This window comes from Dermochelys coriacea, chromosome 1, assembly GCF_009764565.3.
Source record: "Dermochelys coriacea isolate rDerCor1 chromosome 1, rDerCor1.pri.v4, whole genome shotgun sequence".
NCBI lineage: Eukaryota > Metazoa > Chordata > Testudines > Dermochelyidae > Dermochelys > Dermochelys coriacea.
This window is the reverse complement of record NC_050068.2, coordinates 165,912,217-166,378,417: the sequence shown is the minus strand read 5'-3', so window position 1 is coordinate 166,378,417 and position 466,201 is coordinate 165,912,217. Positions and strand designations below refer to the sequence as shown.

The following is a 466,201-nucleotide window of genomic DNA, read 5'->3' as shown; positions in this document are numbered from 1 at the left end:
TTCTTGTATCAGCTTTTGCTAAGTATAGTGTACTGGTAACCAGCTTTTGGGGCGGGGAGAGGAAGAGGGGGCAAATGCTGGCTGGGACACAAGACAGTTGATGTTTCTGGGGAACAATTTGTTGTTTCAAAATATAGTCACAGCTGATCTTATAAAATATAGTCCTAAAGCTATTTATAAAATGCCAGGTTTCAAAGTGTCCACTAATGTGTCAAACATCAATAGATGCAAAGAAAATTTCGTTATCTTTTGTATGTGGAAAGTGAAAATGGGAAAGCTATATAAATCTAAAAAAATTCAAAGTGCTATATTTTCTCTTTTTTATATTTGGAAGTCTACTTTAAAAAAAAACCAAACTAGATTTTTTTACCCTGTTTTAGATACTTAAATAAAAAGGTTTGAGAGGTTTGCTTATTTAGAACTTTGCTCATAGTGTATTGCAGTGGAAAAAGCCTTTACAAAGGAATTTATATACACACACACACACACACACACACACTAGTTTCAGCCACACTAAGAGTTGGATGAGGTCAGTTTTTTGGCCATAAATTTCCCTCCCACCCAAACGTTGTCAGTCATAATGGACCAAATTCATCCCCGATAGGACTCCACTGAAGTCATGGATTAATTTAGCCCTCTTTGTAGTTCAGTCACATTATTTGTAACATAACTGAATTCCAGTTATCCCTAAGCTGGCCTTTCCAGTTGATATTTTAATACAATATAAAAACTAACCTACTGAACCCTCTGCAAAAAGGCTAGCCTCATATCCTAAGTAACACTAACATTCTTATCCATTTGTGCCTCTGCATCTCAGATAAAAAAAGTACAAAAAAAAATGTCAAGTGTTACATTTGGATCTCTTTCAAGAATTTGGCAACTTTATAAAGTTTTATGTAAAGCTAGAGCTTCCAGCACTGAAAATAAGTTAGACCAGACACACCAAGAGAACGCAGCACAACATAAATCCCAAACCTTTCCTCACACACTCCTAAAATACATGTATAGTCTTAAGAGGGAGAAGATTAAGAACACTGCAGCTGTACAGATTAGAAAGGCAGTTTCCTCATTAAGGAGTTGAGCCTCTGATTGACATTTCACAGATACAAAAGCCTCTTTGTTCGTTGTGCTATCACTTAAGTTGCACATATGCAAGATGCCAACAGTAACTTGTTCTCCAGTGATATTATGTATCACATTTTAGAATAAATAAAAGTTTAAAAGCCCTTAGTAATATACAGATAGGACTCCAGCTTATTTCAAACTTTATACTCCCCACCCCCCTTTTAAAGTTCCTAAAATGTGGCTGCACAGCTTCAGAGCAATTCAGCTGCCAAAACTGTGTGTGCAAGCTAAGGGATCATGCTCCACAGCATTTATTGGGGGGGAAGGAGGAGGGTAGATCTACACATACCAGCTAATGAGAAAGTGACAGGTTTAGAGCTCAGTGTTCAGTTTTCTGCTAGGTACAAAGTCTTCACGCCTAACCCAGATGACTTCTTCACTATGACTTTCCACCCTGCCATTGATCCCAGACAGTGCAGCTTGCTTCTTCAACTGAGTCATTCTGGCAGCATGCGTGCCCATTGCATGCCGTGCTCTCTCTGCCAGATGTGACTGGCTGCTTGTAATGGAAGCAGCCTGCAACTGCTCCTGAAGTTCTCGGTCAACCGCGATACCTTTCGTAGGCTCACAGTACTCATCGTCATCACTGAGGATGTCAGTTTCTTTGATGTCCTCCTGCTCCTCGTACTGAGCAAGGTCAAACTGTTCCTCTACCCAGCGGTCAGTGTCCCCACTGGCTGTGGACTGCTGGGACTCTCTTTCAGGGCTGCTTTCGAAGACAGCATCCGAGTCAATGGTAAACCTGTTTCGGGCCAGCCGCCGCCTCCTCCTCCCAAGAGACTTGCTTGGGGCGGACACTGCACACACACACACAAAAGATAAAAATCCCACATGCTTTACACAAGTTGAAAATGTCTCTCTAAAAACTAGTCTTTCAACTGTCCTTTCCTAACATTCCTTGGCACCAGCTATCAGAATTTCCCAGCACAATCTACTCCTCCCTATCAATATGCATGCATAAGTTATGCTTTACTTAGGTGCTCATGGAAAGAGGTGGTTTTTTGTTGTTTTTTTTTTTCTTTTTTTGGCCAGCTGTAAAAAGTTTCTGCTTCTTAGATCCACAAATTGAGATAATGGGCCACAATTACTGTTCCTCCTCAATGGGTGGCAGGCAGCTAGCATGAAAAAGCACGAGTAGAGCTAACCTTCTCACCAGCTGTGCCCTGCTGCTAACAGACTGCAATAACGCAGCTTGTCCCAAAACCGACCAGGAAATAGTGTGGTGCCTCCACAGGAATGATGCAGAATCATTCCAAGCAGTTGGATGGAGCTAGGAGACACTGGAGTTGCTGCCTACTTGTTATGTAGGTGCAAGTGCTCCATCGTTGCTGGGCTATTTTCTAGGATAACACTCTTGCTTTCAGAAGTTCCATCTTCAGCATCAGACCTGTCTGCTAGTTTTGTGACTGGTTCAGATAGCATTCTGGCATCTTCCATGTTGAAATATCTTTATATATGAGGCTTGTCAGACAAAGCAAAGGATGAATTCTCCTGATTAAGGATCTGCAGAAACTTCAGTGTTATGTGCACACAATAGCTCCACTGTAGGCTGTTGAGATTCAGAGATTGCCGTTTGTCCCCTCACTGACAGCACCTTCAGTACACATCTAATAAATGCATTCATCTTTGGAAAAAGAATCATTATCCTGAGTCCGAAAACACAAGTAAATCAGCTGAGCATTTAGGATTTAAAAAAAAAAAAAAGTGAGTTTCAAGTAAGGGCCCAGCTAGGCCTGGGAGAAGGGGCAGTGGGGGTTACCCCCACACATCCACCATGTGAATGACTAGAAATATCCACCTAAAAGAAGGTTGACATTTCAAGCATATGGAGCCTCATGGGAGGATTGAAGCACTGTGGTACAAATTAGATACCTTTTGGGCTACCTTTGAATCTTAAAATGTGTGAAATCCTTCCCTAGCCTCTGTGAGAAGCCACACTGTGAATGTTATTGGTGTGGCTTGCTTGTTACAGAGGAGGAACAGAAAGCCTGGTTATCTGGATTACTGGATCTAATGAGCAGAAAAAGTATGTTTAGAAGCAAGTTTCTTCCCTCCTTTGATTAGTGTTTGCCAAAAACTCTTAAAAAAAAATCACAGGGAAAAGCAGTTTGTGTTTTGCCTGAAGTCAACTGAAAATGAAGTCCACATTTTAAGACAGACTAATCAAGTGCACCTCTGAGATCTGATTAGGACAAACAAATGCCCACTGCCAATAGAGGTGAAAAAGGAGAAATGGAGAACACATGAAGCAGAAGTCATTTCAAACCCTGCTGAAGACACTTTGGGAGCTGGTTTTGTTTTAAACCACTACTGGTCATCTGTAGAAATTCTGTACATATTTTTGCTACAAAGCTTTATTCAGCTGCAACCCATTTGGCAGATTAAAAACATACAGTTGATTGAAACTGAAAGGAGTCCTATTTGGGTCTCCTATACCAGAAGGATCATTGCTCAGATGTTAAACCTTGAGTGAAGGGTGGTACTTGTTAAGGCTCTTATAGGGATGTGAAGGCAGGTCAGATGCAACACTAACCCTCATCTATGGGTAATAAATATTACAACTCCAATGCAACCTACAGTAGTGCTGGGGTCAGTGGGGTCTTGAAAGTCTGCATCCCTACAGTACCTGCCCTGTTCATTGTTGGCCTTGCACCTTTTAGAGCACACAGTCTTTTCCCTCCAAAAGGAACGTATTGTTGGGTTGAGGGCAGACTTTCAGTTTTAAGAAGCTGCCTTCTGTGCTTATCGCGTAGAATGGAGTGCACAGCCTTCAGAAAATCCTTTCTGTGGTCCGGGGAACTGAAAACAGGAACAAACAAACAAACAAAAAAAAAGTTAGGGCACAAGCTCACAAGAGATCCATAATTCCTGCAAGTATGTGACAGAGCAAGATAAATCAACACCAGTACTGAAAGAAAATGTGAATTGCTCTGCCTGTCTTTCCCTGTCATTCTAGTATAAAGTTTTCAAATCAAAGTTTATAATGTACATCTTGCATTGTTAAATCTGTGCAAGTTTAAACCCATGTCCAAGGAAACAAGCATTCTGCATTATGGAAGTACTGTCTACCTCTCTCTTCTTCCTTTTCCTCCGATGCCAGTACTCACTTATTTGGCAAACCTATGGTAGCTAATATAATCTCACATTGTGTGCTGGTATTGGACAGACTGAGCAGAAATCATGCATATCTCATCTAGACAGCAGGTTGAACTATTTTTAATATCAGCTCAGCAGGGACTTCTACCAGTTTAAAAAAACAAACAAACAAAAAAAACAACAACCTAGAAATGGTAAACTAAATTCTGAAGTGAGGGTTAGCCCTTATTATAGATAATATTTTAACATGGCATTGTAATTTGTACTAAGACCCTTAAAGGTGGGAGTCAGGCCTTGCCAGCATGGAAAGCATTGACCAAACTGGACACTTCAGCAGCTGCCTGGCATTCTGACAAACGCTCAATTACAGTGCATGCAGCATTAAAAACAAAGTTTCCTTACAGAATTCAATCGTTGGGAGCAAATTTGCAAGGGAAAAAAATTAATATTCCTGTAAAGCTTCAGTATTGGTTAAATATGGCTTTATTCTGTTTAATGAGACTCTTTCACTGGTAGAGCTAGAAAAGTTGTTAGCCTCTTGTGCTATCATCATGTGACCTGTCTTTCTTTTAAGAAAGACTAGCATCTAGAAATCCAGCAACAACAGAACACATGGAAGCACGCTCACCTACAGCAGAGGTGGAACGTTCTCTCTGGTCTGCCTTCGGACTCAGATTTAACATGAACAATCTCGCACACAGAATTGGTCTCTGCATCTAGAGAGATATGGAGAACGTTTTGCACCATGTTATACTACTTAATTATATATGGGGTCACATCGTGTTGTAATTTCAACTAGAATTGAGAAGTACTCTCTAACCATGAGAAACAGTTTTATTAAATTTAAAAGGTATCCCAGAACACAGGTTGATCACAAATCCTTGCAGAAGGGCACTTGGTTATGACTCCTACACTTGGTCACACAGAGTTACATACCTGACAATAAAAATTAAACCATTAAAGGTCTAAGACTTTTCATAACCCTCCACAATTTAAAGTTTTAAAATTCCCGAAACAACTATTATACACCTAGTTTTGTTAAGTCTGAACTTATCATCTTCACAGTGTACATAGTTCTGCAGCTGCATTGTCTTCCACACAGGCTTTATTGAGCTAAACAGACCCTCCTGCCCCCCCCCCGAAGCATATACACCTAGTCCTAAAGATTTTCTCTGGTAGCAACAGCAAAGTGGACTTGGACTTTGGCCAGAGTGAGTGTGTGTGTTATTTGAAACAAAAAGTATTTTCCACAAAAAAAATTCTAATTTCGAAAACCAACTCTCTTTTCTTGGAGAGTTTTCCCACAATTTTCAAGTACAGCTTTTGCTTTCTCTCTTCTTACAACCCCTAGAAGGCAGAAGAGGAGAGAAACACAAGGTCAGTGTTTTTTGTTTTTATTTATTGGTTATATAAAAACACCACACACCCCAACTCCCATAAAGAGCATTTGTTGGATAGTAAGAAATGAGATGGGCACTTTAACAGAGTTCTGAATACATTTCAACATTACCTGCACTTGCCAGTGCACGAACCTGCAGAGCTTCTAAGGGAATCATGTGACGAAAACGAAATGGGTCCCAGTCTTCGTAAATTGAAGCCCTATGTGAGCCTCCCTGGACCAAAAAATAATCAGGAAAGTTTACACTTGGAATTCAGAGGCCTGGTATTTTTTGGTGATAGGAACCACAGAAATGCCTATGAAGAAGTTTAATGAATATTAGGTCACAGGAAGGAAGTATAGACAAAATGTACTCATGCCACAATGATCAGTTCTCAACACCTAAAAAAAGCACTTAGCACTAATGTTACAAGAGAGCTGGACTAAACATAACCACAGCCATTTTGTGTTCTCAGCCCACCATTACCTGAAAGCAAGACCAACATGTAGTCAGGAATTATTTGACGTTTGCCTAAGCAAACAAAACTGCAATGTTAATAAAAAATAAATTCATAAAAAAATATAAATAGCTAACCTTGGATCTGGATGTCTATGACCATAAGTTTCTTGCTAGAAGTTGCTTTGCAAATAAGTAAAGTTATACGTTTTTTGTTAAGGCTAAAAAATTGGTTAGCCCATCGGGAGTTACTATAAATTGTGGGCTTTGTTTTAAGCAACCTCTACAAAAATTAGTCAAAATGTGCAATGAAATTTTTTTTGCTGAGCTAACCAACTTACATCCAATTCCCCAGTGGCTAAAAGGAAGGCTAGCCACTTAACACCATCTCAAACTTTAGAGTACCCCAGATATAGCTAGTTACCCAGGCTATTGCTCTTTTAAATGTGCGCTTTAGACTCGAACAAAACATTTTAAATAAAAGCACTCTCATGTACTTATGTATCAGAGGTGTTGTGTCACCCATTAATTTATTTCCTAAAACCATCTAAAAAAAGTTGAGGATATTTGAACCCAAAACTATGGGTTCAAATATCCTCAGGTAACGCTACCTGGAGGTAGTTTGCTTAATTGCTATCCAGGAGTCAAGAAATAGCACATTGTACAAGTCAAAGATGATCATTCTGCACAAAATAGACCTGCCCACTCTATCCTCCTTCCAAAAATTCTTGTACACTCAAAAAGCCTCACACCAACATTGTGTCTACCCTATGCCAGTTGGGAATCAGCATTAGTAACCAGTGCTACTGGACCAAACACACTGCACTATGGCCTTAGTGCAGCAATGTGCTTAAAGTTATGCATATGCAATCCCACTGATTCCAAATAAGACACATTTCAACGTTTAGCTAGACTGAGGCCTCTGTACCTACAAGCAACCAACATTTACGCAGTGGTGGTGATGTGTGCACAATCCAAAGTCCAGAATTGAAGACCATGTTTTACATTCACTAGCCATTACAGGGACTGATGAAGGCCATACAGAAGAAAGACATTGTATTAAATATGGTGCATGATTTCAGAAGGGTTAAAGTTTAAGAGATGTCAAATATGCCTTGACTACATTAGTCACAAAGCTCCCTTTGCCCTTTAATCAAGGAAAGGCTCTATCCTAGCAAGGTTGCAGAACTGGGTTACAAGATGTACACTGGTCAGCCTGCCTCTTTGCGCAGAGTAGGCAGCTAACAATCCATATTTTAGAGATGTTGGCTAAAGAATCTCTTCACTCCAAGAATAAGAAATGCGATGTTTAAATGAGAACTATTGTCAGCCCTTACTACACAAGAGAGAGTCTCAATGACAGAGGGATGGAATTTCCCTCTCCACCTTTAGCTATGCACACTGAGACTAGTATACAGTACCATGTTTATGCACTTATAGTTTTTAGTGAGTATCATGCCATAGAGAAGTTACTCATGAATGAACAGATATCCAACTAGAATCATACCCCATAAGCATCTTTTATTTAAACCACCCTCTTTCACATTACCAGAGCCATTGCTATTTTAGAGCTGTATGATGCCCACCTCCCCCCACATTTAATCAAAAAGGATCACACTGCATATTTATAAGATTTCACAGCACTAGTGTCATAGGCATGTCTGGCCTTGTCACTATTATGGACACTTTAATAAGGCAATAATGGCATTTTGTTGTTGTTACTTTTATTAAGCTTTAACGTGCAGCACAAACATTAAAAAAAAACAGTAAGGAGGCAGAACCAAATACACCTATGGCACTATGTAAGTTATACACGTACACTGTACTTGCAAAGTATTTTAGACATATGAGATAGCTGCATGGTGCAGCAGGTTATTAGCCTATCTAGATTAGTTATAGAATTGATGATTTTTACTGCTCCCATCCCAAAAAGACCATTTACGTTTCTACAATAGCCATTCTTGGATTATGCTGCACAGCAAGTATTCCCTTCATAAGGATAATGGTTTCCAGAAGTTTTGTTCATTTTGAAAATAAAATTGTTCTAATGTAACTATTGGGGAAAGGGTTGGAATGGGGGCAAGAAAGGGGCCTCATGGAAGTAGGGTAGGTGTCAGTGATACAGCCCTCCAGCCAATGGACTAGTTCTCATGTGGCCCTCATGGTCATCTGAGTTGGAGACCCCTGGTTTAAGGCAAGTACATTGGCCTAGAGAGAGTTTTAAACTATACTTTTAAGCAATTATTTCTAGTATTTTAAACTAGTCCATTTCATATCAAACATTAAAAACAGCAGGGACCACATTTCTAAGATTGTCTTAAGGCAAAGTGCAACTCTGTTCCTTGGGGAACTACTTCAAGTGTATTAGAGATAAAGAACTGATAATGGAAGATTATAAGTGAATGCATTAAAACACAAAAAACCCACTTTGGATATTTGTACTGCTTATTTTCTGATATAACTCCTTGATGTCAATACTGTTCTATGACAATTGCCTGCATGTATATTTTGTGTTCAGTACATGCCCTTGAGTATTAGTTGAATCTACTCTGGATTGATGAACTGCTGGTACGTACTTCTGTGGTTCTTGGTAATCAGTCAACAAGTTTATAAAGGCAAGAACATCAACTGTCCTGATTTGAGAAATTCTGTCCAAGGTCAGTGCTGTTCTGAAGAGAACCTACTGTTAAAAAAAAAAGGTAGTAAACTAGTGCTCCCTCCCTGGACTCAATAAGAAGGGGTTATCCTAGTTAAATTCTATCCCAATATTGGCTTATCAAATTGGCAAAGCTAGTTGTTTGATTGCAGTTTTAAAATCTAACTGGCACCTCAACAAATTCATAAAATTGACCCCATTTCACACTGACACGGGTGAAATCCCTATTTGCAAAGGGAGAAAGGTTAAACATGTAACTTCCTGACTGGTGTCTACCTGCTTGTAAAAATCTTTACAACCTACTTGCACAACCACATAAAGAGATTAGCTAATCAATATTTATACATGTAAACCATTAAACAGTGGCTAAATACAATTCGAAAAATCTTGGCCTTGCTCATTTTGGATCCCCAAATATGTAGTCAAAGTAGCAACAAAACTTACAAGTTTTTTCTTCTGTTTAGAACCATCTTTATATACAAGGACAACAGCAGTTTTGAACACTAGAGAAAGATTAAAAACAAAAACCACACAGTCAGTAATGGTCCCTGTACCCTTGCCTCCTGCAAAGCTCAAGCACACATGGAAGTCAAACACACACCATTGATCATGACAAGATCACACACATTCCTGGTAAGTCTTTGTTTCAGTCAGGGGCCAGGAGGGGAAAGAAGAGGATAATTATAAAGACTCAATCTTCCTGTATTATTCCCCCCCTCTCGCCCCAGCACCACCAGAAGAATTTACACAACAGTTAATTTCCCAGGTGGCTTTGATGTTACAGAATTCATAAGTTAACTGTTCTTTAAATTATTATTCATACACAAATGATATGTTTGCAAATTACAGGATTCCATCTAAAATAAGTTATTTTGTTGTGTGTTGTAAACCCATCTGGCTAAGCCCACCGAGTGGTTTGTGTATTATTAGTACTGCAGTAGCATCTAGGAGCCCCCAATCATGGATCAGGACCTCATTGAGCTAGGCGCTGTTCAAAAAACAGAACCAAAAAAACACCCACCAACAAAAAAAAGAGATAGTCCCTGCCTAGTTGCATGCAGGAGTCAGAGGGCTGACACTACATTTACCAGACTAGTGGCCTATTTGGACTACTGAGGTCTGTGACAGTGGCCTATAAATAGGAGTCAATACACACACAGTTATAGTTGGAATGTTACATGCACATGTTATGGGAAAGTATGTTGGAATTTGGGTTTAAAGAATCAGGTGAAGGAATGAAATTGTAATTTCCACAGTGAACCAGAGAGACACCCTTCATTTTAGAATTAAAATATTTGGATCTTGAGGTTTTATAAAGATGATTTAAACTCTGCACAATAACTGAAAATGAATACACATCCCCCAAAGCATTGAGCTGACATCAATCATCTCTTTCATCTTGGAGGCATGTTCTGTCATTTCCCTGACCACAGGACCAGTCTATACACAATAGAAAGACAAAGGGCTTGAGCAGCTCCTCACCAGCGACAACAGCAGGAATGAAAGTGGTACCTTTGTCATGCTGGTGTTGGGACATCCTCAGCAGGTAGCTGAAGGGTTTTTATTTACAATGGCAATATTGAATAATTAGTAGCCACTGGCTTTCCAAGTGCTATCAGCAAATTACTAGATCCAGACAGCCGCTTGGCTACATGGGGGAGTTAAAACAAAAACCACGCAAAAAAGCCAACAGCCAAACAACCCTAGATCACTGATACTGAGACCTCAGTAAAAAGAAAAGGAGTACTTGTGGCACCTTAGAGACTAACAAATTTATTAGAGCATTAAGTACTCCTTTTCTTCTTGCAAATACAGACTAACACGGCTGCTACTCTGAAACCTGAGAGACCTCAGTGGTTCAGGAGCCAAATTAGCAATCAGCATCACCCAAAAGAGCCATAGTAGTGTGAATTCATTGTTTATTATTCTCACAGCAACATGACTGACCAAGTAGTCTACAATTGATTAACAACATAGTAAAAGCATACTGATTAATAATTAAATCAGAGTTTTAATATGTGCTGCAAAGAGCCACAGGAAACATATTATAGAGCCACTTAATGCTCCCAGAGCCTCAGTCTGAGAATCACTATCCTAGGTGTAACTCTAAAAGCAAGGAAGCAAAGTGTCATGAATTAGGCTATTGAAATACAAATACTAATAAATCAAGGGGAGGAGGGTTGCTAACGCGTAGAGTGAGGTTTTAGCTACTCACTTCTTATGGACTTTGGGCCACATTCTACTCAGTTATAGTAGTTGCTTGAATTGAATTTCTCCAGTTTTGCATCACTAACAGAGCAGAATTTGACCCTTTAAATTCAGGGGCAAATGATTGTGCATTTAATTTTCAAGTTTAGATGATGTAGCAGGAACACTGTTAGGCAACGGTCATTCTCTATGTACATTTGTCAAAGGTCTTAGTGTCTCTGCTCAAGTAAAAATCTGCAATCCTATTTGTGTTTGAAATAATCACCAGAGTACATACCAAATGCTGCTAACTCAGGTTCCTTCTTCCATTTCCCCAGTGATGCAGGAGGGTTAAGCCAGATCACTGTATTATGCAAAAGTAAGTCTCCCATGGAAAGGTCTGCAACCTGCCAACCATAAACACATGAAAATACAAAAAGCACCAGTGTAAAGGATTTCAACTGCCTTAGTAGATTTAGATGAATTTTACTCTAAAAAGCAGAAAATGTTTGGAGGAAGATTTTCCATCAGGACTAAGCAGTTGCAATTATGTGCAAACAGATTGTGCCAAATGCTAACTGTGTTCAATGCTAACTGATCAGACATGCAATCAAATCCCTAATTTTTGTGCATAAGTTAGGTACAGCCTAGTGTTTAAAGTATGGCCATTCAAAATCTGTAGGAAGATTTAATTTCACAAGGAAGAAGCCAAAAATCTCTCTGAACTCTTACAGCGTTTGTTTCTCTCTCCCTGTTTCAGTTCCTCTTTATATTGTTTGAGCACATTAAATGTAAAAGAATTGAACATTTCTACTAGCTGAAGCCAGCCACAGTGCTTCTCGTACACAACTTAGCCTCTTGTACACAGCTCTGCCAAGGAACATGACTAGAATCTGTAAGTCCTATGTATTTCCTGAGTAAAAGCTAATAACTGTGCTAATCTTCGTGGGCAGATATACAATAAAGTAGTCAAGACAACTAGATTTTTCACTTTGATCTCCAGAGGCAACAAGTCAGTTTCATTAACACTCACCCTTTCCCACATCTAGAATCTGTATTCCACCTTTTCCCCGTAAACACACAAATTGAGAATTCAGCACTTGTTGACATCTCTGGAAATTTAAGTCCTCCATTTAGTCACAGAACAGGGTATAACATGGGTAACAGCAGTCCCTGCTTCTCCACACAGTCCCCCTGCCCTGAACTGGTGGGACCTCTAGGTCCAAGGGTAACCCAGTCTCACTTGCGCTTAAATGTCAGTAAGTTAATAGCACACAAGTCTGCTCCTCAATCCAGGTTTATAGCATTTCCACTCACTCCTGCCTACGAGACCCAACTCTGGTCTCCACATACCTCTTGCTATTCTCAACACCAATTGTCCTACCCTGCTTGCACCTGCAGCCTTCACAGTGCTGCTACCTCCAGGACTACCCCCCTCCATGAGCACAACTGCCTCTCCTGCTTGACCTCCAAGTTGCTGCTGAAGCTCACCCCTCCCATCCTAGCCCCACTTTCTCCTCATCTCAAGACTCTCCTCACCATTCCCCCAGGCTGCTGCTCTAGTCCCCCTTCTCCTCTGCTTTGTTGAATCCCCATCTCATATCTTAGTCCTACCAATCTTCCATGGTGAGGTTCCACCTTGAAAGAGTTCAAAAGAAGTGGTCTACATTTTCAATAGTAACTAGTGATTTTGGGACACCCAATTTGAAATGGGCCTTATTTTCACAGGGTAAGCATTCAGCACTTTCTGGAAATCATGCCTCTTTAAAGGAGTCTTGAGATAGGCATCCAAAAATCACCAGTCACTGCTGAAGCATTGTTTCTATATATTGGTCTCCAAGACTATACCATACCTTTAAGAAGAAGAAATTTTAGCGTGTTCTGCTAGACACAATGTAGAAAAAGGAATTTGTAATGGCTGTTGTAACAATATGCAGTAATTCATACCAGAAGAAAGACTCCTGAATAGCAGACTTGTAATAAAGAAAGCAAAGAATAAATTCCTTACCTCTTTTTTTTCCACCGTCTGTTCTGCTATGAGCTGATCAAACACTGCACCATACTCTTCATGTATTTTCTGCATTTCATTAATATGGCTGGCAACTTTGTTCATTGTTTTTATGGCCACTAGAGGAAAAAGCAAGTGGAAAATAACTAGTTACGTAGTTGCTTCATGGAAGGAGTGAGGGGAAAGAAACTTGCCCTGCCCCCCAAGTTTAGCAGGTAAACACTGTTCCATAGTTCAGCACCTTACCATCAAGGTGATAGTGTTCTTCACTGTCTGCATCAGTCAGAGCAAAGAGTTCCCTCAGCAGAAGAGGATACTTTAGTATCCGCTGGATAGGTTTGATAAGGTAAGACTCCAGTGTTGAGGAGTGTTGCCGTCTAGGATTCTGAGCATCCAAAAATGCCTTAAAAGCAGTGTCTGTCTTAGCTAGAAGTTTAAAATTAAAAATTGTTTTTAATTAGCCCAAACATCTGCCATTATGAAGTAACTTTTTAGAGGGTGAAATTCATTTGCCTAGAATAAGTGTGGTTTGTGGAGAAACACACATTTTGATCAACTATACAATACCATGTTTTATACACTTCAGGTTTTTAGTTAGTATCACATGCATCTGATGAAGTGAGCTGTAGCTCACAAAAGCTTATGCTCAAATAAATTTGTTAGTCTCTAAGGTGCCACAAGTATTCTTTTTCTCTTTATGCCATAGAGAAGTTACTCATGATTGAACACAATACCAAGATAAACATCTTTTATTTAACCATCCTCCGTCACATTATTTCTAGTACCATAGAGTGGTATGAAGTCTACCAAACCTCCTCCCTCCCACTAGTTTAATCAAAAAGGGTCACTGCTATTTATAAGAATTCACAGCAGTAGTGGCAGAGGTATGTCAGGCCTTGTTAATATTACGTGCATCTTCAATGGCATTTTTTGTTACTTTTTAGACTTAAAGTGCAGCACAAAAATCAAAAATATTTGTAAGGCGGGAGAACAAAATACACTTGTGGAACTAATGTACTATATACCTGCAATACACTTTAGACATACTAGATAACTTACTGCACCATGCCTCTGTTAGCCTGCCTATAATAGAGAATGGATTATTTTTCTACTATTCCCAACCCGAGAGATTGTCCAAGAGTCGATACTATAAAAATGTGAGTATGCTGTACAGCAGGTATTCCCTTCATAAGGATAACTGTTTCCACGAGAAATGGGGCATTTAGAAGACCGTTATAGCAATACAATAAAGTTATTACAATTTAAGATAAAAAAATGACATTGCCACTGCAATCAGAAGGTCATAAGACCACCCAAAACTTCATATGAAAATGAAAATGCCATACACATACATTCTACCAGAGACTTTTAAAGATTTATCTTTGGAGCAAATAGGGCTCCAAATCCAAGTCTACAATTCAAAAGATACAAGGATTTTAAAAGGCCACCAGCCAAAGATACTCAGCCTATGTCCTTAATAAGGTCAAACTAGATGCTGTCAGGAGAGAGCATAAAAGTGGCTGGCAGCAAATAATTTATTCTTGTATTCAGGGGGATTGCCAGCATCTGTCTGAATGGTAAATAGAGTTTACAACACCAAAAAAAACAACCCAGAAGTCTTCTGTCGTATTTATCTGCCATCAAGTAAAATAAGAGCATATTTTTTCTAATTATGCTGCTCCTGCAACTGGAACTACTAGTCTACCTACCATCCAAGATAAAAAAATTATATGAAGCTTTACTGAATCCACTAATAGATTAACACTTTCAAGGTGAAAGTCACTTCCGCTGGGTAGCCACATTGAATCCCAGCTCCACAGGCATTTTGGGCCCAGCAGCTCTTCAGCATGGTATGGAGATGAAGATCTTCTGCAGCACCTCATGGAAAGGGACGAAAAAGGGCCACACAGGCTGACCCAGATTAGAATAGTGACAGCAGAAGAAGCAACAGGAAGATTTTCCTTGTCCTCCACTTCCTTCCTGGAGGCTCCCAGCCAAGTTTCTTTGGGTTTTAACATAGGGCATTAGCTGGACTTCTGTGGTACATGACCCACAGGAACTAAAGGCATCACAAGCGTCACTCCAAGTGCAAAAGTACACTTATTCAACCTGCCTTCTCCAACACACACACAACCCAAACACTTGCTCCATCCTGCATGCACAATTCTTCCCAGGGGAGAGGTCGAACACATAAACTGTGCATGACAGATGTTAGTCACATTGCTTAAATGTGCTACTGGAAGGGGCTGAGATGCTATGGTGGTAAGAGTGTTACAAAAAACATTTTAGTATTAGTATAGATAAAGTTTTGTGTGAGCCCTCTGCACTAGAATCGCCTTTACTGTCACAATGTTAACAGGATTCTCAGTTGGCATTTTGGCACACGAATTGGTGCTCAATTTTTCTGCTTTGTCAGACTGACAACACCTGGCCATTCTGCAGCCTTTGCTTGGTCAGCCACATCCTACTTTGTGCAAGGGCAGTTTTCCACATCAAAAGAGTGTTCGGAAAAAATACATATAAAGCATGCAGATCTTACCTTTTACTAATACTTTTGGAACTTTAGTGTGGCTGGCACAGAAGGCACTGTACAGCTTGAAACGGTCAGCATAGTAAAGAAAGGATCCACCCAAGGAAAACAACACTTTCTAGGATTTAAAAAAAAAAAAGTGCATAATAAACAAAACACATTAGTTTTCCTTTTTACAAAGCTATTGAAATCAGACCACTTAGAAAGAATAAGATCTTCTGTGCCTTGTTTTATGGCTATTACACTTGATTACAATGTTTCTGACCATCTACACTAGGTTCTCATCCTGCCTGGGAACAGTCAGTTATAGAAACTGATCAGAAGATTAGGTGAGGTAGCCAGGGAAGAATAGAAGGTCAGAGATTCTTGAGTAAGAGAGACTTTTCTACCTGCTCTATATAATCTACTGTAAAATGGATGGTTTCCTGTTTAAATTGGTGATGATCTAGAATGTGTCGTATTGTATATATAATTTTATGTGAAGTTTTTTTTCATGGGCTTATTTGGAACATAAATACTTCAATATGTTTAATGAGCAAAAACTAACTTCTGTAATCTGTTTAGTTACTATACACCAACTATTAAATATGTATCTTTGAAAGTGATCAAATATTATGTATATTGCAGTCTGTTCCCTCCACCCCCATCCTCAGACAGCTTTATTTTCAGAGCAGGGACTTGTCTTCTCCTCCCCGAATATTATTTGTATTACAGAAATGCTCAGAAGCCCAACCAAGATCAGGGCCAGATTGTGCCTTACTACAAACACGTAGTAAGGAAGTCCTGCCCCAATCTAAATAGACAAGTATTAGGTCCATTATACAACTAGGGAACCAGTGCAGAGACACTCTATGTACCTTGCTTAAGGTCACACAGGAAATATGTAGCAGAACTCAACTCTGATCTCCCAAGTCCCATTTATTTCATTATTCTCCCCCCCCCCCCCCAAAATCGTTCTTCTTGGGCCATATTTAGGCTTGGAAGGATTAGATTTTTAAACCGTAAATGATAAACGTTGCCTTTCATTGTATATACAAATCAATGAAAAACACATTTCCATCTATGATAAGTGAAATTTACAGATAGGCAAAGTCAGAAAAATGCTGCTTGAGAACTTGAGTGATGTAAAGCTAAAATTTTGAACATATAATATTGACAGTTTTTTTGAATATCAAGATCTGTCATTAAATAATTATCTGACCCTCCATAATTTCCCCACAAATTGTGGATGTTGAAATAAATTCAGTCTTTGGAAAAAACTAAAAGCTTAAAACCCATAATTCTGCACAACTGAATTAGAAATAAAAGAAAAATTGAAAAAAATACTTAAAAATAGATATTATCCATCAAGTTATAAAAAGTCAAATTCTGCCAACCCTAGCTATATTAGGTGTTTATAGAGTATGCGGGATTAGTTATTTCCCCCCTTCGTCTGCAGTGTCAAGTGGGTGGAGGGGTTATTCATCACTGCAAGATATGTTAATATTTTTTAATCATCTTCTACTAAACTCTATGCCTATAATCTTGATTTCATATGTACCATTAAATTCTTATGCAGCAACATTTACGGGATTCATAAAGCGTTTACTTCCATGGAGAAAGCAATGGTTACTTACTCCTGAAGTCTCATTTTATTATTAGGGAACCTGATCTGTTCAGCTATTTGAGTTACTCTTTTATAAAGGTAGATCATATAATATTGACAATTTATTCCCATCTCTGTCCAATGTAAAGAGAACAAATAAAAGTCTCATGTGGTGGGGGGAAAAAACAAAACCAAAAATATATAGGACAGTCCTCTCCAAGATGTTACACTTCTTTGGTCACTTCACTTCCCCCATCAGTTCAACGCAGAAACCGATTACTGTGAGAATGTAGTCGTAGATGCTTCAGTAACAACATGCAGAGTCTACTAAAGACCATTGCACCAATCAGGGAAACCATGGTTGATGGCATCACACCAGGCTTTGTGTAGAGCAGCTCAGATATGGCTCAATCCTGCAAATACACAAGTCTCTGGGGCAGGTCCGCAGATGGTACCAGATACGATCGGGACGTGCAACCCTTCAAGTGTCAATGGAGGGTTTGATAGTACAGAGTGCTGGGATGTTTTTGTTCATCTTGGAAACCTGGCCAAAAAAGCATGCAATGCTGCTTTTGAATATAATGATGGATGGAAGGCAGGCCAGATCTTTGGGTAAAATGTCACTATGTTTTATGCTCAAGATGTAACGCATATGGAATGACTAGTTGCTCCAAGTCTGCCTCGAAGAGGGTTCAGGTCTCTGAGCTGTGGCAATACACAGAGTACACATTTGATAAATCCTGTAAATTTATTTCAGCACAAAGACATTTTTGAGTCCATAAGCAAGACCTGGACTGCAGGAGCCAAGACCTATTCATCAATGAAAGTCCAGTTTGCCCAGCACTATATTTCAGTATAGAACAAAAGCATTTTCTAATGATTAACCATAGAAGTAGGTTGTGTGACTAATGCCAGTTTAAAATGAGCAATCAAGAACAAAACCAAAAAAGAGAGACTTCTTCCACAAGCTCTTCAATTAATCGATGTTCCTGGAGGAGCAAACCCAGTGGGATTATTATTCACCAAGACATCTTGTCCTTTTATCAAGGTCAGTGCTGAAATGAGCAAAAGGACCAGGAGGAGATGCATTGGGTTGTGTTAATTTCAACACTACATGAGTTACTTGCCATAAATTGGTCCAATTACAGTGGTGGTGGTATTCATTCATTTAGTAACCAACCCTTCCCCACAATGTCTTTTCCTATTTTTAATTCAGTTTGGGTTTCTTCCCTTTAATATTTCTACCTTCCCCTCAAAGATTCAAAAACAGCATTATATTCAATAGTTTGCCATTCCTGCCTACATGTGCATTAAGAGCCTGCCGAGTACAGAATACAATTTACAGTTCAAAACCGTTTCCCCAGTGGCTTCCCTGAACTGGCAATTTAGACTTGTGAGTACTAAGGTTTTATGCAATTATACTTCTGTCACTAGCTTTTCCTCAGAGTTTGAAACATGAAATCTAACAAAAAGAGGTAAAATCACATCTAACTCTGCATGCTTTTGCCGAGTGGCATTGATCTATGCAACATGAACTACAGCTACAGTATGATATTCTGATTTCAAGGAATCATGGTGTTAGGCAACACGAGTTCATGTAAAAAAATCTTAAAACGTATTCTTACAAAATAAGAGTCATGGTAGTCAAACTGGTTTGATACAAGGTTAAGAGGACCACTTCTGCAGTATGTTTTGCTAGTGTAAAAATATTTTACTACAAGGGCTTTGCTACACTTGTGAGTTAGAGCACATTAAAGCAGCCCTGGGCACCCTAGCTCACGACCCGTCCACACTGGCAAGGCACGTAGAGCGCCCAGACTCTGCAGCTGGAGCGCCCCTGATAATCGATCTCCACCAGAAGCATAATGCTTGGTGTGTCTCGGTTGAAACGCCCCAGCGTCAGTGTGAATGAGGTGTTGAATTATGGCACTCTGATCGGCCTTCAGAAATGTCCCATAATCCCATTAAGTCAAGTGGCCACTCTTGTCATTGTTTGGAATCACTGCAGGAATGCGGAAACACCCTTTCAAAGCTCCGTTTCTGACAGCCGGCTGCTTATCTGCTCTGGGACAAAGCAACCATTAGTGTGGAATGTTGCTTGAGAGGCTGGGGATCTGCTGCTGTCTGAACTTACAAGACAGCATGCCGACATGCTCTCAGCCCCCAAAAACCCACTCTCCCCCCCACATACACACTCCCTGTCACACTCCAACCCCCTCCCCCCCATTTGAAGAGCACATTGCAGCCACTTGCACGCTGGGATAGCTACCACAATGCACTGCTCTCTGTGGCCGTTGCAAGAGCTGCTAATGTGGCCATGCCAGTGCGCTTGAATCTGACAGTGTGAACACACTACAGCGCTTTTCCTACTGCACTCTCCGAGGGCTGGTTTAACTCACAGCGCTCTACATCTAAAAGTGTAGCCATGCCCCAAATGTGCCATAAACCTTATTTAAGTTTGATTTAGACACGCAGCCAGAGTTTAAATAAAATGTTTACCTTAAATTGGTCAACTTTTTCAAGCTTTTCCAGGTCTGGCACCAGCCTCACTCCATCTTCAAGAGTTTTCAGGAACTCCACCTGGAATGCTACCATTTCAGTCAAATTCCCAAAGAGAACATCGAGCTAATAAAAGAGAAAAAGGTTTAATATGCTTAAAATCTCAGTTTAGTCAACTTTCAGCCAGTCACAATTTACAGAACATTAGCACTTAGCTTTTCTTCAGCCTGGTCTACGCTAGAGGGTTAGGACAACGTAAGCTGCCTTGCCTCAACCTCCCGATGCCAATTTAGTAACACCACCTCCCCGAGCAGCGCAGAGTCATGGTTGAGTAATTAGGCTGACACAGAGTCAGTGTAGACACTGCATTGCTTTCGTCCACTGTTACTGGCTTTCAGGAACTATACTACAGTGCCCTATGCTGACAATACCAGTGTTCCTGGTGAGGACATGCACCGATGACATATGGAGCCAAGCATGTGCGCACACAAGTGATTTAATAACTGCGGTGGCTGTATGCTGACAAGTTAGGTTGACATAGCCTTAAACTCTGAGAGCCTAGTGTGGCGGTTATCAGAAGATCAGACAACACTGATCAGTATTTTTATAATTAGTGTCAGTCCATTTAAAAAAATGTTCCTAAGCAAGTTTAATTCTCACAGCTCCTTCCATTCCGTCCTACATCAGACAATAAAAGTCAAACAAAAACAATCTGGCAGCCTCTGGCAACAGTTCCCGTACCTCATCTTGAGTGAGGAAAGTTTCTTTTTGTAGAGGTTTCAGATATCTTTCCATTAGACAGTTTAAGTCCTTAAAACAAAAACAGAAAAAATAAATAAAATATTTCCTCCAAGTATCTCTCTCACACTGTTACAGTGACAAAGATCCTCTCCTTAACACCATTGATGTAGTCTCGAGGTCTTTCATACGTCTTGTATAAGACAGGAGTATATTCTATTTTAGTGAAATTTAAGACATTAAAAACAAGTTGTGCAATTTTAGTTTTAAGTAATCTAATCTAGATAGATGATTTCATCTGAAAATATTTCTCTGTATCCCAACCAAATAAAATTCATGCCACTGTTCAAAAAACTTTATTCAGTTCAGTTTTAAAATATCTAGTGTATTTTGGATGTTCCTATTAAAATTGATGAGAAGTCCTACAGTAAGAGGTAACTTGCCACTAGTCTAGTCAATTAGTTTTTCTTTTTTTTATTTGTGATACAAAAAAATATTGCAGAGCTTTAACTTTTCAGAAGTTCAACTCTGGAAGGAAAAGGAAAAACAGACAAAACATAACTTACTTTGACATAGGTGTGTTCTGTTTCAAGCAGTTCACAAATAACCTTGCGCAGTTTATCAGCATCTGTAAGTTGTCTCATGGTGGACAGCTGAGGCCCTGTAAATTCTTGAGGATGCAAACTCAAATCAGAAGGATTCATCTCATGTAGACTGCGACAAAATGCAGCAACTTGTTCTGTACTCTTTAAAAAGAGAAAACATTATGCCTAGCTGTTTTCACGCAAGAGCTATTTGAACTCTAATTACGCTACTGTATACCCCACGTCCATATTGCTTGTTCTAATGTAACTTTCAGAAGTGTGCTGTGCTTCTGTATCGGAGATTTTATCATCATCATCCTGGGCTGGATGTTTCAGTCTGCCAGGTTCACTGTCCACAGCATACACAGTGCAAAGTTACCTTAAAAGAGCCAGAGATTTAAACTGGAAATTTCTCCTTTTGTAGAGGAATAGTTACCTCCTACGCCACCTGTGTCCCTTATCATTGGGAAAAGGGAAAAGAAGGGCCAGCATGGTGAAGCCAAACTCTACAGTGCCCGATCCTCTGCTCATATAAGCTCAGTTATGGAGTTTATGCCAGTGGTGGAAATTAGAAAGGCGGGGAATCTACACTAAATCCTCTGGGGCCTGGAGAACCAAGGATGAGGAACCACACCTGGCTCTGGGCAGCTGCCCTTCTCTACCAGTTGAGAATCAGGACCCCCCGCCCCCCCGTTATGAAGAGCCCCAGATGCATTGTTCTTAGAAATTCAGAGTGACATATCACATGACCACAGCCTGTAAAATAAGTATATTTAGAAAGTGCCACAACTGTACAGCAAAGGAATTGTGTCAGACCACTAACAAGTCCCTGGCCCAAAAAATATGAGCACAAAACAGTACAAAACAGAAGTCTCAGATCACAGAACAGAGTGGCTAAAAATGATTTAAAATGCATTTTTGTAATTTGTTTTTGGTAGCACTCAGAACACGCTAAGCACTGTGCAAACACTAACGGAGGGACAGTCCTTGCTCTAAAGAAGTTAAACTCTAAAAGAAAAAGGGAAGAACAGGGGACGAGGGGGAGGAATAACATAATCCAAGTAGAACACAGATGTGGTGTTTGGTCATGTCCTGAGACTCTCTCCGACTTTGTTTTTAATTGAACCTTTAAGAATGTCTAATATTTAGATTTGAAAATACAGCCATGTCATGATGCTTAAGCGGACTTATATTGCAAGCTTTTTGGGGCAGAGACCATCTTTACACTGAGTGTGTGAAGCATCTAATACAATGGGGTATTGCTCCATGACTGGGAGTGTTAAATGCTTCCGCAATACCGAACAAACAATAATGAAACCTTCAAGTCATGCAATTAGCTGCTTAACCCTGTGATTTACTGATGTTACTTGTGTCCTTTTTCCTTCCCGTCCTTTTGTTTGTCATACGGATTGTATCTTAACTAGACAAAAGTTCTTTGGGCGTTCACATCTTTACTATTTGTAGTTACTGCATACAGCATGGGGGGTGGGCGGGGAGGCTGAGCCTCTAAGCACTACCACAAGACGAATAAATAATATAATAGTAATTTAGTTCTTCAAATATTCAAGTTAACAAGGGATCAGTTTAATATGTTGGAATAGACTGGGACAATATGATCCTCTGAGGCACTTGAAGAAACAGTCCTAGATTTAAATGCAAGAGGGCTACAAGCAGGGCATTCTCAGTGTGGCTGCCCCTCAACTCGTAACTTGCAATTCAGATGCCAGGTTTATTGGCCTTTTTATTGAATGCCAGGTCTGATGCTGGAGGGTCTTGGAGTGTACCCTGGGGAAACGGTGATTTGGAAGGGTCACTCCTGTTCTTCCCTCTCTATTCCATCTCCCTTCGGCTCTACAAAAGATGGAGTGATAGATAATTGTCTTTATAAGATTATGTACGTAAGCCCTAAGCATTGTGCAAGGGGTATTTATTTTTTTAACTAAACCTCAAAAATTAAGCATTGCATAACTGTACCATTTTCATCACTGTTGGATTCACCCTCTCTCCTGTACAGTTCACAACTTTCCCTTCCCCTCCACCTTCAGGAAAGTGCAGTTTTATTCAAAAAATAAAAAAAAGCACCCAAGTCATATCTACTCATAGTAAATTTTTATGCTTTTTACCTCCTGTAATCACTGCAGAGCCAACATAGCTACAGGAGAGCGGGTCAGTCTATTATTCTTGAGCCTCAGACTTGTTTACAAAGTTCCATTCAGTTACACCTGTGCAGAGTGATGCCCAGGAGTTGCACAAATATCTTTATTGATATCTTTATTAGGCTCTCTTTACTCAAATATCCCCACCATCACTACTACTAGTGTAGAGTCACTGGCAGTTGTGCTGATTTAAGTGGCCCACCATTGTTTTAAACTGCTTTTGTCCAATTCTGTACCTGCTGACAGTGTTAAAGGAGAACACAAACCAAATGCAGGAGTGTAATCAGTGTGGTCCGTGGGAGAAAGAATGGTACAATGTCTTGTAAAGTGTGGTGATCATGGCAAGGATAATATGGATGTTGTTGCAGTCATCTAGCCTGACTATTCTACATCTATTGTTTTTTCATTTCACCTGGTATAAAACAGCAGGTGGGTCCTAGTCAGATTATTTTCATGGGAAAGAGGTACTGGCACTGCCTTATATTTATTTATAGTCTGCTGAATATTTTGTTGTTGCCTATAAAAATTCCAGTAAAAGGGGGGGAAAAAGTGTTTCTAAAACATTTGACTTGTTCTAAATTATTCAGTTTAATTCTAAGAATGCAGCTTATATTTCCAGTTGATACATTAAGATTTACTGACATAAAACAAAAAGGAAAGGTTTTTTTAAAATTTATTTTGGTTAATTTCCAGTCACTGCATATAGAGGGTGAAATTTAGACTAAAAATCTCTGCCGTTATCAAATTGCAGTATTAGTAAGTAGTCTATGGTGTGTTGCTGCAACACGTTTTTGCTCCATTACCAACCAATAAACATGCTTCCTAAAGAAAAGCTCATTTATATTGCTAAAGACATCATTTAAGGAAAAAAAAAAAAAAAAAGAAGAGGGTCAATCCACACTGCATACAGTGGGCAAATCTAGAATGCTCCCCGGGTTGTAGGAATTTTTAGAAGTCTGAGGTAAGAAATCTGGGAAGAAGTTGATGTACATTGATTCTGAGGTTGTTCCAATCACATGGGACAGAATGAGGAAACAGGAGCAAGCCTGGGTGGAACATAACAAGGAAAAGGTTTAAGAGGAGATAACAGAGAAGGAGACAGGGTGGAATCAGGAATGCGTAGCGAATGAGATGGTCTGGTATATTAGGCAGTGGCTGCTCAAGTTTCCCCTCTTCACTGTTCCTTAATCCAGAGTTGGAGGAAACGCGGGGGTCAGAGTAATTCAGTTTCTGTGCCCCTTCAATCTGCATTAAGGGTTCACTGAAAATGCATTCACAGCTTCTGTAGAGAACAACCAGAGAAGCCATTTAGGAGCAGGAGCCCTGCCCACCAGGAGGTGAAGGGATACCATCAACTCATTTAACACAGGCCAAACAACTGGAAGGTGGGAATGATTTTCAGCTACTACTGACTTAGGCCATATATAGACTGGTGACCTAATGGTGAAAGGGTCCCTGTCCCATAGCCATTCTACTGACGTACAGCCATTACTTCCCTCTAATTCACCTCTATAAGCGTAGTGCCACAAAATCCAAAGGAGCATTATCTCCACTTGGTAAGGACTTTTCTAGAACAATATAGTTGCTTCATCCACAGCTACTTTATGGCTGCCAGCACCCATCTAAGCATAAAACTGCAATGTATTAGATCAGTAATTACTTATTCAGTAATTATACAAAGGTGACATTTTCTTTAATACACACATTTAAGTGATCAACAGTTTACAGCTGACTTACAGGAAATACAAATGGCTGAAGAAACTCTTTTGGTTGAACTTTGATTATTACATCAACAACATTCATCTTGAGTAGTTGAGACGTAAACTTAGAGCAAGTACATATGGAACAGAGTAGCAATTTATCTGTTCTACCAGAATTATGAGAGTAGGACTAGTTTACCTCTAATTCAGCTCCTTTTGGGTAGTCTAATCTCTCTTTCTGACCCTGCAGTATTTTACTGCTGATTAAATATAATTGTATAAATAACTCCATTATCTTGCACCAACATCATACTATCGATTGTGGGCTCTCTTGTTCCTCACACCATCTATGCTCATTAAGGATTTGATCCTGCACCATTTGGGTCAGGATCAAGCCTGACAGCCCCTATTCAGCAAACCACTTGGGGTGAAATCCTGGCCCCAGTGAAGTCACTGGAAGTTTTACCACAGACTTCACTGGGGCCAGGATTTCATTCTAGGACTTTATCGGAACTTAAGCTTATGCTGAAGTGCCTTGTTGAATCAGGGCTGTCGGGAACTGGCAGGTTGAGAAGTGGTAAAGCAGGCCTAAGTTTAGACCATTCTGGGTCACTGTATTTAATAAGGTAAGTTTCTCAGAGAGGAAGGCTGGTCCAGTGATTAGGGCACTATCCTAGGACCTGGGTGGCTGCTTTGCCATATGCTTCTTGTGTGACTTTGGGAAAGTCACATTGGGCTGGTCTTCACTTCAGGATTAGTTTGAGGTATTTCTTGAAGGTCACACAACCTGATTTATGGGCATGCATAAAAATCTCTACCTTGAATTAAGTGCTGCTTTAAACTTAAGGTAGCTGGCCCCTGAGGGGGTGTGGATTGAAGCTACAGTGCTGCTGAAGCTCAAGCAAATAATGCAGTGAGGGCTCTGCTACTGTTTCTAATCCAAACACACTATTACTCAAGTAGAAAAGGAGTACTTGTGGCACCTTAGAGACTAACAAATTTATTACTCAAGTGTTATTTTGCAGTGTGACCATTCTCACTCTAGAGGAGTTAACTCTCAGTAGATAGCTCAAGCTAACAGTGCAGTGAAGACAAGCCCTTAGTCTCTTTGTCTCTCACATCTCCATCTGTAAGATGGAGACAAACCCACTCCTGTGGTGTAGGGAAGTGCTATGAGAATAAATACATTAAAGAGTCTATCGTGATTGGGGCCATATACATACCTAAATGTACGTTTCTACCTATCTTAAGAAAACTGAAAAGCCACATCTACAAATTTGATTTTTCCCCCACTTCCATTTCAGCATCTCATTTGGAAATAAGTTATTTCTATCAAGGCAATAACATACGTAAGTCTGTAGAAGCTATTTATACTGTATTATATGAGCTGTGACTTTTGCAATGCAGAGTATAGGAAATTTACAGCTACAAAAAGACAATTACATTTGTAACTGTTATTACAGTTCTAGAACTTGAGGTCTCGGTGGTTTTGAAGCTTTTATAAAGTAGAGTAATTTTGTTTTTTTAAAACCTCACACATTCTGCAACATTTTAACTATGGGTTATCATGCCTTTCATAGAAGTTGTTCACATTAAGTATTAGAAAAGATGGACTACGTAAAGAATAGGGAAAGCCTTTAATATCATGAACTACTACATAGCAATTTTAAATGCTCATTTAAGTGAAATGCTCATAGATTAAATGCCTGACACTATTCTAGTGAGGGTGGTGTAAGAATTCCTATGTTCCAAAAGATGGCCCACAATAAGGCATGGATTTTTTCTTGTTTCCACCATTCGCATATAGAAGCGTTATGAGATGACCAGTCATAAGCTTCAGTCATGTCAGGTATCAGCTAGCAGCACTTCTACTTTGCGATTTGGATTCCTCACATCAAGTTATATTTTAAATCTGGTAAAGATACAAGTTATTTAAAATTGCAAGAGACACATTACAAATCTCAAGGCCATTGACATTCATGAACTTGTTCACGTTTGCTCAAGGCACAAGCATCAAATCATCTTTTTGCATGCACCTTTAGAAAGGAGTTCTCTGCCCATGTCTTTTATTTAGGGAAAGTAAATAGTGACAGGCTGAAAGAAACATACTTTATAGCCAGCTAAAGCAGTATTAGTTATGATACAGTGCAGATTTTACTTAAACTTCTTAAACACTTTATTAAAATGTTGCCATTATCCATTTGCCTAGAGATTTAGAGGGAAGAGAACAAAGTAATTTGCCAGATAAACTAACACACCCTGAACTGGTCTCTCACTACTCCTGTGATGGGTAGGGAAACAGATATGGAATTGGAAGGTAAAGGGAGCTAGCTGTTTGTTTAAGTCAAGAAAACTACTGCATCATATTTAGGGCTCAATCCTGAAAACCTGCACTCATAAAAGTGATCTCAAGTAGTGACTGATGGAATTACTGGTACAAACAAGGGTTTGTAGGATTGGGTGCTAGGTCTGTGCAGACCAATTAAACAAAAACCAGCCCCAGCCTGCAAAGAGCTCAGCAGGTGAGCTAATCTCACATCCTTCCTGGGCAGGAACATTTCCTCAGAAGCTGAGCATGTTGAGATCATTGAAACAGTTGGTGTTTTGCCCGATTACTCCTCTCTCAATTAGAGGACACAGTTTCCCCTGCCAGTCCCCATTTTAAAAACATAGGTATGAGAGTGTGTAGTCTCAAGTGCGGTCTTTCAGGGCACTCAACACCTCTACCCAATAATGGACAAATTCAGTTTAAAAAAACAAAAACAAAAAAAACCCTCTCCAAAATCCAAACAAAATTTCAGGCAAATTCCAGTGAGGCTTGGCATCGATTGTTACGGAGACTGCATATTCTAAAAAAACTCCTCTGCAGGCATAAGCATTACTGTTTACTTAGTATCACATTTCTAACCTTCTTAAAATTACTACAGCATGAGGTTAAGCAATTAGCCTAATGTAATCTAGATATACTGCACAACAGTAGATCTGCTCATCAAATGCAGCATGTGATAAAGAGAATTGCAGGATCTCTCCATGCCTTTGTTCCTGGGTTTACATTTAACTCTCCAAAAAGCTGACATCATTGGAAAGATATTGTTGTGAAAATTCTGTTACTCAGCACTTTCAGTAACCAATACACTAAAAAAAGGGAATCTAAGTTTCTTTCCATATTTAGCTGATATAAAATTCTTTCCTCATATTACATGCTGCTTACTTGACACACAAGCACAGAAGACATCCTCTCCTGTATTTTAATGAGAGGGCAGCTACTGCATTTCTGTAAGACTCTGCTCCTGTGTCATTTGCTGTAGGTCTCGTTCTTTCAACAGATCAATGAGAATTTAATTCTCAGCTCTAACTAGTGAGGTCACTTCTGAAGACTCCCTTTCATGAAACGATCATATGAGAACTCCTGCAAGAAACAGCTGAAACAAGCAGAGGGGAAGCTGACACTGGAATATAAATGTCTATTGCCTGTGGATTAGTATCAGCTGATTGCTCTGATGTTTAATAATCTTATGAAGTACAGGTTGTAGCCAGACAGCACATACCAATTATTATTGGTAAACCTTAAGTTGCTTTTTAAAAAGTCCCCATTTTAATCCTTTTACATCAACTTCTACATGTGTTGCGGGATTTGTATCAATAGATAATTTTGGTTTTCATTAACATTGCAAAAGATTCATCTTCATAGAACACTTTTGGTAAATGAAATGCATAGAGTCATTAGTGCATGGTACCTTAAGCACAACGCAAGATAATTAGTTTTAATTTCAAGAGACATCTTAAATTAGAAAAAAGGAAATGAACATCCAGTAGCATTTCAACTCATTAGATTTTTAAACATATCCACAAGTGGGGAATGTGGCAGATCACTAAACGAAGTGCTACTGACCTGATCACCACTGTAAATGACATCAAGTCCTGTATCATGATGGCTACAATGTGCAAAATACTTGAGCTTTTGTTGCTGCGATATTGAGAACCTGCCTCTCACAGTTTTAACCTCCAGACCAAGTGTGTTAAATTTATGTAAATTAGCACACTAAGCAAATAAGCAGATAATTACGAAGGCTAGTTTTTGTTAAATAAAACTTACTCTAGTAAGTCATCTATATGGTATCCTGTTAAACTACAGATGGATGACTGACAAAGATGTTGCTTGGAACTGGTTTAAAGTTTTATACAGATCTTGGATTAGAAACTGAGGCTAAGTCTACATTATGGACCTCACATCGGCAGCCGTGCCGCTGTAAGGTTGCCTATGTAGCTGATCTACGCCAACAGGAGAGAGCTCTCCCTCTGGCATAACGAAACCATCCCCAACAAGTGGTGGTAGCTATGTCAGCAGGAGAGCGGCCACTGACGTAGCGCTGTCCACACCAACACTTTTGTCAGTGAAACTTATGTCACTCAGCGGAGTTTTTTCCACATCCCTGACTGGGGGAAAAAAAAAAAAAAGTTTGCTGACAAAAGTGCTCGTGTAGACAGTCTATAAATGTGCACAACCCATTGAAATTCAAAGGATTTTGGCTTAGAAGGGCTTTGGCCTTTCACTAGTGCAAGTTTTATTTTGTTTGTTTGTGTTTGTTTTGTTTTTGTAAATAAAAAATGATAAGCATAGGAGTTTACATCTTTACAATTGGGGGATACTGCGTTGACTAAAAGTCAGCTGTACATTGGCTACCTTAACTTTTAAAAGAAAGAAGAAACATTAGAATCTCAAAAAAACCCTAGAAATTAAAAACTCCCTCTTCCTGTGCAGGATTGTTTCTAAAATGTATTTTCTAATGCTCTATCTAGCACAATTATAAAGACATCCCATCACTTGCTGTTTACAGCAGGATAATTCCATTGAAAGAATGAGGTTTTATTTTAATACATCCCAATTTAATGGAGAGCTGCTTAGGAAAAGGCAAATAAAACAAAAAAACCCAACCCACAACATCAGTCTTGTGTCCTTTCTCCTTCTTTGTGATATATGAAGGGAGCCTAGAAGTTTCTCCTTCTTGTTTTTTCCATTAGAAATTCACATCTGGTGTACTCTGGAACTATTTTAATATCACCAGGAAAAAACATACTGTCTAGAATTTGGAAAACAAGGGGTAAGGGGTTGCTGGAGAAGAGGGGAAGAACTGGCAACAGCAGGAGAGACTGGCCTACTTTATCAAGTCAGATATGTAAAAAGGGCACAAGCCCAAGTTTTGCTGAATTCTTTGCAAGTTACGGCCATGCCTCTCATAGTAGCCATGCTCATATAACATCTCCACTGACCACTGCCTTCAAACTCTTTCTTTTCCCCCACTTCCTCCAGGTGCATTTCATTGTGTACAGAGACAGCCTGTGCAAGTTAAGGCCGATGACACGAGCATGATTCATAATCTCAGTAGGGTTGGAAGGAGGTGGCAATACCATGGAGAAGGCACCTTTCTTGCCTTATCATGCAAATGACTTCCAGGGGATTTTAGGAGGACAACGTGTGCTGAGGATACCTTCAGAGGAGATTAACAGACACTACTGTCTGATAATTAAATGCTCAGTGATACAGAAGATATTTTAAAGTGAAGCACAACTATAAAAGGAATTAGGAACAAAAGTCAGAGCCCCCCTTTCCAGTTCAGCTTCTTCAGAAGCTGCACATTTACTAGCATTCTCTCTGGCTTTAACAGAACTATTTTTAAGTTTTGTTGAAATTCAAGAGCACAGGAGAATTAAAGAATACAAAGTTCTATGTATAAACAGAGAACGTGCTAACTCTGCTTTAAAAGCTATATTTGGTTGTCACTAGAAGGATATTCTGTATTGAAACACACACCCACACACACACACCCACCCCTTCCCGCCTTTTTTTTTTTTTTTTTTTTTTTTTAAGTCTTGAATCAAAAGTTTAAAGAGGAACAAAAACACTGAACTCAAAATTTCTCCCCCATGCATCACATAAGTTATGTATAATAAGAGGCTCCTTCAAAGATACACATTTCCAAATATTAGAAAATGCAAACTAGGCAATAATGTTTTATTTACACAAAATGAAATTTCCATTGCATTAAAAGTGTGGATTCATTAAGTTTACAGGTTAGTTACAGTTCTTACTCTCTTATCATAAGTGTAAGAACTACTAAAACACAGTTCCTTAGCACAGCCAAAGCACAGGGCTGATCATAGAATTCATATACCTTGCTTTAGACAGCTGATGGTTCATGCAAGCAAAGTGTGAAATGGGACATCGCAGCTTCTTACATAGCTCATACATAAAATATTTAAAAGCTACAGAAAATCCAACCACAGCAAGAGTATCCATAGCCAAGTTAGCAATAGATACCGTTAATACTTGGACTGTTTTTCTGCAAAGAAACATTCATTTCAGACCTCATTACAAATCATGCAGGTATCCACACTTGATTTTTTTTTTTTAAATTTAATACAGACTAGTACTTCCCCCACTTTTAAAAAAATATAATTTTATACTTACTATAAAATGATTCCCTAGGAAAATCTAGAGACGCAGTTTAAAGATAATCTTCTGCTTTACATACAAGTTCTCTGTATGTTTCATGCATGGGAACGCTTTCTCCTGTCTATCAACGGAAAGGCTACAAGCTAGTATGACATAAGGGATCAGGAAACAAGAGGCCAGGGACTTTTTCCGTCCTTTCAGCTGTGATAATCTAATAGTGGTATTTGAGGATTGGTTTATGACTCACCAAGACACATTTTCAGCTAAAACAAAATGATGGGAAACCACACACGGGGGGGGGGAGGAGGAGGCACAGAGAATCAATGAGATCAGTCCTACATAGGCTATATTCACTGCTCAGTGAATTCCGTAGAGCTTGGGTTACTAACACAGCATCAATTATTCAGCAAGTGCTTAAAATATAACAAACAAACAAACAGCCAGCCCTTTTAAAGTAAAGTAATCTTACCATATGTACTTGATTCAGCTTCAGAGAACACTAATCTCCACAGATCATTTTGTGCAGTATTCACTATTACCACAGCTAGAACAAACTACCAAACTATGCCAAAACTCATCCCTTAATAGACAGCAATTAGCAATCTATTTGTGCAGCCTGTTAACTATAATTGGAGAGTTCTGCTTTAATCAAAGGTAGATTGGCTCTAATTAGTTTTGCATTTAAGATGCTAACGTAAACTATACTATTGATTTAAAGCAATAATATAATTTTGGTGCTTCACACCTTGGAAATTACTAAAGAGGACAGGAGAGGAAAATGTGATAAATCAATCTGGAAATGCATTCAGCTCACCTGCCCAAGGGGAGGAAGTAACAGAGTAGCTATATTTTAATATGTGAAAGCATTATCACACACCACAGAAGATTAGAACTAGGTCTACTCTTTACCCCCATGGATCCAGAACACAGCTCTTACTCAACAAGTGTTAATGTGCTGTAATTTGTTACACTCTCTATCACTTGTAAACACCTTAAAAATTTTCCTAAGGAAGATGCTCTAATCATGCACAGCTGTGAAGTCAGCATGTCAGCTGTGACTCTACTGCACTTTAGGTCTTTGTAATGTGAAAGTGAAAATCTCTCACCTTGCTCATCCTATCGGTCTCATCAGAGGATTCCAAATCAGGCACTTCTGCTTCTTCTGGAGCTGCCTCAGCACAGCTGTCTTGTTCACTGCAAAGCGTGTGCCCTGTCAAAATTGACATGTATGTGGAAACAAAATAGTAGGTTACACAAAATTTGAAAAGTTTAGAGCAGTGAATAATGAGCTTTCATGAACAATCAGGTTCTCATCCTGCAGTGAGCTTGGCAGGCATCTGTACCAGTGGTTTCTTGGATGCACAGGGGCCTACCAGCATTCAGCTCACTGCAAGAGCAGGGCCTAAACAGGGATTTGAGCACAAAGGTTTCATGGCCACATATGAAATTTGATTAAATGATAAACACTAATCACATAATGTTATGGGCCTGATTGAAGTTAGAGGCCACAAAAATTGATGCAGAGTTAAAGCCAAGCTCCATGTTGAGATTAGGTTTTATAAAGCTCCAACCCTACAAAGGCCTGTGCTTAACTTTATACTTGAGCAATTCCACTGAGCTCATTGTAACTACTTGTGTGTAAAGTTGAGTAAGTCTTTGCAGGATCAAGGCCTTAATTAATATTTCCTCCACACAGCCTTATGCTGGAAGATTTTAATAAATTACAATTTATAGTTTTACATTAAGTTTCTCTTTTAATGTTAGGTTTCAGAGTAGCAGCCGTGTTAGTCTGTATTCGCAAAAAGAAAAGGAGTACTTGTGGCACTTTTAATGTTAGAATCAAAAATACTTTTATAGGGATTTTTTTAAGTTTTGCTATTAATTGACAATTGCAACTTTCTGTATGCAATATATAGTAAAGTAACTGCATTAATCTATATCTTGGCAGTCTTAGAACTACATTTTTGATACAACAGCCCATAAAGATTCCTTTACAGGTACTGCCCAAGACCCTGAACACTTAAGCACATGCATAGTCCCACTGAAGTCAACAGGACTACTCATGTACTTAAAGCATGTGTGCAGGAGCAGGGCCTTTGACTCATGCAGCTGTGAGTAGAACTTTAAGTAAACTTGTCTTATGCCTCTTGGAAAGCCAAATTTTAAGTAAGTTAGCTTTCTAGCTATCTGTCTAACAGGGGAATGAACAGTTATGGTGTTCTAACTGGAGGGGAGAATGGAGGTATATCAGAAGTTTCCTTCTTAAGAAAATTATTCATATATGGCATTCATGGATCTCACATAAATCTAAAGGTAACTCATTTGCTTTTCAGAAGCACCATTATGAGCCTGGGATAAAAACTATCCTCAACAGGAATAATTTAACAGTATTCAGCGAGGGAATGAACAGCACCAGAGACAGGAAAATCTTCCCAAATCCCAAATTAATTTGAGTGCTACTGCACTGGAATTTTGTGCCAGACTAAACAGGCAGTCCAGAGAAGTTGAATATTTGTGTCTAGATTTTAACTTTTTTTCCCATTAACTCATAACTACAAGTTCATTCAAGGTTGTCACAATCCTGCAAATCAGATGAACATGGATAGATCTCTGTTGTCTGCACAGAGCCCCGTTTAACATCAGCAGTGCGCCACATAGGTGCAAGAATCCACCTGCATGAATTGGGGCTACTATTTATATATAATCTGGATTGTTCTTTATAACATATGGGTTTTTACATTATATAAGTTACCTAAAGAATAATCTATCAATAAGCAATGAAACAACAACAAAGAATATCAACCGGAAAAAAATATTGTGAATATCCCATGTTAGCTTTTTTGTGTGTGTGACATTAGTAATACAGTTTTTAACTTTTCAGCAGTCCAACAAAAAATTATGCTCTAGTTATATGCAACATGCTAGAAAAATCTATTATCTATTTCTTTGATCCCAAAGGAGATATGAGCAGCTCTCTTAAATTAGTAGGTATTTTCTGTAAGACGTTTCGATTTATGTAGGTCACAGTTTTCTTCTATATAAGTTAGTATTTTGATAATGTTTTCAGCCTAGACCAATATTGGCACTACTGTAGCTGTGATGTTGTAAATAAGAAAACAGAAAGCACACACTGATTACAAAACAGATTTATGCCGTTGATATTTCACAGCTGTATTCAGTGGGGGTTTGAGTGATAAGATTATGGGTGACTGTTCCGACAGCCCTGATTTAGAGTGAATGGCAAGCCATTGTAGTGATTAGTGTGCTCAAAATCTCCCCTATCAAGTCTATTTCTTTATTCTGTAGGTGTACTGAAGTGGAATTCATTATGCTATCTGGAAATAGAGATGTATTTTAAGAAATTTACTAGACATATCAGAAAATTCAATTCTGAAGTTCACAGAAAGTTAAAGTTAGTGCAGTTGCTCTTATGAGTGTTTTGCTAAAAATTAAAGTTTGGCTAAGAAGGCATGTTAGGGCAGGCTTTCTAGTTCTCATCTGAAGACAATTCGTACTTGACTTTGGACCTGGGCTCAAGAGAGCCAAAATCTCATCAACGCTTCTGTCAAGCTTTTAGTCACAATCGGCAAAAACTCTGCAAGATGTTGCAAGATTTTCACCATCCTGAATTATACCTGAACCAAATTCAGAAAATATGACCCTGCTGGTTTGGCTCCAACTTGCACCAACCTGTAGAAACCAGTACAGAACTTAGTGACCTTTGAATTAAAATGTTCAAAAATAGCAGAGAGGAGGTCCATATGGGAGGTTCCCATGGAGGCCTATCTCCACTGTGCTGAAAAATCTAAGATCTAGATCTTGACAAGGTCTGGCTTTAATGGGTTAAGATAGATGATAATGAAATGCATTTGTGGAAGTGTTTGGTTTCTAAGAAATTAAATCTGCGCTGAGCCTCTCATTTCTACAGCTTAGTCCATCAACTTTTATTACATCCCGACTCCTTTACTCCTTTTACTAGCAAAAACTTTTAAATCCCCTAAAATATCCATATAAAAAAGGGAAATGTGTAGAATATAATGAGTTTGGCTTGAGCAGCCTGTGTTTGTCCACTATGATTACTTATCCATTAGAAGCAATGCAAAATGCAGCCCACAGTTATTTCTCACCCTAAGCCAACGAACAGCATGCCTTTTATAGATATCAGTGCTTCTTTTCCTGTTACTAGTAAGACACCTCTTTAATCTACTTCCTGCAGTATAAGCACTCCTACCCAATACAGACAGCAATCTTTTACTTACGTCTTAATGAACAGTCACACAATGCACGTGCATACAGTTTTTCAAAAGTCTTAGGCTGTCAAACTCAATATCTGCTGTCATAGGGTTATCTACTGGTAGTTATACATTGCCACTGAACTCAGTAATTTTGAATGTTCTTATAATAGTTATTTAAATACATTGCAGTTACTGTCCCCCTACTGTTGGTTCATTACATTGTTTTATTCATATCCTGTAAATCTTTATTTAGCTATTCATGGAGCTCTATAAGGACAATGTACTAAGTTCTCTTTGGTATAACTGGAGACAGTCTAGGCATATACAACTTGTTAATGAAGACAGCACAGTGGCTTCACTTTTTAATGAAGGAATTAATAAGAGAAATCCAGAAAGCAGCAAAGAGGCAGCAAGGTACCTAAGCACATGCCTCATTTTAAGCATGAGTAATCCCACTGAGATTAACAGGACTGCTCTGATGCTTAAAAGTTGGGCTTAAGTACCTTGCCAAAGCAGGGTAACAATGACCACAAAAATAGCTGTCCTTTTTTAGGACTGTTTGTAAGAGATTTCGCTCTGTTGTTTGTTTTACCCAATGCAAAATAAGAGTTTGGTTTTAAAAAAATTAAATTAAAGGGAAACTGTCGAGGTCCAGATCCAGCACAGAATTCTCATACCTACAGTAGAACCTCAAAGATATGAACACCAGAGTTACAGACTGACTGGTCAACTGGACATCCTCTGGAACCGGAAGCTATCAGGCAGCAGCAGAGACCAAAAAAAAAAAAGGGGGGGGGGGAGCAAATATTTTACTGCCTCAGGGCTTTAGCCAGGTTGGGGGTTAGGGCTGAAGTCACAGGGTGGGGGGGCAGGGGGTGGAAGTCAGGGCTTCTTACTCTTGGGAGCACTGGGGGTCAAGGCTTTGGCCCTGTGGTGGGTGCCGGAGGCTCAGGGCTTTAACTATGAGGGGAGTGCTGGTTTCAGCCCCAGCAATCCCACCATACATAAAGCCCCGAGTCCTGGTGTACTCCCCACCCTGGCTGAAACCAGGGTTGAAGCCATGGGCAGCCCTGAGCCCCAATGCCCCCACAGGGCAGAAGCCAGGAATGGAGCTGCGGGGCTGAAGGTCTAAAGCCCCGATGCTCACAAGGGTCAGAAGCCCTGACCCTGCCCAGAGCCCCAATCCTCCCCTCTCCTCCCCCCACCCCCGTGGCAGAAGTCCGTAATGTTCAGAGTTATGGACAACCTCCATTCCTGAGGTGTTGGTAACTCTGAGGTTCTACTGTAATGCTAGCTAATAAGCATGGAGCCAGAAGGGGGAATGATAACACACTCAGATTATATGTATATCCATAATAAAGCTGTTGAGATTTTACAGAAAAAATTGGTAATTTTTAAGTGGGTTAAGTGGGCTTTACAATCTAAAAACTGAAGTGTTAACAATGCTGCTTTCTAACTGGTTAAAAAGCAGTACAATTGGATACAAGAACGGTTTCGGAAGACTGAGGAACAAAAATTCTAAACACAGCTGGCAGAAACAGACCAAATCACCAGAAACTTCCTCTGACATTTTATGTTCACAATGTTTAACATAATAAGGATTGTAACAGCAATAGTGTTCTCTTCCTCTGGCTCTTCATTTCTTTACCTCGTCACTGCCTAATGGGCAAAATCTTCAGATCATCATCCAGTAAGTCCTACTGAAACTTTAAGACCATGTAAAGAACCAGTAAGGATATGTTAAACATGCAACATGACACCTCAAATTAGAAGTCTGCCTCACAAAAAGAACCCAGACAAAACTAAGGTCACTGTTACTCTTAACTTGCTCTGAAATCCAAATTTACTTGGACAGGGGGAATCCACAATGGAGGAAGACAGAAAAAAAATGGAGATTCTTATAATGCAGTGAACAGTTTGTTTGTTTTTACAACATATGAATCTTTCAGATCCTAGGGTAACTGTGGCTCTGGTTTCCCTGCTTGCAGAGTGGCAAATCAGACTGCTCAGGAACACTTAACTGTTTCATAATTGGAAAATCAATGTATTCATTCAGAATAGTGGTATACCTGTTTTACCCTCTACACCACATTAAGTGATCTGTAAGGCTCTTGGTTGTCCCTGTATTTTGCATAGTATGTCCTATGTCTTCCGATGCTGCAATCTCATTCAAAACAAGAATATTTAGAGCCTCTCCCCCAAAAACTAGTACATGAAAAAAGAGGTAGCTCACATATCTCCACATGGAGGCCATATGGTTTCACTATGCGGAAGAGAAGTAGGGAATGCCTCAAGAAATTATGGATAAAAAATAACCTTTAGGGCATCTTACTAACCTAGTGGCAATGCTCAATGCTGAGCTTTAGGACACCTACCTTTGGATTTCTAGTCCCATTCTCTCACTCCCTGGACTGGATGAGGTTGGGTGTTGTAGAGGCAAGGCACTATTCTTGGGGAAGGGAGAGGGCCTTGAGTGGTCATTTTAGCTAATTACAGGGAAATGTTGAGAGTCTCCAGAGGGAGTCCTAGCATGCAAGTGCTTCTCAAACAAATTTATAATGGATGTGCTGGGCGAATAGAAGATTAAAACCTGGGAGAAAATTAAAAGGTGAGAGGAGGAAATCTTTGTGGTTCTGTAACAGGCTCAGTGAACCCTCCAGGGGAAAACATGTACCTCTTCTTCACCTTGCTATACATCAAAATCTTAGTAGTTATCCTAATTAATCACAAAAGAAACAAGAGTAGCTAAGAGCCAGTGGGTCCAATGGGGTTTAAATTGCTGGAATGTTGGTTTGGTTTTCTATTAACCCCCCACTCCCAAACCACCAGTGATTTTTTACACCAGTAAAAAAATATCCAATATCAACATTTTTAAAGGCTTCCTAAAGGGATCAGAATCTAAAATATGGACCAAATAAACAGAATTATCTAACAAAGCACCTTTGGTAAAAGTTCCATCCCACACTCTCTGCATGACATGCAGAAAATTGCTCCAATGAAGTATAGCATCTAAAGCCACATAAATATAATGGTCCAGCCAGATCCTGAGCCCAATTAAACTCCAATGTTAGGTGGATTTTCTTTTAGCTCAATACAGAAATATAAGTGTACATGCTATAAATAAAGCATGTGATAGAAACCACTGAGCTGATTTATCCAGCCAGCCAAGCCGGCAATAATCAGCTAGGATACAAATAAATAGGTCAATGGGTATTTCACACTTGATTGCTTTGGACAAGTCACAGAGCTGAAACCAAAAATCTGAGACACAGCTACAATTCCAGATATAATAATAAAATGTACCTCTATTTAACTTACATTTCAATCCAATTTCAGATAGTAAAAACCAAATAATGCACAGGGGCTAGAAGAGCTTTGGAAAAACATTTTATACTTTCTTCCACTGATGTCTAAGAGATGGAAAGTGTTGAAGGAGATCTAAATGCTTGCCTCCAAACCTCAACCTTTGAAGCAGGTCCCAAACCCTATTCCCACTTTAATCTAAAATCCTCCTAATTAGAATGTGTGTGTTGTTCAGGTTTAAACATTTTTAATACCATGCTTTAAATGCATATGGCATTTGCAAGCACTTTAACAAGGTAAAATAGTGTTACTAAAACTTCTGTAAGCACCTCTGAACCATCTGCTGAAATGCTATTTTGTTGCTTCCAACAATTTAAATTGAGATACTCCTACTCTTCCTTCAACAACTGTGAAATAAAGGGAAAACCATACCCACCTCCCCAATTTTCCTACTATGGGAAAAAAATTCTGACAACAGGATTCTAGCCTTTCCTTTGACCTATATGCCCTGCACTGGAAGGGTAGTAACTTACTGAAACTGGTATCAAGATGCTCTTGACCTCAAGAAAGAAAATTAAGCGATTTTATATGTGTAAGAGTGACATCTTGTGGCCAAATTTAAAAATCCCAGGTATGGAGCTTATGAATATCCCCACCTCATCTTCACAACTGCTTTTTAAAAGCAATCATTCAGCTACTGTTGCTGCCTGTTCGTGTTCTATCTGCTATCTAACAATTTGGAACATGGTCAATTTTTAGGAGCCTTCTTTCATGTTTGCCTTCTTCAGAGCAAGAAAAGGAGAAAGAAAATAGAAAAACCACTCCATTTTACATTTTTACATGAACTTCTGAAAAAACCACATTTTTACATGAACTTCTGAAAAAATAGATCAAACAAATAAATACACTTAAGAGTGTCTTTTGTTTTGGGGTATTCACATATTTAAAAAGCCAAACAAAAACTCACACATTTCTCTGACCAAATATCTACCAAATCACTACCTAGCTCGGGAATTTGTGGTTGCAATTTAGTGTAACCACAGGTCATGTCATAAATTCCCAAGTGAAGTTCCTGTTGATAATCTAACCACAATGTTTAGGGCCTGAGTCTCATCTCAGACAGATGTAAATCAGGAGTAACTCCACTGTGGTCAATGGAGTTACACTGATATATGTTGGATCCAAAGTGGACCCATCTCATGTTAATTTCTGCAATGGACCTTGTTACCTTGGTTACTGCCACTATACATCAGTGCACTGTCACTCCAGTCAGACAGGTTTTCCATACGGCGTGGGGGTGGTTGCATTAACTTCTGCCCTCCCTCGATCTCAGGATAAGTGCGCACTGTAAGGCACAGTGAAGGCTGAACAAGGGCATCTTTCAGCATGGTTGAGTCCAGGTCTTCAACTCCTCTTTTGTTAATCTCAACAATTTCATCACCAGCTTTAAGGCCTGCAGAACAGAAAGTAACAGGTAAGTATCACATAGTGATAACTGTGAGGTCTAGACATGACAAACATTTATGATTCCAAAGATGCAAAAACTTGATGGATGTTAAGGGATCACTGATGGGTGCTGAATTTTGTGAAGAGATCTATGTTAGGGTTTTCTACGGCCTCCCATCACCATAGTATCATTGTGCTTGCTGTCACCATGTGGTACATTTACAGTGTATTCACTGAATTCTACTGTACGCCCTTTGTGAGTGAAGAAATCAACTTTTCTTTACATCATTTTCTAGGACAAAAGCGATGCACAGCATTTACAGAACACACTGCTTATAAACAGACTCAGACTTCTAAAGCTTTCCAGATTATTGGTGAAGAAAGTAGTAGTGGTGAGATGAATTCAAACAGGAATCTACTTTCCTGCTTCACATTGACCTGGGGGTTAGAATGAGAGAAAATTGATCATAGAAATAAGACACCAATTAATTCCTCAAGACCAGCTTGTCCAATGTTCTGCCATCAACACTAAAAACATTTTTAACTTTAAAGTAAATTGTGCCAATAAAGTCAGACTTCCAAGCTTCAAGACATCACAATTCTCATCACTAACTGGAGTCATTTAGCAGAGAGTGTTTGTTAGAAAATGTTTAGGGCAAGACTGTGGCTTTACATTAGTGGCTGCATTGCAGAGGTGGGTAGGAGGAGATGTCATGTAATGGTGGCCCATCTCTGCTTGTCAGTGCACAGGAAGGGATGGGAGAGAGGCAAAAATCACACCATCATTCATCTTAGATCAGGGGATCTCATCTTTTTCAGTGCCAGGACTCCCCTCCCCCAAACACATTCCCTCCATTTAGCTGAGATGACACCCCCTTTTAGCAATACGGAAAGAGCAAGGTGACCATGACCCCTTGCATTGAGAACTCCTCTTCTAGATTTCTAGCACTCTGGTATTGTGTAGGAAGACTCCACCTGGACTCTGCAGAAGCCTTCTTGTCCGCCTGCCCTTCCTTGCCCATCAAAGGTAAGCCACCATCTAGCCCTCAGTATTTACAAACTAGTGAGTGTAATACAGAAAAGGGAGTGGAGGAGGATTACTAGCCAAAAACCTTAGGGTGAGAACTAGGGAAGTACTAGGCAGGTATGATAAGGCTCATAGCCAAATAGAAAAAAAGAGGGACAATCACCTCTTGCTCCACGCCCCAGTGTGTCAGCTGCACTTGAAAGGGGTGCTCAGGCTGATAGACAGCGGAAATTGCAGGGTCAGAGGACAAGCTGTTCTTCGGGGAGGCTATTTAAGCACAGAGTTCTCTCTATAGGAGACCATGCAGACCCTGAATCTTGCCATCATGAGGGCAGGATGCAAGACTCAGCTCTTTCAGCAAGACTTCCCCTAAGAATTGCATTGTGAATCCAGCTGCATCCTCCAGGAAATAAGATGCCCAGATTTGAATCTGCTTAAGTAAGTGGCTTTACATTTGGTGCAAGGGGGAGAGATGTCAGAGGAGGCTGTGGGAGTTTTGTTCTTCTTTAGAGGAGGGGGAAAAAAAGATACCTCTAAGAGTATGTCTACATTGCAGCTGCGAGTTTGCTTCCCAACTCAGGTATGCAGTGCACTAAAAATAGCAGAGTAGCCAGGGGTAGCACAGGCAGTGGTTTGGGCTGGCTGCCCACATATGTACCCAGAGCACCCAGGAGGTTTTGGACTCGAGTGGCTAGCCCAAGCTGCTGCCCGTGCTGTTTTGAGCATGCTAGCTCAAGCCAAGCTAGAGTGTGTTTGTCTACCAGAGCTGGGAAGCACGCCCCAGCTGCAATGTAGATATGCCCTACACATATATAATTGTGCCCAGATACTGTAGTGTTGGGCACCATATAGCTATAAAAACAACAACAATAATAAGCTGGCCCAAAAGTTGCAAAATTCATTGATTAAAAAGGGGAAAAAATTGTCAAAAAATTCCCATCGTTTGACCAGCCCTAATAATAATATTCATCACTTCCCCACCCTTTGCCATTATTTTTTGCATGATAAAACTTATACTTGCACTGACTCATTTGAAAAACTAACAGCAGAATAAAATGAAACAAATGAGAATAGCTTCAAAATAAATGGACCACAAAATCATAGTCTAAACAAGAACAAAACAGGTCAAGTATTTAGCATTGGTCCGTTTTTTTTTCTGCTAACTAATGTCCTGTCACAGTATTAACAAGTTAATATGCATGTGACCATAAATGCTGCAATTGAGGCTTTATAGTCTCTTTCTAACCTTGGTTCTTGTCAGATGAGATGAAATATCATTATTTTATAAATATAATCAAGTATCTTAGAATTTGTATTTTAGGGACATCATCAGTTTAAAATATTAAACATACTTCTCTCTGAATTTCTTTACCTATTATTACTTTGAGTAACACCTAAGATTACTGTAAATTGAAAGAGAGTAGAGAGAAAATGTTTTTTTCAATTTGTCAGCTCACTATACAAAGTCCTATCAACTGTACAAACTGAGCAATATAGTCACTATTTCTCTCTCAGTTATAGGTATCTTACTTTTTACTTACTATAATAATAGGTACAAAAATGTTCACGCAGAAGTGTGATTTTTTTTTAAGTTGACCCTGTTCTTTTGAAAAGACCAATTTTCCATTGACAACTTAGTTTAGCATTCCAAATCCAGAGTAGGCACACACCCAGTTTTCTTTGTTTGCTTGGTTTTTGTCTAGAATCTTGCTCAAATATCTTGTAAAATTCAGGAAACTGCACTTGATATTTCCAAAATTGCTGAAGGAAGACTGCCCAGACCGCCCCTCCCTACCCCTTTATATTTGCCTTGATTCATCACAGAACTCCAGAGCCTTTCGTTTGCCTACCTATGTGCCTGCATTGAGTAAGGAGAAATGTTAAAGGATTTTGCAGGAAACTTCATACACCCTGGCCAGAAAGATGATGGCCATTCATATGGGAAGAGAGTGGGGAGTGGAAAGTGACAGGAAAAATGAGTGAAGGATCTTCATGGTTCTGAAACAGATGTAGAGTCCTCCAAAAACACTACTGAAATCCTCTTAGCTGATTACACCCTTTGGGGCGGTTCACTGGCCTAGTCAGCTCTGTTACATCTCCGGTTCAGAGCAGCCATGCTTCTCGAAATGGCTGAAAGCATAACTAGGGACAGTGATTTCAGCCACTGGAGCAAAGATGTGCCATTTATTTTATTTCTTCATCTCTTAGTATCAGTTCTAGAGTGGCTTTATGGACTACTTGTCTTTCTCGCTGCAGGACATGGTGATCCTGCTATGTAAGAGAAGGGATTGGCAGAAAAGCAGTTCAGAATGAAGGGTGACTGTACATATACTGTAGTCAATCCCAAATCATTCCGTAGGTTGGATGGGGAGGTAGACGTGCTAAGGCAGCAGTTCTCAACCCACAGGCCACATGTGGCCCAATTAGCACACAGCTGTGGCCCAGCTCAGCTGCATGCTAAAGGCCACAGGCTCTGGGCTCCCGGCTGCCCTGCTGCGCAGCGGGCTGTGGGTAGTTGGCTGCAGCCCGGCCACGCACAATGGGGTTGGGGTCCTGGCTACCCCCCAGCCCCACATGGTCGGGGTCCCCACACAGCAGGGTCTGGAGGCAGGGTCCCTGCCCTCCACCCAGCTCTCCGCTTCTGGCCCCACTCTGTGGAGGGGTCTCTGGGCAGAAGGCACTGAGCACAGAGATATGGGGGGGGCTTTGTGAAGGGCACTGCGGTTCTCAACCTGTGGACCAGGTAACACCATGATAAATAGGTTGAGAACCACTGTGCTAAGGTATCTGGGGCCCTTCCAAACACCTCTTTGGGACAGGCACAGGTTTTTCGTTCTGTGTTTGTACAGCTCCTAGCACAACAGAGTCCTTCTATGACTGGCACTCCTAACTGCTACTGCAATACCAATAAGAAAAAAATAATAATAATGAGACTATTTTAACTTGGGTAGAAGTCTTCCAGTAGCTTTTACCTTTCTTGAAAGCCAGACCCGTCTCTTTTATACGGTTCACACAGAGCCGACGAAACCCTTCTTCTTCCACAGAAGAGAGAGAAAAGCCTATAAAAATACCAAGCGACACAATTAAAACATCTTCAGAATTAGTTATATAAAAACCACAAGAGACATCTCATGCACAATATCTGAGGGCACTCTTTTCCACAATAAGCAAAATCTTTGCTAAAGCAGTACCTGATCCTATTGTGAGCATCCTTTACTCATGCCAAGTAGTTCCATAGCAGTATTCAAGAACTCTACTCATGTGAGTAAGGATTATCCATGTGAGTAATGGGCTTTTCAGAATTGGGGCCCAATTTTTCAGGGGGTTGGGGTAGTATTAAAGCTTAAAAAAACTGAAAAGGAAAATTACTAAATAAAAAAAAATTACTTAAAAAGATAAACTGAATTTTTGCATTTACATAAATCATTTAAGTTTTATTTGGGGAGACTACAGCTGTAAATTGTTGGAATGCACTTAAAACTGTCTTGCCACAAAAGGTCACTTCAAGAAGTTGGATATTTGCAGACAAAATTTATACAATGTTATGGTTTGTGTCCCAAATCAACAAAGGCCAGGAAATTCAGAGTTATGGCTGACACTCACACAAGGCATAATAGTGCCTGTTCAAGCAGAATGTCAGCTTTTACTTTTTGAATTTCCTGGGCTGGGCTGGGCTGGGCTGGTTTGTAAAATGCTGCCTTTTTTTCTTTTCTCAGCTGCTGCTGCCATGACTTGTTATTCACCAAGTCCCGGTGCACATTTTTATGGCTAAGTTATAAACCTGCAAACCAGAGATTTATAATGGAAACACTGACACAGACTTAATTTTAAGAGTGCAAATGGCACAACTATATTTGATATTGGTGATTTTCTTTATCCATTACTTGGATTTAATGTAATGTCAGCTCTAATGTATGTATAAAATAAAATGTATTTTATTACATTTGTTTTATTGATTTACTATTGAGACTTACCTAAAAAAGGACATTTGCTTTTCTGAAACTTCCTGGCACCATAGATGTGTATAGACTGCAGGGGGTTTTTTCCCCCCAAATAAAACTTTTATGAATCTCTAAGGAGAGATGCTTGTTTGACATGCAGTCAGCCACCAGTCAAGAGGAAGCAGATGTACTGGGAGCCTATTCAGACCCTACGACTCCTTTCAAGTTGATGTTTATGGATGGCAAGTTATTCTTTCATTAAAAAAAATAGGGACCAGCCCACAGGCCTGTGGCATATGGCCATTTATCACTTAACAGCCAATTTGGAGACTTGAAGCTGGGCTCCTCAACTTGGAATATAAATGGAATCTGTCAAGCTCACTTCATGCACCAAGGTTAATGGGGAGAGAAATTCTGAATGAACTGAAGAACGGCCAGGCAAAAAGAAATGGTAACTATGGGCCTGTCCTCACTGCAGAGTTAATTCAAGTCCCGCCCATTCACAAAACCCCTTAACTCAAGTGTAGCAGTGCATTTAACTTGACTGAACTGACCCATCGAGGCTACACACGAGCTAGCAGAACACACCAGCTGCTAGTCCCCCCCCCATGTGCAGCTCAGGTGTTATTTTGCAATGTGTGCTCAAGCTAGACCAACTCCAGAGGCATTAACTCAAATGTAGATCAGCTAACACTGCAGTGAAAACATAGCCTATAACATGGCTCTGGAAAGATATAATGGGACCAAGAGATTGATGAGATACTTGTGAGCTGTTTATAAGCAATGTTTGTCCCCTTCCACAGAGAACCTGGTGAAAGTGGACAAGTTCAGCCGGCAACTCTGCAGAGTTTACTGTAGGCCATGTCTACACTACAAAATTATGTTGACCTAACTTGCGTCGCATACAGCCACCGCAGTTATTAAATCGCTTGTATGTGCGCGTGCTTGGCTCCTTGTGTCAGTGGTGCACATCCTTACCAGGAGCACTTGTATCGACTGTATTGGCAGTGTGGGGAAGCGTGGGATGGCTTCTGAAAGCCAGTAATAATCAAAGTAAGCAATGCAGTGTCTACACTGACACTTTTCAGAGTAGCAGCTGTGTTAGTCTGTATCCGCAAAAAGAAAAGGAGTACTTGTGGCACGTTAGAGACTAACAAATTTATTTGAGCATAAGCTCAAATAATGCATCCGATGAAGTGAGCTGTAGCTCACAAAAGCTTATGCTCAAATAAATTTGTTAGTCTCTAAGGTGCCACAAGTACTCCTTTTCTTTTTACACTGACACAGTGTCAACTTAATTACATTGACCGTGACTCTACGCTGCTCAGGGAGGTGGGGTTACTATATAGACGTAGAGAGGCGCTTATGTTTGCGGGAGCCAAATTTAAGTGAAGACACTTCCACAGCTAGGTCGATGCAAGGCAGCTTACATTGGCCTAACTGTGTAGTGTAGATTAGGCCTTAGTAGAGATTCTCTCAACCATTCTGCTTGGGGAGCTGGGTTTGTCTGCCTTGAGTCGCTTTACCTTAGCCAAGTAATTTAACCTCTCTGCCTTTGATTCTCTGGCTGTTCTGTGAAGATAACAACACTTCCCTATCTTACAAAGGCACTGTCAGGATTAATTAACAGTTTGTAAGAATATTAAAAGTGTACAGGCATTATTATTATGATTATAGCTGGAATGCTAGCAATAGCAACAGTTAATGTTGCTTACAATTTCAGTAATGATAACACTTCTTTAAATAACACTTTCTCAGCAGGCTGCACAAGGCACATGGAATTTTGGTACATAACATTAAAATCTTTAAAATGTGCAGTAAATTCGCTTTGGATTGAATGAAGCACAGTAGTGAAAGCACGTGATAATTAGGAAGCAGCATTTTATAGAGCACACTGAAGATGGTAAGAGCACTGCCTCATTCAATACACTAGTTTAAGATCCTGCATAGGTGCATTCTGTTGCTATCTAACTAACATAGGCTCCAATTCAGCACAGCATCCCTATTCATGGAAGCACTTATACAGATGCTTATATGCTTTCCTGATTTGGGGCTACAGTGTTGCCACACTATAGATTTTTTTTTTATATTATTATGGGTTTTAAAAAACTAGGAAATTAAAAAGATCTCTCTGTTAAGACAGCAAAGTTTAGGGTCCGAATGCTATAAAGGCTTACACACATGCTTAGGTTTTTTTTTTCATATTGCAAGAGGTCATGAGGACTACTCACTGCATGTAAAGTTAAGCACATGATCTTGGTAGGACTGTAAAAGTAAGCACGGTGTTAAAATTGCAAAGGTTATGTTAATCTACATAAAGGCAATGTCAAGCATTAAAAATGCAAATGCACTTGCAACCTTAACTCTTGTCTCTTGTATGCATGCATTTCAATATAGGCTTAATATTACAAGATCACGTAGTATTATTTCCACAGGACCCATGCCTTATTCAGAGCTTGATCCTGCTCCCATTAAAGTCAAAAGGAGTTTTGCTATCTCTTTCAATGAGTGCAGTAAGCATTATGAGGGGTATTAATTGTCTGCAGGATCAGGCCCACCCATAAGACACATTTCCTGCCTCAAACAGCTCAGCTGATCATTTTATTTTACAATAGTTTGTTTTCATTGTTTCCCCCTTTTTTACGTTCCTGCTGCTAAATAACCCCAAAAGGGAATAAAGACAAGCCCTTTTGAAGTCTTCCCAGGCACAACATAATTATTGAACCTGGGGTCATAATTGTGCTAGTTAATATGTATGTCTTAAATCTTTAGTTTTCAAATAGCAGCCAGTATCACTGCTTTGCACCAGAGCTCAACATTCAAATGACCTACAGCTATATAATAATCAGTTTTGGGATTCAAAATTATTCTATTCATTAAAACAGAATCTTTGGATAAACATTAAAAGATGCAGATCGGCTGCCCAGGGGGTAGGCTGCAAAAGAAATGTAAAAATACTGTAATTGCCTGACCAAAGGGCAATCTTGCCAATCTAAAGGCTTGTAATTTTGAATACTAAAGAGTTGATAGAACAGATAAGACAGAGATTTTTGCTAAAATGGTATACAGAGTATTTCCCCCCTTTATAAATGTGTTAATATTAAGGGGCATATTCCGGCTTTTGACATGCATTGGGCTTCTATAGACTTCACTGGGTGCCAAACTCGTGTATCCGAAGCCCGTCTATGCTGGAAAAGATTGTTACCTGTCTCGGGGGCTTGGGCAGGGAAGTAAAGGGGCACAAGACGCTTCCTTACTTCCCTGAGATGACTACCCATGTTGTGGGTAGCAGCAGAAAAGAGAGAGCATCCTCTGAAGGGCCACTATACAACCCACACACACAGGAAAGGAAGAGACTGGAGGAGGCCAGAAATGGGCGAGGACAGGGGTCCATTCCCCTTGGTCCCAATGCACTGGGGGACATGTGATACATCATGCATAGAGATGGTGCTGGATACTTTCCACTTGGAGCAGCAGGTTAACCAGGTAGTAGGCTGTGACTCTGGGCTTTACATTTACGTTAATGCGCACTAGGGAACTTTTAGTGCACACCAGTAAGGTTTACATGGGCCAGTTAGTTTGCAACACCCTCTGTAGGCAAGCCCAGAGTCACAATCTGCTTCCCCATCTGTTCCTGCAGCAGTGCAACAACACACTGTCACTTGAGACTTACTGCAAAGCCACACTTTATCTTATGACACAAACATTAACATAACACATGGCTATTGGGAGAGGGGAGTTCTGCTCTACAAGGTTCTGTTTTTCACCATTCCAGGTGACAAAGGCACTCCGTGGCTGCATATCTCTGTGCCACATTCTTAATGACAAGGATTTTGCACACTATGTTCTGAGAAGCTACACAAACAAGAAAACATTTCCCTTTTCTCAAATTATAACTTTCATTAACGATCTGCACATGCTACAGTTCATGCGCCAGAGTGGGCTTTGCATTCAGTTTGTTAACAAAAAAACAAAAAAAATCCATCCAGCTTCAATGTGAGCAAGATGGCTTCTCTTACTCTGGATGACACAGGAGTCAGATCTGCTTTTTTTTATTTTGCTCAACAGTCCCTTAAGGTTAATTAATTGTAAATAAGAGCATGTTTACACCAGGGTTTGATAGGAAAAACAAAAACAAATCAGGAAGATAACTTACCATAAAAATCAGAGGCTGTGTCGGACTTCTCAATTTGAATGTGCTGTGTAATTTTTTGACAGATTTCAATTTCTTTGTATAACTGAACAGACAAAATATTTAAAAAAATCCATTATCACAAAAGGTTATACTGTTTGTCACCATTCTGAGCAAATCTTTCTTTTTAATTAAAGGGGCAGAAGAGGAACTATGGTCATTTATTTACTGCAGCCTTCCCCACACCTGTAAAATGTATTCCTGGAGCCACTGCTTTATTTTTAGAAACACTGGATTGTGATTAAAAGAGAATGTGTTATTTCTAGCACTACCTGCATGCAAGTGGTTATATAACAATGTCCATCCACCAATAAAGTTCTGAGTGCACAAGGAATGCAGGGCTTGGCTCCCAGGTATTTCTATTTAATAGTCTGGAAAAATTCAGGGTGTGTAAGAATTCTGATTTAAAAATAGATTTAAATAATTATTTGTATTGAAACTATTTTTTAAATTTTAAATCCGATTTTTTGTTTACATGTTGCCTGTTCTTTACTTCTTCCTCATTTTATATCCTGAAATTGCTGAAGTGGATTTTTTCAGCTCATTTCTTTAATTTATTTTCTAATTGTTAGCAGAATATCACATCTGACAGAGATATTTCTCTACTACAAAGTTTCACACTTGAAATGCTCATCTAGGTCAGCGAATCCAGTCTCCTGCTAGTTAGGTATTAATTATTATTATTATTATTACTATTATTATTAACATCCTTACTCTGGGAACACCATAAACTCAAAACACAAAAATGATTATATGTGCAAGGAACACCACCTTCTGATATATCAAACTTCCACAAGTAAACAAAACTGAAATGGCTTCAACCAGGCTATATTCTACCTACTAGGGGTTGCAACTTGAACTTAGTGGGACTTGTGCTTTTAAATCAGCCAGATGCTTTTCTTTCTTTCTGTCCGTTTGTCTATGTCACTTATATCCCCCACATCCCATTACCATAGGCACCTCATGGTCTTTAATGTATTTATCTACACAACACTCCTATGAGGCAGGGTAGTGCTATTATTCCCATTTTACAGATGGGGAACTGAGGCACAGAGAGGCTAAGGGCCAGATTTACAAAGGAATTTGGATATCTCAAAATGCATCTTGGTGCCTAATGGGATTTTCAAAAGCAAGTAGGCAGCTCACTGCCATTGAAATCAGCTTTTGACACTCCCACTAGGTCTCTAAAAACCTTTGTAAATCTGGCCCTATAAGTGATTTAGTCAAGGTAACTCAGGCTATGTGTGGCAGAGTAGGGAATTGCACTGCCTAGGCCTAATCACTGGAACATCCTTTCTCTCTTTCAAGACATGCCACCCTGAGATGCCTAAATGCAGGATTAGCAGCCTAACTGTAAGCTCCTGTTTTTGTAAATGTTGGCCTGTGTGTAGAAAAACATTCACAATAACTTTGTGAACATTATCAACTGTCTAAATAACTACATTGTTAACGCTGATGCAAATCTGTATGGGAATGACTAAGGTTTTATGCACTAAGTATTTTTAATAAAAATAAAATTTTAGCCCCCTGGTGCTATAAATGTTTAAGCACATAGACCAGGAGTTCTCAACCCTTTTCTTACTGAGGCCCCCCTCAACATGCTATAAAAATGCCAAGGGGGGACGACGACTTAGGGCTCTGTGCTGGGGGGGCAGGGAAGGGAGGCCTTGGGGCATAGTTTTACTTCTATTTGGGGGAGGGAGGGCAACAGCTGGCGAGGCTTGAGCCAGCTCTGCACACCGGGGTCCAGGGAGGGAGCGCCACCTCCACCCCCTGACTCACTCAGGAGGCCACCCCGCCTGTCTGGGCTATGGGTGGATGCAACCAAAAATTACAACTCCCAAGAGAGGATTCAGTTCAAAAAGTTTTAAAATTGCTCAGGGTGCAGGGAGGGGGGTAACTAGGGCCTGTGTGTAGCTCAGGGTGCTGGGAGTGGGGTAGGTGGGGCTGGGAGTGGGGCTGTGTGAAGTGAGGGGAGTAGCTCAGGGTGCAGGCAGGGGGTAGCTAGGGACTGTCTACAGGTGGGAAGCGGGGCTCCCAGTGCGGCTCCCAGCTTTAGGGTGGAGGAGTGCTGGGCTCCAGGCTTCAGCCCCCCCAGCTAGTCCTAGCTGGGGGAGAGGTTTGCTGGCTTCAGCCCCACAGCTCCTGGCTTCGGGGGCTTGACGGGGTGCTGGCATCAGTCCCAAGCTGCTCCCAGCTTGGGGAAGAGGGCTGCTGACTTTAGCCCCGCACTGCTCCCAGCTTGGGGATAGGAGCTGCCAGCTTTAGTCCCGTGCTGCTCCCGGCTTGGGATGGGGGCTTCCGGCTTTAGCCCCGTGCTGATCCTGGCTTCGGGGCGTGGGGGGTGGCACCAGCTTCAGCCCCACGCTGCTCCCAGCTTCAGTGCTGGGGCTTGGGGCACTGGGTTTTGGCTGCGGAGCTTCACGGCCCCCCTGAAAGGGCTCTCGGACCCCTAAGGGGCTGCAGACCCCTGGAGGAGAACTGCTGACATAGAATCATATGATAGAATCACATGCTGAACTTTAAGTATAGTTATGTATCTGCTTAAATACTTGCAGGATCTGAGACTTAATTTTCAATATTTTGATTTTTGCCTGTGGCAGTTTTTTAAAAATTCAAATAAGAGACCCTACTAGACCCTTTAAAAAAAAAAAGAAGAAGCAGCAACATTTACAAATTTGTTCATTATCATCTAAAGCTGCAATAGTAGAAAAATTCAAATCAGTTTTACAAAGCCTCAACCTGATTTAAATCAAAGGTTTTAAAAAAAGTTATTTAAATCATTACGTAAATAACCTTCATTGAAATGATGCCACCCTACAAACAAGTTTACTACAGATTCCTTAACTGGGATATTTTCACAGCATAAAGTGTTTCTAGTTCCTTTCCTCAATATGAACTGTGCCATCTAAACCAAGGAGGAAGTCCTGAGCAGCATAAAAGGCCAGAAACAAAGGGTGACTCGCATGGTTGAATGTGGGATTAGGGAAGGCTGCACAGAAAATACTCATGTGAACGCTACATTGTGCAGACTACAGAGTATTGCTCCATAGCAACTTTCTCAGCAAGGGGTTTCTAAAGACATGGAACCAGGCCCCTCAGCTGATGTAAAATGTCATAGCTCCATTAACTTCAACTCTGCTCCAGTGATTTACACAAACTGAGGATCTGGCCCATGGAGAGGAGGTGGGACTTGGCTAGCATGTCCAAGATGCATAGATTCACTACCCAAATAGCCAGCATAGGTGGGACCAATTGGGCCACGCTGCTTCTACAACCAAGGGTTGATGTAGCTAGTGGCTGTGTGGGTACTCCACAGATTATAGGGGAAGACTTCACCTCCTTATTCCTCCTTCATAGGTCTCCCGCACAAAGCTTGTATGCTTGGGCTTGGTCTGGATGACAAGGGTTGCACTCTAGCGGTATGTCTACGTAGAGATTAAAAAACCCACGGTTGGCCCAGGTCAGCTGACTCAGGCTCATGAGACTCGGGCTCCAGGGCTGAAAAATTGCTGTGTAGACATTCAGGCTTGGGCTGGAGCCCAAGCTCTGGAACCCCTCACAAGGTCCCACAACTCAGGCTCCAGCCCAAACCCAAACACCTACACGGCAGTTTTTAGCCTTGCAGTCTGAGCCCAGTGAGCCTGAGTCAGCTGATCTGGGCTGGCCGTGGCCAAGCCGTAGGTCTTTTACCCCGGTGTAGTGTCCTCTCATGGACTAAATAGGAGCCCAGAGTTGTCGTTCTTCAATGGATGAGCATAAGCAGAGGGGCATCTTAAAGAAGAGATTTAATAATCTACACTTTTATACTGCAGACAGTTCAAGAGCCTCTTATAAGATTTGTTATACTCTCTTATAATACCATGAACAACAGCATGGCACCATTTCATTATCTGGCAAGACCAATCTCCAACTCAAGGTGGCAGTGTTTCCTCTTTGTTCCGGTCAGATTCCCTCTCAGCTCCCAGTGTTTCCAAAAGACCAAGGCATTGCTATCTCCAGTAGCTTTTTTAACTCTTCTCAAGCCTTTCATGTCCTTGCACAGATGCCATTTTCCTCTAAAGCTCTGATTCTCTCCCCCCACCCTCTGCTTTCCTGTAACTCCTGATGCCTCCTCCCTAGCTCCTACCCAACACTCAGGCCTTTTCTATGCAATCCCTTGTTTCCCAATTAAAGCCATGCATTACTTTACAGAATAGTAGCGCCTAAATCAGATGGAAAGGAAAGCAGTTCACATTCCAGCCAAAAGATTCCAGGGTTTATTTACTCTAAAAAGCAATAAAAACAAGTAAAAAATTAAAAACAACTACCCTGTAGCACACCTAACACTAAAAAAAAAAAAAAAAAATCCTCAGCGTTACAAGTTTTAGCACATAACAAATGAAGCCTCCATGGGCTTTTTAAAAAAAATGTTTGAATATAGTTACTTCATTTACATTATCAAATAATGTTTTTGAAAATATAGATTTCTAATCTCTAATTTTAATTGAAAAATCGCCTGGTTTATGATGAAAGAAAAGAAAACATCTTAGCTGCCTCAGAAATTCTATTAAACTTTTTCTAAAGGAATACATTTTAAAAGCTGTTGATCAGACGGAAAGTAGAAAGTGAGGCAACATTAATATTAAATAACCCTGTAAATAGCTATTTGAGAAACTACTAAACTGAAGGCATTAGTCAATTTTACTATGTTAATTGCAAGAGGATCTCTTCAAGAAACACCTAAACAAAAATAATCAGAAAGATTTTCTAGTAAGCATACACATGTACAATACGACACATGTACTGCTGTCCTTCTGCTAATAGGTTAGCTCCTGGTCCTTCAAACACTTACGTGCATTGTGAACTTTAAGCATGTGAATCGTCCCACTGATTACAAATTAAGATTTTTAAAGTTAAGCACTGTGCGTAAGTATTGCAGGATCAAGGCTTTATTTTTCATTGAATGTTGGATGGCTACATCAGACCTATGCTACCCTGGCACTGGGGGGGATTTCCCAGAAGGCTGTTCTGATCCCTCTAAGCAGTGAAGGCCAGGATCTGGCTCCGAAACATTTGAGTTTCCTGACTTTTGAGTGTTTCATTTCTCAGTCCTAACATGCCATTAATGCTATTTCCCCTCATTTAATTTCTCTATTTTGTTTTAAGGGTGATAATGGTGGTGGAGGTTGGAGGTGTTGTTCCATTCCAACACATCCTTAAGTAAGGCACCATTAACAGAGGCATCCTGAACTGACAGGGGTATGGGGTTTTTTTAACCGATGTTTTTTAGTTCAGCAGTTTGTGAGATATGCAAATTCAAATATTCCAATTGAAACATAGGAGGAAAGAAATTGTATACCGTTTGATTTACTCCAGAGCCTTTTTACCTCAAATTCCACCACTGGCCCAACAGGGGAGAAAAAATCATCTTTGATCAGTGTCTAAGTATGGAATGTTTTGACACAAAAGAGATTACTTTGAGCAAACTGAAAATTAGGAACATTAGAAAAAAGGGGGATTAGAGTGGAAGTTCAAATTCAACATTAAATATAGTGATTGCCATCAGTAACTGTGATTTTATTACACACACAGTGAGTACAAATCCACTCCATCTACAATAAGAAATACTTTTTGAGATTATTTTATAGGATACAAATAAGGTTGTTTATATGGCATGGCTGTTTGCTATGGACTGCAAGGCACTGTAACTACAAGCTGACTTTTGGTCTACAAAATCAAAAAGCCTAACTCCATGTACTACAAATATTAGATAATTGCATCTGGATTTAAAATTGCCTTGATTAATGCAAGTGAATAGCTAATAGTGCCCTGTAAACAAAAGTGTCATTTAACACTGTTCAGCAATTAGCATTACCAATTCATAGATGTCCTCTTCTAGCTTTGGTACATAAAATTGCATCTGGTTTTCTATCAGGAACTTAAGACGCAGAAAATGAGCTGAATGATCCAGCTGATACGTCTGCAACAAACAGAGGAGACACTTTAAGAGAAAAAAGACAATGACTAATAAAACAAAACCACACATGTTTAAGGAGAAATAGATGATGACACCATGGAAAAAAAATTTCTCTATCTTTCGTAAGAGGTGTGAACATTTTGTAACCTAAATAGAATCTGAAAGTTTCTTTCTCTTTCCCCTCCCCTTTCCTCTCCAAATAAGAAATTTTCACCTAACTGCTTATTGGTATTTCATAGGTAATGCTATTACTCTAAGTACCACCTTCCGTTTTGCTTATTTGGCAATTCTATCCTCACCTACTCCATATTATTATAGAAATGTTGAGCACAGTATTATTAAAGCAAAGGAATTAGAGCATATTTCCTGTATGCAAGTACATTTAAAAAAAGACAAAGAAGAAAATATATTCTGGCTAACAAAGAGAAAGATACAATATGAAAGTAGTTTCTTTCTGAATCTTTTCATAGCTTAACATTCAGGCATTCTGTGATAAGTCTGCAAGAAAGATTATGCATAAAATATCCACCTCAGTAGTTTAGACTGTAAACAGCACATAGTATGCTAACTTAAAAAAGCATGAGGATGACTATAGAGATGCACATTGGATTACTTCCCAATGGAAATACCCCATCACTTTAAAGACGTTATGGTTAGCTGCGGGTATGGCATTTGACCTGGGAGATGGTAATGACCTTTCCTCTGCACAATAAATAAGCTTAAATTAAACTGAGGTTAACTCCATGTGTAATCAAAATGCATTAGGTCAATGACAAACACAAAGGATGCATTCAAAAGTTACTTTGCAAAGTTAATAAGCTGTTGACTAGCACCAGATGTGATTCACAAATACAAGAGGCAAGTACATCCCTCACTGTTATTTGTGGAGTCCTATTATTCACTGTTTGTATTTAGAAAATAGTCACAAATCCCAAAAGTTTCCCAGGTTTTAGTACAATGATTGATCTGAAAATTTGTACAGGAATTGCATAATTTGCTATTTGTTATTCTAGTGTTGTAAAAATTTCAGCTATCCAATCACCAAGCAGAAGCAACACCCTAGGATTTAGGTGAAGAACCACACATCATACATAATGAATAACGCACAGCAAATAGCTAGTGTGAACAATTTAAATATCAGTCTATGGGTTTTTTCATTTATGAACTCTGCAGTGAATATCTAGAAAGATTCACACACTGAAAAAGGACCACATTTGAAACAGCTATTATTCACAACTAATTAAATCAGATCTATTGTTGACTTTACATCTAAATCTGTCTAATTTAAACAGATGAAATTATCACTACATAAAACTGAGTATCAAATCGAACCACCATTGTAATTTAGACAATATATCAGTTAATTAAAAACAATTTGAAGTTTACCACAAAATAAAAATAGCTAAATAAGACATCCTCATTATACCAAAACTTTTGTTAGATCAGCAATTTATCAGATTGCCATTTTTATTTACAGCCTATTTAAACTATCTCTCACACACAAACAAAAAGCATGGCTGTTTTAATTGTGCAGAATAATAAATCAGCCAGACATTAGTTTCTGGTCAGATTAATCTACTATCACCAGTTATCAGAGAAGTCAATGATATGAAACCTGCCACATTAAACAGTGTCTGGACCTCAAATCCAATAAAAATACATTTTTGCACCTGCCTTGCATTCTGAGAGTGATCTGAAAATTTAGATTGACAATTAGGGGGCTCTCTGATAAATCTCAATATGAAACAGATAGATGCCCCATTGTGTAAGACATTTAAAACAAAACTGGATAAAGCAGCACAAAAGTATACTATCGGTAAAAAATCATGTACTGATAGAGAAATGGAATAGATGACCCAGTAGCCATCTCTGTCATTCTGCAATCTCTTGTGCCTTGTGTACATTATGCAGCTCACTCAACATGAGAGATGTCTGCATGACAGTTATTGACAGAATGACATGCCAACAAGATTTAGCCTGACATGTTAAATGGAATCTAACAGAGTCTAGGATCCAAAGAGAGTATATTGCCCACACTTGTGTGTGTTTGTAGCTTCCAAACAGCAATACTAGATTTCTTCCTATTCCAAGAAATATCCTTATAATGATGTTTCAATTTGCCTGAACACTATTCAGAAATCCTATAGAAATCACCGAGTGTATACATTAATCCTTGGGGCTGCTCTCATCTTACCACAGCAACTTTCCCCATGGATAGCCTGATCCATAGCTCACTGAAGTCAATGAAAGCCTTTCTGCTTATTTCAGTGGGTTCCTAATCAGGCTCAAAGAAAATTGTAGTGTATCTATCTTCATGCAGGTCATTTTGGAGATGTTTGATTAGAAGCATAACCTTTTTGCCCACCATTTCAAAGATTAGGACTGAGGCAAATGCAGAGATTTTGAATGTAGTATTGCAACCATGAAAAAAATCCACTAGCAGAATATTGTCTTGGAGCAGTGTCAATTTAGATTTCTCCTCCTAATTGATTTTGAGGACAGAAAACAGGACAAAATTGTTGGTCAACTTCAGTAGATGGCCTTTCAAATCCAGAAATTTTTACACCATTTTTGTATTCCATTCCTTAGTGGTGCTTATTTGTTCCCATGAATCTCTGAGAGATCCCTGATTTTGATAATTTGGAAAAAAAAAAAAGGGTCAATGAATAATCTTGATCATATATTTTGATCCAGATGGCATTTCTTAGAAAATGTATTAGCCTTGGCAGATACATTGGGCTTACAGAATGGCACTTCATTCAATTCAGGAGATAAAAGTCCCCACCTTTTGGGAAACACACAGTCAGTATACCAATATCTATCTATACTTGTATATAAATGTACATAGATACGTGTTAGTATGAAATACATAAATACACACACAAACTGATGTTTTTTTTCTTGGCTTCCAAATGACATTACTTGTTAAATCTTAGAGAAAATCAAACTATCTTAAAAAATAAACCCAAATACTAAAAATATTTTTAAAAACCCTAAAACACGACGATTACACACAAACAGCAGCGTTAGCAAGAAGAATGCATTATTCTGCAAATATTCTACTGCATTTTGAATTATTGGATAGAATAGTGAAGATCAATTTAATGACATGGGTAGTCTTAACTACATCTACAATATGAAGAGGTTTATATGAAATGTAGATCTTGAAATGTTTACTATACCAGAACTTGACTGTTTCTCAGATGGCAGATGGCAAACTGATGTAAAATGATGTGGATCAGATAGTAAAAGGAAAAAGAAAGAGCTGAATGCAAGAGACAGAAGAAAGAGATTGATTATTAAATGTTATAGAAAAGAATGCATCCATCAGTATTTTCCAGACTGACAACTATTATGGAAAGGAAGGAAACAGATATTAGCTCTAAATAAACCCCAAACCACAAAAATGTAACATGGACCAGATCCTTAGTTGGTGTAAACTGAAGTCAGTGGAGCTCCACCAATTTATACCAGCTGAGGATCTGACCCACTGACTTAATCACTCTTATCCAGAAGGAAAATATCAGCCCTAAAAATAAATCATTACTAATAGTGTATCACCCAACTTCTCTATTATGTATCTCCCTTAAAAATGTCATCTCTCCCTGACTACAATGAGGAGCTTTCAGAAGCTGCAGCAGTCTTTAGAAGTGCACCTGGCAGTGAGCTGAGTACAGTATGTAATTACCCAAAACAAATGCCTTTCTTTGCACCTTCTAGCTCTTTAGAAGCATACGCAACATATCTTTAAAACTCCCCAAAGTTAAGTTGTTAATAGATCTTGATATTTTAAGTAAAAAGAAGCCCCAGAACAGCATTTAAGTTTCTGCAAGTTAGTTTTAGTTTGCAAGTTAGCTAGTTAGTGGAATACATTATTTGGGCACTACTCACTGAGAGTATGGGTTAGATTCACCGAAAATATAAACTTCATTTCCTGAGATTTGGAAGTTTAAAGCTTTGGAAGCTTTTAATAGCCAAGCTTACCCAATTTTTTATCTAAATTATTTCTTTTGAAAAGTAAATGCGTGTTTCCAGTATATGGACGTAGTTCCCTTCTCTCCTCCCCTTCCCCACACTGAATGAAACTGACTCTGCAACATGGGTGTAAACAGATAATTTTTTTTTAATTTCAGTGACTTCATATTCTTTTTGAAGTTCTTCCTTTAGCTCTCAGAACACACCTTATTTGGCAGGTGGATGACCCCTGAAAACTCAGAGCAACTTAGCAATTTGGGAAATGGGTAATGTCATCACACTTGGGGAGGGGGCAGGTAACTTGAGAGTTTGGCAGGAGCTAACTCTGTCTTGGGGAAGCAGGCAGGGTTGGTAATGGGAAGGAAGAAGGCAGCAGCACTGATCATGCAGGTTTTCAGCAGCAGGAAGTTCTTTTGGGTGGCATGTCAGGGGAAGGGAATAGAGATATTGTTGGGGGAGGAGATGAATTGCATGCAGTTGTGTCATCTTGGAAAGGATTGTAGAGGGCTTGGTGGGGATGCCACATGTCATGTGAAGGCAGTTTACAGATTCACTGCAGTATTTTAAGAGAAAATACTGACAAAAACACACTTTTATTTAAAAAAGCTAAACACTAAATTTAAGGATTTTGTTTCCTATTCAATGTGGTGTAATTTTACTAAACAACTCACTGTGATTGTGATTTTACACCTAAAGTCCAACTGGTCTGTTAAACACAGTATAGCAGATTTGTTCATGAAAAGCCTAAAAATTGGAAATGAAAAACTGTCACTGAAATGTTCATTTCAAAGTGCACCTTTACCTTACAAATCATTTCCAAAACATCTCTTGTGGTGTCACCTGGATGGATTACCGTCAAAGCAGGCTGGTTATTTGGCAGGCAGAACCAAGATGGTGTAAAATACTCATGAACCCAAATGTCACAATCAGGATTCTGCTGATGGGTGCTGGTCAGTGCCACTTCTTTTTCCCTCTGAATAGAAAAATCCATTAATGGTAAAATATCATCCATCTCTTCTTCAATACCAAGTGTAAGGAAGTCAGTATGCTGTACTATACATTCACCCGGGAACCCAGTTAGAGGGAAGACATTTTGTTCACAAACCTAGATTAAGAGCTTATTTATATTAGAAAGTTTTGCTGCTTTAACTATCCTGGTATAGATTAAAATGGCAATTCCACGCCCCTACCTCCTCACTCCCCCCCACTGTGGACACAATTTTACTGGTATAAATGTGTTTATACCAGTGTAGCTTACTCTAGTTTGGGAAGAAGAAGAAGCTATTGTGGTATAAAGCACCTTTATACAGGTATAACTGTGTCTGTGCTAGGGCTAATATTAGTATAACTATATCTGTTAGAAAAAACAAACACCCATAATCAACATAATTACACCAGTATAACTTTTCTAGTGTAGTCCAGCCCAATTGCAGTTTATATATTGCAATTTGGACCGGAAACATTTGCGGCTTTTATTGTACATCACAATAACAATATAAATGGAGTTTCACTATAGCAAAGTTCAATATGTAGGTGGTAGGAACACAGGAATTCCCATACAGAATTATACCAGTGGTCATCTAGTCCAGTATCCTGTCTCCAACACTTCAATCTCTCTGGTCACTCGATTACAGACCTGAGGGTGGCTATCCTTCAACAAAAAAACTTCAAAAACAGACTCCAACAAGAGACTGCTGAATTGGAATTAATTTGCAAACTGGATACAATTAACTTAGGCTTGAATAGAGACTGGGAATGGATGAGTCATTACACAAAGTAAAACTATTTCTCCATGTTATTTCTCCCCCCCACCCCACCCACCACTGTTCCTCAGATGTTCTTGTTAACTGCTGGAAATAGCCTACCTTGCTTGTCACCATGAAAGGTTTTCCTCCCCCTCCCCCCCCCCCCCCTGCTGGTGATCACTCTCCTTACCTTGTGTATGATAAAACCCATTGTTTCATGTTCTCTCTGTGTGTATATAAATCTCCCCTCTGTATTTTCCACCAAATGCATCCGATGAAGTGAGCTGTAGCTCACGAAAGCTTATGCTCAAATAAATTTGTTAGTCTCTAAGGTGCCACAAGTAGTCCTTTTCTTTTTGTCTCCAAGAGTGGTCAGCACTAGCTGCTTCAGAGGAAGAAACTGAAGTAGGCAGTTCTGAGATAACTTGCCTCCAGGGAAAGTTTCTTCCTAACCCCCAGGAGTTACAGGATGGCTTCCGCCCTGATGCATGAGGGCTTCATATCCCTTCCAAAACTTTATTTTTAAATTGTATCTGTGATCACTCAGCACTAATTAAAATACCCACGTAGTTTCCATTTTTTGGGACAGACAGATACAATTAGACCGGGAGATATGGAATATAACAAACAGGAAAGGCTGATCTATGGTTAATACACTGGATAGAGAATCAGAAAATGTGGGCGCTGTTCCTGCCTCCACCACAGACTTTCTGCAGGACACTGCTCAACTCATTTAACTCTTCTGTAGCCTCAGTTTCGCCATATGTAAAATATGGATAACATATCCACTCTATAGGGGAATTGTGAGTTAAATTCAGCAGTGAGTGTAAAGTGCTTTGAAGTCCCCAAATGAAAGGTTCTATACAAGTACAAGTGTAAAATAATAAGGTTAAACCATAAACACTATGGGTAAAATCCTGACCCCACTGAAGTCAATGCAAAATTCCTATGGAGTTAAATGGAGCTATACCTATGGGTATTAGCAATGTGGGGGGCATAATAAAAAAAAAGTACTGATGTTAAAAATTAAGGCTCCAATGCATCATATCTCCCAGTTATCTAATCAAGCACAAAGAAAACAGCTGATAGTGCTAAGGTTTCTAGGTATTACAGGATAGTATATCCCAGCATTAATTTTGAATTGTCTGTCTTTTGTAGGTTGAAGTTGGACCCTAGGGGTATATTTTTGAGCAAGTGATAGAGCTGCACAATTCCTTTTAGCTGCAAATGGAGTCACACACCTAAATCCCTACTCACTACATTAAAAATGTGCTCCTTAGCACTGGTTTAACAGTGTTTTATAGCTGACTTTCCTCTGGGTGCTTGGGAAGGGGATTGTGGTTGTTTTGGAAAAGCTAAAAGCCTTATGGAGGTGCATATAGTATTAAAGCTAAATGTGGAGAATACCTTACTTTCCAATTGCAATAATCCTAAATTAGCAGTAGGTTCATATAAATCCTTTGCCAATTACAATTAACATTATCAAGGCCCGTTTATTGTATATTAACATACACTGTTGCATCATCACCTCCATCTCCTGAAGTAAAAACTTAGCACATGGCAAATGATGACATTATTATAAACAATATTAATGCCTACTATAATTAGTTATATGCTAAAACTGGTAGGTTAGGAATCCTCCTAGGGTTCATAGTCCTTATGGATTCTGCAACTCTAGCCACAGAATGGATTGTCCAACGGATCCTTGTAGCTATGACTGCAATGACTCCATCCCATTCATGGCAAGATGTTAGTGTACAGAGGGTGCAGGCCCAGCATCTTGTCCCCCATGCCTGGTAGAACCTATGACAGGCAGAGTTTGCTGTCATAGGATCTGCCACCCTATCAATATTCTACCTCATCTTACTAGCACTGCAAGAATGTGCTTTATTTTCAAGCAGGCAAATAAGTTAATGGAACCCTTTGTAATGTCCAGGTTTTTCTTACCTTGCCATCTGGTACTGTATCGTCAAAGATTCCTTCTAAAGACTTCTTCACGGAATCAACTCCTTCACCAAAGACCTGCAGAGCAAAAAGTGCTATTTTATAACATAATGCAATAACACACTCAAATCTAGAAACAGACTCTAAGTAGGACATGTTACAGGGTCTTAAGAAAAAAATCTCTGACATCAAGCATGTAAATTAAACTGACAAAATCTATTTCAATGATAACCGCAAAAAATATAAAAGAAAAAGATCAGATTCCTAAAAAGACAGAAGGAGGCAGAATATCCTAGTGGATGGGGTGCCAGGCTGGGAGACAGGAGGTCTGAACTCTATTTCCAGTCCTGTCAGTGACTTGCTGTGTGAACCTGGACAATTTTTATCCTCTCTGTGCTTCAGTTTCCTCATCTGTAAAATGAGGATAATAACACTTACCCACTTTGATTAAGTGCTTTGAGATCTCCAGATGAAGAGTGCTGTGTAGTTATTCTTATAAGCAAGCTTATTTGTTTATTTTGTAAACACTCATCCAACCACAACAGTCTGGGCACAACATGACTTCTTGCTCGTGAAGTAACAGTCAATGATCTAGCACGAGGTAAGGACACTAAGACAATGGGACTGTGCAGGAGCAAGAACACAAGTAGAGAAGAAGTATTTGCAGGATCAGGTAGTAACTGACTTGGAATGGATCCAGACTGGCACACCTGCAAAAACTAACAATCCACTATAGATGGGCATAGGGCTTAAGCATTTATCATCTTGGTGAAGGGAAGACAAACAGCTTTGATTTCATTACATCAAGCACTACAAGGAGTCTCCTAGAGTTAAGATTGGAAAACAGTTTCTATAACTCCATATATTCACTTGTTTATAATTGTGTTATTATTATTTATGTAGTGTCTAAGATGGACCAGGAACTATGCAGGATGTGAAAGAGATATGGTCACTGCTCAATACTGAGCTCACAATCTAAAGCCCCCATTTTGCAAATCCTTAACTTAACAGTCAATAGGACTACTAGCATGCTTAAAATTAAGCATATGAGTAAATATCAGCAGGAATGGGACCTAAATTTACAGAGAACATATAGGCCCAGATCCTGAAAGATATTTAGGTGCCTAACCCCCTCAGAGTTAGACATACTGGTAACCTTCCAAAACATTCACTTTCTGAATTTTCTTTAAAGCTTGGTCTCTGTCCAGATCTAATGTTTTTAACTGGAGCAAAATTCCTTCAGCCAATTCACGGTTGTGGAAGAGCGGGGGGGAAATACACCTCCCTCTGTTGGGGGGATGGGGGGGAGATGGGAGTGGGATTTGGCAATCTATGGCACAAATACCTGACATCTGAAACTTGGCATGGACAAAATCCTAGCTGAGCACTAGGGACGTTGCTTGGTTTGGGGACATTTGTTTAAAAGCAAGCATGTTACACACAATGGAAATGTAACTTCTGAAAATGCTCATCAGGCACCAGCTAGTTGTCTAGTGAAACTCTGCCCCCTTTGTAATCACTGGGCTGAACTGACTAGAGAGAAAGACAAAGGTAAGAGTTGATGAGAATGTGCATGACGTGGATTTTAATGTCTCATTACCACCACATTATATGGCATATTCCTCAGCAATAAATACTCCCCCACCCACACCACTGTCTTAACAACAGGGACAGGAGGAAATCACAGGCCTAAAACCCAAAACAAATCCTGCCCCGCCCACTTCCCAAAAAAAGAGAACAGAAGAAAAAGAAAACCCTGTGATTCCTGCAATTAGTTGAGACATAACTACCAATATCTGAAAGCTATAATTAGGGATGTTGGGAGAGTAAGGCAGGGAAACACCTTCTTAATCCGCTGAAATACATATGTCTGTGGAAAATTTTGGGAGGGACAGCCAGGAGTGGTTCTACCAATTTTGCTGCCCCAAGCAGCCGCCGCTGAATTGCCGCTGCTGCAATAGCGGCAGAGCTACTGCCGAACTGCTGCCGCGCCTGGAAGAGCAGCGGGGCTGCTACCCAAAAGCCGCCGTGGTGGGAAGAGCGGCGGAGCTGCCGCCGAATTGCCGCTGCGGGACACAGACTGCCGCCCCGTTCTGAATGCCGCCCCACGCACCTGCTTGCAAAGCTGGTGCCTGGAGCCAGGCCTGGGGACAGCATGAAAACTTGAAAGATTTTGTTCAAAAGAAGCATGGATTGTCCCTCCTAAATACAGAGAGTTGTCCATTACAGGGCTCTCTCCAAACTCAGCTGCAACATTCTACAAATTCTAAGCTTTCATTTCAAGAAAAATTCATTTCCTATTTTTTTCCTATTACAAAAATGCAGTTGTAAACAGATGTGCTGCTGCTGTCTGGCTAATCTAAATTCGCAGAAAACAGTCTCCAGACAAAGGACAGCATCAATATGAACATAACCCATTCATCTCAAAAAAGGTATGAGCCTCAAACCTCACTCAGGACCATTTAAACATGAGCTGTTATATGCTTATCTGCAATTACAATGACTCATTTTGAAGAGAATATTAAGTGTGATGACTACACATGAAGGATTAAACAGGAGAGATTTAGGTTGGGTATGCAATGCACATTAAAAGTGCTCTGCATAAGCAACACTTTTTTGCCTGAGCTGGGGTTATTTTTCCAAGTGTCTTCTGCATGGTAATAAAATAAGCCTTGGAAATAACAATGAAGCTTAGTGTTCTATCTACCTACCTGGTTAATGCTTGGCCTCCCTTGTTTTTTCTTTGAGGTAGTATCCAGTCCCCAAAGAGAAGAAAACCTGCTTCTCCGTTTGCTGGCGGATCTGGACATGGCCTGTGTTCTTCTTCTTACTCCAGCCTCCCCAGTGCGAGCTGCCACCTGCCAGTGCCATAAGGTTTTAAAATGAAAGGCTGCAGAATCCCAATATACCATTGCTTACAGGCTTTGACAGTGAAGTCTAGTGGGCAAATGGTAAATACTCTTTAGCAACCAATGTGTATTCGCAACAGGAATGCCAATGACTACAGATCAGCTATTCGCCTCCCACTATAACATAACTCATTCCTGCCAACATTACATATCCAAAAACGCGGTATCTAATGGTTTGGGGTGCCCAGTTTGAGTTATTTTAAAGAGTCCTGATTTGCAAAGAGCAAGTGCTCAGCACTTTCTGAAAATCAGGCCCCATTATAATGTTTCAGATTAGGCACCCAAAAAGGGAGGTACCCAAAATCACTAGTCACTTTTGAAGAGCTTCGTCTGTGTCTTTATTCCTGCCCGTAAAGTGGACTGTGCTTATCTAAACAGATTCATGATTTCTAGCAGGCCAAATGTCAGGTATTTAAATACAAGTATTTCCTTAAAGGTGAACAATGTGTTTAAAAACAAGAAAAGGGAAGATGAAGAACTAAGTATATTTTTCTATCCTGAATTCCTCTAACAGCCAGAGTAAAAGAGGCCTTCAGGGCACAATTCTTTCCCTGCCATGAATTCATTTCTACCTCCCTATCAGGCAGGGTGACCAGATAGCAATTGTGAAAAAAAATGGGACGGGGGGGAGCGTAATAGGCACCTATATAAGAAAAAGTCCCAAAAAGTGGGACTGTCCCTTTAAAAAAGGGACATCTGGTCACCCTACTCTCAGGAAGCTTTTGATCTGCTCTAATGCCCCAGAATGCATCACTCAGTGACATCACAGTTCCCCATGGAATCCAGCTCTAGAGGCTCAGGAAGTGACAGTTTATTATTCTATAGCACAGTTTTGCAGATTTTATAGAGGGAGAGAATACAGATTGTTACAGTAGCTACAGTAGCATTTCCTCATGAAATCTGTGCTATATAACAAAATAACCCACCCTACCTAATCCCCTAAAATCCAGCCCCATACTCCAGTGGGGCTCCAGTGATACCTGTGATTATACATAATGATGTCATCTGGGGCATTGCAGTTGTGCAAGAGCCACTCAGCACAATTCTGTGGGAGATGAAATGAAGTTTCAAGCTAGATAAGTGTTGATTGCCTGGATATTTGAAAACATTGACCCATAACAATCTATTTAGCTAAAACATATTTGCTTTTACATGACATGGTAATTGGGAAGGTTTCCCAACCAGGGAATCCCTCATGGGAAAAAATGGATCATCAGTCTGAAGCAAAGCTTCTTTGCAAGCTTCTTGGGTGTTCCTTCCAATATGCAGGATACTCAAACACTTCTTTTGTGAAAGGAGTGGTAAGAGGTATGGCAAGTATGACTTGGGGAAAAAAGTAAAAAGGACACACCCGCCTTTCAACCCTGGAGGTGAATTTCCTGAAACCTACTTTTAAGAGAGTCCCATACACAAAATTAACAATATCTGACTGTCATTTGGCACGCAGTCATGGGTAGAACAAAGAAATCTAGGCAGATCTGTGAGAGACTGGTTGTTTTGGTACTGTAAGCATGAATACTGTATGAGAACTGGCATAACAGAATATTGGGTTGGGCATCCAGAGAACAGATATACCGAGAGTAATCACATTTGTCATTTGGAAAGTGGACAAGGAAGGGAAAAATAGAAGTTGAACTGTCATTGCAGGTTTCTAGCTTCATAAAGGCAAACCTTGTGAACATTTACTTAGTTTGCCTATAGTATCTGTCTTGTATCTGAAAGTCCTAACAAGCCCTCTGTCTAACACAGTGCAGAACAACCCACCTAACAATGACTTCTGAACTCGTCTGCTTAGACCATTTCTATCAATGAAATCTTTGGGCTTTTTCATCTGAAATTGTTTTAATTTAAAAAAAAACAATTTAATTAACAAAATTGGGCCTAATCCTCAGCTGACGTAAAACAATGTAATACTATTGAAGTTAATAGCCCTATGCTAATTTACACAACCTCTCCTAAGAGAGTGTGCTCTCAATGTAGTTTTCTATATTATGCTCATCACCATAATAACTCAGTACACTCAATGTGAGTTCAGGGTGCCTCATATCTTGTACAATTCAATTCTATATTTGAATTACAGCAATATAACTGTACCATTGATGCATTATTAAGGGGAGAACTTTTCTTTTCCAAAAGAACATATTCAAAAATTGGGGCTCTAGCGAAAGCAACATGAGAAGGCAGATTTAGCTAAAATCCATGCAATGCAATAAAATCCATCACTGAAAAGCTAGAGGCAAAAGAAAATGAGCACAAATGTAAATGAGACTCGCTTCTTTAAAAATATAAATTCACCAGCAATTATCAGAATGATGATGATGCTAATCTTTTTATATAAAAGAATAAAACCGCCTCTGACTGAACTACAGCTCTGTATTCACAATTGAAGGGTACAGCTGACATCTACAAGACAACAGCAGAGCTCAGCTATTTCTGTAAAGCTCCAGGAACCCAAGCCTAAACTACAGGCATGCCATTTAAATTCTTAACAAAAAGCAACAGTGTGCAGTACATTTTTATGTGTTTTAAAAGAGCTGTTTTGTTATGGTATTTAAATTTAAATCATTTTAACACAGCTGAAGGCTTGTTTACCAAATGGGAAAGAGTATAGGAGAGGTTTTACACTTTCTGCTGGAGCATCAGGTGCTGATCACTGCTGGAGACAGGATACTGGACTAGATGGACCAATAATCTTATTCAACTCTGTGGGAAAGTTGGTCTTGCCAAACTGGGTATGATACAACACATACTGAAGTCAATGTAAAGACTCCTGTTGACTTCACTGGGGTTTAGATCAGGCCCTATGAGTTCACAGGCATTGGAGATGGGCCCAAGCTGCAAAGTTCACAGCCAGAGCTAAATCTTCTCAAATTTCAGAATTGGTCACACCCAGGCTTTTGGTTCAGCCCACTGGAGAAATGGGGACCAGCTGCAAAGTTTAGATCCAGACTGTCTCAAAGTTTGGAACAGGGATTTTTGGATCTGGGTCATTTTTAACACGCACAGTACCACCATGTCTGTAAGGAAGATCTTGGGCCCTGTTATGGTTTTGGTAACAACAGTGAGCAGTGTGTTTATAATGACAATATGTATAACGTATATCTGGCATCAATATTATACATGTATAAAAGGTGTAGTTCTCCTACTGTTAAAAAGAACAGACTTGACACCAAATTTCCTTCAAGACAATCACTTCCGAGTATCCATTTTTAAATTAGATCACAGACATGTACCCATCCCAAGATGCAGAAATCCCTGCATGTTGAAGTAAGAATTTACCCCACAGACATCAATACCAGCTTTTGTTGATTTAATCTCTCTGTGAAACCACCAAGCCATTTATAGTTTAGCAGTGCTGACCTCTGGCCTCAGCTGAAACTCACCAGTGCATGAAAAGAAGATACTGAAAAGATTCCAAGACGGCCCATTGCAACTTTAGTTGGACGACTTGCAAAAGCAAGTAGCCTTTTTGGGTTTGGCAGCTCCCCTCCTTGGAGGCTAGATAAATAACAACGATATCGAAATAGGTCCATTTGGAACTGTTCAAGGTTCTGTTCCCAGACAAAGATCTGTAAAAAGTGTGGATTAGGGAGTGGTAGGGAAGAGAAAAAGAGCACAGTAGTAAATATTATTTTAAAAAAATAATACTAGAAAATCACATTAAATTAAATTTTCTATCAACATTGATTGCATTTCAAAGGAGAGAAAAGAAACAAAAATGATTCAAAGTTTTTAAATTAATTTAATTAATTTTTTAATTTAACAAATATTTTTATATTCATGGTAGAAATCTTCTCCCAAGGCAACTGCTACTTTGATTCAGTGCTAATTAAAAGTATTAAAATTCCATTTTTCATTTCCTTTTTTTCCCAGGATTCTCTTCTGAATAGCTCCTAAGAGGCGGTTTTTATACATCAAGGACAATAGATAGGAGAAGACCAAAAAACCCAATAAGATTCCACAAATAGAGTCCTGGTTCTTCATCATCATCAATAGTAGTTTAAAAATCAATGAAGCTTGGTGTTATATTTGAAAAAAAAGTGAGGTACACTGGAGATAATTAATCTTATCAGTGGAAGAGCCCTATAATCAGCCTATGTGAGGACTCATTTAAGTAATTCAAATTGCTGGTACAAAATATTTTCAGAGTGCTAAAAAGCCAGGAAGATAAAGGGACAGAAAAACTGATCTGTCCTCTGGTTGTGGATTTAAAGCCTTTGAAAAGAACCATTTGAACAGCAAGATAAGCGTCCCCTCCCGCCCTCACCTCTTCTCAAAGGTTTTTGCACGGTGGGAAATGTCCTTAACTCAAAAAAGAAAAGGAGTACTTGTGGCACCTTAGAGTCTAACAAATTTATTTGAGTATAAGCTTTCGTGAGCTACAGCTCACTTCACGAAAGCTTATGCTCAAATAAATTTGTTAGTCTCTAAGGTGCCACAAGTACTCCTTTTCTTTTTGCGAATACAGATTAACATGGCAGCTACTCTGAAACCTGTCCTTAACTCAGCACATTAAAGACCCAAAAGCCCCCTCCTTCTATGGGTAGAATTCCAAACACATTTGGCAGCCTGGGTTAAGAGTGCTGCTGTCTAATGAAGCAGGGTCCATATGTTAGTTTCCTAAAATAAGGTGCCATTGTGACAGCAGGAGAGACATCTGCTCTAGGATTTCTGTTTCTCAAATGCAGCTAAATTGTCCACTTTAAGTTGGAAGTACAAGCAACAGAGGAGTCATGATGGCAATGCTAGCTATAAAGCTGATAAGAAAAAACAGAGAATTGAGGCAGTTTCTGAGTTACATACTTAGATAGGCTAAGTACAGAAAAATCAATTTGTTCAATATTGAAGACTAACAGTAGCAGCATTTACAAGCCTCTAAGATATTTTATATTAATCTGTTTCAGATATACAAGCAAGATTACCTGATCGAGTATGGTCTTCTTTTTCTTGGAGTCCGTTACCGAGGACAGCTGCATTTCACCCATTTTCTTCATTTTCTCATCCATATCGATCTTCTGTTCCAGCTTTTTTATTTCAGTTTTCAACAGTTTGACCGTGTCCTCTTTGTGATGTTGTCTTGCTACTGCTGTTGCACAAGCAGAATGGATTGCAGTGATCCAATTCTCTAGTTCTGTCTGGCTAGAGGTCTGAAGAGACAGAAAGGAAAAAAAGTCAGGATTCTCTTAAAATTGATTTGAGATTAACAAATGCAATTCTCAGAAGATTCCTCTTCCCTTGATCTCAGGAACCAAAGCCTTAAATCCACTTATAACAGAAGAAATAAAAAACTGTCATTCTATACTGCATGTGAAACAGGCCATTTTTAGCTCAGTACCCTGCATTCGGTATTCAGAATTACACATCTATCTATGCCTAGCAGCTGTAGCGTATTTGCTAGCAAGTGCTTAAAAATTACCTTCCTTAGCTTTTGTAATGCTACAATAATTTTTAGCATTAAATGAAATTTTTTAGACTGCAAATTCCTTGAGGCAGACAACATGTCTGTCCTAACAGCATGGAGCACATGGTTGGCATGCAACAATTAATAATAAATCAATGAAATAATACGTGGCCATAGTATCAGATTATAGCGTAATACAAGAGCAAAGTATAACTGCTTCGAAGTGATCAGGAACAGTCAGCATGGATTCACCAAGGGCAAGTCCTGTCTGACTAATCTAATTGCCTTCTATGACGAGATAACTGGCTCTGTGGATGAGGGGAAAGCAATGGACGTGTTGTTCCTTGACTTTAGCAAAGCTTTTGACACGGTGTCCCACAGTATTCTTGCCAGCAAGTTAAAGAAGTATGGGCTGGATGAATGGACTATAAGGTGGATAGAAAGTTGGCTAGATTGTCGGGCTCAACGGGTAGTGATCAACGGCTACATGTCTATTTGGCAGCCGGTATCAAATGGAGTGCCCCAAGGGTTGGTCCTCGGGCCGGTTTTGTTCAATATCTTCATAAATGATCTGGAGGATGGTGTGGATTGCACCCTCAGCAAGTTTGCAGATGACACTAAACTGGGAGGAGAGGTAGATACGCTGGAGGGTAGGGATAGGATACAGAGGGCCCTAGACAAATTAGAGGATTGGGCCAAAAGAAATCTGATGAGGTTCAACAAGGACAAGTGCAGAGTCCTGCACTTAGGATGGAAGAATCCCATGCATCGCTACAGACTAGGGACCGAATGGCTCGGCAGCAGTTCTGCAGAAAAGGACCTAGGGGTTACAGTGGACGAGAAGCTGGATATGAGTCAACAGTGTGCCCTTGTTGTCAAGAAGGCCAATGGCATTTTGGGAAGTATAAGTAGGGGCATTGCCAGCAGATCAAGGGACATGATTGTTCCCCTCTATTCGACATTGGTGAGGCCTCATCTGGAGTACTGTGTCCAGTTTTGGGCCCCACACTACAAGAAGGATGTGGAAAAATTGGAAAGAGTCCAGCGGAGGGCAACAAAAATGATTAGGGGACTGGAACACATGACTTATGAAGAGAGGCTGAGGGAACTGGGATTGCTTCGTCTGTGGAAGAGAAGAATGAGGGGGGATTTGATAGCTGCTTTCAGCTACCTGAAAGGGGGTTCCAAAGAGGATGGATCTTGACTGTTCTCAGTGGTAGCAGATGACAGAACAAGGAGAAATGGTCTCAAGTTGCAGTGGGGGAGGTTTAGTTTGGATATTAGGAAAAACTTTTTCACTAGGAGGGTGGTGAAACACTGGAATGGGTTACCTAGGGAGGTGGTGGAATCTCCTTCCTTCGAAGTTTTTAATGTCAGTCTTGACAAAGCCCTGGCTGGGATGATTTAGTTGGGGATTGGTCCTGCTTTGAGCAGGGGGTTGGACTAGATGACCTCCTGAGGTCCCTTCCAACCCTGATATTCTATGATTCTATGAAATGAAGATCTCAAAGCATTTTATAGTCATTAATAGAGTCAATCCTCACAAACACCCCAGGAAGTAGATAAGTAATATTATCAGTATATTACAGAGAGGAATGAAGACATATAGTAGTTATCATACTATATCAAAGAGTGAGTAATGAAAGAGCTGGAAATATTAAAAAGATCTCCATAACACCAATCCTGTATCTTAACCACTGAACAATTCACCCTTCTTATAATAATACTAACAGGTGTCTGGGAAACTGTCACTCAAGGTACTGCAGTGATGGGCAGCAGTATAAAACCCTAAGATAGGCAGACAGGAGCTATGTCATCACTAAAAATTCCTTCAACTGTAAAAATGAAAGTAAATAAACCTTTCAAAAATAAAAGGCTTGTGAGCTTGATTCTCAGTTATGCTAACAGCCCCGTTAGCATAAATAAACCTTTCAAAAACAAAAGGCTTGTGAGCTTGATTCTCAGTTATGCTAACAGCCCCGTTGCACCATGATGGCAGTGTACAGGAGACTTAAAATGGATGTAAAGGGGCCTTAGCATGAATGAGAATCAGACTCTTCCATATTTACTGCTGATAATAGCATCCCCTGATCTTTCACCAGAATATTTAATAGAGATGCCAGCAACCTGGAAATAAAAGGATACATGGTACTAGTGTTCTTTTGTTAATAGATGAGCAAATTTCCTCTCACTATTCTCTCTTTTCAGTTTTCTGTTGATTTTATTACAAAGTATTATGATAGGTTTCAGAGTAGCAGCCGTGTTAGTCTGTATTCGCAAAAAGAAAAGGAGTACTTGTGGCACCTTAGAGACTAACAAATTTATTAGAGCATAAGCTTTCGTGAGCTACAGCTCACTTCATCGGATGCATTTGGTGGAAAAAACCTATGTTAAATCATTAGAAATGTAAGTTTCTCACACAAACAATAAAAGCTAGAGAGGTCCAGTTTACGTGCACATACTTCCCCTCTTGCTTATTTTTTTCTGGTCCATTTTCTTTCTATTGATCAGATGCATGTTTCATTGGACTTGCTACTATTCTAATCTGGAAAATATGTCACCATATATCTTCCCCTACTTGGAGGGATGAGAGAGACAAGGTAGGTGAGGTAATATCTTTTTATTGAACTAGCATCTCTTAGTGGAAGGGACAAGCTTTTGAGCTTCAGGTCTGGAGAACGTAACCAGAGTGTCTGAGCTAAATATGAGGTTGGACAGGTCATTAAGCACAAGGGGTTCACACATGCTGTAGGAGACCACTTAAAATGAAGTGGACAATTAAGGGTTAGTAGGGAGTTGGGTGTGTTACAAATTGTTGTAGTGAGTCATGAAACCAGGGTCTCTGTTAAGTCCACAGTTTTTAGTGTCCAGCAGAGTTAAGAATTTAAGTTCCCAGGCTTGTCTTTTGAAGGTGTTGCACACGTTTCCTTTGAGGATAATAATTGAGAGGTCAGACATGGAATGATTGCTTTGTGAAAAGTGTTTTTTTGTCTTCTGTCATTTTTCTGTCATTTGAGAGCATAGTGATTGTCTGATCTCACCCACGTAGTAGTTGTTGGAGCATTTGATGCACTGCATGAGGTACACCACATGTTGTGATAGGCATGTGTAGCCAAGGATCTTGAAAGGTGTGTTGGGGCTACTGTTCACCACAACAGTGGAGAGATGTCTGCAGGTTTTGCATCTGATGTTCTGGCAGGTCTGGTGCCACTTTGAATTGTTGTGTCCTGTTCTGTGGGGAGTTTGCTTCTGATAATGAGCTTAGTGAAGGTAAGGTTTCTTTGAAGGCCAGAAGAGGGGGTTCAGGAAATATTTCTTTCAGAGTCTGGTCCCCATCAAGTATGGGTTGTAATTGTTTGATGATACCCTGTATAGGTTCCAATGTGGGGTGGTAGGGGAAAACTAGGGATGTGGAGTTAGTTGGGAGGAGGGGTTTCTCTCCTGTATTCTTCCAGGGCATTTGGGTGGCCCATTCCATGATAAAATCTATTTTTCCAGCATGGTGAAGGCTCTGTCTCTTCCACCAACAGAAGTTGGTCCAATAAAAAAATATTACCTCATCCACTTTGTCTCTCTCATATCCTTGGATCAACATGGTTATAACAACACTGCAAACATACCTGGAGGAATGTCAACCTAAAGAGGTCATGAAAAAGAATGATCTTGACTTAAGGCACTGGACTGGTACTCAGGGGAGTTGGGTTCAGTTCCCAGTTCTGCCACGGACTTTCTGCATGACCGTGGGCAAGTCACTTAAGGCCTAACCAAAGGCTCCCACTGATTTCCTTGGGCTCTGAATCAGGCCCTTAGTCACTCTTTGCCTCAATTCTTCATGTGAATATTGGAGATAATATTTCCCCACCTCACAAGGTGTTGCAGGGATAAATTTATTACTGTATGTGAAACACTCACATATTATGGTGATGAGAGCTATTTAAAATCCTTGTTTTCCCCTCTCGTGTCGACAACTAAAATTGCAGCATTTCCCAGACTTTGGAAAGCTAAACTCACCTTCAGGAACATGAAACTAACTATACCCACCTTTGAATCCAATCTGTATTGTTAAACTCTTCTTAATTCACATAATTTTTATACACATCCTGCTGATCCCTTGCACTTGCTTCTCTCAAAGTGTACATGTCTGGGAGTAGTTGGAGGTGTGGGAGGAATGCTGGACTAGTGTATGTGACAGGGGTGCTGTTTCATGGAAGTCCAGCATTCTGATTTGAGATTTTTTTTTATAGCTAAAGAAGATATTTCAAGATATCATGTCAACCTTTAACAGTAATCAAATGAGTATTTGTCTTGTGGCTAAAGGACCTGCAAATAGCCTACCACCTTGTTCTAATTAAGCCTACTTATCCATAAATATCATCACCACCATCTGTTTTCTTCTGTCACTAGCAATGAGGAAGAGGAAGACTTCCTCTTCCTACTCCACCAGAGATTATCATTATTTGCCAAGGACCTGATCCAATTTTCATCAATGTCAATGAAAAGATTCCCAAGGAGGCCCAGTTCAGGAAAGCAATTAAGTATTAAGTATATTCTGAATCCCCCTTTACTTCTTTGGGACTCAAAGGTGTGTTTAAGATAAAGCATATGCTTATATACTTTCCGGAACAGGGTTGCTTTCCTGAGTTCCCAGAAGCTGGATCAGGCCCATTTTGAGAGAATTAACGTTATACCTCTTTCTTTGTCCTCTATTGATACCATAGAAATTGTATTGCATTTCCATGTTAAATTTAAACAAGCTCACAGCAGTCTACTCAGTTCTTATTCTCTTAGGAATTTGCCACCAATCCTAGTGATGAGTAGAGCCTAACTTGGCGAACGATACTACTGAAATAATCAAACTGTTTGTGGAGTAAAGACTGCTAATTGAGAGTCAGAATGGCAACAGCTAGCCCTTATTGTATAAAGCCCTTCTTTGTAAAGACGATGGAGGAAAATCATTAAAATAAGAAAGTATGTTTTATTGTGTGATCAAATATATGGTAATCTACAATGCAATAATAATTGTAAAATGTCCTTTCTCTTTTAAAATAGTATTTTAATGTCAGATTTACTTCTTGTTTGGGGTTTTTTTGTGGGGAGGGGCTGTTTTTTGTTAAGCACTTTAACTCTTTTTTTGGACCCGGAACAGGCTATTAAGCACACAGGCCAAGAGGATTGCTCTGCCTCCAGTGGAAAGGAAAAACCTTGTAAATAAGCTGCATGTATCTCAAATGTATGTGGTGTTGCAAGATGCACTGAACTTCTGGTAAATGCATGTGACATCCACATGTAATGGATTTGTGTAGGCATGATAGGAACTGAGTGAACAGGGAATTATAATGTAGGAGATGTCTGATGTCTCTGGACACAATGTAGTGAGAAAGGTTGTTAAAAAAGGTATAATATTAAACAGTGGCTTTATGTTTCCTCTAAGCCTACAGTTTCCATTGGATTGAAATAATCTACTACAGTTCCCTGGTATTTTTTTAAACTAACTAATATAACATTTTGTGTTGTATGAATCTATGTGTGCATGTTATTAGTAACTAAGAAACACTGTTGAACAGCAGTGTACATGCTCCAGCAATTCTGTGTCCATCAGATTAAGCCCTAGGGCTACAATAACTTACAAATTATTTCCACAATTATGGCTGATTCCCCTTCCCTTTCCCCACATCCACCACTGCATTTTCTTCTAATTCTGCTCCTTTAGAGTTACATGAATTCCATTATGTAGGAAACAAAAAAAAAGGGGGGGGGTCATAAGTCACAAGAAAACAATAATTTACTTTGAAAAGATTCACTTTTGCTCTTTCCCACAAAGTTACATGAAAATCTAGTCATGACATTATGACACAGCTTTTAACGAATAAGGCCTTGAGTTGCCACAAAAGACATGTATTGAATGTGACCTGTTCTGTATTTAGCCTCTACTTGTATTAATTTTACAAGAAGGGAGGTTTTCCAAAAGAAATGCAAATGAAAGATTTTATACTCATGTAAATAGATCTGATGGTGGTGGTGCTTCACAGCTTATTTAATTCAAGCTGAGGCTACATACTACTGAATTTTCCCCCTGGATGGAAGCACGCCAAGATGACAAAAAACACCTCCTAAGAGAAAGGCATTGGGAAGGGGGAGAGGAAGCAGTGAAGAAAATCAAATATTAAAGATTTACATTCCCAAATTGTCACTAGACAAAAAAAAAAAAATTCACTGAATGAGAAAATCTGCAACAAAAAGCTGGACTTATAAAGTGACAAGAGTGTAGCTGGAAAATGACTGCTGAATGCAGGCTGGTCATTCCGTTTGGTAAAAAAAGAATGTCAGATCGTAGCTAACAGGAGTTTTTGGTGTGAAACAAATGCTGGATTGGACCCCTAAAAACCAATCAGAGTAACAAAGTCAGTTGAAAGGTAGAGCTATTTTTTAAATTAGATCAGCACCTGACCTTCGTATAGTTTTAGGTTTTCTTTAAACAGCTCAAACTATAAACTGTAAATCAAGTAGAAAAGTATCTGATTTTAACATCCAAAATCTGCAAGACATTTAGAACCACAGTATGCATGGAGCTAAACAACAAAGTGAAATGTTCAGCGGAGTCTGTTGTGAGTGGTGTGGGATTCCACACTGTGAACTGTAATGAAAAGAACCTGTGGACCTCCAAATATTTCCTGCTAATTCACACAACTCATGCTCATGTAAATTTCTCCCAAATATGGAAGTCAAACTACCCCTATGGTTTTAGCCTTCTAGGGCACTATATACTGTAACTTGATCTTGCATGTGGAGATGGAAGCAAACCGTGTTATAACCACAGCACTAAGTTGTATTAAAGTTCTGGTGTTCATAGGGTTGCAAAACCATTTGCTAACATGTTACCAGTTGACTTTAAACTTATCTACACAAACAGACAGCACAGCATGTTATAAAATAATAGACTTGGGAGTGTACAAGGGACCTGAATTTGATGTCATGCCCCCTCAGGGTTGTTTTCTCTACATAATGAATGAATGCTACTGAGCAGGAACTCCAGCCTTTCTACTCGCCTAGTCCTGACCCTACTGGATTTCAATGGGGTCAGAATTTCACCTTTCTTGGTCTGCAAGATGAACAAAAAAGTTAAAAAGAGAACAATTCTGTGTAACCCAAGAACAGAACGAACCTGAAAGAGAAATGCATCCCCAAGGGAATTACTGAGGCAGAAAACAAAGTCTTTCTTTGGGTGCTCTGGCACTGCTTGCACGATACTGTTTTCCACCCAGACAGCGTGCTTTGGGATGCTGTTGTGGTCTATTCCAGATCTGCCATCACTCTCATAGAAAAATAATGTACATCCTAGGAAAAACACGAGAAAGGCATTAGCAAGCAGCACATTTAAATACCGTAAAACCACATCTATTCAACACTTTGTTGCAGAAGAATGTAACGCTAATACTCTGAGTCCTCCAAAAATGAAAATTAAATCAATATATACTTGGGCAGCTATAGCAATGCCTTTTTATGGATCTTCCATACAGACTACTTAAAATCTATTGGTCTGGTAGGAGACATCAGAAGGAAGTTTTTCAGTATGTACCACCCAGTTCCCAGTAACACTGATGTTAGTCTTAAAGGTAAATCTCTTTCCCACCAATTGACAATGTACTGCTCTGCATTTGGAAACATGGGTGAAATGCTTACAAGTGCCTTTCTACCTATATTTGCTTCCAACCATACTTTATTGCAATAGCGTTAGCACCTTTGGTACAACTCTCACATGCCTTTTTTTGTTTCTTTAAAAATACTGTATTCACCATTTAATTTTATGTCCTATTTCTCTTTCCAGAACCTGCCCTCATTTCTGCCTTCATTCAGGACAATGAAGAGCTTCTGTCAGGCACAGCAGTGGTCTGTGAACTGACAAGCATTGTCCCAGGAAAGCTAAGCTGGGACATGCTCCTCTCTCCGCCCACCAAGCAACCAGCTTGAGAAAAAAGAATGGCAGGATTTAGAAGAGCCAATGCAAACCTGCTCATGAGCAAGGTTGGTGTGTATGAGCCTTTCTGGAGGAAAGAGATGGTGGAAACAGGAATTTGCATCTGGATAGGCCTTGTGCTACATTGGTCGGACCTGACTCCTCGCATCATCAAAAGCCAGCAATACCGATAGAATGAATTTAGTGAATATAGCTACCCATAAACTACAGTGACACTAAGGGATACGCTTAGACCACTGCTATGAGAGATCATTCCATCAACATACTCTTTCTTCTTCCACCCTCAAATATGAAGGTGCTGGATAACAGCCTTGGAGATGCGGATTGTTAGCAATAGAAGCAATACGTCACAAGCCAAAGGGTGTGAGAGGATACTTCATTCACCATAGCCCATTCAACTCTTGGCCTCACTGCTGAGATTGCCAGTGAGGGTGCCTCTCTACCCTGCCTGCTCAGCCCCGATAGTGCACTGCCCCAATCGTGTACCCAGGGCATGCTGTGGGATGTCCATTTTCTAACATCGTTTGGGTTTTTATTGTTGTTGTTGGGGTTTTTTTGTCTGTACCATGGATGGAAAAATACAGGTAGAGATGGAAGCTGTGAACACAATTCTCTAAGGTGGCTCTGTAACCATGTTGCCCTATCAGTGTGACAAAAATTAAAAACCCCAATATGTCAGAAGTTGGACTCCCCTCAGACTGCCAGACTACTGTGAGCTGGCACAGTTAGCCTTATAGAGTAGACAGACCATCAGGGAAACCATTGCCCTGCTTAAACTGTCTTGCAATACTACTAGTTACTATGTTTCCTTGAAGGCAGGGATCAAGGTTTTTTTAATGACTGAATCCCCATGAATAAGTGAAAAAATAGATTGGACTGAGTTATCCCTGCTGAAAAAAAATTAATGAACAAAACCAAACACACCTTGTTCCCCTGCAATGTTTTACCTATTGATCAATGTGTTATCAACATGGGGGGAAAAAACCCTAAGCATTTTAGGTGAAAACAGACTATAACTTACAGGCTTCATGCAAAAAATCTTTATAATTTTCAGGCAAAATATAGTTCGTCTGTAACTCCAGGATTTCTGCAATTTCTGCTACTATTCAATATTATGTAAACATTTTAATTTAATAATGAAATCTCTAATCTTTTCTGTTGAAAATAGTGGTCAGAATGAAAACTGATGTATGGTTACCCCCTTAACCCAACACTGCAGAAAACTATTTGCAGTCAAACACTAGCAGCTGTTAACTACAAAGCTTAGTTTAAATGCTACATTATTAAGCCACACCAATCTAAGACACAAACATTTGACTTGAGTGAAAGCACTTTAAAGTAACATTGCCTTTATGCTCATCCTTCCCCTTTTTCCCCCTCCCAGATGGCTCTTTGTTTAACAATTCTTCACAGCCAGCCTTTCCTGTCACACTGCCTCAGCTAGAAAGAGATTAGGGGTTCTCTCCGCTCCCTCAGCTGTGGAATTTCTCCTCTTTTATTTCCTTAACCTATGTAACAATTGCAATGAAGGGCTGGCACTCACGATTTGTTTTTAAATTGCTGCTACAAACACTGGTACATGCCACCTGGCAAGAGTTGTGGAGTCAGAACCTATTCTTCATCTCTGGAGCTCAGCAGGTACCTTTCCAATGGCTAGTCTCTAAGGGCCAGTCAACATAAAAAAAGCAAAACTATGTCAGGGAACCTAGTTACAACATGGTTTTCCCCTTGACCTAGTTAAAACATGATTCCATTTTATACAAAGACTTGACCATGCAAAAACCTTTGGTAGTCCTATCTACATTATGAAATAGAGCTGTATTGTTACCAGTCCCCTGACAATTCTACTCGTAGTGTACACAGGTTCTTACAGAGCTGGAAAATTGATGACTGAGTCCAAATATGAGCTTGGTTTCTCCACTTGGCTGTTTAAGATGATTGCACGGAGATTCCCAGAAGGCTACTTTACAGATCCAATTTTAACCTAGTATGCCTATTACTTTATTATTGTTATTATTTATTTGTATTATAGTAGTACCTAGAGGCCCCACCTGAGATCACCACCCCATAGTACTAGGTGCTGTACAAACACACAGTGAGACAGAGCCCCTGCCACGAAGAGCTTACAGTCTGGTCAGGAGAAATGGTAGCAGGAGAAAAAGACTCACAGAGATCTTTCCAAAGGTCACAAAGCAGGTGTGTGAACCACAAATAGAACCAAGGTCTTCTGAGTCCCAGTGCAGTGCCCCATCCACTAGGCCACACTGCTGTTCCTGTTCATACTATTCAAGGCCTTGTCCATACTATGAGCTAAAATTGTACTACAATTATTTATATACTCACAGCATGCAGAACCCTCAATCAGGATCGGCACCCCATTGTGCTAGGCACTATACAAACATACATGAAGACACAGTCCTTGCCCCAAAGAGCTTACCACTGACTGACAGCTGTCACATGGTGGGTACTAGCACTGTTCTAGCACCAACTCAATGATCACAGCAGACAGGGATTTAGTTTATAACACTTTTATAAATATGCTTTTCAGAGAAATGTGCACGCTGGTCAGGGAAACCAGGCTAGATCCAAGGGTTGCTAGCATGATTTTAAGCATAGTATAGACTCTGCCTTAGAAGCAGCACAGCAACTTAATTTTGACAAAAGCACATACCGTAATTGTGAGTGTGGAAGTGACCATTAAAAAAATCCCCAAAGAAAATCAGAAACATTGTCTGATATTTCCCTACTAATTTTACAATTTTTTCCAGCGGCTTTTGGTAAGAGTGCTACTGGCAAAGATTTTTATTTCATAATTTCTTGTTTAAACAAGCATAAAAGAAGCATTCATATTACCATTTGGTAGACACGCCTTGTCTATTAAATATGTAATCAGAGATTTCACTCAACTTAATAAAGACATTAAGACAATAAAGACATTTAAAGAAAGACATTTCTTACATGTTGTAATGATGCTCACTTTGTAATATGGGAGCACCTCGTTAAATAGAGATCTGATGTTTATATTCCTGTATAATGTCTCTTTAAACAAAAGCTCACTGTTGTAATGATTATTGTTTTGATTCCGATAGTTACATGGCAAGGATTTGTAAACCTGTTAATTCCACATAAATAAATAAATAAATAAATAGATAGATAGATAGTTTAAAAAAAAAGTCAGCATTCAGGTTCTTGTTTTGGATAGAAAACACAAAGAATTACACCTTAAGGCCCCAATTTTGCAGTTAGTTCTATCTGGGCACAGAGGCGTGCCCAAGTGGTGCTCACTGAGGGATCAGAGCTGAACTTTGCACGTTGATAAAAACATTTAAAAATTAAATCAGATCAAGTCCTCTAGGTTTTGATGCTATAGGCCAAATTCTGTGCTAATTTACATCCTCTACGACCCTTTGATGCCTATTTAAATGAATAATGAAAATCTGATATACCTTTTAAGGAAACCCAATAGTGTTTCCATTTCCTGCGTGTAGCTGACTCCACTTTCTTATTCTTTTTGTGCACCAGAAAATTTTTCACTGCAAGAGCCCCAGCTTTCCGTACAGTTCCCTGGCCAGCTGTAAGGAGGATGTCAGACTGTCCTGGAGAACTCAAGGTACCACTGCTTTGCTCATCACTCAGGGTTGAACCAGCCTCTTCCAAGTTCTCATTGTTGGTGGTGCTCATTTCCAGCTCCCTTCGGAAGTTCTCATACACTCCCTGACGGAGCCCATCTCCCGTGGAGCTGCTGCCGCTGTCGCTGCCAACGAAAGCTCGACTAGTCGCTGGAGAATAGCTAGAGTTAGTAGCATTTGAACGTCTGGAGAGGAGGTCTGTATCAGTGGTTGTGCCCTCGATCCCACTGTCAGCAAATTCACTCCCTTCACCTGCATTCACATCCTGATTAAAAGAAAGGAAACAACATCGTATGAAGGTAGCTGATATACCATCCTACCTTGGCACTCTGAATAGGCTAATAGAGCCTGAAGTTTCCCTGATTGTATCAAATTTCTTTACATTCCTACTTTGCTTGATATTGGAGCTTCCTTAAATTTGCCTTATGAAGACAAGTGGCTGGAAGAATAGGTATTTTAGCAGGGCTTCCGGCAACAATTTAGGAAAGACCAAACAGTTTTAGAATGTGCCCCACCACTATAGTAAGTTGCGGGGGAGAGGGGAAACGACTTAAATTGTTTACCCTAGACTAAGTTAATGGTGGTAAGAGGTTTTCAGGAAGGAAAGCATGTGACAGCAAAAACAATGACAATGTCTGGGGAAGTAGTCATCACCCATAAGGTTCAGAGAGGAAAACACTGATATTGTATATTCACACCTATAACTGAGACTATGTCTTAGGCATCCTATGATTGCCACTTGACATTTATATAACTGAAGATGTACTTTTCCCGTAGGTGGATATGTATTAAAAATTGTGGCATTCCCACTCTTACTACTCCCAGAAAGTATGTTGGGCAGCTTGATATCTCATTCCTTAAAAGATGAGAAGACCTTAGGAGGAACATTTCACCGGAAAGAAAACTAACTTTTCCATCTAATGAGCCAATAAGGATTTCCTACTGATCTGAGAGCTACCCAAGAAGATGGTCTTAGCAACCTAAGGGCCCAGAGCAGCAACTGCTCCCTGCATACTCCTGGCATAGCGTGAGAGTAGTATGAGGGTGTCAGAATGTTGAGGAATTCTGAATGCTGATTGGCTGATGAGAAGTTAACTCATAATGGAAGGACTCATTCTTTATAACTGCTACACATCAGCAGAGACTTGTGAGTCTGTCTACATGCACTGTTTAGAAGAATAACTACTTCCTCGCCCATTCAGTAAATCCAGTTCTTCCAGTCAGTTTTGATTTCAATACATTCATTAATAAAGTAACTTCTTAGACCCCAATCCTGCAAGCTGCTCTAGACTGTTGTACCCCTTCATCCACACAGCACTCCACTGACTTAAATGGGACTCCATATAGGTGCAGAGATCCTCCTGCACAGAGCAGCTTTCAGGGTCAGGATCTTATTTAATGCTGTTCCGTACACCTGTTTTGGAAACCATCAATCTCCCCAGTTCTTTGCAACACAGAGAATAACGGGATGCTTAGAGAAACATCAGAGTTAGTGCTGCCGAGAAACCACCCATTTACTGTCACAGACTGATTTCCTCATCTCATCTCAAAATGCAGAAAGGTGCAGGGAAAATACTAATTATTAATCTAAGTTCTAAAATTCTCTATGTGTCAGACACCACACGTGTGGGAGATAGTCACAGCATTTCCACCAGTTTCATATCCATGCAATTCCAACTCTCTCAGTGGACTTTAAACTAGTATAAAACTGGAACACCTTTGTGCTGAATCAGGCTGAAGATATCTTAATAAATACGAATCAGGAGATTTATAAAAGGAACAATGAATACCTTTTGCGCGTGGTTGGATTTTTTTTTTTTTAGAGAAGTATGTGACTCCTATAAGTAACTAAATTTTTCCACCAAATGCATCCGATGAAGTGAGCTGTAGCTCACGAAAGCTTATACTCTAATAAATTTGTTAGTCTCTAAGGTGCCACAAGTACTCCTTTTCTAATTTCTATCTTGACATTGACTGTTGTGTAGCACAAGTTAAAAAAAATCACTTGAGTTTTTAAGCTTTAAGTTTCTAATATTAGGAAAATGTAGTTAATTGTTTCATTCAAGTACTGATTTAATAGACATTTAGATTTCTAGTAATATTTTTATTCATGCTATGTAGTATGTATAAAGTTAATTCTAAATGTATTGCTTCTCTAATTTTTATTTAAAACATACAAAATAGTATGTGTTTGTTTTTAAATGAAGTGTCACTAAAACAGACCCATCAAAGCAGGGGAGTCTAAAACACACCCATCAAAGCAGGGGAGTAATGGAAATATGATTTGCCCTCTTGGCAACTTTTATAAAAATTGTGCTTGATATGCTGTTTACCAGACCATGAGAGTTCTCTCAAAAAGAGGCATAATCATAGTGGTCTAAGCACAGAACTGAAACCCAGGAATTCTAGAGTTCTAATCCTAGCTCTGACACAGATTCATTGTGTGTCATTGAGCAAGTCACATCAAGCTCAGCCTTGGTTCCCACATCTGTAAATGGGGATAATACCACATGTCTCTCAGGAATGTTGTACCAGTTATCTGATGTTTGTAAAACACTGACAAGATGAGAAGCTCATCATAAATGTATTATCTACACTCAAGAGTACTGTACAACAATTATTATAACCTTGTGGTAATCCATGGAATAGACTAGATGGTTCAAAAAGCTTCCTTTCAACTCAGTGATTTTAGGATTCTAGCTTGTCCTCAATATCTCCTCACCAACACCCCAAGATCCTCTAAAAAAACTGAGGTCTACACTACCACTTACTTTGATGTAACATATATTGCTCAGGGGTATAAATAAACCACCCCCATGAGCGACGTAATTTACATCGACCTAAGCGCCGATGTGGACAGCGCTATGTTGGTACGAGTGCTTCTCCCACCAACATAGCTACCACCTCTCCCGGAGGTGGATTTATAATGTCGATAGGAGAGCTCTCTCCCTCCGGCACACAGCGTCATGTTTTTAGTGTCGCGTATTTAGTGTAGACTAGCCTTGAGATTCTGGCCCTGCAGGGGGATTAGAATCTGAATACCTAAAAGGGAGAATAGATCAAAATTTGTTGCCAGTTGATATTCATCCAGTACTGTTCGCCTTTAGGAATTACAATGTCACATTTAGCGAGACGAATATCTTAAACGGTCTGCAGTATAAGACAATTGGTCTATAGATCTATAGGTTAGTAAGGTTAAGAGCATTCATCAGACAGGTTTTTTGCCTTCAGGCCTTATACTGTACTGTCTGCTGGTTCCCATCAGAGGGTTATAACCAGTTTGAGTGTGTCACATGAAATTTTCTAATGACACCTTGAAATGTTATAATCTCCACACTAATAGAGTCTCAATTAAAGAGTTCAGCAGAAAGTCAGAAAGTCGCGAAGGGTTATTATGCATTTTCGGAGGGGGGAAAGGGGGAAAGTCAGAGATTGAATGTGTTGTTCGCTGAATCAAGTGGACGACAGATGGGTTTTGATTAATAATAGAACAACAGAAAAATTGTCAAACTTGGGTGATTAAAGTTAGGCACCAAACTAACTAACTGTTTTAGTGACACTTCATTTAAAAACAAACACACACTATTTTGTATGTTTTTAATAAAAATTAGAAAAGCAATACATTTAGAATTAACTTTATACATAGCTACATATACATACATATACTACATAGCATGAATAAAAATATTACTAGAAATCTAAACGTTTATTAAATCAGTACTTGAATGAAACAATTAACTACATTTTCCTAATATTAGAATATGCTTAAAAACTCAAGTGATTTTTTAAGTTAGGCTTGATTATCAAAGGTGGTTAGCACCCATGGCTCCAACTGATCAGATCATCTAATAGAGCTAATATAATTTTAGGCACCCATTTTTCAAATTTTGGCCAAGAACGCGGTGACTGCTGTGCATGACACAGATATAAGGACAGTACTGTATGCTTCTATTAAAGAATACTCACATTTATTTCACAATTGCTCAAACACCACCCTAACACCCAGGATTATGGTGACACTAATGTCCTCTTAAAGGGAGACTATCAGAGTTCGGGATCTGTTACAGGAAGGGCCAGGAAGGCATTCTAATATCACAGGTTAGCACTTAAGGCAAAGAAGCACATTTCATTCCTTGGTAAAAGGAATTAGTAGTGAACTGATTTGGAATTGACAGGTTACTCCATACACTGTATAGGGATTTTATGTTCTCTCTGGAATTCATGTCTCTAGCTCATCACTAGATTCTTTGTAATTGAAAAAACAAACAAACAACAAAAACAACAAACCACCACTACACTTAGGACCTGATCCAGCAAAGTGTTGACCACACTACCAAAAGGTAGGAGGTGCCTGATGACAACCATGCATGTGCTTTTGGAGCTACAGTTTTTGCTGTTTTAACAGAGTATAATTTGCCACTGGCAATTTTATTCTAGAGCTCCACACAAATACCATTATAGGGCTTCTTTTTGTTTCTCTTGGAGTTTGTTTAGGTTCTGACTAAAATCCTTGTCTAAAATCTTCTAAAATGGAATGGCACCTGATAGTTTACTCTTTGCCAGGGAAATCCCCAATTTAAGCTCCCAGTCCTGCAACTAGTTCTCTTTAAGCAGATGCAGACCTGCACCCAGGCAGAGTCCCAGGGGAACCACATGCAGGAAGTTAATTGGAAGACTCGGGCCAAAATCTGTATTGCCATCCCACCGCCTCTCCACTTTTATTTGCCTACAAGAGGCCCAGGGAAGAGCATCTGCTTTGTCTCAGAGAAAGAGAGCAAGCTATCTCCTTGAAGGCAGAGAAATCAAGGAGCTCAGCGGAACGAATGTTCATGTCTTAAATCTCAGAACCAGAATAGAATATGAACCAACCAAATACAGACATAGATGGGTTTGCCCTTTTGACTAAATTTTTGCTATTTGGAATGTGAGGAGAAGGCAGGAGAGTTATTAGCCTATAAACTGCAATCAACAGAGTCCAGCAGGAGCAGTGCAACTATCTAGGATAAAAACAGTACTCTTCTTAGCAAGTCAATAGCTATTAACCTGACATTCCAAGGTTTTTACCAGTACTTCTATGCATCTGCAGATGCAGAGGATGATGGAAGTACTTGCTTACATTCGCATCTGAGGAAGCATTGGTTTTAAACACCAGACTTAATTAGAAGCGGCTAAGCAGACTATAGAGTTGTCTATTAAGGGGCAGGGAGAAAATGTGCATGGCCAGATAGATTCACTACAAATTTTTAAAATCTACAGTTAGATCAGATACCTTTATTTGTTGTTACCAATGCTGATTGAAGACCAGCAAGAAGACTCCCTACTAGAGACAAGAAGAATAACCTTCATAAGAGCTCTGCATAATGAAGTGAGAGCATCACTGCTTTGTTAAAGACACAGACCAATATCACTGATAAACCAAGACTTAGTGAAAACATTAGCAATCTAGTTATGTAATACAGTGCTATATAGTATTTGATACATACAAATCAGGTTTCACATGAAGTAAGCTAGGAGCAGGGAGTATGATAGGGCTATTATACAATGTCAAGCAAGCAAGTAAACTAGATATTGTAGTGTCTGCAAACTCATTAGATGCCAAAGATACATTTGATCATACAGCATGGCCACATTTCTTGAAAATCCTTGATTTGTTCAGAAGATAAATAAACCCTCATGTTTCAGAGAATAAATCAACTTCAGACTATTTGGGATTAGGAAAAATCTTTCGTTGTGGAGAGATTATTCCGTAACTGCCTACTGCAAGATTGCTTGCACATTCTTCTGAAGCAGCTGATAGTGGCCCCGTCAGAGACAGGATAGAAGAACCGCTGGTCTGATCTAACATGGAGACTGTTACATCCCTAAACAATTCCTTCTTCACTTGGATGTGAATCACCCTTTACAAGTGAACCAAATTCAATGACACAAGCCAATCATTGGTGCTTGGAGGGTTTCATTCTTTGAAGAGGCTTCCACTAGAAGTGTCCACAGTCTCTACTCCTCTGTGTGTTTAGCAATACAACCATTAGCAATTAAAATTCCACAGTACCCTAAAATTGTACATAACTTGTTAGAGGCATTAATTTGGCAAGCACCAGAGAAAGATATTAAAATGGAATGTGTGCACAATGAAACTGAGATGATGCCCTTATGACCTAATGATAGTCTTCCGTCCAGCGTTAAGGTGTATCATCATATGGCATCCATGTTGCTTTGCTTAAGCCCCATTGTAGCATAATCCTGCCCTCCACATTAATAAAAAATCCATTGTCCAGGAACTTGAGGCAGGTGATCAAGCAACATTTTAGAAGATGTGTTTGCCAGGAAATGACTCAAAACCTTTCAGAAACTGCAGGTAAATTATGGATTTCATCACTTTCTGACTTGAAGAAAATGTTTTAAAGCAGCAATAGAGAAACTTGAAGGTATCCCTGTGAGTCACCTTCACTGGGAGGAATATAATCTTGAAAGCTAATGGAAACCAAGCTGCATCAAGCTTATGTCATATAAATTGCTTAAGAATGAGAGGAACACTGATATTAGTGCAATATGGGATCACAATACCAGATAGACCATCTCAACCAAAAATTGGGAGTTGATACTGAAGAATGTGCAGAAGACAAATGTAGATATGTGACATCTACTAGGCCTAAAAGAATTAAATTGGCATCCACAGATCAAACTTGGCAGTGCAAGGCAAAATAAAGGTTTATTTGTATATGTTCTGTGGAAGTGCCCTATAAAGTACTATGGAATGAGGTATAATGACAAGCTAAGTTTGCTTTACACACTGATACAAAATGAGTCTGTTGCCTTTGGAGATTCCAGTAGTCTACATATGCTGACATCTAAGAGAAGCTCTGGTTCTTCATTCTTGTGCATCAAATGCCATGTGCTTGTGCAGTAGTGCTTCAGAAATTACAAAATTAGAAATTGCAAAATTTGAAAGATGGCATTACGAATCTGATTCTATTGATGCTGTCTGAAATGGTTCAGTAGGATAGCACTTTCTTTCTTTCCTTGAAAGAATCTTTAGATAACTAGATATTAGCCTACTCCTCTAGATTCTTTCCATACCAACAAACACCACTTGTATCTTGACAAGGTTGAGTCACAGTCAGGTGGTTTCTGTCCAGTCTCAGGTCATAACCTGGCAGAGCGGAAAGACGGTAGGATACGGATTCAGTGTAAAGGAGTGGTAGAGCTCAGCATCATTAGATTATGGCCTGACGTTACAGTTATACGTGTTCCCCTCTCTTCCAATTGCCTTGTATCATGTTGAATAGAAGGGGTGACAAGATATAATCAAGGCCAAGCCCAAGGACTCAGCTTGACCTAAATTCTGCAGCAAGCCACCCTGGTTTCTGTTATAGGCAGGTGAGGTAAATGAAAATTCTGAGGCCAGTTCTGGTGAATTAAAAAATGGAGATTTTTACTGAACTAAATGTGGAAAGTGTAACAGTCAGTACAATATTCCTTGGGATGTTTATTTTTTCAGTCAATTCAATTTCTGTTTCACTGCCCCCCACCCCCATTCTCCACTTTCAACTTGCTGCCGAATTTTGTACTGACAATGCTTAACAGCAGGGAAAGGCTGTCAGTGGGGAAGCTGGGTGTTTGGACAGCTGGGTAAGAGACAGTGGAGATTTCTTCCCCAGGAAAGCGTAGGAAGTGGTTTGCTGTTTTGTGCACCCACAAAGCAGTTGAGAATGGCAAGCGGACGCATATCCTCTTTCCTGGCTCCCCCTGTGGGATGGATTGGCCTACTCTATAAATTGTGGGCAGGGGGACTTGAATTCCTTTTCCTTCCTCAGCAAAAATCATCAGCAACCAGGTGCCTATTGCAGCCACTCATGTTAAATAAGCACATTGGTTGAATATCTCTGGTAAGATGATCAGCAATGAAGTAGTTAATAATGCTGACATTCAAATTGCTTCCACTCCACTTCAGCATTCAAGTACCAGTGAGATAGTTGGAGCAGCTCACATTTGCTACACACTATTGTTTGAGGCTGTTTGCAGACTTGGGGAGGACACTGCTCCATCAGGTTAGACTCCGTTCATATGCTGAAGTTTTCCTTTGCAGCTATATGACCTACAATTTTTGTTGTTTAAAAATGAGAACATAGATTCTGGAACACACAATAACAGGACAATAGACCCTTCAATTGCAAACAGTGTGGAGCATTATCATGCGATCTTATGTACAAGTGGCTTTTTCATGGCTTCAGCACTGATTTCAGGAGGACATGAGTAAGGGTGGCAGAATAAGGCTGTAACCCAGCAAAGTCTGATTCTTCCAATGCTCTGTACATAGGACTAAATTACAATGTCTTTCTATACCCTCAAAGACTCATACAGACAGTCCCCTTTTTGCTGTCAATAGCAGCACAGAAAGTTTCCACACCCAGATCTTAGAGTTCTTGAGGGCTGTGGCTCTTAACCGTTTTGCTTGTGGATGACATACTGAACTAGCCCCTCAAAACTCACCTTTTTTACAACACAATGGTCTACCCAGATGAAGAAAATTCTGACTGGGAAATAATGCTAAGCATAAAGCACCAGGGTATTCTGACCACACTGGAGTTAAATAAACAGTAACAAGCTTCATCGAACACCATGAAGTAAAAAAGCAGGGTTAGTTTTATTTACTCTAATTAAAAGTCAATTCCTTGAAAATGTCACTGAGGGGGTGGAGGAGAGAAAAAAGAAAAGTAAACTAGAAAAACAAATCAGAATCAAAGCAAGTCATTTGGGAGTTCACATGAACAATTACATAACTGAACAAGGCAGGAAAATGTCTGCAAAGCTGGATGAAAACTAGGTCATAGGATAATATGCTGAAGCATTCTGAAAAGAAAAGTTTCAATGAAGAAACACTGAAGTGGAGAGTGTCACTATGGTAAATTACATCCAGCTAAGTAAGCACAGTCCCTCAGATGGTCAGCTGTGGCAACTGTGTGTGGTTTTTACATGGGAAGTCCTAGAAACTAGAAGCATACAATATAGCCTATAAAGATTACAATTACTGGGATGGCAAAAGTACTTCAAATGTATAAATATTCGCAGTCCTAGTGTTAAAAAAGATGACAATGGAACTAGATCAGATCGTACGGCTGCTAATTTTCTTTCTACTAACTTTGAACAAAGGGAGAAAAAGAATCCACTAGAATTTTCAAAAGAATATTACAAGGTTTGCCCAAGGATCCAAAAACTTTCCCCTTCCCCTAGCACCAGGCATATGAGAGTGTGCTGGGAAAGGCCTCTGGCTGTTGTTTGCTTTAAAACATCTAAAATGGTTGTACCCAACATATTACATAGTCCCATCCATTTTGAGAATGGTTAGAGATACATTTGAGACCTTTGTGCAATAGCATTAGGATGAACGAAGAAGCAACTCAGTGCACAATGATAATTAACCACAGAACTTTGCTTAGCCAGCATTTAAAATTGCAAGGTGCATATTAGGCCAGAGAGATGGGAGAAGGCCACTAACTTATACTTCTCACATACTTCTCCCTTACTGTGTGTCATTAAATTGTAACTGTTTTCTGTTCTCTCATTTGACTCCAGCTGGACTAAGAATATGTTTGGAATCTTCTTTCTAGTATTAAACTAGACTATGAAACTAGACTGAAATATATATATCCTTTGTGGAGATGTCTTACACAATTTAATAGAAAATTGTAAGCTTTCCACAGTTTTTCTTTTTAACCATGCTATAGAATGTAATGAAAAATTAGATACCTGGCACAGAATTCTATGGGATGGTACAAAAAGCAAACAAACAAAACTGTAGGACAGACATCATTCTCTAATAAACTGTTTTCATAGTGATTTCTATACAGCCCAATTTAATTCCTATTGAACACGACTGGTTTCATCCCTGTTGCATTCTCTACAACTTTTCCACAGGGAAATGGCTTAGGGTCCATTAGCAGAATCCCTAAAAGACTTAAAAATGTAAACAAAGGTATTTTCAAATGTAACTAAAAGGTTTTTAACGTGCCAAGACCCAACAAGATTTGGGTTCAGCACTGAAATTTTCAGTGTCCAAAGGATTAAAGAGGGATATTTGTTCACTCTTTTCCTATTTAATTTTATAACAAACAATGCACTGCAGATGTTGAAAGGAGACTTATTATTCCCCAGAGTCAAGGAATAGCTCATTGCCTACGTAAATGGCCCAGCCTGGGCCAGCAGAGTGTTTGAAACCAGGACATTCAGTGCTAAAAGTATGAATCTCTACTGCTTGAACTTAAGGACTATGCCATCAACTGGAAGCAGTAGCAGGAATATAAACCTCTTTGTGGAGCAGCCACAAGAGGACAAAGATCCATCCTGATACTACATGTGGTCAATACCTCTTGGATTACTGACCATTAGTTATAATTTTTAAAAATAGAAACAGTCCATACTCCACATACGGTTTTCACTTGCTGGAAAAAAAGACAGCTTAAGTTCTTACTGGGGCTTGACTATCTCTCAGGCTACGTCTACACTAGCAATTGAACGACAAAACTTTTGACTTTCAGAAGTGTTACCCTCCCACCCCGCGAAAGACAAAAATTTTTGACACGACAAGTGACAGCGCTCTCCTGCCGACAACACACCGCTTGTTGGGGATAGAAGTTTTTTGTCAGCTGAAGAGCCGACAAACAGTGGCTACACTGCACGACTTTTAGCAGCACGGCTGTAGCAACACAGCCATGTCGCTAAAAGCTGTGTAGTGTAGACATAGTCTCAGCCTGGAAACTGAGAGCACCGGGGGTTTCATCTGAAACCAAATACCCAACATCAGTGCAGGAAGCCCCCAGGTTTACCAGAGACTTCGGTGGTCACTGGCTGTCAACCACCATCCCCCACAAAATTAATATTTTCAATCTAAAGTATCACTACAAATTTTATACGGTGATCAGATAGAGGGGACACCTTGGAGATGGTACAAAAAACATATCTCAAGGTAATTGCTTCCTCTCCCTAATTATACTTCAGGAATATTTATAAGGGCTATCAATAGTGAATGAACTATTGATCACAAGATTAAGATTCTGGCTGAAAATCCACAAAAGGAAGGAGGGAGAGACCATCTGCCTAGAACAGGTCCAAAAAAGTAGTTCTAATCTCAGCAGATGTTTAGATACAGGCTGGATACAACATAATTGCTCCATTAAATTTGGATTTCAGTAAACAAATTAACACTTTTGGAGTTCTCAAAAACTTCAGCTGAAACTCAGAGGGGGGAGGGGAAGGAGGGCAAATGGGATATAAGCTGTGTACAACAGCAATTTGCCTTCCTGCCAGCAGAAATGGGTGACAATACCAACCAAGTAAGCTTTTTCCACCTATATCACATCAGTTCCAAAAGCCCAGTAGGATCCCAGCAGAGCTCTGCTGGAAGTCTTGATTCAGCAGAACTGAATCTGTAATGTTAAGGAAAAACAGAACTGCTGTGTGGGTGCCCCAAAGCCACTTTCTGAATATTACTTGCTTGTACGTATTGAAGCTAATGGTCTCTCCAGTGCTGAAAGGTTCTAGCTCCCAATTAAAGAAAAGTGACTCCCATGTTTCAATTTTAAGGTTTAACCTTTTGTTTCTTTTGCTAGAAACTGAAAACATTTCATTTAATTTGTTTATTTAATTTGATAAAGAGATTCTATTCACATTTCACAAAAACATAACTATTGCCAGGCCTAGCAAAAGAACTTGTGACTCAAGTGTTATCCTGAAAAATATATGGCTTTGCTTTTTAAAAAGTGATCTTAGGTGCCTCAGTTGTTTTGAGATGCCTTAAAGCAATATGATTTTCAGACAACGGTGCTCAATACTTTCAGAAAAGCAGGCTCTTTTCAAGATGTCTCAGAATGAACACCCCAAAACAGAGTTTCACAAAAATCACCAGCCACTTTTGAAAACCTCTTTTCTGTTTCCTGTTGTTGCTTTTTTATCCTGTGCTATCTTTAATAGCCTTGTTGAGGATGTGAAGAGTTTCTGTGCTGATGCTACAAAAAATGCCTCCAGAAATCTAGAGATTATTTTGAAGTACAAAGCTTCTGCTGTGAGAAGCTGCAGCATCTGTTTTAGAACATCATTTTTATATTTAGAAGCAGAACACCTTCATGGATCAAACATAACCAACTAATCCAACAACCCATCTCCAGTCACCTTCTGCAAGTTAGTGCCAACCAGTGCCCTTCTTTCAGTCACTCAGCTGGGTTTCATTTCACATTCTAGTGGCCCTGTCATTGACCCATCATGTTAGCAGATCTCAACACCTACATTGCAGTATATTGTGACCAGCCTCACCCATGCTGTCAGATCTAATCTCCCTTGAAGGGGTGTGCTGCCAAAAGCTCAGTTCAGCATCAGGATGCAAATCTGTCAGTCTCCCACACCCATTCAAAGTGCTTTCCCCCCACCCCCGTAGGTCACAAGATGTGATGAGTGCTCTCTGCTACATACGTACTAAAATTAAAACATATAGTCAAATCAGGGTAGTCACTGAAGCATGCCATCTAGTGCAAAGCTTGACCCATTTGGTCAGGCTCTTCTTGGACTGTTCTGTTTCTGTCTACTGGCTCTGCTTCCGATCCAATGCCCACAGACAGCAAATAAATAGCGGAAAAGACATTATCGTCAGCCTTCTATTTTGGAGTTGTGCCACCCCTCAAAGAAGGACCAGCGTGCCAAATGCACTCTGCATTCAAATATATTTTATCTGCAATGGCTGCATATGGCACATGCGTGGCATGGATGCTGCATTACTTCTATTTCTATAAGGGATACTATGCTATTTACCACACGCAATGTGCTGCTGTATGCAGCCGAGGACAGTGCAATGTAACTCAAGCAGATGTGTCACAGCTCATACAGTGAAACATTCAAAGAGAACAACACAACACACACAATAAAGAGCCAAACCAAATCTCTGATCCACGGGTTAGAGGAATGGGGCATGTGGGGGGGAGGGGGAAGGGGAGGGCAGGAACGACAGTGCACAGCTCTGCATCCTGTGCTCTCCCTGACTTGGGGAAGCTGTGCTTCCTCCACTACCCTCTTCCTTCGTTGGTGCAGTGACTATTCCCCCTCCTTTTTCAATCCCTGATAGATGAGTACCAAGCAGACCAACTGCCTACAGGACTCCCAATCTCTTCCCATTGAAGAGCACTGTTTTCTGAGTGATGTTTTGCAGGGCTTTGAAATTTAGACGTTTAGATCAATGGAAGTAGAGAGGGAGCATCCAAGGGGCAATTTTGATGGATGGGGGTGGGGAGGGGCAAAGGTGAATTCTCCATACTTCCTATTGGGTTGGTGAGAGGCTTGGAAGCAGCACTGAAACGTGGAAGGGTGGGATGGACCTCAGGATCCTCTTTTGCTCTTGCCCATTATAGCTAAAGCGTGTCATGGGGATGATGCACTTGAGTTCCATGAGAGGAATGGTAAGAGACGAAGCTTTGACCAGATACCCTAAAAGCATGGCCAAATAAACAGAATAATCTTCCTATCTCTCTGCAAACTGCAGATTTATCCTTCCCAGAGAGAAATGACTCGAAGGAGTGGAAAAAAACCCCACTACAAATGAAATGGAGCTATGAGTTTTGAACAGAGCATTCATGAAAGTACACCCAGTCCTGAAGGCACTTGTTCCACTCCCTCCTTATTTAAAAAGAGGAATATGGAGGGAAACCGAACAAACATCGAACTGCCAGTATACCACAGTCTACTTAAAACATCTGTGATCGTGATCTAAATAAAGAACATTGTTTCTGTTTAGCAAATTCATGTACTTAAAAAAAGAGTTTCAAAAGTTTAAATGGAATAGAGTAAAACTGCATTACCTGAGCAGTTTTTGCCCTTCGGCCTTGCATGCTGTTGCTGTGGCTGATTTGTAGGTTGGTGGCACCTTCTGAAAGGCAGTGAGATTTCCTACAGGGGAGTGTATTATAATTACTATAGGAAGGAGTATCCTCTGCTGTAGCTGACACCATCTTATGGTTCCCAATATCTGGAATATCGGACACTAAGTTCCGACAGTAAGCCCCAAAGCTGTTTCGTGGGCCTCCATTTATTGTAGCACCTGAGTTTTTTGGAGAATACAAGTCACTCATAGAATTGGCACGTTGGCAGGTGACCAACTGCTGGGGACTGTTGCTTGCTTCTGTGCCTCGAATCCCCTCACCATCCTTTTCAGCTGAACCTAAGATTTCTTCATTGCTTGTTAAATGTTCTTGGCTGAGGTCAGAGAGTGAAAATTCCAAACTATCCTCCCGCCAGATGTCTGCAGATTTTGAACGCTTTTTCTTGAAGCTTGCAGTTTCCATGAAAGTTGTCCCATTTGTTGCATATCGATGCTGTCTGCCATCTTCTTCAGCCAAAAATGTAGTCTCATCCCCATAAAGTCTGCTTTTTTCCGTGTCTGGCATGCTCTGCACTGAGGCTGCTGTGAGAACTGTGCTGCTGTCCACGCTAGGAGTAACAGAAGAATCGGTGTGGTAAGAAACAGGCCTTAATCCCATATCCACTCTGTCCACCCAAATGGGGCTTCCAAAATCCTCTAAATTGGCTTCTGGGTTAAAAGGCTCCAGGCCATTTTCTGCCAATGATTGGGGGATGCTAGGAGTACTGCTAGATCGGGTGCTCACTTCTGAGTTCCTGTGGATAACTTTCCCTGAAGAAGCATGCCTGGTCCGTCGAGAAGTTTTATTTGAAAGGCGAAGTGAGCGTGATGTGTGCTTCCGTCCCAGGCCGGCGTGCTTGTCTCCATACAATGTGTGCTCTACATTTTGGCTTTCCGCGTTTCCCATGGTTTTAAGGTCTGCAAGATTAAAAAACAGGAAATATTAAACTTTCAACTAATATATGTACCAATATATATAATAAGCTGTTAGTAGCTCCCATGGATTGTACAAAGGAAAGAGATTGTTTCTTAAAAGGAATCTAGACCCTCTTATTCAGAAGTAGTGCTAAAAGATACATGTCATCATGTATCTATGATCTATGTACATCTGCTGAAACATGTGTTGCAACTAACAAGAATTATTTTAACAATGATGAATAATAAAATGTAATCAGTTTGCAACATCACTTGTTAACTCAAATAGAATCCAGTGAAGTTTTCCAAAGTATGAACCCAGGGCCTCAGTTACCCTGGTTTAAATCAAGAGTAACTCACTAAATCCAGGGGTTACATCAGTGTAGATCAGAGGAGAATCTGGCCCTGAATGTGGCTTTGAGTGTGAACCAATTTATAATGAAAGTAAATTGGTAATCTCAGTTTTACACACATCAGTTAAATCTATTAAAATCAGTTAATCCTCAATGCAACATTGGCCAATAATGTAAACTGCAAAAATTAAAGTTCCATTTCCATACCAGAATTCCCTCCCACTGAAGCAGGACTCCCTCTCATTTAGCAATATGAATTGCAGGGTGGTTGCATCCTCCTGATACCTGTTCATGACCCCCTGGGTCAGAACCTATGCTCTACACTAAAAACAGAGAATTATGTATATTTAGGTTCCTACCAGAGGCTGGTTAAAGGGGAGAGATTCTGTATTTCTACTTTTTGCGCACATCATACAAGTATTGAAAAAAAAAATCTAATGGAGCCATATTTGTAATTATCAACACCACTACTTGCACCCAAGGCATCAAAATGCAACTCTGCAGAGCAATGCATTCTACAAGCACTGTTCTAAGGAGATCCTCATTGAGGACCATAACTCATTCTAATGCTTTATACCAATGATTGAAAAAAATTTTAAGCCAATCCTTGCACCAGGAAAGAGAAAAATGATCACTAATGTTCCCAGAACTGATGCTTCCAGGCCATCCCCTCTCACAGGGGACATGCTCTGGTGTGCTGTCAGGGTGTCACACCTGGAAAGGAAGGTCAATTTCTAGGCCTAGCAACCTTGACAAGGTTACTTTATAACAACGTTACGGGTGACTTTTCAAAGTCATACGTGGAGTTATAGCTACATGACTCCTGCTGACTAAGGGGAAATTTTGCAGCTAAATACCTGCACAATGCTTTAAAAAACAGGGTTGAAGATCCGTAATAAAAACCTCTAAAAAAGTCAGTCCTAGGTCTGTGCTTCATTACATCTAGGCAAGCTTTAGACCATTATTTTGCTTCTATACTTTTTAAAGCCTCAACAATAATTAAATATACCATTGTAATTTAGTTTTCTTTGGGTTCTTTTTTAGTATGTGAGATACTGTGCCACAGGTTTTCAGTCTATGTAGAATAAGAAATAACAAGAGTAACTTGGATTCCACTGTGTGGGTTACATGATCACTGTGCCAAAGTATTAAAAAAAATGATTTTTTTTTAAATCTTCTTTTGACACACTGGTAATGAGACTTGTAAAGACATTTGCTGGACATCAAAAACTGAGTTAGGAGTCACATCCACTCAGCATCCTCTCCAAAAGTGCTAAAAACTACTTTAACTGGGTTGGAACTAGGCTCCTTGAGACCCACAAGGACAGAACAGATGCATCTTGTATGAGGTTCTACCAATGCCTTTGTGCAAGGGCTTTTGCAAACATAATGGCTAAATTCATTCTTGGTGTAATTCAGCTGATAAGTCCAAGGAAGAATTTGCCCCACACTGCCTGATTCATTTCTCCTGGAGGCTGGTGTAACTCAGTGAAGTCAATGAAGTTATAGTAGCATTATACTGACATGTGATACCAGACTCAAGACCAGGAAGGAACAATTATAGTATTATTGTAACTGGATAATAGCATTATTTACAGCATAGATACAAAATTATAAAATAAATAATCTCCGTTTTAAATTAAAAAAGAAAAGTAGCTGTTTTGGCCAGGAGTAAAGTTACGTATGTATTAAAATACAAAATTATACAAAATTTAATATGAAAATAAAAACAAACACAAAGAAAATGGTGTGCAACTATTTACATATAGACAAAAAACACAATTCTTTAAAAGGGATCACAGGACAAAGACTTCCTGGTTTTGAGGCAGCTATATTAGACTTGAGAAAAACAGTAAATGGTGTCTAGAAAGCAGGATAATAGTGGGGGGTTATTGCTAAGGGCAGTGGGTTTCTCCATTATAAGCATGTGCCATACTTTATTGAGTCAGATGCTCATAGAATGAATATCATTGTGTATATGCATTAACTAGCTGAATACACAATATCAGCTACTGCACATAACCTATTTAACCTCACATCGACTACACAGAAAGGACTGAATCAATTCTGATAAATGTTCACACTTCAATTCTGCTCCAGGTACTATCAAACACTTGTGGTAGGGATGTATTTTTTTTTGCAAATACTTTGGAAAATGGTCAGAATAGGAGCTAGTATGCTTCTGAGTTTCCCTATACAACTAACTAGCTTCAGTTAGGTCACATTTTAGTTATGACTTGCTAAAAATCTGCGTGGTAGAAAGGGGTATGGGCACTACCTAAAACATTCTGACATCTCTGTATCGAAATATATTGACCAAGTGAATTAAACCACACAGAGTGAGATCCCAGACTCACTTAAGTAAATGGCAAAGCTCCCATTGACCTCAATGCAGCCCGAGCTCTGGGACCATCCCACCTCACAGGGTACTAGAGCCCAGGCTTCAGCCCGAGCCTCTACACCACAATTAACAAGCCCCTTATCCTGAGCCAGCTGGCACAGGCCAGTTGTGGGTTTTTAATTGTGGTATAGACAGACTCTATGAGGCCGGGGATTTACCCATGGTTTAGAAAAACAAATGCATTCAGAAAATTTTAGCCCAATATATGTTAAAATGACGGAGTTCTCAACTGCTGAAGAACAGGGTTTATTATTTAAATTGAGTCATAAGAGTGTTATTCTAGATTGTTCTGATCTAGTCAGGACAGAGCATGAATGTTAGTTACATTATCTTTTGTTTCCAAAACCTTTAAATGTGACTCAGGTAGCACAAAGGTGCCCTTTGTTTTTGCAGGTTGGGTCTAAAACAGATCTCACTTCTAAGCTTTGTAGAAGGAAATCTCTAGGGGAAAGGTTTTTGCTGCACTGACTTTAAAACGCTTGCTAACAACAATTTCATTTAAAAGGATTTTTACTGGCTGCGGAAACAGATCTTTACACTGTCATCTTCCCCATTATCAAGAAAGATAACCACCATTTTGGTGTCATTTTGAGAAGAATTAAGGATTTTTACGTTTAAAACATGATTGAAAAGAGGAGCTCTCTAACTAAAGACACAAATCTGCAGAAAGGCCAGAAAGTTCTTAACAGCACTCAATGTACGGAGACTCAGGCCCTCAGAGACCAGCAAACGCATCACTTACTCAATGAACAGAGCCACCTGATGCACAGCACTCTCTCAGTTCAGCAAACGATCATTATGTGCCACAGTCCCAATGTAACATTAATGGACACAATCATGCAAAATTTAAAACAAACAACAATTTTTGCCAAGGAAAGAAACCAAGGATAAGCCTATATTCTGTGAGCAAAACAGATGGCTAGAAAATTCTTTCATGCAAAGAGTAATGCATTTTCCACACAGATAAAAGCTAAGCACTTGCAATAATGGTTTTCTTAGCACTAACATCCTTGGGAATATGAACATAGACATTCACAGGAATGTTTTCCAACCTTTCACATGATGAAAAAAGTATGTGCTAGATACTGACAAGAAACATCATGCTCCCAAGTAAGGAGTTGACCATTGTCTGCTTAGTTGATGTACACTTGGGTTTAATTAAGAATTAGAGTCTCCAAGTCCTGCAAACCATCACTTGTGCAATTAGCCCTGAGTCGCTGCTCAAGTAACAATGATTTAAATAGGCCTGTTCCTAATCCTACTGAATTCAATCAGAGCAGGATCTGATCTTAAGTAAGAGTATGCAGGACTTAGCCAAGTCAGTATAAACTGTGTTTGAAGTAGTCATAAAATAACCTGTCTCAAAATTAGAACATGAGTAATATTAATGGGAGTTATACACAGACATTGAGAAGACAAGAGTTGTGATTTTTAGCTTATTAACTGAATCAAAAGGTGCCTATTTGAGCACTGTACACGGTAGCAATAGGATGCCACATAAATCAGTGGTGACTTGTCTCAGTGTTTAAAAATGGCTGTAAAGCAGAGTCAGGGGATGCAACATGTCATAAATCTGTTCTGAATTTATTTTCCAAAGCTAACAAAAGATTGAGGCATACAGAATATGTCACAATAATTTTTTTAAAATATTATTATTATTTTGGAAAAATAAAACTTAAGACTGATGGCACAAACAGAATATCAGTAAGGAAAAAGCATACATTCTACAATAAACTTCTGGGAGAACAACGCTCCCTGTAAACTAACTGAATTAGATGGAGAAATAAAACTGTAATAGAATTGTTGAGTTCTCCTTGAATTAGTTTAAAATAAAATATAGCTGTGTAGAAAGAGGATTTTCTAGATGTACTGGCTGAAGTCCCATTTCAAATTTCATTTTTTCTCAATACACTAATTTTCCTCTCTCCTCTTCTTCCTTTTCTTCAATAAAATATTCATGATAGCAATTACAGAAAATAAAGCTAACTTAATAGCTCACAAGTTTTTGACAAACTGAACTTTTAGATTGCAGAGGAAAGGATGAAATTTATTAACTTCCAAGTTAAATTTGAAGCACCTCACAAGACAACAGACTGCAAATTTAAAATTAGATTCTGGTGGGAGGTCTCGGTAACAAATCTCTATTTTTCTCCTGGAGTTTGAGTTTGGAGGCTGTGAGGACCAGAACAATGATAAAATCAACAGCAAGAACTAATTCTATAGAAATGAACTTTTACTAAATTCTGCAAACCAACAAAAAAGATTTTTACTCAACTCACAAAAACCACACAGAATGAGAACAATTTACAATAGTAACTAAAAAGGGATACACAGATTTTTCGGCAATTAAAATCTTTTTTTTCCAAAAGAGATTAAAGTTCCAGAGTAAGCTTATACCTTTGAGTTTCTCAGAAACTGCAATGGAATATTTCATTGTTTTGAATTAAGAGCTTTTTAGCCAGACATTTCTTTTTATAATCCACTTTAAATATGTTAAAGCATGGGATGTACTCCAAAAAGGCCCTGCAGGCCACTCAAAAGCAGTGGGAGGAAATGGGAGGTGAGGAGGGAGAGGGAGGAAAGGATGTCATCAGTAGCTGCTTGATAGAAATTCTAATGCTTTTGTATTGCTAAATGGGGGTAACCATAAACCACATGCAGTTTCTCCAAATTTCCCCCTCCCACAAACCATATACAACATAGCAAACTCCTAAAGAAAATACATAGACACACACATACCTTACAAGGCAGTACAGGTAGCCAATGCAACTTTCCCCAAGAGAATTGTGGCATTTAGATGTATAGAATTGCAAATGATGTCAAAATGAACAGTTACTGGAACCACAGAATCTGTCAGCACCTGCCACTCAGCGCCTCCATTATTGTCTCATCAGAGTCTATGAATATATGCCAAAAACCTGGTGGGGGAGGAGGGAGAGAGAGAAATAGGCAAAGGATTAGCAAAAATTGTTAGAAAGGAGGACATTTTCTGCCAAGTCCTATTTTCATCACTTACCTAAGAAACATTATATAATACAGTGCTTAAATTCTGTATTTAAATTATATATATATATAAAATGACAATAGCAGAATCACTGAAAACCTCAGTCTAACACTTTATGAAGCCAAACCGACAGTATGCACGCCATACATTTTCTTACCACTTTAAGAATCTTATAGAAATTGACAAGAGACTGCTGAGAGCAAACAGAATGATACAGGACTGGAGGGTCTTAGTGACAGGTCAGAAAAATTACATTTGTATTGGGTTTTCTGGTTTTGGTTGGTTGGTTTTTGAGGGGGTGGGAGAGAGAAAAGTTACTAAACAGGGTCCCACATAAAAGATACTCAACACTCCCCTCAGAATTCTGTGCATGGCTATTTTGTATTTCTTTCTGCCTGAAGATGGCTCACAATTAGGTTAAGGAAGAGGTCCTGCCTTCTTTTTTTTTTTTTTTTTTTTTAAACACAAACAATAGTTCAATCTGTACAATTTACTAAAATGCACAGCAATGTAACACCGGTATAATGAACATAATGAAAGGAGTCAGAGATTACAGAAAATTTACACATACAGAGTATACTGTGAGGTAAACTATGCACACTAAAGGAACAGACTAGGAGATGATTCTGTACTCACTTACACACGTGAATAATCCTAAAGTTACTTTTGTGTGTGTATGCGCGCACGCATGCACACACGCACGCACGATCAAACTCCTAGGCCTGATGTCATTTAAAAGTTCATTACCAAGTGTTCCTTAGACACTAGCATAGGTCTACACTGCAGCTGGGAGTAGGCCTCCCCGCTTAGGTAGACAGATTCATGCTAGCAGGGTTCGAGCTAGCATGCTAAAAATAGCGGTATGGACATTGCAGCTCCAGTGGAGACTCAGGCTAGATATCCAAGCTCAGAACCAGGGGGTTGGGTGGGGCTTGAGAGTCGGAGTTGTCACTCGAGCCATAACGTCCATACTGCTGTTTTTAGTGCACTAGCTCGAGCCCTGCTAGCACAAATCCATCTACCCACATTGGAAGGCTCATTCCCAGCTGCAGTAGATGTATGGTCCTTATGGTCCAATCCTGTGAGATGCTAAGAACTGTAAATTCCGTGGGACTTTTGGGTACTCATTGTTTTGCAGGATCAAGCTCTGAAGTCATTACATTTCCCTTTATGCAGCCAAGTTGCAAGGCGAAGAGGCAAATGAAAGAAGTGGATCATCAAGAAGCATTGCAAACAGAATTATTACATGGGTTTTACATATTTTCAAAAGATTACAAGAACGATGAATTCAGAATAGATCAATGATGCCATTTACATTTTTATCCTCGCTTGGTTGGATTCTCAAAAGGAAGTGATGAGAGTTACCAACTCCTTTTTTAAATTAAAAAAATTCTAATTTTTTGCCTTCCCCTTTATGTCTCCCTCGTACTCCCCACTCCCCCAAACTGCTGGTTGAGATCTGAAAAGAAGTTCATGTATTGCTGGCAGAAATTAATAAAATGAAGCTCATTTATATTGAAATGGACTCATTATCATGCCAGCTGACAATAATTTACAAGGCTGGAATCTTGATGGAAAACAAGGTCCTACAGGCAAGTGTCCTTCCACCTGCGTCTCATGTGTAGGAAATAATTGTATATTTAACATGCTTTATTTTTTAAGAAAAAAAGTTTTACCTTCTGTTTTTTTCCCCCTGCTGTATCTATATTTGCCACAGATAAGTTATTTTCAAAGAAAACTAAACTGTAGTGCAGTATTATCAGCTTTTACATTCTATAGTTGTTGGTTTTTTGTTTTTTTTGAAGAGTTTGTTATTCATCTGAAATAATCTGCTCCAATCTGAAATTTGGCAAAAAAAGATCAGAATCCTGGTCACTTTTATGAGAATTAAAATAATAGTAATAATAATGTTGACTGTTTCATATGAAGTTTTTGCTCCTAACCAAATAATTCTCTTTTAGTATTTCAGTACTAGAACACCTAAAGGAAAAGAGTTGTTTTTTCAAAGGGGAAAAAATTCAAGTGGGTGTTTCAACTTAGGGAATTGGATTACTCTCACTTTCTCTCTCTAGATCTATCCACATCTGTATCAATATGTGTGTGAATGTGCACACATGCTTTCTTGATGATGTATCATTATCTCGTGATTCTTTTCCAGTAGAGTCAGCTCCTATTAGTTACTAATTAGTTACTAATTCAAAGGAACTCTGCCAAATGCAAAAATCATTTTTTTTTAAAAAATCAGTTTAATACTTAACTTTGTCTCTAGTACACCTTAGAAAACACTGCAACTACCAGTTTATTGCTTCATCTCACCCTTTGGTTTTCTGCAAAAGCAGAAGTTCTTCAACATTCCCAAGTCAGGTGCAGATTTTGAATTCTAGCAGAAAGGTCTTCATGGGAATAATGGGGTCTGCTTCTTCCCCAGGAGGAGTGGCACAGAAGGGAAATGCCTCCCCACAGGCGAAGGGGATGGGACACACACACACCCATGAGAGGGAACAGCTGGGTTCTGAACAGAGACTCGGGGCTTGTCTACTGCAAGTCATGTCGTTATGACTTACGTTGCTCAGGGGTGTGAATAAGCCACCTCCCTGAGCAATATAACTTACAGCGACTGAAGCACCAGTGTGGGCAGTGCTCTCCTGTTGACACAGCTACCACCTCTTGTAGAGCTGGCTTTAGCAAGCCAACATGAGCGCTCTCTCCATCAGACGCGCTACAGCGGTGCAGCTGCATTCTGTAGTGCTTCTAGTGTAGACTAGCCCTCAGTACCAGTAACTTCGTTCCCTCTGTAGGGCACCATCCCCCCTGTACAGAACATTTGCTCAGTGCTCTGCTGGATGCTACAGAGTTAGTGGAGCGTGGAACCAAGCAGAGCATTGACAGCCTATTCATGGACATGACATAACACAGTGATGCGCATGGTATGGACGTGCTCTTGCAGACCCAAAAATACACACACTTGTCAGTGACCATGTTCAATCTTTATGTCTCGGTTGTAAACAACTACAGGAAAACTTAAAAAAACCCACCAAATCTGAAATGTAGTTTTTCCAAACTACTGGTTTCAAAAATACCCTAAATTTGCAGTCTCAGACCTGGTTCCTGGAAACCTGCATACACGTACTTAACTTTTACTCACATGTGTAGCCCCCTTTGAGTCACTGTTCTTTGCGATATTCGGGCCAAATTAACTTTGTGAATATTCATTTAATGACTATGAAAAAGTATCCTGAAAAGTCAGGCCACATAATTTCTCAGAGGATGAGCAGCCAAAATTCCCACTTGCGTTGTGTGCACTAAAAATTAGGCCACTGACATTGCAACTATCAACCCAGTGTGTTTGGATGTAAGGTCCCTAAAAATGAGGTTACAGTCAGAAAGGTGACTATATAAAAATAGCAGCAATTTATTCATCACATTTGCTACCTACATGTAACCAGGGTTATATCTGTTGACTTACTGACAAAAAAAACATTACTTCCCATTGGTACCAAAGAACCAATACACATACAGGAGAATGAAACAGCTCATGAACTGTCAACAGAAATGCAGAACTTTGGAATATGGGATTACATAATAATACATAAAATAATAAAATGTAAATATTATGTGAATCACAGAAAGCCCTGTTAGGGATGGTCTAAAGCTTCCAACGATGGGGACTCCAGCACCTCCCTTGGAAGCCTATTCCAGAGCTTAACTACCCTTATTGTTAGAAAGTTTTTCCTAATATCCAACCAAAATCTCTCTTGCTGCAGAATTACGCCCATTACTTCTCTAATAAACATTCAGATATGACTATGAGAATTATAAGCTTTTTTCAATTATATTTTCACTTCCTTATTTTATAATACAAACACATTTTTAGAAAAGTAATAACATTTCAAAAGTACATCTACAGATGTGAGACAAACTAATAATTAGCCCAACCCATCATCCCGCTCTATGAAGCCCACAGTAATTCTATTATAAACTTCCACAGTTTATATAGACCAATGGAGGATACCACATAGCCATTTCAAATAGAAAATATTAAATATCAATAAGTAACTTTGGGCTGCATTCTCAATACCACCACACCTGTTCTATGCCAGTGTAATACTGGTACAAAGCCAGAGTAATGATTTAGACCCTTTAATGTAACTAGAGACCATGTCCCTTCACTAACATGAGCGGTGACTTTAAGTCCATGAGACTATGCACAGCACTGAGGCTCCGAGCTTGGCAGTAAGGCACTGCATGATCTAGCGGATTTTTAAATAAGTTCAGTTTGATGTGTTTATGCCCAGTCTGTGTTTTCTTTTGGTAAATATTCCAGCAAACCAGTCTGCTGGTTGTGGAAACAGTAAATTTTAAACCAATAGTGACAAATATTCATTGAAAGTGATGTTTTAACTTTTATCTGATTAGCACCTGATCTGAAGGAATATGCTCCTCCGGCCAGAGAAGAGAAGTGAGACAGATGTCTAATCAAAACTGACCAACAGAGCTGGAATTTCAAACATTTGCAACAAACTGCTCACTAGCAAGCCAGAAGACTCAACGTTTTCCATGGGAGTTTTTTGGAAAACAAATGTTGAATAATGACTCCATTTGAAGAAAATCATGGCCCATTCATGAAGAATTCACTAACAGAAAATGAAGCTAAACTAGTCAAATAAATTATTCCTCCAGCTTGAACAACACTTTTACACATATCTATAAATAGAAACAAAAATGAGCCCTCTCAGGAGACCTGCAATCTCAATAACAACTGACAGTTAACATCCTTGAATCACAGATAAAGTCAACAAAACCCGAAAAATGGTGTTAACAAGGGTCCATGGGGGCATGGTGGTGAATCTGTGGAAGAGGAGAATAAGTAGCCAGTGAAGGGAAAAGCTACCTTTTCAATGCTCTGTTATTTTTGTACTGTGGTATTTGAGTAACTCCCAGGATTTTTTTAAATTGTTTTCAGGGGTATCTTTATGTATTTTCAGTTTCCCTCCCTTCTTCCTCCTCCTCCTCCCCCCATTATTAATGGTGGGAAAATCCCCCTCTCTCCCAGAGGGTAAATCAGCAAGGACTTATACATTAGAAGAGAAGCAGGGCAACATAAGAAAAGGATTCTAATTTCAAATTGTAAGCCATAAGTAAAACAAGGGAAACTGAGTGGAATTCCCTGGAGCCCTACTACAGGTTAAAAAGGAGCTTGTGTGCCCATTCCCGGGAAGTGGGGGCTTTCATAATCTGCCCTTGGAAGCAGAGACCAATGTTAAGCCACAGGAGGAGCTGCAGGAAATGAGAAAGATTGGCAGGACCTGTTCTGCCTTCTCTGGTGTGATTAGAGTAGCTATTGACCCATCTACATGTTTACAGTCAATTGGATTTCTCAAAAAATAAAAAAATACCTCAAAGTGCAGGTAAAATAAGAGTTGGCTCTAATTCATTTATCTTAAAGTTATGTATTATTATTAAAATTAACTTGAAACATACTTTTCTTTTGTGCCAAGTGAATAGAGAACAGCTGATACTTATCAGTACAGCGGTGTGCCAAAGACACATATATCAAAGACAACAACCAAAGTAGTCACATGAAAGACATTTTTTTAAAAATGTCAAATAGAAAGAGAATAACTGCTTAAGTGATAAACACGCAAATGTCCAGTACCTAATGAAGCTTAGGATGCGACAGTACTACTCACAGTAAGAGAAATACAGAACACAAAGTAAAAAATGGAGCACAGACATAGATTAGACAGTGCACTATTTTAGAAACTAATATTAATAATTGAAACCTTTTCCTTATGTGAATGGAAAGCCATTGTATAACTACACAAATAAACGGAGGACATAAGATTTAAAAGACACAGAAAAAAATTAAGGCATATCAGAGATGGATATCAAAAGTATTTACTGTAAATCCATATTTAAGTATGCAAATAAGTGGCTTGATTTTCAGGAAGGGCTGAGTATTCATAGCTCATATTGGAATGGGAGCTATGGAGGCCAAGCACCTTCAGAAATCAGGCCACTTAATGAGGTGTCTAACTATGGGTTTAGATACTTAATTTTAGATACCCAAATTTGAATACTATGGAGGGATAAGAACCCCACATGCGGCATTCGAGAGATCTAAAGAAAAAGGAGTCAAGTTAATCCAAGCAAATGCATGATCAGAGCAACTTCAGTATTTTGGTTGCATTTGCTCAGCTATATAAAAGCTATTTAAGTAAGACACAAAAAGTGCTAAAGTAGCAGCAGTTACTGAAACGAGGCCACTGAAAAGTTGTGTTGCGCAAAGCAAAGTATCAAGGGTGGTGATTTACTTTATGTTTATTCCACACCTTGCAGAAGTTTTGGGGGTGTTTGGGGACCTCTCAGAGAAAGATTCTGAGTTTCAATCTGATGCCCAGTAACATTCTGCCTTCACCAAAATAAAGCAACTAATTGCCAGTGCAGATACACTGCCCAGCTATGAGAGGAAGGATGTTCCAGTGGAAAGGGCACTGGCTGGAAACCTGGGTTCAATTCCCTGCTCCATCACAGACTTCGTGTGCATCCTTGGCCAAATCACTTAGTCTCTCTGTGCCTTAGTTCACCATCTATAAAATGGGCATAACAGCACCTCTCTATTGTGTGGGGGTGTTGTAAGAATAAATACATTGAAGATTGTGAGATGCTCAGATATGGGGGCTGTGGAAGTAATGGGAAGAAGTGTGTTTTCTACCCATGAAAGCTTACGCCCAAATAAATCTGTTAGTCTTTAAGGTGCCACCGGACTCCTCATTGCTTTTTTTTAAAAGCAGTACAGTCACACATAAGAAATGTTCAGGTGGCTATATCCAAGTGAGGATCTGGGGCTGTCTCTCTGCAAGAAGAGAAGTCAGGGTTTTCGACATCAAAGTCTCTCACATCCAAAGAAATAAACTGCATAGACTGAAAGAGAGATATAGGCAATGGTGTCTCATGGGGAGCACCTCCATCAATGTGCACAGGAGAAAAAGTTACAATGGCATCTAACCACAAGCCTATGGAGGCCATCATAAAAAAACTCTTGCAACAGTGCCACGAAGCTATGAATGAAATTGCCCCAGCAGAAAATATGACTTGATTAAACACAAACCTAGAAGGGATATGCCAGTCACTAGTATCTTAAACAGATTATTTCCGACAGGGCATAACAATATGGAGGAGACATTTGAGGCATACATTCACATTGTCATATCCAGTTTACCTGTACTGGACAAGAAAATGACAGCAGTCAGGGTTGCAACAGTTTGCTAGTTGTCTACAGTGCTGGAAATTCTTTGCTGAGTAATAAAATAAAAATGTTTGTTTCTGTATAAAGCAAAAGAGTTCTGGACATTCTATGAGGAATGAACAGGAGCCCATCTGTGAAAGTGAAAGGCATGTGGTTCCATAATAACTGAAATTTGGAATAATAAATATGCATTCGGGGGCACGTGGGAACAGAATAGGCCAAGCGAAGGACCAAATATTGCTGGTTTGACCTGATATCAACACACCAATCAAAGAAGAGCACATTCACCAGTCCAGATATTACAATAACACAAAACACCTACCCTTTTTCTACCGGTAGGAGAAAGAGCATACATCCACAACCCTGATAGTCAGCAACAACCTGGCATTGTCAAAGCCAACTACTCACACCAAGATCATATCTTGCACACACTGACAACAGAGGAACATTGGGCCATAGCTGCAGAAATCTGTTCTTATCACAAGTTTACCTTAGTTTGACTGATTCTGGTTCTGACACAGGAAGTTCTATCTTCCGGCCAGATGACAGTTTTGTTCAATTTGAGCACTTTCCCCTGGCCACACAATATTTTGTAACCAGAATCCACAGAGAATTTGAAAGACACTAACAATTAATGTGCTGGCCTGACTTGCCAGATGTAAAACCATGGGTGGGAATGAATTATCAATATTTATTAAGGAATTCCTATGTGAATAATGTGGGCTGTGGTAGCAATGTTTTGAAATATTGGGTTATAGCAAATTTCAAAAATCTGGTAACAATAAACTCAATGGACTAGATTCTCACTAGCACGGAGATCCACTAATGCAAGGAAGACAGAGACCATTAGGGAACCGGTTATAGCTCCCTGATTCTGTAATTGTGATTCTCTCACCCCAGCCCTTGCCTCAGTATTAGTCAGAAAGGCCTAGGTCTGCTCTAAGTTACTTCAGCTGTGAATGGTCCCTAAGTGACCATGTACCAGCTGAGAACTGGCTAAGCAGACCTGTGAACCATCCTGCCCAAACATGACTCTCCCTGTCCCCAACATATCCTCTATGTCAGCAGAGATCGTTCCTACCTGCAAGGGTGGGAGGGGAGAATGACAATTACGGCACACTACAATTACAGTTATGGCCACATTCCAGCTCCTTTGCGCCACTCAGATTTCCATATCGCAAGATCTGGTCTCATAGGTTCTCTTTATCTTCAAATAGAAGGGTGTGAAACATTACTGGGAAGTTAGCAGATGGTCTATTACAGATACCATAATAGGTTCTGTTTGACTGAATACAGTTAGTTAATGAAGAGATGCATAGTGTCAGCTGTGATGCAGTTCTTTTTTCATTAAGGCCACCAGCAAAATCTCTTCTACCTGCATTTCTGTGTCAAGAATCCTTTTCTTAGGTATAGAAGCTGCTGCAGGTTACAATCCTGTAGCAAACAAAACGTTACATGGTGCCATAATATTAGTGTACTTCATGTTTGTCAAGAAATTCTAAAATTCATTTTCCATGTGCCGTCGTTCTTTACCATTTACAACCATCATTCTAAAAATTATTCATTTTGACTAGAAATGCCAGGGAAGTAAATTACCAGCAGTTCCATCAGGTGAGGATACTGTACATCTACATAGCACTTTATATTTTTGGCAGGGTATGTGTTATTTCATTATTTCAATGCCTCACATGGGTAAGTGATCCAAAATAAACAAAAACAGCTAGCTTTCACTTTAAATGTAAAGAGTGATACATTATTGTATTGTCTGAGAAAAGCTACTGATATTTTATGTGGCATTCTTCCCAACCCAAATGAAAACGTATTTTGGAGTAAATCTACACGTACCCAAATATGGTTATGTACAAACTGCTCCTATTCACCTTTTCTCAAGTTACACGCAAATTATTCAACACATCCCAAGTGGAAATAGATCCTGGATTCATACTAACTGCACACAAGCAAACAAAGGGCTGGATTCATAAAATTGAGGCATGATTATTGCAGTTTTGCTGCACTTTTGTCGGTGAGGGTGTGAGTGTGTGTGTGCGCATGAGTGATAGTGTCCAGTTTAAAAATGGTGCTATACCATGAAGAGAGATTCCACTACATTGGTGTGAGTATTAAAGATAGCACCATAGACTTCTGTATTTATTCTTTTTCTCAAACACTTTGAAATCAAAGTTTCTTCCTTTCACATGTCACAGCTTCCACAAAAGCCTCTTACTCTGCACCCTCTCTTCAAGGTTCCAGCACCACCTGTCCATAGTTGTATTTGTTTTATGGTGCTAAAAGAGAAGTAATGGTTTATTTTTGTCAGTAATCCCATATAAACTCTTAAGACAAACAGGAAGCAGAGGATGGTGATGCCATTTTTTCATCACTTTTTGGGAACATAATCATACTTTAAAAGAAAACCCCATACAATAGTTCTAATATCCCAAAAGATAGGGCAAAAACCAAAAGGAGATTTTACATTTGAATGTAAAGAAAAGAAAACTTTTCAATCTTGCATGGGTCTCCTATTGACCCTCATATCCCTTTTGAAAAGATCACAATCTTACAGGATTCCAGCTGTTGACCATGTTCATATAATTGCAATTCTCAAATCCCTATTAGAAGAACACACAAAGACATGACCATCTGGTGGCTTATGGAGGTTCTGGGAACCTGCAATAGCCTCTGTAAACTTAAAAGTTCAGCTTGCAGCCTAGCAGAGTCTCTCTTGGGCTCTAGTGCAACCCCTCACCACTCTGCTCCTTCACAATACACGAAAGCAAGTAGAAATTTTTCAAATGCAAAATTTTTTGGATCAAAAAATAACTTTTTTTTACCAAAATGAAAATTTATTTTAAAACATTTTGTTCTGCCCCTTCTCCATCTTTTTTTCCTTCCCCAACCTCCTTTTTCAGAAGCAAAATGTAAAAAAAGAGGGGGGAATGGAGCAGAAAGGAGGAAAAACCAATAAAACATTGCACATTTTATTTTATCCATTTTTCAACCAGCTTTAGATCCTGGTAAATATGGTTCAAGAAAAGTTACCTCTTGTGCATGACGTCATTATGCCATTGAAGCAAAGATACCTCTGTGTGATGCAGAAATCTAAGGAGGGTCCCATAACACAGACCAGGGCTACCCTGCTGACTTCTGCCGCCATAGCTATGTCAGTCTGGGGTGTGAAGAGGTGTGATCCCTGATAAGCATATAGCTGTGCCAGCAGAACCGTTCATGTAGACACGACCTCAATCTTCCCTTTTACACACCTGTGCTTGGAAGCATTACGCTTCTTTTCACACCTGCCATAGTGCTTTAAGTTCTACAGTAGAGAAAAACTGCTCTTTTCTTCACCAGTCCCTGTTGCGTGGAATTTCATTGTTTGGACGCTCCAGTGAAGCCCTGGGTTTAGTTATTCAAACATGGCACAACATGTTTGTTCTCTTTTTGCTACACTATGGCTGATGCTCTAAGCCACAGCACTGCCAATTTCAGGCTACAGTGAAGATGAACAACTCCAAAAACAACAAAGGGCTTTGTGTATCAGGCCCTTGGAGAAATAATGCGGTTTGAAGAGTCAGATATTTGGATCAACTTTGCTGATTACTAACTCACTTGCTTGCAACTGGAAATTCTTCAGTGAAGTAACTAGCTTTCCTCCACCCTTCTCCTCACCTATTTCCACACTAGAAATAACAAAGGGAGGGATAGCTCAGTGGTTTGAGCATTGACCTGCTAAACCCAGGATTGTGAGTTCAATCATTGAGGGACCTAGGGCAAAAATTGAGGATTGGTCCTGCTTTAAGCAGGGAGTTGGACTAGATGACCTCCTGAGGTCCTTCCAACCCCTGATATTCTATGACAAGAGAACAATTATTCTGGCTTCCATACATTCTTCTCAAAAGTATACCCATGTACCTTTTTGTCTTCAAACTCCTTCCCAAAAAATTAATATATGAAAAAGTGTTATGCTTTAGACAAATCTTTAGTTATGTCACTTGCTACAATTTTAATCAATCCATGTTGGCATCTCACCTAACATCTTTTGCTATCACATCAAATTCCCACAGTAATGATATGTATATAAGGCATCCAAAAAGCAACCAAACATGTTGTTGTTCTACAGAAAATTGTGTCATTGCTTTATGTTCAGAAGAGGACTCTGTTAGATCACTTCTTGGTTGGAGAAAAGTAATCTTTAATTCCAACCTATGTAATACGCCCAACACCACTTTGCACCACCCGGATGACATATGTAAGATTGCAATTAGCTACTGACATTTAGACAGTTTTGGTATAGCAAACAATAAATCCACTAACTGTAATTTGTTGCTGAGGTTTATACTGTTTGCTTGATCTGGGGGCTTAGATTTATAATAGACACATAGTTTATTAGCTTCCTTTCTTTGAAATCTTACGCAGATTTACAGGCCATTAAGGATTAATTATTAATCTCAAAATTAAGTCTGAAATGTGCGAGTAGCTAGAGAATACCTTGTATGATTAACCAAATTAGAAAAAAAGTCATTTAACACTTAAAATAAGAATGATGTGTATCCTACAATAATCTCAAAGCCTGCTCCATCAGTTGATACATGGGACATCATTTAGCATGATCAGATATTTATTACCACATTAGATCACAAGAGAGGTGTGATTTTAATTGGAGATTCTTCAATAATTGTAAAATACAACAAAAACTATTATAATGACAGCTGGGGAATAATTTGGGGCCAGATTCCACCACCTTTATTAATTTATTTTACTCTGTAAGTAGTCTTATTGATTTCACTGGACAGCAAAGGGTAAATGAGGCAGAATTTAGCCCTTGGTTTAAAAAAAAAGACAAATATGGTTTTGTCAAGATTAGCCTACAATAATTATAACATTAACAATCCACTAGTCCTGAATTTATACGCAATTGTTTGTATAATTCTAGAGTGCTCTTTTTCATAAAAATATTATAACGTTAAGAGAGAGAGAGAGAATGGGGCGAAACAAATTTGCTTCCTACAAATAGCTAAATAACTTCATGCTGGTCTCTCAAATTCAGAGTTCGCAATTCTCACGATTTTATCATAAGCCTCATAATATTTGCTCTTTCTCTGAAAGCCCTGGAGTCAAGTGACTGGTGGAGAATCCCAGCTTTATTATTTCAAAAAATATTGTTTAAAGGAAGTTTCTAGCCTTCATGGTTGCGGAGTAAAGCTGAAAAGTGTGAACCCCACAGGCTCAGACATCAGAAGGCAAATAAAAAGATGCATTATTTGTTTGTTTTTAATTTGCATGACTTTGAGGCCTGACTGATAATTTTTGAACATTTGGAGTTGGTAATATTACAGTTTCTCACTTATAATCACAAGTAGCATACAAGCTCTCCTAATAAGCCTAACTTTGAGAGTTACTCAGCACCCAAGGCTTCTTTTGTAGTCAGTGGACGTTGTGGGTGAGAAAGATCAGTCAGCGTGAGGCCCAAGATCATTTTTAAAAGAGTCTAGGACCGGGGAGGAAATACAAAATAATTTACGTCAGGCAGAAAGATAAATGAGTGCCACACACCCAACCCTGCAAGCACTTAAGATTCATTGTTTTTCCTCTTGCAAATAACTGAACTAATGCCACTGAATTCTTCTTTCCAACTAGGTAATTATTTGGCCCCATTCCTACAGTGTCTGAATAACTCACAATCATTAATTAATTTACCCTCACAATATTCATGTGAGGTAGGGAGTTTTAGCCCTAGTTCACAGATAGGGAACTGAGGAATAGAAAGATTAAATGATTTATTCAGATTCACACAGAGTGTCTGCAGCAGAACTGGGAACAGAACCCAGATCGGATTCCCAGTCCTTGACCACAGAATAGCTTTTGTTACAAGGTGGGACATATAGGAAGTTGCACGAGAGAATTCACCATATATAGAGTCCAGCTTTATTATCTTCAACTCTACCAGTGTTTTCCGCCACTCCTAGGAAGTGGCCGAGGTATTTTTGTGCTCTTGGCGCCCCCTTTTGTCTCTATTATTTCCTCATTGTCCCCTGGGCATTGCTTTGTACTGTTTTAAATTCTTCAATTTCTATCTTATGAGAATCTTTTAAAAAAATAAATAAATAAAAAAGACATCCATAGGCTCTATAACTGCAGAATGTTGTAGATTTAATAGATGTCTTTCTTTCTTTCCTTTAATATTCCATTTTTTTCTTATTTTATTATGTTGCTTTTTCACCTATCAATTCCCTTTCAAGGAGAGCCATTTGACCTATGGGCTCCCCTGCCCACCATTGTGTTTTTGTTGTTTTTCTATATATATAAAAATATAAAACACCTACATATACATTCACACATAAAGGGAGAGTGTGTGTGTGTGTTGCACATATATATAATACATATAAAATTGTATATGTGGCATTAAAAAGGTTTATGGTACAGTACTGTTTCTCAGAACTATCATACCAGAGTCTGATGTGGTGAAAACATGATTTCTTGAACAGCACAACCGAGTCATGTAAGAACAAATAACTATCCAAAAAGTTAGGCTCTTCCTAGAACAGCCTTTTGGCAGTATGTTTGAACATAGGTCACTTTTGAGCTGGGAGTGTTGCTTTAACTGCTTGCTAGCCAAACAAAAATAGCAAGATACACAGTAATGAATTAATTTAGTTTATTTTTTAATTTGAATTTCAAAAGTGGCTGAGCATGACAGAAACACAACAGCAAAGCAAAATGCATGGCTGCAGGTCTGTAGGGTACTCTCATCAAATAGAAATGTTAGGGGTTTCAAAATACAGAATCTGCAAGCAGGCCAGTTAGGGAAAAGGTTACAAACAAAAGCATGGTGTATCTTACCTACACCCAGCTGTGGGAATGGAAGAGAAAATTATATCACTTTTTATCCAGGCTTTAACATGTCTGAACCTATTCCTCACCTTCTGAAAACATGCACAGGAATGTATATTCACTTTCGTATTCCACTCCAGTTTCTGAAGTTTGCCCATTGTATACTTTTCCCAGCAGAACATTCGACTTTACAAAATTTATTGAAAGTAATCTTCTATTTTTAAAGAAAACAACTCCCCCTAACCAAGCCAGAAAACTAGTCCGAGAGCTTTGTTAAGTTCTTTATTAGTGCCTAGGAAAAATGTTGCAAGTGACATCTAAAAAAGTGCATAGCTAAAAGAGAGAAAAAAATCTGTGCAATCGTTTGTTTATATATTGGAAGTGTTTGTTTATATATTGGAATGAAAGAAATTTTTGGCCAAATGTGTTAATGGATTTTTCATGTCCCCACTAGAAGGCCTTTTATTTGACAGGGTTTAGTAAATACCAGACTCTCCTTTATTCTTTTTTTTCAAATATCTCTTGTACCTTCTACACAAGTCCAATGTAGGTGTATACACAACACATAAAAATAATTTCTGTCTATCCTTCTTGGTGAAATGCAGGATAGTGATGTGTCATTCAGTGTCTCTAAGTGAGAGCATAATTTGGAGACTTCTATGCAGGAATAAATTAAAACAGTGCATCCAGAAAACAATGTCTATAATCTCCAGAATAACAAAAGCACTTGTTTTGGAGCCATTTATAAAATCTGCTGCTTAATTTGATGAACAACATTATGCCCAAGTATAAAATTAACTCAAATACTAAGCACTAGAAAAAAGAACTAACAGGATTTGGAACATCTGAAAGGTACAAAAAGTTACAATGATTATCATAATATTGGTAAAGAGTGCTTCAGATACTACAGAAACACAAGGGGAGATAAGACAGCCGAAGGCAGCACAGTGACATTAATTATGTTCTGTTTTTACAAAACTGTTTAACACTGTATAGCAAATTATTTGTTCTTAGAAAAAAAATACAAATATTACCTATGCATAACACAGCAGTCCCATTTATTTGATCCTCTTCCTTAAACTTGTCTTCAAGTGGACAATACGTGCACTGGTGGGTTTTTTTAGGCCCAACATAATAGTTTTTTTTAAAATGGCCCATAACGAGTTTCAGGAACAATGGATAAAGATATTATTCATTCATTCCTTTGCTTTCAAGAAATGTACCCTGACATTTCTCTGTCCAACAACAACAAAAACATAGAAAATGCTAACACAGGGGGTAGGGTACTTCCAAAGGAAAAGGTGTAGCTATAGTTTAGACTGCCCGTTTATTTTGATAAGAACTGCATTCTGGAATATTTTTATATTACCAAGAAACATTTGGATGAAAGTTTCAACAGGAAAAAAATGGCAGTATTAGATTGCTTGCCAAATCTACTTCAAATTTAATTAATTTGTGTAAGTTTTCTAGAATACATGTTCTTGTTTTCCCCCACAGAAATGCAAAGTGTGCATCTGTAAGGGAATGATTAAAAATATATATAGATATATATAGATATGGTGGGGGGTTTAAAAATGCTCAGCATTAGTTTAACCTGCTCCTAATAAAGTTAATGGGGAAACTCTTGTTGACTTCAATTGGATTACTCATGCAACTGAATTGCTTAACTCTATGCAGCATCGGGATCTTATCATCAGTTTTTACATTCAATACACGCTGATGGGCAACCTTACAAAAACCTTTGATTTAAAAAAAAATAGATTTTCATGCAAAATTCCCCATTATTTTAATGGGAAGTTTCATGCATTGATCAATGTAGAATATGATCTTTAGCATGTATATTAAACTATAGAACCATCATCAATGTTAGAATTTTCAACTGAATTTCCAGAGGAGGATTAATGGAGACCCAAAGAAAAGCACTCAGTTTAACCTGTCAGCCAATAACTTGATCCAATGCTGAAATACTAATACAGTAGAAATCCACTTCAGCGTCCAACATTTCAAGACTAGTCATCAAAATCAACTAGCAAACAAAATGTTTTCGACTAAGAAATTTTGCCATTGAATAATTCAACAACATGAGATGTAGGAAAATGTTTCAATAGAAAATACCTTGTTTACAGATACCCTATTATATGAAAAGTAAACTAGGAGTTCATTTTCATGTAAGAACAGATTTCCTAGTTTAACTCACATTTAAACCTTTTGCAATAGGATTGTACTGAATTGCAATTAACAGAAGTCAATGCTAAAATAAACTAAAATAGTGTGAACACAGAGAACATCCTTGTCTGTTTCCTGTGTACAAAGTGTTAATAGATCTTCACTGGCTATAATTCATGAAGGGGGATTTTGTATAACAAAGGTATCAAAATGATGAATTTAAGAACCAAAACCAAACCAACTCAAGGTATAGCAGAGATTATCCCAATCCACATGTTTTAATATCTCTCAGCGTTTAGAGAAATGTCCCTCACTAGAGTGAGCTTTGAAATTTATTTGCAAGCAGATTAATGTCTACAAAAACAAATATTTAAGTATTTTCAGATTCAGCCAAAACTGCTTTCAACTGAACCAAACCTAACCAAGACTAGCTGTGGGGTAAATGCATGCACTTCAACCTAAGGACTGACTTAAACAAGAGGAGGTTACTTACCTGGAGGTTCTTTGAGATGTGTGGTCCCTATCTGTATTCTGCTGAGGGTTATACGCATGGGCCACACATCTGGAGTCAGAGAATTTGAAAGTAGTAGTGTCTGCAGAACCGTGCATGTGCCCTTGGTCTACCTCATGGTTTTGTCCAAGACGACAAAGGATGGAGTGGACCGACCATGCCTTCAGTTCCTACTCCACTGTAAATTGAACAGATCCACAACAGAGGGAGAGGAGGGAAGGACTGGAATACAGTTGGAGACCACACATCTCTAAGAACCTCCAGTTACAGGTAAGTAACCTCCTCTTCTTCTTCAAGTGATGGTCCTTAAGGTATGCCATTGAGGATGATTTAGCAAGCAATACTTAAGTAGGTAGAGGGTGTGAGGAAAAATGATGGAATGGTTGAACAGAGGATAGCTGCACCAAACTGAGGACAGCTGCACCAAACAAAGCATCCGTTGCAGAGTCTTGCATCAAGGCATAATGTGAAGTGAAGGTATGTACCCAATTCCATGTGGCTGCCCTACATATGTCTGGAAGTGGTACCTTGTGCAGGATGGCCGTAGTTGATGCATGTGCTCTCATGGAATGGGCCTTCACTCCAAGGGGTGGGGACAGTCCTGATAACCAACAGCAGAGTGTAATGCAACCCAAACCCCACTTAGAGATCTTCTGTGGGGAGATCTCCTGCCCTTTAATCTGTTCAACTACAGTGATAAGCAGTCTAGGGGACTTCCTTAATGGTCTTGTCCTGTGTAGGTAAAAAGCCGAGGTCCTGCAGATGTTGAGGGAGCAAAGGTGCCACTCCTCTACCAAGATGTGAGGTTTTGGAAAAAATAGGTTAGTATGTAGATTGCTTGAGATGAAAACTATATATCACCTTTGGTAGAAACTTGGGGTGCAGACACAGGGAAACTTTGTCCTTTTTAAATATGGTAAAAGGGGGAGGGGTCAGCCATCATGGTCCCCAAGTCTCCTTCCCATTCTTCTGGAAGTAACAGCTACCAGGAAGGTGACCTTCATGGAAAAGAGAGACAGGAAGCCAGAGGTTCAAAGGGTAATTTCATTAATGTCAAGAGGACAAGGCTAAGGTCCCACTGGGGAGCAGTAGGTTGAACAGGTGGATGAGTTCTAAGGCCTTTCTAAAACCTGCTAAGCCATGGGTGAGTAAATACAAAGCGTCCTTCCACAAGGTGGTGAAAAGCAATAATAGCTGTCATGTGTATCTTAATGGAATTGAGTGTGAGCCCTGAAGTCTTCAGAGGCAGAAGGTACTCTAAGAGAAGGGAAATGTTCACATCATCAGGGACAAGACCTCTCTGCCTAGCCGTGGAGGTGAAACACTTCCACTTTGCCTCAAGTTGCAACACTTCACCCAAGCACCAACACCAACCTCCCGTAGGCGCCGACTCTGTGGGTGCTCTGGGGCTGGAGCACCGAGGGGAAAAATTAGCAGGTGCTCCGCACCCACCAGCAGCAAGCTTCCCCTGCCCCCACCCCTCTTTCTCCCCTGACCGCGCTGCATCCCCGCTCCTCCCCATCCCTACCAGCACTTCCCACCCATCTGCCACCTGTTTGGCAGTGCTTAGGACTTTCCGGGAGGGAGTGGGAGGAACGGGGACATGGCGCGCTCAGGGGAGGAGGCAGAGAAGAGGCAGGGCAGGGGCGGGGACTTGAGGAAAGGGGGTGAAATGGGGCCAGGAAGGGGGCGGGGTTGGGGTTGGAAAAGGCAGGGTGATGAGGGGACTTTGGGGAAGGGGTGGAATGGGGGTGGGGCAATGGTGGTGCAGGAGCAGGAAGAGGCGGGGCAGGGTGTGGGGGTCGAGCACCCACGGGCAGAGGGAAAGTCGGCGCCTATGCAACCTCCCCAATGTCAGAGGCACGCACTTTGCAGTCAGAACAAGAGCTGGAATGGATGACTGCTTCAGGACCAATGGTTCACTTGATCTAGGGGATACTGACTCAGAAGGTGTACGTGACTCAGTGGATGGAACTGGTGGATCCGGTTATTTGCACGACTTCTTGTTGTGCTTGTGAGACTTGGAACACACCGTTTCTCTGTGGAATTAATGGAAGGCTCATCATCCTTTCTAGGCCTAGAGGAAAACTTACTACCATGCTTATGCCCATGCTTCCTTGCTTCACGACTAGGCCCCAGGCATAGAGTCTGTAGTTCTGGTACCTACATAACCAAACTTGATCTCTGTAGTCAGGGGCACACTCCTGGACTTCTGAGACCGATGTACGGGGGTGATTCCCCAACCTGGATCTGATACCAGCCTCATGAACCTCCATGAAATGCTTCTTGAGGAAGAGAGCCCAGCCTTGCTAGGTATGGCTTGGGAAGGAGAGGCAGATGTTGCACCTAGATGCAGGGTAGGTTTCTCCCAAGCAGTACAGATGGTACTTGTCACTGACCGAGAATGAACACGGGCAGGAGGTGCAGCTCTTGAACCCCAGTGTCTCTTAATTCCTAAAAACTAACACTAAGACTAAAACTACTGAAAAATAACCAAAATTAACTACGTACAATTCTAAAAACAGGTTGTTGTCTTTGTTTACAGTGCATTAGAGAAAGATGAGAGGACACCAGCAGCTCTGACTCCGACCAGGCAGTAGTGAGAAGGAACTGAGGGTGCGGTTGGTTAGCCCCGCCCTTTATCATCCAAATGAAACCATGAGATGGAGCATGGGCGCATGCACGGACCAATGGACACTACTACTTTCAAATTCTCCGGATGCATGGCACGGGGGCCATGAGTATAACCCTCAGTGGAATACAACAGGGATCATCACTTGAAGAAAAACAGAAGTTAACTGAGTTTGAGCTCAGTGATGAAGAATCAAGTATGTAAACTAGATGTTGACCACGATCATATGGTTAATGAAGACCTGGACAAATCACATTCAATATCATGTTAACTATTCATCACTGAATTGTAGCTGACATGATGATGAACATGATAATGAACATGAACATGAACATGATTAGTCCTGGACTACAATAACCACGAAGTGGTGGTCAATATCATGTGAGCTAATTCAATTCTTTACAATGACCTTCAAACGCATTAACATCTTGTCATGTACACTCGGCATAAATGAAAATCTAAAACGTCAATATCACAGAGTCTATACATACCAATGAGATCAGCATTGCAGAAGATGTCCATCAGGCTTTTTCAATAAGTTCATCATGATTTCCATGAAAGTAATAAATTTTTTTTTAGAGTCCAACTCAATGAATAGGAGATGAAACTTTGTGGACCAGAAATCCATAACAGCTGTATAAAAACTCAACAGGACTCCCATTTTAATTTTTGTACGTTTTATTTTAAGTTGTTTTAAGCATGGACCAATAAAAATGTTCCAACCAGAACCATTTTTGCCACTCTTTTAGATAAAAACACTTACATATATAGCATTTTTAAATTAAAAAGTAAGGAATAACCTATTTAGCTTTAAAGAAAAATGTGGAGCATCTTTAAAGATATTACACTGGTACAGAAGAATACAACATTAATTCCACCAGGAGCTAATAAAATATCTAAGAAGAGGCATCCAATAAGTGGAGATTGAAATATTAATCCCTTGCACTAATGCAAAATTTAAATAATGCAAATTTTTCTCCTTTCCCCACTCACTACTCCCTCTATTAATCTTTGTTTCTCAGTTTTTTCATCTGTAAAATAGGAATTATAATCCCCATTTTACAAGGGTGTTTTGAGAATTAGCTAATGCTTAAACAGTGTTTTGAAGCGTAAAGCTCTATATAAATGCTAAGTATTGCTGTTACTACTGTATCTTTTGGCCCTTGTATATATTTCTTCCAAATCCAAAATTTTTCTGGAGCTTAAAGGGAGTTTTAGGTATACAATAAATGTAGAATAGAGAATTTTAGGCCTGGGCTACACACAGTTGTTGCACTGGTATAACAATGTCAGTTAGAAGTCTGATTTTTTACTGATACAATTTTTCCAATACAACCCCTAATGTTGGTGAAGATAACTTTATATTAATATAAAGGTGCCTTATACCACGATGGCTTATTTTCCTTCCCATATGAGGGTAAGGTATATCAGTATTGATACCAATGTAATTGTGTCCACGCTAACTGGTGTTGTGCTGCTTTAACTATACTGGCATAATTAAAGCAATACAACTTTTATAGAAACATAGAATCATAGGACTCGAAGGGACCTTGAGAGGTCATCTATTCCAGTCCCCTTAATTCATGGCAGGACTAAGCATTATCTAGACGATCCCTGACAGGCGTTTGTCCAACCTGCTCTTAATCTCCAATAATGGAGATTCCACAACCTCCCTAGGCAATTTATTCCAGTGCTTAAACACCTGACAGTTAGGAAATTTTTCCTAATGTCCAACATAAACCTCCCTTGCTGAAATTTAACCCCATTGCTTCTTTTAGGTTAAAAAAGAACAATTCTTCCTCAGAGGTTAAAAAGAACAATTCTTCTCCCTCCTCCTTGTAACAACCTTTTATATACTTGAAAACTGTTATCATATCCCCCCCCCCCGTCTTCTCTTTTCCAGACTAAACACACCCAATTTTTTCAAGTTTCCCCCATAGGTCATGTTTTGTAGACCTTTAATCATATTTATTGCTCTTCTCTGGACTTTCTCCAATTTGTCTACATCTTTCCTGAAATGTGGTGCCCAAAACTGGACACAATACTCCAGTTGAGGCCTAATCAGCGTGCAGTAGAGTGGAAGAATTACTTTTCATGCCTTTCAGAATGGTAGCCGTGTTAGTCTGTATCAGCAAAAAAACCTAGGTAAGGTACTTGTGGCACCTTAGAGATTAACTAATTTATTTGGGCATAAGCTTCCGTGGGCTAAAACCCACTTCACTGGATGCATGGAGTGGAAAATACAGTAGAAAGATATATATACACAGAGAACATGAAAAAATGGGTGTTGCCATACCAACTGTAACAAGACCAATTAATTAAGGTGGGCTATTATCTGCAAGAGAAAAAAACCCCTTTTGTAGTGATAATCAGGATGGCCCATTTCAAACAGTTGACAAGAAAGTGTGAGTAACTGTGTGTGTGTGTGTGGGGGGGGGGGAACTAGCATGGGGAAATAGTTTTTACTTTGCGTAATGACCCATCCACTCCCAGTCTTTATTCAAGCCTAATTTAATGGTGTCCAGTTTGCAAATTAATTCCAATTTGCAGTTTCTCGTTGGAGTCTGTTTTTGAAGTTTTTTTTGTTGGAGAATTGCGACTTTTAGGTCTGAAACTGAGTGACCAGGGAGGTTGAATTTTTCAAAAATCAGTCTGAGAATGTTATAATTCTTGATGTCTGATTTGTGTCCATTTATTCTTTTGTATAGAGATTGTCCAGTTTGGCCAATGTACATGGCAGAGGGGCATTGTTGGCATATATCACATTAGTAGATGTGCAGATGAACCAGACTCTTATGGTGTGGCTGATGTGATTAGGTCCTATGATGCTGTCCCTTGAATAGATATGTGGACACAGTTGGCAACGGGCTTCCTTGCAAGGATAGGTTCCTGGGTTAGTGTCTTTGTTGTATGGTGTGTGATTGCTGGTGAGTATTTGCTTCAGGCTGGGGGGCTGTCTGTCAGCGAGGACTGGCCTGTCTCCCACAATCTGTGAGAATGAGGGATCGTCCTTCAGAATAGGTTGTAGATCCTTGATGATGCACTGGAGCGGTTTAAGTTGGGGGCTGAAGGTGACAGCTAGTGGCGTTCTGTTACTTTCTTTGTTGGGCCTGTCCTGTAGTAGGTGACTTCTGGGTACTCTTCTGGCTCTGTCAATCTGTTTCTTCACTTCAGCAGGTGGGTATTGTAGTTGTAGGAATGCATGATAGAGAACTTGTAGGTGTTTGTCTCTGTCTGAGGGGTTGGAGCAAATGCAGTTATATCGTAGCGCTTGGCTGTAGACAATGGATCGAGTGGTATGATCTGGATGAAAGCGAGAGGCATGTAGGTAGGAATAGCGGTCAGTAGGTTTCCGGTATAGGGTGGTGTTTATGTGACCATCGCTTATTAGCACCGTAGTGTCAGGAAGTGGATCATCAATGTAGCGGAAGTAGAGTAGGAACGTTAGGGGGTGAGACCTGAGGAAGCGTTGTTCTAAGTCAGCCATAAAAATGTTGGCATATTGTGGGGCCATGCAGTACCCATAGCAGTGCTGCTGACTTGAAGGTATACATTTTCCCCAAATGTGAAATAATTGTGGGTGAGGACAAAGTCACAAAGTTCAGCCACCAGGTTTGCCGTAACATTATCGGGGTTTACTGTTCCTGACGACTTGTAGTCCATCTTTGTGTGGAATGTTGGTGTAGAGGGCTTCTACATCCATAGTGGCCAGGATGGTGTTTTCTGGAAGATCACCAATGGATTGTAGTTTCCTCAGGAAGTCAGTGGTGTCTCGAAGATAGCTAGGTGTGCTGGTAGCGTAGGACCTGAGGAGAGAGTTTACATAGCCAGACAATCCTGCTGTCAGGGTGCCAATGCCTGAGATGATGGGGCATCCAGGATTTCCAGATGTATGGATCATGCTTTGCTTATAATACTCTTACAATACTCCTGCTAATACATTCCAGAATGATGTTTGCTTTTTTCGCAACAGTATTACACTGATTGCTCATATTTAGCTTGTGATCCACTATGACCCCCACATCCCTTTCTGCAGTACTCCTTCCTCGGTAGTCATTTCCCATTTTATATGTGTGCAACTGATTGTTCCTTCCTTTGCATTTGTCCTTATCGAATTTCATCTTATTTACTTCAGACCATTTCTCCAGTTTGTCCAGATCATTTTGAATTTCAATCCTATTCTCCAAAGCACTTGCAAACCCGCCCAGCTTGGTATCGTCCGCAAACTTTATATTATGTGTAGACAAGCCCTTATTTAGAAAGTCTTGGGACTTTCAGCATGGGAAAGCACTCAGAATTGGCCTAATTCTCTGAGTACCTTTGAAAATCCAATATGTAAGTCCTGATTTTCAAACACAAAATGCACATTTGCATGGACAGCCCAAGGAAAATGGCTATTTGCACATGCATAAGATGGCTAGATGCATAACTGGTCATTAATTCCATAATCACTCAAATTACACATGAAATTACAGTAACTCGGAGGGGCAAATTAAACAATTTCCATGCCTAACACTCTTAAGAACAGGAGTACTTGTGGCACCTTAGAGACTAACATATGGGATTTTAAAGGTACTCAGAGAATTAGGCCAATTCTGAGTGCTTTCCCATGTTGAAAGTCCCAAGACTTTCTAAATAAAAAATTGTCTACACATAATATAAAGTTTGCAGACAATACCAAGCTGGGAGGATTTGCAAGTGCTTTGGAGGATAGGATTGAAATTCAAAATGATCTGGACAAACTGGAGAAATGGTGTGAAGTAAGGTGCCACAAGTACTCCTTTTCTTTTTGCGAATACAGACTAACACGGCTGCTACTCTGAAACAACTCTTAAGAATCAAGCCCTTCATATATGTTTTCTTTAATCGTTTAGGGTTTATAAAATGTTACAATTAAATGAAAATAATGTTTAAAATAATGATTTTATGGACAAATTATTGGGATAAGCACTTTCACCTGAGGTGATCTCAGAGACTGAAATTCATGGTTTACAATGGAATGGCTAGCAACAGTCTAGATCGAAGATGATTAACAATCAGAAATATTGAATAAATTAGTCAACATTATATAGTTCTTTCCCATCAGTAATCCCACGTTGTGCCATTAGTCTCATGAAATAACTTGCAATAATCATATAGGCTTTCCGACATGTTTCTCAACTTTATTTCAATTGTTTTTTTTTCTCATGTTCACCAAGTTATGATGGCATTCAGGGATCAGTCAGGTCAAGCAGCCAGAGGACATTTTTCAAAGATGTGCACAGACATGTTTAACTGCAGCATTGATTTTCAATATTTGAGATTATTAATTGTCTGAGATCTACAGTGTTCTGTTAGCTGTTCCGCGGGTTTGGGAGTGCAGCTGCCATGCTCCAGTCCTCCCTGTCTGTCACTCACAAAGATCTAGAGGACTGAGTTTAGTTTATTTAGGCTGTGTCCACATTGCCACTTTCAGCGCTAAAACTTTAGTCATTCAGGGGTGTGAAAAAACATCCCCATGAGCGACAAAAATTTTAGCGCTGAAAAACGCCAGTATAGACAGCACTTTATCACCGGGAGCTGTACTACCACCCTTCATTCAAGGTGGGGGTTTTTTATTGCCGGGAGAGCTCTCCCCCGGCAATAAAACATGTCTACACTGCCTATGTCACAGTACTGCCATGGCCACGCTGTAATGTGGGCAGTGTAGACATACCCTTAGTTCTGAAGTGTAAGAAAAGGTGGGTCCTATGATTAAAGCACTGGATTAGTATTCTCGAGACCTGAGTGCCATTCCTGGCTCTGCCACAGATTCATAGGAAAGTTACTTAATCTCTCTGTGCCTCAGTTCTCCATCTGTAAAATGGGGATAATACTTTCCTATGTCACAGGAGTAATGCGAAGATAAATTCATTAGTGTATGAGGCATTCTGATAGTACAGGGACATAAATATCTAACTAGATAGAAGAGATTACATTAAATATACTGTATAATTTCATCAAAACAATATATCAAAAAGTTTACACCATTTGACCTCAGATTAAAAAAAACTACAAGAAACCCTAGGAAAAACAGAAAGGGATCACACAAGCTCTTTAAAAGAGATCAAATTAAAAGCGTAGGACCCTCTCCAATGCAATTATTTCAAGATAATGTTGACAGACATTATAGGTGGGAGGCTCTGGAACACAAATCTCAGGCCTCCTGCTTTGCTCTATTAAATTTAAATGAGATGTCTCAAGAAGATAATCCTTTTCTTGTTCTGCCTGTTTTATTAGATGAGATTTCAAATGTGAAATTTGAACCTTCTTTAGCCACAGAAAAAGATTTTGGCTTCCCAATATCTCGAAAGTCACTGAGACACATGGAATTAGTAGATCCTGTGGAGAGGCTGAATTGACCCTTTTCGGTTGTTCATTTATTTATTTATTTATTTTGAACTGATTGTAAGAGTTTGGAAACAGATTTTTAAAAAATAAATAAATAAAAGCCTGGTTTGCAGAATCACCACGTTTTGATGCTTCCCACTGGGAAAAGGGAAACACAAGGCAAGAGATTATTCAGTCTGCTCAAGGAACTTTGTGACAACAGCCATCTTTTCTGTCCCAAATTCAGAGTAACATGAGAAGATAAATAATACCTTTGTACAGATAAGAATGAGGCATGGATTTTTTATTGTCATTTGTGTAACGAATTGGTGGGTTAGAAGAGTCAGAACATACTAAAAGGTTTCCCTTCTCGTGTTCAAATACACTGGTTGCTATGTGGAATTTTATAAAAGTATTAGAACTTTATGTATCTGTAGGCAAGGCTCAATATCTGATTGTCAATATAATGCAGCACCAATAATGGTCTTCTGTTTGGTCAGTTTTCTTTTGTCTCTAGTTAATTTTGGGCCTCATTTCCAGATTTGGTGAACACTCATATCTCATACTGAAGTTGATGGGAGTGACCCAGGGTCAGCAGCTCTGAAGAGCTTGTCCTGTGCCTCAAAACGACCAGAGCAGCAGAAGCTATTGTCAGCAGGAGAAGCTCTCCCACTGACACAGCGTTCTGCACATGAATGCTTATGTTGGTGTAACTTATGTCTTTCAGGGGGGTGGAATATTCACTCCCCTGAGCAACATATGTTTTGCCATTATAGGCTGTAGCATACACATAGCCTACCCTGCTCAGCAAAAGGGAGGTCAGTGTCAGGGCAATTCATAGTGGAGCTGAGCCCTTTATTGTGGCTCTGAAAATTAGACAGTATTCCAGACTCAAGTGTCCAAAAAAATCATGAGATTGGCTTAAAATCATGATATTTTTTAATAAATAATACATTGTGTTATTTTTATTTACCTTCTGATCTTTGAAGCATTCAGATCATGTTTTCAAGTTTTTCCTCTGTAATCAATGGGGTCAGAACTTTCACTTTTTTTGGGGGGGAGGGGGAGAAAATAAAAAGTGATTATCTTGTATTCAAATAACTCCAGGAACAAGGACGTTGAGAAACACCAAATATTGTGAGATTTGTGATCAACTATTCCATCCTGAGCTGAAATACTAAAGGTTCATGCTCCCTACAAAAATGTTCCAAAAAAACCCTACACAGACACTACAAAAACATTAAGATTAGGTTGTTTAAAAAGAGAAAAAAAGAAAGGAAAGTAGCCCACCTAGCCCTGCTTTCATTACTTTGATGTTGTGGCTTCTATATCTATGTTCACTGCTTTATTCTGTCCCAGAGTCTTTCAACTAGGCTGTCAAGTTTTTTGGTGCACAGTGGCTACGCTTTCATCTCTGACATCTGCAATTTGTTAATTGTGCTTTAGGACACTACAAGAGTTGAGAAAAGTACAAAGTCCACTGTGAAGAGGTGCCCATACCACACAGGACTGACAGGGGTTAAGATGGCCAGCTAGACCAATTAACTACACCAGCTACACCTGGAGGAGGAGCCAGGGAGCTAATTGAAAGCAGACTCAGAGGAGCCGGAACAGGTGAGGCCTACACAACCAGGTAGCTGGCAACAGAATGGGGTTGCTGTTGAGAAAGGGCAGTCACTCTCTGGGAAGAGGGAGGAATATTTGGTGGCAGCTGGGAAAGGCTGCAAGAAGGCAGGCAGCAATCACTCCCTGGGAAAAGGGAGAGTTTAGAGCTGATACTCCCGGGGGGGAGGGGGGCAGAACCAGGAGTGGCAGGAAGCAGTCCAATGAAGGAGCAGTCCAATGAAGTCCAAGTAAAGCTCAGAACTGCTGGGCTGAGGATCCCTGAACTGGAAGCTGGAGTAGAAAGTGAGCCCGGGTTCCCCTACCAACCACTGAGAGGGTGGCACCTGAGGCAGTGAAAAAGAAGACTGCCTAGGGTTGCTGAAGGAAAGACTTTGATATACACTGGAAGGGAGGAACACTGAGTGACCTGGCCAGAGGGCTAAGTCATGAAGAGGATGCTGGCGTGAGAAAGATACTGCAGACAGAGAGAGACACAAAGTGACAGCGTGCAACCGCGGAAATGGGCATTGACCTGGTGACCTAATCCCCAGAGCGGCCAGGGGGAGGCACCAGACTAGTGGTGAGTGGTGTGCTGAGTCACATCCACCCAGAAGACGATGAGGATGGATGAGAGCTGGACAACCATTCAAGAGAGCTGGGTTTTGTTCCAGGTTCTGTCACAGACTTCCTGTGTGAACCTGGGCAAGTCACTTAATCTTTCTGTACCTCAGTTCCCCAACATCAAATATAAGTGCATAGATTCATAGAGTCCAAAGCCAGAAGGGACCATTGTGATCATCTGGTCTGACCTCCTGTGTAACACAGGCCATAGAACTTCCCTAAATAATTCCTAGACCGTATTTACTCCCCAAGCTCTATCCAGAAAAACCCTAAAACTATTTTTAGCACAAATAGACTTTTCAAAAATGGCATGAAAGTAACAAGACACGTGCCTGTCATCAGCTCACTTTGCCTTTCCTCAAGCCCTGTCTGGATTTTTATCTTAGATTGCAAGCTCTTTAGAGCAGAGACTGTCTCTTCTGTTGTATTTGACAATGTCTAACACAGGGGTGGCCAACCTGAGCCTGAGAAGGAGCCAGAATTTACCAGTGAACTTTGCCAAAGAGTCACGGTAACATGTCAGCAGCCCCCATGTCCGCTACCCCCCTCCAGCCCCAAGCACCTCCCGCCCACTGGCAGCCCTGCCAATCAGCGCCTCCCACTCCTCCCGCCCGCCGCAATCAGCTGTTTTGCAGCATGCAGGAGGCTCTGGTGGGGAGGAGTGAGGGCATGGCAGGCTTGGGAGAAGGGGTAGGAGGTCCTGGGGCAGATCAGGGGGTTGAGCAGTGAGCAACCCACAGCACACTGGAAAGTTAGCATCTGTAGCTCCAGCCTCTGAGTCATCACCTATGCAAGGAGTCGCATATTAATCTCTGAAGAGCCACATGCTGCTCCAGAGCCACATGTTGGCCACCCCGGTCTAAGACATTGAAGCCCTGAGCCCAACAAGAGTCTTCGTAATAATTTGGGAGGTGCTCAGTTATGGCAGTGATTAATGCAGAAGGAAAACCTATAAAAAATAAAAGTTCATCCTAAAATATACGTGGAGGTGGATGTCAGCTTCCGTTTCCTCAATTATTTTGTCTATCATCTCTACAAAATGCTAGATAGGAAAAAAAGCTACTCAAGAAATAAAAGGCGGAAGCAAAACTAGCAACAGTGAACATTTCAGAAAGTCAGAAGGGTTTTAAGAATGATAAAAGTATGCAGGCGCTGATTAAAAACACATCAGATTCAGATCTGAAATGTGGACACAGTGTCTTTCCTTGCTTGGATTACAGCAAAATTTAGACCTAGGCCTAATGGCTGCCCTACCACTAGTTGTGCAGAAGGAAAAGAACAATCTTTTGTTGCTTTTAAAAACACATTAGTAATTTTTAAACAAAATTATCTTAGGCATGTTGTACATGTCATTTCCAATTAAAGTTATCAGATGCTTGGCAAATGCTTGGCAGAATAGCCACTTTGTTCATTGCATAAATTTGCAATGAATTAGCTAATAATTTCCTGATGAGGGAGCCTGGGAAACCTGGGAGCAGTTATGCTTAAAGTCTTATGCTGTTTGGTTGATCAACTCCCTGTGCGAACTACTGCAATATCATATGTAGACAAAACAGAATGTAATGTCTTTCCTGTTCATGATACTAATATTTTGCACTTACATGCTCTTCAACAATTATCTGTTTCAAAATGCTTTACAATGACAGGCAAGTGGTATAAGTCTACTGATGCAGCAGATGAGGTACAGAGAGGGTAAGGAAACATTTTCGTAAGTGGTTGTTAGTTTTGGGCACCTTTGTTTTTGGGGTACCCGCATCATGAGATACTTTGGGTCTGATTTTCAGAGGTGCTGTGGGCTTCCACCACTCCACTTGACTTCATTGGAGGGATGTTCAGTATCTCTGAAGATCAGGCTCTCAGGGTCTAAAAGTTGAGCAATTAAATAAAGGCCCCCCAAATGAGATGTCACCTTTGAAAAAAACTTTACCTTAAGTAACTTGCCACAGGTCACACAGCAAAGGAGCAAGGATTAAAGTAGAAGCCAGTGGCCCAATTCTCTGCATATGTAAACCTATTTTTGCATCTTCTATAATAGCTAACATGCCACAACTGTGCCTTACGAAATAACCACACTCAAGTGAAATTTATTTTGGAATAACTATTGAATATTTCCACCCCCACTACTTTAAGATGTCCTGTTGTTCCCACCCCAGCCCGCCTCCTTACCTTGGATATCACTATTATACACATCAATATGGAGCAGACAACATTTCTGTGCTGGCACCCAAACCCTTTGCTAATTCACTTCTTTATGGAATTGCAGTTCAGGGTCTGAAACTTCCAGGTGTCTTTTGTCACAGTAAAATGTGAAAGTGCCTGGAGCAAATTCTTAATATACCTTCTTTACCTATCCACAAAACCAACTTAACGCAAATGATTAATCTAGACAATTTTCATCTGGGAAGAGGATACAGGTGGGTTTTTTTCCCCTTCTGCTTTGAAATAAGATATTCAGGTAGTATATTGGAAAGAGATATTTGCAGCCTGCCTGTGGAAATTATGAAATGTAACTTTCAGAGCTTGCTGGAACTGGTGGTAAGATAGAAGGTTTCTCATCTGAAGCCAAACTGTTAAAAGAATTTTTCAGCACTGCCTAGGTCAATATGAAGTAAAAGGATTTGGGTACATAATTCTGTGCATCCTGCTAAAAATAGGAAGGGTGAGTGTTATTATTCCAAAAGGCAGCTAGTGCACAGTATATGTAACAGATTTTTTAGATAAAGGAAATGCAGGGGATCTAATTTACCTAGATTTCAGTAAGGCATTTGATACCGTGCCACATGGGGAATTATTAGTTAAATTGGAGAAGATGGGGATCAATATGAACATCAAAAGGTGGATAAGGAATTGGTTAAAGGGGAGACTGCAATGGCTCCTACTGAAAGGAGAACTGTCAGGTTGGAGGGAGGTTACCAGTGGAGTTCCTCAGGGATCGGTTTTGGGACCAATCTTATTTAATCTTTTTATTACTGACCTTGGCACAAAAAGTGGGAGTGTGCTAATAAAGTTTGCAGATGATACAAAGCTGGGAGGTATTGCCAATTCAGAGAAGGATCGGGATATTATACAGGAGGATCTGGATGACCTTGTAAACTGGAGTAATAGTAATAGGATGAAATTTAATAGTGAGAAGTGTAAGGTTATGCATTTAGGGATTAATAACAAGAATTTTAGTTACAAGTTGGGGACGCATCAATTAGAAGTAACGGAAGAGGAGAAGGACCTTGGAGTATTGGTTGATCATAGGATGACTATGAGCCGCCAATGTGATATGGCTGTGAAAAAAGCTAATGCGGTTTTGGGATGCATCAGGAGAGGCATTTCCAGTAGGGATAAGGAGGTTTTAGTACCATTATACAAGACACTGGTGAGACCTCACCTAGAATACTGTGTGCAGTTCTGGTCTCCCATGTTTAAGAAGGATGAATTCAAGCTGGAGCAGGTACAGAGAAGGGCTACTAGGATGATCCGAGGAATGGAAAACTTGTCTTATGAAAGGAGACTTAAGGAGCTTGGCTTGTTTAGCCTAACTAAAAGAAGGTTGAGGGGAGATATGATTGCTCTCTATAAATATATCAGAGGGATAAATACAGGAGAGGGAGAGGAATTATTTCAGCTCAGCACCAATGTGGACACAAGAACAAATGGGTATAAACTGGCCACCAGGAAGTTTAGACTTGAAATCAGACAAAGGTTTTTAACCATCAGAGGAGTGAAGTTTTGGAATAGCCTTCCAAGGGAAGCAGTGGTGGCAAAAGATCTATCTGGTTTTAAGATTCTACTTGATAAGTTTATGGAGAAGATGGTATGATGGGATAATGGGATTTGGTAAGTAATTGATCTTTAAATATTCAGGGTAAAGAGGACTAATCCCCTGAGATGGGATATTAGATGGATGGGATCTGAGTTACCCAGGAAAGAATTTTCTGTAGTATCTGGCTGGTGAATCTTGCCCATATGCTCAGGGTTTAGCTGATTGCCATATTTGGGGTCGGGAAGGAATTTTCCTCCAGGGCAGATTGGAGAGGCCCTGGAGGTTTTTCGCCTTCCTCTGTAGCATGGGGCATAGGTGACTTGAGGGAGGCTTCTCTGCTCCTTGAAGTCTTTAAACCATGATTTAAGGACTTCAATAGCTCAGACATAGGTGAGGTTTTTCATAGGAGTGGGTGGGTGAGATTCTGTGGCCTGCGCTGTGCAGGAGGTCGGACTAGATGATCAGAATGGTCCCTTCTGACCTTAGTATCTATGAATCTATATATATATTTAAAAAAAAAAGAAAAAACCTTACAGGAAATAACGGTCTACATATTTTCCTTTCTTCATCCTCTTCCAGGCTTCCAAGCACACCCTTATCCCATCCCACAAAGCTTGCATTTTTATAGATGACATCCTGCAATTCCCCCAAACCCATCAATCGGAAGCTACCATTTAGTGGCGCCCCATGCCGCCACATGCAGCCTACATTAAAGCACCTGATTCTCCAGTATGGTCACGGCTAGTTCTCTGACGCTACTATATATCAGTAGGGTAACACAAACAGTTACATGGGGGGAAAAAATTCCATTCAGACCCAGGAAGCCTCAGCTCTAGATGTCAAGAGGTGAGTATGATTCTATAAACTAGTTGAACTGGAGAGAGCTAGGGAAGCAGCATAGTCAACACTCTCGATTCTACTACTCACAGTTCTCAAAAACATCTCAACTCTGCCATGCATCTGAACTCTAGAAGCCTGAGCACCAGAGATCCTGAGATCTCTCTAGTGCAGTGCATGTGGTGATGTGGTCATCAGCCTGATCAGTAACTGTAAAAAAAAACAAAACAAAACAAAAAAAAACTATTTCCTGTTGAAGGGTGTTTGGACAGAAATAGTAGTACTTAGAGTACTGATACTGATGTCAAAAACGTGCTCCATAAATACACTGTTAAACAGGACTAATTCAGTACTTGTTATGCAAGAAAAACTCCCACTGATCTGAATGTACAAAACTGGGTCCACTAGTTCCTAAGGGTTCGGAGAGAAAAATAATACTGCAAAGTAACCTTCATGCTATAAATATTCGCTGACTCCTGCTTCTACACAAACCCTCTATGCAGGCATAATAATTAGCGTTCCTCACTGTTGTCATTCAGTACTACTCAGACCTCTCTCCCACCAGCACAGAGCAGCTATATAGGAGACCTTACAGCTGCGCCTCTGTAAGGTCCATAGTGTAGACATAGTCTTATTTTCCTAAAATTTACACAGTTATTAATACTGAGGAAGCTCCACCAGTGGTAGCAAGGAAAGGAACACCAGTGTATGCACGGCAATTTGAACACCCTGTCATTTAGACCTACTCTTAGCAGGATTGGACAACACAGTAGTTAAAATACTGGCAGTCTTCTCTACACTAGGTTCCCACGGTACACTCCCATCTGTATCGAGAGCAATCATGGGAAATTTTAGGTGGAAAATAAGGTAGTTTAGATACCCCCATACACACTATCTGAACACACTATGTTACAAAATTTTAGATGGCATGCATTCAAACTATAATAAGGATCCAGCTAGACAGAGCCTTTGAAGGACTATGGTAGTATGATTCTGCAGCATCCTTGGAAGACTATAAAATTACACAACACAGATGACTACATGATACGCATAGTGCTATAATGCTGATCAGAATTTGGATCACTGATTATTTTTTAGAACTTTTTATTTTAAAGCTACTCTTGGCACCGTATGTGGCTTTCATGTAAAGGAAAAAATACCAGAGCCTAAATGCGCTAAGATTGTCTCTAATTCATGCATTATAAAGAATCTTAGTGAAAGCATAACTGGAAGTTTCTAAAAAAAAACAAAAACAAAAAACAATTACATAAAAAGCAGATTGTAATGAATCAACTCAATAAAGTTTTCGTACAAGGATTTCAAACCAACTACTGTACATATGAATAATGGGAATGTATTTTCACTACATTTGCAAAGGAGTTCTTTATGGAAGCTTCATGCACAGAAATAAAACAACAGCTTCCTCTCGGTAGAAAAAGGAGATTTGTTTTTTATTATAAATGCTCACTGTTCCTAAAGTCTTTTGACACCATCCCACAGGGAAACAAAACAAGCAGCAAAGAAAAAGCTTGCTGAGCTAGAGAAGAAAGATATTCATGTTTGTTTAGGTGTCATGGTTCCATTAAAATTTGAGAGGTTACAACCAATGCTAGCTATTCACCAGAAAGAGACACACAGGAAATACATTTTGGTCTAGAAACCTGTAAGTTTTAAGTGCAATTTCTTAAGAACTGTGATTAAAATATAAATATTTATATGATTACAGTAACTTTTCCTTTCCCTCTGCTTTTGGACTGTCTGCAGCACAGCTGTGTTAATCCCGTTTTCAATGCTCTATATTTTGACCTCCTTTAACAACTCCATGGTAGGATGTTAAAACATTCTAATCTATAAATAATTTATTCCTCTCATCTAGTAATGGATTATTGTTCCACAAAAAACTCACTAAAACATGCCGCACAGTCTGTAGTAAGTTTAACAAAATAATATAAAGAGAAACATTTTAATAGAGACAAAATTATTAAGAGCTGCACCATTTGCTGTTAAATGTTTTACTGATAGACCCTGAGATTTATTTTTACATTTGACATTTTACTTTTTTTTTTTTTAATAAACTGATATTTCATTCTGAGAGTCTCTCTTTTACCAGAGGTCTATTTTTCTTGCATTATTATCTCATAGCACAGTAAAGAACCAATACAGACTAATCAGCCAAAACCTCACTTCAAAGACACTAATAAAGGGCCCTCAGTTGTGAAGTGTTGAGTTTTCTCCACAAAACAGGGCACTTGGTTGCTCAGAGGAGTAAGCATTATGGGCCTGATCCTGCTCCCATCAAAGCCAATGGCAAAATTCCCATTTGACTTCACTATTGCACCATTGAGTCTTACATGCCTGATCCTGCCCCCATTGAAGGCAATGGAAACTTTATGGTTGATATAAATAGGCAAAAAGATCAAGCCTCATGCCCAATAGCAAGTGCTTGCAGGATCCAGCTTTAAATCAGTGACATACCAGATTTTTTATACCAGCCATCAGAAAAATAAAGCTTTTCCTCCCCAAAATCAAGATTTTCATCTTATAACAGATGTGCAGCCTTTCAAGAATACACTTTAATTAGCAACTGTAACTAAGTAAGCCACACTTTTGCCTTGGGTTTCTTAGCATGATTTACCATGATTAGCATAGCAATTTTCTACAAATTTTCATAAAGAGCTGATCAGTTTTAGTTCAAAATGGATTGAAAAAATACCCACACAAACTGCTCCCACAGTTCAAAAATGCTAAATGCATGTGAAAGTTTAAATCAACCCTGGAATGGGAAAATAATGTCAAAAATTAATAGCTGCCTTGACAACGGGTTTCTGGTGTATTAAATGAAATGACAAAAGTGATATATTTAAAGCAGCTACAGTGTGACTTATCTCCATCAAAAAATGTGTGCTTTGTCTGCATGAGGAAAATTATTCATTGCTGACAAAGAGTGCATCTGAAGCAGTTCTGAATCCAGTTTAGCTGTAAGATGGTCCATGTCCATCAGCAGTTCATAAACGATAGTTGACGTTTCTGAAACGGTGCAGGACAAGGTGGTCCAGGTCTAGGCTTGTGTCAAACCCTTTTTCGCACATGTTCAGTTGCACCCATTGCTGACACCCATTGTCAGCGAAGGGTAGCTTCTGAATGCTTTTATAGACAACCTTTGATAAGTTTGGTTACTCTTCATAATTACTCAGGGGAGCAGAGTTCTGTATTCATATGTCTGCCCTCAAAAAACAGAATTAAACACTTTACATTTAAAAATAGTAACTGAAATGTAAGATAACTCTGTAAGTAACAATGGAAATAACCAGAAAAAGGAGCATCTCACCACGGAAGAGCTTTAAGTAGCCCTGGTTTCTGCAATATTATGAAATGTTATACAAGTGAGACCTCATCAAATCTAAGCCCTTTTGCCTTTCTTTAAAAGTACTGAAGTATTGCCCTTCAAATGCTCAAGTTTTCAGTGCCGTGCAGAATCTAACAGGGCTTTATTCAAGTTGAAAGCTTTCACAAGGTTCATTTTAAACAATTAAAGAGCATTGCAACCTGTAATTACTGAAAATAAAGCCAGACCACTGGGGAAAAGATGCATCTTTAATAAGTTACATGATACTACATTTTCTCTGTTAGGGAATTTAGCTATCAAATACCTAACTTCCATTAAATTAATTTGGTTTTAAAGAGTCTAAAATTTAAAAAATGTATGTATGTACTTCTTCTGCTATTGCCTTAGAGAGCAACACTAAACCCTTTGAAAATGAAAAGGAAGCACTCAAAGGTTTATTCAGCATGAATTAGAAAAACATTTCTTTGCCTGTGAAAAGAGACAGACTTAAGAGGTTCCAGTACACATGGCATTTTAGACAACAAAGCTACACTTTGCAAACACGTTTCCATAGTCTGAATTTCACTGCTGTAATTTCTGTCACCTATCAGAAAAATTAAAGCAAGAAGTTTTTTTAAAAGTAACTTACCATTCATCAATATCTCAAACATTTTCTCCTGTTGTGTTTCACAAGGTCTTACAGCCCGTAACAGAAATGAGGAAGCGTCAGTGTTTCATTCCGCTTCTGGCTCAGACAATGGGTGTAACTTGTTAAGTTTCATGCCAAGATGAGATGGGACAACTGGGTGTGTTTGAAACCTTGGTTTTCGCCTCCCTTCTTCCTCCTCCCACCCAAGTTTAATGCTCCATTTGGTATTCTTCACACAAACAACTCTGGCTGGTGGGAATTTCTGTCATTCAATGTCTCAACCCCCTGTGGCTCCTCAGATCTAAATTCCTGCAGACACCTCTGCAGGGTGCTTTGAATTCACAAGTGTAAAACAATGTGAGAATAGCCAATAATTGAAATATCAAATCTACTGTTACAACACAGGTTTCAGAGTAGCAGCCGTGTTAGTCTGTATTCGCAAAAAGAAAAGGAGTACTTGTGGCACCTTAGAGACTAACAAATTTATTAGAGCATAAGCTTTCGTGAGCTACAGCTCACTTCATCGGATGCATTTGGTGGGGAAAAAAAAAAAAAGGTTTTTTTCCCACCAAATGCATCCGATGAAGTGAGCTGTAGCTCACGAAAGCTTATGCTCTAATAAATTTGTTAGTCTCTAAGGTGCCACAAGTACTCCTTTTCTTTTTGTTACAACACAGTAGACTTTCAGAATGACTTACTAACATCAGAAATGGCAGGTTGGCTACTTCGTGCCTTGTCAGAGTCTCTCCACATATAGTAAAATAGGTGCAGTGCATCAAATTCATCCCTGGTGTAACCCCAATTTGTGTTTCATCGGGGCTGAATTTGACTGTCATTCGCTTCATACTGCTCAAATCAATGTTTTCTTTCTTTCTTTCTTTTCAGGAAAGCATGTGCTAATGAGACATAAGTCAAGAAAATTAGACACATTCTGACCTATTCTGCATTTTCTAATGGACTCTGTACTCTGATGGAGAATGCTATCTGACATGTAAATAGTGCTTTCCATCTTGAAAGTTCCCAAAATACTATACGTTTAGGCCAGTGGTTCGCAACCTGCCTCCCGTGGGCTGCTTGTGGCCCATCAGCACACAGCTGCAGCCCATGTGACATCATCAGGACCATACAGATAGAATTGGATGCAGGCTGTGGCCCACAATGGTAAGTAGGTTGAGAACCACTGATTTAGGCCCTGATCCTAAAAACACTTATGCACATAATTATGAGACTACTCTGATTTGTAAAGTTGCTCATGTGTGTAAGTGCTTGCAAGATCAACAGCTTAAACTGATACACAGCAATTACCTTACTGACCACTGAAATGCAGCCACCTCTGAGATGAAATGCAACAACAGTTTAAAAGTGAGCAGAAACACTACATAACATAACCATCAAAGACAGGCTGTAAACAGCTTATCCATCTGAAACTGAGGGGAAATTTAGGAAAGCAAATTTATATCTAATTTTAAGTATTGCTGTTGCAGAGAAATTTCAAAACAAAAGCCACAAATAACTGCTGTTTATCTACCACCTGCACTATTTTGATTCTGAACACATCCATACATCAGAGCAAATGATGTAAACTATTTTCTCAGAACTAAACTGATATCATGGGTAATATTTTGACAGACAAAGAGGTATACAATTAGTTAATTAATGGATTAATATTTATATCTTTGTACACTAATTTGAACATACGGAGCTAAGTGCATTCTTGTTATTATGTTTCTTTGTGACTCAAATCTATGTTTACCAACTGCAAAAAACGACAAAATGATTAAGGACACATTGTTTGTTTCTAGTAGAGCATTATAGGTAATGGATAATAATAAAACAAAATGTGAAATTAAAATGCACTTTCAGTGTTGTTTTTCCTTGTTGAATGGATATTGATTAAATTGCTCAATATTTTTTCTTTTAGATTACACTGGAAAATGCTCAAACAGTTATCACTTTGCCTTCTAAATATGGATGTTTGAAACTAAGCAAGTACGGCTCATGAGACAGCTCATGGTGTCCGACACCATCAGGTGGTCCAGAGACATCTACACAGAACGCATCACAGGACACAGACAGTACCAAGTTGATTAACCGAGAACGCTGACCAAGGAAATAACCCATCTCCTTCCCTGATGAACCAAGGGACACACCCTACCCATGTACTTATTATCTACACCAGTACTGACTTGGATTCTGAATACATTCCATGGGTGGCGTACCTGAGCCCACTTATACACTGACGCTTTAAAAATTTCCCACCCCCCAATCTGGATCTATGCTGGTTATGTGATATGTATGTACCTCGTGAACCTTGTAACCAATACTTGCAATCCCCCATAACCCAAGCCCAACCCTGGATGTACAGTACCTTCCCTTTTAACTTATGTAAATTTGATTTTAAACATTAACTTTAATAAAATACTTTTAGTCCTCTTTGAGAAAGGTCTCAAATCAGCTGTATGGACAATATTTGAATCAGTGTGACTGATTTAGCAATTAGAATTTCCCTCTTTCTTGCTTAATAACTTTAGTGCAAAGTCTCCTTAATGTGTACAGGACAAAGCACCCCACAACCATGTTCGGTTCACCAAGCACCAGCATACTTGTTACAAGGTAACCAAAAATCCCCTCAAAGAACCAGTGTTTTCCCTTGAACTTCTATTAGATAGAGTATAGTAAGATGCTGCTTAACACTATCAGATAACTGAATCTAAATAAAAGGAACATTTTGTTGCACAATCTAGAACCTACTTAAATTAGGCTATTTATTGATACAATTTGAAATCAATGACTCACTGCAGGTACTCATTGCAGATATAAACATTTGTATTCAGGATGGACTAAAACAGTGGTGGGCAACCTGCAGCCTGCAGGGTAATCCGCTGGTGGGCCGCAAAACAGTTTGTTTACAATTGACATGGCAGCTCGCAGCTCCCAGTGGCTGCGGTTCGCCGTTTCCGGTCCATGGGAGCTGCAGGAAGCCGTGGCCAGCATGGCCACTGGGAGCCGCGGGTGGCTGTGCCAATGTAAAAAAAAACTGTCTCACGGCCTGCCAGATACCCTGACGAGCCGCCCAAGGGTTGCCCATCATTGGACTAAAATCTCAGTGTGATCACTACATTATTGATTCTCAAAGGCGTGAAACTAGCCCTTGACTGTCCTTGAAGGAGCACTGGGCAGCATGATTCTGCATGTTCTGCATAAACTTTGGCATTCAGTGGAATACTACATGACTCCATCTTATAACATGACCCTTTGGAAGCAGATATTTTGAGAGTTATAACAAGGTGCAATAGGAAGTTACAAATAATTTTAATGTTGATTTGTGTAGGAAATGCTGTATCATAAAAATGTAATAATAAAAGGGGTATTCCAGTTTTGGACTTCCATGAGGCATCTCAGTCATGCATCTGTAGAAGTTCTGTCATATGGGCAGAAGTCCAATGGGATCTAGTTGAGATTAATAAATACACTTCAGATGTAAGTTTAACCATAGTTGTAAACAGGTCTCAAGGAGGGAAGCTAATGCATTTATCCAAAAGCACTATGCAATAATACAACCCTATTATTGTTAATACTTATGCTTTTTAGAAGATTGTCTGTAACAAGTGGAGACTGCACTGCTATTTAAGAAGAGGCTTTCTTTGCAGACCAGTAAGCATTGTACGTCTTGTTTTGAGTCAAGACAGTATCATCATTACTGGCTTTTGTAAACCAGCTCTGTGCATAAATTTGTGGGTCGGATTTTCAACAAGATTATTTGCACAACTGTGTATGCAAAATGCACACCTAATTTGCATGCTCTGTTATCAGGAATGGGTATACAAATTGAGTAAATCTATAAATGGTCAGTTTGGGGCAAATTCAGACATTAAATGCATGTATAATTTTGCACCTAAATACTTTAAAAAGCAGATGTCAGTTATGCCTACCCACTCTCAGATGTCACCAGGCTTCCACGCTTATTAGATCTTTTCAGTGGTTAGGATTTGATGCCCCCTTTTGACAGGAGGAATGAATCCAAAAATCATGGTGCAATATAGAAGACACCCTTTCTAATGCATGGGGAGTGGGGGTGGAGAGAGAGAGAAAACAAACCTGGGCCCGAGCATCAGCTTAAGTGAAAAATAGAAAATGAGCAAGACTAATAGTGGATCTATCACAAGACACAAATTAGAGGAAGAATGGGAGAAAGCCATCAGCTAGATTGACTGACTCCTGCAGAATTTTTAAATTACTGTAACTAACACACTCCTAGCAAATGAACAGGTTTGGCGAGTTGAGAGTGATTCAGGAGATGACAGGGACTGTTCTTAATTCTCTTTGGGTTCACCAGGATACAGCAAGCATTTGCAGCTAGGATTATAGGAGGAGTGTGGCTATACAGATGCTAACAGCCCAGCATGAGCCACTGAATCCAAAACTATATGTCACTTTGGGATTTAATTTACTAATGTCAGAGTAGTTTCACTAAAATGCAGACACTAATGTTTATACACATACACACACAGGTTCACAGACACAAAGCAATTACATATTATAGTCCTAAAGCAGAAACATTTTCACTGATGACAACAGATTGAAAGTGATTATTTAACCTTTATCTTAAGTAGTTTTCAACTCTAAAAAGATTAAACAAGACACACCTTTTTGCTTGAAGTGCTCTGTTAATTTGCATTCTGTCACAACAATTTGAGACATCTTATCCTACTGGCCTGCTGTTAGCTAAGTAATTAAACCCTTGGCTTACCCAAGATTCCTATAAAAATATTAATGATCGGAAGTTCCTCTATAACTGCCTCTTTCAGAAAGCTTCAGACAACAAAAAAATACAATGTAAGTCATATGTCAATTTGACCTTTGGTTAAGTTTAAATTAGTGGAGAAGAAAGCAGTGCTTTAACCTTTCTATGGTGACCTACGATATTAAAGCAAAAGCAGCAAATAGTAAAGAAAAGCCAGGCATCTGAAGAGAGAGAACTGGAAAAGCCACAGATGCAATCATATAACCTAGATATATTTTATGCTGAGTCAGACCTTAATCTTATTTGGCAAAGGCAGAGCCCAATTGTGATTGATGAGGGGAAATACAAAATCTCTTTTTCCTTGGTCATGCACCTTAGGCCTGGCTGTCCCTAACCTTCCTCTTCCCTGAGATTTTTGCTGCAAAAAGCACAGATATGCCTTCAGTTAAGTCTGACTACGGTAGGTGATTCATATGGATGACATGTTATGATCTGACCACGTTCCAAGAAAATAAGTGACACATACCAGCTGAGGAGGGCTCGCAGAAGCTGACTGACAACATCCTTGCAGTTAGCCCTTCAAGGCAAAACCATGGCTTGTCAGTTCACGTCTGCCTGCTTTCAGAGAACAGGCTTTTCCAGGCTCTGGATCATGCTATTGTCAACCGGCTAAGCGGAGACACTCTGATACACACCTTGATATGGGTTTGTTATGGCACACAGATAAGCAAGCAAGCAAGCAAGCATTTAAACTTTTACTTTTTTCTTTGCCACATAAGTACTTGGACACAGGTGATATGTGCTGTTTTACAACCCTGGGGTATTTCTCCCTGCATAGCTGTGTATTTACACAGTGTTGAGAAAAGGATGGTCTTGTAGTTAAGGCACTGAGCAGGGACTCAGGCAATCTGGGTTTGGTTCCCCACTCTGCCACAGACTTCATATGTGACCTTGGGCACATCACTAATGGACAGATTTTCAAAATAGCTCAGCACCTAGTAGCTTCCATTGAGAACATTTGGTGTTAAGCTCATGTGAAAATCTGACCTTACTTTCTCCATAGTTCAGTTCACCATCTGTAAAATGGAGATAATACTTCAACTGATTTCTCTATTCCAATTGTAACTTCTTAGGAGCAGGGACTGTCTCTTACCATATATTTGAACACACCTAGCACAATGAGGCTCCAGCCTCGAGATATTGCCACCATGCAAATAAAATACTTCGGATTTTGTTTGACATTATTTAAACTCCTGCTGGTGTACTGTTTCAATCTCATAGACTATTTCCATAAAGTACACTCAGGTACCATGTTGAGGAACAGTGGATTCGTATATAGAATATTTATTTATATAATAGATTTATCCAGACCTTGTCATGTTCAAAGCACTGTGCAGGCATTAAATAACTGAAATTTTAGTATTTTTCTACAAAGAATAACTGATATATAAGCAACTCTAGCAGGACATAACCAGCTCTTATAGTCACATTCCATGTTTCTCTTGGTCAGATCGGTGTCATGAACCCCAAATTCACAATCTGTGGCAGATAGTTTTTCTTCTAACACAAAATCATTGCAGGTCAAGATATGGTCCCCTCTAATGACCACTCCTTTTTTTTTCGCTTTTCCATTTCTCAGTGGCTCAGGTGTCTGTTCACCTTCACAGAATCTAGATCACAAGAATCTAGATCACAAGTCTAGAGAGCAACTCTTGAGTTGCTCACAAAAGTATTATAATTTGATAAAAAAAAAAAGATACTAAGAATACCAGGTATTGTCTGTCTCCCCATCCTCTTATGTTGCCTCTTAAATACCTGGCAAGAAAAAAAATGAAGAGTCTCCTTTCATCTCCTTTGGTCCAACGTGAACCAAGTATCATTTATGGAATAAACCCCCTCAAGATTTTCCTTATGCATCAACAACTGGCAAAGAACCAGAGTGGAGTTGGCATGCTTTCCTAAACACCCAGATACATTCAGGACTTCTAACAAGTGGATTTACCTTCAAAAGAACAAAATCTCCCAACGTGGCTTTGTCTATGACAGACTGAGGAACGAACTACCAATAATTTCTCCATCTGTGAAAGGGGAAATGATGACCTCCACTCAGACCAAGCCAAAACTGAACACGGAGAAGATTCACTTATCAATCCTAATTAATGTCACTGGCTTGTCACACCCTGAACATCCACTAATTAACTTGCATGAGCTATCATCATCATCATGTTCCCATTATGCCTCTGGTGTTCAGGGCAGCGATGAAGCTCCTCGACTCCTGTCTGGCAAGTCTTTCAATAGTTCCCCAGCTGTGCCCCAGGTTTTTCAGCTCAGCTTCCACAGCTCTTTGCCATCTTGTTTTTGGGAAGCCTCATTTTTGCTTGCCTTCAGGTGTCCATCTTATTATTAGTCTTGTGATGGAATCCATTTCCATCCAAAGCACATGGCTAATCCATCTCCAACACCTCCTGCTAAAGATGGTGTTCCTATCTTCTTGGCTGCACTGTGTGAATAGATCTTGGTTTGAGACTGTTCTGGGCCAAAAGATATGGAGGATTTTTCTGAGGCAGGTTATATGGAATGAATGAATTAACCCACTGTAAAAATGACATCACTTTGGTCAAAAATATGGCTGGGTGTAACTCTTAGTATAATAACTCATTTGGGATCAAGTCATTCTCTTCCGTACATAACAAGTTAAGATATAAAGGATGTTAAACTTCACTTTATAGTGCTAAATAGGCCGTACATTTCCAACTCTATCAAGAGGATGAGGTTAAGAAAGTCAAATTACTTAAGGACACCTGTTGTTCAATAACTGCAATAACTACGCCTCCCCTCAACAAAATGCTATTTACCAATTTCATATCAATTGACCATCTGCCTTTTTTAACGAGTTCAAGAGACTAAATTTCCCTGTGGTTTAGGTTACAGAGCTGAGGCTAAGTGGTTAGGATTTTTAGTAGGGTTAGCATATAAGAATGCTGTGTACTTTTGTCACTTTCTACATTTATTAGTACAGTGTTTCCCAAACTAGGGACACCGCTTGTGCAGGGAAAGCCCCTGGTGGGCCGGGCCGGTTTGTTTACCTGCCAGGTCCGCAGGTTCGGCCGATCGCGGCTCCCACTGGCCACGGTTTGCTGCTCTGGGCCAGTGGGGGCTGCAGAAAGCTACGGCCAGTACGTCCCTCAGCCTGCGCCACTTCCTGCAGCCCCCATTGACCTGGAGCAGCGAACCGCAGCCAGTGGGAGCCACGATCGGCTGAACCTGCGGACGCAGCAGGTAAACAAACCGGCCCGGTTTGCCAGGGGCTTTCCCTGCGCAAGCAGCATCCCAAGTTTGGGAAACACAGCATTAGTGTATGTCTTGGAGAACTGTCTGCTTGCCGTAAGCAAAGGAAGTGTTAATGCAGTTACTCATGCAATCTGAACCATAAGCATCTTCCCTATATTTGCTTTAAAATAGTGTTCAAGCAGGAAGAAAAAAAGAGGAATGAACAGAAAACATAATTTCTATTATGATGGCCCCACTGTGCTTATCTTTTGCAGTTATTACCTGCATACACTTGGCTTCTAATCATGCATCTTTTAGGACATAATCCAGTGCAAGTGAAGTCAATGTGAGTTTTGCCATTAGCTTAAATCGGTGCAGAAAGAGGACTGCAGTGAGCTTTATGATTCAGCACTTCAGTTTCACAATGACTCAAAGTATATGGAAGAAATCTCAGAGGATATGTCTACACATTAAAGAAAAACCCACGGTTGGCCTGTGCCAGGTGACTCAGGCTGGTGGGGCTTGAGCTGTGGGGCTCTTTTCCTGCTGTGTAGACTGCCAGGCTCAGGCTGGGGCCTGAGCCCGGGACCCTCCCACCTTGCAGAGTCCTAGAACCTAGGTTCCAGCCCAAGTCCAGACATCTGCATAGCAATGAAACAGCCCTGCTGTCCAAGTCATCTCGCATGGGTATAGCACAGGTGTATAGCTGCTGTGAAGGCATAGCCAGAGAAGCACAGCGTTTAAGGCCTGAAGAGACCACCAGTTCATCTAGTCTGACCTTCTGTATATCACATCACCAACACCACCGAGCACTCGCACACCAAACCCAACAATGGAACAAGACTAAAGCATTACAGCCCGCAGGAGACTAGACTATTATGTGCCACAGGCACAGAACAGGAGGAACAGGGTGCACCAGTGCCAGAGGTAAGTGAGATATACCCAGATAATCCTGGCAAGTGACCCACACCCACACACTGCAGAGGAAGGCAAAAAATCCTCAAGGTCACTGCCAATCAGACCTGGGGGAAAATCCCCTTCTCATCCCACATATGGCCATCAGTTAGACTCTGAGCATGTGACAGAGAGCGAGCCACCCAAGCACCTGAGAGAAAGAATGCTTGGTGCCACCTCAGCACTCTGGCCCACCACATCTAATGACTATTTCCAGCCCTGGCCATCCCTGATGCTTCAGAGGAAGGAGATAAAAAAGACCCTTCAAAAATACATTGCGGGGAATTCCTTTCTGACCCCAGATGGTGGCAGGCTGAAAACTCTGAAGCATGAGTTTTCAGGAACATAAAACATAAACCAGAAGTGAGCCCCATGAATATAGAGAGCTGCCTTTATTATCACACACAACCCTGACATACAAATTTGTCCAGATCTCTCTTAAAACTAAATTAAGTTATTTGCCCCCACAACTCGTATTGGGAAGCTGCTCCAGAACCCCACTTCTTCTAATTTCTAGCCTGAATTTGTTCATGGCCAGTTTATATCCATCTGTTCTTGCGTCAACATTGTCCTTTAGTTTATATAGCTCTTCAACCTCCCTGGTATTTAAACTCCCCTCCACCCCCAATATATTTAAAGGGAGCAATCATATCCCCTCACAGCCTTCTTTTCGCTAGACTAAACAAGCCAATCTTTTAGAAACCTCTCATAAAATAGAGTCTTCTCCGCTCCCTTGAATATCCTAGCAGCTCTTCTCTGCACATGTTCCAGTTTTAATTCATTTTTATTGAACACGGCTGACCAGAATTATACGCAATATTCCAAATGAGGTCTTACTAGTGCCATGTACAATGGCATTAATACCTCTCTATTGCTACTGGAAATGTCTGGCCTTATCCTTCCTAGGATCACATTTGCCTTTTTCACAGATGTATCATACGAGTTGCTCATAGTCATCCTGTGATGGACCCACACACCCAACTCTCTCTCCTCCCCTACCACTTACAACTGATGAGTACTCAGCTTGTAGCAGAAATTCTTCCTATTAGACCCCGGGTGCATTGACCTTGCACATTGTACTATTGAATTTCATCTAATTTCTACCATGCCAGTCTCCAAGGTCATCCAGATCTCCCTGTGTAATATTGTGATCCTCCTCTGTATTGATGGTGCCTCCCATCTTTGTATCATCAACACATTTCATTAGCCCTCTGCTGCTTTTTGTACCAAGGTCATTAATAAAAATATTGACTCAGAATGGTCCCAAGACCCATCTTTGAGCAACTCCACTAGTAGCTTCCCTCAGCTCTGATAATTCCCCTTTCAGCACCACCTGTTGCCTTCTCCCTTTTAACCAGTTCCTTATCCATCTTATAATGCTGATCCTCATCTTCCCTAATTTATCTACTAATTTCTTACATGATACCATGACAAATGCTTTACTGAAGTCCAAGTATATTCGATCTACTTCATTTCCCTTATTTAACAAATCAGGTATTTTCTCAAAGAAGGAAATCAGGTAACCATAATACCTTTGGTAAGCCCATGTTGCATTACATCCCCTTTACCATCTACCTCTGTGAATTTAATTATTCTTTCCTTGCCAATTTGGTCTAAAGCTTTTCATACTACTGTGGTCAGACTAACAGATCTGTAATTGCCCAGATGACATTTTCCCCCCTTTCTTAAATATAGGATCCGACGTTAGCTATTCTCCAGTCGTACGTTACTACCCCCAAATAAAAACGTAATGCCCTGAATTTCCATCCCAGAATACTGAAAGAACTGGCACATGATGTTGTTGATTTGGCAGCAAGGATTTTTAATAAATATATCTAAGTTTCTCTTCCATCTCTGATGTGGTGATTTCCATTTCTAGACACTCATTTCTATCAGCCATACTTGCCTTCATGCATGTGTTCCATAGCATCATCATTATTGAAAACTAAGGCAAAGTACTCATTTAATTTTTGGGCCATACCTAAATTATCTTTAATCTCGTCCCCTCCCCACAACTGCAAACTGGCCAGACCTCATCCTTCCTTATTCTCTTTTTATTTATATAACTAAAAAAATCTCATTATTTATTTAATTTCCCTGGCAAGAGCTAGTAATACAGCTAGGAATTCCTTAAGTCCATGTTTATTGTGTTTCACTAGTTGCAGGATTCTTTCCTTACTGAACATCACAGCAGGTAATAAAGTGCTGCAGGCCAAATTGTGCCATCACTTACACCTGGCAAGCCATTTATCCTTCAGATGACACCCTCAGTAACACCTGTGCAATCCTACTTGTCTCTAGCAAGGTAGCAGAGATGTCATGGAGGACATCACTGAAGGCAAAAAGTTTGGCCTGCAGCAGCCTCGTGCTCAGTGAAGATCTGAGAGAAGGAAAGAATCAGCTTCACTATCATAGAATCATAGAAGATTAGGGTTGGAAGAAACCTCAGGAGGTCATTTAGTCCAACCCCCTGCTCAAAGCACGACCAACACCAACTAAATCTATCAAAGCCTAGGCGGAGTTTTCAGGGTTGGAAGTCTTTTGTTTTTTAAGACTCCTCTTCACTTGTAAACTAGACATATTTGATCTAGAAGCCATGGAGAAAGTACTCCTGGAACCTGGTGATGCCACTTTCAGAATCACTTCCCAGAAAAGAAGTGAAATTTAAGAGTCCAAAGTGACATTTTCACTTTTCTGTTGTCCACAAAAAATGAAAATAGCTCTAGACAATCCAAAGGATTTTTTTTAAAGACATTAAAAGCTGTATGAGACCAAATATCTCAGACTGAAGTTTCTATTTGGGATTAGGAAGAAACCTTTAAAAGGCAGATATTGTACAGCCACAAATAGTACCCTTTTTGCTTCTACAGTTATAAGCTCATGATCCACTGGATTTTTTTCTCAAGAAGTCATCACATATACACTAGACCAGCGGTCACCAACCAGTTGATCATGTTCGACTGGTAGATCCTGGAGCCTCTGCCAGTCGATCGCGATCTCCAGCTGCTAAAAGTTCGGCAGTGCAGCATGGCTAAGGCATGCAGCATGCCTGCTCTGGCCCCATGTCGCTCCCAGAAGTGGCTGGCATGTCCTTACAGCGGCACCAGGGGGTGGGGGAGGAGGCAGTTCTGTGCACTGCTGCTGTCGCACTCATCCCCACTCATTAGCCTGGAATTGCAGCCAGCGGGAGCTGCAGGGGTGGCACTTGCGGCCCCAGAGGGGTGGGGGAAGAGGGTCTCTGTGCGCTGTCCGCACCCGCAGCTCCCACTGGCCACTGTTCCAGGCTAATGGGAGTTGCAGAGTCGGCGCTGGGGGGTGGGGCAGCAGCAGCAGCACTCAGAGCTGCCTGGCCCCACCACATGGGCTACAGAGACATGCCAGCCACTTCTTGGAGCGGTGTGGGGCCAGGGCAGGCAATCAGCCTGCTTTAGCCCTGCTGCACCACCAACCAGGAGCTGCTTGTGATAAGCGCCTCCTGGCCGGAGTCTGCACCTCACACCCCCTCCTGAACCCGAACCCTCTGCCCCAGCGCAGAGCTCCCTCCTGCACCCAAATTCCCACCAGACCCCACACCTCCTCATGCATCCCAACCCTCTGCCCCAGCCCTGATCCCGCACCCAAACTCCCTCCCAGATCTTGCACCCCTCACCCCCTCCTGTACCCCACCACTCTGCCCCAGCCCAGAGCCCCTTCCTGTACCCAAACTCCCTCCCAGAGCTTGCACCCCTCCCACACTCCAAAGCCCTCTCAGCCCCAGCCCAGAGCGGGCACCCCCTCCTGCACCCCAATCCCCTGCCCCAGCCCGGAGAAAGTGAGTGAGGGTGGGGGAGAGTGAGTGACAGAGGGAGGGGGGAATGGAGTGAGTGGGGCAGGGCCTCGGGGAAGGGGCAGGGCAAGTGCTGGGTTGATCTTAAATTCAAAAAGTGATCTTGTGCATAAAAAAGTTGGAAACTACTGTACTATACCGATACCCAGTGCTTACAACTGCACAGCGCAGCTGAAAGGTATCTGATTAGGTTTAGGGAGTGGTGGCTGGCACTGAGCTGGCATGCTTTCCTGCTTAATTGAATTTCTCCTGCCACATAAACAAGACAAATCTGTACATGCACTAGCAATGGGGTAGATAAGATTACTTTTAAAATCTGTGTTTTATTGTGCCCCTGGTTTCTTATACTTGTTTCATTTATTTTGTAATTAGGAGCCATGGAAAACCAAGGCCCCGATCCTGCAAACACTCTGAACATTTTTAACTTTACACATAAACAGTCCCATTGGCATCAATTAGATTACCCGCATGTGCAAAGTGAAAACACATGCATAACGGTCGGCAGGACTGAGAGCTTTCCATGTAGTCCCTTTAGTCACCAGGCTCTTAGGAAACATCCACAATAGCTATTCTCTCTCTCTCTCTCTCTCTCACACACACACACACACACACACACAGCCAATTTGAGTTTCTAGACTTTGGCAACAACTGCACAATAATATATATCCTCCAGGATGCACGTATCTAATGGATATGTACAGCTGTTACCATCGTGCGGTCCAGCAAATGGGGAAGCTTTTTATCATTTGTGGTCAGCCACATTGCACAAGAACTACAGATGAACTGTTTCAGAGTAGCAGCCATGTTAGTCTGTATTCGCAAAAAGAAAAGGAGTACTTGTGGCACCTTAGAGACTAACAAATTTATTAGAGCATAAGCTTTCGTGAGCTACAGCATCCGATGAAGTGAGCTGTAGCTCACGAAAGCTTATGCTCTAATAAATTTGTTAGTCTCTAAGGTGCCACAAGTACTCCTTTTCTTTTTACAGATGAACTGACTCACCAACAGCAACCCACAAATAGTACCAGCACCACTATTAACTATCGTGTGTTATGGTTGTAATGATGCATACAAAACAAGTGAGAGCTTAAAAAAATAAACAAAGTTTCTACTTCTGGTTGCAAATCACCAGAGAGCATTTTATCCAAGGAATTTAAATCGCGTATCTCTGCCAACTGTCTCTGAAACAGCCAAAAAATCGCTGTCATTCTCATGCTACATTCTAGGTTATTCTGATTTGGAACCTCTGCCAATGGTTTTAATTGTAGTGCCAGGACAACATTTTAAAATCAGAGGGACAAGCTGTGCATTGGTGAGGACACTTTCAGATGACAGATATTGCAGGGTTCACATTAACAGTCAAGATTTTTGAAAACTAAAAATAGGAATTACAACCTCTGGATCCCATTGATTAATGTGTTAAACAAAGGGACGCAGATCATTTAAGAGGTTGAGGCCCTAAGATCCAAACTTTAACAAGACCAACATCTTAGACCGGATAGTCTCCAAGCCTTATTTCACGGGAAAGCACACTGGCCACTGTTAAATTTCACAGCATACTGCCAAACCAAAGAGAAGATGCTATAAACCAGCATGAAGTACAACAGCATGATGTGAGAGGAAAACAGATACACAAAGGAAAGAAAGAAAAAAAAAAAGGGGGGGAGAGACGGAATAAAAATTTTCACAGAGTCTGATCCAAAGCCCATTAAAGTCAACAACAGGAGTCTTTCTATTGACTTCAATTGACTTTGCATCAGGCTCCTACTGAGAATACCCAAACATAATGGCTCATCACAATTTAGCTTAATTTTCACTTTATGTTGTTTTAGGCAAACTCCTAAATTCCACTCTGCTTCAAACATTTCTTTTCCAAAACATAACACAATGTTACTTCACCTGAGATTTCACACTTTAATAAACTTTTCGTAAGGAATATTTAATAAAGTGTCCTTATGAACTGGCCCACTATATACAGGACCTTTCATTTACCAAGATTTTTGAACCTGAACAACTCCACTGATTTGAACAGAGTTTCTCCCGATTTACAACAGTGAGAGAAGAAGATCAGGACCACAATCTTTTTGTAGATCCACAAATAAGCAGCCCTGACTGCTTCTGAAAAGCAGCACTTACAGGCTTTAAACTGTCCCATGCAAAGGATGTTATTTGAACCACCTGAACAGCAAAGGAAGGACTCGAGAGATTTTTATTTGAGTAACACTGAGAAGTTTCATTAACAGAACAACAAATGGTCCCATTATATCCTAAGCAGAAGGCTCTTCCATCACATAATTTAGATTTAGGGGAGGCTGGCTGCCAAGAGTGAAAGTGAGTTAGTTAGAGAGAGTTAGACTAGAGTCACTAATGGAAAACTTTGTATCCAATAGTGCCATTTTAATGGAAAACACCAGCACTAGAAAACAAAGGAGGAAAGAGATTATTTATAGGCTAAATCCTGTGTATCTAACTCCAATGTCACTAGCATGAATAACATGAACAGAACTGTCCTTGTATTTACAGGAGAAGGAAAATGAAGCTCCATAATCAGATGTCATTACAATAATCTATGTAACACTATTCGTCTTCAAAGTGATTTACAAAAACTACAGTACTAACAAATTAACCCTCTCAACTCCCCAGTGAGATACGAATTATCTTCATTTTACAGATGGTTAAATGGAAGTTAAGTGACTTTCACAAAGAGAGTATCAGAGGGAGGATTATAACTCAGTTATAATGCTATAGACCAGTGATTCTCTATCTTTTTGGGCTCAGGACCCATTTGTAAATGTTTATGGCCTGCTGTCATGACCCAGCAGATAGTCTGGGAGCGGAAGCTCTGAGGTGGTTTCAAGCGGCTCCTGCCTGGCACTCACTCCACAGTGGTGGCTCCTGCAGCTCCCGTGCTCTGAGGCTGGCTGGGCTTGGCTCTCTGCTCTGGGCGTTGCAATCTCTGGGGTTGCAGGGCTGCTCAGGTTTGGACCAACTTTGTGTGTGTGGAGTTGTGACCTGGCTCATGGGTTGCAGTGCCATTCACTCAAATTTGGCCTACCCAGATTCCCGTCGTCAGGACAGCCAGTCCAAACCTGAGTGGCACTGGGACCCCAGAGGTTGCAAGTGTCTGGAAAAGGGAGGCAAGCCCAGCCAGTCCTGTGGGACAAGAGACACATGAACTGCCACCTGACTTGTTGAAACATTCTGGTGACCCAGTGTTGGGTCCCGACCATGGGTTGAGAAACCCTGCTACAGACTGTTGCCCCATATAATTATTTCAGCTACATAGGTGTTCCTCATTTTCTGAGTACTGGACTTGATACCCTAGGGTCTGATTTGCAGAAGTGTAGCGCATTCACAGCTGCAACTGAAGTCAATGGAAGCACTGCTTTGAACATAATAAGTGCTATATAATGCTAAATTCTCTGAAAAATCAGGTCCTAAGCATATCAAATTGGGCATCCAAAATTAGTTTGCAAACTGTTGACTTTAATTGTTCAGTGTCTCAGTTCCCCATCTATAAAATGAAGATAACAATGCCCCAGCACCTCACAGGTACATAGCAAAGATTAATTAATGTTCTCAGATACTAGTGATGAGTACCATAGAAAAGCCATCAATGAAATTAATGATTCTGTCTTCAGAGAAGGGTTTAAATAGTGTGCAGTACGTAAGGCCTAGGGCCACACATTGAACCTCGAGGATAAAAATTATCCATTCTGTGCAGTGAATGAGGCAGGCTTCCCATGGAAAAATAGGATGAGCTCATGTAATTAAAGGTTGTATCTTATATATATATATATATAATCTCCATAAGGAAGCTAAAATAAAATTACACAGGAAACCTTAATACTGGCATGTCCTAACTTTTGAGCACTTGATTTTGCAACTTTAATAATATTTTAACATAGTTTGGTGTATAATTGATAATACAAAGGATAAACACACAAACATACAGTCTCCAAATGGCTAGCATTACAGTGTTTATCTCCTAAGATCCTTTAGTACAGTGACTCTCAACCTTTTCCATACCATGACCTCATGCTACAACAGAAAAACATCCTAAATAAGGAGAAAAGAAAGAAAGAAGAAGTGGGACCGCTAAACACTGAGGATGGAGTGGGGGTTAAGGCTAATCTAGGCATGGCTCAATATCTAAACAAAGATTTGGCCTCAGTCTTTAATGAGGCTAAGGAGGATCTTAGGGATAATGATAGCATGACAAATGGGAATGAGGACATGGAGGTAGATATGACCATATTGGAGGTATAAGTGAAAACTGAACAGCTTAATCAGACTAAATCAGGGGGCCCAGATAATCTTCATCCAAGTATATTAAAGGTATTGGCACATGAAATTGCAAGCCTGTTAGCAAGAATTTGTAATGAATCTGTAAATTCGGGGGTTGTACCACATGATTGGAGAATTGCTAACACAGTTCCTATTTTTAAGAAAGGGGAAAAAAAAGTGATTCGGCTAACTACAGGCCTGTTACTTTGACATCTGTAGTATGCAAGGTCTTGGAAAAAATTTTGAAGGAGAAAGTAGTGAAGGACATTGAGGTCAATGGTAAATGGGACAAAATACAACATGGTTTTACAAAAGGTAGATCATGCCACACCAACCTGATCTCATTCTTTGAGAAAGTAACAGATTTTTTAGACAAAGGAAACGCAGTGGATCTAATTTACCTAGATTTCAGTAAGGTGTTTGATATGGTGCCACATGGGGAATTATTAAATTGGAAAAGATGGGGATCAATATGAAAATTGAAAGGTGGATAAGGAATTGATTAAAGGGGAGACTACAGCAGGTCATACTGAAAAGGGAACTGTCTTGCTGGAGGGAGGTTACCAGTGGAGTTCCTCAGGGATTGGTTTTGGGACCAATCTTTTTATTACTGACCTCAACACAAAAAGTGGGAGTGTGCTAATAAAGTTTGCGGATGATACAAAGCTAGGAGGTATTGCCAATTTAGAGAAGGACCGGGATATTACACTGGAGGATCTGGATGACCTTGTAAACTGGAGTAATAGTAATAGGATGAAATTTAATAGTGAGAAGTGTAAAGTCATGCATTTAGTGATTAACAACAAGGATTTTAGTTACAAACTGGGGACGCATCAATCAGAAGTAACAGAGGAGGAGAAAGACCTTGGAGTATTGGTTGACCACAGGATGACTATGAGCCGCCAATGTGATATGGCCGTGAAAAAAGCTAATGTGGTCTTGGGATGCATCAGGCGACGTATTTCCAGTAGAAATAAGGAGGTGTTAGTACCATTATACAAGGCACTGATGAGACCTCATCTGGAATACTATGTGCAGTTCTGTCAATCTGTTTCTTCACTTTAGCAGGTGAGTATTGTAGTTGTAAGAATGCATGATAGAGATCTTGTAGGTGTTTGTCTCTGTCTGAGGGGTTGGAGCAAATGCGGTTATATTGTAGAGCTTAGCTGTAGACAATGGATCATGTGGTGTGATCTGGATGAAAGCTAGAGGCATGTAGGTAGGAATAGCGGTCAGTAGGTTTCGATATAGGGTGGTGTTTATGTGACCTCATCGCTTATTAGCACCGTAGCGTCCAGGAAGTGGATCTCTTGTGTGGACTGGTCCAGGCTGAGGTTGATGGTGGGATGGAAATTGTTGAAATCATGGTGGAATTCCTCAAGGGCTTCTTTTCCATGGGTCCAGATGATGAAGATGTCATCAATGTAGCACAAGTAGAGTAGGGGCATTATGGGACGAGAGCTGAGGAAGCGTTGTTCTAAGTCAGCCATAAAAACATTGGCATACTGTGGGGCCATGCGGGTACCCATCGCAGTGCCGCTGATTTGAAAGTATACATTGCCCCCAAATGTGAAATAGTCATGCATTCTTACAACTACAATACCCACCTGCTGAAGTGAAGAAACAGATTGACAGAGCTAGAAGAGTACCCAGAAGTCACCTATACAGGACAGGCCCAACAAAGAAACTAACAGAACACCACTAGCCATCACCTTCAGCCCCCAAGTAAAACCTCTCCAATGCATCATCAAGGATCTACAACCTATCCTGAAAGACAACCCATCACTCTCACAGATCTTGGGAGACAGGCTAGTCCTTGCTTACAGACAGCCCCCCAATCTGAAGCAAATACTCACCAGCAACAACACACCACACAACAGAACCACTAACCCAGGAGCCTATCCTTGCAACAAAGCCCGTTGCCAACTCTGTCTACATATCTATTCAGGGGACGCCATCATAGGACCTAATCACATAGCCACACTATCAGAGGCTTGTTCACCTGCGCATCTACCAATGTGATATACGCCATCATGTGCCAGCAATGCCCCTCTGCCATGTACATTGGTCAAACTGGGCAGTCTCTACGTAAAAGAATAAATGGACACAAATCAGATGTCAAGAATTATAACATTCAAAAACCAGTCGGACAACACTTCAATCTCTCCGATCACACGATTACAGACCGGAGAGTGGCTATCCTTCAACAAAAAAAACTTCAAAAACAGACTCCAACGAGAGACTGCTGAATTGGAATTAATTTGCAAACTGGATACAATTAACTTAGGCTTGAATAGAGACTGGGAATGGATGAGTCATTACATAAAGTAAAACTATTTCCCCATGTTATTTCTCCCCCCCACCCCCCACTGTTCCTCAGACGTTCTTGTTAACTGCTGGAAATGGCCCACCTTGATTATCACCACAAAAGATTTTCCTCCTTCCCCCCTCCTTCCTGCTGGTAATAGCTCATCTTAAGTGATCACTCTCCTTACAGTGCATATGATAAAACCCATTGTTTCATGTTCTCTGTGTGTGTATATAAATCTCCCCTCTGTATTTTCTACTGAATGCATCCGATGAAGTGAGCTGTAGCTCACGAAAGCTTATGCTCAAATAAATTTGTTAGTCTCTAAGGTGCCACAAGTACTCCTTTTCTTTTTTGCGAATACAGACTAATACGGCTGCTAGTCTGAAATCTGTTTCCTGGAAATCTGGCTGGTGAATCTTGCCCACGTGCTCAGGGTTCAGCTGATCGCCATATTTGGGGTCGGGAAGGAATTTTCTTCCAGGGCAGATTGGAAGAGGGCCTGGGGGTTTTTCACCTTCCTCTGAAGCATGGGGCACGGGTTACTTGCTGGAGGATTCTCTGCACCTTGAAGTCTTTAAACCATGATTTGAAGACTTCAATAGCTCAGACATAGGTGAGAAGTTTAATGCAGGAGTGGGTGGGTGAGATTCTGTGGCCTCCATTGTGCAGGAGGTCAGACTAGATCATAATGGTCCCTTCTGACCTTAATATCTATGCGTCTATCTACCCCTTCAAAAAAAAAAAAAAAAAAAGGTTTTGTGGCTGTAACTTCCAGGCTGAGAACCCATGCACTTGGGGAACAGAGATGGTTTGGTTGCTGTCATTTGCCTCCTATTTCTTTCTGAAATAAATGGCAGATTAAGACAAAGTGCCTTAGATTACACACGAGATGTTGCTAAACTCGTATTATTACATTAGCACATTGAGCACAGAATAATTGCTTATCATGCATGTGGGTTCGCCTTTGAAGATATTAAACAGAGATCCCTTCTGCCAGGTTTTGCTGGCTGTCCAGGTAGAAGTTAAAGATTCAGTAGCAGATCTCAAAAAAAGCAGGAGACAATCCCAGTGCTTCAGCCAACACACACACTCTGGGCCAATTCACTGCTGGCTTGCGGTCTGTGTATTCATCTACACCAGCATGAAGTGGGTATAAAATACTACTGTTCTGATCTGGTACTGTTCTGGCACTGGCATAAATGACTTTACAGGGAGCAGACCAACCTATGGACTGAACCTGATCTCATGCTATTTTACACCAGTGTAATTTGTTTAACTCAAATGGAGTTAATCCCATTGAAACCAGAATCAACCCCTTTCTCTTTACCCACCCTTAGGGCTCTGCATAAGCTACTCCTGAACACACAGGGCTTGACTTCTACAGTATTACATTACCCTGTAGAACTGCACTGATGCATACCAGACTCAGAATTTCTGCTCTGGTTGTCTACATAGTCAGGGTAGTACTTGTATTTAACTTACTGCACTACTTTGCCAAGCCTCTAGGATACAAATTGAGTATTGCAAAATATTATGTAAAATCAAAAATTCCATTCTAGAGTTCCACCACTCTTTACCTTCATGGCCTCCTTTAAAGAAAAACACCTCTCACCCAGGTAATGTAATAGGGAACAGAGGACTCTTCATCTATCTGAAGATCCATATGGGGAAAGGAGGCTGGGACTGGAAGGGCCATGGGAGGAGTCAGTAGGCCAAGGGCTGGGCAGTGAAGGGAACAGACATTATCGCTCTCTATTCCTCCTACCATGACCAACAGAGATTACAGCCCAGGTCTAAGTGTGCCCTTTCCCATGGAGCCTCCTCTATGCCAAGGATCACCTAGGGCAGCCAAAGACCAGGGTCAGAGTCCCCAAGGAACAGAGATAGGCCAGATGCCCAGGGCCTCCCCTTAGATGGCCCTGACACCCACTCATCCTTCAGGATTCACAGAGTTTAGGGAAAGTGAGCATAAGGTTCACCCCACAAGGAGGCAACCCAATTGCTCCTTCCCAAGGGAACAATAAGGGAGAAACTCTGCTAGAGGATTTCTTCCTTAGGTTTTACCAAAAAGGGGGAGAGATCTAGCCTAATATGCGAATCAAAATTTTAATGATAAACCTGTGCTGACTTTAATAGTAGGGGCAACCTAAACCACTACATTATTTATTAATTATTTATTATTATCTGCTCTATTTATGCACTTCAATCAGCATTTCATGATTATAAATATTTAAACTCAAAGACTTTGGCTTTGCCTTCTAAACAATTTTAATATACAACATAGCTTTGGCAGAAATCTCTGTGTCTCTAGCTGGAAAATATCGCTTTAATATAAAACTCTAGCTTGCAATGGTGAAAAACCTCACAGGTAAGTGGGACTGTAACATAGGGGAAGACAGAGGAAAAACTATCAACAATTTTCTGAACTGGGACATTATGACGATAATGACATCTTTTCCCTTTCCCCCTTTCTCGCCCTACCCCCCGCCCTCCTCCCTCACAGTGTGGGTGCGGCAGTCATCACAACCTAAGTCACTTTTTAGACAGCTCGTAGTCAAATGATGTGATTTTCACATCAGAGGTGAATGGGTGATGCAATGGACTGAATGAGGGGGAAAGCAAACTAGCGAAGAAAAGTAGATTTACAAGCTTACCTCTCTGTGCTGCTGTTATCCTTACAAGAGTGCAGTGAGGCTTATTCCATCAATATCAGTAAAACACTTTGAGATCTTCATTTAGAAGGCACTACAGAAATGTCAGCTATTATTAATATATTGTCTACTGTATGTGGATCAAGAAAGCAGACAGGCCTACATCTAAAATTCTAGGGTCATTGGTTTTTTTTGTTTTGTTTTTTTTTAAATAGATAAAGAAAAAGGACGTTGATGTTTATTGTGCAACTTTATGTGGTGCATTCTCATTTTTATAGATGTGAACCGCAATTCATTTTGGGTTTTCTTAATTATTGGTAGCCAAATGGTAAACAAAAAGGAACCTAGATCTATTTCCAAACTGATTGTATGAAAACAATGCATAACAAGCATACTATGCCCATAAAGTTTACTTCCTTTAGACCCAATCCTATGATAGATAGAGGAGAACGGAGGTGCAGTTGCCCTGAACTGACAAGTACTAACATCACTCGCATTGGCATGATCCAAAGTCCTACGAAGTTAGTGGGAGTCTCTGGATAGGCCTATAGCATTTCATGCAAGGAGTAGCTCCACTGACTTCAATGGATTACTCGAGATTATAAAACACACTACAACTGATAGCATTTGTGGAACTGGGCCTTACATCTCCCAAACATCTCTCAGAGAGATTTAAAGATAAGATCTGACCATCTGTTTTATTCCTTAGCATCTTCCCTCTTCTCTCCTTTCCTAATCTCCTTGTTCCAGTTTCTTTTAAGTGGTTTTTCCCTTAAAACTTTTGGTTTTTCAAATTATTTTCTGAAAGACAAACACATCAATATCAGCAAGGTACAGTTTACAAACCAAAGTCTCATTTTTCTTTTTAATATCAGCTTTCTCTCTACCCATGAAAATATTCCCCAAATATTAGAAGTACAGTACGAGCCTTTTGTTAACCAAAACAGTTAACTGTCACAATGTAGAGGCCTATAATTTTAGGACATAATCTGTCTTCAAACATAGGCGCTGGAGCACCCACAGGGAAAAACTGGTGGGTGCTCTGCACCCTCCGGCAGCTCCCCGCCCCACCCCCTCACCCCAGCTCACCTCCGCCCCCTCCGCTGAGCACGCCACCGCATCCTGCTTCTCCCCCTGGCTCCCAGCCCTTGGACCACGAAGCAGCTGTTTCGTGGTGGCAAGTGCTGGGAGGGAGTGGGGAGGAGAGGGAAAGCAGCGTGCTCAGGGGAGGAGGCGTGGCCAGGATTGGGATTTGGAGAAGGGTCCAATGGGGCATGGAGGGGGTGGAGTTGGGGCAGGGACTTTGGGGAATGGGTTGGAATGGGGGCGGGACAAGGGTGGAGTCAGGGCGGCGCCGGGGCACGAGCACCACCAGCGCCGAGAAAAGTTGGAGTCTGTGTCTTCAAATGTGCTGTTGTGAAATACTGAGCCTATACTAATACTAAAACCTTCTACCTTGCTGTAGGATCCTTATAATCTTTGAACAGATTATGAGAGTGTTCTTTCTAGCTGAATGATTCCTTGGATACTAAAGGGCCAGATCCTACATCAATCCAAGTCAATTGCAAAATGCCCCTTGACTTCAGTAGAATCATGACGAGGCCCTAAATTGACAAGGACTCCACAGAGGGAAGCAAACTGTCAGAGTTTTGTATAAAAAGATAACCGGTGTTGAACAGATTCTCTTAGACTATTAATTTATAGGGCCCAAATGCATGCTAGGTACTTCATAGGAACAGAAAGACACCATCCATGCTCACCAGTGATTACAATGTAAATTTTAGATGTGACAAAATGAGTGAGGGAGAAACAGCGGGTTCTGAATGAAGACAAGGGTTACTTCAACATCCTATGTGGTTATTCATTTTAGGTACGCACACATCTTTTTGGTTGTTAAGATTAGCTGGCCAGACCCTCAGCTGGGGAATATCAATTTAGCTACATTAAAGTTAGTAGAATAAAGCTGATTTACCCCAGAAGAGGCTTTGGCCCTTTGTTTTTGGCTGGTTTGTTTTATCTTTTAAAACAGTGAATCACAATGACTCACCTATTGAAGGCATCACAGAAAAAGTAAGTTTTGAGGGATTTAAATAGCTTGATGGACATGAGCAGGGAGGGTGTTTCATGCATAAGGGACGTGCATAGATCTGACATTTAGAACACTGAATACCATTAGTGCATCTTAAACAGAAAAATCCCAAGGTTACAGGAAGTCAACACTCTGAATCAGATCATTCAAATTCTATTTTTCGTTCTGTTCAGGAAAGAGAAGCTGAAGAACAAGACAGCAAAACACTGCTCTGACAATGGCTTTCTTTCATAGTGTGTGGTAAACATTTACATGGACATGCACAACAAGCAAAACAAGAGCATGAGTAGAGCCTGAAATTCTGCAGTTTTTTGTCTATAAACCTCAGTTTCAACTTTTTTTTTTTTTTTTGCATTTCAGATGTAAGTAACTTTAAAAGAATAAACTGTACACAAAATTGCAATCAGCCAGCATTTGGAAAATGCCCACATCTCCCATAGAGACCGAGTGGGTTCAAAGGATTTGGTTCATTATGGTCATGCACAAATTAAAGCCCCAATCCTACAAACAAGCACATGAATAATTGGAACTCACTGGGACTATTCATATACACATGCATAAAGTTACTCAATGTGCGTATTAGTAAGATCTAAAAGTGGGCCTAGAGTTTCAGGACGTTTTTGCAACTTGATCTCCATTGTATACTTGAATGGACACTCCTGTTTTGAATGCTGGGAGAGCACGTTTCCATAATTTCCTCTTTGTTGAGCCACTTTTGTGCTAAGATTTCCCATACAGTTTAACCATTTATGCAAGCCCATGAACAGAGAGACTCTGACTTTTATACTGGTAACTAACCCTGAATATCATAATAGTTTTTAAATTGCTGATCACTTTTTTCCCAGGTGGAATAATAAACTGGGGTTTCCCCCCCCCCACACCCCATTTTGTAAAAACTGGATTTCTTTTCTATTTAAATTGGACTTTGGAATTTAAATTAAATACATTTTCTTTTTTTTTTAAATAAATGTATTTAAAAGAACATTTGAAATTATAACAATATATATTATGCCCTAAACTTATTACAACCCATTAAAATCATTTAAATGAAACAGAAAATAATATTCAAGGAGTACATGTTGGCTGCTGAAGTTTTAAAAAAAGTAAAATCATTAAATTAGCGGAAATTACTGGCTAAGCACCTGGAACCAGAGTTTATTGAAGATCTAAAACAGCTTTTTACAGCAGTAGCCTCTTCTACAGGTGCAGAGAAAATATTTTCTTATTTTAGTTTATTCAACTTCTTCAGTTCAATGACAAGTTAATTCAAATTTAAGAAATTGAATGTCAGTAGAACAAGCAAGAAAGCCACTTTCCTCTTCTAGTTCATGAATATAAGTGGGAGGATGAGATCTATTAGTTATAAAATCTTGTAGGACAGGGTGCCCAGAAACAATCAGTCCAATTCACCAACTCCAGATATTTCCTTTATTTAATATATCAGTTAGTTATACATGCAAAACATGCTCTGATAAACATTTTTTTATTACCCAGCATATTTAAGATAATTTTATTTAACTGACAAAAACAATTTTAAAATGCTATGTTTTTGTACATTTTCAATGGAATTTCAATTTCCATCCAAATGCAGTCTGGCACAAATCAAATAAAAATGAATCATCTAGTAAATACAAAATGTGTCACTCACCATTTTTTAATATTAAAAAAATGTAAAATTTAAGAATCTAAACAAATGTATGTTAAGCTATATAGTTGCCTAAATAAATGCATATAGATATAGTGTATCCTTCTGGTTAGCAAAAAGAAGGTACCCAATTTAGTGCAAAGGCTGTATATATTTACAGGCAAATCAACGATTACCAGTCAGTGAGAATCAACCTTTCTTTAGGAAAAATAACTATACAGTACATGTGAAAAAACACAATTAAAATCACTGATTTAAATCAAGGTTTCCTCCTTGCAGATTTAAATAATGACTAAAATAGGAGATTTAAATTGCTTTGCTTTAAATCAATCCACACTGTTTTTTCCCCTCTTGTTTTAGATGTCGTCTGTTCTTTTTCTTTCTTCTTCCGTTTCTATAATTTTGTATGTTACTTGAATATTAAGTCTGATTTGAGATTAAACACAATTGGAAGTTTGACGTGCTATCTGCAGTAACTGTTCGAGTTTTAGGAGGGAGGCATCGATACAGTGGATATATCAGTACAGATGCTTCCATGTATAAGTTTGTATGTTTTTCCCCTTCAAAAATGTGATGAAAATACAGACAGTGAAATAACAGCATATTATGTAGGAGTACATTTAGGTCTGAAATAATAATGTACCCTTGTAATGAGAGGAAGAACACAGAAGTACACTGCAGAGCAATAATAGGGTTTGCTTTAATCAATTCCATTACTTGCACTGAAATAGCAATCAGATGCTGTCAACTTAGTTATGCTAAGAATGCTATATCTGGTGACTTGAAGAAAATACATCTAGGTCAATTTCTATTGTTACACCTCTGCTCAGTAGGTTAGAAAACCATCGTCATTTAAATGATGTAAGGAGTTCCTTACGCAAAGACTGAGTGAAACAGACACTAGAGAAAAACCAGTCTGGCAGTCTGAAGACAGCTCCCGATATTGTTTATGTGAGAGATCAGAGTTCAGGTACTGAGGTTGGGCCAGAGCTTCTGGGCGCACAGGGCTTGATGCTGCTGTCATTGACTTCAATGGCACAGGTTCAGGCCCACAATAGACTCAGCCACAGGAGGCTGGAGTGTCTAATGCAGGAATCGGCAACCTTTGGCATGCGGACCACCAACGTAAGCCCCCTGGAGGGCCGGGCCGGTTTGTTTACCTGCAGGGTCCGCAGGTTCGGCTGATCACAGCTCCCACTGGCCACGGTTCACTGTGCCAGGCCAATGGGGGCTGCGGGAAGCGGCGCAGGCCAAAGGATGTGCTGGCCGCCACTTCCCACAGCCTCCATTGTCCTGGAACAGCAAACCGCACCCAGTGGGAGCTGTGATCAGCCGAACCTGCAGACCCTGCAGATAAACAATCCATCCTGGCCCACCAGCGGATTTCCCTGATGGGCCGTGTGCCAAAGGTTACCAATCCCTGGTCTAATGTCACTCTCAGGTGACTAAACTCAAAGCAGTATCAAAGTTGTGAATGGGGGCAGAGGAGTCAGGGGAGAGAGATCCAGGCTCACACTCATACAACACCATAATAAAATTACCTACAAGTAATGTTAAAAGAGGAGAAATGGGCCCCTACTAACCCAAGCAGCTTAAGCAATTGCTGACTTTGAATTACGTCCACATTTGTTTAAACAAATACTGGTGAGGCTTGAGAAGCTCCTTATTATACACAAGATAGTTAAAAAGTTGAGTACATAAAGGTTCTCTTTCTTTAGGAGGCAACAGTGACAGAAATAGCATGGCATCACGGAGTGGAAGGACTCGAGCAAGTGCCACTGCTAGGAAGAAGTCAGGGCTCCTTTCTGGCATCTCTTTGTTCATCAGGAACAATGGAGACCCCAAAGATACAAGGAGAAAAAAGTTTTGACATTTGAAATTTTGGGGAGAGGAGAAAACTTTGCAAAAACATTAGTGAAAAATGTTTACTGATTTTTCTTTTTTGACCAGCTCTAAATAACGTCCAAAAAAGCTGCTGGAAGACTTGGGAGGAGTCTATTTCCTAGCATGCCCATCCAGAAGGTCTAGGACCAGTCTACAGTCCAGTAGATAGCTATGTCAGATATCAGTAGGAAGCACCAGAGTGAGAAAGAAATGATTTCTTCAGAATCAAAGTAAGCGAGCAACATTCCAGACAATCAAGGGAGAAAGAACATGGTTTTAAACAACAAGAGAGAAGCAAGCAGGGGCAGAGAAATCTTTTGGGAGCTCTGCTTCATGGACAGGCCAATTGTGTTCAGTTTTCCTACTGAACAAGCGAAGTACAGTACTGCATATTTCAGGAAATTAAAACCCTGATTCAGCCATCCATCTTTATTCTAAAAAGCATTTAAACATGTGCTTAACTTTAGGCTTAATTTCCATTGATTTCAATTGGAACAATATGTTTATGTACTTGGTAAATAAGGATAGTCTAAATCATATGCTTAAATGCATAAAAGAGAGATAGCTGTAAAAGGATTTCCCTCCCCAAGGGGAATGCTCCCAAACAACCATTGATGCAGCAACCCAATTAAAGTGCTCAAGAGATAATAAGTGAATCCTCAAAAGGAAATGCAGGTATTTGTATTACCCATGCATCTTTAAATTCATTGCAGCCATGAAAATGCAGGAATGTGCACAAGAAGAGATGGCACTTGCAGATTGTTCAAAACGAATATTAAAATGACCTTTCTATGTAGCAGAATTTGCTTTAGGTACAGAGAGGCCTCTGACACACTTCCCGGTTACGTAAACTATTATCAGGCTTAATGACAGGTTCCAGAGTAGCAGCCGTTTTAGTCTGTATTCGCAAAAAGAAAAGGAGTACTTGTGGCACCTTAGAGACTAACAAATTTATTAGAGCATAAGCTTTCCGATGAAGTGAGCTGTAGCTCACGAAAGCTTATGCTCTAATAAATTTGTTAGTCTCTAAGGTGCCACAAGTACTCCTTTTCTATTATCAGGCTGTGTGTCAGGTCAATGAGAGAGAACGAGTAAAATGTTCAAAAGCACAGAAGTGACTTAGGAGCCTAGGTCCTATTTTCTAAAGTGACTTAGGCTCTGAAAAGTCTAAATCTCATTGGAAGTCTTTTGAAAATGAGACCTAGTCTCCTAAGTCACTTTGGTGCTTTTGAAAATTTTACCCATAATCTCTCACTTCCCACATAAAAAGGAGTCTAATTTCAGGACATAGTGCTGAGAGGGGCTAAGCATCTGCAGCTCCGATTGGCTTCAGCACCTCTGAGTATCAAGCTATTAGTCAGTATTTAATTTAAAAGAAAAGAAAAACAACCCTGATAATGGCCAAACTCTCCTATTTTCTTTCACTTTTATTTTTGAAAGCACTATCATTCTGTATCTTAAATCAATTCCTAAAGCACCCATTTATAACTACAGATGTCAGCTTTATATTGGTTGCAAGGTAATCATTCAGACTGCTGCCACTGGCAGAATTAACATGTTCTACATGACAAACATATCATTATCCATCGTAAACGAGATTCTATCTAGCACCATAGAAACCCTTTGAAAATAGCATTTAACTTCACAAATGGTTTCCCTTAACAAACTGATACTTTAGTTGCACACATTTCAGGGGATTTATTAGGCCTGGGGTAGTCAATAGGCGAACCATGGACCAAATCCGGCTGGCCAGATGCTTTTGAACAGAAAATCTTTTTATTTACTTATTATTGGGTTTTTTTATTATAATTATTTTCTCTGGAGTCTGGACCTTTACTATACCTTGACCAAGAAATTCTGACCTTGACAAAAAATTATTGACTACCCTGCATTAGGCTGAATACCAACATCTGCATTTCACAGATCTCATCCTATTTCTCTGCAATATTGCAATTTTTATTCAAATAGTTATTTGTTGCTTTATTATTAAATTGGCATTTTAGTTTACTGTATACTCATTAAGAAATTGATGAAACAGATTAGACTTCTCTATTTGACAATATCTAGAGAAAGACGCCATCCTGGTCTCTGAAATAAAACCAGAAGGCAACACTGAAATTTAAAAAAAAAACAAAAACACAACCAGCACACAACACCATAGGGAAGATTCTGGTCTCATTTATATACACTGGGCTCTATAGAATTACTTCTCATCCACTCAGGGAAGAATCCAGTCTCTTTGTGCCTTACCTTACAGTATGTTCCCTCCCTAAGAGTGGGCTGTTTGCAAACATGTACATTTGCATAAGCCACAGCTTTTGTCTGGTTCTCTGAAAGGTCAAAAATTAGAAGCAGTAAAACAAACATACATGATAAATAAGCCAGCTGGCCGCAATTTAAAGTGACCACATGGAGGAAGTGTGGAGAATAATGAAAGCAGGATGGGGAGCTTTAAAAAGTTTAGGTTGTCCTATGTACTGCAAGTTATATGATGCCTCGAGAGAATTATTTTTTTAAATCAGCTTTGTATCTTTGTAAAGATTAGTGACTGGCAATCCAGGTTTAGTGCTGTCATCATTCTATAATATTTCTGGATATATTTGCCTTGGATAAAAGATGCATCTGTTCATGTGATTATATGCATTGAAACACTTTGTATGACAAAAGTCTTAACATTTAAAACAACAACAGCACTCATACCACTTCTGCACAGTGTGGAGACTCATGTTCTACCATGACAGGTTTCAGAGTAGCAGCCGTGTTAGTCTGTATTCGCAAAAAGAAAAGGAGTACTTGTGGCACCTTAGAGACTAACAAATTTATTAGAGCATAAGCTTTCGTGAGCTACAGCTCACTTCATCGGATGCATTCATCGGATGGAAAAACTTTTTCCACCAAATGCATCCGATGAAGCGAGCCGTAGCTCACGAAAGCTTATGCTCTAATAAACTTGTTAGTCTCTAAGGTGCCACAAATACTCCTTTACTTTTGTTTACAGTTAGTTTCACTCCAAGTTCTCAGAACTGCCATGTTGGAGTTGCAAATATCCTCAGGGAATGATTATTTGTTTAAGAGCAACTGTTTCTCTGGACATGCTTTTAATTAATTGAAACATTTCTATTGATCTTTAGCTTTGTCAAAGCTACACTTTTGTTCGTATGTGGTCAGCAAAATCTAAATTTTGGCCCAAATTTGGGTTAGACTAACTCTCAATCAACAAGTGACTAATAAACAGAAAATGATGATGCAGCTCTCAATTAACAAAGATGACCACAGTTAAATAAACAAAGCTTAATGTTTGACTAAGCAACAGAAGATCATTATTCCCTAGTAAATACACTATCACCCGCATTGTCAGCAACTGGAAATGTGATTTGATGAAGACCTACAAATAATTCTCAAAATGAGTTTTACTGTGATCATTTTTTCCAGCTGTATGTCATAGCTTCATATCATAAAACTGTTTTGGGTGAATTTAATTGTCTGATGAGGACTTTTTGTTTAAAACTGTTTGTTATTCAAAACAAGCAATTTGCATAGGGAGAAGCAAAGGAAATTTTTACTCTTCTATTTAAACTGCATACAGCAAAAGTGCTTTCAAAGCATCACTGGTCCTGACTCCTGACATTATAAATTACGGAATACTATCAAACTCCTGACAGATAACTAAGCAGACTTAAACATGCTTCCCCCATAACCCCCAAAGCAATTTCCACCTAAGTGGAAGAACTTGCACCAATGTGGAAAGTTCCCCTTGACCTCTCCCATTTCACCAAGAAAATGTGAGCCTAATGTTACAGGCACCTCCTAATCTCTGTAAGCAAATGTCAGTCTCCAGAGCTGAGAAAATGGCATTGTTCTTTATGATCAGAGAATTTAAATTCAAGAGGTTGAAATGCCCTGATAAATTTAGTAACAACCCCAGAAAGGAAGCACCTGCTTTCTTAATAGCCAGCCAATTAAAAATCCTACCACTGTTTTAAATATTCATAATTCAATATGAACAGTCTTTTACTGGTTAATAATGCCAAATATCTAGCTATGGTCAGACCGCTATGCAACTAAAGTATGTCACAGTGAAGAACAATAATGCCAAAGTCTGCAGTACTGATCAAGGCAACAGTTCTGAAAGGTTTCAGAGTAGCAGCCGTGTTAGTCTGTATTCGCAAAAAGAAAAGGAGTACTGGTGGCACCTTAGAGACTAACAAATTTATTAGAGCATAAGCTTTCGTGAGCTACAGCTCACTTCATCGGATGCATTTGGTGGAAAAAACAGAGGAGAGATTTATATACACACAGAGAACATGAAACAATGGGTTTATCATACACACTGTAAGGAGAGTGATCCCTTAAGATAAGCCATCACCAGCAGCAGGGGGGGGAAAGGAGGAAAACCTTTCATGGTGACAAGCAAGGTAGGCTAATTCCAGCAGTTAACAAGAATATCAGAGGAACAGTGGGGGGTGGGGTGGGAGGGAGAAATACCATGGAGAAATAGTTTTACTTTGTGTAATGACTCATCCATTCCCAGTCTCTATTCAAGCCTAAGTTAATTGTATCCAGTTTGCAAATTAATTCCAATTCAGCAGTCTCTCGTTGGAGTCTGTTTTTGAAGCTTTTTTGTTGAAGTATAGCCACTCTAAGATCTGTGATCGAGTGACCAGAGAGATTGAAGTGTTCTCCAACTGGTTTTTGAATGTTATAATTCTTGACGTCTGATTTGTGTCCATTCATTCTTTTACGTAGAGACTGTCCAGTTTGGCCAATGTACATGGCAGAGGGACATTGCTGGCACATGATGGCATATATCACATTGGTAGATGCGCAGGTGAACGAGCCTCTGATAGTGTGGCTGATGTGATTAGGCCCTATGATGGTATCCCCTGAATAGATATGTGGACAGAGTTGGCAATGGGCTTTGTTGCAAGGATAGGTTCCTGGGTTAGTGGTTCTGTTGTGTGGTGTGTGGTTGCTGGTGAGTATTTGCTTCAGATTGGGGGGCTGTCTGTAAGCAAGGACTGGTCTGTCTCCCAAGATCTGTGAGAGTGATGGCTCGTCCTTCAGGATAGGTTGTAGATCCTTGATGATGCGTTGGAGAGGTTTTAGTTGGGGGCTGAAGGTGATGACTAGTGGCGTTCTGTTGTGAAATGTTTAAAACTGTGAATTGTGCCATATGGAATGAATTGCAGAGTATATGAAGCAAAGGTTCCCACAGACAAAGCACTCCAGGCTTGATCCTCAAGTGATGTAAATTGGCATAGTTTAGTTTACTTCAATAAGCTGTGGATATGGGCCCCAAATCTACATTTAGCTACACATCTACTCAATGTGCAGTGGCAGTCAAAAAAGCAAACAGAATGTTGGGAATCATTAAGAAAGGGATAGATAATAAGACAGAAAAATCATGTTGCCTCTCTATAAATCCATGGTACGCCCACAACTTAAATACTGCCTGCAGATGTGGTCGGCCCATCTCAAAAAAGATATATTGGAATTGGAAAAGGTTCAGAAAAAGGCAACAAAAATTATTAGGGGTATGGAACGGCTTCCATATGAGGCAAGATTACTAAGACTGGGACTTTTCAACTTGAAAAAGAGAAGACGAAGGGGGATATGATAGAGGTCTATAAAATCATGACTGGTGTGGAGAAAGTAAATAAGGAAGTGTTATTTACTCCTTCTCCTAACACAAGAACTAGGGGTCACCAAATGAGATTAATAGGCAGCAGGTTTAAAACAAACAAAAGAAAGTATTTCTTCACAGAACATACAGTCAACAGGTGGAACTCTTTGCCAGATGATGTCGTGAAGACCAAGACTATAACAGGGTTCAAAAAAGAAGATAGATAAGTTCATGGCGGATAGGTCCATCAGTGACTATTAGCCAGGATGGGCAGGGATGGTGTCCCTAGCCTCTGTTTGCCAGAAGCTGGGAATGGGCAACAGGGGATGGATCACTTGATGGTTACCAGTTCTGTTCATTCCTTCTGGGGCACCTGGCATTGGCCACTGTCAGAAGACAGGATACTGGGCCAGATGGATCTTTGGTCTGACCCAGTATGGAGTTATGTTTTTATGTTCTAACATACCTTTTCCTCTCCCCACAACACTCTCAACAACCCACAATATTTTCCACTCGTGGAAACAGGTGTGTCTCCTCTTCTCTTGTCATTCCTAAAGCAAGGTTTCCTTCCATTTATTCATCAGTGCTGGCTGGACAACCAGAACGAAATTCAATCAATAAAATAAAGGATGTTTAAACAAAAACACAATGAAATGATCAGTGTGTTTGTCTGCTAGATTAATAATGAAAGGTAAGAAGTTGTAGGAAATCCACTTAGCTGAACTAAAAATACAATGGGCAGGCTTTTGAAAATTGCACTCTTGTCACCATGCCACAGAAAACAGATTGAGGTAAAGCAAATGCTGAGGTTGGAATTAACACACTGCCACATTCTGTTGCTTGTGGTAGTACAGCTGAGTTCCCCACCAGAGTACAACAGGCATTTTGGTCATAGTCACCTGGGGAGTTACCACAGGGGAATCCCAGACTCAAGAGGGAACCACTGATATAGGAGGATTCTGTTTTTGTTTTATTAAACCACTGGCTGGCAGCTCCCCCTATTCACAATTTATGCCAGCTAAGAACCTGATCCTGCAGCTGAAATTGCAAAAATTAATCAGGAGTTAACCTGAGTGCAAGAATTTGTAGCTTTCTGTGGTGTTTCCTTTCACTGCTCTTACGATGCCAAGAAAAATCTATATCCAACCTTAACAAGAGCACTGACCATGCTGCAATGTCCAGATGAAGGCTTGTAACATCTCAGTCTCTGCCAATCCCACAGCTTTAAAAAGTTCTCTTTATAAAGTGCATTTTATAACACTCACTTACTGTACGAGTAGTGGGCATTAGCAACATCATGTGCCACTACATAAACTGCACTTACAGCTAACTTTGTAGCTGTACCCAATTCACTGCTCTCCCTGCGATTTGTATTACTCTCAATACTCGAGTGCCGTGTCCTGGAGACTTTCAGTTTTACTTATTATTTTCTTGGTTTCCACCAACCCCTTTATTCTTCTTTAAAAGAAGGAAGGATTTGCCTATCACACATCATTATCAAGCCCAAGGTAAGTGTTGGAGTAAGCCGGGCAAGATTTAAGCCCTGTCTACACTCTGGAGAGAGAAATGGTTGAAAATTGGGTTAAAACACAGCTTGCACTGAGCTATTTTCTACCACCATTTGGCCAGCTAGTACTGACAGGGAAGAGCAGTGTGACAACAGAGTTCTAGAACAGCGCTCAAGTCTCGTCTAGTCTTTAGTGGCCCCATTCACACCAGCCAGCCAAACGTTAGGAAACACTTCAGTGAGAGCCACATTTGAATCATGTTTTAACAAGGTTTGCAACCATGAAGATTAATGTAAATAAAGCCTGAGAAGGCCCAGCTGACATTTTTCCAGGCAACTCCCTTCTCTATTATTCAATTATAGATATTTTCAATGCACTCATCACTGTAGCATCTAGGCACCAATCCTATCAGGCTGCCACTGGACTCAGTGTTGCTTTAGCTGTCAGGTTTCCTCGTTATTCTTTCCTCAAAAGTGACTTTGCTCTTGGCCTGAAACCACACACCTCATTAACCAATAAGCACTGTACCGCATGTTGTGTCCAGTACACAGGGGGCCCATCACCCATTCAGTGAGCAGTAAACTGGGAGCAAATACCAGATCTGGAATTTATGATTGGTACAACATGCTTCATATACAGGGAGAATGAGCATCTGCTCCTGGCTTGCAAGCCCACACAGAACCTGCTCACTCCCCTAGACTAAAGACATTAAGTCCCGGGGTTTGTTTCACTGAGCACAAGGAGCAGGTCTAGGCATTGTTATTGCAGGTCAGGTTTTCCTCACTCATGGTAGCAAGCTCCAGGCAGTCTGGAAAATGCACAGTCAGGGCCAGACTCTCCTCGACAGGGAGAGCAAGATAATTCTCTGGACCTCCTCACACTTTAAACTGCAGTTTCAAATTCTAGACCGAGGGCCTGATCGAAAATCCATTTAAGTCAAAGGAGAATTCCAGTGGTCGCAAGGGCTTTGAATCAGGCCCCAAGTCATTTACAAGATCCCAAATCCTCTGAATTGGTCTGCACTGGTCATTATTTTCTACTAGCGGAGCTGTGTCCAAGAAACTGATAAATTCACTGTAAAAATGTTAAACTTTAGAAATTGAATGGGGTCCTATTGCATGCTTTACGAGAAGGAAGAACTTGATGGGAGCTAGTGTTGGAGGGGAGGGGATTTTTGTTTGGGAAAAGTTGAGTTTAATTAGGGTTGATAAGGATCAGCTGCCATTTTAAAATATAAAAATTCATCTATTTAGATTTCATATTATATATATATACAAAGGCATCTCTCTCTTATTCTGGGTGCCAAGGGCAGGGAAGGAGGCAAGCAGAGCTGGTAACATCTGTAGTTTCTAATACTTTACAATAGAAGGTGGTGTTTTCAGTTTATAATGTTGCCAGACTCAGAGCATTCAATCTAAGGGGGATGAGACATGTATTTTGCCTGTGGGTTTCAGAGATACCTGATAAACAGCAGAGGAAGGGCGAAACTCAAGAATCTTGGGTTCCATTCCAGGTACTGGAGGGAAGCACGATCCAAAAAGCACGGATCTTTCTGCCCTTCTCCTTCACAACCTATCCCAGTTCTGTCTCTTTTTCCCCAACCCACCCCCTGCCAAAGAGTTCCACATGTTGACTGTGTGTTGTGTGAGGAAATACATCCTTTTGTTTGTTTTAAACCTGCTGCCTATTAATTTCGTTTAGTGACCCCTACTATTTGTGTTATGAGAAGGAGTAAATAACCCTTCCTTATTTACTTTCTCCACACCAGTCATGATTTTATAGACCTCTATCATATCTCCCCTTAGTCATCTCTTTTCCAAGTTAAAAAGTCCCAGTCTTATCAACCTCTCCCCATACAGAAGCTGTTCCATACCCCCAGTTGCTCTTAGTTGCTTTTTGTTGCTCTTTTCTGAACCTTTTCCAAGATAGGGTGACAAGATCTGCATGCAGTCTTCAAGATGTGGGTGTACCATGGATTTATACAGAAGCAATATGATATTTTCTATCTTACCTATCCCTTTGCTAATGATTTCCAATATTCTGTTCGCTTTTTCGACTTCAGTTGCACACTGAGTGGATGTTTTCAAAGAACTATCCTCAGTGATGCCAAGATCTCTTTCGGGAGTGATAACTGCTAATTTAGACCTCATCATTTTATGTTTTCCAATGTGAATTACTCTGCATTTATCAACCTGAGCAGCGGGTATAACAGGCCGTGGGAGGCTAAGCCTCCCCAAACAGGATGCAGTGCACCTCCCTTTGAAGGCGCACCAGCCCACCGCCTTTGGAACGCCACCGCCGAAAGGCTGACCAAGCCGTGGCCCCACAAACACTCCACATGAGGCCCTGCTCCTACTTGTCCTCTTCCCCCATGGCCCTGCTGATGCTGCTCCTCTTCCCACCCCTGCTCCACCTTTTCCCTAAGACCCTGACCTCACTCCACCTCTTCCTGTCCACGCTCCTCCTCTTCCTCAGAGGCTCCCCACCCATGCCTCTCCGCCCCCTCCCCTGAGGGCCCACCCACCCACCAGGAATGGAGAGGTGCGAGCAACGGGGGGGGCACAGGCGCCGACTCCATGAGTGCTGTGGGGCTGGAGCACCCACGGGAAAAAATTAGCGGGTGCTCCGCACCCACCAGCAGCCAAGCTCCCCCCACCCCCACCGCCTCCTCCCTCTCCCAGCACTTCCCGTCCACCGCCTAACAGCTGTTTGGTGGAGCGTACGACTTTCCAGGAGGGAGGGGGAGGAGCAGGAATGCAGTAAAGAGGCAGGGTAGGGGCAGGGACTTGGGGGAAAGGGGTGGAACTGGGGCAGGGAGAGGGTGGTGCAAGGGGCGGAGAAGGGCAGGTCGAGCACCCATGGGGCAGGGGGGCCCTTAGGGAAGGGGGCAGAGAGACACAAGCAGCAGATGGGGAGGGCCCTCGGGGCAGGGGGCCGAGCAGGAGTGAGGCCTGGGCCAGAGCGGGGGTGGAGTATGGGTGAGGCCTCAGGGGAAGAAGGCCAAGCAGGGCCCGGGATGGAGAAGGGGGCAGAGCCAGTGTACTGGTACCAGTGGCCCCCCAACACTTCTAGGGAGCTTCCAGTGCTTGTGCCCAGCCTCCCCAAATGTAGGAGTCACACGCTGCCCATATTTATCAACACTGAATTTCATCTGCCATTTTGTTGCCCAGTCACCTGGCTTCGTAAGACCCCTTTGTAACTCTTTGCAGTCTGCTTTGAATGTAATTGTCTTGAGTAGTTTTGTATCATCTGCAAATTTTGCCACCTCACTGTTTACCTCTTTTTCCAGATCATGTATGAATATGTTGAATAGGACTGGTCCCAGTACAGACCCTTGGGGGACACCACTATTTACCTCTCTCCATTCTGAAAACTGACTACTTATTCCTACCCTTTGTTTCCTATTTTTTAACCAGTTACTGATCCATGAGAGGACCTTCCCTCTTATCCCCGACAGCTTACTTTGCTTAAGAGCTGTTGGTGAGGGACCTTGTCAAAAGTTTTTTGAAAATCTAAGTACACTATATCCACTGGATCACCGTTATCCACATGTTAGTTGACCCCCCTCAAAGAATTCTAGTAGACTGGTGAGGCATGATTTCCCTTTACAAAAAACATGTTCCTTTTCCCCAGCAAATCATTCATCTGTGTGTCTGATAATTCTGCTCTTTACTATAGTTTCAACCAATTTGCCTGGTACTGAAGTTAGATTTACCAGCCTGTAATTACCAGGATCACAAGTTTCTGTGATGCCTATTATATCAATATCCTCATTTAACATGAGGCACTCAAGTTCAGCCATCTTAGTATTTAGAATTCTACCATTTGTATGTACATACTTTTAAAAAATTATCACTTTTTAGCTGTCTGCCATTGTGTGATGTAAGTTTCTCCTTCTAAACATTGCCTGCACACCCTCAGGGAAGCATTAGGAGCACAGAGGAGACTGTCTTGCAGCCAGAACCAGATTTAAGCATGGACTATCAGGGGGACAGCCCAGGGGACGCATTGCTACAGGGATGGTTCTGGAGCAGGGGTTTCCCTTCTCCCCCTGCTGCTCTGCAGCCATCACTGCTCCTGCCACCTCCCCCATTTGGAGCTGTCCCTGGCCAAGCTGCTCCAGGGAGCCTCATGCCGGCTGTGCAGAGCAGAGGGGTGCCCGTGCTGCATTCTCAGAGGGGTGTCTCTGGAGCAAGGGTGCCCCTCCTCCCACTACTGCTCTGCTGCTCCTGCAGCCACGGCTCCTGCCCCCACCCCCAGAGTAGCCACCCCGGCCAAGCTGCTCCCAGAGCCTCTTACGTGCTCTGCAGAAAGGAGGGTGTCCCCATCCCGTGTCCCCAGTTTCTGGGGTGATGGGGATAAGAGTTTGTGCTGCTGCTCCCTCACAGCCTCTGGGACAGAGCTGCTGGAGTCTGGACAGAACAAGTCTGAACAAATGAGTACTGTGCTTAAAATGACAGCACTCTGTCTCTCACACTCCTCCCAACACACACACACACACACACAGAGTCTGTGTTGGGAGAACGTGAGAGAGACCGTGTGTGTGTGTGTGTGTGTGTCTGTCTGTCTCTTACACGTGTCTCACACTCTCTCAGACACACACAGTGTTGTTATTAATGCATGGTATTTCCTGTCAAAAAGCGCATGCTGAGTCAGGAGTGGCCAAAAGGCTGCAGGAGGGCCGTGGGCTCTGGCAAGATGCAGTCACACCACCACGAGCCCCTGAAGCAGCACAGAAGTCAGGGTAGCAATACACCATAAACCACGCCACCCTTCCTTCTGCGCTACTGCTGGGGGTACTGTTGCCTTCAGAGCTGGGCGCCCGGGAAACAGATGCCATTCTCCAGCTGCCCAGTCAGTGCGTAATTTGTGCTGGGGCTGAGCTCTGGCACCTCTTTCAATACAAATTAAGCAGTGGGGGAGGCAGCGGGGGTGCACCAAAATACAAGTTTGCCCAGGACCCCATTTTCACTAAGGCCGGCCCTTCTTGCAGCCCTCTGTTCCTGTCCCAAGCACCACAGCAGCCTGCAGCTGCCAGAAGCATGGAGCCTAGTAAAGTCCTGCTCAGCCCCTGCACCACAGATGGAGCATGCTCAGTGCAGACCATAATCTTTACAGAACTCGGCTACCAAACTAAAGAGTCTCTACTGATCACATGGGAACTAAAGATGCTTCCCCCCCCCCCCCACAGAGGTTTACCAATTACATGACTAAGAATTTCTTTAACATGTGCAAACCATGTATTTTCCCCTACCTTGTTCTTGGAAAAGGCTAAATCATTGTAACTGAAATCTTCCAAAACAAAATTAAGCCTGAGGCAGAAACTCAGTATGAGAAATTTCAGTCCAAATAGTTGAAGTTTAGCAAAGTTATAAGCAGATGAAAACAGGGTCTTATAATTAGGGCCCTACCAAATTCACATTCATGAAAAACGCATCACAGACTGTGAAATGTGGTCTTGTGAGTGCTTTTACCCTATACTACATAGATTTCACAGGGAAGACCAGTGTCTCTGAAACTGGGGGTTCTGACCCAAAAGGAAGTTGCGGGGGGGGGGGGTCACAAGGTTATTTTAGGGGGCCGTGTAAGATATTAGCACCCTTACTGTATGACTGGAGAGCAGTAGCTGGGGGCCCAGCACTGAGGGCAGTGCCCCGCCAGCAGCAGCGCAGAAGTAAGAGTGGCACTATCATACCAGGTCACCCTTACTTCTTCACCTCTTCCTTCAGAGCTGGGTGGCCAGAGACCGGCGGCTGCTGACTGAGGCCCAGCTCTGCAGGCAGCAGCATAGAAGTAAGGGTGGCAATACCATACCAGGCCATTCTTACTTCTGTGTTGCAACTGGTGGCGGTTCTGCCTTCAGAGTTGGGCTCCCGGCCAGCAACCACCACTCTCCTGCTGCTGAGCTCTGAAGTCAGCTCTGCCACCAGCAGCAGCGCAGAAGTAAGGGTAGCAATACCGCAACATTCCCCCCCACCCACCCATACACACACAATAACCTTTGTGATGTCCCCACGACTCCTTTTTGGGTCAGGACTCCTACAATTACAACACTGTGAAATTTCAGATTTAAATAGCTTAAAATCATGAAGTTTACAATTTTTAAAATCCTATGACTGTGAAATTGACCAAAATGGACTGTGAATTTGGTAGGGCCCTACTTATAATGGAAAGAGTCAGGTAGCCTTGGGAATCCACAGTAATACACAAGACACTTAGTAAAAATATTCAGGAAATCTAAACACAATTAATTTTCCCCATGTCACTTAATCCAAATTCTAGCAAGTCAACAAAAAATTGTTTTGCTTGCCTGTATATTATCCATATGGAAATCATATGAACGTTGCAACATTCGGAGTATAAAGTTTTCATATTTACTCCAGCCAGGATTCCCCCAATCAGAGTTCTAGACTTCTTAAGGGCTCTTTCATTGTGCCTACAAAAGCCTTTTTTCTTTTCTCCCACTACTCTGAAAGTCTAATGCAAAATCCAACAATCCTCTGACTACTATTTTTAAATCCCCAGTCTTTTTTTCTGATTTAAGAATGTCTCTGATATGATTGTACTATCATACTGTTCTTATCCTTGAAAACTTGTAACTCCAAGTCAGCAATCTTATTACATATGCTTCTAACATTCGTATAGAACAGATTTAGCTCTCCATTGCCAGTGGATATTTCAGGCTGTAGACAAGTCACATTCAAATGCTTGACTTATCTCCCCACAGATCGGAAAAGCAGGAGCTGGTCATGCAGTTTTTTTTAATATCAATAAATTCTTCTGCAGCTCAGTTTCTTAATACCACACCACACCTCTCAAGTGTGGTGAAAAGGAAAATGGAACATGCTGTTTTCCTGAGTCTATCCCAGCATGCTACCATTAAATGACACTGTCAAAAGACAGGTTTCAGAGTAGCAGCCGTGTTAGTCTGTATTCGCAAAAAGAAAAGGAGAACATGTGGCACCTTAGAGACTAACAAATTTATTAGAGCATAAGCTTTCATGAGCTACAGCTCACTTCCGATGAAGTGAGCTGTAGCTCATGAAAGCTTATGCTCTAATAAATTTGTTAGTCTCTAAGGTGCCACAAGTACTCCTTTTCTTTTTACTGTCAAAAGAGCAACTCACACAACTGATGGATCCACTCCATTCCCTCATGGGAGGAACACAGCAAAATGTGTTGACATTTTTGCTAATGACAGGTACTTGGATATTATGGTGATGGGGTCATAATAGCCTACACAGAAAAGAGCAAAGCACCAGTGTAAAAAAAAACAGACTCTAAGAGATCCAAGCTTCCATTCAAGAAAGGGCTACAGAGAGACTGGACCAGGAAGAGAGGAGAACAGTACAGCGACAGAGTAAGGGAGAAAGTCAGTGACCAGTCAGTCATACCTCCTCAAAGATGTGGGAGGTTGTGAGAACTGAGGGCATTCCCCTGACACTGCACTACTGGGAGGGAAGTTTATTCTATTTTGCTTTCCTTTCCAGAATCCTGCCTGCCGATTTCTTCTCTTCTGAACAGCACCAGCTGTCCAATCTTCTTTTCCTTCAAGATGGGATTCATAAAGTCATTGCTTCTACCAGCAATTGTGCACACCATGTGTATGTCTCTATTTCTAGGCAAAATATCTGCATCCTATGTAAAGTGCCCTGAGTGCTTTCATGTTGTCTATTCTAAGTGTGCTGTTCCAGCAGCCACATCCCCCATTCTATGTTTACATCTTCTGAATCACCCTGACTTCTACCCAGAACCTAAAACCTGTTTGGAAACAGGTCCAAAACTCTGGTTGGACATAAACCCACTAAGTAGATCTTCTCCCTCTTTTACTGCTGTATCTCTGTAAAGTTACCCAATCACTGTCTCTTGCACCATCTCATTATTTCCCCCAGACTGTGCCTCCAACACACTGTTTTGAGGACTCATGCTGAAGTCATTCTTAACAAGCCTAAAACCAGCCAAGACTCATCAGTCAACCTGCCCTATCCCTTTATCTCTATGAGAAAATCAACCTGTCCCTCTAAATCTGCTATTCCAGTGGTTCTCAAACTACAATTTAGGGCAGTGGTCTCCAACTTTTTTATGCCCAAGATCACTTTTTGAATCTAAGGGCAACCCAGGATCTACCCCACCCCTTCCCCAAAGCTCCGCCCCGCTCACTCCATCCCCCACGTTCTCCCCCACCCTCACTTACTTGCACCAGGCTGGGGCAGGGGGTTAGCATTCGGAAGGGGGTACGGGCCCTGGGCTGGGGCCAAGGGATTTGCAGTGTGGGAGGGGGCTCTGGGCTGAGCCTGGAACAGGGGTACAGGAGGGGGTGAGGGGTGCAAGCTCTAGGAGGGAGTTTGGGTGCAGGAGGGGGCTCTGGGCTGGGGCAGAGTGTTGGGGTGCAGGAGGGGATACAGGGTGCTGGCTCTAGGAAAGGAGTCAGGGCTTGGGAAGCAGGAGGGGGTTCAGGGCGCAGAAGGGGGTATGATGCTGGTTCTAGGAGGGGGCTCAGGGATGAGGTGCGGCCTCCCACCAGGCAGCACTTACCTCTGGCGGCTCCAGGCACAGCGAGGCTAAGGTAGGCTCCCCACCTACCCCGGCCCCACACCACTCCCAGAAATGGCCAACGTACCTCTGCGGCCCTGGGGATAGGCAGGGAGTCTGCCTTAGCTGCAGCCACACTACACTACCGGAGATTGCAATCAACTGGGATCAACCAGTCGGTCGTGATCGACGGGTTGATGACCACTGATTTAGGGAATATTGGTGGTGCAGACAGACCTCTCTATGAACACTATATTATAATATTATTAATTTATTTGTATTGCAGTAGTGATTATGAGCCCTAGTCAAGAGCCACCAAGCACTTCAAAACGGAAAAGAGGAGGATTGGAAGTTTAAGAGGGGTAGGATCCAAGAGATATTTATATTTCTTTGTTGATTCTCTCTAAATTAAGAGATGTGAACTACTGAACTAGCCTATATCTAACATATTGCACTGTATCCTTTACACAGTTAACAGCTAACAATAATGATGAACAAAGTAAAGATCTTTAGAACAGCACTCATTAAAAGACTTAATTTCTGATAATGAAAAACATTCCTTTCTGATGACAAATTAAAAAATAAAAAGAGAGCGAGCAAGCGATCTTGGGAATCAGCCTGAGCTGTAGCCTGCAGCTCGTTTTCATGTTCTCCTCTCAACAAGCGTAAAATTTGCTTGGAATAATTTTTATTTATTTGTCCAAATGTAGTAACAGATTACTCGTTGGGCTTATACAATACCCATGGAGTATAGCAAATCTGGTCATGTTAATATACTACCTAGCCACATAGTAAACCATTTCAATTAACCATGCCCTAGCTCTGCTAATACCAATACACTGCGAAGAAATGGCAATGTATGTTTAAGGATAATTCTAGCCTATTCTTCTAAGCAGCATATTCTAACCACTCCTTTGTTGTCAGGTTTAGGATTGCTCTACCTGTTTTGCTCTTTTCCCCCTTCCTCCTGAATCCAAGTCTGACTCAAAGGTGTTCCTTTTGCAGTCTCTAACCTCATTGTTTCCTGACTCTCTCTCATCCTCGTCCTCTCTTTTGGCTCTTTTCCACCAGCCAACACACACATACTTTGTCCTCCTGTCTGAAAAAAAGTTAAAAACCAAACAAAAAAAAAACCAAACCACAACTACTTGTTTCAGAGTAGCAGCCATGTTAGTCTATATCCACCTCTCTAACCACTGTCCTATCCTCCTCCTCATCTCCAAAATCCTTGTGCACAATGTCCACACCCAATCCCTTCATTTGATCTACTCCAATTTCCTCCTGGTCTCACTTCAGGCTAGTTTCCGCCTGGTTTACTTCAACAACACGGCCTTGCCCAAAAGCATAATGATCCCTTTGATAAGCCAAAGGGCCAGTTCTCTATTTTTATCGTTTTGATCTCTGCTGCCTTTATCACAGGACACTAGACTTGATGGACCACTGGTCTGATCCAATATGGCAAGTCCTATGTGCCTACAATCACTTTACTCCATCATTTCCAATCCTCCCCACATTGCCACAGCTGTGTTCTTCTGCCTCGCTGACCACTACTTTGGTGGCTCCTCTCCCTATCAATCCCTCTATAGCATCTCTTTAGGCAAACGTGTCTACTCCCAGGGCTTCAACTGATACATATGCCTCTAGGCAGAGGATTCCCAAATCCACCTTCTGATCCTCTGCCCTAGGTTACATCTCCCACTATCCATCAGCAATCCCCTCCTAAATGTCCCACTACCACCGCCCAATTTCTCCCAAGGAACTTCTCATCTTTCTTCCCAACCCTTCTCCACCTCCTTAGTTCCTAGTTATCTTATGTTCTAATATAGTATCTATAAGTATTGTATCTGAGCACTATACAATATTAAGGAGCATAAAATCGTACAACAAGAAACAAAAAAAATAGCACTTCCCTCTCAATGTTCTTCCAGGGAAGGTCAGCAGGACAGTGAATGGGGAGGGCTTTCGTTCATTTTCTGATAGTCATTAATTCTGGGGAAAGATTCACTGAAGATGTGTTTTATACCTTGATTTGACCACCATCAGGCCTATTAGGTACAGCCTCAGTTCTTAAGCAGGGAGTTCCACAGCCAGGGTCCTGCCACTAGAAACACTCTGCTCCCAGTGCCTGACACCAGACCCTGGGTGTATCCAGCTGCTCCGTCTCCGTGCAGCACAACTGTATTGGTGGAGGGGAACGAGCATCACAGAGAATCAACTTTGTCCACAAGTTGATTTTTTGCCTTGATTCCTATTCATCCCAGCATCTCTCACTCTGCTGCTTCAATCAAAAACAGCACTGCTAGAGTAATCTTCCTCTCCAACTTCTCCAACCACCTTCTATTCCCCAAGTCATACCCCTCTCGCCGGTGCCCCAATAGTTCTTTGGGGCAAGGACTTTCATTCATTTAGTATGTATTTGCACAATGTTTAGCACAATGGGGCTCAAAGCTGGCTGAGACTTCTAGGTGCTACCAAAACACGTTAATATCAATCTCTTCCCTGGCTTCTTGTTTGTTAGGACATCAAATTGAGACTCCTCATCCTTATTGACAAAGCTCTACACATCAACACCGTTGTGATAGGCATTTCCATAGATACCTAGAATTACTAAACTAAATGCAACTTTTTAAAGCATTGAAATAACTTATCTAGGAGTATAGTGACTTCTCCTTTAGTTGAAGTCTTTCAACCAAAGATGGATTTCTTTCTAAAAGAAATGCTCTAGCAAGCTTCACCAAAAGTTATGGGCTTGATACAAGAATTACTGGGAAAGGATCCATGGCCTCTTTTATGCAGGAGGTCAAACTTGGTCATAATGGCCCCTTCTGGCCTTACAGTTCATGAACATAATATCAGATAGACAGAATTAATCTCTGCTCCCATTTCCATCCTACTCCTCCCTATGCTGTTCCCAATTATCTCTTGTTATTGCTTCCTTTGCCTCCAGCTACTGCCCTTGGCTCCAAGCCTTCTGTCATGCTATTCCCTATATCTGTTATAGTCTCTCTCTTCCTGCCCACCACACAACCTTTCGCTCCTCCGTCAAACCCACTACTTGCATGAACTTCTTTAGATCCTCCCTTTTTTAAACTGTTGTCCAGTGTTTGTCTTGTCTATGGTAGAGTGCTACTCAAGGCAGAGACTCTCTCAGAGTAATGCATCCGATGAAGTGAGCTGTAGCTCACGAAAGCTTATGCTCTAATAAATTTGTTAGTCTCTAAGGTGCCACTAGTACTCCTTTTCTTTTCTCAGAGTACTGTGTATATCTATGGAGCTAGGTTAATGCTTCATCATTTTGTATTGCACACTGGAATAGCCAACACAAAAGGCACTTCATATAATATTATTGCACTGTACTACTGCCCCTATTTTATAATGATGTATTATCAGTACTGATCATTATAAATACATTCATAAAGTTGGATACACAAATTAAAAACAAAAGAATTTAAAAAAATGGATGCAGCATGGTCAGCTGATTGGCACTGGACTGGGAATCAGTAGATCCAAGTTCCACTCCCAGCTCTGCCACTAGTTGGCTGCATGACCTTTGGAAAGTCATTTCACCTGTGTCTCAGTTTCCCCTTAACAAAAGCCTTCCTTTGCAAAGTCTATGAGATCTACACATCAAAACCACTACGTAACAGGCAAGTGTTATACATCTTAGGGTATTATACTGCCACTCAATGTAGTATCTAAGCACCTTCTACATAATATCAATAGAGAAATCCCTAGTGGACTTCATGGAGTCTCATACTTCTTCCTTTTTGAGGTCATAACTCAGCTTGGCGCAAGATTTTGGAGCTTGATTTTTTTGTTCTATTATACACTTATTAAAAATGGGCTGTCAACCCCCCCCCACCACCGCCAATTTAAACCATATCTTCTAAAGAACTGCTAAAAAGAGAGCTATAACATGGTACTTGCTCACAGAAGGTGAAATTTCACTACTGCACAGAGCATCAGCACAAGGGCCAGGCACCTTTTAAGTCCTAAGGATGCATATGCTTTGTTATGGCCCTGTCCACATGGGTGATTTCATTAAAACCTATACAAAAAGGAGAGTTATTCACAGCATGGGAGAGATGATTTTTAACTTGATAATCCAGCTGTCAGTGGGATTCTGAAATGTCACTCCTACACCTGGCAGAACTAATTTGTTTGCATCTCCATTTTAGGAAAAAAGTAAAAAGTATAAGAGCTCCTTTTCCAATTGAGGCAGAGTGCTCAAAGGAGACCAGTACATCCTCTTGCTCCTTTCTGACTTGGCCAGCCCAAAGGACCCAGATGAAGGAGAAAGATTCTTAAAATCAAAAGCTGAAGTTAAAATTTATTATTATTTCTCTTAGCTGTTTTTTTTTAAGCTGTATTCTTCTTTAAGTCTCTTTTTAAAGGACAAACTACCTACACAAGGAGATTTTTTTCAGAGTAAAGCATATTTTGCTGCAGTTTGGATACAAGTGCCTGACACTACATAATTTACACTTTAAAAAAAACAAAAACAAAAAATAAACATGAAATGGCAAGAATATTGTTCCTTAACCAGCCACTTTAGGCCCTGTTTCTGTAACCACTTATGTACGTGAATAACCCCATAAAGTTACTCACATGCATAAATAGTTCTAGAATGTGGCCTTGTGTGAGTGTGTGTTTGATTTTTAAACAAAACATTTCACAACTGGACTAACAAAAGAGAAGTAGTGAAGACATTAAAACTGTGGGAAACAATGGGGAAGTGAATTTGAGGGTTCTTTATTTTAAAATGAGATTACCTAATATTCTGATAACAAATACAAATTGTTTTTAAAATCCAATATTAAAATAAACCAGGTCCAAAAACTACAAAGCCTCCCAAACTCAGATGGGCCTCCACATCTTCCTATCCACTAAATCCTTCTCTCTCCCGCCACCCCTTACCTCAAGAGAGCCTGGAAGAATAGATAAGCCTTGAAATATGAGCCAAAGATCACCAAATCTGTGATTTAGCATACCAGGGAATGGTATGTATAAAGGCATTTCATTCCTGAGACAAGGATTCACATGAGAATACCTTCCAAGTAACCCTTTCCACAGGGACTAAGTCTGTCCCCACTGGGAGTTCGGTCCTTGACCTTTAAGGGAGCAGGACTAGGTACTTAGTAATGAGTTTTTCTGAAGTATTTTAATACAGAGCCCAGATCCTGCAAACACTTGTGAATGCGCTCAGCTTGATAAATCAACATACTGGATAAAAGAAAGTTGGATCAGGATAATTTTTCCTCCAAACACAAATTCATAGATCCCATGGCCAGAAGGGACCATTGTGTTCATCTAGTCTGACCTCTTGTGTAACACAGGCCATAGAACTTCCCCAAAATAATTCATAGGGATATTTTTTGGAAAAGCATCCAATCTTGATTGACAAATTGTCACTGGTGTGACTGCTGCTGGAATACTGTGTCCAGTTCTGGGGTCCACAATTCAAAAAGGATGTTGATAAATTGGAGAGGATTCAGAGAAAAGCCAGGAAAATGATTCAAGGATTAGAAAACATGCCTTTATAATGATAGTCTCCAGTAGCTCAATCTATTTACAGTCAAGTACCTAAATGGGGAACAAATATTTAATAATTTAATAGCTCTTCAGTCCATCAGACAAAAAGTATAAACATGATCCAATTCAGACTGGGAATGAGATGTAAATTTTTAACAATGAAATTAATTAACCATGGGAACAATTTACCAAGGGTTACGGTAGGTTCTCCTTCTTTGGCAATTTTTAAATCAAGACTGGATGTTTTTCTAAAAGATATGCTCAAGGAATTATTTTGGAAAGTAGAGCACAGTTTGAAAATTAACTTAGTTGTTTATATTAGTTCAAAAGCCAAGGAAGTGAATTTTGTAGTTGCACAGAAATCAATTTTTCTTTAGTATCAGTTACATGCCCGAGACATTCAGTTCAGCTTGGGGTTTTTTAAATTCTTTATTGTTCTCTAACATATTGTTCCACTGTTTTCATAGGAGTTTGGATTCCCCCCCCCCTTTGAAACCAGCTAGAAAGAATATTTCATTATATACAGATCACGGAAGACAGTGAAACATACCATATATTAAACTCTATATACTTAAATTATTTTACAAAGACTTGATGGGACTTTCATCACAAAATTCATGATACAATATTAGCCCTCTCAGTTACAATCAAGTGTAGCAATCACATACCTATAAGGCTGAACTCATTCAAGAAAGAAGGTAAGTGCAAAAAATATTACAGGATTAGTGGTTCCTTCATTTATTGACAGATGTATCCAAAACACTCATTTTGTATTTAGCTCATAATACCACAAGGATACCAAGTGTCACAGGAATGGCCTCTGGTCAAGAAGCCTCCTATTGTGTTGTCTAAGATGATTTCCTGTAGCTTTAGTTTAATGGGCTCTCTGTGGAAGGAAATAAGGGCAGAGTCTGCCCTGCCTTGCCATTTGTGTTATTTTACAGCTGCGCAAAGGGAGTGCAAAGTGGTTGCAAAATAGCACCAAATCAGAATTCCTCTCACTTACAGTGGTAGCTTTTCACACTCGCTTCACACAGGCGTAAGTGATTGACACAAGAATGCAAGGCAGCAGCTTTCAGCTCCAGAATCTTCTTCCATCTCCAATAGGCAGTCTACTCCAAATGTCCACATCAGACAGCCTCTCAGACTCATTATGTAATTGGTATAGAAGCAAGTCCACTCCTACCCTCCCCAATTTCAACTCTTAGCTTTGCTGAACAATGATTCTATGAATTCACAACTTTGGTCTTTCACTAATTAGTCCACCAGCACTCTAATTTTTGCCTTATCAAGAATAAAAGTGAGCACTTTGATTAGAAAGCAAACTTCTTTTTTTGGTTCAATTATAATGAAAAACAGACAATATCTTCTCATCAGGGAGACAAACACAGTACATTTTTGTCTATCAGGTAGTGGATAAACATCCAAATTCCTGGTCTTCCCTTCACTATAACCCTCATTTATTTTTATAAGATTTTGAAGTAATTACACACACACTCTCTCCTTCAAAAGACAAAATACAGGAACTGAACAATAAATCAGAGAGAAGAGAAGTGGGTTTTCAAAAAGTCTGTGTAGTCCTGCTAGAAACATCCATGAAAATGCACAGTAGAAAGGAAAATCAATGTAGCAAAATAAAATACTGGCTTTGTTTTACTTCCATTTTGGTGATTAGTCCCCTCAAATGCTACTGAAATGAATGTATTAAGAATATTTCAACTCAATTTTTCTTTTTTAATTGTGCATATTGCAAGACATGCTCCATTTCACAACTGCAATGCTTTGGGTTTTGTTGCTCCTTTTCGCTCCCCCTTTCCTCCTGTTTGTATGGCACCCTTATAGGACTGGATTACATTTTTACAGTGCCATGTGTAAGCAGTGGGAGGAACCACACCTCAGAGCATCCGATTCCTTCCTTAATTCTTCCTCAGTATTGACTCATTCAAGCAGATTATAACACATGCAGAGCTGGTCTACACAGGGAACTTACATCAGCATACCTACGTGCCTCAGGGGCATGAAAAATCCACACCCCCAAGTGACATAACTAAGTCAACCTATACCACGGTGTAGACAGTGCTAGGTTGACAAAAATTCTTCCATCAACCCAGCTACCATCTCTCAGGAAGGTGGATTACTGTGCTGATGGGGGAACCCTTCCTGTCAGCGTAGGTGGTGTCTACACTGAAGCACTACAGCTGCAACTGCGCTGCTGTCGTGATTTAAGTGTAGATGTACCCGTAACCTCCCACTCCCTAAATGTCTCTAGACAGTGCACTGGGACTAGAGCCAAGATCCCATTATGTGACTGCTATTCGTCCCGCTCTGCCCTACTGTGGTAGGGAGAATAGCAGCTACACAATATCTCTATCCTTTCACACCCAAGATCTAGGCAGACTGCACAAGGGCATAGAAGTGAGAGTCTTAGTCCTCCTAACATACCTGCACAGCCACATAGGCCAGGTTGCTGTCACTGAGTATGTTGCAGTACGTTTGTTCAGTCAGGAACTCTGTCTTCATATCTATCGGTAAAGTACCTAGGATACTGCTAGTCCTTTATTAACAATAGACACCCAGCACCACACAGAAGGTGCTCGGGATTGCACCCCTAAGTGGATACAGGGGTTAGCTGTTATTTATCTCTGACCATGCATTCCCAGAGTGTGGATCTGCACACCACAACCTGCCCACAGCTAGACCTTCACACTGGGTATGCAGTTATGGCACCAAAAGAAATTTAAAAAAAAAAGAAGTCCCACTCATGCTTCCACATATATAATAAAACACATGCTTAGATGTAGGCAGTGAAATAGGATCTTAAAATTTACTCCTGGGGGAATTCTGCACCACTGCACAATGCAGAACTTAACAAAAATTAACGTGCGCACAGAATTTCCTTTCTTCCCCACACAGAAATGGGCTGCAGAGATGTTGTCCGCCACGAGGGGATGCTGTACCCGGCAGAGCCCAGCTCACAAATAGAACACAAGCCCGGGGAGGAGAGGGAGGGAATTGGAGGGTTCCCAGCATGCCCTGAAGGAAGGAGGCGGTGGTGCACGGGAAACTCTGTGCAAGCCTAGGACACAGCATCAGGCTCTTTCTCCCTCTGGATCCCTGGGCTCTGGGGGAGAGGGGGTGTAAGTGTCTGGCCCCGGCTGGGCTCCAGGGGGAGGAGCAGAGAAACAGGAACTGGGTTGTCATAGGGGTTTCCTTAACTCTCTGCCCCTGGGGGAATTTTTGTGTGTGTCTGTATTGTTACAGACATACTTGCTGGACAGGTATTTTGAAATAAATTACCAAAGTAATTGAAACTGGCATGATTATATAGTGTTATTTTGACAAATAAAATGTGCAGAATTTTAAAATATTGTGCTCAGAATTTTTAATTTTTTGATGCAGAATTCCCTAAATAGTAAAAACTACAAGGAGAAAAGATTGGGTTCTTACTAAATTACCCAGCACAGCTTTGTAAGATGGTCCCCACTTTTAAACCATTAATTTTATTTACAGGATTTCTGTACATGGCAGGAGGAAGGGGGCAGCAAGCAAAAGAACCAAAGAAGCTAGTTGTATTCCCAAGTAGAGAAGTATTTGTAATATTCCTTGGAGATTGTAATCACAATGAATATCATTAGGACAATTAGTCACTTAAGTGTTATACACATTCATTACCATCCTCTTTTATGCAGATGGTATATACTGTATACAGCAATGATACCATAGCCAAAATCAAAATTACAGACAGCTTTTGACTCTTTATAGAATTTTTTCCAAAACAACTTGTTCTGAATTCAGTAATAAATGTTATATTGTTTGGAACCAAAAGCAGATGATGTATACAGTCAAACTTCTGAAAACTGAACACATATGGCAGGATTGCCCTGGAGAATGAACTATTAGAATTTAACTATCTGCTTATCATTTTTCTACCACATTTATAAATGTGAATCAAAAGTATGACATTTCATTATGTTATTAGTGGCTTCTCTTGTTTTCTACATTAACCAACAATCTATAACTTCTGATCCTGAAATACATACTTCTGTGATATCATATTTAATCAACATACAAAATTGTGTTTACCTATTTGGAGGTCACACCTCTATTGAGGAGGGAGGGACAGATAGAGAATGTTATGTTACAGAATAACATTTCTGGTCATGCAGGCAAAGCCAGGAGTAAACAAATCTCATGCTTCAAGGTACAATCTGATCACAAGTCAGAAAGGAAACCTTAAACCGTGTAAAGTATTGCACATTTTCCCCCCTACCTCTACACATAACAAGTAGTGGTCACTGCTGAGTGCAGGATTTCAGCCTCAAAGGAGCAATGCTATGTATGATCCATAATGGAAAATTTTATATTTCTGTGTTTTAGATACACTAAGGAAAATTAAGGCACATATTTATTGTTCCCTTGTATCACCTGAAGACGACTCAGTGGTCAGTTTGAAATGAGTTAGTGGTCTCAGGCCTTGATACAAAGCCCACTGAAGTCAATGAAGAGACGCATATTGATTTCAAAAAAAAAGAAAGAAAAGTGGCACCTTAGAGACAAGTACTCCTTTTCTTTCTTTTTTGGGAATACAGACTAAAACGGCTGCTACTTTGAAAAGTATATTGATTTCAGATGGCTTTGGATTAGGTTCTTAATGCAGTTCCTGCTAGGCAGCTCTCTAAATCAGAAAATCCACCCTCATAATTGGCACCAGCTGATGCTATTATTGGCCATTCAGTAAAGTGTACAGAAATTGAACTGTACTCTTAGGCTAGGTCTACCATTGGAAACACATCATGTTACGAAACGTGTTAGCCACATGCTTCAACACGATGTTAAATAAAACTTAGTACCTAACACATCTCAGTAAGATATTTTTAAAACATAACTATTCTTGTCTGCGCTAAGGGCAAAATCATGTTTTAACATAAAGATGCATCTTCTCAGTGCAAACAAGCCCTTGCTGCAGGATAAAGTGTTTAACCAAAAAACAGAGTTATGGCATATAGGCAAGATAGTGTGGGGAAGCTTGTATTGCGCATCCTGAATACATTCTGGAGATAAAGAACTTCATTTGTAGTGCTTTCACTGTCACATCTTTTAGGATAACTTTTTTTAAATGAAAATTATGGCATATTCTAGTTTAATTAAATTGGTTACTGTTTCACTACAGGGCTGAAAGCTACTCCTGTGGTAGGAAGTTATAAACAAACTTACGATGCGATGCCAGCTAATTTAAAAGATGTTTGCTTAAATTCATTAGTTGTATTACAAGGAAAAACAATCTAAGGAAAAATACTGTAAAAGTATCTAAACTCTCTTATTTCTGCAGCTCTATGTAAAGAAAGGTCTTGGGATTTCTTTAAATGGAGAGATGGGGAAAAAGAATGACCACACTCCAAAGATATCTTAAATATTCTCTATAAACCAAAGTCTGTTAATAGGACAAAATGAACATAATGAAGACCATACATACCAATTCTGCACAAAAAGAAGGACCTTAATTGCTCATCCTGTATTGCAGCATAAAGTGTGCTGCTCCAGGTAACAGATGCAGAGGGTCCAACAGCAACAATTATGTAGACATCAAATACAGCATGGCTTATCAAGGCAATACATGTCTTTCAAGATCAGGTGCTCATCAAGCAGATGACTCTTCAGACAGGAAGCTGTAAATGAAATCATACACATGGATATACAGAGGAAACATTTGGCTTCACAAGCATTTTTTTAATATGTAAGCATTGAAGGAATTTCTCTTATGGCTCAAACAACCATACACTATTCACAGAATCAATTTTACTTACAGTTCAGTAAACCTTTTATTCAATTTGAAAGAAACTGTAGGCTTTAACTTATCAGAGAGGCTGCAGTGTAACATCCTGGGGTTCAAAGATGCTCTGCCACATTTCAAGATTTTTGGCAATGAATTTGGGCTATTATTAGAAATATCTGGTTGCTAGGGAAAACTCTTGTAATGACACACACTACCCACGAAGCAAAATTTGCTTTGCAAATTAGAAGTGGGGAAAAAATCAAGATGGGGAAGGATCATAATGGTATCTATCATAAGGATAATTACATAAGATGAATACAGACATTTCAGTTGTTCCATCTGTAGGTATGGTGTATGATACTGTAGCATGTGCACTTCAACATATGCAAAACATATAACACAGGAGCTATGAAATAAATAGATCAGGGATCTAAATTAAAAGGCAGGAAAAGTGCATTTTTTAATATATAAAGAAAATTGCTAGTTTCACAAAAAGAAAAAAAACAGAGAAATATTACAAAATACAGAAAATTACTTAGGACTTGACTCAAAAGCCAGATGAGCCTTTATGAAAAGTACGTAGGTGTGTTTTAACTCAGTGTGCCTACATCTAGGTACTTATCCAGGCCTAATCCCCATGCAATTAGAATGCCTCACAAATATTAATGCACATATCCACACACCAATCCCCCATGCTAGTATCCCTATCTTACAGAAGAGGGTAACAGATAGAGAGACATTAAGTGACTTGCCCAAAGTCACACAGGAAGTTCGTTGCAGAGCTAGGAAGTGATACCAGACGTCCGAAATCCCAGTCCAATCCCCTAACCACAAAGCATACCGTTTGCTTGTAGTCCCCTGGGAGCTCCATATAAGGCACCCTTTTGGCGTTTGGGAAGTTACTATGCCAAAATTAACATCCTAAAGTATCAATTTACACACACACACACTCACACACACACACTCCAGATGTGTAAATGGTATTTCATAGAGAAATCAAAATGTTCTTTACATTTTTCCCCAAATACTGCACTTTCATCTAAAATTTGCTTTTTGAGAGAGTTAATAGGACAAAGATGGGGAAGAAAGCCTAGAAAAGTAACTTCTGACGTGGTTTTGTCCTACTTCACTAAAAAAAGTCTGACGCTATTAATACTTCAAAAAAAATTCACCAGCTTCAGCCAAAGCGAAGACTACAGTAGTACTATGCATCTCAGTGTCATTTCTTCTGGTCAGCATTGTATCTAAGAAAAAGGGGATAGTAAGAAAGCATGCATATCAAATTTAGTAAACTGTCAAGCTATTCTTTGTAGGATGAATGCTTTGCATGGCATAAGAAAGATGCTGTAATTAAAAGAATAGCTCCCTTATGACTGAGAACTGAGAAAATTTAATTATGCTTTCAACTGTTGGGAATGAGAGACTCTGATGACAGAGATACTTCTCCACAGTCACACGAATTACGCCTAGTAAGATTTAATGAAACTTAAGTAGATTCATTGGTAATAAATAATGTCACTAAAATAAGTGTTCATAAAAACTTTAACTTAATATATTCTTTTCTTATTATTTTACTTATGAAATTAAAATTTTCAATCCATGACAGAATCAAATGTTGCAGAAATCACAAACAGGGTGAAATGCATTAAATGAACAAATTTAACAATTACTGGCATCAACTGGCTCCATTCCTGGCAATCCCACCAGAGGGCACGGAGACTGAACTACCCCTTTCAAAGTTGAGGGTGGTTAACACTGGTCAGACTGGAAGCCCACATTGGATACATGAAACAGTTGGGAGCCCTCTCGCAAAGTAATCTCTCTCAACTGCTATAGTCTCTTTCCCCAGCCCAATGACTACCCTTTGTCATTCATAGCATTTATGTTGACATTACCAAAACATTTTGATTAGTTTCAACTCAAAATTTTCCTCAACTTTTCAATTCACTGAAAAATTCCCCCCCCCCCCAAAATTAACCAAACCAAACAATCCATTATTCACCTAACTCTACTTAGCCCTGGTCTACACTGGGGAGGGGGGCTTACATGAATGATATAGCTGAAGTCGACGTACTTAGATCGACTTACCATGGTGTTTTCACCACGGAGAGTCGACTGTGGCCACTCCCCCGTTGACTCTGCCTGCTCCTCTCGCAGCGCTAGAGTATAGGAGTTGACGGGAGAGCTCTAGGGGTCAATTTATTGCGTCTAGATTAGATGTGATAAATCAATCCCTGCTGGATCGATCGATGCCCGCCAATCCAGCGGGTAGTGAAGACACCCTTAGGAGCTGCTTTCAGTGAGACTTAGACACTTAAGAGCCCACACAGTATTTGCCAGCTGGCAGTTTTAACTTGTTCTTTTAAATCAATTTGGTCTATTAAAATTTGAAGTGATCTATCAAATTTAAGAGAAAAAAAGACCAGTTTGGTCTTATGACATCATTGACTTGTTTTAGGCTGCCGCCCAGTCTAGCGCAGCATTTTTCAAAGTTTGGGTCGTGGCATATAAGGCACTGGGTTGCTCTGGACGGCACCGCTGACCGGGATGATAAAAGTCCCATCGGTGGTATGGCCCAGCTAAGGCAGGCTAGTGCCTACCTGTTTCGACACCGCACTGCACCTCGGAAGCGGCGAGCAACAGGCGGGCCACAGGGCTCCATGTGCTTCCCCTGCCCTGAGCACTGGCTCTGCACTCCCATTGGACAGGAACCTGCATCCCAAACTCATCCCTGGCCCCACCCCAGAGCCTGCATCTCCTCCTGTACCCCAGCCCCCGGCCCCAGCCCTGAGCCACCTCCAAACCCAGAGCCCCTCCAACACCCCAACCCCCTGCCCCAGCCCAGAGCCCCCTCCCACATCCTGAACCCCTCATTCCTGGCCCCCCCCATAGCCCTCACCCCCAACCTCTCCCCTAGCCTTGAGCCCCTCCCACACCCCAAACCTCTCATCCCCAGCTCCACTGGGTCATGGGCATCAACAATTTTCTTCAGCTGGGTCCCCAGAAAAAAGTTTGAAAACTACTGGTCTAGCAGATAAAGGGACTGGGAGTCAAGAGACAGCTGGGAATGGAACCCACATATCACTGACCTGCTGTGTGATGTTGGGCAAGTCACCTCACCAAGCCTCTGTCTCCCTTCCCACCCTTTGTTGGTCTTGTCTACATAGATTGTAAGCTGTTTGAGGAAGGGATAGTCTGTTGTTCTGTGTTTGCCACAATGGTATCTCAATTTCAATTGGGTCCTCTAAGTGTAACTGTAATATAAATAATCAATAGCTTGCTCCCTTTTCTCCAACATTCCTTGATGCAGAGACTAGAGGTTGATAAACATTAAAGGAGGGCAAAGTTTCTTTTTTGTTATTTTAATACTTGACTATGTGAAAAGTTAAACCTTTATCAGTGTTGATAAATGCAAAGTAATGCACATTGGCAAACATAATCCCAACTATACATATAAAATGATGGGGTCTAAATTAGCTGTTACCACTCAAGATAGATCTTGGAGTCATTGGGGATAGTTCTCTGAAAACATCCACTCAATGTGCAGCGGCAGTCAAAAAAGCAAACAGAATGTTGGGAATCATTAAGGGATAAATAGTAAGAGAAGAAAACATCACATTGCCTATATATAAATCCATGGTATGACCACATCCTGAAAACTGCGTGCAGATGTGGTCGCCTCATCTTAAAAAAAAAAAAAAAAAAAAAAAAAAGATATTGAAATTGGAAGAGGTTGAGGAAAGGGCAACAAAAATGATCAGGGGTATGGAATGGCTGCCATATGAGGAGAGATTAATAAAACAGGGACTTTTCAGCTTGGAAAAGAGATTACTAAGGGGGGAATCTTATAGAGGTCTATAAAATCATAACTGGTATGGAGAAAGTAAATAAGGAAGTGTTATTTATTCCTTCTCATAACACAAGAACTAGGGGTCACCAAATGAAATTAATAGGCAGCAGATTTAAAACAAAAGGAAGTATTTCTTCATACAATGCACAGTCAACATGAGGATGTTGTTAAGGCCAAAAATAAAACAGGGCTCAAAAAAACTAGGTAAGTTCGTGGAAAATAGATCCATCAATGGCTATTAGTCAGGACAGGCAAAGATGGTGTCCCTAGCCCCTGTTTGCCAGAAGCTGGGAATGGGCGACAAGGCATGGATCACTTGATGATTACCTGTTCTGTTCATTCCTTTTGGGGCACCTGGCATTAGCTACTGTTGGAGGTTATGTTCTTTTCTAACACACAGGATTTGTAGAGTTATATTTGTCTATTTTTTAGAATTTGGCTTTGTATGGTCCCCGCAACCTTCTGCTCCCCATGTGAAATATTTTTGACTACTCATACTCATTACTTCTCCAGACTTTTGACAATTATTCTAATTTAAAGCAGCGTTAATCTATCTTGGATCTATGTAAACAGAGATCCTAACAACAATTACAATACCAGCCTGGGAAATAGGAAATACAGGTTTCATCTCTCACTTCACAGCTTTAACTCTGGGGGGAAAGAAATAACCACAGAAGCTATCAATGTTCAGCATGAACAGACCTGTTCATTTTCTTACGTTTGGTCAGAGTAATTACACGCATCAAAACAGCAACTTAATCCAGCACCACAGAAAAAGGATAACAAACAAGCCAACCTTGTCCAGTTGCATGAAAAACAAAAAAGCAGCTGTAGAAATACTCTAGCATTACTCAATGCTTTGGACCAGACTCTGCCACTCCTACTCAGGTAGTACTTTATTGACAATAGTGCTATTCATGACTGACAGAGCTGCTTGTAGTATAAAGGTACCATGTGAGTAAGAGTGGCAGGATAATGGAGCTACTTAGAGTAAAACACTCAAAGTAAAAAAACGACAGCAGAATCTGGGACTCTGTTTGCCAACAATGGCCTGAATCCCACAATGAGCTCTGTGGATTGACCCCAGCACTAGAACAGACCCCCATTAACTTCAGTCTGCCTGCCTAGATGCTCAGAAGCTAGAAGGCCAGAAAGCCATGTTTTACCTCAAATGAAATTTCATTAACTCTGAAATTTCATGAAAATCAACCCAAATCTCTGGCTAAGAGTTTGTATGACCCATGTTGAAGATAAGCTACCCTACTAAAATGAAACAAGAACTAATTGACCGATTTCAATGTATTCTATGAGACTGAACGGAAATGTGCATTGGCTGTTCCTACCACAGTGAGCTGTAGCTCACGAAAGCTTATGCTCAAATAAATTTCTTAGTCTCTAAGGTGCCACAAGTACTCCTTTTCTTTTTACCACAGCTTTGTCAAGCACAAAGAATAATAGTAAAACTATTCATTTTAGCTAATAATTGGACACTTTCTATTACACTAATCATTGCACAAAATTTAAATGCTGGGTGTGGAGTTTCCACAATATTGCAGTCAGTCAAATGTAACAAATCATTGATTTCTGACAAGGACCATTTATTCAGTTGCAACAGTATGTATCTGTTAGCACAGGCAGTTTACAAGTGGAAAATATTAGGGCTGACGGATTAATTGCTACAATATAAAATGCCATAGCTTTATTTTGTATTAGCTGTTTCTTGGTCAGTAAGGCCTGAAAAACCACTCATTCATGGCAAAGGGGAAGCTTCCCCTGGAGAGAGGAGGGAACATGCCACCCATTTTTGCAGAACTTCAGCTTTCATTTAAAATAATGAAGCTTCTACCTTGGAAACATTCCAAATGTGAAGCAATGCAGTGATGTCTTTCCAGAGTCTGCAGACAGCTGCAGCGCTTCTGCAGCTGTTCACAGCTGCATCTGCTACCAAGCAGCAACAAGGATGAGTTAACAAGGTTGTGGGCAGCATACAGCTACTATTCAGAACCCTGTGGACACCAGAGAAATCCTCAAAAATGTCATCTTTATGTAGCCTGAGAAAGCTGAAAGCCTAGAGTTATTCATGGGGAGGATGCTTCCAACACCCACCCTTCCCCTGCCTCCCAAAATATGGAGACTGAATAGGGAGAGGGTTAACGTACTGGAGACCTGTTTCCTCTCCTCTTCCCATACCCAAATATCAAAACCTTGAGTGAAGGCAAGAGACTTTATAGGGGGTGGGCAGAAAAATATAAAAAGCTCATTTACCATTCCAGCAGCTAAAGTGGGATGGTCATATTTATTAGACACTTGCTAATCAAATACTAATATGAAAGATACAGGGTCCAGGGACAGCAACCAAAAGGAATCCCAGCATCATTCCCTTTCTGGCATTGGCATGGAAGGGGCAGGAGACCTATGCTTCTCACCAAGGAGCTGCCCCGAACCTTGGTGGTGGGTCCATCCCCATCCTCATCTTTTTTAGCTTTAGATCTCCAACTGTTAGTGAGATCTGGCAGATTTTTCAAGTCTGGCTGGTGAAGGTATTTGTAAATGCCCCAAATAATTCTTTAGATGAAGGTACATCTGCTTCATAAGATAAAAAAGGAAGCAACAGCAGTTTGCTATCAAAATAAAAAGTGCCATGTCCCAGTTTTGAAGACCCACACACAGTGGGTTTATTTCCTACATACTTTAGTAATTCTATACCACAAAAAAAAAAAATTCAGAATCTCATACAGTCATTCAGTCACTATTACTGTCAGCAGTGCATGGGTGTCAGATCAGTGGCTAATCTTGCATGCCATATGTGCTGCAATAGCTAAATGCTCTAGGCAAGTTGGGGGATGAAATAGCACACTTCATGAATTTCCTCAGCATTGTTTATTTTAAATATAAACTCATTGCAGAATGTTATGTATTCAGTGGATTTTACATATTACATCTTCTAACATGCCATAAACCCTATTGAATCTATTTCCAATCAAAGTGGAAACCTATACGACCACATGGGGACAGGCTCCCACTAAGTTGCAACGAACCATCTAGATTTTTTCAGAAAACTCAGAAAGTAGGCATTTATTTTGTGTACTCAGCAACCAGTCCTCTTCTCTTGATGCTGGTTTTCTGGGAGAGTATGGAGGTTTGAGAGAGTAAGGATTTGATGAACTGATCATATCAAGACAATGCAAACACATTCCGAGTTCTTCTTCATATAGTGCTGCTAGCGCACCTCAACCCTGACCTGCACTGTTCCTGTGATTAGCCTCTCATGAACAGAGGGGGTCTGTTGTGATGAATCGTGCAATGATTCTGTGATGAGCACAAGAGACTGGGAGGAAACCAATTCCAGTTTTACTCAGAAAACGAAAGGTATACAGCTAATGCGTTAAATTAAATGTGCCAGAGTCTGTTGGTGCTTCTAATAGATTTTGCTTTGGGAAAAGAACAAAGCACACAAATATAGTGCTGACAGGGGCAACCTTCAGTTTAAGTCTGACATTTATGCTGGTTTTATGTAACCATGTTATTGTCGGTTATATTTGTTACTCTTCTATGAAGGAGCACTACCATGGACACTGCAAGAAGATGCTTTTACTAAGAAACAGAGCACACTTTTAAAAGAAAATTTATTCACTATAAAATGCAAACATCTTTATTTCTTGCAAGGTTGTTAACTGCAGATACATTTTCCAAAAGCCAACAATATCTTGTTTGATACCTCACCATACTACCTGCTTTGAAAATTCTCCCTTTGTTTTTAAAACAAAAAGGAAAAAGAAGGGTCAGATTGATTCTTTTATGCCACTATTGTATGATTCTGTGAGAAATGTCACTGTCTGCTACGATTCCATGGGAGCCTCTCCAGGAGAAAGCAGTCTCTCAGGCCGTCAGCCCATGTAACTCCCCAGGATATTAAATCTTAGAGGTTGGTCTCAATTCTGAAGGACTACTGGGTAGTTGCTAAGTGAACAAGTAGTCTGGTTAGGCAGCCACCTACAACTGCCTTCCCTAATACCAATGTATCAAAGAACTAAAACGAAAGGGAAATCTCACATCAAAAGCTATCTCACTGCACCCCTCATTACCATCCTAATGTGGCATCCTATAGCAGAAGCTTAGCCAGCCTAACTGAATGCCCACCAGCTAGAGAAGATTTCTGCAGAGGCTTCAGTGGCCCAAATACATCACGTCGCCCTGGATGAACACTTTTCTTCGGTCAACCAGGGAGAAGCAAGGGGCCCACTAATTCACCCTCTTCCCAAGGGTCAGAAAAATAGGACAGAAGATGTTTCACCATTGATTTTAATTTCTTGTTAAAATATCCTCTAAAACAAAAGAAACCCCCTACAAACATCCCTCCCTTGCAAATCTAGCCCATGAAAAACTATAAACAATTAATCCTCTTTTGTTCTGGCTTTGCGAGTACAGCAAACCATTCTAGATGCATCACCTGGGAAACTAGATAGTTCTCAGGGGATTGGCAACAGAACATGGACTTTTTGCTCCTACATCGCTGATTTAAATCCAATCCCAGCTGGTGATCAACAAGAACCACCACACCTGTAACCCTGTTGGCAGCTGCATTAGAGAAGTCCAAACTGAAGAGGCATGGGGTCTGATCCTGCAAGGCACCAAACATCCTCAACTACAATGGAAATAGAGAGTGCTCAGCACCTCTCCAGAGATGCTCAGCACCTTGCAAGATCAGCCCCATGAACACTACTCTATCCTCTCACCCTACAGATGGGTCCCATAGGTCAAAGCTGAAGCATAGCTGCAAGATAGTGTGGGAAATATTGCAACTACAAAGAGAAGCTCTCTTATGGCTTGTCTACATGGGATATTAGTGCACAGCAAGCCAGGGGGTGAATCTATAGGCCAAATAGCTGCCACACAGCACAGCCCCCTTTAACAAGCCCTCAGTTAAAACAGACCATTATTATTCACACTCCAATAGTTTTTATTTACATGAAAAGAGGGCATGGTCAAGCTTAGGAAGCCAATATATTCAACTTCCTAGCTGCATTTTAGACAAGGTGATTCCAGATTTAAAAAAAAACAAAACAAAAACACCCAGCTAGAACAAACAGCTCCATTAAATGTTTTTTCAGGAGGGCACTCCAGGGTGCAAGAATAAATATCAAGTCAGTTTTGACATTGGGAGACCAGAGGGTAGGAATTGCTGGGATTTCATTTAAAATGAAACAAAACAATAGCTTCCATAATCCTGAAAAATAGGCATTTGTAATAGGGAGGTAAAATTGTTGGCCTATTATACTTGATAACTATCAGCATGTTCCCCTTTTTATGCGGTCTTTATTATCACACTCATTTTTATGCTATCTTCGTAGAAACTGAAGCAGTAACAAACATCCTGGGTTTTTAAAGATAACAACATCCTAGCCATATTGTCTCTGTAGATCATTTCCCTGCCATTGATTGCTTTAGTGGATAAATTCAAAGGCAATTTTAAATCTATAGATGGTCTCAAAATTTATTGAATCTGCAGCACTAGATCACCAACAAGCTTTGTGGACTCAATACGTAAGCAGAATTCATTTTTGGTGTGATAACATTGAGGAAGGACGTTTTAAGTGTAGTACAGCACAAATGAGGATTGTTTGCAACATGCTTTGGGACAGTGGATTCTGCTTGACATCTACTGGCAGTTGCTTGCTATTGTGCCAGAACTTTAACTGGAGTTAAAGTCTCTCATCTTAACCAAATTTCAGGAGAGATTCATCTCTGTGCTGCTGCAGAGCTATTTTGGGGCTGCTGGGGGCCACTTCCATCCCTGAAACAAGTTAGGGAAAACTTAAGAAAAAGCTATACCCTGTACAGCATTGTACTAGCTTCTACAGACATTAGCACGGAGGTACAGTTCTCTCCTAGCCATGCCCCTTGCCACACCTCCCTCCTCTGGCATACTCCCCATTCTGCCTGCAGCCCTCACAAACATGCCCCTAGTACCAGGGCAGGGAATAGGCAGGACAAAGGCAGCAGAACCTGCTCTGTACCTAGCATATAGCATCCCACATCACTGCTATTCACCAGGGTGGAGAGTGTTTTGCCTGTTCTATGCAACACAAAGACTGATCCAGAGTCCCCAAGGTAACTGAAAAGGAGTACTTATGGCACCTTAGAGACTAACAAATTTATTTCATAATCTTTGCGGTTACCAAAAGCAAATGAAAATCTGGATCCAAATAAGAGAACTAGAATCCTATAGATTCATGTAAACAATTTGGCCCAATATACATGCCAAAGACTATAGGTCTAGAGAATCACCAATTTCATAGCAAACAAAATATCACCTTCCAATTTCCTTCATCGCCAATTAGCATTCAAGACTAAATCAAAAACTGCCTCTTAATTACTGAAGCCAGCACTAACTATTCCAGTTCTATTTCTATAGAATTCTGAAAATTGGATTCTCCATTACACATGCTGTATTTAAATTAGTTTTCTACCTCATTCCTAGCAATTGTACTTTGACAAACCCAATTAATACACAATTAAGATTTCTTTTTAAACCTACTTAAAACTGAAATGGAGCTTTAACAAAACAATTTAAAACTATCTTATAAAAAGGGGAATTAAATTCCCCTTTACATCTTAATACAGGAATTTCTTTAAAAAAATAAAGATGCACAAGGGGAAATATTTTATTTGTTGAAATATACCACAGAAAGGCAACAAATGGCATTTTATTTTTATACTACAAGGTGTCAGTTTCCCACCAATCCAGACCAGAACCAAGTTGTGACGGTTTAATACTGCATATGTAGGTATAATGCCAGAAAGACTGTCAGCAGAAGGGAAGCACAGAAATAAGCTTCCTGCCCCATCCCTGGCCCCCTCCCAAACCTACAAACTATTTTTCAGCCCCTCAGTGACAGGTGCCACAAAGGAACTTAGAAGTCAAGGGCCTTGGGTTGCATGTTTGTCACACAATACACCTCCTGATCGACCCACCAATAGCAGCTATGCAAACACCGACACTAAGAATCTGTATGGTGGGCCTATACATATGGCCACTGCCTCTCAGAATACAGTTTTATAATACTGCTTTTGCAACATACATGCATTCCCATTTGAAGGCACTTCCATGAGAAGGTAGAATTTGGATTTTAAAGTTCTGGATCATAATTACTTGAATATGACAGGGGAGACAGCAGCATATCTGCAAAAGGCTAAACAAGAATGAATCAATTCATACAGAATATTCAGGAAAATCCCCTACATGTGCTTATTTCATGTTCTGTGAGTCAGTGGGGCATTATTTGACCTGTGATTTCTGCAGAATAGATACTATGCTACATTATATAAATACATTAATCAGAAGAAAAAAAAAAGAAAACACTAGTGGAAGCCTAATCTCTTCACCCTATCTCTAAAATTAAAAAGCCTGAAACATAAGTTATCACCATGCAGGGGCCTAGTGATAACCAAGAAGTTGTCAGGTAGCTACAATATATTCTACCAGTAGGAAGACCAAGATCTTGAGAAGGCAGCCAATCCAGATTCCCCCAAGTTTGCAGCAGCAGGAGGCAACACTAAAAAAATTTAAAAAAAAACAAAACAAAAAACTTCAAAACTTTGAAGACTCAACACTCCTTGGTGGCTGAAGGGATGGTTGTAACAAAGCAATGTTAACAAATCTTCAAAATAATTCACCAGCTCCTTGAAAAAGAACAGGTAAAGTTATAATATGGTACAAAGTCGACAGCAGAGAACAACACTGCAGTGTGTCCTAGTGGATACACTGGCCTGTGACTCAGGAGATCTAGATGCTATTCCTGGTTCTGCCACTGGCCTGCTGGGTGAGCATCACCTTTGTGCCTCAGTTTCCCCAGCTGTAAAATGAGGATAATGATACTCTGTCAAGCACTTTGAGATCCACTGATAAAAAGAGATAGACATTCATTTTTAATCACAAAGGCTAGAGTAACAGAATTAGATATTCACTATTAAAAATGTACAAAAATTATACACTACAATTAAATACTATCTGTGTTGGAATATATTTAGCGTTAATTAAGAATCAGATACAAAATAATGAGGCTGAATTGGTACCGCAGTGTAAGACTAAATAAAGTGCTTAGTGTGACAACCAGCTCTGGCAATAATGTGTGTGTTGTTTCAGTTATATTTTTCCCCTAGTCTTTCTTGAGTATCCATTACTCAGTAACAGTTGATAGCCTCTTTAAATTGCATATGTGAGCATAAAACCTATTGTTTTATATTCCTGTATAAATAACTACATGCTATATTATCCTCTGCTGTCCAAGTAAAGGATTGATTGGGTTATTAATTTTGTATAAACTGTCAAATTGTATTTATACACAAATCAGAATTTAACACAAAATCAAGTTCTCCCTTCACTTCTATCCATGCATTTCCATTGAATTCGGAGAAAGTACACTCATACAAAAATCCAAAGATTCTGAGTGAAAGCCAGTGCTTGGGGCCCAATCCTGCAGCTACTTATGCTTGTAACTTTACTTATTTGGATAGCTCCATTGGGGTCAATGGGTCTTCTCATGTGAATAAAATTACTCATGTAGGCAAGTTCCATAAACCCTCACCAACAAAAACAGTTGGAACCATGTGTACAGAAGCTCAAGAATATACACTCAGATGTAAGAGATAAAAGAGCTGTTGATTATCCATTTCTTCCTCCTTGCCAATGCATGATAGTGACCTCCAGATTCTCTCTTCCTCTGAGCCTTCAGCTGTGGTCCTGTCAAGTCCCTTAAGGCAAGCAGAGTTAGGCCTAGTCAGTACATTGTAAAAGACGTCCAAGGTTCTGCAAGAAGTGATGCTGGCAATTCAGAAGATGGTGCTCTGAGTCCTCATGGAATTAATGCTTCAGTGATTTCTCCTAGCATCCTGCTGAATTGCTCGAGTTGCCATCTTAAGTCCTGAGTATATATGGTCATGAAAAGTGGTTTTGCAAGAAATGAGGCATTAACACCATTGTTCCTGCCAAATTCCAACAGCATTCTGTAATCACATGATGCCTATCTACATTTTTTCCTGTAGTTTTAACTGGATAAGATATGTTTAATTTCCTATTCTACGAACCCAAAAATTGTTGTGTAGTGTTGCTATGTGAAGATAAAAAGTTGTTACATGCAGATACATAGAGATAGTTGCAACTCAGTAATGCAAAAAGTGGTCTGTATATATGCTGCTACAATTAGTAGAAGTCTTTTAATCCAGAGAGATCCCAAGATATAAAATCTCATATTATATATAATCACTGTTTTGTCCAGTGTTTGATAGGAACAAACCCCAAAACAACCCAGGGTTTTAAAGTGTTTAAGGCATGAAATATTACAAGGAAAATATTTGTAAGAACTTGTATTTTTGTTAAAAAGAAAAATTTTAGCTGATTTTCTGATTGACTGATGACTAGTGAGTGACATGCCATGCCAGTAAGACATCTTAATAACTAGTACGTTTTTTTCCCTCTGTTTTTAAAGAAGTCTACTAGATGGGTGGAGAGAGAAATGTCAAGTAGACTGAAGAAAAAGGGCTGCCCACTTGCCTATGACTTTTTTATTTCAGACAGACAATAATACAGCATTAGTGCTTAGGAATATAAATTACCTTCAGTTAAGAGTCTCATAACTATTTCATATGATCTGTAAAAAAGTGTTATCAATTAATTTTTACTTCACAAGTCTGTCATGACAGTCTGGGGAAGGGGGAGCACTTATTAAACACAAATGAAAAGTAGGTAAAGATCTTAAACTGACTAGACAATTAAAGTCAATGATTCTCTGAAATGAAAAACATTAGTTTTGCTAGAGTTATAAAAAAGTCTAAAAGATTTACTACTATGTTAAGGATTTATACTCCTAATGCATATTACAGCAAAAAGAAAAACAATCATAAACTAGTCCTTCCTTTATAGAGTAAAAAAGGGGGAGACAACTACTAAGGACTCCTTCACCCACATTAGGAGAACTAGAAAGGGATAATGAAAGCATATGCTGCAAAAGTAAGGCTCATACAACAGATCCATCAAGTTCATGCTGCATTTTGTTTGTTTTCTTGTTTGGGTGAATAATAGGTTTCTATTCAACTAGGTGACTGAGTAAAATACCCATATTCCTTTCATTATTCATATATTTGCAGAATGGGGCACTCTTTACTGAGGAAAATAGCTTTCACTCTCATGTAGACCCAGTTACATCATCCAGGTACTTGCATAAGCATTTGAAGGATCAGGCCCTTTTACTCAGTCACCAAGTTGAATGGAAACCTATTATTCACCGAAACAAGAAAACAAACAAAATGCAGCATGAACTTGATGGATCTGTTGTATGAGCCTTAAAATATAGATCGTTCTTACATTACTCAGCAAATTATTTGATGTCTTTCCACAATATATTGATATAGAAAAGGGCATCTACCCTATCTCATGAAACTAGACTCAAATATTCCTATCTATGAGGTCAAAACTACAACTATTATAAATTTACTTACAACAACTGCCATAAATTCAGACACCATACTGCTGAAATATTCCAGTTGTCAGTGTGGTAATGTTGCAGATTGCCCTGCGTGTTTAACCTTGATTGTACATAATTGTTAACCACTGACCCATTCTCCAACACTCTTAGACTGGAGTATGTTGCTAAGCAACCAATGTTTGCTCCAGATACTTTTTAAAGCTAGTGTAGCAATGGCCAAGAGTCAACAGAGTATTGACCATTATACGGACTGGTTTTGAGGTGGGGGGGAGATAGTAGTTACATATTGGTCTGTTTTAAAATGTAATATTAAATGTTATTCTACCATGCATCAAAAATTCTTAGAGAGGCCTTTACAATATTGCAAACTACAGCAGTTTATACAGTCTTTTCGGCCAATAAAGTTATACTGCCTCTTGATTCTAAAACTTTCAGTGTAAATTAAGTGCCACTAGCATTATGTAATACATTCCCTGAATTTCTCATTCACTAAAGATGAATAGTAAGTTTCATACTTACCTGAGCAGGAAATCACACACTTTTCTAAGGCATAATAATTCTAAGCTAGTAGAACCTATACCAACCACCACCATTTAGTTTGTCTGCCAATCTAATATGAATAGCAACCCTTCATATAGTAACTAGGAATTACAGATTACATCCTTAAGATCAATATAACTGTGTGCATGACAGGGGTCCATTTAACTACAGGAATGTTCAAAAACCCAAGCCAAGTTTTAATAGGGAAAACAGTTTTTAAAAAGCAAATGGTAATCTATTACTCTCTGGGCCAAAAGTAAAAGACTGCTCAAAAGATAGTGAGTAAAAAAAAAAGAGTCGAATTTGTATATTATGCCAGGTTGCTGAGATGCAAGTGTTTTTGTTTAGTTCTCAATTATGCAGTATTCCATCATAAATAGCTACTATCACATATTAAGATTCAATTGTTAGAAGCTTGATCTTTTGCCAGTTGAAATCAATGACAAAATACCACTGACTTCAATGGAAGCAAAGCTGAGAAACTAAATTAATCATAAAAAGAAAAGGAGTATTTGTGGCACCTTAGAGACTAACAAATTTATTAGAGCATAAGCTTTCATGAGCTACAGCTCACTTCATTGTAATGCATCCAATGAAGTGAGCTGTAGCTCACGAAAGCTTATGCTCTAATAAATTTGTTAGTCTCTAAGGTGCCACAAGTACTCCTTTTCTTTTTGCGAATACAGACTAACACGGCTGCTACTCTGAAACCTGTAAATTAATCATAAAATTAAGAAGGTAGGGAAGAACATGCAGACAGCAAAGCTCCACAGTTCTGTTTTTATGTTCCACTAATAGAAATCAGTCCTTAATGGGTAGGCTTAAAGAATCTGGCCTTTTGGGGGAAAACGTACTGACGTGCTTGAATAAATATTCAAGTAGTTGAAAATGTTTAATTTCCAGAATAAGGCAGTGTACCAGTTCCACACACCTATATAAATATATTTGCTTTAGTTTAAGACTGTGAAAGAGAAACCAGACAGCAGTTGGGGCAACCACACACACACACACACACACACACACACACACACACACACACACACACGTACGTACATACGTACGTACAAGTAGTTTGGACCCTAAAAATCATTCTTTCATTTAAAAGCCAAATAATCTTTTACCAAATGTAGTCATGATTATAACAAATTTCTTAAGATCAGAGTATTGGAGCTGATTGAAAAATTTCAAACCTAAAAAAATTGCAAAAAACTTTTCCCCTCATTTTTCAATCAGCTCTAATGTGTATCTTTAAAAAAAAGATCCATTGCATTTAGGGGAAAAATCTTGGCTCTGTTGAGGTCTATGGCAGAACTCCCATTGACTTCAGTAGAGCCAGGATTTTCATTCTTAGTGTAAGCTCAAACCTAAAGCTGTGTACGCCCAGCATGGTAATATATACCACTGCATTTCATACACAGGTTCTGCACTAAAATCAGCATTTGGAGTATGTTTTAGTTATTTTGAGACAGATTATAAACCAAATAAGTGCTGGCAGATTATTAGCCATAAAAAGGCTATTAAGTATAATGAAATTACACAAAATCGAGGACCCTGGTGTAATCTGACCACTTCCCTTTATGGTAAAACTAATCAGTGAAAAGTTTTTAGAGGATTTCAGAGCATGTAACCTGGGTTTGCAGTATGTTTTCACAAAGATATGCAGTGTGTACGTGTCACTCCCTTGTCGGTCAATCATTCTGATTTTTTTTTAAATTCTAACCCTTATGTATTAGTTCCCCCAAAATAAACACTGCAGCACTACTAAAATTTCTCGGTCACAAAGCTGACCTGGCAAACACAAAACCCTACATGCTGGGTTTCTCAGTGAGCTGGCTCCGCTTGTCTACTTCATTCTTGCAAGCTCAGACATGGAAATATACAAAAATCTTGGTCCCTGAAGTTCCTGGAGTATAAGTTCCATTATGTTCTAAGACAGGCAGACAGAAAAAACATAAGGACAGTACAATATGCATGAGCACATGGGCCTCAAGCATACATGCATGCTCACAATCCAACAGACAGCTGGTAGAACCAATTTTAGGCCTATCTGCCTTTGCAGAATTATGTCAGAGTGAACCATAAAAGACTTCAAAATGCATACACTTCCCAAGGAAGACAGCAATTCAGGCAATACCCAATGAGTGTTGCAGTCACTAACTGGCCAATCCTGCAGTCCTCAAGGAAACAATTCACAAAGTCAGTATTGATTGTTGAAGTCCCTGGGAATTCTGACAGCATCAGGATCCCAGGAGTGAGTCATGAAACTTTCTACTTAAGGGTCAAAACAGAATTAAATTAAAATAATTGTTTAAAAAAAGCTACTTAATTTGCTTTACACAGTAAGTTACCAGGCAGTAAGCAAATCTGATCATGTCATATTTGAAAACAAGACTTTTGAATTCAAATTCTGTGGGGGTTTTTGGGAGGGGAAATAAATACTGTGGGGGAAAAAAATTGTCATTACTTAAATATTAAGGGCTGGATTTTAAGGTCGGCTGATGGCCTTAACACAGCTGAAGAAGGCCAATGGAAAATATCCCCTGCACAGGAGAATCCTCCAGTGGCATAAAACTGGCAGAGGCAACACAACTACATCCCTAACCTAGTGTAAGGGGAAGAAGGGAAGGATGATGTGGGGGAGCTATTCAGGATCATGGGGGGGATTGCGAGGGCATTGTAAAACTATATGCCTGATCCTCTCCTGGCAGTCAGCTGCCATTCATCCTCTACTTTATCCACCCAAGAATCAAGCCCTAAAAATAAATTTTAAAAATTCTTATGACATCCAGCCAGGATGAGCCAGTTTGGGCTTTGCCATCATGCTCTCATACTGGTATAGTCAAGTCACATTTCCAAAAAATAGACATCCCTAGCCAGAGGCTGAGAAATCACCCTTGAATTACAAGATTAACTGACAAACATCTCACAGTTCCTATGCAGCGAGAGAGAGTTCTCACTCTGGTCCAAAATCCTGAAGCCCTTACTCCATTTATATTCAGCTTTCCCTCTAATAAAACTGCCAGGGAAGTCAACAGCAATTTTACCTGAGCAAGAGACTTGGTAAAAGTGGTGAAGAAATGGAGTAAAAACCTCAAAATTTGGCACACGCTGAAATTTCAGAAGACAGACTGTGCAACCATTAGCACGCTTTACTAACAACAAAGCACAGCTCAAAGAATATTTTTTAAAGAGGAGAGTAGGAGCTGGGAGGCTCAGGGGATTGGTAATGGAATTTAGGGCCCCTCACCTCTAGGCTGTCAATTCAAATCCTGCCCAGGCCAATAGCAATTGAAAGTCATTGCCATTCAATGCTTTATGAAATAATGTTGGTCTGAGTACACTTCCAAGTGAACAAGGGCCACATTAGGAAGCCATCAGCACAATTTGCACCCTTGCTGGGAGTTTCACAGGAGAGGTGAGGTCCAAGAAAATGTGCAGATCAATTCTTCCTCTCCCTGCCCCCGAAGCACTTAGTTCAAGGCTGAGTCTTACTGGCAGAGCAGCTTGCATTGCTGCTGTACCCTTTCTGCGGAGCACACTTCAGTTTCCAGAGCTATTACTCCAGCACCCTTCAGCAATAAGATTCACTCTAATGATTTAATTAAGGTATCAATGCAGAAATAAATTCTCATTTACAATGTAAATTTGAGATGGTGCAGAAGAAACAGGATATTAGCAGTAGCATTCTCATCTCTACACACCAGAAGGAAATTCTGGAGAGGATAAGGGAGAAAAAATACCTAGTGGTAACTGTAAATCAATCCCTAGTATTGCACAGAAGATTAGGTCTGCACTTCACTATACCTTTTTATTGTGCTCTGTGAAGCAGAGAACAGGCCTAATGTAGCTGGGCTGTTTCTTGTATCTCATCACCAATCACTTTCTACATATAAAGTGAGAATCTTTCAGTCACTGCTTTGAATCAGGCCCAAGTTAGTGGGATCTAAACTCTTTACCACCTGAAAGCTGCTCAATTAAATACTGTTGCCTCAGTGAAGCTTAGGCTACTTCTGTACCACCAGAGCAAAATCCCACAGCAGTGAGTCTCAAAGCCCAGATCAAATAACTCAGGTTTGTGCTGCAAGGCTAAAAATAGCCACGTACATGATCAGGTGTGGGCTGGAGCCCAGGCTCTGAGGTCCTCCCCCTCACCAGGTTCCAGAGCTCAGGCCCAAGCCCAAACATCTACACTGTTATTTTCAGCCCCACAGAGGAAGCACTGGAAGCCAGAACCACAGGTCTTCATTGCAGAGTAGACTCATCTTTTTTTACTGTGTAGAACAGAGGTGGACAAACTACGGCCCACAGGCCACATCCGGCCCACAAGACTGTCCTGCCCAACCCCTGAGCCCCTCGCCAGGGAGGCGAGCCCCTAGCCCTTCCCCTGCTGTCCCCCACCCCTGCAACCATGCCACCGCACGAGCAGCGCAACGATGTGGTTGGCTCTGGTCGAGCGGCACGGCTGCCAGTCCTGCCACTTTGAGGGGCACGGTAAAGGTGTGGGGAGCAGTGGGGCAGGGTTGGATAAGAGGCAGGGACTCTTGGGGGGGCGGTCAGGGGATGGGGAACGGGGAGGGGTTGGATAGGCGTGGGATTCCCGGGGGTCAGCCTGTTTGGGGAGGCACAGCCTTCCCTACCTGGCCCTCCATACAGTTTTACATCCCCGATGGGGCCCTCGGGCCAAAAAGTTTGCCCACCCCTGGTGTAGAAGTACCCTACTGGGCAGGTCTCCCTCTAACAAAAGCATAGGTGACAGTTTCAGCTGAGGTATGGAGACTGAACAACTAACTCACTTGTAAAGGTAGTGCATTAGCAATGTAAGCTTCCCGACCTGCTAGTGTTCAGATTTTGCAAATGCTTACTACCTGGTGTTTGTCTCCTTGAATAACCCTATGGACTTCAATGGGCCACCTCAGTAGTAAGCACTCACCCAGGAGGAGGCAAATGAATTATTAAGCCCCACAAACTCACTCACGTGTACAATGTTCTTCTGTAAATATGTGAAGAGCTAATGTAATCGCTTAGCCTTATAAAACAGTAACATTTGTAATACAAATTGTGATGTTGACACATCCTTTGAATTTCTATGTTCCAACTGATTGAAGTTGAATTCTGTTTAAATACAATGTTTATTCCAGGGTCAGCTTGGGGGCAGACAAGAAACCTACAGGTATGAGGCAGCAACTTTAACCAAAAAACAATCCAATCTACCTATTATCTTTTAAGCACACACTGATTGACATCTGATAAACTTGTGCTCTGAGGTGTCCAATTCCTTGGATCCTTTTGCCTTCTCCTCCTGTGCCTCTAAAACATCAGGCAGTTCAGTTCTTCCATTGATTACGGTCACCCACTAGTTGTGTGGCCAGCCTCCAATTTCTTTTTGTGAACCATTGTCATCAGCCAAGTCTCTGCTCCATAGGGTAGCCTGCTCAGTACAATCACATGGTATATTATGACTTGTAGTTTGGTGTGGAGACCCTTTGTTTGACCAGATGGGTGATAGGGGGATGGATCACTTGATTACCTGTTCTGTTCATTCCCTCAGGGGCACCTGGCATTGACCACTGTCAGAAGACGGGATACTGGGCTAGATGGACCTTTGGTCTGACCCAGTATGGCCATTCTTATGTTATCCAACCTTCCAACAGTGGTGTTTGCTTTTCCTAATCACACATGAGTATCTTCACTGCAGCCACCTTCAAATGTCACAGTCTACAGATAGCAGAACTCTACCGTTTGATTTCTTTTCCATCCACATACATCTTTGCATCTGCTGTCCAAATTCCTACCTTCTGGATCCTCGTTTTCTCAGCATTTACTTTCAATCAAATTTTTTTTTTGCTTCTTGTTCTACCTCTGCTGTAAGGGCAATCATTCCGTTCTATGTCATACTTAGTAAAACATCAGCAGCTGCCAAGTCGAGTTAATGGAGATGAGTTACACAATCTTATTTTACACCAGCTATGATGCCCTTTGTTGCCCACTTCCTCACCCAGTCTATTACTAATGCAAAGAGGATTGGTGACAACACACACCTTTGTCTAATTCCAGTCACAATACTGAACCACTCACCTAGACCTCTAGCCAATCTTACTATGCATCTACTTCTCTCATAAAAACTCCTTGAGACTCTCTCATCTGGTATTCCACAGTTTCAGACAATATTCTAAAGGGTCTCTACCAGTGCAACATTGCTAGAAACTATGGATTCTTCGCTGGAAGCAAATTTGCAAACACAAGAGTCAGTCCTCACCACATGCATTTTTCCTGCATTTTGACCTGAGTGAAAAGGAGAGTTTAGAGTACATAAGGAAACAGATGGTTCTATACTGAACACAAGGCATAATTCACTTGAGGGCTGAGGACAGAGGTGGGAGGCAGGAAGACAGAGCGGCAGATCAACACCAAGCATGAATTCAGTCTTGTATTTACAGCAGGCCTATGCTATGAATAGTGTAGCACACATTATAGCCATTGGAACTCTTAAATATAAAATTCCTCCAAATTAAATTTGCTTTCTCTTTCCACAGCATAATCTCATCTAAAGTGAATATTCAGTTTATTGGTGGTGGTCACAGGATTAAAAGAATAAAAATCAATGTGCTTCTATATCAATCAGACTACTATAAATACCAAACAATTTCCCCACTATTTTCAATTATTGTTTTGCCAAATTGCAGACTGGCTCGCTGGACATTGAGGTTGCGATGATGATGTGCCAAAGTGCTCATTTTTATATGGTTATACCATGAAAAGAAAAATAGGCATGTGTCCCAAGATGTTAGCATATCCCACCAGCCAGCCAGAATTCGGAAAAGGTAAGAGCCTTGTTGAAATTAAGCAATGAAGAAAAGGCTAAATATATATGAGCTTTTATTTCTACATAGCTAAAAATATTGATGCACAAGCCACAGGCAAGTTTTATAGCTCTATACTGACAGACTATGAGCACCCTCAACTGCTGAAGTCAATGGAAGTGAGGTGGCTCAAGCCCCAATCCTGCAAGATGCAGAGTGCCTCCTTTGCCATGGAGCACATCCTCAGCACCCATTTTAGCTAATGGGAACTGAGACTTCTCACCATCTCTCAAGAGTTGCTCAGCAACTCGCAGGATCAGGACTTTCCTGAGCAGGTCAAGTACAACATTGCAATAGCTAAGGATTTTCTTTACAGGAATAGTCAGCATGGATTTCTCAAGAATAAATGATACCAAACCAACCTAATTACCTTCTTTGATGATTACTGGGCTAGTGGATGGGGGGGAAGCAGTAGACATGATATATCTTGATTTCACAGCCTAACTGCTACCTGCAAAGACACTGGAACAAAATATTAAAACAATCAATTTTAAATTTGCCATGTTGTTGTAGCTGTGTTGGTTCTAAGATATGATCAACAAGATGGGTGAGGTAATATATTTTATTGGACCAACTTCCGTGGGTGACAGACAGGTTTTCAAGCTCAATGAAGCTCATCTTCAGGAAAAAAATGAATCTTGAAACAAATATATAGGAAGCTAGAAGAAAAACACTGCTGCACCTGATATTTATACAAACTCTTTATGGAAATATATTTGTAAATGTAGCCCACTGATCAGGGTGTGTCACAGGTCCCCCTCTGGGCCTGATCAATAGAATATGTAAGTGTTACAGCCCCTGCTAGAGAACCTGGGCTTTTTACCTCATGCTATTAGCTCGGGCAGTCCCCAGGCCAGTCCCCAATGAGTCAGCCAAGACAGTGGCTGTCACAAACACCATCCTGAAATTTGCTCTTCTAAAATGTGTTTAACAGAAAGACAAGGTGAGAGTAACATTTTATTGGACCAACTTCTTTTTGTGTGTGGGGGTCAGAGGATTATTCATGAGGAGTCATTTGGGGATGAAGGTTTGTTTCTTGTAGTTGCCCAGGAAGCAGATGATGCTGTTAAGTTTGGTTTCCTTCTTCATGTTGTAGAGTTTCCATTACAGATATTCCCTCACCCAGCTTGTCTCTCATATATCCTGGAATCAACATAGATACAACACACACCAATATACAGACTGTTTCATGATTTATTTACTTTTTCAGAGCAATTTTTAAAGTGTTTACTTTGTTTAAAGCAGTTCATTTCCTGCAACATATCCATCAGAGAACCAGAGGCGCCAACTTTCTAATGTGCCATGGGGTGCTCGATCCCTCCTCTGCCCAAGGCTCCGCCCACAATCTACTCCTTCCCCTAAGGCCTCACCCACACCTGGCCTCTTCCCACCTTATTTATTCTATAAATAAGAAGCGGGAAGCATTCTCTCCTGTAAATGTAAATAAACTTGTTTGTCTTAGCGACTGGCTGCACAAGAAGTGGGACTGAGTGGACATGTAGGCTCTAAAGTTCTACATTTTATTTTTGCAGTTACATAACTGCACTCAAACAAAACAATGTACATTTGTAAGTTGCACTTTCACAATAAAGAGATTGCACTTCAGTACTTGTATGAGGTGAATTGAAAAATACTATTTCTTTTGTTTCTCATGTTTACAGTGCAAATATTTGTAATAAAATATAAAGTGAGCACTGTACACTTTGTATTCTATGTTGTAATTGAAATCAATATATTTGAAAATGTAGAAAAATATCCTAAAATATTTAATAAATTTCAATTGGTATTCTATTGTTTAACAGTGTGATTAAACGTGTGATTAATCGTAGTTTTGTTTTTTTTTAAATCGCAATTAATTTTTTGAGTTAATCATGTGAGTTAACTGTGATTAATCAACAGCCCTACTATTAAAGTATTTTGCCTTTTGGAGACAAAATATCACTCTTATTTTCACAAATAACTTTTGATGACAAGAAAAGGGTTAATTTTACTCTCAGTCCTGATGCAAGAAGGATATTCATTTCTGTTTTAAAGAGACTGACAGACATAAGTTTGAGGAGAGAGGGGATAGAAAAGGTGGGGGGTAATACAGCTTTTGTTGTTGCTCTTGGACCTCTGGGCAGCTGGTCAGTCATGAATAGATGCGTTGTGCTAGCAGGTTGGCCCCAACACCTGTTGCTTGGACCCTGGCTCGCATTCCTGTCAGGGATGTCATCTTGTTGGGTCCTCTCTCCTTAGATAGGGAGGATCTAGATGGGCCATCTCATCTTGCTGTGCTGATGTATGCAGTACAGTTAATTTCAGGATCTGATGAAAAGCCAAGAGTATGAGAGATAGGAAGAAGGAAGAATAGTTGGGCAGAAAGGAAATGGAGACATAACAGGATTCTACATGCCTCTGACTGAAGCCTCTGTGGTGCCGACAATCAGATATCCCCACTTATGGAGTGAGAACTGGAAGTCATGATATGATGACTTCAGGACTCAGTTGAAGAATAAAGTTTCTTAAATAAAAGCAAAGCCTGACAGCCTTCCTCTCGGGAAGAAAATCCTTCGGTCTGGTCTGCTCTTTCTGTCTTGGGGTTGGGAAAAATGAGATGAGCTGGGACAAGACGAGTCGAGAGCAAATGATATTTTTCAAAGTTTCTTTTTTGAGATCTCCCCAAAAAACAAGGGGTGAAGAGAGGCATAGTTGATCCCTTCATTCTTTGTCCCTCAGTTAGGCCCAGTATCTGACATCAATTTTGGTTCACTAATTTCTGGATCCACATTTTCCGGTTTACCAAAGTATGAAAAACTAACAGCGCACCTTGATTATCACTACAAAAGGTTTTCCTCCTTCCCCCCCTCCTTCCTGCTGGTAATAGCTCATCTTAAGTGATCACTCTCCTTACAGTGTGTATGATAAAACCCATTGTTTCATGTTCTCTGTGTGTGTATATAAATCTCTCCACTGTATTTTCCACCAAATGCAGCCGATGAAATGAGCTGTAGCTCACAAAAGCTTATGCTCAAATAAATTTGTTAGTCTCTAAGGTGCCACAAGTACTCCTTTTCTTTTTTTGTGAATACAGACTAACACGGCTGCTACTCTGAAACCAGTCCTTGAGTTATATCAGTAGGCCCTTTTGTTTGGACCAATTTAGTTTTTCAAGTTTTCTTGCACCTGTTGATAACATTTCTTATTAAAAATAGGCCAAATTTGTGTGTAATAATTCTTGCCTGCTTGGGGTACTATAGACCCAATTGTCACAACAGATCCCACCCCTGCAAACACTTAAAACTTGGGTGACAGGAAGCATATGAATAAGGCCTACTAAACTAATGGGAATGCCCATGAGTTCAGTTACTCATGTGCATACCTCTCAATCTTCAAAGCGTCTAATGTGACAAATAAAATGCAGAACAAGTGGGCTATTGTGCATCATACTATAACTATGTTTAATTTTACTGGTTTTTAAATTCTAGAACCTGTATTTAAGGAGGTTTCCTCATTGTGCAAATTAAACAAACAGGGCTTGCACTCTGTCAAAGATAGGGCTGATCCCTAGAGTCAAGGGGCCTAGGCTAGGAAGCCCTGCCTTGGTTTCTTGTGTGATGCCAGGGGAAGGGTTTGGAAAAAACGGATGGTCCCTGCCTAGGCTGCCGACCCCTTATACAATTAATTCTGGTTGGCCCTTGCTCCCTGCAGGGTTCCATTATTGCTAGACTCCTGTCACCCAGAGGGCCTTTGCTGCTAGCCCTCAGAGTTCTAGGGAGCTGCTCCTCTCTCTTCTTCCAAGGAACAGGAGAAGCTTCTGACAGAGAGCACCTTGTCCTGGAACCAACCTTCTTTTTCTAGGGAGCCAGGGTGGAGGGAGGCAGAGGGAGGAGTTGAAGGGCACAGGCTGGCCTACTACATTTTTCAAACAAGGATCAGGGAAGGAGGGACTGGAGCTCCCAGCCTGTGAAGAGCCCAGTAACTCAGAGGCTGGTCTGCTCCCTCCCCCGCTACACAAAAACAACCCAGGAAGCAGCAGTTTTCTTCCTTAGATGCCTCTTTTCTTGAAGGGAAATGAGGAAAGCAGTACTGTCCACTTCAACAGATCAAAATTCATGAGTTCTCCCTCTCCCCCTGAAAAAATCGTGGGTTTTTTTTTTTAAAAGGTTTTTTAGGTCAGTCTCTTGATCGTTGAGCTCTCCCTGCCCATCCCCAGGGTATGGCATGTGCCACTCTCCCACATGTACCGGATAACACAGGCGCCAGCTTCCTCCTTTCCCCTGGGATGCTCAACCCCTGCTTAGCCGCAGGCTCTGACCCCAGTCCGTTCCCACCCCACTTCTTCCTGCCCAGTTCCACCCCCTTCCCCAAGTGCACCCCATCCCCGCTCCTCTGGAGCGCCCAGAGTCAGCACCTATGCAGGATACAGTGATTTTGGCCCCTGCTGGAGAAGCTCTCACTTCATCTGCCCATATCCTGCCCCCCAGCCCCCATCAGTTCTGTCCCCACCCAGCTTCCCCTCAATTCAGCCCCCTACTCCGTTCAGTTGCCCAAACCCCATCATCAGCCCATCAGTTCAATCCCCCTACCCCAATGACCCTGACTGCCCTCTGTTCACCCAGCACTCACCCCATCTGCTCAGCACCCACCATCAATTCAGCCCCCCACCCCATTGGAAGCCACCTCCTCACTTCAGCCCCTCTGCAGCTCCCAGGCCATAGTTCAGCCCTCCCAGCCTCAGTACTGCTTCTCTTAAGATTCTTCATCCTCCCCAGGCTGGGGGGGGGCGGGGCAGGGCTGCAGTGGGGTCCCATCTGCCACTTCCCTGGCTGACAGCCAGAGCGCGACCTCCTGGGGCTGGGAGAAAAAAAAATCCTGAGCTTTGAGAGAGAGAGAGAGAGAGAGAGTTCTCTCACAGGATCATGAGAGGCTTAATTTTACTTAGAAATCACATCTCTTGTGATAAAAGAGTTGGTATGTATGGGAGAGAGAAGGCCGGGGGGGGGGGGTCAGAGATGCCCGGGGGTCTTTGCTGCCTTCCCCCACTCCCCGCTGCTGCTCTGTGTCCTGTGAAACGAACAAATCTGAGAATGTGGTGCAGCAGGACAAGGAGCTTGAATTGTAGGCAATACAGGAATTCTCCACAATGTGTTATTATTGAGAATTCTGCCACTGGTGAGCATTTGCAGGATAGGAGGTTATGTTAGCACCAAACTATAGGCCTAGGTACATGTACTCATGTGTACAGATACCCACTGTTAGACTAGAAGTTACTGTTTGAGTCTTCTGCCTGCAGTGATTTGCAGACCAAATTATAGGACTAGGATGTGAAGTACCTAACATCCTGTTGAAGTTTAATAGACTTTGGATCTGGCCCTTAAGAGAGGGAAAGAAGAGTGCAAGAGATGAAGGGTCTACTGTTGAAAACAGAAAATGAGCTGAGCATACAGTAAACCATCATGGAACACTGCCATTTCAGGTTGTGTAATTCTGAAGCATGACAGACAGAAGCAGACAAGTATTTTCCTCCTAGCTTGGTCGCCATCGGCCTCAAACAAGGGAAGTGCTAAATACCTCCTATAAGAAGCTGAGCAGCATCTTAAATGGGAGCGGAGGGCACCCAGTTCTTCACAGCCACCATTCAGCACTTGGCAGGACCTGTCCTTTTTCTTTGAGTAAAACCTTTTCAATTAAGAATCTTTCCACACTGCAGCAGGCAGTGACCACAAAACAATTATGTATAATAATTTGGAGGGATGGTTCTGAACTTTTAATTAAGAGGCGTATTGTATTAAAGTGCTCTAGAAAAGAGCCAAGAATTATGTATTTTGATGCCACGTCGCATCGTATTAATTTAATGGATAAAAGTCTTGCTGGAAAGCATTGTTTGTGTTAATTCTAACTTCATGCATAAATAGATTTGGGGCAGGAAAACTGTATGTAGGAGTTTTTTTAGAAATGTTTAAGAGTCAAGTCAAGGAGAAAATGTGTTACAGTAATTGATGTTTCTTTGAAACAAGAATTTCTTAGTCCCAGGAAATGAGCATTGCTGTTAATTTTTATTGTTGTTTTGAAGTGGAATGTTGTGAAAGTCAAGACTATAACAGGGTTCAAAAAAGAACTAGATAAGTTCATGGTGGATCGGTCCATCAATGGCTATTAGCCAGGATGGGCAGAGAAGGTAGCCCTAGCTTCTGTTTGCCAGAAGCTGGGAATGTGGGACATATCAGTGATGATTCCCTGTTCTGTTCATTCCCTCTGGGCAAGTGGCACTGGCTGCTGTTGGAAGACAGGATACTGTGTTAGATGGACCTTTAGTCTGACCTAGTATGGCAAAAAAAACATTTCTTCCTCTGTGGAAGAAGAGACATGAATGACACTGTTAGACCAGAAACCCAGTGAAAATGTCTATTTAGTCCTGATTCTGCCTCTCTTGCCCATACGGAGTAGCATCTTACTCCATGAGTATTCCATAGCCTTATTAGGGAGGTGTTACTCACATAAATGAGCACTAAACTCACTCAAATGTTCCTGTTTGTGGCAGTGGGAACACTTGCATAAGTAACTATTCCAGTGTGAGTACAGACATTAATCTGGGCTATACAAATTAAATGCAGCTGCTCATATTGTGAGAAGATTTTATTCAGAAGCTCCAAAAAATTTAGGCTATGTTGCACACCTTACAGGGGCACATCAGTTCTGCTACAGCCGTGTCACTGTAAAGTATGCAGTTAGCTGCTCTTTATTGGCAGGAGAGTGTCTCCGGCTGACAAAACACTGTCCACACCAGCGCTTTTTGTCAGTAAAACTTGTCTGTCGGGAGAATCCATTTGATAGTAATCTGTGTTTGATAAAGCATATTATAGAATTTTGCTACTGAATCTGCAGCAAAAATTGCAAAATAGTTTCACTGTTATGTATGATTAACAACTACAGCTGATGCTTAAAAGATGAAAGTCAAATACTTTCAAATTACAATATTTATAAGATTTTTTTAGTTTCATATTTTTTGCAATTTCACTTAATTTAGTAAGACCTGATCCAAAGCCCAAAATACTCAAGGGCATAAGAAGATTAGCTTTTTCCCCTTCCAAGGGCTAGAGTCACATTGAGGCCTAGTCTACACTACGAGTTTGTCAAATTTAGCAGCATTAAATCGAATTAACCCTGCATCCGTCCACACAACGAAGTCATTTTTTTTCTCTACATAAAAGGCTCTTAAAACAGATTTCGGTACCCCTCCCCCACAAGGGGATTAGCGCTGAAATAGACATCACCATTTCGAATTAGGATTAGCGTGCACGCAATTCAAAAAGGTATTGGCCTCTGGGAGCTATCCCACAGTGCACCATTGTGACTGCTCTGGACAGCGCTCAACTCAGATGCACTGACCAGGTGTACAGGAAAAGCCTTGGGAACTTTTGAATCTCATTTCCTGTTTGGCCAGACAAGCTCATCAGCACAGGTGACCCAGATGCAGTCCCAGAATCAAAAAAGAACTCCAGCACAGACCCAACAGGAGGGCCTGGATCTGATCACTGTATGGGTCCAAAAGACGAAATGCCAAAACATTTCAAAAAAAAATCTCCGAGGCCATGAGGGACAGAGGCTACAGCAGGGACACAACACAGTGCTGCCTGAAACTTGAGTTCAGGTAAGCGAACCAGAAAGCCAAAGAATCAAACGGACGCTTTGGGACAAAGCCCCAGACATGCCATTTTTACGCTGAGCTGCATGCAATTCTGGGAGGGGGCCACTGCCACTACCCCATCCCTGTCTGTGGACTCTGATGATGGGGTACTCTTTGCCATGCTTGAGGATTTTGCGGACAGGGAACATGAGGATGAGGAGCTTGAGGAGAGGACACAGTATTCCCTGACAGCCAGGATCTTTTTATCACCCTGACTGAAATACCCTCCCAACCCAAAGAAGCCAGAGAAGGGACCTCTGGTGAGTACCTTTTTAAATGCAATACAGGTTATAAAAGCAAGCGTTTAATGATTAAGTAGCCCTGAGGACTTGGAATGCATTTGTGGCCAGTACAGCTACTGGAAAAGTCTGTTAACGTGTCTGGGGATGGAGCAGAAATCCTCCAGGGACATCTCCATGAAGCTCTCCTGGAAGTACTCTAAAAGCCTTTGCAGAAGGTTTCTGGGGAGAGCAGCCTTATTCCATCCTCCATGGTAGGACACTTTACCACACCATGCTAATAGCAAGTAATCTGGTATCATTGCATGACAAAGCCTGGCAGCGTATGGTCCCAGTGTTTGCTGGCATTCAAGCAACATCTGTTCTTTATCTCTTATCCTCAGTAGAGAGATCATTCATGGTAAACTGGTTGAAATAGGGGAATTTAATTAAGGGGACTTTCAGAGGTGGCCTTTCATACTGGGCTGTTTGCCTGTGGCTGAAAAGAATCCTCCCTGCAGTTAGCCACATAGTTAGAGGCAGGGGGCGCTACTAGTGCTGAGCTGTTTGCATTTGGCTAGCAGGGATCTTTCCTGATACCAGCCCTGTGGTGGTGGGGGGGGAGGGGTAAAGTGACCATCCCAGAGAATTGGATGGGCGGGGGGGAAGGGGTTAGTTTGATTTCTCATGCTGCACATTAAACAGGGAAACTGCAGCACTAAATGGCCAACTCAAGGTGCTTTGCTTGGTATGGGAGAGGAGGGCGCTGCTGTTATGAAGGTTGCAGAAGCCGAAAGACTACGGCTTACCATGGCCGCCTGCAAGCCAAATTCTGTTGCCCGGCCCTGTGTATGTGATCTAACACCAAAGCCGCAGGCACTCAATACAAGATGCAAAATGCGATCTTGTACCAAAAATCACATGTGCTATGTAACGTGAATAGCGTTGTTCACTGTGAAAGAGTATAGCCATTGTTCTGTAAAATGCATCTTAAAATACTTCACTCCCTTTTTTCCCCTCCAGCAGCTGCAAATGTTTCAAGCCTCCCTCCTCTGTCCCAAAGGCTCTCTCAGATAAGGCAGTGGAAAAAACATGCACAATAAATGTTTGGAGCTCATGTAGTCATCTGGCACTGACAGCGCTCAGCAGAATGTGTGGAGGGACACAATAGCAGAGTACAGGAAAGTGGCTGATGAACGTGAGGAGAGGTGGTGGCAAGAAGATCAGAGGCGGCATGAGGCAATGCTGGGGCTACTGGGGGAATCAAACTGACACGCTTGCATCTGGTGGAGGTTCATGAACGGCAGCAGGATCACAGACTACCACTGCAGCCCCTGTTTAACCACCCTCCCTCCTCCCCAAGTTCAATAGCCTCCTCACCCGGATGTCCAAGAACATGGGGGGGGAGGCAATGGTAGCTCTGGAAACCCAACCTCTCCAACCCAGTAGACAGTCCAAGCAACAGAAGGCTGTCATTCAAGAAGTTTTAAAGTGGCCTTTGCCTTCCCGCCTACTCTCCTCCCACACGGGCTACCTTGTGAGTTACCTGCCTATTTTTATAATCAATTAATAAAGAATACATGTTTAAATGATAGAGACTTTATTTCCTTTGAAAGCAAGCTGTGATCAAAGGGGGGAGGGTGGGTGGCTTACAGGGAATAGAGAGGCAACCAAAGGGGTGGGTTTTCATCAAGGAGAAACAGAACTGGCACAGTACCTGTGGCCAGTCATGAAACTGGTTTTCAAAGCTTTTCTGATGTGCAGCGCTTCCTGCTGTACTCTAACTGCCCTGGTGTCTGGCTGCGCATACGCATATTCAGCGACCAGGCGATTTGCATCAATCTCCCCCTTACTCAGAGATTGTGGAGCCCACAGCAAGCAGCAACAACAGGAATATTGGTTTTGCTGAGATCTGAACGAATCAGTAAGCTGGGCCAGCAACCCTTTAAACATCCAAATGCACATTCTACCACCATTCTGCACTTGCTCAGCCTATAGTTGAACAGCTCCTTACTACTGTCGAGGGTGCCTGCGTATGGCTTCATGAGCCAGGGCATAAAGTGGTAGGCTCAGTCCCCGAGTATAGCTATAGACATTTCAACATCCAACGGTTATTTTCTGGTCTGGGAAGTAAATCCCTACCTGCAGCCATTTAAACAGACCAGAGTTCCTGAAGACATGAGCATCATGAACCTTTCCTGGCCATCCCACATTGATGTTGGAGAAACATCCCTTGTGATCCACCAGTGCTTACAGCACCATTGAAAAGTAGCCCTTGCAGTTTATGTACTGGCTGCCCTGGTGGTCCGGTCCCAAGATAGGGATATGCATTCTGTCTATAGCCCCACCACAGTTAGGGAATCCCATTGCAGCAAAGCCATCGAGTATGACCTGCACAGTTCCCAGAGTCACTACCTTTGATAGCAGCAGCTCAATGATTGCATTGGTTACTTGCCTTGCAGCAACGCCCACAGTAGATTTGCCCATTCCAAAATTGATTTCCGACTAACTGGTAGCTGTCTGGCATCACAAGCTTCCACAGGGCTATTGCCACTCACTTGTGAGCTGTGAAGGCTGCTCTCATCTTTGTATTCTTGCACTTCAGGACAGGGGAAAGCAAGTCAAAGTTCCATGAAAGTTCCCTTACGTATGCGGAAGTTTCGGAGGCTCTGGAAATCATCCCAAACATGCAACACTATGCAGTCCCACCACTCTGTGCTTGTTTCTGAGGCCCAAAAATCAGTGTTCCAAGCCATAAGCCTGCCCCAGCAACACCATGATCTCCAAAATTGCTGGGGACTGGTTTTAGAGAAATCTGTGTTCATGTCCTCATCACTGCACTTCCATCGCCTCCTTGCCTGGATTTTCAGGTGCTGGTTCTGCATAAACTGCATGATAATGCGCAAGGTGTTTACAATGGTCATAACTGCTGCGGTGAGCTGAACGGGCTCCATGCTTGCTGTGCTATGGTGTCTGCTCGGGCAATCCAGGGAAAAGGGTGCAAAATGATTGTCTGCTGTTGCTTTCATAGAGGGAAGGAGGGAGTTTGACTGACAACATTTACCCATAACCACCTGCAAAAAATTTTTGGTGTCATCGGGCATTGGGAGCTCAGCCCAGAATTCCAATGGGCAGCAGGGACTGTGGGATAGCTACCCACAGTGCACTGCTCGGAATGTCGATGCTTGCTACAGTACTGTGGACACCGCCAAATTAATGTGCTTAGTGTGGACACATGCACTCAACTTTATACAATTGTTCCCAAAAATAGACTTCTGTAAAACCAGAGTACTTTCATAATGTAGACATGGCCTGAGCAAAGAGAAGGGGAGCTTTACTTTCTAGAACAGCCAGGTAAGGGCTGTGATAATCTACCTCTGTTTGTGGTAGCACTCATGATACACTAGGCACTTTCCAAATATGAAAAAAAAAAAAAAGATCTCTGCCCAACTCTAAGGGTGGATGGACCAACAGATCAGGGAAGGGAAACAGAAAAAAAGTGTAAGTTGTATGGTTTGTATACAAATGTAATGTCTAGCATGTGCAGAGGCTTATATTTGAGAACTTTAGATCTACCTGATCTAGTAGCAGTTTACAATACTACAAAACAATTTCTATCAATTGCATCACCAGCCTAAGATTGCAACAGGATCTTTATAATCTAACCACTCCTTGCAGATGGAGTTATAATGCTGGGCCTGGACTCCTTCCCTTTCTGACACTACAGAAGCTGAAACACTCCATCAAGTCTACTTGGTTACACACCAGGGTGCATAAGCAGGCTTTTAACTACAGTAGAAAGAGGGGGGAAGATGCTAACAGTTACAAATTCATATTTCATTTAGAGAGAAGCCATTCAGCCAAAAACATAGCAGAATCAAAGAAAAATTATACCAAAAGAATAAAATAAAAAGCATTCTACATTGTGTTGTCATGATAAATATTTTAACACATGTAGGGATACATGACATCTTGTCTAGAAAAATAATTGGCTCCTGTATTCTCACTGCCAGTTTGCATTGCCATCAGTACAACTCCTTTCTCTAATCCCTATAACGACAACTTGAACAAGACCAAAAGGATCAACATTAGGATTAACCCACTTCCATCCTAAAAAGGGGGGGGGGGGAAGGGAGGGAGTTCATCACCCATGTAGCTTGAAGGACTAAAATCTGACATACAAGCTTGGTTTTGGTTCACGGGTACATGTGACAAGCACATCATATCTACTGTTTTCCAGAGGCAGCATAGAGAATTTTGAAGAGCATTCTGCTCTGATTCTGGCCATTCTCAAAAGTTTAACTGCTCACAAAAACGGAGCAGGAGAGAGTGAGGAGACAGATACACACGTGCTCACCATCACATGCTAAACTGGGCTGACTGATGAATACTATCATATTAGTATCCTGTATATAATTCATTTGCCTGTGGAACTAAGGACTCAACACCTCTTCAGCAAAAAAACTGGAAAGGAAAGCCAAGCCTTAGATTTCAGAAAATCTCCATCCTACCTAAAGACTTAACTACAGGCCAGAGACATACTATAAGATGGGTTAAGAACAGCCACCAGGGCAAGCAAAGATTATAAATAAACTCTGATTCAGAAGAGGGTCTGCAAAAAAAATTGGAGTTCCAAATTAGGTTTCAAGGTAGTAATTGCCAGTTCCACCTGAAGCCCTGCCTATACTAGTCTTCCCACTGTTGCTTCCACCAGTGGAGTGGCAACGAGGGGCAAAGCCTGCTATAGGCCTAGCCATAGAGACAGGCCAAACTGGACATTTATAGCATGGGGTACAGAGAACATTTGCTGGAGGGGACATTTTGCAGTTTAGAAAAAATACATGCACAAAGAAGCTCCTTGTGACATTTCTGGTTTCACCTACCACCAGTTTGACTTTCAATTTTAGTTTGCTTTTCAGATTGATGAGGGGAAAATATTCCTGAAGCGACATATTAAGCTGCAGAACCAGACTTTCAGGCTCCACCACTGACCAGGTTATCACACTGGAAAAGCAAGAGGCAAAACAGAGCATCCAAATAGGCATTTGTTTTAAGATCTTTAGGGCAAATTCACATGTGATGTAACTATGCTGATTGCAGTCCCTCTGAGGATTTAAAAGCCGTTATATCAAGAATGAATTTGGCCCCTTCTTTTGCCAAATTACTCTGGGCTCAAAATCCTGAAGTCCTTAGTGAATGGAATGTTGCCTGAGTAAAACCACTTTGCTCCTTGGCGATGGGAAGAATAGAAAAGATATAGGATTCAAAGTCAATTAGGAGCAGTGACGGATTTTAAGTCTATGGCAGTGCCAAAAATAAGTATTTTGAAGACAGGAGCAAGAACAGATTTTCAGCTATTCAAGCAGCAGCTGGTTTAGAAAGATCATTCTATCAAGTAGAAATGCTGGTTACTGAGCTAGTCTGCTTTTTCAGTGAAGCTGAAAAGATCTTAAGATGCTTTTTCTGCTAAATGGAGTACTCAGTCAGGGCTCCTTTCTTTGCCACTTAATGAGAATTAGTATTGATTTCCTTACATCTAACTTTACATTCTAAAGCTGTAACAACTACCTCTTCGCTAACATAATGAAGATTTTATTTTTGGAAAGAAAAAGGATCAGCTCTTGCTAAAAGCATTAAGCATATCCCAAATCATTCTAGCATCTCAATCTCAGGATTCATACCACTTGCGAGGTTACAGAAATGACATTTCCATAAAGCCACAAGGGATATGTAAAACGGGATAGCAGAAACAAGGGTGAGTCTTGCTGTTCTTCTGTGGACTAACTTGGTAGGGAAAGGTTTCAAGGAACCTGCCGCTTAAAATGGAATATATAGTATACATATATTATAGAACATCAGGGAAAAACAAACAAAGCCTATGTTAAAGGAACCATCCTGAATGAGGCAGGAATCCTATGGGCAGTGGGGAAAAGTATTGATCATGAAATAAAAGGCTATGCTATAATGCATATGCACAGGCAACCTTAAGGCAGGAATTTCCTACTTTTGAGTGCTTGACTTTGTAACAATGATACATTTTTAATGTAGATTTTTATAATTCCATCTGATTTTTTTTAATTTGAAAAACAAAAACATTCCATCAAGTAGAATATTAGCCCCCACCCCACAGTCATAAACAGGATGGGCATCTTTGATCCACAGCACAGTCCCCTACCACTTGAGCTAATGGAGTGACTGGTACCAGTAGGTTTCAGAATAGCAGCCGTGTTAGTCTGTATTCGCAAAAAGAGAAGGAGTACTTGTGGCACCTTAGAGACTAACAAATTTATTAGAGCATAAGCTTTCGTGAGCTACAGCTTCAGTACCAGTAGAAGGCGGTTATCTTTTAGATAGACCTGCCACTAGAGGAGATAACACATTTTGCCAGTACACAGAGTGGGACATGAGGAGCAGTGTGGTCTTGTGGACAGGACACCAGAATACAGTTTGGGAGGCCTGGATTCTATTCCCAGCTCTGGTCACTGACCTAATGTGTGATCTTGGGCAAGTCACTTCATCTCTCTTCATCCCCTCTCACTTTGTCCTATTTAGATAAGACAGTCCCTGCTCCAAATAAATTATGTTCAGTATCTAACACAATGGGGCTCTGATCTCAGTTAGGGCCTTTAGGCATGATTGTAATATAAAAATAAAGTGAAAAGTGAGGTTTTAGTGATTTCTGGAAGGTGAAGACAGAGGGAACTTGGCATATACCAGGGGTCTATTCTAGGCATCTGGGGTGCTGCACAAAAGTGGTATCAAGACAGGAGTGAGAGAAGGAGCCATAAAAGGCAGCAAGGAGGCAAGCCTCTGGTAAGGAGTAAGCCGAGAGCAGAACTACATGCCAGGACAAACTTATGAGTTTTAAAGGAGAGGAGAGAGTTCAACTATTACTCTAAATTAAGTCTAAGTCTATATATGAATTATTTTGATGATGACTCTTCAATAATCTTATGCATTTTTAAAAGAGAACATTCCAGTTCACTTTCAACAGTTATCCTTAATAAAAAAAAGTATACACTGGCATTTTTCTTTGCCATGTGCAATTTTCATTTCTTGAATTTTACAGTTTAAAAGACTTTCCCGGCTCTTCCCTACCTGATTTAAGTGAAGCAACATATAAACACAGAAAATATTGGCCCAGGTTAGTGGAAAAAAATTGGAGTCTCTTCAAAAAGAGACTAAGGATAGGATAGAAGTGTTCTTCTCCTACCAACCATTAAGGAAATTATAAGAAGAGCATCCCCTGCAAAGTGACACTATTCTAGATAGCTTGAAAAAAAATTAGGGCTAAATTAAGCTTTGTTGGTAAGTGCCTGTAACCACACAGATCTCAATGAAATTTTATCCAGTTATACCAAGACTGAATTTGGGTTCTGGTCTTATATTAGGTTCACCGGGGGAAGGAGACCAAAGCCCTGAGGTAAGTGGGAAAGCGGGATACCGGGAGGAAGCACAGGCAGGAATGTCTGTGAGGGGAGGGCTCCTGCCTCATACTGGGAATGAGGGGCGATCAACAGGTTATCTCAAGTGCTTATATACAAATGCACAAAGCCTTGGAAACAAGCAGGGAGAACTGGAGGTCCTGGTGATGTCAAGGAATTATGACGTGATTGGAATAACAGAGACTTGGTGGGATAACTCACATGACTGGAGTACAGTCATGGATGGTTATAAACTGTTCAGGAAGGACAGGCAGGGCAGAAAAGGTGGGGGAGTAGCACTGTATGTAAGGGAGCAGTATGACTGCTCAGAGCTCCGGTACGAAACTGTGGAAAAACCTGAGTGTCTCTGGATTAAGTTTAGAAGTGTGTGCAACAAGAGTGATGTCATGGTGGGAGTCTGCTATAGACCACCGGACCAGGGGGATGAGGTGGATGAGGCTTTCTTCCGGCAACTCACGGAAGCTACTAGATCGCATGCCCTGATTCTCATGGGTGACTTTAATTTTCCTGATATCTGCTGGGAGAGCAATACAGCGGTGCATAGACAATCCAGGAAGTTTTTGGAAAGCGTAGGGGACAATTTCCTGGTGCAAGTGCTAGGGGAGCCAACTAGGGGGAGCGCTTTTCTTGACCTGCTGCTCACAAACCGGGTAGAATTAGTGGGGGAAGCAAAAGTGGATGGGAATCTGGGAGGCAGTGACCATGAGTTGGTTGAGTTCAGGATCCTGACGCAGGGAAGAAAGGTAAGCAGCAGGATACGGACCCTGGACTTCAGGAAAGCAGACTTTGACTCCCTCAGGGAACAGATGGCCAGGATCCCCTGGGGGACTAACATGAAAGGGAAGGGAGTCCAGGAGAGCTGGCTGTATTTCAAGGAATCCCTGTTGAGGTTACAGGGACAAACCATCCCGATGAGTCGAAAGAATAGTAAATATGGCAGGCGACCAGCTTGGCTTAATGGTGAAATCCTAGCGGATCTTAAACATAAAAAGAAGCTTACAAGAAGTGGAAGGTTGGACATATGACCAGGGAAGAGTATAAAAATATTGCTCGGGCATGTAGGAAAGATATCAGGAGGGCCAAATCGCACCTGGAGCTGCAGCTAGCAAGAGATGTCAAGAGTAACAAGAAGGGTTTCTTCAGGTATGTTGGCAACAAGAAGAAAGCCAAGGAAAGTGTGGGCCCCTTACTGAATGAGGGAGGCAAGCTAGTGACAGAAGATGTGGAAAAAGCTAATGTACTCAATGCTTTTTTTGCCTCTGTTTTCACTAACAAGGTCAGCTCCCAGACTGCTGTGCTGGGCATCACAAAATGGGGAAGAGATGGCCAGCCCTCTGTAGAGATAGAGGTGGTTAGGGACTATTTAGAAAAGCTGGACGTGCACAAGTCCATGGGGCCGGACGAATTGCATCCGAGAGTGCTGAGGGAATTGGCGGCTGTGATTGCAGAGCCCTTGGCCATTATCTTTGAAAACTCGTGGCGAACGGGGGAAGTCCCGGATGACTGGAAAAAGGCTAATGTAGTGCCCATCTTTAAAAAAGGGAAGAAGGAGGATCCTGGGAACTACAGGCCGGTCAGCCTCACCTCAGTCCCTGGAAAAATCATGGAGCAGGTCCTCAAAGAATCAATCCTGAAGCACTTAGAGGAGAGGAAAGTGATCAGGAACAGTCAGCATGGATTCACCAAGGGAAGGTCATGCCTGACTAATCTAAATCGCCTTTTATGATGAGATTACTGGTTCTGTGGATGAAGGGAAAGCAGTGGATGTATTGTTTCTTGACTTTAGCAAAGCTTTTGACACGGTCTCCCACAGCATTCTTGTCAGCAAGTTAAGGAAGTATGGGCTGGATGAATGCACTATAAGGTGGGTAGAAAGCTGGCTAGATTGTCGGGCTCAACGGGTAGTGATCAATGGCTCCATGTCTAGTTGGCAGCCGGTGTCAAGTGGAGTGCCCCAGGGGTCGGTCCTGGGGCCCGTTTTGTTCAATATCTTCATAAATGATCTGGAGGATGGTGTGGATTGCACTCTCAGCAAATTTGCGGATGATACTAAACTGGGAGGAGTGGTAGATACGCTGGAGGGGAGGGATAGGATACAGAAGGACCTAGACAAATTGGAGGATTGGGCCAAAAGAAATCTAATGAGGTTCAATAAGGATAAGTGCAGGGTCCTGCACTTAGGATGGAAGAATCCAATGCACCGCTACAGACTAGGGACCGAATGGCTCGGCAGCAGTTCTGCGGAAAAGGACCTAGGGGTGACAGTGGACGAGAAGCTGGATATGAGTCAGCAGTGTGCCCTTGTTGCCAAGAAGGCCAATGGCATTTTGGGATGTATAAGTAGGGGCATAGCGAGCAGATCGAGGGACGTGATCGTTCCCCTCTATTCGACACTGGTGAGGCCTCATCTGGAGTACTGTGTCCAGTTTTGGGCCCCACACTACAGGAAGGATGTGGATAAATTGGAAAGAGTACAGCGAAGGGCAACAAAAATGATTAGGGGTCTAGAGCACATGACTTATGAGGAGAGGCTGAGGGAGCTGGGATTGTTTAGTCTGCAGAAGAGAAGAATGAGGGGGGATTTGATAGCTGCTTTCAACTACCTGAAAGGGGGTTTCAAAGAGGATGGCTCTAGACTGTTCTCAATGGTAGCAGATGACAGAACGAGGAGTAATGGTCTCAAGTTGCAATGGGGGAGGTTTAGATTGGATATTAGGAAAAACTTTTTCACTAAGAGGGTGGTGAAACACTGGAATGCGTTACCTAGGGAGGTGGTAGAATCTCCTTCCTTAGAGGTTTTTAAGGTCAGGCTTGACAAAGCCCTGGCTAGGATGATTTAACTGGGACTTGGTCCTGCTTTGAGCAGGGGGTTGGACTAGATGACCTTCTGGGGTCCCTTCTAACCCTGATATTCTATGATTCTATGATTATAGAACACGCTTCTATTTTGAGCTTTCCTTAATCAAGAAAAAAAAAAAAGTCTGACAACTTGGAGCATTCAGGTCTATAGACTTCGCCATATCTTTATTGCCTGTATACCACCACCTTAAAAACAAAAAACCAGCAACACTTGTCACAACACAAATACTATATGCAGAAATCTATTACAGTTACTCTGAAAGAAAATAGACCAAATTCTGGCGCTTCATAGCTTTTAACACTCCAGTCACCTTCAAAGGGATGAGAAAGGAGATGCAATTCTGGCAGCATTCAACTCAGTGATTGTGCAAGACAGGAAAATGCATTGCTTTTCTTACTGTCCATTTAAAGTTGGGGAAAAAATATCCATCAAAAGCCACTGGCAGAACATAGCAGGGTTTAATGAAAGAGGGGTAGAGAGGATTTGAGGGCAAAAGGCCAAGATGAAAGGAAAGTATATCATCTCCTGTTAAGAGGAGACTAAATTGGTTAAATACAACGTGACGAGAGTGAGAAAATAAATCCCATAAAAAAACCTATTCTGTACATTTTTCCTCATCCTTCCAAAAGTGTCCAACAATACTATGAGTGTTTAAGGAAGACCTCCTAACAAGGCCTTTCCAAATCTCCAGGTGCACTACATTGTGCAAATGTTTGCAAAAGTATCTCTCCAGTCCAACTACTGTCAACACAGCCTAGCTTGCAGAATGGGTGGGAATAAGGAGCCATGGCAGATATCATCCAATTTCACACTGATTGAGATTATGAGACACATGAGACCAAATAGCCTTCACCATCCCTGACAGGGAAGTTTGCGAATCCAAAGGAACTGAAAGCATTGATTTAAGAGTACATGCCTGTCCACTGTGGTGTTCATTCCTGTTCCACTGGAGGCAAGGCATCCACCCATCCTCTGTACATAATCAGCCTCCATGCCAAAAGGAGATGTCTTGTTTCCTCAGATTTATGTCATTTTCCTTGCACCAGCATTGGAGCTGGCTGCAGGAATTGAAATAGAAAATACAGACAGAAATTTTAGCTACTAGGAAACTGTCAAATAATCCAGCCCTCTTCAAAGACTTCCACTCAACTACACTGCTATGCTCAGAGCTCTGGATCCTGAATTGGGCTTGAGAGAGGTTGGACATTGCTGCTAGCCATGGGGATTTGCTACCCATAATAATTCAAAAATAATTGCCTCTTTTCCTGTAGTTTGTGATATGGAAAAGAAGAAAGCCTGAAGCTTCCTGAAACCAAAAGGAGAAAAGCTGATCTTTAAAGGGGATAAAGGAGGAAGGTACAGTGGCTGCCCTTGAAGTACAAACAGGTTCAGACACCTCTTACACAGATCTAGTGTCTTGCATAACAATTCCTCCCACAATCTAAAGAAGGCTTTAAAGTACTCGTGGGAAGGAAGAAAGGTATCAAGAAGATTTTACATTTGCATCACTTTGAGGGTATAAACACTTCTGCTGTATCTACATTTATTACAACACTTACTGCTATCTGTGCAAAAACAAAGACAAAAGACCTCAGTTTACTGAATACTGGACTTGACATAGGCAACGCATGAGAATCTGAGAAGTCTGGCAATGAAGATCTCCTAGGAATTTGTATGTGTATTGTTGTAACACCAGCAGAGCAGTGATGCTGGCCATCATGTGCCAGCAATGCCCCTCTGCCATGTACATTGGCCAAACTGGACAGTCTCTACGTAAAAGAATGAATGGACACAAATCAGACGTCAAGAATTATAACATTCAAAAACCAGTTGGAGAACACTTCAATCTCTCTGGTCACTCGATCACAGATCTTAGAGTGGCTATACTTCAACAAAAAAGCTTCAAAAACAGACTCCAACGAGAGACTGCTGAATTGGAATTAATTTGCAAACTGGATACAATTAACTTAGGCTTGAATAGAGACTGGGAATGGATGAGTCATTACACAAAGTAAAACTATTTCCCCATGGTATTTCTCCCTCCCACCCCACCCCCCACTGTTCCTCTGATATTCTTGTTAACTGCTGGAATTAGCCTACCTGCTTGTCACCATGAAAGGTTTTCCTCCTTCCCCCCCCCCTGCTGTTGGTGATGGCTTATCTTAAGTGATCACTCTCCTTACAGTGTGTATGATAAACCCATTGTTTCATGTTCTCTGTGTGTGTGTGTGTGTATATATAAATCTCTCCTCTGTTTTTTCCACCAAATGCATCCGATGAAGTGAGCTGTAGCTCACGAAAGCTTATGCTCTAATAAATTTGTTAGTCTCTAAAGGTGCCACAAGTACTCCTTTTCTTTTTGCGAATACAGACTAACACGGCTGCTACTCTGAAACACTCCAAGTATGTGGCAGCGGGGGAGTGGACACATTATTTCATCTTCTCTCTAATGTTCTGGAGTCTAAGCCTGACTGTGCATGAGTCATTTAGGCAGAACTGAGGCCTGAATACAAACGTGTATTGGAAAGAAAGATTTTGCTTAGTTATGTTTTTTCCCCCTCAGATAGGAGACCCGCTGATCCTTCATAAATGGTAAGGAAATAAACACTGAATTTAGAGGGTCATATAAATGCCCACATTAATGCTTGTAGTACCACATTCATATTCCATGTAGGGCAAACAAATTTTGTAGGCGTTATTAAAATTTCTGCTGCTTTCTTCAATGACAGGAAAGTTTGCGAATCCAAAGGAACTGAAAGCATTGATTTAAGAGTACATGCCTCCAGTGGAACAGGAATGAACACCACAGTGGACAGGCAAGGCATCCACCCATCCTCTGTACATAATCAGCCTCCATGCCAATAGGAGATCTGTCTTGTTTCCTCAGATTTATGTCATTTTCCTTGCACCAGCATTGGAGCTGGCTGCAGGAATTGAAATAGAAAATACAGACAGAAGTTTTAGCTACTAGGAAACTGTCAAATAATCCAGCCCTCTTCAACGATTTCCACTCAACTACACTGCTATGCTCAGAGCTCTGGATCCTGAATTGGGCTTGAGAGAGGTCTGATGTTCGGTTTACCAGGTCCAAAAAGCAAAGCCTTCTTGGCTACTGAGGAAGGCAGGGGAGGAAAGCAGGATGGTCCCTCTCTTTGGATTTTCTGCACTGTTTGTAACAAAACATAAAAGAAGGTATAAAATTGGCTGGACAGACCTGTGAGAGCAGTATTCACTGCCACTGTTTTCCAGTGAACGCTTATGGAAAACTATGTTGGAATTTTGTTTGCTTACTGAAACAGGTCTGTTCTTGGCCTGCCCATGGCTTTCCCTAAGTGAGTTGCAAACTAATTGCTTAAGAGACCATTCATCCTGCTTAACCAATCCACCCTGTTGCTATCAGTTTTTACCTGGATAACTCACTGCACCAACTGGAACAGTCTGTATGCATCCTGAAACAGTCTGATGTTCCTTGTGGTCACTTGTCGATTTGTGCAGGCTATTGCAGTTAGGTTATTTGACATAAGGATGTGTTCGTTTTGCAAAGCTAGCTGTAGCTCCCTTAAGACTGAACATTTGGAGTTCCACTAGGCTACTGCTCTATGGACCACAGACCTTGTATTGTATGGGTCCCCAAGTAGGATCCTCAACCCATGAGACTTTTATTCACTGTGGTGTTCATTTCTGTTCTATACCATGCATGAACCTCTTCTGACCTTCCCAACAAGGAATAAACTGCCTCTACTGGGACTCAGAGTAGCAGCCGTGTTAGTCTGTATTTGCAAAAAGAAGAGTACTTGTGGCACCTTAGAGACTAAAATTTATTAGAGCATAAGCTTTCGTGAGCTACAGCTACAGCATCCGATGAAGTGAGCTGTAGCTCACAAAAGCTTATGATCTAATAAGTTTGTTAGTCTCTAAGGTGCCACAAGTACTCCTTTTCTTTCTACTGGAACTGCAGCTTAACTATTTGTTGACTTTTGTGACCTCAGCCATTTGAAGAGGGTGAATCTCTGGAGAAATTTCACACACTGCCATCTCCACTTCTTCCAACAATGATTCCTAGCAAGCAAAGAAGAGACTTGACTGGATTTTCAGCAAGTGATCTGAGAGAGAACCCCCTGCTGGAACTTGAGGACTTTCCTGACAAAGAAGCTGTACCTTTTAGCTGCATCTACCATCACTTTAAGACGTGTAACAATCAGGATCAAATTGATCTTCCAGAATATTTACTAAGAATCCATTTCTGCAGAGTGGATGGGGGGAGGAAATCCATCACTAGCTGCCTGGCTTTCTATGATAGGGTGGGATGACTGAGTCTGGTATGGAGGTCTACAAAGAAAGAGTTAATGGCCAGCCCTTGAGACTCCTGAACTCCATGTACCATGGAACTGCTCTGGTAGATGGGACAAATTCTGCTATGATTGAGAGACAAATCAGAGTTCTGCTAAAAACAGGCTTCTATTTTCTGATCTCGATCAGCTCTCCTGCCTCTCTCCTCCCTGTCAGTGAATCTTTTGCCCATTGGGGTATAGCAATAGCCAGCCCTATGCACACACAAGAATTCAGTACAAACCTCACTACACAACCAGTGCATTTTGGGTGGTCGGGGAAGTAGGAAGCAAGTGACATGCAGGGACCCATTGTAAGGTGGGAGAATCGTTTGGTTGTTCATATATCAGCAAAACTAACAAATACTCAGGGCCTCGGGCAGTTGCCCTATTGTCCCATCCCAAGACCGTCCGATGTACAGAGGTTGTACACCAAGCAGTGGAATATAAAAAGGAAGAGTAAATAAATAACCTGGAGACTAATACAAACCCAATATTAAGTCATAAAAGGAGCTTGTACTGCAACAATCCAGTTTAAGTGGTTTAGCAGAACAGTTCATTAAAATTACCCTGACACCACGGCTCCTGTAAGCATTCACCTCCCCATAGTCAGCAATACAGTGGATTATAGCCCAGGCCCTAAAAGGAAAACATCAGAACAAAGGTTGATTCCGATGTATACACAGTCTCTTCTGGTAGGACTTCAAAAGCTGAATAAAGCTATTTAATGAGTGTGGATTCTCCTCCATTAGAGCCAAACTGCCATTGAACTACCTCAGCCCCCTAGACTCACAGCTCAGTGTTTTCACAGCATTAACCTGATTATACAGAAAGTGTATATTATAACTTAATATACATTGAAGCCAAGGTACAGCAGGTCTTGTCACTTCAGAACACATTTACTTTACTTCCAAGAAATGCACTTACCACACAAGTCAGCTGCAGTATTCCCTCCCCCTTTACCCCCCTCCCCACCACATTTAGAGTTTCCTTTACTGGAAAGGATATTGTAGAAGTTTTCCCACTTTATTAGCTAAATGTTGATCATAGCCCTTTGCTTTTCCACAGATGTAGGATGCCTTTATGCAAAAACAGAGTTACTTGTTCACAGCCGACAAAAATAGCAAAATCATTTATTCTATCAATTAGACCAGAAATCAAAATACCTTAATAGGAAGTTGGAGAAGCTAATAAAGATTTCATTTTATGATCTTTTCCATCCAGCCTCCCACTTTAAGAATGGCTTTTTGGAAGCTGCACCTAGAAATTTTGCTGCATTTAAGGGCCTATCCACATTTCAAACAAGAAAGGTCTACTCAGATTTATTTAAGTCTAGATTTTATTGTGAGTACTATTGTGAGCAAGAAGCCCAAGCATAGTTTATCACAACATTGTTCAGCCAGGCACAGGCTTAATCACTAGTTTGACTAAGATTGCTGCTGTAGGATTTTAAGCGTAGACATCACTGCAGCGCTTCAGTGTAGACACTTGTGCCCTCCATCGGGGTATGTAATCCACCTCCATGAGAGGCAGTGGCTAGGTTGGTGGAAGAATTCTACACTATGCCATTCAGGGGCATGGATTTTTCACATCCCTATGCAATGTAGTTATGCTGATCTTAGAGCAGACCAAGCCACAGGGGTGTTAAATTAGCCATGTTAGTTCTAAGAGGGCAGAAGTGAGTGGTGCAATCAGTGAGCTGATAAGCATCTCCACACATGCACCTCAGTGGCAGTTTGTCCCCAGCAAGTCTTGAATGGCCCACCCTAATTGTATTGAGGCTTTAAATCAGAGGTGGGCAAACTACAGCCTGCAAGCCACATCCAACCCAGGAGGCTAGCCCCCGGCCCAGGAGGCTCAGCGTGCCGCACTGCCAGCGCTCTGACCTGCAGCTCCTGCCAAGCAGCATGGGTGGTGGGACTGTGAGCTTCTGCTGCTCTGAGCAGCATGGTAAGGCAGTGGGGAGGTTGAATAAGGGGCAGGGGGGTCCCGGGGGCAGACAGGGGACAAGGGTGTTGGATAGGCATGGGAGTCCCAGGGGGCCTGTCAGGGATAGGGCAATGGATAGGGGTTGGGGCAATCAGGGGATAGGGAGCAGGGGGGTTGGAAGTTCTGAGGGGGGCAGGCAGGGGGTGAGAAGAGGGAGGGGGCTAGGCTGTTTGGAGAGGCACAGCCTTCCCTACCCAGCCCTCCATACAGTTTTGCACCCTGATGTGGCCCGATGCCCAAAAAAAAGTTTGCCTGCCCCTGCTATAAATGGTTCAGATAGTTTCATTCTTGTTGTGAGACATCCAGAATCAACCTGCAATCTTTGCTGGATGAAGCTATAGACCAGTGGTCTCCAACCTTTATGGCCAAGATCATCTTGAATTTAAGGGCAACCCAGCATGTACCCTGCCCCTTCCCTGAGGCCCTGCTCCATCCACGCCCCTGCTCTCCCCCACCCTCACTTTCACCAGGCTGGGGTTGCGGTTCGGGAGGGAGTGTGGGCTCTGGGCTGGGGACAAAGAGTTCATGGTGTGGGAGGCGGCTCTGGGCTGAGCCTGGGACAGAGGATGGGGTGCAGGAGAGGATGAGGGATGCAAGCTCTAGGAGACAGAGTTTGGATACAGGAGGGGGCTCTAGGATGGGGTGCAGGAGGGGGTGAGGGGTACAAGCTCTGGGGGGGGGTCAGGGCTGGGATGCAGCTTCCTGCCAGGCAGTGCTTACCTCCACCAGCTCCTGGTTAGTGGTGCAGCATGGCTGCTGCTAAGGCAGGCTCCCTGCCTACCTGCCCCATGCCACTCCCAGAAGGGGCCAACACACCCCTGTGGGGGAGACATGTCTATGTGCACTGCCCCTCTCTGCAAGCACCACCCCCACAGCTCCCCATTCCTGCCAATGGGGAGCTGTGGGGAAGGTGCTTGCAGGCAGAAGCCAAGCACAGAGGGAGACCCCTGTGCCCCCAGGGCTGTGGCTGGCAGGCAGGCAGCCTGGCTCAGCAGCAGCCCACTGTGCTGCCAGAGACTGCAGTTGACTGGGAGATCCTCTAGGATCGACCAGTCAATTGCTATTGACTAGTTGGTGCCCACTGCTATAGATTGTTGCCCTTCCTTTATGCTAGCTCCTCTGCACATCATGCGCCTGATGACTTTGTGATGACATCACTAGAATTACATCCAAAATGATGAAGGGAAGTACATGCTCTGAAATCCAGACAGGGTCATGGAAAGAATCTGCCTGGTGCAGACATCCAGCAGCTTCATTAAACAAGAGGTGCAAGTCAGCACTGGGTGCCAGTAATTCTTAAGGGACCCAGCCCCACCACACACTGAAGAGGAAGAAGGCTCAAAGGACAGGTAAACTACTGTGTTGTGAGGCTGAAAGTGGGTCCTGTTTTGGAAAAACCCAGACACTGTCAAGTCAACTCCCCACATTATGCATAGACACTAGCCCAGCACTAGATCATAAGAGTCTCTCCAGGGCAAGGATTTTTGTCTTCCTATGTATTTGGACAGCACTTGGCATAACAGGGCCACAATTCTGATTGTACCATTGGAAGTCACCATAATAAGCAAGGGCACAATAATGCTCACTTTGAGCAACTTAAGTTGATTAATGTTTGCATCACTGCTACCAAGGCTCTAAATAACTTCAGTCAGACATAAAACTGTCATAAATGGAAGGACAAACCTTTAAAATCCCTCCTGGCCAGAGGAAAAACCCTTTCACCTATAAAGGGTTAAGAAGCTAGGATAATGTCACTGCCACCATGTCAAGGTTCCTTCCCTACTCTGAACTCTAGTCCATTCAAATAAATCAGAAACTAATGCATCTCTAGCTAGAATACTTACTAAGTTTTAAGACTCCATTCCTGTTCTGTCCCTGGCAAGAGCATCACACAGACAGAGGCTTTGTTTCTCCCTCCCCCCAGCTTTTGAAAGCATCTCGTCTCCTCAGAGGAGGTCAGGTGCCAGCGAGGTTATATGAGCTTCTTAACCCTTTACAGGTGAAAGGGTTTTTCCTCTGGACTGGAGGGATTTTAAAGGTGGTGTTTACCCTTCCCTTTATAAATTATGACACCCCCAAATCCAGATGGGGGGGAACGCTGGCTGGGATTTCTTCCTAGAGCTCTAGGAAAAAAAAACAGTTAAGATACATGCACCTCTAAATATACAATAAAGACTAACAATATTTTCCACATTTCAAGGATGATTTTCCCAGTTGATTCTGGGAAACTTTCACAGGAGAGTGCATCAGCCACTTTGTTAGATGCTCCCGAGATGTGTTGGATGTCGAAATCAAAATCTTGGAGAGCTAAACTCCACCAAATAAGTTATTTCCTGTGGTGGTATGAAGCCACTGTAGCGCAGCATGGTCTGTTTGCAGGTGGAAACACTGTCCCCAAACATATGGGTGTAGCTTTTCCAGAGCTTAGACAATGGCATAACATTTTCACTGACTGACCAGTTGCTTTCCCTCAGACAGCTTCTTGCTGAGAAACACTACAGGGTGGAATTCTTGATCTGGTCCTTCCTGCATTAAAACTGCTCCCAGACCACGCTTAGGCACATTGGTGGTTACTAGGAATGGTTTGTCAAAGTCTGGGGCCCTTAGTACAGGGTCAGACACAAGTGTCACTAAGCTGGTTAAAGGCCTTCTGACACTTTGGTCCACTGAACAGCATTTCGTGGTTTCTTTTTGGTTAGGTCTGTCAGCAGCACGGCAATTTGGCTGTATTGCAGTACAAATTGTCTAACAACTGGCTAAGCCTAAGAAGGATTGAACCCGTTTCTTTGACTTTGGGACAGGACACTTTTGGCTAGCATCCACTTTGGCCTGTAGGGGGTTGATAGTTCCTTGACTCACCTGGTGTCGAAGAGAATTCACTCTGTTTAGGCCTATTTGACAATTCTTAGCCTAAACAGTTAGTCCTCCCTCCCTTATGTGCTCAAAGACTTTTTGTAGGTGTTTTCCAGGTGTTCTGCCCAGGAATCCAAAAATATGGCCACATCGTCAAGGTAGGCGACTGTATATTCTCCTAATCCCGCTAGGAGACCATCTACAAGTCTTTGGAAGGTGGTGGGTGCATTCCGCAGCCCAAAGGGGAGTACATTAAATTCATACAGCTCAACGTGGGTGGTGAAGGCTGACCTTTCCTTGGCAGATTCATCTAATGGTACTTGCCAATACCCCTTGGTTAGGTCCAAGGTAGAGATGAAGTGGGCCTGTCCCACTTCCTCCAATAGTTCATCTGTGCGTGGCATTGGATAGTTGTGTGGGCAAGTTACAGCATTTAGCTTATGGTAGTCCATAATTCAAAATGGATCTCCCCATCTGGTTTGGGAACTAGAACCACTGGAGATGCCCATGCACTGCCAGAGGGGCTGATTATACCCATCTGTAACATATCCAGGATCTCCTGTTCTATAGCAGTTTTAGCTAGAGGAAACACCTGGTAAGGTTGGACTTTAATTGGGTGAGCATTATCCATGTCAATGGAGTGGTATGCCTGTTCAGTCAGTCCTGGGTTGGCTGAGAACATCAGCATGTAGCTAGTGCACAGCTCCTGGATCTGCTGTCGCTGCATATGCTCAAGGGTCATGGAGAGGTTCACCTCTTCCATGCCACCAGCACTTTTCCCTTCGTAGTAGACACCTTCAGGTCACTCAGTATCCTCTCCCTGGGCTGTAAACTGACAAACCTTTAATTCTCTGAAATAAAAGGGCTTTAGAGAATATGGTATATACCTTAGGCTTTTGGTTGGAGGTAGGGAATGCTATGAGAAACAGCTCCCAGGTACTCCTGGACCGTGAATGGCCCTTCCCATGTCACTTCCATTTTATGGGCCTGGAGCGCCTTTAAGACCATGATCTGGTACTTTGAAGGAACGCTCTCTGGCATGTTTATCCTACCAGGCTTTTTGCTCTTTGAGCATCCTGTAGCTTTTCTTTAACAAGGGCTAGAGAGGTTCGGAGGGTGTTTTGTAGGTTGGTTACAAAGTCCAGAATGTTAGTTCCTGGAGAAGGTGCAAATCCCTCCCATTGCTGCTTCAACTGTAATGGACCCTTAACCTCACGGCCATATACAAGTTCAAATGGCGAAAACCCTAAACTGGGATGTGGTACAGCTCTGTAGGCAAAGAGCAACTGCTGCAACACTAGGTCCCAATCATTGGAGTGCTCATTTACGTATCATGGGCCCCAAAGTTCCATTAAATTTTTCCACCATGCCATTTGTTTGATGGTGGTAAGGAGTGGCAACCAAGTGATTTACCCCATGAGCTTCCCAAAGGCTTTCCATAGTTCCTGCCAGGAAATTAGTTCCTGCATCTGTGAGGATGTCGGAGGGCCAACCTACCCTGGCAAAAATGTCTGCTAGTGCCTGGCACACACTTAGCCCCAGTGTTGCTTAGAGCTACTGCTTCTGGTCATCAGATGGCAAAATCCATCAAAGTCAGTATGTACTGCTTTCCTCTGGGTGTCTTTCGGAAAAGGACCCAGAATATCCACAGCTACTCACTGAAATGGAACTTCAATAATGGGGAGTGGCTGGAGAGGGGCTTTCCCACTTTCTGGCATACCTCACAAGACTGGACATGGGTAGAAACATCCTTGCCCGTTCCCTCCCAGTAGAACGGCCTCCCCAACTGGTCTTTGGTCCTTTCACCCCAGCATGGCCACTAGGATGATTGTGGGCTAAGCTCAAGAGCTTGACCCGGTACTTAGTTGGTAGTTCCAACTGTCTGAGGATGCCAGTCTTCCTGGTGTCCACCACAAAGTGTTGCCTTGTATAAGAGTCCTCTTTCTGCAACAAACCTGGGTTGATTTGAAGAGCTGAGAGGCGGTGGGTTGCTCTGTGCCACTGTCCAAGCTCTCTGGATGCTTTCATCTGCTTCCTGTTTGGTCTGGAACTGTTCCCTTGATGCTGGAGACATCGGTTCCTCATTGGATTGTGGACCTATGCTTGGTCCCTTTGGAAGCAATGTAGGGGATGGGGCTGTTTCTGTTGACTGAACTGCTTGCTGCTGCTACACTATGTAGGGGTTCAGGCTCCGGTTGAGCCTCTTGTGTAGGGTTATCAGCTGCTGCCAGTTCAGATTTGGTGGGGCCCTCTGGTGTTGGGGTTGCTGGCATTCAGTGCTGGAGTCAGTACTAGCAATGGGTCTGGTGCTAGTTGTTCTGCTGGTTCCAGCTCTGGCTCAGTCTGGGTCTCTGAGACTGGATCCACTACTGCTGTTGTAGACATTGGACCTGGACCCTAGGCCATCACCTCTGACCTGGTCCTGGTAGAAGTTTCCAGAACAGAGCTAGGCGTGACCACTTGTTTAGCTTGACTGCAGGTGACCATTCCCACCCTCTTGGCTCACTTCACATGATTGGCCAAGTCTTCCCACAACAGCATGGGGATGGGATAATCATCACAGACTGCAAAAGTCCACGTTCCTGACCACCCCTTGTACTGGACAGGCAACTTGGCTGTAGGCAAATTGAAAAAAAGAGTTTGACTTGAAGGGTTGAATCACTTGGATCTCTGGGTTGATTAAACCGGGGTCCACTAAGGAAGCATGGATAGCTTGACACTTGTGCTCTGGTGTCCCTCCATGTGGTGATCTTACTGCCCACTCAGTTTCCCTCTGCTCCAAGGGTATCTGGGCCTGAGGATCTCTGGTGTGATTCTGGTGCAATGAACTGTAATCTGTTGGGGTTCTTGGGGCAGTTGGCCTTTACATGCCCTGGCTCATTACATTTAAAATGTCGTCCAGCTGACAGGTCACTTGTGTGAGGTGGGTTGCTGGAGAATGATGTGGTGGGATAAGGTATCTAGAGGGTTCCTGGGGGGTAGTTGGGGCCTTGGGTGGCCCCCAGTAGTAGGGGATGGTCTGAGGTTGTCCCTTCTGGTATCTGCTCCAATTGCAACCAGTTTTTTCTTTTCTGCCACCTCCACACTTTTGGCTCCAATCTCCCCTGCCTTGATTACAGTTTTGGGCTTCCCATCTAGGATGTATCTTTCTATTTCCTCAGGAAAACTGCTCCATTTGCATTAGGAAGGGCAAATCTTCTGGAGATTTAAACACTTGCTCCCAATATCCAGGCATCCCAATGTGATAGGCATGTTAGGTAAATGATGCATCTGGTTTCCACCTTAGGGCTCTGAACTGCTTATGGGAATGCTCAGGTGTTAGCCCCATTCTGACTCTTGCCTTGGTTTTAAGTAGTTCATACTGGTTCATGCGTTCCTTAGGCATTTCAGCCACTACCTCAGCTACCACAACTGAGCTGTGGCCTCAGCTCTACCATGTATTGGTCTGTAGAGATGCTGTACCCGAAACAGGCCCTTTTAAAGTTTTCTAAGGTGGCCTCGGTATCATTGCCTGCCTTGTAGGTGGGGAACTTTCTGGGATGGGAAGTGGTACCTGGAGAAGGATTGCTAAGGTTTGTTGGCATATTCTGCTGAACCTTTGACTCCTCCTACACATGCTTTTTTTCCTTCTCCATTTTCATCCACATGAATTCTGTCTTTCATGTTCCTTTTGTTTTTCCTCAGCCTCAAATCTGGCTAATTCCAGCTTTTGTTGAACTGTGGAGTCTGTCATCCTAACCTCTGTTTTTAACTAACTTTATACCTGAGAGTTAAAAAAACAAAAAACTGCTTGTAAAATTTGTTGTGCCGTCTGAATAACTATGTTCAGCGATAGTCAACCTACAGAGAAATCCTTTAAAAAAAGCCTAACACCTTTGTCTCCAGGCAAATAGGCAGAAAACCCCTCTAGTTGCTCTTGGGTGGAAAAAAGCTTCAGGTCTGAAGACTTGTGAATTTCCTAGCAGGAGGTTAGCTACCTTGCCTTTAAGAAAAGGAGTACTTGTGGCACCTTAGAGACTAAAATTTATTAGAGCATAAGCTTTTGTGAGCTACAGCTCACTTCATCGGATGCATTTGGTGGAAAATACAGTGGGGATATTTATATACACACCCAGAGAACATGAAACAATGGGTTTTATCATACACACTGTAAGGAGAGTGAACACTTAAGATAAGCCATCACCAGCAGCAGGGGGGGGAAAGGAGGAAAACCTTTCCTGGTGACAAGCAAGGTAGGCTAATTCCAGCAGTTAACAAGAATATCAGAGGAACAGTGGGGGGTGGGGTGGGAGGGAGAAATACCATGGGGAAATAGTTTTACTTTGTGTAATGACTCATCCATTCCCAGTCTCTATTCAAGCCTAAGTTAATTGTATCCAGTTTGCAAATTAATTCCAATTCAGCAGTCTCTCGTTGGAGTCTGGTTTTGAAGCTTTTTTGTTGAAGTATAGCCACTCTTAGGTCTGTGATCGAGTGACCAGAGAGGTTGAAGTGTTCTCCAACTGGTTTTTGAATGTTATAATTCTTTACGTCTGATTTGTGTCCATTTATTCTTTTACGTAGAGACTGTCCAGTTTGGCCAATGTACATGGCAGAGGGGCATTGCTGGCACATGGCATATATCACATTGGTAGATGCGCAGGTGAACGAGCCTCTGATAGTGTGGCTGATGTGATTAGGCCCGATGGTGTCCCCTGAATAGATGTGGACAGAGTTGGCAACGGGCTTTGTTGCAAGGATAGGTTCCTGGGTTAGTGGTTCTGTTGTGTGGTGTGTGGTTGCTGGTGAGTATTTGCTTCAGATTGGGGGGCTGTCTGTAAGCAAGGACTGGTCTGTCTCCCAAGATCTGTGAGAGTGATGGCTCGTCCTTCAGGATAGGTTGTAGATCCTTGACGATGCGTTGGAGAGGTTTTAGTTGGGGGCTGAAGGTGATGGCTAGTGGCGTTCTGTTGTTTTCTTTGTTGGGCCTGTCCTGTAGTAGGTGACTTCTGGGTACTCTTCTGGCTCTGTCAATCTGTTTCTTCACTTCAGCAGGTGGGTATTGTAGTTGTAGGAATGCATGATAGAGAACTTGTAGGTGTTTGTCTCTGTCTGAGGGGTTGGAGCAAATGTGGTTATATCGTAGCGCTTGGCTGTAGACAATGGATCGAGTGGTATGATCTGGATGAAAGCTAGAGGCATGTAGGTAGGAATAGCGGTCAGTAGGTTTCCGATATAGGGTGGTGTTTATGTGACCATCGCTTATTAGCACCGTAGTGTCCAGGAAGTGGATCTCTTGTGTGGACTGGTCCAGGCTGAGGTTGATGGTGGGATGGAAATTGTTGAAATCATGGTGGAATTCCTCAAGAGCTTCTTTTCCATGGGTCCAGATTATGAAGATGTCATCCATGTAGCGCAAGTAGAGTAGGGGCATTAGGGGACGAGAGCTGAGGAAGCGTTGTTCTAAGTCAGCCATAAAAATGTTGGCATACTGTGGGGCCATGCGGGTACCCATCGCAGTGCTGCTGATTTGAAGGTATTCATTGTCACCAAATGTGAAATAGTTATGGGTGAGGACAAAGTCACAAAGTTCAGCCACCAGGTTAGCCGTGACAGTATCGGGGATACTGTTCCTGATGGCTTGTAACTCATCTTTGTGTGGAATGTTGGTGTAGAGGGCTTCTACATCCATAGTGGCTAGGCTTTAGTACCTTGCCTTTAGGTAGAGAAAGCTCCAGCTCACAAAAGACAATTCCCTTTTGTCTCTGCTCTGGCCACAAAGCAGAGGAAAAAAAACTTTCAGTTGGAAACCTGCTTTCCAGCAGCCCAAAGGGAATTTGTTTTCCTTTTAAAGTCTTTGCTTCTGGTTCAAACAACCTCAAATTGATCAAAATGTTTCAAGTTAATCCTACTGCTCTGCCACCATGTCAAGGTTCCTTCCCCACTCTGAATGCTAGGGTACAGATGAGGGGACCTGCATGAAAACCTCCTAAGCTTACTTTTACCAGTTTAGGTTAAAACTCCAAGTTATGAACTATTTTACCTTTCGCCCTTGGACTTTTGCTGCCACCAAACATCTAACCAGTATTTTATTAGGAAAGTCTGTTTGGAAACATCTTTCTGCCCAAAATCCTCCCAAACATTACCCACTTTCCTGGGGAAGGTTTGATAAAAATCCTCAATTTGTATAGGTGACCACAGACTCAAACCCCTGGATCTTAACAATGATAAAGCATTGAGTTTAAGAAAAAGAATCACCTTACAGGCTAATTAGATTCAAAACAGAGAATCCCTCTAGGCAAAACTTTAAGTTACAAATAGCCATTCCATTCAGCACAATGTATTTTCTCAGCCATTCAAAGAAATCATAATCCAATGCATCTCTAGCTAGCTTACTTACTAAGTTTTAAGACTCCATTCCTGTTCTGTCCCCAGCAAAAGCATCACACAGACAGGAAGGCTTTGTTTCTCCCTCCCCCCAGCTTTTGAAAGCATCTTGTCTTCTCAGGTCATTTTGGTCAGGTGCCAGTGAGGTTATGCTAGCTTCTTAACCCTTTACAAGTGAAAGTTTTTCCTCTGGCCAGGAGAGATTTTAAAGGCGTTTACCCTTCCCTTTATATTTATGACAATATTAGTGCATGTTTCCACCATTGCAGCCACACTCATGGGACTTGTCATAGAGGTAGTGCTCTATGGGAGAGGGGGGAGGGAGATTTCTCAAGCAAACTGGTCGCACATAAATTGGACAATGTAGACCCAGACCCTACTGGTGCACACTACAGGTTCCCTAGTGTGCTTTAACATAGTACTGTTTCAAAGAGCACTATATTAAAGTGCACCACTGGGTTCTACACAGACAATTTAGTACACAACTTGTTTGTATGCTTTAGAAGTCACACTCCCATAGAGCACATTACCTCATCATATAGAGGAGCTGTATATAGGCAGTGTTTCTATTCTGAGATAGCTATCTAAAAATCATTCCAAGACCCTCTGTCCAGGAAGGAATTTTAATTTAAAACTAAAAGTGGCAATTCTGAACTTACAAAAAAGTAGAAATTCAATTACTTTCAAGTTCTCCAATGATGTGGAAAAATGCTCATTTAAAATTACATTTTGAAAACATTGTCCATAAAGAAAACTGAAGCCTTTAATTAAGTTTGAAATTTAAGACTACACTAATTTCATTTATGAAAAAAGTAAACGTGTAGTAAATACTTCTATACTCAAATGATATATACACAAAAAATATGAACACTAACAATTACAACTAATCCACAATTTAAACCCCTAATCACTTTGAGTCAGGCAGCATCTCAGACACTTGTATTCAAATTATTTTAATGCCACCATAAATAAGAAAGTTAAACCACAAAAAATGTTCAAGTAGCATTAATGGTATTACAAGACACAAGAAGTAAGGAAATTTACATCTGAGGACTTGTCTATAGGATTTGCCCCAGTTATAGCCATTGGTACCAGTACAAACCCCCAGCCTAGATAAGGCAAAGCTCCTATAAACCACAGTTTCCACCAGTGCAGCATACCTCCATTTGAAGAATGTGCAAACAGCTTTACCTGTCCAGACTAGACATTTGCACTCATGCAGCTACACAGGTGATTGAAATCCACATAGTAAACTGGGTTGAATAAGGGTGGCATTTGGGACCTCACGTGCCTTAGTGTAGCAGAGATTTCCAAATAGTGAGCAAGTTTAAATATCCCATGCAATGCAATACTTAGTTATAACCAGGATGCAGTGCGGGTGAGCAAGAAAACTGGTGTTGAGAATGCTGTTTCAGTGAAAATACTTAAACCCACAAAGCAAGAAAATGTTCTAAGACCTTCAGACTTAGTTTAACAGAAAAATAAAATACTGTAGTGCGATAAGCCCTACAGCTAAAATTGTAAACTATAATTTGAATTTAACTGCAATTCGGTGAATTCATATTCGTCATTAATATGAGTCTCTGATGTTGTCAACAATCATTACTCACTAGATAGCTTTGTTCTGAACTAGAAGCCACAATTGCAAGCTGTGGTAATTGCTACCAAAGACAAGACACTAAGTATCTTGCCATACAAAATACCCTCCAAGAAGCAGATCAGAGAGATGAATATGACTCATGTCTATTTGCATCTTATCTCCAGCAAAGAAATAAAGGGATCTAATGAAGACTCTTGGAAAGTATTTTAGGCTTAATGAACAGAATAACTAAACTAAATGTACATCCACTAATGAAAAATCTATAACTGTTTAAGCTACATTCTGAAGTGATGCAAAGCAATCATTTTATCCTGAACTACATAAACTGCCACATTAATCCTAAATTAGTTCATCCCAACTGATGTTCAACACAAAAAATCAATACTAATAGCCCACCTTATTTTTTAAAAGGTATCTTCATAATTCAGCAAACCTCAAGAAAGAATTTATATAAAAGTCAAATTTGTCTGATTTTTGTATCCACTTATCCAGTTATTTTGGCAGGTGTGTGTAACTGCTGGAGTGTCTACTCATAATCAGCTTCTCCATCTGCTAGGTACTGCAATGAATCCACAATCCTATCTTTTTATAGGCTGTGAGTCTTTACTCAGAAATAAGTGAGATGCCAGAGACTGATAACTGGGTGAAATCCTGACTCCACTGAAGTCACTGGGAGCTCTTCCATTCCCATAGGATTTAACACTATAACTTCAAAGATCCAGTAGAAGATAAGGAACAGGTAAGAAATCCAAGTTAAACACAAATATATGTAATTAGTAAATGTAGCAAGATCTATGGAAGCCATGCGAGAAGTGCCTGACCAAACTGAACAAAATTAAGAACTTAGTTTCTTGAGCAATCACTTGGTGTGGACAATCTTTCATTTCTGAAGATGATTGTGGTGACAATTCTCAGGGACCACAGGCAACTCAGAACTCCACAGCCTGTATCAATTTGGCTCCAAACCTCATTATGCCAGTGATCTACTCCTGGCAACAAGGATCATGTGTCCATGCAGATATTACTGGATCGATCCACTGCCTTCAATACTACTGATCATGTGGGGGCAGGGTTTGATTGGCTTATGGATCTGAGGAAGAATAGATGAGGCTGCTTTAGGGCAGCCTTATTCTTTCCTCTGAGGAACTGCTTTCCTGTTCTAAAGGATCTATCACCATTTATCTTGCTCAGTGTGTATACAGATGGGGCTGTTAGGAGACATGAAATGAAGCGTTTAAGATGATGATACTCCACTCTCCCCATTTTTCCCTGCCTATGAGCAACTGGTTGACTCTCACTGCATGGTAGCAATTAGGGCCTGTTTGAGAATGATGAATAAGGGCAAGGTGATATTGCTAAGTTGTGGCAAAACAAATCCTTGCCAGATCTTCTATCAGCCCCTCCAATTGAGGGTATGGGCTCCTGATTGTCAATGAAATTGACAAGTGGAGGATCTGTTGGACAGTCAGGAGGGAGGAAGGCTTTCCCCCTCCACTCCCCCCACCATGTTTTGTCTGTACCCGTTTTCCCCCTCCCCTGCAATACTCTATGCTTTTGTTACTTCAAGAACAGACAACAGCTCAAAAACTGAAGCTGGTGCAGAAAGTGACATACCCTTTTATAAAGTGATGTGTCTCATTGGCAGCATGTGACAATAGTGTTCTGGTATCTCCACTGGTTGCCTAGTGGGCCTGCCCCATAAGGGTCAATGTGTTCCATATGATCACTTTGTCAAACCAACAACTTTCCCACAAGAACCGTTCATGTTCCAGAGCTTGCATTAAATCTCAGCACCCTGACCAGCTATCTGAAAAAAAAAAAAAAAAAAAAATTAATCACTCCAGTCTCCTCTTCCAGCATGATTACCCATCTGTACTCTCGTGTACTTAACCAGCTCACCTCCTTTGTGCTCAGAAGACCATAACTTCCTCTCCCACTGCTACAATGAAATCACCTCCCCAGAACTGGTGTTGGTAGCAATGGCATCTCTAGCCTGAAGCTAAACCACAAAATTTGAAGATATCATTAGACTCTGGATAAAACCTCCCTCTGGACTACTGATGCAATATCATGTCCATAACTACTAACAGTGTGGATACCAGTCTAATAGGTCAGACTGGCTGTAGAATGTCCATGCCTAATTGGGTAAAGAATGTGAGCGAGGCCAAACAGCAAAAATTAAGATGTTTGTACACCAATGTGAGGAGCCTAGGTAACAAAATGGAGGAACTAGAGCTACTGGTGCAGGAAGTGAAACCAGATATAGGGATAACAAACATGGTGGAATAGTCGTCATGACTGGACTACAGGTATTGAAGGGTATGTACCGTTTAGGAAAGACAGAAATAAAGGTAAAGGTGGTGGAGTAGAATTGTACATCAATGATGAGGTAGAATGTAAAGAAATAAGAATCAATGGAATGATACTAGAGTCCATCTGGGGGAAAAAAATCACTCTGGGGAAGAAAACTACTAGAGTCTCCCCTGTGATAGTGCTTGAGGTGTGCTATAGACCACTGGGATCCAATTTGGATATGCACAGAGCCCTCTAATGTTTTTAATGAAGTAAATACTAATGGAAACTGCGTGATCATGGGAGACTAACTTCCCATATATAGACTGGAGGACAAGTGCTAGTAATAATAATAGGGCTCAGATTTTCTGAGATGCAATAGCTGATGGATTCCTTCATCAAATAATTGCTGAACTGACAAGAGGGGATGCCATGTTAGATTTGGTTTTGGTGAGTAGTGAGGACCTCAAAAGAAATGGTTGTAGGGGACAACCTTGGTTCAAGTGACCATGAGCTACTTCAGTTCAAACTGAACAGAAGAATAAAAAAATCTGCAGATAGCGTTTGATTTCAAAAGCACAGACTTTCAAAAATTAGGGAAATTAGTTAGGGAAGTGGATTAGACTGAAGAACTTATGGATCTAGAGGCAGGAGGTGGCCTGGGATAGCTTCTGCAGCTTTGACTTGAAGTAATCTGAAGCCTGCATCCCAAGAAAGGGGGAAAAATTCATAGGCAGGAGTTGTAGACCAAGCATCTCAGAGAGGTGATTAAAGAAAAGCAGAAAGCATACAGGGAGTGGAAGATGGGAGAGATCAGTGAGGAAAGCTACCTTATTGAGGTCAGAACATGTAGCGATAAAGTGAGAGGCTAAAAAAGTCAAGCAGAGTTGGACCTTGCAAAGGGAATTAAAACCAACAGTAAAAGGTTCTATAGCCATGTAAATAAGAAAACAAAGAAGGAAGAAGTGGCACCTCTAAACACTGAGTATGGAGTGCAGGTTAAGGATAATCTAGGCATGGCCCAATATCCAAACAAATACTTTGCCTCAGTCTTTAATGAGGACCTTAGGGATAATAGTAGCATGACAAATGGAAATGAGGATATGGAGGTAGAAGCAAAACTTGAACAGCTTAATGGGACTAAATCTGGGGCCCAAATAATCTTCATCCAAGAATGTTAAAGGAACTGGCACATGAAATTGCAAGCCCATTAGCAAGAATGTGTAATGAATCTGTAAACTCGAGGGTTGTACCATATGACTGGAGAATTGCTAACATAGTTCGTTTTTAAGAAAGGGGAAAAAAGTGATCAGGTAACTACAGGCCTGTTAGTTTGACATCTGTAGCATGCAAGGTCTTGGAAAAAATTTTGAAGGAGAAAGTAGTGAAGGACATTGAGGTCAATGGTAAATGGGACAAAATATATGGTTTTACAAAAGGTAGATTGGGCCAAACCAACCTGATTTTTCTTTGAGAAAGGAACAGATTTTTTAGACAAAGGAAATGCTGTGGATCTAATTTACCTAGATTTCAGCAAGGTGTATGATACAGTGCCACATGGGGAATTATTAAATTGGAAGAGATGGGGATCAATATGAAAATTGAAAGGTGGATAAGGAATTGGTTAAAGGGGAGGCTACAGTGGGTGACACTGAAAGGGGAACTGTCAGGTTGGAGGGAGGTTACTAGTGGAGTTTGTCAGGGATTGGTTTGGGGACCAATCTTTTTATTACTGACCTTGGCACAAAGTGGGAGTGCGCTAATAAAGTTTGCGGATGATACAAAGCTGGGAGGTATTGCCAATTTAGAGAAGGACTGGGATATCATACAGGAGGATCTGGATGACCTTGTAAACTGGAGTAATAGTAATAGGATGAAATTTAATAGTGAGAAGTGTAAAGTCATGCATTTAGGGATTAACAAGAAATTTAGTTCTAAGCTGGGGATGCACCAATTAGAAGTAATGGAGGACGACGACCTTTGAGTTGGTTGACCACAGGATGACTATGAGCTGCCAATGTGAGGCACTAGTGAGACCTCATCTGGAATAGTGTGCGCAGTTCTGGTCTCCCATGTTTAAGGGATGAATTCAAACTGGAATAGGTACTGGAACAGGGTTACTAGGATGATCCGAGGAATGGAAAACCTGTCTTATGAAAGGAGACTCAAGAGCTTGGCTTGTTTAGCCTAAGCTAACAAAGGCTGAGGGGAGAGGAGATTGCTCTCGATAAATATATCAGAGGGATAAATACCAGAGGGAGAGGAATTAAAGCTCAGTACCACTGTGGACACAAGAACAAATGGATATAAACTGGCCATTGGGAAATTTAGACTTGAAATAAGCCTAAGGTTTCTAATCAGAGGAGTGAAGTTCTGGAACAGCCTTCCAAGGGAAGCAGTGGGGGCAAAAGACTTATCTGGCTTCAAGATTAAAATCAATAAGTTTATGGAGGAGATATGATGGGATAACATGATTTTGTTAATTGATCCTTAACTATTCAGGGTAAATAGGCCCAGTGGCCTGTGTTGGGATGGGATCTGAGTTACTACAGAGAATTCTTTCTTGGAAATCTGGCTGGTGAATCTTGCCCACATGCTCAGGGTTCAGCTGATTGCCATATTTGGGGTCGGGAAGGAATTTTCCTCCAGGGCAGATTGGAAGAGGCCCTGTGGGTTTTCCACCTTCCTCTGAAGCATGGGGCACAGGTCACTTGAAGGATTCTCTGCACCTTGAAGTCTTTAAATCATGATTTGAGGACTTCAATAGTTCAGACATAGGTAAGAGGTTTATTGCAGGAGTGGGTGGGTGAGGTTCTGTGGCCTGCATTGTGCAGGAGGTCAGACTAGATGATCATAATGGTCCCTTCTGACCTTAATATTTATGACTGATATTGCACTAGCATTTACTCTGCAATGAGCCCCCTGCTCTTCTTCCACCCTGTCTCATCTCCCTGGAGAAAATTTGCATTTTGAATTTTGCAGATTTCAATTTCTATTTTTTATTTGAGATCTCACATGAAATCATAACCATCCCCTCTGCAGTTGCAATCCTATCAGCCCTGCACACTGATCCTTCTACAGCTTTCTACCCTCTTCTGGATATTAAGACATTCTCAAACACCAGTCTTTCAATAAATAAGAGTCTCATCCTGTCTGCCAACCACTCATCCACGGTTGTGTGCCACAGTAATAACCAGATATCTAGTGTGTCTGATACCTTCCCCAACTTCCTCACAAGTCCTGCCATATCACAACCACTGTTCCCTCTAAGCAGTGTGCATGTGCACACAGATCCTAAACCCTGTGCACACAGCAAAACACTGCATGCACAAAAGTTTGCACAGAAGCACAATAGTTCACAAGAAATTTTTTGTGCACATGGGCTGTCAAAAATTAGAGGGAACATTGACCACCACCTCAGAAAGAAGTGCAAGGGGAATTTTTGCATTCACTTGCTGTTTTCCCCTTAAAGACTTTGCTGAGAAGAGAATGAGACAAGATCTTTGTTCCTCACCTACCCAGAAAAGCCTTCCTACTTGTAACTTTCATAGTCCCGAGTCTGTCCTCCCACATGTGCTTTACAATCTCATAGAACCCTGGTGCACTCATCCTTCTTGACCTACATATACTATAAACCATGATAGCTTTGACTGCCGTCAGTTAGTCCCAATCCCAGAAACCTTGCTCTTGGTTTCACATATGCCCATTTAACCATTCCTTTTGGTGATTGGCAAGGGACTCTAATGTTGTCAAGTGCCATCTTTGCCCTACCCCATCCCCTCAATCTATTCCAACCAATCTGCTCACAGCATTTTTTAATTCAACCTTTGTGCTGCTTCTGTGATTATATCTAATTCTATAAATGATCCAACATTTCAGCCCTCTGACTTCTCCTTCAATCTTCATCAGATCCTTCATTCACTTTCACTTCCCCCAGCTCCAAACATTCAAAACTTACCTTAAAACCTGAAGTAGCAAGAAGAGTAATGAAAGCTTCATTATCCCACCCAACTTACCACCTCATTTCATATCTGCCCATGTTGTCATGAAATCAACTTGATCTATAAGTCGTCTTTACATTTCCCAGGAATGGAAAGCTAAGAAAGCTACTTAATCCTTATTTAGGCCTTCATGGCATTTTCATCTCTACTGGTGAAACAGTCCCTAAACTGCAACTTTCCAGGATGTAGCATGTTCCTTCATACATTTGAAAAAGTAGTGCCTCAAGTTTGTGAAAAGTATGTTGTGCTAGAAGATGCAGAACTATTCTGCTGACTATCCTGAGAACCCAGACCAGGTGTGTCTTATTTGCTCAGATTCAGGAGTATCAAGCAAGCATCCCTTGCAGATCTTGTCTTCATTGCAAGAGCTAGCTTGAGTTACTCCACTCAAGCTAATCTAGCACAAGTAAGGCCCTGTCTACACTGGCAAGTTTCTGCACAGCAAAGCAGCTTTCTATGCTGTAACTCCTGAGGTGTACACTGCCAAGCCACTTTGTGCACAGAAACTATGCAGCTGCAGCGCTCCTAAAAAAAGCCACCCCGAGCAGCATACAAGCTTTCTGCACTGGGGCTATAGCACTGTAATAGTAACAATTGGCCTCCAGGAGGTGTTTTCACCTCTCTAGTCATCGGTTTGAACTAGAGTTCAATCTGCCCTGCCCTCAGGTGACCAACTGTCATGCCCACCCATTCCTTTGGGAAATTTGAAAGTCCCCTTCCTGTTTGCTTGGTGACATGGGCAATGATCTTAGTGCATCTTTCCAGGTGGCCATGCCTGCTCCACGCTCCAAGTGATCCCCTGCTTGGGCCAATGCTGAGCTGCTGGACCTCATCAGCATTTGGGGAGAGGAGGCTGTCCAGTCCCAGCTGCATCCAGCCATAGGCATTATACCACCTACGGACAGATTTCACGATGCATGACAGAAAGGGGCCACAACTGGGACACACTGCAGTGCAGGGTCAAAGTGAAGCAGCTGTGGAACACCTACCACAAGGCGCGGGAGGCAAACTGCCACTCTGGTGCTGTGCACACAAGCTGCTGGTTCTACGAAGAGCTGGACGTGATACTTGGTGGCGACCCCACCTCCACTGCGAAGGCCCCTGTGGCTACTTCACATGCCAGGAGGAGGAAATCTTGGACTAAGAGGGGGAAGGGGACCCAGAGGCAGAGGATGATTTGGAGGCCAGAGACACATGCAGTCAGGAGCTCTTTTCTACCCCAGAGGAGCCCAGCAAGCCATAACAGTCAGATCTTGGTGAGGCGGAAACAGGAGGAGGCCGCCCCTGGTAAGTGAATCTGATTTGGGAAATTGCTGAAGCGAGTTGTTGGGGGCAGGAGGGTTGCAGAAAGCAGGCTTGTCTCCCACCACAAGCCTAGTCTGAGCAGTGGAACAGGGTGTTGATTGACTCCCTCACTTCATGGGAGCCTCCTTCAGATCTGCAGTAAACTCTTGTAGAGATACTGGGCAATCTGTTGCCACAGGTTCCTCGGCAGAGCTGCTTTGTTTCTTGCCCCATTAACAGTAACAGCCATCATGGAGGGGGAGGGACACGGACACCATTGCTGCACAGATGAGCTGTATAGGGGCCAGGACAAAAGCTGCCGGCTGGCAGAAGACCCTCCTTTGATTGGCTGCTCACCATCAGCAGCAAGGTATCTTCCATAATGATCACATCCTGTGGAAAATGTGGGGACAGGAATGATTATCTGGCTCCCCCTACAGTGCTGGCTCTCCCCAAGAGCCATGTGCCCAGTGTGCAGTAGGGTACAGGAAGAGTGATTTTCTGTGCCACTGTGGCTACTCACCATTTGGGGGTCTTGTAGCTCATGTGCTTGCCTGGGGTCAGCCAGTTAGTGACAGGTCTGAGTACTGGCTGTGTTTCACTGTGAATCAGTGTGGTCTGTGTTGCAAACAATACTGCTTCTGTAAAATGTTGCATTTAAATTTCAGAGGTGATCTTGCAGCCCAGCCTCCCTCTTTGTCGTCACCAGCAGAACAGCTGTGCAGAATTAGAAAGCAGCCAAGAAGGACTTTCTCCTTGAGGTTACGATGCACTCTGCTGCTGAGAAACAGGAACTGGAGTGGCAGAACAGCGAGAAGAGGGAACGAAAGGAGAACATGGCACACCAGAAAGAAGCCCTGGAACGGCTCTTAAACATTACGGAGCGCCAAGTGGACATACTCCAGGCGATACTAGTTCCTCAAACTGAGTAGCTCCATGCTTGCCATCCCCCACCCCGCAGCTGCTGTCACAAAACTTTCCCATGCACCCCCCCCCCCCACTGTTATTAACCTCCTAGCTCCAGTCTCTACCCACAGCATTCCACTCCTCCCTCCTCACAGTCAGCACTGTGGATTTCTACTACCCACTGCACTCACACCCAGCCCTCTGCAGTTTGGCCCTGCTGAAATATAGCAGCTACTGCACTGTACTCCAGAGGAGAAGATTGGGTCTATCCCTGGACATGCACAAATCTGTAGCCATCCCAGGACCCATCTTCCTCTTGGGACTTTCCCTTCTGCCATTCCCTGTCCCCCTCCCTGCTGATGAATTTTTATTTGACTCTCCTCCAGCTGTCTTTTATTAAAAGAATTGTGTTGGTTTGAAAGCACTGCAAAGCAACATACAATTATGTTAAGTCCTTTTGCATCATGTGCACCAATCACTTCCTAGCATTATAAGCACTGCACTCCCAAGCATAGCAACAAATATTAGTGGCTTTCAGCTTCAAATTGCTGCCTGAAGTCATCCCTGATCCTTATGACCCTGTGCTGTGCCCCTCTAGTAGCCCTGGTCTCTGGCTGTTCAAACTCAGCCTCCAGGCGCTAAGCCTCTGTGGTCCAGCCCTGAGCAAAGCTTTCGCCCTTCCCTTCACAAATATTATTGAGGGTACAGCCTGTGGCTATAAGCATAGCAATATTATCAGCAAGGTCCAGCTTCCCATATAGGCATTGCCAACAGGCTTTTAAATGGCCAAAAGCACTCAGTCATTCTGCATTTGCTGAGCCTGGTGTTGAACCGCTCCTTGCTGTGGTCAAGTTGCAATGTGTATGGCTTCATAAGCCATGGCATTAAGAGGTAGGCAGGGTCTCCCAGGATCACAATGGGCATTTCGACTTCCCATGGTGATCTTCTGGTCCAGGAAGAAAGTCCCTGCTTGCAACTTCTTGAACAGGCCAGTGTTCCAAAAGGTGTGCATTATGCACCTTTCTGGACCAGCCTGCATGGATGTCTGTGAAATGCCCCTGGTGATCCACAAGTGCCTGGAGAACCATTGAGAAATGCCCCCTTGTGATTAATGTACTCTGGGGCTAGGTGGTCTGGTGCCAGAATTGGAATGTGTGTGCCATCTATTGCCCCTTAGCAGTTAGGGAAGCCCATTTGTGCAAAGCCATCCACAATATCACACATGTTGCCCAGAGTCAATCTTTTGGAGCAGGATGCAATTTATGGCTCCTCACACTTCCATCAACACAACTCCAGTCAACTTTCCCACTCTGAACTGGCTAGCAACCAATTGGGATCTGTCTCGAATAGCCAGCTTCCACAGTGCTATTACCACGCACTTCTCCAGTGACACAGCAGCTTTCATTCTTGTCTTTGAGCTAGCCCCAGCTCTGCAGCGCATCAGTCCCATGAATGTGGATTTCTTCATGTGAAAGTTCCGCAGCCACTGCTAGTCATCCCAAACATGCATCACGATGCGTTTCCCAAGCCCAAAAGTGGTGTTCCACTGTGGTCAGCACTACCGTGAATACCACAAGCAATCTAGTGTTGTATCTACTATGTGTGGCAAGATCAAGGTTATACTCCTCTTGCCTTTGTAGTTTAAGGAATAACTCCACTGCCATGCATGTCATGTTGGTCAGAGAGCATACTGAACAACAGTTTGGGATCCATTCCTGCTGTCTGAGAGGCAGGGAACACAGTACACAAATCTTTGGAATATGGCACCAAATGCGGATGGAAGCACAGGGATTGTGGGATGCAAAGCAATGCACCATGGGGCATTGGGACAGAACCCAGGATGCCCTACAACCCACCCCCTGCCTTCCACAAGTCTTAGCAGCAAAAGAGAAAAAGGTGCTCTGTGGGATAGCTGCCCAGAGTGCACCACTCCAAATACTGCTGCAAGTGTGAATACACTTGTGTTCACACTTACAGCTACCCACACAACAGCTGTTCCCCTTCTGTGCTCTGGGTGGTGCTGTAACTGCTGGTGCTGTAATTTAGCCAAGTATCACCATGCTGCAAAACAGGAGCTACACTGAGCGACTGAACTCAGTAATTGGATTAACATCTTATGAGTTGTAACTCAACTGCTGCATCCCCAATGCATTACAAGCTCCAGAATCAGCGAGACATATGCTTCAACCTACACCCTCTGACCAGCCAGCTAGCTCAAGCTGAAAGAACCACTTAAGTGGAGCTTCAAATGTTTATGTGTGGCTGAAAATCAGGTTGGGGCAAAACTCAAGTTATAGCTTGAGCTAATAATGCTGTAAAGACAGTTTCCTCTGATTTAGGGCTTAACAGGTAAGGATAAACTCTAGAAAAAAAACAAACAAGTATAGGCTAAGGTTTCTGTTATCAGAAAAACCCTGAAGGGGATATGCACTAATTTAGTCTCCACGGGCTACATTACAGCACCAGCAGTTACAGCACCACTCAGAGCACAAAAGGGAAACCGCTGCATATGCAAAAAAAAAAAACGTACTTGTGGCACCTTAGAGACTAACATTTGAGCATAAGCTTTCATGCATCCGATGAAGTGAGCTGTAGCTCACGAAAGCTTATGTTCAAATAAATTTGTTAGTCTAAGGTGCCACAAGTACTCCTTTTCTTTTTTGCGAATACAGACTAACACGGCTGCTACTCTGAAACCTAAAGGGGATAGTATCAGGAAGTGTACACTATTACATGAGCAGGGTGAGAACTCCCCCAACTTACCATGCGATTCTGGTCTGAAGAGTTAGTATTTACAAGTATCTTTTTACTCAGCAGACCTACTTCCTGTTGATATCAGATTATATACAATTACTTTAACATGAGATTTTGCTATGCTACTGCTGTCAGCCCTATAGAAACACTGCTCTTGGACAGCGATTGAGATTCTCTTCCAGCTTGCACATTGGCAGCATTGATAAGTTCCTTTCATGGGACCCTGTTTTTAATTATTCACTTTATTATACCTGTGCAATCCCACTGAAGGGCTTATAGTTGCATAGCTATAATGGAGGGAAGAACTTCATCTGGATAATATTTCTGGTGATGCTGCACAAGCCAAAATGAACACAGCTTCACATTCAGGTCTTACACTGGTTCTGCAAGGCTGGCAGTTGAAAAACAAATTTCTACTTGCAAATTGCAGTAGGGCTCCACTGTACAATCAATGCAAAAATATATGGTTTCTCCCTTTAAGTTTTCTCCTAGCAGGCTGCAGCTGAATCCTCAAAAGTAAGGATGGTGCTGAACTAGAGTTTTTTCTATCTTGCAATAGTATTTAAAAAAGCTACAGACAGACACCACTAGTTGCCAGTTATTTTCATTAGCCTAGAAGCTTGAATGGAAGACAGCCTAAGACATTAGACGAAAAAAGCCAGGCTATACATTAACCAAGCATCGAGGGGACTCCACAGATCAGCATTTAGAGGATGGGGTACAGGAAAGTATACCTAGAGAAAGGTGAGTGAGAATTAAGATTAATGAAAACATTCCAGACCTTGAGATTCCAGTGGAATAAACCTACAAAGTGTTGTTGCAATCCAGGAAATCAATTCACTTCTAAATCACTCCTAAGGCAAGTTAACCTCACAGAAAACTACTTCAATAGGAGGAAAAGCAGACTAGGGAAGTGAGAAAAAGATTGCTGTCTGACTTCTCCAGACTTATTCATGCACAACATTCTGCTGAAGTAATTTCATGTCTGAAAGGGTAACATGGAGGTCTCGTTCTGCAAACGAAGTGATGAGTAGCATGTACTGTGTGAACTGAGAGAGTCCTGGCTATACCCAAGATAAAGTACCATCAGTATGCAGTGGGCAGGTGAAAAAAGCAGATGGCCAAGACACAGGGAAGTGAACTGAGGGAAAGCCATGGAAACACTGGATATTCAAACTGCTGTATCCAACTAGAACAGGCAGCCACCACCATGTATGAACTCCTATAGTAGACCTACAGACTCACTGCAGCTAGAAACAGACTAAAGGGCACCCAAAAAACTTCAGACATTAAACTCTGCTTTTCAACTAATTCTTTCCACAGAATTAGTGACCCCAAGGAGAATCCGAACACTTTGAATTAACAGTGGAATTTATGAGAAAGGGAAACATTTTTGGGACACTTGCTGCATTTCAGAAAGACAGTTTATAGCTTTGAGTGAAGCTTTGCAGATAATACATTTCTCAAGTTTCAGAGTAGCAGCCGTGTTAGTCTGTATTTGCAAAAAGAAAAGGAGTACTTGTGGCACCTTAGAGACTAATTTGTTAGTCTCCAAGGTGCCACAAGTACTCCTTTTCTTTTTACATTTCTCAACTTATTGTTGGACATTTCCTCCAAAGCTTTATTGCTGTAATAAGATACTCAGTCAAAGGGCAATCAAGTTAATGTGTAAAAGCTACTTTGCATTAAATTAAATCTGATGTTCTGAGGGGAAAAAAATCACTGTCCTTCAATAAGTAATGTGATTACCTGAAGTAAAATAGAATTGTCAATAAACCATTGCTCAATGAGATCTCAAATAATGAAGGCAAAAACATCTTTCAAATCCATGATAGTATTTCAATGACGTTCTAATTTTGCTTGACATGACATTTCTATAACTGTTGCTTGGAGCTGAAACTTTTCTGGATTAAGAAAAAGTCTGTATTTGTTTTGGGTTGTTTTACAATCAGCTGAACTGATTTTAGTTTATCCAACTATGGGGAGGAAAACTGTAATAAGGGTTGGAACAGAGTGGGTGAAGGAGGAAGAATTACATAGAAAGATGTACTGAATACTATGAAGCAGTAACCTTTTTGCAGGATAAAATGTAACACTTATGTTCACAGGGTAGATAGTTCAAGTATCTATAGTATTCAAAGCAATGAAATTGTTCCTTTTGTATTATCGCATTTGGAGCTTTAATTTTTATAAAGATAGAAGTTTAAAAAAACAAACCATTTAAAGTTGATACACATGAAGACCTCAGTGATGAATGGATGTTGTGCCTTGTTTGAAGAAGTGTTTGGGATTTTTTTTTTTTTTAAAGACAGATTACTGTATCTGAAAACTGTTCTGCATATATGCAAGAGATTACTTTCCTTGCCTATTTAGGCAAGCAGGGAAGTCTGATACTCTGGAACTTCTGCAGTTATCCCTGGAGATCTTTAAGAAATTTATAGAATCTTCATCTCTTTTAAAATCGTATTCTATTTGAGACAGGAACTGTTTAGAGTATGTATCTTTTTATAAAGAGTTTGGACCCATTATCCTGAGCCTTACTCAATGACTTATTACCACCCTCTTTCGGTTTATTTTGGGAAGACACTAGGCATCAGGACCTCAACTGCGTAAGTAGTCAGTGACAAATTGACATCAGAAGCTGGGGATCTGCCCCAAGGAATGTGATGAGTTCCTCATTCTCCTCCACCCCTCAATGGTGGCATTTATGCTTAAAATAAAAGAGGAGTCTTAATACTAATGGATAGGTCCCTACCAAATTTGAAGTCCATTCTGGTCAATTTCATGGCAATAGGATTTTTAAAATAGTAAATTTCATTGTTTCAGCTATCTAAATCTGAAATTTCATAATGTTGTAATTGAAGGGTCCTGACCCAAAAAGGAGTCTGATGGGAGGGGGAGTCACAAGGTTATTGTAGTGGGGGTTGCAGTACTGCTACCGCCGGCGGCCACGGTGCTTTCAGAGCTGGGCAGCTAAAGAGCAGTGGCTGCTGGCTGGGAGCCCAGCTCTGAAGGCAGAGCTGCTGCCAGCAGCAGTGCAGCAATAAAAATGGCATGGTATTGCCACCCTTACTTCTGTGCTGCTGCTGGCAAGGCACTGCCTTCAGAGCTGGGCAGCGGGCCAACAGCTGCGGCTCTCCAGCTGCCCAGCTCCAAAGGCAGTGCAGAAATAAGGATCACAATACCATGACCCCCCCAAAATAATGATCCCCTGCTACTCCCTTTTGGGTTAGGACCCCCAATTTGAGAAATGCTGGTCTCCCCCATGAAATCTGCATAGTACAGGGAAAAGCACACAAAAGACCAGATTTTACAGGCCATGATGTGTTTTTCATGGCTGTGAATTTGGTAGGATCCTACTAATGGATTAGGGATCTCATTCCAACTACCTCAGGCTTCAGCTCCAATAAGGGTTGGCTTGAGGCGCTTTAAAATTAATGGAGAGAAGAGAAAAATGCAAAGAAGCAAACTTAAATGTGCTAGTGCCAAGATATAAACACACTGTCTACCAACATCAGCACCTTCACTCAGAAAGACTACGTCAATTAAGTTGATTGCAGAGGGCACAATGGGTTCTGAATACACAAGTAAACGTGTAGTCCTTACTCTAGTAAGGACTATATTTGGCTCTTCTCCCAGGTGGTTTATTACTACTGGCCTCTGCTATCTCACCCAACATGCAATATCCCTACTATGCAGGGTGGATAATAGGTATTGAAGAGTAACCTGCTGCCTTGCAAATAAATTCAGATTCTTAATCTGCACGATGCAGTTAAATTTGGGCCCATTGTGGTGAGAATATAATCCATATATTTTGCTCAAAGACATCTAGTCGAGAGTCAAAGGTATTTAAACTGGTCTGCCTACTTCAAGACATTACCAGCTGCTGTTTTAATCAGTGAGCAGTTGGTTTCTATAACTGGGAAGCATATCAAAGATCTGGGTTTAAATTTCGTTTTAAAAAAATCAACTCCTGGGAGAAGAATCATGCTCTCCATTCTAGTTAGCTAAAACTGTAGGCTGCTGACAATCTGGAAGGGGATGATTACACTGTAAAACAAGCCACAACAGAATATATATGCATAGAAAAGAAGAAAAAACACTGACCTGGAAGGTTACTAACAAAAATAGAAAGCAAGACCCTGGAGGCAACCTCATTTGTAACACCCTTGTATCTCAGCTAGCAATTTTCAAGGAAGCCTTTCTAAGAATCCCCAGGTAACTGGCAAACCACTTTATGGAATTGCTGCTAATACCAATTCAAGTTTTAAGTGAAGCTGACTAAATAAAATGCCTCCAACAGGAGGTTGGTAAAAATTCCGCTTGGAATATGGAGGGTGTCCATATTGTGTATACATCTGTTGTTTTGAAAGTAAAGTACTTTAAATACATTGGTAAAATGGCTAGTTCTATAAGCTAAGGTCCTAGCCAGCACTTCAGGGGAAAACCTCTAAGGAAAAGGGACTGTAGAACACATCTTTTCCACAAAGAAACCCTCTTACTTAGAGGCTTCAAAGAACTACTAACAGACGACACAGATTATCCTTTAGCTCAGTAGGTTGCCCTACCGATTTTGGATACAAGACATTTCCAGTTCAATTCCTTTTTGGAATGGATTCCTCAGCAATAAAGAGAATCCTTCATTTGATGTTTACTGACTTGGCTACCTTCTGATTCAGATCAAGCTTACTAATTTTAATTCATTCGTTCTTGCTAGAATGAACTTATTTCATTAATTATAGTTATGGTTGAGATGGCACTCATTCTATGCTTTTATTTTTAAGTGGTTTATGCTGCAGCTAAAGTATGAAAAATCAGTCCCCAAAATGCTTATTCTCAGCCCAGAAGTAAATTTTATTTGGAAGACTGAAAATCTGCTTGCTCACTTAAAGTTTATACACATTCAGATACATTTCTAATGCCTTACTAAATTCTTAAAGATTTTTTTTTTAAAAACAGGAAAATTAAATATGCTAATGTTGCATTAGAGTTAAAATGGCAAAACCATCCAAAATTCAAAGTTTAGAGGCTCTGGAAACCATCTCCCAGCCACATTGCATATATGCATTAAGCTTCACACTACACATGGAAATATTTATACATCATAAGTTTACATGACAAACTTTATAAAATCTTTGGAACAGGAATTATGGTCTTGTTTTGTAATCTAATTCAGACAAGAGGCACAAATCAACAGTTCAGGTACAGGACAGTGTGAAGCCACCACTGGTGAGGAAGGCATCAGGTAAGGAGGAATGGGTTTTACACACCCCCTGCCCTTGGCTCTGTCTTATTTTTACATTGCAAGTCGTTCATGGCAGAGACTGCTGCTTCCTATACATTTGTATAGTGCCTAGCACAGTGCGAGTACAGCTGGAAACATATACATAAAGATAATGGAAGGATCTGAAGGAAGACAAAAGGCACTTGGACAAGTTGTGATTTTTCTAAGGCATACATGAAACTGCGGTATGAAGAGTAGGAGGTGGCACAAAAGGAGGCATGAAGCTCAGAGTGGGAGCAGGAGGCAGAGAGCAATAAAATGAGGAAGAAACGACCTAGAAAGGAGAGTGGGAGGAATAAGCAAAAGGTGAGCAGGGAGGAGTATTTAATCTGGTAAAAGCACAAGAAGCTAAATAAGAAATGGAAAGTATTGCATATGTGCAAGGGGGCCCTGAGTAATAGTTGCTGTGGAAACCATAACTTTGAATCCTGTTGCTAAAAATCTAGTAGTTCTATCGATCTAGTTATTTATACATGCTCATCACTGTAGCAGGAACACTTAATTCTTGAATAATTGATAGTGTAGTGTAGCTTATCAATTAGTGAATAATGCAATGAATAGCTGTTAAATCCAGTATCAGTTTTTTGACTTCCGAAAGTAGTGATCTCTTGAACCAGGTATCACATAAGGCAACAAGGGATTATTCTGCGTTCAGCATTACTGAATGGTTATGCTGTATAGCCACAACAAATGATTCTGAACACATCAGAAAAAGTTGTTTGTGTCTCCCTCTTCTAAAAATGGACCCTAGAGCTGGGTCATTCAATAGATTAATCAAGATTTACAGAAATCCATTCTAACAGATTAATCAGTGAACCCTAAAAGGCTTCTTAAGCAGTTTGTCATCTTATTTTAACCCAAAACAGCTGCTGCATTGTTTGACTAAAAAACATTACGAGTCCAGTGGCACCTTAAAGATTAACAGTCTCCATGCATCTGAAGTGGGTTTTACCCACAAAAGCTTACACCCAAATAGATCTGTGAATCTTTAAGGTGCCACCAGACTCCTCATTTTTGTGGATACAGACTAACATGGCTACCCCTCTGATAACTGTTTGAATACACACAACCAAATTCTGAAGCCCCTAGTCATTACTCAGGTCATATTTTCATTAAAGCTAAGGTGAGTTTTACCTGTGTAATGTCTTTGTATCATTAATAGCCATATTCTGGTTTCCTTAATCAGCCATCACTCGAGATCACTAATACAAAACCAGAGCAACGAAAGGCCACAAGAGTAAGAAGTTATCCTGTTGGAGAAGGCATTAAACCCCATAACCACAAATTCCTAATTCAATAGAATTCCCTACCCTAACTAGACCCTGAACTCTCCTATGCTGCCCAAAAGAATTCCTACAGCCTTAACAGGACTAGAGTAGCCCTTGTGTGGGTATCCTCATAACAGAGAGACAAGTCCTATATATAAAATTCCTCCTCTTCATACACAACTTGGGGGAAATCTTTGCTCTCTTCACAATTTACAGAGAAAGGTCCTCCTACCCAAAAAGTGCTGTAGTAGCCTTGCTCCTAGCAATGTAGAACAACATTCTTGAAACACACGTTTAGTCATTTCAATTATTTAGTAGTTCCCAAGGCCCTCACCAAGATGAGGGCCCCATTATACTAGGCACAGTACAAACACTTAGCAAGAGACAATCCCTGCAGGACAGACTTTACAATCTAAGTAGACACAAACTATCCACTAGATTATACTGCCTCCTTATGAGCCCAACTGCTGTATGTAGTAGGATAAGAGCAACAATCTGGTTGAATAAACTGACTCCATCTAGGGCAGGGAGTCAGTACCCCTCAGAGGGTTGTGACATTATGGGGGGGGAGTCACAAGCTGTCAGCCTCCACCTTAAACCTCACTTTGTATCTAGCATTTATAATGGTGTTAAATATACATTTTAAAAAGTGTTTAATTTATAAGGGGGGGGGTCTGTACTCAGAGGTTTGCTGTGTGAAAGGGGTCACCAGTACAAAAGTTTGAGAACTACTGATCTAGGGAGAGGGCAGACTAGGGTTTTACATGGACACTAACAAGGAGCAAATACTCAGAACAGGGACTCCTCCTGCTATTTAGCCAGAAACCAGCAACCAGCTTTCTGCTGGATAGGGCCTGTATAGTTAAGATGAAACTAAGCTTCATTTGCCCTTGTTCAATAAGTTATATCATGCTATTGAAGTGCCACTGAAATTGGCAGAAGCTTTTCAAAAATACAGGAAGAAAAATAGGTCCTCTTATCACAAATTAGGCACCAGAAGTAATCACTCAACAGATCAAGTTTCCTAATTATTTTAGTTTACAGTTTTTGGTATTATGGATGTAAAGAACTGCTTGACTATTAAATATGCATTTTCCAATTTGGCTGGTGAAGATAAAAACTACTATAGAACTAGAAATATTAGTGGGAAGGGGCTTCTAAACTAAGGAAAAGTCAACTCTTCTCTAAAAAAGAAAAGGAGGACTTGTGGCACCTTAGAGACTAACAAATTTATTAGAGCATAAGCTTTCGTGAGCTACAGCTCACTTCATCGGATGCATCCGATGAAGTGAGCTGTAGCTCACGAAAGTTTATGCTCTAATAAATTTTAGTCTAAGGTGCCACAATTACTCCTTTTCTTTTTGCGAATACAGACTAACATGGCTGCTACTCTGAAACCTAGATTTTCTATAGTTTCTCTGATTCATGGTTTGGGGGAAGGTGGAATAGACCTCTGAATGTAGAAAATGCATGTGCATAATTCCATTTTACCACTACACATCCCTTAGAGTAATCCATTTACAGTCTTCCAAGTTATACAATAGAAACTAGGTTTCAGAGTAGCAGCCGTGTTAGTCTGTATTCGCAAAAAGAAAAGCAGTACTTGTGGCACCTTAGAGACTAACAAATTTATTAGAGCATAAGCTTTGAGCTGTAGATCACGAAAATTTGTTAGTCTCTAAGGTGCCACAAGTACTGCTTTTCTTTTTATTAGAAACTAGGTAAGCAAATACATCCATATGCAGCAGCACACATTCTCGGTTCAATATCTACTAAACAACTTGGTGTCAAAGTATACACTTTAACTGCAGTTTTAGCATTCCATGTAGTAATCAGACAACGTACAGAATACTGAAGTTATGATTTTTACAATGTTTAATTTGTATGGATTTTTCAAAGGTAAAGGAGGAAGGGGATTTAGACTGTATTCATTGACATATGAATAGTAAAAACCACAAAGGAAACCCATACAGCAAATATGTTTGCCTTATTTATAGACAGGTCTCAAAGTAGTGCTATCCTACCTGACTGCATGGCTAGACAGACAATTTTTTTTAAAAACAGTCTATAGCAAGATGACAAGTCTGACAGCTTTTTAAATAGTCATTTTGAAAGTTGGAATCCTGAAACTTGTAAGGGTGGCCTCTGGTACCATGATCCAGTGGAGACCCTGAAACAAGATGCATTATTCTGAATGGTCCGAAATCTTTAAGATCAAGCTCACTAAAATACACATTTGCATACCTCTGCATCATCCGCTCTCAAAAGGGAGCTTAAGAAATTGACAACTAGTAAACAATCTCTTACCAACTGGTCAACCACTTTTGAGGACCGAGTTAAGGCGATTCACTATGAATGCTATTCACCGATTATGCCCACAGCTGAAGACTGTAAACAAAAGCAGGCCCCAGCGAGCAGGACAGGAGGACGGCGCCGGCAGCTTGCAGCAGCATAATGAATAAGTGGCATGGTGATTCGAGTGGTAAAGTCCTCCATAGGCATCCTAACGCACAATGCCCGGGGCGCGTACACCCCGCAGAACCACGCACATAAAGGCCCTATCCCGCCACACCAGACAGCCCCGAACAAATGTTGGCTTTGATTTTTGAGCAATTCAGATGTAAATGAGGGGAAGGGATTATGGGGGGTGGGGGGGGGGGAAACCATTTTCCCTTCTGCGCCGCTCACTCAGCTCCATCTGTGCCAGGTCCCCCTCTGCGAACAAGGAATCCTCCGATCCCATTGTCACTGTGGCAAATATTTACCTGCCAGCTCCAGTCCGCATCGTGCCTTTGCACGACAACCCCGAGGTTACGGGCAAGCCTCTCGCCCCGCAGTCGGCACCCCTCCTAGCCCCGGGCTGGCGTCGCTGGAAGCGGCTCCGGGCTCGGCGATACACGGGAGCCGAGAAACCCCCCCCCCCCCTCCTCCAGCGCCACGACGGAGCGAGCTCCCCTCCCGCTGGGGAGAGCAGGAGAAAACAGCCTCCCCTGCTGCAGCCGACCCAGGCGTCCTCCCGCCACCGCTGCTCTGTCTGGCTCCAGCCTCCTCTCTCACCGCCGGGCCCCTTTCCCCGCAAGCCCCGCCGCAGCCGCCGAGCCCAGCCCGGGGAAGCGCACAATGCCCGGCACGGGGTCACCCCGCTCCGGCCAGCGCTAGGACCCGGAGAGCGGCGGCTGGGGCGGGCAGCTTCCCCCGTGCATCCCCGGCTCGCCCAGGTGCCCGGCTCCGGCCCCCCGGACCTACCTGCCATGGCTCCGTCCTGGCCCTGAGCCAGCTGCGAGGGGGAGGGGGCGCAGGAGAAGGGCGCGCACGGTGAGAAGGAGCCTGAGCTGCTACTGCTGCCGCCGCCACTCACACCGCGTCCCTACCAATAGCAGCTGCTGCCATATTGTTACGACAGGCGCTGCGAAGGGCGGGGCCAGCTGGCTCCTTGGATACCGAGCGCCATTGGCTGCCCCGCCGCTCAGTTTGACCCAGGCAGGCCAATGGGGGGAGCCGGCGGCGAACAGCGGGGCGTTCGGAGTTGGAATGTTGGGTTGGGTGACAATCGCGCACGCGGCGCTCAGGTGGGGAGGAGAGGCGGGGCCCCTGAGAAGGGGGCCTGTCCGAAGGGGCGGGGGGCTCTACCGCCGACCACGTGCCTTGCGACGTTCCGAACGCTGGGGGAACCCGTCACAAAAGCGGCCCCCCGGCCGGCAGGGCTGCGGACCTGCCCGTCAATCTCACGTGCCCCCCCCCCCCCCAGCCAGTCAAAGCCAAGGGAGGGGTGAGATGAAGTTAGCGCCCGCGACGCGGGGGGCCTGCGGGATTGGCTGCCTGCCGGGAGCTCTGCCCCGCCTTCTCGGCCCACCGGGGGCCAGTAAACAGACCCAGCCTGTAACACCTGGGCAGCTGCGGCAGCGCCGCCTGCAGGGGGCGCGCGCGCGCTTAGCCCCTGGGACAGGAGGCTGGGAGCCCGCGTTGCCGTGCGCCGGGCCCCAGCTCTGCCCCGGGCTCGCGCGCTGGCACCCTGCCAGGGAGACCGACTCAGAGCCCAGCCCAGGCCTCGGTACCAGCGGGGCTCTGGGCTGGCGGTGGCCAGGAGACAAAGTAATATATTCCTCAGTCCCTCTCTTCCATCCTCCCCCTGTGTGCTGCCAGGTAGCCCATGGCTGCAGTATGGGGGCAGCCTGGGGAAACATGCTTAATCACAAACTACGGGGGGGGGGGGGGGGGGGAAGACTATTTCTGGGAACCTCTTGCTAAAAACATCCACAGCAGATTGGTAAGAAGGCCTGGACTCCACACGCTTATTTAACGTACCCCTTAAAATACACCACCTGCAACCAAAACTACCCTTTTATCTAGGACAGCTGTTATTTGGTGTTCTAGTGGGGGAACCGCCCGCCTGGAAATGAGTTCAGTGTCATTCCTGCCCAGAAGCTCTGGGCACTATGGCAATAAAATTAAATTATAAGAACAATGCATCATTTATGGTGAAAACGAGAACATGACCGATATTTGCTTCCATGCCATGAGAAACTGGCAAATGCCTTCTCCCCCCCCCCCCCACCATATAGAAAAAGAAAAGGTTTTTTCAGAGGTCTATGAAGATTATTAATAATGGGAAAACATAGAAGACATACAAAATACACATCCAACATGCCAGTCAGAAGAAAGATGGGTTGGAAATGATCCCTTTCTTCCCTATGCACCAACAATAACCATGTTATTAACAGGTTTCAGAGTAGCAGCCATGTTAGTCTGTATTCGCAAAAAGAAAAGGAGTACTTGTGGCACCTTAGAGACTAACAAATTTATTAGAGCATAAGCTTTCGTGAGCTACAGCTCACTTCATCGGATGCATGTTATTAACAACAACAACACAGACATCATTTGGATTTAATCTTGTTTGACTATCAGTAAGAAAAACAGTTAAGACTGAGGCCTGGTCTATTCTTAAAAGTTTTGCTGGCATAGGTATGTCAGTCAGGAGTGTGATTTTTTTCCCCCCACCCCAGACCAACAGCTATGCTGACAAAAGCCCCAGCATAAACACAGGCCAGCCAGGTCTACCTTAAAACATTAGGATGACCCAGCTATGTCACTCAGCTGCACTGCCGTAGTATAGACATGGCTTTAGAAAGACTATCTTAAGCCATTTCAAGGTATAGAACCATGTCTCCCTCCCAACCCTACTGCCCAATTCATTTGAAATCATATATAGTTTAAACAAAATTAAGGGCCTGATCCTGCTGCTCATGCGCACATCTGTAATCATAGCAGTAAGAGCACACCCTAATAACTCAAGACTTTTCTCATTTATTGGTAGTTTTTCATAAAGAATGACAAATGATCTCTAAATCCTATTTTCACATCTTTAAGACACTTTGATCTTTTCCCCCTCCTCCCCACCAGCTAGCAATTTACTAAGTAATTCAATAATATTGAATAAAAATAAATTCAAATTTTTAAAATCATCCTGTTTGTTCTTAAAAATGTTACATGGTAAACATTGAGAAATACCATACCATTTATGAATCTTGGAGGAAGAATGAGGAGCTAATTTAAGGTTGCAAATTGTATGTTTAATACTTTGTAGTAGTGGCATGCCTGGATGCATCAGAAGGGGTTGTGTGCATCATACTTTGTAGCCATTTAAGTTATGTTTTATTGACATGTTGGATCAAATACATGTGTGCTTATTTTAATGGTTTAGCTACCCAGATTTTGGCATCTAAATGAATAGTAATAAATTAGATGCCAATAAGCCCTCAGTAGTTGCTAGGTTTGAAATCCACACTTCTTGTTCTGTTCACCCAGAGAAATGCACCGATGATGTAATGCTTCTGTCTCATGGTTTGTTGGCTGAATGTGCTTCTGAAGTGACCAGATCACACATTGGTCATCTAGCTGAAATTAGTTCTGTATGAAAGGAATTTTGTTGGGGTTATTTTTGGTTGGTTGATTAGTGGAAAAACAGAAACCAGATTGCATTATTCCAAGTATAACACGGATAAACAAATGCTAAGGCATCTGCAATGGATACTGTAGCAAAGTGAGACTCACCAATGCAGCACCTCCTGCTTGTCATCCTGGGAATTCACTCACCTCCAGCTACAGAGCACCCTCTGCTGGACAGTGTCTCACCTGCCTCAGGCCCTATGTCCCTTCCAGACCCCAGTGCCCCTTTACCTCAGGGCTCTGCCCCAGCAGTACTGCACCACACTCTAGGTCTCCCCTCCCAGAGGAACCCCCAACCCTCTACCCCTACCTTGCCCCAGTGGCTACTGCCAGTCACCATGTAGCCCCCACTCACTAGGGCAAACTGCAGTCTATCATGGTCACTCATCATTGGCAAGGAGGTTGGACCAGCTGCCTCTGCCTGGGCTACACCTCTCAGCCCCAAGACCCACATAGGCCTTTACCAAGGCCTCAGCCTAGGCTATTGCCAGGCTAGAACTCCCCAGTTCCTCTGGCCTTTCTCCAGCCCTGCCCTGCTCCATGTACCCTTTTCTCCCCAGCAGCTAGGTCCTTCTCTCTCCACAGCTAGAAACAGACTAGCTTAGCACCGCCCTGAGCCCTTATAACAGGGCCAGGTGTGGCCTGATTAGGGCATGGCCCCAGCTGTGGCTGCTTCCCCAATCAGCCTAGCCTTTTTTCTAGGAGTGGGGTAACACGGCTGCTACTCTGAAACCTGCCCTGCTACAGTTACATATACTCGTGCACAAAAAGTATAAGGAAAAAGTGTACTGTGCTCACAAAGCATGCTAGTTTCCCTCAGTTATCACATCTTGCAATTCTTTCCCAAACTTGGCATAGTATATATTCTCCATTGAGGATGACATATATGCCAAGTTTCACTTTCTTAAAATTAATCTCTTTGAGTTACCCAAGCACAAATAGCAATCTGAATGATCTTTAGACACAATCCAATAATAATAATAAAAAAAGATTGAATTGATTTTCTGCAGTGATATCTCAACCATTGATTGTCTGCTGCTTTAATATTTTTTCTGCATAGTTAAACATTTTGATGGAAATTAAACGAGTACATTATCTGAATGTTAACTGGACAGCTTTTGTTTCATAAGAATTTGGGAGAACACCTAGCTTTAGACATTGGTCCAATTTGTACACTGTATGTTTTCATTAATTATTGAGAGCTGAGTAGGGACATTTTAAAATCAGTCAATAAATTTTGTTTCTTAAAAAGAAGTGTTTTACAATAATAATTAAACTACATAAAGATATTTTTAAAATAAATGAAAATGAGAGTTCTCCTTTCAAACATCAAGATGGGCAATTCCAAATAAATTATTATTGTTGTTACTATTAATATTTTGAAATTTACCAAATAAAATATTTACTTTAATATTTTAATAAATATTGTACACATATTATATGCATATTTTATTTTCTAATACTCCATACCAATTAGGAGCGTTCTATGTTTTAAAAAAATACAAAATCTCAAATATACTTTGACCAGTCAGTATACTGCTTTTTAATGAAATCAGAGCCTAAAACCTCATTTTTCTTCTTCAAATCATTGATTAATGGCAGGTTTTTACATGACATTGTCACACTGTACGTTTGAGGTAAATATTTCTTTTGGGGATCCACTCATGGCATTGATTTTTAGGCAGAATTTCCTATTGATTTCAGTGGGGAATTCATCTTAAAAATTGATAGAATGATAAGACCCTGGATTAGGAAAATTCAGTCAATCATGTGACCATTTCAAAACATTCTTAAAAATTTAAGTAATTTTAAGTTAGCTCAAATTGAATCCTGTGTTCAGTAAAGCTTATTATTAGTTACACAATTTAAAGCCAGGTCTTCAGAGTTCTACCTGCTTATAAATTAATGGGTGATGTCTATCCATCTATACATTTGATCATAACTGTAACCTTTATGCCTTTAAAGTCACACAAGCTTGCTTTTAGTTGTGTGACTAATAATACGTTTCACTTAGATTTGTGATTTCAGAAAATATCACATGGAAGGGAAATGAGGATTACACGATGAAAGAGGATGACAATGGCTCAAGTTTACTATGGGACTGAGCTAGCAAAGACTGTGGGAGAAGGTCCCCAGCAACAGAAAGTCTGCTGTGTAAAAGTTATGGTGCATAATCTCCCCTTCCTGGCCTGGAAAGCTGCATAATCTCCCCTTCCTGGCCAGGAAGGGCACATGGCCAGCACTGAGAGGTCTCCATCGACAGAACTTCTGTGGAGGCCACAGTGGAACTGACAGCTGCCCTCCCTCAGCAAAGCTACCAGGAGAGGTCAGTGGCTTAAATACTTTCTGCATTCTTCCAGAAGTGATTCTACCTTGGGGAGCAAGGTGGGAGTGAATTTTACACAGTGTGTTTTAAACCAGTGGTTCTCAAACTGCAGGTCACAACCCAGTACTGGGTTGAGGAATATGAGGCACGGGTTGCGGTGGCTCTGGTCAGCACTGCTTACTGAGCTGCTAAAAGTCCTGTCAGTGGTGCTGCATGGCTAAGGCAGGCTAGTCCCTACCAGTTCTGACAACACGCTGCGCCCTGGAAGCAGCCAGCAACAGGTCTGGCTCCTAAGTGTGTGGGGGGGGCCACAGGGCTCCGCACACTGCCCCCATCCCAAGCACCGGCTTCGCACTCCCATTGGCCAGGAACCAGCCAATGGGAGCTGGGGGGCAGTGCCTGTGGGTGAGAGCTGTGCAGAGCCGTTTGCTCACCTCCGCCTTGGAGCCGGACCTGCTGCTGACCACTTCCGGGGCACAGAGCGGTCCGTGGTGCCAGAACAGGCAGGAAACCTGTCTTAGCACCCCCACTGCGCTGCTGACCAGGAGCCGCTCGAGGTAAGCCTGCACCCCAATCCTCTGCCCCAGCCCTGAGCCCCCCAAACCCAGAGCCCCTTCCAGCACCCCAAACCCCTCATCCCCAGCCCCACCCCAGAGCCTGCATCCCCAACCCAGAGCCCTGACCCCCTCCTGCACCCCAACCCCCTACCCCAGCCCAGAACCCCCTCCCACACCGTGAACCCCTCATTCCTGGCCCCACCCCACAGCCCTAACCCCTGCACCCCAACCCTCTGGCCCAGCCTGGAGCCCCCCACCAAACCCGGAGCCCCTTCCTGCATCCCAAACCCCTTATCCCTGGCCCCACCCCAGAGCCTGCAACCCCAACCCAGAGCCCTGACCCCCTCCCTCATCCCAACCCACTGCCCCAGCACTGAGCCCACCCCAAACCCAGAGCCCCCTCCTGCACCCCAGCCCCTCATCCCCGGCCACACCCCAGAGTCTGTACCCCTAGCCCAGAGTCCTGACCCCCTCCCACACCCCAACCGCCTGCCCCAACCCAGAGCTCCCTCCTGCACCCTGAAACTCATTCCCGGCCCCACCCTGCAGCCCTCACCCCTGCACCCCAACCCACTGCCCCAGCCCTGAGCCCCTCCCACGCCCCAAACCCCTCATCCCCAGCTCCTTTGGGTCTTGGGCATCAACAATTTTCGTCCACTGGGTCGCCAGAAAAAAAGTTTGAAAACCACTGGTTTAAACTGCTCCAGTTTATGCTGGCTTCTCCTTTGCAAGTGAGAGTATTGACCCCTGCCATGCACAAAGAAAACAAAATGGCCCATAGACACTTTCACTTGCAACAGTTTGGGGAGGCGGAAAAACCCAGAGATTAATGTTTTAGTCATTTTAAAGAAGACAGGAGGAAGGCAATATAGGGCAGATGAATACTGGTTCTGACATGGAGCCACTATCCAGACTACCAGAACATGATATTAAATATATACACATCCAAAGAAGATCACTCAGCAGTAAACAAGATATAAGACAAAACCAAGGCAACAATTAGAATTTGGCAATCCCAAATGCCATGTGCACCCTGCCCTCCTTATCATTGTCTCTGCCCTCCCACACACAGAGTCTGTCACACCACATTGCAGGCTCCTATACCATTTACTACCCATTATCACTCCTAGGGCCCTTTTGGAGATACTTGGAAGATAGAAATAGTAAAAAGAAAACACCTAAAGATGATAATGCATGTTTGATAATAGCTTGTAATGCAATATATTAGCAGAAGAATCTAGTACAGTTTAAAGTTGCATAGAGAGACTCATCATGTCATACACTAGGGACATGATACCGCACGATTCTGCATATGACACTGGTGAGGCTAAGTCTTAAATACTGACAGGTATCAGAGTAGCAGCCGTGTTCGTCTGTATTCGCAAAAAGAAAAGAAGTACTTGTGGCACCTTAGAGACTAGCAAATTTATTTGAGCATCGGATGCATTCGATGAAGTGAGCTGTAGCTCACGAAAGCTTATGCTCAAATAAATTTGTTAGTCTCTAAGGTGCCACAAGTACTCCTTTTCTTTTTTCTTAAATACTGTGCACTGTTCTCAGCACTTGAACCCAGAATGTTAGCAAATAGGAACGGATGCAGAGAACAACAACAAAAAGAAATAAGGGCCTGGAGGAGTTGACTTACTAGTAGAGCTAGTCAGGAAATGTTTTTTGTTCTTATGAAAAATTTCAACAGAAACAAAAAAGTTTCATTTTCGTCATCATTTTACTTCAAAAGTTTTCAGGTTTTCTTCGAAAAAGTGAAAATTTCAGCTGCCAAAAACTTTCAGTTTGGGGTTTTCAGGGTTTTTTTTATGAAAGCCCAGAAAATCTTGTTGAAAACAGTTTCCCACTGAAATTTCCATTTTGAGCATTTCTTTTTTCCATAGCAAAACATTTTGAATGAAAAGATATGACCAGCTCTACTTATAAGGAAAGATTAGAACAGCTAAATATGTAATAGCACTCAGCACATATATGTCTTTAAAATATTAATTACTGCATAGTATGGTTAAATTACAGCTAAGGAAGGTGAGGTAAACTCTCAAATCATTAGAAAGATAGAGAACATCAAGAAAGGCCTGATCCTGCAACTGGAAGTCAGAATCAGGGCCAGTTCTAGAGGTGGCTTGCAGGGTGGTCACCCTATGTGCCAATTTCCAGGGTGGCACCAAATTGCTGTCCCACTCTGCTTTTTTTTTTCTTGGGCACTTTTGGAGGTGTCTGAAAAAGTTTTCCACCCTAGCCTAGGGCCATTCTTGGCCAGGAGGATGGTGCAAAAGTGGCTACTTACAATCTCGCTTTTGTACTCCATTATGCCAGGATTGGGCTGATCCCTGGTAACAGCTGATCTAACCAAAGTTTAGCTGCAAAGACTCAGTGGGCCAAAACTGCAACTGGAGATTTGTGTGGCAAATTGCTTCTAGGCCACACTCTCGTTATTTTAACCATACTTCCTCTCCCTTACACACACACACAAACACACACACCTACCTGCTGACATAAGAGCTTCTGCACCACCATAGGATTCCCAATGACTTGGGATGATATTCATAGGGCCAGTTAAACCAGTTTTATAACCAGATGGTATGTCTGAAAAGTACTTGCATTGCACTTGACAATTTGACTCTACCTGTTCTGTGGTCCAAAGGTATAACTAAGTCCATATCAATACTGCAGCTGCAGCACTGATGGGAGGGGTTTGTCACTGTAGTTAATCCACCTCTCTGAGAGGCAGTAGCTAGGTCAATGAAAGAATCTATTTACCCCAGGGTTTCAGTCGACCTAACTGTGCTGCTCAAGGCACAACATTTTTCACTGGCTTGACAGACGTAGCTAGGTTGATCTAACTTTAAAGTGTAGGCCAGGACGAAGAGTAATGGGATGTAATTGAGCAAAGACTACTAAGGGCAGTATCAAAAAGCCTAACTTTCTAATGTGGAGTAGTTTCATTAGGGGAAGCAGTTGTTAAGGGAAGCCGGCATTTGAAAGTATGGAAACCTTCTGTGAGTGTGACAACCCAGTATTGGCAGGGGGTTGGAAAAATAGCCTTCCCCATCTCTAACAATTAAAATCCCACTGATTCCGAATCATCAAACCCTGTTTATTTTCTGCCACCTGAAAATCTAAAAAAATAGTGCTGACAGACATGCTGGCTCTGGTCACAGTAGGAACAAAGCCTTCTAGAAGGCAGTAATATTGCTTCAGGTGCACAGGTAGTGGAAAATTGTCATATCTAAACAGCTATATTTCAGCTCTCCATGGGGGCGGTGTAAATGTCCCTGCAAATGACTGTCCTGCTTCCATTCTTACTGTAACAATATTAAGTTAGGCAATAAAAAGACATAGTTTCAGGTACTACACCTGCCCTAGGGTCCTCCTACTAATTTTTGTGGGTTTAACATTCACATTTCCTTTCCCCCCCAAATTTTTCCTGTCCCCATTTCTGTATGAAGGACCCACAAAACAGATGGAACTGACTGGCTATAGTGGAAATAATAAAATTGACTGCACAGAAGGTGCTGTCACATGCAGAAAGTGAGTTGACAAAGAAATTGAGTGAAGCAATTTCTCTAATGTTTTTCAGTTGTAGTCAACTTAAATGGTATTTGTTACAATAGTAAGTACAAATTTTTGTACAAAACTGGGATTTTTAAGTTGACTGCATCCCTTTAATTTTTCGACATAAAATTCTGAAGAAATTGATGTAGTTTCTCAAATCAAATACTTTTCAAAGGCAACTCAGGTAACAATTTTTACTTAGTAACCATTTGAGACTAAAAGACATTAAAACATAATGCAAGGTACTGAGTGCCCGCAATGTTTACTTATTTCATTGGGAATAGAAGGTATTCAGCACCTTATAGACTCAAGCCCTGAGAGAAAGGATGGGCCAGTGGTAAGGGTGCCAGCCTGAGACCTTGGGAATGGGTTGCAGTTCCCAGTTCTGCCACAAACATCCTGTATATACCCTCAGGCAAGTCACGTAGTCTCTCTGTGCCTTAGTCTCCAGCTATAAAATGGAGATAATAGCATCCTTCTGCACAGGGGTGTTGTGAGAATAAACACACTATAGAGTTCAGAGTAGCAGCCGTGTTAGTCTGTATTCGCAAAAAGAAAAGGAGTACTTGTGGCACCTTAGAGACTAACAAATTTATTAGAGCATAAGCTTTCTGTAGCTCACGAAAGCTTATGCTCTAATAAATTTGTTAGTCTCTAAGGTGCCACAAGTACTCCTTTTCTTCACACTATAGAGTGTGAGACACTCGGATACTAGAGTGGTGGGAGCTGTATAGGTATGTTAGATATATTTTTCAATCAGATATGTGTGGTCAGAGCTTTGTTTGAGCAGATATGATTGCAATAACTTGTTTAAATATCTGTAGTAGGGCTGTCGATTAATCGCAGTTAACTCGTGATTAATTCCAAAAAATTAATTGCAATTAAAAAAATTAATCACAATTAATTGCACTGTTAAACAATAGAATACCAATTGAAAATTATTAAATATTTTGGGTGTTTTTCTACATTTTCAAATATATTAATTTCTATTACAACACAGAATACGAAGTGTACAGTACTCACTTTATATTGCTTTTTTTATTACAAATATTTGCACTGTAAAAATGATAAACAAAAGAAATAGTATTTCTCCATTCACCTCATACAAGTACTGTAGGTCTGCACTGCTTTGGATCATTATCAAGCAGAAACTGTCATCAGCATGGACACATTTCCCCTGGAATGGTAGTTAAAGCATGAAGGGGCATATGAATCTTTAGCGCATCTGGCACACAAATATCTTGTGACACAGGCTACAATAGTGCCATACAAACATCTGTTCTCACTTTCAGGTGACATAAACAAGAAGCGGACAGCATTATCTCCTGCAAATTGTAACCAAACTTATTTGTCTGAGCGATTGGCTAAAGTAGGACTGAGTGGACTTGTAGGCTCTAAAGTTTTACATTGTTTTGTTTTTGAGTGCAGTTATGTAACAAAAAAAATTTACAATTGTAAGTTACACTTTCATGATAAAGAGACTGCACTACAGTACTTGTATTAGGTGAATTGAAAAATACTATTTCTTTTGTTTTTTACAGTGCAAATATATGTAATCAAAAATAAATACAAAGTGAGCTCTGTACACTTTGTATTATATGTTTCAGAGTAGCAGCCGTGTTTGTCTGTATTCGCAAAAAGAAAAGGAGTACTTGTGGCACCTTAGAGACTAACAAATTTATTTGAGCATAAGCTTTCGTGAGCTACAGCTCACTTCATCGGATGCATTTGGTGGAAAATACAGTGGGGATATTTATATACACACCCAGAGAACATGAAACAATGGGTTTTATCATACACACTGTAAGGAGAGTGATCACTTAAGATGAGCCATCACCAACAGCGGGGGGGGGGGGGGGGAGGGGGAAGGAGGAAAACCTTTCATGCTGACAAGCAAGGTAGGCTATTTCCAGCAGTTAACAAGAACATCTGAGGAACAGTGGGGGGTGGGGTGGGGGGAAGAAATAACATGGAGAAATAGTTTTACTTTGTGTAATGACTCATCCATTCCCAGTCTCTATTCAAGCCTAAATTAATTGTATCCAGTTTGCAAATTAATTCCAATCCAGCAGTCTCTCATTGGAGTCTGTTTTTGAAGTTTTTTTGTTGAAGGATAGCCACCCTCAGGTGTTGTAATTGAAATCAATATATTTGAAAATGTAGAAAACATCCAAAAATATTTAAATAAATAGTATTCTATTATTGTTTAACAGCGCAATTAATCACAATTAATTTTTTTAATTGCTTGGCAGCCCTAATATATATATGTTCCTCCTGTACCTCTGTTCTACCTCCTCAATACTAATTTTTATTTTTGGCTTAGAGTAATTGTGTGAATAAAAAAGTTTGTTTCCTTAAAAAAAATTTTAAAGGAAGCAGAATGAGGGAACAAACAGAAAATTCCACTTGCTCAACCCCATTTGCATGACATCAGGAAACTTATGCTCAGGTAATTTGCAAGAAGTATTGTCTTCCCATTAAGAAATCTACATAACCTTTCATTCAAGCTAGTTGATGAACAGCTTATGAATTTGAAAAATCAAAGTCATTGTTGACATGTACAAAAATCAGAACCTTTTGATAGGTGTATGGGCCAGCCATAAGCAGCTGAATCAGAAAAAAAAGAAAGTTTTTCAAAGCACAACCAGACAGATAAGAATTTTATTGTGAGGATGCTAGATCAATGACTGTAAACACAAGAGATGATATTTGTTTAACGAGGCTAGTAAAAATAAAATCTGATGTACTTTCTTTTCAATCCCTCCTCTATCCATTTGTAAAATCTATTATTTATAGGTGTGGCATTTTGTTGTTTTCCCAAATGCATGCTTTGATATTCTTTTTCCGAGAGAAGAAAAATCTAGTATCCCTGAGCAGACCTCCAATAAACAAACGACCGCACCTCAGAGATAGAAGAGGGGAGGTCATTTCAGTAAGAAAATATGCTTCAAGTTTAACCAAGGTGGTTGAAAAAATGCCAAGAAAACAATTTTGGAAAACTAATTTTTAAATGTTAACAGTGTCATTTGAAGGATATGATGTCCTATGCATTTAGGGTCAAATTAATTCCTGTGGTTAACAGCCCAGCATGAGGACTATGTATCACTTAAATCCCAACTAAGCCCACAAAAATGGACTTAAGTGGGACTTGCCTTGTGCTGGTCCTCTGCACAAGCATGAATTTCGCCCACTCATATTAATTTTGCTGTCAATTCTGCCTGTGCCTTAAAAAATAATTTTTCCCACAACCTCAAAGCTCATTGTCTTCTGGGCTTCTTATAATCCAGAAAAAAAATCTTTGAGTTTTCTGCTTCTTAATTAAAAAGAACTCAGATTGGTTTCAAAACCATGAGAGCCATACATACAAGCTAGCTGCCCTTGCTGAATAGCCTGTAGCAGGGACAATGCCTATTTTTGAGTGTGCAAAATATCAATCATATTCTCATATTGTTCTTTCAGAAAACTCTCCTAGTCTTTTTTATGTTATAAGAATTAAAAAGAAAGTCCTATTTTTCTCTCCCAATTTTTCTCTTTATAACATTAGCAATAATAATAGAAGCTGATCTAGGGTTATACAAAAGGGAAGTGTGCATTAGATGAATTAGAGTCCACCATACTCTTTGCTACTCTTTGAAAAACACAGTGCCAATCATAAATCTGAAGTGCTATGTGTGCAAACAGGGTGCTTTGGATAAAGGCAAAGGCACAGTTTTCCTGAGGGCTTGATTGCTAAGGTCATAAGTAGAAGAATAGGGACTCTATAGCCCTTGCTCCTATCCCCAGTTCTGTTGCTGTGTTAGGTTATTAAAGGGATTTTGTGAACTTTATTATCAATGTATGGATGAAGAATACATTATTTACAACAAAATTAAATATTTGCTTTTGTCCTGTTTGCTTATCCCTACACATCTGATGCTAAGGATTAAATGGGTTAACGCATTAACCTTTTACTTCTGGAAACCTGGGTTCAGATCTGATTTAGGTCACAAACACAAACACAAATGCATTTATTGTTCTCAATCTCATCCCATAGGGGACATTTGCCCTTGTGGTCATATCACAAAACCATTGCAGGAAGTGGCCCAAATTCTGCATGACTGGCTTTCTCCTTTCAGAAGAGAATCATGATTAATATAGGAGGGATAAAAAAGGTCAGTATTGGGGTATAATGCATCATTTTTAATGGAGTAAGAATAGAGTGCTGTGTATGTAAATGCTGGTTTCATATGGAGTATCAGCATAGTCTACAACATCCAAGTTGCATTTTAAGAAATAATCAGATTTCTAGAAAGCTAGATACTCTCTAGATAAACTCCTATATATGAAAGAGAAGATCTTGTTTATATGTAGAAGCGGAAATGAAAGGTGAGGGATGATCTATTGGGACAGATCTGCATCTCTTGCATTTGGGAGATCAGAGTCCTAATCCTGCCTCTACCACAGACTTCCTGTGTGGATTTGGGCACGTACATTAACTGTACCTCAGTTTCCCCATACAGTATACAAAGATAGAAGTAATCATACTCACCTACCTCACGGGGTACTGTGAAGCTTAATCCTTTAATATGAAAGGTGCTGAGATTCTAGAGTGATAAGAACCATAAACATGGCTGCCAATTAAATACGAATTAAGTTTTTAAAATCTTTTTTTTTTTAAGTCAGCATATCAACATGGTCTTTTATGGATTTAGGCCTTGTCCACACTACAATGTTAAATCAACCTAAGTTATATCGACATACAGCCACTGCTGTAATTAAACTGCTGTTGCATGTCAGACTATTCTCTCTGTGTCGGTGGAGCACGTCCACAATGACAGTTCTTGCATCGACACACAGCAGTGCACTGTGGGTAACTATCCTACTGTGCAACTCGCTACCATATACCGCAAGATGTTTTGGGAAGGTTTTGCAATGCCTCTTGAGATCAGGGTCAGCATCCCATGATGCAGTTTTCTCTGTCCCATCATTCAATGTGCATCCTAATATGTTTCATGCTGCTTTTAAACAGCCCCTGTAACCTGCACGCCACCATCTTTGTCAGAAAGCATGGATCCTGGACTGCTCTCCAATATAGTGATGAACATTCTGAACACAATGCACCTGATCCAGCAGTATGTCATGAGCGGTGACTCTGATGACAATGCTTTGGTGTCTACCTTGCTGAGTGTCATAGAAAGAAGCAATTCCAGGTTGCTGTTGGCGTTCATGGAGCAGCTGCACATGGTGGACCTTTGGTTCTAGGCTCGAGAAACAAGCACTGAGTGGTGGGATCACATTGTTATGCAGGTGTGGGATGATGAGCAGTGGCTACAGAAATTTTGGAAGCGCAAGGCCACATTCCTAGAACTGTGTGCAGAGCTTGCCCCAGCCTTCCAGCACAGAGACACTAAAATAAGAGCTGCACTCACAGTGGAGAATCAAGTGGTGTGGAAGCTGGCTATGCCAGACTGTTACCAATCAGTCGCAAATCAATTTGGAGTCGGGAAATCCACCATGGGGGTTGCTGTGATGCAAGCGTAAAGGGCTATTAATCATCTCCTACTACGAAGGACTGTGACTCTGGGCAATGTGTGGGAAATAGTGGTGGCTTTGCAGCAATGGGGTTCCCTAACTGCAGTGGGGTGATAGATGGCACGCATATCCGTATTTTGGTCCCAGACCACCTTGGCATAGAGTATATCAACAGACAGGGCTACTTTTCTATGATATTGCAAATGCAGGTGGATCACCAGGGTCATTTCACAGACATCAACACGGCCTGATCAGGGAAGGTGCATGATGGACACACTTTTAGGAAAACAGAGCTGTACAGAAAGCTGCAAGCAGGGACTTTCTTTCCAGCTCAGATGATTACTACTGGGGATGTTGAAATGCCAATAGTGATCCTGGAAAACCCAGCCTGCCCCTTGTTCCCTTGGCTCATCAAGTCATGCACTGGCCACCTTGACAGCAGCAAGGAGAGCTTCAACAACAGGTGCAGAATGACTGTTGAATGCGCCTTTGGTTGTTTGAAGGGTCCCTGATCTCAGTGTGGACAATATCCCCGTGGTCATAGCTGCCTGCTGTGCGCTTCATATTATCTATGAAGCAAAAGGAGAGAATTTTCCCCAGGGGTGGAGGTGTCTGCTGAATTTGAGAAGCCAGATACTAGGGCTCTAAGAGGTGCTCACTGGGGAACTATTCAGCTCAGGGAGCCTTTGAAGGAACATTTTACCAATGAGCCACAGTAATGTGTGTTGTTGTAATGTGTTGAGCCTGGCATTGTTTTTTGGCACCTTGTAGTGATTGCTGTGTGTTTGTTACTATAACAATGCAAATCCACCTATTGCTGTTGTCTGTGACTAGTAGTGTCAGTCACCATATTTTGGAGAACAATAAACATTTGTTCATTTTCCATAAGTATATTTTTATTCCACAGCTATGCAATCAAACCTATGTAATGCTGAAATAAATGTTATACATACATGGTAAAGTATCTTTTAATGGGAAAAGAACAGGAAATTCACAAGCACATACAACAATAAGACTCTCACAGTTGGGTGTTTGTGGGGCTGTCAATATGCTTAATCTCCCATGGAGTGCCTTGGGTACCTCTGCGGCCCCAGAAGATACATGGAATGTATGTGAGGGGAATGTTGGGAGGTTCTGGAATGCAGTTCTCTATGGGCTGTAGGGGGAGGTGAGCACAGATATATTCAGCCTGAAACTGAATCAGAGATCGCAGTATATGAATCAGAGTCCCAGACTAGTGTCCCAACCACTGGACCAGCCTTCCTCCCATCCTCTCTGCAAAAGACACAAATCTTGAAGGAAACAGCAAGAACAGAATAGCAGTCAGAGCTGTCCCTTGGGTATGGCGAATCGGGGCAACTGCCCCGTGCGCTGCGCTTCGGGGGGCCCTATGCTTCTATAAAATCCTGAGGAGGTGGGAGGCGGGTGAGGTGAGGAGGCGAACAAGGAGGCAAGCCACTAGCAGCAGGCAGATGTGTGGTGGGGGCGACGAGGAGCCTCCCTACCAGAACTTCCTCCTCCCCGCAGAGTCTCCTGCCAACAGGCAGGCCCTGCCGATCCGCATCTCCCCCTCCTTCTCAGCACCTACTGCCTGCTGCGGACCAGATGTTTCATGGCGTCAGGAGGCCCTGGGGGAAGAGGGGAGAGGTGTGAGGACGCAGCGCGCTCGGGGAAGGGGGCGGAATTGGGTGGGGTAGATGGGGACGGGAAAAGGTGGGTTGAGGGCACTGTTCCCTCTAAGCTGTGCATGTGTGCGCGTGCACACAGATCCTAAACCCCGCGCACATGGCAAAACACCACGTGCACAAAAATTTGCACAGAAGCACAACAATTTGCACAGAAGTTTTTTGCGCACACAGCCTGTCAAAAATTTGCACAGAAGAAATCTTTTGTGCACATGGCCTGTCAAGAATCAGAGGGAATATTGGTTGGGGGTGGGAAGAAGCAGGGTGGGGGTGGAGTCTTGAGGAAAGGGGTGGAGTGGGGGCGGGGTCTGGGCAGAGCTGAGGGGAGCACCCCCCGGCAGATTAGAAACTTGGAGCCTATGTCCTGGGCCCCGCACCCCCTAGGGCTGGCTCTGATGGCAGTTTCTACTCAAGAGTGGCCCAGGACTAGATTAGGGTGATTGTAGTATTTCAGGACTACCCTGGTGCATTGGCACAGATGGATGGGGAGGAGATTTATGCAGTCTGAGTGAAAACCACTCTTGTGTAGAGTGCATCATTGAACTCCCACTTGAGGCTTCTCTTGAAGATTTCAGTGGGACCTATACTGTGCCCACGCCTCGTGCTGGCCCTCTGCACAGTGGTGGATTTCATCCCAAAGGCCTGTGGGCAGAGGGACAGTACAAGGCCTGTGTGCCACATATGTCCTCCAAATAGGCCAAAAGTGGGATTTAAATAAGCACAGGTCTTTCACCCTCTGAGCTCAATTGCAAACTTCCTTATGTGCCCATGCAAGAAAGTAAGGGAGTGAAAGTCTCCCCAGCTTATCTGTACAGGCTACCCATATCACCTGTCTGTACACAGGGGGGAAAGTAGTCACCGCAGGACCACTACTCTCCATCCTGCATATTTTCGTGCGAAATGGGCAGGCACAGATGGAGAGTGGCTAGGGTCTTGTCTCCACCTATCAATTCATTAGCCAGTGCAGCTGACCTGATGTGGAGGGGCAAGGCACAGCTTACTCCGCCCCAGAGCACATCAGAAACAGGTGCTAACCCATGACTCTGAGTCATAATATAGCCTCTGGTCTGTTCCTGGCAGTGCAACTATATACTTCCTCTTACTTGGGGTTTATGGTAACTCCTCATAACTCTAGACCTTTGTGACTTATTTTCCAGAACATTAAAATTCATTTGCCCAGTCCTTGTCCTTACAGAAATCAATGCAATCATTTGCACTAACTTGAGGGCTTTCTGATATCTTCTCAGACTAGAAGTGTTTAACCTCTTTACTCCTCATGAAGTGGATTTTCAGAAACAGCCACCCTCTCCTCTTCAGTCATACTGGATGTGGGAGAAGGGAAGATATATTTCACAGGTTAGGCCCCTCCACTTAGAACGTCATTAAACAGCCAAAGATCCCATCAAGATCTCTAAATTGCAAACCCAAATAAAGAAAAAAAATGCAATCTAAGCTCCCTGTTGTTGAGTTGAATGGGCAACATCATTGCCTCTGTTTGCTTCCTCCAGCCTGCCAGCATTACTACCATCTTATCAGGGTTGTGCCTCAGCCAACTAGCTCCTATGCAAGCCCCAATATGAACCAGACACTTGTGTCTAGAATCTGCCTTAGCCTTATGCATGTGCACATTGTGTGTGGAGTAAGGAGTCTCCTCCCTCAGTACTGCTCCCATGGAACTTCAGTCCCTGCACTAAGAGGGGCCAGTTCTGATTGGGGTCTCTGGCACTACTCTAATGCAAAGTAAGAGATAATTATAATAGACTTTTAATGTAGCAAGACAACCATGGGAAAAGGTTCTCTAAGGTTTTAGCTTGAATTCACCTGACCTATGAAACCTCACAAGGTTGGGGTTCTGGATGTCAGCAGAAGCGGAGCTCAGCTGGGGCACATTTGCAGACAGTCCCTATATTTGAATGTCTGGGGGCTTCTGACAGAGTGCTGGGAGCTAACACCTATTGAGCATCTGGGGACCTGCAGCTAATTAGCTGATCAGTCTGGGAGAGCAGATGAACCAGATAGCCATCAGCAGAGGGCATAAAAGAGGATACAGGAAGGCTGTGGGGAGGACCACCTGTGTTAGTTTTGCCCAGACTGCTTGGTGAGCTCAAGGAAAAGGTGACATCTGGTCCTCCCTGGCCCCATTCAAAAGGGATAGAAACACTGTACTTTTCTGCACAATACTGTACTGGTGATGGGGATATAAATACATTCATGTGAAGTTGCTACCTACTGGAATGGTCAGTGATGTTTCTGGGGCATCAGGATGAGGACAGAGTATACCCATTACAGGGCTGAATGTAGTACATTATCCCCCTGTATATGGAACTCACGTCCCTGAAGGTTCACCGGAGCCTAAGGCCAACAAGTGCAGAGCACCCACAACCCTAATTAAAGTCAATGGGAGCTGCAGACACCAAGTGGCTCTGAAAATCAGGCCTGAAGTGTCCCCAGGTGGGCAGGCAAAAACTGAGCCAAGACAAAGCCAATACTTTAGAAAAGTTGGCTGTTAGTCTGCTGACCTGCGGCAGAAGATTCCTTTATTTTCTCAGGGTTCATTGAGGAGGTGTGATTATAGGAATGCTGTATAGCTAAATGGTGGATGCAAGTTTTCCTTTGGGCACAGATATTTTATTTCTTGTTCAGCATCCAGGAACTGTGTGAAGGACAATCTTATAAATTAAAATTATTAACCAGTGACTAGACTGAAGATGCTCCTAAGAGAAACACTGAGCTGTGTGAATGAAACCTGTGCCAATGGTGCCATCTAGTGTTTGTCATACGGTAACACACTTGACCTAATTTATATAACAAAACATAGCTGTATGAACTGACCACACACTACCACTCAAACAATACCGTTTGATACAGCCTATACAATACAACTGTATTGCCCATATAAAATCAATGGATGAAGAGAACTGCAGTTTGGGGGGCAAGATGACTGAGCATTAGATGAGGGCAGGGGGTGAAAGTAACTTAAGGGACTTGCAGGTATTCTGGAGTCCTGAGGAGGGGGTGGGGCCTCAACCAGAAGGGGCGGGGCCTTTAAATCCCCAGGCCCTTTAAGTCAGGATTTAAAGGCCTGGGGCGAGGGCTATGGTAGCAGCAGCTGGGAGCCCTGAGCCCTTTAAATCACCCCCTGAGCTCCCAGCTGCAGAGGTGGCTGGGAGTCCTGGGGATCGGAGGCAATTTAAAGGGCCCGGGGCCCTTTAAATTGCTGATGGAGCGCCTGGCGTCCAGCAGCAGGGCCCAGGGCTCTGGCTGCTGCTACCAGAGCCCTTTAAATCACCTCCGGAGCCCTGCTGCAAGACCCCTGGGGTAGCAGCTGCGGGGCTCCAGCGGCTATTTAAAGGGCCCGGGGTGGTAAAGGCAACAGGAGCCCCGGATCCTTTAAATAGCTGCTGGACCCCTGCCACCACTACCCCAGGACTCTGGCAGGCTCTGGGGGCTATTTAAAGGGCCTGGGGCTCCCAGTGCCTCTACCGCCCCGGGCCCTTTAAATTGTCCCCAGAGCCCTGGGGTAGCAGCGGTGGGGCTACAGTGGTGATTTAAAGGGCCCAGGGCAGTAGCGGCGGCAGGAGCTGTGGGCCTTTTAAATTGCCACCCAAGCCCCGCCGCTGCTACCCCAGGACTCCGGCAGCAGGGCTCTGGCAGCAATTTAAAGGACCTGGGGCTCCAGCTACTGCTGAGAGCCCCAGGCCCTTTAAATTGCCGCCTGGGAAAGCCGGTCCGCCCTGGTACAGTGCACCGGCTCTTGCCGGCAGGAGTGGCAGGTTAGTAGAAATTTTGGTGGTGCCCAGAACCTGCACCTGCCCAAACTCTGCCCCCCCAAACTCCACCCCCCAAAGCAGAGTGTCCCTGTTTCTCCCCTGCAGCTCCATGCTGCCTCCCTGCATCAACTGCCACTGCAAGGTCCTAGTGTCCCCCATCCACTAGTGGCAGGGCAGGCTGCCCTTCCCCTCAGACCCTTTCATTTTCCAGTGGGACCCTCCACCAGTACAACTGCCCCCCCTGCCCGCAGTCACCACTCCTGCTCCATGCTGGGCAAGGGGCAGCCCCATCCCCAGTGAGGGGCAGCAGCAGGGGACAAGGTGCACATGTGATGGCAGCCCCCCACCCCTATGGCATCCACCACGGAGGAGGCGAGGGAGATTCCTGGACCTGAGAGGGGCCCTAGGAGCATGTGCAGTGACAGTGATGGGGGTGAGTGTGCTGCCAGGAGGGAAAGTGGGGGCCCTACCCCAGAGCTCGCTGCTGCCAGCGGGGAGAGGGCTGGGGGAAGTCCTCCTCTCTGGCTCCAGTCCTGGGGCAGCCTGCCTACACCCCAAACTCATCCCCAGCCCTGCCCCACCCCAGAGCTCTCACCCCCAGCCAGAGCCCTCATCCCCCCTGCACCCTAACCCTTTGCCTCAGCCCTGAGCCCCCTCCCACACCCCAACCCCCTCATCCCCAGCCACACCCCAACCCATCCCCAGCGGGGGCAGCAAGGAGGGGCCAAGGGACACTTGGGGGAGGTGTGAGGAGGCAGCAGGTGGGACCGGGGGTAGACCCAGCCCCAAACATTGGTGGAGCCGGGCCCCCGGGCTCTCAATATTGCTGGAGCCACAAGCCCATATAACTGGCCTCTGCTGCTTGCCCGTAAACTGTCCTGGGGTGTACCGGATTACTTTCAGCTCTGGATGAGGGGGAAGTTGGATGCAAATGTCTGCAGTCCATGAGACCTGCTTCTGCTGCCACCCGAAGTCTAAATTATATATTGCCAGGGTTCCATAACAATTAAAGTGAGAGAGTTTTTCTCCTTCCCTGGTCCAATCCTCCAATATGTCCCATGCTTTGTTAAAGAGAAATGATCTAGTAGTGCAGTTACTTGCACATTGTGTCCAGATTCTTGTTTGGATCCACAGACACAACCTTCCTGTTGACCACTGTCTCTCAGATATAGATCCATCTAATGCCCTGGAACTGTCTCACTTACTAATAATCCGACTTTCCTACCATGTTAATCTGAGATCCAGAGATTTACTGCAATTCCTATCCTTCTTTCCAATCTGTTCCTGTGTCTCCCTCCTCCCTTGACTATCTGTCATGAACTAGAATAATAAAAAAGTCATCAGAGATGTTAGTACTAATTATAATCTAGATATTCCTAGGTTTCAGAGTAGCAGCCGTGTTAGTCTGTATTCGCAAAAAGAAAAGGAGTACTTGTGGCACCTTAGAGACTAACAAATTTATTAGAGCATAAGCTTTCGTGAGCTACAGCTCACTTCAGAATTAGATATTCCTGTTATCCATATAGATTGAAATCCTTCTGGAATCTTGCTAAATTCTATCAGTATTAGATTCTCTGTGAAATAGTTTTCAGAGTAGCAGCCGTGTTAGTCTGTATTCGCAAAAAGAAAAGGAGTACTTGTGGCACCTTAGAGACTAACAAATTTATTAGAGCATAAGCTTTCGTGAGCTACAGCTCACTTCATCGGATGCAACCGATGAAGTGAGCTGTAGCTCACGAAAGCTTATGCTCTAATAAATTTGTTAGTCTCTAAGGTGCCACAAGTACTCCTTTTCTTTTTGTGAAATAGTTAGCATTTGGAAGGGGACTGCATCACCCAATCAGATTCTCCCTTTGCTCCTGAAGTAGCAAGGGATGGATTCAATTCAGTGAGCCTCCCCTGACAACTGACCCTATGGGACAGCAATGATATCAATGCCAATAGTGCAGTAGCCCCTGACTAGCCAGGCCACTTCAGTTAAAAATTTGCCTCATGTCCACACTTGTACTCTAGTACACCCATTATAATTGCATTGCTTTCTGGGTGTCTTTCAGTACCTGGCATGGCTACATGAAGCAATGGCTTCTGGGAGATTTTGAAAGACCTTCTGGGAACCCTGGGGAATTGTGAGAGAAGAGGTTGAAGTCCAATAATCCCCTAGGAAACTCAGTTTTTTTGCGGGGTACCAATGCCCTTTTCTACTCTTGTTCCCAAAATTAAGGCCAGATAAACATTCAGCTGTCACTCTTTGTTTTGTAAGAAGTGTTCCTGCTGCAGTTTTTGAAAAGAAGCTGCAAGAAATATGAGGCAGCAGCTGGGGTCAGCAGGTGGAGGATGTTCCAGCAATACCTACAAAGAGCTAGAGAATAAGGTGATTAGTGCTTTAATGTGTTATTATAAAACCTGTTGTGCACTTGCCACCCCTGGAAGTGACAGCTGAACTTCGGGGCTAGATCTTATTCTGAAGTGCTGCCTTTGAGTTCAGACCACGATCACAGACTGATGAAACTGAAGAATTCTCAAGACCTAGGATGAACAGCAGTGGCTTCAGAATGAGGAAGGAGACTTTCCTGTACCTTTGTGGGAGGATGGCCTAACATTGTAGCATTAGACCACCAGGATGAGTACTTCATTTGCCATGAAAAAGCATGACAATTGCCTTGTGAAAGCAGGCTACCCCGGGTAGTTACTAATGGAAAAACAATTTGAAGTTGGCAAGTCCACAATGGATACTGTGGTCTTAGAAGGTTTGCATGGCAGGGAAATGTGATCAAGGTGGGCAATGTGCCAGAGAACACTGGGCAATTTAAACAATTGGGATTCTGGAACTGTGCAGGAGCTTCTGATGGAATTTATGTGCCCATTCTGTATCTCGCAACCTCTGCAAACTCAGGAGTACATTGAAAGAATGGGTTCCTACTCAATAGAGAGGGAAGCCTGAGAGGATTATTGTAGTCAGTTCCAGAATATGTATGCAGGGAAGGCTAAGGGCATGATGCGAGAGTTTTCACAAACCCTAGACATTTCAAGAATGGACTCAGGGGGACTTTATTCCTACCCAACAGTATTGACACTAACTCTACTTCACTTTCCACTGGGAATTTGCACACCCACGTTTGCCATAGATATGAAACCAAACCATTACCAGATGACATAGACCAGGAGAGACACTGACTCACTTATACACTCCGTGGGTGATAGATTGCCTGCTTTGGCAGATTGAAGGCATAGTGCAGAAGTCTACTGATCTGCAGTGGTTTAATAGCAATAATGCAACAGCAATTACAGCCAGAATAAAAGAAAAGTGTATCTAGTTGACACTACATGTAAAATAGTAGGGTACTACCATTCTTACAAAATATGTCAAGTTGCATAAAGAGCACATCTGCTATTTTTATGACTAAACTTGCATATCCTCAGGATCTCTATTTATGGAGAAATATTTCGCTAAAATGTAAAAACATTCACTTCTCTTTTTCCTTACAGTAAATGAAGTCACATGTAGGTCTTTTTATGAAATCGGGCACAAGCTTTGTTGGAACTTTATAGCTCTCATTCCATTTTACATTCTGATAGCAAATATCATCCCTCCAACTGTTTTGGCTACATTTGTTTAACCGTATGAGTGCCTCCAATAACCACAATAATATCTGTGAGCACAGCTGCTTGAAAATATTCAAAATTTCAACAACTTTTGTGTGTGAAAACTTCAGAAATTCTTGAAAACAGAAAAAAATTATTGATTTTTGACCAGCTCATGGAGTGGTCAAATATATATATCTCCCTCCCTTCCCCCCCCCCCGCCCCGCCCCGCTCCACACACACACACACACACACACACACACACACACAAAGTGCTGTCTCCTGTACAGACAAGCTTTACTTTATTGTAGCAAGTTCCATTGTGCCAGAGGGGTGGAGTTGTCGACCTTGATAGGGAGCTTTAGATGGTGTTTTGGATATGCTGGCCCCATGCCATTTAGTGCCTTGAAGATAAGGACCTAGATCTTGAGTTTGATTCTGTGCTCTATGGGAAACCAATGTAGAGAGTGGAGGATAGATTTGATGTTTGCCACAGCCTGTATTGCTGAAGATATGCACTTCAGTGTTTGGTACCAGTTGAAGTTTCTTAATCTTTGAAGGCTTCCTGTCCCAGTATAGTGCATTACTGTAGTCCAGCTAAGAGGTGACAAAGGTGTGAATACATTAGGTGAGGTCATTGTCTGCCAGGATGGGACAAAGTCTGCTAGCCAGCTGGAGATGGTAGAAAGCATTACTGATGGAGGATGCTATGTGAGATCTTAGAGTCAGTGAGGCATCATAGAGTTTACAGCCAGAGGGGCCATCAGATCATCTAGTCTGACCTCCTATATACTTGCACACTAAACCCAACAACTGAAATTAGACTAAAATATTACAGTCCACAGGACAGAGTCTAGACTATTATGTGCCACAGGCAGAGAATAAGAGGGACTGAGGTGCACTAGTGCTTGAGGCCCCCTACAATGACAGCAGAAATGATTAAGGGAGATATACCCAGATAAAACCTCCAAGTGACCTGCACCTACATGTTGCAGAGGAAATTAAATCCACCCACCCCCAGGTCATTGCCAAACTGACCTGGGGTAAAATTCCTTCCTGACCTCACATATGGCAATCAGTTAGACCCTGAGCATGTGAGCAAGAACCAACCAGCCAAGTACCTGAGAGAGAGAGAGAGAACGCTTGGTGGCCATCCCTGATGCTTCAGAGGAAGGAGATAAAACAACCCTGAAATACACTGTAGGGGCAGGGGAAAGAATCCCTTCCTGACCCTTGCAAGTGGCTGGCTGAAACCCTGAAACATTAAGTTTTAGGAACATAAGATATAAACCAAAAGTGAGGCCCGGGGCTGTTGAGCCCTGCACCCTACCATCACAAGCAACCTCGTCACACAATGGTACTCCTAAATTTATCCATCTCTCCTTTAAAACTAATTAAGTTTTTTTGTCCCCCAAAATTCCTATAGGGAGGCTGTTCCAGAATCTCACCCCTCTGTTGGTTAGAAACCTCTGAATTTTCAGCCTGAATTTGCTCATAGCCAGTGAATATTCATTTGTTCTTGTGCCAGTATTGTCTATTAGCTTAAATAGTTCTTCATGCTCTGTGGTATTTACCACCCGTATGTATTTAGAGAGAGAACACTCCTATCCCCTCTCAGCCTTCTTTTTGCTAGATTAAACAAGCCATGCTCTTGCACTCTTCTCTCATAAGTTAGGCCCTGCATTCCCCTGATCTTCCTAGTAACTCTTTGAGGCACCTGTTTCAGTTTAAATTCATCTTTCTTGAACATGGGTGATCAGAATTGTATGTAGTATTTCAAAGGAGCTCTCACCGGGGCCTTATGCAATGGCATTAATATGTCAGTCTCTAATGGAAATGCCTCACCTGATGCATCCTAGGATCACATTTGCCTTTTTCACAGTCACATCACATTAGTGGCTCATAGTCATCCTGTGATTAACCTACATATCCAGGTCTCTCTCCTCCTCTGTCACTTCCAAGCCATGAGCCCCCAGCTATCGCAGAAATTATTTTTATTAGACCCTATGTGCATGACCTTACACTTTGTACTATTGAATTTCATCCCATTTCTGTCACTTCAGTCTCCTAGTCCAAGAGCACACCTAAACTACAGACTGAACTGACCAACTGCAGGTGTGTACCTTTGACCAAAAGAGACTGCACCATATCTTGTAAACTCCTCTGCCCACCAGCATAATCTGTCTTTCTTGGGATCAGCTTCAACCAGCTGGTCCTCATCCATGAACTGATCTCATCCAAGCACTGAGCCATATTGGTAGAAGTTGTGTAGTCATTCGTGGTAAAGGTTAGGTAAGAACTGTGCATCATCTGCATATTGCTGGCACTTGAGTCTGTGTTGTCTTATTAGTTCACCTACTGGTTGCACATAGATGTTGAATAGGTTTTGAAAGAAAACTGATCCTCGAGGGACTTCACATGTGAGGGGCCTAGTAATGAAGGTGTAGTTTCTCCATCACTGCCCATTGAGTGTGTCCCTCCAGGAAGGGCTCATACCATTTTAGCGCACTACCCTGGATCCCTGCTATCTAGGTGAGGCAGCAATCTCTTTTGGTACACCGTGTCAAATGCTGCAGAATGATAATGACTGCCTGCCCTCTCTTCATTGACAACAACAGACCTTCATTTAGGGCTTGTCTGCACTGGGATTTTCCCTAGATACTGCCATCAGTGGTGCAGCCACCAGTGTAGCTGCACTAGTGCAAACAATTTGTGTAGACAGGACAGAATTGCTAATGTCTTACTGTCTCTGCCAAGGGATTATGCAGTTGTAGCTACCCTGATAGCCGGCCTCTGATGGCTGTAATCAGGGCAAATCATGATTGTAGAGAAGGCTTTAAAGACAGAGAGCTCAGGTTAGAAGAAGAGGCAGGTGGCGGAAGATGAAAGAAATAGCAGGAAAAAAAGACAATAGGTACAGCTCAGAAACCTTAGCACATTGGTTTTCAAACTGTGGGGTGTGCCCTCTTAGGGGAGCATGGAGGAATGTTCCAAAGGTGGGGTAAGCAGCAACATCCAACAACATGTTCTTGGGCTTCAATCAAACCAACAATCCAGTTCACCCTCCTACCAAAGGGTTCAAACAGGCTGCAGTCACCAAATAGTTCCTGCCCCCAGCCCAGCTTCTTGCCCCACACAGGAGCTTCCTGTCTACCCTTCTTCCCCATCAGTCCTTTCCCTCCTTTTAAGTCAACCTCCCAGGCCTCACAATGCCCAGATGTAGTGGGGTAAGACTAAGTGAGCCCATGTCTGTTATTTAACACCTTCCTTTTTGGTGTGGGGCTTTTATACCCCTCTCACAGCGCCTAAATCAGAGATGGATTTTCTAGTGCTCAGCAACTTCATTGCCACTTATGGCCAGATTTTCCAAAGAGTTCAGGACCCAGCACACTGAGCATTTTTGAAAATCTTAATGCTTATTTTGATGCCTAAATTCAATGAAATTATACAGTGTCAAATTCAAAACGGATAAAAGGAAATACTTTTTCTTACAATGTGTAATTAGACTGTGGAACTCATTGTCTCAGGCCTGGTCTACCCCTAAAAAGTAGGTCGCCCTAGCTACTTCATTTAGGGGTGTGAAAAATTCACCCCCCTGAGAGATGTAGTTAAGTCGACCTAAGCCCCCATGTAGACACCGCTAGGTTGACAGAAGAATTCTTCTGTCAACCTTGCTACTGCCTCTTGAGGGGGTGGATTAACTACAGTGATGGGAGAACCCCTTCTGTCGCTGTAATAAGTGTCTACAGTGGCTGTAGCTGTAGCGCTTGCTGTGTAGGCATACCCTCAGGAACTCAGTGAGGACAAGTACTTAGCAGGATTGAAACAGGGACTGGACATTTATATGGATTTTAAGAATATCCAGAATTATCATAATTAATTATAAAATTGTGGACACAGTATTAAACTTCATGTTTCAGAGCTTAAGCCAGTCTTGAATTTAGAGATTAGGCTGAGATCTAGTATGGTAGAGGTAGATTACTATACAACTTCCTACAACAGGGTTCTGACACCTTCCTCTGAAGCATTTGGTACTGACCACTGTCAGAGACAGGGAGTACTTGTGGCACCTTAAAGACTAACAAGTTTATTTGAGCATAAGCTTTCGTGAGCTACAGCTCACTTCATCGAATGCATCCGATGAAGTGAGCTGTAGCTCACGAAAGCTTATGCTCAAATAAATTTGTTAGTCTCTAAGGTGCCACAAGTACTCCTTTTCTTTTTGCGAATACAGACTAACATGGCTGCTACTCTGAAACCTGTCAGAGACAGGACACTGGACTAGATGGACCTTGGGTCTGATCCAGTATAGCAATGCTTATGTTCCTAAATGGGAGCTGAGCTCTTTTGAAAACCTGATTCTATGGGATTCTCCTCTCACTTACACTAGAGTACACAAGGAATACCTCCACTGAAGTCAATGGAGTTACACTAGTGTAGAACTGGAGTGAGAGGGAAATCAGATCACAGTGGTGATATTACAGCATTTGGGGTGGCTACAGTATCATTTATTTTTATAAGGATTTGCTTTTAATTCTTGTTCCTTTTCCCCAGTTTGTTCTTTTTCTTCTCCTGTTTTTCATCCCTGTTCTTTTTCTCCTGTGCTGCTCCTCTCCTTCCTGAATTCCCTCATTACAGCTTCATCTTGAGTCTAGTTTCCCTTTCTCTTCTGAATCTTCCCCCAGCCACCATTCTCTCTCACTTCCTGAGTCTCTTTTCCTTCCATTTGCATGTACTTTGTCTTAGTGCTGTGCTCTTGGGACACGTGCGGCGAAGCCAGCCCCTAGGCAGAGAGTTCAAGAAGCCAGTTGGGGAGGAAAGCTACAGATGGCATATGGGCAGGGCCGGGGTAACCACTAGGGGAACTAGGCGGCCACCTGGGGCGCCAAGATTTGGGGGCGCCAAAAAGGGCTCCGGCGGGATGAGCAGCGACGAGCTCACAGGTGGGAGGCAGCCGGGCGGAGGAGGGGTGGGCTTGGGGACGCCCCCCCCACGCTGATCACTCTCCCCCCGCCTCTCCCCCTGCAGGTGCCAGCCCCGTGCCCAGCCCCGGCTCCCCCGGACCCGAGAAGGTGGGCAGTGGGGAGGGAGTGCTGGGCGCCTGGGCTGTGGGGGCGGGGCGAGGGGGAAGGCTCAGGCTGCCGGGGAGGGAGCTCCATGTGCTGCCCGGGGGGCTCTGCCCCATGTTGGGGAGGCAGGGGCCTGCTGGTGCTGGGGGCTCGGGGGGATGACCCTGTGTGCCAGGCTCTGGGGGGAGGGGCGGCATGGCGTGGCTGGCCGGGCTGGGGGGGGGAGCTGTATGCCAAGCTCTGGAGCGGTGGGCAGGGTCCCGTGGCCAGCCAGGCTGAGGCATGGGCTAGCTAGGCCGGAGGGGGCTGCATGCCATGCTCTGGAGACGGGAGCAGGACTCAGCTGTGTGCCGGGCAGGGCTGGGGCGGGGGGGTGTGCTGTGTGCCAGGGCGGGAGAAAGCGGAGAGGGGTTGAGGGGGGCTGCGTGTCTGGCTGGGCGCTGTGAAGGGGGGGCTGTGTGCCTGGCTGGGGGTGCTCTTTGTGTGCTGAGCTAGGCTTTGGGGGGGAGGTGGGGGACCAGCGGGCCAAGCCAACCGGGGAGGGGGCTAGTGGAGCGAGGCGGAGTGCGCTGGTCTGGGTTTTGGGGGGAGGTGAGGGGGGGGGACGCTGTGTGCCTTGCCAGGCTCCGAGGGGAGGCAGGGGGGTTGTGTGCCGGGGGGCCTCTGGGGAGAGTGGCGGGGGTGGGTGGGACAAGCATACTGCTTCACTACAGTACAAAGTGGCATGATGCCATTTTTCTCGTCACGTGCAGCCGTTACCCGTTCTGACAGGCTGTTTATCATGCTGTGTTTACTAGTTTTCAGAGGTTGTCGACTGAGACTAACTATTTTTGTTGAGTTGTTTCAGATCTAAGCCTCTGGCAATTGCTGCTGTATCATTTCGCTAATACTTCGTGTCAATTGTGTGCGAGTTCGGGGGGAGGGGAGCAGAGGGAGAAGGGGAGCGGGGGCACAAGGTGAAAGTTTTGCCTAGGGTGCAAAATATCCTAGTACTGGCCCTGCATATGGGGGTGACTTTGTGAGAAGCTGGACAGGACTTTGGCTGTGCAGAGTCTAGGGATGAACCAGTTATGCTTTCTTGGGTTATGACTCTTTATAGCGAGCTAGCAGGGAAGCCTCATGCCAAGGATAATCCACACCAAGGGAGAGAGGGAGAAAAATAAGAGCAAATTACAGAGCTAAGAATGGACACTCAATCTCTGCATCCAATCCACAGAGAGAAAACTCAGAAATACGTGTCGTTTTCAATCTGGTTTTGCTGAGTCAAGCCCAGTTTAGTACTAACTCTCACAATTTTATTGTGAGACTCCTGATAATATATAAGGTCTTTAGGCCCCAGCTCCTGCGTTCATGTGAATATGTGAGAATCCTAGCTTTCCGTTTTAAAAAAGTAAGGTTTCAGACCCACATGGTTACAGAGAAAAGCATGAAAGTGCTTTCCAGCCCCAGTTTACCCAAAAGTCTCAAAGGCAAATAAAAAGAATTTAAAAAATACTGTTTTTTTAAAAAATCTCATGAGTTTTGAAAGTTTGGGGTTGGTAATGTAGCACTTAACAATTCTCTTTGTTGTAATGATCTTCTTTATCTGTCACTGTTCCTTGGGAGACTTCTTGCTTCTTCCAAGCCAAACTGTGTCAGTGGTAGAGGTGAGTTATAGGAAAATTCACTACAGTCACAATTAGTAGTTTGTCATGGTAAATTATACCAAAAGCCATTGTCAGATGAGGAAGAAAAAAGGCAAAAATCACACATTTACAATAAAAAGAATAGCATAAAGTCAAGGCTTGCCTTATTTAATACAAATATTCTTTATTTGAGGGATTAAAAACTCTTTAAAATAATTAAATAACATGCCGTTCATAATTTAAAAAGAAAAGGAGTACTTGTGGCACCTTAGAGACTAACAAATTTATTTGAGCATAAGCTTTCGTGAGCTACAGCTCACTTCATCGGATGCAAATTTGTTAGTCTCTAAGGTGCCACAAGTACTCCTTTTCTTTTTGAGAATACAGACTGACACGGCTGCTACTCTGAAACCTGTCATAATTTAAAGGCATTTAAAACTACAGTTATGATGTCTGCCAGTTCAGCTCCATAGCAGCAGCATAAAAAAACCACTCTTTGCCAAGGAAGCAGCTCTCATCAAAAGCCTTTTAAATTATGTTAGGACCATGCCTTTTCCCACAAACTCCAGAGAAATCATAGAATCCTGACCCATTGTGAGCATGTAATTTTAATTACAGCGTTTAGTAACAAAAGTCATAATTTGGATAACTGTTTCAAGCTCACTTTTCAATCTTTAAAATCTCTTTATGTTAGACCAATATAGAGCTTACCACAAGCACTTGTCAACATATAAATAGGTTAGATTGAGGCTTTTATGCCACAGGCCTGCGAGGGAGCTGGGCAGAGCTCAAAAACCCCAGGAGGCACACCAGGGACAATCTAGTGACAAGGGCACTGGCTTGAGATCCAGAAGAATTTGGTTCTATTTCCAGCTGTTCTATTGGACCTGCTATGTGCCCATGGGCAAGTCTTTCCACTTCTCTCTGCCTGTTTCTCCTGCCACCCTTTGTGCAGATTATAAACTCTTTGGGGCAGAGGACGTCTCGTACTATCTCTTTTACAGTGCCTAGCACAATGTAGCTCCGATCTCAGTCGGGGCAAATGAAAATAATAGTAATCATAGGATGGAGTAGATTACTCTGCTGGTGTGTTGACTGCACACCATGGGCTGGTGTGGCCAACACCATAGCCCCACCTCCTCCCCACCCTTCTTGCTCCCAAAGGGAAAAGCAGGAGTGGCCAGTCCCTATACTCTACTGTAAGCAGTTCAAGGGGAATGTTACTTGTTTGTCCCAGTGTCAACATGCATGTGCCACTCTTACTCTAGCTGCAAGAGTTTTACTACTGTGGCTAAATCCTGCTCACCTGACTCCTGCAGAAAATCCCATTGACTTCACTAGAACTACTTGCAGGAGTAAAATGAGCAGGTTTTGGCCTTACATGAAGTGTTTAAACTCCAGCTCTTTTGTATGTTAACCTGTAACGAACTCGCTCATATTGTGAATGGCAGCAGCGACCCAGGAGGGTTGTTTTATAACTTTCAACTGCCACTCCCATACTGCACACTAAGATCTTCATTAAAATTTACACGATTCAAGGAGCTGAGTTTGCTCAGCTTGCAGTGTACGGAGGGGCAAGGGACTGAAAGCAGACAGATTCACTCTTTGCTCAGCTCAGTCTTTAAAAGGAGAAATAAAGTCGTACTGCAGTGAATATTGTTTTTAATCTGGTATTTTATTTCATGTAAAGTCTTTCAGTCTGGTATTATTTTAATTAAATGGATACATTGGTTGTTATCAGCACAACCTCTTAATTAGAGTGACAGGCGGTTCACTAAGGAGTCCCAATCACTGAGTTTCTACTGTAATCACACTTAATAGATGTACAGCTCCTCACATCTTGAAAACGCTGACAATCATGAACTGAGTTAATTACCCCTCATGATACCCCCTGTGAGGTAAGAAAGGGTTGTTACCCACATTTAAAAGATGGGGAAGGCTGGAGGGAAAATGACATGTCCAAAGCAACAAAAGGACTCAGAGACAGAGCAACCATTACATATGATGAGATTCAGAGGGTCCTGTGATCAATCACAGGACTATGTGGGGGAAGAACATCGATCATAGTGTGGTGATTTATGTGCAGCGCATTGTTCTCCTTAGAGATTAGCAAATGAACTAAAAAGTAAATTCTTCCTTCTCTGCATAGATGGTGGCTTGCAGTGCAGGAAAATTGGTATGATTCCTCTGTGCAGCTGGAACACCCACATAAAAAAAAATAGTGGGTGCTCAGCACCCACCGACAGCCCTGCCGATCATCCCCTCCCCCTCCCACCCGCTGGCGGCCTCGCCAATCAGCTTCTCCCCCTCCCTCCAAGCACCTCCCGCCTGCTGTGGATCAGCTGTTCAGCAGTGTGCAGGAGGCGCAGGGGGGGGGAAGGGGGAGCAAAGGGGGGAGTGAGCTCAGGGCAGGGGCAGAAAGAGGCGGGGAGGGGGTGGGGCCTTGGGGAAAGGGGTGGAGAGGGGGTAGGGGCTGGGGCGGAGTGGAGGTCGAGCACCCCCAGGGAAATGAGGAAGCCGGTACCTGTGCTGTGGAGTCCAGCTTCTTAAGGGGCCTCCCTGCACAGAAGACTGAGGTGGGGAGGGAGTGGGACTAGTTGTTCTGACCATTGCCCCCTGCAGAATGGGGACTCTAGGTCTCCAGAGCCCACGGCAGCCCTAAGGCTGAAGCAGTGGGCAGAGACTGACTCTATTCCTGCACTGTGGCCGGGGAGTGGGATTCCGCTTACCTTACAGAGATCTTCTGTTATTTGAACTCAGTGCTGTGAAGAACTACTACTAATTGTGACTGTAGTGAATTTTCCTATAACTCACCTCTACCACTGACACAGTTTGGCTTGGGCCCAAAGTGTGATTGCCTAAGTTCCTGCACAGTGCAATAAGCATGCCGGTGTTTATTACAGTGATCAAACATTCAAAGAGAGATGCAGGTTTAATGAAATATGATCCTATACAAAGGATTGTTATTCACTGAGATCACTGTTTTGTTTTTTTCTTACATAATGTAAAGAATGCTATGTTAATTCAGTATTATGGACCATAATATTGATGATGAAGAGTATATATACACAAATGCAGGAAGTTTAAAATTATGGTTCCCACAGCAGCAATTACTCAGCCACATTACACTTATATATTCAGCCAAAAGAGTTGTTACAAATAGAAAATACTACACATTTGCACTAGGGGCCAGAGTTATGGTTGCTGTGGGAACTGTAACGTTGAACTTGTTAATTTCTTGTTCATGTCAAATCTCAACCAAAATCTCACGTTCATGTGCTGCAGGTTTTTTATTTTTGATATATCATGTATTTTCACAGAAGTTAGAGGGCTTTTTGTTTTGTGTGACATTTTGCACTTGTCTAGAAACTTATTAGCAAGAGTTCCATGTATTTACATCACACATTAACAATTTAATTTGTAGAAATTAGCCATTCAAACAGACAAGTGAGCAACAGCTAGGGCTAACTTGAATCCTACTCCTTCAAAGACTTGCATCTGTGCTTGCCTTTATGTTGTGTGAGTAGCCCCACTGATCAACACTAAAGGCTGCCCTAACTTGAACCCCTACTGCAATGGGCACAATATAGGCCTCTGCAGGGGCACAAAGAAGTGGGAACACAGGTCTGCCCTGGCAATGCCTCCTCATACCCCTGATCTAATCCCTCTTACCTCTGCTTCAATCTTATCCTGCCTCTAGCTCACCCTGAAATGCTTCCTTGTGGTCAGGGTTCCTACAGAGATTGCGCAGAGCCCTCTGAGTCTAGCTGAACAAAGAGGCTGTAGGGCAATAATGAAAGTGTCTTCAGTTGTCAGGCTCAGGTACCTGAATCATCAGAGAAAGCATTGTATTTCCCCATCAATATCTACCTGTCACACTTCTCTCTTATTGTAGCTTTTATCGTTGTAGTTAGCAGTGCCCATCTGACCTTTTCTTGTTTCATTCTTTATCTTTCTGGCTTTGACTATGGCACCAACTGAAATATTACCAAAGATATGTTCAGTAATGAAGTTGCTGCTAATTACTCTGCCTGTTCTTTGGTTATTTTCATACAGGCTGCTTTGTATTTTCAAGATTTAACAAAGTGAATAAGAAATCTATAGGACGGAAGAAAGAACATTTATTTTGTTCTCAGCATCTTGTATAAGATTCCTATAAAAGAGTAAAAAGAAAAGGAGTACTTGTGGCACCTTAGGAGTACTTGTGGCACCTAGTCTCTAAGGTGCCACAACTACTCTGAAACCTATAGAAGAGTAGTTATGTAAGCCAACACTTTTGTGCTTCTTGTGAAATGCATGAAAAACAAACACCGATAGAAAATACTGTAAACAGTATTGCAATGACCTTGTCTCTTACATCCTGAAATATGATTAGCACCATTGATTTTTCTTATCTGTCTTCCAGAAAGGGTCTTTTGATATTTGTGATGCGGCTTAACTACCATCACCTGCAAGGCTAGTGAATGCACTCAGTTAGTTTTGTTTTGCACTTAGGGAGGTGAGTAGCTAATTGGCTCCTGGCCAGAGGGTGTAGAGCTAAGCCATAATAAGTAGACTGAAGGAACTCACTAGAGGGAGAGATGGCAGGTGAGATCAGTCTCTCTGGCTTAAAGAAGCCATGGGTTAGAGACAGAGATAACTGGGCAGCTTAGGCTCCTGCAAGGGAAGTCCTGAGATAGGGTCTGATTATCACTACAAAAGTTTTTTTTCTCCTGTGATAAGAGCTCATCTTAATTAATTAGCCTCTTACAGTTTGTATGACAACTTCCACCTTCTCTGTATGTGTATATATATATATATAGATAGATAGATAGATATATCTCTTCTTACTATATGTTCCATTCTATGCATCCAGTGAAGTGGGCTGTAGCCCACGAAAGCTTATGCTCTAATAAATTTGTTAGTCTCTAAGGTGCCACAAGTACTCCTGCTTTTTTTTCAGTAGAGAAGAGAAGACTTAAATAACCCAAGAGGGCAGAAGAACTATTCAGGTTCATTTAAACATTTGTTTGGAGTTGTTTATGATGTCCCAGAAAGGGTCTGAACTTAGGAGACTTGTCCAGAGGGCTAAGACACAGAAGACCTGGGGTCAGAGACAGGCAGCCGGAGGTGGTGCTGGAGCCGAAGATAGCGGCAATGTCCCACACCAAAGGAAGGGGGTGAGAGAACCCTGCCACATATTGGAAGTAGAAGTGGGGTTGTGGAGATCCTACCTCAGAGGAAGATACCAACTATCTTAAAGGTGAGAAGCAGACAAACAGATTAAGACCTTTTTTTTTTCTTTCCCTCTGGGGAATATGGAGGATATAGTCTTAACACTGGCAGTCCTACAGGAGCCAGCACATATGCTCTTTTGTTGCAACTATTACAAGAGCAGTAACAACAGCAAGAGGCTTAACAGGTTCAGCAAGACTGTTTCCAGCAATGCCTAGAAAAGTGGACCCCAGAGCCCCGGGTAGTTTCAGGAGAAGACAATTCTGCCAGAACAGTACCCAATCTGGCAAAATTCGGTCCAGGTGATGAGCCAGAGGCATTCTTGCGCATTTTTTTGGAAAGTAGCAATGGCAGCAGGGTGGGGCAAATCCTCCAGGGCAGCTAAAGTGGCCCCATTCCTCTCAGGAGAAGCTCAAGTGGCCTACTGAGCTTTGTCTGATGAGCAGGCACAGCCCTATAGAATCAAGAAAGAAGCCATTCTGGATAGGCCGGGATTGACCCTGGAAGCATACTAGCACCAGTTTAGGATGGAGCCTTTCCCGTGTGTGTGTGTGTGTGTGTGTGTGTGCGCGCACGCGCGCGCACATGCCCTGGAGTGGCAGCACAGTGTTTACATCACCCGGCCATGCAGTGCTTACAGCCCCACATGGTGGTGGACCTTGTAATATTAGAACAATTCCTGGAAACTGGTCAGGAAAATGTGGTGGTGTGTTTCTGGTGTGGTCAACCAGGTCGTATAAGAAAGGACTGCCCACTCACGGAGTGTGGCTATTTGGATTGTTACTACAGCCCAGTCTGCAGCTTGGGATGCTCCCTCAGTAGGGGGTGCACTCCAGCCTACAAATAACTGCTAATGTGGCTGGACACAAAATGAGAGGACTCTGGGTGTGGGCACACACTAATTCAAGGAAGTAGTCTCCCAACTGTGCAAATAGATTGGCAGGTGCATATCTTGTGTGTGCACAGAGTGACATGACTACAAACAGCGGAGATAGAGATAGAAATGCAAGGTCAGAGGAACAAGCTGAAGGTTAGTATAGTAAAAGACCTTCCCTGGCCCATAACTATAGGCAGAGACTGGCCTAATTTCCCAGCCCTATTATGAGAGAGAGAGAAAAAGTTAACCATAAGGTGACCCTTACTCAGACATGGGCTATTGGGCCAGGCAGCCCAGAGGCAGAGCTGCATTGAATGGACTCAGCAGACTGGGGGAAGTTATTCAAGAGAGTTGAACAAGAGACGCCAAGTTGACTACAGGCCCAGGAGACACAGTTACACATGATAAACCAAGAGCTGGAGGAGGTGAAATTCTCATGACAGAAAATAACAGAGGAGGCCACAAAAAAAGAGCAAGACCTGATTCAGACAAGACTAGACTTGGTGTGTGAAAATAACTGTCGGCAGCAACTTGAGCAAGTGCTAGCTAGACTGCAAGCCAGGGAAACGTGACAAGGGAGCTCCAGCCTCTAGAAACTGAGAACAGGCCCCTGCAGAAGAGGAAGCTGATTGGGTGAGTTCGTGGAGAATGAACATCCTGAATGAGGATACTGGAGAAGCTGCCTTGATTGTGGACCCTGACCCACCACCCCAAGGGCAACTGAGGGAAGCCAGACCATGCATGAAGAGATTCAGGAACTTTGAGAAAGATTAACTGTTGCAGTCGAGGCCCTACAAATGGAAGTCCAAAATAGAGAATACTGGAAAGAATGTGATGAAGATGTGCAGGAGGACAAACATTGTTTGTTTACCCAAGTACAGGACTTAGAGGAAGAGCTCGAGAAACTACGGGCCCAGTACAGTGAAGGGGAGAGAGTACCTTGATGGATACTACCTTGGAAGGGGTGGGTGTGTGTGTGAGATGGAGCTTAACCTCCATCACCTAGAAGGCTAGCCAATGCACCCCATTGTGTATGCTTTGCCCCTGGGAAGGTGAGCAGCTAATTGCTCTCCAACAGAGGGGGCAGAGCTAAGCCATAATAAGTAGATTGAAGGAGCTCAGCTGAGGGAGAGATGGTAGACGAGACAGGTCTCTCTGGCTGAGAGAAGCCCAACATTAGGGTACGTAGACAGAAACAACAAAGACAGCGAAGGCTTCTGCAAGGGAAGTCCTCAGATAGGGTCTGTCAGTAAAGAAGGAAAGACTTCAGCAGTCTAAGAGGGGAAAAGAACAACTAGTCAGTTTCATTTGGAACTTTTGTTGTGACTGGTTTATGATACCCAGGAAGGGGTCTGAATTTAGGTAACTTGGTCAGAGGGCTGAGACTCAGAAGACGTGGGGCCAGAGGCCGGCAGCGGCAGGAGGTGCTGGAGCCAAAGATAGCATGAGATGTTGCCTCTGATGCAAAGGGACACTCCAAGAGTGAGTGAGCCCCACTACAATATTCAATAAGTAACTGCATATTAAAAGTAAATCCTTCTGTTATTCCTAAAGCTTAGTGAGATTGTATGTCCCATCCATGCTTGCCTGTGTTGCGTAATCAGACCTGTTTAGACTCTTAGCTAGATTCTGAGCTCACTTATATTGGAATAAATCCAGAACAACTCCTTTCATAACATAACTCTTTTAGCCTATGGCCATAACCAAGTGAAGGGGAATAACAGCCTAAATCTAATAGAATAGATTTGATACTATGCTATAATAAAGCACTTATATACCTCAGTAATGAATATGGCATAAACACCTAGATAGATTTGACAGAATATTAGCTCATGGCAGAGGTATGGTCTAGGGCTGTAAAAATGAAGTTAATGTTAGTTTTTTGCTGGAGAGGGTTGAGATATTTTAACCTGGATGTGACTAGTGGCATTCTTGTGTGCTGTTACACTTCAGGAAGTTTTTCTGGAAGGCAGCTGCCTGCAACTATGCTTGCAAACCATGGGTGGCGGGTGAACCGCTGGCTGGGGGAGTCTAGCCCATGGTGCCCCATCGCCCAGCAGAGGTAGCACCGGGCCTCCCCCCTAGAGTAGTGCACCCGGTAATGGGCCCCCTGGTAGGGGACCAGGAATGACCCCTCAAGTGCCTCTCCGCCACGTGCTGGTGGCAGCAGATGAAGCTGCACCTGCTGCCGGAACGAGAGGACGTGACAGAGGGCAGGGTCTTTGCAGCCCAGTGGGAGAGGGCTGACAATGGAGATGGGTTTCCCCAGGGTGGAGAGAGTGGGTAATAGGGCGACATTGAGAAGAAAGGGAGGGACAGAGGTCAGGACTAACCAGCTGCCCAGGTCCTCTAGCGGCTTTAGGGGGATGAACACGCCCCCCCCACTGCCAGACCCTTCTCCACTGCCTCCTGGGCAGCAGGGAGAGCCCAGGGCCTAACAGCAGCAGGAACAGGAGCAGAAGCAGGAGCAGCAGCCCTCTCCCTCCTTCTCCTTCCAGGCTAGCGGGCTACAGGAGAGTAATAGAAGGCAGATATATTAGCCCCAGGTTAAGTAGGTCCCTTTTTCCTGGGTAAGGTAACAGGGAAGGTTCCAGAACAATCAGGAACCTTCTGGAGACAATTAAGACAGACAGGCTGATTAGAACACCTGCAGCCAATTACGAAGCTCTTAGAATCAATTAAGGCAGGCTAATCAGGGCACCTGGGTTTAAAAAGAAGCTCACTTCAGTTTGTGGTGTGCGTGTGAGGAGCTGACAGTGAGAACGTGGACTGTTGGAGGACTGAGGAGTACAAGCATTATCAGATATCAGGAGGAAGGTCCTATGCTGAGGATAAAGAAGGTGTTGGGAGGAAGCCATGGGGAAGTAGCCCAGGGAGTTGTAGCTGTTGCACAGCTGTTCCAGGAGGCACTCTAGACAGCTGCATTCCACAGGGTCCTGGGCTGGAACCCAGAGTAGAGAATGGGCCCGGGTTCCCCCCACATCCTCCCAACTTCGGGTCAGACACAGGAGGAGTCGACCTGGACCGTGGGTTCAGAAAAACGGCCAAGCTGAGGGCTGCCGTGAAGCTCCAAGGCGAGCAAATCCGCCAATAAGCGCAAGACCCCCAAGGTAGAGGAGGAACTTTGTCACAGTATATAGCAAAATAGGTGTGAATGACAATTTGCATACATCTAGGAAGACAAGGCCCTTGTCTTGAGGGACTTGAAATGTAAATTAGAAAAAAGATAAAGTTGTAAGAGACAGCACTGGCAAAGTGATCATCAGTGGAAGGCTAAGGGAAAGAAGTGGTTTTTAAGGAGGGGTATAAAAGAGGTTGGTTGACACACTCAGAAAGAAGGCAGCAATTTTATGCAGGAGTGGGCATTAAGGGAGATGGTATTGAAATAGGCTGTAAGTCACAAGTGTGATAATGAGACATGGGGAATACTAAGGAGCATGGGTGGCAGGTATAATAGGCTAGGAGAGACTCTGCCTCCCCCGGTGCTGCTGCTGGACCCTGGGTTGCGGGGTTTTGGGGGGAATTTTTGCTTTATTATGCCCATGCAGGTTCCAGGGTGGCTGAGGAGGTGGTATGTGCTATTCAGCTTTCTGGATTCATCAGTAATCTTTCTGGACTCCCGGGAGATTACTGATGGACGCAGAAAGCTGAGTAGTAAATACCACCTCCTCAGCAGCCCCTGGAACCTGCATGGGTATGTCAAAAGCTTCTTTCAGCAAGAGCGAGAAGCTTTTTCCCTGCAGCAGCTTGGGGTCTGGGGAGGAGAGGTGCGCATGGCTGCGGCTGACCCGGGGCAGCTCCGGGTAGGTATGGGGGGGCGTCGGGGCAACTCGGGGCGGGGGGAGGCTCAGGGCTGTGGCTGGCCTGGGATGCCTCTGGACAAGGGCACTTGGGACTCCTCCAGCCAAAGGGGGACTTGTGGTCCCGGCCATAGGGGAGGGGCAAGCAGAAGGGGCAGAGCCAGGGGCTAACCTCCCCTAAGGAGGGCTCCACTCACCACCCAAGGTCAGGGGAGTGTATTTTTACACCCCTGACCAACAAAAGTTTTACCGACAAAAGTGCTAGTATAGAAATACCCTTCTAAACAATCCCCCAGAGCTCCATGGAGGCTGTGATGCTCTTGTTCCTCGTTTAACTCCTTCTAGGGCAAATCCGGAACTTCTCAGTTTCCCATTCACTCCACCCCCTCAGACAACTTTTACAATGATAACTGGACCTACACACAGCTGTGAAAGTCTGCCCTTCCCTGGTTCCTCCTTTCCCACCAAGCATCTTTGTGTGTTTGTGTGTGCTGTTTTTTGTGCAATAAAAGCAAAGTTTTCAAAAGGTAACTCAGCTTTATTTGTTTTCTACAAATTGAGATTGCAGGCACTATCAATACATGCACAGGCATTTTAATCGTTTGCTTACTGGAATATAAGGCCCCAAATGTCACCATTGCATCCTAGGGTGTGTTCCTGAAGATGCATGTGACATGCACCTTCCCGGACCACCTTGCGTTGATATCAGTGAAACACCCATGGTGACCCAGAGGTGCCTGAAACAGCATAAAGAAGTACCCCTTCCTATTGATATACTCCCTTGCTCCCTCTGGTGCCAAAATTGGAATGTGTGTGCCACCTATTGCCCCTCCACAGTTAGGGAAACACATTTCTGCAAAACTGTCTACTATTTCATGCACGTTTTCCAGAGTCATGGTCCTTCGTAGCAGGATGTGATTTATTGCCTTGCACACTTGCATTAACGCATTCCCATCGGTTGACTTCCCTACTCCAATTTGATTCGCAACTGAACAAAAAGAAAAGGAGTACTTGTGGCACCTTAGAGACTAACAAATTTATTAGAGCATAAGCTTTCGTGAGCTACAGCTTCATCGGATGAAGTGAGCTGTAGCTCACGAAAGCTTATGCTCTAATAAATTTGTTAGTCTCTAAGGTGCCACCGGTACTCCTTTTCTTTTTGCGAATACAGACTAACACGGCTGCTACTCTGCAACTGAACAGTAGCAGTCTGGAGTCGCCAGCTTCCACATAGCTATTGCCACACACTTCTCTACAGATAAGGCAGCTGTCATTCTGGTGTCCTTGCACTGTAGTGCTGGGGTGAGCTTCACACACAGTTCCAGGAAGGTGGCTTTCCGCATCCAAAAGTTCTTTAGCCACTGCTTGTCATCCTGCACCTGCATGATATGATTCCACCATTCAGTGCTTGTTTCCCAAGCCCAAAAGTGATAGTCTACCCTATGCAGCTGTTCTGTGAATGCCAAAAGCAATCTAAAGTTGCTCCTATTCATATCACGCAGAATGTCGGGCACTTGTGAGTCTTCTTCAGTTAGGAACTTCACGATAAATTGCACTGCCCTCCATGCTGTCTTCGTGACAGTTAACAGAGCATAGAAGAGAAATGCAGGATACATCCCTTCTCACACAGATGCCGGTGCACAGCAAAGAAGGGCCATTGCAAAAATGCTGGGACAGAAAGCTGGAAGCCCATGGAATGCTGGGACAAAAAGCAATGCACCATGGGACATTGAGCCTGGTCCCAGGATGCGTTGTGATCTGCTCTGTCTTCTCACAACACATAGTGACAGAAGGTGTTGAGCTGGACTGGGGATAGGTACCCACAATGCATTGCTCACACTGTCGATGATGGTGCCCCCACTGTGGATATGCTCTGCCAACAGAGGGAGTGAGTGTGATCATGAGATTCCCATTTTTATTGTGTCGACTTGTAGATGTCAACATCACTTTTGTCAACAAAACTTGGTAGTGTAGACATGGCCTTACAAATCTTTGAACAACAACAATCCTGAGGCTGAGATAGACTTCCCCGGTCTGATCTCAATCTTGCCTGCATTTCAGGCTGGGCAGAATTCGTTCGGCCCGCTCTCTCCTGCATGTTTCAGAGTAGCAGCCGTGTTAGTCTGTATTCGCAAAAAGAAAAGGAGTACCGGTGGCACCTTAGAGACTAACAAATTTATTAGAGCATAAGCTTTCGTGAGCTACAGCTCACTTCATTGGATGCATTTGGTGGAAAAAACAGAGGAGAGATTTATATACACACACACAGAGAACATGAAACAATGGGTTTATCATACACACTGTAAGGAGAGTGATCACTTAAGATAAGCCATCACCAGCAGCACCAGATCACTCCCCTTACAGTGTGTATGATAAACCCATTGTTTCATGTTCTCTGTGTGTGTGTGTGTGTGTATATAAATCTCTCCTCTGTTTTTTCCACCAAATGCATCCGATGAAGTGAGCTGTAGCTCACGAAAGCTTATGCTCTAATAAATTTGTAAGTCTCTAAGGTGCCACCGGTACTCCTTTTCTCTCCTGCATGTTTCTCTTACATGTGGCAATGGTTGACCCCCTGCACAGGGCTGACCCAGCTCTTATGTACAGACTCTGTCTCTGGTCCAGGTGCTTCAGCAGAGCTGTGAAGCCCTCATCTCTCCTTTGTCACGTTTGCCTCACTTGTGGGCTCCTGTGTAGTAATAACATTATTCCATGGGGCTGGCTGGCCAAGCAGTTGGGAAACAATCGGAGTCACTGGCCTTAGGTTGTGGTATTGATGGTGTCAAGGTTCCTTCCCCACTCTGAACACAAAGGTACAGATGTGGGGACCTGCATGAAAATCTCCTAAGCTTACTTTTACCAGCTTAGGTTAAAACTTCCCCAAGGTACAAACTATTTTACCCTTTGCCCTTGGACTTTCGCTGTATTAAAAAAAATCCTGTAGCTCCCACACCACGCTCAGACGCATCGGTGGTTACTAGGAACGGTTTGTCAAAGTCTGGGGCCCTCAGTACAGGGTCAGACATGAGTGGTGCTTTAAGCTGGTTAAAGGCCTTCTGACACTCTTCGGTCCACTGAATGGCATTTGGCTGTTTCTTTTTGATTAGGTCTGTCAGTGGGGTGGCAATTTGGCTGTATTGATGTACAAATCGCCAGTAATAATCGGCCAAGCCTAAGAAGGATTGAACCTGTTTCTTTGACCTTGGGATAGGCCACTTTTGGATAGCATCTTTTGGCCTGTAAGGGGTTGATAGTATCTTGACCCACCTGGTGTCCAAGGTAAGTCACTCTGTTTAGGCCTATTTGACACTTCTTAGCCTAAACAGTTAGTCCTGCCTCCCTTATGCGCTCAAAGACTTTTTGTAGATGTTCCAGGTGTTCTGCCCAGGAATCCAAAAATATGGCCACATCGTCAAGGTAGGCGACTGCATATTCTCCTAATCCCACTAGGAGACCATCTACAAGTCTTTGGAAGGTGGTGGGTGCATTCCGCAGCCCAAAAAGGAGTACATTAAATTCATACAGCCCGACATGGGTGGTGAAGGCTGACCTTTCCTTGGTGGATTCATCTAGCGGTACCTGCCAGTACCCCATGGTTAAGTCCAAGGTAGAGATGAACTGGGCCCATCCCAGTTTCTCTAATAGTTCATCTGTTCGTGGCATTGGATAGTTGTCTGGTCGAGCATTGATCTTATGGTTGTCCATGCGAAAACGATCTCCCCATCTGGTTTGGGAACTTGATGCCCATGCACTGCCAGAGGGGTGGATTACCCCCATCTGTAACATATCCTGGATCTCCCATTCTATAGCAGTTTTAGCTTGAGGAGACACCTGGTTGGACTTTAATTGGGTGAGCATTACCTGTGTCAATGGAGTGGTATGCCCGTTCAGTCAGTCCTGGGGTCGGCGTGTAGGTAGTGCACAGCTCCTGGATCTGCTGTTGCTGCATACGCCCAAGGGTCATGGAGAGGTTCACCTCTTCCACGCCACCAGCACTTTTCCCTTCGTAGTAGACATCTTCAGGCCACTCAGCATCATCTCCTCCCTGGGCTGTAAACTGACAAACCTTTAATTCTCTGGAATAAAAGAGTTTTAGATGGTATACCTTAGGCTTTCGGTTGGAGGTGGGGAATGCTATGAGATAATTAACAGCTCCCAGGCACTCCTGGACTGTGAATGGCCGTTCCCATGACGCTTCCATTTTATGGGTCTGGAGCGCCTTTAATACTATGACCTGGTCCCCTACTTTGAAGGAACGCTCTCTGGCATGTTTATCATACCAAGCTTTTTGCTCTTTTTGAGCATCCTGTAGCTTTTCTTTAGCAAGGGCTAGAGAGGTTCAGAGGGTGTTTTGTAGGTTGGTTACAAAGTCCAGAATGTTAGTTCCTGGAGAAGGTGTAAATCCCTTCCATTGCTACTTCACCAACTGTAACGGCCCCTTAACCTCACGGCCATATACAAGTTCAAATGGTGAAAACCCTAAACTGGGATGTGGTACAGCTCTGTAGGCAAAGAGCAACTGCTGCAACACTAGGTCCCAATCATTGGAGTGCTCATTTACGTATCATGGGCCCCAAAGTTCCATTAAATTTTTCCACCATGCCATTTGTTTGATGGTGGTAAGGAGTGGCAACCAAGTGATTTACCCCATGAGCTTCCCAAAGGCTTTCCATAGTTCCTGCCAGGAAATTAGTTCCTGCATCTGTGAGGATGTCGGAGGGCCAACCTACCCTGGCAAAAATGTCTGCTAGTGCCTGGCACACACTTTTAGCCCCGGTGTTGCTTAGAGCTACTGCTTCCGGCCATTGGATGGCAAAAATCCATGAAAGTCAGCATGTACTGCTTTCCTCTGGGTGTCTTTTTCGGAAAAGGACCCAGAATATCCACAGCTACTCACTGAAATGGAACTTCAATGATGGGGAGTGGCTGGAGAGGGGCTTTGACCTGGTCTTGGGGTTTTCCCACTTTTTGGCATACTTCACAAGACTGGACATAGGTAGAAACATCCTTGCCCATTCCCTCCCATTGGAATGACCTCCCCAACTGGTTTTTGGTCCTGATCACCCCAGCATGGCCACTAGGATGATCATAGGCAAAGCTCAAGAGCTTGACCCGGTACTTAGTTGGAACTACCAACTGTCTCTGAGGATGCCAGTCTTCCTGATGTCCACCAGAAAGTGTTTCCTTGTATAAAAGTCCTCTTTCTACAACAAACCTGGGTCGATTAGAAGAGCTGAGAGGTGATGGGTTGCTCCGTGTCGCTGTCCAAGCTCTCTGGAGGCTTTCATCTACTTCCTGTTCGGTCTGGAACTGTTCCCTTGATGCTGGAGACATCAGTTCCTCATTGGATTGTGGACCTATGCTTGGTCCCTCTGGAAGTGATGTAGGGGATGGGGCTGTTTCCGTTGACTGTGAACCGCTCTCCGCTGGTGCAATATGTTGGGGTCCAGGCTCCGGCTGAGCCTCTTGTGTAGGGTTATCAGCTGCTGCCGGTTCAGGTTCGGTGGGGCCCTCTGGTGTTGGGGTTGCAAGTGCTGGATTCAGTGCTGGCAATGGGTCTGGTGCTAGTTGTTCCACCAGTTCCGGCTCTGGCTAGGTCTCTGGGACTGGATCCACTACTGCTGTTGCAGACATTGGCATGGGGTCTGGGTCCATCACCTCCGACTGGGTCCTGGTAGAAGTTTCCAGAACAGAGCTAGGCGTGACCGCTTGTTTAGCTTGACTGCAGGTGACCATTCCCACCCTCTTGGCTCACTTCACATGATTGGCCAAGTCTTCCCACAACAGCATGGGGATGGGATAATCATCACAGACTGCAAAAGTCCACGTTCCTGATCACCCCTTGTACTGGACAGGCAACTTGGCTGTAGGCAAATTAAAAGAGTTTGACTTGAAGGGTTGAATCATCACTTGGATCTCTGGGTTGATTAAATTGGGGTCCACTAAGGAAGCATGGATAGCCGACACTTGTGCTCCAGTGTCCCTCCACACGGTGACCTTCTTCCCGCCCACACTCACAGTTTCCCTCCGCTCCAAGGTATCCAAGGGAGGTATCTGGGCCTGAGGACCTCTGGTGTGATTCCAGTGCAATGAACTGTAATCTTTTGGGGTTTTTGGGGCAGTTGGCCTTTACATGCCCCGGCTCATTACATTTAAAACATCGTCCAGCTGACGGGTCACTGGGCCGAGGTGGGTTGCTGGAGAACGGTGTGGTGGGACGATAAAGTGTCTGGAGGGTTCCTTGGGGTGTAGTTGGGGTCTTGGGCAGCCCCCGGTAGTAGGGGGTGGTCTGAGGTTGTCCCTTCTGGTATCCGCTCCAATTGCAACCAGTTTTTTTCTTTTCTGCCACCTCCACACTTTTGGCTTCAATCTCCCCCACCTCGATAACAGTTTTGGGCTTCCCATCTAGGATGTATCTTTCTATTTCCTCAGGAACACCCTCTAAGACTGCTCCATTTGCATTAGGAAGGAGATTTAACACTTGCTCCCAATATCCAGGCATCCCAATGTGGTAGGCATGTTGGGTAAATGACACGTCTGGTTTCCACCATAGGGCTCTGAATCGCCGATGGGAATGCTCGGGTGTTAGCCCCATTCTGACTCTTGCCTTGGTTTTAAATAGTTCATATTGGTTAATGTGTTCCTTAGGCATTTCAGCCGCCACCTCAGATAAGGGTCCACAGAGCTGCGGCCTCAGCTCTACCACGTATTGATCTGTTGAGATGATATACCCAAGGCAGGCCCTTTCAAAGTTTTCTAAGGCGGCCTCGGTATCATTGCCTGCCTTGTAGGGGGGAAACTTTCTGGGATGGGAAGTGGTATCTGGAGAAGGATTGCTAGGGTTTGTTGGTATATTCTGCTGAGCCTCTGCCTTCTCCATCTCCAGTGCATGCTTCCTCTCCTTTTCCTTCTCCTCCTTCACGTGCTTCCTCTCTTTTTCCTTCTCCTCCAGTTCTTTGGCCCTTGCCTCCATTTCTTTTTCCTTTACCTCCATAGCTCTCCGGGAGAAGCCTCTTGGGTTTTTTCAGCCTCCATAGCTCTCCTGTGAGTAGCCTCTTGGTGTTGTTCTGCCTATTTCGCTGACTCCATTTCTTTGTTCTTTGCCTCCATTTCTCTCCTGTGGGCAGTTTCTAGGGCTTTTTCTGCCTCTCTCGCTGCCTCCAGTCTGGCTAACTCCAATTTGTGTTGTGTCTTGGTTTCTGTCATCTTTACCTCTCTGTTTTTAACTAACTTTACACCCGAGAGTTAGAAATAAAACAAACAAACAAAAAAACCTTGGTTTGTAAAATTTTGTTGTGCTGTAATGATACCTATATTCTCTGATAGTGATTGTCAGCCTACAGAAAAATCCAAAAAACAACAACAACAACAAAAACCCTAACACCTTTGTCTCCAGAAAAATAGGCAGAAAACCCCTCTAGATGCTCTTAGGAAAAAAAAAAAAAATCTTCTTCGGGTCTGTGAAGACTTGTGAATTTCCTTGCAGGAGGTTAACTACCTGGCCTTTAGGTAGAGAAAGCTCCAGCTCACAAAAGACAATTCCCTTTTGTCTCTGCTCTGGCCTTTAACTGCTTTCAGTTGGAAACCTGCTTTCCAGGCCCAAAGGAAAAAAAAATTCCCTTTTAAAATCTGAGCTTCTGGTTCAAAAAATCTCAAATTGATCTCAAAATGATTTCAAATTAATCCCACTTCTCTGCCACCCTGTCAAGGTTCCTTCCCCACTCTGAATGCTAGGGTACAGATGTGAGGACCTGCATGAAAATCTCCTAAGCTTACTTTTACCAGCTTAGGTTAAAACTTCCCCAAGGTACAAACTATTTTACCCTTTGCCCTTGGACTTTTGCTGCCACCACCAAACGTCTAACACTGGTATTATTATTATTATTAGGAAAGAGTTCGTTTGGAAACCTCTTTCCCCCCAAAATCCTCCCAAATCTTACCCCCTTTTTTCTGGGGAAGGTGCGACAAAAATCCTCACCAATTTGCATAGGTGACCACAGACCCAAACACTTGGATCTTAAGAACAATGAAAAAAGCATTCAGTTTCTTAAAAGAAGAATTTTAATAGAAGAAAAAGTAAAAAAGAATCACCTCTGTAAAATCAGGATGGTAAATACCTTACAGGGTAATTAGATTCAAAACATAGAGAATCCCTCTAGGCAAAACCTTAAGTTACAAAAAGACACAAAAACAGGAATATCCATTCCATTCAGCATAGCTTATTTTCTCAGCTATTTAAAGAAATCATAATCTAACACATATCTAGCTAGATTACTTACTAAATTCTAAGACTCCATTCCTGTTCTGTCCCCGGCAAAAGCATCACACAGGCAGACCCAGACCCTTTGTTTCTCCCCCCGTCGAGCTTTGAAAGTATCTTGTCTCCTCATTGGTCATTGCAGTCAGGTGCCAGTGAGGTTATCCTAGCTTCTTAACCCTTTACAAGTGAAAGGGTTTTTCCTCTGGCCAGGAGGGATTTTAAAGGTGTTTACCCTTCCCTTTATATTTATGACAGATGGCTAATCAATGAGTTGGCAAATGCCTTTCCTGGGCAGGGCAACTATCTGGAATGCAGTACAAGGCTGCCCTCAGGCAAGCTTAAATGTGTTGAACTCATAATGCAAAATGAAAATCATAATTAGATACAGATATATCCTACTCTGTCACAGAGTCATTTAAAGGTGGCCTTCAAAGAGGGGGAAAAAAAACGCAGGCTTCTGGGCTCATGATGTAGAAATGTTTGTAAAATGAAGCCAGGGCTGGCATTAGAGGGTAGCAAGCAGGGCAATGGTGTGGGGCCCAATGCCACAGGTGGCCCTGCAAAGCTAAGTTGCTCAGGCTTTGGCTTTAGCCCAAAGTCTAACACCAGTTCAGCTTGTTTTTAACAGTAGAAATTCAGCTTGTTTTTAACAGTAGAAATTCAGGTCTTGTCTGCCCTGGAAGATTTTATGGCAGCATGAAATTGTGACATTACAAAACACAAGGGAGTGAAAGCTGAGCGCTTGAGTGAGGAAGGTATTTTTAATCAGACTGTTTTAAACTCCGTTTTTTATTGGTTCTTGTTCACGTATATTTACCTATGTGTAAGAGGGTGTGAGATAAAGGACCTCTTTGTTAAATGAGTACCCCCATGAAACATTAAAAGCCCATGAGGTGTCTGAGTTCTGCAAAGCAAGGCCATAGGCTGTAAGAGAAGCACTTGACAAGCAACTGAACAAACTGCAAAATGAAGGGATATTAGTTCCAGTACTTTCCACTGATTGGCAAGTTCTAATGGTTTGTGTTGCCAAATATAATGGTTCTTTGACTGTATGCTCATTATAAAATACTATTAATTTGGTATTAGAGTGGTAACAGTCAGTATCTATTACCTTTCTGGCAAGAAATATTTGGAAAAATGGTAGTTTGAAATCCTCACCGCCTTCTAGTCAGTGGCAGTTATGCCATTCAATTCTATGGGTAAAATCCTGGTCCCAGTTTATTATATACCTAGGTTGCATTGGTTTAAATCAGTAGGTCTCAACCAGGGGTCTGTGGCCCCCTGTGGGGCCACAAGCAGGTTTCAGGGGGTCTGCTAAAATAAACCAGAAAGCAGGGCCAGTGTTAGACTCGCTGGGGCCCAGGGCAGAAAACCAAAGCCTGAATCCCACCACTTAGGGCTAAAGCCAAAGCCTGAGCAACTTAGCTTTGCAGGGCCACCTGTGGCATTGGGCCCCACATCATTGCCCTGCTTGCTACTCCCTAATGCCAGCCCTGGCTTTTAATCTACTGGGTATGGAGAAAAACAATTGTTGTGGCACAGGTGGAGTGGGGAATTTTTATATCATGTTGGGGGAGGCCTCAGAAAGAGAAAGGTTGAGAATCCCTGGTGTAAATGACTACAGAAGGCGCAGAGCAATGCATAATCAGATCATTTTGGTGCTGTTCACACCAGGCTACCGGGCAGTGGCAAGTGCCCTTGCATTCTGCTTTCTGATGGTGTTCGTAAACCCCTTTCTCTACATTTCAGAATTTCTGCCTGGATGTAGCCTCAATGTCTCCTGTGAGATTGAATGCACACTTATCACCCTCAATGCTTGCTGACATGAGACTGTAGGATTAGACCCTATCTTCCCTGTCCTCTATCATCTTCAGGCCTTACTTGCTACCCCTCATTCAGTACAATGCCTTCTTCTTTTTTTTTAAAAAAAAAAACTCAAGGAAACTTAAGATGCTGGTTTGCCTCCCTCCCAAGTTGGCTGGGTCACATCCTCTTTGTCCCATTTCTCTTTGACAATTTTAAGGCAGTAAGAGATTTTCAAAATAGTATGAGCAAGATTTTACATCTCATGGATATTCATGGTGAAACTGATATGGAGAAGGGCTGCTTTGACTATCAGGCTGTAATGGAATGATGGGACCAAAAGGTTCCATGAGAGTTGGAGATATTTGTCAACTGGGTTATTAGCAAGCAGATAAGCCTAGAAGCTGGATGAGATGTGCCCGGCTAAAACCCTGGTCTGACTAGAAGCAGGATGAGAGGTACCCAACTAAGAACAATAACAAAATCTATCTCCAACTAGAGATAGATGGGCCTGACTAGCTGCTGTCTGACTACGATATTCAAACTGTGAAAGTATCCGTAAACAGAGTTCTTGTTTTATCCTAATATAAATGGGATAATTGCAATTTAGCCCCATCTCCACAGGCTGGGGGGGTGGTGGTGTAAGAACGTAAGTGTAGTGATGAGGTAATTTTTTATAAAAGACCCTGTAATCAAGCTTGTAACCTTTTTTATGTAACAAGCCCTGAAGATCTGACATTTTCTTTGTGGAAGCTTCAGAAAGCTCAACTTGCTGTGTGCAACAAGTTCCAGCCATTTGTAACTTTGTAGGATCCCAGCCTTACACCCAGCCAAACATCGTTAAGAAAAAGAACTGCATCCTCCCAAAGGGGAAGGAGGGCACCGAGGGACACACACTGAGGTAAAAACAACGAGAAGTCCTTGTGGCACCTTAGAGACTAACAGATTTATTTGGCATAAGCTTTCATGGGCTAGAACCCACTTCCTCAGATGCATGGAGTGGAAAATACAGGAGCAGGCACAAATACATGAAAAGATGGGAGTTGCCAGGAGAACCTAGGCATTGATCGCCCTGGGCGCAGGATTGAGGCTGGACTGCCCAGAAGTACATGCCCCGTTAGCCCTCAACCCGGCCTCCACATTGGCCGTTTATACTCCGTCTGTCATGCCCCCAGGGCCTCCCTGCACCCTTCAGGCGGGAAAGCGGGCCCAGAGCGCCGGGCGGCTGCACCTTGATTAAGAATGGGGAGGGCGACAGCGCTCCTTCTCCCCATTGGTAGGTTCGGGTGGCGGATTCTGCCGCCTGGATTGGCTGAGCCTCTCCCGAGGCGGGCAGAGCCGCGCAGGCGAGCGTTGTGATTGGCTAGGCGGCGTGGCGCGGCCGCTATAAGCGGCGCGGCGGGGGTGCGGGAGGGGGACTCAGGCGCTGGCTGGGGTCGCCGCGGTGCCGCTCCTCCTCCTCCTGGGCCACTGGCAGCGCGGTTGGTTGCGGCGCGCGACTGAGCCGCGGGATCATGGCGACGGTGAAGGCCGTGTGCGTGCTGAAGGGGGAGGACCCCGTGAAGGGCCCCGCGAAGGACCCCGTGAAGGGCGTCATCTACTTCGAGCAGCAGGTCGGGCACGCGGCGGGGGAGGGCGGGCTTGTGCCCTCCCGGGGGGGGGAGGCTGCGGGAGGCCGCCGAGGTGAGCCCTGGACAGGGCGCGGGGGTGGCGGGGTCGGCTCGGGCGGGCGGGAAGTGCTGAGTCACCGCGGGCGGAGCGAGCCGCGCTGCCGCTGAGCGGCGGGTTTAATCGCCCGGGAAAGAGGCAGCCGGGCGGGGATACGCGGGGGGGGGGGCCGCTGCAGCCGCTGCCGCTGCCCCGGCGGGAACGGGGGCGCTGGCCCGCAACCGGCCGTTGCCCGCCCTCGTGGAACCGGAAATGCTCGGGAGAGGCGAGTGCGCGGGCTGCGGAGGTAGGTGCGCGGTCACTCGACAGGCGTTGGCTCCCCAGGCTGGCGGGGCGGCGGCGTGGAAGGGTTGCTCCACAGTACGAGCAGCTGCTGCTCCTCCCTCCCCCCATGACGTCCAAAATTTGACTCTTGAGAACGGTCTCTGAGCCGCTCTGCTGCCTGGGGAGTAGATTCATAGAGACTGAGGTCAGAAGGGACCATTCTGATCATCTAGTCCGACCTCCTGCACAGCGCAGGCCACAGAATCTCACCCACCCACTCCTATGAAAAACCTCACCCATGTCTGAGCTATTGAAGTCCTTAAATCATGGTTTAAAGACTTCAAGGAGCAGAGAAGCCTCCCTCAAGTCACCCATGCCCCATGCCACAGAGGAAGGTGAAAAACCTCCAGGGCCTCTCCAATCTGCCCTGGAGGAAAATTCCTTCCCGACCCCAAATATGACGATCAGCTAAACCCTGAGCATATGGGCAAGATTGACCAGCCAGATACTACAGAAAATTCTTTCCTGGGTAACTCAGATCCCATCCCTCTAATATCCCATCTCAGGGGATTAGGCCTATTTACCCTGAATATTTAAAGATCAATTACTTACCAAAATCACACTATCCCATTATACCATCTCCTCCATAAACTTATCGAGTGGAATCTTAAAGCCAGATAGATCTTTTGCCCCCACTGCTTCCCTTGGAAGGCTATTCCAAAACTTAGGGAGGGAAGCTCTTGGAGTCGGTTGCTGAGCAGTTACCTCCACCGCGACACTTGTTACTGCTCGAAATGGCTTTCGAGAGCCAGTCTCCCGCCGCTTGGGATCAGCGGGGACAGAGCTGAAGGGCTTCTCTGCACTAGGGAATTGAACCACTTGTGACTGAACTGGCAAAAGCGCAAGTGCTTCAGTGTGACTGTGTTGGCTCTGCTAACTAGCTTCAAGTTCTGCCCGTGTTCTCAGTCGCGCTGGCACAAATCTAGGTTGCTGTCACCTTTGTGCATTCTGGAGGACTTGGCAAAGCCACCAGTGCATAGGGGACAACACTGGTAGGACTGACTGAATCATTTCCATCTGTCTACCTCTGTATTTGCAACAAAGCGGTTGAACTTAAGCCTCAAGTGCCTAAATCTGCTGAAAGGCTGTTTTCTTAACTAGTTATTACACCAGTTGTAGACCATTTAGCATATGTATATGCTGCCCACCTTAGTGTGGCTGCGCTGTGATGCAGGCAATGCAGACATGCTTTATTGCTGCGGGAGAGCTCTCCCAGGAATAATGATAAAAAAAAAATAACCCACCCTGAATGAGGGGTGATAGCTTTATCACCGGGAGCGTGGCTCCTGGCAATAAAGCACTGTCTATACTGGTGCTTTTCAGAACTAAAAACTTGTTGCTGGGCGGGTGTTTTTTTCACACCCCAAATGACTAAAGTTTTAGCACTGAAAGTGGCAGTATAGACACAGCCTTAGTCACTCTGGATGTGAAGTGTCTTTTGGGCTGAACTATGTAATAGTATGGAAAACTGGGAACAACTTTGCTTCAAGTGTGCTCTGCAGTTGGGCACTGACACCCCCTCTACTGTGTCTGTGCTGGCATGATGTAGCTGGCACTGCTGTAAATGAGGGGCAGGGCAGCCATGACACCTTGCCAAGCCAATGTTGCTCTGAGATCATCATGCCCACCACTCTGCACAACCAGTACTTGGCAAGACTTTTGTGTGCTAGTGCTCCTTTCTTGAAGAGGACATGTATCCATAAGTGTTACTCAAATAGTAATGTGCATAACAATGGTTCCTGGTAAACCGAGCCACTGAAAACAGTGCATGGGAAACGTAGTTTTATAACTGACATATTAAACTAAAGAGATAAGGCGGGTGGGGTAATATCTTTGGCCCAACTGCTCTTGGTAAGAGACAAGCTTTTGGGCCACACAGCTCTTCTGCAGGTTTTGGAAGGATGACAGCAAAATGCAAGGTGGAACAGATTGATTAACATAAATAGTGAGCACATATTGTAAGGCAGTGCTACTCAAAGTGGTGGTCCGTGTGCTGGTCCATGAGCCGTCTGCTGCTGGTCTGCACACACGTTGGGGGGTGGAGGGAAGGAAGAAAATTGCCGTCTCCACATCAGATAGCTTAAGAAGCATTGTTGTAAGGGACCATTCAAGGTAGGAATGGCCTGCAATGCCTGCACAGTCATAGAAAAAAGCACGTGGGGGGGAGGTGCTTACCGTGTCTCTGAGTCCATGATTCTTAGCATTTATCAAAAAAAATGAGCCTGGGAGTTTAAAATCATTACTTTGCAAGTGTTGTGCAGGTTTAAAGCAGTTAAGCAGTATTCAGTACCATAGAAAACCTTTCTTGGACAGCATACTGCTTAAACTCTTGTCTTCAATCATAATTATCAAAAGTAGCCCCTGCATGGAAACTCTGCAGATAGAAATTACTAAACTGCCTACCTAAGAGGGCTGAAAACAGAGATGATCCAGAGGTTACAATATCCTTTACATAAATTTCCAGAATAAACTGAGGCTACTTAAGATTACTTCCAGGCTAAACATAAAGGAAAATCACTATATTTTTAATGCAAGCTGCAGAGTTTAAAAATACCTTATTTTCATGCTTTAAGGTGAAGCGTATACATGCCCTTGAAAAGGCACATAGCTCTTGACAAGGGTCTTAAAATATTGATGCCAACAAGATAACTTTCTTGAACAGTGATTGTGCTGTGGGATTATAATATAGAAACCAATTCTCCTACTTTACGTAAGAGGTCAGGTCAAAAGACTGCTTTATGTCTTCATTTGAGGCTTGAATCAACAAGTCTTAGCTATTGCTGGACAGACTGACTATATTTCATGAAGTCAGTTGTCATAACTACTGCATCAGTTGTTCACAACTACAAAGTGCTGTACAAACTATGGGACTGCAAGGTGTAATCTGTCCATAGGTTAGAAAGCCTCTGTTGCAGCTTTATCTGCTGCCTTAAAACTCTAGAAGTCCTCAACTAGTTGTTGCTGTTGTAGACTAACAGAGAAATAACTCTCTTTTTCCATTTGAAGGGTAATGGACCAGTAATGCTCTCGGGAAGTATTACAGGTTTGACTGAAGGAAAACATGGCTTCCATGTCCATGAATTTGGAGATAACACAAATGGTAGGGTTCTTGTCTGGGCTCTCTTGCTATAGCTAAACTGCATTCTGACACCTTTAAGTTTATTGTCCTTAATACCATGTCTTGTGGTCCTATAAAATTACTATAATGATACTCCTACTGGAATCAAACTCTTGTATAAATTCAGTTTGTGTACTGAAATAAAAGGAAAGCAATATAAAATGAAGGTCTGTCCACTAGTTGCTAATAGTGGTATCTCACTTCTAGAAACTGATGGTATATAACCACTGCATCTGAGCTACCAATATTCAGATTTAAAGCTACTGTGTTAGAAAACAATAGGGCAAGGGAATGGAATGGAAGGTTAGTTAGCTCAAATTTGGATAATGTTTAACTGGTCTGCACCCACTACTGGGTGGATAAAGAAAAGGAGTACTTGTGGCACCTTAGAGTCTAACAAATTTATTAGAGCATAGGCTTTCATGAGCTACAGCTCACTTCATCAGATGCATTTGGTGGGGAAAAAACAGAGGCAATGCATCCGATGAAGTGAGCTATAGCTCACGAAAGCTTATGCTCTAATAAATGTTAGTCTCTAAGGTGCCACAAGTACTCCTTTTCTTTTTGCGAATACAGACTAACACGGCTGCTACTCTGAAATACTGGGTGGATAGACTTTCAAAGTATCATTTTCAGCTGAAGCTAAGATTGCCCCGTGTAGCTATGGAAGGTTAAATCTCCAGTGAGTCAATCTGAGGAAGCTTGTCCTGACCATACTCTTGACATACCACAGATAAAGAGCTCTGGAAGTTCTCAAAGAAGCATCTCTTGTGAATAAACTCTAGTGGGTGTTTAGGGCAATAGTCATTCAACCATCTTTGGGTGGAAAGTGTCAATCATTCTTGCAGGAAATAGCTACTGAGTTGTATTAAACTTGTATAAGGCATCTTGCTGGGGAAATGGATAAATTTATGGATCAGAAAGAATACTCAGTTATGTAGTAACTTTGTACTGAAGACTAACTCTTTTACAGGATGTACCAGTGCAGGTGCTCACTTCAATCCTAATGGCAAAAACCATGGTGGACCACAGGATAACGAGAGGTGAGCCTCAGTATTTAACTTTTTGCATTCTATGGATCTCTACTAGAGAAGCTGGTCTTAACACCGGTTGTGCCACACCAACTGTCCCCCTGAAACTGGTGTAAAGTTCACCCTCAGCCACTGGCCTTCCTCAGTCTTCAGCCACTGCAGTCCAGTTGTAGATAAGAAACTGCAATATCTGGCTATTATGGGAGCTGGGAAATGCCCCCTGCTCCTAGTAAACAGGAGGGAGAAACTGTTTGAGGTGTGGAGCAGACTACAGTCTTAAGCTATACATGCAATGGAACCCCACAGTAGGAGTGGGGAACCATGAATGGGAGTTTCTGGGGAGAGGGGTACTGGGAGGACACTGGTGAAGGGGACATAGTGGGGACTAAGGGAGTTCACTTACAGGAATGCAAGTCTTTGACAGCTATCTGGATTGAGCACAAAATATGTGGATGCTTCACACTGGTACAAATCTGCTGAGTGCTATATCCTATGTCAGTCAATTTAGTATTCCTGTGTAGCCACAAGGTGCACTTAAACTATCTATCAATCTCTAGCTTAGAAAAGGCCATAAGTGAACTCCTTTTCCCATTCTGAAAACACACTTCAATATGTGAAGTGGGAATTGCCATTAACTTTTATGGGCCATAACTAAAGGATCAGTGCAGTGGCTTGATAGCTCTGCATAGGTAAGGCTACCAGGTTGAGCCAGGTTTTGTTCCTTGGAAATCATCTGGTACTTGTGAGCACCACCCTCTAATCTGAACCAGCACTGTGGAGTTGAGAACAGAATTGCATCTAGGTCTCTTTATAATGGTGGCAAGTGGAGTGAAGCCAAAATAGTGAAGGAGTTAGGCTAGTGTCAACATTCACAAAAGGGACAAGACTACAGCATTGTGGGAGGTGTTATAAACATCTAATTTAATAAATAATTGCATATAATGGGACCTAATTTGTGGACTTGTGCAGTTAATCATATTCATCAAATATTTCACTTAGGATTTATAGTAAATGTTGTCACTCATTCCAAATGTTCAAATATATCTTCTAGCAAAGTCAGCCACACCATAAGCATGGCTATAATTGTCAGACTAGCCAAGCTATTTCATTCATTTGACTCCACTTCTGCATTAGAGCAGAGCGTTTACCAACCCTTTAACATTTAAGCCATAGTTCTAGCAGAAGTGGGTGTGATTAACTTCATTTAAGTGTTGGTTGTAAGGGCCTGCATAAACTTTTATTGCTTATGTAGGCAGTTTTATAAGCATCTTTGGAAAAAGGTTACAAAATAGGAGTCTGAAGAACTAGACTTCTGAGCCTTGCTTCAGTAGGAAGTTAACAGTGGATTTTTATTTTTTTAAGGACCATTCAAAAACCTTCTAGATGTGGGGGGGGGAGGAACTAGCATACAGTTTTCCTTTAAAATTGCTATGCCTCTAAACTAAAACTCTAGAGGATTCAGCAAAAAGCATTGGAGGTGGAGGGATGGGAGAGAAACAATTGACTTAAGCATTCTCTCTTTAAAAGCTTCTGATATTGGCGGCTGTCAGAATACCAGACTAGACTAATCACTAGTCAGTAGTGATAATTCATCTGTCTCCTAATTATATCTCAATGTGGACTTCTAGATTTTCAAATTCCTGGATAACTAGAGCAAGCACAAAGTCTTGGTGTCTTGCCTATAGTTTATTTTGCAATTCATAAAATACAGATGTCAGAAAAGAAATAGTACAGGCAATGTTGCTAGTACAAGCAATATACAGCCAAACACTAACAATCTCAAACTGATTTGGACATTGTGTGTAATGAGTAATGTACATAAATTTACCAAGGGTTTTCCATTTTTCTTTGGAAATCCTAATTCTTCTAGAAAATTCTGGATTTTAAAGAACAACCTGTCCTGTCTGCCCCGCCCCTGCCTTGATGGATGCATGTCCCAGTTGAGAATCAGATGATGATGGGAAACACATGCTGGGGTGAATGTTCCACAGTAGGGCAGAACCCTGGAAAATGCCAAATAAGGTCACTTCTCCTAAGAATAGAATAGCGCAAATGGTCATGAATTTTTATACTCCAGATCATTGAGGTACCTACGAATTTTTTTTTCTTCTCAGCTGGCAGCTTGCTTTGTTTCAAATAGCTGTTCACAGCAAATATTGTGGTACTGCATCAAAAGCTTTAAAAGTGTGGCTACTTATGCCCTTGTCAGTAAGCCAGTTTCAAGTTCTGCCTACTTGAGATTAGCAACATTTGAGTACGTAGTAAATGTTACAGTATGGTAAGTGGGCAGATCAACTTTACCAGCTGGTGAGTTTTGATGCATTTTGAAAAGAATTTGTAGGCTGGACTACCATCTGTCCTAGTTCAAAACTCTAGCTATGCTTTTTGGTCTCCAGAGCTCTGCCTGGGATTGAAGTTAAACATGTTGGCAGATTTTCCCTTATCCTTCAATATCTGATTCTTTTAAATAGTGTGAGGACTTAAGTTGGGGAAAAGATGGGGTTAGGTGGCATGCTTTACTCACTACAGTTCAAAATCTGTTACAAAAGTTGAGTTGTCATTTGCATTAATCAGGAATCTAACACCATGTGGGTCACTACATGGAGAAACTGGCAAATGATTCATGACTTCTATTTCTGTACATTCTAGGCATGTTGGAGATCTTGGCAATGTGATTGCTAATAAAGAAGGTGTGGCAGAAGTGTCTCTTAAAGATTCTTTAATTTCTCTTACGGGATTGCAGTCCATTATTGGACGCACCATGGTGGTAAGTACCAGCTGACTAGTATCTATTCAAGTCTTGTTAGAGTGAAATCTGGTACAGTACACCTGTATTACAGAATCTGCCATTCTTTGCCTGAAATCTGAACCAAATAAACAATCTGTTTGTAAATAGACCCTGTAGTATTAACTGAAATATTAATTGAAATAGCTTGTCTAAAGACAAACTAAATGTCAACACTAGCATTTCTGGGTTCCTTAAACTAATTAATTCTTAAATTCAAACCACTTTCTGGAGTTTCAGAATCTGTCTTCTCTATAGATTACTACTGCAACCATTATGCTTTTGCCAGCAAGAATCTGTGGTGCCCTAAAAACAGGGACAGTGTCATGACTTCAGACTGCAGGTTATTGTATTTTTGTTTAATGAAGTTACCTGAAGCTTTGCAGAATGAGTGTGAACACACCTAATAAGCAGCTGTAGCAGTGTGTAAAAGTCATGCTGAAGGATGACTTTTCAGCCTCAAACTTTTAAGATGACCTGCATTATTGACTTTAAAACATGTGCAGTTCTCTTGCATGAACTATAGCTCCAAAACTTGAAGTATCATTTTAAATGAGTCATGGCCAACTTGATGTATGAGTTGCACAATGAAGGCTTTTATGTGTGAGGGGAGAAGATTCCAATCTCAACATGGAAGGTTAAAATCTACTTGCACATCAAAGGACTGGAAAACCTTGATCCACCTTAAAGGAAGAGTTGGGGAAAGGCTGAACATGTTGGAGATCTGGAGCTACATATGTGGAGTTCTGATGTCACCTAAAGCATTTGTCACACAGATGACTCCAACTACTTGATTTCTGCAAGTGTTGTCTTTCTGGCAGGCTAGATTCTGAAGCTCAGTCACTCCCTTCACTTAATTTTTGCTGCTTTCCAACTCTCTCTCCTGCCAAGTCTCATTCAGTGGGTGAGATACTAAGGACAGTTGGCTAGAGGAAACTGGATCTGGTGTCTTTGCATTGCTTCCTCTAATATTTAGGTGTGGCTTTCAGGTATAGTTTGACTACAGGTAATCTGATTCAGTGAAGGATTTGACAAGAGGCACTCTAGCAACAAGGGTCTATATAGTGATTAATAGTAAAACTGCTAACCTGTGTTAGCAGCAACTTAATGCCATAACACTGACTCTGGATCTCTATTGTAGACTACTATACTTTAATGCAGTGCTCTTGTTCAGGAGGTATACTATGCTAAGTAACTGGTGATGCAGTAGCATCATTGGATTGTGAATGCACTGTAAAATCACCACTGCTGTATTGGCCTGCATCAGTGTCTGACCAAGCAGAGAAATGACTTGTGCCATCCATTAGGTTTACAGCACAGGTATTAGCTATGAATGCTTTAACCTACTACTGGCTATTGAAATCTTCCTGTTGGCTTGGGTCCCTGTTGCAGGGATGAATTTGAATCTTAAATAGCTTAACGCTCCCATTTTGGGTAATGGTGCCAAGATTTTAAGGCTAATTCTAAATTTGGATTTTAACTTGATGGGCACTTTAGCTTGTAAACAAGAACAGAACTGGAGGTTACTCTTATGGCCAATCTAAACTTAAGGAAATACTATGCTCAGTTACGCAGCATGAGTGTCAAGTTAGGTGCACTTTAATATTCAGCACAGAATTATTTGAACCTTGCTCACTCTAATCAAACTCTTATCTGGAAGTGCTTAACTTCTAAGACACTGTTTCCAGCAACATGAGTGAAGTAGATCTTTCCTCAGTATATTAAACTAAATGGCAAAAGCTTAACTTGTTTTGGTGATATGAACTAGAAGTCAGAGGGAGTACTGCCACTTTAGCTGCATGGCTAAAAGTTGAAATGTTAATTCTTAATCCATGTTAAATGGCAAGATATTAACCCCCCCCCCTTTTTCCCCCCTTTAGGTCCATGAGAAAGAAGATGACTTGGGTAAAGGAGGAAATGATGAGAGTTTAAAAACTGGCAATGCTGGTAGTCGTCTGGCTTGTGGTGTTGTTGGAATAGCAAAGATCTAAATATTGACTACTTAAAAGCACTTAAGTACAAATGATAAGTAGGCTATATAGCAGTGTACATTGTTCTGGCAAAAGCTTTCTTTAATCTTACTGCTATTTTCAGTATGTATTGGCTAAAACAGCATAAGTTACTTAATTTTGTATGTGTACTGCAATTAAAATGTTGATGGAAATGTGTAGTTTTTTGTTAATCTGTTCTAAAGTCATCTCTGTATGATTTTAAAAACACTCCTAATGATGGATAGGGTCAATAGCAACTTGCATGTATACAGTGGCTTCTAGTTCCTAAAACCTTAACAAGTGCAGCAGTTAAGGCCTATGGGAACTTGTTGTAATACTAACAGTAAAACCTTCTATAATGAAGGGACCTAGTTATACACCAGGGTAACAGTTGCACTGGAAGTCATTCTTTCAACCCCTAGCACCATTGTTCATGTAAACAGGGTTCCCTATGTGGCTTCACTTCTCTATTCCATTCTAGAAGACCTGAATGCTAAATCTCAATGAAATATCTGAAAACAAAACTGTCTTACTACTCAGCAATTTTTTTTTTTTTAAAAATTGCTGCCACCTCTGTGGAAAGGCAGTATTATTGAACCAAATGCTGGGTGCACCTTTCTGATTATTCACTTGTAGCAATACTAAAGTGATTAAAATTGCCATACAACATGTTCAATTCTGACAGCTCAAGGGTAAAATTTAACCCTGCCTCTGATGTAAGTGACCACACAGTTGCTCAAAGCTTGAAGGAATTGGCTTAAGTATCAAACCTGGAAAGAATAACTTCAGTATAAATTTTTTTTCTCCCACAAGCTGTAGCTATGCAGCATTTTGGAGGGGGAGGTACATAAAGTAAAACAAATGTACTATCATAGCACAGAGAGGGGCTTTGTTGCTACTTCAGTTACAGAGGTGGTGGTGAGAACAAGGCCAATCATCTGCTGGACTTGCTTATCATTGTGTAATATGTAGCACTAGTCTTATGGATAAAGATCCAAAAGATATCATACCTCTTGAACTAATTTAGTTGATTAGCTGAAATGGCTTGGGAAGATAGTTCACCTATTACCAACCCAGCTGGCTTGGCCCCAGTCATGTTAGTAAAATGGCAATGCAGCACTTAAGCATATGGATGGTGCCCATACCACCTGAAATTCATGCAAGGTTTTTCTTAACCAGGTAGTGTGATTTACTTTAGTATATTATAGCAACTAGGTATTTTAAGGGCCCAGTAATTCCTGGTATATACTAATTTTTAGATACAAATCTATTTGTCTTAAAGAACTTAAATAGATCTTAACATTCCTTTATTTTGAATACATGAGCTGTGGAAGTAGGGGGTGGCACTTATAGCTACTAGATTCCCATGTAATCAACTACAAATGGAATGGTTCTTTGAATAACAAAACTGTAGAAAACACATGCTGTCATTCATTAGAAGTGGCAAACAATCATGTACAAACTATCATTGTTACTCTACACAGTGCCTTGTCTATGACAGCAGTACTGACAAGTGGATGTTTCAGGGTTTTACCTTTACTCAACCACTGGAGGCTGAACCTTTGAACTAAAGTGTGTACCAGCAATACCACTATCTTCTTCCCTCATAGCCCTTTCCTTTAAAAGGAACTTACTGGACAACATGCACCCACATTTGATTTTTACTTCAGGAGGGAAGAAGGTATTTTGTCTACATTGTAAAATAACTGAAGTTGGCTTACTAAAAAGGCCAACTGCATTAGGCACTGTAGTGTTGCAGATGTAGATTGATCCATGGTAGCAGGGAAACTTGCACAGCACCATCCACTAGTTCATCTCACCTACTTTTTATAGAGTAAACTGCCTTAGGCACAACTGGGCCAGATACTTTCAAAACAAAATTCTATTAAGTACCAGATGGTATGACAGTTTTATGCTATAATTAAATATTCAGCTGAAGTGACCAAACAGAAGTGTATATGGAAATGGAGTACTATCAAAATACTCCTTTCCAGTTGCTTGAGTTCATGAAAAGAAAGTTCAGCACCTTCTCAGCAATGTCTGGTTGCACTGATTTAAGTGTAACAGAGGCATACTGGGGGGGAGGAGGATTCAAAGGTTAGCTGAAAACTGGAAGCAGTTAAATATTAATTAAAGTAGGCTAACCCCAACCATGCACTATTTCACAATGTTACTGGCACACATTAAGCCATATTTACCTTTAGTGTATAAAAAAGGTTACATACAGGGCATCATTTAAAAAAATGGCATTGCAAACCATTTAAGTTGACTGAAAATCTGATTTCTAAATGGAAATGCTGGAAGTGTAGAGTGACTCATGTAACCTATAGTACATAAATGCTTGTTTCCATGTCTTTTGATAAAATGTACCCACTCACTCAAAGACCTCCCTCCCTTATAGAATTATGACAGTTGTTGCTAAGACAGTTTTAAACTTGGACAAATACCTGTTATATTTAAAAAAGGTTTGGTCCAGTGGCCCACCATGGAACAAACATTAAGGATACACAAATTTTAACACATGGAATTTGAGTTCACTGCAAATATGTAAACAGTTTTTTTCTCTTTATTCTGCTATTGCAAGAACAAAAATATATGTCCTCTTTTCCCCCCGCATATCCTCCCCCTACTGTTACCTCCCTCCCAAAAAATCCCAGCTATGAAAAAGTATTGATGTAAGAAAGCAGCTGCCCTTCACTTAAGAAGAAAAATCAACTTTAAAATGCAGAGCACTTCTACCCCCAGGGGAAAAACATTTGAACATGGACAAGAGTCGTACATTTTTTTTCCACTACATTTTATACTATAAACAGGCTTCAGATGAACCTCTGTGTAACATAAGCCTCATTTTTTTGTGCACAGGGTAATCAAGGAGAAAGAGCTTCCAGATGCAGAGTTCTTTGGGATTTGGTTCAGATTACTGTTGGCAGCCTCTAAACTGCAGCAGAAGGGCTATTAGAATTAGTACTTGCCCTTTTGTGGTTTATTTTACAAAAAATAATTTGTCAGATGGAGAAAGAACAGTTAAACTTACACAAATACAGGAACGGGTATTCTTCCATTCATTTGATAGTTACACCACCACATGGGCAAAAAGTTTAAGCCTACCTCTTGCTAGAGTACAGGAGATAGGCAATTTTAATATAAACAAACAATAGTAATTGGCTAGACTTGTGTGAAGGAACAGACAGCATTTTATAAAATCCTTGAATATTCCCACCACCACTTCCCATCCCCACTTAAAAAAAATAGGTTAGCATTTTAAATTGGTGATTTGGTGTCTCATTTCTCTCCCACCCCCCTTTCCAAAAAGCATTAATGAATTACAAGTACAAAAGATGCTGAACTGGTGCTTCCCCAGCCCACCACACACAATCTTAATATAACATTACAAGCAGAGCAGACTTTCTGAAGTGGTCTGCTTTGTCAGTAAGTATTTTTAAAGGTTAATTAGGGCAACATTTATTATAGAACCAATTGGAGAAAAAATAAAACCTTGATTGCATTGCAAACACTTAAACAATTACCTCTTCAAATAACATTTTAAAACCACTAACCTTTACCTAGTATGGTCAAGTAGATCATTAAAATGCAGCAATCTAAAAATCAAAATAACTATTACAAATAAAAATTTGTTTTTGTGAAGCTACACAAACAGATGTATTTCTTTTTAACAATTATAAACAAAACAGTCTAATTTAGACTCCAGTACAGCATTAACAGTTCAAACTTTAAGATGTTGAACAATCCTTTTCCACTTCAGTGCAGTGTAGGAAGAATAGCACACGTTAAAGTTTGTTACGAAAATAGAGTTTATTAAAAACACATCCCTATTGTTTTGAGGAGCTTTCACCATTACCTTTTCTTAAATTAAAAAAAAAAATAGAAAGCACTTCTACTTCTGATTTGTAAACTTTTTAAAGTCAAAACTTTAAAAAAGTTACAGCAAAAATGGGTAATATTCATATCTTCAGTATTTTGTGTTATGTTGACGCTATTTTAAATAGAAGGGAAGCAATCAAATTGCTTACAATTCCCCACAAACTACTGAGGGGCTGTGGTATAGCAGAAGCAAATATAATACAGCAGTACTGTACAACTCTAAAGCTCTACACTCCATTAAATGTCACTGTCACCTTTTTGACAAATTCCAGTCTCTAGCGAGGAGCCTCTACAACTGAGCCGGTATCCTTTTCGGCTTTCTCAACAGATGAGGTAGCCTCAGATGTTAACTCTTCATCAGGTTTTATACCTGTAGGTTCAGACTCCCCTTTATTAAGTTCTGAAACAATGTCTGCATTTTCCACTTTGCCACTATGAGATTCATGGTTTTTGTCACCATCTGCCCTGTCTGTCAGCTCAGGTTTTTCCTTTCCTCGATTTTCTTCCTTGTCTCTACGAGACTCCCTATCTCTAGAATCTCTCTCTCTGTCTCGGTGTCCACTGGACCGTCTATTTCTCTCCTCCAAGTCTCTATGTCTATCACGTTCAGGGCTTCTTCTTCCCCATTCTCTCCTTTCGCGATTACCAAGTCGCTCATGATCTCTATCATCGTTGCGATTACCATAACGCTCACGCTCATTTTCTACCCGGTTTCCAAAAGACCTCCTTCCAAACCTTTCCTGGTCTCTATTAGGAGTGAATGTCTGCCTATCATTCCTAAACTGCCTTCCATCTCTATTATCTTCAGGCCCACTTGGTCCTCCAACTCCTGGTATCCCACCAGGCCTGACAAAGTGGCCAGGTGGTGGAAAAGGGTTTTTCATTCCATGTGGTGGAGGCATTCCAAAGCTCCCTGGTCCTGGAGGTGGACCTCTGTGCAACATATGGGGAGGCATGTGCCGAGGTGGCATCAAGGGAAACCGTTGTAGATGAGGTGGTGGCATTCCTGGAGGTCGCTGGAGTGGTATTAAACCAGGCCGTGCACCAAGGAGGCCAGTAGATGGTGCCTGCAGCCCGATCACAGGAGCAGGTGGTGTAACCCCTGGAGTTCCTGCAAACCAAAAAAAAGTTAATCGGTTATAAAAAGACCATAACCTCAGAATCTCTTATGAAAGTTACCCCCATAAAGCTTTTGAAAAACCATAGGGTTAGGAAGTCTGGACAAATCAGAACTGCTTGCATAGTATTTGAATTTTATTTACTCTTTGTAGTTTGTCTCAAATACACATCTGCCATATACTGAACACTGTAAAAGAAAACACCATTTTTTAAACAGAGGTTGTGTAGATACATTTGCATTAAAAATAGTTAATTCTAAATTGTATTTTTGTTTTTCATACGGTAATCTACCTTCAAAGTCTGGCAGCTGCTATTGACCAGGAGAGAGACTGAAGTGGGCTGTTTATCCCTGCACTGCTCTGGCCACACTTCCAACTTCCTAGCAATTTATATTCTACATATTTCACAACTGCTTCAGCACCTTCCCCACTAGCCAGCCTGCAAAGTGTAGTTAAATTAGCAGGAGAAAAGTTAACTTATTACCCAACTGAAAATACTTAGGATTAGAATTTAGGCAGGAGGGAGTGTCTCTGAATGAATGGGGGAGGGGCAGCAGGTACAGAATAAATTCCTGAGATGGGGGTGTGGCCAGAACTGGTGGGCCTGGGCAGGAGATGAGATTAGACACAACTTACTTTACTTTGTTCTTTAAGGTGGCAACTGCCAGGTGTTAGCCAAATTTTAACTTTTAAATTACTTTATAGCAGTCTCAGTCAACTGTTTTTCATTCTTAAATATGGGCTCTATTTGAATGCTGTGATCAAGTACAAGGAAAAAGTACGAAACTTGAGAACACCACACTCTGGCAGGCTCAGTCCTGAGCTCAGTCCTCAGTCAAAACGCACCGTATCTGGGAGTCCAAAACTCAAAGAGCAGACTTCAAGAACAGTAACAGCCAAGTATTTAAAACATGTACTATGGGAGTTTATCTTGCACAGTTCCATTTGTTTACAGTTAACAACATGGCTGGCCCGTTATTTAGCTTTTATAATGGATCTAGAAACCCAGCTCTATGACTCATTTCAGTCACTTCTGTTTTCTGCTCATTGAGAAGCTTGTCTGAAAATACTTCTTTCCAGCTAGAAACTAATACAAAAAAGGAGTAGACATTTTACAAGAATGTTTTTACTTCAAGGGAAAGGAACCTCTAGGACTCAACTTTAACCAGAATATTGGCAGGATTTCATTCAGCATAACACATGTAAATTGATCTTAGCTGGTCTCATTAACTATTTTGTTTTTAAACTTTTATCATGAAGATAATAGGTTTTATTCATAAAACAGTCACAGGAAAGTTAGATTAAGTGAACATAAAGCTAACACCACAACTTATAGATGGTTTGAGACTTCTCTTCCAGGGGAAGGAAATAACCAGAAACCTTACCCAAAAGCCATGTATTACATTTTTAGATCACCACTACAGGCAGCCTTAATTTTAAAACCACTGTTGTGAGCAGAGGGGGGAAAAGACACATCAAGTGACCTCTTCTCCGTTTCACACCCCTCAACTCCATTTCAGCTACATTATCTACTCAATTCAGTGTGAATCTGACTATATTTAGTCCTGTCCCCACTCCCCAGGTAAACATGACATATTTAATAATCAGTAGTGTGTAATGCTCTCCCAAGAACAATCTCACAGTATCCACAGTCTTGTTTCCAGTTGTGGTAACTAAATTTAGATTAAATTCCTTGGGACTAGGGTCATCCATCTCTGACACCTATGGCATCTTCCTTGCTTATAGCATGGATATTAAAGGCTCTAGATAACAAGAGTCTACCTGCAGGAATGATAAAGAAGCAGGCTCTTGTACTGGTCCATGGTACGGTCATCTATCTTCTTGCCTTCCTCTCCAACCAGATACTTTAACTACAGAGTTTCAAATGTGACCTTCTTGCTAAAGAATCCACCAGTAAAAACTAACTTTTTTTTTTGGTCTCCCAAAGAAAGGTATTTTGATAACTTCTTCACCATATCATTTTTGTAGTTGTGCCTATTATATAATATGAATTACTGTTTCTATGAACAAACTGTAAGCTCATGAGACTCCATTTTCTCATTTGTACAATGCTCACATAGTCAATGCATGCTAATATATATTTTACTCTTCTTAAATGTTAAAGAATGCCTGAGAGTCAAAGTAGGCAAGGTAATATCTTTTATTGGACCAATGTCTGTTGGTGGAAGGGACAAGCTTTTGAGTTTCACTGAGCTCTTCTTCAGGACCACTTAAAATGAAGTGCGCAATTAAGGGTTAGCAGGCAATAGTGTATGCCACAAATTATTGTAATGAGCCATAAAACCAGTGTCTCTGTGTAGTCTAAGGTTGGTTGTTTATATTGTGAGGGAAAGTTATCGCATAGAGAATAAATGTGACAAATAAAAACCGACCTAAATCGGTGATGTAATGAATTTAAAAAGGCAGGTAGATGCCTTGGGTTTATATTTGGCATAGGATAGATGAGAGTACATTGAAACAAACTTTAGAAACATTAATATGACAAAAATTTTAATTCCATTTTGAAGTGTTGGTTGCTCATTAATTTCTCATCCTCTGCACACTGAAAATGCAGTAGTGTCTATCCCACCCCCAGTCTTCTCACGCCGTAAGAACATAAAATGGTCAGCACGTTCCTTTCTTTCCAGATTGGACCAGCTCATCATCCCAGAGTAGTTGAATAGATTTCACTGTAAGTGAAGTATCTCGGATTTTTTAGCCTTGCACCATACAAGGTTAGGCTATAGAATTTCTTTACTGAATTGACTCAAGCATGAGACTAATTTTACTCTAAGCCCAAAGTCCATAAATTACATATCTAAGTTTACTGACAAGTATTAAATAAAAACAAACACTACTGTGATTGTACATGCAACTTTTGGTACAATTTACTTTGTAATCCTTTAGGGTAGAAACAGGATTTCAATGTCAAACTGTTTATCATCAAATATGAAATGAAGTACCAACGCTCCCACTAGACATTTGACCTTCTAAGCAACATGAGTTAAAAAAAACAAAAATCCACCCACACTAAAAAGTGTCCACCAGTAATTGTGTAGAGTAGTCATGAAAATTTACCTGCCCTGGAATAAGATCTACTTGCCCATCCATGACTATGGACAATGGTGAAAAATCACATTTTAACCAAACAAATTTATTGTAAATTTTTTGTTAATAATTGATTTAAATGACAAATCATTTGTAACTCTCCAGATAGGTTTACTACATGCTTCATCCTGCACCTCTTAGCTAGAACATGGCTTGTACTCATAACAGACATTAATTGCCATTATTATAAGAGGAATATGTGAGGAGTCAGGTGTCATTCATGCAACACATATGGACAAAAAAATATTCATCGTCTCCACAGCTTTTACCAGCAATATATACTAAGGTGACAGGAGCTTTTAAAAGTGTACAACCCAAAAAGCTCAGCAATAAAATTTGAAATATGTTCTGCAACCATTTTCAACAAGAAATATGGATGTTGCCTCTGTGAAGTAGTGTTACATGTAGTATCAAAAGCTGCTATTGTGATACTCTACTTCATTCATAGATGAGCTATGCCTCAAAATGCTGTAATTGCCTTGTTTTGTATAAGCAGCTTTAGTCCATGGTTTGTCAGGTATAATGTACTAAAACAGTTAATATAGTAATTTTTAATATACTTGTAATGAATGATAAAGCTAGATTTCTAGGCCAATGTAATTCCACTTCCGTTCATCTCCTCCCAGCAGTTTGTACAAATCCACGTTTCTTTTTAGCAGGTTTAGCATTTGTAACTCTGAAGTAGCTGAAAAATATTATAGTTTGTTTTAAAAACCAAACTCTGGACAATATTCAGTCCAAAAAGTCCAGTGTAACTTTATCCATTTTTGCTCCAAACCACACACTCTTCTGGAGATCTGTTAGGATGACATACCAATACTGAGATTCAAAATTCTGGGACGTTGGTAGGCCATCAGCAGGTCAAATGTTTAAGATGGAGGCTGCTGCTAAGATTTCAAAATGTTTAATTTCCAACAGCTATCAGATATTGCACTGCAAATCTCTGATAAGATCTTAACACTGCTCCCCATAAAATTGGGAAGTTAAATACTGTCATGAAATCCTTGAAAATGGTGCTGCATAGCAAAAATTCCTAAATGATGTAACTTAGTCATTTCCTCCATTATAATTGTATGCACAATTTCACTTCACATAGTTTCTTGTGTTTTCAAGATTGAGTCCATGTCTGAAATTAAGAAGTTTTGTTTCTCTCAATTTTCTATCACCGCCATTAACATAGGCCAAGATTAAAAGAAGCCTGTATGTCTAAACTTAGGCTGTAAATCCATATTTCGGCACCAAAATAACTGGTCTGATTTTCTATAGTGCCAAGCACTCAACAGCTTCCCCAGAAGCCAATAGGAGTCACTGAATGTTCAGCACTTTCGAAAATCATGGTACTTATTTAAGTGCCCAAATGCAAACTTCAGAGCCTAATTTTAGGCATCTTTTTTTCAAATCTTGGTTATTGTATCAAGCTTTGGCTACCAATATATAAATGTTATTGATTTTATAAAACATTTGTTAGTAAAATCAAAGCATGTCATCTGACTGTTTTAAGGTAGAGTTCAATTACAGGAATGGTGTTCGAGAACTCTCCCTCCTTTACTGGAATGGGTTACCTAGGGAGGTGGTAGAATCTCCATCCTTGGAGGTTTTTAAGGCCCGGCTTGACAAAGCCCTGGCTGGGATGATTTAGTTGGTGTTGGTCCTGCTTTGAGCAGGGAATTGGACTAGATGACCACCTGAGATCTCTTCCAACCCTAATATTCTATGATTATAGTATACTTTCATTTCATCACTTGTATTGAGAGTTGGTATTGCTACTACATTAAGGGGAAAATAAAATGTTTATTGTATTTTTGTAACAATGAGTTATCACAAAAAAAAGCCTAGCAGTACAGTTATGTCACCAGCACAGTGTAAATTTTTAAAATAGTCCACACAGACTTTCTTTCCTCATTGCCACTTTGTAATACACATTCACTGCTTCTATTTAGCTCACAATAGAGTCATCTTTTCTCAGAGTGTTTTACTTTATTTTTCTCTATTAACATAGATTACATTAATATGCAGACACCTCACTGAAGGTTGTCAGACTGTGAGAAGAGATATGCACCACACATATGATATTATCAGGAAGTTGATTATAGCAAACTCAATGGAAACAGGAGGCAATTTATTTTGGGCTAGAATGCAAGTGCCAGAGTTGGAATTTTGATAGGTCACCAGAACATTTCTACTTGTACCAAGTGTGACACAGTATCTCAATTAGCATAAAAACACCCAGGTCAGAACCTTTTAACATCCATCTCAAATGTATGTTCAATAGTGACATGCCTACTGAAGTTAGAACATTTGTTCAATAATAAAGTATCACCTAGTGAGTCAAGACCACCACTTCTTTCAGGAGGCAGATCAATGATCTCTGGCAGGATCTAAAAATCTGCTTTGCATATGAGAACTTATGACACCACAACCCAAGTTACGTTATGAACAATTTGGATGAGACCAAAGACATAGAAGTAAAGTTGTGTTTCTACAGTCTTGCTCAGATTGAGAATACTATCATGAAAGTAGATGTGATCAGGAGCATCCACTGAATTAAAGCTACCCTGACATGATTGTAAAACTTTATTTCCCCAACATTAAGTGACCAGTGCTTCGGATATTCCATGCCAAAAAAGATCTTTTGAAAAAGGTGGAAATATATAGCCACTTTAGCAACTGTATTGGCTAAAGAGTCATGCGTGTTTTAAACTGGAGAATTTATATTAAATGTGGTTGGTTGTTAAAGTTGTTATTAAAAAATTGCTCTCAGATGTAGACATCACACCAAAAAATGTATTTTTTCACTTTAAAGCTGAGTTATTAGCACCTGAACACAGTGGGAGAACAGTGCTACCAGAATTAGGGCTGTGTATCAATTTTTCTTCCAAGACTACTTTTTTGTATCTTCTATATGAAATAATCTGTGCATCTGAAGGTGAACTATTTGGTTAAGTATAATGTTACGGCCAAAGATCTTCAGGTAGTTCAAATCATTATAGAAACTCTAAGTGCACAAAAGGGTCCTTTCAGAAATTAATGTTGTACAAAAAATTCAGACACAATGTGACTATAAAAGGTAATCAGAACCAAAACTGTGTCTGTTGAGAAGGGAACTACACTGCAGATGTGAACATCCCAGGTGACTGGGATGACAGAACAAAAAACATAGCTATGACATCAGTGTAAAACAGCATAAGGAAACTTACAGTAATTAATCCATTTAGAACTCTATATACAAAATACGTTTTTTGTAAACCAAACAAATAAGCTTCATTTTAAGTTACAAAAATATTAGAAGAAAGACCCTGCCTTTATACAGATTACATTTAAAGTATTCTCAGGCAAGATTATTAGGATTAGACTTTTATGACCATCTTGTCAGAACAATCCTCTTTCCTTAAATTCAGCTGGCTGAGATATGTTCTTCTATGTTGTCCATTCCCCCTTCTTCCCCCCAGATCACCCCTAGTTCTTCAGATGGACCTTCATGATGCTCTTGAAAGATGTGAAAATCTTTCCATCTATTTGCTTCCCCACTTCTCTCAATTCTGAAGGCCCACCTCATGGCCCAGGAGAAGCTGGACAGGGCTTCATGTGGAATTTGTCAATGTCTATCCAAATAGCTACACCCCATATTCAAGATTGAAAGGTTCCATTGTCAAACATGTTTGATGCCCCGGCCTGCTTCTCTCCATGGCAATGGATAGCTAATTGCAGGTGACTGTATACAGCCTGTTGTATTATCTTCTAATATCCTTCCCATTTCAATAATAATTCAGAAGAGTTATGCAAGGAACTCTACCTTACTATCCTAAGTGAAGGAGAACAATTTCTGCCTCCCACCCAGTCTTTTGCTGATCTAGTGAACAAGAGACCAGGTCTGGTTCTCTCACAGAGCAGTACTGAACTCAACCCTCTAGGGGTAATGCACTTTGAATATTCCTTTTTTAAGGGTGCGAGAATTTCAGTTATATTTACTAACTGAAAATCAACAGGGATGTTAATTTTCTGACTTTTAATTTGTAAAATGCATGCATCTCTTGGTATATATTTATTTCTACTGGTCCTGTGATGTTTGTCTCTCATCTGCATGTTCTTGCATAATTTCTTGGTATATATAATCTCCAATGTAAAAGGGACACCTATCAACTTGAAATAGTCATTTTCAATAGAGGCAAAGTAGGGACAGGTATAGCATCTGAAACAAGACTGCTTGAAAATTTCTGCTTTTACAATCAATCACTTTTCAAAAAAATGCTTCTCCCCCTCCACTCAGTAAATATCCAGAATGTTGGAATAAACTCATCTGACTGTAAGGTCAATATCACAGGTTTTCCTGTGTGCAAAGTACTGTCAATGTATGAGGTTAAACTGATAAAAATGGAGAAAACCATTTTCAGTGTCAATTTCTTTAAGGTTTCAGAGTAGCAGCTGTGTTAGTCTGTATTCGCAAAAAGAAAAGGAGGACTTGTGGCACCTTAGAGACTAATTTGTTTGAGCATAAGCTTTTGTGAGCTACAGCTCACTTCATCGGATGCAATTTCTCTAAGGTCTTTCACCTGTAAACACAGCAATTAAAAAGATTCAGAAATGTTTTGATTTTTTTTAAAAGCTGACAATGTCACTTGAATTTATTTTCCTTCATGAAGTTGGTTTTCACTTCACTAAGTAAAATCCCTTATGTACAAAGTCAAACGGCAAACTATACAACACTCTAATAATTTAATAGTTTTGAGTAAGATCTAGGTTATACGTTATGGTACCATTACCAAACAGATTTAAAAAAAAAACAAAACCCACACACTTTTATATTGAGTCAGTTTTTTAAAAAACAAAAACAAACAAAAACCAATTTTTTTTTGAGACCTCAAGATGTCCACGTGCCTTGACTGAATAACCAAGTGATCTTATCACTATAACCACCATCCTCTCTCGAGCCACATCTTCCCTACAGTTTGTTATCCCCCACTTGTCACACTGGACAAGATTTTTCACAATTGAACACTGATTTTGAAGTCCACTTTGAGGCACCTTAAAGCAGCCTGATTTTCAGAGGGTGTGTGCTCAGCAGTTTCTGAAAATCAAGTCTCTTCAAGTTATCTCAATTTTTGAGCTTCCAAGCGGGGGCCTCCAAAAAATCACGAATCGCTTTTAAAAATCTTGGCCAGCATGTCCACTATGAGATTTTTTTCAGGGTAAGGTCCATGTCCCTTCTACTTCTGTAACGTACTCAGCAAATTTCTGGAAACTACATTAAATAATGTTATCCTTTTATATGATTCATGCCAAGCTCTTCTTTGTAAATTCCCACAGCCAAATTTAAAAGATGGCTTGCTGCAATACAAGTATTTTATTTTATTTTAATCAACCTGAAAATTAGAGCAGACTTTTGAGTGTTTACGTGGTAAAATGACCCATACTGGTAGAAACAAGGGGTACGTGAAAGACAGTCTTAACATACCTGTAGAAAACTAAATTCCCTTTAAAATCTGCAGCTATTCACATTTAATTAAAAAAAAAAAAATCAAGTAAACCAACTTTGGTATATACAAATCTAATGCGCTTTCAAATCTCTTCTCCTGTAATGTAAATATTTAATAAGATTTAACACTTAAGAGATCATGTACCACAGGCAGTTACTAAAGCGTTGGCATACAGCAGACCTGGATCAAGACAATATATATAAAATTAGCATTTCTGTAGACAAAAATAATATACCAAGTGTTCAGATTTTTTAAAATTTATTTTCAGGAAAATAGCATTCTTTCAATGAATGTGTACCATTTCCTCCATGGACACAAAATTCAAGCTTAGAGCACAGATAATGTCATATGACCAAACACCAGGATGTCATAAAGATAACTGCTAAATTAAGTATTATTTGGATGATTGCTGGAACAATCTAAACATTAGACTGAGTCAGTCAGTCCCAAACTTTATCCTAGATTTAGAAGTAGGTTAACAATATAGGGTCTCCATTTATGAGGAAACAGAAGACAAAATTAAAGTTTAAATGATTGTTCTAGACCAAGCCAAATGTATAAAAAGGCCAGTATTAGCCATACATAAACAAGACAGAGCTTTCAGTACACAGTTTGCTGTGAACTGTGTTAGTTTCCTGTAAATTTTAAATAGACGGCAAGGAAAGCAGCATAAACATCCTAGTTTAAGAAACAGGGTTTTTTTTTTTAAAAGTAAACAAACTGAGCATAAATTAAAAAATATGCAAACAATAAAAAATGAACTTACCAAGAAGTGGAATAGGCTGAGTGACAGGTGGAGGTATGTTAGTAGGTGCTACAGGTGGTGGAACAGTCCCAAATATTTTGGAACCATCACTAGTTTCAGCATTCCCTCTTGATCCAGAAACCACAGTTGGAATGGGATTTCCAATAGACAAGTCTTTTGTAGTGTCTTCATTTATGCCAGCCACAGTAGCTGAGGAACAATTACATTAATATATGAAAAGCTAGATGTACTTTTTCCTGCATACACCTAATTCCTTCTCTCTATAGTCCAAGGGTGGGCAAACTTTTTGGCCTGAGGGCCACATCAGGGTTCCAAAACTGTATGGAGGGCCGGGTAGGGAAGGCTGTGCTGCCCCAAACAGCCTGGCCCCCATCCCCTATCCGCCCCCCTCAGAATCCCAACCCATCCAACCCCCCCTGCTCCTTGTCCCCTGACCGCTCCCTCCCGGGATCCCCCGCCACTAACTGCCCCCGCCACTAACTAACCCCCTATCCAATGCCCCCTCTAAAGCCCCTTTTGGAATGTGGCCCTGCGAACATAGGTGGAGGACTCAGGAGGAGCACGGGCAGCTGCAGAGAAGCACGCTTTCCCTTTCAAAACACTGCTTCTCTCCGGCCGGCTGCACAGCCACCCTGTGCTCCTCCTGAGTCCTCCGCCCATGTTCGCTGTGCTCCTGCCACCTGCACCTCCTGCCTGCTCCCCTGAGACTGCAGGTGAGCCTCCCTCCTTGCTCTCCCCTGCCCCCGCAGTGCAGCTCCCCCCGCACCCCATGGGGGGTTCGCCAGTGCTGAGTTGCCCAAGTGCCTGGCCCTGGGGCCCCCTGTTGTTACTGGTAAATCTGTCCCTGAGTTGCGCAGCCCAGCCAGATCCAGCCACGCCGCTACACTGCCTGGCAGGAGCTCGCAGCCCTGCCACCCAGAGCGCCGGCAGCACAGAGAGCTGAGGCTGCAGGGGAGAATGAAAAATGTGGGAGAGGCCGGGGGCTAGCCTCCCTGGCCGGGAGCTCAAGGGCCGGGCCTGATGTGGCCCGCAGGCCGTAGTTTGCCCACCTCTGCTATAGTCCCCGTAATCAATGTATACACACGCACACACACACGCACACTTACAATTTGGGATGCTTATTCCTGGAGTGTGAGGAACAGATACTGGAGGGGTTATAGGAGGTGGTGGTCCAGGAGGAAGAAAACCTATATGAACACACACAAAAATTGACAAATTTTAACACTATGTACTCTTAGATCATATTTTATTTTTGCAGTTTTATTGCAGACACTTTTAAATAGTTATATGTTTAAATCAAAGTACATTCTCTGGAAGTATTTAATATACCTGGGGGCAAATGCATTGGATTGAATCCAGGTCGCAAAAATGGAGGTGGTGGTACACCAGGGCCAAACCCAGGAGGAGGGATCCCTAAAGGAGCCGTGAAAGTAGGTGGCTGAAGTGCACCAACTACAGGAGGACCTGATGGATGTGGTGGAACCGATGGATGTGGTGGAACCTACAGAGGAAGGAGGGAAGAGTTAGCTTCAAAACCACATGCATTTGGTGAGAAATAGTCTGCTCTGCTTACTTTGTTAGACAAGACAAAGTAACAAAATTTACTTTCAAGACTGAAAGTGATGACAGCTGTGATTTTACTCGAAACACTGGTGAACACACAAAGCACCATTACATTAAATTGCAGTTCTGCTCTGAAAAGTGACTAGATAAAAATGGCACCTTATGAGTAAGGATACGATTTGGTCATGTATTCTGTCGCATCTGAGTAGCCAAAAAGGGTACTTTTTACTCCTAACAGCACTGGAGGCCATGATAGCTCTTGATTTAACTGAACTGTATTCCTTAGAACCTAACCACCACCATACTGGGTCAGACCAATGGTCCATCTAAGACAGCATCCTGTCTTCCGACAGTGGCCAATGCCAGGTGCTTCACAGAGAGAATGAACAAAACAGGGCAATTGCACAAGAAGGGAAGACCCAGCTCAACTCTCAGATCCTAGGCTGAGTTTGCTGAGGCAGTTGAGAAGGAAGTGAGGTTGGTTCACCCAGGCAGCCCTCTATAGCCTTGGGGTGGGGTATGAGGTTGTGTAGGGTGGATACACGGGCAGAACTGACACAGCTAACGAAAGTCTCTGATTGAAGGCATATGCAGTGCATGCACACCTGAAGCAGAGCACCCACAGGGACACTACTCAAAGAAGCAGCATTACTGCACCGTAACAATGGATATTTCTAATCTTTTAGTGAAGTACTCACAGGCAACTCAGTGAAGTACAGAAAACTGTTTTTTTTCCCAAATTCTACAAGGGCTGTATTTATTATTTTTAAGTAAATAGCAAGGAAAGTTATAAACTAACAGCATATGGAACTAGGTAATGCAGTCTGTGATAAACTAACAGATTGAAAGGTTACAACCGATCTGGTTAAGAAAACTCGTGCAGTAACTTTTATTGGACCAAAGCTTAAGGGGATAAAAACAAGGTAGTGGAAAGAATCAAGTGAACACTTGCCAGATATACTCAAGCACATCATCCACTAAAATATTCAGGAAGTCTGTCACTGTTGGTCATTGCCCAATACTGCATTTTGAATTAAGATTTTTCCAATTTTGTTTCCTCATCTTAGTTAAGCCAAATGTCACAGGACCTATGGATTTGCACCTCATCTCCATCTTCTGTGATTTTTAAAGTTCTTTAGTTACTATCATTGAGACTTAGTTCCGCAGCTAGGATCAGACCAGTTGCTTTTTGCTAAGGTGTGCTCAGTTTGGAGGTGAGACTAGGCTGAAGCCACACTGCCTTTTTTTGGTAAAAAAGATTCAAGCAGTTGGTATCAGGTAGAAGCTGGATGTGGGAAAAGAAGATTATTTGTACCACACATTGCCAGGGTTATCAGTTAGCAGGCAGGCATACCAGAATAAAAAAGGCTAAACACTACCTGAGATACTCTGACTTCTGTTTCCCCCACCCTCCCATCTCTACGATTAATTCATGAACTGACACGTTGAACTACGATTTAAATATGTTTCTAGTTGCAGCTATCCAGCAGCAGATGGAAAGAAAAGAGTAACCAATCTCACCTGTGGAGGAGGTACTGTTATAGGTGCCGGTATGGGAACAGGAATTGGAACAGGTAATGCTTTAGGGATAGGTGACACTGGTTCATTATGTGTAGTTTCTGCACCTCCATTTTGAGCTACTTCATTTTCAGATTTCTTAGAAATTCCTTTCCACTCTACAGGAAATAAATGGAAGCAGTTCAGTTGAAAGAGTATGAACATATTTAGTCACTACTGATTGCTGCTAAGCAAAGCCAATGTGAAGATTATGTTGCAAAGAATCAGCTAGCTGTCTCTATAAACAAATTGTATGTAAAGGTGTTTCTGAAAATACAAACTGAAAATCGCTGTAAATACAGACTGTACAACAAGCAGTCACTAAAGTATGGCAAGTAAAATAAAAAAAATTCTTCCAATAGTCATTTAACAGCTGATATGACTCAGATCTTTGCATTCAGAACTGCTGTTGCATTTCTGCAAAGGATTCTGAAGCACATTAGCAATAATAATAAAAACAGTAGGATTGTGCTTGGAACAAGATCTGTAGTCAGTAGGCGTAATTAGTTTTTCCAGGGCAAGGCGAAGGCAGCTTTTTCCTCTGATAATCACTACATCTGGAGTGCTAATATCGTATGACTACCTTGCGGTACAACACACCCCTGTGCAAAACAAAAAGAGAAAACACTAGTCAAGCACCACTAGAGGAGCATTAGCTATAGCTCCAAACTCATTTTATAATGGAAAGAGGACATTGGGGGGAGATTCCCCCTATTGCCCATCAATGCTTTCTTCGAAACAAGGAGAGGAAAAAGCAAGAGGGATGAGGCAAAAAACTATGTGCAGAAACAGTCCAGATATTAAATACAAAAAAGAATAAAACAGCAAGAGGAAAGACAAGAGATTAGAATGCCATTCTTGATGATGGAACACAAGTGTTGATTTACTATTAACAGAAATGTTGCACTGAGATGAGACTGAAATAGTGGCTGAGATGATACAAAATGCCTGAAATCACTTAGGTTACTGGAAATAAAAAAATGTGAGTAAAGCTGATGTGAAGTTTCAGAGTAGCAGCCGTGTTAGTCTGTATTCGCAAAAAGAAAAGGAGTACTTGTGGCACCTTAGAGACTAACAAATTTATTAGAGCATAAGCTTTCGTGAGCTACAGCTCACTTCATCGGATGCAACCGATGCATCCGATGAAGTGAGCTGTAGCTCACGAAAGCTTATGCTCTAATAAATTTGTTAGTCTCTAAGGTGCCACAAGTACTCCTTTCCTGATGTGAAGTGTATCCCAGCTTATTTCTGAATAAGCTTTCATATATTATTGCTCATTTTAATGTATTCTTGGCTTTTTTGCTTATTAAAGCATTTATTTGGGAGAAAAATGACCCAGAGCTAGCTAAAAATTGAATAGAACAATGAAGAATGTTGAAACAACACTGATTGGCCACTGAAGTTTCTCTCACACATCAATGGCTAAACTGTAAGAATCAACAAAAGTCTAGTGTTCCTATCACCAGTTCACAAAAACAGAGACAATAACTTCCAACTTTAATGTAAGTTTTGGTCACATGGCTGTTTTATGCACTTAAACCACAAGTTAGTAATAAAAGCTATCATAGCTTTTATTCACTTGTGTTGAACCTTGACTTGGTAATTCCTATTAAGTGGTTTACCACAATATCTATCACTATTTTCTTATTATAAACTTAACAAAACTTGCATTTTCAGTACACGTGTACATATACAAAAGTCTATGGGTACAGTTTAGGTCAAGACAAAATATTTCTATATAATCAATATTAACATGTTCGTAAGTAACAAAAATGATTTCTATTGAAACAAACCATTCACAGCTCTACTTAAATCAATCCAAAATAATTCATTTGAAGATGATTTAAAAAAAATCTGTTTTTTTTTTTTTACCTGGGCTAAGAGTTTCATTGTCCAGCATTCCTCCTTCACAAAAACTTTCAAGGTCTTCAGGCTTCACTTTGTCCCATGGTACGTAGGTAACACCTAATTCTACATCCCAATACTGCTTATAGTCTGGTTTAATTCCTTTATTTAAAGCCCACGCAATCTTAAGAGGCAGCAGCGGGGGGAGAAAAAAAAAAAAAAAAAAGACAGTCAGAGCCCAGCTGCATTTTAACTTTTTTGTTCAGTACTCAGAATATGCGCACTTAACATTAAACAGCATTCAGCATCACAACGTAGGTCAGGAGGCAACAGAAGGATTCTGTGTCCAACCGGAGTTGCAGGAGAAATTTAGGCCATTATAAATACTGGTATTTAACCAAATTGTCTGGGCTAATTCTCCTATATATTTTGTAAAAGATGCTAAAAGATTTTGATATATTTTAAATGATCCCAAATGGTCAGCACTTCAATTGGGTCACTGATTTAATACTGATTCAGAAGAAAGAATGCCACTACTGAATCAGCTTCACTTTATTTAGTACTCTATTTTCTTTGAGGGTTTCCCCACAAAGATTACAAGACAAAGGGAATTTAAGACAGGCACCCTTTTGTCAGCTTAAGATAAACCCTTGTTAGTGACCTGGAAGAGGAGAAAGGATCCAAATTCCATCAACTTCCATGTACCAAATACTCACCAATAACCAAACTAAGTAGGGCGTTCATCGAGGTTACTGAACACCGTGCTATATATAAAATATTAAATTTAAAGATTACTCTAAGTTTTAAAACTATTTGAATCTATTATAAAATTTTTCAAAGTAGTACCTTTATAGATTTCTGATTGACTTTGAAGTTGCCTCGGCTCAGTTTTTGTAGGGCGCGGTAAGCATCCTGTCTGTGAACCATTACAATATAGGCACATCCTCTAGGCGGTATCATCTGTTATAACATGTATAGGAACAACATTATTTAAGCTGCTACACTTGATAAAACAAAAGGTAACCTATGTATAATTAAACAGAAGTAGGCTGGAACAACAGTCTTGCATGTCAGGGAGTACTTTGGATGAGTTACAGCGCATAAACAGATCTAATACTTATTATTAGATATCCTTTTAAACTAATATCAAGACAGACATTAATATTTATCCTAAAATTCCTGTTTAAAGAGAGTGTAGCCTTAAGCAAGGGGACAAGTGCTTATGCCACAATGTAGATATTTCATGTGAGGGAACATGCTGATGAAAAGTACTCCGTCCTGAATATGGCTGAGAATGGCATATACATAAGTTAGCTCCAAAATCACGGCATTTTTAATGGTTGCAGGAGACAAGTTCCTCTAATATATCAGCACTGTTTGTTTTTCTAAAAACTACAAATTGCCACCTACACCTCTGCTTTCATTTTTCTCTTCAAATGGTTGTAACCATTTTAAGAATAGTCATTTTTTAAAAGCTATTTTTGCAAAGCTTCCTCTAATTTGTTTTGAGAAGTGAGAGGTAGCAGAGAGAAGCTAAGGCCAAATTATGGATTTTTGGTTTTGTGTTTTTTATTTTTTAAGTTTTACTGCTAGTAGAACCATAAACTAAATCAAAATAATAAAAAAATTGAGATACTGCTGTAAGATTAAACAAAGTGGGAAGAAAAGTGTACTAGCAGAATATTACACAAAACAAAAGTTTCTGCAATCAAGGGGTCTCCACACAATCGAACTTAGGGCAGGAGAATGGAGGACAACAGCTGTGCAGCAAGCATCCTGCAGCTAAGCTCTTCATCCACCATCTTTCACTTGGGTCTCCTTAGACAAAGCAGGGTGCTCATGAAATTGGAGTACTCTTCTGGGTTAACCCCAAGAACAATGATGCTTTTAAAAGCAAGTCTCTTGTAGCAACTGCTTCATATTTTCCACAAATCTAACAGTGTCAATAGTTCAAAAAAAAAAAAAAATGATGGTATAGAGAAAAAGATAAGTGTTGATCTTGAGAATGAACACTAAAACAAAAAGTTTTAAATAAATGAGTTGTTTATATAATAAAAGGCCTCTTTATAGCAAAGGCATATCATGACCTTTGCTTGTATGTCACTATTTATACTCACATTTATAGATTCAATCGGGCCAAACTCCTCTAAAAGACTTCCAACATCCTGCTGAGTTGTTCTTTTGTCTAGTTGTCCTACCCAGAGTGTAGTACTACAAACTAGAAGAAAAATAAAGTCTGACACTTCGGACTTGACTATTAGCACTTTTAAATTGTACTTTTGCAATATAAATGCTGTGTTAAAAGGGCCATTAAAGATAAATTGAAGCTTTTTGTTGGGTTTTTTTGTTATAATTCAAGTGTTTATAATATTACAAAGTAAATACCTTTTAAAACAAAAACATTTGAAAGTATTTCCTTTCTTCTTACCTGCCTGGAGCTGAATTCAGGGTTCTGTTTAGCCATGACTACAGCATAACCATTGTTAGAATGTATGCACAGATTTCCAAATTACAAATAAATACTTAGCTGATTTTGAATTTTAAAGAGTCATGAATTTTAAAATTTGTGATAGAAGGGGGGGGGGGGGTGATTTTACTGCTGTGTCAGTGCAGACTTGTGGATTTCCCAACAAATTATGGTGAATAAACCCCAACAAGGCAAATACTGACTCCCACTGCTTCAGACTTCAATTGCAGGCCAGGGTGACTGATTCTAGATTGGTGACAATACATACATGAAAGATCTTGCTAGCAAGGTGGTACCTGGCAGGCACGAGATAAGAGGCCTCCCTTCCAGCAGATGGGACAAATCAATTAGAATGGATGACAGATCTCTCCTCTTAAGTGGTTCCCTTCTCTGGTTAGTAGATGGAAACACTTATTGATTAGAGGGGTTTTTTTTTTGTTTTTTTTTTTAAGTCAGGAAGGAATAGTGTCAGGGATGTGTAGACAAGAAGTGTGTTTAAATTTATTACAATTAACTTTGTTCTTTAGGCTGAAAATGGAACAGAGATAGTTCAAAATACAGGCTTCCACAACCACCAGTCCAAAAGTAAATATGGCAGAATTTGACTCATGGCATCTATCTTTTTCCACTCCCCTGCAAGCTGGTGTAGAATGGCTAACCCTAGACACTTTGGCTCTCCCAGCAGCAACAGACATGACAAAGAAATCAGGAGAGGGGTTGGAAAAGAAGCACCTGAGGCACTTGGTAGGTCTTTTCACCTCTAATAATAAAAACATTTGAAAGTGCGCTGCCCAGATGTGTCTGGCTAGTCAAGAAGTCCCTCATTAACAGGCAAAGTAACCCTGCTTCAGCCTTTACCCACAGATATCTGAGAACTGCAGATTTCTTGGGAGAAGCCAAAGAACAAGAATGGGTGCAGACTTGGCTTCTCTCTTTACATAGCTGGAGGAATCCCAAGGTACAGAGGTACCCCAATAAGGCTACACTATCAAAGTATAATAGGACCAACAAAAGGGAGATGGCATGAATTCACTCCAACAGCTTTGGAATAGGAGGAGAGACGAATCCCATTATGGTTTGGGATTGTTTCTTCCCAGGGTGCATTCAGGCACACCTCAAAGCCCAACCCAGATGGCACCAAGCTTAACCCAGGCAATCCTTAGCACTGAGACTGACATGGAGGAGACTCGTCCCTTTGTCTGGCCTTTTAGATGGCCCTTGTAGGGGAAGAGGCAACAACCCTGGCACAAGAGAGTTCCCTTGATCTTTAGGAGATCCAGTGCTCATTTGACAAATTGCCAACATCAGGAGATGCAACTGCAGTTTGAGGACGTTCCCCTTCCCCACCGCCCTCCCTCAGATCCATGTCTTTGTTTTTTTCCCCCCCTCTCACCTCCAAGTTCCTCCTATATTTGATGGAGGAGATTAGAGGGAACTCAAGGTCATCTGACAGCCCAGGCCTAACTGCACCAACAGATGACACAGTGACACAGCACCACAGTCAAAAGGGTATAGCAACCAAGTCAAATCTAGCACCACCATCGGCACTAAGAGGTCAGCCCTGGTGGTGCTGACAACATTAGAATCTCAAGCAGCATGGGATGACTTTCAAGCACTGAGAGCTCTCTGGCCCTGGCACTTACTGAAAGTGCATTGTCTGAGGCTTTACACCAGTCAAAGATTTCAAGGCCAGATGAGAACCATCATGATCATCTAGTCTGACCTCCTGTATAACACAGGCCATAGAACTTCCCTAAAATAATTCGTAGAGCATCTCTTAGAAAAACATCCAATCTTGATTTTGGTATGTTTCTGTAAGAGTTATTTCATTCAAACTAAGGCAGCAACAGTTAAAGCAGCAGTCCTTTATCCCCTCTCTCCCCCTCCCACCAGTCTGTCATATTGACCACATGACACGCAACGAGGCAGACATCATATAGATTGCAAAATACTTGGGCCCTCTGAAAATGCTCAAAATTGATTTTTCACTCATTTATAATTTGTCCACAAATCTCTCAAACCTATTAAAGGAATTGTGTCTAGTTAAGGGTTTTAGAAGCCAAGTTCCATGCTTGAAATTTCAACTGTTTTAGGTGTAACATTTGTCTGGAATTGTAGCAATTTCTTCAGTCTCACAAAACTCACACTGTTAAAAGAAATTTCCTCACTTTTTCACAAAATTCACCTGTTTACAGAGAAAATCTTGAGCACTTGAGAAATGATGCTATAATAAGAACAATTTTGCACTAAAGCTTCCTTTCCTTTGAAAGAAAAATGAGCAAAAGCAAGCACTCACCACTAACAGTTTCTGATTTGATTTGAGGAAGGCCTTTTGACCTGCGTTCTCTCTCTTTTTCTCGTTCACGCCTTTCCTGTGATCGAGATCTAGGAGAGTGTCGGCGCCTATCCCGGGATCGGGAACGAGAGCGACGATGACGCGATCTTCGAGATCGAGATCCAGACCTCGATCGTCTCCTTTTTGGAGATCTAGTTTTAAATAAAATTATTAACATACAATGCTTTGTTTAAAAGACAGTATAAATATCTGTTTGACTCATCATAAGTGAAAGTTCGCTTGCATTTTTTTAAACTTTGAAATCAAGCATTAGTGTGCGTACATACTAGACATTTACACATAACAATACATAGTGTATCCCAAATAAGTATTTGTACCAACAGTAAACTTAAGTGATTAAACAGACTTTATCTATACTACAAATTTATTGTAATTTATTATTCTTTCAACTTCTGATATCCTCTAGCACTTTTATTTTACTCTTGTATTATGGCACTAAATCCACTATTATATCACAGAATGTACTTACAGCTACAAGTGAGGAAAACTTTTCTTATAAGTTAGACTAAAAAATTAATAGAAATGTCAGTGAAAAAGACTGTTACCTGCCTTTCATAACTGTTATTCTTTGAGATGTGTTGCTCACGTCCATTCCAAGTAGGTGTATGGGCGCCATGTGCACAGTCGTCGGAAGGTTTTTCCCATAGTGGTATCTATCAGGTCAGTCCAGGAGCCTCCTGGAGTTGCACTATACAGTGCCGCATATAGCGCCTTGCCAACCTGCTGCCACTTCAGTTCCATCTTGTCAGTTGGCTCTGACAGAGGGGTAGGCAGGTGGGTCTTGGAATGGACATGAGCAACACATCTCGAAGAACAACGGTTAAGAAAGGTAGGTAACTGTCTTTTCTTCTTCAAGCGCTTGCTCATGTTGATTCCAAGTATGCGACTCCCAAGCAGATGGTAGGAGGAGAGGTCAGGGCTCATGGAATCGGTGATTGAAGCACTGCTCTGCCGAACGCTGCATCGTCCCTGGCCTGCTGAGTGATGGCATAATGCGAGGTGAATGTGTGGATCGATGACCATGTTGCGGCCCTGCACATCTCCTATATGGAATGCAGCCGAGAAGGCTTGAGCCCCTGTGGAATGCGCTGTCAATGTTAGGGCTGGCATTTTAGTGAAGTCATAGCACGCCCAAATGCAGGATGTGATCCGTGACAAAATTCTCTGGGACGACACCGGGAGGCCTTTCATCCTGTCCCCTACTGCGATAAAGAGTTGGTTTGATTTACTAAATGATTTTGTCCTTTTGATGTATAAAGCCAAAGCCCACCTGACGTCTAGGGAGTGGAGATTTTGCTCCCAGCTGTTGGCATGTGGCTTAGGTAAAACACTGTGAGGAAAATGTCCTGGCTTGTATGAAACTGATACCGCCTTGTGAAGAAAGGCTGGATGAAGCTGCAACTGGACCGTGTCCTTATAGAACATTGTGTATGGAGGGTTGGATGTCAAGGCCTTGAGCTCAGACACCCTCTTGGCTGAAGTTATCATGACCAGGAATGCCACCTTCCATGAAAGGTAGAGGAGCAAGCATGTTGCTAAGGGCTCAAAGGGGGGCCCATTAACCTGGAGAGCACCAGGTTAAGGTCCCATGCTGGTATCAGATGGTGAACTTGAGGGTATAACCTGTTTAGTCCCTGAGGAAGCGGCCCACTATCGGGCTAGTGAACACCAATCAACCATCAATCCCTGGATGGAGCACAGAGATTGCTGTCAGGTGAACCTTTAAGGATGAAACCACTAGACCTAGCTGCTTCCAGTGCAAGATGAGAGGTATTGATGCTTTCATCAGAGACATACCCTTCTGCATCACCCAAATCAAAAATCTCTTCCACTTGGTCAAGTATGTAGCTCTAGTGCAGGGGTGGGCAAACTTTTTGGCCTGAGGGCCACATCTAGGTATGGAAATAGTATGGTGGGCCATGAATGTTCACAAAATTGGGGGTTGGGGTGTGTGAGGGGGTGAGGGCTTCAGCTCGGGGTACGGGCTCTGTGGTGGGGCCAGAAATGAGGCGTTCAGTGTGTGGGAGAGGGCTCTGGGCTGGGACCAAGGGGTTGAGGGTGTGGGAGGAGATCAGGGGTGCAGTCTCCAGGCGGCACTTACCTCAAGCAGCTCCCAGAAACAGCAGCATGTCCCCTCTCCAGCTCCTACGCGGAGGTACAGCCAGGCAACTCTGCACACTGCCCCGTCCACAGGTGCCGCCCCTGCATCTCCCATTGGTCATGGTTCCCAGCCAATGGGAGCTGCAGGGAGGTCGCTTAGGGCCAAGAGGCTCCGCACGCTGCCCCTACGTGTTGGGAGCCGGAGGGGGGGGAACATGCTGCTGCTTCCGGGAGCTGCACGAAGCCATGGTATGCGCGGAGCAGGGCAAGCCCTGGACCCTGCTCCCCGCTGGAGTGCTGGAGCAGGGCAAGCCCTGGACCCTGCTCCCTGGCGGGAGCTCAAGGGCCAGATTAAAATGTCTGAAAGGCCGGATGCGGCCCCCGGGCCATAGTTTGCCCACCCCTGCTCTAGTGGATGGTTTCCTGCTGCCGAGGAGGACCTCTAACAGGCTCTGAGCATGCCAACTCCATGGGTTTTAGCCATGAAGCTTCCATGCCGTGAGGTGGAGAGAGACGAGGTTGAGATGCTAGAAGTATCCGTGGACCTGGGTGATTAGGTTTGGCACCAAAGGCAAGGCGATTGGAGTGTCTAATGACACTTCCAGGAGGGTGATATACCAGTTTTGACAGGGCTAAGCAGGATCTATCAGTATGACAGACACTCTTTCCCTTCTGACCTTAAGCAGGACCTTGTGAATGAGCAGGAAGGGTGGGAATGAATAGAACAGGTGGTCCTTCCAGGGAAGGAGAAATGCATCCATGATCGAGTCAGGGCTGTGGTTTAGGAAGGAGCAAAACTGCTGACACTGTCTGTTGAGTCTTGTCATGAACAGATCTGGGGAACCCCTGACCATTGGAAGATGCTGTTCACAATGTCCAAGCGAATGGACCACTCGTGGTTGTGGAAGGACCTGCTGAGATGGTCGTTCTCGGATCCTGGAAGGCAAGATGTCTCTAGGTGTATTGAGTGGGCTATGCAGAAGTCCCACAGCTTGAGGCCTTCCTGGTATAGGGGAAAGGAGCATGCTCCACAATGTCTGTTTATATAAAATATTGCTGTTGTATTGTCCATCATGACTGATATGCATCTGCCTTCCAGATGGCACTGGAAGGTTTGGCAGGCTAGGCGAACCATTCTCTGCTCCCTGACGTTGATGTGAAGTGAGAGCTCTGCTTGAGTTTTGAGGGCCCCTAGATGTGCTCCCCACCCCAATGCTGATGTGTCCGTGACTAGGGACATTGAGGGCTGAGGCCTGGAGAAGGGCACCCATGCATACCGCTTGAGGATTGAGCCAGCATAGGAGGGACTCTATAACAGAAGAGGGAGTGAAACCAGCTTATCCAGATTGTGTCTCTCTAGGCTTGGCTGGCATTAGTGTACCAACCAAAGAGGCCTGAGCCACAATCTTACATGCAGAACTACATATGTGCATGCGGCCATGTGACCTAGCAGCTTCAAGTAGCTCTGTGCCATCACGGTGGGAAAATGCCTTAAGTCCTCTATGATAGAGCAAATGGATTGGAAGCGAGACTCCGGTAGGAATACCTGTGCGTGAGTGGAGTCCAGGATTGCTCCTATAAACTCTCTCCTCTAGGTAGGGGATAGGGTTGACTTTGGCATGTTCAACAATAGACCCAGTCTGTCAAAGGTTGACCGTATCAGGTTTACATGCGCCTCTACCTGCACGTTGGAGAGGCCCCTCATAAGCCAGTTGTTGAGATATGGGAACACCTGCACCTGCCGTCTCCTCAGGAAAGCAGCGACAACTGCCATGCACTTGGTAAACACATGAGGGGCCGCTGACAGGCCGAAGGGAAGGACTGTAAACTGATGTGTGGTTCACTACGAATTTGAGGAACCTCCCGTGGGACAGGACTATCGATATATGAAAGTAAGTGTCCTTCAAGTCGAGGGCAGCATACAAGTCCCCCAGGATCCAGGGAGGGAATGACGGCAAAGATACCACGTGAAACTTCAGTTTCATGAATCTGTTGAGATTTTGCAGGTCGAGAATGGGTCTGAGACCCCCTTTGGCTTTCAGAATTAGGAAATATTGGGAGTCGAATCCCTTTCCCCTTAGCTCCTGAGGACCTCCTCTACTGCTCCTGCACTTAGGAGCATTTGCACCTCCTGTATAAGAAATTACTCATGAGCAGGGTCCTTGAAGAGGGATGGGGAAGGGGGATGAAAGGAGGGGAGGAAAAGAATTGGAGAGAATATCCCAATTCTACTGTGCACTGCACCCAGCAGTCTGAAGTTATCTGGGTCCACGCACAATAAAAGTGGGATAGACGGTTCAAGAAACAGGGAGAAGGATCCAGGATGTGGTCTGGTTCATCGCCCAGGCTCACCCTCAAAAGATGTGCTTGGAACTGGACGGCTGCCTCGTCGAGGTCTTGGTTGGGTGGGGACTGGGGAGGCCTATGTCTATTGTTCCTGTCCCGCTTCCTAGAGTAGTCCTGCCTAGGCTGTGTAGGATAAAAACACCGGAGAGGCTGGGGCTTAAAGTGCTTTCTCTGTGTGGCTGGTGTATACAGCCCCAAGGATTTCAATGTTGCCCATGAATCCTTCAGGTTATGGAGTTTGGAGTCTATCTGCTCCGAAAACAATCCAGAGTCTTCAAAGGGCAGGTCCTGTATTGTTTGTTGGGCCTCTGGAGGGAGGCCCGACACCTGCAGCCATGAATTCCCTCCTCATGGAGATAGTGGAGAACATGGTTCGCGTGGCCGAGTCTAAGGCTGCCCTGGATGCCGCAAACGGGGTCCTCGCCGCTGCCTTGCCCTCCTCCATGATGGCTGTGAACTCTGATTTTGAGTCGTCAGGGAGCATCTCCTTGAACTTTGTCATGGTAACCCATGAGCTGAAGTTGTAGCAGCTCAAGACCGCTTGCTGGTTTGCAATACAAAGCTAGAGCCCCCCGCAAAGTGAAGTACACGTTTCTATCGAAGAGGTCCAGCTTCTTTGAGTCCTTGGACTTGGGCATTGGGGTCTGCTGTCCCTGCCTTTCCCTCTCATTCACAGACGCTACCACCAGCAACCCTGGCTGTGGAGGAATGCAAAGGTACTCGTACCCCTTTGAGGGTTTGAAGTACTTTCTTTCTATCCCCTTAGCAGGTGTCTGCCAGAGTTTTGATGGTGGCCTGCATAGTCTTTATGAGAGGCAATGCCACCTTTGAGGGGCCCTCTGATGCTAAAATGTCCACCACGGGGGTCCAGACTCCACCATCTCCTCAGCTTGGAGCCCTAGTTTCTGGGCCACCCTCCACAGTAGCTCCTTGTGAGCCCTGTTGTCAATAGGGGTCGGAGCAGCTGAAGACCCTGCCACTGCCTTGTCAGGGGAGGATGATGATGATGCCCTGGGTGATACCGGGCCTTCCTGACCCTCAGGCTTGCAGGTTTCACCCTGTGCAGGGTCCTCATGTTCAGTGCTGGGGTTGACCCTGGTTCAGATCCCAGTGCTGACCTCTGCGCCAAACTCCATACCCACTTTGGTGCCATGTGGTGGTAAGCAGTCCCTGGCCAGTAGAGGAGCACATGCTTCCAAGGCGATGGACTGGGAACCCCTGGAGTAGGAACCCTGGGCCTGGTAATATGCCCACTGGGTCCAAAAGGGCCATTGCGCGGGCACCTGCCATCGTGGGGGGAGCTTGCCCTATCACCTGCCTGTAATGGCACTGCTCTGATCGGTTCTGGCTACGCTTAGAGACGTACGACTCCACCTCAGTCTGATGACTCACTCCGAGCATGGAGACCACAGTAGTGCCAAGAGGGACGATGCCGGGGAGCATCAAGGTGATTTATTTGGGATAGCTGAGTGTTTGTCCCTCTCTCTCTCCCTCCCTGCAACTATTGATATTAAAGGCCTTGGCATTATTTTTTCATGCCCACTCAGGCAGTGGCTTTAAAGTAACGAATTGAGGGGAGGGCGATAGGTGCTGCATTGTGGCTGGCTTACTTCTGGACAACACCCAAAGTCTTGTATCCAATGCTCTCTCTTGGCTGGGGACTGTGGTGCTATCATGGCTATCAGGTCCCTGGCCGCCTCAAATGCGTTCAGGGTGAAAGAGAGCTCCAACTCCTCCATGTGGCACTCCCTTATGGGGGAGTCCATTGACACCAGACTTGATGGACCCCTCTGCAGGCCCAAAGTTGGAGGTGGGACAGGCGCCGGGTGCCCTGACATGGGACGCATGCCATTAGCGCGCTCTCTCCCAGTTGCGCTAACCGTGAGCAAGTGCCTTCTGTCAGTTTTCTTGCATCTCCTGTGAGTGAGAGCAGTGCTAGGCTGCCACAGAAGGGGTGGACTTCGGTGCCAGAGAATGAAGGTGCTGAGGATCTCTAGGCAGAGTCCTTCCTTGGGGCCGTAGCCTCTCTAATTGAGGCCGGCGCACTCCGCACCAAGGTGCAGGGTGCCGGGTCTGGCTGGCCCAGAGCCAGTTGGGGACAAAGGGTTCCCTCCATGAGGAGCTGTTTAAGTCTGAAGTCCCTCTCTTTTTTAGTCCTAGGATGGAATCCCTTGCAAATCCTACACCAATTTGTCTGATGGGATTCCCCAGGCACCTCAGACAGGACTTGTGGGGATCGCCCTTTGACATAGATTTATGGCAGGTCCACATGCCTCGACCCCTGAGAAGGGGAAAACAAATTGGGGTGAGACCCCCTCCCCCAAACAGAAACTAAAGCTAATCACTACTAAAACACTAATTCTACTCCATTTATAGATGCAACAGAAACCACTAGGAGAATGCAAGAGAAGACACACCGCTCCAATGACCGTCATGGGTGGTAAGAAGGAACTGAAGTGGCAGCAGGTTGGCAGGGCCCTAAATGCAGCGCCATGAAGGTGCAACTCCAAGGGGCACCGACCCAACAGGTACTGCCAGGGGAAAACCCTTCCAACAACTGTACATGCGGCGCATGCACACCTACTTGGAATCGACATGAACAAGCACTCAAAGAAGAACAATACCACTTTACACTATTATTTAAGCTAAGCAAACCTAGGCCTGGCAGGTATTTCAAGGTAATCCTCCAAAAAAAAAAAAAAAACCCAAGTAAAGTGCTGCAAAGGAGTGGCCCTGGTAATTTAGTAGGCGGATTTGCCACATAAATACAGGTGGCTTTTAGCCAACGTGGAACCAGTATCCCATGACTCTGTTGGGATATGCTGTCTTTCTGATAGGCAAAACCTACAGCCCACAAAACCATTCAAGAGCCTATGGATATTTTTGTAAAAATAGAGTTGAGAACTCTAGAATCCTGGTAGAAATTAAATAATGACATTCTGTCTATTTAAGATTTCTCCAGTAACTGCAAAGGGAGAAGTTATTCTTCACTTCTACCAGAAGAGGAGAAATGTGATGCTGATGGCTCTGAATGACTGTCTCATTCCACTCAAGTAGCAGCTGCACTTCAGAGATATAAGAGTGATCCCTATGCATCTACTGCAGCTATTTGGTCCCTCACTGTGAGGTAAGGAGGTCATTTTACCCCCTAGAGAAGTAAGGCATAAAGATACTACGGACTCGTCTACACCAGGAAATTTACTAGCATAGTTATACCATATGTCCTTTGTGCATACTCTTATTCCTGAATAACTGTCCACATACGGATTTATACTGCTATCCCTATGGTGGTAAAATTATACCAGTAAATTTCCCAGTTTAGACAAGCCCTTAGTGACTTGCTCAAGGTCACCCAGGAAGAGCAGGGAATTGAACCCAGGATCACCAAGTCCCTAGCTACCACACTAACCTTAGGGCTATCCTTTCTCAACACACACTTAGTAAAGCACTTTGAATCCTTTTGATGAGATATACTAAAGTTAATATATAAAATAGCATACATATATTTTCAGTGCTAGAAAAAATTACATTAACTTACCTTGATGCCGATCTAGATCTTGATTTTCTGTTATCAGAAACATGTCGTTTAACTTCCTGAACACTGGGCTGTTCCACCTCCATATCCTAAAATGCCCCACAAGTTAAAATGCTGTAATTACCGCAAGTATTAATTTTATTCCAGTTTGTGACTAGACTCAATTAGTCTACCAAACAAGTTACATGAAATTAGATTCATAGTTAGATATCTAGAATCAAACATATGATTTTTGTCCAAAACAGATTTTACTGTTTTATTCACTAGCGCGAAAAATTTTAATAAGCACAATACATTTGTGATAAATACTATTAATACATCAACATTTTAAAAACTCATACAAAACTTAAATTTTGAAATTGTTGATTTTTCTCCAAGCTTAGTTAATTTCAGCATGTTATATTGTTAGGTATAATAAATGTTTCTACAGTAAGAATGGGGTACAAATAACTAATGACAGTCAAGCTAAAAAATCCTTGTTGATTTTTTTTTTAAAACCTATTGTTGTTACAAGTTATGTCCAAAGTCACCTGGTCCATGTCTCACAATGTGTTCCACAACAGTAAGCCCCAATAGTAAAAGATATTTGCTCTAACTGCCAATTCAAATTCTCCACTTATAACTCTAAGTATTTTGTTTGAACATTTTCTTTTAATTGAGCACCAAAAGATTAAACCACTGGCAAAATATATTATGCACGAAGGGACACGCACTCCTTCTTGCGGGGAGGAGACTAACGAGCTCTTCTGGGCCTGTTCAGCACAAATGAGGCACACCTGCAAGGTTTGTTATGCCTGGAAGGGTGAGCTTAGAGAGAAAACCTGCCACAGGAAGAAGCGGTGAACAGGAGGAGGACTGTTCCACATCAGAGACTGCTGACAGCAGAAACAGGCCAGCTGAGAGGGAGACGGTGAAACTGCCCCCTTACAAAGGAGCTCACACCCCAAGAGGAAGACCTGGAGGTAGCCCCCATTGAAAGACAACAAACCTGCTGATAGACTAAACCCAAAGGGCTGAATCCAGAAAGGCTGCCTGATATCCAGACCACTTTTGCCTTTGGTTTCACACAGATTCTCCTCTCTCACAAGGGAAAAAGAGAGGGGAGAGGACCTTTCTTTTGTCTGTTTTACTCAGAGAACTCCTCATGTGCTACCAATTGGGGAAGAACAAACTGGAAGCGGGGTCTCGAGGGAGCCCCTGCCCCCCAGTCTGCCACAAGGGAACTCTGCTCTGAAATGTCTTATGAGGCCCAATGTGGGGCTCCCCATTCCTGCAGACTTTAAGCAAAGTCTATAGGAGGAAGTTATACTGGGTGGATTAGGGGCTTGCAGATGATATAATGGAATGACAGGAGAGTAGCGGGGAGTCTTATCCATATTTTAAGAACTTGAGGTTTAAATGCTTAACACACTTTCTCCTCCCTCTCCATTCAAAAGCAGGGAGCATGACTCCATCCTGCTCTTTCACATGCCTCCAAATCTTCCATCGTCCTCTCCATATTCCTTTTCTCAGACTTTTTCTACTATCAGGTCTCTGGTCAGAGATACCTACAAGGAAGGCAAGGTGTCATTTCCATGAACTGGGAGATGAAATGTTATCAAGCAACCACAGACCCAGTCTCTCATTGTCAAGCAACCATAGACCCAGGGTAAAACAAACATAATTATGTTCATTTAGTCTGGCCAACTGAATGAAGTTACCTGCCTTTCTTAGAGCTAGAGGAGTAGCAAAGGTCAAGCTTATTGATGCCTGAAACAAATAAATTGATCAGCAGAATCCCCAACTCTTAGAAGACAAGCTTTCTGCAGTTCAGTTTTCTCTCCTCTGAATACACAGCCTGAAACCTTAATTTTGCCATATGAAGCTGAAATTATTAAACTCAAAATGTGTTCTGCAACAGTAGGGTGGGGGGTAGGTCTCACCCTAAATCACAGGGGATGCGGTTGTGAGGAGCCATGTGTCTCATGACTTTCCCAATTGCCTACAATCCCAGATAACGGAGGCTCCTCTTGAATTCTCATGGAAACTATTTTTCCTCCGATTTGCATTTGATCAGGTAAGCAACCCTAATAAACCAGATAGTAGGAATTTTAGACAGAAGTTTTCCTCACTCATGTTTCTAGATTTATTCCACCTTCTCAGGGATTCAAAAACTTCAGTGAGGAAGGTGATCTCTGAAGAGAGACCAGGCACTGATTTTATCTACAGAAGAAATGCCTGGAAAAACCTACTGTAAATGATGGTCCACTCAGCTGCAGGTGAGCAATAAATCATCAATTCCAGATGAATGGCTTGCCAAATAGTTGCAGCAGGGTGTTTGTGTAGCCTCTGAACCAACTGTTCGATTTGTCACTGTATTTTTATTTTACATGATTGTAGCACCTAGGCGCCTCAGTCCTGGAATTGTATTAGCATTGTAAAAACAATGAATAAAAAGACAGACCCTGCTCCAAAGAATTTACAATCTAAGTCTGCAGGAAGAATGACCCTTTCAAGATGTGCACAGAACCTGAATCTTAGGTGAGTTAAGCCCCACAAAAATGATTAGGAGCATTTGTCCCAGATGATCACAAAAGCGTGTTGAAGAATCTGGATCATTCTCCAGGAGTTCTGAATCACCTTCTGTCTGCTCCAAAACCTGAGGTGGTTGTCATCCAAGGGACCGAAATGTATATACCCTCTTATTTGAGGAAGGTAAATACGGCCACTAAAATCTTGGGAACAAACATGGAACTGACCAAAAAGGCCAAAGGTGGGGGTAGGGGGAAGAAATACTGAAAATGGTGGTGATCTCAGTAATTACAGGTACTAGAAACATGATAGATTAATGGAAACAACCAAGAATCAATTTTTTTTTTTTTTAATATAGCTTCACAACATAAACAACCCCTTTGCTGGATGTCCTGAACGAAGAAAAAGGGTCGCAATCCACAAGCATGCATCTTACTGCCAGAATTTACAGGAAACAGGACCCAGATTGGGATGGACCCCCATCATTATTTTTGGGAACCAAGGCAAATCTTAAATATCAAACTGCCTCTTCAGGGGGTGGGGCAGGTGAAATTGCATACAGGGACAGTTGGTGGTGAACCAAGTCCTAAAGAGCTGCCCATTTTCTTGGGCTGAAGGGAAGCAAATTAGGGACAAGAAATTTGGTTAGAGGGGATAAAAATGAGGGAGTCACATTGCACAATGTCCAACACATACTGGGGTCCCAAGTGGATTTAGTTCAAGCTGACAGAAGAAACCTTTGCAAGCTGGCTCTGATGGGGAGGCAAAGTCAGAATCAACACTCCTTCTGCTCAGTGGCTCTTAAGAAGTAATCTCTTTCTCAAGCAGAAAGAAAGGATTGTTTCTAGCATTTGCCAGTACCCCTGAAGTTCTTAACCTGAAGAAAGCAATCATTTTTGTCTTTGTGCACAGAAAGCTTGTTCACATTCAAGGCCTCAACAATTAACTTTTTGTAATTATAAAGGGAGCCTGAACCAGATAGATTCTGAAGGTAGCATATGTCCCAGAACTGCAACTGAATGTATTATATCCTGGTTATCGTGGTGGAACAGAATAAAGAGCATGAAAAAATTCTTGTGATATCACAGGCTGCATCACAAATTGAGAACATTTGGTACAGATTCCAGAGCCTCTTTTTTGTAATCACGTTGTTTTTTGGCTCTCCATTTGGATGATTTACTGTCTTTAGTAAAAGAAAGGGAAACCCTGGAGGTGACTACACAGGCTATAAGTACACACAAGGCTGCTGAGAATGCAATCAATCTCCTTTCAGAGAACGTTCAAGTCTTATCCCTAGATTCTTCAGTGAAATTTTTCCTTCAAAGTCTTTCATGGATAAAGTCTTAGAATCCATTTTAGAGATGGCAAAATTTTGACTTCTTGTATTTAAGAACTTTATATAATTTAAGTCAGAATTTTCTCACTCACTGATCACTTCTCTAGAAGAAGCCAGCCACTTTGAATCCACAATATCCTTCAAACCCGGATATAAGGGAACTATCCCTTCCCTACTATTTTTCATTTTAAGGGGAATTTCTTGGAATTTTTGGGTCACCTCTATTTCAAATATCTTGTTAATCTTTAGAATGAGCTCATTCATATAGTTTACCTCCAGAATTAGAATCAGACTGATATTGCTGCAAGGACTTTGAGGAGAGAGAATATTCCTGCAGCTTGATGGGGGAGGAGGGAGAGATGAGAAGAGGTAAACAGACTGGCTGAAATCCAAATCCAAGGCTTTTCCCAAAGAGAAGCAGGAAAAAGGTACGCATTGTGGTGCAGTCTCTACTGAAGCACTTTGGCACCTAAACTTCTATCAAGTGAGCTGCCTCCATGAACACCTCTGGGCATGGTTACTTTCAATAGTCTGACAGATTGCTTGCTAGTGCTTTTAAACTTAAGAGCCTAAAATTGTATTAAATGGCAAGAGTCCTCACCTGCTGATGTGTTTTCTGTATGTGTGGTTCAGTCTGTACTGGGAAAGGAGATTGGAAAGTTTGCTGCACGGCTGGTGTTGGCGGTATAACAGGCTGAGTCATGGGAGGAAACTGTGGGGTAGGTAGAAGTCCAAAACTTGGCATTTGTCCATTAGGAGGGAGCGGGACCTTTAGGGGGAAAAAAGGTTCATTTTCAGTCTCAGTGAAAAAATTACTACTTTAACAATAATGATAAGCTTGGCTTGATTAATGGAAAGCTGCACATATTTTGCTCAGAGCAGCATTACAAGTTTTATATGAAAAAAGCACATATATACATTAGATATTTGTGTTCATACATGCATTTATATAGCTCCCTAGTTGTGTGGCCCCTTTCAAAACTCAGCTGAAAAATTTTGCATGCAATATGTCATTAGAATATGTAAAATACATTCACATGCACTCACAATGCAACTTAGTTCTAAACATTTTCTACTCTAGGGGACTGACAAGGCTCTGATGTTGCAAACACGTTTAATTTTCCATATGTAAATACTGCAATTGAAGTCAATGGAACCACACATGAAATTAAGGATATGTGTAAGTAGTTTACCAAAGCTAATGGTGTATACAAATGTTATTTCTTCATATTTAACAGATTTCCTTCCAGTTTCATGCATCAAAAATACTAAATGATTCCGTAGGAAGAGCAGACATTCTAAACATGTATTAATAAAAGTAACAAATTTCAAAGGAAATAAATCTCAAAAGTTATTCAAAGCTACCTGATGATGCATTGGATCTTGCTGCATTCCCATCAGCCGCGGTTGAAATGGGTCTATATTTGGGAGCTGTGGATATACTGGCTGTTGCATACCTTCTCCTGGAAATCCACTGAAAAAAACCAGAATTACTCTGCAGCAGCAAGGCAATGTTAACATGTAAACATTCTGTTTTTACATTTAAATCTCATTGCTGCTTCAAATTTAGATAAAAATTTAGCTGAATACTCCATAGAAACCAATCATCCAATTATCGGAAGAGCTGGAAGTGATTTTTTTAGTTAAGGCTACCTAAAACTTTGCATTACAAGACCACATTTTCACCGATAACTTTGCCACGACTCTACCACAGATTTCCTGTGGGATGCAAGACAAGTCATTTAAACCAAACTTTTCAGTGTGAGTTCTCGTTTTCTGTCTGCCTAACCTGAGATAGCTGGGGTCTGATTTTCAGAAATGCTACATGCTCAACTGCAACTGGAATCGGGAAACACGGGAGCTGTATTTTAAACATTTAACATGTTATAAATACAAGTGCACTGAAAAAATCAGGTTCAATATGGCCTCAAGTGGTACAACCCAATATTAGTGGATACTTTTGATAGTTTTGGTCTTAATCTTTATGTGCCTTAGTTCCTACCTGTAAAATGGGAATACCACCACCAATTTCACAAGGGTGTTGTGAAGAGCAGTTCATTAATATTTGTGAAACATTCAGATGCTATGGAGACGAGCACCATAAAAGAGCTTGAGGAAATTAACAGTTCTGCATTCAGTGCGATGTTTGGGTCGCGTGTGACAAATAAGACATGAGGCCACATATTCAATATTTTTGTTTAGCTACTTAGTAGCTACCGATTCATTGAGCACCATCCAGCCTGTGCACTGAATGAGGCAGGGCCATTACAGGCAAAGTATGTAATCACGTAATTTAAGACTACCACAATGCGTACGGACAAAGAGGCCAAATTGCAGTTGCACACGAATTAAGGATGCACTTAACTGAGTGCTTAAGGTTGCAAACTCAATTTTCTTTTAACAATTCTGTGTTCCTTCCACAGCCAGCAAAGCAGTCAAATTAATTTTATTAATAAAAAAATGCCTTGAAATATCCAGCTTTAAAAAATACAAAACTGAAATCTTGTACCTATAACTAGATGAGCTGTTAGATAATTTACAGAACAGATTCTTCACCCAATTCTGTGACATGCCAAACTCGTACAAGTACCGTTGAAATAAAAATAATGTAGTCAAACAATTAACAATATCTAAACTTACAGACTCTTTATTTCTATATTGTCATAACCTAGAATTTTAATTGAAGCTTTCTTGTATTCATATGAATCTTATTACTTTGATTTTACCGCACATCACAAAACTTACAATGGTGGTTGAGAAATGGAAGGAGACGAAGTTGAATCCTCTTTCTTTGAGTCTTCTACTGCTTCTGGCTCATCATCATAGTCAAATCGATCTAGCAGCTTCTGAAAAAAGTTACATTGAGCCAACTCCACTTTCCTCAACATTTTATAGTGAGCAGTTAAACTATTTCTATTACATGAAGGATATAAATGTCTGACTATAAAATTTTAGCAACTCTGGGAACTAAAGGCGGAAAATATTTACTCAAGGAGCAAAGAAAGACAGTTACCTTTTTTCGTAACTCGTGTTCTTTGAGATGTGTTGCTCATGTCCGTTCCATTGTAGGTGTGTGTGCTCACCACATGCACCTGTGCAAAAAGACTTTTCCCCTCAGTGGTATCCATAGGGACCGGCTCTGGTGCCCTCTGGAGTGGTGTGCACATGCAGCAGTATAAGATGCACTGCCGGCTCCCCCCCACTCTCAGTTCCTTCTTTCCGGAAACTCTGACAGTGGAGAAGGAGAGTGGGTCATGAAATGGACATGAGCAATACATCTCGAAGAACACTAGTTAAGAAAAAAAGATAACTGTCTTTTCTTCGAGTGCTTGCTCATATCCATCCTATTGTACGCAACTCCCAAGCAGTACCACTGGAGAAGCAACACAGCTCTGCCAAATCCAAAGTCATCTCTTACTTGCTGGGTGATGGCATAGTGAGTCATGAACGTGTGTACCGAAGATCACATTGCAGACCTGCAGATGTCCTGGATAGGGACATGCGCCAGGAAGGCTGTCGAGGACACTTAAGCCCTGGTCGAATGGGCTTTCATTATAGGTGGTGGCTTGGCCTGAGCCAGCTCATAATAGGTCTGGATGCAGGTGGTGATCCCATTCGAGACCCTCTGCGAGGACACCAGGAGACCCTTCATCCTGTCCGCTGTTGCGATAAAGAGCTGGGTTGACCTATGAAAGAGCTTAGTGCGCTCCAGGTAGAACGCTAGGGCGTACCGGACATCCAAAGTGTGTAGCCGCCTCTCCTCATTGGTCAAGTGGGGCTTCGGACAGAACACCGGAAGGAAGATATCCTGGTTGACATGAAAAGGGGACACCATTCTAGGCAGGAAAGCCGAATGAGGTCAGAGCTGGACCGTGTCCTTGTAGAATACCATATACGGACACTCCGAAGTGAGGGCCTTAATCTCGGCTACGCACCTCACCAAGGTAATGGCTACAAGGAAAGCAACTTTCCACAACAGATGGGAAATGGAACAAGAAGCCATAGGCTCAAAGGGCGGGCCCTTGAGCCTAGAGAGGATCAGATTGAGGTTCCATTGGGGAACTGGGTCTCAGATTGGTGGGAAGAGCCTTTCAAGGCCCTTTAGGAACCAGACAGACATCTCATGCGAGAACACTGATTTACCCTGAACACATGGGTGGAAGGTCAATATGGCTGCCAAGTGCACCTTGATAGAAGAAAGCGTGAGGGCATGGTGCTTTAGGTGGGGCAAATAATCTAGAATGGACTGCAGAGATGACCGGGTCAAGGAGATGCTACGCTCCAACACCCAGCAGAAGAACCGCTTCCACTTTGCCAAGTAATTAGCCCTCCCCAGAGCGTGCTGCTTTCCAAGAGAACCTGCTATACCTGATTAGAACAGGCCTGTTCCTCTGGGTTCAGCCATGCAGCAGCCAAGCCAGGAGATGAAGAGAGGAAAGATTTGGGTGAAGGAGCCAACCGTGGTCCTGTGAGAGTGGATCCAGGCAGCTGGGCAGTGGCATGGAGCAGCCACAGCCAGATCCATGAGTGTGCCGAACCAGAGCTGCTGAGGCCATGCCAGGATGATCATAATAACTCACGCCTTGTCCCTTTTGATTTTTGATAGGACCTTGCTGATCAGTGGAATTGGTGGGAATGCGTACATCAGATCCCCTGCCCATGACAGGAGGCAGGCATCGGAAAGGGTGCCCCTGCTGAAGCCTTGGAGAAAGCAGAACTGACGACACTTCTTGTTCGGTCTGGTGGCGAACAGATCCATTTAGGGAGCCCCCCACTTCTGGAAGAGCACCCGGACGACCTCCAAGTGGAGTGACCACTCGTGGTGAGATAAAAAAAGGACATGCTGAGGCAATCTGCTAGCATGTTTCAGACACCGGGGAGATGCGAAGCTTCCAGATAGATTGCGTGCTGGATGCAACAGTCCCACAGGAGGAGTGCTTCCTGACAGAGACCTGACAAGTGCACTCCCCCGCCTGTTGACATAGAACATCGTGGCCGTGTTGTCTGTCAATACCTGTACTACCCCACTGGACAACTGTAGCAGGAAGACACAGCAGGCTAGGCAGATGGCTCTGAGCTCCCTGACGTTTATATGTAACACCAGCTCATCTGGAGACCACATCCCCTGGGTCCGCAGCGTATTAAGATGTGCTTACCAACCGAGGTCGGAGACATCCAATATCAGGGAGACCGTGGGCACTCAAACGGCACTCCTTCCAGCATCAACCCTGGGTCAGTCCACCACTGGAGAGAGGTAAGCACCTTCAGTGGGATCATGATGACCGTGTGCAGGTGATCCCTGGATGGGGAATAGACTGTCACTAGCCACAATTGAAGGAGCCGCAGTCTGAGCCTCGCATGATAGACTATGTAAGTGTACATTGCCATGTGACCCAACAATCTGAGGCAGACCCAGCGCACGGTGAGCAGATGTGTGGAGTTGCTGTCAACAAGATCGGATGTTGTCCTGAACCTCTCCTGTGGCAGAAATGCCCTGGCTCAGGTAGAGTCGAGTACCGGTCCGATTAATCCCAGTCCAAAGGATAGAGTTTATGTTGATTTTTGCTCGTTTATCAATGGGTCGAGGGCATGGCACGTAGCTTGCAGCAGGGTGACACTGAGCTGGACCTGGGTCCTGGAGCAGCCCTTGATGAGCCAGTCGTCGAGGTATGGGTAAATCTGGATTACCACAACGTTTGAAGTAAGCCGCCACCACTGACATGCACTTGGTAAACACCCTCAGGGCTGTTGCTAGAGTGAAAGGGAGCACTGCAAACAGGTAATGGGCAGTCCCAACTGTGAAGCGCAGGAAAAATCTGGGTCTGTGGAATATCGATACATGGAAGTAAGCATCCTTCAAGCATCCAAGGGTGGCGTACCAGTCTCCTGGGAAGGAATGATGGAGGCCAGGGAGACCATGTGAAACTTCAACCTCTTGATATACTTGTTGAGGTCTCGCAGGTCCAGGATGGGTCTTCAACCCCCCTTGGCCTTTGGGATTAAAAAGATAACAGGAGTAAAAACCCCTTGCCCCTGAAATTTAGGGGGACTTCCTCCACAGCTCCCACCTGCAGAAGGCCTGCACCTCCCAAGTGAGCAGATTCATGAGAGGGATCCCTAAAGAGGGATTGGGGGGCAGGGACGACAACGGGATGGACAGAAATAAATTGAAGGGTATAACTCTGAGCCACAGTGCTGAGAACCTATTGGTCCAATGTTGTAGAGGCCCAAGCAGGGAGGAAAGGGAACGAGGTTGGAGAAAAGCCAGGAAGCAGGATCCAGGACACAGGCTGGAAAGGTTGCCCTTGAGCGCACCCTCAAAATGCCTGCTTACCACCCTGTTGGTTGTGGGTGGAACTTGAATGAGTGGAGGATGCTGGCTAGTGGCCTTGCTGGCACTTATAACCCTTGCCCTTCTTGTGGAAGGGCTCTGACTGAGGCCGACTCCCCAACCTTTGGGACTGTTCCAGCTTAAACCGCTTCCTTGCTGGCCCCAGGGTGTACAGGCCAAGGTCCATAGGGTTGCCCTTGAGTATTTTAGGCCAAGCAATTTGGTATCTATTTGTTCAGAGAATGGTGCCAGGCCATCGAACGGAAGGTCCTGGATCACCTGCTGAACCTCCGTCAAAAGGCCTGAGAATTGTAACAGGACACTCACCTCATGGAGATAGTTGAGACGATGGTTTGGGCCGCAGAGTCCGCCACATCTGAGGCCGCTTGGGGGCTGCCCTTGCCATCACCTTGCCCTGATTGAGGATTGCCAGGAATTCCTGCCTGGGCTCCTCAGGCAGCGAATCTGAAAATTTGGCCATGGACCGCCAGATATTAAAGTCATAGCAGCCAATCAAGGCCTGATGGTTGGCCATTCGCAGCTGGAGGCTGGAAAATGAATAAATTTTCCTTTCAAAGAGATTAAACCTCTTTGCCTCTTTATTTTTGATCTTTGAACCTGGCTGATCCTGCCTGTCATGCTCATTGACTGCAGACACCACCAGTGAGCTTGCAGCAGGGTGAGCATACAGGTATTTGTAACCCTTAGAGGCACATGGTATTTATGTTCTGCCCACTTGGAAACAGGGGGCAGTGACTAAGGCATCTGCCACAGAGTCTTAGTAATTTTTGCCACTCCCTCGTGCACAGGCAATACCACCCTGGCAGGAGCTGCCAAACTTAGCACATTGAAGAGGGAGTCTGAGGACTCCGCCAACTCCTCGGCTTCAAGCCCCATGTTTGAGGCGACCCTCTTTAAGAGCTCTTGATGAGCCTTGGAATGGGGGACTGGGTGAGAGGCTCCGTAATCGCTTTGTCAGACGAGGATGAAGAGGAGGCGGGTACCAGTGGGTCTTCCATCTCCATCACCTCCTCCACGGGCACCTCCACCGTGGCTGGGTGACCCTGAGGGGTCTGCTCTAGGGTCACATCTGTGTCAGCAGGCAAGGGGGGAGCGAGACCATAGCTGACCGCTTTTCTGAAGCCCCCAAGGCCGACCTATGCCCCTGTGAAGGCTGTGGAAACCTCCAGGGATTCCAGAGGTACTGGGAGCTGGCCACTGGTCCTGAGGCCATGCTACACCAGGTGGTGCTGTGGGGAAAGCCAGTGCCCCGATGGATGGCTCTGACCAGCTGGCAGGGATTCCTCCTCACTGTCAGACCCCGAGAAGGAAGGTCCACATCGGGCGACCAGGATGGTGCTGAGGCCGTCTGTCTACCCCTTCCATTGTTGCTGACCTCAGAGCTCCACTGAGGATCTGCATGAGGTTGATGACCCCTTGTGCCGTAATCCCAGTAATTGGTGGAGGCACTCGGCAGATCAGTGACAGTAACCCGGAGATCTACACCGATGCTTAGTGAGCAATTAGTTGAGCAGCAACAGGAGTGAGTGGGCTCCTTCGCCAGGGATCGTCAGCATGCCTGTGGCGAACTGTACTGGCATTCCAGCGACCGGTAACAGCTCCCTGGACTGGCGGCTCAAACCGCTGGAGCGGTGTCATACACTGGGAGAGCAGCTTGGGCATTCCCAACCCCGGGGCTGTGGGAACGGGTGCCGCATCTCTGAGAGTCTGCACTGTTCTACTGGGGATTGCCTTCTTGAGCCCGAGGAGCGCTGCCTGGAGTCTGGGGACTGACATCCAGGACTCTGATGGGTGGGCCAACCCATGACCAGGATGTGGTGGCTCTGCACAGGCAAGGGCTGGCAGGACACTTCCTGTGGTGAGGAGCAGTGCCGCACTGATGGGGACCATTGGAAGGGTCCCAAGGCAGATTTTCCCCTGAAACGGAACACTTCCGTGGCCGGCACCAGTAGGGACAATGGCCTTTGCAGCCTGAAAGGCCTCTGGTGTGGATGGCACTACCAGGTGCCGAATGCATCTGTCGCTTCCTGGGGTGGCAGGCTAGTCCTGGAGTGGGCTAGGCCGCTCAGCGGGAGTTGTGGCTCGACCTTCGTCTGGAGGTGAAGGGCTGTCCCTCATGGGTCTTTGCTCCCCTCTGGACCTCTCCTTCTCTTTACAGGACAAGACAACGTCCGCTCCCAGCCTTTCTTTGCTTTCTAGCTGGTACCAGGGAGGGGGACCAATGCCCATCCGCAGTCTGGCGCCAGTGGCACACTCTGCACCAAGGCCATGGTGCTAAAAGTGGAGTCCGATCTAGACGGCTCTGGTGCTGGTTTAAGTACTGACTCCATAAGGGGCGTTTGGAGGCGAATGTCCCACTCCGTTTTTGGTCCCAGGTTTAAAACTTTTACAAATGCAACACTTGTCACTAATGTGGGTTCTCCCATGCACTTCAAGCAGCTACTGTTACGGTCACTGACTGGCATAGGTTTTCTGCAACAGTCACAGGGTTTGAAGTCACGTTAAGGACTACAAACTAACACTAAACTACAGTAAGGGAACTAAATGCTAACAACTTTTAGACAACTATATATATCAAAATTCACAACGAGCAGTTGAGGGGAGTAAACTTGCTGAGGTAAGGTGATGTTCGAGCACCATCACTGGTGATAAGTAACTGAGGGTGGGGGGAGCCAGTAGCACACCTTATATTGCGGCATATGCGTGGCACTCCAGAGGGCACCAGAGCATGTCCCCTACGGATACCAAGGAGGGAAAAACTTCTGGCACTAATGCACGTGGCGAGCACACACACCTACAACGAAATAGACATGAGCAAGCATTCGAAGAAAAGTAAAGTTTACTTAAAGAATAGATCTAATTGTTCAAAACCAGTTTTATTCAATTTTTGAAAGCAAAAGGTCTATCCTTAATACAGGAAAACAAGAAAACCAGTGATTTGGAAGTCAAGGGACCAGAGGGAGTTCTGGTTTTTTTGTTCTAGCGTTGGACATTTGGGGGTGGGTGCACACCTCTTCACACAAAACATCACTTGGAATATTTCAGAGCTCAAGGTGAAGTCCATGTGGCCCCCAACAACTAGAGTTTTTCAGAGAGTCCCTGGCTTTGGGGCAGGGCACAGACATCCCAAAACTGGGGATCTGCACTGACAACTCTCAAAGGTGAACTTAAAGTCCTGTATTTCCATCTTCCTATTAGTTACTATGTTAAAATGATCATTATAAATGCAAAGAACAACAAAGGACTTACCTTATCAAAAGAAGTTTTTTGCTCAGGGGGTGGGAAAGCAGCTTTTTGTTCTGGTGGTTGTGTTGTCGGAGTCTTCAATTGAGCAGTAATAGCCTGAACCTGAGCCATCACAGTATTATCTATGACTGGAGACTGGGGTTTTGGAGGCTGCTGAAAAGTCTGAAGAATCTGCTGAAGCTTAACAGAATAGATATTAAATCAAAATGAGTTTCTTTTTCAAAAAATATTTTTGAACTCTTGTCAACAGAATACAGACAGAATGTAAGACAGATACAAATATCAAAATGTACACTAGGCAAGGTGGTTAGTTTTAAGAGGAGGTGACATACTTGTGTGCAGGTATAGCACTCATTTGTTTACTCTTGATAGTTATATGGGTACCAGCAATGAATTTGTTGGGCGGGAAGTCACTAGGAACCAAAAGGAGATTCATACAGACCCTTTTGATATGTGTGGCCCTGCTCATCTTCCCGAGACAATCAATTATGTTCCTCCTAAAAATAAATTCTCCCTACAAGCCCCACCAGAGCTCAATGGTTTAGTTTTTGCACTCTAGCCCCAGTAAAGTTAGTAAAATGGTTGCTAGTGCAGAAGGTGAACAATGCCCTACATGCAATTTATTAGTCACAGGGGTTGTCTGTTGTAGCTGAACAGATGAAAGCAAATATACACAGTCATGACAAATATGAGAGAACAGTATGAACAGAGTGAATACTGCCATAAATCCAGGTTGGAAATTTTGTTTGCTCTAATTCAGAGGAGAATTTACAAACTGAGTAATTCAGGTCAAAAGCAAATTCAGTGGATTAAAGTGGTCTCTCCCCTTAAGGGAAATATGGTGTCATCAAGAAAAACTTAACCTGATTTTCCAAAGCGTCTAAGTCTAAAAACCTATCAACATTAAAAAGAATGAATGGCAGGAATGAATTCAGAGAGCTTTTTTTGAATACAAAATCTAATCCAACGATCTAGGTAGAGAAAGGTTTCAGAGTAGCAGCCGTGTTAGTCTATATTCGTAAAAAGAAAAAAAAGAGTACTTGTGGCACCTTAGAGACTAACAAATTTTCCTTTTCTTTTTAGGTAGAGAAAGTTTATATGATCCACAGGCCACCTTCTAGTACTTCAGAAGCAAATGGATGATAGAGTGATCCTGCTCACTCTGCAAATATTTCATGAAGGGTGCTAAGAAAAACATAGCAGAGAAAGGGTTTCTGGATAATAAGTGCAATACACTATTCATTATATTGATAATTTAACAGTGAAGGTTATTGGAATGTGTCAGTGAATTTTCCACAAAAATATTGTCATTACTGGATGTTTTACTCATAAAGACCATCAAATGTTCAAATAAGTTACCTTAATTCTTAAATTCTGTATTTTTAAGGGTTTTATTTGGGGGAGGGGAGAGGTACAGTATTATAGATTTTGTATCAAGGCTGTAGAAGCAACTGCTGTAACTAAGTTAGGTGATTTGTGTGAGAATTCAAATTACAAGTGTAACTGAAATACAGGTAGCTTACCTGCTGTCCTTGTGTTGTCTGAAATAACTGAGCTACAGCTGCAAAGGCATCAGAACTAGGCAACTGTGATACAGTAGGTACTGAATTACCACTGACTTGGGTGGGTTCAGATAGAACCTTTGCTGGAGGGGGTGGTGAACCTGCAAGAGAATTACAACATTGAAAACCAGTCCACTACAATGTAAGATATTAACAGTCCACTTGTGTAATATAAAATATTTTACCTTCCAATGAAGAGATAATACTCATTACTTTGTAAACTTACCTATCCCCCTCAAAAGAATCACTGATGTACATTAAATTCAGCCAATCAATGCATCTGTATTCCAGTTTATACCGCTGTGATCTAGCCCTGACAACATGCTCTAACATTCCTTTAGGTATCCCATTTACTATTCAACACCTGCATGCTCTGTATTCAATGACAGAACTATGAATATTGGACCTCATAGAAGGGAGTCCAATGCATGAAACTTTCACCCAATGTTCCATTTATAGTATTACAATTTTTTTTTTTTTTAGAGGAGCTGAAGCTGAAAACTTACCTACTGAAATTGCACCAAACATTGCATATCAATACATTTGTAAAATAAGTTCCAATTGTAAAGTTTAAGTTTGACTATTCATTTTTTCATTCAATGATTTATTTTAGGTTCCTATCCAATGGTTTATTTAAGGAGAAACAATACAGTTTTCATGATTCATCCATCTAAGACAGAGCCATGTAGAAACTATTACAGGATCTGTTATGGCTATTAGTTTCTCTTAAACATCTCATTTAGTTTATTTCTTATGAGCAACTCTTTCCTGTTATATATTTCCTATACTGCTGTAGAAGGAACTAGCAGTAGTACAAGCCAAACTTCACATATAGAAGATGAAGTTCTCTAATGTAAAAACATCTTATACTACAACTTCCAGAAAGGACACAAATTCGCAATGTGTTTATTAAAAACTTATGTGATCAGTTCAACATATTTTAATATATTCATAGGAATTTAAGGAAAATCTAATAGCAAAAGCTATGTTTAGGACTTTGGTTTTTTAGTACCTGTCCTTTACACTTAATTCTTACACAAATGTTTTAGTGCTAGAAAATAAATTGATACATTTCATCCACAGCTCCTACACATTGTAAACATATAAATACATTTTATTGGGAAATGCACATTTTTTAATTGAAATAATATAAACTTCAATCCCTTTATACTTAAGGGATATGGTTAAACATTAAGTATCAGAAAAAAGTGAGAACTCTAAGAGATTCCTTATTATGGTTGAATACAAAATTAAATACAATAAAGATATTACTATATTGTTCTTAAGTGGGAAAACGATGCAAATATACCTGCTTCACAATATCGGAAAGAAAAGGTGGGTGAGGTAATAATCTTATATTGGAGCAACTTCTATTGGTGAGACAAGCTTCCAAGAGCTCTTCCTCGGGTCTGAAAAACTTACTCAGGCCTTGTCTACACTACAACATTGCTTCCGTCAATGTAAGTTACCTATTACGCTGACCCAATAACTCAACCACCGTGAGAAGCGTAGTGTTTAGGTCGATGTAGTTAGTGCAACGCAGCGTCCATGTAGACGCCACATTACTGTCATCCCCTGTGGGCTGTCAGCTCCGTGGCAGGTAGGGGGGCTCCAGCTGTCAGTGCCCCCAAAAAGTTAAATCAGTGGAAGCACTCTGGGTGAGGACACGCACCTTTGACAGAGGTAGCATACTGTGGACATGAACCACCACAGTATGTTGACCTAACTTAGATTGACTCAATTTGTAGTGTAGACAAGGCCTGGGTAAGTTTCCCAGACCTGCGGAAGAGCTCAGTGTAAGCTTGAAAGCTTATCTCAATGGAACTTGATCCAATAAAAGATATTACCACTTCGTAGGTCTAATATCCTGGGACCAACACAGCTACAACAATATTGCATATCACAATGCCTGACTTATTTCTATGAACCTGTGGATCTGTTGACAGTTTAAATAACTGCAGTGTTGACTTACAGAAAGGGAAAGCAAACAACATTCTGAAAAAAATCTGTTTTCCCAGAAGTCAAATGGAAACATTACAAAATATTTAATCTTGCAATGTTACCAAGAGTGCGATTCTGCTCAGAAAAGTTGCATCTCAAGACTTGCTCACTGCGTGTATTCAGTTACACTGCTTGCTTATGGGACAAAAGTAAGTTTACTACTTTTTACTCTTTGCTGGATAGTCTCTGCAGTGCTATGACTGAGCTGGATTCTATTCCATGTAATGCATTAACAGAATTGTTTACTGCAGGCCAAATTATTTCCTCTCTTACACTTATGAAATCCCTCTGAAATCAGTAAGGTTGCACAGCTAAATCCGAGGGAAAGGAGTTTGGTCTGCTAGTTACCAGTGGCAGTACAGGAAAAGAAAAAAAAAAAAAATACAGATCACCGGTCACATCTCAGGGTGAGTTTTGCAAGGCTTTCAGTGAGTTACTAGGCATAGCAAGTGATGTGTCTCAGATTGGTTTTTCCTGTATGTTTAGGAAAAGTGACAAATAGGTGATGTCTTCCTAAACATTACTGAAAAACATTTCACAGAAATCTTGTGAGCTGACACCAAGGCTCACTTATACCAATTTAAACCATGTACAATACACTGCACACCATTCAACACCAACCCTGTATCAAAATAGAAGAACTGGGGAGGCGGGGTGTCAGAAGTGCAATCTGGTTATTCAGGATGAGGATAGATGTGTGCTGAATATGGTGGAAGGAGATAGCACAGAGAAGGCAAAAGATTGAGAAGGGGAACTGGAGAGTGGAGAATAGGTGGGGTGTTGAGTGACAATTATTTTCTTGCATTTTATGGCTAGCACCAATGTGTTATGCAGTCTAAATAACCTTGCCTCAAGATTTTTGTGTTGCAACAAATATGAGTCACTAAAATATGCTGTGTCAGTAATAATATTTTAATATACTTTAGGGCATGAAGTTTCTCCACTGTAAGATGTTCCACACTTTACTGAATCAGGTGCTTAAAGAAGGAACATGGGAACTACACACTGGGAAGTAATAATAAGTCTCACAGATACAAGAAGAAAATTAAGAAGGGAGTCATTTTTAGTGGGAACATTACTACCAGCACCCAATATGTCTATACATACACCTCTACCCCGATATAATACGAATTCGGATATAACGCGGTAAAGCAGCACTCCGGGGGAGCGGGGCTGCGTGCTCTGGTGGATCAAAGCAAGTTCAATATAATTCAGAACAACATTTATTCAGAACGTGTTCAGATTATTCTATATAATTTTTGTAGTAAAAGTGAATTTTGAAGTGTGTTAGTGAACTTGATTTACAAACATGAGGTACTTTTACCTTAGTGTACCAAACAACAAGTCATTGGTTCCATAACTTTTAATTTACAAGTTGTACTGACATTCGTACCTTCATTATTTGTAGCATTTTCTGCCATCGGGGCTGCACTACTAGTTCCTGCTGCCATATCCAGGAGAGGCTGAATGATCTCTATTTTAAACACTCCATTTTTCTGCCAAAGGTTCAGGACACGAACTATCTTGCTCTGTTCAGATAACAGAAAGTATTAATATAGAAAATATTCCTAATGCACAAGCTCTAAATTTAGTTATTGCACATAAGAAGAAAGGGGTAACTGGATCAGTGGTCTTGAAGCAGCATGCTCAAATTTTAGATGCAGCTCGATTCCTTGTTACACAGGTTAGCAGGATCCACACTACTAGACCCCCCCTCTTTTTTTTGATACACTGAAAGAACTTGTGCCACTCTCTAGCAAACTCCTCTGGCAAACCAAAAGAATAGCAGTTATAGACAATTAAGAGTTGCATCCAGTCATACAGCTATTCAGGAGATTTTGATGTGGTCTTTGGAAGAATCCCAGACGGGGAAGGCAGAGAAGAGCCAAGAAAAGGTGAGAAAGACAACAAAAATGCAGAAGTGAAGTGGGAAAGTCTGACAAAAGGGAGTGAAAGGAAGTGGAAAGAAAATGCTAGAACAGAGTTTTGAAGTCGGAGGGGAAAAAAAAAAAAAAGATTATCTGCATTTCTTTCAGCTACCAATCCAATTAACTGCAACAAGTCCCTCACAAGAAGGATGCCTGAAAAGGAAATAGTTTTGGCATGGTCTCCAACTGGACAAAGGCATGAACACAACAAATAGAGAATAAGTTAAAGATTTTTCATCATCAGGACCTCTGATGAAGTATACCACTACCCACACAAAGACAACTATGGCATTGCAGTCAAGGCACAGAACCACCAAATTAGCTTTCATATAAGCAGGAACACACAATTAAGAATTCAGCAATTCACAACATTTAAGAAGTTTTAGCTATACCTTGTCTTCAGATGGACAGAGATATAAATACTGGAATGTGGCAGTTATATTTTTAGAGAATCTTGGCCCAAAAACATCCTTGTCTGTTCCAAATTGGTGACGAGATTGACGAACAATAGAGTCAATAACATATAATCCAGGGACTTTATATTCTGGTTTGCACTGAAAAGAGATTGTTCCCAGTTATTGCAGGGTAGCATTTACAGTACTAACAGCGTAACCCTCTCTAATACCCCAATAGGTTTCAGAATCGCTACAAGCAACCTGCACCTTGTACTTAAGATTTTCCTGCAGGTCCAATAGAAAACTTGAATTCTACTATTTACAGTTCTCTTTTTACCAGTACTATAGGGCTGTACAAGGAGCTATGTCTAACACTACTAAATCTAATAGCAAAATGTGTTAGTAACCTGTATCCCAATATACAAAGTAGCTAAAATATTTATCTTTGAGATAGATTGGCATGGCAATACAATTTAAACTTGAGTAAAAGCACTTACATAAAGCAAATACTTAAAATATGATTAATCATGAACAATAGCTATCTAGGCCTTCCCACTAATTGAAAGAACCTACAGGAAAAAGAATGAACTGTAGCAAATCTATTTATACACATGATGCAGCAAAAGTTTTACTATTTAAATCAATTTTATACTAATTAATTTGGGGGGGAACAACATGGAGACTGAAATGAGTTAAGATAATAAATATATAAGAGGAAGTAGTGCATGAGATATTGATCTTAACAATGCAAAAAGCTAGTTCTGTTGTATGTAATAAAAAAGGTTGTAATAACTTGGAGAAAGAAGGACCACAAACAGTAGATACTATGAAATGCAAATTGTTTAATTAAGCAAATGTAGAAATCAAGAATGTAAAAAAAGATGACTTCCATGTATTACATAAGCATTGTGTCCTGTAATGTTTCTATAACTAAAATTAATTGGTGGCAGAGGTAGGGAGGAAGGAGATACTTTGGGACCTAGGGCAGAATAGAGGAAAGATGTTTGTGTGTCTTTATGTAGAAAAGATCCACTGGCACCAGGGTGTGCAAGTTAAATTTTCTGGAAACATCACTCATAACAGTAGTAGTAAAGAGACAAAAATCAACTTGAAAAATTAGAAGAATTTGCGTTTCAAGCACTATATCGATCCTTAAATCGCACTGACAATTTCTGTGGTTTTATAAAATCACACTTTTTTTCCATCTCCTGTTGCTGTGTGAAAAACTCACATGAACAGAGGGAAATGATTGACTATATACAAATTGCTGTCAAATGCACATAGAAAAAAAAGCTGAAAAAAGCCTTAACTAGTAATACTACAAGTATTACCTGTTAATAAAAAATAATGATAGAGCTGTGGATGTTTAAATGCCCAGTATCCCATTAAGTAAATATTAAAAATACTATAAAAGCACTTACCTTTTTGATAAACTTCTCTACTATCTGGACGACATGCTTGTAGAGCTGCAAAAGAGATATGTGATCTATTTAATCATGATCTGATTTACAGTGATGTATGATTTCAGAGGTATTTAAAATTATTTGTACATATTAACAATTTGGAAAACAAATATATTCTAGTATGTGATGCACTTCATATCTCAAACATTCATTTAAAAGTTTGCATGAAGAAAACTGACCTTGCCATTGGAAGCATTTCACATACATTAAATGAAGACAGTACTATTGTGACAACTACTTTTTCCTTTGTTTTTATTAAATTTGATGCAATGGGATGTAATTGCATGCTACAACATTTTGATTTTATCAGATACAAATCATGACAAGACTGCAAACCATAGCATCAGAAAATGTCATTTTCTTAAAAGCAAGTATGTGTTACAGTTTTGCAGAGATACTGGCAGTATAACTCAAGATAAAGAACGTTCACTCACTTTCCTTTGAAAAAACCTCCAAAAATAAAAAAAAAAATCTTTACCACGCTATAAAATTTTAGAGATCATGTAAAAGATATGCATTTTTTAGAAATCAAGTACAATCCAAAAATAATGCTACTGGTATTGTCTGAATTTGTGCTCTATTTCCGTTTTTCTTTACCTTAATAGCTTTAATGGCAGCTTTAGTAATGAGAATCATCTTTGCTCGGGAGATAGGAGGTTTCATCTCCATGAGTGAAAAGAGCTAAACAGAGAAAATAAATATTAAAAATTCTGAAGGAAGCAAGCAAGTCAGTCAACATAACAGTCAATGCAGGTTCCTGGCAACTGTCATGCAATCAAGCTTGTGTTATAACAAGGCCTAAAATCAAGAGATTAGCCACTTCAACAAGGCAATTACTAAATTGAAAGCCAATGTCTGAAGTTGTACAATCAATGTCAAGTTTTGGGGGTTTTTTTTAAAGCTCCATCCATGGATTTAGCAGCTGTCAGAAGATTTCATGTGTGTGACTTACCAGTTATGAAACTAGGTACACATTAATTCCCAAATTCTAAACTATTTAATGGAAACAATCTGAAACCAAGGGAATAAACTGTAGTTTGACTTAAAGTTAATTAACCTGATCATCAGTTTGAGCTTGATCTTGCAGTTTATACTTCTACATAGCTCTGGAGTCCAAAAAATGTTTTCCCATGAGCATAAATTTTTAACCATTGAGACCATCACAAACCAATATCCCATCTCCTATTCATCCTGTTACATATAGGTATAGCAGCGTACATGCTAAATACCTCTGTTTAACATTCTTGCAATAGTAAGGGTGAGAATACCACAGAAACTAACTGCATCAATTGCTTTGGAAATTTTCATACGCTGAACTACTCTTCATTCTAATATTATCCAGAGGGGAAATTATTTATAAGTTCCTCAGAAATCAGAGCCAAGATTTTCAAAAGTAACTAGTGACTTTGGATGACCAATGTGAGGCATCTTGACAGCCTTATTTACAGGATTAACTAAATTCTTCAAATATAATCTAAGCACAACATTTCTGTTTTAACTACTGTACATTAAAAGTTGTCAGTATTATTCTATTACCACCACCATTCAAGACAAAAAAAAGCCTGACTGTTAAATTTCTTTAAATACCTATTTTAAAATTAATTTCAACTGTAATGGGTTTGTAAATTCTAAGAACATTCATTAGTACCCAAAACGTTCTGTAAGTTTGGGGAAGATACACGGTATTCCCCGTGCATAATAAAGCAGGGATTCAAACTGCTAAAAGTACAAAATCAACTCAACCTTAAAATGTGGATCCACAACTGGCATCTCTATAATTTAACAGCACCTGATGTGTGAAAGGTTAAAAACTTAATGGAACCATTTTCTCTTAGAGTCAAGGTATTTACCAAACACACACACAGTCCTCTAACTCTTTAAAGTGATGAGCATTACCCTGAAAGGCAGAGTAGTATTATCTCAATTTTGTATAGAGGGAAATTTATAAACTCAGATTAAGCCTGGGTCTACACTACAAACTTACATCAGTATAACTATATTGCTCAGAGGTGTGGAAAATCCACACCCCTGAGCAACACAATTATACCAATCTAACTCCCAGTGTAGACAGTGGCTATGCTGATGGGCGAGCTACCATGGATACAGCTACTGCCTCTCGGGGAGCTGAAATACCTACACTGATGGGAGAAGCTCTCCTGTTGGTGTAGGTAGGTAGCATCTTCAATAAACGCTGCAGCTGTGTCACTGCAGCGCTGTAAGCATAGACAAGCCCTAAGGGACTTGAACAAGACTATAAAGCAAGTAAGAGATCCAGGAGAGGAAGTTCAAACATCTTCTCTCCTTGTGCTACTTCATCCCTTCTGTGCCAACTCCTCCCCACCCGCACCTCACCCACCACCTAATCACAGTAGAATTCTCCAACTGCAGACACAGCAGTACTTCAGCAGTCTGGGGAAGTCGATGTTATAGACTGAAGACAGTGAAGCCCTAGAGACAACCACTGTTCAGGTGGGTAAAAACAGGTGGAGAAGAGAAACCACCAACAGTTACTTCACACCAGTACTAAACCGTGCTGCTTTTGCTATATAACTATACTGAAGTCTAGATACACATACAACATCTATGTCACAATAAGCTATTTCACCTCAAAGAATAACTCACTAGAAGGACTATACCATCTTAAGAGATGGCAGGCCCTGATACACTTTCTATTTTCTACTTAGCACTTCTGACAGCACATGTCTGATCCAAAGGATCCTTCCCTCCTGCCTATCCTCCTCTCCCAGGCCCCACTGCAATAAATAAATAAATAATAATAATAAAAAAATCATGGTACTGAGTCTTAGAGTCCAGGTCAGCTGGCTCAGGCTTGTGGGGTTAAAAATAGTAGTATAGATGTTTGGGCTTGCTGGAACCCAGGCTCTCAGATCTTCCTCCTCGTGAGGTCTCGGAGCTCAAACTCCAGCCCAAGCCTGAACGTCTACACTGCAATTTTACAGCCCCACAGCCTCAGCCAACCAATACAGGCTGTGTCATGTGTCTTATACTGGAGCACAGACATACACTTTGAGAAAATGCCACTCTTGCTCCCCCTCCAACCTAAGAATAGGTGCACCACCACTTTTCATCCTCCCCTTTTAGCTCCTGCCCTGTGTCATTAAGTCCATTTCTAGATCTCCCAGTCTATTAAAATGAATGTTTGCTGCTCCTTCCCTGAACTGTCCTTGCTATTTAAAAGGCATGTCTACAGTATCCCAGAGTTCAGACTAAGGGGATATGAATATCAGAGTACACCAAAGTGCTGCATTTAACTCCCCCGTCTATACACAAACTTATACCATCTTGAGGTTGGAAGTTCACATCCACAGCATCCACAAAGAGGAATTATAGCATAGCACTCTGGTGTGCCCTGCTAGTCACATCCCCTTAGTCTGAACTGTGGGGCAATGAAGACAGGCCCTAAATTACTGCTTAATATGTTAAAAGTATGAAACTTACATGACTCCTGTAATCAAAAAACCTGCAAGTCTCAAAATATCCTATACACATGGAGAGTTCAAGGTAAAAAATACAGCTATATTTAAAAAAGAAAGAAAATAAATAAGCTATTATAGAAATGATTCTATTCCTCAGGGATGTGTAATACAGGAATCAGGACCTAGGAAATATCAGTTAAAAAGGCCTGATATCAGCATCATCATCTCCAATTAGAACCCATTAGACAAACACAACAAAGGAACAAGGAGAATTCTCTTTTAGACAGTTTAATCCAAAATAGAATTGTAGCCACCATATTAGCCCTTTTTTCGAGTATAATTGTTAAAGTCTGAGATCCTGGTAAGATGTTTAATAGCCCATTTCAGAGGCTGACAGATTTCTCCTCTCTTTCCAATTACTGAGGGAAAGAAAAAACAAAAGCAAATAGGTTTAGTTAAATAACAAAATTATGGACTAAGTACTTGCAGGCACAGAAAACAACCACCAAGCTTTCAGCATAGTTACCAAAACAAAAAAACCCAACATTGTCAGTAATTAAATACAGGAAGAACAAACAAGTACATTTGTTTCCTTAACTACTTGCTGGACTAGGAATCTAATTTTCTTTCAACAGCAACTTCCTTCAGGAGCTAGTAGAAGAGCCAGCCACCACATACAGCTTTTGAATCCATTCTCTCTCTGGGATCATCAACCCTTTGAGCGAGATAATTTTTAACCCAGGAGTTTGGATGACCCTTCCACACATGGCAAATTCCAGCTCCAGATTGGCTTTAACCAGTCAACATTTCAAACCAACAGATACATTCCAAGTGAGCATTGGTCTCTGGCAGCCGGGAAGGATTAGTATGACTATCTAAACATTTCATGTCACCTGCTAGTTAGCGTCACACTTTATTCCTTTGGTCCTTCCCTTTATTATTTTGAAGCTCAATCTCTTTTTTGCTAAATTATTACACATTCCTTCTTTGAAGTCACTGTCAGGTGAACAAAGAGAATGCCAGCACTGATTCTCCTGAATTTTAACATAAAATATTGAAAAAGTAACCATTAGCATGGATATTTCTAAATTGTGATCCTCACACCTGCCCTTCCTGGTATAACTCTAGGAGCAGATTCTACTCCCTTGAGGCAGCTGTGGTCAGGAGGCTGACAGAAGGAAAAAAAAGAGTACAAAGAGCCAGTGTTGTTTCAAGGAGCCACCTCCTTCTTCCCATAGACCAAGGAGGAGTTGTTCCAGCCGAGAAAGCAACCAGCCTCCCATCATGAGAGCAGAAGCAGCCTGTATCAAGACACTGTCCTCAGGAACAGTGGTTATTTCAGGAGTGTAATAAAAAAAGAACTCAGAGTGCAGAAGGTAGCCATGGACCCAAGAGGAGGCAGGAGCCAGTCCCAGAGATCAGGAGACTGCTTCTAGAGAAGAAAAGGAGTACTTATGGCACCTTAGAGACTAACAAATTTATTAGAGCAAAAGCTTTCGTGAGCTACAGCTCACTTCATCGGATGCATCAAGTACTCCTTTTCTTTTTGCGAATACAGACTAACACGGCTGCTACTCTGAAACCTGCTTCTAGAGAGAGACTGATGTGATACAGCTAGGAACCAGAGAAGGATCCAAGAAGCAGGCAAACACACAGTGGGTAGGAAGTGGGAAACCAAATACAAAGCAGTGTATGAGGTAGGAGTTGGTAACATGGGGCCATTATCTAAGGAGCAAGAGAAGCAGGAATTGAGGCCTAGTAAAATAATCCATAAGAAAGAAATGAAGAAGGGCCTTAAGAAAAGCAGGGCTTGGCAGAGGACTTGGGAATACTGCCTGTGTTGCTGCAGATAGCATGTTCCAAGCAACAACAGCACGAACAGAGTGAAAGCGATGAGGACACCAAAAGCAATATTCCCAAAGGGGACGCTGAAAGTGCATACATGGGAAAATTTGGGGTGGAAAGATATGGATCAAATTTAAATGCAAGTCTAAATTAATGAAGACAAGCTATTTAAAAAAAACGCACTTACAATTTGTAACTAGCCATTGGGATGGAATAAACTAAAATCTATTGTTTCCTTCCCTAATAATTTTCACATACCCCATTAAAACAAACATGGTGATTTGCAATTTTAGAAAGAAAAGGAGTACTTGTGGCACCTTAGAGACTAAAATTTATTTGAACATAAGCTTTCGTGAGCTACAGCTCACTTCATCGGATTCATTTGGTGGAAAATACAGAGGGGAGATTTATATACACACAGAGAACATGAAACAATGGGTTTTATCATACACACTGTAAGGAGAGTGATCACTTAAGCCATCACCAGCAGCAGGGGGGGAGGGAGGAAAACCTTTCATGGTGACAAGCAAGGTAGGCTATTTCCAGCAGTTAACAAGAAAATCTGAGGAACAGTGGGGGGTGGGGAGAAATAACCCCCCCTGCTGCTGGTGATGGCTCATCTTAAGTGATCACTCTCCTTACAGTGTGTATGATAAAACCCATTGTTTCATGTTCTCTGTATGTGTATATAAATCTCCCCTCTGTATTTTCCACCAAATGCATCCGATGAAGTGAGCTGTAGCTCACGAAAGCTTATGCTCAAATAAATTTGTTAGTCTCTAAGGTGCCACAAGTACTCCTTTTCTTTTTGCGAATACAGACTAACACGGCTGCTACTCTGAAACCTGCAATTTTAGAGTTCATTGTGATTGCTAAACTGTGGAAGTTAAATAAAAATGTGGCAAAACCATGTTTTAAAGAAAAAAAAATCAAATTGTGTGTTTACCAACCTTGTTAGTATCCCTTTAAATCTGTTTTGGAGCAAAAGCTCACTGTTACAACACAGATGTGTTACAGTAAGGTTTATGTTCTTTCCATATATGTGAGTGGGAATGTCCCACTAGACTTGGGATCTTTTGTTATATAAACTGAACCCAAATCAGGGTACGTGCAGAAGAGCTATATTGTCACAAATCAGTAGAGAAGAGCATCATTCCAATAAAATTACCTACAAAAAATGTCAAATTTCTCAATTTGAAAAGTGTCTTAAAAATTCAACATCTTAATCAGTTTAAGAAACAGCACTTGGATAACCACGTAAAAACTTCGGTTTTTATTTTTATGGCAATGCCTATTTGATACAATTAGCCAAAAAGACACGAATTTAAAGCTTTAGAGAGTACAGTAACTCCTCACTTAACGTTGTAGTTATGTTCCTGAAAAATATAAGCGAAACAATGTTAAGCGAATCCAATTTCCCCATAAGAATTAATGTAAATGGGGGGGGGGGGGTTATGTTCCAGGGAATTTTTTTTTTTTTTTTGGCCAGACAAAAGGACTACACACACACACACACACACAGAGTTTTAAACAATTACAAACAATTTTAAACAGTTTACAAACAATGTAATACTGTACACAGCAATGATGGCTTGGTTGAGGTGGAGGAGTCAGAGAGTGGGATATTTCCCAGGGAATGCCTTTCTGCTAAATGATGAACTAGCAATTGGCTGAGCCCTCAAGGGGTTAACCTGTTGTTAATGTAGCCTCACACTCTACAAGGCAGCAGGAATGGAGGGAGGGGATAGCATGGCAGACAGAGACACACTGTGTGTGTGTCTGCGCGCGCATGCGCGAGAGATGCACATTTCCCTTTTAAGTATGCTGACGCACTCTTAAGTACACTGCCTTGTTAAGTTAATCAGCAAGCTGAGACCACAGCTGCTGCCAGAAAGCTCCCTCCATCCTGAGCGCTGTCCTGTGTCCCCCTCTATGGAGATGGGGTAAGCAGGGTGCAGGAACAAGGGGGAGGGAGACACCCTGACACTTCCCCCCCCCGCCACCCTCACACAGCAAGCAGGAGGCTCGGAGAGCAGCTCCAAGGCAGAGGGCAGGAGCAGCACATGGCAGTGGTGGGAGGGACAGCTGAACTGCCAGCAATTGATAGCCTGCTAGGCGACTGCTGCACAGAGAACTTAGGGGTGTGCGGAGTTGATGGGGGGCTGCCGGTCCACCCTGGTTCCAAGCCCCCACCAGCTAGTTCCAACAGCCTGCGCTTCCTTCAGTGGACAAAGCAGGCAGCTGCCAAACAACATTATAAGGGAGCAATGCACAGCTTTAAACGAGCATGTTCCCTAATTCATCAGCAACGTAACAACGTAAAAACTTAACTGGGACAACTAAGTGAGGAGTTACTATACTTTACATTGACTACCTCAGAACAGGGATCTTTCCCTACAATCCTCTCCCCCAGGCAACTGGACCTAAAACAGTAGATTTTCCTCTTTCCTCACTCTGCAGTGGAACCAATCATATTCTATGTGGCTCACACTTTAGGTTTCATAGCTGTTTCCCAACCCCATCCACAGCTACTGACCTCATAGACTAAAGAAATGAGAGGTGGAGCCAAAAACTCTCCTCTCAGTATGTTTGCTTGGAGCCACAGATACTCAGTCTGACAAATCAAAGCCACACTAGAATTAAGTTGAGGCACTGGGGAGGGAACTGAACAACAACAAAAAATACCCCCGTCACCTAGGATGTTGAGGGAAAAAAAAGTCAAGGTGAAGACAGAAGTAAAATGAAGCTACTTTATTTTAAAAGGGATATTGTCAGCCTGAAGACCATGGAGGATTGAGGTATTATACACCTGCTCTTGAATTCTGCCGATTTCAGTGTTTTTAAAATATATGAGGAGTACTTGTGGCACCTTAGAGACTAATGAATTTATTTGGGCATAAGCTTTCGTGGGCTACAGCCAACTTCATCAGATGCATGCAGTGGAAAATACAGTAGGAAGATAGATAGATATATACAGAGAACATGAAAAAATAGTGTTGCCATACCAACTCTAACGAGACTAATCAATTAGGCTAAGGCATCTGATGAAGTTGGCTTTAGCCCACGAAAGCTTATGCCCAAATAAATTCGTTAGTCTCTAAGGTGCCACAAGTACTCCTCATTCTTTTTGCTGATACAGACTAACACGGCTACCACTCTGAAACCTGTCACTTTAAAATATATGTTTCTCTCATTTTATTGTGGGGGCGTTTCGCACAATAGGGAAAACTGACTATGTACAAATTCTGTCAAATCCATGAATTAAAAAGCTGAAAAGAAATTTTCTCTAACCTTTCACTTAGTAGTAGTCTTAATTGTTACTAGTAACAATAGTAGGAAAAGAATGTGATTTTTATTTTAAACAGTCTCAAATACTATCCCCAAATTAGAGTTTAACAGGAAATTCCAAAACTTATGTTAATTCAAAAGTCGGTGTGTGGTGGGAGTACAGCAAGCATAAGAGCCTTTTACAGACAAGTGAAATTAAAGCCCTGCTTTTCTTTTTTACTGATATTTCTGCAATCTGCTGTGCTTTGAAAATGAAAGCAGTATTAAATAGCTTACTGAACTTAAACCAGCTGAATATAAAGTACTTAAATTCATATGTAATCCTGTAAAACACTTCTCTCAAACTGCTCTTAAATGCTCTTAAACTGTCAGCAAATAAAGTAAAAGAAAAGGAGTACTTGTGGCACCTTAGAGACTAACAAATTTATTAGAGCATAAGCTTTCGTGAGCTACAGCTCACTTCATCAGTTGCATCCGATGAAGTGAGCTGTAGCTCACAAAAGCTTATGCTCTAATAAATTTGTTAGTCTCTAAGGTGCCACAAGTACTCCTTTTCTTTTTGCAAATACAGACTAACACGGCTGCTACTCTGAAACCAGCAAATAAAGTGTTCGGTAAAATATTCACAAAACCAATGCTCACAAAGCTTAGAAGGAGACGAGTTACCACCTCATTTTCCAGGCTAATAAATACAACCAAACAAGAGGAACCAAACTTATGAACATTACTGAATTTTTAATAGGTAATGTCAAATAGGCAACAGTCATACTGACTAACTTGCAAATATCAATATTTGTGCAAAAGGAGGAAATAATGTAGGGAATAGTCCTATGGTGGCAGGAGGATGGACTCACTAGATGACCTACCAGGTCTTTCCTAACTCAGCGTAAAAGCTGCCCAGACTCACGTCCAAAACTTGAAAAAAGTACCCGACAAATATTTCCTCATACCAAAGTATACAAGAATTGCATTAATTTCATTCTGCAACTTATTTTGAGGACCTACTATGTTTGGAAGCAGCAGAGGAGCAGTGTTCTGAAACAAAGGATGAACAAAAATTTTTACCCATGGCACTGATCTTAGACCCCCCGCCCCCAAAGAAAAAAGTCCATCTCTGTACACAGCAGATCCTAAAAGAGCAGCAAATCAAGAATTCTGTCCGCTTCCCTCTGCTAAAAGATGTCTTTTGCCAACAAAACTGTGGAGGTGTACACACTGCAATGCCAGTTTTGGCGACAAAATAAAACCACCTTGACGAAAGACAAAGCTTTTTGCAAAAAAGTTAAAGAGACAAAGCGTCAGTGTAGATGCTGCCGTTATGTCAACATAACTGGCCTCCCCCAGTATCCCACAATGCCTGCTGTGACCGCTCTGCTCATTGTTTTGAACTCTTCCCTTTCCGTTCAAAGTTCCGGAAGCTCTGACATTCCTCAGCATGGGACCTCATAGAGCAACTCAGGATGCTTTGGGAGAACTAGGAAGGAATCAGAACCATTAATGTGGAATGTTGCTCTCACCAGCAGGCGGGCAGTACGGGCTGCTGCTGGGGGGAGGGAGAGTGGAGAGACTGCTCAAGCTGCTGTCTGAACTTAAAAAGACAGCATACCAACACACTCAGTTTGTTTCTGTCTCTTCCCCCAACACACCCACCCACCTTCAGTTGAAAAGCAGCTCACAATCTAGTAGGATGCCCATAGAAACAGGATTGAGAATGTTGCCTTATGTGACGCTGTACCTGCCCCATTAGGCATTGCAAACCCTTCCCAAAGCACCCTGTGGCCAGTTGCACAGTGGCATAGCTACCCACAAAGCACTGCTCTGTGTCGATGCAAGAGCGATGCTAGCAAACAGGGGACTGCAAACAGGTGAGTTTGAGAGAGGGCGAAGGAGATCCCCCTGCTGAACAAACAAGGTGTAAGTGCTAACCTTGGAGTGAGTGAGTTTGTTTGGCTGTGGGTTTTTCTTTCTTTCAGTTACATGGTCAACTGGGTCAAATGGGATTGTGTCTGGGGACAGTTTGAGCCTTTGTTCCCTTGAGCATTCTTGATCATCCTTGTGATCACCCTCCCCCTATATGATTAACGAGGAGGTAGGGCTGACCTTGGAGGGAAGACCTTAAAAGCCAGAGGCTAAGCAACCAAGGGGAGAGAGGGAGTTTTTGTAGGAGGGAGTCATAATATAATCATTATGGTTAGGGAGGGCCGCATTGCCAGTGCCAACACTGCTCCAGTCTCTTCCACCTGTGCCTGTATCCAGACAGAGAACCTAACCATTGATGCCTCTACCCAGATCCTGGTGTGGATTTTCAGACTGTGGCCTGCATTTTCCACTCTCAGAAAGCCAGGCTGGGGAGACCATCCAGTGTGAGAGTTGCCGGCTGGTGGAATCTCTCAGAAAGCAGGTGGAAGAGCTACAGGAGGAGGTGGGTAGGCTGAGCATCCATCATATGAGGAATTCATTGACAGTATTCATATGGAGACTTCCAAGGCTGAAGTCACTATCTAGCTAGCGAGGACTGCTGTCATGCCACCAGGGGAGGAGGATAAGGCTCTGATACAGGGAGGACACTGGCTGCTGGTTACTTCTGGCAGCAGGCAGTACTCCACTCCTACTCCCAACCCACCCACGATGGTAATGGAGAACCGTTATGCTGCCCTGGCAATGAGTGATGAGGAGTCACCTCCAAAGGTTGAAGAGAAGAAGCCATGTACCCCTCCCAAGGCTGGGAGGATCACATGGCATCCCAGGAGATATGCTGCCTGCCAGGGGCCCGTATCAGAGATGATATGGAGGGATTGTCGAGGATTATCCGGCCCTCCGACTACTATCCCATGCTACTCATCCTTGTGGGCACTAATGATACTGCGAGGTATGACCCTCAGCAGATCAAAAATGACTACAGGGCTCTGGGAGTAAGGGTGAGGGGGTTGGGAGCACAGGTGGTGTTCTCTTCAGTCCTTCCAGTCAAGGGTAGGGGCCTCAGCAGAGACAGATGCATCCTGGAGGTGAATGCCTGGCTGCAAGGATGGTGTCGCCAGGAGGGCTTCAGCTTCCTTGACCATGGGATGCTGTTCCAGGAAGAAGAACTGCTAAGCAGAGATGGGGTCCACCTATCGAAGAAGAGAAGAGCATATTTGGCTACAGACTGGCTAACGTAGTGAGGAGGGCTTTAAACTAGGTTCAACGGGGGCAGGTGACCAAAGCTCACAAGTAAATCAAAAACATGGAGACCTGGGAGAAGAGTCAGACTGGGGGGGAGCATGGGCTGCTACAACATAAATAAGGGAGGGACAAGACAGAAAGGGGGGGGGGAAATCAAATCAGTATCTTAGATGTCTGTATACTAATGTGAGAAGTATGGGAAATAAGCAGGAAGAACTTGAAATGCTAGTAAATAAACACAACTATGACATAGCTGGCATCACGGAGACTTGGTGGGATAGTACTCACGACTGGAATATTGGTATAGAAGGATACAGCTTGCTCAGGAAGGACAGGCAGGAGAAAAAGGGAGGAGTTGTTGCCTTGTATATTAAAAATATAAACACTTGGACTGAGGTTGAGATAGAAATAAGAGACAGACCTGTTGAAAGTCTCTGGGTAAGGATAAAAGGAGTAAAAAACAAGGGTGCTGTCATGGTAGGGGTCTACTACAGACCACCAAACCAGGAAGAAGAGGTGGATGATGCTTTTCTTAAACAGCTAACAAAATCATCCAAAGCACAGGACTTGGTGATGGAGGACTTCAACTACCCACACATCTGTTGGGAAAATAATATAGCAGGGCACAGATTATCGAACAAGTTCTTGGAATGTATTGGAGACAATTTTTTATTTCAGAAGGTGAAGAAAGCTACTGGGGGGAGGCTGTTCTAGATTTGATTTTTGACAAAGAGAGGAACTGTTTGAGAATCTGAAAATGGAAGGCAACTTAGGTGAAAGTGATCATGAAATGGTAGAGTTAATGATTCTAAGGAATGGTAAGAGGGAGAACAGCACAATAAAGACAATGGATTTCAAGAACACAGACTTTCACAAACTCAGGAAGCTGGTAGATAAAATCCCATGGGAAGCAAGTCTATGGGGAAAAACAACCAAAGACAGCTGGTAGTTTTTCAAAGAGACATTATTAAGGGCACAAGAGCAAACTATCCCACTGCATAGAAAAAATAGGAAGTATGGCAAGAGACCACCCTGGCTTAACCAGGAGATATTCAATGATCTAAAACTCAAAAGAGTACTACAAAAAGTGGAAACTTATTCAAATTACAAAGAATAAATATAAAAAAAACAAACACCACAAGTATGTAGGGACAAAATCAGAAAAGCCAACATACAAAACGAGATCAAACTAGCTAGGGACATAAAAGGAAACAAGAAAATATTCTACAAAGACATTAGAAGCAAGAGGAAGACCAAGGACAGAGTAGGCCCGTTACTCAATGAGGGAAGAAAGATAATAACAGAAAATGTGGAAATGGCAGAGGTCCTTAATTACTTCTTTCAGTTTTCACCAAGGAGGTTGGTGGTGATTGGACGTCTAACATAGTAAATGCCAGTGAAAGAGAGATAGGATCAGAGTCTAAAATAGGGAAAGAACAAGTCAAAAATGATGTAGACAAGTTAGATGTCTTCAAATCAACAGGGCCTGATGAAATGCAACCTAGAATACTCAAGGAGCTGACTGAGGAGATCTCTGAGCCATTAGCAATTATCTTTGAAAAGTCATGGAAGACATGAGATATTCCAGAAGACTGGAAAAGGGCAAATATAGTGCCCATCCATAAAAAGGGAAATAAAGACAACCCAGGGAATTACAGACCAGTCAGCTTAACTTCTGTACCTGGAAAGATAATGAAGAAAATAATTTAGCAATCAATTTGCAAACATCTACAAGATAATAAGATAACAGTCAGCATAGATTTGTCAAGAACCAATTGTGTCAAACCAACCTGATAGTTTTCTTTGACAGCGTAACAAGCCGGGGGGAGTGGGGGGGAGGAGAAAGGAAGCGGTAGATGTGGTATATCTTGACTTTAGCAAGGCTTTCGATACTGTCTCACATGACCTTCTCATAAACAAACTAAGGAAATACAACCTAGATGGAGATACTATAAGGTGGGTGCATAACTGGTTGGAAAATCATTCCCAGGGAGTAGTTATCAGTGGTTCACAGTCATACTCGAAGGGCATAACAAGTGGGGTCCCGCAGGAATCAGTTCTGGGTCCGGTTCTGTTCAATATCTTCATCAGTGATTTAGATAATGGCACAGAGAGTACACTTACAAAGTTTGTGGACGATACCAAGCTGGGAGGCGTTGCGAGTGCCTTCGAGGACAGGATTAAAACTCAAAATGATCTGGACAAATTGGAGAAATGGTCTGAAGAAAATAGCATGAAATTCAGTAAGGAAAAATGCAAAGTACTCCATTTAGGAAGGAACAATCAGTTGCACACACAAAAATGGGAAACGACTGCCTAGGAAGGAGTACTGGGGTTCATAGTGGATCACAAGCAAAATATAAGTCGACAGTGTAATGCTGTTGCAAAAAAAAGCAAACATTCTAGGATGTATTAGTAGGAATATTGTAAGCAAGACACGAGAAGTAATATTTCCACTCTACTCTGCGCTGATTAGGCCTCAACTGGAGTATGTATGTGTCTAGTTCTAGGCACCACATTTCAAGAAAGATGTGGACAAATTGGATTAAGTCCAGAGAAGAGCAACAAAAATGATTAAAGGTCTAGAAAACATAACCTATGAGGGAAGATTGAAAAAACTGGGTTTGTTTAGTCTGGAGAAGAGAAGACTGAGAGGGAACATGATAACAGTTTTCAAGTACGTAAAAAGTTGTTACAAGGAGGACAAAGAAAAAAAAATGTTCTTTTTAACCTCTGAGAATAGGACAAGCAGCAATGGGCTTAAATTGCAGCAAGGGCGGTTTAGGTCAGACATTAGAAAAAACTTCCTGTCAGAGTGGTTAAGCACTGGAATAAATTGCCTAGGGAGAGAGTGCAGAATCTCCATCATTGGGGATTTTAAAGAGCGGCTTGGGCAAACACCAGTAAGGGATGGTCTAGATCAGGGATCAGCCAGGACGGTTTGTTTACCTGCAGACGCTACAGGGGCAGCCAGTGCTTCCCGCAGTCCTCACTATCCTGGAACAGTGAACCGTGGCCAGTGGGAGCTGCAGGTAAACAAATGGTCCCAGCTTGCCAGCAGATTTCCCTGACAGCCACGTGCCAAAGGTTGCTGATCCCTGGTCTAGATAATACTTGGCCCTGCCATGAGTGCAGGGGACTGGACTAGATGACCTCTCAAGGTCCCTTCCAGTTCTATGATTCTAAGAGCTGCTAGTGTGGATGTGCTCTGCCGACATAAGGAGCATAGTATGGACATGTGACAGCGGTTTAATTAAAGCGGCATAACTTTTGTTGACAATGCTGCAGTGTAGACAAGGCCTTAAACACCAGCAGCTGGCCTTTGTCAACAGGGTATTGCTTTTGAACCCTCTACCCCCAACTTTGATATTGACTACCGGCTACTAAGTTTCTGGTGATTTTTTTCAAGCCTTGTTTAGGGCCAAAAGGAAACAGTCCAACATATAGATATCTTCAGCAGACTATCAAAGAATATTCCTAAATGAGTCTAAGTTTTCCAACAAACATGTTGAAAAAAATTTCTCCAAAAGCAGGTCTTCCATAGTCCATGTACACTGCCACTTACCCACAAGTTCCAAATCACCTTCTCTAGCACAAGGAAGTTTTATTTTAAGGCAACTCATCAAGGAAATATAATGAAGCAAACTTTGAAAGCGGTCTTCCCCACACAGACGAGTACATCAACTACAATTGAACATCAAAGAGCAAGGAAGTGGGGGGCAATTCCAGAAATAATGATAAATCTTTTTAAAAAATTTTTAAAAGGAACAACAGAGGTAGAAATACCAAATATCCCCATATGAAGTTAGGGCAAAGGATAGTGGTAAACAATGAACATTTTTAAACTGAAGTTTGCAAAGACAAGGAAAAAAGATATATTTTGGGCTGGGCATGATCTTTAAAAAATAAGAGTACCACATATATCTATATCTTCTGGGAAATACCAAATGTGAGAAATATACGTTTTGCGATACTATTGAACAGAACCCTGTTCAGGTTCAGTAGCTTCCACCCATATTAAATACCATGGCACACAAACATGAAGCTGTGAAGGTTTGCAAACTGCTTCAAGGAGCTCAAACAATTACCCACTTTTCAGAAAAAAAGATGTGTGTCTGATGTGACAAGTCTCAAACTTCCGAGTTAATAGTTCTTCACATCAACATCAGTTACTTAATTGGCCAACAGCAAATGCTGAAAACTGGGCATCTGGCATCTAAGCTCTGGTCTACACTACGGGGTTAGGTCGAATTCAGCCGTGTTAGGTCTATTTTAAAACGAATGCATCTACACAACCAACCCCATTCAGCCGACCTAAAGGGCTCTTAAAATCGACTTCTGTACTCCTCCCCGGCAAGGGAAGTAGTGCTAATATCGACCTTGCTGGGTCGAATTTGGGTACTGCAGATGCAATTCGATAGTATTGGCCTCCCGGAGCTATCCCAGAGTGCTCCAATGTGACCACTCTGGACAGCACTTTGAACTCCGATGCACTAGCCAGGTACACAGGAAAAGCCCCAGGAAATTTTGAATTTCATTTCCTGTTTGGTCAGCGTGGCGAGCTCAGTAGCAGAGGTGACCATGCAGTCCCACCAAAATCGCAAACGAGCTCCAGCATGGACCAAAAGGGAGACTCTGGATCCGATTGCTGTATGGGGAGAAGAATTTGTGCAGGCCGAACTCCGATCAAAAAGAAGAAATACTAACGTATATGCCAAAATCGCACAGGGCATGGTGGACAGAGGCTACATCAGGGACACACAGCAGTGTCACATGAAAGTTAAGGAGCTCAGGCAAGCCTACCAAAAGACAAAGGAGGCAAATGTTCCTAGTCACAATCAAATCACCGTGGAAAACAACACACATAGCTACTTATACAACGTATTGCTGCTTACACGAGAGTATTTCAAAACAAACCAGGCAGAACACACAACCAGTCAGGTTGAGGCAGCAAGCCCAAACATTGAAGCATAAATCTCTATCAGAACATGGTGAATAAAGTTCAAGTGAAAGCAAGTTAAAGTAGTATGGGCTGGATGAATGGACTATAAAGTGGACAGAAAGCTGACTAGATCATTGGACTCAACGGGTAGCGAACAATGGCTCCATGTCTAGTTGGCAGCCGGTATCAAGCAGAGTGCCCCAAGGGTCGGTCCTGGGGCTGGTTTTGTTAAATATCTTCATTAATGATCTGGAGGATGGCATAGACTGCACCCTCAGCAAGTTTGCAGATGACACTAAACTGGGAGGAGTCGTAGATACGCTGGAGGGTAGGGATAGGATACAGAGGGACTTAGACAAATTAGAGGATTGGACCAAAAGAAATCTGATGAGGTTCAACAAGGACAAATGCAGAGTCCTGCACTTAGGACGGAAGAATCCTATGCACTGCTATAGACTAGGGACCGAATGGCTAGGTAGCAGTTCTGCAGAAAAGGACTTAGGGGTTACAGTGAATGAGAAGCTGGATACGAGTCAACAGTGTGCCGTTGTTGCCAAGAAGGCCAATGGCATTTTGGACTGTATAAGTAGGGGCATTGCCAGGAGATCGAGGGACGTGATCGTTCCCCTCTATTCGACATTGGTGAGGCCTCATCTGGAGTACTGTGTCCAGTTTTGGGCCCCACACTACAAGGAGGATGTGGAAAAATTAGAAAGGGTCCAGCGGAGGGCAACAAAAACGATTAGAGAACTGGAACACATGACTTATGAGGAGAGGCTGAGGGAACTGGGATTGTTTAGCCTGTGAAAGAGAAGAATGAGGGGGGATTTGATAGCCGCTTTCAACTACCTGAAAGGGGGTCCCAAAGAGGATGGATCTAGATTGTTCTCAGTGGTAGCAGATGACAGAACAAGGAGTAATGGTCTCAAGTTGCAGTGCGGGAGGTTCAGGTTGGATATTAGGAACAACTATTTCACTAGGGGAGTGGTGAAGCACTGGAATGGGTTACCTAGGGAGCTACCTACCTACCTGACAAAGGCCTGGCTGGGATGATTTAGTTGGTCCTGCTTTGAGCAGGGGGCTGGACTAGATGACCTCCTGAAATCCCTTCCAACCCTGATATTCTATGATTCTATGAAATGGTTGCTCTGGGTCACAGCCCCATACGTGCCGCTTCTATGATCAGCTGCATGGCATTCTTGGCAGGGACCCTACCACTACCCCACCACTGTCCATGGACACCTGCAAGGGGGAAGTCTCACGCAACAGGGAGGAAGATTTTGTGGATGAGGAGGAGCAGCAGGCAAGCGGTGAATCCGTTCTCCCCAGCAGCCAGGACCTTTTCATCACCCTGGAGCTAATACCCTCCTAAGGCGGGATCCCCAACCCTGAAGCCAGAGAAGGCAGCTCTGGTGAGTGCACATTTTTAACTACAGTACAGAGTTTAGAAACAATAGTGTTTAATGTTTGATTTGCCCTGAAGAATTGGGATGCATTCATGGCCAGTACAGCTACTGGAAAAGTCTGTTAACGTGCCTGGGGTGGAGCAGGAATCCTCCAGGGACATGTCCATGAAGCTCTCCTGGAGGTACTCTGAAAGCCTTTGCAGAAGGTTTCTGGGGAGGGCTGCCTTATTTCATCCTGCACAATAGGACACTTTACCACACCAAGCCAGTAGCAAGTAGTCTGGAATCATTGAAGCACAAAGCATGGCACAGAATGGTCCTGTGTTTTGGTCGCATTCAAGCAACATTCGGTCTATATCTTTCTGTGTTAGCCTCAGGAGAATGATATCATTCATGGTCACCTGGTTGAAAGAGGGGAATTTTTGTAAGGGAACAGTAAAAGGACCCCGTTCAAAATGGATTGTTTGCACTTGGCTAAAAGGGATCATCCCTGAGAATAGGCACGCGGCAGGGGAGGGGTGAAGGGCTCATCCCAGAGAATAGATACGCGGAGGGTGGGGGGAGGTGTGTGCTGTAGATGCACCTGAAAACCGCAGCCCCTCCTTTTAAATGTGAAACCCGACCAGCATTGCTTGCTATAGGAAAGGATGGCGCTGCAGTTTGAAACCATTCCCACATGTTATGAAGGTGGAAGAAGCCAACCCTGTGTACCAAAAGGCTTACCATGGCTGCCTGAAAAACCGAATTCTGTTGCCCAGCCATTTGTGATGTGTCACCATACAGGCAGGCACTCAATATAAAATGCAAAATGCAACCTTGTACCTAAAGCACATGTGCTGTCTGCTATGAATTGCTTGATTCACTGTGAAAGAGTCTCCCTTTTGTTCGCAGAAATGTATCATCTTAAATTTTACTCTCCCTTTTTATCTCCCTCCAGGTGCAAATGTTTCTATGCTCCCCCTATCATCTCTGTCCCTCAGGTTATCGCAGATTAGAAGGTGAAAAAAAACCACAGTCGCAATGATATGTTTTCCGAGCTCATTCAGACATCCCGCACTGATAGGGCACAGCTTAATGCATGGAGGCATTCAGTGGCGGAGGCCAGGAAAGCATTAAATGAGCGCAAAGAGCAGAGGCAGGAGGCGATGCTGAGGCTAATGGGGGAGCAAACGGACATGATGAAGCATCTGTTGGAGCTGCAGGAAAGCCAACAAGAGCACAGCCCCCGACTGCATCCATTGTATAACCAACTGCCCTCCTCCCCAAGCTCCATATCCTCCTCACCCAGACGCCCAAGAACATGGGGGGACGGGAGACTTCGGGCACCCAGCCACTCCACTCCAGAGGATGGCCCAAGCAACAGAAGGCTGTCAAACAATTTTTATTTGTAGTGTGGCTACAATAAACCATGTGGCCTTGTCCTTCCCTCCTCCCGCACCCCAGTCCACCCGGGCTACCATCAGTTCTCACTTTTTTTTTTTTTAAATAAAGAAAGAATGCATGGTTTCAAAACAATAGTTACTTTATTTCCTTTGCCAGCTGTGATCGAAGGGGGGGAGGGTGGTTGGCTTACAGGGAATTAAAATCAACGAAGGGGCGGGTTTGTAGCAAGGAGAAACACACACAACTGTCACACTGTAGCCTGGCCTGTCATGAAACTGGTTTTCAAAGCCTCTCTGATGTGCAGCGTGCCCAGCTGTGCTCTTCTAATTGCCCTGGTATCTGGCTGCTCAAAATCGGCTGCCAGGTGATTTACTTCAACCTCCCACCCTGCCATAAACATCTCCCCCTTACTCTCACAGATATTATGGAGCACACAGAAAGCAGCAATAACAATGGGAATGTTGGTTGCGCTGAAGTCTAATCTAGTCAGCAAACAGCGCCAGCGAGCTTTTAAATGTCCAAAGGCACATTCTACCACCATTGTGCACTTGTTCAGACTATAGTTGAAATGCTCCTTACTACCGTCCAGGCTGCCTGGACAGCTTCATGAGCCAGGGGAGCAAGGGATAGGCTGGGTCCCCAAGGACAACTATTGGCATTTCAATATCCCCAACGGTAATTTTCTGGTCTGGGAAGTTAAGTCCCTTCTTGCAACTGCTCAAACAGCCTGGAGTTCCTAAAGGTGCAAGCGTCATGCACCTTTCCTGGCCATCCCACGCTGATGTCAGTGAAACATCCCTTGTGATCCACCAGTGCTTGCACACCATTGAGTACCAACTGCGGTTTACGTACTGGTTGGCAAGGTGGTCCGGAGCCAAGATAGGGATATGCATTCCGTCTACTGCCCCACCACAGTTAGGGAACCCCATTGCAGCAAAGCCATCCACTATGACCTGCACATTTCCTAGAGTCACTACCCTTGATAGCAGAACGTCAGTGATTGCATTGGCTACTCGGATCACAGCAGTCCCTACAGTAGACTTGCCCACTCCAAATTGATTCCCGACTGACCGGCAGCAGCCAGGCGTTGAAAGCTTCCACAGGGCTATCGCCATTCGCTTCTCGACTGTCAGGGCAGCTCTCATCTTGGTATTCCTGTGCTTAAGGGTGGGGGGAAAGCAACTCACAAAGTTCAAGGAAAATGGCCTTACACATGTGAAAGTTTCGCAGCCTATGTGAATCATCACATACCTGCAACACTATGCGGTCCCACCAGTCTGGGCTTGTTTGCCGGGCCCAGAATCGGCGTTCCACTATATCAACCAGCCCCACTGCCACCACGATGTCCCAATTGCCACAGCCCGTGCTTTCAGGAACGTCTGTGTCCATGTCCTCATCACAATCGTCCTCGTGCTGGCGTCTCCTAGCCCGGTTCTGCACATACTCCAGGATAATGTGCTAGGTGTTTACAATGCTCACAACAGCAGCGGTGAGCTGAGCGGGCTCCATGCTTGCCAGGGTATGACATCTGCACGGGTAACTCAGGAAAAAAGGCGCAAAACAATTGTCTGCCATTGCTTTCAAAGAGGGAGGGAGGGGCAACTGACGACGTACCTAAAACCACCCGCAACAATGTTTTTGCCCCATCAGGCATTGGGAGCTTAACCCACAATTCCAATGGGCAGTGGAGACTGCGGGAACGGTGGGATAGCTACCCACAGTGCACCATTCCGTAAGTCGATGCTAGCCACGGTATTGAAGACCCACTCTGCCAACTTAATGCGCTTAGTGGGGACATACACAATCGACTATATAAAATCGATTTCCAAAAATCGACTTTTATAAAATCGACCTAATTTCGTAGTGTAGACATACCCTAAGACTAAGAAGAGAGTCTTTCTACACACACAGCCAGGGCCTGACTTTCAGAGGAACTGAGCACACACAACTCCACTGAAGCCAAAGAGCAATATAGGCGTTTAGCACCTCTGAAAAATCTTTACCTTTTGTAATAAAAATCAACCAACTACATTACATCTTATCAGGTGCTGAGACATTAAAGAAAGTATGTGTTCCTATACAGTACTATGCTGTTGCTATGCTTGACTGCTTGTATAGTCTTGTTCTAAACATATAAAGAAGTCTTCATAAAAATTAGCACATAAGGAATCCAAGAACACATTTTTTTCTACAAGTGTGTTGAATACATCTGAATTACAGTTAAAAATATTTTTCAATGACAAAATTATAGGTTATTCAAATACAATTTTAGATATTTGCTCATATGCCTATGCAAAATTAACTGAATATTTGCAGGAAGGGATGGAGGAGGAAGGAAAGAAGAAAATAACTTATGCTAACAAAGCACCTGTAATACTATTGGATTATCAGACTGAAAAGGTCTAGCTAGAAACACACATAAAAAATGAATGGGTCCAGGGTCTACCTGCTGGATAGAAGCCTGGTCCTTATCCTATCACAAATCCCCAGAGCTACTGAGAAAAGAGAAATGTTGGAATTCCTACAAAATTTCTGCCCTTGGGCTGTGGCTCAGAGGATTCATCATTAGTATCAGCCTCTGATATGCAAGCTGTGAAGCTTAACAACTACTAGCTGCTGCCAAGAGTAAGAGACCATCATAAACTGATTCTTTGGAAGATGAAGCCACAGTTTTATCTGTCCAAAGATACACCAAGGGCAGTCTAGCATGAGACGTAGTCCACTAAAGTATTCCTGCTGACTAGAAGGATAAACTTACAAAGTTAGGAGTTCATTTGGGGCAAACGTCTTTATAAACACTTTCAAATAGAAATGAAAAAGCATACAGGAGACTATTTTAGTTTTGGTCTGAGCTACTTAGTTCAGTAGCTCAAAACCTGAAACATAATCTGCCTCCTAAGATCAATTTATTAATTTATTTCTCCCTTGGCAAGTCTTCTACTCTCCTTGAAGGTTGCTTCTCTTCACTTCCCCATTTTTTACTTCTGCTAGCCTCTGACAGGATCCTCCACCTTTCTTGTTCTCTGTCTCTTGTTCAGAGGGCATGGGATCCTTCAGGATCACACTGATACTGCTCCTTTAGTTGCTCTGCAGCTGCCACTAAAGCAATGCAAAGCACCTTCCTTACCCCTGTGGATGAATTTACTGATGAAATTATTTCAGTCCTGGTAGTACAGTAAATGAAGGACCAAGCTGAATCCAAAATTCTGATGTACTGCAACTACCATACCCTTCAAACCGTGCACATATCTTCTACTCCTCTTCCCATACACCCCTCTCCTCTCAATGTACATCCACTGCTGCTGCTTATGCACTCAGAATAACTCCTAAGGCTATCTGGAGAGTAGCACTGGCACGATCCCAGGCTATGCCTACACAGTGCCATAATGTGGACTACAGGGTCATGAATGGCAGAGTGCACCAGAGTTGCGCTCTAACTGCCCCATGTGGATGCTACTGCCGCAAACTAAAAAGTATCTAGGTCACATTAATGACAGATTTCAGAGTAGCAGCTGTGTTAGTCTGTATTTGCAAAAAGAAAGCGAGTACTTGTGGCACCTTAAAGACTAACAAATGTATTTGAGCATAAGCTTTTGTGAGCTATAGCTCACTTCATCAGAGCTTATGCTCAAATACATTTGTTAGTCTCTAATATGCCACAAGAACTCCTTTTCTTTTAGGTTACATTAAGATACTCTTTGGTGTACTCTGCAATTCACACCCCTATAGTCTGCACTGAGATGCAGTGTAGACAAACCACTAGTCTGTTTCATTCTATTGCCCCTGCAGACATGGGAAACATGCCTTCTGCAGGAGCAACAAAGGCATGAGCTTCAATTGCCTTTTGAACCAAGATAGCCAGGAGAGAGAAACAGCAAGGTTAGTCTTTCCTCCTAGCATCAGAGATTGGCAACTGTGCCTCTCCTGCTCTTCCATATATATAAAATAACTAGGACTGCATCAGTTTCCATAAACCACTGCACTAGCTGGGGAAATATTGTACAGGATCTCTCAGAGAATTCTCTTAATGTGGACTGGGGGGGAACAGAACACAGTAAACCCACGTTTCTGTACCAAGTTTAAAACCTTGAACGCAGACATAAACCACTGACAAAAACTTTTGTCAATGTGGAACTAAGGTTGCCTGGTGGTATATCATGCCTTTTCAGAAGGCCAAGTTCAGCAAAACAAACGTCTAAAAACCAGAAAATAAAGCAATAAGGTGCTTCAAACTCAAACTTTTGAAAAGTGGGAAATACAGAGTTTAGGCACACACCTATGTAACCTGAACTCTGCTCTCTCTGAGCGATGCCCCAATATGCCCATAACACATTCATGCATTCTCTTTTGCACGGTACCTAACAGGAGCTACCTACATCTGCTCTACATTTAGACACATAGCCTACCCCACAGAAAGAACACTTCATCTGCTAAAATCTATAACCCCTTCCCCCTTATACACAAGATGCCATCTAACATTCCTTTCATTAAACCTACAGATCACATTCATCTCCCACCAGCCCGTGCCCTGCTACTGACAGAACCTACATGACTCAATACTGAAAGGAGGAATATTGGATCTCTCAGGGTATATACATGCATCTCTCTCCTTTGCACTGACACCCTACTACGAGGGCACAGCCCTCCAGATCCTCATATCACAATCACAGCTCTTCCAAAATACTCCGATTAATCCCTCCACCATTCAGTACAGCTACACCCAACACAGTGAATGCAGCTGAAATGCATGCAGATAATTCCCAGTACCTATTGTCAGCACAAAGGAGGGGAGAGTTAAAGTTGTGCTGGTGTATTCCTTACTTACATCCTGCTTTTCAGAAGTCTGAGTTTGAAATACTTGGTTTTCACATTTGAGTTTTACTGAACTTCACCTTCTTGAAAGGAACAATGTATCACTGGGCAATCTTAACTATGTTAATTTTTTGCCAGTGAATTTTCTAGTTTTTTCAACAAAAAGAAAAACAGACAGAAAGTTGTGTCATTGGTAAGAGTTGATGGCCATTTAGGCAATTGTATTTATCATGTAGGTTTGCTGTGGGGATGCTACTGTGGCCAGGTAAAGATAGTACCTAGTTCTTACATGGCACTTTTCATCAGTAGATCTCAACACCACTTTACCAAGTAGGGTAATGTCATTATCCCCATTCTACAGATGCGGAAACTGACACACAGAGAAATGACATGACTTGGCCAACATCACCCAGAAGGCCCAGTGACAAAACTGGGAACAAAGCCTAGATTCTCCGAGTCTCAGACTCCAGTCCCCTCTTTTCATCACACCACACAGTTGATATATGATCCTAAGGCCCCACCCCCTACCACTGTTATTATGGAATGGGAATAATCGTCATGCTCTAAAAAGTTTGGAGTGTGTAACTGCTAATAGGGCCGGTGAAAGAAGTCTTGCATGTTATTTGCCCCCCAAAGTTGAGTTTTATTACACAGTGGTTACAGTAACCTTAAGGACCTGAGAAAATTGGTGTGTGTGTGGGGGGGGGGGGGGATGGATAACACCCCTGCAACATATAGCCCCTCCACCATTTCCAGCTCACCTTCCCCTTGTTATCCCATTGAGCCATTAGAACATCAGACCCCAATCTGATTCACTATCCCCACCTCATGCCCCCCCCGAAGCACAGGAAAAGTCAAGCCAACGCAAGTACACATGTGGATTTTATAGCACTCAATCATCTCAATCTTAATTGTAAAGCATCGATACGCCGCACCTCCCCAACCCTAAACCCTCACTCTAGCTGTGTCACCTACCTCCTTGTCTCCACTCCCAGTGTCTGACCCCCTGCCACCCTCAATGCAGCTCCATACCCCTCTTCCCTATCCCTCCCACTTCTCTGCTCCCAAACCCCACTACCATCCCAGCAAGCATTTGCATGCATAATTTATTTTCTGGTTCAATACATTTTGCCAAACACACCTGACAGACACACTTTAGCAACAGGCCTACAACCTTTTTCAGATTTCTGCTCGAGGTCAGACTTGAACTCACACTAGCTGGGTGTAGGTCTGACTCAATGGCTACTGCATATCCACTTTAGCTACCCAGCTGTAGTGAAAACCTGCTGGCCAGTAAGCCTGAACGTTAGGCATGTGCCTAACTAGAGAGCTGAACTCTTTTGCTACTATTTTCAATTTGCTCCCCTCAAGGAGCAGTAGATGCCCTGCAATAGCTGGAGTACATGTCCTGCAATGGAGACCATTTTGGGCATGATCAGTTCCCTGACTCTGAACAAAAATACGTTGGCATACTCCATCAACCTTAAGAAAAACTGTTGGGGCGGGGAGGGGAGAAGGGATTGTATCTCAGTATTCCCCATGATCAAATTATCCCAAATTTGGATCACTTACTCTACTCTGTATCACCACAAAGCAAACCAAATTACAAGGCAATCCAAGTAACCATGTGGATTTTAGAGCATTTAAAAGGGTCAGGCTTTAAAGAGAAAACTGTTCTAACCTTAATTATAGCAGAACTAACATTGTGCTATAATATTGCTCTCTTCATGTAAGGAAATAGTGCTAGCTGATAACAGGTGAGTGACTAGGGAAAAGATTGGGAGGAAAAGACAGAGGTACACTGACATTGCAAAATGAGATCTGTCATTAGTAACTAGATCAAAAATTCAATTGTCTGGTCAACTGCCCATTCATCAATAATAAAGAACTGAGCTAAAGTTGTAGACAAAGAAGAAGTGTCTACCCGAATATCCTCTCTCCATTTTTGGGGGGTGTTACTGACTTTGGGTACAGCGTCTTTATCTCCACCCTCAGTCACATGTAGAAGTGAATGATGACACTGCTTGGTTCTTAACATAATCATAAAATTATAACAATGCACAATCATCAGTCTGTTGGCTCTTATATTACTTCCATTGGCAAAGCTGAATACAGAAGCTTAGGCCAAGTCTACATTAAAAAGTCAGGTTGACCTAGCTACATCACTCGGGGTGTGAAAAATACACACCCCTGAGTGACATAATTAAGCCGACCTAACTCCCTCTGTAGACAGTGCTAGGTCAATGGAAGAATTCTTCCATCGCTCTAGTGCTGCCTCTTGGGGAGGTGGATTAACTACGGCGACGGAAGAACCTCTCCTGTTGGTGTAGCACGTGTCTACTCTGAAATGCTACAGCAGTGCCACTGCAGCATTTCTAGTGCAGAAGCCTATAATAAGCACTACTGGTCCCTAATTTTTTATAATTCGAATTTAAAAAAAAAAAATTAGTTAACTTAGCAAAGCTAAACCTACACTGCCAAACCAAAGTATAACCAAAGTGAACACTGGAAAAGAAACATTACATACTTTTCTCACATGGGTGAGGTGGTCATCTTTTTGGTATACTGGTTTTCTCAAGCAATGTGTTAGTAGGATTTTGCACTTCAATATGTTACCCATTAGTTATGCTCACTATATATTTAACTACAAAACTGTATACTTTAAAAACAATTCACAAATTCTAATTCATTGTTTCAGGAGTACCTGGTTCAAACTAGTTACCTGACGGGTAATACACTACATTACAGGACTACCAAATACCACCAGTTGGCAATATGTGCTAAAAATCTGAGTAAAAATATAGTAGGCATAATAATTGTTTGTTTAGCACAAACAATGCACTTATTGCTGTAGAAAATTTAGTGTTTTCCCAAATCTCTTTACAATCCAACATACAGATACAGAGGAAAGGTCAAACTGCGAAATTCAGAGAAGGGATTAAGAGCTGAGTTTTTTATTTAGTTTTCAAATATATAAACTAATTTCTTGTGGGCATCAAAAGAAAGCCAGGAAACTAAACATTGAACTGAACAGATGAGTAAATCCCATTGAGCATAAAGTTAAGCAAATGCACAAGTGACTGCAGAATTGGAACCATAGAGAATAAGCCATTTGTGAGGAAAATCATATTAAAATCTCAACTGGGTACATGTTTTAATACAATTTCGTCTTCACATAAGTTATCAAACTGAAATTCTGCAGAGTTACTAGAATTTCAAGTACTCTTTTTGATTCTGTATCCAGAAGTAAAATATTGACAGAGTCAGGCATCATACATCTAGTATTTCTTGGGCATCCAGATGTGCTATTTAAGACATACCCATTTTGAATACATCAGAATGAGATTACTTAAAATATCAAAAGATACTGATGGTTATCTAAATTAACACATTTACCTAAAACATTTGGGTCAGCAAATAAAATTTGTATAGTTGTACGAATGGCATTTTCTCCAATATCAGTAAAGTTAAGCCGTACAAGGAAGCAATATAACAAGATGAATGAAGTGGCAAGCACTGCTAATATTTCCACTGATATTTGGCTAGGTAAAGGTGATTTCTGTCTTACATGCTAATAAGAATAGAAAGCACAAAATATGTGCAATCTAACCCCAATTAATATAATTTAGTAGATTTCTGTTTAAAAACACCACCACTTGCCTGAAATGTGGAAAATGGAGAGCCATCAAACTGACAATTGTGTCAAAATAAGGAACGTGTCAATTTAAATGAAAAGTGCTGGTTAAAACTCACACTCAAAATTCACTCCTTAGCTATGGAGTTATCAGTATCATTTCAAAATGTAAAGATCTCATGAATGGAATAGAAAAATCATACTATAAAAAGAAAAATACGAAGTCAGTTATTTAGTAGAGTATAAGTAGGTATGCAATTATGTTCATACTGATACTCTAGTCTAGTGCAACTGACATGCAGATGCAAGGAATGAACTTTACACAGCATGACTTTGTCACACGAGAGCAGTCTGCCATTTTTCCTGTTTCTGTTCAGCAACCATTCACAGCACACTAACCTTCAAAATGCATTAAACATTCTGGAATAAGTCTTGGAAACCTTACATTAAAGATGCGCTTACATTTAGCAGGTAACTTGCAGTGAACACACACTACAATTAACTCCTTGTGTAGTCCTAGAATGATTTGCAAGAACAGCCTATGCACCAAAACTTTTATTTAAAGTTATCTCCAACTATACGTTCATTTTAAATGTAGATGGGAAAAAAAAACTTTCGACATCAGGATCCGGCATATTTTGATGTCCAATTTGGAAGACACAATCGCTGGTATATCATTGGCTATCTAGAGAGTTTTCAGATCAGGCAGAGTTGCAACAACCAGCAGCAGCCGAAAGAAAAGAGTGTCGGAGATGGCACAAGGGCCTTCTATGTCTCGTGAAAGGAGACTGGTCCCAACTTCTCCCCACCCGCCACATGCTTCGTTTCGGGGCTTGTCACCTGACCCTTTCCCCACACGCTGCTCCGAACCCGCAGACGGAGAAGTTCCTGTTCGATCGCGGGCAGCCCCTTCGTTTGCTGCTACCCAGCCCGTGCTATCTGCCGCGCGTTCACGTGGTCGCTTCCTCCCCCAGCCCCGGCAGGGAAGGAGGCGCCCCGGCTGTGAACCACCCGGCCCCCGCGGGGCGTAGCGCGCCCGGGGTAACGCCTGGGCACGAGGGCCCGGCCGCGCGCCCCAGCTCCCGGGCGGCCCGCGCGCTGGGCGTGCGGCAGGGAGGAGGCGGGGATCCCCGGGCCTCTCCCGAAGGAACGCGGAGCTGGCCGCTCCTGGGGCGGGGGAGCGCTGGGCCGCCCGGCCTCCATCAGACCCAGGGGGCCCGAACAGCCTCCGGAGCGAGGGGAGGCCGCAGGCCGGCCACTACCTGGGTCTCCGCGGAGGCCTCTGCTGGGCCGGGCCTCGGCTCTCCCTCGCCCCGGGGCAGGAAGCAGCGGGGCAGGCGGCCGCGGTAGCGGCTTCGTGACCCCCAGAACCGCTCCCTGGCCGCCGGGCCGGGCCCGGCCCGGCCCGACCTCCCCCCGCGCTCCCCGACTCCCACCTCCTGGTTGAAGGCGTTCACGGCCTCCATGTTGGCGGCGGCTGGTGCGGGTGCCCGCGGCGGCGGGAGGCGGGAGGCTCGGTCCCGCTCAGGGGCTCCGCGCTAACATGTCCGTTCGGCGGCGGAGCTCTACGCGCAGGCGGCGTCTCGCTGGCAGGGCTCCGCACAGACCGTCTCTCCCAGCGGGATGGCGGAGGGAGCCCACGCCGCGCACAGCACCCTGGGATCGCGTAGGCCTCCCGGCCCCGCGCCACCCACAGGAGAGAGCGCGCGCGGCGCGGTTGCGAGGACGCCACGTGACCGCCCCCCCCCCCTTCCCCTGTTACTCTCTCGAGCCCCGCCATGTCAGCAGCGGCCCCGCCCCCGGGGAGAGGGGGAAAGGGGCGGGGCGAGATAAATCTTTCGCTTCTCTTCCCCTCCCCCTGCTGCCCGCATCCAGAGCGGGGTGTTTGCGGGTGGAGGAAGGGGTCAGGTTCACCTAGCCCAACGGGAGGGGAGAGCGGTCTTCCCTCTCCCTCCCCCTCCCCCTCTCCCACCCCGCCCCAACCCAGCAAAGGGAGCCCCCCTGTGCAAGAAGGGCGAGCAATGGTCTCCGCGCTCCCGAAGGCACAAGGCGCTCTGCCTCTGCCTGCAGCTGGCCCCGGTGTCCACAGACTGGCAAGTGCCCCGAGGAAGGTGGCTACCCAGATGAATGCTGGCCAATGGGTTTAGCATTTGGGGAACCGCTGGGGCTGGGCTGGAGGCGTGCGTGGTAATACCTCCAAGTAGGGCAGGGGGGGCTGTGAATAAGGTGAGCAAAGTGCCCAGGGGTCACAGAGAGAGATTTGTACGTTTGGGGCTTCACAAACTAGGCTGGAGGCCCGTGTTGTGTCCCAAGTCATGATGAGTACATGGTCAGCAAAGGCTGTGATTCAATAGCGCTGTAAGTCTGTGAGGAATCATTGTGACTTTCTATTGGATGTCTTTGTAGGGTTACCAAGCAAAGTATGTGATGCCAAAGTATTGGAGAAGTCAGAGTTTATTCAGAGAGACAGTGGGATGCTTTTCCTGCCCCCACAGTATTCTTTTCAATGGAGTCTCTTTTTTTCATCATGATGCTCTGGTGTTGCTAACTGTCATGATTTTATTGTGAGTTCCATGATATTTTGTTTCAGAGTAGCAGCCGTGTTAGTCTGTATTCGCAAAAAGAAAAGGAGAACTTGTGGCACCTTAGAGACTAACAAATTTATTTGAGCATAAGCTTTCGTGAGCTACAGCTCACTTCATCGAATGCATTCCATGATATTTTGTGTTTTCTTAAAACCCCAGCACATAAGAGTCAGTGGATTACAGGACAATCTCTGCTTTCTTTCTTGAAGCAACTTTCTAGCTCTCAGAGTTGAAGAGAAAAGTTGACTTGGAGCACTCTAAAAGCTCAAAAGGAAAATAAATAGAACCCAACTTTGGCTTAAAAATCGCGAGTTAAAATAATTAATCTCATCATTTGGGGGTGGAGGGACTGACCTATGATTTTTTTAATGCTTGGTTGAGCAGTAGTGATTCTCTGAGACCCTTGCATGCTCATTGTTCTTTTGAATTGTAAAGTCATATCCTGACTGTACAAACCTTTCCCACATCTGAAGAAGAGATCTGTGTAAGGTCAAAAGCTTGTCTCTTTCATCAACAGAAGTTGGTCCAGGAAAAGTTATTACCTCACCCACCTTCTCTGTACAGACCGTGGGGGATAGTAGTTCATCTACAGATTCAGCAGATGTGGCATGAAAGTGGAATGTACATTTGAAAGGCAAAGGGAAAGGTGATTACCATTTCCCTTGATAGCTTGTTCTCATTTTTAGATTCCCCTTTCTTGAAGTTTTCAAATCAAAACAGGATGCTAGAAGCTTGCAATCTGTGCCAAACCCTGTAGAACCCAGCTACAGGTGTTGGGGTCAGGTATGAAAATACCTTGACATTCTTTGGGTTGGGTCAGATTTGGATTGTGAAGGAGGCAGGCCACCACCAGGCTGGGGAGCATGAAGGAAGGCTAACAACATTAGAATGGCCATACTGGGTCAGACTAATGGTCTGTCTAGCTCAGTATCCCGTTTCTGATAGTGGCCGATGCCAGATGCTTCAGAGGGAATAAAGAGAATAGGTCAATTATAAATTATCTATCTCCTATCATCCAGTCCTAGCTTCTGGCGGTCAGAGATTTTGGAACTCCTGGAGTATGGGTTTGTGTCCCTGACCATGTTGGCTAATAGCCATTGATGGACCTATTGTCCAGGAACTTATTTAATTCTTTTTTGAAACAGTTATACTTTTGGCCTTCACAACATCCCCTGGCAACGAGTTTCATAGGTTGACTGTGCATTGTGTGAAGAAATACTTTCTTTTGTTAATATCATTGGGTGACCCCTAGTTCTTGTGTTATGCGAAAGGGTAAATAACATTTCCTGATTCACTGTCTTCATGCCATTTGCAGATTTATAGATTTCTATCATGTCCCCTTCAGTCATGTATTTCTAAGCTGAACAGTCCCAGTCTTTTTAAATTTTCCTGGTATGAAAGCTGTTTCATACCCCTAATCATTTTCATTACCCTTCTCTGCAACTTTTCCAATTATAATATATCATTTTGAAATGAGATGACCAGAATTGCACACAGTATTCAAGGTGTGGGTGGTGTCAGGGATTTACATAGTGGCATTGTGATATTTTTGTCTTATTATCTATACCTTTCCTAATGGTTCCTAACATTCTGTTTGCTTTTTGGACTGCCACTGCATATTGAGTAGAAGTTTTCAGAGAACTACCATTATGACCCCAAGATCTTTCTTGAGTGGTAACAGCTAATTTAGACCTCATCATTTTGCATGTATAGTTGGGATTATGTTTCCAATATACACTACATAGCACTTATCGACATTGAATTTATTTGCCATTTTCTTGCCCAGTCACCCAGTTTTGTAAGATCCATTTGTACCTCTTCACAGTCAGCTTTGGACTTATCGTACCTCTTCACAGTCAGCTTTGGACTGAACTATCTTAAGTAATTTTGTATCATCTGCAAATTTTGCCAGTTCACTGTTTACCATCAACCCCCCCTTTTCCAGATCTCTCTCTGCTGTGAAAATGGACCACTTATTCCTACCCTTTGTTTCCTATCTTTTAACCAGTTACTGATTCAGGAAGACTTTCCCTCTTACTCCATGACTCCCTTCTTTGCTTAAGAGCCTTTGGTGAGAGACCTTGTCAAAAGCTTTCTGAAACTACAAGTACACTAAATCAGCTGGATCACCCTTGTCCACATGTTTGTTGTCACTCTCAAATAATTCTAATTTATTTGTGATTCATGATTTTCCCATTAGCCATGTTGACTCTTCCAAACATGACCCTGTCTTTCGTGAGTTCTCCTTTAGCACCTCAATCATTCGGTGGCCACACTCACTTTGTCAGGCTTTCTGCTTTTGATGTACTTTTAAAAAAAAAAATTGCGGTTAGTTTTTGTGTCCTTAGCTAATTACTCTTCAAATTCTTTCCTGGTCTGCCTTATTATACAGACCAAGTTATTACACTTAACTTGAATTTTTGGTCCTACCTATTATCATCACTAGGTTTTGACTTCCAAATTTTAGAGAATGCCTTTTTGCTTCTGGTGGCCTCCATTACTCTGCTGTTTCACCCTGGTTGCATTCTTTTGGTCCTTTCATTGGTGTTCATATGGTGTTTTTAAATAGTCCCCATGCTGCTTGCAGGCATTTAACCCTTGTGACAGCTCCTTTTAATTTCCATCAAACAAGTGTCCTCATTTTTGTGTAGTTCCCCTTTTTAAAGTTAAATGCTATTGTGATGGGTTTGGTTTTTTTGGTTTTTTTTTTTTTTTGTATTCTTTCACCTACAAAGATGTTAAGTTTAATTACATTATGGTCATTATTACCAAATGGTTTAGCTATGTACACATTTTGACCGGATCCTGTGCTTCACTTAGGACTAAATCAAGAATTGCCTTTCCCTTGTGGGTTCCAGGACTAGTTGCTCCAAAAAGCAGTCATTTAACCTGGCTAGAAATTTTATCTCTGCATCCCTTCCTGAGGTGACATACCCAATCAATATGAGGATAGTTGAAATCCCCTCTCATTGCATTTTCTGTCTTTATAGCCTCTCTAATCTCCCTGAGCATTTCACAATCAATGTCACCATCCCAGTCAGGTTGTCGATAGTATATTCCTACCGCTGTACTCCTGTTGTTCGAGCATGGAATTTCTCTCCATAGAGATTTCATGGTACAGTTTTATTAATTTAAGATTGTTACTTTATTTCACGTGTAGTGCCACTCCTCCACCAGTATGATCCAAGTTGTCATTCCTGTATATTTTGTATCCTGGTATTACCATGTCTTGTTGATTATCATCAGGATACAGATTTCCATGATGCTTATTATATCAAAATCCTCATTTAATGCCAGGCACTGTACTTTCCCCCTTCTTAGTATTTAGACTTGCAGCATTTGTATATAAGCACTTGTACATTTTGTCAATGTTCATTTGCCGTCTTTATGTGTTTATATTTAAATGGGACTCTATTACATTTGACTTTCTCACTAGCTCCTACCTGTGCTTTACTAATTTCTCTTTACTAGGATATAGAGTTCTCCCTTTAATAAATTCATTCCCTAGGGATGTCTCCGCTTGAGCCCTGTGTTCCATCACACCTCTGGGCGTTCCTCCAGCTCTTAGTTTAAAACATCCTCTGCTACCTGTTAGGATATACATATTCAAACCTGTGTGTAAAGGCCTATACTCTAAAAAATTTAGCTGTATTCTTATCACTTAGCTAGTTATAGAGGTATAAAAGAAAGAATCAAAATCACTGTCTGCCGGTGTAAGGTCCTTCTCTTACTGTGACAGTCTGAGGCCCTGTGCTTAGGCTAAGATCTTTGGCTAAGCAACCGAGGCAGCCATAAGCTGGGAAGCGACCAGTCACATCCTCACATTCCAAACTAGTCACATTGAAATAAAGTGCTATTGGGCTGTTAGGCATTGTTAGGACAGGATTGTATTCCTATCACCTCCAGAGAAAGGGAAGTGCCTAGAAGATGTAAAAGGAAACTTAGTTTGATAGCATCCTGTCTGGCAAGAACTCGCTTACCAATAGGTGGGATGTGAAATCCTCATTTCTGTTTGAGTAGCAGCCATGTTAGTCTGTATTCACAAAAAGAAAAGGAGTACTTGTGGCACCTTAGAGACTAACAAATTTATTTGAGCATAAGCTTTCATGAGCTACAGCTCACTTCATCCGGGGGGAGGCAGGCTGGGACAAGTTTTTTAAGTACATAAAAGGTTGTTATAAGGAGGAAGGTGAACAATTGTTCTTGTTAATCTCTGAGGACAGGACAAGAAGCGATGGGCTTAAATTGAAGCAAGGAAGGTTTAGGTTGAACGTTAGGAATAACTTTCTGTCAGGGTAGTTAATGAATCTCTGTCATAGGAGGTTTTTAAGAATACCTGTCAGAAATTGTCTAGTTATGTAGTCCTGCATTGAGTGCAGGGGACGGGAGCAGATGACCTATTGAGATCCTTTCCAGTCCTACACTTCTGTGATTCTGTACATCTGTCTGGATGTTTCATGAGATTTGCAACCTTTTCACCTGGAAGGCATGTGGTTCTCCTAAACATCACAAACCCAACTGTCTATCTCGTACAACTGAATCGTCCATTTTTATTACCTAGCTCTTCCTAATAACTGGGGTTTCCTCCCCAGGAGGGGCATCAGTGTGAGGGAAAACCATGACATCATTTGGAAAGAGGGTTCCAACTATGGGATTATTTCCCTCTGCTCCTTCTTGATATTCTCCTTTCCTGAGACTTTCATCCTCCATAGTAGCACAGAGATTATCAGACTGGGGATGGGACTGTTCTACTGTATCCCTGAAAGTCTCAAATAGATAGATATAGATACAGATAGATATATAATCTCCCTTAGCTCTTCCAGTTCAGCCACTCTGGCCTCAAGAGCCCGTACTGTGTCTCTGAGAGCCAAGAGCTGCTTGCACTGTAAGCACACACATGACACCTGCCCACGAGGCAGGTAATTGTTCATGCATTCAATGCAACAAACTGGATACCCTCCAACTGTGGTGCTGGACTTCAGTCTGCATTATTTTTATTCTTGCAGGGTTTTTTGTTTTGTTTTGTTTTTGGTTGGAGGTTTAGTGGCCTAAGTTTAGAGTGTTTGTTAGGTATATCTCCCTCTCCGCATGCCCTCGTCCAAACTCCCTTGCAAAACTCCTCTTTTTGCAGCTCCTGAGTGCTAAGTGGAGGCAGTTTAATGGCTCAGAACTTTGATCTTAAAAGTTCTCATTTTACTAGTTTTATATCACTGACCCTCGTGAAGAGAGGAGCTGTTACAACTATAATAAATGGTCAGGTGCTCTGTGATTATTTAATTCAAATGTGCAATTGCTTTTTCAGTACCCTAACCACATTGGTGTGAAGAGGAGGTAGTTTATATATAAAATTATATGAATAATAAAATCATGTTCTATTGATAACTATATTTTTGTCAGTTACACAATTGTCAGTACAATTTAATAGCAGAAAGTCAACAACGAAGAAAACTCCTATTTGTTTCAAAGATATGAATAGACCAAAACATTACAGTCTGGTTCCTGCTTACTCTAAGGCACATTCTCACTTTGCACATGAGAATAGTTCCACTGAAGTCTTTGGACTACTTATGTGTATAAAGTTAAACATGCACTTTAAGGTTTGCAGGATCAGGACCAAAATGTGGTAAAACATCAAGAATGGCAGATATTTTATTTATTTATATAGATTAGATATGAGAAATACAGGGTAGGTGAAGTAATATCTTTATTAGACTAACTTCTGTTGGTCAAAGGGGCAAGATTTGAGCTTCACAGAGCTCTTCTTCAGGTCTGGAAAAAGTAACCAGAGTGTCACATACATTACACAATATACAATACATGATCATATGGTATAGTACAAAGGTTTTATCAGCATGAGTTTGGGATGCCTGCATTACTTATGACCCAGTCTGCATGCAAAAAAGCTCACTGTCATTTTATTATTATTTAACATTTTATATTGTGATAGCACCTACAGGCCATAATCAGGTTGGGCCACACTGAGTCAGGTACTATACAAACATATAATAAATTACGGTCTGTATCTCAAAAAGCTTGAATGCAGTATGGCTTACTGAACATTTTACATGACTTCAATGCCATATATTTTATAATTTCAACCTTTTTTTCCTTTTTTGATATAGTTTTCATCTGTGCTTTGGAAGCTTAGGATTTCCCCCTTTTTTTTTTACGGCTGTACGTGGGTTATTTTAACACAGTTCAGTCTTCATGCTCATATTATTAGCACAGGGATGACTGTACTAAAGAAAAGATGTATAGATACCTGGTGTGAGTATGCTATATATAAATCACAGTTATCTGATGTAACGGAAAAATTGTTGATGCTTCATGACTTTTACTCATATTTCATCAGCACTGCAGGGCTAGAGTTCTTTACGCAAGCTTGTTTATTTCTGAAATCGTTCTCCGCCTTTGGCATCTTTGCTGTCGTTTCTACCATAATGCAACTTTCTGCCTCATTGATTTCAATTTACATTACCATTGGCAGATGTATGATTATGACAGTTCTTATCAATTTTTTTTTTTTTTTTGCAAAGTAACATAGTAGATCCTGATCCTGCAAGGTGCTGAGCAACCTAAGCTTTCCTTAGTGTCTTCTAAATCATTATGACCATTGTAAGTCATTATTGACAAAATGATTGGTGATAATAATAAAAATGTTGTTTTCACATGTTTTTCCTTGATTCTCCATATTTGCCTTTGATTGTTACTCTGATGAATCATTAGATAAAGAGCAGTTATCACCTGAGGTATTGTCATCACTGTCATATTCTCATTTACGGGTGTAATTGATGGGGTATGAAGTTCTTGAGCAGGATTTCCTGAAATCCTGTCTTCTAAGTAAATGTCAAAATCAGTATGCGTGCATGCTGCTTTCAAGTTCTGTTCCAAGTATTTAGGTCCTACTTAAAGCCCTGGGTTCTAATCCATTTTTAAGTTTGGAAGCTGGCTACCATATAGAGGGCCTCTTTCCCTGTGCACCATTACTATGACTGAGAATCAGAGAAAACTGTTTTTTGCGGACAGACCCTAGATCTGTGGTGATGTCACGTAAGGTTCTCCAACTGCAAACTTGCTGTCTCTGGTGGTCTCCCAAAGACTGCTTGCTTGCAAAGGTGTATGGAGCAAAGTGTGTCTTTTTGGTCAAGGATTTAGTCCTCTGTGTTGGTTTACAGTTGGTTGGGGACTTAGTGCTGTTTGTGTTGTCTGTTGTGGCACTTTAAATTATGTTGTGTGCCTAGATAATGCTATAATGGATCCATAAAAAGTATTAAATAAATAGCTTGATTTCTTTCTAGCTGTTTGAAGAGACTTTGGGTCTCCTGAACTCCAGCTAATATGTATCTAATCGTGAGCATGTAGCTTACATATATCCAACGTTTATTTACCAGTTCATTTTAAACTTTGCAACCAAGGTTGAGCCTCTGATCTTGCCTCACATAGATGTCACACCATCAAGATTATCAATAATAGCATCAATTCACAGTCTTAAACCATGTCTACACGACAGTGTTAGTCAACTTAAATTAAGTCAACAATCATAAACCACTGTGCATATTGGTGTTGGCATAGCATGTCCACATTTGGTGCTTTAGCACCAATAGCAAGAGCAGTACATTATGGGTAGCTATCCCATTGTGCAAATCGCCACCTTCTCTTACTAGGAGTTCTGGGAATGAATTGCAGTGCATCATGGGGGCAGGATCACTGCCCCAGGAGACAGTGTTCTTCATCCATAATTCCAAAGGCTTTCAACCGTTTTGTGCCATTTTTCAACTGCCCCTGTAAACTTTGAGCCCACCATCTGTGCCTGAAAGCATGGATCCTGCACTGATCACCTGTCTTTTGATGAGTGTTATGAACACAACACGGCTGATCCTGCAGCATTTCATGAGCTGCAAATCTGAAGAGGAATCCATGCTGCCTGCCCTGCTGTGTGCCATGGAAAGAAAGAATTCAAGACTGATGTTGGCTTTCATGGAGCAGCTGCACACGGTGGACCATCACTATTGGGCTCGGGAGGCAAGCACTGAGTGGTGGAATCGGATTGTGAAGCAGGTATGGGATGATGAGCAGTGGCTGCAGAACTTCTGTATGCACAAAGTCATCTTCCATGAATTGTGTGCGAGACTCATCCCCATCCTGAGGCTCAAGGACACCAGAATCAGAGCTGCCCTAACTGTGGGAAAGCATGTGGTGATCGCTTTCTGGAAGCTGGCAGACTGCTACCAGTCAGTCACAGATTAGTTTGGAGTTGGGAAGTCCACATGGGGGTTGCGATGATGCAAGCATGCAGGGCCATTAATCACCTCCTGCTATGAAGGACAGTGACTCTGGGCAACGTGCAGGAAATGGTGGCTGTGCAGCAATGGGATTCCCTAACTGCGGCGGGGCGATAGATGGCATGCGTATCCCAACTCTGGCCACAGACCATCTTGTGATGGAATACGTCAACCGAAATGGCTTTTTCTCTATGGTATTGCAGATGCTGGTGGATCAATGATGTCATTTAACTGACATTAGTGCAGAGTGGTTAGGGAAGGTTCATGACACCTGCATCTTGAGGAACACTCGCTTGTATAGAAAGTTTCATACAGGGACTTTCTTTCCAGATCAGAAGATCCTAACAGGGGATGTGGAAAAGCCGCTACTGATCTTGAGACCCAGCCTACCTCTTACTCCAGCCTTACACAGGAAACCTTGCCAGCAGCAAGGAGCACTTCAACAACAGGCTCAGAAGGTGTAGAATGTGCATTTTGTAGTTTAAAGGGTTGCTGGTGTTGCCTTTTTGGCCAGTTAGACCTCAGTGAGGAAAATATTCCCCTGGTCATAGCAGCCTTATGTGCTTTGCATAACATTTGTGAAGCCAAGGGGGAAATGTTTCCTTAGGGGTGGAGCATCAAGATGGATCCACCTGGTGGCTGATATTAAAGAGCCAGAGTTGTTAGAGAGGCTCAACTGGGGGCTATTCAATTCAGGGAGGCTTTGAAGCAGCATTTTGACAATGAGTGCCAATAATGTATCTTTCTGTAATGCATTCAGCCAGGCATTATTTACTTGCCACCTTGAATGACCCTTGTAATGATTCCTGCCTGAGCATTAATTGTAGTCGGCAAATGTGCCAATTGCCGTTATAAATGATTTTCTGCTGCAATCAAACGTGTATGGGTCACAAATAAAGAATCACTGTGTTTGCAAGACTAAATTTTTATTAAAAACCAATACCCACATTAACCTTTCTTACAAGGGACATGACAATGAGCAGCACTCTCTGAAATGAAGAAAAGGAGGACTTGTGGCACCCTAGAGACTAACAAATTTATTTGAGCATAAGCTTTCATGAGCTACAGCTCACTTCATCGAAAGCTTATGATCAAATAAATTTGTTAGTCTCTAAGGTGCCACAAGTCCTCCTTTTCTTTTTGCGGATACAGACTAACATGTCTGCTACTCTGAAACCTCTCTGAAATGAGGATCTCACAGCTGGGTGTAAGTCTAGCTGTCATTATGCAAAATATCTCCACGTCCGGGAACGTGCAAGGAATGAGTTTGGGGAGAGCAAGGAGTGCAGTTTTGTACGGGCTGCAGAGGGCGTCAAGCATGCATTTGTTCCGACTACAGCGCAGTCAGAGACCCGAGCATCTCTGATTCATCCACTCCTGCCCCGTTTCCTCTCCTGGCTATCCATTTCCACAGGCACCGGTCAGCACCCACCGGCAGCTCCCCGCGGCCCCCCCGGCTCACCTCCGCTCCACCTCTGCCTCCTCCCCTGAGTGCACCGCCGCTGCTCCGCTTCTCCCCCCTCTCTCCTACTCCAATGCCACGGCAAGCCTGGGAGCAGGAGGGAGGGGGGAGAAGTGGAGCGGCAGCGGCACGCTCGGAGAACGAGGCGGAGGCAGAGCGGAGGTGAGCTGGGGCGGGGAGCAGTTCCTCTGCCCCACATTAACAAACTTTTCTGCAGTTCCCCTACTGCATAGCTGCACCGGGGAATGAGAAGCAGATGCAAACAATACCTAGTGTTAATGTCAATCCCTTCTCCCATGTGCACCATGTAACAAAATAAAGGACACCTCTGTCTCATGTATCTGTGCACTATCAAAGCAAAATGAGTACTTACTGGAGCTCCCCTCTCCTGCTTCAGGCACACCAGAGCTGGACTGCTGGGACTGGCTAGACCCTTCTGGAACCAAAAAGAGGTCCTGTCTCAGCACACGACTGGACGAGCCTGTCATCTGTCCCACATCCTCCTCCAAGTCAACCTCATTGTCTACTGCTTCGTCCTCAGGGTTGACTCTAGTGGCTGCTGTCTCCAATCCCCCCGAAGTAGCTACAGGGCTCTTGGCGGTGGAGGTGGGGTTGCCGCCAAGGATGGCATGCAGCTCCTTATAGAAGCGGCATGTCTTTAGCACTGCACCAGAGTGACAGTTGGCTTCCCTTGCCTTCTGGTATGCCTTCCTCAGCTCCTTGATCTTAGAATGGCACTGCTGTGTGTCCCTTTTGTGCCTCTTGAGCAATCTGTCCGTAGCTATCATAGTTCTTTGGTAATCTCCCTCCTTCCTGAGAAGTTTCCTGGGATGCTGCTTTGACATTACAGGGTCAGGTGATCATGTCACCTGGTGCTGGACACCATCTTGGGCTTCTAGTATTTTTCCACTAAAAGGGGGTGGGGGTCAAGCTGGGAAACAAAGGATTCCCACCATATTCAAATCCTATTTAAGTTTGGGGAATGAGTTAATCTAGGCTCTTCTCCACTGCCTCCCCACCCAAGAAGGAAGACTGCTGAAAACACCTGAAGAAACAAAGGAACTAAACTGGGGGGGAGAGGCTGAGTCCAGGTGAAAAAGGTCTAGCCTGTGAAAGGAATAGCTGGAGATTTAAGCTGCTAGCAATTCAGCTTACCTTCAAGAAACCCTGCAACCTGCATAAAACACGTTTAGGGTAAGAATTTGTTACTATTAACCAGTTAATTTAGTGTATTAAGCTTAGTTTGCATGTTTTGTTTTATTTGCTGAGTAATGTATTTGCTGAGTAACAGTGTGCCAAAGGATGCGTGACTGTTTACATCTGCTGAAGAATTAGTAGGGGAAGCAAAAGTTGATGGGAACCTGGGAGGCAGTGACCATGAGATGGTTGAATTCAGGACCCTGCCACAGGGGAAGAAAGGAGAGCAGCGGAATATGGACCCTGGACTTCAGAAAAGCAGATTTTGACAACCTCAGGGATCTGATGGTCAGGATCCCCTGGGAGAATAACATGGGGAGGAAAGGAGTCCAGGAGAGCTGGCTGTATTTTAAAGAATCCTTATTGAGATTACAGGGACAAACTATCCAGATGGAGTGCCCATCTTTAAAAAAGGTAGGAGGATTCTGGGAACTACAGGCCAGTCAGCCTCACCTCAGTCCCTGGAAAAATCATGGAGCAGGTCCTCAAGGAGCACTTAGAGGAGAGGAAAGTGATCAGGAACAGTCAGTATGGATTCACCAAGGGCAAGTCACGCCTGAGTAATCTAATTGCCTTCTATGACGTGATAACTGGCTCTGTGGATGAGGGGAAAGCAGTGGACGTGTTGTTCCTTGACTTTAGTAAAGCTTTTGACATGGTCTCCCACATTATTCTTGCCAGTAAGTTAAAGAAGTATGGGCTGGATGAATGGACGATAAGGTGGATAGAAAGCTGGCTAGATTGTCAGGCTCAACGGGTAGTGTCAATGGCTCGATGTCTAGTTGGCAGCCGGTATCAAGTGGAGTGCCCCAAGAGTCGGTCCTCAGGCCAGTTCTGTTGAATATCTTCATTAATGATCTGGAGGATGGTGTGGATTGCATCCTCAGCAAGTTTGCAGATGACATTAAACTGGGAGGAGAGATAGATATGCTGAAAGGTAGGGATAGATTACAGAGGGACCTAGACAAATTAGACGATTGGGCCAAAAGAAATCTGATGAGGTTCAACAAGGACAAGTGCAGAATCCTGCACTTAGGACTGAAGAATCCCATGCAGATCCCATGTAGTCCCCGCTACAGACTAGGGTCCGAATGGTTGGCAGCAGTTCAACAGAAAAGGACCTAGGGGTTACAGTGGATGAGAAGCTGGATACGAGTCAACAGTGTGGCCTTGTGGCCAAGAAGGCCAATGGCATTTTGGGATGTATAAGTAGGGGCACTGCCAGCAGATCAAGGGAAGTGATTATTTCCCTCTATTCGGCACTGGTGAGGCTACACCTGGAGTATTGCATCCAGTTTTGGGCCCCCCACTACAAAAAGGATGTGGACAAATTGGAGAGAGTCCAGCGGAGGGCAACAAAATGATTAGGGGCTGGGGCACATGACTTCTGTGGAGAGGCTGAGGGAACTGGGATTGTTTAGTCCGCAGAAGAGAAGAATGAGGGGGGATTTGATAGCTGCTTTCAACTACCTGAAAGGGGGCTTGCAAAGAGGATGGATCAGTGGTAGCAGATGACAGAACGAGGAGTAATGGTCTCAAGTTGCAGTGGGGGAGGTTTAGGTTGGATATTAGGAAAAACTTTCACTAGGAGGGTGTGAAACACTGGAATGCATTATCTAGGGAGGTGGTGGAATCTCCTTCCTTAGAAGTTTTTAAGATCAGGCTTGACAAAGCCCTGGCTGGTATGATTTAGTTGGGGATTGGTCCTACTTTGAGGAGGGGTTTGGACTAGATGACCTCCTGAGGTCCCTTCCAACCCTGATATTCTATGTGCTTTGATCTGTTTGCTATTCCTTATAATCAATCAAAATCTATTCTTTGTAGTTTATAAACTTGCTTTTTGTTTATTCTAAAACCAGTTTGTGTAATTCATAACTTGGGGGGGCAAAAAGCTGTGTATATCTTCCTCCACATTGAGGGAGGGAGCGAATTTCATGAGCTTATGTTGTATAGACTTCTGTGCAGCGCAAGGCAATACAGTTTTGGCTTTACTCTCCAAAGGGGGTGTGACTTGAATGCTGAGCAATTTCCTAGCTGAGTCTTCCCAAGGATAGCTGATTGAGGACTCTGATTCTATATCTGGGTGTGTTCCTACCTGTGTGTCTATGCTGGAGAGCCTGGCTCAACAAAACAGTGTAAGGGAGCCCAGGCTGGTGGAGCAGGCGGGCTCAGTGAAACCCTAGCATATCAGGTGGCACCCCAGAATGGGGGACAACCCCTCAGTGATTATCATGAACAATGACTAAAGAGAGTCATGTTTCGGGTCTAGATGTGACTTGCACAGAATGTTATACTTAAACAGTAACGAACACACACTGTTTTCTGGGGCAAAATGGCTGGAGACTTTTGAAGTGATTTTGTCTATGTGTAATTTATGTACGTGGTTGGTTGTTGTACTGGGATTGTGCTAAAAACTCCCCTACTCAGCATTACCAATCCCAGGCATTCAAAATTCGTGAGTTGGGTCCCCCCCAAAATCACAAAAATGGCTTAAAATAATTAAAAATAATAACTTTGGGGTTCTTTTTATTTGCCTTCTAGCTTTTGAGCCTTTAGAGATCATATATTCCATCTTTTCCTCTTAATCAGGGAGAGTAAAAATTTAAATATTTTTTTTTTAAAAATGAGAGCTGAGATTCTCACATAATCCTATGACTCCAGATGCTGGGACTTTAAGAAAAATGCCAAATATTATGAGATTTGCAATAAAATCATGAGAGTAGCAACTATGCTGGATTTGTTATGGGAACATGGCCATCCAATATTAAAGATGAAGGGAGAATGTCCAATTAATTAACTTTTGAATTGGTTACATAAAGATTTTGCAATTCAGTAGAACAAAGCTCTTCCTGTAACGATCACTTGAGTGGTATCAGCAAGGTTCTATGAAAATCAAGTTGCACACAGTATGCTGTATTTAAAATCAAGTCATAACTGGGGAAAAAAGGATAATTGACAATGATTCTTCTCTGTTTTGGACATATAAAATAATAAGTTTTATGTTATCATATACTCCGATCCTGCAGTGGACTGTATGTGGGCAGACTGCTGTCATAGGTGGAGCCCTGTCAGGTTTCATGCAGCGGTAGCAGTCTGTGCACATGGTCTATACGACAGAGTTAGGTCGATGTAAGGCAGTTTACATCATCTACACTACAATGTTGCTCTGGCTGATGTAAGTTGCCCACTACACTGACCTAATAACTCCATTGCTGTGAGAGACGTAGCACTTAAGTCGAAGCAGTTAAGTTGACAAAGTGTCAGTGCCAGTGCGTTGACTATTCCAGCTGCCAGGAGCTGGCAGTTGGAGCCTCGCCACCTATGTCTGACAGCTGGATGCCATCCGGGCTGACACCTGGAGCCTTGGTGCCTGGGGTTGACAGTGAGGCTTGGGGCTGTCAGCCCTGGGTGGCAGGGCACTGGGTGTCAGGCCCGCACAAGGCGGCAGGGCTCCAGGTGTCAGTGCCCCAAGCGTTCCTGGTGAAGCATACCACAGACAGAAGAGTGTAATGTGGACGTGAAGAGCCAATTTAATTACTGCAGTGGGTAATTTAAGTCTACTTAATTTTGTAGCGTGATCTGTTGTCGCATCAGGGCGACAGCATAGCAAATTAAATGTCAGATTTTCTGAAATTCCACTTATCATAGTAACATGAAAGGGACTTTAACATTTGCTTTGGTTTCTACAGGGAAACCACGCTGGCACAATAATTCTTGTCATTACATTAGTTTAACTTTTCATAATTAAATTCTATAAACTAATGAAGACTTGTGCTTATGTGTTAAACTTCATTTTACACTACTGTGTACTGAGGCAATTCTCCCTGGTGACCAGTAGATGGCACTTGAGTACACACTGAAAAGGAGACATGAAGGTTTAAGGAATTTTATTTCAGATTGAAATTTTATATCTGTGCAAAAATAACTTTTTGAACAGGAACGCAAGTATAAACTATATTATACACATGTGCATTAAATCCCAAACCAGCAAGCTTATCTGTACAAGCCTGCCCTTTGCACCACATGAAGTGCAATTGAAGGTTAGGGAGTCTGAAGTGCGAAAGTCTACCACATTTGGATCTAATTGTAGGATCATGGCCTAAAACATGATCCACTTGTATGACCATAAACATGTGTACTACTTGCACTGCGAGTCTGGTAAGTATACTTATTCATTTTACAGATGGACACACTTCAGGCATACAGTGAAATACAAGATAAAATATCACTTCTGCCTGCAGTACGTAGGCCAGATGGCTAAATCCCTGCTTTCAAAGTCCAGGAATGTGTTGTTCCACATAGAAACTTGTATTTTCCTTTCTACAGTAAGGTTTATTCTTTTAAAATAATGAAATTATCATATAGGAGACAGTCAGTTCAAAATTTTGTCAATAAAAAAAAATAATTTAAAAGCTGTTTCCAGTGCTTTCACCACCCTGGGTAAGGTTCTGGGCTACAACTGTAAGGCCTGGTCTAAACACAGATTTTTGGACTGGTACAACTAAGTCTGTTAGGGGTGTAGTCCCCACCCAAATAATTATGCTGGTACAGTCCCTACTGTGGACATAGTTATACCAGCATAGTTCATTCGTCTTGACTTATGGAAAGAAGACATAGGAGGGTGATATTGCTTTAACTATACTGGGATAGTTGCTATTGTGTATAGACAAGCAGTAAGAGGACCAGTACAGAACCCACCTAGGAATAGTGGGGGGTTATGGTATGGTGGCAGTCACCTTTCCATCCTCTCAATCCTGGTCTGATTCAGGGCTCACAGCATACTTTAGGCAATGAGGGATTCCTGCCTAAATTACAGTAGCCTCCCCAGACTGTGCTGTGGGCTGCAGTGCTGCCTGGAATCTCTGAAATGTTGCAGTACCATCTTGGCATGCCCCTCTCACCTCCCACACCAGGGCTAGCCCCAGGGTGCTGGCAGGACAGATTTATTACTGTCTATCACAGTGATATGCCAGAGGAATTCTCCCCTGGTAGGAACAAAGGTGTTTAGGGCCCCTTAGCACTTCTCTGGCCCTTTCACCTGGTTTACAGGATCCAGGATGGGGTGACCCATGCTGTTCCCCCCACATGTTTTTTTTTTTAACACTGATTTATTTTTGAAGACTTTCTTCAGCCCAACTTCACAGGTTTCAGAGTAGCAGCCGTGTTAGTCTGTATTCGCAAAAAGAAAAGGAGTACTTGTGGCACCTTAGAGACTAACAAATTTATAGAGCATAAGCTTTCGTGAGCTACAGCTCACTTCATCGGATGCATTTGGTGGAAAAAACAGAGGAGAGATTTATATACACACACACAGAGAACATGAAACAATGGGTTTATCATACACACTGTAAGGAGAGTGATCACTTAAGATAAGCCATCACCAACAGCAGGGGGGGGAAGGAGGAAAACCTTTCATGGTGACAAGCAGGTAGGCTAATTCCAGCAGTTAACAAGAATATCAGAGGAACAGTGGGGGGTGGGGTGGGAGGGAGAAATACCATGGGGAAATAGTTTTACTTTGTGTAATGACTCATCCATTCCCAGTCTCTATTCAAGCCTAAGTTAATTGTATCCAGTTTGCAAATTAATTCCAATTCAGCAGTCTCTCGTTGGAGTCTGTTTTTGAAGCTTTTTTGTTGAAGTATAGCCACTCTTAGGTCTGTGATCGAGTGACCAGAGAGATTGAAGTGTTCTCCAACTGGTTTTTGAATGTTATAATCTTGACGTCTGATTGTGTCCATTCATTCTTTTACGTAGAGACTGTCCAGTTTGGCCAATGTACATGGCAGAGGGGCATTGCTGGCACATGATGGCATATATCACATTGGTAGATGCGCAGGTGAACGAGCCTCTGATAGTGTGGCTGATGTGATTAGGCCCTATGATGGTATCCCCTGAATAGATATGTGGACAGAGTTGGCAACGGGCTTTGTTGCAAGGATAGGTTCCTGAGTTAGTGGTTCTGTTGTGTGTGTGGTTGCTGGTGAGTATTTGCTTCAGATTGGGGGGCTGTCTGTAAGCAAGGACTGGTCTGTCTCCCAAGATCTGAGAGAGCGATGGCTCGTCATTCAGGATAGGTTGTAGATCCTTGATGATGCGTTGGAGGGGTTTTAGTTGGGGGCTGAAGGTGATGGCTAGTGGCGTTCTGTTGTTTTCTTTGTTGGGCCTGTCCTGTAGTAGGTGACTTCTGGGTACTCTTCTGGCTCTGTCAATCTGTTTCTTCACTTCAGCAGGTGGGTACTGTAGTGTAGGAATGCATGATAGAGATCTTGTAGGTGTTTGTCTCTGTCTGAGGGGTTGGAGCAAATGCGGTTATATCGTAGCGCTTGGCTGTAGACAATGGATCGAGTGGTATGATCTGGATGAAAGCTAGAGGCATGTAGGTAGGAATCGCGGTCAGTAGGTTTCCGATATAGGGTGGTGTTTATGTGACCATCGCTTATTAGCACCGTAGTGTCCAGGAAGTGGATCTCTTGTGTGGACTGGTCCAGGCTGAGGTTGATGGTGGGATGGAAATTGTTGAAATCATGGTGGAATTCCTCAAGAGCTTCTTTTCCATGGGTCCAGATGATGAAGATGTCATCAATGTAGCGCAAGTAGAGTAGGGGCATTAGGGAACGAGAGCTGAGGAAGCGTTGTTCTAAGTCAGCCATAAAAATGTTGGCATACTGTGGGGCCATGCGGGTACCCATCGCAGTGCCGCTGATTTGAAGGTATACATTGTCACCAAATGTGAAATAGTTATGGGTCAGGACAAAGTCACAAAGTTCTGCCACCAGGTTAGCCGTGACAGTATCGGGGATACTGTTCCTGACGGCTTGTAGTCCATCTTTGTGTGGAATGTTGGTGTAGAGGGCTTCTACATCCATAGTGGCTAGGATGGTGTTTTTAGGAAGATCACCAATGGACTGTAGTTTCCTCAGGAAATCGGTGGTGTCTCGAAGATAGCTGGGAGTGCTGGTAACGAAGGGCCTGAGGAGGGAGTCTACATAGCCAGACAATCCTGCTGTCAGGGTGCCAATGCCTGAGATGATGGGGCGTCCAGGATTTCCAGGTTTATGGATCTTGGGTAGCAGATAGAATACCCCAGGTCCTGGCTCCAGGGGTGTGTCTGTGCGGATTTGTTCTTGTGCTTTTTCAGGGAGTTTCTTGAGCAAATGCTGTAGTTTCTTTTGGTAACTCTCAGTGGGATCAGAGGGTAATGGCTTGTAGAAAGTGGTGTTGGAGAGCTGCCTAGTAGCCTCTTGTTCATACTCTGACCTATTCATGATGACGACAGCACCTCCTTTGTCAGCCTTTTTGATTATGATGTCAGAGTTGTTTCTGAGGCTGTGGATGGCACTGTGTTCTGCATGGCTGAGGTTATGGGGTAAGCGATGCTGCTTTTCCACAATTTCAGCTCGTGCACGTCGGCGGAAGCAGTCTATGTAGAAATCCAGGCTGCTGTTTCGACCTTCAGGAGGAGTCCACCTAGAATCCTTCTTTTTGTAGTGTTGGCAGGAAGGTCTCTGTGGGTTAATATGTTGGTCAGAGGTGTGTTGGAAATATTCCTTGAGTCTGAGACGTCGAAAATAGGATTCTAGGTCACCACAGAACTGTATCATGTTCGTGGGGGTGGAGGGGCAAAAGGAGAGGCCCCGAGATAGGACAGATTCTTCCGCTGGGCTAAGAGTATAGTTGGATAGATTAACAATATTGCTGGGTGGGTTACGGGAACCATTGTTGTGGCCCCTTGTGGCATATAGTAGTTTAGATAGCTTAGTGTCCTTTTTCTTTTGTAGAGAAGCAAAGTGTGTTTTGTAAATGGCTTGTCTAGTTTTTGTCTGCATCACTTTTTATAAGAACAGCAAGGATGGAGCACTTTGTACTGAAGTGAAAGTGTCAAATTGCTGTCAAGCCATCAAGATTCTTCAGTCCTCAAGTCTGCTATGATTAATGCAGTCCTGGAATGAGCTCAGATACTACAGTGATGAGGGTGATATAAGAACCAGAATAGAATAGCATTCTGAGTTTAGCATAGATTGGGGGACAGGAGACCTGATTTCTGTACACAGCCCTGCCACATACTCCCTGCTGCCGTGCCCCCTCCATAAAATGTGGTTAGTAGATTACCTCTTTGAGGTTATGTATTGTTAAATTCACCAATGTTCATAAAGTATTTTGAGAATCCCAGATAGAAGGTGCTAAATGACTGCAAAGTTTTATAATCTTTCTCTGGACCTATTAACCTAAGGATCAGAATATATACCTTTCAGTGCAAAACAACCGATAAAGTATAAAACATTAATAAACACCAATACATATTGAAAGCCTAGCAATATAAGGTTTAGAGGTATATTTTCATCTTGGGGGGTAGGATGGACAAGTGTAACTTCCAGTTCCATTAACTGGAAATAGGCATGTCAAAGTGACAATATGCTCTTGTGCTAAATTAGTGACCTAGCTTCTACAAAATATATGCAGATGATCTTCAGTTGAAAAAAAAAAAAATTGTGTGCATATGAATTGAATGCTCATGCAGGGTGCCAGATAGACACTGCTAGAGAGTGATATCCTATATTTTTCCACAGAAAAGCTAAAGTATAGTCAGGAGAAGTGCACACTTCCTTTCAGTGTACCAAACATCTGACCTAGAAGGCCCATCAGCATAGGTGAGATGGTAGTTCAGTCTCTGAGCCTTTTGTGAGATTGCCAGTAGTGTGCCAATTATAGCAGTGGCAGTTTTTTGTTTTGAAGACAAATTTTTCAAAGCTCCTAAATCAGTTAGGTGCCAAAATCCCATTTTCAAAAGAGCCACAAATTCAAATTTTCAGAGTGACTAAAGATGCATTTAAGTGCCCAGTAGAATTTTCAAAAGTGCTTTTCAATAGGAGTTAGGAACCTAACCTGCTTAGTTGCTTTTGAAAATCCCACTAGCCACCCATCTGCAACTTTAGGTACCTCAATGTCTTTGAAAAATCTGATCCTAAAGCACTCAATCCCACTGACTTTCAATGAGACATAGGCTCCTAAGTGCTTAGGTGCTTTTGAAATTTTTTCCTGAGGACACTTGGACTGAGACCACCAAATAGCCATCAGATAAGTAACTGTTTTTAGTAACTGTTGACCTGGAGCCTGATCTGGCATTGCTTATGCTAAACACTTCCATAACTAGAGTAAAAATTCTGAATGTTCAAGAAATGCAGAACAGCGCTCCTGGATTAGATTTGAACAGAAATCTGGAAGTAAGACGCTCAGTAATCCCATTTCCTCTCACCTAAAGCATCCAGCTCCCCCTAACCTCAGCTTTGTGTGTCTAATGAAATACAGTAATAATTTTGATTTTTCAGGAGTTTTACATTTTAAAATGAGTAATATTTGTATATTTTTTCTTTTTATTTTGCAGTGCTCTATCTTTTGAGAGCTCACTGTAGTAGTATAGCAATATTTTGTTTTCTGTATCCACTCTGCTGTTGCCAGGCAACTAAATACTAATACCAATTTCCATAACCCATTGTTTGGATTATATTAATATGCAGGCATTAGTGTGGTAATATAACCAATCACAAACAAGGATCTCCTGAATGGCTGCCTCATTTCCTAATGCTGCTTGAAGCTGCTACTGAGTGAGCTACTGTATATTATCTAGTATTAAATAAGATGTAGAAATGTTAGCACCAAGAAAAATATGACTTTACATACCCTGAGATCATCTTGATTTACTGAAAACAGAAGAGCATTCAAGGATAGAGAAGGTAGTGTGGTTAGAGGTTTAGTGTGACAGAGCATTATTATTATTATGAGCAATAATTTTAAATGTAGGATGCCATGTTAAAAATGATTTTTGTGATAATGTGTGCCCTAGTAATTTTACAGTCCCACTGATAAATCTAAAAGTGTTTGGCCACCTGTACAGAAACTATTTCTGGGAAAGCTTCCAAAGCTGTGGTGACCATCTTCTTTCCGATAGTATTGAGGCAGATTTTCAGAGGCATAGATGGTAGTTAGGCACCTAACTCATGCTCATTTCCAATGACAATTAACAGCCATTTGTGCCTTTGAAAATCTCCCTCATATAAAATAATTTAATGTGGATTTTTTTTTTAATCAGAAAGCTGTCTTTGAAAAAGGCTAGGATATAGGAAATAGGGTTAGAATAGGGGATTGGCAATCAATAAAACTAGGGAAATACAACCTAGATGGAGCTACTATAAGGTGGGTGCATAACTGGTTGGAAAACCATTCCCAGAGAATAGTTATCAATGGTTCACAGTCAAGCTGGAAGGCTGTATCAAGTGGAGTCTCGCAGGGATCAGTTCTGGGTCTGGGTTCTGTTCAATATCTTATCAATGATTTAGATAATGGCACAGAAAGTACACTTACAAAATTTCTGGATGATCCCAAGCTGGGAGGGGTTGCAAGTGCCTTGGAGGATAGGATTAAAATTCAGAATGGTCTGGACAAACAGGAGAAATGGTCTGAAGAAAGTAGCTTGAAATTCAGTAAGGAAAAATGCAAAGTACTCCACTTAGGAAGGAACAATCAGTTGCACACATACAAAATGGGAAATGACTGCCTAGGAAGGAGTACTGCAGAAAGGGATGTGAGGTCATAGTGGATCACAGGCTAAATATGAGCCAACAATGTAATACTGTTGCAAAAAAAGCAAACAGCATTCTGGGATATATTAGCAGGAGTGTTGTAAGCAAGGCAGGAAAAGTAATTCTTCCATTCTACTCGATGCTGATTAGGCCTTAACTGGAGTATTGTGTCTAGTTCTGGGTGCCACATTTTGGGAAAGATATGGACAAACTGGAGAAAGTCCAGAGAAGAGCAACAAAAATGATTAAAGGTCTAGAAAACAAGATCTGTGAGGGAAGATTGAAAAAACTGGGTTTGTTTAGTTTGGAGAAGAGAAGACCAAGAAGGGACATAACAGTTTTTTCAAGTACATAAAAGTTTGTTTCAAGGAGGAGAGAGAAAAACTATTCTCCTTAACCTCTGAAGATAGGACAAGAAGCAATGGGCTTAAATTGCAGCAAGGGCGGTTTAGGTTGGACATGAGGAATAACTTCCTAGGGTCAGGATGGTTAAGCAATGGAATAAATTACACAGGGAGATTGTGGAATCTCCATCACTGGAGATTTTAAAGAGCAGATTAGACAAACACCTGTCAGGGATGATCTAGATAATATTTAGTCCTGTCATGAGTGCAGGGGACTGGATTAGATGACCTCTCGCGGTTCCTTGCAGTCCTATGATTCTATGGGTCTATGATTCCTACTTTCTATTCCCAATGTTGCCACTTGCTCTGTGAACTTGGGCCCATATTTTCAAGTGGGCTCTAATTTTGTGTGTCTTTATTTTTATGTGCCCAACTTGAGACACTAGATTTTCAGAGATGTAATATTGTATTTCAAGGAACAATTAAGAAGTTTATATGTCTGAGGTGGTGTTAGGATATCCTCCTAAAATCAGTCATTAATTCAAGATTAATTGCATTATTTTGTGTAGGAATACCAAGATGGGAGGGATCAGCAAGGAAAGCTACCTTATTGAGGTCAGAACATGTAGGGATAAAGTGAGACAGGCTAAAAGTCAAGTAGAGTTGGACCTTGCAAAGGGAATTAAAACCAATAGTAAAAGGTTCTATAGCCATATAAATAAGAAGAAAACTAAGAAAGAAGAAGTGGGGCCGCTAAACACTGAGGATGGAGTGGAGGTTAAAGATAATCTAGGCATGGCCCAATATCTAAACAAATACTTTGCCTCAGTCTTTAATAAGGCTAAAGAGGATCTTAGGGATAATGGTAGCATGACAAATGGGAATGAGGATATGGAGGTAGATATTACCATATCTGAGGTAGAAGCGAAACTGAAACAGCTTAATGGGACTAAATCGGGGGGCCCAGATAATCTTCATCCAAGAATATTAAAGGAATTGGCACCTGAAATTGCAAGCCCATTAGCAAGAATTATTAATGAATCTGTAAACTCAGGAGTTGTACCGAATGATTGGAGAATTGCTAATATAGTTCCTATTTTTAAGAAAGGAAAAAAACGTGATCCAGCTAACTACAGGCCAGTTAGTTTGACATCTGTAGTATGCAAGGTCCTGGAAAAAATTTTGAAGGAGAAATTAGTTAAGGACATTGAAGTCAATGGTAAATGGGACAAAATACAACATGGTTTTACAAAAGGTAGATCGTGCCAAACCAACCTAATCTCCTTTTTTGAAAAAGTAACAGATTTTTTTAGATAAAGGAAACGCAGTGGATCTAATTTACCTAGATTTCAGTAAGGCATTTGATACCGTGCCACATGGGGAATTATTAGGTAAATTGGAGAAGATGGGGATCAATATGAACATCAAAAGGTGGATAAGGAATTGGTTAAAGGGGAGACTGCAACGGGTCCTACTGAAAGGCGAACTGTCAGGCTGGAGGGAGGTTACCAGTGGAGTTCCTCAGGGATCGGTTTTGGGATCAATCTTATTTAATCTTTTTATTACTGACCTTGGCACAAAAAGTGGGAGTGTGCTAATAAAGTTTGCAGATGATACAAAGCTGGGAGGTATTGCCAATTCAGAGAAGGATTGGGATATTATACAGGAGGATCTGGATGACCTTGTAAACTGGAGTAATAGTAATAGGATGAAATTTAATAGTGAGAAGTGTAAGGTTATGCATTTAGGAATTAATAACAAGAATTTTCGTTATAAGTTGGGGACGCATCCATTAGAAGTAACGGAAGAGGAGAAAGACCTTGGAGTATTGGTTGATCATAGGATGACTATGAGCCGCCAATGTGATATGGCTGTGAAAAAAGCTAATGCGGTTTTGGGATGTATCAGGAGAGGCATTTCCAGTAGGGATAAGGAGGTTTTAGTACCATTATACAAGGCACTGGTGAGACCTCACCTAGAATACTGTGTGCAGTTCTGGTCTCCCATGTTGAAAAAGGATGAATTCAAACTGGAGCACGTACAGAGAAGGGCTACTAGGATGATCCGAGGAATGGAAAACTTGTCTTATGAAAGGAGACTTAAGGAGCTTGGCTTGTTTAGCCTAAGTAATAGAAGGTTGAGGGGAGATATGATTGCTCTCTATAAATATATTGGAGGGATAAATACAGGAGAGGGAGAGGAGTTATTTAAGCTTAGCACCAATGTGGATACAAGAACAAACGGGTATAAACTGGCCATCAGGAAGTTTAGACTTGAAATTAGACGAAGGTTTCTAACCATCAGAAGAGTGAAGTTTTGGAATAGCCTTCCAAGGGAAGCAGTGGGGGCAAAAGATTTATCTGGCTTTAAGATTCTACTTGATAAGTTTATGGAGGAGATGGTATGATGGGATAATGTGATTTTGGTAAGTAACTGATCTTTAAATATTCAGGCTAAATAGGTCTAATCCCCTGAGATGGGATATTAGATGGATGGGATCTGAGTTACCCAGGAAAGAATTTTCTGTAGTATCTGGCTGGTGAATTTTGCCCATATGCTCAGGGTTAGCTGATCGCCATATTTGCGGTCGGGAAGGAATTTTCCTCCAGGGCAGATTGGAGAGGCCCTGGAAGTTTTTTGCCTTCCTCTGTGGCATGGGGCACGGGTCACTTGAGGGAGGATTCTCTGCTCCTTGAAGTCTTTAAACCACGATTTGAGGACTTCAATAGCTCAGACATAGGTGAGGTTTTTCGTAGGAGTGGGTGGGTGAGATTCTGTGGCCTGCGTTGTGCAGGAGGTCGGACTAGATGATCACAATGGTCCCTTCTGACCTTAGTATCTATGAATCTATGTAGGTGTGAAAATGGAAGTATAAAATCTGAAATATAAAGTTATCTTAAAATTCATGAAACAAATGTAAATCAGATACTTCTCTCTCTTAATTTGTTATACATTTATATAGAGCATTTCTTGTAGCTACAATAATTATTTTGGCCCCAATCCTGAAAACACTTAGAGACATGCTTGACTTTAATACTATTAGTATTTACAAAATTCTGGCCATGGTGTGGTGTTTAAATATTTTCAGTTACAAATGTTTACCTACGAATTTGAGATATGATGTAAAATTATGATTATGAACGTAAAGTTCTTCAGAAAAGGTGTCATGTAAGCATACAAACATAGTTATATGTACTGGGAAGTTGAACTCATATTGTGGTCAGAGTTAAAGATTGCTATGTAATTTTTTGGTTTCTTATTTGTACTTAAGTGTATTGATTGAAATATTATGTAAGAGTATATTGTTTCTAAAGTTTGGGAAATAAACTTATCTCAGGATTTCCTTTATTTTTAGTAATGTGTTATTTTAGAAATGGATATTGACAACCTTAACTCCAAGTTAATGCAGGGTTATTTTTTGTTGTTTGTTGTTGTGCAGACTGTGAAACTTTGCTGGAATCTTTTTTTATATTCCTAATTAATTAGAAACATTAGTGAAATACTGGCCTTGTTGAAGCCAATGGCTTAACTCCCATTGAATTCAATGGAAGCAGGTTTTCACCCATAGAGTTGGATCCTTTAAACCTTTACAGCAGTAGTCCTTATGCATACAAGTACTGTGGTCCCATTACTTCAACAGGGCTACTTTATGTGAGTAAGGATTTGTAGAATTTGGCCCATTTTGATCATCAGCCTTTAAATATAATCATATTTGCTTTTGATCCCCTTAAGAATACTTATTCTGTTTATTTCTAAAGAAAACTCTGTTTTTTTTAATCTGTATGTATTCTTAAAGTAGATTATTATAATAATTCAGGGGACTTGCTTTTCCATAAAATGCTTACATACTAACTGAAAACTGTAAGTGATTGAAAATGCTGCAGTGTATTTAATAACTAGGTATTTCCTCATAATCTTTCTACATAATCTTTCCTGGCTGCGTCAGACAGGTGATTGGTTTTTCATACTAATTTTGACTGTCATGTAGAGTCTTCCTATTTATGTGAGAGGCTTTCAGGTTTGCTGGAACTGTGTACCTGTTCATGATGTTGAATATGCATGTGCACACATTGTACCATATCTCCATGTTCCAATCCAACTCCATTTTTATGGGCCAGCAGGGCACTAAAATTGCCAAGAATCCTGCATTTGAGCATTCCTTATAAACTCAGCCAGCTAGATCATGGTGATGACGCTTTTCATCAACAGTGATTTTAAAGCCCCTGCAACCCTAGGCCTGAAGGGCTAATAGTTTTGCATGATCCAATGCATTTATCTGGAAGCATCTGCCTTGAAAAACAGGACCTGCCTCACACCATGGCTAGCCATCACTCCTTCTGGTCTGTTTTATAAACTGATCATCATCATATTGCATGTTCAACTAAAATTTTACTTGCTCTGATGATTTGTATTACAGAATGCATTGCACCTAAAAATCTGTGAAATTTGAATTACTTGGCTGAGATGGCGAGCAGAAATTCCCCCAAATCTGCTCTGCTCCTTCAGTTGCCATGTGAGTGGTGTGAATATGGGGTGAAGGGTTGTGTGGAGGGAAGGAGGGTTAGAACTGTTATCCTCCATGTAGCTTCCTTCTTTCAGAAGAAGCCAGACTGATCTAGCCTTCCCCACTTTTCCCCAAATATCTATTCAAAATTTCACACGCTTGTAATGGCTCATCATATTTTGGGTCACCTAGAACAAGAACTCGTGTACCTATTGACTGGATATTCAAATACACCAATATGTTCAGACCAATTTGTGATGATTCTCAGAGTGCCCAGGCCTGTGAGTCACCTTGTTGTCCTCCTGCAAAAGAGACTTGCTGATGCTTAACTGGGTGTCTGCTCCCTGATAACACCAGCCTATTAGCCACTGTGACCGAATGCACCCCTATAATCAAACCCTACACACTATTGTAATAATCTGAGTACAAAATATGCCTTAAGAGGTGTTATTTGAAAACTAATCATTCACTGGTCAATAATATCATGATGAAATGTATGTAGCAACATTATATGTAAAATTTTGAATGTTCCCTGAATGATGTTGATGGCACATGTTCAAACCCATGTAGTACCAATTAGGCAGAACTGGTTAAGCAGGTCTTGAGCAAAGGAATGTGTGTTTACCTCAGTTTACATATAAGTTGTAAACAGGGTCATCAGATAGCTAACTGGGGAAGACAAGAGACAAAGAAAATCTTTACTTCAGCAAACAGAGGTGAGAAGAAACAGCGTACATTCTTTTCCACTACCAGACAGCATTGCCTCCTTTATTGTTTGAATAAACTTTGCTTTGAGTGGTAACCTTCAGGAAAACATCTCTCAAAGGGGGACTGGGCTATAAAAGTGAGGGGCAAAAACACCCCAAGTTATCTCTCCCTATCCTCTCCTCTTTCTCTTCACCTAAAAAGATACAAGGCATAGCCATTGGACTTGAGAATTTGGTCAGCAGTGTTGATAGAAATGTGGTATGCGACTTCATCTTAAATCAAGTATGGTTTGTTAAGTAGAAAGCAGGGAGCTAGGGGTAGTGAGTTTGTCAGACCTGTCAGTGAACCTATTGCTAGTTGGTACTGAGGGGTTCTTAGGGTCACACCATCAAAGAAACCCAATCGCACCCACTTGCCCTCACTATAGTTACCAACCTCTTCTTACAGTACTAACTTCTTAACTTCAATTACAAGACTGATCCCCTCCCTCTGTGAATCTATTGATGGAACCATGACCAGCCTCCTAATCCCTTTCCATTATAAGCCACCCTCCTGACTTCCCCTCTTGTCTTCACTACAGAAAATAAAATAGAGTTAGCTTGAGTTAAGAACATGCTTTTTTGCAGTGATGACAAGGCCAAAGATTTTGTGGCCAATATCTCTCATCTGCCAAACCTTTCATGATACCTCAGAGCCCACCCATCCATCAGTGCTTTTGCTTGGGGAAGAGTACATTTTCTACAGGATCAGGTGCAGGAATTATAATAATACCCTTATCTATGGGCATTATAACAACCAACTGGATGTCTCCACGTATTCAAATATGCGTTTGTGTGATATTGCAGTTAAATACATACACAAACACAGCACAACTCTCTTCTTCTCTCTTTTATTCTGCCTCTCTCCTCTTTTGTGGCTCTTATTTTTTTAAAAAAGGCAAATCAAATTTTAAAAAGCCTACTTGTAATAATTAGGTTGACAATTTAAGGACCTTATTCAATGCCAGTTGGAGTCTTTCCACTGACTTCTGTGGGCTTTGGGTCATGACTTGAATGTACAGAAGTCAGGAAATTTAGAAATTAAGGTTCCACATTAACATTAATTTGGTCATACTGTAATATTTAGGGCCTGATTTTGCAAAACCTCACTCACGTGAATAGCGCAATTAAATTTGACAGGCATACTCATGAGTAAGGACTTATGTGAAGAAATGTTTGCAGGATCATATATATATTATGGACCACATTTAATGGCATAAACAACAATCCAAACACTATATATGTCATATGTGCAATGGGTCAGAAGTAAATTTTCTGTGAGAACTTTATCTTTTTGTTTCCTGATTTTTCTGCATTTAAATCCCCAACTTTAAGATGCATTCATGTAACTTTTTGCATTTAATTATCCATCTTTAAACTTCTAATATAAATAACAGACACAATATTTTAATGCTGGAAAATGAGTATTTTTGACAAGTTACTGAATCATAGAATCATTGGATTGTAAGGGACCTTGAGAGGTCATCTAGTCCAGTCCCTGGCACTCATGGCAGGACTAAGTATTACCTAGAGCATTCCTAACAGGTGTTTGTCTAACCTGTTCTTAAAAGGAGAATCCACATGAATCAGATCTATTGAACATAGGTGTAGTTAGAAAAGGTGTAAATTTGTCACCAGCTGATTTGATGTAATATGTAGAAACAGATGAGCATAAAAATTCGGACATAGAAAACTCATTCATATCCTCTTTGTTTTTAATATGTTAATTCATTGCTTTGGACTGTGCCCTGGGATGTTTCAAGAGATAAGAGGCTGTGTAATAATCAAATATTATTCTGTACAATGACTTTTTACCCTAAAATGAAGAAAAAAATGTTTATAGGGTCATTGACTCATAGCAAATGTAGGTTTCTAAACATGGAGACACTACAGTTAATGCAAGGAAATTAACTTTCTTTCTGAACGTTGAGTGTGTAACCCTGAGATATGAAACAATAGGAGGGCTAGAGCCTATTGCCAATATTCACAATATTGTTGCAAGTTTTGTGTTATTTGGTGGTTTTCTCAAAGCTTCAGCTCCACATGCAAACTTCTTTCTTTCTTTGTAGTTTCTAGCCACAAACCCACGTGTACCTTAAATGTTCAGAAATCCAGAAGTCAAATAAAAACAACACAACATTTATAATTTTTTAAACATCTCACAATTTTAAGCCAATCCCATGATTTTGGGAGCCCTGACTCATGATTTTTGAATGCGTGCAGCTGGCAAAGCAAGGTAGTGTTAATATGAAACATCTTTCAGGGCATCAAGTGGGAGAGGGCTGGGTGGCCACAACAGAATGCCAGAGAAAGACATGCCACAGATCAGCACTGGAGGAATGTGGGGGAAGGTGATGCAGAACCTCCTGGACCCATGAGGTTTTGGGATGAGGACCATGGAGCTTTACCATTTGCTATGACCTGTCTCAGTGAATTCTGACTCAGGTATTTTTTGGAGTTCTTTTGCAAACTCCTGCATTTTCCATGAGAAGTGGTAAGCTCCTTTACACACTCTTTTTCAATAAGGTGATTTATTTCATGTGATCATCCTACCAGAGCCAAAAACACAGTGAAAAAGTTTTGCCATTCATTGGACAGTCTTGGCTTTCTGCTCAGGGATTAGGTTTTCTCCTACTATCAGAGCAGTAGTTGTTTCTAACCCCAACTCCAGTTTGGCTGGGGAAGGATCTATAAACATAGCTTCCCTCACTTTCCAAGGTGATGTTTGCTTGCTTGATGCCTGTAGATCCAGTCACTTCCTCTTGATGGAAATAATCCATGTGAACCATTATTCCCCCACAATCACTTCTGCATGCTCAGGTGTCAGCAAGCACCAACATAGTTTCTGTGGTAAAAATTTCAAAAGCATCTAAGTCCCATTTTCAAAAGTCAGATATGTGGGAGCCTCATTTGTATTGATTTTCAGTGAGAGTTAGGCTACGAAGTACCAGTCATTTGAAAATGGGGAGTTTGATGGTTCTGAACATTTTACCTTGTAGCTTCTGGGCTACCACATAGCGACAGACTCTAGGCAGATATTTCTGCTTGCAAAAACAACTCAGTACGCTTCTTCATTGATATTTGGTGGTCCAGAATAGCAACAGCAGCTTCCAAGCCTGGGCTACCCCATCAGATATGAAGCCTGCTGGATTGCCCGCTGTTTAGGTGGCCAGCAAGACACATCTGGTAGTACTTACAGGTCTGTGGCATCTAGGACTGCAGCCTGCCCTTGCGGCAGCTGCTTGCTGTACCAGCTGTTTTCCATGGCTGCTGCTGCTGTTGCAGCTGGGCAGCCAACCATTGAAGAAACTGTTGTTGCTTCCACTGAGTCTGGTTTTCTGCCATCCATTTTAATGTCCATTCAACTTCCATGCTGCTAGCATTGAGTGACTCTTCCTCACCCTTTCCTAGGAGTATTCAGCAGAAATCCCGCTCTTGCACCATGTAGGTAGGAAAGGACCGAGTGGCCACACAGGAGACAAAAAGGAAGACAAGGTTAGGAAAACCCATCTCTTTCTACTTGTAAAAATGAGAGAGATGCTAACAAAACCTTGGGAAAAGGGTTGCTTAACCAACCTTGGGTTATGGGGGTAGAGACAGTGGCCAAACATTCTAAATTTCATATTGTCCCACATGTTTTAATTTCTGGTGCCATTGGTCTCTCTAAAAACTGAATGGGATAATTACAGTATTTGAGAATTTCTGGATTTCTACAGAGAATGAAGTTTATAGCTACTACTTCAGGGAATAAAATAAAAAACAAACAAAAAACCTGCCGAGAGCCAGAGCGCAGATGGGAGTAAACATTCTGCTGAGTAAGCGGCAAACAAGGGATGAATTAACGTGGTTTTGGCCAGGTTTTGCTGTAGTGAAATCATGAGTAGCTTCACAATCTGGCTGCTACCACACTGTGGCAGTCTTAGTCACTGATGCCAGAAAGCTAGAGTTTGAGTAGGCTGGTGGCTGTATATAAAAGAAAATCATTAAAAGATCCCTATGCAGACCAAAATGTGACTTGACCATTGGCAGCTCTGAGCAGGATGCCAACAAGCTCTGTGAGAAAGTACTTTAAACGGTCTGTCTGAGCTCTTGTAAAAAAAGGTTTCAGAGTAACAGCTGTGTTAGTCTGTATTCGCAAAAAGAAAAGGAGTTAGTCTCTTAGGTGCCACAGGTACTCCTTTTCTTTTTGTAAAAAAAAAGGGATACTTTAAAAAAGGATTTTCATACTGGAGAAAACTTTCAGATATATCAAATTTGTATCTAAATGGAGTTACCCAGGAGCACCACTTCTACGCTATATATATATAGTGCAGAATGCAGATACCCTGTTTATTTAGTAATGCTAGCCACAGAGAGTACATTCAAATTTTCCTCCAAAATGTACCTTGACTTCTTGTTTGGTTCTGGGAGCAATATTGGGTACCGATTTTGACTGATGAACCCCTATGCAGTTTGAGTCCTATCTGCCTAAGGAATTATCTTTGCCATTGTGAACAATCATGACAGCTGAGACCAATCAGGGTGCTTTTGCTGACAAGCCCTGCATTTGAACATCTGGTGAATGGAAGCAGTGCATTCTTGGTGGAGAATACTTAGCTCTGGAATTTACTTCTCCCATTGGTTTATTGTCTGTCAGGGCACAGTATAAGGCCTATCTGTTTTCTCAGGGTTTTGCCTGAGGGGCTGGCAGAGATGCTCATATGTAGCTTGTTCTGGGGGAGTCTATTTAAGACTGACTTTGGTCAGTACATTATGTATCTTATTTTTAAACTATGTATGGGTACTCAGAGTGTCTGAGAAATACATTTAAAAATAAAATTCTTTTACCATACGTTTCATAATAATTTTAGTGTGTATGCTAATTATCCTGGTGTTGTTTATAGTTAGACAAGATTTTGATTCCTCCTAGACCATCTTCTCTTGATGCTGCAGATAAACCATCTCACAATCACTTCCATGACAACAGACTGTGATAAAGTATAGATGCTCAGGATTATACCATCACTGAATCATTAAACAGAAGAGTTTGCCTCTGTGGTAGGAAGCCCTTATTAAAACAAAATATAATTTTAAGGGAATATAGAAACACATTGGCCAAATAAAGGACTTCTTGTCAAATGTTTTTTCTCTTTTCAAGATCATTCTAGTTAGTCTCCCTTTAAGGCAATGGATGGAGAAAACAGCAAGTCTGGTATCAAGATGTCCCCACACATGTGCTCTCTATAGTATGAATGGAAGGTGATGGAATAAACAGATATCACTTCACTAGTGGAAACATTTTTAAGGGACCCAAAGTCTCTTGGGAATGTGGAGGATGTCTTTCTGCTCTCATAACATCTCCAAGAGGAACTCCAGATCCTTTAGGAAGCTCACTGTGGCCCATCCTGAAAGCTGTTACAGATCCTTGGAGATCTCACTTATCTACTTCCTCTGCTCTTGTCTTCGTGCCTTCCTTCATGTCACCCCCTGTACTTGACACAGCCTCCTTCTTCCTGTGTGGCATCTTTCTTTCATCAAATCCTCTTGTAAAATGTACTACATTTGTCAGACTTCCACTGCTGATCAACTATGCCTCTGCCTGCTCCTGCTTTTCTCCTTTAATTGCTTGCATAACTACTTGGAGCAGGGAACAGAGGCCAAAACTTTCCCCTTTTACATGCACAATAACTCTATGAAAGACAGTAAGAATAATCTCATGAATAAAGAAATTGGGATTTGGCCCCACATCTAACTTTATATTTGTAAAGCATCATATACTCCTGTGTTATGTAAGTAATTAATAATAGTTCCCTACTGTCATGTTTGTTAACTGTAAATTATTAGGAACATAAACTGAATATACCAAATCCCATCTAAATTAAACTTATTTAAAATTATTTTAGCACTTATTTGAATCACATGGAAATGATTCATATTTTAAACCTTGCCTTACATTCTTTGTTAATAAGCCAATGTCACCTGTAAAATATGGCTTCAAAGCAGGCAAAGTCCCATGTGCATGCAGAAATGTTCATATCTGAAAATCAACCGTGCACTTCATAATTGAACCTCTCATCTCCAAATTTTTCTCGTGGTTTCAGTACCTGGGAGAATTGCATAGAGAGACATGACTGCAGCAAGTTAACCGTGACTTGCAAATGAGATTTAACAATAATTGTGCAGCAAGTCTATCTGTATACAAAGGAAGACACAGAGAAAATTGTTTTCTGTTTCAAAGCACCAAGATGAATTTTCATAGCTTAGAACAAGATTTCATTCCTTTCAAGGGCTATAATCTGATTAAAAACTATAATGTGTCCTAAATTCTCACTTAACACTGAATTTATTAATAGGATTTGTATAGATATATATTATTTATATTTTGGAATTTGTGCAAAACAATCAAACCAATGATTAGTTACATATTATTTACTGTTTTTTCATACCAGATAGAAATCTGTAGTGTTAGTTGATTTAAATATAATTTCATGGATAAGGTGCTGTCTTCCTGGCTGACAGACAACAAATCTGATTTATTATGAACCTACAAGAATCCAACTGTCTGTTGATGGTAAACAGTGAATAAATGGCACTCCTGCACCACTATAAAACTTGGGGAGAGCCCAGTCCTGCACAGGGACATGAGACCTACTTGCTGTGTGCATCCTAGTGATCTCTTGGTTCATAATTCCCAATATGAAAGCAGGCAATCAACTATAGCACACTGGCTATGCTACATTCTGCCCTAGGTTGGATAGCACCAGTTCACTCCATCGGTACTTCTGGTACCGCAACCTATATGGAACTTGAATGGAAGAGCACAGGAGGGAAGTGTTTGGATTAGGCATCAGGAAGTTAGTCTGTATGCACATGGCACAAGTTGCAGCCTCTGTGTAAATAGTTCTCTTAATAAAAAGCCAGCTTAGTTTTACAGGCATGCGGTACATGAATCACCTGGCTGCTATTGCCTGCAGAAAAGGAAACAGGTAGAGAAGGTATACAGCAGGGCTAAAGCGGAGATACTCCAGACCAGCTGTCATGCATCCATTTTTGAGTTAAGCATTTAATTCTACATGCCCACCGCCGAAGTAACTGCCTTTACACAGCTCAAATATACTAGGATCTATCTGCAATTCCATTATATAAAACTCTGTTTTCCGAGAGTTTATAATTCAGTTACAAAAGTTTGCTTCAGGCTTTAAATGAAGCATGTAGATCCTTAGCTCAGGAACAAATCATTTGGTTTGCTTACATATTTTCCCCTTATGTAAACTATGGGTTTGGGAAATTTGTTAGAAAAAGCATTTAAATGGCTGAAGTACTAAAATTCAAAGATCAGTTGTGACTGTGGGTACAGGAATATGAAAGATGCCTCCTGGTTGTAGCTCAGCCCAAATACTGAGTCAACAAACCCAAACTAGTCCTGAAAAGGTGTAGTAGGCTGGGATCTTTTTTGATTTACAAATCAAAGCAAACAAACAAACAAAAAAACCCCATGCATTCATGTTTCAGTGACACTGTGTTGTGGTGGGTCTGCCACTTGCATGTCCTCTGACCCATGAATATATTTTTAAGAGATAAGTTGTACAGAATCACTTAGACTTCAGTTCAGCACCAGCATTAAACCCAAAGCTTTTTTCAAATATCTGCTCCTCCTTAGCTTTACTGTGTGTTTAAATATGCCCATATATCTATATTAATAATGTACCCCTATACATAGGCGCTGACTTCCCCTCTTTTCCCTGGGTGCTTGCCCCTGTCTTGCCCCCACTCCACCCCTTCCATGAGGCTCCGCCCCTACCCCACCTCTTCCCACCCCTTCCCCATAGTCCCCGCCCCAACTCCACCCCTTCCCAGCCCTTATTCCAACTCCTCCAAATCCCCATCCTGACCCCACCTCTTTCCCACCTCCTCCCCTGAGCACGCCATGTTCCCGCTCCTCCCCCCCACCTCCGGAGCTTGCTAATGCTGCCAAACAGCTGTTTGGCAGCGGCTGGGCGGGAAACATTGGGAGGTAGGCGGAGGAGGGGGGATGCGGTGCGCTGCGGGGGAGGAGAAGGTGGGGCGGGGGGGAGCTTGGCTGCAGAGCACCCACTAATTTTTCCCCTTGGGTGCTCCAGCACCGGCGCACCCATAGTCAGCGCCTATGCTCCTATATCTACATTACCAATGTGTAAGTACCACAACATGAATTGACCCAGAAAATAAACTGGAATGGCTTTGTCTGCATACATAACACTGCCCCAACACTCCTCACACTTTTCTTAGCGCAACTCTATTGCCTTCAGCAAGGTCACTGTGTGACTGAGAGCAGAATTTGCCCATCAATGTTTTTAAATTTCTGATATTTATGTCAGATTAGTTTGTTGTGTCAACTTTCCTGGACTTGAGTGAGAGATTATTTTTCTTTAATGCTATTATAAAACTTATTATAAGTTAAATATAAAAATTTCTAATGAACCATAACATTTAAGGTCTCCTTTGTTTCTTATATGGTTTCCAGTATCTAAGGGCTTTCCAAAATCATGAAATGTACACATATATGCATAATTATACAAATTACTCTCTGGCTAATGGAACTTAAATTCAAGGTCCTTGAATTCTATGATATTCTGATGCATCAGATTAGAGGTTTTGCAGCAGCTTAATTTAAATGTTTACATAGATACTTAATGAAATATGAAAATTAATAATGCAATCAGCAGCCCCCTGCTATTTACTTTGATATTAAATTTGATTTGTTTTTATAATGTCTCCATGTTTTCAACATACTGTTGTCTTTTGTATTGACAATGCATAATTGCACCATTGAAGTTATTGGGCTGTGGGTGTGGGAGAGCTGGAGGTTTTGGTGGCTGCATAAGGACAGTTGGGGCTTTTGCCACCTGGGCAGGCTGTGTGGAATTGTGGGGTAAACCCATTACCTAAACATTTCTGTTAAAATCATCATCAAATGGTTTAAAATGTTTACATTTAATGTTATCTTGAGATTTCGGAGTGAACAAACCATGGAGATAAATAGGTCATTTCATACCTCTCAGGTATTTTTTTCCAAGCTATTTGCAAATTCAGAAAGGAAACAGTGTATTGTTTTACACTCTGTGTGTTCAAGGTTTTCTTCATAACCATAAGGGTTAGAAACACAGGGCCTGATTTTTCTTTCATTTTTTTAGCCTGGGGTAAATACACTTTGTGATGTTGCACCCCATAATGCTTTATGGGAATATGCTTATGAATGCATATATGACATAACTGGAATATGTTTTATGCTATATATGCCATGTAACATATCTCTGTAAAGGTTATGATCTACTGAATATATTCATCCTATTTGTATGCATGTGTCATTTTTGTACTCAAAGTTATGAATATTGGCTGTGTACTTGCTTGATTTTAAGTAGCCTTAGTAAAGCATTTGGTCAGCTTCTTGAGAAAGAAATGTGCAAATTAAGTGCTCAATCAAGAAACACTTAACGGACAATGGATCTTGGAAGGCTCCAATCCACATAAGAAGTCTACTTGAGGATGTTCAAGGAAGCATGTGAACAATGGCTGCTACCGGTAAGTTCTGAGTCATGCATGGACATATGACTTGCCCAGGTGACTCCAAATCTCCATTTTGTAGCTGGATTCTACACAGAGGGAGGGAGGGGTGTCCACCCACAAAAGAAAGTCTATTTAAACCCCTGAGAAACCCCTCCATTTTGTCTTCAGCTGGCTCAAGAGATAGCCTCTCCACCCCCAAAGGATACCTGAAAGAAACTGGAACAAAGGACAGTAATCACAGGGGGTGTGAGTGTGATTGCTGGACCCAGACTAGAAGGAGACTAGTCTGTAAAAGGAAGCTTACTGGAACACCTCTGAGGGTGAAGTTTTATCTATATTCAGCTTTCTTACTGTATTAGGCATAGACTTGCGTACTCTATTTTATTTTGCTTGGTAATTCACTTTGTTCTGTCTGTTATCACTTGGAACCACTTAAATCCTCCTTTTTGTATTTAATAAAATCACTTTTTACTTATTAATTAACCTAGAGTATGTATTAATATCTGGAGGGGAGGGCAAACAGCTGTGCATATCTCTCTATCAGTGTTATAGAGGGCGAACATTTTATGAGTTTACCCTGTATAAGCTTTATACAGGGTAAAATAGATTTATTTCGGGTTTGGACCCCATTGGGAGTTCGGCATCTGAGTGTTAGAGACAGGGACACTTCTTACACTGCTTTCAGTTAAGCCTGTCGTTTGTGGGATGTCGTTCTGACCTAGGGCTGTGTGTGTAGCCGGAAACTGTGTCCGGCACAACGAGGCAGGACTCTGGAGTCCCAAATTGGCAGGGAAAGCAGGGTCAGAAGTAGTCCTGTAGTCCAGTAGTTGGTAGCCCCAAAAGGGTTTCTGTGATCCAACCCATCACATACTTCATGTGGAATTTCTTCAGATTTACACTGGCATAAATGGGATTAGAATCTGGTTGATAACATTTTTCAAATTAAAATTTCACTTCTGGAGCACAGTTCTGTGACAAGGAGTAAGCAAGAATGGATTCTGAAGCTATAGATTACATGTGGCTGTGTGTGTGAATATGTATCTACAGGACAGAGTCTAATGCCCTTACTTACAGTAAGTTCCTTATTCCTTACGTATTGGCACTGAAATCAAGGAGTGAGGTACTATTCAATTTGAGTAAGGGTATTCAAATCTGACTCTTTGTAAATATATCAAATGTCAGAGGACTGTTGTCATATGCATTTCTGTATGAGCATACAGATAATACCATTATCTTATATTGCACATCAATAAGAGCTAAATTTTTCATTGCTGTCCAGTTAACTAGGCACAATTTGTGGGGCAAAAATACCTCTGGTGCCGCACCATGCACCTAGCATGTCACTGAGGAAGTGTCAATAAGTTGAGGATCCTATCAACTTAAACTTGGACCAGAGATCAGAATTTAAATGCTGTAAAAACAAGCTTTTATAAAACCTAAACCCAAACAAAAATATTTCCAAAATTGTTTTTTAAAATTCAAGAAAACAGTTGTTCCAAAACAAATAAACATTCCCCCTGCAGTGTTTGAAACCCAAACAGTATGGCACTGAAAAGTTGAAAGAAAAATTAGCAATAAACAAAAATGACTTTATTGATTTTCATTGTCCATGCTGAAAGAAATAAAAGAGAGAGTAAACAACAACAACTTGACTTTAATTTATTTCCTCTTTTAATAATATAAGATGTTAGTAATATCAGTTAAGTTTTCAGCATATAGTTTTTAATTTGACAATGTCTCTAATAATATACTGTGGAGAACTGATGGCAAGTGGAGGGTAGACAGAGTGTGTATGGAAGAAATTGGGGAAAATGAACTTGGTACTCTCAGTGATAGAAAGGCTGGAGAGAGCATGTTTCTGGCAGCTGGACGTATGATAAAAATGGGGAAAGAATGGCTAACAAAGAAAAGCATAGGAGGAAGAGGACAGCAAGAAAAGATGTGGAGGAAACAATGGAAACACTCTGTCAGAGAAGTTTGAAGAGCAAAGGACTGGATATCAAAGATCTATGAACCTGTCCATGGACCAGAAGGAGTGGTGAAGAATGTGGGCCGTCTACCCGCATGTAAATGGGAAAAGGAGTCAAGAAGTGAAGTGAAGTGAGTGTCTCTTTATAATACTTGGGGTGAAATCTTAGTCCCATTGAAGTCAATGGCTAAATTCCCATTAACTTCCATAGGGCCAGGATTTCACTGTTTGCACTCACAGGCACAGATCCTCAAAGGGATTTAGGTATTTGGTTCCTTCACTCTCAGATCTCAAAGCAGATTAGAAAGGCAAGTAAGAGCTATTATTGTATGCCTTGTCTACAGATGGGGAAACTGAAGGTATATCTACACTGCAATGTAAGCTCGGAGTTAATGGTACTGACCCACCGACTCTGTGATGACTAATGATGAAACAGAAAGAGGAGGAGGAGATGATACAGATGGAAGACTTGAAACTGGCTGATGCATCTCATGGTTCTCAATATAGCTGCTGATGCCCCCTACATTGACTAGCACTTCTGGAACAGGGTCATAAGTGTAGGCTGGTGGGATCACATTGTCATATGGACCTAGGAGGACCATCCATGGGTCCAGAACCTGCCTTGCTTGCCCCAACCTTCAGCATCACAGCATACACATGAGGGTGGCCATATCAGTTAAGAAGAAGGTTGCTATAACTGTCTGGAAGCTAGCTATCCCAGACTGTTGCAGGTCCATTGCTAATCAGTTCGGTGTTGGAAAGTCAACTGTGGATAAAGTGGTGGCAAGGATGGAAGTGGTCAGGTGTGGAATGTACCCAGTGGTGAAGGGCATAAATAATATTCCTGAAGTAATTGCTGCTTTTGAGAAAATGGGCTTTCCAAACTACACCAGGGCCATTGGTGGAACTCATGTGCCCATAGTTTGCCCTCCTCAGGGAGCAAATCAGTACATGGACCACAAATGATATGCCATTATTATGCAGGTCCTTGTGGATGATTTATGGATATGAGTGTGGGCTGCAGTGGAAAGGTTCATGATGCCGAAGTTTTCCATTGGTTGGCAGTCCACATTCATGGATAGGCTGGGGAAACTATTCCTACCAAATGACATGGTCATAAATAGAGTTACTGTCCCCATCGTTATTCTGGGATCCCATGTACCCCCTTTTGCTTTGTGTTTTGAAACTACATCCTGAGCTCAAAGGCCCTGGCAAAAGAAAGTTTAATTACACTCTCAGCAGGTGTAGAATGGTGGGTGAATGTGCGTTTGGCAGATTAAAATCCCACTGGGATTCCAGCGTTATCAGTGCTGTCTGCATTATTGTGGCTTGCAGTGCTCTTCGCAATCTTTGTGAAGCCAAGGATGAGCCATTTGCCCCTGAATCGTCCTATGACAGTAGTGGATTGCTGAACTGATACACTCAGCCAGAAAGTGCACTGATCATAGCTGGAACAGGATGCACCTGGACAACAGACATCACAGATGCTCTGTGCTCCCACAGTATGGATTTGAATGGGCCAATGGAAGAGGGAGAATAGTAGTTTGTCAATGTTTTGTACAGCAATTGTGACAGGGCAAGGTCAGATGGCTATAGAAAAGTAGTGGGAGATAGATATATTAGCTCCAGGCTAAACAAATCCTTGGTACCAGGTTAAGTGAAATGGAAGCTGCTCCAGGTCAATTAAGACACCTGGGGCCAATTAAGAACTTTCCAGAAGGCAGGGAGAATGCTATGTTGATTGGGACACCTGAAGCCAATCAGGGGCTGGCTGAAACTAGTTAAAAACCTCCCAGTCAGTCAGGTGGGTGTGCATGTCAGGAGCTGTGGGAGGAAGTTGCGCTGTTGGAGAGGCTGAGTATTACACACCATATCAGGCACAAGGAAGGAGGCCCTGAGGTAAGGGTGAAATGGAGCTTAAGGAAGTGAGGACTGCTGTGGGGGAAGTAGCCCAGGGAATTGTACACATGTCATGTTTCTAAAAGGTCAGCTACCATAGCTGATACTATTAGGGTCCCTGGGCTGGAGCCTGGAGTAGAGGGTGGGCCCAGGCTCCCTCCCCCACCTTTGCCCCCTGATTAATCACTGAGACTGGGAGACAACAGAGACTGTGCAAGGAAGGATAACTTCTCCTCACCTCCCTCGCTGGCTTATGATGAAAATGGCTCAGTAGACTGTGATCCTTGTCTCTAGAGAAAGAAGGGTTACGTGAAGGGTCACAGTGAGCCTCTGAGGCTAGCAAAATCTGCCAGGAAATGCAGGACCCACGGAGGCAAGGACAGAGCTTTGTCACACAATGTTTACAGTAAATGAAGTATTGTCACATCATGCAATGAAATGGGAAGGGGTACTGTCAGTGTACATAGAGAATATGGGGGCATTGACTGTTCCACATTTTTATTTTGGTTGATATGACTGTTAATGTAATGAGGGTGGGGGACCAGTGCACTTTCATTGTTGACTGATGTACATAGATGTACTGAGAAATTGTGGTTGCATACAGCTTGCCAATTGTGCCTTATCCTGTGTTTATTTTTATTATTCAAAGTACACATTATAAGATGTGATGCAGAGATGGCAATAAATTTTCTTAATAAAATAAAAGCTTTTACTTGTATTGCAAAAATAAAGATATTAAAGTATTGCCAGGCAGGCCAGCTGCCACTAGAACACTGAAATAGCAGTAACAAACCAACTTCATAACCAGTAATAAAACAAAATGCGTAAACCAAACACTGAACAGGGCAAAGAATGCCATCAAAAAATCCCCTAATTTTAGGTGTGTCCCCTGGCATGTTCTCCTTTCCCTTTCTTGTGTGTTTAGCATGCACTTACTGCTGCTGCATGGGTCTGGAGGCTTGTAGGGGGGTTGTGGAATGCACAGGGGACTGTGCCGGGGTGGATGCATGCAGTTGGGTGCGGGGGACAGCATGGGATAGAAGTATGCAGAAGAGTGGGGGTCACTGTAGGCATAGAAGTATGCAGGGGGGTAGATATGCCCTGTCCAGCTGCTGTTAAGTCCCAGTTCCATAGGCCACCTAAACATGGAATTGTCCAAAGTGTTCCTGGTATGCAGCACATGGTACCAAGGAGGTGACTCAGTCTCAGGCCACAGTGTGGGGGCAGCTGGAGTCTGCACTCTTGTGGCCATTAGCAAAAGCAGCTGTTCAAACAGGTCTTTCTGCTGCACTATGTCATCTTCCCTCAACCGATGTTCCTGGAACGGTGATGGAAGTGTCTGTTTCCACACTGCAATTCTGTCCTCAGGCTTTGCAGCCTGCCTGTGCCTCTCTACTTGCCTCTCCCCTTGCCATGAATCCTTCTCTTTCTGGTATTGCACATGCTTGTTGGCCATGTTCAGAATGTCAACCCTAAGTTCATCATGGAAATCGTTTCCTCTTGGACTGGTCCATAACTCTATGGCTTGGCTGGAGTATGTGCGATCTACTGGGTACAATGGCCAGTAGAGCTAGAGGTGCCTGCAAGCAGACATAAAACATAGCATTATTGTCTCAGTTATTTACAAATGGTTCAGTGCAAGAGCACAACCCCTTCTCCCCCAACCAAACAAAAAACAACAAGCCAATCCTTGTAGAATCTCAGGGACAAAAAATGATACTTTGCAAAACTGAATGTCAGTATATTGTCAGAGGAATGCTTCAGATCCCAGAAACTCCGTGAACAGAACTGGGTTAATCACAATGAAAAGAGTGCCCACAGAATGGTAAGTTAAAAATCACAATTTTGTTTAAAAATTGCAGACTGCTCTGGGGGAAGTGGGTGGCTGTGGTGTAGTATGTAAGCCTTCTCTATCATTTCAGGCATTCCACATTTTGGAGGACATAACAATTCTTGTGGTTCCTGAATGACAAAGAGAGACTTTATTCCCAGCTTCTGGTGGCAAGCCAGCCACGTATGCCACCGAAATATTCAAATTTATGGTAACTGAAAAGCACAACTACGAGTGAAGCCAGCTACCACAGTGGCCTTGGAAAATACACCCTTCCCTAAATGTGACTATCTCTCTGGAGTTCCTGCTAAGAGCATATGTTTGCAGTTGTCAGCACCCAGGATTGGGATAAAGTTCCTGGAGGAATCAGCAGGATGCTCCATTAGTGTCCACATGGATTACTGCCTCCCCATGGCTTCTGTTAGAGCCTTTTATGACTGCACGCAAACACACATGCTAATGTGGACTTGCAAAGAACTCCACAGCAGCAGGATTGGCCTGGAGTCCCCAGGAGTAAAGATTAATCTTTAATTAAAGATTATGTCATGTGATGAAGTCTCCAGGAATACATCTAACCAAAATTGGCAGCCCGAGTGCAGTAGCCAGCACCCAGTCAAACACTGCATAAAAGGGGCAGGATGCTGGTGAGTTCCTAGAGGTGCAGTTCTCATCTCTAACTTTCCAGTAGTCAATCTTGAGTCACTTAATCCTCTTCCTGCACTGGTCCAGTGAATCGCCAACACTGCCAGCTTCTTTGCTGTCTCTTGGTATGTGTAGTCATTCCTCGTGCTCTAAGTAAAACCACACTTGTTGCTTGCCTCGCACCAGAGATACACCATAACCCCCATGACTAAGAAGCAGCACACTTGGCAAAGATCTTCCTCTGGTCGGTGCCCATTTCAAACGCAGGAGAAGGTTCATTGTGTTTGCAGGTCAGAGGTCAGAATAAAATGGACGCTACTGTACTTGAACAAGGGGGAGCGGGGTTTGCTACCATTTCTTGGGAGTTGATTGACTACCCTTGCAATAGAGAGGACAAACAACACCATCAGTAGGATTGTGGGATAGCATTGGCAGACTCTTAGGGCCCAAGTCCAGGGGGCATAGACCTAAGCTGCATCCACACTGCCAAATAATGGAGTTTGGGCCTGAGTCCTAGCAGGACCCATGCTTGAACCCACCCATCCTGCGCGGTGTTGGGGTCAGGGTCTAAGTCATACAGATCTCTGTGTAGACAGAAGGGCGGGTTTGGGCTCAAGCCTGTGTTTGAGCCTGTGCTTATATTGCAGCGTAGACATACCCTGAGGCACAGAAAGCCTACATATCTTAGCCAAAGTCATGAAAAGAACCAGTGGCCAAGTTGGGAATAGAATCTAGATGTCCCAGCAGCCAATCTACTGCTTCAACTGCTAGATAAAAGTGCTTAGAATGCTGCTTTTACAAGTGTAGCAAAATGAAGTAGCTAAGAGGTTAATGATTAAACTTTGTGCTAAGGCTCCCATGGGGTTTGAGCCTGCAGCAGTGTCTGCTCTGACCCATGCAGTTCCTTTTGCAGGTCCAAGGCCTAAATAACCCAGTTGTTCCTAGCTCTTATAAAGATCTCATAGCACTGATTGAGACATATTTTACCTCAATATTTTAGAACAATGAAGTTAGTGAAGGACAAAACAACTTTGAATTTCTTTGCGTTTGTGGGAAGAAATCTGGATCTTAACTTATTTTTAGTAGCTGGTTATAACAGCTTTTTCAACCTGTAACTATGCTGGTACCTTTAATTCATTAGTAATGTCAACAGTTAGTCTGAAAATGTCATTACCTAGGACAACTACAGCTCAGATTGAAGCACACAGGAGTTAAATTTAAATTAAAGCACTGACAGAAATAAATGCAGCCTTTGATCCCAGCAATCCCCTTACATCCAGACTGCAACCTGATGGGCACAGCTGGATAGGATAAAAACCAGAGAAAGGTGAGAGGCTTGCCTGCTTAAAAAGAGACTGTCAAGCTATTTAGTTCCCAAGTTTAGTAAAATTTAAAAATAGTCACCAGGCCCTTTCAGGGTTCCTCTTATGGTCTCTGCAACATTCATTTAAAAAAAATATTTTTGAAAGTTTAAATGACTGTATATGCTTAACATCTATTGAACTCTCTATCCACAGTGACCAAAACTACATTTGTTAGCTACATACATGTTAGCTGACATGTATCTTTATCTTGTGTGTACAAACACAGTAATATATGCCCTTCCCTTAAAATGTATCCCAATGGCCAGATGGGTGTCCCACCTGTTGTGCTCCTGACTAAACCCGGATGAAATTTTTTTGGCTGAAACATTTTTTGCCAAAAAAATGCAGATTCACGTCAAGTGAAACATTTCTTGTTGATTTTGGCAAATTGTTTCAATCAAAACAAAAACAATTCAGAAATGTTGATGCATTTCTAAAACTAAATGTTTTGATTTTTCTAGGCTAGAGTCACAAAGGAGTTTAGGTTTCAGAGTGGTAGCCATGTTAGTCTGTATCAGCAAAATAACGAGGAGTCCTTGTGGCACTTTAGAGCAGTGGTTCTTAACCTGGGGTGCAGGCACCCCCGGGGGTGCAAGATGCCCTTTCTGTGGGTGTGAGACATGCTAGATTTTTTTAGAAGGTAAATCATCGAAAACACAAATTAAGCACAGGCACGTAAGTACAACTACTTTGTTTAATCAAACCTATGTATTTATTAACATTATACATTTTTTAACGATTACTGCAATATACAAACAAAAATATATCTAGGTTTAAAGAACTGACCTACTTCAACGATTTTTGATAAGGGATGCAAGAACAAATTTGGTTTTTGATAAGGGGTGCGAGAACATATTTTGAGAACCAAAGGGGTGCAGGCTGCAGTAAAGGTTAAGAACCACTGCCTTAGAGACTAACAAATTGATTTAAGTGCCATTTACAAAACTGAGGAGGAAGGAGAGGTTCTACCCTTGTTATCTTTAGCTTAGTGTTTAGGGCACTCACCTGGGATGTAGACCCAGGTTCAAATCCCTACTCTGGAGCAGGGCTTACGTCTTCACCTTTCCAGGTAAGTGCTCTAAACACTGGCTATTGCCTGTTTCTGGCCCAATGACTACTCCACTATTCAAGTGGAACGGCTGCCACAAGAGAGACTGAGTGAGCCTCGCTCTGGAATACCCTCTAGCCTGGTAGTAAGAGTATTCACTTGGTAGTAGTGAGATCTAGGTTCTGCTTCCTGGTCTGGGTTGGGTCTGTGACAATCTCAGGTGAGTACTCTAACCACTGAGCTAGAAGTTAGGAGGGAGGTTCTTCATCCTCTTCCAATTCTGTGTGTGTAGTTGTTCGTTGCCTTTGCCTATGTTAAAAATGAAACAAAATGTTTTGTTTGATCCCAAATGAAAAATTTCTGACATTTCAATTTGCTGAAAATCCAGAAAGGTTTCGATTCGACCCAAACGGAACCACTTTTTTTTAGATTTTTCAGAATGGCCAGAAAACTAAAAAATCAGTTATTTGGTCAGCTGTACTCCTCACGTGTTCAGATAATGGGTAGTTCTCCTAATGCCTGCTGTCAGCTGGGAAGTGGTTTCCTAAGGCCATTTCCCTGAACACAGTAAGTCCCTAAGGCCTTGTCTAACCTCATCTACACTAGACTGCTTTTGCTGGTATACCTTTTTACAGCTGCCCAAATAAAATGAGCTATGCTGCCAAAAGCACTTCTATGCCAGCATAACCACATCCACATTGGCTTTTGCCAATATAAAAATGTCACAAAAAAATCACAGCTCCAGCCAACATTGCTATACCTGCAAAAGTTTCTAGTGTAGACCTGGTGTCAGTCACGGAAGGTGTCCCTCCTCCTGACAATCTGTTCCCAATGGTGGAGCAAGCAGGGCTTAACACTTTTGGTGTGAATGAAGAGGATGGTCCTGAAGCATTCCCACTTTCTGCTCCAAGTCAGGGAATAGCTACAACACTTGTATCTGAAGCGAATAGCTTTGGAGGGGGAAAGGGAGGGGAGAGTTTATCAGCTCCAAGTGATTTGCTAGGGTCCCGAGGAACTGGGAATCCTGTGTGGTTTGTTTGAAGTGTGGAAAGTTGGTCAGGGCCAGATTATGTGCATGGGCAGAGAATATCAATCTTCCTTGTTTTTAAAACCCTCTGTGAACTTGCTGCTGCCTGTTCCATGGACTTTATCTTTCTCTCTACTCCCTCTCTGCTCCTTCTGCTCCTCTTGCACTGACACCTTCTGTGGACTGGTTTCAGAGTAGCAGCCGTGTTAGTCTGTATTCGCAAAAAGAAAAGGAGTACTTGTGGCACCTTAGAGACTAACAAATTTATTAGAGCATAAGCTTTCGTGAGCTACAGCTCACTTCATCGGATGCATTTCCGATGAAGTGAGCTGTAGCTCACGAAAGCTTATGCTCTAATAAATTTGTTAGTCTCTAAGGTGCCACAAGTACTCCTTTTCCTTCTGTGGACTGTCACACAGACTCTCTCCTATTTCATACCACCACAGTTGAGCTAACTAGCTGCACTGAAGATATGCAAAAAGAAAAGGAGTACTTGTGGCACCTTAGAGACTAACAAATTTATTTGAGCATAAGCTTTTGTGAGCTACAGCTCACTTCATCGGATGCATTTGATATGGTTTCTCTTGGTTTAACTGAAAGGGGGCATGAGCAGGTCAATCTTGGTGAGATATCATCAGCAGTGGAATTTGTTCCCTGGTTTGGCATGCCAGAGCCTGAAAGCGTTAAACTTCGGGACAAGCTGAAAGAGCCATTTGTTCTCCCAGACTTTTCCTTAAGGGAAGGATATAGTTCTGGAAAAGGGGTGGGAATTGAGAGTTGGTGGGTAATTTGGTTGTTATTTTCTGTTCGGGTATATTGTAATACTGTAAATGTATCCAGAGCATGGGATGTATGTATATTTTAAAACCAAAAGGAAACCATCAAAATAAAATCTATTGGTGTTAGACCCTTCAGTTCCTGTCCATATTTCCCTTCATTACTTTTCCACCTCATTTGAAATCTCAGCTGAAAACTTATCTTTTCACCAATAATATAATATCTGATGTAGCCTCGTTGGGGGAATGACTCTACCCTGCACATAGAGGGGGAAGGGTTTTCTCAGTATTCATTATTTCACAGTCTCTAATACTATGCTAAATTGGGGCAGTTTCTTATTTGTACTCTGAGGCAAAGAGCTAACAAATCAGTTTCAGACACATAACACAACATAGGGGGCAGCAAAACAGCAGGGTGTAAATGGACTGGAGGAAGCAGTAGCAACTGGGGTAACAACAAAAAGATTATTCAGTTACTTAGTAAAGGTTAGTGCACATGGTGGAGCAAAACTATTTTGACTTTTTAAGTGTAAATAAAGAGAAACATCTTTGATTTCTTGTGGGTGTCATGGTACGGGGTGGGGTTAGGTAGGAATTTAAATGAGAAGAGGTCAGTGACCTTCTGGGCCAGCTCAGGAAGGGCTTTTATGTATACACAGGAATTCAGTCCCTGAGTGAGGTACTGAATGTCCTCAACTCACAGCGACTTCAGTGTAAGTTAAGGGGTGCTTAGCTTTAGGATCAGGACCTCAGTGCATTAATGATCCAATAGGTCTTTTAAATCTCTAGATTCTATTATCCTCCCTTGTATATGTCCCTGATTGCCACTGTAAATACCTGCACATACTGTGTACAAAAGAGGGAAAGGGAGGAGAATGGAACAGTAGGATTTTTTTCCTCCCTTTGCCTGGGATGAGGAAGATCTGTACAGAAAGGATTGCTCTTGCTCCACGCTCCACTAAGGGGGCAGGGGATCAGAACTCATGCCTCCATGTCTTTCTCCCCTCTTTTCAGAGTAGCAGCCCTGTTAGTCTGTATTTGCAAAAAGAAAAGGAGTGCTTGTGGCACCTTAGAGACTAACAAATTTATTTGAACATAAGCTTTCGTGAGCTACAGCTCACTTCATCTGTAGCTCACGAAAGCTTATGTTCAAATAAATTTGTTAGTCTCTAAGTTGCCACAAGTACTCCCTTTCTTTCTCCCCTCTTGTTTTACTTAATACTGCAGGCAGGTGTATTATGAAGCACTGTAAAACATTTTAGGATACAGTTTATAGGAAGGTTTCAGAGTAGCAGCCGTGTTAGTCTGTATTCGCAAAAAGAAAAGGAGTACTTGTGGCACCTTAGAGACTAACAAATTTATTAGAGCATAAGCTTTCGTGAGCTACAGCTCACTTCATTTCCCAGGAAAGAAGCTATACCAAATAAAGTTATGTTGTAAAATGCAACTTTGAATTAATTGGTAAAAACAAAATCAGGGTAGAGACTTGGAAATGTAGAAGCCACTTGTAAATAAAGAAATAATTTGAACTGAAGCAAAAGGGTGGTACATCAAAAAGCTGCACTCTCGGGATTTTTTAACAACGTCGTGGAGGGGGAGGGGGGGTATTCATGCACTCAATAGCAGAGCTGTCACGATCTCAGCTCTGGAGCACATTCCACCAACAAAGGAGTGAAAAACACCCCCCC

General features: G+C 41.9%; 3 protein-coding genes across 12 annotated transcripts; 1 reads left to right on the top strand and 2 right to left on the bottom strand.

Moving 5' to 3' along the window:
• Positions 1 to 280: 280 nt before the first annotated feature.
• Positions 281 to 272,814, bottom strand: TIAM1 (TIAM Rac1 associated GEF 1). Of its 9 annotated transcripts, XM_043508816.1 has the most exons (29): positions 272,656 to 272,814; positions 194,259 to 194,451; positions 103,140 to 103,318; positions 96,673 to 97,649; positions 82,652 to 83,099; positions 78,393 to 78,565; positions 70,752 to 70,976; positions 69,213 to 69,398; positions 65,632 to 65,778; positions 62,924 to 62,998; positions 60,034 to 60,204; positions 55,155 to 55,259; positions 49,262 to 49,343; positions 44,137 to 44,223; positions 39,920 to 40,144; positions 32,260 to 32,363; positions 20,826 to 21,005; positions 20,263 to 20,331; positions 19,522 to 19,647; positions 15,447 to 15,555; positions 13,154 to 13,333; positions 12,908 to 13,026; positions 12,439 to 12,537; positions 11,198 to 11,306; positions 9,157 to 9,215; positions 5,732 to 5,834; positions 4,850 to 4,937; positions 3,752 to 3,924; positions 281 to 1,922 (listed from the first exon to the last, which is right to left on the bottom strand). In XM_043508816.1, exons 4-29 carry the CDS (start codon positions 97,636 to 97,638, stop codon positions 1,438 to 1,440), a joined length of 4,893 nt encoding a protein of 1,630 aa, XP_043364751.1. In that variant the 5' UTR covers positions 97,639 to 97,649; positions 103,140 to 103,318; positions 194,259 to 194,451; positions 272,656 to 272,814; the 3' UTR covers positions 281 to 1,437. The 9 variants fall into 9 exon arrangements, with proteins under 9 accessions (XP_043364751.1, XP_038231127.1, XP_043364723.1 ...); XM_038375199.2 differs by lacking the exon at positions 12,439 to 12,537; XM_043508788.1 differs by lacking the exon at positions 12,439 to 12,537 and having other exon boundaries at positions 3,779 to 3,924.
• Positions 272,815 to 324,366: 51,552 nt separating this feature from the next.
• SOD1 (superoxide dismutase 1) lies at positions 324,367 to 334,085 on the top strand. The gene is made up of 5 exons (XM_038387761.1): positions 324,367 to 324,608; positions 327,994 to 328,087; positions 329,079 to 329,148; positions 331,786 to 331,903; positions 333,802 to 334,085. The coding sequence occupies exons 1-5, from the start codon at positions 324,510 to 324,512 to the stop codon at positions 333,910 to 333,912; spliced, it is 492 nt and encodes a 163-aa protein (XP_038243689.1). The 5' UTR covers positions 324,367 to 324,509; the 3' UTR covers positions 333,913 to 334,085.
• Positions 334,086 to 336,771: 2,686 nt separating this feature from the next.
• SCAF4 (SR-related CTD associated factor 4) lies at positions 336,772 to 416,546 on the bottom strand. Of its 2 annotated transcripts, none has more exons than XM_038387760.2 (20): positions 416,169 to 416,546; positions 387,421 to 387,504; positions 386,782 to 386,826; positions 385,358 to 385,519; positions 384,431 to 384,566; positions 380,998 to 381,137; positions 379,478 to 379,654; positions 372,622 to 372,719; positions 371,242 to 371,350; positions 370,478 to 370,645; positions 366,033 to 366,118; positions 357,989 to 358,179; positions 355,343 to 355,443; positions 354,072 to 354,185; positions 353,253 to 353,409; positions 351,345 to 351,499; positions 349,590 to 349,761; positions 349,367 to 349,447; positions 348,261 to 348,449; positions 336,772 to 338,905 (listed from the first exon to the last, which is right to left on the bottom strand). In XM_038387760.2, exons 1-20 carry the CDS (start codon positions 416,196 to 416,198, stop codon positions 338,070 to 338,072), a joined length of 3,231 nt encoding a protein of 1,076 aa, XP_038243688.1. In that variant the 5' UTR covers positions 416,199 to 416,546; the 3' UTR covers positions 336,772 to 338,069. The 2 variants fall into 2 exon arrangements, with proteins under 2 accessions (XP_038243688.1, XP_038243687.1); XM_038387759.2 differs by having other exon boundaries at positions 372,622 to 372,722; positions 416,169 to 416,461.
• Positions 416,547 to 466,201: the final 49,655 nt, after the last annotated feature.

Excerpts from the sequence above, each read along its gene's own strand:
- TIAM1 (XM_043508816.1), bottom strand. The coding sequence starts at position 97,638 with ATGGGAAACGCGGAAAGCCAAAATGTAGAGCACACATTGTATGGAGAC. Across the intron at positions 62,999-65,631 it reads GGAGGCCAAGCATTAACCAG|GTCTTTGGTGAAGGAGTTGA; the intron begins GTAGGTAGATAG and ends TTTGCTCTGCAG. Across the intron at positions 1,923-3,751 it reads GCCAACAATGAACAGGGCAG|TGTCCGCCCCAAGCAAGTCT; the intron begins GTACTGTAGGGA and ends GTGTGTGTGCAG.
- SOD1 (XM_038387761.1), top strand. The coding sequence starts at position 324,510 with ATGGCGACGGTGAAGGCCGTGTGCGTGCTGAAGGGGGAGGACCCCGTG. Across the intron at positions 328,088-329,078 it reads ATTTGGAGATAACACAAATG|GATGTACCAGTGCAGGTGCT; the intron begins GTAGGGTTCTTG and ends ACTCTTTTACAG. Across the intron at positions 329,149-331,785 it reads GGACCACAGGATAACGAGAG|GCATGTTGGAGATCTTGGCA; the intron begins GTGAGCCTCAGT and ends TGTACATTCTAG.
- SCAF4 (XM_038387759.2), bottom strand. The coding sequence starts at position 416,198 with ATGGAGGCCGTGAACGCCTTCAACCAGGAG. Across the intron at positions 379,655-380,997 it reads AGACAACACAAGGACAGCAG|CTTCAGCAGATTCTTCAGAC; the intron begins GTAAGCTACCTG and ends TATTCTGTTAAG. Across the intron at positions 351,500-353,252 it reads CAATGAAACTCTTAGCCCAG|AGTGGAAAGGAATTTCTAAG; the intron begins GTAAAAAAAAAA and ends TATTTCCTGTAG.